This window comes from Chelmon rostratus, chromosome 20 (genome assembly GCF_017976325.1).
Source record: "Chelmon rostratus isolate fCheRos1 chromosome 20, fCheRos1.pri, whole genome shotgun sequence".
Lineage (NCBI taxonomy): Eukaryota > Metazoa > Chordata > Actinopteri > Chaetodontiformes > Chaetodontidae > Chelmon > Chelmon rostratus.
The window spans coordinates 16,623,372-17,189,035 of record NC_055677.1 but is presented as its reverse complement, the minus strand read 5'-3'; the positions used below and the strand labels follow the sequence as shown (position 1 = coordinate 17,189,035).

The window sequence follows — 565,664 nt, the reverse complement described above, 5'->3', positions numbered from 1 at the left end:
ATGAGGGATAGTGTTTTCATCATCTGTGACGATGTTATTCAGCAGCACCTGTGGATCGCCAGTAGGTGTCAGTATTGCTACACGTGCGAATGTAGATTGAGCGCCACAGGGAAATCTCGCGATCGTAACAGATAAGGAGAGTCATTTTTTGTAATTTTTGAAAACACTTTCAAAAAAGAATTTAAGTACCTTGACATTCATGTTTTTATTGATTTTGGAGTTTGTATGTATTCATGGAGCTTAAAAAAGATACAAAACCATAAAATTAAGATTTTTTTTTATTTATTTGAATGGTAATGAATTGTCCGAATGAAGTAGTCCACTTAGGTGCCATATTGGATGTGAACTGCTGTTGCGTCTCCTTCTTTTCCTATCTCAAAAGAAAGAATTTAAAACAGAAATGTAATTTACAATTGATGTATTGTTTTTTATTTTGATTTGATTTTTATTTTTGATTTATGTTTATCATTTTATTTTATGCCGAACTGAGTTTTTTTATAATTGATTAATTCTTTTAATTTGTACTCTTCACAGCAGATTCTTCTTCAAAGCAGACTTAATCCAGATTTGTGGGAAATTCTGTCATGTAGTTTGGGGGCAGCCGTGGCCTAGAGGTTGGAGAAGCGGCTTGTGATCGGAAGGTTCGAATCTCCCACCGGACTGGCAGAAAAATTTGGGTGTGGTGGAGTATCCCCTCCCCCTCCATTAGCCGGCTGATGTGCTCTTGAGCAAGGCACTTAAGCCCCCCTCCCCGGGCGCCTGATGCGGCAGCCCACTGCTGTGTGTTTCACTGCATGTTACGTGTTTGTTTCAAACAGTAATGGGTGAAATGCAGAATTTCTGTAATTTCCCAGTTTGGAATCAATTGTCTGTCCTTGTCCTAGTATTAGATTTGAACAGCTGTTGCGTCTCCTCCTTTTCCTATTTCCAACCAAGGAAATTGGCAACTATGTCCCAGAAAGAAGGCTCCTCCTCTGCTTCGACATCCATCTCCTTACTGACTTCAGCCTCTTCCACGACTTCCGGGTCCTGAAACACATCAGGGGACTTGTCCTCTTGCTGGCACACCTGGTCCTTGAGCTCTTCTGTCTCTTGCACACTTTCTTTGTTGAGGACCTGGCGGGCCTCTTCCTCAGCCTTGAGCTTAGCGGCAAGCTCAATGTTTTTGGAGGTGTGTTCGTGGAGTTGGGCTTTCAGGTCTTCCAACTCGCTGAGGAGAGATTTCTCCCTCTCAGAGGCCTCTTGTGACAAGAGTTTGGTCTCCTCCTCCATTTTCTGACGGAGGGCTTCCTGCTCACTCATCATATTGTCAACAAGCACCTTGTGCTCTGCCATCTTGTCAATATGAAGCCATACCTGTGTATCAAGTTCCTGTTCAAGGTTGGTATTCATCTGTTTTTCGGCCCTCAAGTCACTGGAAAACTTGGACTGGCTCTCTTTGTACGCCTCCTCCATATCATTGTATTCAGAGAGGAGCTTATTGTACGAGATAGCGAGCACTTGGAACTTGAGCCGTTGTGCTCTCTCCTTAGACGCCTGCAGTCCTTCCTGGAGCTTCATTGCAGCCCACATTCTTTGTATTTTCTCTTCTTGTTGGTTCATCTTGAGGCTCATCAAGTACGCATCACGATCCCTGGCTTTTGCGTGTTCTTGCAATCGATTTACGCGACCCCTCTCTCTGTGGAGCTGATTGGTCAAACCCTGAACCTGGACCCAGAGAATCTCGTTTTCATTGGCCTCTGATTCCAAGTTGTTGATCAACCCAGTCATCTTCTGCTTCTGGGAGGAATTGTGTTCCTTTGCTACTTGGAGCTCAGTTTTCAGCTCCTCGACCTGCTTGACAAGAGCATCCATTTTTGTCTTGCCCACAAGGTAGTAAATCAGGCCCCTGGCCCAGTGGTAGGAGGCCAGGGCTGCATCCATCCAAGTCTGTCTAATAGCCATTTGTCTGTCTTTCTCACACCAAATTATAACTTGTTGATAGTCTTCAAATAAAATGACTTTGTCTAAACACCTCTTGTATACATACACTTGCTCATGACAGCACACACAGAATGACACTATGCTTGCTTTGATGTGTGACATCATCAAGGCAAGATCACAGACATCAAAGCAATATTTACCTGTCACCCTTGGTTACTGTTGCCATGACAACAAAGTGACATGTCAGCACAGAGCATGTGCAGTAGAACAAGAATGGTGGATTTTTCAATCATGATTCTTAGTTTTTATTCAAACAATGTTTTGTCAATTTCACACAGAAGTAGACAACAGCAAAAACTTTGTTTTTTTTTTCCAAAAAACAATGTCTTGGTTTGAAAACACCATTCGAGAGCATTTAATTTGAAATGAAAAACTAAACACATTTATTTCTTTCTATTTTTTTTTCATCAAGTAGGTTACAAATAAAAATACTGAAGTCATGCAAATTATTTTTGAGAAAAATAAGAACATGTTCTGTAAAATTCTCAGCTCAGCTGTTCATAATACTTCACAAAGTATCTTAAGAGTGAAGTTTTGCCCAAAAGACTTGGCCAATACCTTTGACATCACCCACAAAGCCTCGATGGAGCGTGAGGGGCGCAGTGTGAGCCTTCAGTTAAACCCCGAAAAAAAGAATTCATTGCTAATATACAGCATGCCGACATTTATGCGCTGCACATAAATCCAATGATAACCTGCTGAATGCAAAAGCTAATTTGAAGCATTAAACTCCCAACATTACACAAAGCCTTCACCTGTGAACTGCATATTCACCTGTGCATCATGTCAGCCAAAGCATCTGCAGTCTTTCCAGTTTTGAAGCTTTCTGTCTAAATAAGGCCTATTGGTTGTGTTACCGTTGTCACAGGGACCTTGCTGGACGACAACATCCCGAACGCAGCGGTGGAGGTAGCGGGGCGCTCTCTGTTCCGGGACAGGAACAGGACTGCAGCTTCAGGTGAGAGCAGAGGCGGAGGCTTGGCGCTGTATGTACACAATGCCTGGTGTACAACCACACGCACCGTCAGCACGTTTTACTCTCCTGATTTGGAAGAGCTGGCGGTGAAATGCCGTCTGTTCAAGCTGGTTTGAGAGCTCTCGTCCTTTGTTATTGTGGCCGCTTACATCCCACCGCGGGCTAATGCTAAGTTAGCATTAGAGGAGCTGTACTGCCTGATCAGCGGACAGATGAACGACAACCCGGAGGCGGCCGTGATTGTAGCGGGGGACTTTAATCACGTTGAACTGAAGGCGGTGATTCCCAAATTTCACAAATACATAAAGTTTCCCACCAGAGACAGCAACATTTTGGATCAGGTTTACTGCAACATCCCTGCTGCCTACAAGGCTGCAGCAGCTCCACACCTGGGATGTCAGACCGCATCTCCGTGAAACGTATTCCTGCCTACAAGCCTCTGGTCTGCAGAACAAAGTCCTGGTGGACAGTACAGATATGGACTGAGGAGGCCTCCTCTGCACTTCAGAACTGCTTCGAGCTTAGACTTAGCGCAGACTGGACTGTGTTCAGAGAAGAGGCAGACCTAGAGGAGTATACATCATCTGTATTGTCTTATGTTCAGTTCTCCACTGATGCTGTCCTCCCCGTTAAGACCATCACAGTGTTTCCCAATTTACTAAAAATACTGAAATCTAAGTAAGATGACAAATGTTAGATCAAGCGGATATGAGCTTATTTTTTGTCTGATAAGATAGTTCTTGTTATCAAGCAGTTTTTATGTTAGACTGTTACACTTGTTTTAAGTTTTTTGGTCCCTAATTATCTAAATAAGATATTACAGCTTGTTAATGAGATTTTATGACCTGTTCTGAGTAAGTGATGCTTGAAACAAAAATATCAACCGTTACAAAGCTGAGTCATCGACACTTACAAGTATAAAACTTCATTTTCAAAGTAATAATTTCTTATTTCAAGCACAACTAAGAAATCATAACTTTGGCATAATTTTATCCCTTCACATACTTAAAATAAGAAATAAGAAGCCAGATGGAATCAATTGTTTTTGTGTGAATGAAGCAGTAGAATGTATGTAACCATATAGTACATTGGCACAGAAATGCAATATTTAAACATTTAATATGCAACATTTAAAACAATTTCACACAAAAAACAGTGTCATTATACATTCAGAAACTTCTCTGTATTGTATGTGTTCATCTGCTACAGACCATAATTTGATCACAAGGTCAAATTACAAGGCTACTTTAAAAACTGGTCATACTGTATCTGGAGGACACATCATGAGTTATTTTTCGCTGTTGTACAGTTCTATTATATCCCCAAGATAGTATTTTATCTGCACAAAAGTTTGGCTGCTAGTTGTGTAATAAGGGGTAAAATCCACCAGCTTTTCAGCATCGACTAACTCAGTAGCCAACAGTAGCCTGCGCAAGGTGTGGGATCTCAACTTGGTAGGCCATGACGCTTCTATCAATGTGTATTGTTTGAAATGGTTGGTATTCCAAACAATAAAGCTTAGAATCAACAAGATATGTTTTTGACCAGCCCAAATTTTGCCATATTACCATTTACTACTTTGGCAAGGACTGACTCATTGACTTCTGTGTTATGTATTTATTGCCATTTATCATAAGCCACTTGACTGACACAGCATGGTTTACTTCATTATAACCTAGGAAGTCTCTCAGTTTTCCTTGTAAATGCTGTAGGTCTTGAATCTCAGATACAGGTCCCATCTCTCTTTCATTGGAAAAGATTGGGTGTAATGCAGGGTCAACATTTTGACAGCTTTCATATAGTTGGTTCTGACTGATCAAAGACTTGCAAATATTTTTAAAATTGAGTTTCGAAGCCCATTGTTTGAAGAGGCAATGTTTAGATTCAAATCGCAAACACATAGATCTAACCATTGGACCCAGTGATTTTATTTGTGATGGCAAATGTATGAGATAATGCTGTTTAGGTGTAATATTGCGTTCTGGGAAAAGCTCTTTAAAGTGCTTCATATGAGTTTCAATCAGTGACTTCAATCTAGAAACAGTTGCAATGGTAAGAACAGGTGCAAACACGATCTGCACAATCTCTATTAGCTCATTTATTAGATGCACATATGCATTGTCATTCAAGCTCCTCAAAACAAATGGTAATGTCCTTATTAGGACAAGCATTTGCCCAGACGACAGTTTTAATTGACCATCTTTTGACATTAATGTACTCAGTGAAATTGGGGATGGCTGATTTCTCACATCCGGAGGGGAATAAGGGAAACCTTAAACATTATCTACAACAATAGGGGAGCTCTATAAATTAAGATTTTTTTAAAATTAGTATTTATAATGCCCTCTATAGGAGTGACCTGTTGCAGTGATAAATCTTTAAATTTTCTGTATGAATTTCAAATTATGACTCTGTCAGTTAGTCATATTCTCCTTTTACATAAATATTTACGACATGTGCCATAACGGACTACAAGCCAAACACTCAGCTTGCCAGCCACGACCCCACCGTGCCTGACACCTTAAACAGCTTCTTTGCCCGCTTCGACACATCAGGCAGCAGAGAAGTCACACACCTACCCCGGCTGGAGGAGCAGCACCAGGTGACATCCACCCTGAGGAGGATCAACACCCGCAGAGCTGCAGGACCGGATAAGGTGTCAGGCAAGACTTTGAGGACATGCGCTGACCAGCTAGCAGGAGTGTTCCTGGACATTTTCAACCTGTCCCTGCAGCTGTCTATGGTTCCTGAGTGCCTCAAGTCCTCCACCATCATTCCGGTACCGAAGAAGACATCCATCACCTGCCTGAATGACGTGCTTTGAGCATCAGAGGCTTCATCCCCTCGGACCTAGACAGCCTTCAGTTCGCCTACAGAGAGAATCGGTCCACAGAGGATGCTGTCTCCATCACCCTGCACACAGCCCTGACCCACCTGCAGCAGCCCAACACCTACGTCAGGATGCTATTTGTAGACTTTAGCTCAGCTTTTAACACCGTCATCCCAGACAAGCTGGCGCTGAAGCTACACGCAGTGGGTCTGCCTGCGTCTCTGTGCCACTGGATCAGAGACTTTCTCACCAACAGGCCTCAGGTGGTGAGAATAGGGAACATCACATCATTCCCTCTGGTCCTCAGCATGGGCAGGCCACAGGGTTGTGTGCTCAGCCCAGCCCTCTTTACCCTCTTCACTCACGACTGTGCTGCCGTACACCCCACCAACACAGTTGTGAAGTTTGTGGACGACATTACAGTAGTGGGTCTCATCTCAGATAACAACGAGACCCACTACAGAGAGGAGATACACCAGCTCACCCAGTGGTGTTCAGCCAACAACCTGGTGCTGAACACAGGGAAGACCAAGGAGGTTGTTGTGGATTTCAGGAGGTCCAGAAAGACGGATCACGCCCCCCTCCTCATGGACGGAGAAGTGGTGGAGCGTGTGGACAACATCATGCTCCTGGGCCTCCACATCACATCTGACCTCTCCGGGTCCATGAACACCTCCTGCCTGGTGAAGAAGGCACAACAAAGGCTCTTCTTCCTCAGCAAACTGAAATGGGCTGGACTCTCCTCTCGGTTGCTCGTCAACTTCTACAGGGCCACAATTGAAAGCATCCTCTGCCTTAGTGTGACAGTGTGGTATGGCAGCTGCACGGCACAGGAGAGGAAACAGCTGGCACGGGTGGCTAAAACTGCACAGGGCATCGTGGGCTGCCCCCTTCCTGACCTAGACTCTATATATGAAGGCCGGGTCAGGAAGAGGACGAGATCCATCGCCATGGACCCCAGCCATCCGGGCCACAGACTGTTTGTACCGCTTCCATTAGGAAAGCAGTACAGGAACATCCAAACCACCACCAACAGACTGAGGGACAGCTTCTTCCCCAGAGCTGTTAGAGCTATCACCCCCAGCAGCCCCTCACTGGAGTGAGAGACTGTGAGAACTGTGAACCACTGCACACTGCACTTTTACACCTTCACCTCCACCTGCACCTGCACCTTCTGTGTACTTAACATTTAAGTACACACACACTTAACTAAATTATATACATTTTAGTATGTTGGTACATTTCATTACATTCATTCATCATTGGTACATTTTTATTGCATGTTGGTTTATTTTATTCTAGTATCTTAAAGAACAGTACAGTAAAAGCAATTATTAATTTATGATAAATGAAATAAGGTGACACTACACACATCATGTGTTGGTGTCTTATTGCCAGTGTCTTCAAGACATTTTTGAAGTTTTGAGCATCATGCACCACTCTTTTGAAGAAGCAATGTTTAGCTTCAAGATTGTCAGCAGAAACACAAAAGATTATTAGTTTTATTAGTTTATTTATTTCAGTCATATATACACTTCAAAGCATCAAAAGAAAAAAGAACCAAAAAAACAATTTTGACTGAAAAAGGCTCAGGCAGAAGCAAAGCTTATTAATGCCCGCCTACGATGCATCTTAAGCTACACAATTCATAGTGTCAAGTGGAAAGAAAAAAACGAACAAAATATATATATACACACACATATACATACATACTCATGCACATACATATCTCTTTTCCCCTTTTTTCAATTACAGCCATAACTCCTAAATATAAATCCACATAAGGATTTTTTGAACATAACAAAAGAAGTAAATTGCTTAAGTTTGAGATCAGCACTATTCCACATCTGAACCCATTTAAAAGAAATACATCTTCTTTAATGTCTTTTTTAGCTTTTGGTAACACAAATTTACTTCCATCTCTCTCTGTGTGAGGAGGACACTCAGCAGGATCAACGCTCGCAAAGCTTCTGGTCCTGACAACATTCCTGGTCGCGTGCTGAGGGACTGTGCCGGAGAGCTCACTGATGTCTTCACAGACATCTTCAACATCTCGCTGAGCCAAGCTGTTGTCCCCACATGCTTCAAAACCACCACCATCATCCCTGTCGCCCTCCTGTTTCAACGACTACCGTCCGGTAGCACTCACCCCCGTCCTCATGAAGTGCTTCGAACGGCTAGTGTTGAAACACATCAAGACTGTCCTCCCACCCTCCCTGGACCCCTTCCAGTTTGCTTATCGGCCCAACCGCTCGACCGATGATGCCATCTCCACTGCCCTCCACTCAGCCCTCACACATCTGGACAAAAAAGACTCTTACGTCAGAATGCTGTTCATAGACTTCAGCTCAGCATTCAACACAATCATCCCACAACAGCTCATCACAAAACTGGACCAGCTGGGATTAAACACCTCTATGTGCAACTGGCTGCTGGACTTCCTGACTGGGAGACCTCAGGCAGTTCGGGTCGGCAGGAACACATCCAGCACCACCACACTGAACACGGGGGCCCCCCAAGGATGTGTGCTGAGCCCCCTCCTCTTCACTCTGCTGACCCACAACTGCACACCGTCCCACAGAACTCTCTCCCTGCCCTCCCCCTCCTCCACACAAACACTCAACCTGGACTATAACTCCCTGCTGCCCCCCAACACACACACACACACACACACACACACACACACACACACACACACACACACACACACACTCCCTGGCTGAACTCTGAAATACACCCTGCTGCCCCCCCCCCCCCCGGACTCTAAAATGCCCCCCACCACACACACACACCCTGGACTCTGAAATGCCCCCACCACACACACACACGTATACACCCTGGACTCTACAAACTCTCACTCATGTTTCCCTCAGGAAAGCAACACACAGTCACTTTATTCACCACCAGTTGTTAAGCTAATTCTTTTTGCACTACCGTCTACATTTGCACTATTACATTCTATGTTTCATTGTTTAGTTTGTTCAGTTTTTTTTTAGATTGTACAGTTTTTACTTACTTAGTTTGTACAGTTTTTATTTAGATTGTACAGTTTTTATTTATCTCTTTTTTTTAATATATGTCCTGTCACAAAAGGGTTGAAGAGTAAAGCAATTTCGATTCTCTGTTTGTCCTGTACATACTGCAGAATTGACAATAAAGCTGACTTTGACTTTGACTTTGACAACTCATATTTACTCTCAGACACTATGAAAAACTTACGCATACTGTCTGGTAGTGTTTTATTTTTTACTTGAAACATAATTTGCATTGTTCTATAATAAACCAAGTCTCTAAACTTCGGAACATGAGAATTTAAAAATAATGGATTTGTATGATCATAATATCCAGCTTTGTTTATGATGCGTATGGCTTGTTTTTGTTGTAACACAATTTTATCAGTTGTAATTCTAAACGTAGATCCCCATAATTCCACACAATAAATTAAATAAGAAATTATCAGAGAACAGTAAATTAAATATACACTTTTATAATTTAGCATGTCTTTTTTTTGTACATGATTGCAATTGATTTGAGATTTTCCCTTTTACACACTCAACATGTTTTTTCCAGTTTAGTTTATGATCGATCACAACCCCCAGAAATTTGGTCTCCCAAACCCTTCCTATTTCAATGTTAAAGATTTTTCATTTAATGTTACTTTCAGATTGGCTTCCAAATATCATGAATTTAGTTTTCTCTGTATTAACAGATAATTTATTGACATCAAACCAATTTTGAACACTCCAAGTTCTTGTTCAACAGTGTTCAGAAGTTCTTCTAAATGTACATGATATATTTTAACTTGTTAGAAACATGACAAATGTCATTTATAAAAAGAATAAACAATTTGGGGCCAATAATGGAGCCCTGAGGCAATCCACAGGTGACCGGTTTAAATTCGGACATTGTTTGATTAATTTGAACATATTGCTGTCTGCTTTCTAAATAACTTTTCGGCCAGGCATGAACTAAATCCATAGTGTTCCATTTTTTCCAGTAAATAATTATGATCAATAGCATCAAAAGCTTTACTTAAGTCTATGAAGATACCTACTGCATGAAGATCGTTGTCGATTGCATCAGCTATTTCTTCAGCCATCGTCATCACTGCATATGTAGTTGTTTTGTTCTTTTTTAATCCATATTGTTCGTCTAAAATATTGTATTTTTTGTATATATTTTTCTGTGAAGAGCTTTTCTAAAATTTTTTGAAAATTGTGTCAGTGAAGCTACTGGCCTGTAATTGTCCATACTGTGCATGTCACCATTTTTAAAGATGGGTACTACTTTGGCTAGTTTCATGTCCTGTGGGAAGATGCCTGTTTGGAAGGAAAGGTTGTATATACAGTATATGTTCGAAGTTTTACAATGCTAAGGATGCTCTCTTTAAGTGTACACATATCAATAAGGTTTACATCAGTTGATGTTTTATTCATGAACTTATTTACAACGTCAATGATATCCCTTTCTTCAATCCCACAAAGAAACATAGAATTTAGATTAAACCATTAAAGAGTTCTTTATTTTGATTGTCCATAATAATTTTGTTTGCCAAAGTAGGTCCAACACGAACAAAATAATCATTAAAGTTGTTCGCAATTGTGACGTTCCAAAAGTAATTTGTAAATTCCGTTTGTATGGATTTATTTCTAATAATATGATTTATTACCTTCCAGGTTTTTTGTATATTGTTTTTACCAGCTTCTATCTTTTCAAAGTAGAATTTTTTCTTTTGTAGTCTTATGATTGTGGTCAGTTTATTGTTGTTATATGTTCACTTTCATTTGTTCTTAGTTGCAAAAATTGTTTATAAAGCATTTTTTTCTTTTGGCAGACTTTTGGATTCCTTTAGTCATCCAGGATAGTTCTTTATTTGAGTCTTTCCCTTTTACTGGATACTTTTTGATAGGGCAGAGCTTATCATATACATTTAGGAAATTTATTAGAAAAGCCTCATAAGCCTGATTTGGATCTTCCACATAAACAGTCCCCCAATTATAACTTTTAAGTTCTTCCTTTAAAGATTCTAGTCTTCCTGGTGTTCTCAACCGTCTTAACCTAAATAAAGGTTCACTATTCTGGGGTGCATTTGAGCACTTTGTACTATGCATGAAGGTGCCTTTCACATTCTGACCAACAGATTCAAAGAAAACACCATCCTGTTCAAGTGTGTGAACATCACCAACCAGTGCAGCAAACGAAGATGACTGAACAGCTGAGAATGAAGCCAGTCTTCAACTTTATATCTGGCTACAACTTCACCACTGGCTTCTTTTACATAAAAAAAAAGACTAAAATATCATGAAGCTTAAATGATTACTTAGTTTAGCTTAGTTTCTCTCAGTTGTATTCCGTCCTTCTTGTAGTTGTTAATTCCAAAGGTTATTCGTAAAACTACTACAAAAACAGTACAAATGATATTTAAGAAATACATAGCCTATATGTGCAATTTTCTTTTTATACCTCATAAGCTTTGAATAGAAAGAATGACAAATATTAACCATAACCAAAAGCCTATTGGTCACATTAGAACTATAAATGTATTTGACAGAGTGTGCTATAAGCAAAAAGCATAGCAGTGATGAGACACGCAGTGCAGAGCATGTGTTTAACCCACAGATCCAAATGTACCTCTCAAGCCGGGCCCCTAAATCTAACAAAGGGCACTTGGAGTGAACAACAACGTGATATCTTTGTCCTCAACGAAAAAGGAAAGGAGACAATGGTCAGCAAAGAAGACGGGTCGAGTTACACCTCACTGTCACGCTGAAGGATGGCAACAGCTACAGTCCACTCAACACTTCTGGACAGGATCAGCCCCTCTGCAATGCACATCAAGGTCAAGTTCATCTGTCATTCCAACAGCCAAAAATACATCTGACATCAATTACTAGGATGTAAGGACGGACAAAACATAAACATATCAAGTGTGCTTCGTGTTTAAGTGAGAAATCCTGTGTAAATAGTTAAAGTCACACTGTGTACAGTGTGATCACAATACTGAAATAATAAAGGCCACAAATAAATTCATCAAAGGCAATTAGGCAATTCATGAAATTACCAAAACTAATTGTCGCATGGTGAACACGGCATGAACCCTTAGGGCACCCTGGGGGTCTGGGGCTTTGGGGCAGTTGCTTGCTGTTCCTGGTTAGTAATCCATCCACGGGACAAGCTGAACTGTGGACATCCACAGTGATCAAAATAATAGTAAAAATAATGGCCACACATTAACCTTAGAAACTTTAAAGCAAGACAGAGAGGGAATAACACATTCTTCCACATTGAGTTCATAAGCAATACAAAGCACCGTTGTTCAGTTTAGCTCTCTCAGGGGTTTAGCTGCTACAGCCTTGCATCGTCTGGTATGACTGCTAGCTTAAGGTGGCTAATGTTAGTAAACTTTCAATAGATATGGCCCTATAACTGAAACTACTGAGATAGGTTGCTGACTTTATATGTCATCTCAGCGTGTACTACTGTGACAATACGTTTAGCTTTTGCCATCATCCTGTAATTGTGACCAATAGCTTGAAATCATTTTCAATGTTGTCTGTTTATTGTACCATTGTATTTGTTTACTTCTAACCTACAGTACGTCCTCATCTTCAAGGGAATACTTTGACGTTTTGGCAAATACTCTTCTAGTTTTTTGTACTGAGAATTAGATGAAAAGTTTGATACCATTCTTGCCTGTATGGTAAATATGAAGCTACAGGCAATTCTGGCTAACCACTGCTAGGCTAGCTAGCCAAATCTTTAGCTACTAAGCTAGCTAAGCAGCTGCTGGTTGTAGCTTTATTTAATGGACAGACACGAGACTCCTCGCATCCAACTTTCAACATTAAGTACTTCCCAAAATGTTTCAATTCACGCTGGGACTATAATCAAGTGTCCTCTAATCAAATTTATTCAGTCTCTGATCTGCAGCACAAAAACACCACAAGCTAATCAGATTCTATATTTTGACATTTATAATGTAAATGATTGATCATGGAGAGGTCAGGAAGCTAATGTTTATCACACATGTGCTTAAAAAAAATGTATCCATTCCAAGTCAGCTGCAGCTCTCTGTCCCACATACAGCAGCCCTGTCTCGTCATGTGTAAGACTGACTGCAGGGAGACAAGCAGACAGCTGAGACCTGGACCCGAGACATCATCGGAACTTGACCTGCTTTAACGGCTACACCAGAGGTGTAAATTTGTGACATCTCAAGAGGTTCTCAAGTGGCACGTTAAGGTCCTGCGAAGGAATGAAAACTCCTCTTGATATTAACCCTGTTAGCACCTTGTAACTTGCCACTTTCCTTGGACAGTAAAAGCTGACAGTTATCTTCACCCTGAAGGAAGGGCTAAGAGGGTCAAGACCTTTTCACTCCACACTTTGTCAAACCTCTGGGGTTTGATGGATGTGTTTCAGTCTCATTTGCTTGGCACTCATTTTTATTCTGATTATTAATTAATTATTCATATCTTTGGGTTTTGTATTCCTTGATGTCACTCTGAGCTCTATTTGTGTGTAAAAACTGTGTTGTGTGAGTGAGGTATTGTGACCGTGTGATGGGATAATAACATATTTCCTGATTACTACTGGTTGGTATTGATGATCTGCTGTAAATGTTTTATGTACAATAACCATATTTTAACCATATTTTATCAAAAGTAAGCAAACGCTTGGTTGTCACCAACCCATACACTACCTTCATAGGTCAGCGGCTCCTCTGTGTATGGCCTTCAAGTGTTTATTTATGTCCACAGAGACCTATACAAGTATAAAGCACCTGCCACGGAACAATGAGAGGGCAAGGTCTGGCAATCAAACCACCCTCACAAGTGTCAGAAAGAATCCAAGAAGTATTTCACAGGTTTATCTTTGTTCTCAACGATGAAGAGAAGGACTCTTACTGGTGGTCACTGTGACCTTGCCTTCGTCAGCAGGAGACAGGTGGATGTGCTCAGGTCACATGAACGAAATGAGTGATCCGTGCATATGTTTTCCAGGAATGTTGTCAACATGGATGTTTAAACACTGTCACTTAAGTTTTGGTGCAGACTAATCCAAATGGATAATTCAGTGACTTAAACAATGTCCCCTATAGGGAGGGGTGGGCTAAAATAGAACTAAGGCTCTGAAATTTAAAATTGTTGACCCAATGTCATCACACCAGCAGGTTCTCCTTATTGGGTGAGTGAGAACAAATAGGTACGAGCCATATAAGTGAAAGAGGTAAACACCTCCAGCCTACATAGATCATCTGATGGAAGATCTGAATAATTAATTCCTTTACCTTTTATGATTGGACGGCACCCTTTATAAAGCAGACCTGAGGCAAGAGTCAAGTAGCCAGACAGCCAGAGAGTGAGTATTGCGAAGGGTATTTTTAATAGTGGATTATACTCTTGATGGCATCATTTTGGTTTAACTGTTTCTAAATTGTATTTCTTATGTGTAATTTGCAACAGCTATAGAAAAAAAAATCATCTTCCTGAAGGGGTGAAAACAAAGGTAAGATAATATTAACAGTGAATCTGATCTTAATCTACATTATCATTTAAATGGCAGCACTAACAATGAATTGTAGAATCTGTTTCAGTGCTCATTTAGACAAAGGTTTAATGAAAAAATCATGTTTAGTACACATGTCAAGTCTATGTGAAGCTATCATTTGGACTGCCAGGTACCAAGATGAGCAGCGACTCTGTCATGGCGGAGTTCGGGTCTGCCGCCACCTTCCTGAGAAAGTCAGAGAAGGAGCGTCTGGAGGCCCAGACTCGACCCTTTGACATAAAGAGGCAGTGTTTTGTGCCCGACCCTGAGGTGGAGTACGTTAAAGCCACAATCACCAGCAGAGATGGCGACAAAGTCACCGTTGAAACTGAGGGTGGAAAAGTAAGTATGTGAGATACCTACAGTGGCTAACAGGAGTGGAAAAGTGGTCAAACTTATACCTTTGATGACTTTTACAACAAATTCAACTGAGATATTCTGTGTGGTAAATCATTTCAGACTGTTACCCATAAGGAGGCTGATATACACCCTCAGAACCCGCCAAAGTTTGATAAAATTGAGGACATGGCGATGTTCACCTTCCTCCATGAACCTGCTGTGCTGTTTAACCTCAAAGAGCGTTATGCAGCATGGATGATCTACGTGAGTAAAGAGCACAAATCTACTGATCTTTCCACTGCGTGAAATCTTCAGCCCCATAAAAAAACATTCATGTTTTTTCTGTTTCGTGCATCTTTGTCAACAGACCTACTCAGGGCTGTTCTGTGTGACTGTCAACCCCTACAAGTGGCTGCCAGTGTACGATCAGTCGGTGGTCACCGCCTATAGGGGAAAGAAGAGGAGTGAAGCTCCCCCTCACATCTACTCCATTTCTGACAATGCCTACCAGTACATGCTGTCAGGTATGTTCAGTTCTTTGTAAACCTTGACCCCATCCAAACATTTAAAGAAAAATGTTCTGACACTGAACGCCGTCTTAAATCTTACAGACAGAGAAAACCAGTCTATTCTTATCACGTAAGTAATTCACAATAGTTTGATCTGAATCCAGTTTGAAGAGCAGAGTTAATCATTTGTCTTCACGACGTGTTCAGATCACATGTTTGTTTTTGTTCGCAGTGGAGAATCTGGTGCAGGAAAGACTGTGAACACCAAGAGAGTCATCCAGTACTTTGCCAGCATCGCAGCTGTTTCTGGTAAGAAGGATGCTGCTCAGGAGAAAAAGGTTGGTTTTAAACAGTTTTTGAGTGAGTAAATGAGTGTATTATGGGAAACATTACAGGTTTTTGACCTTTGTGGCCTAAATTTTGCCATGCATTAAACCCACAGGGCACCCTGGAGGATCAAATCATCCAGGCCAATCCTGCCCTGGAGGCCTTTGGAAATGCCAAGACCATCAGAAATGACAACTCGTCCAGATTTGTAAGTTTGGTCATTTCAAAGAAAACACATGCACATATGACTGTGTCACACTGACGTCTAAACAACCTTTTCTCATGACAGGGTAAATTTATTCGAATCCATTTTGGAGTCAGTGGGAAGCTATCTTCAGCTGATATTGAAACTTGTAAGTATTCAGTGCATAAATCATTTTAAGATAGGAAAATTGTAGGAAAATAGTTCTCAGGTCAGCAATAAAGCTTAATACCAATCTGTTATATGTTGTCAGATCTGCTGGAGAAATCCCGCGTCACCTATCAGCTCAAGGCTGAGAGAGACTACCACATCTTCTATCAGATTCTGTCCCAAAGGAAACCAGAACTGCTGGGTGAGAACCATCCATTTGTTTATTAAATGCAAAGGACACAAGTCATACATAATGACTAAATTTCTTTTATTTTTCAGAGATGCTGCTTATTACAAGCAACCCCTATGACTATTCATACATCTCCCAAGGAGAGATTACTGTTTCATCAATTAATGATGCTGAGGAGTTATTGGCAACTGATGTAAGGAATCTACAGTACAGTGCTGTATTTACCAAAACTTTAGGCAACCTGGCAAATTTATAATTGTGATGTACAATTTCAATTCGTTAAAGGAAGCTTTTGATGTCCTGGGCTTCACCCAAGAGGAGAAGAACAGCATCTACAAGCTGACTGGAGCCATCATGCACTTCGGCAACATGAAGTTCAAGCAGAAGCAGAGAGAGGAGCAAGCAGAGTCTGACGGCACTGAAGGTAAATACAGCTTCCAAAATACAGACCACTGCAAAGACTGTACAATTTATGAAACCTTATCACATATAAATGATACAATTTCACCGCTGCAGATGTGGACAAGGTTGCATATCTGATGGGCTTAAACTCTGCTGACCTCATCAAGGGCCTGTGTCACCCAAGAGTGAAAGTAGGCAACGAGTGGGTCACCAAAGGCCAGAATGTGCAGCAGGTGAGTCTCCACACAAAGAGTTGGAGCATTGGTAGTGCAGAAAGACATAATTCAAAAATATCAAAGCACATTTAATTTTAACGTGATCAATTCTTTGTTTTGATTTATGAAAATAGGTGTATTACTCTATTGGTGCACTGTCCAAGTCAGTGTACGAGAAAATGTTCTTGTGGATGGTGGTGAGAATCAACCATTCTCTGGACACCAAGCAACCTCGCCAGTACTTCATCGGTGTGCTGGACATTGCTGGATTTGAGATCTTTGATGTGAGTGTCAGAGATTAAATGATGATGCCACATGAAATCAACTGCATCTTTGAAAGAAAGAACAATGAAACAAGAAAAACATTTTTTCTTCTTTCAAATGTTTTGTCAAATGTACAGTTCAACACCTTTGAGCAACTGTGCATCAACTATACTAATGAGAAGCTGCAGCAGTTCTTCAACCACCACATGTTTGTGCTGGAACAAGAGGAGTACAAGAAAGAGGGCATCGTGTGGGAGTTCATTGACTTTGGCATGGACTTGGCAGCCTGCATTGAACTTATTGAGAAGGTTAGTGCTGAGTTAAATTTGACTTCAGATTTCATTTAACAAACGAAACAGCTATTCTTTGCAACAGGTCTACATTCAATTAATCCTATTGAATTCCTCCAGCCCATGGGCATCATGTCCATCCTTGAAGAGGAGTGCATGTTCCCCAAAGCCAGCGACGCAACATTTAAAGCGAAACTGTACGACAACCATCTGGGTAAAAGTCCCAACTTCCAGAAGCCCAGGGTTGTTAAGGGGAAACCAGAGGCTCATTTCTCCCTGGTTCACTATGCTGGTATTGTTGATTACAACATCACCAACTGGCTTGTGAAGAATAAGGACCCACTGAATGAGACTGTGGTGGGACTCTTCCAGAAGTCCACTCTCAAAGTGTTGGCAAATCTTTTCATTGGCTACGCTGGAGCAGAATCAGGTAAATTTCTGCTGTAGCCTTTTAACATTACAACATTCAAAATACATGAAGGCCTCTTGACACATGTATATGAAAATATTAATAATGAATTTTAAACATTTTATACAGCCCAGGATGCAGGAGGCAAGGGAGGGAAAGGAGCAAAGAAGAAAGGTTCTTCCTTCCAGACTGTGTCTGCACTGCACAGGGTGACCTAGCTTAAAAATTTTACACTTCTGTTGTTGGTTTGTCTTTGAAGAAGAAAAGAGACACTGTCTCGGGCCTTTGTGTATAATAAATGTTTTGGACTATTACAGGAGAACTTGAACAAACTAATGACCAACCTGAGGTCAACTCATCCCCACTTTGTACGCTGCATCATCCCCAATGAGACCAAGACTCCTGGGGCAATGGAGAATCCTCTAGTCATGCACCAGCTCCGCTGTAACGGTGTGCTGGAGGGCATCAGGATCTGCAGGAAAGGATTCCCCAACAGGATCCAGTATGGAGACTTCAAACAAAGGTATTGTAAATGAAAAACAAAAAGTAAGATAAAAATATTTCCACATCTACAATACAATCATGGTCAGTTAATATAAACACAAGATACTTGTGCTCAAAAAGAGGATTCATTCTCAGTGAAGAACCTTGGACCCCTAATCTGTCTCTATACATGCCAAAGAGCAGTGATTCCTAACATGTCTCTGAGGGTCATCAGGTGGAAACCTCCCTCCAACAGTGTTTCGCCTACTTAGTCCCACTACACCTCCAGGAGGCTAGGCGGTGAACTGTGGCATCCCAGAGTCACCCCCCCTAGTGCCAGTTCACGCTGCTCCTACACAATCCAAACAGCACTGCCACGTTCAACTGACTCAGGCCTGTTTAGGAGATGCTCCAGGTAGTGGCCAGTACCAATGCTACCATTTAGTTAATGCTAATGCTAACCGCTAAGAAGAACAGAAGAAGACAATACAGTTCCGAGGCTACCATTTAGCTAATGCTAAAGCTAATGCTAACCGCTACCTTCTAAGAGGAACAGAAGAAGACAATACAGCTAGATTCACCTGGACTGTTAATGTTAACTGCTAGATGCCAATACTAACTGCTAAGATACTATCATACTACCACCGCTTTAGCTATTATAGCTGCTACAATGCTAGCACAGGCCTAGATGCCACATGTAACTGCCACTTGCCGCACTACCATCATCTACCCCTGCCTCTCACCAACTGCACCAATAAAAGCGGAGTGTGGGAATGCAAACCCTGGTTTGGGTAGGGGGTAGAAAGTAAAGAGGTAGAGTCAAAGATGAAAGTAGGGATTGGATACAAACCCTTGTTCGGGTAGGGGGTAGAAAGTTTAGAGGGTGCTGAAGGTGGAGGCCTAATCCACAGACTAGATTTAACAGCCTCTTCTAACATTTCCTTCAAGAAGCAAACAAAACATGAAAACAACCAAAAAAGAACAAACAAGCCAACTCTGTATCTTACAACGCAAACTCACCTGAACAGGCCACATGGTCCCAAAGAGAGACTCTAGCTGGCCACACCCGCACCTTATCTACACTTCCTCTTCCTGGATCTCTTCCTATTGGGAGAGCGAGAAGATGGGGCGGGGAAAGCAGAGCAGAGGAGAGGTGTCTTGTTCAGACTTTAACCTCTTCTCCTGCCGGATTGGGCATGCATGTCCTCTGCCTCCCCCTACTCCCTCACTGCCCCTATTTCACTCCCCAACTACTATGATTTCTCCAATCCATATCCACTGACAAGACCTTGCAGCCTCATCTGACATCTCCCTCACTGTCTTCCTTAAATTTTGCCCCTGCACTCCCAGCTCCCTCAACAGTGAAACAGCTGACCCTGCAACAAAACCTCTACACCCCACTTTAACCAGACAAACCCTGGTCTTCCATCCCCTCTGCTCAGTCAAAATGTTCTTGTGATTTTTTTCCTTATCTCAGATACCGTATCCTGAACCCAAATGCTATCCCAGAGGGACAGTTTATTGACAACAAGAAAGGAGCAGAAAAACTGCTGGGCTCACTGGACATCGACCATGAGCAGTATAAACTGGGACACACAAAGGTACAGCTTTGATTTAAGTGTTAAAAATGTAATGTAAAATCTTAATTACTTATGTATACGCGGTCAGATTCATACTCTACACATCTTTTCTAGGTGTTTTTCAAAGCTGGCCTGCTCGGTGTTCTTGAAGAGATGCGAGATGATCGTCTCGCTCTCATCATCACTGGAATTCAAGCGAGATCCAGAGGACTACTTGCCAGGATTGAGTTCCAGAAAATTGTTGAGCGCAGGTTAGAGCATTTCTTTTAACATTTAATGTAAAAAAAAGACAAGCTACAGAAAAAAAGGATTCAAGATAATTGATGTTTTCTCCAGGGATGCCTTACTGGTGATCCAGTGGAACATCCGTGCCTTCATGGGTGTCAAGAATTGGCCCTGGATGAAGATGTACTTCAAGATCAAACCTCTTCTGAAATCAGCTGAGACTGAGAAGGAGATGGCAAACATGAAGGAGGAGTTCACAAAGCTGAAAGAGGCTTATGCTAAATCTGAGGCGCGCAAGAAAGAATTGGAAGAAAAAATGGTCACCATGCTCCAAGAGAAAAATGACCTACAGCTCCAAGTGCAATCTGTAAGATCCTTGATTCAGTTTACCTAAAACTTACAGCAATATACTGAAAATGTGATGAATAAAACAATTTGTTAACTCTATGGTCTGCAGGAACAAGACAATCTTGTAGATGCTGAGGAACGTTGTGAGGGTCTGATCAAGAGTAAGATCCAGCTTGAGGCCAAAGTCAAAGAGCTGACAGAGAGGCTGGAAGATGAAGAGGAGATGAATGCAGAGCTGACTGCCAAGAAGAGAAAGCTGGAGGATGAGTGCTCAGAACTGAAGAAGGACATTGATGATCTGGAGCTGACGCTGGCTAAAGTGGAAAAGGAAAAGCATGCCACAGAGAACAAGGTATCAAACATTTTGACTAGTGCTGATTGAACATATTGTCAACCAGAAGAGGTGTTCTAACTAGACAATAATTTAGGTTAAAAACATGACTGAAGAGATGGCAGCTTTGGATGAAATCATTGCTAAGCTGACCAAAGAGAAGAAAGCTCTTCAGGAGGCTCATCAGCAAACGCTGGACGACCTGCAGAGTGAAGAAGACAAAGTCAACACTCTGACCAAGGCCAAAGTCAAGCTAGAGCAGCAAGTGGATGACGTGAGTACAATGGCATTTGTGAGTAAATCTCATGTTCTAGAGAAACAACTTTTAGTGCAAAATGTTTGTAATGTTTTATCTGTTAGCTTGAAGGATCGTTGGAGCAAGAGAAGAAAGTGAGAATGGATCTCGAAAGGGCCAAGAGAAAATTGGAGGGGGACTTAAAGTTAACCCAAGAGAACGTGATGGATCTGGAGAATGACAAGCAGCAGCTGGAGGAAAAACTCAAAAAGTAAAACCAGTCTTCTCCAATCACCAGCACGATGCTCATTATGCCACAACAGCTGATTACTAACGTGAACCATTTCATCATTAAATGTAGGAAAGACTTTGAAATGAGCCAGCAGCTGAGCAAGATTGAGGATGAACAGGCCATAAGCGCTCAACTCCAGAAGAAACTGAAGGAGTTACAGGTAATTGCACAAGCAGGTTTTCATTTTTGTCGTAATTATCTTTTTATTGTGGGAATTCCTACTCAAAATGCATAATCGTCTGATCTCATCAAGGCTCGCATTGAAGAGCTGGAGGAAGAACTGGAAGCAGAGCGAGCTGCCCGAGCCAAGGTGGAGAAGCAGAGGGCCGACTTGGCCAGAGAGCTGGAGGAGATCAGTGAGAGGCTGGAGGAGGCGGGAGGAGCCACTGCCGCTCAGATCGAGATGAACAAGAAGAGGGAAGCTGAGTTTCAGAAGATGCGCAGAGACCTTGAAGAGGCCACTCTGCAGCATGAAGCCACCGCTGCTACGCTGAGAAAGAAGAACGCAGACAGCGTGGCTGACCTCGGAGAGCAGATTGACAACCTGCAAAGAGTCAAACAGAAGCTGGAGAAAGAGAAGAGCGAGCTCAGACTGGAGCTGGATGATGTGGTCTCCAACATGGAGCAGATCGTCAAATCCAAAGTAAGAAAAACAAAACATGTCATCATTGAGCACATGTTAAAGGAATCGTTTTGAGAAATACATTGTGTTCACTTTCTTGCCAAGAGTTAGATGAGAAGATTGCTACCACTCTGATTACAGCACCTAACTCTCTGTAAAACCATAAACTGTTATTCTTACATATCTGTTTCATTATACATTTAACAAACAAGATAAATTGTGCAATTAGTGAGCTTTGGAGGTACTGGTAGATGGATTTTAACTTTGAACAGAGCCAGGCTAACTGTTTCTAGCTAATTTTTTTGTTTTTTCTGCTTTCACTCCTTTCATTAAGCTCGGATAATCTGCTGCTATCTTAGCTCCTCTGTAAAAGCACAGACATCAATGTGGTATTGATCTTCTCATTTAACCCTCAAAAAGAAGACATATATGTCCTGAAATGTCATACAATGTCTTTCAAAGACAATAATGTACAGAAAATAATGCTTAATAATGCTGGTTGTTTACATTCTATGACTTACATATTAATATGAAAATAATTTAACTCAGGCCAATCTGGAGAAAATGTGCCGCACACTGGAGGATCAAATGAATGAATACAAGACGAAAGCAGAGGAAGGCCAGCGTTCCATCAATGACTTCACAATGCAAAAAGCAAAGCTTCAAACAGAAAATGGTAATCAGTTTAACGTAAACTGACACTGCATGCACGTCTTTTAGCAACACACTATAGAAAATTGTGGTGTTACAGTAACAGAAAATAGAGGCATACGTAGTTTACATTTCTAATATTACAGGCTGCAAACTGATATGTCACTAAAAACCAGTTGCAGCTTGATATAGGAGCAAACAACACTTTATTTTACAGGTGAGCTTGGCAGACAGCTGGAGGAGAAGGACTCCTTGGTGTCTCAGCTGACTCGAGGGAAGCAGTCCTACACTCAGCAGATTGAAGACCTGAAGAGACAACTTGAAGAGGAGATCAAGGTAAAGCAGAGAATGCAGCTTCCAGATAGACATTACATTAATTTGACAGTATGTCTATCACAGCTTATACTTCTATCACCTTGCAGGCCAAGAATGCACTTGCCCATGCAGTGCAGTCTGCGCGCCATGACTGTGATTTGTTGAGGGAGCAGTTTGAGGAGGAGCAGGAGGCCAAAGCTGAGCTCCAACGCAGCATGTCCAAGGCCAACTCTGAGGTGGCTCAGTGGAGAACCAAGTATGAAACTGATGCCATTCAAAGGACAGAGGAGCTGGAAGAAGCAAAGTAAGAACAGTTACCCCCTCTTCAACAGCATGTTCTTGACAAAGGACTGATAATTACTGTAATATGTTCTTGTCAAATAGGAAGAAACTGGCCCAGCGTCTGCAGGATGCAGAAGAATCTGTTGAAGCTGCTAATGCTAAATGTTCCTCCCTGGAGAAAACCAAACACAGGCTTCAGGGTGAGATTGAAGATCTCATGGTGGATGTGGAGAGATCGAATGCTGCTGCTGCAGCTCTGGACAAGAAACAAAGAAACTTTGACAAGGTAATGGGAGAAAGAAAAAAGCATGTGAGGGAAAATGTGAAAGGATGAATTATTAATTAGATGAAGTAATCTAATTTTGAATATTATAAATCCAGGTCCTTGCTGAGTGGAAGCAGAAGTATGAGGAGTCCCAGAGTGAGCTGGAAAGTTCCCAGAAGGAGGCTCGTTCTCTCAGCACTGAGCTCTTCAAGCTTAAGAACTCTTATGAAGAGTCTCTGGATCATCTGGAGACCATGAAACGAGAAAACAAGAATCTCCAAGGTAGGAAGATGCATTCAAACATAATTGATCTTTTCATATACAGTTGTGAGGTAGGCAAAAGTGTAAGTGAAATAAATCTGCACAAAACAGAGGAAATTTCTGACCTGACTGAGCAACTTGGTGAGGGAGGAAAGAGCATCCACGAGCTGGAGAAGATCCGTAAGCAGCTGGAGCAGGAAAAGGCTGAAATACAATCTGCTCTGGAGGAAGCTGAGGTGAGAGTTATAGAGGTATATGTTGTTATAGCTTCTTCTTATTCTTAAAGAATATCCCTGTTAATGGAGGAGATTTTTCTTACAGGGCTCTCTGGAGCATGAGGAGGGGAAGATCCTCCGAGCTCAGCTTGAGTTCAACCAGGTGAAGGCTGACATCGAGCGGAAGCTGGCTGAGAAGGACGAGGAGATGGAGCAGGCCAAGCGTAACCATCAGAGAGTGGCGGATACTCTGCAGAGCTCCCTGGAGGCTGAGACTCGCAGCAGAAATGAGGCTCTCAGGGTGAAGAAGAAGATGGAGGGTGATCTCAATGAGATGGAGATCCAGCTGAGCCAGGCCAACAGGCAGGCAGCAGAGGCTCAGAAGCAGCTCAAGGGAGTCCACACTCACCTGAAGGTACCATAGAGACTCATCATCCTGAAAGAGTGTTTGTGCATTGTTTTCTTTCTTTTGATTGTAGAAATAAAAGATTTAAAGATTTCCCCCAAAAAATCCCTCTGAACAGGACTCACAGCTGCAGCTGGATGATACTCTGCGTGCCAATGATGATCTGAAGGAGAACATTGCCATGGTGGACAGACGTAACAACCTGCTGCAGGCTGAACTCGATGAGCTGAGGTCAGTGGTGGAGCAGACTGAGAGAGGTCGTAAACTGGCAGAGCAGGAACTGCTGGATGTCAGTGAGCGAGTTCAGCTGCTGCACTCTCAGGTATGCCCAAATCATTACATCGTGGTATTTCAGTACATCCGAGTTCCACACTAATTTTACTAATGGTGTTGACTGTAAAACAATTCTATGCAGAACACCAGCCTGCTGAACCAGAAGAAGAAGCTTGAAAGCGACACAGCTCTGCTTCAGAATGAGGTTGAGGAGGCGGTGCAAGAGTGCAGAAATGCTGAGGAGAAGGCAAAGAAGGCTATTTCTGACGCTGCCATGATGGCAGAGGAGCTGAAGAAGGAGCAGGACACCAGCGCTCACCTGGAGCGTATGAAGAAAAACATGGAACAAACCATCAAAGACCTGCAGCACCGTCTGGATGAAGCTGAGCAAATAGCCATGAAAGGTGGCAAGAAGCAGGTCCAGAAGCTGGAGGCCAGAGTAGGTGACACTGACTTGTTCAGATGTGGACATGGTACTTGGCTTCTGTGACACTGTGACATTGTTTTCATAGGTGAGGGAACTGGAAGCTGAGGTGGAATCTGAGCAAAGGAAGGGCGGTGACTCTGTTAAAGGAGTCCGTAAATATGAGAGACGGGTCAAGGAGCTTACCTATCAGGTATTTTGTAGTTATACACTGCAATCTACTTCAATCCATTCATATTAATGCCCTTTGTTAGTTGTAAAATGCACAATTCTGCTTATTCAACACTGTGAAGACTGAGGAGGACCGGAAGAATCTGGCCCGTCTGCAGGACCTGGTAGACAAACTGCAGCTGAAAGTCAAGTCTTACAAGAAGGCTGCAGAGGAGGCTGTGAGTAGACGTGTATTCTGATATTACAGAAGGATATATTTCTCCCATACTCTTTAAATACTTAATCATTGTGTAACAGGAGGAACAAGCTAACAGCAATCTGGCCAAGCTTCGCAAACTGCAGCACGAACTGGATGAGGCGGAGGAGAGGGCTGACATTGCTGAGTCACAGGTCAACAAGATGAGAGTCAAGAGCCGTGACGCTGGATCCAAGGTCAGTATCAGACATAGCTCTATGTCAACAACATGGATACTGTGTGTTAGAGCATTTGCATTTTTTTGCATACAGCAAGAATACTGTTGGTGAAATAATTGCACATCCAATTATTGTCACTAATCTGACACACAGCAGGGACGTGATGGAGAGTGAAGCTCTCAGCTGGAACCTTCAAAGACTGCATTAAATTGCCCTAAACCTATAACTAAGCAAAATATAAAGAATAAAGCAAATCAGCTCTCTGTTGTGTTCAGTCTTTTTACTTTACATTGCTGGTTTAAAGGTAATGTCTGTAGAATATAATACTACCAGGTATGAACTAAAAGACACAGTGAGGAGTCTTCATGTTCTTCCGTCATGCACTTTAAAACTCTTCCTATAGATAAAAATGTGAGAGAGTATTCACTCGATATCATATTTCGGTCAAATATGTTAGTGCTGCAATGCGGCTTTAAGTGGGTATAGATGATTGTTGGGTCAGTGTAAAGGGTAATACACAGGGTAAAATAATAACATACAAACTTTGCATAGATCAGTTTTATGTGATTTGATAACATATTATTAGACTGCGTTTTCTTGAATTGAGTGATTGTTCTTTATTAAAAACCATTAAGTATTCCGGTGACAAAAGTAAAGGTCAAACCTTAAGACAAAAGATCTCAAAGTGTTTTATTGACAATGGATCATATATGTGAAAGGGGTCAGTCATAATGAGAAAGCAACATTTAGTTATGACCCTCTGTAATTCCCCTGAACTCTATGGAGCTTGTACACCGAAATATCTCAACAACCACTGGACCAAGTGTGATAAAGTTTTGCGCATCATTCATGGTCCGAAGAGGATAAATCCCATTGACTTTGGTGATCCCCTGACTTTGCACTTTGCGCCGCCATCTGGTCAAAACCAGATACCTGCAAAACTAATGGATCAGTCTCAGCTCTTTCTTGTTTAGTGCTCATCAGCTAATGTTGGCAAGAAAAGATGCTAAACTACAATGTTTTATATTACCGGCTTAACATCGTCATGCTTACATTGTTACTGTGACCTTGACACCATGTCGATGTTACCATTTAACTTACAGTACAGAGCTACTATCTTGTTTGTGTCTTTTAACTCACAATATTAATTTCAGCTGCAAATGTGCTTTTCTGGTTCACTCTCACGGCTCTCAACAACCTGGTTTTCAGACGTAGCGTGCATTCAGAGTTGGTGGAGAACAAAAAAGAGTGTGAATATTGGACTATTGGTCTTAAACTATCGTTTAAAACAGAAAAAATTTAAATTTAATGAAACATTTCAGAGTTTTTTAATTGACTTTTTAATCTCTGTCTTTTGATACTGTGTATTTGGAGAGTCTGAAAAAGGTGTAAGAAGCTGGTCTTGGTTAAAGAGGAGTAATCTTTTAATCTTTAAGTGACCTTTTTTGACATAACTGAGGAGTAATGGAATTAATTGATAGATATTTTAATTATATATCTAAAAGAAGAAAAATAACTACAAAAAAAATAAAGCAAACAAATGAGACAAGGGACGGATGTTATTGTCATGCATTAACTGAAAAACAGTCATCAAGTTACACGACCAAGATATCTTTAAAAAGGCAATTTGACAATGCGGTATATGGTCCTGTCAACACATGAGCTAGACCAGGACTGTACCTGATAGAACCACAAGATGGAGACATGACAACAGGGCTCAAACTGTAAGCTTCACCAGTTCAGTACAGTAACATGAGCAACTCCAGCTTGCTTAGTGGAGCATGAATGAGGGATTATTCATAACATCACAATAGTAATATAAAAGGGCAGACTTTCTCATTCTGTGAGATTAATACAAATCACACTATTTTGTTTTTCTTTATTAATGATTTGAGAGTGATCTTTATGATGGCTATTATATTGATATATGCAACCTTTTTAGGTCATTTTTTCGATGCTATGGCAGTCATATCAACAAGTGGCAAAAAGGCATGATGACAAACAGTGGAGAACTTTTGAATGGGGACAGTGGTGTGCACGGTGCACTAGCCTCCCACTCCTCTGTTAGACCTTGTTGCAGCTGTCTCTGAAGCTGGGGGTGCTCTGTGCTTGGGCTTGCACCGTAGAGAATGTCCCTAAGAGGCGTGAGGTTTTACAGGGCAACTGACTCCTGCTGCTGCCACTCAAACCTCTGGGTTTAGTGGGGGGGTGGGGGGCATGGAGTGATGCTAGCCAGCAGAGAGAGAGCTGGAAGGTTTTACATATAGGTTTGCACAGGTTTTGTCTATTGCTGCTTCAACATTACTAATCAGACACCACAGACAGACTCGCCACTCAGCTGCAGATCAGCCAGAAGCACATGGATGCCAGAACCCTCGATGGCAATCTCCTCCTGCCTCCCACAGGACAGTCCTCATCTGCCTGGGTGTGTCAGGTAACCATTACAAGATGCTGACCTTCCACGTGATAAATCCACCTCCCCTACCTGTCATGTTGGGCTAGCATCGGCTGGTACTACGCAATCCAAGAACTGACTGGTATTCAGGGGCCATCTTGCAATGGAGTTGTCAGACTCCAACTCATCTGAGTTCCTGGACATCACAAGGCATCTCCTCAAATGAAAGAGATATATAACAAGGCTTGTGCCACCTCGCTGCCTCCTCAGTGTCCATGTCACTTTGCCATTGAGTCGACTTTACACTCTGTCCACCCCAGTTATTCTTTGGCAGCAGGCATCATCCACTAGTCCCCAGCAGAGGCTGGAGGCCCTCAGCCCTGCATTGACTATGAGATACACTCTCCCACTTATCTTCTCAGTTTCTACTACTTTTGCGGTGCACCATCTTTTCCAAACTAGATGTCAGAAACACTTAACATCTGGTGCATATCAGGGAGGGGGATGAGTGGAGGAATGCATTCAACATACCCTGAGAGAGATAAGACAGATAAGATAAGACACTTTATTGATTGCATGCCAGGGAAATTCACTTTACATTCACGTTACACCAGCACGATTAAATAGGAGAGGCAGAAAAAAGTGAATCATAGTCATTCGTGGCAAATCGGATGGACCTTGCCAAGGATAAAGCGGTCATGGATCAGCCCGTTCTTTCCTCTCCCAAGCAGTTGCAACGCCAAGTTTGTCAGCTTCTGTTCATTCTGAACAACAGCTCTGTGGCAACCCGTCTCAATTCCCTCGCCTCCCAGAACTCTCCTTTCACGTGGTGTCCGTCAGCTGAAAGAGCCTTCAGTGAGTTAACGTGTCACTTCACCGCTGCTCTTATCTTATTAACTTTGCATACTCAATTACTGAAATGCTGCCCTGTGACGACGAAAGTGTGCAGCTGGTCTCACTCCTTGTTTAAACCAATAGCAAAACTCTGGAGCTGACAAATTAAGCAAACGCAGAAGTGCCAAAACTGCACTACACACAAACTACTCTGCATATTCAGAAACAGAAACAGAGTACCTTTGCATTTTCTTTGGCCAAGCAGCTCCAGAAAGCTTTGCACCTCTCTGCTTTCTCAGCTTCAGTACTTCCGAGGACTGAGGGGCTTCTGCTCACAGCTGTGGCCGGGATGTGGAAAGACGTACCCTGAATGCTTTAGCTGTGGCACTCTGACAGTCAGCCTGAAGGTCCTCTGCAGAGATACAACAGCTGACCTGTGCTTCTTCATTTGTTCTGTTTTTGCCATGAACCAACAGCATCATGACAAAACCCTCAGTGACTGGCATTGTGGTTTAGCGTGCTGGCGATGAGTTCAAGTGTATTTATCGTAGTACCTTATGAAGTGCCTCTTTCTATTGTGTCAGTTGCTTGTGTTTCTGTGGCTTTCTTTGTTTTTCTTTGTTTTATTTTTGTGTCTGCTGGTTCTGTTGTACCATCACACAAACACACACACACACACACACAAACACACACACACACACATATGAATACTCATTCTTCTCACCAGTTCACCACTCATATTCACACACTGACTTCTTGCTCACCAGCAACTCAATTATGTCTAATATTTCAGACTCAAAGATCCACCCCATCATAACTACCGCGTATGTCCCAGCAACAGTACATAGCTGAACCAGTCTACATAAACCAAACACCAAATTGCGCTTTAACACACCTCTTCTCCAAAACCCTGACATTGACAGCCTCATAAGAAAGGAGTGGGCATCCTTCCTAGAAATAAATGAAATTAAGTCATCACCAGCCTTTCTGTGTGAAACAGGGAACACAGTTTTAAGAGGTTCAATTAGATTTCTTTGTCCATTAAAAAAAATAAACTCTCACACACATACGGTAATAATCTGCATCTATGTAAGGAGTTGAGTTTAGGATGAAATTGTGTGGCATGGTATCAGTACTGTTGTTAAAAACAAGGCCGCTCACTGTCATTACTTAAATATTGAAATTACTCCAGTCCATGTTGCGTAGGCTTGCCTCAGCAAAATCAATTTTCAAACATGATGAAATCAACATCTGGAGACTGGGATTCTCTCATTTGTACAAAATTTGTTCATAAGGAATCACAGTTCAGACAGAAACTGTCTATCAAAATGCCCTACAGTTAGTGAAATAGATGTTTCTAATTTGTGAAGCCAAATTATCCTAATGCTAATTAATATTCATGTACTATTTAAACAGCATTTGTTTTATATTACTGTAATAGCTGACCCTGTGGAATGGGAAGCTTTCTGGTACTACTGCAGTGGTGCATTCAGGGTCAGTGACATTTTAAGTTGGAGCCACCAGACAATTAATGCAGTCCACATAGTAATGTGCTGTGCATGTTATATAAGCCACTGAGACAAATGTATGTGTGTTTTGGCCAATGAGCCAAGCAACTGGTGCACCTAATAGAATAGAGCCATTATGACGTTTTCCAAGACAAACGTCTGCTGTGAGAAAGGTCTGTTGAAGAGTGTGTCTAAATTATGAAAAATCTGAAACTCGGATTTGGTTGTGATTTGTCTCTGTATTAAAAGAAATGTCAGTGTATTTGATAGTGATAACAGTTACCAGTGCTGTGCTGTGTATTTTGTAATGAGGCAGCACTTGCTTACATCTGGATAATAGATTGACCCTTTGTATTGGAAAAAAAATCTTTTGCAAATGAGCTGCAATGTGATTTTTATCTATTTTTATATACAATTGGTGGAAGTAGTTCCATGTTTTTTTCCCCGTTGCAATTTACAGCTTGCCAAAAAGGTAAAATTTGTATGTGTGCACTCCTGTAAGACAGACAGTACAGCAGAGTAAAAAGAATAAGTATGCGAAAGTAAGATAAGTATGAGAAAAGTGTGTGTGTGTGTGTGTGTGTAGGTTATCCCTTGATACAGACTCCCAGAATGTAATATTTATGAACAGATACAACTTCAGATATTACTGCCCTGAAATTAATTGGAAACAATGCAGTCAACCTCCATCAGATTTACTTTCTGCCAAATAAAGTCAGAGGAACTTCTGTTGATAAGGAAATATGTAGAACTTGTTTTTCCAAATTTGTGAAAAAACGAACATTGGTTATGCATAAAAAAGATGTTAAAGTTCATACTATGCAAACATTTACAAAAACAGCTTATCACTGTAGGCAAGCTGGAAAAAACTCTGTGGTTAATTACGATGATCATAATACAGGTTTCAAATATAAACCACTTCTAAAGTCTTAGTCATTAGAAGCAGTAGTGCTGTTACCTTTCAGCTGTGAGTGTCAACCTGCTTGATGCAATGCAGGAAACAGCAGCTGCAAGGCTGAAAAGCAGAACTGGTGACACACTTACTGCCTTCTGAAATACTTTGAGAACGCAGGAGGAGGACTTTGTAATTTGTTGCCTGATTTTGTAATATCATGGGCGTCATTTACAATGCAACTGCAATCAACTAATCTACAGTACAGATAAATTACACCTTATAGGTAAACCTGGTAGGACTGCAACTAATGCCCATCTCTATTTCCTAGAGCCCAAAGAGATGCCATGTTTTTTGTTTTGTCGAATCCAGAACCAAAATATATTCAAGTTACTATAATGTTAAGACAAAGAAAAGCAGCAGACTGTCTTATTTGAAGCTAGATCCATCAGATGTGACATTTTTTCTTGAAATATGGAAAAATTGTGAATCTATCCTCCAAATAGTTGCCAATAAATGCCTGTTGATTGTTGAACTGACTAATTGTTGCAGCTCTAAAACCAACCTCGTAACACAGCTGGACTACCTGTCAAATACTCACTGGTCTTTAAAATCATTGTCCATCACTGATCTGTACTTATTCCTACAATGAATTAGCATTCACTAGCTGGATATGATTCTAATATGATTAAAGCATCGTATTATACAAACAGCAATATGACTGACTTTAATGAATGAATTATCAATGATGATTGTCATCAGCCATTATATGTTGCAGATCCATTTCATCATCCAGGTTTTGTATGACGTGCAACTGATCGCATGTGCAATCTCTAACTAATCCCTAATTTCATAGGAAGAGTGCTGAGCTGCTATTTGACTAAATAAAACCCCACAAACATCAGTTAATCCAATTTTAATAGATTATACAGTCAAAAATAAGGAAACAAGAGTTGAGTTTAAAGATAACTGTCCATAACTCAAGATTTCAGTAACGTTGAATACTATTCCAGGTGCTATCAAACGCAGTGTCACAGTCATTTTCCTCCTCTTTGCATACAAGCGGCAATAATTCATGAAGTCCTCAGTCCGTAGGTGACAGGCATGGGACTGGGTCAGTTGTTGTAGCGGGTTCACAGTCGTCTCAGAATTACTCCGGTAAATTTACTGACTTGGAAAAATTCCTTTGGCATGCACGATTTTCCTTCCTCTGAAATTACCACTGTGGAAATTTCAATACAACGCCTTTTACTGTCACTGCAGTGCTTAGATGTTCCTTTCCCTGGACTCTCTGCAGTACCATAGCTATTGCATAGGACATTAACCACCGCATAGCAACTGTGTCAGGGCACACCCGCCATCCCCCTCAAAACATGTGGATGCTGTGACAAAGCTGCAAGGAAATCTGGAAAACTACCCACATAAGTGGCTTGTTAACGCTATTTTTTGGCCACTGTTCATGTAGTGTGACTGAGGCTTAAAGGTTTTTTTTTTCTTTTTTAAACTCACGACTTAGTGTTATTTTAATGCATGTACTTATAAACCCAAGTTGTACAGAATACAAAAACAGAAATTTGAACATAAGCTTTTTTTCTTTCAATAAAAATAATTTCAACATTAGTAATTACTTCGTTTAAAAAATTACATTACATTTGCACTTACATAAAAAATAAAAATATCAAGTAAAATATGTAACACCCTTCTGCAAAAAGGGGTCAGAAAAACAGCTGTTGGCCAACAGGTCAGACCTAGGCTGTATTTAGGCTGTTGTTGCTGAGGCACCTTCATAGAACAGCCATACCAACAGTCTGACAATTACTATTCTGCATATTTTCGCATTATGTTAAATGAGTTAAATAGCTGCATACATAAATCTGAATTAAACTAGGGCTGCCTAAATTGGCCCGCCATAAGGTTTGACTTGGCCCAACAGATGTTTCTTGCAAAAAAACATTAAAAAGTAATTTTTTAAAAAATCATAATTGCCTGGATCCTAGTACCATACTGCATGTTAACAACATAACGGGTGTATCTCCTTATCTCGGAGACAGAAACAGAAACAAACCAATATTCCATTTTTGCAAATCATTTTCAGTTTTAGCCTTCATACACATAAATAACATCTTTGCCTGGTGTTCGTGTTGAGACTGTCATGTATGAGAAACCTCATGACAAGAGGCTGACTAAATGAAAACATTAGGCCAAAATCACACCACATATTTTAAGGACTCTTGGTTAAGGCGGTCTTTTACTTGTTTGTGGCATTCGAGGACACTTACAACACACACAAAAGGAACAAGGAGGAGTACCATTTCAGTTTCGGAAAAAGCATGTAGTGCATTCACTCTCTACATAGACAATCTTCTTTCATAGAATTATATTCAATGACCTTAGCTGCAGTTAACAAGGCTGAAATCTACCAAAGTGCATGATGCATAATTTGTATTTTATGTGGAACGTCATGGTCTATTATCTCTGTTGGTTATTTCCATGTTAGTTTTAGAGTCGGGACATCATTTTGTTCGGCCTCAGTCTGTCTTTTTCAGTTATAACTAACTTCAAGTTATTGTTTAGCAGACATGTTTCAGATTAAAGCTAGTAGTAATGTAGTTGAATTCAACTTCAGATTAAAATAGCATCAAACAGAAATAAGACCTTGCATAAGGACAGTTAATAATACGACATCTTGCTGCACACGAGACACCGTGATAGTCATTTGATTTGGCCACTAGCATAGTTCCAGAAAGTAGAATGTCGCACCAAGAACGCAGATGCGATTTCTGATGGCCAACAAAGCCCGGCTGGTTCAACTGCAACACTTGATCTTCTATATATTGACAGTAAACCAGCACTCTTACCAGATATCACACTGATGTGCAAACAGCTACATCTCCATTTACATTAAACCTTCTAAAATTAGCTGTAGAGCTGTAAAATGAAATCATATTCATTTGCCTCATTTTTCCAGTTCAACTGGTGGAACTGCACATCAGTTTGACGCCGCAGGCTAAAAGATAGGGTTCACGTCACTGACTGTTTCTTGCTATTTGGAAAAGCAGTGAATGTACACTGATGCAGATCTAGCTCACAGGTTAGGAGGATCTTAAAGGGGCAGATTTTTAAAAGAACACAAGTGTACACCTGTTAGCAGCAGGCAGGTCTCTACTTCGTTCCACTGTAGTTTCATGTTTAGAAATTCACTTACAGCAACATTCTCTATCACCCATGAGATTGTGAAATCTATGGGAATGAATCCCATATGAAAACTGTGCATGCATCACATGCCTGCACAACTGTATAATTGCATAACTGAGGTGTAAGCTTTTTATTACTAATATTTAAAAGACTTAAATACTGTATTTTTTTTTTTTTGGTTACCAAATCCCGCCAAATTTCAAAGAGTGTATCCACAACACCATTAAAATGTTCAGACATTGTTTTTTCATGTGGTAAATAAGCAAAATTTACTAAAGTCCACTACAGTCTGGTTCCTGTGCTCTGTTAAAAATCCTGGAAACAGCAGAATGCTGTTAAATCCCCCTTTAGGAACAGAATCACACGTCTTTCCTTTAAATTTGTTGCCACCAATTAGGAACTGTGTGGCGACGCAAACGCTAGTAGGCTTTGGGTCAAACAGTACTAAGTAGCTGACATGAAAATGTCTTCATGAAAGTGCCAAATGATTCCATTCAGTTAGTAAATAGCAGTCACAGACTTCAAAGTGGGCTGGGAAATATTACCCAGCTATCGGCCCCACAATATAGTAACAAGGAAATAAATTCATATTATACAAAAAGAAACTCTTTGTGGCTTGGTGTGCATAGCATATATACTGAAGGCATGACTTTCTCTGCTTTATAACAGGATTTAGTGTCATTTACTGTTAGTTATATCTTGGGTCTCCATCCGTTTATGAACTGCATGAGTTTCTTCACCTGCAGTTTGCTTAGCTTGAAGTCCTCAGACAAAATCTCCTCAGTGAGCTGCAGGAGTAAATTCCCATCAATCTTCTCGGACATGAACAGAGCAACAATGTCATCCGGCAGGCCAATAAACCTCAGAGATTTGGACACCTCTTCAATAGAGAGACCAGCCAGACTGGACGGGGGCTGCCACTGTGCAGTGGCAGAGAAGGGTGGACAGTTAGGAGTTAATGAGTTAGAGATGGAATAAATCTCTGTTGTGCCCTGCTCATGTTGAGCATGTGAGCTATTGGAAGTTTCCTGCTCACTGTTACAGACTGATCCCGACAGTACGTCCGTGCACGTTGTTGTGGCATTTGATTTTGGTGTTCTCGGTGGCAAGATGGGGCAAGAGAGGCTCTGCTTAGTGTTACATTCTTCTATTGGCTTGACTCTGTACATTTCTGAATTGTAACTTGCAGATTTGGTGCAAAACTGATTCAGAGAGGCCTTCTGCAACCCGAAGTCCTTACTGCAGTGTGCATGCTCTCGGCCATCGAAGTCGACGAGGCTGGATGTACAGGTTTTGGGGGTGCTCGGGGATCTCTTTCTGGGGTAGCTGTAGTAGCTTCGACAGCTGGCTGGAAGAAATTCATCCATGCTGTGCGATTCTCCTCCAGTGAAGTTATTTGGCCAAGACAACCTGGATGACACCCCATCCGATGGCAGGCTACCGCTGGGCGACGTTGTATTTGGCTCAGTGCTGTTGGATTTTCCCCAGTTACAGGGGTAGCACATGTGCTCTTGTGGGTCAGGCACCTCTTGCTCAGATGCTCCACTACTGGTGAAAAAAATGTAAGATCAATTTGTGGTATAACAGCAAACTTCATGTCGACCTCTTCATGTTAAATATGTAACTAAACCTGTGACAGCTGATACAGAATGCAGGTAAAGGAAAGAATGTGGGTTAAGGAGGAACTTTAATGTGCTGATGCATCACTTGTGTACTAAAATGTGTCATAGAAGACTCTACACTTTATGAAACCTCTCTTTTGTCAAAGCAAATGTAGTCTCCTCATTTTTTGTGTTATTCTAAATGAGGTGTAAACTGATGTCACGTGTGTGCGATGAAACAATTCCAATTCTTACATGTTGTGGAGACCAGAGGAGTAATAGGAGAGGGTTGGACTTGGAGACCGAGTCTCTTGTTGCCGTGGCTTAGACAGGATGGGCACTGACGGCATCTGTTTCAAACTTCGTGGAGGAATTGGTGGGGCATTCAAAAGACGGCATTCTTCCTTCACCTAGAATGGAAATGAGCAGATAACAACATGCTCACTTTTTCTGTAAAACAGGGTGTTAGCACTGATAAGGTATTAATCCTTAAAACCAGCACGACATCACAATCACAGTGGTAATTTTTATTGAGTGACTTCTTAAAGAATGGGTTTGTTTGGTTGCACTGTAAGCTGATACACCCGCTGTCTCTGTTGTACTTCTGACCCAGAAGCTGCTCAAGAAGTATTTGCTCTAGTATTAAACTGTACTTGTAGTTATCACAGTAACTGAATGTCGGCAAATCTACCAAGACTAATACCCGAAGGGTCACAGCTGTAACTGTGCCAGATTATACTCACAGCTTCAGACTTGGGTGGGACCGGTGGTGGAGTAAGAGACACATCTGAGCTGGTTACTGCACCAAGAGGACAAGTGAGTGGGTATGACAGGGCTGCTGTTGTACCACAGCCATTGTTGATGCCTCGAATCCCCTCACTTAAAGACGATTTTGGGATCTGACCTCTCAAGTGATCCAACCACAGCTCCTCGTAGGGAAGGTCAGACTTGTTGAGGGATGGCTGTTGGTGTGTGCTGTCCAACAGCTCAGGGAAAAAGTGTTCATTTTCTCCCGAGTCTGAAGGGATGCTATCAGAGGGCAGAAGAGACCAATCTCCACACAGAGTCATACAGCCCTGCAAGTTCACCTCACTGTTACCGTGCAGGTTGCTGCCATACACACACACAGACAGTCGGTGGAAGGACTGGGTGAGTTCATCCCGGGCGTAGGTTAAAGAGCTGGGAATCTGCATGTGGTTGGGACACCCGTTGGAGCTGCTGCTGCCTCCGCTGCTTCCACTGCAATTACCATTCCCGCTGCTCTTCTTCGGGCTCTTACCATCATCGTTCCAGTCTGTCCTCACATCCCGGACGGCACGAGAATAGTCGTCTATGTCAAACTGCTCCTGGCAGAAGGTGAACCAGCGATGTACCATAGTATCCAGCCACAACTCTCCTTGCAGCAGTTCTTCTGGAATAATAAATCTAGGCATGGCCATGTGAAAGGGAAAATGGATGGGGATAATTTTGTTGCTTCGCAGAATGCAGCACACAACCACCGTTTTCGTCTGAATGTTGACCAATTTGTAGCGATGGCCCTCACGGATAAGGTGAAGGTCATGGTGGTTGCGGGGTGGACTGCTGGGTACTGTCACATTGACCGGAAGACGGGTTTTCTCCACAATGTTCCTGATGGTGTGCTCGCCGTCCTGCATCTGAAGCTCCAGCGGGCTACAGGTGCTGAACCTGCCTTTGCACTGGAAAGGCAGGCTGATGCTCTCGTTGGTGCGGTGGTTCATGCAGATCAAGCAAGGCATCTTGCCTCGACCAATCTTACTGATGGAGTTTAGCTTCCCAATCTTCTTGAAAATAGTGTTGAATCTTGATTTTTCTTTGGAGGTCTTGGCATACAGGATCTCAGCCTGGCCCATTAATGTCAGTTCATCACCGGTGCTTAGTGTAATGTTGTAAACTTCAGTGTCTTCATTGCATTCCCCTGATGCCATCTGTGAAAACATAAATACATACATTTTAATGGTGTCCTAACTTAAAGGTCCAGTGTGTAGGATTCAGTTCAGCTCACCCTTCCCTTTCCTTTGTGGAAGAGGACGCATTCCCTCTGTAGATATAAAACGCTCATTCAAAGGTAACTAAAACAAAACGATTCTTATATTCAGGTGCTTATATACAAATGAAAAATATACTTAGAGATATTATATTCCATGTATGCCAATAGATCCCTCTAAATCCTACACACTGGACCTCTAAGTGGTTTTTAAACCTACTTTGCAAAGCTGAAGTTTTTGAAAATAGACCAAATTTACTAAACCTGTCACAGGAGTCTTAACAGGAGGATTTCTAGTCTTAGCTGGAAGTCTTAATTTTTTTGATGTCAGAGTTCTAGAGAAGTAAATAACATGGTACTGACGATCCAGAAAAGATATTAATTTTTAATTAACATGACAAAATCCACCACTAATAATAATACTAATTCATTCAACAGATTACATGTACCTTAACATTGAATGTGATTTCTTCCATGACGTATACCCTTTCAGGGAATGCTTTGGCCACCTCCTCCACACTGTTGAAGTACTGCACAGGCTCCTTGACATCTCTGTCCTGCTCCAGTAGCTTAAACTGGCCTATAATAGGAAAAGACGTATCAATGCAGCTGACTGGGTCATGCATGGCTGTACTTTTTCGTGCAAGTATGAATATGATCTTTCAACATTGATGGACCAAACCTCCACTCAAAATGTCCGTATTTTTATTCATTTTTTTGTATATTTAAGGCATACGCAAATGTAGCTCACCTTCATAGTGCACTGGAATCTCTATTTTGGGCCCAATGACATAATGTCCCTCCTCCAGACTGTGAGCAGTAATAGTCGTCCACTGACGGCAGGAATGAATCAAGAGGTAGTCATTGTCTCTGAGACCTTCAACCAACTGACCTGCAGGAACGCAAACAACAAGCAGAACACAGATCATGCCTCAGGAAATATTGTAATGCTGCAAGGTGCAATGGTTGTGCACTAAAATAAATCAACTCTCAGAGGGGATTCTGAGGCACTTGCTGCACCTCTTGCACAAGTGTAACATATGAAACATCATGTGGCTATTACGTCATGACATTTGCAAAGTGTAGAAGTAATAGAAAACTTTTACTGGAGTAGTGATGCATCTAGTTATTGGGTTTTTTGCATTAACTGGCCTGGTTAGAAACAGTGGTGCCTAGAATGTGATGGCAGCACAGAAATGAATCCATAAGGTCAAAGGCTGAGACATATTTTGAATGACTATCTCAAACAATAAAGTAAGCATCCTGAGGAATGGCATGATCACTGTTTCCTTTATTACACCACTTGTGAGCTTCACAGGCTCCACTCAAGCCGAGGCATTGGATTACTCAGCACACTCAAGTCACTATCCCCCATGGAGAATGACTAATGACCGAATCAATCCCTCTCTAAAAAGCAACCGCTGCTATTTGAAAAGTACTATACACCGCCCTAATTCTGCACCACACACTGAGCAGAGTGTGACAGAACATGGGGAGATAGAGAAATCAGCTATTACTGATTTCGTAATGGCTTCATTTCAAAGTGCATGCACACCCACATGATAAGCATGTTTGTTAGTACACAGCTGTCAGGCAACACAGCTGTAGTAGAGATAAAATCCCTGACCCTGCAATGCAATCATCATCATTGCTTGGCCCATCCTGCTACAATTGTCACTTGTAGCTCTTATTTTCTTTTAATCAATGGCATTCCACTTCACGTGTGCCCTATGCACACGTTTTCAATTAGTCAATGTGGCACAATAAACAGACTTCTGATGCTTTTACATGTTGACCCGAACGTTACAATTCCTCAATATCACAACAATAACTTTTTCTTACTCTAACCTGCTGCCTTTACTGACATGGCTGGAGAGTGACACCAGAGAGGTTACAGGACGTCTGTACAGTAACAGTGACTTAGTAATCGAGATGAGATTTACAGGAGAGACGCAAGGTCTTCACGATAGATGATCATTAGAAAATGGCAACTCTAAAAAAAAAAGTTAGACAATTTCACTGACAATTAAGTAGGTGGGCTGGAAAAGAAAAACAACAGCGAAAACTATCTTACAAACGGCAGCTAACTAAGTTAGCAATTTAGCAGCTAGCAAAAGCAAACAGAAAGTTACGAACCGTTATCCAGTTTGGCAATTTGAGGCAACCTATAAGCGCTGACAAGTTGATCTAATGGTAAAGACGTCGTGCTCCATGTAACATCTTTTAAATTGTTGTACAACATTGTTCCAAGGTCCATTTTGCTAGCTTATATTAGCCAACTAGAGAGCTAGCAGTGTGTAAACAAACACGGTCACAAACGACTACACTAAGCTAACCAACTTAATAGTATATCAGCTCTCCATGTACAGCTTTACATTTGGCACGTGTCTTATTAACTGTCGCATATGCCTACGTATCATTAAGGTCCACTGTCTGATAATGTAGCAGAGCCATGTTTGTTTAGCTAGCGACGGCTGCATGAAGGCAACTGGTCTAGAGTTAAGCAGACGAGGAACGGAAATACGTATTTTCTCTTTTAAAATAAGAGCATTGCGTACTTCGAAGTACGCAGGGTCGTGAACAAGGTTGAACACAACAAAGCTTTTTTTGTAAAATCTTTCAGTTGCTTTAGAATACAGAGAAAGATATTATGTGCATGGCATTTACTCATGGTCAACTGGCTGTTCACAAGCGATGTCATTTGAAAGTATTTAGCGGAAGTTGTAGTTTAGTACTGTAAAGCGTGGCGCAAAAGACAAAAAGGCAGAATAAAGACGGCTTGTTCCAAAATAAAACTCCACGACTGCTCCAGATGTGAGGCTTGTAAATCACGATCAGAACAAACACTTGTCATTTTCCAGCTGCGTGTCTCTGTGTACTTCTAATGGCACTCCTTATTACACTTTCTATATATCATCTCTCTGCATCCTTCTCCAAAACAGCACTGATCATTTACCTCTGGGAAGATAATTATGTACCCCATTTATGATTTATAACCTGTTATGTTCAAGGGCAGAAAGTGATATGGGACACACACAAAAACTAAATTGCTCCATAGATGCCAGAGAACCACGTAGGGGGAAAAGCAACAACCACTGGGCCTGGTGGCGGCGCAATATAAATGTACCAACAATGACAGTGTCATCATCACACTTCCTGATCTCCCTGGTACAAATGAGAAGAGCTTCCTGAATCTGGTCTGTAACTCAGTGCACTCCTGTCCTGCGACTATGTCTTTCCTGGACACCCTGCGGCAGTGGGATGAGGCTGTAACGTGTGTTGACAGAGAGGATTTCTCAGAAGCACTCAGGATTTTCCTGTCTATCCGAGAACCAAACTCCAAAATTTGTTTTGACATTGGCTGTCTCCATCTTCTTAACAAAGACCTGGATGCTGCTGAAAAGGTATGCTGCCAGTTGTTGGTAAAATGCAAACTACACAGAAATATTTTGAAATATCACTCATCAAAAAGGAAAGTCTTAAGATGTAGTGGATAAAATGTGGTCATGTTTTGCAGTAGCTTTTATAATTTTCTGAAAGTGCAAGTCACTGTGAAAGAAGAAGTAGCGTTTACTGTTTCTCTTTTCTTCTAGAGGAAGTTACTCTATTTTCTAATGTTTCTCAGGCCTTTGATTGCAGCATACGCAAGGATGAGCATTTGGCTGTTGCCTTCTTTCAAAGAGGAATCACATTTTACAGACAGATGAGGCAAGACACACCGACCATCTCAATAAAACGGCCACATTCATTTTTCATGCAAAAGTTATTAACTGGATTATTTCTGTTCAAAGGTATGAGGAGAGTGCATCTGATTTCCAGCATGCCTTCAAAACACTAAGAGGCAACCAGCTGATAGATTACAAAGCTCTTGGCCTCAGATACAAATTATACGCATGTGAAGTAAGTATTTGAAAGCCTCCAGTCATTTAACAATTCTTGTTAAGGCTCCGTATTATGTCATTTACAAATTATTAGACCACTTAAGACCATTCCTATAAATCCTCTCTGCTACTACGGTTTAGAGACTTAGAATACATTCATTTTGAACACTCTTTTCTAACATGCCCCTAAATACTTATTTGATGTTAAAATCCAATGGTTTGCCATTATAATGCTTAAAAAATAACAGAGGCTCAGGTACTATTCTCAATTCTGTGGTCTGCTTGAGGGATTAAAATAGTGACAAGCTTCTAAATGCTTCCTTCTGCAGGTTCTCCACAATATGGCCCTGGCTGAGGCTCAGCTGGGTAACTGGGAAAAAGCCCAGGAAAAGCTTGTGAAGGCTCTCGACTACAAAACAGATGCTAAACTCAATATGATCGACAGAGCTCTGCAATCCACCCTGGTCAGTCAACATGCAGTCGTGACAAAAACTCGGAATTTAAGCTACAAGTAACGCGTTTTGTGCAGTTATTCAATACCTTTAATCGCGATCATATTCATGGTAAAGAATAAGAATTTAGCTTTTCTTCATAAGTGTATTTTCGTCAGAGTGTAAACAAACTTTTTGGGTGGGATGGCAGCTTCAGAGACAGTTGATGCACCCACCTACAGCTAAGGCTTTTTAATCGCTCTTTGCATCACATTCACTTGCCAGTTACCAATTATTAATAAAGGCTCTATATCAGCCAGTGTGTTTGCAAATATATACATAAATATCAGCCTAATCAGTGAAGGGTTGAGGATAAGGCGTGGAGAGTGCCATTTGTGTACACTGGTGTGACTCAAAGTGATGCTCTATTTATTGATTAGCAACTGCATTAGCCACTGAAGGAGAATTCACTTTCATGTCAGAAATGCTTGATGAACATTATCTCTTGTGGCTCACTTTCACCGACAGAAACAAAAACTTTTCAAACCAGTCGAGTTCCCATCAAAAATGCTCTTTAAGCCAAATAAGCACTATGTGGCTGAGCTGGAGAAGAAGGACTACCTGGGCAAAGCCAAGGTAATAATATATCAGATGACAGACCTCTGCATTGGTCACACTCGGTACTCCATTATTCATTACTGTGATATGTACAGCTCATCTAATTCAGTAAAATATCAGTCACTTAGTCTGATTTTATCTTTTATAAACAACTTACTTTTTCAGAAGATGGTTAAATGTGAGATCACTTTGTAGAAAACAATAACTATATAATAACATTTATTCTACTACTCATTATTTGACTGACATTTCTTCTCTGTCATCTTCAGGTTGTTGCCTCTGTCATTCCTCAGGACCAGTTCTCTGGATTTGCCCCATTACAGCCACAGGTGACATGTTTGCTCTTCTTTGGAAAAACAGAAACAACAAAACAACCTGATGACAAAGAACTCAGTGTGTTATTATTAGCTTATTACGTTTGTGTCTGCTGCATCAAAAATATAGAATAGATCCAAGATTTTAAAACCTTAAGAGGCACTATGGTGACAATGATGCAAGGCAGCGTTGATGAATCACATGCTGCATTTTATTTAGGCATTCAAGACATTTTCTGCTCTATCTTACCATCAAGAGCTCTTAATGAGATACCACACGTCACCATGTCAAGAACTACAGTTAGATTTTTTTTTTTTTTTTACTAAAAGACCATGTATTTTTGTTCACATCTGGCAGGTCAAAGACGGTCCAACTCGTCCAAAAGAACCCGAGGTTCTAAGGTAGAACACTCACTTTGAAGTTGTGTAAATCTGAGGCTCTCTAAATACATATATAATTTTGAGATAGTGATGGATTCCCCCAGAGGATGTGTAACATAGAAAAAAAATCAGCTCTTTCCCTTTTTTAGAGAGGAAAAAAAGGGGGGAGAGCATAAAGCAAAAATGTTGAATCATTGTAGAATTGTTAGCAATAGAACAGCTGGACAGAAATGCATTATTCCACAGTAATAATTAAGATTATGAAGATCAAGACCATGTGGATGTGTCCTGTCTCCACAGAGCTTTAGAGGGAGAACCACACACTGTCATGTTTGAGTTTGTTCCTGAGACCAGTGATGAGTTGGCCGTAGTGCCGGGAAACATTGTGTTTGTTCTGCAGAGGGGTGATGACAACTGGGCGTCTGTGGTCTTCAATGAGAGAGTGGGTAGTCTGTGCATCTCTCAATACCTCCAGTTAGCACTTGTGTTTTTCTTTTTAGGAAATATGTATTCATTCTATTATTCATGACATACCAAGGCGATTCATATCATGTTACTGTCAGTTGAGAGTATTGATCATCGGCATGTCAATTATAGAGGGGACTTGTTCCGTACAATTACCTGGAGCGTTTGGAGATCTCCTTGGCTTCTAAACAGAATGAGGTAAGAAACTGAATTTATTTTTCTATGAAATGTGTTTTTTTTTTTTTTGCTCTGGTTTTGTCGTATGATGCAATTGCATCTTTATTTTTGCACTTTGAATTGCTTTATTTTAATGGTATTAATCATGGACAGGGAATACCTCAGTCTCCAAGTCGAGAACCACCGGCCAGACCTGAAAGGAAACAAGGTAGACTTGTCTGACGCACAGCTTAAGCAAACTAAAACAACACCCTCTCCAACTGGTGCTAAATATTATTGCATTTGACCAACAAAAGAATGCATTTGCAACTACAATTTGAGCCATATAACAAAACTTTTTTTTAAATGTGTATTTAAGGTCTTACTCCTCGTGATAGCAGCAATGGAAACACACAACTTAAGGTATGTTGAGTCAAATCCTCGATCATGACTATGTTGCACCTTTATACCACAAAATGTGCCAACATGTTAAGTGTTCCAGGTTGGTTTGGTGTCTGATTTGTGACCACTTAATTCCACCAGTGTGTCCTTTCATTATTACCAGGATGCACAGTCTACTGACAATTCATGTATTGTCAAAGTCCGATTCACATTCAACTTTGCTGTGTCAGTGCCACCTGGGTCTCCCTATGCCATACTGATTGAGAAAATCAGTAAAAAACTGAATCTACCTTCTACTGCAATCACCTTGAGGTATGATGCACGTTTTAGGAAAAAGTCCAGTTTAATCGGTTTATCGTGCTACTGAGCTAAATTCAATCCTTCTGTTCGATTTAGTCTAACCTCCGAGGCAACTGCAGAAAGTGTAATTGATGTCAACACAGAAATGGAAAGTGTGTGGAGTTGTACCAGCGGCAGGCGCATCACCTTGTGGTGTCACACCAAAGAGGTAAGTGATGATCTATTGCCTCACAAAAAACACTTATTCTGGTTGACATGGCAGTTTCCTGATATGGTTTCATGAATGAAACCTTACTACTTTAGGATCTTCCTGATATATGGTGTTCTATTTAAACTCTTAGCAACCTCATACAGATGTGACAGGGTTCTTCACACACCAGCAATACACAGCTGAGTCAGGTGCTTCACGGTAAAAAGACTCCCAGGGGGAAAAAACATTTGGACACCACTGTCTTCATCAGTCATACAGATGTGTTTCATCTTCAATCATGACGGCGGTCCTCCAGTCGAGCACCCCTGCAGTACACTAGTGCATGAGATGGACACGATTTCAAGGACTCTCAAAACAACTGAGCAGAGAATGATTATCTGTGTGCGTTTTGTTTTTAGCAAACTGATGGAAAGCCACTGACTGAGATTCACTTGGTTGCTCTTCATTCCTATGAGTCGTCAAATCCAGAGGATCTCAGTTTTCATCAAGGTGATACGATCACATTCCTCTCTAGAGGTGAGTCTCCATTCTTTTGTACATATATATCCCAAATATTGAAAATAGTGTGATTGGTCCAGGAAATATGATTCTAATTTGTAATTTCTTCTTTCTCTTTAGTTAACCAGGATTGGTGGGAGGGGAAATGTAATGGGAATACTGGTATATTCCCTGCATCCTTTGTGGAAGAAGTTCCTGTCAATGACCAGTAGTTTAAATTAATAAATGTAAGACAGAAAACATACCAAAGCCTGTAATACAGAGAAGTGGCAAAGCAGAAAAGTGGTCAGGTATCATCTATCAAAACCATCTTATAATCAGTTAAAGTTGATTAGTCAGGGCCTACATATTCTTTATTAAGATTATTCTTAAACATATTTTCTTTAAAATAAACCTCTTCTTCACATGACCACAATACCTTTGACAAGTTGTAACATTGGACAAAATCATTCTGTGATTCAGCAAGTAATGCACAAAGCCAGTGATATCTATTTTAACTTGCAGTTTCCAGCAATATGCACAGGCAGACATGATGAAATACTGGAGTCTTGTGAATTAATTTATCATGAAGACGTTCCTTCCTCTTCATAGGCAATAGCTATGCCTTTCCTGCCCTTTCCTGCCTTCACCACAGGTGTCTCTCCCAACTTCTGCTCTAAGCCACGCCAGCTTCGTTCTGCCAGGAAAGATGCTGAAAAGAGAAAGCATAAATGTGTCGCGTAGCCTTTCAGATGTGTGTTTGTTCCACTGTGTTGTTTTGAGAAATGCTCACATGCACAAGGTGTAACAATTACTGCATGTGTGTGAAACTCTACAATAAACTCATGGATGTATGGAAATTGAAGCTAACGTTGTCTTATATGCAACACACCAGCTGAGTTGGTGTTGGCGACAGTCAGCGTCTGGTTCCTGAGGACCACAGAGGAGCCACACGAGGACTCTGCAGGCTCACTGAGCAGCAGATTGTGGCTTCGCAGAGCTCCTGTGATTAAAGACACGTCAGTCTCCTCGCCGTCCTCCTGCCGATCAGCCAAAGGCACATGGCTCCGTCCACCTGGTGCAAGTTTTAGAAACAATTAGCATAGAAAAAGACTTCAACAGCCTTCATGAGGCTTCTGACTATTTGAATTAGGGACTGTATGAAAATTACTGGGGTGGAAAGGGGGGTTGAATCCTATATTTCACTTTTCAATATTTTTAGTCATTTCTCTGGAACCTTCCTTTGAAAAAATGCAAAACCCTCTGCTTAACATCTCCAGATGTAGTACCGAGTAGGTACAAATCCTTTCACCATTAATAACTAAAAAGGAGAAGCATAAAGAAATGAAGATGGTGTAATCTACTTCAAACATATATCAATGGAGTAATATTCACTGCAGCCACAAATGGACATATTAGAAGTTTCCAAATCTATGGCAATCATGGCCCAGCCATCTCTATTTTTAAACAAAGCCTACATAATAGGCTGAACTCCAATGATAATATAAGCAAACTTTACATGACACATTTGGTAAGTACAACATCTTATAAAGCCACCTGTACTAATGTTTTTCAAACTGATATATTTGTCAGAGACAGAATTATTGTCCTCTGCATATGGTACCTTTATGACCCACTGCACCACACTAAAGCCATCATTTTTATTAATCCTGCAAGGGAAGACAGAAATATACATTTAGGGTGAGGAAAAAAAAAGTCTGAGCCCCCTACACTAAACTTTTCCCCCTTTGGCCCTGTTTATAACTTTCTTACAGTCCCCTAACATAAAAAAGTTGATAAGTTAATTTAGGAATTTCTGACGTGACAAAATTTCATTCTGACCTGGCAGGAGATGTCGAAAGTCTGTGACATATTCCTCTGACCACTCCCTCTTCTTATTGCAGGCCACCTCCATCTCAAATGGCGTTACTACAGGTTTATAGAACTCACTTGAGTCCAGCAGTGAGTTCTCAGGACATGCAATTAGCACAAAAATGTCAATTTCCAGAAAGTTTGCTAGTTTGGGCACGTTCAGTTTCCCCATGGCAAACATGTAGCTCTTCTTGCCAGCTCTGCAGATGGTCTCCTTCAACTGCTCGATGACGGTGAGGTAGTCGGCCACTCCGAGTGTGCCGACCAGGATGCCGACCACACTGGCATCTTTGGCCCTTTCTATAGCGTAATATCGCTTCATCAGTGCTCTGTTGATACTTACTGACTCAGCCCTCCCCGTCATTGTTATGGGGTCAAAAGAACAGAATGAGCAGCGATTCCAAGTCATCATGAAGTTTCTCAGGGTTGCTCCCTCTTGGCCTACATAGAACATACTGTAATCCGAAATGCTTAAACCACTCTTCAAGGAGAGCTGTCTTCCAAACTGACAGGTAACCTCTCGCTCTGAAAGACAGGTGTCATTACGGTGTCTTTTAATCCAGCCGTGACTGTAGCACTGCTCCCCTTCAACAACAAGTTCTGAGATGACAAGGTTTGGATACTCTGGTGAAAGGAGTGTCTGAAGATCATCTGAAAAAAATAAAACATGTATTTACTGACAGGTAATCATTAACAAACACGTGAATAGGCAACACCTCAGTTCTTTCTCCCTTAACTGAGGATGTGCCTCATGGACTGAGGATGCGGGTAGTAAATTAACTTAGGCGAATTAACTAAAATAGTTTATTTGTTGTACTATACATCTCCAACTTTAATTAATTCATTTTCAAGCAGAATTACACACAGTGATTTGAATGATGACAAGTTAAATAAACATGAATATCTACCCAATATAATGGCATAAATATATAATATTCTAATCCTCTTTCATAACATCAGATAGAAGGGAATTGGGGCTTTGAAGAATAGCTTACTTATGGCATGAACATAGTTGACATCATAGAGGAGGATGATGTGACTCTGCTTGTCAGGGTAGAGATCTCTGAAGGCAGAAGCGCACTTCTCAAGATCCACTGGTCTCCTCTCAAAGACGTACATCAAGGGCAGCCTTTTGGACGGGCTGAGGCAAGCGCTGCCATAGTGCACAATGCAGTCGGCTCCGACGTGCTCTGCTGCTACCTCGTCCACACAGCAACTACTCAAAAAACATAACAACACCTTCATTAAAAAAGTGGTCAACTAAATCACATGAAGCATTTCACTTAAGCCCTGTTTTGTCAGCCTCAAATAAATAAAAAAGACTCACTCAAACATCAAAATAATATATAATATATTACACATTATAGCAGCAAAAGCTAGTACTTTTCAAGTTCAACAAGCCACTGACGACACCTGCTAATAAGTATATTGTCAGCTTGATATCCTCCTTAAATCTATTGGAAATTCAAAGTATCACGTGTGTGCTCTGGATCAAAATTTTGAAATTCAACATAAAGTATTACCAGCCTGTAAAATGTGTCTTTGTCAGGTACATCTGTAAAGGTACCACTTGGTGCTGCTTTTTCCACCTGATTTTGCTCTAACAATGCCACATAGCATGCGTGCATTATCAAACCAATTAAGACTTTTCTCAGGTGAACCCAGTGTGTTACCTGCCATAGGATGTATCTCCCAAAATAAATGGCTTGGCATTGCTGTTTCTCTCAATCTCCACTGCTACTGCAACTGAATCCACCAGAAGCTCATCCGGAAACTGCAGAGCAACCTGTGAACATTCAGCACTTCAGACAAGTACTTTTCAAACGTTCCTGTATATGATCTAATGACATCTGCTAAACTGAACAGCTAATCAAAAGCTTTTTAACAAGAACTGTGTTATCCTTTCCTGCTTTCGTACTGTATATCAGTGGACTGTTTACAAACTGTTTACATGATTAAAAGTCAAAATGCTGCTCACCTTTTCAAACTGACGCTCATTGATGAAGTCGCACGTCTTCTTTATCTGATACAACTCTTCCAGCTTTTCCAGAGGGGTATTTGTCTTCACCGTTACGTCTACAGCGCGCTGAATTACCGTTTCCGAGCTGCTGCTGAACGCATCAGCCATTATTGCGTAGGAAACACCGAACAGTGCCTGCAAAAATACAACAAACCACATTTCGCCATAACAGCTGGTGACAAAACAACATAATGAAAATATCAGTGACATTTCTGACATCCTGAATGGTTTATTCTACCGGCGAAAAATACGCCTGACTGAACTAAAGAGAAGCATATTTACTCAACCAACTCAAACTTAGCGGCAGTACTGACACATTCAGGAATTACTGAACTGAGCGTAACGATGAAGTCAACCACCTGATTACATTTCCAAGCGGAAGCTATGGCATTTTCTTACAAATAACGCCACATATCGTGTCAAACATAGTTAACCACCCCTTAAATTAGCGTTACCCAACTGACGTTACCGTAGCGGTAATGTTACCTTATCTAAATTAGCTTAGCCGCTAGCCGCTTTGACTCTACAGGTCTGTTTAAAACGTAACTCAGCACAAACTATCATTCATAGTTTATGGTGTTTTGTACTTGCATTACCACATACATGTAAACTTACAATTCAATGTCATGGGAGTGGGTATTGACGGATAAACGCTCCTTTGACAGCTACACACGTGTACTCAGTACTGCATACTCTACACTACTGCAACTGCACTACGAAAACGGTTCCGGTTCAAATGTTTTTCAAAGTAAAAGCCTGGGTAAACCGCCTGAATTGAATGCCTCATTAGTTGTTAATTTTCCTGGCGTTAATATACATCGAGACAATTCAAAATTTTTCTTTTTTTTACTGTCGGTACTAAAATTTACTTACATCTCCAGATCACTGACTTGTGATACACAGTGAAATCACATATTATGTTACTTATCACTTATGGATTACTAATATATATTTGAAACCCAGAGGAGATACAGTAAATCAACATGTTAAAAATTATTTTATACATTCTCGTTCAGTACTCTACCTATCTGTACATACTGGTATTCCTCTGTGACATAAATATATTTATTACTGTGATATTATAAATGCTGTAGTCACCTTATCCGCCTTTGTGCAAGTTTTGTAAAATCTGTGAAACTTCATATAATTTTTGGTAGTGTATTTTTACGGCAATTTTTCTTACCTGCTGCCTGTAATACCCAAATTTTCCTGGCTGGGGATTAATAAAATCCATTTTATCTTATCTTATCTTATCTTAATACTGGAGCATATTGTCATGGCCAGTTCCCAACAACACCATCGAATGTGTCCCTACACAAAAGGAAAGAGACACTTCATATGTCGGCACAAAGTTTACATTTGTTGACAATTCATTTTATTGAAATAATATCATTCAATCAGTCTTGTTAAAACATTTCTGAAACCACAAGGCAGAAAGATAGATACAAGTTAAATATCTGTGATAATACAGAGTGGTCGAAATCATCAGCTTGATATATACATATACAAAATAAATACATAATGTTAAAAACTTCACTTTCAAACAGTATTATCTGAATAAGAGGTCAGTATTAAATTGTCTGCAGAACATTTCTTTGAATGCAGGTGACAGAAAATTCCTGTCAGAATAAAATTGGTCATTTCAAAATATTTTTAATGATGAGTACATTAATCAACAATGTTTCCGGCAGCCAAAAAATGATTGGCCTCAGCTCTGTGGGGGTTAGATAATCTAAGAGTCAAAATTTCATTATTTCAAAAACTTCCACCAGCTATCTGGTGGCGGAGCCCGCTACCTCTCACATAAGAATAAGAAGCAATAAATGCAAACTTTCCAATGTGAGAGAGGAGATATATTGAAAGTTCAAGTGTTACCAGGGTTGAATGAAAATCATAGTTATATTCCGGTCTACATCCAAATACGGTAGAAACCCAAGACCACAGTGAGACAGGTGAACACTGAACCTGAAAGAGAATAGAACATGGATCAATCATTAGTCTACAGGCGTCAGTGAGTCACAGTGATGGAAAACTACTTCTAAACAGCTGAAAATTCAGCTTCCTCACACTTTAAGTTTAAACCAGGGCTGTCAACATTAGCACGTTGATGTATTGAGTTTGTTTTAAATGAATGAATGATCAGTTGTACCCATATGAGTAAGATGAGCAGTATTGCTAATCTATCTACTGCATTTAACATGCATGAAGGATAAAGGAACCATGTTGCATTTTAAGCCTGTGTGGCTCCTGTGGGGGGTTTCAGGTCCCTGACCCCCCTAAAGACCCCACTTTAAAAACAGCTTCTTCCCCACTACAACTAAGACTCTGCACAACTGACATCAAAATGTAATTATCTGACTTCTCAAGGCTGTGAATGCTGAGTCTGATTAGGTGCCACGTCCTTACCTGCGAGGTACTTTATAGTATCCAGCTTATGAGACTCTAACATGGTTTTCAAACCAGCCACTTCAGTGTCTATTTTCATGTTGGTCTGAGTTAAATGACGATCTTGCTCTGCAGTCTGTAAAAAACGAAGTTAGACACAGGTGTTAAAGGAAAACCGCAGCTAAATTCAAACAAAATCTCACAGGATAAGGACGCAGTGAAGACCTGAACAAAAAACTACATTCACCACACTAGAAAAGTACCCAGTTAAAACAACCAAAGAGCTAATAGAACGATGTCAGGGAGAAGAAAAAACTGATTTTGTCAAAAAAGAAGCCCATTAAGAACGTATGACTGTTAAAAATGATAAAAAATTAAAACAGAGAATAGTATAAAAAGCTTTTAAAAGGATCAGGAAAACTAATGTCTGATGCAATATTCACAGGAAATAACCAACATAAAATTCATCCAAATCGCTTGTTTTACACTAACTTCCTGCAGTTATTGAGTTCACTATTTGGGTCCATTGTGCCGTTTATCAGTTGTTCTTTGCTGTTGTTGTTATTCATTGAACATAATATGAAATATCCATAAAATACGTCTCTTGGTCAGGGGTCTTCTGTTTACACAGTGATAGAAAAGGGGTCAATGAAGGAAAAAGGTTGAGAACCAGCGTTGTAGCCTATCATACCGATACCTGACCCCGTCTGCTGTATCACTGTCTGGCCTGTGATCATCCATTATGTCCATTACCATGAACTAAAAAGGAGAAGACAGGAAACGTGTACTGTAGGTGTCCTGCACAGGTACAAACCATTTCCATAATTTCAGTTCGCGTTTCCAGAAGCTTCTTCTCGTGCTCTGCTTTCTGAAAAAAAAAAGTCTTATTTAGAAAAGGTGTCATTTTAAACATCGCGTTTTGATGATTCAGTCATCTGTAATTTCAAAGAAAGAAACACACTTACCAGTTCTTTTACACGGCTTTTCTCCAAATTCATGTCCAAAATTGTGTCTGAGCGAACTTTATTCATGACATCCTGCAATGTGGGAATGGAGACAGGCAAAGGAAAGTCATGACCACACTGCGGAAAAAAGGTGATGAAACACTTAAAGAATACTTCTACCATAAAACTTGGACATAAACTGATCTGAGTAGATCAGAATAATCACTTACAGCCAGTTGGACCTTGAGCTGCAACAACTGGATCTTGAGTTTCTGGGAGAAATGTTGTAATGTTGAAATGTCGTGTAAACCACAAACAAGAACATTGATGTGAATTCGGGACGACGGAGGTCACCAGAACCGCTGCACAGACGCAATGCAACAGCTAGTGAACACACTTACCTCGTTCTCTGCCAGTAAAGTTGAGAACTCGCTCTTCTCAAGGATTATCATGTCCTTCTTCACGGCTGCTATTTGAGACATCACACGCTGCAACATGATCTCCTGCCGAGATCACACAACCAGTGCAAACGTTACGACAGCAACAACAGGCAAAAGCAAATTACTCATCTGGACTCTAAAAAGGTTTGAGGATCAGGGCTGCAACTGACGATTATTTTCATTGCTGATTCATCTGTCGCTTATTTCCGCAATAAATCGATTCATTTGATCCATAAAATATCAGAAAATGGTGAAAAACATCATCTTTGCAGCTCATAAATGTGCTGTGGAGGATAAACAGCGATCTTGGCTCAGTGACCTTTCGGGGACGAGAGGCACAGGTGATACACAGAGAAGAAACAAACAGGTGCTGACATCGTGCTTACAGTAAATGTACGATACAGCCCCCCTACAGTCTCACCTGCTGCACTTTGGTCACCATGTCACTATAGATGACATCCATGTTAGAGTTTGTCATCCTCACCAGTATCTTAACCAGCACCTCAGCCTGCTGAGTCGTGAAGCCTGTTCATGAAAAATGTTTATATATGAGGAAAATCAACAGCTTGTTATTAACAAAGCAGTAATATTGTGACGTTTGCTTGAGGTGACAAAAGAAGCCGAACCGTTTTCCTCAAAGAGTCGCACTACGGCGTGCGTGTCAAACAAAAGCCTCCCGCTCTCAGACTTTGCTTCACCTGGTTTCAGGTCATACTGGAATACTCGGATGGAGGTGCTGAGCTCTGAAATCAATGATAAGAGGATGAGAATGATCATCCAGGAAAGTAAACATTAACTGGAATTGGAGAAATATTACTTTTCTCTTCCTGTCTTTTCTGTGACATACACTGTGTGTATACATGCACTTATGAAAATGTTAATGTCGTGTGTATCATCAAAATGATATCCATCGACAACAACAACGACCGGGATGTGGGTCAGGACAGGTTGAACCAGAGTCGCAAATGTCAACCACATAAAGCATTTCTAGATAGTAAGCTTAATAAAACATTCACATTCAAAAACACAACGATAACAACATGTGGTGGTGACACACCTGGAAGGTCGGGAGGCCCTGTTCCATATTATGAGAACACTGTGGGATGTGGGCAAAGGTTTCTACTGACAACATTAAGCATTGGGGTCTGGCTTTAGAGATCTCTAACAGTGAGCTGAGGGAACTGTAGAAGTTAGTAGTTGGAGGGTTTGCTGAGAAATCGCCACAGCTGCACTCAACAGTTCCCTCACTGTGTGAAGCCTGAGGACTTTTATTTTGAAATTCAGAAAAGAAGCACATCAAAGGACGTGATGCAGAGAGTTATTACTCTGTAAATGACAGGTGTTACACTCTTAGTGGTCTTCTGACGCGTAGGTTAAAACACAACAAGACATAAACGCAGCTTTAACTTGCGCCACTTTGGTAACGTCACTGCTTTCAAGCACAAATGTCCCGCAGCTGCCATACTTGCGCTGTTAGTAAAGAGAGCCAGTTACCTCTTGCTGCGGGTAGACGCGCAGCCTCCAGTCCGGGAGCTCGTCTCCTCCACAGCGGCGTCTCCGGGCCGCTGAAAGGCGGAGCGACGCGCCGGGCACACGGCGCTGTGGTCGGGGTCTGAATGCTCGACGGAGCTGGCACAGAACTGCTAACTCTGTTTTGAGTGACACAAAGGTCATGCCACTTTTCTGGGTGGTTCACTCCAAAAACTTTGAATCGCGAGTGACACTGCTGAAGTACCATTGTTGAAGCTGGTGTTTCACCAGCAGCCGCACTTCCGTCTATGGACACCCCAAGACTGTCGCTGCCGCAGCCGCATTGTGACTTTTTCACCGAGTCTCTGCCGTCAAGGTAGACACAATAAGAGATTTGAACTCTTAACTTCCGGCACTTCCCTTCAAAATAAAGCACAAATCCTTCTTACACCGTTGTACCGGTGTGGCCAATCCCGTGTCAAATAAAACAAATTCAACGTTTTTTTTTTTTTTTTTTTTTTTTAATCAGATAAGAGAGCAGATGTTGCAATGATCATTCTCATTCACCACACAACACGGGGTAGGCCCACCATTCATTTATTCTAACGCACAAAAAAAAAGAAAATCTGAATTTACTTTTCATTACATGTATTGTCTGGAATACATGAGTGTGAGTGTGTGTGTGTGTGTGTGTGTGGTGTGTGTGTGTGTGTGGTGGGGGGGGGGGGGGGGGGGGGGTCTGTGAATATTATAATACAGAGAACACTTTAAATTCTGTAATTTGTCCCTTAACGTTTGATGTACAAAAGTAAACACATCTTACAATACCTATTGCATTGGTATATAATATGTCAAAATATTGCATAAATGTAGCATAATATGCTATTCAACAAGACTGGCATGCTACATAACACGTTTTGTGTTACACAGAAATGAAGGTATTCCTTGGTCTACTCAGAACAGCCCTTCATCACAAATTACAGTAAATTTTAGGTTGGACAACCATTTAACTACCTCTTGGTGTTCTATATTGTATCTCTGAAACTTTTTGGGTTTTTAACTGTAGTGATTTTTCAGCTATAATTCAGGCGTACATTGTAATAGTAACTTCAGTGAAAGGTTCAATTGCAGATTGGATTTCCTCAACATCACAATCACAATAACAGTTTGTCATCATGTAAAAATCTGTTTGTTTATGCTGCTTTCTGATCGTCATGAAATGCAGTAGTTTTTTTTAGATATTAAATAAAAAAAATGTCAATACCACAGAATGCTGTATTCTTCCTGTGATCATCAGAAAGTCAAGTAAACACCAATATCTAGTCTGTCCATATTAAAGCATTCTGCATTGTTCATATTGTAGTTGAAAGACATGAATAGCTGGCTCATAAAGGCTTGCCTCTACTCACATGAGGCCCAGTTTTGCATGTTTGGGAAGCATGATATAAACCCTTACATTATCTCACCTGTATGGGTGTATAAGGTTTCTGCAATCATTGGTTAGAGTGGGTATCTGTGAGTGAGTCAGCATGTTGCTGGACCCTGTGCTGTGCTTTGTACGTTGTTGAGGCAGAAGGGCAAAACTTAAGTCGTATTTACGTGCCACAAAGACCACCTGCTCAGCACACCTTTAGCCTTCTCATTGCCTGTGTTATGGCTACTTTTAGGACATGATAAGGTTTGAACCACAGATATCTCATTAGCCATCACATGTATTTACCTGTTTGAAAGTTAAAACAACAACAGTTGAATGAATACATTTATACCTGTTGCTTTGCATACAACAATTTAGTGCTTTACCAAGGTGCTAATCAGCAAAAATGAATGGAAATCAACACAGTGTCTTATTGAAGTTGATACTTTTATAATGCTATACATTGTCAGTTATCTACAGCAAAGATTGGTGTATATACACAGTAAGTGACACTGAATTTAAAAAAAGGAAGTGAATATTTAGCTTCTTACAGTATATCAGTTACAAGCATCAGCACCTACACTGGGTATTCTCAATGGCAACAATAAAATAAAATGTGATAAATGTCTTTGAGTCAAAAGTCAGAAATGTTTCCTTTCATGCATCACAAACCAGCCAGGAGAATGTGCTGTACACTACAAAGGGAAAATAAAAGCTTGATATTCCTACAGTTAAATAAAATCAGATACCTGTGCTATATTGTGAGAACTGTTTTCAGTTCAAACCTGTAACCTTGTGTTTTTATGCTCACTTTGTTCAACAAAGATAGTTGAAAGTATATGGCAGCTTTGGATTCACTGCTAGAAACAACAAACTAGTTTTTCATGCAGAGGTATTATTTAACAAATGATTCCACGCGCTAGTAGATAATTTAGCTGGAATTACAAAATGTACCCTTTGTGAGAAAGAATGTGTAAAGAGAAAACCACTGTACTTGCAGTAGTTTTTTTTTCATTTGTTCTTTACAGTGTTCATTGCTGAGGTTGCACAGAAAAAAAAAAGTTGAGTGCATTAAGGTTTTGCTCACGGGAAAAAGACAATACAAACAGATAAAGTGGCTGCCACTAAAACAACAGTAAACAGCAGTAAGAGCACAAAGACTTGACTGCGCTGGCACAGAGGCCGGTGTCCCGGCTGCTCCTCATCCACAGACAGCAGAGCCAGGGAGGCGCTGTCGGTGCTGCTCAGCGCCTCTGCGTACTGTGGCCCGTGGGGCTCCACCATCCAGCGCAACACGTTGACCTTCGTCTCCATGTCGTCGATCATGTTGTCAATTTGGCCGATTTCCTGCTCCATGGTGCTGCGCTCCTGGCTCTCTAGACCAGCAGGGAGGGTTGGGCTCTGAGCTTGGTTCAGGTCTGGCAGACTGAGAGCTCGAGCTGCTACCTCACTGCCTCCCCCTGCGTTATTGGAGATTAGAATTACATCAAGTTGAGAAAACTTTTTATATAGATTTTCATCTATAGGCAAAAACTGAAGGACCAAAGATGAAGCTGAAACTGTCCTCAGTGATGCCAGGCATGATTGAATGCTGAGAATATTTTAGAATAAACTAAAGTTTATTATCTTTTGAGGTGAACCACATGACTGCAAGCTGCAAGACCAATCGACTTAGAGGGACTACTAGTTGTCTTAGTCCCAACAACTAATGTAGACCCTCTGTAAGATGAGATAATATATGGCACCAGATTTTGACATAATAAAAACTATATCAATAGTCATGTCTCCTCTAAATATTTAGTTACAGAGGTTGTTTGGTCTGGGGTTTATTTTCTGCAGCACAGATGCTACTGAATGACCATATAAGCATAATAGGAATACTACAGGCAGCAGTGTGTCTATATGATCGTCTTTTCTGCTATCATCTTTACTTCACTTTGATCATGAAGGTAATGCTACTCTATAGAGCAGTCATGTCAAATTGATTCCATAAAGGGCCGTGTGGCTGCAGGTTTTCGTTCCAACCAAGGAGGAGCACACCAGGCTGGAATTAATTAATCAGCTGATCTCAGTCTTCAGCTGATAACTAAGTGATCCCTTGATGTTGATTGGTTGGTCTGGTGTGCTCGTCCTAGGTTGGAACAAAAACCTGCAGCCACACAGCCCTTTATGGAATCAGTTTGACATGCCTGCTATAGAGTATAGAAGCTACATTGTAGTAGAGAATGTATTAATAGTATGTAGTTTAGAGAATATTATAGAGCTACGAGGAAACTGACAGAAGAGATATTAGAGAAAGACGCACAATTACAGATCTGTCTGCTCCTCCAGCACCTTGGATTTATCAATGCTCAGCACAGTTCAGAGCCATGGTGGGGGTCAGAAATTCTAATTTGCACAATCTTCAGTCAGATGAAGGATCAATTAGTCAGGCAGAGTAGACTAAGATATTAAATGAAACAACCCCTCAGCCCCTACAGTCTCCTCTACTAGGGAGATGGAGAGGGGGCATTTACCCATTTGTTATTGATATCTAACCATGCTGAACTAAGCCATTAATTATTGAAGACAACAAACTTCCCCTGATCACCCAACAGGTTGATAGATATAATAATGTTTTCACAATATATATTTTTTATCTTTCAAAAATTCCCTGTTGCTTAATATTGTAAAAAAATGCACAACTACTGCAAACACTCCTCTGATGATAGTGGAACCAGAAACATCACGTGGGACATGCACAAAGACGTGATATTGTGCTCCCCTCAGGCTAATCAGTGGAATTCTTAAGATGCTAGCGAGCAGAATAGAGGTGGCGTCACCACCACGCACATCCTCCTCTGAACAGAGCCACTAATATCAGCCTTCACTTCAACTTCATCAAAGGTCTAATAAAGTGCTGATGGTTTCTGTACATTCGTACCTTGTAGGCCAGTTTGCACCAGTTTATCAGAGCTGGCCAGAGAGAAGATGTCACCCATGTTGAAAACTTTGCACATGTCAGCATGGAGGAGCTCTAGGCTGGAGGAGAAGGCCACCCAGAGGAGCTCCATCTCCTTACGCTGGTCCTGGGGAAGGCTCTTGTCTCGCAGATGTGAGGTCAGATGATGACAGATGGCCACGGCCAACTTTTGGGCCTTTTCTCTTGTTTGTCGCAGCTCATCCCGCAGCTGTAAGCTGTCCGTGCACCCACCAACACACGAGGCCAAGTGACGGTAACATGCCACCACCTGTATGAGGAAAAAGACATAATGATTTAATTGTGTAAATTAATATGCATGAATATATATGAAAAACTTGAAGCTCTGTGCTGCTATTCGATACACCCAGTTGTTTGGAGTGAATTTGGTCCGTATGTGTTTCAATGTCCTTGTTGGACATTTGGCAGAAGTGATTGCTACCAGGAGCAAACAGCACAGGGTCCCTGGTGGCTTGAACTACAGTATTCTGGATTGTAACAGCAAAGTCCAATTTATTTGGCATCGGTACACATGTCTCTGCTGTGCACATCACCTGATCATGTATGCGGTAGACCACTAATCGCTGTCACAGTGTGCCTACAAGCCCTCTGATCATCTTTCCCCTGGTGAACACATTAATACTGTAAGAATGAAATATGTCTTCAGGCCAATCAAGACAACTCAGACAAAGTCAGAGCTTCATGAACGAAGGAAGCTCTGACTTTTGGATTGGTTAGAAACATCCATACTGTGCAACATCTAAAGCTGCCTGAAACAATAACTGTAAGATGATTAAAATGGTAGACTTCCAAGTTTATGTCTAAATCACACAGTAGCATAGTGTTTTATTAATAGACATTAGCTTAGCCCTGGAGGATTAGCAGGTATGGTTTCAATGAAAAATATTAGAAATAATCTCATTACCATTGATCTATTTCTAGATAAGCCAAAACAACCTTGTGCACTCAGAGCGTGGATAGATGAGAGGCAGGAGCACATCAATGATAACTCAGAGAACGCTGTGCACATTTTATGATTTGTGTACTGTATGCAATAATTGGCATCTATCGTTTTTCATCTAGTGTTTGTACATGATTTAAACCTTTGATATTGCTGCCCACAGCTCTGGTATGTAACTGTACTGAATAGAAATAGTTTGTATTATTTCATGTACTGCTTTAGTTTACCATTGTTATCCATATGTGACGCTGCTGCTACGATGCTCAAATGTCTCTCTAGAATCAGTAAAACACATTTCAATAACAATGATAATACATTACATGACAATATTTTGTGATTCTTACAGTAAATTTGCAGCAAGCAGTAATGCAAGTCTGTGTAAGCGCAACCTGCAAGCTTTTAGTGCAAGAACTGCATATAAAGCCAATATACAGTGATGAAATATGGAGCAAAGCGTAGACAACTGATACCAATACTTTTTTTTCTCACTGAGCAAAAATTACTTCATCATATACATTAGCAAACACAAGTTTAGAGCAAATATATTAGTTAAAACAACACAACACATGTCAATAACTGAGAAGAACAATGTCGGGCATGGTCATGGCATTATCTAACATACATACTAGAATGACCACAGAGATGCAGTGGACCAAGAAATTATTTTCAGTGAGAGTGCTTTTTTGGCCAGAGGGGGAAATAAAGATGCTTCGATGCTTAGTCTGAGAAATATTAACATTAGAGTAAAAAAATGGTGAAGATGGCGTCATTGCAGATGCAAAACATCCTGCTTTTAACTTTTTATGACACATTTTTCCACTCTTTTGCAATATTGAACTGTCATTTCAAAACAATTCTATAACTCACACATATTAGCATACAAAATATAGTAAAAATACAATCATAGGGGTTTTCTGACATTAAATGCAGCATTTAATTAGACCGCAGAATTCTTTATGTCCTTAACAGTCATAGCATACATATAAACTGTCAAACTTGGAGCAGCTCACCTTTATTAAGGAATCCACCAGAGCCTTCCCATCAGTTAAAGCCTTGTCTGTGCCGAGTGTGCAATCATCGCCCACTTTGTTATTTACAAGTGGCATGAGGATGACTTGTCCAGAGTCTCAGACTCTGCCACAGCAGGCAAGATTTTGGCCCAGCGGCCCTTCACTTCTCTGGCTGCCCCTGCTCCTCTTCTTCCCCTGGAAGATGCTTCATTCAGCGGCTGAGGGTTGAGACGGACTCAGTCGCACAGCCGCATGCAATATTCCACTCCAATGACTGCTGCGATCACAGGCACCAAACATGTTTCGGAGGCTGGAAAATGTCCCACGAAGAGCCAGAGGTGGGAAAGTCAATGAGGGAAAAAAGTGTAATAAACTGATGTAACTCTGAAGCAAAGTGCTAATCCTGTGATTGACCCCTTTGGACTGACGCAGGCTAAGACGAACAGCTAATCTCATTAACTACCACTGAGACCAGAGCAGCTGCTTGTCTCCACCACAATGGTCCTTTCACTGAGAGGAGGCTGCGCTCTGTTACCTCACGCTCATCACACTGGATACCCCTCACTCACTCAACTGGACAGGACAATATGCAACATCACAAATATTCTATTATCAGGGTGGACATATTCTCATGTCTTATATGGCATTGGTTAAGAATTAAGAGAGTGTAAAGATAGAGCAATGATTAAATACTGAATAGCGATGCACTTTAAGTGAAAGTTTCTTTGTCCTATCTGGCTCTTTTGTGGTTTACTTTCCCTCAGGCTCTAGATAATGGATGGCCTCATTTGACCAGGTTGATGTGAAGTTCAGCGTGCCCAAAGCATGAATTCCCTAGCGTGACATGTCTATAACCGTGTATGTATGTGTGTGTAACAGGGTTTCAGTGTGCGAAAAAGCCCACCACAAGAAAAAACATACACGTGGACGCTGTGGCCATGAAATGACATCACACCAGTGATGCTAAGAATTTAATTTTATTTAAAACATGAAAAACATTTTTAAAAATGTCACAAGAGACACACTCGCCGCTCAGCTTTTTAAAACACCGTCCAGCTGCTGGGCTTTTCAGTGGTGTGCAGTCCTGGCAGTCTTCCTGGATGTCCGGCCAGGCGTACCCCTTCGTGGAGAAGTCACCGCCTCCTTGATGTTGGCAAGGAGGCCTCGCTTGAGTTTGGGCTGCACAGGGGACTTTTGGGAGAGCTTGTCCAGTTCTGCCTTAAGTGAGGCAATCTCCCTGTCCTTCTCAATGTTCTGCCTCAGGATGTCCTCCATAGATTTCGTCTGGGTGGCAAAGCAAAAAGACACATTCAACCGGCATGCAACAATAATTTTCATCCTGGTGAAGTCATGTTTAGAGGGATTTTAATGCATTTTTGGATGTTTGTCAAGCTTTAAGTTGATTTTCATCATTGATGTGCTGCCACTTTGTTTTTTCCTTTAAAAGTCGCATCACCTGATCGTCCACCTTCCTCTGCAGAGCCTCCTGGTCAGCTGATTTCTCCAGGAAGGCGTCTCTGACCTTCTGAAGTGTCTCACTAAGCTCCATCAGCCTTTTCTCTAGGGACAAAATCAACTGGAACAAACATTAAACGCAAAACTGAGCAAGTGTTCGTGTAACCGGACTGAGCCAATGTTTGATTCATTTTAAGCTTGCTTCCCTGTTACCTGTTGTTTATCCTCACACATCCTCTCCATGGCACATTTTTCTCTGTAAAGCCATTTGCACCGATCTTCCACTGAGGGGACAGAATGAGCCGAGGGAAGTTTATGCCCTTACAACAGCAGTTGTTAGGAACTCGAGCTCAGTGAAATAAGACAGAGAGGAACATTGTGCTCACCTGCTAATTCTGTTGCTTCAGATGGTTGAGTCTGGCACGCCTGGTCCTCTGTCGTAGCTGCACTCGCTCCTCCTTTGATGCTCAGCGTTAAGCTCTGCAACTCTGACACTTTCAGTTTGAGGGCCTGCACAGTCGGTAAGAGATTTAAAGTTTTAGACTAAATAGACCCATTAAAACTTTTTCTGAACCTGATCAAATGACATACCTCCACCTTCTCCTGTTCAGCAATGAACTCGTCAAGCGGTACATAGTCATCTTCCAGATTGTTCAGAGCAGTCTGGTAGGCATGCTCCTTGATAGCATCCTTGTACATCTCAAAAGTGTTCTCCAGCTTCTCTTGGTAGCTCTCCTTCAGCTCTTCTATCTGTCGACTGAACGTTTAAAACAAACCATACTCAACAGGTTTGGCCTCATTTCGACTTTGACAAGGTTTTACTTTGGGGCAAGGAGAGCCTTCTCTTGCAAATAAAGGAATAAAAAGAACCCACCTGCGGAGTTCCTCACTCTCCATGAGCTGCTGCAACATTGCATCTCCCATTTCTTTGCGAATCTCCATTTCCTGAACCAGGTTTCTTCTTCGCTCCGCCATGAGTTTTGTTCGCAGGCTCTCAATCATATTCAAAACCTCCTAAAAGAGTTAAAATGAACATTTACTGGAGACAATTTTGAGTTGAGCATCATCTCTTGTAATGACAGATGATTACTGTTAATATTCCCTATCAAGTCAACCCTAGACATGATTCTACAGCTGTGCTCCCACCTCTGAGAGCTAAATGCTAACGTCAACATGCTCCCAATGGCAATGATAACATGGTGTTTTTAAGAAGGCATATTCATCATCTTAGTTTAGTATGTTGGTGTACTAATGCACAAATGTGAACCTCATGGTGGCCCTACAGGAAAGGTCTTTTTTATGAAGCAATGTTCGAATGTGACACTGGGTGGCGGTTTTACACTCTGCGGCAGCAAAGACATGTCAGCCTCGTCTTCCTCGTCAAGCAGCTCCTCCTCCGACAGGTAGCTCTCCAGGGCCTGGCTGTCGATCGCCCCATTCCTCACCAGAGGCTTGCCATCGCGGCCGACCAGGCAAGGAGCCAGAGATTCCAGAGGCTTGTCAGGGATCACCTGCACCACCTACAGACAGCACAGGAACGATGATGACCCGGCTCACCGTGCCGCTTCCTCTCGCAGCACAACGTCCAGAGACTAACCTGTTTGGCGACAGCAGAGAATTTCATGACGTGGAGGGTCTCGTCATAGGTGGACGCGCACTGGTTAATGTTGACGATCATGGACGCCTTCCCTTTGCCGCAGAAAAAAGCCTGGAAGAGCTTGGTGAGCTTACTCTCTCTGAAAGGGATGTAGCTGCTCTTCATTCTGATGAACGCAGAAGAAAAGAAGAGGACTTTAGCAATGCAACAACATCTCAGTCTTCAAGGGTCATCGCTGCCCTGCTTCGCGTATATGTTCACACCAGCTAAAAGCTAACACTCGGCCTACTTTCCCCCATGTGAGAGCCATGTCATTTTCACTTCAGAGCATCGGCATCTCGTGTCAAACATATACTTGCAGCTGGTGATAGACATCTGACACGCTTATAGCCATGTGTACCGGTCAGTCTGATTGTTGCGGAGGGCGGTGATGCACTTCCCCAGAATGAGCAGGGAGTTGTTGATGTTCCCCGCCTCCTTCAGCCTCTCCCCGAACGTCTTGGTCTTGTTGCATCTTTCCGAGCCGGCCAGGTCACACAGAGAAAACCTGAGAAATGCAAATCAGTTTATAACAGCTATTTCCTGTGTTAGTGCTCCTTTTATGGCTCTGCAGCTATCAGAAACATGAAAATTTGGTCCTGTGAGCCCTGAGCAGCAGGGCTCTGAATCAGCTCATCAGGTCTTTCTCAGGTCTTTTATTTGCAAGATGTTGCAAATAAAAATGTTTTAAAAGTCCTAACTTTCCAAGTTGTCTGCTTTCTTTTTATGAATGTAAGCTGTAAGTGGCTTGAACCTCACTTGGTCGCATTTTTAAATGCAACTATCAAAATAAATCACCATGACTTCAGTTCTTCAGTATTAACATGCACTTCACTTTGTGGAAGAATCCAAACTGAGCAGTTAACATTTAGACACTGGTGAGGTGGTACCTGCAACAGGATCCTCACTGTACTGAAAAGTCAAACAACAAGAGAAACGTGCGCAGTAGTTGTAACACCACAAGTCTGGACTTTTGGTCAACTAAGCAGCCAGTGATATCAAAATTGACCATTATTAATTTTCTTAGCTGCATCTGTGTCTTTGTTGCTGTGAAAACCGTGACTGCACAAGTGTCAGTGTGAGAAGAGATGCTCTTGTCGAGATACTCACTCTGAGAGCCTTTTCACCGTGCTGCCATCGATCTTCAGTAACTTCATGGTAAATATGCTGTGACTGTAAGGAAGGCTAGTATGAGTTTCGAGCACAGGAAATAACACCAGGTAAAGATGTGGTGAAAGGAAAAGGTTTGCCTTCTGCTGGACGACTGGTTCAGCTTCGTGGCTGCGGCACTTCTGTTTCTGTTTCCGAACTGCAGCAGCTTGCAGGCTTCGCCCAGGGTCTGGATGTTGATCCACCTGAGATCTGAAATCAGTCAAAACAAATGCATCGTGATGCAATTGTTGGCCTTGAGCCACATAAACACTATTACTGGCATGTTTCCACAAACAACAGAGCACCTTTAACGTAAGCATTTCCAGCACCGTCGTCACACACTCTGAGAGCAGCACGTTTCTTGGACTTTGAGCAGAGGGAAGGTTGAAGCAGATCATACACGCACTCATTGTAGATTTCAAAGAATGCCACCCATAAGGCAAACTGGCTGCTGCCTGCTTCTGTGGGGTCTCTTGCCAACACTAAAGGAGAAGAATATAGAGAGGAGGACAAAGGCCAGCGAGTGAAACAGAAATAATGCTGCAGATGGCATCGCTTGGTTTAGTGATGCCTGCACTGGTTACTGTGTAGACATTTTTATCACTTGCACGAGACAGTTCACACAAGCTAAAACTGTTCTGAAAATGCAAGACAATGCAAGTGTGTAGAACTGGTGAGGGCTAACCGGTTTGGTCTTGGGACAAAGAGGAGGATGAGAGAGCGGTGGCGGAGGAGGACGGGGACTGCACACCACCACTGGCTCTGGGAGGATCACCCTCCTAGATGGAGGTAGAGAGGTATGCATGGCAAGGGTTTTTGTCAAAGCCTGAGGAAACATCTCAAGTTGGATAAAAAAAAAATCTCACTTCTTTGACTGAAGCAAAAATGGCAGCTTTAGCGCTTCTCTCCTGCTTGACTTGGTCAGGATCCAGATATTGTGCATCATTCCTGAGGTAGGGCTTCAGGTCCATCCCCTCATACTGACGGCCTCCAATGTGGTGGAAGGTGGCATGCAGCACTCTAGGAAGTATTCCCGGCTCTTTTGGAGTTCCTAAAAACATTTCATAGCACGCTCAGACTGGCAGAGAACTTCACAGGACTAATGCTGTCTTCGTGTTTACCTTGGATTGTGTAGGTCTTCCCAGCATTGGTTACGCCATAGCTGAATATCAGTGCGTTCTTCCCATCCAAGAAATCAGAAGTTTGGCTTTTGACGGTATCCTCAAATAGCTCGGACTGTGTCATCTCGGGTCCAAAAATCTAAAAGCCAAAAAAGAAAAAGGATGGTCTGCTGGGAATTAATGCATGTGCCTGTCTGACATGTGTTCATAAAACTAGGCACTTTTACATGTCGCAGACCTTTGAGAAGGTGAATTTGTGGAGCGACTTGCCGACGCCCTTCTCGCTGCTCTTCATGGTGGCAGAACCCTTTGGTGCATTCAGGGTCACCGTTTGGCTGTTTTCAATCACTACACAGTCCTGAGGGGGAGAAAAGAGGGGGAAATGGCAGCCTGAACAGAAGAGCAAGACGCACGATCTAAGCCAAACCAGGAGACTGGAGGAGTGTCACTGTGGGGTCTGAAGCAGATTGAGCAAGTAGTCAGATTAAGACGACATCTTTTGTGTGTCCCACAGTCATAACGGTGCATTTGCTGTAATTTCCCCATCAAAAATCAGATCATAAGACCAATATGCCAGAATCAAGTAAAATGTGTCATATAATTGTCCTACAGTTGCTTATAATGGTGGCGAATCAGGTGCATAATGTAAATAAGATGCCACACTGACAGAAATAAGAAAGCAGCTGCAGAGTAATATTCATCTTCTCTACTGGTTGACACGCTCTGTGTAGTATTGTGGATTGGCGTTGCACTGGATCTCTCATATGTGTACCTGATCCTCACTGTCAGAGAGCTCCTCCTGAGAGAAGGGCCGGACTCTGAGGTAAACAGTCATGGTCTGCTGCTCAGCACCGCCTGCCTGCTCCTGCTGCAAACAAAGACGACAAGGATCAGACCACAAACTAAACCTCAGCGAGGAGGAGCTGAGTTTGTTTCAGTCCTTCTGAGTCGTTCATGGCACTGCCAAGGAAATCTGAACAGGCACAGGCATCCTGGGTCTGCATTACTAAAAACATGATAAAATGAATGTAACTCTGTAACTGAATCTGAACTGTGTGACTTTGATGAAAAAAAACAGGGAAAACCCATCACCTGCTGGGATGAAGCGCTGACAGGAGAAACATTACAAGTCAAGTCCATGTCAACAGGCTGCACGTCGTCGTTTTCTTCATTGCTCAGATCAATAGCTGTATTCATCTTGAGGCAAGGTATCTCCAGAACACCTATTAATTGACATGCGAGTTCACTCTATGCTCTCAACAAATCTGTGATCAATTCTCTGCACGATTGAAAATGTAGAGGCCTCTGACTCTGAGGAGGACAAATCACATGAAATTTTGTCCTTCAGATCTGCTGAAACTTGCTGCTGAAAATCAAGGGGGAGCTTCTAATCACTTCTAATTGAAAGCAGGTGTGAAGCCAAGCAAATCACCAGGACCAACCAGCTTAGAGAACTCTACACCCTGATGCATCAAATCACCACAGAGGATCAAACTCTAAATATGAGTTTGTGATGTATAAACCAATCACCAAAGAGGAATCTGGACTGCCTGAAGTATTGTATGTCCCGCTGGCTTGAATCATACAAGGGGGGCCATAAAGAGTGTGTAATGTTTCTAAGCAGAAATGACTTCCCCTTACAAATTAAAAGCTGACCCTTGTTTAATTCCATATACGGAGGAAGTTGGCTGCGACAGCTTTACTAGTCTTATATATGACCAGCAGCTTATTGTTACATTATTTAGATATTCACTGTTGTCCTAAATTTGTTCTCTAAAAGCTCCAAAATAGAGCTGATCTTCTGCGTGTGGTTCCTGGGTGTATTCTGGCTATTTCATGATGACGTCCATCCAGATTTGAATTCGTCCTCAGGAGAGAAAAAAATGGCTTTGTAAAAAAAATCTAAATGGTGGAAAACTGTTAAGGCTCAGAGGAGAGCTGATGTAGACAATGGACTTTCCTTTGAGTGCTTTTAAATCGGCTCCTTTTGTAATGTCAGTATGATCACACTTGTGTATTTGTAATTGAAACTATACATACAAATTGTGGTTACCCCATATTAACACACATACCATCTGTGTTGGCTAGAAACAGCTCTGTACATTGAACTTAAATAACGCCAAGCAGGATGTTTTGATCTCAAATGTAAATTCACTCAGATTTGAGGTACTGTTGCTCATCCTGCTCTCAAATGTTGGTGTATGTTATGACTCTTTTGTCCAGGGTACATTTTCAAATCCTGGGTGGACTATAGTGGCTCAGATATCATTAAATGTTGAGCAGTGATAGAACTGATTAGCACAATGAGTCAGGTTTAGATATGTTCAGACCCTGTGTCTGAGGGCTCCAGTTACCACCATGAACTGCACTTCAAAAGTGAGAAATTATGTTTGGATCAATAGTCCATTAACCTGTTCATCACAAGTAAAGTACATCTGCTGTAAATTATAATTATGCAATGTTCACTCAACTTCCTAGAGTCAATACAGTTTCACAAATTAATTAGTTTACTGGTTGATAGTACATTTCTTGATCCCCTCCCACACACACACTTCAGCTTTTTACTGCAAAAACCCAGCCAACAACAGCACATCAGTTTCCTTATTCAATTCTTTATTGAATCATCTGCATTGTTTATGCATCAGCGATGGTAACTTCAACCTCAACACCGGGTTCAATGCTGATGGAGGTGATCTGCTTGACGATCTCAGATGGGCTGTGCAGATCAATCAGGCGCTTGTGGATCCTCATCTGGAAGCGATCCCAGGTTTTGGATCCCTCACCACAGGGAGTTTTTCTGGTGGTGATACGCAGAGTCTAGAGGGGGTAAAGAAGCCAGATTTTAGCTTGACCAAATTCACACTGCATTTGTGTTCTTGTGCAAAACTCAAGTCCTGTTAAGGTATTGTCACGTTAGATTTGAACATAAATGTAATGTGACTGTAACTTTACAGCCATTGTCATTTGAAAATAACTTAGAAGCATGTTCTGGGTTGCCAGAAGTTTGTTAAACCAATCAGAATTGTTGAGGGAAGTTGAAAAACCTGATGAATAGTCTAACTTCTGTCCAGATATTCCCTTTACACATCAAGCACCCTCCGGGTTTGTGACATACTAGCATGTAGCCTGTAAGCTTGATCACATTTGTCCTTAAAGGATGTGAGAGAAGAACGCAGGCCAGACAGGTAGAATAAATTAGGTGCAGCTTTTGTGGGGAAACACCAAGAAGAAAGCAGACACACTTTAGATTGTTCATGTGTGTCAACGTATTCAGTATTTTTAAAAAGCAAACATTTTGCTTTCCATTTAACTCAACATTAATGGGTGCCTGTTCATTTCCTCAGAAAAAACACATGGCACACTCACCATTGTACATTCCAACAGGAAATCTATACACCTTATATACATGCACATTTCTGTGCAGGCCATGTGCTTCAGTACCTTGGTTGGCATGCGGACGGGTCCCTTCACCTTCAGGTTCTTCTCCTTAGCCCCACGGATCAAGTCTGCACAGACTGGGGATTTTAAAAGAAAAAAAATGTTTAAAAACACAAACAACCAGTAGTCACTTAATACTACTTTTAATAGCCATGGCTCAGAATAGCGTATTACAGTCGTCAAGGTTTATCGGGTTGGATTTTTATCCTCATAGCTCAGGTCTGTGTTCACATCTCATCAACTATGCTCAGCTTGCTTACCCTTCTCCAGAGATTTGACGTTACGGCTGGTGAGGGTGATGCGGATGCGGTGAATGGCGACCTCGGTCTCAACAGGTGCCTTGCCAGTGTCCTTGAAAGCCTGCACATACGGAAAACAAGTTATCAAAACAGTGGACCTGTCATTGACCTAACATTCACAGGATTTTAGGTAACATGGGACTAAAACACGATTGTGTAAGGACAAGGTACGGATGGCCCCAGTAGAGTGTTATCTCCTGAATTACACAGCATCAATGCTGTCTTGCTTAAATCATTTATATTAGTGTATGTTCACTATTAAGAACGTAGCCATATAAACGGTGCAAGAGCCAGTTAACGTCAGCTAATGTTGGTCTATTGTCCAGACGCTCGTTTTTTGTTTTAAATGCCAAGTTAGGTTGCTGTCCGAGCCTATATGCAAACTTATCCCGTCCAGCACGACTTTCTGCGACCAATTCTATAACTTTTAGTTTTCAAAATTATCATGAACACTTTCACAATAAAGTGACTTTTTGCTGGACACAAGATCATGGGAGCGAGGGACTAACGTTGGTTAGCTATATGTTAAAGCTTAAAATTATAATTCAAGCAAATGCAGCTGGTGTAACTTCACTTCAAAACTTGCCGAATTCTGAATAATACTCATAAAAAAAATCGGGAAATATCTCGCTTCCGTTACTGATAGAGTTAACACTTTGTCAATACGGAGATTATTAAAGAGTCCAGTTTGTGAATTATATCTGGCGGGACGTCTTACTTCAAGTCACAATAGCTGTCGGCGTTAGCCAACGGGCTCCGTACAAATTCGATGTTCAAGTTAAGGTTTGTAATTACAAAATTATTGGACTGTATGCATCGTATAAAATAGGAACAGTTTCATTAAAGCACCACATACCATTGTGAATGCTCCTGACCGACTTATTCGGGAAAATTTTCAAGCGAACAGCGGTGAGCCAGGAACGACTTCCACCAACGTGGTTAGCTCTTCACGAAAAGGCCGAGCAAAGGCCTGTTTCCTGGTTATGAACTGTTCATCCGGGTTTCTGTGACTTCTTCTTTTGTATTTTTGACTAATACATAATCCGCAGCGGCACCTAGTGGCTTTGCTTGACAATTACATCTAATGCAGCATTGTAGGTTCCAACTGTGACCACTGGAGGGCAGTATGCGCTGAACTCTTCAGGACTGTCTTACAATGCATCCATGGAATCAAGTGAGATGAAGAAGTTGACAACTATACAATTTACTGTCAACTTTTAAATAACTATCAATAAATTAGTGCTAAATGACTAATATCAACATAAATATATATATGAATAAAATAAATAAAGTATATCTATATCTATCTATCTATGAATATCCAGCATGAATCAAATGGCCACAAAAGAAAGTTGGAGTGTCTCACTATGACCACTAATTCTTATGACAACTGTCATCTCCACCAGTGTGAGGGCAGACCACAGACTAAGGTTAATAAATAAATAAATTCAAAAATGTACACACAATACGACACTAAGACACCTGACAGAAAAAAATGAAAAAAATCGTAACAGAATTTGTTGCAGAGATTTATTCAAATTAGTGAAATAAGATAGCATTGAGTCTGATACAATTTGGTGATTTTATACATGACAAATATGAACAAGCATAATTATTAATACCAGATTTGGTACACGGAAGGATGAGAGCATGTAGTTCATATTTGTGACCGCCAGATGGTAGTGAAGTGTAGTCCGCGCTCGAAAACTGCCGGCTTTTCCAGTTGGGTGTCAAGGTAGACTTTTAATAACATACTATTACATCCTAAAAGGATTTTCAAAATAAGACACATTACGTATTACTAAAATCAAAATTGATGCATGTATGAAAAACTATAATAACAACTAATCATGCTAGTACTTCCCGTCAAGCCTGTTAAATAATTGACCACTATTTCTAATATCACATATTTTATGGAAACTGTGCATATTTGCAGGAACACGTCTACCTCTAAATGGATATTTTTTGGTTGTTTGTTTCTCCATATTGAAATGGTAAGATTCATCATGTTTTAAGTTTCGAAGTTTATCATATTGTGGAATTTCTCATTAAAATGTTAGGCGAGTAACTTGCTTGGCAAATGTTACATTTGGCCCTGTTCAAAGGTGCGAGCTGGTTAAATGTGAAAGCACTGAGTGAACTCTCCCCTCATACGATAAATACTAGTAACTGAGGAACTCCTGTGAAAAGAATTTAAGAATCTATGCATGGGCATAAATAGTTAGGCTCTTCATTTGAAAGACGAAAGCGGAAGTCGTGTGTTGTGTTGTGGGTGTATTGCTGCTGGTAAGATCTGGTAAGAACAAGTAACGGTGCCGGGGCAGTGCCGGCCAGATGCCAGGAAGTTGGTTAGTCGAAACCCGTTCAGATATCCGTAAAGTGTTTTTGATTGTGAAAAAAACGAAAATAAAAGATGAATCCCTGGGTGCAGTGTTTGGGAAGAAGAAGAGCAGCCCTTAACACGGAGATTTAACTTTATTTTACTGTGCGTCATGATTTCCAAACACAGGCCGCCGCCAAGTGACAGGAAAAGTTGTCCGTTACCGTCGATGAAACTGACCGGAGTTGAATGGAGACGGAGTTAACACCTTCAGTGAGGACATGAATTTCGGCGTCCCCGCTAATTCGCTGCTGCTTTTCCGTGCCTGCGACGAGGGGGACTATGAAACCGCTCGGGGGATCCTGGAGCCCGGAGCCTCGAAGGAGTCCGGACGGCAAAGCAGGCTGCGGTCAGAGGCTGGGTCGGAGTGCAACACCGCGGACATGTTGTCTCTAGTACCCGTGGACTGTACAGACGAGGAGGGGAACACCGCCCTGCAGTTTGCGTCGGCCAGCGGTCATGAGAACCTGGTCCGGTTCTTGCTGCGAAAGGGAGCCTCGGTGGACAGCCGCAATAACTACGGCTGGACCCCGCTGATGCAGGCGGCTAGGTGGGGCTGCGGGCTACAGCTCACTGCACTATGTTCTCTTGCATAGAGAGGGGCACACCAAACTCCATTCAAAAATCTGGCGATTTAATTTCTCATCTGTGCCGGAGATGGCGAGTTATGTCACAGTGAAGTGTAGTAATTGTCAGAAGCCACTTTTCAATCCATCGTGTAGACACACAAAATATTAATTTATTCGTTTTTTACCACGAAACTGTCATGCAATAACACCCAGGAAGTCTTTTACTGGCAGTGGGCATTTTAATTCTATAGTAAGTTTTCCTTTTCTTTTTAATTCTGAAGGATGTTTTATTTCTGGGGGATTTGTGTGTGAAACACTTACCTGTTACATGGGCAGCTGTTAAGCAATTGCCAGATTCTTGCCAGTTTGGTGCAGCAACATGTTCTAACATTTTGTTCATTTGTAACAATGAAAACATCTTTCTCAACTTCATGGTTTCAACAAAGGGTATGTTAATGTTGACTTAATCAAAATACTGTCACTGTCAGCGGCATCAAACTTTTAAATTAACTGATAAATACCCTTTGAGAAATCTTTACTCTGGAGCTCAACTGGTGTCATATTAGGATGCACGTTTCCTGCTTTTGTCCTGATCTTGAGCATGATTAAATGTTTCATCATAGAGGTTAATGTACATTACAGTAAAGAAGCCAGGGTTGAGAAGAAAGAGGGGGAGAGCCTGTCATGCAATCACTGGTTTGTACCTTTGACCTGGAATTGTGAGTTGGATTTGAAATATTCAATAACTTCTTTTAGAATTTAAATTTCTTTGACACACATATGCCTTTAATTTTATCATATGTCCCTTTAGGAATGAATAAAGTGTGACATAACTTAAATTGGGTGGTGCATGTCTTCTCAACCCTCTGAAAGTTCATTTAGCTTAGAGAAGACTACTATAATGCATTTGTAACATTTGATGAACTCTTATAAACTGGGGGGGATACGTAAGATAGGTACTTCGGTCCCTCTATCCATCTCATATTTTGTGTCCCTTATTCTCCACCCAGGTTTGGTCACCTGACTGTCGCCCACATGCTGCTGGAGAACGGGGCAGAGATTAATGGAAGGAACAGGCTAGGCGCAAGTGTCCTGACTATGGCTGCCCGTGGGGGACACACTCACGTAGTGAAGCTACTCCTGGAGAGCGGGGCCTACGTCGATGACTACGATCACCTGGCTGTGGCTGCAGAGGCAGTCTCGAACGGCAACAACAACAACAGCTGCAGGTTTGGGCTGTTTTTCAGACGGCAGTAAACCTCCTGCTAGATTAAAAACAAACCTCAGTCTAGAGAATATCATCTTTTGTACAACTGTTCTTAATCTTTGTGTGGGACAGCACGGCTGGTTTTGGAGGTGGTGAAGGCTGTCCAGGAGGAGGAGGCGGGAGAGAATTCATGGACATCATAGCCCTGATGGTGGCATGTCAGCATGGCCACGAGGCCTCGGTGCGCCTGCTACTGGAGTGGGGCTCTGATGTCAACTTTTCCCAGAAGACCACTGGCTGGGGACCACTGATGGTGGCCACCCTCAGTGGGAAGGTGGGGTCAATGGATGGATGGATTGTTTGATAGATAAAGAAGATAAATGGATAATAATGTGTATGGCATTTTACATCGTGCCCCACTTAAAATGCATTTAAGTGGGGCATGCCGGTTTATCGACTGGCAGAGTCTTCTTTCTTTTGAGTTAGTGGATCAGTTGATAAATACAGTTGTGTGTGTTTGAAGGTGGCTGTGGCTCAGCAGCTGGTGGAGCGTGGAGCTGACCCAGACCGAGTCAACGTCCTGTCCAAGACGGCCTTTGAGCTAGCCATGCAGCTTAAACAGAGAGACATCAAATCCTATCTGGACTCCATCACAACAGTCCGACCCCAGACAGGTAAGGCTTCCCTCTGCGCTTCAAATTCAAATTTGCATGACAGTGTCTGTGTGTGTGTGTTGCCACAGCTAGAATCTAGCTGTCTTGCACTGCAGTTAACACTGATGTGAGAGCGAAACCAACAGTGGTAGCTCTCAGCCTCTTAGATGTTTAATGGCTCTTCTCACCAGTATATCAGGTTTGACCTCAGGTTTCCTGCGCAGTCCTTTAAAAGCTCTGACTGGGGCATTAATATCAAGAAAAAGAGCCAAGGGCATAATTTCCACTGGGGATGGGAGGGGGTTGTAACTTTTCAAAAGTTGTCAGGCAGCCTGAAAGCAATACCTGCAGACACTACTTGGGGCACTAAAGACTTGCCAGATTTCAGAGTTTTTACTATATCTTTAAGATCTCTGCTTCGACTTGTTTCTTCTTTTTTTGTTTGTGCAGTACATTCTTATTTGTGTGAGCTGTGAACTCTGCAGTGATGTTATTTCTCTTTATTTACATAACCCCACTGCGCTAACAGATGATACTGAGCTATGTGGAGTCTGGCCAAGTAGGACTGTTGTTACAGAGTGTTATCAGAACTCTCTTCTGTCCTCCGTCTCGCTCTTTTCTTCACAGACGATGAGAGAAGAAGACCAGATGTGTTCAGTGCACTCAAGTTAGGTGAGTTACATTGAATACTTGTGGAAATTGTGTTTTGTTTGTAAGATAAATGGGTGATAACGCTGAAATAAAAAACACAATCAAGTATGTGGATCTGCTTATTTATGTCTCCATATTTGTGTGTGTAAAGGAAATTCCCAGCTAGTCAAAGAGATCTTGGAGGAGGATCCCACTCAGGTGAATTCGTCCAATCAGGAGGGAGCGTCACCTCTCATGATGGCAGCAGTGAGCGGCCAGCTAGAAGTGGTGCAGCTGATGGTGGAGAAGAATGCCGACATAGACAAACAAGACGGCGTCCACGGGTGGACCGCTCTAATGCAGGCCACCTATCATGGGTAAGACGGAGCTGCTGATATATCATGGTAAACCTTTTGATTCAGTGGGAATTGATAAATTCAGGAAGTGTGATGGGGTATGAAGTCATTTGATAATGTAAGGTTGAACATGCAGACATGCATCGCCAGTCCTTTCCTACTCTTTCTCTTCCTTCCTCTCTCTCCCTCCCCCCTCCAGTAATAAAGACATTGTGAAGTACCTGTTGAGTCAAGGGGCTGATGTCAACCTTCGAGCTAAGAATGGATACACAGCCTTTCATTTGGTTATGCTGCTGAACGACCCAGGTACCCCGACTACCTTAAACGTGTTTTACAGCCCTTTGGGAAGTTCTGCTCACACAGAACAAACAGCTCATTCCTAATATACTGTAATCAGTAGCAGAATTAATAAAATCAAGTATCCAACATGAACATTTCACTATCTTATTGAAAAGAATGATGTCAGATTTGTCTTTTGTTCCTAAGTTAAGGAGTTATCTTAAGACTTTGACTGAGGACAGAGGGTATAGAGGTACTTGTGATTCTGTAATATAAATAAACTCTTCTGGAATGAAACCCTTTAGACGTTACATTGGGAAGGAAAGGATTAGTTAATTAATGTCACAGCAAATCTGGTAGTGGATTAATGGTATAAGTTGCATTTTCTTTAAGTAAAAATGCTCAAAATTCACTGTTCAGTTCCTCAAATGTGAATATTGACAAATTCCTTTTAACTCAAGGTCCACTTACTTGCATCTCTTGGTCCTCCATGGCCTTATATAATATGTGTTTGTTTTCTTAGTGTCCAGTAATGCTAATCTTTAGGTTTTGGACTGTCAGTTGGACAAACAGACCAAAATGGAGTAAGCAACAAAGTAAACAATAGATGATTCAATAATTATTAGTTGCTGCCCTAATAACTTTCCACAAAAGGTCATTACAATAGTGGCACTTTACTGTAAAAGGACATTGTTTTTATGTGTTATTTGCTGCTTGTAATACGTCATGAGAGATGTCTTTTAACGTAGAACACAGCTAGAAAACTGAAATCATATTGTAATAAACCATTGACACTTGATACAGTCAGTGCCAGGTGAACCCAGTGAATCTTTATTCATTTTCTGTCTGCTCTGGATTTTGTCAGACACTGAGTTGGTGCGTCTGTTAGCGTCAGTGTGTATGCAAGTAGACAAGGACAAGTCGAAACACCGTGGCAGAGCCTTAATGACTCGCTCCAAAAGCCGACAGTCCCTCAACAACGTCCCTGTGCCGCCTGACGACAAGGGAGGCCTTAAGGTAAAGAGGTCCTGTTACATCAGTATTCTGTCAAACAGTGTATTATTTCATGCTGTAGGTGTGAATAAAAATAATAATGACAGGATCAGTAATTTAAAGGGAAATAAATCTGCTATCTCTATCTCTGTACCCCACAACGCTAACATGTTTGACTCCTTCCAGTCCTGGTGGAGCCGGATGTCAAACCGTTTCCGACGGCTTAAGCTGACTCACACCCTGAGGCACGGCCTTTCATCCAACCGCCTCGCTCCGTTTCCAGACGACGCTGAAACTTCATTGGATGCCACGATGAAGGCGGACAGGAAGCCTGCTGCCGTGTCCAACGGGTCGCTGGCGCCAACTCCCGCCCTGGGAGGGAATGATATCAGCACTGCCTGGGCGGTCAAGAGCAAAGATGCTGGTGAGATGCAGCGACGACAGAAGTTGTGTGTTATACGCTGTGGTGGAGGGAATTTATAAATGTGACGTGTGTTCCTTTTTCAGGTCTTTGCAGGGCATCCTCAGAAAAGGGGGACTTTCTTATAACCACTATGGTAGGAGTGTTTGATTTGTGCATTGTGCATTTCTTCAAGCTTTGGCAGTGTTGTGATCAGAGTGAATTGACTTGTAGGATGTCAGAAAGGTAGCGTGCTTGGCTGAAACAGCATGTTTCAAAGTGATTCTTCTTTTGCCCCGGATTGTTAGTAGTTTAGTTGTAATTATACTGTGTGCTCCATCTCCTCTAGCTCAGAAGTGGCGCGCCTTTGACCCGGCTGCCCAATGACAAACTGAAAGCGGTGATCCCTCCCTTCCTGCCTCCGTCCAACTTTGAACCGTGGAACTCGGACCGTTCCCGCCTCCTCAGGGAGGGAAAGAGCGAAGCGCCTCGCCTGCCCATGCCACCCCAGAGGAAGCTGAACAGCAGCGGAAATTCAGATATTGTGAGTGAGAGGGAGAGAAAGTTCGTCTTCAGGGGTGGTGCTAGTAAAACTGTCCCTTTGTTTGTCAGCATTCATGCATTTTTTGCTAACTTCTCCTTCCTTCTCCTTTATATATCAGACATCCATCAGTCGTGTGGTGAGCAGGTCCATTAAGTTTCCAAGCATCCCTAAGGGCCCCTCCTCCTCCTCTCCTTCAAACTCTGGTCACTATCACTCCCCCCACTCCTCAGGAGGCTCCAATGGAGTGGCAGGGATCAACCGGGACTCCCACAACCGTTCAGGTTCATGCAAACCCTCACAAATCCAAACATACTCTGACACAGTGGGAACTAGATGACATTACTTACCTCTTTCTTCCACCAGGGGGCAGTGCAGACAGCGTTCTCTCCCAGATAGCAGCCCAAAGGAAGCGAGCAGCGGGTCTGATAGATGTGAAGGCACAAGCTCCAGAGAAACAGCCCAGCCAGACGCAGAGCCAACCCTCACTGCCGCCCTCAGCACCCGGCCTGCCGCTGCCTGATATTAGCCTTCCTGACATCCACGCCCACCCCAGCCTGGTTGCTTCCGACATCCATTCGAGAAGGGTCTGTGTTGTGTTTCCTTTCTGTCATTACTTTGGTAACTGTGTAAAACAGCCCAAATTAAGCAAGTGCCTCCTATCATGTCAGTGAACTGGTGCTACTGTGCCCTCATTCCTTTATAGAAGATGGAGCTGAAGAAGAGACCTCAGTCTGGGAATTCCTCCACCTCTAAGAGCACGTCGCCCACTCTGACCCCATCCCCTTCCCCAACGCCCAAGCCTCACACTGGGCCGGGAGACTCTCTGTCCTCAGCCTCTTCCCATCCTCGCTCCAAGAGCAGTGGTGGCTCCAGCAGTGGAACCATAACTGATGAAGGTGATGCTGAATTCAGCATAAGCTGAAATCATTGTTCTGTATCCACAGTTTTTAGCTGCAGGACAGGCATTAATTCCACATGTATTCAGCAGTGAGGCCATTTCTGTAAATGTATGAGAGACAGCAGGAAAACAATACGCATCAATGTGCTCAACATGCACCGGGGGCCTCGACTTAAAAAACTCAACGGACACAGACTCACACAACCACTACGCAAATCTACGTGTAAACACTCTGGCCAGGACTGCCGCATTGTATTTCTTTTCCTCAGATCATACTATGTTGTTTTTGTCTTTTTCAGATGAGCTGTCAAGTATATTGAAGAAACTGTCCCTCGAGAAATACCAACCCATATTTGAGGAACAGGAGGTATTCTATCTTTGATGTCAAAGGGGAACTCCAAAACATTTTCCCCTCAAATATGAAGTGTGTTTTTCCTTTGTTTCTATATGCTTTGATTCACGAGCTCTCAGCATGAAGGAAACTGCTTTCCCCTAAATGCGTCACTGAACTGCGGAGCCTGAAAGGCCTGCGTGGACTGTACAGTTCTGTATTAAACACTGGAAATTGTATGCGTGCGACCTCTTACAGTGTTTACATCAGCGTTTGTCTTTTCTCTTCTTCTAGGTGGACATGGAGGCGTTCCTGACTCTGACAGATGGGGACCTGAAGGAGCTGGGCATTAAAACAGACGGACCCAGACAACAGATCTTGGCTGCCATATCAGAGCTTAATGCAGGAAAGGTGCATTTGGTTAAACATATATTATGCTTCCAGTAGTATGTTTCCAGGGATGTCTGCGCGTATGGTTTTGTTTTTTTCCACTTTCAGTTTTCCACAGTATAGCCCCACATTCATGTCATAATAAACAGTTAACAGTGTGAGCCAGCAGACATAGGTAGAATTACTTTGAACAGGGATGGAAATTGTTAAAAGGAACAACAAGGACATGATATGTGAGATAACAGCTTCATCTTCGCGTGAAAATGGTAACTGGTTCATAATGACTGATTGTTGTTGGCTGTCATCAGGGCCGAGAAAGGCAGATCCTTCAAGAGACCATCCATAACTTCCAGTCTTCCTTTGGTAGTAGCGCCAGTAACCCAAGACAACCAGGTGAACCACGCTGTGAGTGTCAAAGGTTGGAGCACCAGTACACCCAAAGACAACGTTTGCTTCTCTACCTCTTTGTCTGATTTTCTCTGTCTCCACCTTTCTGCATCAGCACCGACGGGATGGATGAGACATCAGGTTCGTTCCTCCAACAAAAGGTAACCCAGCAGCCCTGATGCCCACCAGGAAGAACACCAAAGGTACTTAAGAGTAAAACGCTGGTGACCTCTAGCCAAGGCACGAATAATATGGAGTCTTCTGGATGCCAGTGTCCCAGACAAGTAGTGGTGTTACTGCGAGAGGACGCTGCAGCAAAACGAGCCCTGATAAACTGCCTTTGTCGGACCCTCCAGGACCAAAATGCCTTAAAGAATTCCTGTTATGGATCCTGAAGCAAGGGAGGTGTAACAGGGCTGGCTGAGTCCAGTCTCCTGCTGCTATTTGACAAAGCAGGCGATGTGTGACAAATCACCATAGCGATAGGGTTGCCACATCTACTGCAAATGCAGCGCATGGGTTACACAGAGAGGCTAGAGAGCGTGAGCCAAGAGAGATTTTTATTTTATCTGAACCAATGTGAGGGATAGAGCATATGTACTGTAAAAGTGGCAAGTCGCGAGTAAAGAAGGGAGTGATTATGAGTGTAACATTAAAATAAAGTGAAGCAGGTGTTAGCCAGTAAAACTGTGATTGAGACTTTAAAAATAAGGTGCACTGATGAGGAAAGCAACTGGACGGAGATAGAGGGACATTAGCCAAGCTATTTTTTTAGTCATCCAGTCTCTTGGACTGCTTTTATTAGTACGTTTATGTCTTTAGTTTATGGGCCGCTATGTAAACAGATGATTTTTAGTCAAGACTGTGCTGTAATGAATAAATAAACATGATGATGCAATAACTATATGTTTTTTTTACCACTTAAGATCTTATTGGACTTGAGATGAGAAGACATTGGCAAAAACATTTTGGGAGCCTTTTATGAGCAGTATAAATTTTGTTTGAAAGAGGTGCATTGAGCAATAGTTTCCACTGAGCCTCCTCTGGTTTTTCATCTGGCTCCACTAAGAACAGTCGGTCCGCATGCAGACAGATGGAGCACGGTGTCACCCCTAAATATCAGGTACTTATAATACATGTCTTAAAGCCAAAGCATGTGCTGTGACAGTGTTCAGATGGCTCAGCTGAATATGAGATGCCGACGATATCACATCCTGTTCCGTCATGTACTGTGTTGTGGAAACATGAATAAATATACTGTACGCTTTCAAAACTGAACTCACATCTGGATGATGAATGGAATCATTTAACGCAGAAACAATGTCCAAAATGAAATGCTGAGAGATGAAATAAAGTGAATACAATCTATGGGTTCAGGTTTAATAGTTGGAAACCAGGTTTCGGGTCTAGCTTTGCTGGTGTAAAACCTCTGTGCAAAACCAATTCAAACCTAATGTGAAACCATCTTCTTTCCACAAGGTGGCAGTGACCTTCTATTGATGCAATAAATCATCAGTCGTGTTGTCCAGCTGTAATGTATCCAACAGCCTCAGCTAAAGTTGCCACATGACTTTAACAGCCTCTTACTAATGAAAAGGTTAATTCATCAGCAGTAATATCATCTTCACCTGGTCTGGTACGACCATTAGTTTGCTGACTTGGTGACACTTCTCTACTCGTGCTACACTACCAGTGTGTTTTTGCATTTACCGTTATGCCTTAATTCCGATTTATGGCCACGATTGCTGCATTACAGCAACGGTAACACAGGCTCTCTTTAAAACCTCCAGGGAGTTAGCTGTTTAAGTCATAATTAGCAGTCAATAATAAAGGCCTTTAAATAAACTTCAAAGATCCCCTCCAGACATATGTAAGACATTAAACTACTCTGATTAGAATAATGATTTGTCTGACACGTGTGAAACATCCATAATTTATAAATATGCTAATATTTTTCAATTTCACTTAGATATGCTGCTGCACAAAAATGTCTACAACCTGACTGAAAAGCCGTTCTCAGCGTACCTGCCCGAAAGTTTCAACTTTCCGTATCACACTTGTAAGTTGTAAGTTGCATACTGGCCCACGATTGGCTTCCGAACTTTGTGATGTCACAAAATCCTGCTCGTGTCCACATGTTGAACGGAGATTTAAGGTGAGAAGCTTTCCTCCGTCACCAGATCAATGTGAAAACAGACTTTCAGCATTCTGCACAGTGAAGCTCAAACATGCGAGTGAAGCAACAATAAGAAAAACACATTTTTGAGTGGAGGGGGGCTTTAAAGGAACACATGTTTTAGTGTATAAACCATTGTCCATGTTGTTTTTTGAAGCCGTTGTCACCGTGTGATCAAGATCAGCTGAGAAATATGCCGGCTTAAAATGAGGAGTTCTTCAAACCCTTTTCGCCAAAGTTCAGAAACACAGACCGTCCCCAAACATGACTAAATAGCAACACACTGACGTTGCTGAAATCATTATTGATGACCTGGATATAGACTGGCCCGACAGGCAGGCGACAGGGTTCCTGTAGAGTTTAATGAAAAGCATCACTCAGCGTAGGAAAGCTTTCCTCTCCAGGCCTGTGGCAGATTGAGTGCTCAGATGTACACTCATACAGTATGCGAGCTGTAAGAAACTGTAGGAGAGAGAAATACATTTGGAATATATTAACGTCGCTGTGGCATGTGGGCAGCAAATGGAGTGACTCATTCAATTTCCTCCCAATTGATTTCACTCGCATATGGTTTTGATTGGATTGAATAACATTTAATAATAATGTTTGTAACTGTCAACACATTCGGCATGCAGTAGTAAGGAACAATGGGCATAGATCATAGAGTTCACAAAATCTGTGATCTAGATAGTGACTCAGAAAGAAGATTCCTGTGATTAATAAATTAATTTCTTTCGAACTGGCTGCATTTTTAACTGCCCCTGCTACTGGTAAGGTCCTGACAGCCTTAGCCAAGACGTCCGCCTCATCGGCTGAAAGTGGTCTCCTGCCTGTGGTAAAACGGGCCAACTGAAGGAACCTGAGTCTGAGTTAAAGCCGAGGTTAAGATCCCCAGAAGAGATTGACTCGTGTGCCAGATTGCCAGTTTTCCAATCTTCATTCCCTGTGCTTTGCTATAGGGGAACATGCTGTATTCCTCAGCAGGCACACTGAGGACAGGCGAACACAAAACTAAACCGAGGTGGTTTAATAGGAGCACTTTGTCCTGTAATGTGATACAGTAATTATAAGAATAAGCATCTAAGGCCTTGTTGAGACTGCCAGATACTCAGATTATATCCATCTTGATTTTAGAAAGTCTGGACAGCAGAAAACCACACGAAATGTGTTTTTTTTTTTTTTTTCCAAATCAGATCCAAACCACATTTTTGAAGGTGGTTTAAGTGGGATTCAATGCGAATCGTATTTCCACAGGTGCATCTCACTCCGGACGCTCAAATCGGGTTTTCAAAGTGTCTGTGAATGCAACGCTCAACGATGATGTCAAATCTGGAGTAATGAGGCCTACGCCATTGCCACAGCAACCCATGCAGAGAGGGTGGTGATGTCTGGACACAAAAATCTGATCTGATCACTTGCAAATAAGAGTGTGGACAGTCTGTCACAAAGATTTGATTTGAGAAACAAATCTGATTTACTTGCACTTTGAACAAAGCCATAATGCAGAAGAGCAGAATGAGTATGATTTTCCTAAAAAACAATGTAAAGACTCATACAAAAATAATCCCCCTCAGTCATCCCTTATGACCCACTGGAAGAGTGTGGTGGTTGCTGTATCAGCAGAGACCCTGCGTTTCCACTGTGGGAACTTCACCAGGGACTAGGAACCTTTGGAGGAACTATATTTATTTCCACCACAGAGACCAGGGTATAAATGAAGCTGCAGGGACATTATTTTATCCCCAGAAAAGTCCCTGCTTGGGGGGTGGTATTTTCCAAAAGTATAGGAAGTTTGTTCCTATGCAAAACTAGAGTCCAAGATAGCAGCACGCAAAATTTCCATGTAGAAACTTTGCTTTTTGATAGGTCAGTGGACTAATTTGCCTGATCTTTGTGGGTCTGTAGATCGCGGTGGAAATGCAGACAACCTTTTAGTTCCTTCACGAGTAGTTCCTTACGCCAAAAGTTTCAGGTAATAAAGGCAACTTTATTTTGATGTGTTCAGGATGTTTCTGGGTGTCAGCCTTTGGGCAGTCTATGTGTAGCCCCCAACCAGTAACAGCGCGCATGGTCAAAAAAATAAAGAACATTGTGACCGAGTGGCAGATCGTAAGCCTGCATCTGCCCTTAAGGAGGGACCGACTCTGAATGTTGCGTTTACAAACCGCGACCAACAAATTCTGATTCTGCCTTTAAGGAACATTGCACTAAATTCACAAATGCAAATGTTCTGCAAAATCATTCACCTAAAGTCAACTAAAAATCTGCCAGGTTTAAAGTCACTTCATCTGTTTTCAAAAGCAGTGAAAGAAGTGACATTGCTCCAGTAGAAGGCAGAATGTGGTAAATCAGTCCTCGACGGTCAGGACATTGATTCCTGTGATTTCTTACCTTGGAAACTGTAAACGCGCCCCCAACTTATTTCACTTGTTAAAAGAAATACAAAATGTTTTGATTAAATAGTGAAGCTGATGATTTGTGATGGTGCTGTGCCCCATCAGGTGTGTGTGGAGATATTAGGGATTGGGCTGAAATGTAAAACAAGTGACTTGCTCTCTGCCAGCATTGCCACGTTTCGTCTGTGTCGGCAGATACAGAGGACTTTCCCAGCGTTTGAGAGTCTTTTCTAAAAGCTTGGGTGCCATTACCATGAAATTCACTTTGTGGCCATTGGCCCCTGGCTGTACAAGGCGCTGCGGTCTTCAGATTGTGCATCACCCAGGGCGATGGCTTTACGACTGTGTGTGTATGTGCGTGCGTGTGTGTGTGTGTGTGTGATTTAGTGGGTAGCAGGGATTGCAGGATTGGGCCCACTGGAGCTTCCACTTTGAGCACAGTAGCTTCATATTTTACACTTTGCTTTCAATGCTGCTTCCTTCTACTTCTCTCGCCCACTCTGCCCTCCTCCTCCTCCTCCTCCTCGCTGAGGACCTGTCAGCAGTTGTGCACATCCATCAGACAGTACACGTTTTAAGCAGTTGTTGATTAAAGCTAAAGCACGTCCAATAAACAGTGTGCACAACTATCATAGCATTGTGTATTGTTTGTGCAAACTGTGCCCAAACAAACAGTTGCTGCCTGATTTCACATTAGCATTCCACTGTCAACTTTCATCCTTGCAAAAGTGACTCATTTGCTCCAAGGATTTCCCAGCATCCTCAGTGTTGCACAACACTGTGGCCCCATCATCATCATCTCTCTGTCCACCTCTGTTTTTCTGCATACTTGACACACACACACACAGAGATACAAACAGAGCCACAGACACGAGATGGAGCAGATTACAGGAAAATAGGAGGACAACCTCTATCTGACCCTTGTTCTGACCATAAAATGACCTTTGAAAAACCCAAATCCAAATGTCAACAAAAGATTATCCCCACAGAGTCCCAAAACACAATTTTCCCTCTGAAACTGATTGACACAGCTCTCGATACAGGGACTGAGCGAAACGTGACAGCAGAGCACGAGTTTGAGACGTACAGTATTTGGTCGCATTTGTCTCCATTGGATGACACTAACCAGCGAAACACTCAGTTGGGGCTCAAACGAACGACAGTCTTTTCTGTTGCTGTTAGATACAATGGGCTGAAAATGTTTGACTTTCCACGACTAATATGACCAGAAATACTAGTATTGATTAGCCGACCATGCAGAGACCCGTTGACACAAACTCTTATGTCTAGAACGTCTCATGTATTTTTGATTCATGCATGATTTGGCATCATTAAGAACGTCAGTAAATGCAGCAGTATCACACAGTATGAGCATCATAGTCCCATCATAAAGTGAAATTTAGTCTGAGATGTTTTATTCTAAGGTGCCCTGGTTCCTTTGTTGCTTTACTTCCAGGTGTGTCCACATGACGGTGTGTGACTGCTCCTATTAGAGAAATCAAGAGCAGGCCATTAAGCATAACTACTTAAATTCCTTTCAGTGTTTTGTGAATCAATGCTCTGTGCTAGACTTGTATTTTACAAACACCTCTGTGACCATGAGATCAATTCATGAGACCAATACTGACACCCGAGACACTTCCCAGCCGATAACTCGCTGTGCATTTCTTTGCAGTGGTCAAACTTGTGCTTATTTTGTGCATCCCTGGGCTCTCTCATTGTGTGCTTTTTAAGTTCATTGTCTAATTTCATCCTGGATTCAAGATTCATAGACTTATGAGATCAGAACAGATCTATTCCTTGTCCCCAAAAAGCACCAATCTGTTCAACTGTGGTATTAAACACTTTAGGGTCAGTTTGTGATTGTTTGCTCCAGCATTTCTGACAGTAATGAACTTAAACAGTTAAACCATTGTTTTTGTATGATGACATTGTGTGTGCACGTGTCTGTGTGTACATGTACGCCTGCACTGTATTTGTCTGACCTAACAGGACCTCTTGAGCTGGTCTTTTGCAGAAACTCTGCAGTCATGAGTTATACTCTGGCACCACAAATCCTGACAGCATCATTGACATTGACACCACTCGTTGTTAGAACCGGGCAACATTTAGACCGGCAACTTAAAATCCACCATCTTTTTGTGTGTAAGGTCAAGATCGTTAGCTACACCATGTTTTAATTATGTTTCGAGCTGTCTTTCCAATATTGACCATCCCATCAATTATGAATGTCCATTAGAATCGGACTTGTCGTGTCACAGCTCTGCACGTCTCCTGAAGTCCCATGATGATGCTAACAGACATCTTAATCAATGAAAGCCACACTATTGCACCTGGCAGATGGCTTTCAGTAAGTCCTGTTTGTCTATGTGGTCATCATTCTGAAATGTGTATTAAGCCACACACACGCACGCAGCAGACACACACATGCACTCGCACACACACACGGTTGCGTGCAAAGGTCTCCCCCAGCCGCGTTAGCAGAGCTTTAAACCTGGGCTAATCTGGAAGGCAGCTTGGTAGTGTTGCCCGTGGATTTGCATTGATACCAAAGCTCCCCGTAGCTTTAATGGCAGCCACTGACAGTCTTAACAGGACCTTCTGACCTCTTCAAATCCCCCTCTCCACCTGTCACAACAAATAAAGCATCATCCCCTGCGGACACCTTGATACAACAGCGTGATATTTGGAAATACTCTTATTGGTCGAGTATGATAACAGCTTTTGTTTCTGTCATTTAAAGTTTATTCGTTTTGCTGGGAAATTAAGCAGCTAATTCAGTGAAAGGAGCAATTAACCCCACCACCACATCACCACCATTAAGCATCTTATTTCTATCGTGTGATCACATGTGGCACAGCATCACCAAGGGGATTCTCCCCTACTATGTCATTTTTATTTAAAGAGAAAAGTGTATCTCAGCCATAAGCTTGCATGATAAAGTAGACATAAATACACAATAAGCAATGTGTGTGCTCAAGGGGCATACTTGACTGTAGTGCATGTATTTGTCCACTAGGGTGCAGTACACATAATTGCCATACAAGCTACATACTGTATATAATATGTTCTCAGACTAGAATTAAATTTTATAATGTTGTTTATAATGTTTCAGCAATGACAGTACATGACATGTTACAGTGGCATAGTTTATTATTTGGTTAGAGTTTTACAAGCAACCACTTAAAACAACATTTTTTTAATCTCTCCAACATATTTTAAATACACCCGATTTGCATACTTTAGTTACAACACCAGTCGTGATACCAGAGCAGCATTAAACACTGTTTATTCCTTGTCCGTGTATTTTTGCAGGTGTTTGTATCTGCAGAGGGTGTCACGCATCTCCACAGATCACTCCTCCACCACTCGGCGTGCATTCTGCAGCAGCTGCTTTTGTTTACGCCTCTCATACACGAAAACCTGCTTGCACAGTCAGTCTGAGGCAACCTTTTATAAACAGCAACTTATATATATATATATATATATATAAGCGTAAGAAGATGTTGTTGGTGAAAGCACACAGTCTCGAGAGCGTTTGTCACATTTGAAGCTTTTGTTATCTTCTAACATTTGTACATCGCGCTATAAATAACCGGCCACATTGAAGCACTTGACAATCAGGTTAAAGGTCTAATTTATGATCAAAATCAGGTTTAACCACTGGAACAATAAAATATTTCCTCTTCGTTTGGCTTGTCTTTTACTATGCAAACTCAGAAACACGATGCAGTGATTTCAGGACGGCTGAAGATGTAGGCAAAGTCCGCATCAAACAGCGCTCATAAGACGCCTCTCTTTTATATCTACAGACTGTGAGCCCTAGCTCACAATGTCTTAATTAGCCCTGATCAATGAATATCTTGTTTCCACATGCTGCATTTTACACAAACGGAATCGACTGACGCTGTCAAGTCAACCAAATTAGTAGTAGTACAAATAACAAGTAAAATGCCTTCCACTAGTGTCTCATATAGTCATACATTATAAGCTGCAACACAAAGTACAGCATTTCAGTAGCCCATCACAATCAAAACTACACGTTTCTTCAACAGATAGAATGGCAAACAACATGATTAGTCCTTTCGCACTCAGTGGTGTCACATAAAATCCAGACTACAGGTGGACCCCGCAACATTGAGTGGGCTATGAGATCCGCGACACATTAATGCTTTTGCTTTGAAGGCACAATCATCTTATTTCCGGCGTGAACATGTCATCTGTACCGATCTTTACGCGGCTGCCACGTCTATCCCAGAGAGCCGAGTCGAGTCCGAAAACTACATCCATTGAATTCATTATTCGTCATAAGACGCCCGGTCCCGTCCAACGCAGCGTTATATTCGAGCGCAGCCGCTTTCGTTGTAAAAGTGTGTTTGTCTTTAACGGGCCGTTGTGGCAAAAAAAAAACCCCTCCGGTCCGTGAGTGCCGTCGACAACGCGTAGCCTCTGTGTGAATCTGGAGATTTGTGCCGCTGCTGCCCTTCGCGTGTGATCCCATCTAATCCCTCCCCTCGCGCTGCTCAGAAAATGTGTGTGCAGCGCGCGGCTGCAGGCTGGGGTCGGGTTGGGCTACTGCTGCTTTCAGGGACTCCTCGGAAACATGCCAACAAACTAATAACGCATTTAAAATAGTTAAAGTCGCAAGTACACATAGCACAGATCGCACATTGATGCAATACGGCGTTGTCAGTGGTGTCAGTTTTGCTATTTTAATGAACCAAGATGAAGACAGACTAAAGAGAATTTGCTTGTAGACACGCAACTTAATCTTGCCTCATTTTTATCAAAGTATGCAAAGAAGAAACACAGCCACAATGAGGGAAAATGTTGTGTAGTTTAATTATTAGACTATTTATACATAAAAGTAACTCCCACAAATAGATATGAAAGCAAAAGGAAAATGGAAACTTCTTAATTCCCATGCGCAGACAGTACCTGAAAGCAGCATAGGCTAAGTCTGTGTGTGCCTGTGTGTGTGTGTGTGTGTGCGTGTGTGTGTGTGTGTGTGTGTGTGTACGCGCACGCGCGCGCTCTGTTTGTGAGGCAGAGAGTTGCGTGCGAAGAGCTCGACATGTCATTCAGAGGAATCCGCCACCTGAAACGCGAGGAAGTGAAGGCGACTCAATTGGGTATAAAGCATCAGCCAACATCTGCCCCGAGCAGTGCAAAGCTGATGAAAACATCAGCTCGGAGCTCGTGCCGGACCTCTCCGATTTATTTTATTTCCCTTGGATTTATCATTTGGCAATACCGAGTCGGTGCAGCCAGGGAGACGCATCTCTTTTCTGCACTTAAAGTGAATGCGACTCAGCAGCCAACATTATACTGGAATTAACTGATATCCGCCGGGATTCTGGGTAATGCTTATGTTTTTTTTTTGACGTTTTGGTGTAAATTTAAGCGCATTGTTAGTTTATTGTTTATCCGACATGTTTTCTGTGCTTTTCAAAATACTGATTAGATAAGTTGCACCAACGTATTATTTCATTTTCCAACTACTGCCAATTGTTAATAGGCTATTAAGCTTTCCATAAATCTTCATACAAAACTAATTGACACTCGTTTGTCGAAATTGTAACTATTGGTTAATTAGGGTTATTTTACTTTAATTTTAGGGATGCGGGGATTTACTACACATTTCACCCCATGCGAAGACTCTTAATGGCATCATGTGCAACAACCAGCCCGAACATGTTTTAATGCTCGGTGTCTTGCATGTGGTAAGTTTCTGTCTCCGGCCACATTGAAGTTAACGTGCTCTCTGTCTCACCCGCAGCGCACCTGTTACCTCCACGGAGCGCAAGACCATGATCCCTCCGGGAGACTGCATGTATGCGGGCAGAAAGAGGAGGAAGCCCATCCAAAAACAGTTAAGGAGCGCTGCTGAATATGTTACATTTCTTAAATCAGTACTTGCTGCGGTTTTTTTTTTTTATTCTACCCTGTAAATCTGCAGGGGAAACTTCTCAACCTTATGATTTGGTTCATTAAAGAGTGAAGCTGAGTTATAATTAATTACAGGAAGTGAGTGAGGCAGCAACATGAAGGTGTGAAAATAACAGTATAAGCTCCAGTTTATCCTGACTGCCAGTTTTAATAGACGTGTAGTGCTGAATCACATGTTATAATCAAATAATTATAAGTCTAACACCAGTGATCATAACATTATGTGTTGCAAGCGTGCTATTTATAATATAGCACTTATTTACAGAGCTAATAGTTATTATAAAGTGGGTGTTAAATGATAGGTAAACTAAGCTTATTTGTGTATATTTGGATTTGTAATATTGGCAGTGGAGTAACATTTAGCTTTTTTTTTTTTAATAATTTGCATGTACATGTGTTTACCCACAGGCAGAGGAGTGAAAGAGTACCTTTGGTTGGCGGTGTTTTAACTGTCCATCGTTTCTGGTGTTTTTGGACGAGCTTGTCAGCTGATGTCATGAATAGTGAATCGCTGGTTATATAAGATTTTGAAGGGGGAAGTGGTAATTTAACAAGGCCTGTGGCATTTATAAAGTTTTCATGTTTTGCCCTGTTTGTGCTGCTGAACTGAAAGGAAATCTTTGCCACATCAAATCGATACTGTATGTGCACTGGGTGGAAATACACTTTTGAAGTTCCAGTCAGTTACTCACGCCACACATTTTAGGATTTTGATAATTCAGAGGCTTCAGTTATCCATTGGTGCTTCTTTGTATAATGTTGGAATAATGTTGTTTTGGTGTGTTTAGTTTTGTTGAACTTTTACATGAAGTACACTTAAGTTTAGCTCCGATCCGATCAAACCTGACATTTATATGCATTCCTTTATGCACTTTTCAGCAGCAGCGTGTGGTGAATATGTGATTATCAGTCGTTTTATCAGAATGAAAAAAGTCGAAGCGTTTATATAAACGTTTTCTGTGTCCGTGCAGATGAGCAGAAACTTTCAGCTGTGGAAATCGGAGCTGACCGTTGCATATGTGGATCATGTTAAGTTCAGCTGGTGAAGCACACCTGACTAAAATACACAAATAACTCTGTGCCTGAGGAGCATTTTGCATTCTCTGCGGCGCTGAGGAGGATAGTGCAATGTGTCCAATACCTTCAGTGTCGGGAATTGCGAAGAAGAACTGAACAGCCACTTTTTAGTAAATACAGAAACTTCAATGTAAACCTTTTCGTCAGCATGGAAAGATATTTAACAGGGAGAGAGTTTGACAAAACTCTGAACTCATTTGTTTTGTTTTGTTGTGAAGAAACAAATCTTAAAGAGACTTGTCTCTGGAGGAAACACAAATCAGTGTGTGCTTGTTGCTAAGTTAAAAGGAAATATAGTTTTGAAAAGAGTGGGACTTGTGTAGTGTGGTTTATTTGGTCATACGTCTCTGCTTGGGTTTGCTCGCCATACTTAACCAGAGGCAGACAAAACACCATCCTGTAGTTTGAATCATGAGGAACAAATGTTAAACCAAATTGACAAGCCACGATTTCAGAAAATAAATTGTTCTTTAATAGTTTGCTGACCTGTTTTTCAGACTGATCAAAAAGTCAAACAGTCACACCATCCACTTTTCCCCGAGGGCCGAGCTGATATGTTTTGGAGTTTTTGTGATAAGATACATTAAATGCTGCTGATGATAAATAACATGATCTTGTAGATGAAGATCATCAGAGCTTGGCAAGCTGACCGTGTAAGCCTCGTAAGCCTGTGTCACGTTGTGTGGATGAGTTTTAAACTAACTTTGCCATTAATGGTAGCCTGGCTCCAACAAGCGAAGTTAAACAAGTCGATCCCTCCTGTGTGCTGCTGTCACTGCCTGCTGAGGTGGTTGTCAGCGTCTGTTTCTAGCGAGAAAAACATGATTCAGTTGGAGCCATTTAGCTTAAACGACTCTTATTTTATGGCTGGGTGCGTGATTGTCACAAGTCTTTCCGAGCACACGTTCCGGCCAGGCCATTCAACCCGATCTCCTTCTCTCCCCTCTGTCCGTCTCATCATCAGGAAGCCGTCTTCTGCCAATGAGAAAACCAACCCGTCCAAGCGGCACAGAGACAGGCTGAACGCTGAGCTGGACCGGCTGGCCAGCCTGCTGCCGTTCCCCCCGGATGTCATCTCCAAGCTGGACAAGCTGTCTGTGCTGCGCCTTGCAGTTTCCTACCTCCGCGTCAAGAGTTTCTTCCAAGGTAAAGGTCAAAAGATGACATTTGTAGAGGCAGGTGGAGGGCCGGGGGTATTCGGTTTTAGCGTGTATGTGTGTGTGTCTTTGACTTTAAAGGGAAATGCTGAGTTGACATGTTTGACCAGTATGGGGTTGATTCTGGGATATCTGCCTCTGTAAATTTCCATATGCTTTCATGTTGTCCACCTCTGATACATATGATTATAAAACTGACCCACTAATTTGCTGGTTGGCTGTAGGTCTAGTAGTGTGTATTTATAGTCGTAAAAAGTAATAGAAGTAGTAATATACTGCTTGCAGTAGAAAAGAAACATGAATATTATTTTGCAATATTTATGAAATTGTCACTTTAAAGAGTTTCTGCATCATTTCAAAAAATATTTTAATATTTAGAAGCTGAAAAAAATCTTGCTCCTATTTGTCGAACCCTTGTGCTGAATGACTCAGGCTGCCGTGTGTGTGATGGACAAAGACAAATAAGTGGCTGATGCAGGAAGAGATCGTGCACAGTGTATGAATTTGTATTCCTTCTAGCTGCTCTCTTTCTATCATTCGTCCGTCGTACATCTCCTCTCCGCTCAGTTTGAATTATAAGAGCCTTGTCTGTAGCTCGTTCACTTTTTTCTTTTTTTGTGGTCGTTCCCCATTCACTGATATCGGAGAGAATTTATTTCTTATCTTGTCTCATTCTCCTGTGTTGCCGCCCCCCTGTAGATTTTAGACATTGTTCGTCTATTCGCCCACCCCAAATCCCTATCATCCCTCTGTGCCATGTCACATATGTGTCACATATAATTAAAAGGCATATCGAGGCCCACTCTTGTTTTCCCACCCTCCCGCCGTCCACTGAGCGCCTCCCCTCCTCTCCTCCTGTTGCTCCACAATCCACTTCAAATATTCATGGGCCGCTTCAGAAGTGTTTCGTTGCCAGTGGCCTCAGCTGCTGCCTTATCAACTCAGAAGCTCCTGGCACAGCTGGATGCGACAGCTTATAAGACGAGAGGTGTTTTTTTTTTTTTTTTTTTTTAGATGGAAGCAAATAAGCATCTTCCTTCTGTCTTGCTATGGAAAATGTTTCTAAGTAGGAAGCAGTAAAGAGGTCCTCATCGAATTCCTCATCAAAAACTGTATTCTTGGAGAAGTTGGGATTTACAAGGTTCTGACGGGCGGAAAGTTTTGCAGCCGTCCCATCTTCGACACATGTGGCTCCCCTCTTTCACCTTCTCCTCTCTGATCCTCACAGCACCCTTAATCTCCATCATCCGCTGCCTTGGTTTGGCATGGCACCCAACAGCTGGCATCCTGTTGGCCGGAGTCATGCAACTTTAGACAGACACACACACTTACTTGTTTTACCCTGAATGCTCATTTAGCTTAGCCAGCACGCAAAGTTGCAGCACAGGTGCTAATCGGACTTATTAAAGGTGCCTTTCCCGGATAAAGGATCACGCAGAGATAAAGGCAGAAACCGCTGCCTGAGTGAAGAGTGATGTTGAGGAGTGTCACTGGCAAGCGAGAGCTGTAAAGGGCCCTCCCTGCTGGAAAATGGAGACGGTTCAGTCATGTGTGTGAAACTGCTAAAAGTGATGAAAGGTGTGTTGAAAGTGAGTGGGGATATTGCTTGTGCTGAGTCTGACAGTGCTAATAGCGTTCTGTGCACACCTCCCAAAGTTAGAGCAAGTTTTTAGGTGCTAATTTTGACAGTGAAGGTAGCATTTATCAGGAATTTATTTTAGGATCCTCTCTTCTGAACACTGTGAACATGCCAGAGCCTCTGTTTGCTTGTGCCACATCTGCTGAATGCCTTGTTATCAGTGGCAGTAGTGACCAGCTTGGCTGTCTTTTGATGCCACACTAATGAGATTAATCAGAGTGGAACATGAGTTATTTTGGCGCTGCATACATCTGCAAGTTGTGCCCTCCCTCTCTTTGGTCAACTCACTTGCCTCGAACAGTTGCAGTTTTTCCACTGATATTTAAACATGGAGTGTGGCCAGAACTTTTCCAGATAAATCTAAGATGAGCAGCAAGCACTTATCCACATCCTTCCTGTGGTTTGGAACAACAGTCATAATCGGCTCTTTTTTTTCTTCTTCTTCTTCTTTTTTGAACAGTGAGTCATTTACTGAAAACATGCTATGAAACCATGAAACCGGCAACCTTAAGTTTCGTCTCCTCTTATAAACTGTTCTATAGAGGAAGGATGAGGACTTTTCCTAGTACACTGATGCAGTTCTACGTTTTGTCCACAAGGGGGACTGTGTGAAGTCTCAACTCGGTCATGGCTGATGTCGTGTCCAGTTAGTTGTGATAAAGTGGTTATGGGATTTGGCTACAGGTTGTGCTGTCATAATTATTTTGTTTTTTTAAAGCATAAATGTACTGACTTCATTTAGTCCATTATAATACAGTCATGGGAGCCTCATAGACTCTCAAGGAGGAAGGTTTGCAGGGGGTTTTGGAAGCACACTGAGATTCTACCTGCTGTCTGTGTTGCGTGACTGCTCATGGGTGGAGCACAGCGAACAGTGTGTACCTATACACTGTATGCAAATACCCCCCCCCCCAGGCTGTGTGTGTCTGCATGCCTGCCAGTGTGTATGTGTAAATAATAACCGACACCAGACAGGGATTCTCTTCAGCTAGTTTCCCTTATTCATCATATTCCGTGAGATTCAGTTGTGATGTGTTCACAGGCACAGCTATATGACCTGAGATGACTCCATGTGCTATTTTACATGCCTCCCTAGCAAAGAAGCCAGCTTTTTGCGCACAGTGATGCACTTCAACATTGATTCCTGAAACCTAGTTTCCATTTTTATATGATTTTGTTTAGCCAGCCTGCAGGGTGCAAATATCCACTGGCATGGACATATATGGGTATCTTTGAATAATAAATAATTAAATATATATTGCAGAAGATTTTTTTTTTTTTTTTTTTAATGGATGGCGCCACTGGTTAAACACCTCAGCATACACCTGGAGGTTTAAGACTTAGTAATGCACACAGTGTTCAATACATCCTTTTTTTGCAAAGTTGTAAGGCTCTGCTCACAATGGAAATGAGTGTAATCACGTTTAAGCGTGCCACGGCGCAGGTAAAGCATGCCGAGCCAGTGAAAATGGGCCACAAGTCCAGAGGGGCAAACCACCCCCTTAAAAAAATAATGACAGGAGTACAAAAATCCAAATCATCAGTTCATAGCCTGCAGGCTCTGTGGGACCCTTTGTCCATGTTTTTTTGTTTAATTTTCCTTTCAGGTCAGGATATCTATATTTTCAGCACTTTTAGGCAGTTTCTCAAGCGAGTAGATCCACGTGACTGTGTGTGTGTGTGTGTGTGTGTGTGTGTGTGTGTTGACAGTCAGCAGGCTGTAATTCCCTTCTCTTCCATGTTAGGTCTCTGCCCTCACTGTAATTGCTGAGCTTGTTAAATATTTACCCTAAGGATTAGCTATCCCTCCTCCTTTGTCTTTCTGCCCCGATTGCCTTTAATTCTCCTCCGGTGTGTATGTGTTTTCTGGAGTCTGTTCTAGGCGATTTTATTTCACTGCCTTTTAAATCATCATTTGAAACGAGAATTTAGCTTTTTGGCAAGCGTAATCAGGTTATGACCATGCTTTCAGAGGGGATCAGGTCATTAAAGGCAAACCTTTAAGGGAATATTCTCTTTTAATGAATTTGTATTTTTGCAGAGATGCAGACAGGGGGTTGTTTTTGTTTGTATTTCAGCGACGTAAAAGCGATCATGATATCTGAAGCAGGAGTCAATGTGACATGCACCCTTGCTCTCCTCAATCACATTTCCTTTCTCTCCTCCTCTTTTCCCTCATCCTGCGTCCCCGGACTAATGTGATTTGAAACTGTCTCTAACAAGAGCAGAAGGCAGCAGGGCTTGTGATGAGAATCAGATGGGAGTAATAAGGCGGAGGGCTTGGAGACCACATAATAAAGGACAGACCCTCTTCCCTGATGTTCAGCCTGTGCTCTTATTTATAAGGCTAGTGTATTGCACTGCTACAGGCCTGATATCAGCAAATGTAAATTCATGCTAATGTATTAATATTAGCTGCTGGCGTGATATGTGTCTGATGAATCTAACAGTGTGTTGCGTTGCTTCTGAGGGCTTTGTTTGTGTGTAATGTGGTCACATGTTTGGCTGGCAGTGTGTGTTTCGCTGTCACTGCTTCATTCGCTCTCGCTGTCTGACAAGATGAATTCTTTGAGATAGGTTCATTGTAAAGCTTGTGAGCTCGTGGGCTGTGTCTCTCTGCTAAGTGTGTGTGCTCCGCTGCGCATGCCACGGTGGCTGTTCTGATGTGCGTGTGCGCTGGTTCTTTGATGAGGTGCGGCAGGGTCTTATTTTGACAGGTCTCAACCCTCGTGGCACTGCGATCACGTTCCCCATCACACCCTTAGGAGGAAAGCAGCATTGGCACCAATCTGTATGTATCTCTCATTGCCCGCGTGCGCCTCTCGCAGTCCTCATTGTCATTTCTGGGATCACATACAAGGAATGTATCCATCATGTCTTCAAGCACGGCAGCTTTTCCACCCTCACAGGAATACACTTTGTGGACCTTCACACCACATTGCTTTCTGTTTTTGAGGAAAGTTAAATTTAAGTTTAATGTCTAAATACACTAGAGAAGACTTGGAATACCTTAAAGAGGGAGTTTTTTTCTTGCCTGTGACTCAGGGGAAGCGCTGCGACCAACATCAAGTTTCAGCGGCATTACTTAACACCACAGATTTTTACAGTCATCAAATTGCAACATCCTGCACAAAACCCCCTGAAAGAAGGGGGCTGTATCTGCCAGTAAAGGTGTGTGCAGTAGAGATTTTCCAGCTCTCTTGTGTTCAGTGTTGCTTTGATACTTGCACAGTAAACTGCCCCATCTTCTTTCAAGATATCGTTAATCTATAAGAACAGAAAGGAAGTCACCCTCAAGTTTTTATTCGATCTTAGATCAACACTCATGCCTCCTGCTTGGCTTCAAGCATGTGTGTGTTATCTGCTTCGCCCTGCCGTCATGCTTCTGTACTCAACATTTCAGCTTAATTGAAAACTGTCGGTATCATTTTGCAGTGGCTTCGCAACCCAAGCGACAGCTGTGTCGACGCTGTCGGTTCAGTTGGAAAAGTTTGTGCCTTCTGTTGGAATATTGCGTGTACTACATCTAAAACTGATCATATCTGTTGCAAAATGATTCCTTTTCAGTCACAGAAATAAACTTTATCTATAAGAATCTGCTGATCTGGGTAATGCACACTTTGAAATGATACCATTTAGACTTCAGGGCCTCCAATGTGTTTTTATTCTCCCTTGGGTGTCAATCTTGGTACTTAAAGTAGTAACAACACTTGAAACAACTCCCAAAATCTCATTAAAAACTTTCCAAAAGTCAGCATTCACATTTCATTTCTTTATAAATGGAAAAATACACACACTATATTCAACACAATGCAGCAAGATCCTCCACTTTGGCTTCTGTCCTTCATTTGTTCTCTCTCCTGCATAGTTTATGTATTGTTTTCTTTTGTACATCTCAAAATAGGCCCTCCATGTCACAAAAACAACCTCAAAACCATCTATGTGACTTGTACTGCTTTGCTTTCAGTAAATCATTGAAATGAAAATCATCAATTCTTGCAATACATCATAACAACCCCTAAAGTTACCACCAAAACAAATCTCATGCCCAAATTTAAATGTCTGCGGTGGAAATCTATCCACAGCACAACGAGGTGTATTTTTAAGTGTGTGTCTGGAAGCCCTCAATTAAAGCCCCACCTTCCCTCATAGCTGTCAGTCCAGTCAGGGTGTTGACAGGGTATGGGAACACACACACACGCACACACACACAAAGGTGATGATAGAATGGAGTGCAAGTATACCTGTCTATGCCAAGTTAACTTGACATGCTGATGCCGTACAACAGGCATTGGTGTTCAGATCTGCACTGTGCATCAGTGTTGCTGATCTCCAAACGTGTGCCAGCCAGTTGCAGTTTGTGTGTTGTGTGCCCCGAAATGCTGGGTGAGCTATAGTAAAAGAGGAAGAGGAAGGCCGCAGAGCCCTCAGACTCACGCCAGGCATACGCCACTCGTGACGTCAGCCGGCAGACAGGAGATGGTTTTGTAACCGACCTGCCATCGTGCAATAGAGGAAGGAGGGAACAAGACAAAACAATCGGCCTAGATCCTGATTCTCTCATTTACAAATTTTAAGAGAATTTCATGGTTCTAAGCCCCCTCTCCCCGACTATTTGGGTTAATCCTTTTCATGTCAAATCTGTATCAAATTGAGTCAATACAAATGCAGGCCATTTGATTTCCCAGAGAGGAAGTGCTTCACTGAGATAAGGAGTCTTTGCTCAGGGGTGAAAATGAGTATCAGGTCACATTATAGACGGACTTTGTGTTTACTAAACTCTCAGTGACCCCCACACTTTTTCCTTCCTTCTGCTCCGCAACCCAAAGGCAGACAAGACGGTAGGGCAGAGGCCAAGACGAATCAGCAAGCTGCACGGACAATAAATGAAGTGAAAAGGTTTAGCAACAGAAAGGTCAAGACGTGGTCATTCCACTGTTGTTTTGAGTTTTCGTTCACTGCGACCCACAGTTGTTCACGTTCTTAAATCTTGCAAGGAGACAGTGTTGGCAGCTTGTCCACTGCTCTCTGCATGTTATTACCATGAAGACATGGTGCAGTAGCTCATAGTCATTTTGTGTTTGCTCCTCAAAGCAATAGCTCAACATGTTGACAATATATGTGTATTTGCTTTCTTGCTGAGAGTTCGATGAGACGATCAATACCACTCTCCTGTCTGTAGGGTTAATATGAAGCTCTTGCCAGCAGCCAGTTAGCTTAGCTTAGCTTAAAGACACATTTCACTTAATGCACAGGTTAAACAAAGGATTTATAGCGCCTTGATGAGTAAACTTTACACAGACTTTGTTAGCTCTGGAAGGAGCCAGGTTAGCTGTTTCACCTTGTAATCAGCCTTTAAGCTAAGATAAGCTAGCTGTCTGCTGGCTTTAATCACGTGTTTAATGGAGAAATGTGACATGATGGATATGGGAGTAGTATCTGTCATCTCATCAAGAAATTAAACATGCTTATTTCCCAAAACCTGAAGCTATTCTTTCATATTACTTTACCTACTGACACCTATCATAGCCTGAAGCCTATCCCAGCATAGGCGGACCGTTGGAAAACATCTTTGACTGATCCATCAAGTAAGTCTAAGATCTGAAGCTTAAATATTTGCTCTACATACAGTACATTCATTGCATGTCATATTTGCACAGAGGCTGAACCCTTATTAGATAATACCAAGTTTTTGAACACATGTCGTGACTACTTCCTGATAGGGTGCTTATTGAATGTGGGTTTCATACTCATCACCATGTTGTTGCAATTACTTGGAAGTGCCCTGGGCATTATTTTCCCAATAACACTGAAATGCCACAAAAAGTCACAAATGCAGAAAGATTTCCTCTTTTTATGTCATATATAATTTGTTACATACAATCATTGTTCCCAGAGGATGAATCTCACTGACTTTGGTAGTCCCATGACATTTTTTTCTAGCGCCATCATTCTTATTGCCTTAGATGTACTTGTTTCTAGCGCTAAAAAGCAAATGTTTGCACACTTACATGGTAAACGAAGATGGTAGCATCAGCATATTAGCATTGTCATGGTGAGCATGTTGAGATGTTGATTTTAGCATTAAGCTTGTACAGCCTCAGAGCTGTTAAATGCAGTTCACTCACCAGTTCTCGAGACTCAAAATACTTTTGGTTCTTTCAAGGAACCTGTTCAGTTTGACCAGTGGCACCAGTATCGTATGCTCCCAGGCTGTGACCAGACCCTGAGTACTTGACTGCACAGCTCATTAACCCATTTGTACATCTGTCTGTACCTTTTTTGAAGTGAACACTCAAACTCACTGAAGGTCAAACCCTTTGACCTTTTCTTTCGCCCCTGTTGTTTGACCCAGTCACAGTGTTCGAGGCACTACGAGATAGGAATCACTGGGAATAAGTTAAAATTCCTGGGTAATTAGTATCAACTTGACAAGCTGTGAACCAATGCTCACATGCTGATTTCTGGATGCTTTAGTTGCGCCGGACGATTGCACATTTGAGTCCTCCAGCGTGCACTGCATCAAAGCCCGATGGATGCAAAGACTTCAACCCATCAGCCCATCATATCAGTTAAATCTCATATGCCACAACGAGCCTGAAGACATGCAAGCAGACTGGCCAGCGCTGTTCCGGCGTTGGTGGCACGACAGCTCTAGTTCACCCTGAGCTGTTACATTACAAGGCTTTAAATGATGAGTAATAAAAGGTGATGCTGTGAATGACAGATTTTTTTGAAAGTTTGCAAATGTGACATTTGAGCTTTAGGGGTTTTTTTTTTTTTTTTTGGGAAATCACCGCCATTGCCAGCAGGTCACATTTACACGATTTGTTTTGACAGTTCATTAGATCATTTGGTGCAGCTTCTCAACCCATTTTCACATCAGTTTTAGTGATCAACACACATCACTTAATCGCTGTGAGATCTAGTGATGTGTATTGATTAAGAGCATCCAGGGAGATAATGGATCACAGCATCCTAATGTGTGTGCGTGTATTCTGTTGAAGCATAGAAAATTTGCCCTTACGTGTGATTATCATCTTCAAAGGGGGGTACAGATTCACCCTGTCCCAATTTCTGTCATTTTTTTTATTAATCATTTGTTCTTTTCTTTCTTTCTTTCTTTCTTTCTTTCTTTCTTTCTTTCTTTCTTTCTTTTTTCTTTGACCACGACTAACACTTCTGTCTCTCCCCCCTCCACCTCCTCCTCCTTTCTCCCTTCTTCCTCCCTGTGGGGTTCTGCCCTTCTGTTTGTTTCACTGACCTCTGTGAAAGAGAATCACCTCTCATCTCAATGTGCTCCATGAAGAGTGCGTGATCAGGCTAAATGCCAGTGCTCAGGCTTTTCTCCTTCCTCTTTCCTCCACATGCGATGTCTATAATTCCGTGCTACGAGTTCTATATACAAAGGTGGATGTATGGCCGCTTAATACATTTCCAGTGTAAATGTTAACATGTTCTCCTAATGCCAGTGCTCAGGGTCTTGTCATTCCTTTCCTTTATTTTGGCATGCATGAAGCCTGTTCATTTGTTGTGACTGCGACACAACACGGTTTACACACCACAGTAATGGGGGCTTTTATGATGATTTTATTTGTTTTTTTAAATTTAAGCTACAGACAGTTATTTGTGCAAAAAACTGAACATCTTTACATTTTCATGCTAAAACTCACCACTTATTGGGTGAGCAATAGTATAGTGAGTATAGCACAGATGCAATACTGGAAATTTACCCAGTACCCATGGATAAGAAAACATTTGGTCACTCACCAATCAAACCCAAGACAACAGGTTGTTTTGACCCAGTGTGAGAGTCATTTTTTAAAATTGGGATTATTTACCTAAACTGAAATAGAGTTTGTTTGCAAACTGATATAACCTACTTTAGCTGTTTTACAATAAATACATACAGTTATTCATCAAAGTCACACTAATAAAATTATTCAACATTGGATAATAGCTCGTTAAGGTGAGTCGAGACCATTATTCCCACAAGCTTTTAAGAAAAATCCTACACGTACCATTTGCTTGTATATTTCTAATTAAAATGTTATATTTCCTTTGCTGCGCTTAACATATAGTTATTACACACCCAATGATTCCATGCTAAATCGCACAGTGGTTGCATGTCGGCTCACTCTCCCACCCTCTTGCATGTGTGTTTGCCCCCTCTGCCATAATCAACCACACAATAGCTGTTAACTAGTGCGACAGGCCAGCCATGCTAATCCCTTGTATGTGTCGAGAACCATGAATGGAGAAGCCGCCTCATGCATTTAGGATCCTCACAGCTAACTCATTAGTTGCTTGAATCAAAGGCATGACACTGGCTTTGTCCCTGCCTGGCCTCTCGTGCCACAGACACTGAACTCGCTTGAGTGGAGTTGGACTCTGTTGGCCTGGGGGGCCAACAGAGCCCCCTGGGATCACAAAAGGCCATAAGTGAATTACTCAAATCAGTGCCGAGGGGGGCCCCGTTAGACGCTAACTGTAACAGCTAGTGGCGGCCGTGCAGCAATGGGAGGTGTGTTTGTGTGCAAGTGTGTGTGTGCGAACAGACGGGTAGAGTGTGTGTTTGAGTTTGAGTGAGTGTGAATAGACAGCAAGGACTCATGCAGGGGGAGCAGAAGCCTTTGTTGGCCCAACACTATTGTTGGAAGCTGTCTTGTGTAATTACTGCCACAGCTACCGCCTAGTGCGCTGCTTTGCCTGCACAGAGCACAGAGGGACAAGGAGGGAAGCAACAAGCGCACTGAAGCCCCTGGAGTTTAAGTTGATAATTATATTAAGGAAGCGCTTTAAGCATAAACGCTGACAAATCCCAGCTGTTGTTTTACATAGTTTGTAATATCATGGCATTCGATTAGAAATCTCACATGCTGCTATGAAGTCAAGTATATTTTAAGTTCATAGGGTGTGCAAACTGTAGTTAATCTACAGTTATTGTATGGTAATGTTATTGGCAGACATATTCCTTAAAAACATTTGTTCTGCTATTGGTTTGCTGTGTAGTTGTGCTATTTTTATAGGCACGCTACTCTAGCATGCTTAAACCCAACTACACCCATTTTGGCTTAGATTAACTACTTTCACATTGCTAATTTATATTCATCCCCCACACAGCAAACAAACAGACTCCATGCAAACATGCAATATGGCTTACAGATTCAGTACTGCCCAAAGCCACATGTTGAAAGCGCATTTGAAAACTCATTAAGCCTCGGAACAGCCATTTTTTTATTTGTTGTGACATGCGGGCCCTTCTGCACAGAAACAGCTTCCTGAGTTTAGGAAAAAGTTTTGCAACTCGTTATTGTGAGATCACTGAATTTGAGAAACCTGAATCCATTTTGCAGCAAAACTGGAATGCATATGAACAAAGAAAAAGTCCTAAATGCACTGATTTTGATTTAGCATTGCTGAAATAAACAAATCAGTAGTAGAATCCAGGAGTCAGACTTTATTATTGTCAAGCTTGCCTATGTCCATCTGTTGTCCTGTGGCATGCTGTAGAGACAGAGCACAATGAACTGATTGATGACATGACAAAGATTCACTCCCCTGAACCGAACGTTGGCCGTTATCCTGACGCAAAAATGCCATCAGTTTCCTCCCAGTGAACACCCAAGGCCTATTAGCTACAGCACAAGCAATTTAACATGGCCACCCGCATAAAAAGCTCACTGGTGTCAGTAATGCGATCTGTTGATGGCTAAACCGAGCGAATGGAGAGGCTATTCACAGTGGCTGAGTGGCTGATGAATGAACTCAGTGACGCTGCTGCTCTGGCACGATGCGGATCAACACCTTCAAACCATTGACCAGCAAAATATTGGTGTGAAAGGAAGAAATCACAAAAAAGTGAGGACTAAACTGAACAATCTGTGTTCATAAACTTGGTCAATGTTCTGCAGTCTGTATCACATTTGTCTCTCCACACTGTCGTCTAACGTAAATTGAAATTATTCAAACTTTTGCTCTTTATGAACGACAGTCTGCAGCCTCACTTAAATGCATCATGCTGCTGGACTCTAACACTGTCAGCCTGGCCACAAAAAACTTAAAAATCCTTAACAAATGATGGCTTTTACCTGCATGCATTCAGTGTTTAAATACCAACACTGAATGGAGTGATGGAATGAATTCAAAGGAGCTGAAGCGTGTGCCATTTATAAGCAATATTACAGACAAGAATCTGGAGTGTGTTTGTTCTGTCGCGTGGCCTCGTGACTCGTGTACGACATGTCATCATGTTGTGTCTGTATGCTGGCTGCTTGGCCGTAATGTACATCAGACCGTTTGTTTTGTCTGTCACCTCCATTTATCTTAATTGAAGCATGCTTCAGTGTGCAACAGTGGCTAGGCCCTGTCCCTGCTGTTGTTGCCTAATGTAAATCGATATGTTTCCATGCGGTTGGAAAGATCACTAACCAAAGGTGGCATCTGACCCGATACAACTCAATACGCTAACTACCGTCAGCCAGATGAGGTCCCCTTTCATCAGCATTTGATATGGGAAAACAGGAGCGCGTAACTCGGCCGAGTAAAAATAGTTCCTCAGATCATGTCATATAAAGTTAGGGTTATTTGGAGAAGCTCTCAGGGAGAGTGCCTTTTTTCAATCTCAGATAGAGCGTGCTGTAAATTCACCATATGAATTTAACTGATGGAGTCGCAAAATATATTGTAAAACATGTGTTTCAGTGAGAAATGGCCATTGTAAGAGCTAATTAAAGAGGAGTTGAGAATGTGATGCAAGGGTGTTTTAATGGGCTTGTGCGTTTTTTATTGGTCGGCAGGCCTTTGCTGCACTCGGAGCACCCAGAGCAGTGTGAACTCTGAATGAACTCCTGCTCTCTGCCGAATTATTATCGAATGAGTGAGCCTGACAAAATATTTTTAGGCTGGAGAGAGCCGCGAGCAGAGGGTACAGCAAGAGAGGGAGAGTCAGTATAGACAATCCTTCCTTATCACACATACACACGCTTTTACTTGGGCACCACAACGAAAGACAAAGTGGAGCCAAACATCAGTTAACAGCAGCAGGATGGTCTCTGACGTGACAGCGTCCAGGCGCATTGTTGAAGGGGAATAGCTCTGCAGGGGCAAATGTCTCACCCAGGCAGCCAGGTATCAAGTGAGTCGGGACGGCGAGAGTGTGTGTGTGTGGGTGTGTGTGTGGGGACATAAATCTGTTTACACAGTCATATTGTGGGGACTTGTCTTCCTTAATGGGACAAAACACAAGTCACCATAACGTAAATCATTCAATTTCTGGGTGAAGACTTGGTTTAAGGTTAGGGTAAGGTTTGGTTTAAGTTTAGGGTATGGTAGGGCAAGGGTTAGGGGTTAGGATAAGTCTCTGAGTGACGGAAGAGTGTTTGTGTGTGCATGTGTATTGACAGAGAGAGACAGAGAGAGAGGCAGTTGCGTGACTGGTGCTTAGCTCAGCCCTTTAGCCCCGAAGGCATTATTTGTTAGCCAGGAGAAAGGAAGGTATATCCTAAGTGTTCGACAGTAAACAGAACCGCGACGGGGCACTAATTGCTTTCTGGGATTTATCTGCGATGTGTGCATTTCAGTGTGTGTGTGTATGTGCATGTGTGCACGGCAAAAAAAAAATGATGGGCACGGCAAGTGATTTTGTCTTGTATCCCTCATGTATCATCCTCACTTGAAATGTTATCACACTGTTAGTAAGCCAGTAAGAAAAACGCCAGTGGGAAGTGATGATTTAGCGTAACCACACACATGTATATAAACACACTTACACGCAACAAAAGTTTGGCAGGATGCTATTGGCTCACTCATTTCACAAGTGTTTCCTTTATTTAGAAGTGTGTTGATACTGTTAATTCGACCTAAAAAACACGAAACCAGGTTTCCTGATAACAATTCCCTGGAAGATAAGTGTGGTTGCTCGCCAACCTTTGTATTTGTGCATGTGTGTGTGTCAGCATGCTGGATCGCTGGCCCCCCACCGGAGGTTTTCACAGACATCACCAGCACCAGGCCCGCTGGGGGAGTTCATGGTAAAAGCTCTCTGAGGCTTTCTGAGTGGCTTAAACTGTAGTTTCTGGAGAAAAAAAAGAGAGTAATAGATGTAGTGGGTGAATAATAGAGGAGAGGAACGCTATTTTTAAAAGCGATTTTGCCTGTTCATGACATTCTTCGGATTGAAGGCGCTGGTGGTGAAATCACACATCTCTGAAACTGGAAACGTCACTCTTCCATCATGAAGCATTATAACATACTATCACGTTCCTTTTATCAAAGCAAATATATAGGAGTAACATTTCCAAACCAAACCAAGCATAGTAAATGCATTATAGAAGCCTTTTGTTGAGATTAGTATACATGTCATACGTATCATTGCTGTTATTACCTCAGGGGTTACCTAATTTGATCAGATGAAATGAAATCTCTTACATGCTGCAGCCCTTACTGAATCTTACACACATGCATTCTTTTAAAGGCAGACAGAGTTGCACTGGTGTGGCTGTACCAACATTTCAACTCTTTTCATTACTGACCCTCGCAGATCTTTTGCAGATCTACTGCAACTGCTTTCAGCGCCTCCACTTCAGCTGACGTCGTCTTTCAGTTTTTACTGCGCTCAGCCAGCACTGACCTCCTTTTAGACTTTCACTCCAACAGACGCCTCCAGCTCAACGTATTCACGACATTTTGGCTGCCACTTCAACTCCTTTCAGCTTTGATGGACACTTCAACTTCTCTCAGCATTAGCACTTACATCTGCAGCCCAGCAGCTTCATTGAACACTTGCACTTTCACTAAAATCTTTCAGGGCTTCAATTTCATCTGCTTTTAGTATTTGCATCAACTATCGCTTCAACTCTGGCTTTTTGAGATTTTCACTTATTTTTGAACACTTCAATTGCAGCTCTTCCTAGTTCAGTATGACCTTTTCATGGCCAAAATGCTACAAAAATGCCCAGGAGTTTAGATCTGTCTGCAGGGCTGTTGTCTGTCACGGAGCTTCCTTTGTGTTTGTGACCTTATTAGAGACGGCGCCACAGGCACCAACCCTCTGGACCTTTCAGGGACGAACGCAGTGCTGATCTAATGACTTATTCATCAGGCACAATGGCACAACCTCTTAAAGATGGTACATGACAGAGAGCAAAGGGATCAAGTCAGATCACCACATCAGGTGCAGGAGCTCATCGCGGCTAATGCAGCGAGATTAGTGAGCTCTGTGTACAGTAGAGGCTGGAGGGACACGTATTGTGGTGTTGGCTGGATTCAGATTCAGAAGTCAACTCAGAGGCAACATAGCGGATATTTGCAACAAAGGGAAAATGAAGAAGAAGGAGGGAGCGAGAAAGAAAAGTAGAGAGAGAGAGAAAATGACAGAAAGAGGTGGTGAAGAGACGTGTCAGACTCTGTTTCTGTCCCTGAGAATCGTGTTTAAATTGGCATGTTGCAGGGAGAGCACTGCTAGACTGAATTTAAACAGCTGCCGGCTTCACCCACAGCAACACACACATGCTCGCACACACACACACGCACACACATTGGGGCCCTCCCCTGCTCTAAGTTTGCGTGCGGAGCTGGGAAATTCTCCATGCTAATGTGCCAGGGTTTGTTTTCATCATCAAATTGCAAATGTTTAAATATGCATCACACACACACATAGACTCACAGATATAACCACATTTATCCAGACAGGGCATTGACAGTCTAATCCTTGTTTTCATACAGTGTCATCTGTCAGATGTAGAGCTGGAAGTGGCTTCCACCTATGTTTATTTTGTGTACACCACTCCCATAATTTTTCAATCATATTTGATCTCGAACGCAGCATTATTCACCTATGATGGATCTCAATGCTTTCCCTGGCTGTGTCTCCAGATTAACACATGAGAGGGCTTTTTCACAATGTGGGATAACAATTAGCTTGAGAACAGGGAGATTAAAGAGGGAGCTGAGCGGAGTCTCGCTGTGTTTATACTATATCGTCTGCAGAGCCCGGAATATAAATCTGTCACATCTCAAGCCTTTAAACTGCACGTTACCACAAAAACCAAAACAAAGGCGTATGTTTTAACCGGTCATTTAGTATAGCATTGCTTCATATAAATCTTTATTTCCTGAAAACAAACAAAAGATCAGCTAATGGGATGAGATTATTCTTATTTTAAATGCACTTTCACTTGCTTTGTACACAGTGTAGATTTTGTAGAGAGCTGCCACTAGTGTCAAGATAGTGTGATAGTGTTCGTGTGGAACAAGGAAAAGTCACACAACCTCAATTTGCTTTGCATAAACTGAACTCACAAGGCAAATGAATTATTGTTCAAAAGTGATCAGGGTGATTTGACACATAAAATGTGATTTAAGAATTGTGAGTCTGAGGTCTAACCCAGTTTCTCACTGTCAGGAGCCAGCCCTGCCCAGCAAACATCCTGACACTGAAAAGATGTTGATATGACAGCCTGCAGCGATGTTGAAAGCCTGTGTAAATATAGCACGAAAATCAAAACTGAGTCACATCCACTCGTCGTCCGCGGCTGCCACCTGCGTCATTTGGTGAAACCAGGACTTCGGTGTCTGTCTGATATAAGTTCAAACAAGTTGCTTTCACACGTAGTTTTACTGTGCTGAACCATCGTACTGTGAAAACTTTGGCTTGCTCGGGATGATGTTGAACTTTGCTACCTCTTGCATATGCCTGTCAAATGCTTGCTTGGAGGCTTTATTTGATTTTCTGGGGAAAAACAGCAAATCTTGGCTCAAAGATACGGATAACCCAGTTTAGAATGAAGGAGTGTGAAATGCTTTATTGCCCAAGGTTAAGAGCAAAGTCAGTGTAAGGTTATCACTTCAAAAGTAATGTTAGGCCGCTGCTTATGGCTCTATTGGAAGAGTCATTTCAGAACTTTTTCTTGTACTTTTCCATTACACCCCTCAAAATTATCCTCCTTTACCTTTAAAAACAAGGATAATTTCTTGTTTTTCCTCCCCGGAAAACCACAGTTACTGTATGATGTCCAATGTTTTTGTCATCCCTTCTCCTCAATAAAAATAAATGTTGTGAAAGCACTTCCGCCAGCTTCATTTCCAACAGGGTAAATAGAGATAATCATAGCATTTGGATAATTCAACTTCAATCTCTCTTAAATGGGGTGATAACAGAAAACATCTTTTTCAGACTAAATTTGAAGCAGGGATTCTTCCAAGTCCGACCATGAGTAATATGAGGGTAAACAACAGATCGCTGGAGACTCCTTCCTTGTGACTCATGAGCAACAAGTTCGCAGAAAGGAGGGAGAGAGAGCGAGAGAGAGAGGCTTGAGGAGGGGGGGGGGGGACCATAATAACATCATTGTGGCTGTTTGAAGTCGCATCAGGCCTATTTCCCAGATACAGTAAGTACAGGCTGTCTGCATGTCTACTGGCCTCTCGCCACTCAAAGGCCACATTCATGGAGGCGCTGCCGCCCTCACAGAGGGCAATTGGATCCACCGGATACCCTTCCCTTCTCACGCAATGTTGTGTAAACCCGGGGAAAATGACCTCAATATGTCCTAAACGAGTTAAGGATGAAGATGCCGCGCCCGCTCACATGTCTCAGGCATGATAATGTGGTGATAGTTTTATAAATACTCTCTCTCATGCACACACAGAAGCAGCAAATACTGATTGTCCTGTGTCTGTCAGTTTTTTTTTTTTTTCGCTCGAGATGATGTGCTGTTGGATGACTTTAAAGGCGAACAGAGTCTCCCAACCATCTGTTCATATTTCAGTCCTTTGTCTTTCATGTTGACTTCAAGAAGAGTTAGCCTCTTGTGGAGAACAAGTCTGGAGAGCTAAAAACAAATATTGAAATCTCAAACTCATCACGGCAGTCTGCCATGGCGAGTTTAAATGGATAATGATGATTCTTTTGTAATGGATCAGTAAAGAATAATGGAACAGATTGCACTACAGAGCAGCAGTGTGGACGTATCCTTTCTCTCTTTAGAAGTTCTTGGTCTGGCTCCTCTGTCTTTGTCCTGCTGTGGATTATTGGAAAACTGATTCATCATCTCAGCGGGACAGACCTGGTGAAATACAGTTTAAACCAGACAAAACTTAATTAATGTCACTTGAATTAACCCAGCATAGTTCAGCTTTGTTAACTATTGCAGTGCAGCCATCGATTCCATTTCCCTGAAGTGTTTTGGGTTCTTCTTTCATCGTACATCCATGTTTTTTCTGGATCTATCACTTTCATTGTCATTATATTCAGATGTCAAGGCAGCTGCATTTTCTTTTTTTATTTGTTTTGCCATCCCTGAGCTTGTTAACCTTCCATTTAATCCTTCCTCTCTTGTGGTGCCACCACTCCTTGGCCTGGAGGCCTGGACAACCTCAACCTGACTGCCTACGGGTGTGGCTCCAGCCTGCCTCCCACTCTCTCTCACACTCACTTTTCATTGTTTTAATCCCAGCGACTGAGGCTGCTGATTCTTTATTTTTGTTGCTTTACTTCACTCACCTCTCCCCTTTTTGCCACCCCGCTCCCATTCTCACTTTATTGTGGCCATGAAAAGAGGAGCAATGGCATTTCATTAAATGTCTGTGTAAATAAGCACAGCAACTACTAAACAAGAAGACTCTCGCAATGAGGTCAGCATGTCACGCTGCGAGTTAATACCATGAATGATTTTAACACAGTGCCGTGTTCAAGAGAAGTGGATGGGGGTTGCAACCAGCTGAAAGGAGGCATAAAATAGAAGGAGAGAAACCCTATTGCATAATTCATTCGGCCATCACAATACCGATTCTCCATTAATCCATCCACGGGCCAGCATCTTTGTTCAAATGTCAGATGGGCCAATTCATGTAGAAAACTCCCAGACTTGACCTGATTGGCAGAACCATATGATCACTGATGAGGCTGATGCTGCTGTTGTAGACGATTAAATATGTTTAAGATTTCCCAGAAAAATAGTAAAATTACTTATATTGTTGACAGATTGTGCATAGTTGACTCTCTTATCTTGTCAGACAAGTGTTTTTCAACATTTTCAGGGTTCTAGAAATTCGTCAAAGGACAGATGATTACAGAGATTACAGCCTGTCTGGACAGCTAATAGATTCTCTTGTAACACCTCCCATGTTTTTAGTCAGCAGCTGGATGGATAGCAGAGTCAAAACACCTGCCAAAAGCCTTCAGGCCTGAGCCTTTTCTCTTGGCAGGCCTCCCCTCCCTGCTACTTCAAGTCCTTCTCCTTCTCATGCAACCTCTCCTGGCCAAATTCTCAGTCAATTTCCAGGCCATATTGAGGCTGTTTTGTGGCCTCCCCTCCCCTGCTGGTGATGTCATGACAAAAAACACAAACTGAGATTTGATGAGCTGGAAAATCTCATTCCAGCTTGTAGAGAATTATTGTCCACTCTGTGTAGAGTAAGTGTCAAAGTGTCAGCTCTGATTATACAGCTAGAGTGCAGGTAATGATATTTGAAATCAACAAGGTTTGTGTGTGTTCATGCATACATACAGTACATGCATGCTTTCACACTATTTGAACACATGCTCATATGCAACAAATGAACACTGTTGATTCCATTAGCAGCTAGTTTATAATAGCAGGAACTTAACCCAACTATACTTCCAAGGCTAGGGGCATTTCATACTACATTATATGGTTATAGGTTATGTAGAAAAAAATGTTCACATCAAGCATTTTTTGCAATTTATTGCGTGTCATCGCACATTAAAAATTCAGCCGGAGACGCGGTTTGAACATTTGAAAGTAACATTAACTTAATTAGCTTGTCTGCTCTGGCTGGTAAAATTTGTTAGCGACATCTCAGCGAAAATCTCAAAATCGGAAGGTCGCAGGCAGCAAAAGGAGAAGCGTCCTTTTGTTTGCCTCTGTCTGAATCAGTCAGCCATTCCTCAGAACATGACTTTGAATTTCATGTGGTAAATCTGCCACTGTTATTGTGTGAGAGCAGGAGGCTCGACAGGTTTAGCAGCAACGGCTCAGGTGGGCAGGGCTCAACAGTCAGTTAGCATCAGAATAATAGATTAGAGGTCTACTGCGCTGCTGCACATTTGCGTCCGATCACCCCAACGCATGTCCCAGTGATGGGTAAGGCTGCCTGCAAATGACAAGAAGCCCCAGATGATAAAAGTAAATACCACTCACATAATTGACTTACCTTTTGCAGTTTGGCTGAACTAGAGGAATACTAGACTGAGCAATGGGAAGAAAGGACATCTCAGTGATCTATTATGCTGAAAATCATGTTTTTTTGTACATCTTTTCAACATCACTGTCACTTAATATTGGTGTAGGGTTTCAGACATATCCTTCATATATAAGAGACGTCCAACGAGCCAGACCTTTGTAGGAATTTGCAAGGATTTTAGAAGGCCAGCAATGTGAATGATCCCTTTGTCTCCCTCTCCTCCTCAACCTGTTCGAATCAATGGCACTCACTCTCTCTCTGCCCACTACCTTGTCCTCTACTTCCCTGTCATCCCCCGTTACTGTATGCTCCTCCTTAGGCTATCCTGGTGGTAGAAAGGTGATGAGAGGGTGGAGAGGTGTTGGGAGAGGCAGCGAGACAGAAGCAAGAGGACAGGGGGACGGAGGGAGAAAGATGGATCGGCCTGCTCAGGACAGGACAATGTGAGGCTCTGTCTTCTGGATGCTGAAAAGAATTCAGCTGCTCCCCGTGGACATCACTGTGTTATGCACAGAGAAGTAAAATCCTACAGATCAGAGAGACCATCAGGGATTAAGATCAATCAATTTTTGCATGCACTGCTGTGGAGCTGACTGTCACCTGTACTAGCAAGTGGCAACATTAAGTTAGATGTGGTTTATGAGGTAAAAGGCGAAGCAACTGCTTCCCAAGTATGCGCCAACCACATGAAGAGATCGTTTTTATGAATCCCCTGAAGCAGAATGTTGGCAGAACAAGCGCATCACCACTGTAATTAATTCACATTCACATCTGCATTCTAAATTAGATATAACATCTTAGAAAATGATGACAGTCTGAGGTTTAACCTGAAAATCAGCTCTAGCCTGTCTTGCCTTTCCACTCTGCAGCCACAGGTTGCATGTGTGTTGCCAGCAACGGAGGAATGCTTTGAGCACAGAGAGCCAAAAATAGACATGCTGACCCTTTAAAAGCGGAGTCTGTAACATGTTGTGGCTGCTGGGAAAGAGCTGCACACTGTCTCTTTAAGACAGGCTATTGTGTAGTGTAGTATTGCTGTAGTAGTGTGTGTGTGTGTGTGTGCATATACTGAGTGTGTGTACATGTAAAGCTGACTGAGCAGGCGAGGGGTTGCGTGACTACTGCAGACGAGGCTGTGACCTCAGAAAAGTGGTTATGAAAACGATCTGTCGAAGCGAGCGGAGAGAGAGTGAGAGAGAGAGTGAGTGAATGAAAGAGAAACAGAGGGAGTGAACAACATGGAGAGAGAAATGAGTTCATTTGCTTCCTACGCTACACTAACACTGAATGACACCCGAGTGCTACCACACACACATAGTCCTTAAGGTATTCAATGCATATGCACGTACGCTAACTCTCACATGAATACCCTCTTTTCTCCTCCGTTCTGCAGAGGCGCTTTCTCTGTACTGTGCTTAGAGCGTTTCAACAAAGCCGTGAGGGAAGGACACCAAAGGCCGGTTTGCACAGGCCAGCAGACCGTGTGCTTGGACAGAAGCGATGCAAAAAGAGACAGGAAGGGAATATTTTTGTCGCTGCTACTCAGAGGGGAAAAATACGAAAGAGAGAGAGAGATGGAGAAAGAAAGTCAGGTATCATATTCCTACTGTGGCAGTGGCATGCTCTGAATATTCAGGAGAGATTCCTGAGGCCAACCACATGGAAACAATTGGAGACAGTCGGAAGATAGGAGTATACTGGAGTATGCTGCTAAACATTGTTAGACTGCTGCTTTATGCTGGAATTAAATCCATCCAGTCAAAGGAATTTTAGAGTTAAAAGTGTTGGTTTAAAAATGCTGAAAAACAGGCATTACTTATATATTTCCTTATTCTTCCTCAGTATTATGTTACTGTTGGAGTAAGCAAGTTTTTCCAGGAGAGGCATCAATCATCAACATTTTTAGAGAAATTTTATTGCTAACCTACAATAATTGTGATTCAACCAATGGCAAGTTCATTAAAGTTTCATCTTTTCCTAAAAACAGGGTGACGTGATGTGTTTTATGTTTCCGGTGCGTTTGAAAAAGTTATAAGAACATCAGGTTAGTTTCCATAATGTGATTGTGGCGAGACCAGCGACTGTTTTTGCTCAACGCTTGGTGACCGAGAGAGGCTGTAAACATGTACTGTGTAATCAAAGAAAGATGTAAGATGTTAATTTTCTTTGTCACAGTGCATATTTTGTTCACCGAGATTTCAGGACAAATGAGCAGAAACAGTAGGAACATGTAGTAGCTTTAAAAAACAATAAATTACAGGATGAGTGGAGTTTCATACGTGAAGGAATTTGCTTAAATAAAAGGAAGAATTTGCTTTACAACCTGTAAATGTTACTGAAGGTCTACCTTCAGCTCTGTCTTAAATAAGGGGTAAGAATAGCAAAGAAGGGATAAAAGAGGAAAGAGAGGAAAAATTGAAAGGGAGAGAGAGGGAGGGAGGGAGAAACATATCGGTGTTCAGGGCAGATTGCGTGTGAACAGTAATGCTAGCCTCCAAAGAGCACAGTGGAGCACATTGTATCCATGCATGAGTCGCTCAACAGGGACAGCGGCGTGACGGAGGGAGGGAGGGCACACCAGGACAAGGGCCGGGAGAAAGATGGTGAAAGAGGGAGAGGAGAGAGGAGAAGGGTGAACGAGTCTGTGTCATGACAATTGTGATCTTTGTTACGAACGGGGTTGCCAACTCTCACGCTTTTGGCGTGAGACACACACTTTAAAGCTCTGTCCCAGGGTCCACGTACGGGTCCAGCACAGAGGAAAGAGTCGTTCCGAGCACAAAGCTGGATTGTGTGAAAACGTATCTTACACTGCGCAGCTTACAGGTTGCTTTGTTACAGCCACAGCTTCAGCATTTCGATGAGTGTGAAAGAGAAGCAGCGATAATATCAGACGTGCACTGTAAATACCTCTAATTGTAACCTCATGTTAGTGGCGTGCTGTTATATGTAATCATTTCAGTGCAAATTAAATTGATGACAGACCATGCTACAATATGAAATTAGGGCTTTTCTTTTTCAATTCTGGATAAAAACAGTCCCAACTAACAGTGGTAATTTACTTAACATGTATTTTTACATAAATAAAAGCACAGATATGCCCTGGATCTCCTTCTGTGCAATGAAAATCCTTTAAGGATCCCACTCAGCGGTCACTGCTGCTGTAGAAGGTGCTGCATTACGAGGTGAGAGTAGATGAAAAGAAGCTGTTAAATCCTGGGCCGCTGTGACTATCCTGGCAAATTAAAAAATAACAATAGCTCACTGCTTTAAAAATAGTTGTTAAAATTAACACATAAATAATGATAATCATGACAATTTTATTTTAACAGTTATTACAATGTAAGAAGCAAAGTGGGCTGCGCATTAAACCCAGCAGCAATTAAAAATGCATAAAAAGGCACAGAATTAAGGGCAGTGTGAATAGCAAGAATTGATGCCTTCCTAAAGGAAAATTTCTTAAAGAGTCCAGAGTTTGTTCTGTTAGATGATGGGGAAGCACATTCCAGAGCTGAAGGATAGTTGAGCTGAAGGCCCGATCTGCCATGAGGATTAGTCATGGCGTGCAGCGGGTCAAGAAGCCATCTGATTTCAGGTTGTGGAGTTTGGGGGCGAGCTTCCGCAGAGCCTCTAATAAATCTTTATTCGTTCATCTAAAAGCAGAGTTTTTAAAGGACTTGATGTCTGCAGATTCTGTTTATGATGAGGAAAAAGCTGTCAGCTAGTGCAAAGGTAGTGAAAGCTAAAAGAGGAACAGCAAGTTACAGGCCTGTTAAGGTTTCTACCACAAACATTTCACACGGCTGCATAACAAGGATCTAATGAAAATGGCAAAATATAAAAAACAAACAGACGACATAATAAAGACACGGAGTAAAAAGAAATATACAACTAAGCAATAAACTTGAAATTGAAGAAGGTAAAATGTTCATGATTTATTAGCATACAATTTGGCATTGAGGCCTGATGGGAATTAACCTGATTGCCTCTTTTTTGTTACCCAGACTTTGTAGCAGCCAATATCAAGTGCTGTGTGTGTGTGTGTGTGTGTGTGTGTGTGTGGTTTAAGGGGTTTTACTGTAACACTTTAGGAGAGTCTTAAAATCTGCTCTGAAACGTAACCACTGTAACAATTCTAAAACCAGCGTGATGTTTATCTCGTCCCAATAAGAGTCCTAGCTATTGCATTTTCCAGACCAGTGAAGATGCAATGTGTGTGTGTGTGTGTGTGTGTGTGTGTGTGTGTGTGTGTGTGTGTGTGTGATATCGTCTCCCTGCTGGTGCGGGGAAACGATATCACACACACGATATTGCACACACACACACATTGCCCTCCTCTCCAGGGTCAATATTTACAGTTCATCCTCTTCTGCAAAATCACTCTGTCACAATGCCTTACCATCTCTCCCTCCCTCCCCCTCCTCCCTCCCCCTCCTCCCTGTCACTTTTACTGTATGTTTCAATGGCTGAGCGTGATCAAAGCCAATTATGGCTTGTTTTGAGCGTGCAGGGCATCCTGTGGAAGCAATACATTACCCGCAACTCGTGCCAATCCACCTCTCCCTCCATATGTGTATCCAACCCTCCATCCCTCCATCCCTCCATCCCTCGTGCTAGTACTACATGTAGTAATTCATTCTCCACACAGCTGTTGCATCCAGTTGGAACGTGGGTAAATGTGAATTTAATGGTGTGTCTTTCCTTATGTATATAAAGGCGTGTCTCTTGTCTTGGGGCGTACTAGAGAATGTTCAATACCCCACTTATGCTTTTCCAAAGAGGATTCTTGCGTTCCATGTTTTGCACGACAGTGAGCGGATCTGGTGGCCAGACCAGATAAAGCTGGACCTTTTTTGTAGATTTTCTTCTTGGGCCGTGAAGGAGAATGCATGTGAAATTCGCATGAGACAAATTTGGTTCCAAAGCAAAAAAACCCACACCATTTAACATTAAGAACACCTGGCTTTTGATCACTGCACACGGGCCCAAAGCTGTTGTGAAAGTGCTGCAGACTCAGAGACTGATGTTATTAAGCAATGTGTAAAAATCCAGATTGCAAAAGACAGCAGTTCACGCACAGGCAATAACTAATATTATTTATATCATGCCCTTCAGCCACACCACTCGCCATGTTCCAAATGTGTTTATGTGAACTTATTTTAAACTGAAGGGTATTAGAATACTTTTTTTTTATTAAAAACACACAAAACAAAAACATTTTAACTATTTATTCATTACTTTTAGCTGCTGTACCTATTTAACTATATATACATTTACATGAATCATTTATCCTTAACTGATCAATCTCACCCATATAGTGTTAAGCATTACCTTTAGCTGTCCCTTTTAACCATTAGTTCAGCATTTTACCATTCATCCATTACATTTAGCATTTATTACTTTCAGCTTATATTTTTTCCACATTACCTTTAGCTATTTAAACTATTTTTTACTTTTTGCTGACAATTTCAATCATTTATACATTGCTTTTAGTGAACTTTTTCAATCATCTATATATCTTTTAGTTAACTATTTCAGCTTTTACTTTCAGTGAACTAGCTCAATCATTTATACATTACTTTGAGCTATTTCAATAATTTATACATTACTTTTAGCCGTTTCAGCTGTTTCTCCATTATATTTACCTAACTACTTGTGTATAACTGCTCATTCATTACTTTTATTACTATCTATTTTCAACCATTCATGGTTAAATCTATTTGTTGCTAAATGTCAGCTGTTTAAAAACACACTTCCTAAATATAGTTGCATAGTCTATAAGCTAAAAGGAATCAGGATGATCAGAGGAAGGAGGGAAGGAATCAAGGAATCATGTTCCTTTTTTTTTATCCCCAAAGTGAATAAAGCCTACCTTGTATTTTGGTGATACGATGATACAAATCTAGCAATATTGACGAGCACAGACCTCCAAAAGTTAGTGTAGAGATTCAAAAGAAAAAAAAACACTTTCCTTTGTTGTACATCCGTTTCAGCAGAAGTGTTGGGGAGGCAGGAGGTAGGAAGGAGGTGTCGACACACAACGGCACAATGGCACGGTTGCCCTCTGCTCCTCCACAGGATGCTGCCTACATGTACACACACGTGCAACACACACACATACACACACACACAAAGCAACAAAGGACAATGGATCCGCACATGATGCTTTTATTGAATTTACTACTGCTGACTTCTCTTGTAAAAAAAAAAAACTTTATGTCCGTGGATTCAGATCACCTGCAGAATCAGTTCTCAAATGTGCCATGAAATGCAGCTTGTGTGTGCCAATAAAGACTGGACAGGATATGTGCAACAAGTGGAGGAATCCTGGCTACTTCCACAGTCTTCACACTTCTTTTCTCTCTATCATGTGTAGCATATGTTCATGTTTGCCACAGATTTTCTTCTCCCTGTACTTTAGAGAACGCTTTCAAGCAATTTCCACATGTGGGATGTGTGACTGAGTAAAATATAAGTGATCTTTATATTCTACTCAATAAACATTTATACCAGGCCTAAAAGGTGGATAAACTCTTCTCGTTCTACGACATCCCTAATTAGGACCAAACTTCACATCTGATTTCTGGATACCAGAATACCAGATATTTTAGCATGATCACGCCTGCCAAATTCAAGACGTAATACCTATAAAATCTGAATTGCATAATAATTCTGGGTCCCTAAGATGAGTATAATCAAATCATAAAAACACATTTTCACTGTAAACTGCTTTCCGTGCCAGGTTTCCCACACATCACTCTCACACAAATTGACTTTTTAACAGTGCTTGGTGCCTACATGAGCTGAATCTTGGCATCTTATTGGTCAATGATGCCTATTTTGAGGATTTATGCATGTTTCAAGATGATTTTGGACAAAGAGAGAAACTGCTGCTTCCGTGAATACCATCAGTTGTTGAGGGTGAGATGTATTCGAGTGGTTAAAAAGTCTGCAAGACAACCTTCTGTCTGGCTTCCTGCCACTCCAGTGTGGTAGCGATTACATGAAAATTACACAGCATATAGTACCTCAAAGAAACAGTCACATGGTTCTTATCAACCATTAAGTGCACGCTTTAGTTCAGCTCTCTCGGATCGTCACCTCATCATCAGGATTGGTGCCATTTAACTGTGTTACACTGTATCATTTTCTGTTCCCTTTTGTCATTCATGCCAAATTGCTTGCGGATCGCTCCTATTTTCATCAATGGCTCTAAAAGTAGAAGACATCGCGTGTCTCTGCCGCAGTGTTAAGTCTATTTAAGGCCTCAACTTATGTCAGGAAAAACTCAGTGGCATGTTGCTGAGCTAATAATGTCTGACCACTTTCGCTGTGAGCTGCACAAGTGCTCCTCCGGGAATGAGAGCGAAAGAGAGAGCGGGTCGAGAGAGGTTCAGAGAGAGAAGAGGGAGAGAGCAGTGAGAGCAGAGCACTAAGACTCTCCAGTGTATAAAATGACCTCGCTGCCGTTGCGTGCCATGGTTTGTTTTCAATACTGGCCACATGTTTGAACATTGCATAACTTCTCAGATGCGGTTTGTAAATCATGAAGTATTTTGGGGTATGGAGGTGTGTGTGTGTGTGTCTGTGTATGTGTGTGTGTGTGTGTGCACTGACAGCCCCATTACCTAACAGCTTTAGCTTATTTATCTTCATGTAAATATCGTTTTTGTTAAAAGATCCTGCGTCATAATGCATGCAGTTCTCATAACGGCTGATCACACCGCTGAAAATGACTGATGATTACTGACTAAGTCATTTTCCAGCCATTCACACAGGTAATCTCCCCTCTCTGCTCCTGTTTGTTCCACAGCTGTCTGGTTGTGTCTCGCTGTCCTTACTGTGGGAGCTGTGGCCCAATTAAAGGCTAATTAAAGGGCCATTCCATGAAAACAGGGAAGTCTTTGTAGCGCTGTTTGCACAGGTGGTGTGCATCACATGCTGTAATGGTGTCAGGTTTACACATCAAGGCTGCACACACGCACACGTATTAGCGCTTATGCGCTGTACACTTGTACACACAGAGATGAAGCAGGTTGCAGGCTTTAAATAGCATCATTTCCAGACACAAATCAGTGAGACTGATAAACTAAACAGTTCCGAAATGTAGAGCAAAACAACTGCCTTCATAAGGTAATGAATCCATCCATCCATCCATCTACCTGTTATTGAGTACTTCAACAGTTAAGGGAGTATGTCTACTGTATTGTATCCAGATTAAGGAGTTGTTTGTTGCCAGAAACCAGAATGTGCAGCTTCCTGGTTTGTAATACAGCTACCTTACAGCAGAAGTCTTGTATTCTGACATGATTAATTGACAAGCTGTTTCAATACGTACATAAACACCTAATGACAGGCATCAGGACTGAATCAGCATCAATAAAAATTCCATGTAGCTGCTACAGAACCCTTGTTCAGGTGTTACAAACCAGATATCAGCCATAATGTTTCCCAGAGGCCTGGCATCTCTTGGTACGACTGACCCATCCCAAAATAAAATGCTCAGCCACAGCATTTCAGACATGACGGGAGAAATATGTTGACATTTAAAGACTTGTTTCCAGAACAGCTGCCATGTTTGTGGAGACTGACCAGAAAGAAAGACCAATGACGACCCAGCGAGTGGCCGATTTGTCTTGTCTGGTATAGAATGAGTTTATTCTTTGTGGGAGAGTAAAAAGGTGGTGTCAGTCTTCACTCATCAGTTGTGCTATGCTTTTGAATGAACGCATGAGCAAAGTGAACTTTGTGGGCTAACTGTGCAACTGTACTATAGGTCACCAGAAGCATAACAAGTTGCTGACCAGTCCTCTTGCTCAGTAAACCTGGAGCTTGGAGAGTTTCATTATCCTCCTGTTGAAAGATGGTTCTTTACAGCAGGTCACCTTCATGCCAAATAATCCACCCGCATACAGTAGCTGCACAGCAACTGGCCTCCAGATTGTAACGCTCTCCAAACTGAAAATCCAGCCTCACCGGTAAATATTTCAACAATCCAACGAGGAAACAGATTTTGTTTATCTGCACTCTTACAGTAGAATACGCTGCTTAAATTAAAAGCATTTCACCGAAAATAGTTTGGAGGTGGAGAACCAACCATTTCTCAGCAATGACATGTTTTGGTACAGTCGACCATAATAGGCTGCACTCTCACCCTTCCACCCTTCCCCGAGCACACATCCACCACCACGACACACTCTCGCACACACACACACACACACACACACATACACACACACAAGCAGCTCCACTGTTTTTTCTTGACAGTGCTCAGATCTGTTGTGGACTGACCACCCACACTGCGACCAAAACCTCCTCGACATGTGAGACTCATCAGCCAAACCTGCTCTTAACTTCAAAACCGCGTTTCTCTTCAGGTGTTGCCGCCACGACAAAATCACAAACATATTGGGGATTTATCTGAAGGCACTCCTTGTAAATGCAGGGATATTCGATCACTGCTTTCATAATCACATGAGATAAGTATCATTCTGTGTTTCCAAGGGTGCTGCCGTGAGCATACAGGGGATATGCATTTCTACTGACACACACCATGGAGAGAAAGCGGGGTTGAGGTTAACCAGACGAGGGCTGTTATAGAGATAAGAGGTCTCATTTGGTCACGGAAGGACCAGCTATGGATTTAATGGGGATGACAGGTGAATAAATGGTTGAAATCCATTAACCCTCCCACGACACCAGCTTAAGCCTTGCACCTAACTGTTATACTGGCCTCTGTTATGTTGTCTACTGTGCGTGTGTGTGTGCGTGTATGCGGGGGCGTGGTTTAGCTTGGGAGTCCCACCCTGCTGCACGCGATGCCTGGGAATCCGTGCCGGTTAAGGATTTACTGAACACGCTTTAGGGAATCCCAGCTCTCTCCATCCCACAGGCAAACACACACACACACACACCTTTAGGATATAGAGATGACATAGTTAAGACTGATCAGGTGGAATCACTCATAAAGATGGCTTTCATACACACACTTGGACACACTGATGTGGTGCAGTCATACATGTAAATGCAACAATCATGCTGCACACACACACACACACACACACACACACACACACATACACACACACTCCCAGACGCCTTCAGGACGCAGAGCTGTCATACCTGACACTGATCAGATGAGATCACACACAGAGACAGTCCTTACATGGAAATGCACACACAAACCATGAGCACCTGGTGATCAGAAGCAAGGTTTTCCCTCCTTTTTCTGCTCTTGCCTCTCTTTGACCAAGTTATTTTGTTCCTCGTAAAAACAGCAGCTAATGATATCGTGAGATGACGTGCCAGATTAAAAATTTACGCTCAGCTTGTATGTGATTTAAGTTAAGAGTTAGGAAAAAAAATGCCTTGTGAAAGATGCCAGAGGCATTACAGTTTATGTTCCAGTTGGCAGCATATCAACCAGTTTTGCCTCAAGTCACGAAAATATGAATTAGAGATACAGAAAAGGCAACTATGGCAACTTGGCTGTAGCATCGTCTCTGTCCAACTGTCAAGCTCTTTTAAGCAAATGTTTGACATCAGAAAAAAAATTGTTAGATGTAAATATGAATAAATTAGCAGCAAAATGGAAGTCTTAATTGGGACTGGACAAGTCATTTTTTGTTTTTTTGTTTTTTCAAATTTTGGCCATATTCCCGGCTTAATGAAGACGGAAAAATAAATAAATTTACATTGAGTTTCAGTTTCCATTTAAATCCAAAACTATGTTTGGATTTACAACTTTATCAACAAGTGAGTGAGGAGATAGAAAAATGTATTAAAATTAGATTAAATTGAGCATTTGTAACTCAGTATTCTCATGAACAATTCTGGGATTATTTACATGATTAAATCAGCAGTGATTAGCTAACACCACCAACACCAAAAGAAGGTTACAATCACTCTGTCTTTCTGCCTTTACTCCCGTCCCCTCGCTGTCTCGGCCTCTCCTCCGCCTCAGTGATTCACCCCTGGCGATCGGAGGTGAATTGCTCTATTGTGGCATAATGAGACTAAATGTTTAGACAGGGAGAAGCTGTGGCCGCGGAGCAAGGGGAAGGGGAGAGACAGGAAAGGAGAGGTGATGTCAGGCGCTGACTTTCACATCGGGGAAGTGTTGAAATGAGGGAGGTGTTACAATATCCTTTGCATTTGCTGGAACTGCTGTTTTCCTAAAATACATAGGTGTGCAACACAGACATATAGCCAATAAGACACACTGAACACCTGCTTTAGATTTTTTTTTTCAGAACTTAAAGTAACCCAAAAACAAGTCAAAGCAGAGCTTGCACAGATAGCACAAAATCCGTCTAACTATTACTTTAAATATGCTAAAGTGATGAGGATGCAAAACCTCAAAAGTATTTCATATAGATCACTCCAGACAGTGATGGTGGTGCAGTGCAGGAATAGAGCTCATCATGCTGTAGCTGCAGTATATAATAAATCAAAACTACTGAGTAATTTGGTGGGTGGTGTGTACAATTATCTTTAAAAAGATAACTGTGCAATTAAGGTCAAAACTGCTGCTATCTGTCGCTCATATGCTAACCATCTGGCGATGCGTGAACATGAGCCGGCCTGGATTGGGTTTTATACAAACCCCGGGTCTGCTTCGCTAAGACCCACTAAGTATCACAGTGAAACTTGAAGCATGTTTGAGACACATCTGGAGCTCTATCTGACTCTCCTTCACAGTACAGTGGAGCCACAAAGGATTTCTCCTTCCTTCTAACACATACTTTTTCATGTTTTATTGTCCGGTGGGAAAAAGTCTTTGAATCTCATTCTCTGTTCAATTTATGACAGTTCCCACCCTGGCTTCTCTTTATCTTTCCCTCTCTTTCTGCGTTTTTTTATGGCGCAAAAAGGATTCCATTCTTTTTTCCCTCCTCCCAGCTCTTCTTTATTAGTCAGAGTTTTAGTTAGTAGAATGGGAATTGATGCGTGCATTGCGACACTGTGTTGAGCCACTGTTCAAATTCAAGTGTTCTCCCATAAACAAGTTCATGATGATTATTAGCCCGCAAGAGTTTGTCAAGTCATTCTCCCGCAGTAATGTCAATTAAAAGCATTTTGTCCTGTAAAGAGTCACACAAAGCCAAAGCAGAAAGCTGCCAGACACTTTTCCTTTGTCATTCTGATGCTATCATTTTGTGATCATTCGCATAAATTGCAGTTGATCTTTTAGGAAACGCCATGCCATTTAACTTCCACACTTAAACATATAAACGACTTTCCAGGAGCGTGCTCCTTTTCCACTGATGCTAAGCCTCCGCCTCCATCATCATGCGCACAGTCTTGAAGCCGATCTGGGCTCAGATCTTCCAGTCTGCCCTGAACGGTGGATTTCAAACTGCACGGTGCGCTGTAAAATTTGGTCTGAAACTAGATGTGTCTGTGCTTGAAGACAGATTATAGCAGGCTATTTAAAGATGAGAGGCCGCAGTGGAAACAAAGCCTGAATGACAAGACCACACACTGTGATGGGAAGAGATTGGTAGAGCTCTCTCTCTCTCTCTCTCTCTCTCTGTGTGTGTGTGTGTGTTTGAGAGACAGAGATCTCTTATGCACTGCTATGTCTCGTCTTGGTTGTGTTTGTGCGCATGCAAGAGTGCATGTGTGTGATTTCTCACTGATAACTTGGCGCGGGATGCTGAAACTTTTTGTTATCGCTTTATTTCTCCAGAGACCGTGATATCATCGCCTTGATTTAAATATCTGTACTGTGAACACATTAGGGAGCCCTCCGTCTAAAGTTACACGCCTGGTGTCCTCTCGGCTCGTCCTAACCTCTTTGGACAGAGACAAAGGTGTTTTGCCAGCCCTGAATGACTCTGCGGTGCTGGTAATAATCACTGATGTCAGTGAGGAAATGGATGGGCTGACCGCAGAGCTGTTGCTGAGCACTTCCTGCTGTACTAAAAAGTGGATTTGGGAGGGATGACAAGCTTGAGGGTGTCCTGTGACCCCTGGCATTTATTTCGTTTATCCTATTCCTACTAATTTTCCGTGAAATGCCCTTGTGACAGGAGCCAGCTCTGTTATTTTCCGCATTCATCCTCCTGGGTTTCACTCTTATTTTCTGTCCCTGTAGTCCATAACATCCTTTTTTATTCTTCTCTTTTATCCTCTCCTCTCTTCTCACTTCTCTCCTCTCTTCTCTCCTCTCCTCTCCCCTCTTCTCCTCTCCTCTCCTCTCCTTTCTCTCCTCTCTTTTCTCCTCTCCTCTTTCCTCCTCTCCTCTCCTTTCCTCTCCTCTCCTCTCCTTTCTCTCCCCTCTTCTCTTTTCTCCTCTCCTCTCCTCTCCTCTCCTCTCCTGTCTTCTCCTCTCTCTTCTCTTCTCTTCTCTTCTCTTCTCTTCTCTTCTCTTCCACAATGGAAAAAACAGTCACAGTAATTAATAATTATAAGCTGTGGCAGGCGATAAAAAGCAGCACGGGGCGGGGGGGAAAGAAGAAACAGGTTTCTCTCTTTTCCCTGTGCCGTCCCTTTTGACATGTAAAGCGTGTAAACTTGGCAGGGCCAAATTTGTTGATTGCGGGCTACTGATGTGACCCATCTGGGGTTGAAACATTGTATTAGGTCTTCGCACGCTATTCCCCACCACTCCCTCAGCTCGAAAGCTCACCCCCTTCTGTCACATGAGAAACAGTTGCAGTACTGTTGTTGGGTGAAGAGGATGTGGGTATTTGGTGTGTTTATTTTGCGTGTGTGCTTGCAGAGTGTGTGTAACGGGACACTGGCCCTGAAATGGACAGTGCAAACCCTGCAGCAGCTGTGTGTCCTGCTGGAGTATCCTTCTGCAAGAGCCACACCCCTAAATGAATACATTGTAACACACACTGGCATTTATGTTCAAGATTGGGTTTGTGTGTTCTGTGATTTTCCCGTGTTTCTCCGTGAGAGGGCCAATAAAGACGTACATATCTCAGAAACAGCTGCTCAAGCTGCATATGCGTGATGTTCCCTCACAGACCCGTCAACCAAACTCATCTGCATCATGTCGCACGTGTCTTTATTAGAAGTGATTTCAAACACTATGATTTGGATACAGGGATATTGTTGCTATTTTTTTGTTTCATAAATTTGACCAAGTTTAGTCAGCTCTCTGTAATTTGAATGATGTAGTGCAGGCTGGACATTTAAACCTTTTATCCATTACTTCCAGCTATTTCAACCATGTATCAACTACTTGTTGCTTTTTCACCATTAAGCCAGTTCACAGATTTTCCGCACTTTCAGATAACTAACTCAACCATTTATTCATTACTTTTAGAGAGGTGTTCCCATCTTACAGCTGACTCTGAATGTGGGGATATTTGTTAATCAAATTATAAATCATCTAGCTTGTGAGATGACTTGAGCCACTCTACAATCTTTGCAGGTACCTCTGGTGCCTGCAGAAGCGGGCTCACTGCAGGAATCACTGGATTAAATGATAAATGAAAAGCAAGGTGATGGCTGACCAAAACACTGGAGCTGTTTGACAAGATCTTTAAGCTTTATGAAGGTAAAAAAAAAAAAAAAAAAAGGCAGGGCAAAGCACTGAGATCACAGAACAGTTCAGTTCTCTTTAGCTGACCGTCGTGGAAAGTCATCCCGTGAGATTTCACAAGAGAACTGATGAGTAAAAGAGCAATAAACACGCCACAATTTACAGTGTCCTGGATGCATTTCCTCGCGTGACTTGGTGACAATAACTCTGCAGTGTTTTGAGCTGCTAATACTTTCCCAAATCAGAGTTATTTCTCTTATTCCAGAGACATCCTGAAGCTATTGCAGAGGAATTTCTGTGGTCCTGCTCATAAATCAGGCTTCAGCTGCGAGCAGAAAATGCACGAGGGCTGGCCTGCATAGTGACGTACAGTACAGAACAGTGCAGCTCCAGATAAACGGCTTTGAAAACACATGTTCTCCTCTTGTACCTCAGACATGTTTGGTTTGAGGTGTCTCAGTTGCGGTTTCTCTGCCTGGAAATCACATGCTGCGTTTATGAAAGCAAAACATATTCCGATCTTCAAATCATTTTAAATCTTTCATGTATTTCAAGATTTCGTGCAGCCAGAATGGAGAATTCTAATATGTAATTTATGAAATGCAAGCTGAGTTAAACATTGGGTTAAACCAAGCTATGATACAGTTGACTCAAACTGACTTTGCCCGCTCTCAGTGGACAAAGCAGCTACTTCAGTTTTTGAGTCTGGCGTTGAAACCACAAGACTGCAGCAGCCTCATTTAATGTCTGTTTTCTGTGAGGAAATTGGACGTTGCAACATCGGAGAATAGAAGAGATACGAGAAAGAGAGAGTTAGAAGTTTGTAAGTAATTTCCACTTTATTAAATTTAAGTCATTTCTCCACTACTAAAGGAAAAAAAATCACACAGGATCAGAAAATATGTGCAGGAATAGATGAGAGCAATTGAAGCTGAAGTAGCAGTGTTAAATAAACCTTACATTTCCAAAGATAAACAGCCTTGATTTTTACTTTCATCTCAGGGCACTTGGGTTATGAAGTTTTTCTCAGCCCGGGTGGTTGAAGAGAGTTGCGCAGTAACCCTTCAAAATAAGTGACAGCATGGAAATAGCCAGAACTGGAGTTACAGAGAGGCAGATATGGGCCCCGGTCCAGCAGTGTTGCCCACAGGTTTCAGCTGTAGGCCGACACCAAAGAGCCCGAGTGGAAATTTATATGCTTCTGAGCCCAAATGGTGGTTTACTGACACACGGTGTAATGTGAGGTTCATTAGTGTGGAGGCGATAATTGCAAGGGTAGTTTGAGAAGCGTGCCACGCATTAGATCCCAATGTCAGTTTACAGCATTTACTGTATAAGAATTCCCCTTGTGTGCGTAGCCTTTCCCTTTAAAAGACATTCAGAACCGTAAAGTTGGAATTTCCTTCATTTAAACTGAAGCACAAACTTGTTGACTTGAAGCACAAACTTTCCAGACTCTCTGCCCTTTGTTACCATTGTTGTTTTTTTAATTCTTTGACAGATACATGCATGCATTTCTGTTTGATTACATTTCTATCTCCAGCTTGAAAACAAATATCAGATGCACATGATCTCATCTTGCATTTCTTCCAGGATTTTTGTAAGCAGCTGTCTTTTTAAGTAATGTAAATCCTAACAAATCAAATTATATAATGACTGGATATTACCTACTATTTACATAAATCAAATTAGCCTGCGATATTTCCTCTGAAACTTTTTCCACATTTATCCCTTGCCTCAGCATTGCAGAGTCACCCTTCACCATCTGCAGATTTCTACAAAGTATGAGAACATAAAAGCACCATTTAGCATCTTAGCAGATCTGTAGCTCAGTTATATCCCCATTTAAATCCAGCCTGGAATTTTTTTGTCACATGCTGTTATCCTGCAGCAATCAGACTTGAAAGAAGTAGCTCATCCTCAGTGTCTCTGGCAAGTTTTACTTTCCTATGTTTCAAACACTTAGCAAGACTTTATTTCTGAAGGAACCACTTAAAAATGGCCAAAGTCAAGTAGTAATGTATATATTTGGACAAAATATCAATACCCATCTCCAGGTTTTAGACTGGAAGCCATATAATAAGTCGAAGGCAGTGAAACCTACAGATCAGCGTTTGTGCCTGAATGTGTGATTCAGGGACACAAGAGCTTTTGGACACTCTCGATTCTGTCTGCTGACCCTCCCGTGCTCTTCTGTACTCTGCCTAGCCGTCCAAAACCATCCCTCTTTTCCCCCGATCCAAACGCACACTCACTGACCACTGCTTCCGACTTTGCTTCTGTGAGAAGCACAGGCTCATTTTAGTGGGACGAGGAGATTGAACCACATGGTGATGAGATCATCACCAGGCTGAAACACACATATCCACGCAAGCGATTACCGTGTCATATGCACACTAAAGATCGACCTGCCTGTTGACAGAAATATAGAAAAAACACACACATGTATGCACAGGAGCATTTTTGTTTCGCTGTTACAATTTTGCAAAGACTTCCTTTGAGTAAAGTCATTCCCTTACTCCCAACCTAAGCCCTAGCTATCTCTGTTGCTACAGTAACACTTCTGCATACACTGTGTTAAGTAATCCAGTATGAAAATGACATCCTGCAGACCTATCAGCTCAGAGGCCGGAGGAGTAGCTTCTTTTAATAACTTCTGAAAATCTTCAAAGCTGGTTCAGGGTATTGGTGTACTGAATAATGGCTATGTGATGGCAGAAGGCCTGTTCTGAGCATGAACTTTTAGCTTTAAATTGGCCGGAAAACTAATGTCTTGTGCAGCTGATTTTAAGTGGAAATTTGAGACCTTTACAGGCCTTATTTGACAAATAACTCCTACCTTGGATTAAAGGGGTACTCCAGTGATTTGGTATTGCACTTCCATAAAGTCAGGGCACTTGCAAAAGACAAATTTAAACAAAAATTGTCACAGTTTGTGCAGCAGAGCCCGAGATATCCTCGGGCTCTGCTGCACAAATTATGATATGTTATAATAATATTTCAAAACACTGCCCCCTAAATTTCCTATAATGCAATCAATGTAATTTTTTTCTTTCAGCCTCCTTTTCTTGCCCACTTCCTTCCATCCAATCAGTATCCTTCATTTGTAACTCAGGCTTTTTGTCATGACCCAGTTGACATAACTATGACACCATCAGGGTTATTTCCTCAGACTTGGCAAACTCCTCCAGATCCACAGAAGACGTCTAGACGTTCTAGAGACAAAAAGGTGGTGTTTACGGCACACACGCCGCTCACGTCAGCGTGGTGGAGTGTGCTACAGTTGGCAGCTTCGCATGTGCAGCGAGAAAAATACCCTTCCTATTCCGAGCGGCAGCCTGTTTGGAGAGAGCAGACAAGTCTGCAAGACAAGTTTGTTTACACTCTGAAAATCTCTTCAGTCGGTTGGGAATTAAACAACACACACATACATACATACTGTACATACATACATACACTCGTAGCATCACGCTAACACCAGATGCCAGGAAGTAGAGTGGCGACAGAGTGGCATCTACGGCAAAGCCTTACCATGCGTGACTCTCTCCTGACTTTGCCTCTTTTAGCAAGCTTGCGTGATCCCACTATCACTCCCCATCAAGCCCTCCGCCCCCCTATATCCTTCACTCACACACACACAAACACAAACACACATATCGCCTGCTGGGCAATAGCACAGGGGGTATATGTCCTCCCTCCCTGAGCCAAATGAAGTGATCGGAGCAAACGCTGCTCGTATAAACAGGCTTGGATTAGAGTGTTGTGATGACATGCAAGGGGCACAGATGGGAGAATGTGAAGTGGACAGTCACGATATGTCCAGACCTGATGAAGGAGGTCTCGCTGTACTCACCTCTCTTGTTTTCACCTGGCCTCCCAGAGCTCGCATCCAGACACAGGGTTGTTGGAAAGCTGATGCTACTTTTTTGTTGAATTAAAGCTTCCAGTAAATTTCCTCAATGTTCAATAAGATTACATTTCACCATGACTGTGTCTATTATATATATATATCGGTGAGGACATTATATGTGTTCATAGAACTATATGCATAGTTTTCAGTCTTACAGCAGACTGTTAATTGCCATGAGCCCCCTAACACAAGTGATCAGCCTTATTTTAATATACCAAAACTTTTTTTTCTGGCATTTTATTGATGTACAACATATTAAAACGCAATATTAAATTCAAACACTTGCTAAGATGGACATTTATCTGTGCATAATTGTAAATCCATCCTCACTTTCACCGTATTTGTGCCTGTTTTTTAAATTCTCGTGGACTTCTCCAGACATGGTGTTTGACGTTAGGAAGTTGAAGCAGCTGAGATGCCTCTGGGGTGTTTCTGCGAGCATCCAGTGCTCGCCTGCGGCCCAGGCCTAATACCCTGCAACACAGGGGTGAGGTGTTAGGAGAGAGATAATCAGATTACTGTTGGGTTAGCGTGTCAGTTAATGAATTAGCTCTGTCAGAGGCCAAATTGTTGTGTGATATTGGTGGTGAGAAATGCAGGAGAGGAGTCGCTCATGTTAAAGCGAAGCTGACAGGTGATGCTAAGTAAAATCAAATCAGGCTAAAACTCTTAGGCGTTGCACTATAAACAGGGTCTGTCTCTCTCATGCTTGGTACTGAATGCTTTCTTTAACAGCATTAAATAAGTCTATTTTGCCAGAATTTTGAAACATGAGATAAAATTAGATGGACTTGGATGTAATGAAAAGGGTGCTTTTAATGCTTTGAAGGGCTGTGGAGGGGTGGCTGCATATTGAGAGAGAGAGCTCAAACATTGCATCATGTTATTGTTCTACATTACCTGCTTCACAGATTGGTCCTGGTCACACAGGCAGGCACACACACACAAAGAGCAAGAGAAGCACAGTGGATACATAACACCTCTGATAGTGTCTTCTGACTGACAGGTTAATGGCTTTCATGCATAAAGCATGATCGGCATCATGGCTATCAGTTGATCCCCCTCAACCTGTGACTCATTAACCACCTCACACCCATTTAATTACACATTGGTGGGGCTTTGTGTGTGTTTGTACGTGTGTGTGGTGTTTTGGTGGGGATTCTGCAAGGGATATACTGCATACACACACACATATGTTAATACATTTTTTTACATCCACTACACAGTTGTGTTGTGTTGTTGTGTTGAGGAGATTCTCCTCCTTCTCAGGCTATTTAAAACCCTACTGGATTATCTAATCTTATCGATGCATTGTCACAAAGCTAAAAACAAATATGTTTCCTTAGCTCATGAAAAGTTGATGCTTTGGAGATACGTAGTTTTTACAGGACAGTGATGTTTTGTACTGTAAAAGGACTATGACACTGTACCCTTTCTACTCTTGTTTCATGATTAGCACTGCATGCTCTCACACTGAACTCATTACTAGTCATTAGCACATGTTGTCAGCCACCTTGTACCCACTTTTCCTGCACTAAAACGATGCCTTCTTGCCCCAAAGCTCGGCAAATAAGCTCAACTTGCTGAAGCCGTATTGTGCTCTTTCTACCCCATCTCAGCGGTTAGCAATTGTTTAGCATTGCGTGCTACAGCGGCATTAGAGTAGTTTCCCTCCCATATGGATTCAGCCTGAGGGACCATCTGCCCATTATTATTTGCCTCAATGGGCCGAAGCGGCTCCATAATCTTTTTAACAGATTACCCTCTTGTTATGTTGTATGGATAAAAAAAAAAAAAAAAAAAAACCCTGACATTATCACTGATGGAATGAACTTTTCATGAAAGGTGTGGTTCTTTTCCAGAAAACCTGTTGAATGTTCGCAGTTGACCACAAAACAGGCGATGATTGCGTTTCACTGGCCAACAGGGAGGAGAGTACAAGAGGGATAATCTGAGGCTTGTTGTGCTCCTTTCTCCCTGTTATTTTGAATTATGTGAGTGACACTAGTTGGCACGCAACACCAGGAGCCAGCAGTTTGCTAAAGTGGAGGTTCATGTGGTACCGCAGACTCTAACCTCTCCTCTCTGCCTTTTCTTCCCTCTCATGCAGGAATGCAGCGAGACTAAAGTACAGGAGTAGAAAACTAATAATTATTCCTCGAGTTGTCTGACTTGAGTATTTCCTTTTTCAGTATGAATAAGCAGGAGAGTCAAAGGCGCTGGTGTGTTTTGTAATGAAAAACCCAGCCACAGTGTTAAATAATGCAGGACTACTACGTGAAATAAGAGCTATATAAAAAGCACTTTATGGTTGTTTATTCTATACATTGGGAGCCAACGGCCCTGTGCTCTGTTCTACATTTGCTCACGTCTAGATTCTGATTTAACACACTTACTTTAGACTGTTTGGACCAAGGCCTGGACCAAAATAACTCAACTTATGAGGAACCAAAAAATAATTTATTGCTTGTCAGTCTTTCACTCTTCCTGTCCCTCTTTATCCCTCTTTTTTCCACTCTGCAATTCCAATCATATTTAATTTAAATCATTAAATCCACCTCTCATGGCACATCTGTTTCCAAGCTTCTTGTTTGTTTATAAAGCACGAGAGGTTTTCATTTCAAATTTATCTCCCATTAAACTCAAAATCAGTGATATGTGCTTTACAGCATCGAGCAAAATGTGCACATAAACTTTACAGTTTAACAGGACGCGCTGTACGTTCATTTCGAGCTCTTGAGTCTCGGTCTTCTTGTGAAAATGGAGATTGTGTGAGTACAGAAATAGAAGGCTTTGTGCTTTATTGTGGCCAGGTGGGGTTCCTGAATGCAACTTTTATTAGCCACCAGCTCCTTGAGAGCAACAAACCGCAGTCATCCTCATCAAAACAGGAATCCGAGGAAAAACTATTTATAGAGTAACCATGCAAACACATACATGCATGCAGGAGTTGATGTCTTCTTTGACAGTAGTTTATCTCAGATGTGAATGTTACACTCCTGCATGCGCAGATATATCCTTAAAAAGCTTAAAAGAAACTTACTATACACCAACAGTCCATAAATAAATGTGCTTGTGCAAGATAGAAATTTGTCCATATTTTTCCATGTGTATGGACGCTGAGGTCCCCCAAAAGGAAATTCATTTGGTCACTATTTGAATGAGCCTGTCAGAGGAAGTTTTAGGTAAATATAAAAGCAAAGGAGACAAGCTGAAGAGAATGAAGAATAGACCTAACAATGGAGTTTTCCCCCCACCACCCGCAAAATACACCTCCACTATGTGTGTTTGTCTCTGCAACGGCGAACTGTCCAGTACATGCAAGCTTCAGAATGTGTACACATGCGTCGCCGTTGAGCCCCGAGGCAGGGTTTTCGCTGTGATATATGTGACTCATGAGGGAGTTTGTATCCTGAGTTCACCCCCGCTGAGCGGACTGGGGGCCCGGGTCGACGTTTGGCTGGTGGAGCACGTCAGATCCCCAGCAACGGCAGGAAAACTGGAGCGTCTTGTTGTCTTCAATTAGAAAATACACTGTTGCATTCATTTGGGTAAAGTCAAATTAAAAGCTTTCCTGCATAACTGGCTCATCTCACGCAACACATGCCTGAATGCAGCCTGTGTGTGTGTGTGTGTCAGCGCAGAGCATCATTTCACGCTGAAGCACATTCTCCTTGGGCCTCAATCCATTTGCATCCTGTTAGTTTTTCTAATTGTCTGTATAAATATTGCACCACGTTGGCCTTATGTTGTGGTTAATTTTCCCAAGGCTTGACAAGCAAAATTTAGGAGTGTTTAGACAGCCTTTTAGCAGGCTCTGAATGCGCGTCGCTCTTTCAGTGGGTTCATCAGAAAACCAATTTTCTCAGCAGACAAGCATCATGGTCGCATAAAACATGTGCGCCACAATCAGCCGTGTTCTCTATTTATAGGAGCAATTAGATGACTTTCATAATATGATTGCTATAGCTGTTCTCCAGTGCGTAGTGCTGTTTTATGATGCACCGTGTAGTCAAGCCACATACAGTAGCAGTATACACGCTGTAGAGCAGTTGCCATACAAGTCTGTTTTGCCCAAGGGCTCATGTGTCGAGATCTATTACTCCTGTACGACATGGTGACTGGTGCGTCTGCTTGCCAACCAAAACAGAGAAGTGGAAACAATTGAGTTTGCATCCCGACCTCCAATCAGCGTGATCCCATTTGCTTTGTCATAATATCACTTCCCCTTCACTTCAGTATCTAGGCGCACAACCGTGGCCTTTGTTTATGTTCTATTCAGGAATTCTTTCTTTTCCTCCTTCAGAGATAGACTTCCCCTGGCAGCCCCGCATGCACGCCCCTCACAAAAAAATCACTCACTCACATTCTAATCTCCTCTGAAAGATGAATATTTGCGATTCCCGCCCTGCCACCAAGAGAAGTACTTTTTGTAGAAGTTGTTTTGTTAGCAGACAAAAGGGAATTACTATAAATCCTCACAGTCATCCCTTCAAGTGTAATCTTATATGTCACAGTGGACTCAAAACATTCTCATCCAAAGCAATGTCGGAAAGATTATAAACCTCAATCCATTGTTAATATTGCAATGAAGGATGATTGAGAATCGAATTGTTGTTTAATGCACGCTGTATATATCCATCAACTGCGACAGAATTAAAGTGGAAAAAGCTCCTGTTTGTCTTCAAAAAGTTATAAAAATGCCAAAACCTTCTCTCAGTGGATCCCCCCCCCCCTCTCTACCACAGTATAAAAACAAGAAAAAAGTTGAAACTGCAAGGGCTGGATTTGGAGAGGGCGAGATCCGGACATTTGATCTGTGGCATAATGAAGTATTAGCTTCCATTACAGTGCAGGCTTAACCTTTTTGCGGAGCACCATTGAGCGCTTGCCAGCAGTCATCAATATTTAACAGCTGTTGCTATTATGAAATTCTTTATGGGCTAATGTGGCTCGCCGGCTTGCACGCAAGGCCTTGGCCGGCAGCCAGCGCCCTGTCAGGAGGAAAGGGGGGGAGATTGACAGACGGCTCGCTCGCGTGACAACCAGCCCTTGATCAACCAGCTTCTCTCTCTCTTCCTCCCCCCCTCCTTGTCTCTGTGTTGGTGTTGCTCTCTCCGCTGTGGATTTCCTGTGCCTGTGGAGAGAGAGAGAAAGAGAGAGAGACGGAGAGAGAGACAAAGAAGAAGAGCGCTGAGCGAGAGAAGGGGGGCGGGAATAGGCAAAGGAAGTGGCACTAAGCCAACCCAACCTCAACACATACACATATGCACACACACACAGTTTTCTCTACTCACGCAAGCCTTGTGGGAGGGGAGGGACTGCTGTGCTGCGCAGCCTTCGCATGTTCAGGTCTGGAGCTCCTCTTTACAAGCCCAACACACAGCTGAGGATCAGCTGCCAAAAGGTGGCACCCATGCTGCTGAACACAGAGCCCGAACACAGAGACATCACACGGATGGGTTTGGATGTCACTCAGATATGCGAGACATTTGAAAAACATCGGCGCTCTGACAGAACTACTTCTTATCAGTGTTGGAGAGAGTGTTCAAATCAGTTCTAGCTGCTTTATGTGCTGTTGGATTAATCTATAACAATGCATCATATATGTTTTTAAACCGAACAGATGTTTTATAGATGAAAATCTGTAATATCCACAGATAAATACTGAGAACAGTACCTGGCAGTCTAAAGTCATGAAATGTCTTGAAACACACACAAAAAAGCAGCAGTAACCACCTGTTTGACTCAGTTTGGAGTGGCATGCATGCAGGCCGGTAGGTCCCAGGTTAAAACGGTGCAGCAGCTGGTGTTGTGTCTATGAGCAGCCATGTATGAACACTTATCTGCTCCTCGCTGCACATTGCCCTGGATGGGAGCTTGAGCTAAAGAATGGACCCGGAGTAGTACCGACCATTCGGTTCAGAACGCATGCTCCTCTTGTACTCACGATTGCTAAAACGCTTTGAGTCCGTGCAACACTCTCCAACATAATGTCATGCCATCTTTGAATCGAATGCTGTAATGTACAGGACTGTATTGAAATATTCATCTCTGCATTTTGCAAGACAATTCTTTGTGTTTTATCTCCATTATCCCCAGAACGAGAGCATGTCAGTGACACTTTGGGGCCTCGGAGACATATCTCCCCCTTTCATCTTTCTCTTCTCTGTTTTTTCTTCATATTTCTCTTTTTTAAGCTGCTCTTGGTAGAGCAGGAGGAAGTGGCTTTAGAGGAGAGGTTGTAGAAAACAGACAAAAGCACCCGTATGCTACATGGCCAAACTCACCTCACCCCCTAGAGGTTGTAGAAATTAATACCCAACTGTGTTGTAAATTCACACACACACACACACGCACACACACACACACACACATACACACACACACTTGTTCCTTTATTCCCAGTCTCTGACAACAAGCAGCAGTGAAAGTTTTGTAGCAGAGGGACAAATTAAACAGCTTTTTCATTCTAACAGGAGCAGCCTAATGCAGTCATTCATAAATCTAATCACATTTTACAGCCTGTCTTCCTCGCTTCTCCTATCTCTTTCCATCATATTCCCTTTTGTGATATCACATTATGCTTTCATTTGAACAAATCAAACTCATCTGGTGTCATTAAAGGCTCCACGGTCGCTCATCCGAGGTGTTCTCCTGGCCAACTGAAGCCCTGAGACAATTGTGACTCAAGTTGTGCAAATTGAAGCACGCCGTGGCTGAATATTTGGCGGGTGGTCTTAATATTTTGTGCACAAAGTGGAAGTGGAAAGACAGATGAGTGACGGAGCTAGACACTTTCAGCCTCACCCCTTGGCAGCATCCACATCCCTCCACTTGTCACTTTTTACTTAACACCCCGTCACATAACTTAACACAGCTCACATAAACGCCTCACCATTACCTACTCTGTTTTCCTTTTTAGACCAGAGAGGGAGAAAATAGAGGCAAAGAAAAGCAAACCCGAAGACACGAGCGATGATGAATAAAGCCTGTATTGTTGGCAGAGGAAGTGCCAGTGCCGATAATTAATCATCCCATATATTTGTCTTTCCTGACGCTGCATCCTCTCCAAAAGCTGCCGTAAGAGAGAAAACAAAAATACATGAGGCGTTGAAGGAGGAAAATAAAGAGGCTTATTAGATTAATTTCCCTCTGCACTACTTTCCACTGGATGGATGGTTTTGCGGTGATTGAAGAGAATGGTTTTGTGTGTGTGTGGCTGTCGGAGAGTGTTTGTTTGTATGTGTTTGCACCTAGCGGAGGTGATGACAAAATACTTCACATTATAACTGGCAGTTATGAGTTTACGAAGCCGCCTGTCAGTGCAGTCATCAGCGTTTAACTGGGTTTTCAGCACACATTATGGCCTTTATTCTCACTCATAGCTTGAATAAACCTGTGGAATAAATGATTAAACATAAAAAAAAAGTAATCCAGACAAAAATGTATGGATAGGAAAAAAACGGGTGCATTAGCTTTGCGTGCTCCGGAGTGGAATTAGGAGAAGGGAAACTCTTCCAGTATCACGAAATCGGTTGTCGATCGCCTGCGATGCTGAGTCGAACAAAGGAGGGGTGGAGAGATGAGGAGGAGGAGTGTGGTAGAAGATGGGTTGATGGGGGGAGGGATGGACAGAGGACATGAGATGGTAGAAGGTTAAAGGGGGAGGAGCGGACGCCGTAATGGGGTTATTTGGTGGGGGTGGGGACTATATGAAGCATCGAAAAATACATACATACATACTTAGATAGTATTTCATAATGAGGCTATGGTGTGTGTGTGCGTGTGTGTGTGTTGCGTGACTAATCTGTGCCTGCTACAATGAGTGACGGAGCGTAGGGCTGATCTCTTCGAGTGAGCCACATGCCCCCTGACAGCACACCCATAAGAGAAACACGCAAACATGCCTCCAACACGCAACACACACGTCACCAATGCACATGTGACAGTTCTGCACGCCACTCTCGTACAGGCTAATTGCATGTACACACTCTGGCATGGTAGTAGGTGGGACTCTTAAGGCGGATAAAAACATAGTACGTATGTAGTGTGGTTGACGGAGTGTGACTTATTTCATGATATTTGTACAACTCTGGCATGTATTTCAGTCTTTACATTGCCCAGACTTAAAAATAGCTAAATTTTATGCAGGCTCTGAAAGACTCGTCAGAGGACCACGGGCGAAATCTTCTTTTGTGCCCCCCCCCCCATAAAGATCGTGTTCGCTTTCTAAAATGTTTTCAGCGCTGTCTCTGCACGTTAAAGCGAACGTTGCGTGCGCATGTGGCCGTATCGTGTGAGACGAATCCTGTAAAGTCATGAAATCCTCCGCTGTTTTGTCTTGCTGGACAGGCCCACCACTCAGACTAATACCTGGCCTTAGTGCAGTGCAAAAGGAGACTGATAGAGTTAATGTGTCCGCCACATGTGTGAGCGCCGGTCCAACTCTCTCACGGCCGTATCGCAGTGGTTGTGGGAGAATTGGTGAGCACGATTTGGGCAGTCATTGTTGTTCTCACTCTCAAAGTTGCCTGTGTTGAAGTGGCTCTTAGTATGTGCTCTATACTCTGAGTGTGCAGCAGTACAGTATATTAAAGTCAGGAACATATATGAGCACATATTTATCCCAGCTTTTGTAAGGTTCATAAGAGAATTTACTTTTTTTGTGTGGCCACTGTTTTAATTTTCATTTCCACTTGTGACCACCGGACATCAATAAGCCCCCTGTTCCAGCTCATTTACCCTTTGTCTTTTCATGTCTTACAGCAAACCCAGATAAGACCTCCAGGAAGCACCTCAACAGCACAGCATCCTCTAACCCTGAACCCAGGAAAGAGAGCCTTCCACTGGGCACCACTGTCAATGAAAGCAGCCTCCTCCTGGAAGTAAGAAACCACATGTTTGCATGTGTATGTTTGTGGAATATTTCTGTGTGTGTGTGTGTGTGTGTGACTCCTGTTCATGTTTACTTGAACAGAAAATCTTGTGTGAATGTAAATACTGTTCTAAAGCCATTTCAATAAGATCACTGTTCACTATGCTGTTGTCATATCGTTGCCTTTGTGATTGTACTTTCCTGCCCGTTGGACATCACAGTTAGTGAAATGCTCACCAGCTTGCATTTGCCAGTCAGATGCCATTTTTGTCTGAGTGACTGAGTGGGAATTGAGAAGGGGGGAGTGAGGGGTTTTGTGTGTGTATATGTGTGTGTGTGTGTGTGTGTGCCCTTCGCCCTTTGCCATGACCTCCTTTGCAGAGCCATGGTGTTGCGTGACATAAGGGTGAGACGCGAGTGTCAGAGCTGATGAAGGAGGTGGGGACTCACACATGCTGGCGGCTCGAGCGGCCAGCCGTGTGTGTGTGTGTGTGTGTGTGTGTGTGTGTGTGTGTGTTCGTCCGTATGAGTGCATCTCTGTCTGAATGCATGTGGTCGTGTGTGAAAGTGAACAGAACAGAGTGAGAAGAGCACACCAAGCCTGTCAAAAGTAATCAGAGCAAATAGAAATGTGTTTTCGTCAGTTGACCTCAGACCTTTAATCACATTTTACCCACAGATTAATTAGAAGTGCTTTTAGTTCAGGGTATGACAAGCAACTTGGCTATGACCAACAATGCACACAATGCATATTTTGAATATACTTTACAAGTTGTGAAGATGCATTGTTAAATTCCTAGAGAAGCAAATGTTTTCTTTTAAAGGCATCAGTGCAGACGGGGTGTCATAGTCAGATACATAAAGTACATACAGCAGCACTACATCGGAACTGTGAGAGCATCAGATCATTGCTTCACACTCAATATCCTAATGGCTATTTGTAAAACAACAAATTATGACACTGATCGTGGCCCAACAACTGCATGCTCACACACACACACAGCCGAGCTGATCCACTGAGGCCTCTGTTAACGTGTTAGGTTGTCTCAATGGGGTGGTAAACAAAAGGATAGATTGACTGTAGTGATGTGCTGCCTCCCGTTGCGTGACTCAACCTGCACCGGGGCCTCATAGCAAACTGTGCACTAGTTGTTCTGGTGATGGGATCCCAAGAGAGGGACGAGACAGATATCTGCGTGTGTGTGAGACTTAGGCTACTTTCGGGGACACATTTCAGACTCAAGACCAGTTAATTGGGGATGGCTGGTACAATTGGGGACAAATCTCGTGTCCCCAATTGGAGAACAGCTGATTTTTGGGTCAGCGGTTATAGTAATCTCCTTTATCCAATCATGTGTTCACAAAGTGATGAACCTCCCTGCATCCCTGCTTGTGAACAACTGAGCCTTTCCAGGATGCTCCTTTCATACCCAATCATGATACTATCACCTGTTACCAATCAACCTGTTTACCTGTGGAATGATCCAAACAGGTGTTTTTGGAGCGTTCCACAACTTTCCCAGTCTGTTGTTGCTCCTGTTCCAACTTGTTTGAAACGTGTTGCTGCATCAAACTCAAAATAAGCAGATATTCACAAAAATCAGTAAAACATTAAATCTTTGTTTTCAATCGAGTTTAATTAAAAAAAAATGATAAAAAAGCTATCACTTTCTGTTTTATTTATGGTTTACACTGCATCCCAGCTTTTTTTGGAATCAGGGTTGTAATTAATTGCATATATTATATTTGCAATCTCTGTCCATCCATCCATTCGTTCCTGTGGCAGCTTGTTTTTTAAAGGGTCACAGGGGCCCGGAGCCTATGCCAGCTGCCACTGTGCAAGAGGGTACACCCTGGACTGATCACTTGTTTATCACACATAGAGACAAACAACCTAGTTAACCTACATTAACCTGCATGCCTTTGGACTGTTGAATGCATAAATACAATATATGTTGTATAAAATATATAACATCTAAAGGGAAGGGGACAGAAACAAGCATTAATTTGCATTTTATTTTGCCAAATTTATATTATATTATATTATTATTATTATCATTATTATGCAGGATGTATAATTGCATTTACCATGTTAACTCAGGAACCAAAGACCACACCGCTAGCACGGCTAAAAGCTAAAATAAAATTTAAAAGAAACTTTTGACTCCGTGCTCTAATGTGTTTCTTATGTGGGACTGTGGTTTCACTCATTGGCTGATACCCAACATTTCTACAAATACAATTCAACATATCAGAATCTTCATATTCCTCTTAACCTCAGTATGTGTGTGTAGGATGTGGGTGAGCTCCCGGTGGCAGAAGGTCTCCATGTTTGTCATGACCTCATCATCGCTGCTTTCATCTCACTCTGACAGCTAGACAGAGGGAAAACCAAAGAAACTCTGTTGAAACAATGAGACGAGGCTCCACCGCCGCCGCCTCCCACCTCTTCTCCTCCTCCCCTTCCTTGCTTCCAAATCCAGTGAACCAATATTTTATTTTGGGCTCTGCGTGCAAAGCGCCTCTTAAGATTTGTAAGTCAAAGCTTTCAGTCTCCCAGGGGCGGTTATGGGAGCCGGGGGCGTCGTAGTTGCAGATATGTGGTAGAGCGGGCCAGCAGCAGGTGCCTGTTTCCATTACCTAAAGGCTTTAGTATGCAAGGAACTGAGGGAAATGTGAATGGAGAAAACATACAAAAACAGCATGCGCACAGTACAGCCAATGTCAGAGTCTTTCTTTTTCTTTCTTTCTGTCTTTTTTCGTTATTTTCTTTCTCTTTTCCTACTTTATAATAGACATTCAAATGTCTCTTGCTTGGTTTTTAATTAGCTTGTTTTTTTTATAAAGAATACAGAGTAATAAGTATTATAGTTGTAAAAGCATTTTGTTAGTTTTTCTTTCCAGTTCTTTATCTGTGAAATAAATTGCAAATGAGCTGTCCTATTCCAACATAAATGATGGGTGTTCCCATAATGGCTTTGGATATGTGAAAAGTAAATGCGCTGTATTCGTCTATAAAATATATTTGCCAGGCATTCCGTTTTGGAAAGCCAATTACAGCAATCAACCTACAAAATGTAGCGTTTTTGCCGGCGCGCAGACTTTCAGGTCACAAGTCCAAGGCCTATTTGTTCCAGAAGAATAAAAATGTCAAAGAAAATGGGCTGCAGGAATTGATTGTGGCATTTCAATGACTTGAAGAGGAATGGAGAAAGGTGAAGTGGCTAAACAAACCAAAATGAACCCAACATGTAAATACTGGCTTTTTTATGGCCTTGCAGGACCTCCTAACAGTCACGTATATTCAGGCCCTTTTCGTGTCCATTGTTTGGACATGTTAGCCTAATCCCAGACCGCTGAGTCATTTAGATCATGACTGTATTTACTTTATATGCAAGGAGCTTTACATTTCAACTGCTTGTTGAGAAAAAGCTCTGCAACCGGATAGAAATCATTCAGACACTATGCTGTATATGGATGAGATATCTTCAATATATCACCATCACAGCTTTCGTCGTCATTACACAGCCACAAGCTACACCGCCTGGATACCTTATCTCACTTCACACACATGGTTTTGATACAGCAAATATCCCAGATAGTCATATTCTTGGTCTAAAAACCAGAGATTTTCACATTTTGGCGTGTTGGATTTGGACGAAATGCAATGTTTTCATAAATATATTAGATTTGGCCCCAACATGCTATTACCAGATGTTTGCACAGCCCCATGTGACCAATATATTAAGTGCACTGGAAACTAAGCTATGATGATCCCACATTACCCTGTCTTCGTTTTAAAAGTTTCAGAGCAGTCCAAAAAGATGCCGTGTGCCTTTTGTGGCGACAAGGACGTGCACACATCTTTCACAGCCAAATCTTGTTTAAAGTGCTGAGTCAGGTTCAAGATCAGGAAGAGTGATCCTGTGCAAATGCTTGCTGGAGAAAGCAGTGCGTCCGTGTTTGTGTGTCTGAGTCTACGGGGGGTCAGCCTCCCCCTGGATGTCGTGAGCACGTGCCGGTCGACCTTGTCAAACAACATCTGCATCCAAACCGCCAAGAACCTGAGTCATCTCCCCGTCCCTGCTTCCCTCCTCATCATACATGTTTTTCACATATTGTCATGTCACAGTCCAGATATGTTCCTGTCCCCTCGCTGCTCTGTCACCGCACGACTCAAATCCCTCTGGGTTTTAGAACAAACTGCCGTATTCAGAGGCAGGTCTATCGGGGGGAGAGCTCGGCACTGCTCGCTAAGGCAATCAGATCACTGTTAGGAGAAAGTGAAAGAGGGAGACGTGGAGGAAAAGTGAGTATGAGTGTGAATCGAGAGGCCACAGGGGTATACCACACAAAAACACACACGCACACACACACACACACACACACATCAGGGAAGACCTGCATAGTCTCGCAGTAAAATAGAGGTGACAGACTCTGGCAGCAGTAGTCACGCAAGTCAAGTAGCCTTGCATTTGTCACGCTATCACGGCTGTGCGCGCACACACACACACACACACAGACACACTCACTGGAAGACCTCTTCCACGTCTCCTTCCTGTGTTTTCTTTTTTTCTCTCACACACTCCTGTTTCCATCTCCATCTGTCCATCCCTCCTCATTTGACTCAAGCCAGTTATGTATTTATTGAAATTTTCTTTTTAATCAACACTTGTCTCCGTAAGCTGTGCCGGCCAAACACATTATTCCCCCTTGTGTGCAGGGGTGTGTGTAAAGAGGCAAAAGGAGGGAGGAGAGTGTGTTTGTGTCTGGAGTTTCTCTGCTTTTCATCAGTGTGTTTGATATTACAAATCAAAGCATGTTACCAGTCAAACAGACTTGATTATCAAAGATCCGAACTTATGAAATACATAAGTTTAAAGGGGAGCAAATAGACGTGTGTGTCATCTTCAAGTTAACTGCTTTAAAAATACCATGAGTCTAAATTCCAGCAAAAATATTTTTTAAAAGTCTTTCAAAAGCAATATTTTGCATAACAAATCAGCCTGTTTTACTTGGCCCACTCATTTCCATTGCCATCTGTCTTTCATTTTTTTCTCCAGTCTTGTATTATTCTATCTTTTGTTCCATTTTTACTGTTATTTGCTGTTCTCAGAATTATGGAAAGAATGACAGAAATTGAACATTGTGCTAAAAAAAAGTCTGGTTAGTGTCAAATTCTGGCTGTGGTGTGTCTCGAGCTTTAAAGAATAATTGTACAGTAATGACTGTAACCACAGCTGGATCACAAATGAAACCATTTGAGTCTGTTGCGCTGTCTTTCTGCAGGGTGAAATCATGCCGTCTAAAGTTAGCCTTGCAAAAATGGCACCGATTAAATGCAGTTGTTTCTGTTTGTCAATTATGTATTTGCACTTGAGTTTATTTGCTGCATGAGCTGCCCTGAGTCACCACCTATTTCTGTCTCTCCGTGTGTGTGTTTGTGTGTGTGTGCAGTCTCTGACAGGCTTTGCCTTGGTGGTGAGCAGTGATGGAATGGTCTTTTATGCCTCCTCAACCATCGTGGACTATCTGGGATTTCATCAGGTGAGTTGAGCGTCTCAGTTAGACGCACAGAACTGCAAGCACCACGCCCTATAATGAAGGTATTATACTGTATGCTGAACATATCAACAGACGGAATAGTGGGCAGTGTTTCATGTCACATTGTGCAACATTTCTCTCAAAAAGGTGCGTTATTCCCTCTGTTTATTCATGTTCTAGCCAGACTTATTACGTTTTTGACAAACTGTCAGTTGTCCATGGCCTCCTGCCTGAAGCTAAGGAAACCTGAATCCATAAAACTCTTTCAGGAATTTAGGCACCTGACAGCAAACACAGCCATTAGGACAAAAAGTGCACAAACAGTGTTAATATTCATCAGTTTTTTGGCGTCTTCTTGGTCTCACAAATATTCAGCTTAACGTCTCTTTCCTATACTGTTTACTTTGTGTCTGTGCCTTCTCTGTTGTGGTTGTACTCACCTCAAAGCAATAACGAAAGAAAGAAAAATAAATATTCCAACACACTTTAGTCCAGTCTAAATGAGAGTGGTCCCAATCCTCTCATCTACTGTAACTATTCCTTTAAGAGTTTGGATCAATTCTAAAATAAATTTGTAATCAAACAGATTTCACAATTTTTATCATAGTGGAGATGTGCAGCACCTATTGATGTCACCTTATCACAGGTAGGCTCACAAATCCAACCTGGCACCCCCTCACAAAGCCCCTTTTCACTAAACAAGTGTCAGAGATCTCTGCCATCATTCAGCAAGTTCACCTTTGGCCTCTTAACCCTCAGCCAGTCCTTTCTGGTTTCTTCCATCCATCCCTTTGCACTTTATTTCCTCTTCATCTTAGGGTTAATGAGGCACAGTGAAAGTCTCTCTTTCAGTCTGCCTCCCTGCTGCCTGATAACTCTATCTAGAGGGCAGAGTGATCCCACTAAGTCACAGCTAAGAGGCCACAGGAAGGTGAAGTCCTCCGTTTCACCCTGAGATACTCTCTGTGGGTGTCTGCATATGTGTGTGTGTGTCTGTGTGTGTGCGGGCACTGATAAGTCACCAACGGTTTAGCTTCCTTCCTCTCTGGCAGCAAGACCCAGCCAGTCATTAATTATGGATGGTATCAACACAGGCTTGCCTGTCCTGCGATGCTGAAATCATCCCTCTCCTTCAAAACCATGAATAAAGTGCTTTTCACTGTTAAAATCCCTCCTTCGCCCTCATGCCTGCTTACACACACACACACACACATGCACACACACACAGTACACCAACACTTTGGGGTAAAAATTCTTCTGCTACAGCGCTCCCACTTGGCTTACAAGCAGATGGGGGCAGTAACCCAGCGCCATGAAATCGACATGAAAACCAAAGCAGTCTGGAAGATCCTGCCACAGTGTGTGTGCAGGGTGGCAGGGGAGCCAGTAGAGACAGACAAAGAAAATGAAAACTTTAAGGTGCAAGTATAGTGTGCACTTGTATGTACGTGTGAGAGGTCAGTCAACAGTTTTTAACGTGGGTTGTCTTATATTTCCATATACATTCATTCAAATGAGGAACAAGGGAACTGTTGAAAATGAAGTCAAGCAAAAAAACCCTTTGTAAGCTTATGTTCACCACATTTTATCATGCTGTCTGATGTAAACAAAAAACGAACACTGTTCAGTATACTCACTATAAATGAGACTTAGACCAGAGCTCTGTGAGGCTGAACACAGGCACAGCGGTGCTTTGAGCCAAAGGCTAACATCAGTATGCTAACATACTTACACTTAATTTATTTAATCAGGGGATCACCAAAGTCTATAAGATTAATCCTGTTAAGCCTCAGGCAGTGAGGACTAGGACCCAGATGCAAAGTGGAAACGTAATAAGGTTTATTCACAAACAAAGTACAACTAAAGACGCCAAAAATGGGAAAAAGAGTTCAATAATCAAAGTATCAACTAAAGAGTTACCAAAAAACACAAAACGCCCAAAGGGGGATAAGATACTAAACAAAGTAACAACAAAATATCAAGACAGAAAATACTCGGAACTCAGGGAAATACGCAGAAATACAAAACTGGTGCGTTGCTAGAATCTTCCTCAGGAGCGAGACAATACGTGCTACATGCAGGAATAATCTGGCACCGGAGGAGCGCTTGGACTGGGCTTAAGTAGCCAGCGCTGATTGGGCTGATTACTGTCAGGTGTGGTAGTCAGCTTCGCTCCTGAGGAAGACCGGCCCCGCCCTTGCTCATGCACCTGTGGGCAGAGGGAGAGAGAGAGAGAGAGAGAGTGAGCACCGGATAACAGAACAGATCGTAACATGACAAATCCTCTGGGGATCTTGAATGTCTGTACAAAATGTCATGGTAACTATCAAATAGTTGTTGTGATATTTGTCATTGGTGCCAAAATGGCTGTCCAACAAACAGACTGACATCCCCAGAAAAGACCTGACGTGGTTTGTGTTCGCATTCAAAAAAGAAACAAGTGAACTTACAAGGTTCAGGATTATTACAGTTTGCCATATTTCATGCTGTCTGATGTAATGTTGGCTGAAAAGCAAAAGCATTTCACAAAATTCAAATGGACCGATTCATGCCAATAGAACCACAAGAGGTCCTTTGTGTATACAGAACATGGCAGTAACAGTATGTAAGACATGACCCGTTCATCCTGCCAGCCACTCCACATCAACATTTTGAATTTGACAAATGCAAAAACAGACTTTACTCGCTTAAGAGAAAGAGACAAAACACTGACAGGCAGCACGGGCTCCCAGCATGCAAAGCAGCCAAAGCATATTGTGTGATAAGGAGATTCATGGTCACCACAGGCAGAAAATCACCGTTTATCCATACACAAGATAAGCGTCAAATACAAATCATGTAGTTATCCGCGCAAGTCGAAGATGTCAATACTGAGAACTACATGCGTTGGAATGCATACCGTTCTATATGAGAAACCGCAGGATGCATGTGTTGTTTACAGTGAACAGTCTGTCCTCGCTGTACATAAAGAAAATGAAAGCCTTTCTTTAACTAAAACTGTGATCAAAACATTCTCTGAGCCTTTCCCACATGCTCAATGCTCGCAACGCAGCTATCGGTTGTTTTTGAGTCACATTGTTTGCCTCTAAGGCCTTGACAACATGTCACATAATTTTGAGCCCACAATTGTAGAAGGACACTTATCCTTAATATACCACAGGAAAAAAAAAAAAGAAAAGAGAACGCTTCACTAAGTAGCACCACAAGAAAGCCCTGGAGAAGAGCAGAAAACCTCCACTGGCCTTTGATCCCATTTGTTACTGGGGCAGTTAGCCTTTGAAGGTCAGCGAAAATATCACTTATTCTTCTTTTTTTTCCTCCTCTTTTCCTCTCTGTGTTTTTTACGAGAAACATAAACAATAGTCACTCGATCCGTCTGTCTGCCTGACTGCCGGTAGGGAACCAAACCACAGGACGAAGCGGCCGCCGAAGACAGTGGGAACAGATTGTGTTTTCAGAGGCAGGCGATCAAAAACCCTCGCGTGCCACCAGTGTGGAAATTATGGAGAGAGTGCAGGGAGGAGGGAGAGGGGGAAGAGAAGAAGGTTGAACATTTTAGTGAGGAATCTGTCATGGAATGACAGAAAGCAAAGCTATTGCTGGAAAAGAGAGAGAGGCATGACGAGAGTGAGTTGGAACCCGACTCGCCTGATGTGTGTGTGTGTGTGTGTGTGTGTGTGGATGGGGAGGGTAAGCTGGGCTGGACCGCTGTTCGGGAGCTGGTGTCACGCGATGTTTGACAAACACAGCTGCCCTCGCTGGCCCTACAGCTGCCCGTAGACTGTTACTGTATTGGGTAAAGGCCCCAGTATGTGTGCATGCGCAGACATACTGTATAGCTGGACAAGTGTGCACGTACAGTATGTTTCTGTGACTTCCACTGACTTTGTGTGTACAGTATGGCCCTTGTGTGTGCGATGGGGGAAGTTAGCACGCTCCCTGGGAATCCTGAGGCAGACTGAGTGTATCTGAGCAGCAACGGCAGGAATCTCCCCTCCAAACTGCAGCTACCAGCAGCACCGACGGCAGCTAAACACACTGGTCCAAAGTCAGTCTGCGGACGGAGCTGTGAACACGCAATCTCATGTTTCTTGAGACTTTCAGGAGATGGCATGATGAAAAAAATCTAAAACCAGAAATTTCTCTGGCCGACTGTCATGACTGAATGCAATATTTTCTTGAACAAATTTCCATGGCGAACTCAACAGAATCTGTTCAATTTTCCCCACAGACTGACGTGATGCACCAGAATGTGTTCGACTACATCCACATAGACGACCGTCAGGAGTTCAGACGCCAGCTCCACTGGGCCATGTGTCCTCCACAGCACCAGGGGACGTCAGCGCACCAGGACAACCAGCTAGCTGCAGGGACTGGTGGGTAGCTTCCCTAGAAAGGAGGAGCTAGTTTCCTTGGGGAAGCTGTTTGGTTACAAGTTCATGTGGATGGGCTGGTGACAGACTTTCTTTATTAAATATTTTAATCACGATTCGATTTTTGAGGATCTGCTGGTTACTTTTGAGACAGATCTACAGTAAGTCACCAGTATTGTGACTGACACACTGCCAGATATATCCTGTCAGATATCCTCTATAAACATGGGTTTACAGTACATCCAACATTAGTACATCCAAAGACCAACCAATGACCAACTAATATTATCTTTTGAAAACAGATATGTTTCATTCTGTGCCCTTAGTTATCCCATAAGAGTAGATCCACATTTCCAAATACCAGCATCATTTTGGAATATATGCATTTAGCACACAAATTGCAGTTCACACGACATCATTTTTCTTCTCCTCCATCTCAGGTGAGGACTTCGTAGTGAGCAGCCTGTTCCATTCTCCCGAGGCTGGGGGAATTCCTCCTGAGCTCTCCTGCTTTCTCAACAGATGCTTCATTGCCCGAGTCCGATGCCTCTTGGACAGCACCTCTGGATTCTTGGTGAGTGGTCTGAACCAAGCTGCCAGCTAAAGCCAACAGCAACTTCAGTTTTCAATGCATTAAAGTTTACGCAAAAACCAAAAAAGTGCGGAATATTGCAATGAAAATTAAACATGGGCTAAATGTTGCCCACTTTCTGGGAGAAGACCCAGGCCTATAAAAAGTATTATGACCCCTTTGATACAGCACAACTTCATTTTTAATTGTAGTGTGTACATTTATTTATAGTTGTATTGCAAGGCATTATAAGGTAATTGGGTGCCTGGATGCAGCAGCAGAATAGGAGCCTGGTTCATCCCTCATGGCTGTGACTAGAGTGGTTTGGAGAACGGCAGTGGAAAAGCTAGAGGCCCTGATGACAGAGCAAGAAGAATATGGGTTTGGACCGTTTCATCAGGGTCAATAGAGTTCACTGTCACCAAGTCCGCACTGGTTGCACTGAAGTTGGCTGAGCAACACAAATTCTAGATACTGGAAGCATTTGTAGCCAATTAGTGAGCAAATATTGCTAAGATGCTTTCCTCATCACTCAACATAATTGCAGTAAAGACACACAAATTGTAATGTAATGTACAGAACTCAATCTGCTAGAGAGATAAAAAGCCCAGAAAATCTCCCTCCACTGTTAAAAAATGAAATGAAATTAGCTTTATTGAGCATATTTGCTAGCCACAGTACACAGGCTTCATGGATGTCTGTTGGTCCAGACTGAAATATCACAGCAGCTAATAAAATTTCCATCAATCTCAACTGTACTTTATGTTTACTGCTAATTAGTTAATGTTAGCAGGATAACCAAGATGGTGAACCTGGTAAACTACCCCCACATCACATGTTAAACTGCTAAACATCATCACAGCATGTTTGTAATGTTCAGCGCGTTGTAACTCTGAGCATGTTTGCGTCGTGATGTTAGCATTTAGCTCGAAGTGCCGCTCTGAGTGCGTACAGCCTCAAAGAGCTGCTAGCGTGGCTGCAGACTCCTAGTCTTGTTTAAATACTAATGTGTGCAATTTTCTCACCGGTGTGTGTATGGTTATTTATTTTTCAGGCGGTGGGGAATCTTTTTCCTATCAAGGGCCATTGCAATTTTTATAACATCCTTCAGGAGCTATGCTAAATTATTGAACACATATATCACACTAACCTCAGCGTTGACTGGAGCTGCTTCTCTTTGGAGAAGTGTCTGATGTCAGATGGTACTGATGATGATGCTGGTTGTCGAGTCAGTCAGTCTCAGAACCAAGTCTTTGCCAGAGTCAGTTTTGAAAGAGCTGCGCTGAGCAGTCGGTCCTTGCTTTGCAGGTCAATGAGTTCATGTTGTCTGGGACATCAGCTGGTCCCACATTAATCGATGTATAAATATTTCAGTTCCTATGTTTATTCTACATGTCCTGAAACCTCTCACCAAATGCCTGAAGGAGTTTTCACGCTCATCAGCATATTCAGACCTCATAGCAGGTCTTGTTCTTGCAGAGGAGGAAAATGCAGTGTGTCCTCTTTCCAGTTGCACAGCTTTAGTTTCACTGCAGCTGATTTCACATCTGAAAGCAGAGAGCTGAGAAGCTCAGCTTGAGCGTGAGGTTCAGCTCTTAGAGGTTCTTAGTAATGTCCAAGATGAAGCATTGCTGCTATTTCTGTTCTGCATTAATCTATGAGTGGACACGGACAGACAGATTTTCTGAAGAGCTCGCATATATAGACCACCGAATATGTTCAAACCAGTAAATTCTTCCTCTCCTCTCTCTCAGACTATGCAGTTCCAGGGTCGACTGAAGTTCCTCCAGGGTCAGAAAAAGAAGTCAGCCTCCGGGGCTCTGATGCCCCCCCAGCTGGCTCTGTTCTGCATAGGTGTACCCCTCCTGCTGCCCTCCATCACTGAGATGAAAATGAAGAACATGTTAATGCGGGGCAAGAACAAGGGAGGAGGAGGAGGGATTATCTCTTCACTGGAGCATGGGTAAGAGGGAATGAAACCTCATACATGAGAAACATCCCTGCAAGTTTCACTGAAGTTGGAAGGATGATGTATATTCACTCTGTGTCCTACGATAGTTTTAATGGGGGTTCTGTTCTGTAATTAAAGGTCAAGCTTTTTAACACAGACATGATGTCGCAGACACCATTGGTCCAAACTTGAGATCTGATGCATTGTGGCAGCTTCTTATGGCCCCTAGAGATTACATTGATTTGCCCGATGGGGGAGCTAGAAGTAAAGGTCAGAGCTTACACCAGCCACAACATCATCACTTAAGTTTTGTTAAAGCGTCAAGTGTTAATGTACATCGTCACCGGTCAGCACAGAGATGCCCTAATATTTCATAGATGTCATGTTTACTTTGGTTTAGCACAGTTTATATATATAAAAAAAAACATAGTTAGCAACTACCTTGACAAAGATCCATGAGGCAGGAGGACAAAAAAACAGTGCTGGAGTGATGAAAAATTACATTGGCATCAGGCCCCATGTGCTATTTATTCATTTTTCAGTTTATTTTCTAGAGATACCGGCTTATTACCCAGCAACAGCTTTATGGACACACAAGCATTTGCCCTGAGACCCAGTTACCAACACAAACATGAGCCCTTTCCTCACCCAGCAGGCTCTGACACCAAACCAAACGAGTGCTGGACGCCTTACCTGTGGCCAATTAGGAGTAAATACATGCCTCAGCTTGGATTGGGCCCTCTGTGCTTCATGCATCATTAACTGTGTTGGGAGGCTGAGAGGCCAAGAGTTGAGCTGTAGTCAGGGAGCAGAGCCCTCCCACCCCCTCTGCTGTTCATTTCTTCTTAGGATCATCTACGGCAGCATGGATGATGTTAGTTTTCTTTACAAAAATACAATTACTCAGAAGTGGACAGCAAGCCAGCTGCTTGGATTAGGAGGCCATGAAGTTTATCGGTTGAGGGTTGAGTCTTCAGTATGCGAACGCTGCCATGTGCAATATACATGTCACCTGATTTGAAGGAAAAACACCGCCAGTTAGCTAATATGAAGTCTATCTTTACTTATGCAATGGGTAGTACTTGAAAATCTGTATATTTGTTAATGTAATGTTGTTGAATTCTCAACATGTGCCGCATTTAACTTTAGATCCTAAAAGGTCTTTACATCATAAAAGTGATTTTACTGAGGACACATTACCACAGAACATACAGCACTTTACATATATATTCACTTCCAATTCTCTGCTCTAATACTTCTCTAATTCAATAACACTAATCCAGGCCTTAGCTGCTGTTCTTATCGTATCATTATAGTGTTTAATGAACAGGCTGAACAGAGGAAAAGTAAAATTGAAAGTAAAATATGTCATGATAACTGATGGTTGGAAATGGCCTTGTGTCATAATGAGGAATACACATTTTATATGGAATATATAGTGAAGGAAGTACATTTGTGAACAAATGATATAAGTTTGATTTCCTCAGCAAAAGAAAAATGTGATTTTTGCAGCTGAAACATTCCCCTCCTTCTAAAATAATCTTCAGACGGCATGAAAAATGGCCAGCATTAGCCTACACCCGTGATGGATTTACAATTATTCTATGCGATATATTCTGATTTAAGAAAAACCACTGAATTCAACTCAATCCAGTCTGTGAAACGACTCAGTTCCTATTATTTCTGCATGCGTGTGTAAAGTCCAGCTTCATTTTTAATGAAATTGAGCCCTTCCCTTCCTGGTGTTAGCCTTATTGAAAGCTTCCACTCACATATTAATCAACAAATGAACTGCATGTTAGAAGAATACGTGTGTAGGAGAATACGTAGAAAACGTATTCTCCATTGATTGATCATGATGTCAACGTACAACAAATTCAATTATCCCATATCAGGAATCAGAAAATACAACAAAAAAAAAGACATTGTTACGCATTAAAAAAAAGCCAAAGTCTGAAACACAAGATATACAGCACCGTACTGCCTATAAACTTTGAGTGTTGGCTGTCATTGATCTTTGGGTCCTGGATGTTGACTCTGTTCTCAATTTTCAGATGAGATGAATCCTGGAAAAGATGAGTCACTTTTGGAACGATTCTCTCGTGAACCTAAGTGAACCAAAGCTAGATATTTGTTCTTTGAGTCATTCGTCAATCAGTCGAAAAAACATCCAGTTTGTGGACTGTATATCTGAGTGGACCAATTATATTTTAAGAGTCCACCTCTTCTTGAATGTCCTGAAGGACGACAGAAGCTTTGTGTAATCGACGTTAATTGATTTGTCTTGTTGTTTTGTGGCTCATGATCTCATTGTCCTTTTCTGATCCCTCTCTCATGCATCCCTGTACCTCACAGTAAGCGAGGGGAGCACCTCCGGAGGCACACTTTCAGTGGAGGGATGGGTGACATTGCAGACCCTCTCCTCCTCTCCTGTCCCACTCCTGGCGCTACCCAGCGAGGTCACCACACTCCCTGGACCCCGCTCTCCAAAGACAACCTCAAGTACCGCCCTGATGGCTACTACAACCAGGAGGAACCCCTCAACTACTGCAAGTCCTCCATGGCTCCCCATAAAGGTGTCAGCCCAGGCCTGGGCGGCGGCTGGCCTATTCGGCCAAACTCAGGTCCCCTCAGGGCAGGCCAGGGTGTCGGTTACATCCCCTCTAACCGCTTGAACAAGGCCGGCCAGTACGGGAAGCCATACCGCCTTTCCCCCAGCTGCCACAGCGGCCGAGGTGGCGAGGTTTTTGTCTCCAAGCTCTACGGGAACGTCCAGATTCCCACAGATCCAGATGCCTACTGCGTGGACCTGGTGAAGAACGAGAACGGCTACGGAGAATGCTATGACGGCCACCTGATGCCCGAGATGCCGCCCATTAAGGTAGAGCACGACTCGGACTCTGAGAACGGCTGCGATGCATACGGGCGACCCTGGGCTTGCCGCGACCCAGACGCCATTGACCGTCGCTATGGTAATGGGGTATACGACCAGGCCTCAAGCCTCCATCTCAAATCAGAGGCAGATTACTACGATCCGCAGTACTCGCCCTGTCAGCGAGGGAAAGCAGGAATCAGTCCACCGTACAACAACGGCAACTACCAGAACTATGCAGTCAACAACAGCGACAACACAACCGGACGTCTGTTAAAATGTGACAAAGACTTGGGCAATAACAATGACAACAGCCAGTTTAGTCCTCAGAGACTCTCCCACTCAGACTCTCTATGCAGCAACCAATCTATCAACCTCATGGACTCACACGTCTATCCACAAGACCCTCACAAGGCCTACATGCACCCAGACTACAACAAGCACGGCACTTACGAGTTCAAAGGTCACGGCCTGATCCATTCGATCAAGCGGGAGCCCATGGACTCCCCACCGTGGTCCGAGAACGCTCACGACATAAGCCAGTCCATGATGGTTGGTCCCAGGAACGTTATGCCATGTGTGATGAGCACAGGGCACCACAAGTCCAGTCCTTACATTTATATGCCCTAAAGTGATTGGTGCAAACATCAGCATCAGCCCCACCCCAACCCTCACCCCACCGTTCACACACACAAGCAATCAGTGTGCATTAGAAGCACATGCACCAGCATTACAAAAGGACAGTCTTTGCTTACGAGGATTCCCAGGATGTCAACATTCAAATCACTTCTTCTGTTTGACCAAGAGGTCACAAACAAGGCTCAGGTTCTAGTGTTAGTGTTGTGACAATCAAAAAATAATACTTTTAATCCAGTTTGTGGATAGATGATTTAGTTTTTAAAGGAAAACATTTTATAGTTGGTTCCAAGCACTTTTGGATTTAGTGACAATGAGACAAATAATGTCTAGAAACACAATTTCATTTTGTTTTATGTGTTGTGTACACCTGACTTTTGTGGGAGGAACAAAGATTTTGCTGTAAAAAGATACTTTTTTTTTCTAACTTTGTACACAGGAGATGACTTACACCTACTGCTGGGCTTACTGTGTCAAGGGAGATGGCTGAGTTTGAGAGCACACTTAGGAATCAAAGATAGTCTTCATGGTGGTTTTGCATGTTTCAATGCTTTAACTATAAATGGCCTACCTTTTTCATTACTACCTCCAGAGATGTAGGAATGGAAACTGCCAGTTTCTATGCATTTTAGAATTGCATTACATCAGCCCGCAGAGACTTGAAGCTTCATCAATTGCAGGAAAAAAAAATTTTGGTCATGGCTACATAACTGTCGCCAGATAACACGCTTGCAACCAGGGTCTGCTTTGAAAACACTCATCACAAACACGTCCATTCAACGACTCACAACGTCCCAGTTTACTCAATGGTTGTGTTCTGAATTTGATTGCTTTTGTCCGAGCATCCTTGAACACACGCTTAAGGACGTTTTTTTTTAAACTTCTCAGTAATGTAAAGCATATGCAATTTGTAGTTAATGGATCAAAACATGTAAAACTATTGGTGTGGCCAAATCTTTTAGTATAATCACTACATTTGTTTATTAAACTAAAAACAGCCTGATTACACATATTCTGTGGGGGCATTACATGAGGGGAGCAGTAAGGAGGGAAACAAACCCTTAACCACAAACCTGTGGTTCAGCCATGTCCTGCTGAAGCATCCTAGAGTAAGGTACTGAATCCTTGCAAGTCCTGCAGGCGCCGCTCTGACCCTGCTCCTTGTGGAACTGATAAAAGGGAAAGTAAAATTCAGGGTGCACAATCAAAAGTAGTAGGATGTTGATGGCAAAACTGATTTAAAAACAAGTCACAATTGGCATTTACCAGCATGAAATTAATAAGAAAAGTGGCAACAACTCAACTCAGCTCACACTAGAATTGCCCTCTTAGTTGCAGGCCTAAGACGAAGACAAAAGAAAGATGACCAGGTAAATGACGTATTAATTATCAGCTGAAGGCTCGTTTGGACAAGGAAGAAGTGTTAGTTTGAACTGAAGAAAAAGAAGCCTGTCTATTGTTACAAGGTTCAATGTTGATTCTTCTTTCGATGCGCACAATAACTTTGTAATTTTATGTCATGAAACTCCTGTTGAGCGTACAAATAATATTAATTTATGTCATTTTATGTCAAAGCTAATGTTGTACAGTGTGGATTAGTGTTTATGGCAAGATCAGCATTTCAACCAGCCTGTCTCACTGCAGATGCGACACATTTCCTTTGAAATGAATATACACTTTTCATGTTGTCTTTTCAGTCCGAAAACATCAGACATTGTCTTCACAATCAGTATTTTTGCACAAATGAACTAAAAGCACCAAATTGATTCAATGTCAGAGTCTCAGTTCTGTGAAGCTACTGTCGTAGTTTCTAAATTGCACTACTGGGAGTAGTTCTGTTGAAGTTCAGCCTAGCCAGACAAGTTTTTGAGTCGACACGCACAACTGTACATGGTGTCACTGTTTGGAATTTGTCTTTTTCTCTTTGTGTTTCAATAAATGTTTGATGATTCGTATTTATTGTAAGAAGCAAAAGTGCGTAATTTAAAAACTACAGTTTTGAAGGCTTTTCTGTTTCACTAAGGTAAATAAATGTGGCTTTTTTTTCTTGCTCTCTTTTTGATAATTGTTAAAAAAAAAAAAGACTGTCATGCTTGTCTCATGGAGGAGGTAGCTGCAAGGTAGCGAACACAGTGTACATATGCAGTGTCTTCCAATGTTTCTACGTGTTTTTGCAAATGGGACTTATCTATTAAAAGACTCTTCTTTATATGGAACATCTGGGTGAAGTGTCCTTCTTTTGATGTTAGGCACATAAGAAACAAAGCGACAAATTACTGCCGGCATGGCAGTACATGTCACATGTGCTGGCATTCTGGACCATCACAAAAAAAAAACAAAAAACAAGAAAACATATCTACAGTAATCAGATTACAGGTAATTAGATATTTGGAACATGAATATTAGCTGTAAATTACAAGCATCTCTATTAATCATTGACATTTTGCAATAGATGTAGTGAGTGCTTTTGTGTGGTATAAAAATCTGATACAGCTCAACTCAGATATTGTGAAATGTTGTACAGCATGGTCACTCCACTAATCTAATGGTTTCTTGCTCTCATGAACTTTTTCCAGAATGAAAAATGGCCAAATTCTGTTGTTCAGCCAACGTCCTTGTCTCTTTAGTAGCTTCTGAATTTTTCACGTATACCAAATGTGGTTTCATCCTTCAGATTTGTGTCTCTATTAATAATAAATGTGCAGCCGAACAGGATACAGAGTACTGTATCTCTGACCACATTGGCTGTATGATTAATGTGCTGTAAAGTTGGCATGACAGCGCCTTCACACGATCTGGGAAACTTAACACCCGTCTCTCACCGCTGTCTGGGACGGAGGCTAGAGCCAGGGGAGTGTTGGCATCCAGAGAGAGGTAGAGGGCAAGAAAAGAGGCAGGGGACATGAAGGGAAAGAGATGTAACCTAAAAGCTGTGGTTAAATCCTGGTCCTCGGGATTCCCAGTAGGGCTGGCGTCCGTCCCGCTTGGTCGTTAATTGTATTCACTTGGCACATCGCGTTTAAGATCCCTGAACTTTCACTGTCTGCTATATTCAAGGTTCCTCCCTCTGAACAGCGGTGCTGTTTCAAAATCACACAGTTTTGGATTACAGTAAGAAGCATTTTTCTAACCCTTATCCAAAAATCAGTCATATAACGGCTGTTTTGTGACAGAGAGAATCAGGTCTTTGATCAGTAAATGATCACCCACGCTTTCCATAGACCGCAGTGGGCCAAACAGTGGGCCACTAACAATTATACAACTGGAACGAAACTACGCATTAAAATAAGAAGAAGAACTGATTCTGATTCTGATTCTGATTCGACTCGGTTGTGCAGCACTTTTCAGCATAGTGGCCACATTCAAAACCACACATTATGCTGGGACATATTTAAACGACACCAGGAGCAATATCAAGACACAATTTTCCATTGTCAATTGTGTGAGAACTTGGCCATGTAAAGCCACAGAAAGGCGTGATATGCAGGTCATACCACAGTGTTTTCGGCATCATTGGAGCAGGTCTTGTTTAAATGAGCCACCACTTTTTTGCTTTTTTGAAAAAAAAAAAAAAAGACTTCTTCATCAGCATTTATTGAACAGTTGATCGTGACGAGACAGGCAGGAAACAAAGAGGCGCAGAGGAGTATGACATGAAACAAAGGTCCTCATTTAAAAATCAAACCAGGGATGTTGCAGCATCTGGACCAAGTTTAGCTCCTCATCTACTGTTTAATACAGCCTTGTATCCTGCATTGAGCATGACCTCTGACCTCTGGTGGAGCTTGTGGCTCTTCTCACCTTGCCAGTTTCCTGCTGCCAAAAAGTTTTTCAGATGAGAAAAAACTCTGGTGATCAAGCAAGCAGTCGAACAGAAACAGGATTCAGATTTTGTAGAACTGTAGGGCCGATACCTGCAGTGGGTCCCTCTGATCTGAAGAAGCAAGCCTCTCCCACTGATATTCCTCTCTCTAATCCCTCCTGGAAGCTCGTGTTTGTTTCACCACAGTCAGAGTATAGCTTATAGGGAATTACAGGATACACGAGGATCAGTTAGTGTGGGGATTTTACTGATTGGGATGATGCGCGAGTCTGTATTTGCATGTGTGTAAGTACATTTGCATGCTTGTAATAGCCACATCTTAGGTTAGTTTGTGAACAGACTACTAATGAAATTACAGGAAATCCTGTTATGATCTTCACATCTTTAACTATATTATAGAAATAATATCCACTATCTCATTTAAAAAAGTTCCAGGACCAGCATTAATAAATAACAGTGGTTAGTAGTAGGAGTTTTGATTCCTTTTACTTTCATCTTCTGAGATATAATGTAAAGGGAAGTGACAGAACAAAACAAATTGAAGCAAAAGATACCAGAAAATGGTATTTTCAGATTTCCAACAGTGGACGCAATACAATACAGAAGGTTCAGAGTATCCTGCATCAAAAACCACATAAATCACTCATGTGCACATGATTAATAACGGAGGTCCCCGCTGGTCTAATGTAGGTGCCGCTCAGTATGTGGAATTGCAAATCAATATTTCACTGTCAAGATAATTGGTTTCCTCAAAGCTGGTATTTATAGCTTCCACTTCCACTTCACTACACTTCCCATAAACCTTGTTAATTCCTCTGCTGGCCATTATTTTGTCGTTGAGTCACTAACCAACAAGTTCTACAACGGCCTTCTGCATGTGAGCAGTGATGTTCTGTACGCCCACGCAGACCCGGACAGTTGAACAGGAGAACTGTTCTCTTCCCCTTGGATTAAAACATGACATCAGAATAAGACGCCACTTCCTCCTCCAGTCGCAGTCCTGAGATGAAACACTGCGTTCAGTTTTTTTTGTCCCTAACACGCATCTCATCTAAACAAGGATTTTTCACTTTCGCTGCAGAGCTTGCGTACAGTACTGCAGGGCTGGTTGTGACAGGTTAGGTGTTCACCGCCAGAAAATTTGCCAGTTGGTAAAGAGAAGGAAAATATAGTGCAGGAGTGACGGGGAAAAGCTAAATGATGTTCAGCACTCATTCTGATTCATATAGTGTTGATCCATGAATAATCTTTGTGGCCATGAAAACACTTTAAAAGAATTCGAGTTTTCTGGAAAGGAATACTTACATGAGTACTGTTTTGCTAACTAGACTTGCACTCAAACTGTGAACACTGATCATTTAACTGTGCAATGGAATATACACACCACTAAGTGTACTGTTATATAGAGCCTGAACAAAGGAGAACTGCAGCTCTTCTCAGTGGCCTTACAGGGATCAAGCTCTATAAGATGAATTACATATCCATTGCATCTGTCTTACACACACACGCACACAATTCTCTTCATACGTGAGTAACAGCGAACTCATGTGAAACAGTGTGTAGTATCTCCCTCTCTCACTTTTCCCTAAAGGAGTACTTTGCTTTTGTCTCAAAGTCGTTTCATGACTGACGATGTGACAATAAGGGGGGAGGGTGGACGAGGCTGATTTTAAATGTTTAATATTCGTCAGCAAGCACGCAACCTTTGATCACGCCATCTGTATGACACTTGTTCTATATGGACAGTGGCAAGGGTGAGGATGACAACGAAAGAGACACAGACAGACAGAGGGAGGGAGGGAGGGAGGGAGGGAGAGGTGGAGAGATAAAAGCGAGAGGTGAGAAAAGAGAAGTTAGCTTGGGAAAGGGTTGAAAACAATGAAAAGAGCACATCCAATAAAGAGAGAGGAGTGACCGCTTAGGGCAACTGTATTGTAAGCAAAGTGTTTGATGCTTGTTGACAGCTGTATCTGTGAGGGGGAGCGAGTGTGTATGTGTGTGTGTGTGTGTGTGTGCAAACCAAGACCTATAATCCTATACCATGCAAGGTTGCGTGACTGTTCATACCCCACTCTTTGCAGCTCCGCACACCATTTGCCCTAATTGGTCACACCCACTCTGTCTTTCTCTCACACACACACACACACACACACACACTAATACACACTCACATAGGCAGATGCACCAGCGCATACATAGACACAACAATATCCACATCTCCTCTCCCGAAATCCCTCGGTGACAATGAGGAGAATCCTTGAGGGTATGTCACAGACACGCATGCACAAACACATATGCATGCACATCATCATCATGCACATATACACACACCCTACTAAGCATATGGACGAGAGTCACGCAATCCCCCCGCCCATAGCCCCCACAACCTTGCCACTTCTTGCTGCCTGACTACAATTAGCTAATGAACAAAAAACAGCACCTTGCCTTATTGCTGACTGTCTTAGCTGTGCCAACGCCTCTAAAACAACGGCTTTCAACCTTTTTTTTATGCATCTGAAAAGCCCTGTCAGATGATAACGATAATAACGATCGTTTATCCACTGTATGGCACATTTACCAAATGATTTAAACTGCTCATTCATCACTCAAAGCTAATCTTATTTCAGACGTTTATCCACTACACTGTTTGGGCTTCTCTGCTAGTTTGCTAACTAGTTTTCTCAATTGCTACATGCTCAGGTATTACAGGTGACTTCAGTACGTGAAAACTGAATTTTCTAGTATCCCCGGATGGGAATGACTGCTTAAAAAATAAGATGAGGGGAAGGAGTTGAAAAAGCACCAACATTCATGGCTATGTTTCAGTCTGTGGGATTTAAAAATAAACTGCTGAATGTGATGGTATTCAGTGGGATTGAGTGTTAAAATGAAATGGTTTATGTATGTGTCCAGAGGCGACTAGCCAGTTGAAAGGTTACTGAGTGCAACCTGGTGATTCATAAACTAGATATGCGGGCTGCAGCTGACCATGAGTCATACACACATGCACACGCATATGCAACACACAAACAAGCAAGCTCTTTTGCTCCCACAGATACACAAAGTGTTGTACAAGAATTTATCTGGAAAGCCGCTAATTCATCTTTAACTACTGTGTATCTTAAGCCTTCTGCACAAGCACATGCATCCACACATGCATACGTGTTTTTATTATTATGCCCTCCCACAATCAATCACAGGATGAAGAGCCAGCAAGCATGCTCAGAGCCCTGATGATCAAGTGAACGCTCTGTTAATTTCCATGTGAGATTAGAAAGAGAGTAGAGCGAGATTAGGGAGCCACCGCCAGCACTGTTTGTGTTGGGCTGCATTCATGCTCCAGTTTACTGATTAATCTGTGAGGGTTACACGAGGATAGGCGCTCAAAATGTCTCTTTTGCTGGCAAATGCTTCTACCTACTGGTCACGACTGAACACTGCAGCAGAGGAAGAGGCCAGTCTTTTCAAATCACATCTGACCGCATGAAGCTATGGCTCAAATTTACATAGAAATATGTAAGCGGCTGCTACGGAATAACATGATTCTCTATCCGTACTTACTTGATCTGGACAGTACATAATATTCTGATTGGTAATCACTATCTACTTTATGTAGTTTAAGTGATATTTATCATATTTAATAGAGTAGTTCTCCACTCACACACCAATGTCATTCTCAGGAATGCTTTTAGTTTCCTTTGCATTGTATTCATTATTGGACCAGTGTGATGAGTTACAGAGTATGTGATGAGTACAAACAGAAAACAGTTTAATCCAAACTTCAACCCAACCCACAAGCATTCCTTTGCCCAATTACCAACATTTTCTTCCCCCTTACTCATCACTAGAATCTGCAATGTGTCTTGAATATGTGTCTGTGTGTTTGACAAACTGTGGTGGGCAACAACAGAAAGTCCACAAGCTGTTTAAACTATTCAAATATTTCTATGTACAAACATTTGACATTATTGGATTCCCGTATGATTATATTAACCAACCAACATTCAGCGTCTTGACAATGTTGACTTATCTTTCCTATTATAAATACAGCAAACTTTTGCCATGGACGTCAGTACCTCGAGGCACAGCAAAGAGCATCTCTTTGAATCAGTCAGCTGGCATTTCTTCATGGTGATTCATCAAGATAATGTGATTGATTTGCCAGAGCAATAAGCACAAGTCACAGTGTTTTTCTCCAAACTACAAAAACATTCCCAATTCACTAATGTGCAGGCCAGGCTCTATTCAGACTGCTCAGGTCACATACACATAATTATTTAGTTTACATTATTTCTAGGACTTTCTCATCTTTGTCTCAAGTTCTGGAAGTGAGCATGAAAATGAGGCAGACTGAGGGCTGAATGATGCCTACATATAATCTGACCGTTTCTCCCTCTAGAATGAGAAAGTGCTTCCCATCCTCAAGTTATGACCATGCCGAGCAACATCTCTGAAGGGTGTGTTAAATGTTCTGGTCCAGAGCTATTTAACATCACGGTTGTTAAAAGTGTGGGTGGACTATGTGTGATCTCTGATCTGCAGCAGGGTGCCCTTGACAGCAGACAAATTGAAAACATTTGTGTGGCGTGGTCACAGGTGGAACAGATTTCAACGTTTCAACCTATGTGAGTCATTGAGGACTTACAGTGAGTGCTTTGGCCTGCAGTGAACAGCATTTAATCAGTGGGTTTAACCTCAGAGAGGCTGAAGATTCAAATGTGGCTTTGTCACACACGAAATGAACTATGACTCTGCAAAAATGGTTTTGGTTCCATGAGAGAAAGCACTAGGGAGACTGAGATTTAACAAAATATACACTTTATTTTCATCCATCCATTAACCGTTCATGATCTTCACGTAAAATTACAGAATGTCATTCAGTCTTCAGTCTCTGTGGAGTTTGTGTTGGTTTGTAATGGGCTACGACCTGAATCAAGATGAAGCAGTTGATGATCAAGAACAGCAAACCTGCAAGCCAGATCAGCAGGAAGGTGTTGTAGCCTTCAAACTCCAGGAAGTAGGCTGGACACAACCAGATACCCTGATAGTGGAGAGAAAATAATAGTTTTTTCATAGCAAGGTCAATTTTAGTTACTTAATTCAAAACATTGAAAAACAAGTTCAGTTAATCTTTTTTAATGCTGCAAATATAAGAATCAACAGGTGAGCAAGAGACCACTGACAGTATTCAACAGTCTCTGGAAGACATCAATGCATCTACTATTTCTGACCATTTTAAAGCTAATATAATTAATCGAATCTTGTTATGATACAAGGTGTATACCTGAAGTCATTCAATTTATTTAAAAAAGTGATACACTGAATTACCTGTCCAGCAAACCAGAGGAGCAGCAGTCCCACTCCCTTTTTTAGTGATAGACTCATGTGAGGGATGACCAGAGGGAGTAAACACAGGTACCACAGGAAGTACTGCAAAAGGATACCAAGCAACACTGTTAAATGTGTGACTGACAGGGTAAAGTCAAAGAGCAGAGGGGTGAAAGATGGCTTCATCTGACCTCTACTTAGACTCTGTTTGTTGATGGCGCTTTATGTACCTGTGAAGTGCAAACTTTGTTGAAAGACACAAAGATGGCGGTGTGCAGGAAACAGCAGAAAGCCAGGTCAGAGTGAAAGGCCCATGACGCCACCAACAGCAGGATGAGCTGTGGCAGGAATGCTGCCAGACCAAGCCACTGGCTCCACCTGCTGTCTGCATCAACACAAGACAAAATAATTTGACCACCCTTAAATAGCTGTATCACCTCATGAGCTAGGACTATACGCTGGTCTATGTAGTTCTGTCTGCAGCAGGGTGTCACACTAGGAGGCTATAAATGGCCGCATGGGTGAATACCTGCAGTGAGGTAGAGCATATAGAAGTATGGAGAGAAGTTGTGTCTGATGTCTCTTCTGGTTAGATGGTACAGGTAGGTCTCATGAAGGAACTCCCAGCCATACCTGACGATACAGGAGAGGAGTCATGATTTGAGCATTTCCATGCAAAGTTATTAGAAGCTAGTGTGCTTCTTCAGGTGAGGGCTGATGTGGAGAGGCTAAAATTAAGTCAACTCAAAAGCACTTCAAACATTTCAAGCACCTGACTCCCTTATAATATATCTCAAATAGTCAAACAAAGTTTCCAAAGTATTCAAAGAACCAGATTTCACTGCTCCCAAATAAAAGACATCATGCTCACATTTGGATATAAGTTTTGGGGTTTTTTTAGCTTATTTATGTGAATAATTGATATCTTTGTTTGTTTGCAGCTGAATAGTTCGAAGTTCTCTGTACTTTTCCACTTGGACAGCAAAGCCCAGACATGTCTGCATTTAGGAGAAATCTTGCTCCAGCCACAGATTAACCTGGATTGGCCTTAACGGTAACTATATATATAAGTAGCAGTAACTTTTTTATATAAATAGCAAAAAGCCATTATTGAATACAGTAAGTATTCAATATTGGTACTTTTACCAGATGTAATTTATTTGTTCATCTCACATGTAATAGAAGAGCAATGTGAGCATACAGAAGACTCCTCCGGCCACACTTGCAAAGAGGAAGAGCTCTCGGTTGAGGAAGCTTCCAATAAACCCAGTGAAGCTCCTCCACCTCCTTTTGTCCTCCTCTGACCTGGTCTCTGGCGTACGCAGGGACAGAGCAATGGGCAGAGCATATGTAATGGGGTAGATCTTCATATGGACTGACAGACCATAGAGTATGGCTGCACACGTCAGATGATGGGCTGCAGGGAAAAAGGTAAAAAGAGTGGCTTTATGATTAGATTACATTACAATATTAGCAATATCTACATTATTTTCCAGAGCAAAAATGTACCTTCCATACAGAGCAATGTCCCCAGCACCAGGGCTGCCAGGATTGACTCAGCGTTCCCCCGGCTTGATACTCCCATGGGCAGCGGGTTGAGGAGCCACAGAGAACAAACACGACGTGCAGTCTGAACATAAATCCCCCCCCACAAAAACACAACTTTTACCTGCATGGTGCATTTTCTAGAAGCCTCTAAACTCTGTTGTTTTACACAACAAGATAACTGAGATATTAGCATCTATAGTCAGCGACTATTAAAAAACTTACTATCAGATTGCTAAAAGCTGTGTAAAAAAATACCTCACAGTCCAGCCCTCTCAGGCGGAGGATTCTGTAGATGAGCAGTCCTGACACCACATCACACACAATGAAGAGGATCTTGCCAAAAACCATGTTGACAAAAATATTCGGGGTGAGCATCCAGGCCAGGAGAGGGGTGTAGCGGTAGGTCGACCTGTTGTACGGGGACTCGCCCTGTGTAAAGGTGAAATGATGTAGTACAGTACAGAAGCATAAGCAACAACATAAAATATCAAAAGTGATCATTACAGCAGAATTGCACCAGTCAGTGTTTTGTTTTTGTTTTTTTTTACCATATTTTCGTTTCATTATTATTGCTGCATTTTCATGCAATAGGCAGTACTAGTTGAGGTGGAGCTAATTTTAACAGCTTCATATAAGGCTGAGGAAATTTTCAAAGGTCACGTTCATGCAGCAGAAGTACAGCAGCAAAGCATTACATGGCAAATAATCAAGTAAAGCACAAATACCTCAAATTGTACTGATCGAACTAATTGCTAAAGCTAAATATACTTTCCACCACTCTTATTATTGTTGACTCTGCATTATATTAGTGAACATAACGTTGCTCAGACACCTGCCACTTTATCTGACTGCTGTACTCCAGTCAGATGTTGTAAGGCTGCTGTTACCTCAGTAATGAATCTTGCAGCGTCGGTGAACACATGGTAGTCAATGTCGGTATATTTCACCACCATTGTCCTGTCCTGGTAGTCTCCATAAGCGACCAATGCCAGTCGTATAGCGAAAGAAGCCGTGAAAAGGACATGCTTTTCTGTCAGCTTGGTTATTAGCCTCTCCATCAGCAACCAAGCAAGAAAAACCAGATTAGCATGCAGCGCTGGAAGCTAAGTTAGCTAGTTTGTCGTCTTTGAGCTGGAACGCGTTAGCCACTCTGTCCGTTTCTCCACTGCCATTTCAGCTTTCCTTTAAAACACACAGGTTTCTGGAAATGTTACCGCCGAGTTTTGTTTATAAGTGATTCGTCTTAGATCAAATACACTTCAAACATGACAACTAGGAAGTTATCCGGAAGTGCGCTTCGTCACATTTTCTTCTTTTTGGAGGTCTACGCAGGGCACCAACATAGAAACGCATTAGCGCCACCTACTGTGCTGGAGTAAGATTTTCAATAAGTCTTCACTTTGAAAAAGCATTTACTATGCAGGATGGGATCCGTTAGTGTCTTGCACACAATACACGTCCCACTGCTCTGTTACGCAGCATATATTCCTGCTATATCTGATATTTAAACCTGATTGTCCAACAGCAAGCTTGCATGATTTCTTTCCACATTTCTACCTGCAAAATGTTCTGCAGGCAGATTCTACACTGGCCAGACAAGACACTTCCAGTTGCATAATCCCCTTAACATTTATACCGCCTCCATCAGGAAAGCCATACAGGAACATCCGACCACCACCAACAGACTGAGGGACAGCTTCTTCCCCAGGGCTGTCAGAGCTATTACCCCCAGCAGCCCCTCACCGGAGTGAGAGATTGTGAGAACTATGAGCCACTGCACACTTCACCTCCACGTTCACCTGCACCTTCTGTGTACTTAACATTTAGGTACACACGCTAACTAAATGGTCAGCAATTTTGCACTCAGTATACACATTCTAGTATATTTCAGCAGCTCTGTTGGTATATTTTATACTGTTGGTATATTTTATTGTTTATTGTTTTAGTATATTCTTATTGTCTTAGTATATTGTCATTTCTGGTATATTTTTATTGCATTTACGCATACTTTTATCTGCATGTTAGTTTATTTTATTCTAGTATCTTTATTTTATTTTATTATTATTTTCTTATCTTTCTTATTGTTTCTAACAAGGGGGTTGCAATACAAATTTCATTGACAGTCATGCTCAGTGACTATAAAGAATCTTGAATCTTAAATGTATTACTCTTCTGCTCTCAGCAAAGAAAGTGCTGTAGAACTAAAAGTAGTTGCTGTAATGTACTTCTTTGAGTTTAGGTTAAACATTAACAGTAAGTAATATGATGTTTAAGACTGGTAGTACTAACACTTCCACAGTGATCTATCAAGCTGCAGGTAATCCATTTGATCACAGATGACCAGATCTGAGAAAATGTCCAATAAAAGGAATTTTCAAAAAATGCGACAAAATATCTGCAAACCACACACATTTATTCCATATTTAAAAGTACAAGCCTCCACAAAAATGTCCGGTTCAAACTTTCTTGTAAGTTATTGTTCTCCACGGTCTATATTCATTATATGCATAATGGTGCAATTACAAATTACTGGGCTTTGCTTGATTACAACAATCACATTAATCACACATTATTCTCTTTGGTTAACTGAAAATATATAAAGATAGAAAGTGCTGAGAATCATGCAACTGTCACATTTTGTAACAGACACTGTGATAAAGGCAAATTCTTTCAAAGGATGTAAGGTATGAGATAAGATAACCAGACTTTAAAAGTATAGATAAACCAGGGTAGGGTGTGAGGGTGCAGCAAATAGGGCCATACATGCATTACAAACATGACGTAAACCAGATGCTAAGGATGAGATTATGGGCAAAAGATAAAAAGTGCAAGAACTTAGTGTTCAAGAAGGCACAGGACAAACACAGAATCACTAGTGTAAGAAGTAATGTAGACAAGAAGCCACAGCTTAGAAAACCCAACAGCAAAATCACAGTGGTGTAGAAAATATAGGACGGGACTACTATGCTGTTGCAATAGTAGGTGTGGTGTAACCACCCTCCAGTTGAAAAACACTGCTCTAAACGGGGGAGCAGTATCGGCCTGCAAAGAGAATGCTCATGGAGGGGTTATGTCGGATGAAGAAGAGGAAGGGGTGGTCTGCGAAGAAGGTGGCTGGCCGCAAGGCACAGCGCAGCATCATGACGGCAGCGGTGGCAGCGGCAGCCTCAGTTCCCTCCTCGTTGACCTCCACAAAGGCCTTGTGGATGACTTTCGACAGCACCAGGTCGTTGGCCGGAGACATGCCTGTCAGATGGGGGAGAAGGAAAGAGAATGTTTGAAATGAATATAATGTCAGGTCTCACCCTACATGACGGGAATGCAGAGCACACCGATTTGAAAGAACCTCTGCATTGACTTCAGGTTTCTTCAAATTTTCATGATACGATCCAGGCACATGTCTCACCAGAGAAGTCACTCATTGCCATGTCAAAGGCATCCACCATGCCCATGCTGACCAGGACATTCTTCATGTCGTACTTCTCCTCCATCTTGAACCGCGGCAGCCCCACCTGGACCTCAATTTCATCCATCATGTCTGGACGAGTCCACTCCACAAAGTTGTCATAGGTCAGCTCCTTCTCCAGCTGGGGGTGGATGAGAAATCCGTTATTAATATGCATGTTTCTTTATGTGTGTAAGTGTGTGTGTATGTATGCGTGTGTGTGTGTGGGGGGGATTCCTACCTTCTCCAGACCTGTTGTGCTGTCCTCTATTTCATTAGGTAAAAAGATAAGCATGCTGAGTTCCTTTCCTTTGTACGGCATCTCTAGGATCTGTCCAACAGAGGGTTTCAAACATGACAGAAAAGATTTAAACTGGTCTGGAAACGTTTCGCATATTAACAAGATAGCCTATGTTGAGTCGCTTCATAGTTAAAGAAAAAAAAATTCTGGCTCATAAACAAAATCTCATAAATTCTTCTTTGAATTGTGGTCTTTCTCATTCACGTACCATGAAAATCCTGCATAACCTCATCAGGATTCATTCGGTTGTTGCCTGGCCAGTTAACAGCTGGCCGATGGACTCACTGACATACCGACTGACATGCTTGAATTGCTTGATTACCTGGCAGTTGGCCTCAGGGATATAGGTTAAAGGGAATTTCCTCTTCTGGTGCATCATCTTCACTGGCTTGTGGTCATTCTGACAAGAGCAAACAGAAAAAAACGTAAACCTAAAGAGAAAATGAACACCAGCTGAAATCTCCACCTCCCTGCAGTGATGTGTGCGAATGCAGCAGGGTGACCCTCTTTTGTCCCTGATTTCCCTTCTTGTCATTCACTTTTATTCCCCACTTTGAATGAAGAAGTCAGAATTAGAGGCCATGGTCAGTGTTAGCCCATTGAATGATTCCTCTGAGCAGTGTTACCTTGTTGACTCTAAACTGAGCATCACGTGTGGCGCTCTCCTGAAACTGACTGTTCCAGTTGCCTTTGAAGTAGATGGCATTGACCAGCACCAGCCTGGTCATGCTGTCCACCACACCCTGGGCCAGCACATCCTTAATTTTACCTGGTGGACACAGTTAACACGTGTGTGAACAATGTCATGCAACTGGATGCTCGTCTGAGAAGAAAACGGCAAGCTCAACTGCCATGTTTCCTCAGCCTAGATTGGAAATAGTCCTAGAAATGAATGAGCTAGTGAACTACTTACTGCATAATTTCTACATCAACATGCAATCTTTCTCCCTGGCGCAAGACTGGGATTAACCACGTGGTGCTGCACCAGTTGGGAATCATTTCAAGATTTTTCAATTCTTCATTATAATTAATAATACTTTACTATAATACTGATGTGTGTATGTTGGTTTCTATAAAGCACCTTGTGTCTGCTTCTCCACCCAGTTGTTGATGTTGAGCCTTGCCACCTCTGAGCTGGTAATGAAGTCCACAGGCTCCAGCTCTGCCTTGTAGTGCTTCTTGGTGCCTCCTAAGAAATCCTGGAACCATCAACAACACATTCACTGCTTCTGATCACCCAAACAAAACTATCTCTTTGATTAACACAGTGGAATTAAAAGTCATTACAGCCCGAATAGTATTGCTCCTTGCTTGTATGCTGGCCTGCTGTCCACTCCCCCAAACCTCATTCCTTCTTACGGAGCTCAAACATTCCTGTCCGTGCCTCTCATTCCCTCCAGCCTAACAATATGCGAACAGAACCACACCCACTCATGAAGATACATAAACACATACTGGAATACACACACCTCAACAAACTGGTAGGACTGCTCTCCGTACAGTCTGTTGGCAACGCTGAGGGCATACGGAGCGTCTGGCTTGTTGAGCTCGTTCAGCAGTTGGGCAAAGCTAACGTGGACTTCATCCTGAAAATCCTGGGTTTTCAGGCACTGTGGACAAAGAGGACAACTGTTACAGAGCAATGTTGTCGCAATGCCAGAATTTTAAACTTTGATACAGTATTAGAATAAAAGACAATAAGGTAAACCTCTATCAATACCACGGTAAAAAGAAACAAATGCCCAAGGCAGTTCAGAAAAAGTCACTGAACACACACCAACGCATTCGTAATAATGTTTATAGTAATGGTTGAGGACCAGTTGGTTGTGCAGCGTTTAATTGAAAATCTGATTGTAGATCTGTTATGTTTTTTTAGCAGCTTTGGTACTTTTGATATTGTCGAATTTATAATTAACAGAGGTCGTATCATTTTAAACATGCCGTCAGACACGTATCAAAGTACAACTCTAGTGGAAGGAAATGATGATACATTAGATGTCTTTTTTTTTTTGGGTGAAATTCATTCTCTACGTACTGTATATATTGTATCTGAGAACACTTCAAAGTTTTAAACATCGGTGACAATGCACAACACAGAGTGAAAAATGTGGCAGAGTCAACATAAAAAAATACAGTTAAAAAACAGCATGGGAAAAGAAGAGGGCACCACTTTAACAGCAACTTTAAAGAACCCATGGAGATGCCTGCCCAAGCTTTGGCCAGCCTGTCCACCAACATTCACATGAAGACACAAGCCATCCCTCCACCATACTGTTATTTACATAGCTACCTTCAAAACAAACCTTTTTAATAAGAATTCAGGACGGTGTGTTTTGGCTGGTGTGCCAAACCATCATCTTCCACAGACAGCCATAATGACAAGTGCATAGTTTGGTAACATCCACATACAGGAGTGTTATCAGACTAATGTCTTTGGATAATGCACACATACAAAAGGGAACAGCTTTGTTTGTTGTCAAAATTTCAAACTTTTGACAGTTCCATCTAATTCCACTGTGGTTTCCAGCAGCTGCTCATAAGAGATAAAATGCACAGGAAGGGTTAGGGTTAGGGTTAGGAAAAAACCATAAAAAGAAAATCCAGGACTGCATTAGTGTGTATTATGTGTTACTACAGGGTTTTGAGCTGTTAGACACACACACACCAAACCTCCAGGGAACAGCATATAACTGGGGATGTTCCCATGCATTCCTTTTTTTCCCCCCCATACTCAGTTCAGCCCAGCAGCAGATTGGAGATCAGCAAGCAGAGCAGAGTGAAAAGTGTGAAATTCTCTCTGAACCACCGGTTTTATCGCTGCTGTACTGTCAAACTGTTAGCACCTTCAGCAGATACGGTGGCAGTCTGGACTGGACCTGCTGCTGCATCTGCATCTCCCCTGCATGCCGTGGCTTCTCTGCCTCAGTGAAGCAGAGGACCTGGAGGTGCAATTGATAGCCTTCGCTGTTAAGTCAGAAATCAAGTGTCTCTGGGTGAGTATCACGTCGTCCAAGCAGTGATGTGTGGGTCGAGTCGTATTCCGCAGGCCTTGCACAGTAGCTTAACCATAGATTGGGAAGATGCATCAAAAGGGGAAAAGTGACTAAAATCATATTTTTGTTCAATAAAACACAACGGTGAGATAGACCCCTCTCCAACAAATACAGAGATAATGACTGTGGTTACATAGTTACAAAGATCATCTTCAAACTGAGAGTATTCACCTGTGAATGCACATAACTTTCCCACATGCATATGCTGAATTACAATGATTGGAAATTGGGGAGTAATGGCATTGGCATCTTCAGTCACGGCCCTCACTCTTTGTCACATTGTGAATGGAAGTGCTGAAGAGTAACCACACCCAGCATTGTTGCCAGCGTGCCCTCACCGCACCCTGCATAAGTTACTGGAGCTTTAACCTATTTGGGTCCAGAAACACAAGATTTTTGGCTGCTGGTAAGTGGCTCTTAAATACTTTCCTGCACCCATTAGTGTACCCTTGGAGAGGTGCTGGAGCCAGCAGGGGAAAAGCCAAAAGTGAAGAGAACACTTAAGCAATTGCTTTATTAACCAGCAATGATTTAAATCTGGATTGGCCGGGTTCTGCTTGAGATTCTTGTGTTCTTATTTCGTATAGCAATTGTAGCAGGCCATATTGTATGTTAAATATGCTAAATGATCACAATAAATTGTAATAATGGTTAGCAAAAAGGTAAATGACAACTTCCCACAAATTCAGGTGACGTCATTGTTGACCCATGCATTTCTTATTTCCAACAACAGACTGTGGTATTTGTAGAGTAGCTGGTTAATGAACAAGTTAGAGGAAAACAGTTCACACAGCTGGACTTTCTGGTAAATGGCTGCTAAAAAATCCTCATAGCAGCTAGATGTTACTGTCACCTCTGCTCTTTCGTGCATGCGCAATCACATGCATTCATGACTTTGAGTAACAGAGGGTGCACCCACTCTCTGCTACTCACAAAGTCATGCATTCACACATAGTTGCATCACCACAACTCATGAAACAGGCGGGATCACTCTTCTTTGTTTAACCCCCGCAATCAGACTGACTTCTCAGAAAAATGCCATAAATCAGTTAGATTTTTGTCCTGGTGACCCTGCTGGAGCAGCTGGGTGTGCCTCTCTTACTGTGTAGGTCATCATAAACTCACTGTGTGTGGTGACTCACACAGTAAGTGTATCAGAGACTCAACTTTAAAACTGTCATGACCGTTGACACCTTTTACCTCTGCCACCCCCCCTCTGCTCTGGTTCTCAGGTACAGTTTAACCGCAGTCATCACATCTGTCTGAATGCTAAACGCTTTGTCGATAGTTTTACCACCTTCTGGAACAAACCCAGCTTTTATTCACAAGAAACAATTAAACAAGCAACAAACAAGCTAAGTCACGGCTTCTTGTTTTGAACAGTAAACTCTCATGATGCTATTTACATATAAAACACCCACTTTGACCCTGAGGGTGCACATAATGGGAACTGATAAATTGCACAGGTTTTTTCACCTACATTTTTATTGGCTTTAAACTTCCATATTATGTATTACGTTCCCATGGTAACACAACACAGAGCCACCCCCAATAAAACCTAGCCTGAACAGAACATATCTTTTGCTGATGCGGAAAAAAAACAACAACTGGTGATTCATACTAAATGTGGGCCTGTTGCATTTCACTCTATGGAATTTCTATGGAACTGAACTTAACACCTTAAAAAAGAGAGATTATAATCTTCACAAAATGAGTGTAGAGAGTGTACTGTACCTCTGACATCTGTGTGGCTGTGTTGCCTCTGCTCCCCAGCATCACCATAGCCAGGGCTGAAGAGATGCTAAAAGGGGAGTAGAAGATATTTGCGCTCTTGTCGTCATCACTCAGCTTTTTGAACAAAGCCAGAGAGAAGGTGGTGTTGGCCTTGGATAGAGGGGTGGATGATGCCATTGTGTCTACAAAGAAGGGAGGGCAGACAGCTAATTATGACATTAATAATGATGATTAGTATCTCACTTTCTCATTGGGCCAAACTCCACTGAAAAAGTAGTTACTTTCCATTTACATTGACTGAATATGAATATCTGACAGATGGTGTATTAACATCTACAGCAGTAAGGCTTGGTCTTCAGTTCAGCAAACATTAAATAGACCAAGCAGTACAGTTTTGTTTTGTTTTTAAACTGGTTCTACTATCCTAACCTTACTGATAACAACAACATAAAGTACTGATTAAAATAATTAGCAATCTAGGACTAGAAATTGGCTGCATCCTTAGTGGTAGGTATGCAAATTTACCATCAGATTGTAAATGTATTTACAAAACATACATATATACACTTGAATTGAATATTAAACTTCCAGATTTCTCAGTGAAATATGGTCAAAGAAACAGCTGAAAAGGTTAATATCGCTTGGATTGCAAAAGGAAACAACTTCCGCTTAACTAGGAAGCTATATATTACATTATACTTACAATTACACGTACTGTCACTGAGATATACTCTGCTCTATAGACAACGTCAGATCATGAGTGAACCAGGGTCAATGCCTGTAAAAGTCGAACTTTTCACCCGCAGCATATTGCCTGTCCCGTTTAACCTGTCAGGTAAAAGTGATCTAAGAAGCAATGTGCTGATAGCCTGGATGAAGCTACTGCTGTTACACCAACTGTCAACAAAGCAAACAATATTCTTCCGTCGGAGACTGAGACACTCATCCTCTACTTACTGACACACACTTTCTCTGTTGTCCTCAAGTGATCAGGAGTCTTTCCCTCGGAGGAAAACTTCTGTTGGAAGCATCAGTTCTATTATTTAAAGGCTGACACGCCCCAAAAACCTTGTCAGACGAACTTCCGCATTCTCGTATGTCATTGTACGGAAGCCGAACGGATTAAACGAGCTTTCGCTCGCTTTTTTAAATGGCTTAAATATACGGAGAGGTTTTATGACTTAAAGCAAAAGGATGTTGCCATCAAGATGTCAGAAAATACTTTGCTTTGATTCAGTTTGGTTTTATTTGGTTATCGGGCTCTCAGTGTTGGTGCCAGAATAAAATATGCTGAAATATGCTAAGATTTTGGATTGTGCAGACTTTGTTAAATACATTATAAACACTTTGTGAAATAAATAATAATCAGTACATGCATGTGCTGACTTGTTGATTCAGTAATTTGTACTGAAGTAAAATGGATGTATTAAAAGGTGAAAAGAGGCTGTTATGTATGCAGAGGGCTCGCGTGTGCTCAGTGGTACTGAGTCTCTGTCTGTGCATGCTTTTGTAATGTTGCTGTTATTTGTTGGCACTTAGTTCCACAGTGTCTCCACTGTGCCTGCAGCTCGCCTGTTGTTATAGATGGTATTAGGAGCGACTATGGTTAGAGTGCTGAAATTACTGTGTAGATCAAAACCACTGGAGAAAATCTGACCTGGATCCCACCACCCAAGCATGGGAGGCAACCCTGTGTTTTGGCCTGCCAGTAGCTGGCAAAGTCTAATTCCAACAAGACATAACAATAAATAATTTCTCCAGAACTAGCTGTGCCATGAGGTTGGAAAGGCTAATGAGCATTATATTTTCAAACATTTAAAATGTTTTGCCTCCGATTCTCTGGTCTCTGTAGCATTGCGTCACACTGGTTGTTTCCAACACTGTCACCAGGTAAAATTAAAGGTGTTGTGGCCATTGTTGACAGGTTGACCAGGCTGGTGCTGGTCAATGCCATCTACTTCAAAGGCACCTGGAATAAATTGTTCCTGTTTTACCTTCCAGCATGCAAGATCCTTTTAACATATTTGCACAGTAAAATTGACAATGGACTTTAGTTCAGAGTAATGAAGAGTGAATCTGACTCTGAATTGGTTGACAAAATTTCAAACTGCATCAAGTTAATTTACAAGGAACTTTAGCAACATGAGACCCAAAAAAAAAAATACTGCATCAGCAAATCAGTGATCAACACAAGTGAACTAACACCTCTCAGCTTGCAGGCAGAGTTAATAACGTATTCACTTAAAAGTCATTATCATCCAGTCTGATAATAAAAAACAATATTTATTGCCATTCTATATCTGGTCACCAACTCCTACCAAGAGTTACTGTATCTGGGTCTCTGTGGTTTACTTATTACTCCACTTTCTTGCAGCCACTCAGAGTCAGTGAATCAGTGTTATCAGTGATACTGTTATCCACAATATTGCTCGATCATATTAAACACACACATACACAGGCAACAACTTTTTGACATAGAACAACCAGTCATGAATTGCCTTTGCTAAGTGAGTCTTTTGACCCCCATTAGTTTGTCTTTGTCAGCAGAATATTTACTGTACCTGAGCAACAATTGCTAACCATAACTGAGCTAGCCATAACTACAAAACTAACAGAAGTAAAGTTTTCTGTCCAAATCAAGTAATGGCAGCTGTTTTATGTCCAGCAGCGTGTGAGCAGTGTGACTGCAACTGTATTTGGGCTTATGTACATTAGCTTAATAATGCTCTTGGACCATCTTCCATTTTTATGAAGTCTCACAATATAGTTTCTGAACTGTTCAGGGAAAGCTTGACTACATGGAGCCATGTTGCATGAGATAAAACCCATGAAGCCAAAGTGACAAAGCTGTTGTGTTCATAAGTTCTTTTAGAAGCTTGTTCATACAACTTGTCTTAATCAGAGGTAACAGTTACACTCTTACTGCAGAGGTTACAGGTAACCTGACTTCTGCAGCTGTGAATGCGGGTGTGGACCCACTTTTGTAATGCTGAGTTCATATTTTCATTTAGTCTATTTAAAAGTTGTACCATTGTCGTAATATAACACTTTTGAATCATTTAAAATTTTAGTGAAATTGCATAGGAGTCTATTCGACTATGTTCAATGCAAACACTTTTTCAAATCCAAGAGGATTAAGTGCAATTATCGGCTCCCTCTACTGGCCTCCTGGCCCTACTGGTTCCAGCCTGAGGATGTGTTGGATGGCTGCAACATGAAGCCTGAGGGAATTCAGCCCAAAATGCACTGCAACACAAGTGTGAGTCATAAAATTAAACAAACACACACACACACACACAGTTTCTTCAAACCACACCTTTATTCCATTTATACAAGCACAAGGATACATGCTGTTGCAGTGCTTTGAATTAATTAGATCACAATCTTCTTTCATTATGCTCTATGCTCAATATACTCAATTACATTCTAAAGCTTTGTACTCACTCGGCTGTGTAGGTTCAGTTCAAGAGATCGGAGTGTGTGAATAGAGTGAATATTTCCAAAATGCATATAATCATCAGGGAAATCATTTATTAAGGCACACCTGCAAGCAACAGACCGGACAACAAGTGAGATACTTTCAGTTTTGTTGTTCTAGGTGTTAATGTGAGGGTGCAGTGAGTACATCCACAGTTTTCACTTCAAGACTTTCTGCCAAAATTGTGGTCTTGAAAACATGGGATGGTAATTTAGATTCAACTCAGATGGGAAATGTGCTTCATAGCTACAGCAATGCAGAGGTGCTATCCACACACTCTAGAGCAGTGACTCTCAGGCCTAAAAGCTTTCCCTGCAACTGCATTAGATGAAACCCATTGAGTCACGCTGCTCTACACGGCACAGTACTCACACAGGCGAGCAGAATCGGCCGGCAAAGAGAACACTCATGGTGGTGTTATGTCGGATGAAGAAGAGGAAGGGGTGGTCGGCGATGAAGTTCACTAAATCTGGATTGCAACAGAGGTTCTCACAGTACACACTGGTGGCAGCAGCAGCTTCAGTTCCCTCCTCATTCACCTCCACAAAAGCCTTGTGGGCGACCATTGAAATGAACACGGTTTCGGCCTCAGACAAGCCTGCGCCAGAAGAGAAAAAAAAGACATTCTTACACCAAAAATGTGCACAGTTGTGTGTTTAGCTATGATGTTTTATACTGTACACAATAATCAATAAGCAGGCTACATTTGTGTTCTGGATCACTGATGGAGACCGAGCGTATTTCTCAGTTTAGCCAAGAAGGTTTTTTCACTGCTTCTCCTAACTACGACAATCATCTTCTGTTCTTCACAGCCTCCCTTCAAACACACAGTATGTAATTTTGGCCCCTAGGCGTCTCTCAATCAAAGCAACAACAAAAGATGCAGTTTGAGGATGTCGTGAAGGGAGATGTTGTCTTCAATGTTAAACAACACCCATTGCCCATTAAAACGAATAACTCTGCTCCATCACGAGTAAACAATAGGAACTAGTGGTTAGCCAGCGACCCTCCCTCTCTGACATATTATGTGTTTCCTGTGTTTTGGCAGTTATAGCAACTAGAGTGGGTTAAGCAGATATGATGCCACCGACATGTGGACCAAATGAAATGCACCATTACCTTGGATAAAGTAACACATTTCTCTGGGAATCGCTCGCTTTACTTTACCAGACACTGGTTGTTTAAAATGCTACTCGCTGAGGATCACCTTGACTTCTAAACAGAGTCTTTTCTTATTCACAATGTTTCAGAGAGGCTTGTGTCCCTGATGAGAGCTGATAGCATCCATCGTTGAGAGTCTGATAGGTCAAACTGCTGATGGATAAGAAACCAGACTACTGGTGTTGACCTTGCTAATTTAAGGAACCCAGGGCCCAAAATAGCCAAAATTGTTAAAACGCTCCAGAGAGCTGATGGTTGCCCTTGTAGCAACCCGAGAACCACCTGGTGGACAATAAAGAAAGTTATCAGTATCAGCCAGTAGAGCTGGTTGAGACACCTCTATGACAGGGACGGCCAAGGAGATGCGGGGGAAATTACATCCAATATCCAGACAAGCCTTTGGTCAGTGGTAGAAGAAGTGCAATCATTCACTTAGAAGTATCAATGCAACAATGTAGAAGTGCTCTAGTGGTCACTATATCTGAGGTGGTCTGTCAATCTTACCAGAAAAGTCGCTCTTTGTTTCATCAAAAGCATCCCTCATGCCCATGCTTTTCAGGACGTCGTTCAGGTCGTAATTCTCCTCCATCTTGAATCGAGGCAGCCTCACGTCCACCTTGGCTTCAGTCATCACGTCTGGACGAGTCCACTTCACAAATTTCTTATACGTCAGCTGCTTCTCCAGCTAGGAGAGGATAAAATATCAATGACGTGTCAGTGAGCATACTTAAAGTGTGTGTGTGTGTCCTACCTTCTCCAGACCTGTTGTATTATCCTCTATCTCCTCGGGTAAAAAGATAAGCATGCTGAGCTCTTTTCCTTTGTACGGCATCTCCAGGATCTGTCCAACAGAGGGTTTCAAACATGACAGAATAAAACAGTTTATACTGGTCTCACAACCTGTTATCACAAACAAAGATGGCTCATGTGATTAAATTAAACAAGTAAAACCACTGACACATCACTATGTGGCTGTGTGAGAGACTGGCTACTTGGTTTGGACTAAAGTCTTTACTTCTGTCAGTGTCATAGCTGTGCTTGATGCTTTTGTAGCTTCAGTGAGCAGTTGAGGGTTTGCTAAACCCCGCCCCTGAACAGTGATAATCCAATCATTGTTAACCAACCATAACAGTCACAGCAGGTGTGCACCAGGTGTTAGCATCATTTCAAAAGGCAAGGGGAATATTGTTCGCTATCTGTGCTACAGTTTTCAACACACTTGGGTTATTATTAGCCTATGCTAGTGACAGCTGGTAAAATCAGACAAAATCCAGCCCTAGAAATGAGAGGCCATATTGACTGAGTGACCAGTTGCTCAATTACCTTACAGTTGGCTTCAGGAACGAAGGCAAAAGGAAAGTATGTTTTGTGTCTCATCATCTCCACTGGCTTAGTGTCATTCTGAAGAGAACAAACAGAAGAAATACTGTTTTAGATTTAAGAAAATGCTATTCTAAAATATGCTGTGCGGCAAAGCTGCGCCGAGGAGCTGGTGGATCAAAACAGAGATAAAATGCCAGTAAATACTGAACTTTCACATCAGACACCATGAAAATGATCTCTAATGCCAGTGTTGCTTTATTTACTCTGTGTGCAAGCTGATAGGTGTGTGTTAACAAGTTAGTGTTGATCACTGATACGCTGATGCAGCAACAGTATCGAGAAGTGATACTTATTTATTTTGGGTCTTTCCCTAAAGGTCCTTAAAAATTAACTCGATGCGGTTTGAAATTTCTTCAACCAATCTAGAGTCAGATTCACTTTTCATTAAGCTGAACAAAAGTCCATCGTTTCAACATTTTCGAAATATGTGCACTGTCTCAGCAAATAGTGATCTCTTAAGTAATCCACTTCATATCCTGCTAGACCACTACTAGACCTTATTTACTGTACATTCTACAATATGGTTTCTCAGACACACTGACTCAGACTGACATTTTGTCGATCAGTGTTCACTTGTGTGTGCTTTATTTGTGCATTTTTACCTTGTTGACCCTAAACTCAGCATCATGCGTGCGAACATGCAGGAATGGTTCATTCCAGGTGCCTTTGAAGTAGATGGCATTGACCAGCACCAGCACGGTGAACCTGTTCACCATGTCTTCGGCCACAGCATCCTTAATTTTACCTGGTGACAATATTAAAACCACATGGAACCAGTACGTATCATCACAAATTTTTCATGCAAACATTAACACAGTCTGAAGAAAACACAACGCTCATTAGCTTTGTCTCCCAAAAACAAAACACCTGACACAAATTGAGAAAGTCTTGCATGTCTCAGGCTGCTCATCATGTGGTTGTTTTTTACACACAGGTACGTAGAAGAGATTCATCTAATGAGAAACAACATATATAGACCTTTGAAAAATAACAGGTTCTTATACAATTTCTTTGAAAAGAGGGTATTAGTAACATCTGAAGAAAGGAGTCATCAGCACATACTTTCTTATTAAAAGGCAGATGAAGCTCACCTTAAGATTTTTGCATCATGACTGCGTAGGATGCAGGGGCTTATGAAATAAACTGATGGGGTGTATTAGTGTGTGTGATGCACCTTGCGTCTGCTTCTCCACCCAGCTGTTGATGCTGACCCTTGCTAGCTCAGTATTGGTTTTGAAGTCCACAGTCTCCAGCTCTGCGTTGTAGTGTGTCCTGGTTTGTGTGAAGAAATCCTGGAACCATAACATGTCTGTGATCACTCTATTTCATCACATTGATTCATTCAGTCTGGTTCTTTACTTCCTTGCATGCTTGTCTGCTGCTCACTCGCTCACTCATGCAGTTTAACATTCCTATCTCTGTCTCTCATGCCCTCAAGTCTGACACACGTAAAATACATATGAAGACACGCTTGCGCACACACACACACACACACACACACACACACCTCAACAAAGTGAAAGGACTGCTCTCCATACAGTCTGTTGGCAATGCTGAGGGCATACGGAGCGTCTGGCTGGTTGAGCTCGCTCAGCAGTTGGGCAAAGCTAACATGGACTTCATCCTGACAATCCTGGGTTTTTAGGCACTGTGGACAAAACAGGCAAGTGGTGTTAGAGACACACTGAGAAAAATATAATCAATGAGGAACAAGTGAATATAAAGTTGTCAAAATAAAAATTCATTAAGTCAATGTAGAAATTCTCTGACAGTCTGGCCTGTTCCTGTTTTGTGCAGAAGATAAGGCAGCAGCATGCTAGCCATAGCTTTAAGTGAGGGGACTGAGAGCGCGGGCTGCATCCCCCTCACTTTCCAAAATCCCATTTTTGTCCTCGTCCTTTGAAGAGTTTCAGGGAAATGTTGCCATGAAATTTCTCTAAACAGCATCCTGTAACTGCACAGCTGTCAAAATCACATGAAGCGTCAGTCTCCATCAAGGCAAATCAACATGAGGTCGGTGCATTAACCACACAGAGGTGAAGGCTACGACACATAGCATTTGAACTTCTGTTTTTGCTTGTAATACTGTCATTATGACCGGTAGCACAGTCACAGTTTCATTATGGAAATACACTGTAAGTTGCTATATTAACTTTTACCAAGTTAATGTAGCAACATTAGACTTCAAGAAATGCTCTAAAGTACTGTCAGAGTTTCATGCTAACTAATGCTATAGCGGGAACATGCTAGCTGTCGTTTCAATCAAGTGCATTATTTCCACTAGGATTGAACAAAATGTCAACGCTGAATGAGCGTGAAGCCACAAACACTTGTTTTCAAATGCTGTGTCGGTCCTGTGTGTGTGCTGTACCTCCGCCATCTGTCTGGCTGTGTTGCCTCTGGCTCCCTGCATCGCCATAGCCAGGGCTGCAGAGATGCTAAAAGGCGAGAAGAAGACATTCCCGGCCTTGACCTCACTCAGCTTTTTGAACAAAGCCAGAGAGAACATGGTGTTGGCTTTGGTTAGAGGGGTTGGTGATGCCATTTTGTGTCTGATACAAAAAAAAGAAAAGGGAGGGAAGAGCTGTTAGATTCTTCTTGGAACATTAACATACGAAAAGTCAATTAAAAGAGATGACTGGTCGCTCTTTGTAATACAATGTGGAGAAAAAATTGTGCCTGGTGCCTCTTGGAAAACGGGAAAACAAAGCGCTACAAAAACCAGAAGGCAATCCAGGCACTTCAAATATAAGAAAATGTGTCAAATGAGGAAGGAAATATAAGGAAAATAAAGTCTTTATCATATTAGTTTCATCATTTTTTAACGACACCGATCAACAATTCTCCCTTTCACCAAACTTCAGTTTTGATTCCCAGCAGGCTGCTGAACCACGCAGGTACTTTCAAAGATCACTTCTCTGTTCTTCAAAAATGCCAAATCATTACTCTCTTGTATCTCACAGTCTAATTATCTACCACAGTACCTTCATTTAAGGAGGAACTTGTCAATATTTTATTAGTACGGGATTCATACAAATGGCAAATGGACTGTATTTATAAAGTGCTTTTGTAGTCTGCCAACCACTCAAAGCGCTTTACCACACCCTGCCTGCATCCACCCAGTCACACATGGTAGCTAGGCCTCCTGCTCATTACGAGCATCAACACACTCACACACCGATGCACAGCACGCAACTTGGGGTTCAGTATCTGCTTCGACATGAAGGCCGGCGAGGCCAGGGATCGAACCGCCAACCTCCTGAGCCACAGTCGTCCAACAAAATTACACTGTAATGCATGATTGTGCTGTATTAGTAAGTGTTACCACACTTCCACACCCAAACAGTGACAGGTTGTTCCAAACATACTCCTTTATAACCACAGATGCTACACATAACGTCAACCAGGTTCAAATCTCATAAATAGCAAACTAACTTTCTGACAAGTGTTTGGCAGCAGTATAGTAGAGAATCATTTTTGTGTCGCCTGGAACAAAGAATGATAAAAACCCACCTCCCCTACTTACTGACAGACAGTCTGCTGCTGGTCCTCATGTGTTCAGAATCCTTCCTGCTTCCTGAGACACCTATTTGTATTGACTGGCTGACACACCCCTGAAAGCTTTGGCAAATGAGCTTCTGACTTATCAGCAGCCCACAGACCAGATGTGATCGATTAAAAAAATCTCAAGTGTCGTTTTTGCTGCTAGATGCAAGATGCATCAGACTCACTGAACATCTCCGCCTCGAAACAAGAGGCTTCCATCAGTGCAGGCGAATCTACAAACTGAAAAAAAAGATGCGAGCTTTGAACAAATCGTGATTTATTTTGAGTCAGCAAAGAATTTTTATTATTATAAATAAGATGTATTTAAATATTGTTGTTATTAATAAGATATAAAATAACAAGCAACAAGCATTACACAATATAAATAATATAAACCTGAGGGGCTGAAGGGGGGTGGGGGTTAGGCAGAAGGTCTACACACAAGTACTGAGAAGCTTTACTCAAGTAAAAGTATAATTACTCTCATACAAAAATGTTCAAGTGAAAGTAAAAATCACCACTTCACCTACTCAAGTATAATGTGCTGATAGCCTGGATGAAGCTACTGCTGTTACACCAGCTGTCAACAAAGCAAATATTCTACCATCAGAGACTGAGACACTCATCCTCTACTTACTGACACACACTTTCTCTGTTGTCCTCCAGTGATCAGGAGTCTTTCCGTCGGAGGGAGACTTCTGTTGGATTCATCACTTTTATTATTTAACGGCTGACACGCCCCAGAAACCCTGTCAAATGGCCTCAGCATTCGCGTATGTCATTGTACGGAAGCCGACCGGCTTTTTTTATTTTATTTTTTTTTCTGCCTGCATTTTAAGTGCTTGTTTTATGTGACATCTAGTGGAGGTAAAAGCTTGGAAAAAATATATATTTTTAATGTAACGGACACTGAATGAAATTCTTTCTGGAGGGGAGTTAGAAGGATGTATGTCAGTAAGCAGTAATAATGTAAATCTCCCACCAGCTGTACCTCCAAATCGATGACATGTACTCTAAAGGAAGGATTAGATGTGATGTTGCATGTTGATACAACCCATGAGGCCACAGTGACAAAGCTGTGGTGTCCACAAGTTCTTTCAGAAGATTGTTCATACAACTTGTCTAAATCAGAAGTAACAGTGCAATCAATTTGCTGCAGAGGTCACAGGTAAAATGACTTCTGCAATAGTAAACGCAGGTGTGGACTCCACATACCATTGTTGTAATATAAAACAGTTTTGAATCATTTAAAATTTTAGTGAGACAGAACAGGAGTCGACTCAGTTTTATGTTTAATGCAACCACTGTCCAAGAGGATTAAGTGCAATTATCGGCTCCCTCTACTGGCCTCCTGGCCCTACTGGTTCCAGCCTGAGGTTTTGTTGGATGGCTGCAACATGAAGCCTGAGGGAATTCAGCCCAAAACGTACTGCATTCCATTTACATAAGATACATGCTGTTGCAATGCTTTAAATTAATTAGCTGACAAATTCTTCTTTCATTATGCTCTATGCTCAATATACTCAATTACATTTCAAAGCTTTGTACTCACTCGGCTGTGTAGGTTCAGTTCAAGAGATCAGAGTGTGTGAATAGAGTGAATATTTCCAAAATGCATATAATCATCAGGGAAATCCATTGTTAAAGCACACCTGCAAGCAACAGACCGGACAACAAGTGAGATACTTTCAGTTTTGTAGTTCTAGGTGTTAATGTGAGGGTGTAGTGAGTACATCTAGAGTTTTCACTTCAAGGCATTCTGCCAAAATTGTGGTCTTGAAAACACTTCACCTAAGCAATCAGTTGCTTTGATAATGAATGGCGCTGCATATGATTTGCCATCTCCAGGACAATACAATAGGATTATTCCTAAAGCATCTATGAACATAATCTGAATGTAAAGAATTATTGAGGCAATAACACGGGTGCAGCCCATTGAATTAATGCCTTTAAACAAAGGGAGACCTGTGCACCACACGTAAAGCCCAACAGGCCTATTTTATCCAGCCATATTTACTCTCTTCCCATGCTTCTCAAACATGATTGTTTCCCGAATAAATGACACTTGATATTAGTTTTACCAGCCAGTTCCTATCTAATGAATCCACCACCGGGCATCGCTTTACAAGAAATAGTAATCAGTGCAAGTTTGAGAAAAGAAGGGCTGATGTCCATCAAAAGAAAGCGAGAGGATTCTGTTAATAAAACACAATCAATCGAGTCATTATCTGACTTACATGCTTGAACAGTGTGTATTTAGTCGACATGGTTTGAATACACTTTTAATAAACCAGTAAAGGAAGGTGATGCAGACACGGCCACCACATCCACAAGACAAGGATTTATTCAATGAAACACCAAACAATCATTGATTCATTGATTCATTTATTCTTTTCGTTAAGGCTACAGTCTGCATTCTAATGTAAACTCCTCCATGCTGCATGTCATGTATGTATTTGGAGCAGGCCTACAGTTAGTTGCACTTGGAATGGTGATAATAAAATAGCTATTATAATACAGCATCACACAGTCTCAGAAGAAGTCAATGTGCTTCTACTACACTCAGCTTACTCAGTACTTCAAATAGATGTCAGATTTACACATTCTCTCTGGACAAAGAGGAAAACATCTTGGATTGGAAAACATTCAGGCGGTCTACGGAACAAACACAAAATTTTTCACACTCAAATACAGGAAAAGATATGTTCATTTATGACCAGCAGGAAGTTCATTAAACTTGAGAGTGGACTTGGTGACTGAGATTGAGAACAAACACACCTGCAACTAAAAGACAGATGAATGGATGAGATAACGTGTGGAATGTGAGGGTGCAATGAGTAGAACCTTGAACGGTTGATAAGGAGAAGTTTGGGAGGATGCCCATGAGAAAGCAGTGAGGGACAAAGAGAAGGTGGACAAACAATGAAAATACAGTGTGTGTACTTATACTGCTAGTAATGAAAAGCATAGTACAAAGACAGAATCAGTTGTGTAAAATTAATGCATGACCAATCCTGGTCTTGAAATTGTTGGACGGGAACACAGATGAAAACTGTTAGCCTTTTATATTGTAACTTCAACAGATATATTTCAGCCCCGGTAGAATCACAATGCTCCACAGGCACGGACGGATTGTTGAACTGGCCTACCGGGCACAGGCCCATACACCCAACTGGTCAGGGAAAACAGGCAAAATAACCACAAAAGATGCAAAATTCCCCCAAAACATTCAAAATGACTACAAAGAGACACAAAGCGACCACAGAGAGACTGTGGCTCTAGCTGTTATGGGGGGCCTTTTACATGCCTGTGCCCTGGGGCCCATTGTCTCATAATCCGTCGATACAGTCGCGCTTACTCAGGGGACGAGTACCGGCCGGCAAAGAGAATGCTCATGGTGGGGTTATGTCGGATGAAGAAGAGGAAGGGGTGGTCTGCGATGAAGGTGCCAGGAATCAGGATGCTGCGATCCGTCAAGATAGCAGTGGTGGCACCAGCAGCCTCGGTTCCCTCCTCATTGACCTCCACGAAGGCCTTGTGGACAACTTTGGACAGTAACAGGTCGTTGGCGGGAGACATGCCTGTCAGCAGAGGAGAGAGTCCATTGCTTTAGCACGCACACTAAACCAGTGATGCAGGCTTCTCCCTGCCAATCACCTAAGTATTTTTTTTTTGCCTGCCACATCTGGTACATCATGTTAGTTATGTTGTGCTCTTAAAATAGTTATGCATGTGTGGCATATGTCTCACCAGAGAAGTCACTTAGTGAGACATCGAAAGCATCCACCATGCCCATGCTGACCAGGACATCTTTCAAGTCATAACTCTCCTCCATCTTGAATCGAGGCAGCTTCACCTCAACCTCAGTTTGGCCCACCAAGTCGGGACAAGTCCAGTCCACAAACTTCTCATAGGTCAGCTCCTTTTCCAGCTGGTGCGGATACAAGATCAATTATTAGTCTGTCTCTTTCAATTTGTGCATTTCTTTACAGTATGTGCATACTGTAGGTGTCCTACCTTCTCCAAGCCTGTGGTGTCGTCCTCGATGTCATCGGGCAGGAAGATGAGCATGCTGAGGTCCCCCCCTTGATAGGGCATCTCTAGGATCTGTGCAGAAACACTGTGTTTTTAATTTTATTTACTTCAAAGATAATCATATTTCTTCATCCTGAAAAATGGAAATTATCTTAAAAACCATCAGCTGACATGGTTTAAAACATCACCAGAATGGAACCAAATCAGAAATCTGTCCACCGTATTTCCGTATTTTGAAATCTGTTCACAAATGACTGAAACATGAAATCTTATGGCAGACAAACATATGCAAAACCATACTGTTGAATAACATGGACATTACCTGACAGTTGACCTCAGGAATGGAGGTGAGGGGGAATTTACTTTTCTGGCACATCATCTTCACTGCCTTCGTGACATTCTGGAGACAACAGCGAACAGAACAAACACTTTTCCTGTTGAGTCAGTCACTCTCTCAAAGTTTCCAAAAACTGTAATACACGCTTGGCTTTTTGAACACTTCTGTCCTCATAGGCCTGATTTATGATGTAGAATACAAATCACGGCTCATCATTGAAGCCAGACGACTGAACATTTTTTATTCTGATAAAACATTTTGTGAGACGTGAGGAGTCACTTCCTCGGACTATCATCCCAGGAATGTTCTGCCGGGGAAATTTGCCCCCCCAAGTGAACAGTCATCAAATTCTTCCAAGAGCTAAAAGGAAACTCAATATTCAGCATTTAACTCACTCTAACACACTGGATGCTCACTGAACTCCAGCTGATCACTCACAGGACTGCTACACAGGTAAAACACAATCTGTTTAAACGGCAGCATCACTGATGCACATGTTAATTATAAACAAGTGTTACTGCTGCTGATGAACACATCCGGTCTAGTGTTACAGTAACAGGCTGGAGGATGACCTGAGCTTTACTCTGTTAGAAACAGACCAGGTTGTCATTGTGTTGCTGGTCAAAACACACACACGCTCACGAGTGGCAATTCTGTGTATGCTGTCTTTGACGCATGGTTGGTACCTCTCTGAACTGAACTTGTAGCAGCTATGTGCTTGGTGTGGGTACATTTGGAAACAAATAGGAGCTAGTAAAGGTACAGCCTCATTTTCAAGACAGCAACATTAGCCTGTAGCGCATCACAGCTTTGTCATGGGCTATTGTCAGAGTGCCGTGCACATGCCAGCAACTCAATGACAGACTTCATGTAAACTGTGTACTATCATGCAAAATCATTTCATAAACCCAGAATGCTGCTTGTTACAGTGTTGTTCAGTGTTACCTTGTTGACTCTAAACTGAGCATCAACAGTAAACTCCTCCTCGAACTTTTTGTTCCAGTCGCCTTTGAAGTAGATGGCATTAACCAGTACCAGCCTGGTCATGTCGTCCACCACACCCTGGATCAGCATATCTTTGATTTCACCTGGTGAACAGTAATGAGCAAAGTCATCGTCATAAACAGGCTCTAGCTATTGTTTCATCCAAAACTCAGGAAAATTTGATCTTTCTTATTCTATTACAACTACTAGCAGTGCCATAGAGGAGGAAGGACTAGAGATCAAAAAGTCATAAGGGACAGAAAATCAAAAACAACAAAAACAACACCAAAGAAAAAAAAAAAAAACACATTTATAGAACTGTTTAATAGGACACAAAATCTAAAATAAAAGGTGGCTCTGAAAAAATGTCTAATTGAATTGTGATTAAGAACTTGAGAGTCTAATTTTCCTCCAGCAGATTGCTGTCATGACACGTCCCTGTGTTCAATAGTTTTGGGTGTTGACATAGGAGACAGAAAAAGGGACATGCTGAGGAGCTGACGAACAGGAACTGATCCCTGAGGATTCACAGAGGCTGGGGATGATTTAAAACGCACCAACGACAATGTCTGCCAGATGCAAATAAAACCAGTCTCTAGCAGTAAACACAAATGCCCCCCAGGTGTCTATGACGCTTAACTGAAATCAAATGATCAACAGCGCTCCACTCAAACAATGTTTTTTATAAAATAGAAAGGCCTGATGTACTGTGTGTATGCAGTGTGTGTATGTTAATGTGAGATCTACCTTGCGTCTGCTTCTCCACCCAGCTATTTATTTGGACCCTGGCCGCCTCCGGACTGCCTTTGAAGTCCACAGACTCCAGCTCAGCATTGTAGTACTTCTTGGTTTCTGATAAGAAATCCTGGAATCATAAACAGCACGTTTGAACATTCACACCACAACTAGCTTATTTTGAGATGGAGCCACCATGAGCGGACAGCTGAACGCGCTCGTTCAGTATGATTGCATAATTGAATTAATTTCTTAAAGCTAAGGTAATTTTAGGTAACTGGCAAGAAGGCTGCACATTTGCTTAAGGCCATGTTGCAAAGCATTTAGCCACATAGCTAAATTACAAGGCTGCAGTTCACTCCCTCCCCCCTCAATTAATTAATTAATGCTAGGCACAAACAGGTTCTCACACATACACACACACACCTCAACAAACTGGTAGGACTGCTCTCCATACAGCCTGTTGGCAAGGCTGAGGGTATAGGAAGCGTCTGTCTCGTTGAGCTTTCCCAGCAGTTGGGCAAATTTGGCGTGGACATTGTCTTGATCGTTCTGGGGTTTCAGGCACTGCGAACAGCCAGAGAAGACCTGCGTGTTACAAAGACACACTGAGCCAGTGACAGATGACGGACAGCTTGTATTATGACAGTATGGATCATAGGCCTTGTGGTCAGCTTACCTGTGAAATGATGACAACAGACACCAAAATCATCATTAGCTCTCTCATTCGCTCTCCATGCTACAGTTTTGCATAGACTGTGTTGAGGCAACCATTATCAAGGACAAAAATGAGTCTTTTCTTTTAGCATAATGCTACTGTCCTTCTGTTAATGTCTGTCTATGCTAATGTTCTTCTTCAAATGGATGGTTTTGGTGTCATTGTTTTCATCATTTACTGTAATTAAAATGACCTTCGGCACAAACCTCCCACGATTCTGATCCTGTTTTTAGAAGTTTCATTTCTCTTTATGAGACCACCAGCACCTTTTGGAAAGAATATGGAAAAGGGAAAAAAGAGACCAAACAAAAGCCTTCACACTATTACAATGAATATAGAGTGATCCACAGGGAAGCTTTGTGAAAAAAAGGATTAACACACACAATTACCCACCATTTACTCACCATAACATTGCATTTTTCATCTGCTGCATAAATCTGCTTGTTTTGCTGTTTGAAACTTTACATTACACCTCATATGTCCAAATTCTGATTTAAAAGATGCAGCAAGAGATCGGCAAATTGGCAAAGCAAAGCTGTGGGTTATTAAGTGTGAAATACTCCAGTTTCCCAACCAGATGACACCACCAAGTCATTCATCAAGTTTGGCTTGGTTAGCACCTTGAGCAGATACAGAGGCAGTCTGGTGGACTGCTGTAACTGCGTCCGCATCTGCATCCGTGTTTCCATCTGCGACTGCATCATCGACGGCTGCGCCCCTGGCAGCTTCGGTTGGTCTGACTCAGTGAAGCACAGGACCTGGGGGGGCAAATGGTAGTTTCCCTCATCATTAGGATCACTGATAAGTTCAACATTGTCAGTGTGTTTGTGTGTGTGTACATGTTTTTGTTACATAGTGAGGAACAAGTTTTTAACCAACAGAGTGAGGACATCTGTACTGGTCCACACAACTTTAAAGGGTTGTTTGAAGTTTGAGACTTGGACAGTTAGGTTAGAATTAGGGTTGGAGTTAGGGTTAGGATAAGGGATTTAGTTGTGATGTAACCATCACAACTAAATCCACAGGGGCGCAGGAAGGCATTCTGTCAGCGAGTGTGCTTGTACAAGTACAAGTGTGTGTGTGTGTGTGTGTGTGTGTGACAGGGCAGAAGCACAAACTAAATCACTGCACTCTTTGGTAACTGTCTAGAGAAAGGAAATCCCTCCACAGCCTCATGTTAATCAAACATACACATCAAGGTCTTCATGTTTCCACACGTTTTCTTCGTCACTGATGACTCTCAGACATGATGACACTATTGTTTGACCCACAAATTCAGACCCGCTTGCAAGTAAAATTCCACTCAAAGACCGTCAATGCCTTCTTGCCTGCTGAAACATTTACTCCCACCTCTATTGAAATTGTGACACTTCCAACGTCACATCTGGCTGAAAGGCAATTGTTGCACCATCGACATTCCACATCTTGACAGTTGGGAGCAAAAGTCTTGACACACAAGGCACAGTTCATCCAAACCAGGCTGCCGGGTTTGCAGTGTATCCAATAAAATAAAATAAAATTCATGCATTAAAAATGTTACTAAGGCAGAATAACAGAAGCGTTAACTCATCATGACCCCTGTCATGGTTATCTTATATATTAAACAATTTTACAGTTATAACTGATGCATTAGCTTATAAATGATACTGAACGTTGAAGTGGAGATCATTTTAATCACTACCTATTCTGTTGAGTTTTTTAATTCATAAAAATTGATATTTTATAACATTGACATTGAGTGGTACAGAGCTATAAAGTAGTGGAAAATGGAAAAACTCAAGTAAAGTACAAGTACTAGTTGTACTTTAGTACAGTACTTGATTGAATGTCCTTTCCACCATTGGCAGGACTGTATCGCTCTCACTTTGGGCTTCACTGCTTTACTGTGCCTATCATTTTTGCGACACACTACTCAGAGATGAATTTATCCATTCCTCACCCCATAATCTGAGTCAGTCAGAAGAGATCCCCATTATTCTGCTGATGTTGGGAGACAGAATGAGTAACTAATGGGTGTGCTGCCACACCTTGTCTGCCAGACAATTAGGCTAAAGTTTTCCAAACACCTGATAGAGACTGTGCACATGACAGAACAGAAAGCTGGACCCACGCCTTTTTCAGCATTCTGATCCATTAACATCATGGCGAAATTCCAACACAACAATGAACCAGATTCACTGACTTGTCATGACATTTGAGTGCGTGCCTGTATAAACAGTTGGGTGTGTTTACATTGCAACTGTTACTTTTGTACTGTACTGTACTGTGTGTGCGTGTGTGTGTGTGTGTGTGTGTCTGTATCATATAGGCTACTTTTGGGGACACATTGCAGACTCAAGACCATGCTGACCAGCTGATTTTGGGGTCAGTGGTTTAGGGTTAGGTTAGAGTAAGTCTCCAGGAAATGAATGTAATTCAAAGTAATTTCCCCAAAAGTGACTTGTGTGTGTGTGTGTGTGTGTGTGTGTGTACTGTACCTGCGACATCTGTGTGGCTGTATTGCCCCTGGTCCCCATCATCACCATAGCCAGGGCTGCAGAGATGCTAAAAGGGGAGAAGAAGATGTTCCCGGTCTTGTCGTCATCACTCAGCTTTTTGAACAAAGCCAGAGAGAAGGTGGTGTTGGCCTTGGATAGAGGGACTGGTGATGCCATTTCTTTCTAGTAGAAAGAAAGGATAGCGGAGCATTATTCATCGCATTGTAAACTGTAGCACATCCACTGATCTGATACTTTCAATAAGATTCTTCAATAATCTGACCTGTAAACCTGGTAGGAATCAGTCTCTTTTTCAGACAAGTGGAGGCGAAAATATGGAGATGAGGCTATTTCTTTTCTTTTACTTTTTATGAGGATGCTCATGAACCACACGAGTGTTTGCTGACACTTTTAAGATACACACACTTACCACTAACTAATCTCTTATTTGCGTGCACCTTAGTTGCATGTTGGCTCTTATAGTCATTATAAAGTGTTTGTTAGTGACTTATCCTGGGGATTAGGGTTATTAAGGGTTAGTATTACATTATTATGATCGGAATACATGTACAACAACTTCCTTACTTAGCAGTACTTGGCAGGTTATTGAGGGAAAACTCATAATGTCAATGGCTGAGTAGTTGTAGAGTGTGGTAATGCGCAATAAAGCATTAGTAAGTGCTTTATAAAGGCTAATAAAGCACCAATATGCTACAAATACATATACTAATAAAGCAACTAGTTAATATAAAATGTTACAGAGTGTCTCAGTAAAGCTGAATGAAACCTTTGAAAACCTGAAGTCTTTGGCCTCTTGGTTTAATTCGTCAACTCTCAAATATTGTTGAGTTTTCAAATGTAAGCAGCTTGTACAAACCTTTTGAACACTCTTCTTCACTGGCGTTTTAGTTTACAACTTAGCAGTGTCCTCCAACAACCTTTTCCCTAAACTGATTTAGCCCCTCAAACAAAGGTGAATGCCACCAAACTCAGTCAAATCACAGAGAAACTCCTCATTACTCCTCAACCACTTTTGCCTTTGGAAACCAGGTGAAAAGGGGCACAAATCAAGAGCAGCTACTTGCCGAAACCTGTTATGTTTGGCAATCGTTCTTACCATCAAAATCAAGTGACAATAAGAAACATCTGGTACTTACTGACGGATACTCTCCTTGAAGTCGACAAGTGACCCAGAGCGATTTGGTTAAAGGAAGACTTGTTCTGTGTTACTTTATGCTCTGACACACCCAAGTTCCAGTAGGTCTTGCTGCGGCTTGAGAAAGTATCTGGAAATCACACCCATCCATGAGAGACACACCTACCTGTATGATGGTTTGGATAAATGTCATGAGCCAGTGGGTGCGCTTTTTTAAAGTCTGCTACCCTCAGACACCCGACATATCCCTGAAAAAAATAAACTGACACAAAATAAGGGGTGGATGAATGGATGGACAGGTGAATGGTTAGACAGATGGCTGCTGAGATGAAGACAAAGAAACATCAGTGTACAAATGTCACATCTATGAGGAAACTGTAAATCAGGAAATACATGAAGTGATTCAATACAGATTTGGAAATAGTTTACAAAACACATTTTTAAACACAACAGTTTCAACAGAGGTTAGAAGTTCTGTTATCAGTGGAGATGTTACAGCATCACAGAACAGAGTTGAAATTCTTGATTTGTTAAATGTGGGAAAGGGCAAATAAATCTGATATGCTGAATACAGTGGGGAATTATTTGCCATCAGTTTTTCCAGGTGCAATCATTTCCTTTAGCAACCGAACAAACCATGCAAGGAGACAATTACTAAGGAAGTTAATTGAAGAAACCCCCCCTTGTGGGTCTGGTGAGGAATTTAGAAATTGTACCAGTCATTATTTGAATGCTTTGTTTTTTGCATTTAAAGATGTATCAGTGCCATCTCCTGGCTATGGAGGGATGAGAGACTGCAGGACCTCATAGCAATGAGCCACCACAAAGACTGATTTTAGTTTATTCAGTTGCTCTTTTGGGGCTGATGGCGTGCTAACCAATGAAATCATACTATACTTTTGGTTACAACAGTCTCTGCAGTCTGTAGCCTAATCTTGCATGGTACAGTGAGATTCACTGCTTCCTCTACTGCCGATAATAGATAATAGATCTATAGATAATAGATTTTAATATTAGTAATTCTTTCTGAAAGATTTTGGATCTAATGTATTTGGTTTTGTGAAAAAAGGGAATTATCTTCAGTAATTGGGGCTGAACAGTTGTGATCTATTGCATGTTGGACTTCTCTAAGTTAGGAGAGGTCTCTGATACTTGGTGCCAAATAACTTTGCAAGTGTAACCAATGGCATGCAGAAAATCCAAAGGACACACAGATTTACTGTAAGTATTATGCTGTCAGTTGGTTTCATTCAGCAAGTTTCAGGGATCATCAGTCATCATTTAACTAATGAGTTACTAATAAGTTACTAATAAGCAGCTAGTTAATATAAAATGACTGTGCATCCCAGGGAGCCCAACCACTTCAGGCCTGTAGCCTTAACTTCCCATCTGATAAAGACACCGGAGAGGATTATACTTAACTATCTTCGTCACCTGGTGGGCAGTGAGCTGGACCCCCGACAGTTTGCATACCAACCAGGCATTGGTGTGGAAGACGCTATCATCTACCTGTTTCATCGCTCTCTTTCCCACCTGGAGAGCACTGGTAACACAGCGAGGATTGTGTTTTTTGACTTCTCCAGTGCTTTCAACACGATCCAGCCATCACTGCTGAGGGGGGAGCTGGAAGGAGCCGGAGTAGACTGTAACCTGGCTGCATGGACTATCTACATCACCAACAGACTGCAGTATGTGAGGCTTCATGACTGTGTGTCGGATGTGGCAGTTTACAGCACCGGGGCTCTGCGGGGTACTGTGCTCTCTCTTATCCTCTTCATCCTCTACACATCGGACTTCAGACACAACACATCCAGCTGCCACCTCCAGAAGTTCTCCAACGATACAGCCATCATTGAATGTGTATCGCAGGGGAACTTTGTCGACTGGTGTGGACATCAGTGCCATCAAGACCAAGGAGATGGTGATTGACTTCTGCAGGAAAGCACCACAGACTACACCAGTGTGCATCCAGGGTTTTGACATTGAGATCATGGAGGAGTACAAATACCTTGGTGTACACCTAAACAATTAGCTGGACTGGTCCACTAACACTGATGCCCTGTACAGGAAGGGCCAAAGTCGTCTCCATCTCCTGAGAAGACTGAGGTCCTTTGGAGTATGTAGGGCATTACTGAGGACTTTCTATGACTCTATGGTTGCACTTGCTGTCTTTTACGCAGTGGTCTGCTGCGGCTGTGGACAACCCCTCCCACCCCCTGCATGACACAGTGGGGGCCCTCAGCAGCTCCTTTAGTAACAGATTGTTGTATCCAGTGTGCAAGAAGGAACGCTAACGCAGGTCCTTCATTCCATCAGCTCTCAGATTATTCAACTCCAGCATCACTTAACATAAGACTGTGTTGATGTTGTTTGACAAATTACACTCATATCCATACTTTTGTGCAATATTACATATTTCCTTTTACATTTTGTGCAATATTACATAGAATTTACTTGTTTGTGTATTTTATTCTTCTGTGCAATAGTAGTAACACTATTTATTGTTAATTTTAATCGGAAGGCAGCTTACATTGTTTTTTTTCCACAGCTACTGGGGCAATACACACTACATATTTCTAATATATATTTTTTTCTACATATTTTATTTTTCTTTTATATAGTCAATTCCATTTCGTTTGTATAATATGTACATATACATATAGTCTACTTTTTATTTTGTATTTTGTTTTTTCGAATGTTCTCTACCTCTGCTGCTATTTTTTTCTTCCCACTACTTTCAATGCTGCTGTAATGCCCAAATTTCCCCGACTGGGAATAAATAAAGTTTTTTTTTTATCTTTTATCTTATCTTATCTTAAAAGGAGTTATTAAACACTGTAAAGACAGTAAATAATCCTGTCATCTTTCTTTGGGTTAAATAAAGTTGTTGGGGTTTTTTTCAGTCAGTAGGCTGTAAAGAATGAAGATGCATGTTGTGCAGCGTGAGCATGTGCTGACCAGTCATGGGACACACTGGCAACCACCAACACCACTGTAATGTTTTACTGCTCAACTACAATACAGTACAATGCGGTACAACATTGTGTGCTGCAGCGCCCTCACGTGGGTGTTTTGAAGCACTGCAGCTGCCGTGTTCTGAATTCAAGCGAGCTAACATGAGCTTCACAGGAGAGGAGATTGTACAGCGGATAAGCAGCAACAGGACAATTAGACCTCGGGCTTTATGTGTATGATAAAATTATTTTCTGAAGGGGAAAGACACCTGCCTTCAACGGTAAGCGAAAGTTCTCATCGTAATGCGTCATCTTAGCTTTGTCCATATAGGCTGTCCGTACTAGCATACTAGCTAACGTGGAGGTAATGTGATCCCAGCGTCTTTGAGTGGTACAGAGGACATGCCAAACGCTGTTCAAAAAACAGTCGGTTAAGCGTTGCCTCATATATTATTAGCAAAATACCTGAAAAAGAACAAAATGAGGCCTCTGGCGAAGTATTCGGAATTGCTACTAAATTCGGCATCAATCTAATATTGCAATCTAATATTGCAAGCAGCTCTTATTTCTGTAAAATGTTTGTTAACCTACTTTGGACAGTCGTGAATAGTACCAGCTGTAGCGTAAAGTAACCTACCTAACCTTAGCTGCTGCTGTTGCAGTGACTCTGAAATTATGTTTTTCTGAATTGGTCTGCCTGGTGATTACTTCCTGTGTAATATTTACTATATTACCCAACTGTCGTACTCGAGAGTTGTAGCCATTTTTGCTAATTTACCAGTTGTGCACCGAAAATCAGGGCACTATTACATCAACTCCACTGCTACATTCTGTTAACGGAGTTCGCACTGTTAAGTAAACGGACGTTAAGTAGCCCAGTTAGATTAGCTTGCTTGCTAACTTCCACGACCAAATGCTAGCCACGTCGATAGGCACCTGACTTAAAGAAACGTGACTCCAAAGTATGAAGTAGGATATTTGGTTGATATTTGTTTTCCTGTTGGCTCAAGTCCCAGCACTTCCGTCATGTTTGTCAAGCGCACCAAAATAACCCAACGAGTCAGACTAGAGTGAGCTAGCAGCATGAGTAAGAAATTATGTCATTTTGTTTTAAAACGCTCCTAATCATTTACCTTTTCATCCTTTCCACAAATCCTGTACACCCCAAATGTCTACCAGTTGCCTGTTTTAAGGTTTTGTAGTCATACAGAGGCACAGGACCTGCCTTCTCTAAACTCCACTGATGCTCAATCAACGTGATTACGTTTGACAGACAGTCCCCGAGCCCGGACAGGAAAGGGCTGCAACTCACCTCCGTCGTTAATCTGTCAATATTGTCTAAATTAAGAGATGGGTTGTTTGGTCTTTAAAATATCAGAAAATGGTTAAAAACGTCCATCAAAGTTTTCTAAAGCTCAAAGTGATGCCTTCAAATGTCTTGTTTTGTCCACAACCCAATGATATTTGTTTACTGTCATAGAGGAGCGGAGCAACTAGAAAATATTCACATTTAAGAAGCTGCAAACAGAGAATTTGACTTTAAAACACTACTCACACTGATTAATTATCAAAACTGTTGGCAGTTAATTTAGTAGTTGACAACTAATTGATTAATCCTGGCAGTTCTAGAGCAGAAATGGATTTCAGGACCTGCTCTTCCATGAAAACCAGCATGCAGGTTCCTCTTCCTTTGCCTATAATCAGAGCATCAGGGCTCATTCCTTTTTGTTGCATTCACTGGGCAGGTCAGGCTAAAGACAGATGGATAAAAGATAATCATTTGATAACATGATCTGACACACTAATTATCCACAGATCTTTACAGGCTTCTGTCCATCATGAATTTTACACATAATGCACAAATCCATAAATTATAAATGACATGTGGCTCATGTCAATAATTCATCAGCCCTCACAGTCTGGTACCCTTTTTTCAAGACAGTGTTCGCTCACTGATTCTACTCCATTGGTGTAAATAAAGGGCTTTCTGAAGATCCAATTTTTTACAGTCTGTATTTCGGAAAGCTCAGTCTGTTTTGATCATGTAAAATAACTTGTTCTCATCTTTTCTTGTGCAGGGTGTTCAGAGTCTTCATCAGCTGCTCAGGGTGATCATCCCTGCTTCTCTTCATCATCACACACCACCTGTGAAGCAAGGCAAGGTCAGTGTAGGTGTGAAGAACCTTGCTGACTACTGCAGTGGCTGGACAGGAGTACGCAACTCAGGAAGATGGCATCACCCTTTGTGCCTGTCCCTGTGCCCATGGACAGAGCCTTGTCAGGAGGTAGCAGCAAGCTCAGACGGCCACAGCGAGCTTCATCACTCGGCAGCGTCTCCAGCAGCTCGTCCTGTTCATCTATCACCAGGGCGGCCGGGGAGGACCACGGAAGAGGATGTGGAGAATTAGTTTCCCAGCGCCAGTCCCGCTGCATAGACAGAGGCAGCCGGAGCAGGACGCCACCGCCCCCCCAGAGTCCTGTGACACGGGCTAAGGTGAACGGGACTCTGGAACCCTCCATAGAGTACTCCAGCTGCCCCCGCTCCATATCGGACCCTGTTGGGAGCCAGCAAGGCGAGGAGAGGCCTATTACGCCAACTGTGCTGGGGTATGAGGTCATGGAGGAGAGGGCCAAGTTCACGGTATGAATACAGGAAACCAGCTTACATGTATGACATCATGGCAACTAAGTGCAACTGCTCTGATTACTTTTAAATGCTACATTATATTTAGCCTGTAGCCTTGACATTTAGGTTGGTTGCGTGCGAACCTATTTATCAGTTTGTCCTTGAGATAAAGTGACAGGACAACACAAGGGGGTGGACACGCTCACTGATGGGCTAAAGATATGCTCACTGAGGGCAAGCACACAGCCTGAATGCATACTAGAGATTAAAAGTCAAATGTCAACATGCAGTAATCACAGTCAAGTGGTGTCAGCAAGTTTTCTTTACTCCATTACAGGAGCTGAATTTTGGGGTACAATTGTGGGGGGCTTCTTCATATCACCCTCCCAAGAAGACAAGATATTTAACGTTCAAGCTGACAAATGTTACTTTATTTTGTAAATATACACTCATTCTGAATGTGATGCCTGCAACGCATTCGAAAAAAATTGCGACACGGACCCGTTTACCACTATGTTCTTCCCCCTTTTTTTTTAACAACACTCAGTAAACATTTGGGAACTGATGACGCTAATTGCTGAGGCTTTGAAAGGGAAATTCTTTCCCATTCTTACAAAATATAAGCCATCAGTCGCTCAACAGTCCAGAGTCACCATTGTTTTATTTCACACTTCATAATATGCCACACATTTTCAATAAACAGGTGTAGTAGCTGCACTCTTTTAATACGAAGCCATGCTGTTGTAACAAGTGCAGAATGTGGTTTCACATTGTCTTACTGAAGTACACTGGGACATCCCTGAAAAATAGGTTGTCCAGATGGCACCATATGTTGCCGTATTAAAGGTGCCTTCACAGATGTCCAAGTTACCCATTACAGCACCGATGACACCCCCATACCATCACAGATGCTGGCTTTTGAACTTAAAGCTGGTAACAATCTGGATGGTCGTTTTCCTCTTTAGCCCAGAGGACATGATGCCTGTTGTTTCCAAAACCAATTTGAAAGGTGGACTCAGACCACACTCCACTTTGCATCAGTACATCTCGGATGAGCTCAGGCCCAGAGAAGTCAGCCGCGTTTCTGGATGTTGTTGATATATGGCTTTCACTTTGCACTGTAGAGTCTCATTGTATTTGTAGATGCAGTGATGAACTGTGTTTACCGACAGTGCTGCCAGAGCGAGGCATTCTGTGCTGGCTTTCAGCCTTGGCCCTTGTGGGCAGAGATTTCTCCAGATCCTCTCAATCCTCGGATGATATTACAGATTGTATATTGTGAAATCCTTAAATTCCTTGCAATTGTGCGTTTAGAAATGTTCATAAATTGTTGGACTATTTGCCTGCGCAGTTTTTCACAAAGTGGTGTAGTCACTCCATCCTCGCTTGTGAACGACTGAGCCTTTCCAGGGTGCTCCTTTCATACCCAATCATGATACTGTCACCTGTTACCAATCAACCTGTTAACCTGTGAAATGTTCCAAACAGGTGTTTTTGAAGCAGTCCACATATTTCCTAGTCTTTTGTTGCTGGCATCAAATTCAGAATAAGCAGATATTTACAAAAAAACAATAAAGTTTATCCATTTGAACATTAAATATCTTGTCTTTGTGCTGTATTTCCCTGGCTAGGGATTAATAAAGTCTTATCATATTCAGTTGAATATAGCTTGAAAAGGATTTGTTAATGATTGCTCAGTTTTAATTTATGTTTCACTCAGCGTCCCAACTTTTTTGTAATTGGGTTGTACTTTAGTATGTTCTGTTATGTGATACTCAGTTGTAAGCATTATGTTTGACACAAGTCCACGGAGCAAAAAGCAACAGCTCTATGCCATGGGAAACAAGAGCTGAAGATTGTGTGTTGTTTTACCTCTGCTGCAGGTATTTAAGGTCCTGGTCAGGAAGACTCCAGATGAGAGCTGGGTTGTTTTTAGAAGGTACACAGACTTCTCCAGACTCAATGACAAGGTGTGTTTGGGTGTGTTCTCTGTACATATTGTTTCTGAATGCATGTTAATATGTCAAGGCCCAAATCTCAGGCCTATCTGAAGCTTTATTTTCTGTTCCACTGTCCAGTTTGCAGACACTGTTTGTTACCATGAGCTTATCGCTTTCAGCATGCTTTTGTTTTTGAGTGCACTGTGGAAGTGATTAGAGCTACACAAAGACACCCTCTGTTCCCAAATAGCCAACAGGCCCAAGCCAACAAGGGGAGCAGGTCTCCTGTGGTTTTGGGAAAGACAAGACTCTTCAAAGATTACAGAAGGGAAACTCAAGCCATGTGATGATAGCATATGAAGAGAAAGATCCTACAACAAAAACAGTTATGCTTAGAAAGCTGCAAACAGGCAAAAATGAAATGTGTTGGCCTGCAAAATATTGATTGATCCTCTTACAAGAATTCAGTTTTCTAGTGCAGACACAAAAACACAGGCAAGAAGCATGGAAACGGAGGAGATGTGAACACCCTACATTCACTATGGAGAGAGGATAGGAGGGACATCCGTTCCTCCATTCCTGTGGCTTCTCCTCAGAGGCAGCTGTAATCTTCACGCTGTGCTTTATGGTCTTTGCATGTGAAGTGATTGCACAGGCCTCATAGGTCATACATTTAGTTTATTGGAAATGTTTCAACATCAGGTGCATTTTAAGCACTGTGGCACATGAACCTATTGATGAATCATATTGGCACAAACATTGGCATGATATTCCTATGTGTAATTATTATTACAGTCACAGTTATTAGGGAGCTTGCCTGCTGCGTATGTACCTTACAGATAAGGCAAAACATGCACATTGAGGTAAACAGCAGCAAAGATACCTTTTGTGGTCAACTCATTACCACGTTTTCAGCACTGCCCCCACACTGGGTGGTTGGCGCCGAATATTATTTGTGTGGTAGTTTGGAGCTCAGTCAACATTGCTCTGCTTAGGTTATGAAGTGTTAAAACAACCACACACCACCCCACTTCCTGCTGAGCGAACCATCATCATGGCCTGTTATCAATACAGCTTCTCCCAAAGCTGACTGCATGCAGTGAAGAACAGCTTTGCATTAATGTGCACACATCTGTTTTGAGGATTTGGTAAATGCACCTCTCGAATGTTGCCATCAGGAGTAAAGGGATGGAGGCAAACAGCATAAACTTTGCAGTGGCATGCAGCACAGAACAATGAACAGTACAATGGCATCTGGCAATTCAGTATGCAGTGATTCCCCTTGAAATGCACGCAACAATCAGTTTTGGATTGAGTTCATTTCTTTAATGGTGGCAAATTTTCATGTCAGAAGAATAAGTTTCACAACGTCTATAGAAACATATCAGACCCCTCCTGCAAGGCAGTCCGCTTCTCTGCTGTCTATTTTTATGCTCAGTATGCTCCAAACTGTCATACTGTCAAATTGCAGCCAAATAACTACTGAATCCTAGATGATGTAAACCTCATGTTTTCACATCAATCATTCCGCCTACTCTGTGAGCCGCTCTGCTGGAGACCCAGCTGAAATTTCAGAAGTTGTCAAGTTTCTTATTTAAACAGTTCCTCCTGTCAGTTATGTGTGAGAATGAGGCTGGAGTGAAACGTTCAAACATCAATACTGGCTGCAAAAAAGGAATCGCTCCAGCACTGGTTGACCCGCAGCATGACACTGGCACAGTGCCGTTTTTCATAAACACATATGTACATGTACACATACGCAGACTTAATAAAGAAAGCCAACTTAATGATTTAAGGAGACTGTCTTACCTCATGTCGTACATAATGTTTAAAGCTCATTTTTTACACAATATAACCTGGTTTAGCAAAACTGAGCTAATGTGCCATTTAAAATATATGACCAGAATTTGAATGCAGAAAAGAATAAGAGAATATAATGAAATTGTGACCTTAAAATGAAAATTTGTAACAAATGTGAAAATTTGACTATTTTTGACACCCTTATAAGGTGGCTATTTAGTAAAGGATACAGATTGGAGGACAGCAGACTCCCTGATTATTTCATTACTTATTGTCACTAACTTTGCCACTTTTGTCTCTGTTATATGCAAATGCATGTCAATAACCTCATTTTGTCTTTAACACCGAACTGCATTCTTTTACCGTATGTAGGAGAGATCATGTGATACCCTTTCCTTATTCTGCTTGTTTTGTGTGTGTAGCTGAAGGAGATGTTCCCAGGCTTCCGTCTCTCGCTGCCTCCTAAGCGGTGGTTCAAAGATAACTATGACAGTGACTTCCTGGAAGACAGACAGTTGGGGCTACAGGCCTTTTTGCAAAACCTGGTTGCACATAAAGACATTGCCAACTGGTATGTGACATGATTGTGCAGTGTTTTTATGCTGAAATTGAACTCTTTAGCCTTTTTGCATAGCATGTGCTTTGCAAAGCGGTCACCTGGTAACTGATAAACCTTGCTTTTAAATACGAACCATCCAAACTTAAGAGTCACAGCTAACAGCAGAATACTTTTTACTTTTTTACTGAGCACACCGGTCTGTTCAAAAGCAACAAATATGCACACGCACACATTTATGTTGCACCTTTTGTTCTCCTTGACAGCCTGGCCGTGAGAGAGTTTCTGTGTCTGGACGACCCACCTGGGCCTTTTGATAGTCTGGAGGAGAGCAGAGTAAGTGTGCATATACATGGAGAAGTTTGTGTGCTCATGTACTCTTGTGTGTGTGTGTGTGTGTGTGTGTGTGTGTGTGTGTGTGATGCTGGTCATGTTACTTCAAGGCCTTTTAAAGAGGATTCTCGTTATTTTAGTAGGGCTGGTTTATAATGGTCATACATATAATGGTAACTTTGAAGACATGTATCTCAAGTTCATGCAAAATATTTCTATGACTATTTTTGGGATATTGGATATTCAAGCCTGCTGCTGCTGCATGTTACTCATGTACCAAGGCTGTGTCCTTACCCCATCACCCTTACATAAATCTGCTGTCACTATAGTGTTTCATTGTCTGAGCTATTAGGAAGTTGATGTCTCTGTTACTGTGTGTGCCCAGTACAACAGTACCACCGATTTTACAACCCAGGGACTGCATTTCAGAAGCAGCTGTTGTACAGTGGACACTAATCATGCCACAAGTTTCACCTGTCCACTGTTCCTGCCCTTCATGAAAAATATTTTTTGATCTGAACAATTTTCAAGCCGACACCCTGAACCTGTCTATTTAAAACAGGTTAGTTATAGATTAAACACATGGCTTGATCTTTGCATTTCTGCTTTCTGGTTGATAGTTCCTGCATCCAAATATGTCATCCCTGACTGACTTCTTTGTAGTTTGTCACAGTTTGTCCTCCACGGTTTGTTTCCACTGCCAACCAGTATTTTCTGTTCTTCTTTTCCACATCGCTGCCTCCTTCCAGGCGTTCTGTGAGACTCTGGAGGAGAGCAACTATCGTCTCCAGAAGGAGCTGCTGGAGAAGCAGAAGGAGATCGCCTCCCTGAAGAGGCGGCTGGAGGAGAAGGAGCAGGCCATCCTGCTACTGGAGAAACATATCAAGTCAGTAGACATGCACAGACTCACACCTACACGCGCGCACACACACACACACACACACACACACACACACACACATACATGTTTGTTTCCATCCCTTGTGTGGACATTATGTAGGCTGACACTTCCTGTAAACTTACCCTAACCACTATTTATATATATTAACCACTTTTTTAACCCTGTCTTGCACACGTAACATACAAATTACATACATGCAAGTCACATCCTCCAGAGGAAATGAGTGTAGTCACTGAGGTCCATGCATTGCTAAAATGGTGTTAATTGTAGTAACTAGGTCAATAAGAACCACCTGTTTGTGTGCGTCTGTCTGTCTGTCTGTCTGTCCGTCCGTCCCAGTGGAGAGTGTGTGAGCCCAGAGTCTCTGTGTGGTCTGTCAGCTCGTGGCAGTGAGAGCAGTGCAGATGCAGATGTGGATGTGGAGTCGTCTGCTGCAGAGGCTGATCAGGACATGCCCGATGATTCTGGGTAAAACACACACACACACAGAGTAGTGAATAAGATACAGGCTTATGTAGGAGACTGACACAGCCACATGATTCATCATATGTGTAATAATTAAGTCTTTAACCTCACTACACAAATCATGTTTTCCTAATGCTTTTAGAAAGTGGTTTAGGTATTGAGGGCACAGTTAAAGCTGTAGTCAGTGATTCTAATCCGGTCAACCTTTTGACAGATTGAGCACATACCTCACAGTCCGCTAGGTGTCCGCTCTGTGTGCGTGCTGAAAAAACGTCTGGTGTTTGCACACAGTCCTGGCTCTGTAAATCAAAGTGTCTCAAACTGAGCCGCACAACACTCTTCCAGCCAATCAGCAACAGGGGAACCAGTTGCCCTCCGATCTCTACCTCTTTCTCCGCTTCTGCCGACTACTCTCCCGCCTCCACGTCCTCACCCACAAGGAAGAGAGCTTCACCACAAGAGCAATTAAACATAAATCACAGGAAGAGCATGTCTCAAATACAGGCCTGGATCTCTCTTCAGTTGAGGTTAAGAAGACTGTGGCTGACTAGCTACTGTAGCGAACTTAATTGATGGGGATTAGTGTAGTTTTTTCCTGCCTCAGCCTTTACTACTTTATTATATTACACAGGAGGAAGTCTCAAACAGACCTAAGACTAAACTGATCACACTTTCTTTGATTCATCAGTCCTCACCAATTGTCCTCAGCCTCCTCTTGTCAGAAAATACTCCCAATGACTGCAGACAGTACTCACTTACTCATAGCACTCATAGCATCTCTCTCTCCACCTCATGCCCAGATATCAGTGTTCATTTCCAGCTATTGATCCTGGAATTGATGGATATTGGATGGATATATTCTAATGTCAAGAAACGCATAACCCAAAGTTTGCTTTAATGAATTCGAGGCCCAGATGAGAGTCATACTTTTGGACTTGTCTGGATACACACACACCAGCCTCTGATTTGTTCTTTGATCTGATTTATTGGCATCTAAGTCTGCAAAGTGAAAAGGTGGTTAACGTTACTATTTTTGTCATCATAGTCTAGCATGTTAGTCTACTTTTATAAAATGTTTTTCCCTCTTGTTTTTGCCCTTATATTTCACAGCAGTGCTGCACCAATCTGAAAGCAGAGCCCCATAACATGTGAGGTACTTTACATACCAGCTCAGCAGGCTAACCCTGTGGCATACTGTCCTTTTTTCTTCTTCTTCTTCTCAGTAACAAGCATCCCACTGGTTTCTGGTCTATAATGGAAATGTTGTGTTTTATGGTATCAGGGTGTTGAAGGATAAAATCAAGTCTGTCTTAATACAATACCCACATTGTGTATGTGCAGCTAATTGCTGCTGTAATATTCCCTCCCGTCCATATCAGCCATACATATGGCATGTGAATATGTATTAAGATTTACTTGAAAAAATCCAGACCTGTCTTTTAATTGCTTGCAGTCAGGATGTTGGGGTCAGTTCACTTTCAGTGTGCCTAATGAAGGAAAATGGCTTAGAACTTCTCTCATACAAAGTGCCTTCCCACCCCCTTGAATTACAGCACCCTAATTGATACAAACCTTAAAAGAAGGGTTTATACACTTGAGAGACTTGAGAGTTTTTGTTCTTTATAAGAACAGGGTTTCAGGCCACAAAATTTTAATGGCTAGGAGTCGTAACACCTGGCCAAATTGCGTGCATGTAAAGTGAAGTATTTAGTTTTACAACCTTGATTCCATAAAAGTTGGGGCGCTGTGTAAACATAAATATAACCAAATGTTTTCCAATTGAAAATAGTACAAAGACAATATATTTAATGTTTCACCTCATCAATTTCATTGATTTTTGTAAATATCTGCTTATTCTGAATTTGATGCAGCAACACATTTCAAACAAGTCGGGACAGGAGCAACAAAAGACGGAAAGTTGTGAAATGCTCCACCTGCACACCTGTTTGGAACATTCCACAGGTAAACACGTAGATTGGTAACAGGTGATAGCATCACAAGCAAGGATGGAGCGAGGTACACCACTTTGTGAACACGATTGGATAAAGGATGTTTCTACAGGAGCTCAGGAACACTTTGTGAAATACACAGCTTTCTGTTTTTATGAACTTTTTACACAGCGACCAAACTTCTTTGCAATCAGGGTCAGATTTCCAGTTCCTGAATTGAATCACCTGAAAATGACTTGTCCCCGACCGTGGTGTGTCTTCATCGTACTGCAGTGTTCTGTGCTCTGTGAAACTTCTGGCTGTGCCACACTGCTCCCCTGCATCATATGTGACTAACACGTGCTGTTAGTGTCTCTCTTCCACATGGTGATGTGTGTTCACTACGTGGGCGCTGTAGGTTGTTGGATTTCAGGTCTTCCTCCTTCCTCTCCCCATCTGGCGTCTCGACATACAGGGAAAGCTTGTCTTCCAGTGTATAATTTTAAAGACTCAGATTTGGATCTCAGTATAATGTGTGTGCGTGTTAGATGTTGGAGACCAGTACTTATCTGTTATGTGTCATGCTGGGATGGGAGATTCGGAGGTAAAGCCTGACTTCCTGCTGTGTTTTCAGTGGACCTTTAACTGTATCTTCCTTGTGCTGTGGCATTAATGACATGTTGTACAGTATCTGTCTCCTCCCACAAGGATGGCTCCCAAGTTGGCCAATATTAGCATCTCTCCTCTGCACATGTCGTCTTGGATCCTCTCTGTCTGTCTGGCTTTATGTTGTCTGAGGAGTACAGTTGTCACATTGTCTTTAATTTGAGTTAAACAAGTGAAACGTATTTCCTGTGCTGTGACCTCCCTCTCTCCAGTGGCAGGTGTGAGGTCCAGCCGATGCGGTCCTCTGCTTGTTGGTGTGGGCCGTCGCTCAGCGCCTCTCCTCCGGTCATCCAGGTCACTCAGCTTTACCACCAGAAGCTCGAGCACTGACAGCGGTCACAGTTCTCCTCTTCAAGTTTTTCCTTCATCTGCTCCTCCCTTACCAGAGTACTGCACCTCCACTTATGTCTGGGTGCTTTTCATAACCTTCTTTTGTTTTTTCTGCTCCCTCTTCGGCCTTACCTCTTCCTCCTCCTATCAAAGCCCCCTTTTCACTTCCAGAGTTGGATCTGATTTAACCTTTAACTCAAGAACTGCGTACTGGGATATAAGGGAACAGGTTGATACTGCAGCAGCCTGTTTCACTTACATTTCCCTATATACCATGGCTCAAAAGATACTTTATCTAGCACCTACAGAAGACTTCTTTCGGAAGATCATCCAGAATTTTTCACTTTCGCACCTCCTTTCTGTGGCCGCCAGATTGGATCAGTTTGAAATTGAAAAGAAAGACTTGCACGACTGGGTGGTTTGATGATTTTCACAGTTGTGACAATCTACAGAAAACCTGAACTATCAGCTCACCAGTTTCTGCAGACGTGCATTACCTTATGGCTCCTAACTTGTGTCAAGATGCCCATTCTCAAACTGGAGAAACAACACCCAACATAGAAATAAGGAAAAAGTCTGTATAAATTAAATGTCTCAGGAAAGTAACCAGGTGGGTATCACAGAGGATTGATTTGGTTCTGTTTAGAGTTACTTACATGTCATTGCTTTGTACTGCCACTGACTCTTGGCTGCAGACATTGTGTCTACAGCCTCAGTGCGAGTCGATGAGAACACCATGTTCTCAAGTCATGCCCGTCTTCTCCATTAAGAGTCAATGAGGCTGTGATCAGACATGTAAGAAGAAAACATGTTTTCAGTTTAGGTCGAACTCTGTTTACATCTAAAAGCCGACATTCCCTCATGTTTTTTGTGCCATGCATGATTTGTGGTATACCAAGTCCTGTGAGAGACAGAAAAACCAGTATCATATAGCACCCAGAGAGAGAGCCAGGGAAATGTGTCCTATTGTTACTTTTCTTTTCCCAGTCACAGTTCCTCCTATACACACATCACATCGATTCAAGTCGACAAATATGTACAACACTAGATGTCTTCTGGCACTTTCCCTGTTAAGAGTGTAGACTGGGCCTGCACTTGCATCAGTCGAGCTCTACAAAGATATCATGACCTGGGTGCAAGTAAACGATCAGTTCACCCATTTTGCAAAAAGACACATTTTTCTACTTAGCCCTGCTGGTGTGAAGCCAGGTAGATGGTTTAGATTTCATTTGCTGAAAAAGGTTTCTGCCTCTATCTTGATACAATTAAGGTAAGTGGAGTTTTGTTTGTGCTGCTCAACGTATGGAAAGATTACACATGGAAAAACTCAGCTTTTGACTTTGCATTGCTGGAAGCAGACTTTCCAGAGCCAGATATCTCAAAATCTCTGCAAGGAAAACTCAAGCTAACCGCAGTGCTGGGTACATGTAAGAGTAGATGAGAATGTTATTTTTTACTTTGTAATTTGGGTGAACTAACTCTTAAAGGAACTTGAAAACAGTTGATCATTTATTTATTTTAAGATTAACCTCAGCTCTAGTCAAGGATGCTGAAAGACACTCCTCCATATATATATAAATGTCAGAGTGGTGTTGGTTACCTGAAGAAAAACAGAAAGCTATGAACTGACAAACAAACCACAACTGAGCAAATTGAGGGAAAACGAGATGCAGGGTCTGTTTCAGTTTGACACCACAAATAAATTGAGGCCATTGAAAGGAAGATGGCAAACATAGTACATTTCAGGAAGAACTTGGTGACATAAGTGACTGAAAAACACCATCAGCCTAGGAGGCTCTGTGTCAGCATCCGCTGCTGCCAAGCCTACACATCATCTGCAAAAGCCATATTTTTAGACCCAAATAACACTTCAGGGTAGAGATTTCATATGTGGCAGCATGTGCTGATCAGCTGATCTCACTAATGAAGTGTGTAATAACCACAACTAATGCTGAATTATCTCAAACTAGGCCTAAATAAAGGTCATGCAATGCACTTTATGGATGAATGGCAACCCATAATGTTTGCTAGGATACGGTTTTTACGACTTCATGTGTTTGAGACAGACGCGTGCCTTTTCAATCACTGACTCTGTCTTGATTCTCAAGTGGATCTGACGCGTTTATGTGTGAGTAGTGTATATGGAGTTGTGTTTAGGTTTTGTTCTGTAAATTCCCTTCATGCGTCATTCTAAGTGCCTTGAACATATTTCACTTAACTTTTCTTTTGATGTGTTTCAATAGCTTTATAGAGTTGTGCAGGACAAGAAACAATTCATAATGTTCCTCTGGTGGAAATAATCTTTTAAATGACACTCGTATGTAAATGTTGTTGCTTGGAATAGACTGAACTGAGATGTTTTTGCGATATTACATGGATTAATATGAAGTCTTAGTTCACGTGTACACCCATAGTTGCACTGTACTGGATTTATATCCATAACCTTTGGTATCACTATTAATGTCCTGGGTTTAAAGGGATAATTCACTGAGAAACCTGCTCTGAAATGGATGTTGTAGATACTGTAACATACCATAGCAGAGATTTTTTATCACAAAGGAATATTTAAGTCACACACAACTAAATGTGGAATGATATATCGAATACACATGTGTTTCCTCGGCTTTAAGGTCTCTGCTTTCATGAAATTTAATGATATTGTGCACTCGGTCATGCTTGGGTGACGTCAGCTGTCAGGTCTGATCCGTCTGCAGAGAGGATGTAGGCTTACAGTTGAGACCGTTTTAAAAGTGTGTTGCTTTCAAAATGTAATAAATTCTTCCAACATGAACCTTTATGACCATCATATCTTTTCAGCTGTAACCCCAGGAAATACCTTAGTAGTTTCACAAGGGAGGGGACCACATGCTTGCTCTTGCACCCTACAGCACAGCTTAATTATTCAGGAATTTGATTGTACAACACATCTAGCTTTTCACACGATTTTCCGGCTGGCTATTTTGAGTTTTTATTGACATTTTCTGCTTTGATGGGTGCCTCAAAGCAGAAACGATCATAATCGTATCATTTCTATGAAAGATTTTAAGCTTTTGACCCTGTTTTTGGTTGCCATGTATTTTGATGGAAAGTTCAGTCATAGGCCAAGGAAAAAGAATAACAGCAATAGCACCACCACACTGTCATTTATTATATGACATTTGATAGGCGGATAACTGGAACCTTGAGGTGTAAATGCTAATTTCATATTTTCCTGGATTCCGTCTTTCAAAAAGAAGTTCATGTAAGAAGTGTATCGGCCACATCAGGCCTTCCATAAACTAATTTTCTGCCATTCAGAATTTTTGGCAAAAGCAAAGCAGTTTCACTAAAGTGCACATGAAATTCGGATATTTATCCATTTGTTTGTTGATACACCAGGCAGTTTTCCCACAGCTGGCTGCAAAATTCTAGTCGTGGCCATTTATCAAACAGGTCCCAGTGTAGGTGGAAAAAAGACCAAACATCTTGCATTATTAACAAAACACAGATGATTGGCAGCTCTGTGTGCCCTCAGAGGGCTGCTACTGTGACCGCGACAGCTGTTTCTTATTCTTTGAAGGGAGGTATGTGCACACACAACTGTGGTTTACAACCGTTCATCGAGCTGTTTAAAGTCACATATAGTAACATCTTTGTAATTTGACACACATGGCATGACTGCTGAGTTCCGCACTGAGGACACATCAGGCACTCTGCAGGTGTCAGTGGGAGAAGAGAGACAAACATTGTTACCTTTGCATTACTCACATTAGTGTATTAATCTTCTCTTTCTTTCAAACATTACAAGTGGAAAACCTAAGAGGAGAGCTGTTGTCTCTAATGCATGTAGCACAACCATATACTAAAAAGTGAGGGAAGGTATTTTTTGTCAGGTCCACATTATTTAGTTTGTAAATTAAGAATGGGGAGAGCAAAAAAAAACATTTTTAGATCTGCGAGGGACAGTGTGACAGCTGATGTTACAGCTGTTGTCATCATCTTCTACCTTTCTGACATGTTTGCTGTGGCCGTCCTGCATTTTCACACAAAATGTTCACACGAAATTTCTCATACCAGCTGTGAAGCAGCATCACGACGATTTGCTGCCCGTCTGTACCCTCAGTGTCAAAATCATAGTGGACCTTTACAGATCTGGGTAGATTCACCCAAACCCCTTTCAGGCTGGCTGCATCCTGTCACACCCCTCATAGTGATAAATACTTCACATGTTTAATTTATCCTTATTTTTATTTTCATCTTTAATCAACTCTGTTTTACCTATGGCCAATTAATACTGTGGTTTTATGCACTGTCTTTATCTTCATTATCAAGTGGGTTTTATTCTCCATCTTAGTTTACATTCATTTTTCATCTGTTTTTATGTCCATTCTGTCTTTTCTATGTAGAGCTCTCACTTGGTGCATGGGATTTCCTTCTTGTAAAGCACTGATCTGCAATTCCTGTATGAAAGGTGCTGTACAAATAAAGATGATGATGATTATATTTCACATTGGGTGTATTCATCATTCTAAACTGAACTCAGCTGGCCCATTAGGCCCAGCAGTGTTGTTTGTGAGTATTAAGAACTGTAAGATGCTTCTGGTCTGATAGGGTTGGAAATTTAGAGAGGTTGTCCTTTTCAAAATTTAAATTTTTCATGATACTACATTACATTTTTTTGATGGTATTCTAGCAGACACTAATGTTACGACCTGTGATATTTTTTAAAATGTAGGTCAGTTACCTTTGGCAAATTCTTTAATTTTTTCCCTCGAGAACTGAAGGTTAAAAATGCTTTTGATCTTTTATTACCAGCACAGCTGGGGACAAAGGATTCCCTGATGGAGGGCAGGGCAGTACAGAGAAAACTGTTCAACTAAGACACCTGAGACAACAAGTACGACTGCTGATTTATAATCGTACTGAAGCACATAAACATTGATTGTACATTATCATCAAAGTGGACTTAAAGTATCAAAGTAAAAGTACTCATGATGGAGAATGTCTCTTCTCTCATTATATTATTCATGTGGAGCCACTTCTAGATGCATTGTTTACTGGTGGGTATATTGGTTGTATTATATGAGTATATCATATTTTCTTCTTGATAAAAACTGCAATATTTCCCTCTGCAGTGTAGTAAAGTAAAGTACAAGTATGTCAAAATGATACAGAAGTACAATACCAGTGCTTGTGTAAATGTAGGCAGTCAGACTGTATCTGAGACCACTTTTCAAAACCATTGAAACAACACAAACTACTATGGCTTTAAGTGATGTAACAGTCATTCTCAGCCAATGAGGTGGGTCCTTTAAAGCTGTTCCTCATACGCTGCAGGTAGGAAGATGCATCTGCCTCTAACATTGACAACTGCAGATACTCAGTGTATCACCCCCCCCGTCTCACCGTTGCTTTTCGCTTGACTGCTGCTGACTGTGCTGGTGGAGGTGGTGGTGCGACAAAAAGTTTGAATAGTTTTGCAATAGATACAGAGGCGCACACACACACACTTTACATTACCATTCTATACATTAAAGAGATTTTTTTAAATGTAGGACGATATTTTTAACCCAAAGATTTTTGACCTGACAGTTTGCCGATTATGTGAAGTGGGAGATCCCCATAAAATGTCTCACAGTGTTTTTCAGCTGACATTGACGTGGTTTTCTTCTGCAAACGTTGGAAAAACTGCAGAGCAACAACCCTTTTTTTGTGCCTTGCACCTTAGGATTTAGTACAACCGTTTCAACTTGCAACATGTTACTATCGACTGGAATGCAAAAAAAATTAAACAGAAGAGGAATGATTTTATTCTGAATTCTTGTTTTATTTTGCCAAAATAATTTTAATTTTGAATTTTATTTTATTTATACCCGCAGTTGTTTATAGCAGGTTTAATGTACCCTCTGACGACAGGCCCACATCAACAGTGGTTTCCCACCAGCCCAAGCTCTTCAAGAAGACGAGGAAAAACTCCCAGCGAGCCAGAACTGGAAGAAACCTCGGGGAAGGGCAATTCTAAGAGAGATCCCCCCTCCACGGATGGCTGGGTGTTCTTTGGAAACCAAAGTCCATTACTGCTCTATACCTTGTCCAGAAGTGCATGAAAACAACCTCTGAGACCATTTCCTCCACCTGGGCCTGCGGTCATCCCCCGGCCGCTTCGTAGTCTTCTTTTCCTTATTTTGCAGGACTCGCGGCACCCTGATCTCTTTCACGGCATCCCCAAATTCAACAATGTCTGCCATCTGGCTCTCCAGCAGAGGCTGGCACTTCTCAGAAAATCCAGTGAGCGCATCGGCCATGATTCTCTCAAATTCACCCATCTGGAGGCAAATCAATCTGTCCCCTCCTTGTCGGTCTGGACGCCGACGTCCACGTATGTTCTTGCAGCCTGGAGCGCCTCCTTTGTCTGCTGCTCCTTCATGGACTGCATATTTTCCTCTTCCAGCTGGCGACGCTGATCCATTTCGATGGCAGATTTCAGTGCCAAAGCTAAGGCAGAGCTCTGGGACTCCTTCACCTGACAGCAGTGGTCTTCAGTCTTAATTTCTGCAACCTTTACCGCGAGGGCCTGCTGATACATCACTTTAAAGTCGTGATTTACTTTAATTGCAAAACGATTCACTTCCAGAACCCGGCCATGCCTGGCTTTGACCTGCTCTATCTTGTACTTGAGATCTGCCATTTCTCCCCTCAGCTCGATCTTATCCTCTGTGCTCACCATTCGATTACCCTGGAGCCGATCAAGGACTTCCAGCAGCGTCGCCATTTTTTTGTGCCTTGCACCTTAGGATTTAGTACAACCGTTTCAACTTGCAACATGTTACTATCGACTGGAATGCAAAAAAAAATTAAACAGAAGAGGAATGATTTTATTCTGAATTCTTGTTTTATTTTGCCAAAATAATTTTAATTTTGAATTTTATTTTATTTATACCCGCAGTTGTTTATAGCAGGTTTAATGTACCCTCTGACGACAGGCCCACATCAACAGTGGTTTCCCACCAGCCCAAGCTCTCCAAGAAGACGAGGAAAAACTCCCAGCGAGCCAGAACTGGAAGAAACCTCGGGGAAGGGCAATTCTAAGAGAGATCCCCCCTCCACGGACGGCTGGGTGTTCTTCCAGCGAGCCAGAACTGGAAGAAACCTCGGGAAGGGCAATTCTAAGAGAGATCCCCCCTCCACGGACGGCTGGGTGTTCTTCCAGCGAGCCAGAACTGGAAGAAACCTCGGGGAAGGGCAATTCTAAGAGAGATCCCCCCTCCACGGACGGCTGGGTGTTCTTTGGAAACCAAAGTCCATTACTGCTCTATACCTTGTCCAGAAGTGCATGAAAACAACCTCTGAAACCATTTCCTCCACCTGGGCCTGCGGTCATCCCCCGGCCGCTTCGTAGTCTTCTTTTCCTTATTTTGCAGGACTCGCGGCACCCTGATCTCTTTCACGGCATCCCCAAATTCAACAATGTCTGCCATCTGGCTCTCCAGCAGAGGCTGGCACTTCTCAGAAAATCCAGTGAGCGCATCGGCCATGATTCTCTCCAATTCACCCATCTGGAGGCAAATCAATCTGTCCCCTTCGTTGTCGGTCTGGACGCCGACGTCCACGTATGTTCTTGCAGCCTGGAGCGCCTCCTTTGTCTGCTGCTCCTTCATGGACTGCATATTTTCCTCTTCCAGCTGGCGACGCTGATCCATTTCGATGGCAGATTTCAGTGCCAAAGCTAAGGCAGAGCTCTGGGACTCCTTCACCTGACAGCAGTGGTCTTCAGTCTTAATTTCTGCAACCTTTACAGCGAGGGCCTGCTGATACAGGACTTTTAAGTCGTGGTTTACTTTAATTCCAAAACGATTCACTTCCAGAACCCGGTCATGCCTGGCTTTGACCTGCTCTATCTTGTACTTGAGATCTGCCATTTCTCCCCTCAGCTCGATCGTATCCTCAGTGCTCACCGTTCGATTACCCTGGAGCTGATCAAGGACTTCGAGCAGTGTCGCCATTTTGGCTCTCAGCTCGTCTCTTTCACATGCCTCGCACTGCAGGAGGCTCGTCTTGGTGCGCTCTATGTCCTGGTAGATGCTCATCTCCCAGTCTTTGACATAGGCCCGCACACAAGAGTCTAAGTTTGCTGTGTTTGCGTTTGTCATTTCTCCTTCCTTTGTGCTTACTAATGATGATGTGTGTCACTTCAGTCAACAATATTGGTTACGTATTCCCTGTGTTCAATGTCTATGCTGAGTACTAAAACAATAGGTGATCTCTAGGGTGCGCTCCTATTCATAATTCAGAGCAGTCCTTTGTGGCGTCATCAATCAAGGCAGATTCCTTGATTGATGACGCCACAAAGGACAATATTTCCAACCAATCAAAAGGAAGCATGGTTACCATGGTAATAGCCGATGCTGTTTAAAAGAAAACTACACTTGCAACTGTTTGCAGTGCAGAGAGATAAAATCATTAAGAAGCCCATCCTCACCTGAAAAACGACCAAATACGGCGGACTGTCGCTTTAAACCTCGCTTCACCAGCGGGTCTGAACGGAGGCAGCGCAGCCTTCTGCTGTAGCAGCGCTTTTTTCACATCTGCTGTCATTGTTTGACCCTTTAAATCCAGTGTGTTAGTGCAGCTCTTTGCAAAAGAAGGCGTTAAGAAACGAGCCGACGACATTCACTTTATCATTAACTTCATGTCATGTTTTGCATCATTGGCCCTAGTTAAAGCTTGAGGCATCAGTTAAAAATAGAACCGACACCTGATCAACACGTCTGTTGATCTGTGAAAACCTCAAATGCAAGTTAACATATTTTTCATCGGCAAATTTAATCCATTATCCCGTTTTCAGTTGGAGTTCAGGATAAAGTCAGTTCTGCTAATCTGTGCAGCAACATGCAACTGTGTGACAACAAGGAGGAGACTGACTCCACTTTACTCACTGTCTTCTGCCTCTCAGTCCCTCTGTCGGGCTATGGATGGCTTCAATTAATTTCTTCATCTATAAATATGTCATGAATATTGTTGCAAAGTATTTAAAATTAAATACACAGGCAAAATACATTCCACAGATATCATGAACACAAATACACGAACAAAAATAAAAACGGAAACAAATCCAGAATTCGATGAATAAAAATAGTATTATTGCAGCAACATGCAAACTGTCATCTGTTTGACCGCTGGAACAAGATCACAATAGAGTGAAGAGATGACTTCCCGATGCGACCTAAAGAATAAAGGTGTCAGGCCGGGACTCAGACGCAGAGATCAGTTCACACAGTTGTTTATTGTAACACTCAAGAACCACAGAGTGTTAAACAAATCGGCTATGAAATTAATCTAGGCAAATAGCTATATTAATAATAATATCTATAATAAGAAAAATAACAAAGAACAGAAAACACTCAGAGGGATAACTAAGAAACTCTATGGCTATGAAAACTTAGAAACAAAAGGCGCTCCCGAAGGAGGAAACTCAAAAGGCTATGAAAACGGAAATGACTCAACGAGACTAGGTAGTGAAAACTATAAACTCAAAATACACTCCTAAATAATGGAGGAACTGGAATCTAAATAACAAAACCAATACAACGAAAAATCACTCTACCAAGAGGAAAACAATTCGGCTATAATATAAACAGAGAAAATAAACCAAAAACTATGTTATCAAAGTTATAAACAAAAAACACTCACGAAGAGGAAACAAGAGCTTACGGACAATAACTATGGCTGTGGAACGGGCAAGGGAGTAGACAGGCTCGGGTGAATCGCCGACGGACAAAGACACACTGGCACAAGACAAGGGAGACGCAGACTATTTAACACGTGGACGATAATCAGGAACAGGTGGAGACAATAGGTAATCAGGGCGGACACACGGGACACATGAGGAAGGGCAAGTGCTCTGAAACGAGATGAGAGTAAGACCTTCAAAATAAAACAGGAAATGACAAGACAAAAAACCCCATGACAAGACAGACCTCACCGCGGTGTGACAAAAGGATGGAAGCTTATTTACATTGATTTGAAGCCTCTCTGTTGTGTTGGTCGGACTATTTATCTGTAACACAAGGTCATAAGCTCCCTCCTCGCATTTCACATACACATGCTAACCTGCTTGCCTACCACATCTTTGCAGATTGCTGATATTTTGTCATATTTTTGGCGCTTGAATCATCTCAGTGGCGGAGGAATATATTGCTTAACCTTATACAGTGGCATAAGTTAGTAACGACATATTGTGTTACATAGTGACAAAGACAAGTAGAAGAAAAGGCTGGTCTACAAAAAGGTGGAAGTCCAGGCAGTTCAGGAGCAGCGTTTGTTATTAGCAGGGTGGGAACGAGTGTGACAGTGATGGCTGGTTCTGGTAAGGTGCATATATGAAATGACACCTACTTCACTAAGAAGTCTCTGAAGGGCAGGCAGCACCAGCTGGACTGGGAACAGCTCTCAAATCCAAAAACATGTGTTAAAAAACAAGAACAGCAGCAGGAGTCACATAAAGACAGAGGAGTCAGTTTGACCCTGCAATATGACATCAAGAAGACACACACACAAAACACATTTTAAAATTTTGTCCAGTCCTTTGGCACAGTCCTTTTCTTAACAAGGCACGATCACCAGCTTGGAACTAACATTAATCAAGTGACTAGAAATCAGCTTCATAATCATTTTTGTCATGTTTCAGTATCCAGAAACATCAACATGACTTTCATGACAGTACAGCCCCAAGCTAGATCCTTCCCTCCCCCTGACCTCTGGCAAAAAATCAGCCTTGCAAGTTCAAACTCTGTTGTATGTAATCAGAACAGAGATGTCTGACAGTGCTAATCATAAGACTCGCCTTTGGCACTGAATTGTGTTCAGAAATGCTGAAAAGCTGATTGGTGCTGGTTGCAGCTCTCAGTGGTTCCTGATGCTTGTCACACAAAGTGAGGCAAATGCATTCGCAAGGTAACTTAGGGCTTACCTCTGGATTTTGTTCCTATGACAGTGGTGTGCATCATCATGGTAGTTTAAGATTCAAGATTCAAGATTTCTTTATTGTCATTGAGCATGACATGTCAATGAAATTTGCATTGCAACCCCCATGTTAGAGATAATAAGAAAGATAAGAAACATTATAAAATAAAATTAAGATACTAGAATAAAATAAACCAACATGCAATAAAAACATTTGTAAATGCAGTAAAAATATACCAGAATGAAAATATACTAAGGCAATAAAATATACTCGTGAAATGTACCAACAGAATAAAATATACCAGTGAAATGTACTGACAGCAGCTGAAATATACTAAAATGTATATAAACACTAAACAATAAAATATACCCATGAAATGAAATGTACCAATATACTAAAATGTATATAATTTAGTTAAGTGTGTGTGTACTAAAATGCTAAGTACACAGAAGGTGCAGGTGGAGGTGGAGGTGAAGGTGTAAAAGTGCAGTGTGCAGTGGTTCACAGTTCTCACAGTCTCTCACTCCAGTGAGGGGCTGCTGGGGGTGATAGCTCTAACAGCTCTGGGGAAGAAGCTGTCCCTCAGTCTGTTGGTGGTGGTTTGGATGTTCCTGTACTGCTTTCCTAATGGAAGCGGTACAAACAGTCTGTGGCCCGGATGGCTGGGGTCCATGGCGATGGATCTCGTCCTCTTCCTGACCCGGCCTTCATATATAGAGTCTAGGTCAGGAAGGGGGCAGCCCACGATGCCCTGTGCAGTTTTTACCACCCGTGCCAGCTGTTTCCTCTCCTGTGCCGTGCAGCTGCCATACCACACTGTCACACTAAGGCAGAGGATGCTTTCAATTGTGGCCCTGTAGAAGTTGACGAGCAACCGAGAGGAGAGTCCAGCCCGTTTCAGTTTCCTGAGGAAGAAGAGCCTTTGTTGTGCCTTCTTCACCAGGCGGGAGGTGTTCATGGACCAGGAGAGGTCAGATGTGATATGGAGGCCCAGGAACTTGATGTTGTCCACACGCTCCACCACTTCTCCGTCCATGAGGAGGCCTCCTTGGTCTTCCAGCATGACCCACCGCGTGTAGCTTCAGCGCCAGCTTGTCTGGGATGACAATGTTAAAAGCTGAGCTAAAGTCTAGGGTGTCTCTAAAGTCTCTAAAGTCTTTAGGGTGCACAGCTGAGCCTCTGTGGGGCAGGTTCTGTTCAGGGAATTAGATCCGAAAATTGCCTCACCAAGAGTGTTGATCTACTCTCCTGAAAAGGTTTCATTCAGGTGTACACTGCACTTGTTGACCATGCGATAAGTTACTGTTGCCGTCTGTCACATTTTCCATTTGGGACATAATCTGCTGGCATGCAGTCTACATTACAGTAGCAGATTTACCGCTCGTAATTTTAGAAACAATAGGTCGTTCATTTTTACACAGAGGTGGACAAAAACAGGCTTCTCAATTCTAGCTGGCAATCATCAGTTTTGGCTGCTGAAATAGCAACTGTAGCTGGCAGATTTGAGCATCTGTAGTGGGATTAAACCAGTATTAACATTATAGCTCTATTTGTTGTTTGAAAACTTGGACTTTGGCTGACTTTGTAATGTTTTCAGTTGATTTAAAATGAGAATATTAAACTAAGGGCCTTAAATGTACACTTGATTGCTATATATATATATATATATATATATATATATATATATATATATATATATATATATATAATGTTATTATTATGATATTATGTTATCATGCTAAAAGACTGAAGCTAAGGCTGAAAAAAGACAGGCTAAGGCTGATATGTCCAGGGCAAAAGTCAGCTAATTGATGATCCATGTCGAAGCCAGCAGAAGTGAAGTGCTATTTGTTTAAGTACTGGCTTGTTGCAAAGGTTCTGTAACCGCTGTTCCAACGGTGGCAAGTTGAATACAGTCAACTGTAACTGACCACACAATCAAATGTTAGACTGACTCTAGTGTCATCAGGTTATTTTATAATATAATATATAATATCTTTATAATATAATTATAAAGACATAGAATATATATATATGTGTGTATATATATGTATATATATATGTGTGTGTGTATATATATATATATATATATATACTGCTCACAAAAATTAAAGGAGCACCTTAAAGAAACACATAAGATACATCAGATCAAAATATGAAGTTGGATATCTATACCAATAATGACAGGGCACTGTTTTAGGAACAAAAGGATGCCAAGTCTTTTAATGGAAATAAAAGTTTTCAGCTTACAGAGGGCGCAATTGTGTAGACACCGTAAAATCAGAGTGAAATGAAGTTGTTAAGGGCTAGTCCATTTTTTCCAAAACTTAATTTTTGCCACTCAAAATGCTTTTCAGTATCTTGTGTGGCCCCCACGAGCTTGTATGCATGCTTGACAACGTCGCGGCATGCTCCTAATGAGACGACGGATGGCGTCTTGTGGCATTTCCTCCCAGATCTGTGTGAGGGCATCCCTGAGCTGTTGTACAGTCTGAGGAGCAACCTGGCGGCGCCTAATGGACCGAAACATAATGTCCCAGAGATGTTCTATTGGGTTTAAGTCAGGGGATCGTGAAGGCCATTCAATTGTTTCAATTCCTTCATCCTCCAGGTACTGCCTGCATACTCTTGCCACGTGAGGCCGGGCATTGTCGTGCATTAGGAGGAAACCAGGACCGACTGCACCAGCGTAGGGTCTGACAATGGGTTCAAGGATTTCATCTTGATACCTTATGGCAGTCAGAGCACCATTTCCTAGGCAGTAGAGGTCTGTGCGTCCCTCCATGGATATGCCTCCCCAGACCATCACTGACCCACCACCAAACCTGTCATGTTGAACGACGTTGCAGTCAGCATAGCGTTCTCCTTGTCTTCTCCAGACTCTTTCACGTCTATCACAGGTGCTCAGGGTGAACCTGCTCTCGTCTGTGAAAAGTACAGGGCGCCAGTGGCGGACTTGCCAATTCTGGTGTTCTTGAGCAAATGCCAGTCGAGCTCCACGGCGCTGGGCAGTGAGCACAGGGCCCACTACAGGACGTCGGGCCCTCAGGCCACCTTCATGAAGTCTGCTCCTGATTGTTTGGGTAGAGACATTCACACCAGTGGCCCTCTGGAGGTCATTCTGTAGGGCACGAGCAGTGCTCAGCCTGTTCCGCCTTGCACAAAGGAGCAGGTATTGGTCCTGCTGAGGGGTTGAGGACCTTCTACGGCCCTGTCCAGCTCTCCGAGAATAACCACCAGTCTCCTGAAATCTCCTCCATGTTCTGGAGATTGTGCTGGGAGACACATTAAACCTTCTTGCTGCAGCACGGGTGGATGTGCCATCCTGGAGAAGTTGGACAACCTGTGCAACTTCTGTAGGGTTAAGGAATCGCCTCATACTGCCAGTAGGGATATTTACGCAAGCCAAAATCAGCACGAGTGGAAAACCAGCCGAAAAAGATGAAGAGGGAGAAACTTGAAATGACCTCCACATGTAAAACCAGTCCTGTTTTGAGGGTTTTCTAATTGTTGCCACTGAAGTGCACCTGTTGTTTATTCCATGAACACCAATACAGCTGAAATTGATTAACGAGGCCCTCAGCTGCTTAACCAACCAGAAAATTATCAGACAGGTTTAATTCAATTCATGCCAGGGCCAATGAAAAAGGTGTTCCTTTAATTTTTGTGAGCAAAAATTAAAGGAACACACATATATATATATATATATATATTTTTTTTTTTTTTTTTTTTAAGGGAGTTTGGTAGTTTCTTTCCAGGAGTATATTGCAGTTACTGTACACGTTAGTTTCTACCCCTACTTCCTCTCTAGTGTCTCTACAGAGTGTCTCCCCTTCCAACAGTGTCCACTGGACTACACATGTTTAATGATTATATGTGCTGCTTTTGTTCTGTTTGTGAGCCTGTGTGTGATTAGGCTGTTGCTGAGACCTCTGGTTTAAGGTTAATGAACATGTTTTGTGTGTTTTTGTGTAGATTGCAGGAATGTGCTTGCTTTATTGTGGTAGTACAATATCCAATTTGTTTTATTAGGACAATATGGCAATTGTCCAAATAAAACAAATAATTGTTTTATATAGTTATGGATGTACTTCTTCTAAATATGTAGTTTATAGTTTTATTTTATAGTTCTTGGCTCTAGGCAAAGTAAGGAGAGCCCCCAGAGAAAGTCTTGCCCAAGGCCCCCTGTTGCCTAGAGCCAGGCCTGGTAAATGAACACAAGTAGTTTGCATTTTGAATCATTTATTTTTTACTAATTTGTCAAGCAAATGAAGCCGCATTTGAAACATCCATTGTGAGGACAAGTTGTAGTGCAGGCCGAGGTCAAGCTCAACTAAATGGGGTATGAAAACGTAGCTAAGTCAGCTCATTTCCTGCAGCCATTGTGGATGCAGCAGCCGGCCAAGTTGAACAGGCTGGCTTTGTAATGTTTCTTTGCAAATGCTTCACAAATGATGAAGCCAGAAGGGTAAATAAAGATGTTTTGCTGCATTTTCATCTTTACTTGTGAACGTTAGCCAGCTTGTAGCAGAAACCAGTGTCACTCTGAGCTTTATTTAGGCTACAATGTGTCTCTTAAAATTGCCCGAGAGCACTTAACATTAACGCTTTAGAGGGCAGTTAATATGAAATGAGGATCATGCATTACTCTATGACGTGAACAGGTCACGCAATTTAGATTTGCCATATAGACAATACACACCTTTTAATTTGGATGACCTGAAGGACAATGAGCGTCTTGCAGAGTTTCAGGTGGGAAATCCATCAACTACAGTAGATTCCAATAAAGAGAAAATGAAAGCATCAAATACGCTAAAAACATACAGTATAATTACCTGCTAACACTTTGATGTATTGTTGGTACAGCAAACTAGTCATTCTCCTGTAGGAGACAATTGGGCTGCAGCGTCAAGAAGTGGCGAGATAGAATTGTGCAGGAGCAAAGTGGAATGTTCTTGAGCACCATAGCGGTCCCTTCAACCGTTGCTGGTTAGAGGATAAACTCTTCAAAGAAAACTAGATCTGTAGTCTAGGTGGTTTGGTCTGGGGTGTGTATATTGAGCAGCACAGATGCTACTGGATGACCACATAAGTAATTCAGGAACACTACAAGCAGCAGTGTGACTATGATCCCATCACTCTTCTGTGACTACATGTTGCTACTTGTCACTTTGATCATGGTGATGCCACTCTATAGAGTGTATAGGCTACAATATATGTAGAATTAAGTTTTTATAGTATATAGTATAGTGTATAGAATATTATACATCCAATGAGCAACTGACAGAAGAGACTTTAGAGAAAAAGGTACCATTACAGAGCTGTCTGCTGCTTCAGCACCACGGACAGCACCACGGATTCATCAATACACAGCACAGTTAGCTGCTGATATGTCAGAGCCATGGTGGGGGTCACAGATTCTGACTTTCACAAACCTCAGTCTGATAAAGGATCAATGAGTCAGGCAGAGTAGACTAAGATATTCAACTAAACAACCCCTGTGCCCCTGTACTCTCTCTGCTAGTGGGAGGATGGAGAGTGTATGCAACATTGTATGTTGCATACACTGATTTTATGTCCTCTATGAAGCACTTGAACTGGCTTTTGAAAAGTGCTAAATAAATAAAGTTTTTAATTTTATATGAAACATGTTTGTGATACTGAAGTCTGATTTGTATCAGTTTGATTAGCCTACTCTACTGGTGTATTATATATTATCTGTTGTACACCATTAGTATATACATCACATATTGTGTACGATTATATTAATCTACTGATGAACAGACCATCATTCAAGTCAAAGGTGCAATAAAAATGTCTCAGTAAGAAACACAGTAATATACACACAGAAATATAAGAGAATCTTTACAAAGCAAGAATCAGCCAAGGCAGCAAATAAAGTCCCCGTTGGTTCACATTTCCAGTAGATGGATGAGATGTGTAATTATTGAGGATGATGAGGTGAGACATTAGGTAGTTTATTGCACAACAGTCTTTTGGTCTGTTTGTGTTCCGCCTGAAAAGCTCACAGTGAAAATCAACAAGAATGAAGCTTGTGAACCAAGTCTTGGCTACACTGTCCCTTCTATTGCCGGTGTTGCTATAGTCTCATATCAGATATCAACATTCTCCTCAACATTAGGAACAGTAAAGGAACAGTTTAACATTTTGTGAAATTCACTTTCAAGTCAACATTTTCAAGAGCTGGATTGTCTGCCTGGATAACTTATCCTAGCATAAATACTGGAAGCAGGAAGTAGATTTCAGTGTCCCTAACAACATTATGGACAGACAGTAAGGTCCTTTTTGTTTAACCAGAAACAGCCGCTATATATCAAAAGCTGCCAGACTCCATTTACAGAAACAGTAAATGGAGTCTGGTAACAGTAACAGTAAACATTAAGCTGTTTTGGTTGTTGTGATGGAATTTTCACATGTTTCTATACTTTTCTATTTTGTTTCCCTAGTTTATATGGTTGATCTGTAGTCTTAGCTGGTTTACTGTTGTATTGACAAGAGGATGTCCTGGTGGATTTGTTGTTGTAACCTAAGTAAATGACCTGATGCTATCACACCTAACTGTAAATTCCGGAGAACAGGACATCATCAAGTTTTATTGATTGATTTATTGATTCTTTTGTTACAGGTATCTCCTGAAACTATGACGCAACAGTTATGTCATATCTGTTTGAAACCTTGGCTGAAAATCCTTACCTGCTGTTTTCTGTTGTAAAAATTAATGCTGACTGGGGCTTTCGTAAGATTCATGAGTGATTTTGGCAGTTGGACCCAACAAGCATTCCTTTCACTTCAGTCCTTTCCATTTCTGGCTGAACCGCAGCGGCGTCAAAAGTCTGTCCCTGACTTACTAAGTAATCAAGTTATTCCATTGGGTGGCCAGCTACTGGAGTTTCTCTGTTGGCCATTGTTTTATCAAAATGAATAAGTGGGAAAGGTCCTCAGGTCCATCCTCAGGAGCACAGTGACCATCCACTGTCCAGTCACATAGTAGGTTCCGTATAGTAGGTAGACCTCTTGACTTTACTATTATTGAGTGCAGATCAAACACAGATCTAACTGACTTCATTAAAAATGTCAGCATTGTCTGATCTGACACCAAGCCTCCTGTATTGTACATGCTGGCTCACAGGCATTGGGTATTGGCCACAGCTAAAGTGAACGAAGCAATTTTTTGTCAAAACAATCACTGTTAGGAAGGGTTAGTATTCAGCATGAGAATGGATGCAATATGTTTCCACTTAAGAGAATATTTTCATTTAAAAAACAGGAAATACCAGGTTTGTGGAATTCCTGAAGCTATCAAGGTGACGATAGATATGTGGCAACAAAGCCGTCTTTCAGAAAACTGAAAGACTGGTTTACCAGCAACATCAAACATGTTGCGATGCATCCCTATGGGTGGAACACACCATCTGTCATTGTCATCTGGTCGTATTCGCTCTGTGAAATGTGCTTTGGGAAAGCAGCCTTACTCAGATCAGCTAGTAGTTCTTTGGGGGTTTGGGACCCCTCTTTCTGGACGTCCAGTGACATCTGGCTTACATTTTCTTTGTATCAGCAGGGGAACACAGGACTTCACAGTGGCGATGCAGCGAGGGTGACAGCTTTTCAGGGGTCAGCCTACATACCTTAACCTAAAGTCCACAGCAAGTACAAAAATGTAGAGATTACCCAAACAAGCTAACTCTGCTACTGCCGGGGCTAGCTACCAGGCTACTGGCACTACCACGGAAATGATGAGGATGACCCAGTATTGCACTGAGACTCGCAGCATGAATCAAAACCTTGAAACAAAGACTGTCAAGTAATCTAAGACAAGGCTGACATCAGAGCTCTGATAGGACATCTGTTAGTTTGATTCCAGATGACCTTGAGGGTTGGCAGTGTTATGTTCTCCATGGGTTTATTAGGAACGGGACCACCAGTCATTTATTTAAGGGCTAGGATTCGTTATATTTTCTACTGATGATATGGCTGGTCAGATAGTTAAGTTTACTGGAATTTAAATGGAATGAGGTCTACTAAACAGAGTCACAGGACGCTGGTTGATTGGTCAAGTGATTATATTTAAGCAGACTATATCATATATCATATTACTATTTTCATGAACCTGAATGAACATGAACCCACCTGCCTGGCCCACTGACCCCAGCCAAACTTTACACTTGCTGAAAGTAGGATTGTAGTAGTAATATTTTGCATTAGGCCTGTTGAATTCAGTATTTGGGATGTAGTGGAGGATAAACGCACATACAAACTTCCCTAAATAGGGTTTACTCAGCGAGAGGACATTTATACTGGAGTTTATCCACCTTTATTTTCCCTCTGTGGGAAATTTGAATTTTTGTCCAATTACCGTTTAATTTGCTGCCATGCCATCTCCCTCACTCCACACATCAGCAGACCCTGCCTCGCTTTCTCATACAGGCTAAATAGGGTGGTTTCTCATAAGGTCTAGTCTTGAGGAGCCAAAGTCACCCTCTGAGTTGTGCATTAAAATATCCTTCAACTTTACATTATGTAGATTACAATGATCTGCTTTTGAAGTTATGATTACTCTTTCCTGTGTAACTTTACAACTACAACAGCTAGTGGTGGCATCTAAAATAGCTACGACCAGACCCTGTGTGCAAAATAAACTGGTGGGATTGGGATTATTAATTATTATAAAAGTCAGGCACATTTTATACATCCAAATTGTTTGTGCTTTTTGTAGAGTTGGACTTTGAAGATGGCGTTGTGAGTATTAAAAATATTCCTCAGGTTCAACAGTGTTTAAATTTGATTATGCAAATCACAATGTGATGTGTTGTAAGGATATTTCATTTATATAAGTTGTTTGTTAGCAACCTACTGACATTTTAGGCTAATATTTTCATCAATATATTTTTTACTATGAAAAAAGTGGGTGGTGCAGGAATGCAGGAAATCTGACATCTTTAACTATCAACCCATGTTTGTGCCTCTTGAACATTACAAACGATATCAAAGATGTGACAGCTAAATGTTTGAAGTGTGAAGTCATTATTCTTACTAAGACACTGGAAGGACCCAAGCAGAAAGAGCTTCCTATAACAATAAACTGGATGTCTTGTTGGAAATCTGGGAATCCATTTCTGATATATTCCAGGGAAACACTGAGTGGTGTCAAACTTCACATACTTGGAGCCAGAAATCACAGCACAGCGATTCAGATAAGTGGTATCTGAACGACTGTGTGCTATCTAACTCAGAATTATCTTATATTCTTTTATTTTTAAATGTTTTTTCTCCCTTGTTTTTGAGTACTTTTGAATATACATTTGTTATTGTTTTATCTGTTATTATATTCACATAGTGTATTACTTTATTTGCTATGGTTTTAGGTTGTTGTAGGCATTTTTCTGAAGGAAGCAATAAAAAGCATGAGTCACAAAACAGGGGAAAACAAGTAAAGTAAGTGACAAAGTCCTGAACTCAGCAGTATAGGTGTTTTAATGAACTTTGGACTGGATTTATTTGCCTGTTCTGGTCTGCCTCTCTGGTTGTGACCCTTGCCTGCCCCTTGGCCCTGTAAGCATTATACAGTATTTTTGTAAACTGAACTGCATCAGCTCTGACTGTCATCTCATTTGGGTCCTACCGCTGCTGCTCCGCTCATACCAGCCTTGACCAAAAATCCCTCCCATCATCGATGACATTTGCATAAGAGGGAAACATGAAACTGAACTTCAAGTCATGGTGCTTCCTCTGAAATCAGATTTGCTTTATCAGCGTGGAATAGTATCACGTATCCAGCATGTTAAGCACAAGAGAAAATCCACTGCTTCCTGTATTTCACTGAGGCACTGAGGGGCAATGGAGAACATGCTGGCATCAGGGCAACCCATTGGAAAAATATGACACAACAATGTTCCCATAACTTCACAAGGGATGTGTATGAGTGCAGAGCAGGTCCAAAGCAGATTAGAGACTTTTTTTAGACAGAGGTCAAAGAAAACCACAGACATTAGAGACTTTTTTTTAATAACATGAAAGCTGTTCACACAGGAACACCTTTTTGTGCCACTTTTAGTATAAACAATTGTTTTTATTTGCATTGTGTCACTGTGGCTAAAACATGGGAAATATGGATGACTACCTTCCATTGTTAAAAGCTTACTATCTTGTTGTCCTGTTAAAAGGTACATTATATCACTCATAACTTATTTAGGACCCTGAATGCAGGATGAACATGAATACAGCTACAGGAATAAATTGATTTATAATATTGTAGTTATATTGATTTATAATATTGTAGTTAGAGTACTTAAGGTGTGATGTAAGTAATGTTGTTTATCTGCGCATAACCTGGTTGCCTAAAAGCCACAGTCTGACAAATCAAATAAAATATAATAGATGTAACCTGCCAGTGGCAGTAAGTGTAAAATGCGAAGAAAACCCTCGCAGGTTACCGTTGTTGGCAGCGGTGAGGACAAAGGGGGGCGTGCACTGTGCGTGTGTAAACCCTGCCTCTCAAAGAAGTTGGAGTCGGAGAGGAGTGAGACGCAGAGGCAAAGACCAAGACGACTCAATAAGTAGTTGGACTTCCAGACTGTAGCTGGCAGCGCACCACGGACCTTCCCCTCTCTGCGCTCCACCGACTGGGACATCGGGGGAGAGGGAGCTGCTTCCTGGCAGGATGAAGCTGGCACTCTCCTGGTTTTGCATTGTGCACTTGGCCCTCGTCAGTGCTATGTTCTTCACCCGCAACGACCTTCACGCCACCTCCGGCAATTCATTATCGGACAGGAGGGCCCAGGCCCATCAGAGCGCAGGTGAGTGCAGGACCGTTTTCACACTTGGCTCATTCACCAACACAGATATTAAAAGCAAAACGATATTCAATCATGAAAAGTCGACCTACACAGGTTAAAGAATATGGTAAAAATCACTGTGGACAAAATGACAAAATTGTTGTTCGACACTTAATTCTCTCTGTAAATAGTGATGGAAAATAAGAGAATAAGTGCTGTATTTCGATGGAAAAAATAACAATAATTAATATTCTAAAATTTAAATATTATATAGCTATGAACTTTACTTGGGCCGAATTGTGGTGTAATAGAATGCATGTAGGAAAGCCTTATTTTGAATTGTGCAGTTTGTCCCAAAAAAAAAAAAAAACCGCAAAAATATGACATATACTGTGAAACGCAAATACTCAGGCTTGGGGTCACTCTTTATATTTAAATATATACAGTACAAGCTATCCATCAAATGTTGGACATAACAAGATAAAAAAAATACATTTAAGTTATGTAAAATACAGTAAAACTAATAATAAAATAAGAAATAATGATAAAAATGCACGTCGAAATGTACACATAACATAAAAGCCGAGCTGAACAGGCTCGTTTTAAGTTTTATTAGAAATATATCCTGACCCTCTGCCCCCTCAGGTCCTCCAGCAGGTCGTTGTGGCTAAAAGTGGCTGCGCCATTGATCTTTAACTGCCAGGTCTACAGGAGCTCACTTATTTCAGTAATATAACTTTTTAATGAGACAGTTTTACACATGTCCAGATTGATGACTGTTTAATTTTAGCAGAGTTCCAACTGCAAGTGCCACCAATATTTGTCCCTTTCAAATGGTTTTAAGGGGAACTCCACAATGTCAGGGAGCACCTGTTGGTATGTTCCCCTCTTTACATCTTTATGCATGAACGAAGCCACTTAAACCCAACCGTTCCTGCTAATCGGACATTATTTAACCCTAGTTTGAAGGTCTTATGGAGCCTCATAATCACAGTAAAGTGATTTTTTTTTTTCAAATCTTGTCTGCACAAGTGATAATCTTGAGCACACAAACAAGAAAATTTGTATCACTTTGTCTCACATCTCTCCTGACTTCCTGTTATCTCTTAAGATAATAAAAGCAAGAAACATCTAAAAATGCTTTCAAATACTGCTCATAGCGCCCATCGTTCTTAATGGATATGAGCAGTATTTTTAGATATTTAATGCTTTTTATTATCCATACTCCAGGGGTTCCGTAATGTCCTAAAGTGCTATGTAAGCCATTTAACTGGTATTTATCAGTCAACCATTCCATGAATTAGGAATGATGGTGAGGCCAGACAAGAGGAAGTATGTGTGTGGTGTCACCATATGACTGCATGCAAAAACTACAATACACTTGGACCAGAGATTAATGAGAAGATAGCATGCAGCTGGGAAAAACAGCTGTGGCAGGTGTTAGATGCCTCCTTGTGGACTTTGACTGAGGACCTCTGGTGGATAGAAAGGGAAGTGAAAGAAAGCTGCACAAACACATGTTGAAATGATCTGTGTTTCACTGTCCCATGATTACAGTATAAATTTGCTTGTACTTTAGCTGAGCATTTACATTTAGTGATGCTTTGAGCTTCTACGCCACTGCACTTCACGGGGTAATATTGCACATTTTTCCACCAAACTATATTTATTAAGAATGATAACTGTCAGGTTAAAATAAAGCAGCAGAGGGGCGAGGGAGATGTCAGTCAAGCACAGCACTATGAGGTGAAAACACCTGTGTGGGAAGACTACAGGTATGCAGCACCTTTAAGATTTTACATACAAATTATATGGCACCTTCATAAAATATGATGCATTACTAATGATTAATCTAACCAACAATAAAATATGAAGTTAGCATTTGCTCAATGTGGACCAGCTACAGCCTTAAAATGCTACTTAATTGCATAAGTAAATAGTATATATTGATATAACAAAGACAGGGTCCACTCTGCATGAACTCTTACTTTAAGTACATTCTTCTGACAACACTTCTGTACTTTTAATTAGGCACTATTTTTACGCTGAGGTATAGCAACTTTTGCTTAAATTCTTCTTCTGTCTCTGCCTCAAGTCACAAAGCTAAGCAGCAACTTTCTTTGAAGACACTTGAAGGTCACTTAACGAACTTACCACTGTAAATTTCTTTCTAGACCTGTCAAACCCTCTTCAAAAAATATTCCATCCACTGCACGATAACAAAATTTGTAGCCAATTTTAAAGTTGCACCCATGTATCGTAATTTAAATATGGCACCTGGAAATGACACACTGTGTACAATGTGAAGTATGATTAAAATTGTCATTTCTATTTGAAAATGTCTAAAGGGTTTTTCAAAGATTTCCGATTATTCTCCCAAAAAAACTGATGCTTAGCTGTGTGACTGGGACGGACGGGAATGGTAGTACATGAGAGCCACAAGCTTGTGATTGTAGACTGTACACTAAGCAATCTGTGGCATTTATTCCAAATCAATCGTCTTGATGCTCTTTCAACAGGGGCTTTGAACCATGGCAGACAGAGACCACTGTTTGCGAGAAGAGGACAGTATGAACGACAGAGGACTCACAAGCCTGTAAGATGTGTGTTGTTTATTTTCCAGTCACTCGGCGTAGACGTTTCTAGTACACAGGAAGCTTTTCTTCTTCTCAGTATATTATTTGATTGTCTTTCAGGGCTAAAATCTAAAAAAAATTCTGTGATTTAAAGTCAACAGGTTCAGCTTCAGTGTGCATAAAGCCACAAATTAAAATAAAAGTCCTCAGTAAATGTGTTGATGTGTCAGCTGTGAGCCTTCTTGAAAGAGATAATTAACTCATAAAGCTTAGTTTGCAGCTTTCAGTAAACAAACGCAGCGACTTCAAAAGAAGAAGGTGAGGCATTATTAGCTCATCATTTGATTTTGATGCATTCACCCACCCTGTCTCCCTCCGTCTGTCCTCTCCACCTTCCAGAAGCCCAAAGCGGTTCCAGTCCCTCCAAGTGACCTTGCCCCGCCTTCTAAAGAGGCGCCCAAACCTGCGAAGCCAAACTGCTCTCAGCTTACACAAAGCTGTTTGCCACAGTCTGGCTGCTGTGACCCATGTGCCTCATGCCGCTGCCGCTTCTTCAATGCAATCTGCTTCTGCTGGAAGACAAACCAGAAGAACACATAGAGGACACCAGCATAACCAAGACACAAAAATAACACTACAGGCCATCAGCCACCCACAAAATCAGTCTCTTTAGACAGGAAATGCACATTTAAAAGAGTTTAAATATACCTCTTGTGAAAGGCAGGTGCTTGGAAAACCTATCCACCATATTCTTAATCTTAAATTAAGATTCCTTTGAACAGTAGTTACTGTGTGTTATCAGTATCATTGTTGCTCTCATTGTGATACTGCTGATGTCCCTGGATTTCACGAGTGTTCCAGCACCAGTGTCCGGTGACTACATACACATGTTTTGTGTTGTTTTGTTTTGTTAATGTCATGATATCCACAATTATGTTAATTATGTTTGCGAGCTTCATCTGATTAAAGGAATTCTACGTCAAGCAAAAGACGCAGAAATTTGACAGCAGCCAGATATTGAATCAGTTCATTGGTAACTAAGTTTTCTGATGTTATTCTCTTGCAAATGAACTCATGCAACTTGGCCTCTTCAGCTGATTGTCTTGCGGGGTTCTACACATCCTGAAAAACCTAGAGCGCCTGGAAAAAACAGTTTTCCAGTCCTGGGAAACACATGGAAAGTAAGAGAGGAAGTAAAATGTCCTGGAAAATCCAGTGTCCTGAAGAATTATTTCAATATCTTCCTTTTTTCCTTTAGCTGAAACAATAGTATCTATCAGAGCTCCACAAAATAGATGACACTGCCATCTGAAAGGGCCAAGTTATGTTTAAGATCATATTAACACAGTAGTTTATGGAGAGTTTGGAATAGGCTGCTCCCCAGGTCCACACCTTCAATAAATACGAAGCTAATGCCAGCAGCCAGTTTGCTTGACTTAACACAAGGCCTGGAAACAGGGTAAATAGTTACCATGTATTTCTGCAAGCCCTGTCCATTTCCTAAATGAGAGGTCTGTAGTCATCGTAAGCTAAAAAATTAGAATCAATCAGACCATTTTGTTCTTTTATTTGGCACGGCCTCCCTGCCTCTCTTTAAGAAGCAGCACAGTTGACATGGAATCAGGACTTAAATCTCATCTTTTATTTTTACAATGTGTTATATTCAACTGGCCTACCAATCTAACAGATAAAATGATGATGATCTGTTGATATGCTCTCATGTTTAGCTTTTAATGTTGCTTGTTTGCTTGATCATTTATGTTTGTAATGCCAAATATTTCAAATAAACTCATTTTACGCTTGTGCTGCTGGCACATATGGTAACACTATCTCGGCTGATTTAATAGGTTTGCCTTTTAATGGTATATGTGCACAGTATGCTGCCATCTGTCAGGTATACTGTTTTATGTGTAAGTTAGCATGATTGTAAACAAGTCTGTTCTTATAGTTTTTTTTGCGTTGGCCTGTATGCAATTTAGTTTTCAAATCTTAATTTGATCTCGTGCTGAAAAGCTACGAACAAGTCAGTCAAGTCATTCTCTTCAGCTGCTACTATAATAAATATACATGAACATGCTAAATACCATGTTGGTGTTTGTTTTGACCCAAATATCTTTGCTGTCATGGTGAGAGATGCTCTGTCCTCCTCTACTCCAATCGCTGTCCGCAATTAACTAGATTTAAAGTCAGCTAGTTGAAATATTGCATTGTTCCATAGAGCTGTTATCAGTAAGAGGCCTGTTATTGTTTTTTTCTGTCATCCAAGTGAGTCTGCAGCACCATTATAACAGAATTATAACCATCCTGATGAAAGGAAGCGGTTATCGTATTGATGTGGGTGGGTTGGAATGTTAGTGCATCATGTACACAAAGTACAAACTGAACCTGGGAAAGAGAGGGTGAATGAATTAGGAATTACAGTGTATAATCTATTCAACATCAACACCCAATCCTGTGAAAGGATGAAGTCTATTCAGATCACAGGGACGCATTTGATTTCACATAACATGTTGTTTGCATCTGGATGTCGTCTCCCTCAAACCCAAAATGCCCAGATTAGAACTGGCTGCCAAACAAAGTGGAATTTGGTTCCAGTTTTTGTGAAGAGCAGGGAGTAGGCTAATATCCTCCCTAATTCACCCTGTTTTCCTCCCCTCCAGCAAGGGTAGCCTATAAAATGCTGCATGAAGTGTATCCCATGCTGTGGTAAGGAACATGGCCTGCAAATGTAAGTCAGAGTGTAAAATGTAAAGTTTCATGTGAATTTACATTATGAGCTGTGTTTCCAGCGCAGACACTGACTGAAGGACACCAGGATCAAAACTGAATCCCGGGGACATTAATCTACCCCCAAAAAAGACCCTGCTCAGTTGGAAGTACTTTCCAGAAGTACAGGAACTTTGAGGGTTGGGCTTGCAACGCTGAACATTTCTGATTTGTTGAAAACTCACAGCATTTATCAGCCACCAGTTTAAAAAATCTGCAACTGCAAACCAGTTTCCTTGTGCTTCGAAACGCCAACATAGAGTAACAGAAGAAAAATAGATGCCCCAAGGAATCCATCCCTAGCTTGCTGATGAACTGGAGGACTAACTTCTTGTGCATCATAAATTTCATCACTAGGGGGCTCACCAAAGAAAAGGCATTATGTCAAGGCAATATGCTAAAGTGGAACCAAATGTAGCAAGACTTTGTTTTTGTAACTTACGTGCAGATTCCCGAAAAAGCTTGGATCCTGTGCAAAACGTAAATAAACAGAATGAGGTAATAATGTGATAATTTGCTAATGTACTCTCATTGCAGGTGACATAGCCTTTAATGAGTTTCGTATGTGAGATGCCGCATCGCTGTCTGGTGATTCACTCAGACAGATTGTGGGCAGGAATATGTGGACCCTACAATTTATTTCCATCTCGTCCCTATTTTTCCTGTACGTCCTTGAAGTGAATTTCGACGGGAACAGAATCATCTGCCTCATATATATTTTTATAAATATATTTTTTATATATTTGTTATGGAGCTCTGGATGACCTCTGGCGTGTCTAATGCATCTGACCCTGGTAAAACACACTGAGGCCAGGCTGCACATGAGGCAAATGCTGCAAGACTTAGTGCCACTTGAGAATTAGACGGGTCAGCTATGATTTTCCTTCCTTCTGCATTTCTTTTTGTACCAGTCACTGTCAGCAGTATTTCACTGCCCCTACAGGTGGGATGTTTGGTGACTTGCCAAATAGCGAGGTTCCTGGCTTCAACCACATATCTCAAAAGAAGATGGAAAGAAGTCAGAATATGATGAATACCTCACAGTGTCAGGGGTGTGCACATGATGCGTGCAAAGTTGCCAAGGCTCCGCAAACAAACTATTGGCAAACAGGCTCAACATCTGCCATCCATTCCATTGGAAAAATCCATTAAGAAACTCTGCTAAAATGGTTAAACGCCGATGTGCACGAATGTGTTCAGTGTAATGCGACCTCCCTGGTGTTACACGGGGCAGTACATATACTGTGAGGTGCTTTGTCCAGTAAATCATATCAATCAATGTCAGTTCCAATGGCCTTTACTTTTTCAAGATGCCCGTTTGTTTCCCTTAAAGTAGGGCAGCTCTCACTTCATTTATAGTTCCGTTAATGAGTTTGTTTTGTCACTCACACGTGTTGGTGATGGGGCCGATGTAAAAACAAGTGACGTCAATACATACCTTCTATAACACAATCCAACACAACAGCACAAAAAAAATGGCCTCAAAAACCAAACACCGGGTCAACAGCTTTCTGACATGCTCAACTAACACAGCCATTATAACTTGCACAAAGTATTTACTGCACGGCTATTGTGTTGGATTGCATTAGATGTGGTGGTTTTGTCATCATGCCACCATATGTTGGCTACAGATGATTTGGATGTTCATGTCTGGGATCCAAGGCAAATCTGTCATCATAAGAGCCTGAACTGGTAAAATCTCTCTAAATGGCTTGTAAATTTGTTTTTGTTGATTTTCCTCTCATATAAAAGGGATGTGCCCTTTGTATGTCTTCATAATCCTGTACTTCATTAATGTCTGGTATTATCCTTATTATTTGGGGACTTGCGCAGGTTGAAAATTTGAGTTTTTAAACAAGGATGTGTCAAACATTCAGAAAAAAATTGTGTGTACAGTACACAGCAGTGATATGTTTACCGACCTGGTGTCTCTGACGAGTCAGCGACGAGGACAGTGTTGTTTTATCATGGCATGCTGGTTGAGAGAGGTTTGATGACACTCCAGCTGTGCATGTAAGGTTTAATAAGGTCTAATGATCTCCCCAGACCCTTACAGTCAATGTTGTTTCAGGAGAAAAACAGAAGAGTTAAATAATGGCAGGCAAAGTTTGATGGCACAAGGGAAAGGTGGGAGGCTCCTTCTTTTCCTGTCTGAAAGCAGAACATGAGCCCATCTAAGAGTTAAGCCGTATAGCAACGCTAGAGGAAAAGTCATCTTAGATCTAGTTGGAGGTGATAAGCCCTTTGTGGGAGATCAGCATAATACTTACAACATTTACAAAGTATGAAAAAATAGACAGCACATACAAATGTGCATTCACCTTCGAAAAATACATAGACAGACCATTACAAAGCTAGAACCCTTTCAATTCCCAATTCTTCATATTTTTTACACTTAATGGAAGTGGATTGTGAAGCTAATCGCAACCAGGGAAGAGAGCGTCCAGTGTACCCACTGTTCTTAAATGCTTGACAAGGAATGTACATTCTGAGAGCTCCCTGGAAGCATGCTCCAATACTTCACCACTAATTTCAGACAGATGCATATACTGACTTTATGTACCTTTGCGGTATATTTTGTGTAGCTACTCTTTGTGGACAATAGAGGTAAATAAAATATTTGTCTGTTCTAAACAGTACAACGACAATAGAGTGTCCACTTAAGGAAAAGGCTCACAGAAACCCACTAAACAATTTCATTATGTTTGAGTGAGCCAACATGACACTGCAGAAACTATTGATTTAGTAGATATGACAATAATGCATTCACACATCATTGAACATATAACAATATACAAGGTGGACAACTACAAATCACAAATTGTTGCAGGGGTGGAAAGAAAGCATTCACAAATGTGTATTTTGACATCCTCTGCTCATCTGCACACACATGCACACACCCGCACACCAGCAGCAGCAAGAGGCACACGATTTGAAATACGAAAGATTTGCAAGAACAGGTTACATTCTTTAGGCTCCATACATCTTAAGCCTCAACAAAAAGACTTTTCAGCACCTCTTCAACATACTGTTTATCAGAAAGTCACTGACCTCTAGCTCCCTCCATAACAACTGCATCGGTATTAACAATGATAGGCACTAATAAGTCAACCTAATAGATCAATACTGGCTCAGCAATTTAACAATTTTCACTCCTACACGGAATGCAGCCATTAACAATGTTATCGGTTACATGTGTGCTTTTTCCTGTAGTTACATGTCAAAATGACTGCCTGCCTATATCAGAGTTTGTAATTTATAAATATTAGAGCAGAATTAATATGTGAAATGTTTAATGAATTCCCTACACAAACATGCAACCTCATGGACTTAGAGATCTGGTCACCTTGGTTTTGCACCAGCAACGATTAAGATTTTTATTGCCCTACTGCACAAAACAATAATACCATATTAAGTCTGTCTTAATGTCATGGTTCAATCATTTCTTGCTTTAAAAACACTTTCCAGCCTGTGCAGCCTGTACAAACTGTTCTTGTTCTGAAGTTCAAAGACACAATGCTTAATATTTGTTCGAAATGGATTTGGACCAGTATTATACAACACTAAAATACATCTGGTGAGAGTAAACAGGGACTTAAATTAACAGTCCATTTGGCTTGCCTAACACCAATGTTATAAAGTGGTGATTATTGTATTAATTTCTGCGAATATACACCCATGCCCTTGCATTCCCAGACAGTGAACCTATTTCCATATAAATATTTAAAGAAATCTCTCGATTTACATTCAATGGAATGTGATTCTAGCATTAAAAAAAGTTATTATAAGAGCTGTAATATCAAATCACACTGGCAGAATAGGCCCAAACTTCATCCAAGCTGTCAACTGCAAACTTATTAAAAGGGGGAGAATGAAAGAAAATAATATATAGTTGGGGCTTCCCCTCCCATGTCTTCTTGTCTGGTTTTATTCTTTTATTGTTGTTTTTTCCCCATCTCTACAATTAGTGTACTCTCAACCACAATCAAATTCTCAATTGCAGATTAATTATTGATTCAACAGGCACAAATTTAAGAGGAAAGATATCAGTAATTTGGAGATGAAAGCACAGAAAGCTTTAGGACCAATCAGGTATAATAAGGACCTGGCCTGGAGATGTGGTCCAGTACTTGCCGGCCATTTGTATAAATCTCACTGTAAACTCTGGATATCAGACCTCAAAGCTGATAAATGTCAAAACTGTTTACTTGGGGAAATGGTGCTCACATATTGTATTCCAAGCTTTTGCTGGGTGTATGATGTTAAAAGGCCTAAAACACACGATGATGTAGGGTGTGCAGGTGTCTTAGAATGATGAAATGACACATGTCAGACCATAACAGCAGCCAAAAAGAGCAGCTAGTGCCTCTAAGTGAAAAAAATTTTACCAGCTGCGGCCAAAAGTGCAAAAATGTATCAGTGTGGAGTGCCTCTTGAATAAATGTGCAACAATAACAATGTTAATACAAGTCATTCCAGGAAACAAGAATTACTAATACATATAAGTTCAATCAGGCATATTGGGTTTTTACAACAACAAATAGGGAAATGTACAAAACAAATGGGGATAGAGAAACTTTTGTCCCCTAATGAATAAAGTAAGATTGATAAATAAAAATAAACCAACATCTTCTTGTGACCCCGACTACTTGTGACAGGCCAGAAGTGAAAAACAAACAAACAAACAACACCCCCCCCTCAAATTTATCTTGGGACCCCGCTGGGTCCTGACCCCAAGGTTGGGAACCACTAACATACAAACATAAACCATAATTTGTAAAATGAAACCTTTTTCAGTGTGACAAGATATTAAGGTGAGCAACTTGATATAATATGAGAACAGAATACTTAATAAATACAATAAGAGACATTATCAGTGTTTAAATTGCACTTGCAGATCAAATGCACAGGAAAAGTACATAGGCTATGGTCTTGTCTAATTAATCATGAAATCGTGTGGACAGGGAGGTTGTGTCATAACAACATTGTACATATAAGTAATGTATTGAGTCAGAGGTCTACTCTCGTGTCCCGTGTTATTACACAGCAATATTTGGGGTGGCGCGCCTGTCGCCCGTGCGTTTTGCTGGTCGGAGGCTTCTGCACAGAGATGGCAAGAGAGCCGTAGCAGACAGTGAGGCCTGTACGGTTGGGCATTTTACCGACAACCGTAACGATAAGAGAACCGCAGAGAGTGGGGAAGGAGTGGAACAACGGACACGGTAAAACACAGCTGCTTATGTAACTCAAACCCTTACGAACGACTTACCCCAAGGGTCAAAAATGCTTTCTTGACAAGCCTCACTCTACATCTAGCCGAACTGTTTGACTATGTTAGCTCTGTGATGGCGGACAACTAGCTAACCTGCTAAGTAAATTAGTTAGCCGGCTAGCTGTCAGCAATTGGATAATTGCTAACTTGGCTAAGTTTGTAACGTTAGCTTGCTGAACTAGCCGTGCCTGCTCTACTGCAAGTTGTACAGCTAAACATTAAACAAACACATTGAGTGTTTCCATTATGTGACGATGTTACCAACTGGCTAGCCAGTCAGATATCGTAACGGTAGTCAGAGGGATAACCAGTTGCCGACAAGCTAGCGACTCAAACAAATAACACTAAAATGGGGTTGTTGTTTTTTCACTGTGGCTAGCTGTCTAGCTAACTGATAGCTAGCCAGCTGACTAGCTTTCTTTGCAGACTAGTTCCAGTACATGGCTACATGTCGTTAGACAGCCTTATCTGACAAACACTGTACCTATGTTATATGTCTGTTGCAAATCTAACCAGAAAGCTCACCAGACATCTGGATCAGATTTGGGAAATTTCTATCCTAAGGCTAGTACTTGCATATTTAGTTACTCTTACTGTGTGAGCTAGCGTTAGCATGACAGTAGATTATCCAAAGTTAGCCAGTGCTTGTTAAGCATATCAGAGTTTGTGTATGATGATTAGCGTTTGCGTTGAAACAAACAACAAGTGTTAGTATCGTATGGCAGACGGATAGTCTGAAATGTAATCTGCTCCTTTATCACCCAATAAATCTTGGTCTTGTTTACTGAAGTTTGTAATCAGAAAAGGAGAAATTCTTTGTCACCTCTAACTCTAAGGTGTTGACATTTGTTGTCTGTAAAGTGTTTCCTTGGTCATGCACAATGCCTGACTTCAGACGCAGGAAAACATAGGCCTGCTATGATCCACACTGCTGGACATACTAGACATGAGCAATGTAACACTGGCACTGTTTCAGTCCCTGACAGGCAAAGATAGGGAATTATGAGCACAATCTGTCACAGTGCTAACATAGTGAACTTGGCCTTGGCTAATACCTGATGGGAAATCCCTATCACTTAAGGTTAGGCCCAGTTGCCTTCCATTCCCCTTGGCCTCAAAGAGAAATGCTCAAACGTGACTTTAATTGTTTCAGTGACTGATGAAGGTTTTCTTTACAATCAGCTATTGTATACCAGGGTCATGAGTGCATGTCCTGCTGTCTCTCAGCTGTGAACAGTGGTTTGGCAGATCAGCCTGTCACATATTGTATGTATTTGTGCCAAGCTTGTTGGGAATTACTTACAGGAAGCTGTCACTTGAGCAGCAACTTTTGGCTGGCTGGTTCTGAAATATACTTGTTTGCGTTCTCTTTCAGTCTTTCTCTCTCTCTCTCTCTCTCTCTCTCTCTCTCTCTCTCTCTCTCTCTCTCTCTCTCTCTCTCTCTCTCTCTCTCACACACACACACACACACACACACACACTCACTCACTCTCACAGACATTGACCTTTGAAAAGGAAAAGAGCAGCTGTGGAGAAAGTGGGAGTTGTGGCCTGCTGCCACTGTGTGAACCTAGTGTGTCATGCCAACCTAAAGAAAAGTTATGAGAATTTAGCTGCTCCCGATTGTCATTGAGATAAAGTAGAGCTAGGCTAAACATTGTCATTCATTTAACAGCCTTGACTGTGTGCAGGAAAATCGAAAGCTGTCTCATTACAAGGGTAATTTGTGCAGTTATGACAAATTTGGGTTACTTGATTGACAGTAGACTGCTGCAGTGAAATCCTGTGTTGTCTAAATGGAATGATCAAATCCTGACAGGTAAAACCTAAGCTTTTTCTGCCTCTTGGTGTTGTAACATTTCATTTTAAATGTTATTCATGTCTTGGGGTTGTGTTCATTTTGCTCAAAACAGAAGTCTAAGATAACAGAACAAGACTAATGTGTGTTATGTATTTGTTGTGGCTTAGTCTTGTTTTCTGTTACTTGGGTTATGACTTTTTCCTTTTGTTTTGCCCACTTTTGTGGAGCTGTGGGGTGTGTTAAAGGGGGACTTAAGTCCTGCTCCTGTAAGCAAATACCCCCCTGACATCATGGTCTGTCCAGATGTATTCCAGTGCAGACAGCTCTATTACTGTGTATGTGGGCCTGAGCGTCCATGTTGGTGTGTGAACTGTTATGTGTGTGAAATTAGAAAACATGAATAACCTTTGTATGAGCCCAGTTTTTAAGGTCTGTCAAAAACATTCCCTAAAGAAGCTTTGGCAGTTTTGCAGACACACAGACACACACGCACCACAAAATATAAAGTGCATTGTCTAGCAGTAAGCAGGTTGCTAGCTGTTTTGTAAGCAAATCCACCCCTACACCAACACTGCTGGCTTTTCTTTCTACAGTCTGACCAGCACATTAGACAGTGTAAGCAACCAGTCACAGACAATGAGACACGAAAAACCAAAGAAAACCTAAGATACAAGGTTAAATACTGTTGTGCAAATTGCACTTTAGTGTTGTGCTTTCCTTAATTGAGCATGTCCCTCATATTTAATGTTTATTATCTGTTGGGAAAATTGCTATTTCATGCCATATATTGTAATGCAGCCAAGAGCTGGTGAGAAATTGATTACATGAAGACAGAACTGTAGTAGAATTTCTGATGACTGGCAGTGCATTTTAAAGTATATTCTCTATATCACTTAATGGATACTATCTTTTGTAGGGAGTTGTTTTGTATGACTAATGTGCTGACTGTAGTTAAATGTCCATAAAGTCTTCCATACATCAGTTTGTCACATCCCATCTCTGTACACTGCTGGTTGTCTTCCCAAAGCATCTGAGAGTAGTAATTAGAGTTTATACTCACTTAGCCATCTGCCACGCATTATCAGACAAATGCGCAGAATATAGGAGTTAAAATGTCCGAGGGTCTGGTGGGGTGTTTGTAATTCAAATGTCATTAAGGTTGCATTTAATCGTGTAACTCGCTGATTAAATGTCCTTTTGACCCTGTTGAGTAAAAAAACATTTTGTTTTCTTGTTTCAGTATAGTTTCAAATTATGCCTCCGAGACTGCTAGTCTTTTGGAGTCCATCGTCATTCTTAAGTCAAATTTAATTCAGCACAGATGCCTCAAGCTGGTCTGCCAGATCGATATTTACAAAATTACCTTTATTCACGTATTACTGTAAGACACTTTTGGAAATCATTAATGGAGAGCTGTGATACAGTCCATTTTTCTTAAACAGAGCTGCACAGCTGTCAAGTATATTTGCCCTAGATTGTGGAGGTTTTAACTCTTGCAGTATGTAAGAAAATATGAATATTATAATGTCATAGATTAAGTAAAAACCAACTTGATTAGGACGTCTCAAATGTGTAGCGCTCTTGACCTGTGTGTTTATTGTCAGAATACACCGGAGCACCCAGAGGAAATCCAGACTGCCACAGGCAGAGCGTACAAACCTGATGTAGAAAGTGCTATGGCCAGGAGTAGATTGGGTCCTTCTTGTTAGAAGACACACTCACTGCTAATCGCTGATCCGCTGTGTATTCCAGTGCTGCTGCAATCTTCACAAGGCATCCCCTCCAAAAGTGAATCTTAAACCCAGAATTGTAGGCTTAATCAGAATAATATGATATTTGATAAGTACGGTAAGTGCTGATCAGGGTCGTTATTTTCAAACCAGGAAGAGACCCTGACATGCCAAAATTTGCAATTTTTTTTATTTTTATTTTTTTCCCATCCATTTAAGTTTTTGACTTTCTTTTACCTCATTAAAAGATGGCCATTACTGTAACAGAAAATATGATAACATGCAGTGGATATTCAAAATAAACTTAACATGTCAATACACTAAAGGTGTACCAACTTGCTTAGTAATATTTTTCTCTGATTCTGAACCTGATTCCTTTCAATTATGAACAAAATTGGCAAGTTTGTGCTCATAGAATTCAACTTCAGAGTGACCTTAGAATATCAATAGAAAAATGGGCCAGTGAATCTTAGTTAGATGTACATCTGCAATGTAAGAGTTACATATTCTGTGCTTTCAACGTGAATATAAATATAATCATATAGTGAAAAGTAAGGTACCCCGTGGTGGTCTTGACCCCTAGTGGCAGTATAGATGCATGATGCATTGTAGTTAATTGACAGATGGTGACACACCAAGAGGTGTAGCAGCGAACATGGATTAGCAACAAGGTACCTTTTTAAATTTATCAAGAGAGTCTGACTGCTGGTCATTGTCTGCCAGCTGTAAACCATTTCTGCACTCAACTATTTAGCAAAAAAATAGTCATAACTCATGTGGATTATCTTTTGACTGTAACAAAACATCAGCAATTTCTTCTTTTCGACTGATTTTAACAAAATAAACATGTAAAGATGTCTCACTTTTTACATCAACTTCTAAATACATGGAGTACTTTGACTGTCACACCTCCAATGAACAATTTTTGTGATTGCTCCACAAGGTTTGATGCATTTTTCATTGACATGCTACTGAATGGGTTTTGTTCATCTCCGATAAAGGATTAATGTCATCTATTTAAATTCTGTATTTTCAGCGGTTATACACAGACACAGAGATTAGAGCTGAAACAATAAGTCAATTAAATCCATTAGTTAATCAACAGAAAATTAATTGGCACTATTTTTGATAATGGATAAATCATATCATCTTCCTCAAAAAAAAAAAAGTCAAATATGCCTTATAGTGTAACATATTTCAAATAGCATAAGAAACCTGTTGACCATGTGTCAGTCACTCCATGTAAGCAGTTCTCAAGGGGATTCGGGGCCAGTCTATTGCCTGGCTAATAACTGTTTTCATTATTCATTATGTCAAGACCCTTGAGAGTGATGACAGATGACTGCTGGACCCTGTCCCATTTCCATCATTTATCCCCTAGTTTTTTTCTGTTATAGCTGTCATCTGCATCTTCCTGTTTGAAGTGCTGCTAAGCGCTGTCAATCAACTCCTCATTGTCAGGATCAGTTGTTCTGCTTAGTGATTAATGCCATTGCTGTGTGGGTCACTCGTTATGTTCCTCCATAGCTATATATTAAGATGAGAAATCCCACATCTTATGGAGACAAAGTTGGCATGTCATGTCCTCAAAGTTTCAGCATTTATTACTTGTTAAGCTTTGTATTTTTTTCCTCTGTATAGCCATTTTTCGAAAAGGACATTGAAAACATCTTCAATATTTTGTCTTCTTTTAACACCGTGAAAAGGCCTTTCAGGCCCTTAAAGAAATGAAAACAGAAGGGTTTTTTTGGCTTGAATATAAGCTTTGTTACAAGTTCACAAAATATTATGTTCTGACTGACATCAAACTAGATATGAACTGAAAATATTTTTTAAATAATACTAATATGGTAGAATGCAATACCGTAGATAAGCAAATATACATGGTAAATGTCAGTTTTCATACCATGGTGTACCCAACTCTTCAACCCTAGTAGCAAGATAGCCACTATAGCTTTGCCTGGCACTGTGCTGCTGACTGGGATAATATTTTGTCTCCATCTGCCCTGTAGCCTGCACACTGATCACGCTGACTTAATTCTGGCACGAAATATCCCTATCTTCTTAATTGTGTTCCTCCTAAGCTGCTTAAAAGCTGCCTGGTCCAACTTGAGGTCTGTGTTGGGTAATCAACCAGTCTATGTGTCAGTCCAGTGCTGTGACCATTTAATCATATCAAAAACGCTTGGCTCTAATTGGAACAGGAAACAGTCGGGGTGTAGTGACTTCTGGCGCTGAGATGGTTAATAGGCATGTTGTCCTCCTCTTTTTCTCTTGTTTTGTTCTTTAGGTTGCAGTGGAGTAGGCTGGCATCCCTTATATTCTTGAAATCAACTATAATTATGCCGACAGGTTAACATACTAACTACTAATTTGAGAAATCTTAAAAAGTTTTTTTTACAGCATGTGTCTTAATTTTGTTGTTAATGGGAATGTTCTAACATAGTTACATGCCATATGCAGTATGGTTTTGCTGTATATAATAATAGTGCAGTATACTAACAGTCTAGTACAGTATGATAATGTAGTATAATCATTATATTCATAGTGTATTCGGTTAGGTTAGTTTGGTTTTTCTTCCAAAAAGAAATCCAGACCCACTGTAACATTGAGAAACTGCATTGTAAACTCAGCTGTGCAGCCATACAACAGAACATGGCACATTGCAGTATGAGTGATCAGGCAGGTTTTAAACAAGTTCGGTTTGTTCCGGTTATCTTAATCAGTAGATGAAAAGTGATAACAAAGCTGGCCATCCTTGAACTGTTTCTTATACAGAGTTGTGCATCACACTGCAAAAACTGAAAATATAGTATGTGCATAGTAGGTCAAAGTTGAACCAGATAGTGGCAAACTACATGTGATAGTTTTATGAATACTGCAGGGACAAATCGGAGGAATGGGGATAGGTATTGGGAACCACTTCTAAATTGTAACCAAGAAGTAGGAATTTGTTATATCGAGTTTACAGTGTGGCAGACTGAAGCTACTGCGCACAAATGTAGCTGACTTTTTCAAACCACGGTAGGGACACAGTAAAATGTAATCACTGGACAGTAATAATTTCACTTAAAGGAAGAAGTCGGTGTCTTGCTGTGAGTGAGCAAGACAAATCTAAGAGTTTTGAAGTTAATTGGTTACTGGGATCCGTTTTAGTGGGGATCTAGCCAGTTTTTCAACTGTATCAATGAAATTGAAAAAATCAACAGGGGCTTTTCACAGACTGTCCTATTCATTCCTCCATGTTCAGTAATAAGTTGGTATCTTACTCAGAGGTCAGACTTTGACCTGCTAGAGTTTGCGTCAGCTGTTCTGGGGTTTATCCTAAAAATGAGATATTTTCTGTTTCAAAGGAATCATGGGACACGGAGTGGGCTGAACCACAGGGTCTAGCAGCACACACCAACTGTGAGTAAATATTGTGTTTTCAGCATTATGTCCATGTCAAATTATAATATGGTTAATAGAGCTTAGAGCTGGAAGGACCTTAACCACAAAACTCAACAAAATGTTCAGAATATTCTTCAGCATTTCCTACAGCCTCTCAGCTGTATTTTTTATTGGAACCCTGTTGAGTTCACCTGTTTATTATTTGTGTTTGTATTCACTGAGCATGTTTCGTGTGTGTTTGATGTTTGCTTTGTTTGTCCGTGTGTATGGTTTTAAAGGTTTCCCACTGTGGTGTATGACATGGCCACGGCCTCATCTAGAGCAGAGTCTAGCCATAACCACAGAGGAACATCACAGCTCCATGCCATTGGTGAGTCCACAAGGCTATAATGTTTGGGAGTGGCAGAGTGGCCTCAGGATCTAGACCAGGGGTCGGCAACCCGCGGCTCTTTCATCCCTCTGATGCGGCTCCTGGAAATAATTAATGAGCATTTATTTAAAATATATTTTATTTTAGTTTGTTCATTTTGAAACAGATCGCTCGCGCTCACAGATGACAGTTTACGATCCTGCGTAAAGATGCAGGTGACGACGCACAGCGCTGGTGTGCAGATGCTGTGTGCTGAGGTTCAGGAGCAGAAATCACATTAACCATGTTTGATTAATATTTTAATTGCCTATTATTTAGCATATATTCATATTTTTTCATTGTTCAGTGAAACAGTCCTTTTATTATTCAGGTTGACAGCTGACTGCACGCGCCAGTAAAAGGATAACGGCACGCAGAGAGTGGACGCATTTTTACCTTGCTGCCGGTGGAGAATTTAAGTTCAGTGTTTTTTTCATAAATGCAAGAAGCACTCCAATAGACATTGAGAATTTTTCTTGAAAGTACCTTCAACCCAACGTCTTTTTGTCGGACTTCAAAATGTTGTTGTTGCACGCAGAAATATAATTTCGTTTTCTCTGCAGTCGTTCACTGATTTCATAAATGCAGCACATTTTCGTTTGTTTGTACAGGCAAAAAAACCTTATATGCAGCGTTTTTTTATTTGACATGCCAAAAGGGTTTTGTGGCTCCCAGTGTTTTCTTTACTGTGGGAAACGGGTCCAAATGGCTCTTTGAGTAGTAAAGGTTGCCGACCCCTGATCTAGACCCTGTCGCTCCATCATAGGGTTCACATTGAAGCACTATCAGCAGGATTGCCTGTGGGATATAACGATTTTCCATAATCAGTAATATATTGATTCCAATAATATGTTAGTGTCAACTTTAAGATAAAAATGTAGCCTGTTAAAAGTAAAAATTTTCACTAGTCTCATCACTTCCTATATGTACCCACCACCAGTTTCCTGTGCCAAAATCAAGAGGAAGAAAAGCCTGTTTGGGACTGCCATTTATGTGGAGGTGACAGCGGAGGGAGAGTCACGCCGCACAGCGAAGTCTCATAGCTCCTCCAGTCCTAAATGGGATGAGAGGCTCACTCTGTAAGAAGAAACAATTTGCCTTTGTGTATCTGTCAGTCTGTGTCTATTTACCTTAATGCCATTTTCTCTGTCTTTTCTCTCCCTTTTTTCTTTATCATCTGTGTGCACAATACATAAGCATTAAGTGAAGTTCTATATGAGTTCCTGTTCACAGTGTGCTTCATAAGTGAGTGTAGGAGGACAGCTCATAAATCCCTGGACACTTTATTATTTGGAGAACATGAGAGACAGACTGTAATGAATTTTTAGTTGGGACCACAAACATCTGTCTTCTGATACTCCCCCTAAACAGAATGTTCCTCTAGAGAGCTGATGTAGATCTCCAAATGGCCCGAGCTTGTAAAAAAAAAGCAGTTGAGAGAGAAAGATGGAGCAACACTTCTGTCCTCTTAGTAGGAAGAGCTGTTCTAGTATGCAGGCTTTGGTGCAGGATTGTGCTTTGGTGTGTCTTACAATGTGTACCTCCTGTAACAAACAGTGATAAAACATGTTTTAAAAACATTATGAACAAGGGGAACTGCTGTAGAACAACACACAGAGTTCTTTGTATCATTTGAGACACTTGCGGGGCCTGAACATGGCAGTCTTACAGCTCTATGGTTTCGACCATACGCCAGAGACACGTCATTGCAAATGCTAATTGTCCTGATTGAGTAATTATTGCTGATAAGTGACAGTGGTGCTGTGTTCGTTACCCTGTGTTTGCACCGTGGATGCAAGCTGTTACAAGTCTTACACATAGCATTTATGCTATGATCCTAAATATTTTTCTCTAGGCTGATGTGTGCACGTGTGAATGCAATGACTGTGCTGTGTAGTGTTCATTTTGTATAAGGACAAAAACACAAGGAAAGCAGCATTATGTGAACTGTGCACATCAGCAAGGACAAGGTACTCTTGCAAGATTTTTTTGCGGGGGAGTAGATGTTGAAAAATAGAGAAACTGGGGGAATGAGAAGCATCTAAGTTAGAGTCGTTTTCTTTATTGCTTTTTTCTTTTCTAAGGGGAAGCAGGAGTACATATGTCACCTCGGGTCTCTTTCTCTTTGCCCTCCACATTCACATATATTCCTCCCCCCACATTTTGGGGAGGACTAGTGATCAAGTCTTGCATGGCTTCAAAATTTAGGGTGGTGTGAGGCAGAGTGTTGTTAAAACAAAAAGGTTTTTGTAAGTTTATTGAATTCACCCTGGATTCAAGGTCAAAACCCAGTATAGAGCTGGACAATGTCTGTTCAGTGTGCAGTAACAGTAATGATAACTACATATTACGAAGACAAATAAGTATGCAGTAAACAATGATGAGTCAGTGTATTAAAACAGTTCTGACTTTTATTAAGACTGTTCCACAAAATGCTGTCTGATTTTTTTTTTAAATATGAATGGCTCATTAATTGTTATTGTTATATTTTAATGATAAAGCAAGTCTATAAAGGGGCTAAGGGTGACCAACATCAATCTGAGCTAGCTTCAACACCCATGCAGCTATTAGTATCGACATCTACATAATCCATAAACTGTATTTCAATGCAAACTTTATAGATTTGCTGGATGGTGTATCACACACACAGCAAATTAAACACAGATTCATAACACTGTTAGACCTGTGGAGCATCAGGGAACTTTAATCCTAGTTAGGTACCACTATGCAGTGATATGCTTCTTAATTTTGAACTCACATACACTAATACTTACAAAGTACAATGTTTAGCTGCTTGTACTTAGCACATTATGTTTATTGGTAACTGGCTGATAATGTGTATGAAGTGGGAGAAATGCTGTTGTCCAGCGTGACGGACACACTGGGAAACAAGGTTTGTTTATTTGCTGCTTCACATGTAGTTTCGGATAAGGAAATCTGCAACTTTATTCTGCCAGTTCAAGACAGAGTATGCGTGGTAGAAGGGGCATTACAGCCACACCCCGGGGCATCCACCACACTGACTGTTTGGCCATGGTATAGTTCCTGCCCTGTGCTAGACCAGTCTATGCTTCATGCCTGTCCTTGTTCTGATGATGTCGTAAATTAGTATGATTTATGTTAAAAGTTGTTTTTAGAACTCCCTGTATTTGTTTGTTTGTGTCTTTCCTGACCTTATAGGAATGTAACACCGCACACACAGGTGGATTTCAAAGTATGGAGTCACCACACCCTGAAGGCAGACGCTCTGCTGGGCAAAGCCACGCTAGACCTACTTCAAGCCTTGGAGCAGCATGACAGAAAATGTATGGTTAAGCTTCATCAAACATGCCTGATCATCTCTTGATTTATAATAGGGATCATTAAAGTTTTTGTTAATCAGATTTGCCATGACACTGAGTTTGTTGCACAGGACAGATCAGTGTCTCTTTTTCTCTAATTTGAATGTTGTAAATGAAGCATTTCTGTGGAAGTGGTTAGTTTTATGTTTTTCCTGATGTCACTCTATTGTAATGCCTTCTCCCACCCCATTTCTGCTTTGGCTCTACAGTAGAGAATGTGAAGGAGGTGCTGAAACTGAGCGTGGAGCAGAAGGGCGCTCCGGTTCCAATAGGGGAGTTAACTGTCTACCTTGATGGCCTGACTGTCACTGACCAAGAGGAGCTGGCACCGCTTACCAACGGCAATGCAGCAAATAGCATAAGTGAGCTGAGTATTTATATGTTAGGGGTGGGTGATGGTGGAGGAGCTGTTTTTAATTACCATGTGCACTGGTGAGTGACAATCAATGAGGAAGCACAGGGAGAGAACAGTGACACCAAAATATGCATACAGATACATGTACTGAGGAAAATACCGGTGCATTATCTCGTAATGCAATGCTAGTTGTACACTTACCAATTCTTCTTGTTTGAATTAATTTACTAAATGTTAATTACTTGTTCACAATATCTGTAGGCTAACTTGTCTTCTTCAATTCTCTGCAGAAGTCCAACAAAATGGCAATGCCATTCATGAAAATGGAGACTCATCTTCCTCCTCCTCAAGGGCTGCCAACAGGTAAATTAAACAAACCAGCTATTTGGGGGCATTTTATGTTTTATGTTTCAGGTAGAAGAAAATTGACAACTTCACATTTCCTAAAATGGTCGGCCTGTAATGTCCTGGTGAGAATAAGTCCTTCAAACTATGGAGCATGCTTATCCTCAAGTTAAGGAATGCTAGCAGTTGTGTCTTAGCACAGTTTCCCCACAGTGTGCCCTGTAGGAATCATGAAAGCATATTTCACTTTAGTATTTGTTCCCATATTCTATTGTCATCCACTAGCTCAAGGCCTTTTATATGTATGTATGTATGTAAGTATGTATGTAGAGGTCTGGGTCTTGACTGTATCTTGCTTTTTCTCAATTCTGGATATCCCATACTCCTGCTTTAAGCTGTAGTGTTGCCCAACTGGTACCAATCTTTACTATATGTCACACTGTAAATGTGCCCTTCAGTGAGGCTAACAGGGTTTTTATGAGAAAGCCACAAAGGAAGCACGTTTTTTCAGTGCAACAGACAGGAGGTTGGTGGGAGGGTTGTGGCTGCTTGTCTCCTCTCTGCATTGCAGTTGCTGAGAGGACTGCAAGACACAAACACGGGTATATTTAAAACTAAGTGGTGTTCCCCCTCTCTGGGAGTTCCAGAAATGTGTGAGTACTCAGCCAGAGAGGAAGGAGAAGCAGCTAGGGGAATATTTGTGGTGGCGAGACAAAATTTTCCCATGTAATTCTTGTCTAAATAATGAATCCTTAAAGTGGCAATCTTGAAGACTTTCAGTCCTGGTTGTTTTGGCGACACCTGTAGTTACTTGGGATAATGGCAAATGCGCTTTAACAGTACAGGCCATATAATTCTTGGGGCAGCAATATTGTTGTGTAACAAAGTCAGGCAATAATTGTCCTTTTTCCATCATTTTGTGAGCAACCATGATCTGATTTTATGCTGCACACAACATGAGTCTGCAGACAGCAGGGTACAGTGAAACTGAAAGGAGATTGTTACCTTGCTGAGAAGTGCCTGCAGCTCGTCATCTAACAGCTCATGATGGCTGCTCCTTCTTGTGCCATTACTCCCTGCAATGTTTCAAACTGATCCACTGTCAAAAATGCTACAAATTGTCTTGTTCTGTAGACACACTGCATTTCCTGTGACATCATAAAAGTCAACTCGTGTTTCACCATTCATTTGTAAATAGTGACTGAACAGATGTCTATTTTGATAAAAAATCTCCAGGACTTTTAACTTTAAACATGTGTTTATGAAAGCAAGACAGTAAAAATTTCATATATATAAGCATTTTTGTTTCAGTGAATTCAAACATAAATGATCTAGAAAGATCTAAAAGAAGTCAATAAAATGTGAATTAGAAGAAATGAATCAGAATAAAGATTTAGGATAATATTAAAAAATTAATTATATAAGATAATTATGTTAAAATGCCATTGTAGTTATTGACAATTAAAACATCAACTACATCCAAGTTTATAGTTGGTATAACTAAGTGAGCTAAAACAAAATTATTACAACAAGTAAGCTCCTTCATGTTCTCTCTGCTCTCTTTTTATTCCCCCTCAATCAATGATCTTTTGATTCAGATAATTATTGTACAAATTTCAGAATTAAAGCATGTTTTATATGAAGCACTAATAGTTTAACACTGAGAAACTCAGCTGATCTGTTCGACCGGGACTTTGCTGTTTTGTCAGGTTTGACACAGTGCTTGCAGCACAAGCAAACAACTCCACAACTGAATTGTTTGCTTGTTTTTAGTCAAATGTTGCTAAGCTGTGATTGGTGCACAGAAGTATGTGACATCACCTTGTTTCAGTTGAGTACTGTCCACCATAAACAAGTGAAAAGAGCAAAACCAATAATTGAACTTGCCTCACATTGTGTTGCAGAACTGTCCAACATCATCCAGCAACCTACTGAGCTGGTCAGTGAAATAGAATGACTTGGAGTATGTTCTGCACTAGTTCTGCTGGTTATGTTGCAGTTCTGGAGGCAGGGGAGAAAAGGATTAATGATGTGATAACTTTCCAGAGTTGTTAAGAAGGTACAAGGTTATAAACTGTTGTACAGGATGCTGACCTTTGATTAGCCTTAAAATGTCTGAATGTGTTTTGCAGCTCACCCTCAGCATTTTTTTAAACTCAGGCTTAGCATCCCCACTCCTTGCCCAAAATGTGACTTCACTTAGCATCATAGCATATAACACTCAGTCAAACAGAGGTGAACCTGATGCTTGTGGAACCCTCTGCCCTACTTCTTTCCATTTGTATTTCTCTTTGTCTCTGAACTCGTTGTCCTTGGTCCTTGGTCTTGTCTTGGTCGCTGTTATTCTTGGATTTCTGACAGTCTTCACTCCATTGCCTCTCTTCTCTTTACTATTTACCTGTTTCAATCTACCTTCTTTCATTTTTCCTGCTGAAATCATATTTCCTGAGCCTTACTCGCCTTGCCTATGCCTTCATTTCTCTTATTATTTTTTAATTCTGCTTTGCTTTGTTGTGTTTCCTTCCTTCTTTCCTTCCATTTCAGTTATCTTGTGTTTCCACTTTTCTTCAGAGAGTCAGTTAGGTAGAACCACACTGTGTCTCACAGCCTGTAAAAACACTTGCTACTGGCCTCCATGCTGGCTACAAGAGTTTTTGCATTTTGCTCAATCTGCATCTTCCTACTTACGTAATGTCTGAAATTGCTTTTCAGTTTTGTATTTGTACCTAAATTTTCTCTCTGCATCAGTTTTCAGTACTAAAACAGCAACTCCAGTTACTTTTGATTTAGTGTTTGTAGTTAATCTATAAATATTAAAACATAGTTTTAATTATAAAAAATAAAGTATTACAATAGATACAAATGAGCATAAGCAACAAGGGAGAGAGTAGCAGCTTCTGCTGGGCTCCACACTGAAATTTTGACAGGGGCAAATATGGTGGGAAATTTGCTGGAATCACTTCCTGTGCATGCGTCTTATTTCATTGTGTATTAAGCATAGTTAGAGCTTTTATCATTACAGATATACTGAGTCATAAAATCAACATTCATTGAAGTTGTTCACACTTGTGACCCTTTCTGACGTTTGACTTATTGCTGGCTGGCAACCCACCTCTTGCCTAGACAAAGCCTGGAGTTGGGTCATGGCAGACTTCGTACTGGTCTTAGTGTGGGCACGTCTGTGGCACCAACTGAGCTCTGCTGGCTCACAAAAGGGCCTCTTCAGCTGTGTCTATTACGTCACCACGCCATCCTATTATGTCCTGTCCTTACCCCTACGAGACAATAGTCTCAATGTCACAAGTGTTTTATCCGACACCAGCACACAGAGTGGAAGTAGCACACATTTAGCTCGCCCTCATTAAGTCCTGTAAATTAAATTTTTTATCAGCCTGTTTGAGCCAGTAGGAGAAAAAAGTTACATGTTTTAGTTGGAGTACATACATATGAAGTATATCTTATGTTTATGCAGGTATAGAATTTGTCAGGATTCAGTTTGATAAATGCTTTGAACTTGTGTGTTTTCTCCTAAAGCTCAGTGAATGGTACCGACTTGGCTCCGAGGTCAAGTTCCTGTTCGGCCTCCAATGGTCTAGATGGTCAGGTGCCCTCCAGTTCCTGCAGCCCCGCCCTTAGTCATGTCGTCAATGGAGACGCCACACCTAACTCCACCCCAGTCCACCAACCCTCAGACAGTGACACAGAGAGTAGGACAGGTGAGTTTTAATCCTTCGTTGCATTTCATAATGTGTTGATTAGGGTACCATTGAAGGTTTGACATGGAATCCCTGGGTTCTCAGGTTTGTATTGTGTGTTCAGCCGTGTCAGCGCTACAAAGCCCTGCCTTCCCAAGATATGTATTATTTGGTTATGTTTTTCTCATTTATGGCCATAATTCCCTATGAGTGTAATTCACTTGAGAATTGGACAACATATTTACTGAATATATGTCAAAGATAGAATTAAAATTATTATGCAACCACCTAATTATACATGTGCATCTTTCCAGCAAATATTCATTGTGTTACCTGGGCTGGGCTGAGGCCACTTTAAGTTGAAGTTCTTCACGGTTCACTTGCTGATAGTGAACAGTAGAGAAGATCAGTAGATTCATTTTCATTAAGCGAGGCCTGTAATCTCTGCTGCTGTCAGCACCTCTGTCAAAAACTCTCTGGAGAGATAAACAGAAAGAAGAGGAAAGCAGACTGCAGTATACTGTGGAGGGCAGGCAGGGCACCAATAGCACACTGACGCCACTGAGCTGAGGTTGATGAGAGAATATTAATTCTTTGCTAGTATGCCGAAGTTAGGTCTTAAAAAAAATCTAGTTCAAACGAATTAGAGCTATTGCTACTTCTTTGAATTCATTAAAATGCTACCCATGTCCCCTAATCACAATTGGCATGGTTTCCCTCATTCCCCTGCCTCACTCGAGTTACAAACTAACAGGTGACTTCAGAATTGTTGTGCATATGTCACTGTTATGTTTTTAAAAGGCAGCAAACAGCTTAATCTTTACCCATCAATGATGCCAGTTCCAAAATACCTCCATACATTTTTCCCATGTTTGAATGTGTTGTTTAAATTTCAAATAAAAAGCAAGAGCACCCAGACATGGGGGAGTTTGTTGATGCATATATATGTAGAATACTAAACTACTAGAATAATGGACACATGTTGTACAGTCAGCCATTTAAAAGACAGTTCTTTTCCTGAGGCATCACTGATGTTAAGTCATGGATGGAGGAAGTGTTCAGTCCATGGATATAAACAGCACCATTGTCTTTCTCTGCTTTGCCTGCAGTGAATGGGGAGTCCTGTGATGCTGCTCTGGGGCCATCCTCTGCTGCAGCTGGTGATGTGCAGCCCCCTGCAGATGACCAGGAGGACTCCAGTCAAGATGCCACCGTGCCAGACTCTGACACAGCACCAAATAACACATGTCAAGCCCTGTCCACCTCCACACAGGCTCCAGCCTCCTCTTCTGCTGCTAAGCCTACTGATGGCACCACCACTGCTGCTGCTGCTGCTGCTGCTTCTGCTTCTGCTTCCTCCACATTGACCTCCACAGCACAAGGGGCCACCACCATCACAACCTCCTCATCATCATCCTCTTCCTCCCCAGCAATAGGAGAAGCGAATGCTTCAGGAGGTGGTGGTGGTGGTGGTAGCAGTAGTAGTAGTAGTGCAACTACAACTACAGATGGGGCCAAGCCCAGACAGCAGGTCCCCAGTGCTGGAGCATCAGATCCTCTACCACCAGGGTAAAAACCACCAGCAACTACTCATTTTCTGCACTCCCTGGCATTATTACTTTATGAGGCTATTGACTGTATTTTGAAAAAGAATATTATCATTAGATAAAAGTATATAAATATTATCAATAAGAGGGTTCCACCTTGAAGTGATACTCAAGCCAAAATCTATCGTTTGAGTATCAAACACTTAAAAAACACTTCTCACATCCTCATAGTTCACAAAACTGTAGAAGAGAAAGCTGTTGTGCGTTTTCTGTCACTTTATTTCCATCCTTCTCTGTCCTCTTGCACAACAACTTTATAAAGTGTTAGCAGCCTGCTTTTTTTTTTTCTTTCTTTTTTTCTTTTTTTACACATAGTTGTAAACTCTTGTCTGTTGTCTTTTAGGTGGGAGCAGAGAAAAGACCCACATGGGAGAACATACTATGTAGACCACAACACCAGGACTACTACCTGGGAAAGACCACAGCCACTACCACCAGGGTGAGCCTCTTTCTTTTGCTTTCTTTCTTTCTTCCACCCTTTTTAGACATGGAATTTCTAACTTTACCAGGTTCATTTGTCCATTTTAACAGGGGCTTTTTGGCTTCATATACGAGTCTACAGAACAACTCGTTTACATTTCTCTCAACCGTGTCTGCAACTAAACAAAAATTGTGTAGATGCAGACCAATGGTAACTACTGCTACTGCTACTGTAACTAATACTAGTACTACTACATAATGAACGGTGTAGTTCATGAGCGCTAATGTCTGGTAACACATCATCAAATGGGTTTTGATCATTAACAGTGATAGAACTTTAGTTAATTGTGTTCAATTGGAAGTTGTTTCTTTATGCTCCTTTTTTCATTTTAATTTAATTGCCTGTAAGTCACTTTCAAAAGAAACTTGTATTTAAATCTCATCTTGATAACCTGTGAAGTGTGCCAGCTGGCTTATTAATTTGCTTATCAACTGACTTGTTGTGTATGTGCTTGCTTATTGTCCTGTCCGTTTCCTCGACTCTGCCAGATGGGAGCGCCGAGTGGATGACAGGGGCAGGATCTACTATGTGGACCACAACACCCGCACCACCACGTGGCAGCGTCCCACTATGGAATCAGTCCGCAATTTTGAGCAGTGGCAGAGCCAACGCAGCCAGCTGCAGGGAGCTATGCACCAGTTTAACCAGAGATACCTCTACTCTGTAAGACAATTCCCACCCACACCCTACTTCTATCCACGTCTCCCCTCAACCACTTTCAAAGCCCTAGCAGATTAAGTTTTTGTGCCTAATAAAATAGTTTGTCAACATTTTTACTTTTTAGTTTTACTGTGGAATACCACGCACATGATACTGTACATACAAACATTCCACATACTAATATTCAAGTAATGTAAACATCCCCTACTCAAAAGAGAGGTCACGCTGGTGCATGCAGAATCAAAATGGCCTGCGTGTCCTCCATTTGTGACATGTAGATTACTTGAAAATTAATATGTCATCTTTTATCCTCTTCATTTTCCTGTACCAATAACATGCCGAGTTCCCTGCAGTGATCAAAGTCCAAATGAGCTTAAACATTTGCAGTCTTTTCCTTTTACAGTCTTTGCAGTTTCCCTCAAACACCCTGTGAATTTGTACCTTAAAATAGTATTGTAAATGCAGTGCCTTCGTTTAACTCCCAGCGTACATGTCCAATTTTGGTGACCAAGATAAATGCTGCCACTATGCAAAGCAGCAATCTTTTTGTCTTTTGTTTGGTGACCACCATGCATTATTGAATCACTTGACCACACAGGATCTATCCAGCTTTTAGCTTTTATGAGCTCGTCACCTTTTAAAGAGTGCATTTAGTGCAAGCTGTTCCCCAGTACTCAACCAGTACTACAGAAAATAGAGAAAACATCTGGGGCTCAGACCAAAACCCCTTTAAAACTCCTTTTGAAGATAATTTACTTGCATGACTACTCTCTGGTAATTTGTGATGCTTGTGATCACTTTGCCTTTTCTTTGTAGTCTGTAATGGCTCAGATATTGGTTGTATTGTCTTGGTCCTGTTGACCATTATTTAGTGCTGTGAAAGGCTCCATTGTCTTCTTACAGACTTTCAAAGGACCAGATTTTTACATATCTGGCCTTTTAATGACAAATCACACATACTTGATATAAGCACTGACTATGTTAGTAAACATATCTGGGAGTTTTCAACTTTTCAGTGTGATTTTTATTTGAACATCAGTAATTGGTTTTTAGTTTATTTCTGTACAGAATGCAGTATAGACTTTTCCTATTTATCTGTGCTAATGTATTACCACTCTGCACTAGAGGTGGTAAAAATACATAGAAATGTTACTATTTTCTCTCCCCATGATATGTTTTTTTCTGTTCTCATTGGCAAAGGTAAACAAGTCATTATCAAACGTGCCATCATGATGATCTTAGAAATCATAGCCTATAGTAACTACAAATTATGAAACCCCAAACTCGTGTCAGCTCCACCTTTTGCTTCATCTCTGTCTGTGGGTGCATTTGTTTTACAACCCAGCTCACTCAATACTCCGCTCACCGCACTTAACCTAAAGGTGGGAACTTTACCTTGTCAGAATTTAAAAAATACCCGCCCCAGCCTCCACCCTAATCTGGTTATCTTTGTGAGGGTCCCTTTCCTGAGTCTTTGACCTCAGCAGTGATGTCATCTTCACTGATGATGATTACCTTACAACACAAATCAAAAGACAGACAGCTGGGAAGTATTGAGCAGTAACCAGCCACAGAGGCCCTCCTGCCAGGAATATAGAAAAACTCAGTGTTTTCATTATTTCTCATTTTGTTTTCATTTGGAATACTTCTACTTTCCTCCTCCTTTTTGTGGAATATATTTTTTTTACTATTTATTTTTTTATGTTTTTTTAATATCCTGTATATTTGGAATATTTTTGACCAGACTGGTGTCGTGCCTGTGTTTTCTAAATGGATGTCTATGTGTGCATCCCTCGTTTTCAGGCATCCATGATGTCTGCTGAGAATGATCCTCTTGGCCCGCTACCTCCTGGTTGGGGTGAGTTCACATTCTTTCTTTTAAATACTGTACATGCTTTCACTTGGTGTCAGTCTGTACCATATTTTTAATGAAAAATAGATTAACATCAGCAGGTCTTAGAAGAAGAAGAAGTTTCTAAGAAAACACAGAAATGTTGAATATCTGTTGTAGCTATTTTCATGTGAAAATGTGTTTAATACAAAAATACAAGGATTTTATAATGCGTATTAAGTTGTATCAATATTATTCTGAATGTATCCAAATTGTTTTGTTGCCTCCGCCATCTTGACTCTCCTCTTAACCTCCTTCCCTGGAAACCCTTTCCTCTGCCGTCACGACTCGCTTTTCACGAAGATCACAGTTGACATCCAGTCAACTAAGTCTGTGTTTATAGCACGAGTCAGCGCTCGTGATAACCCTGACATGTGTAGCCACACTGTGGTGCCGACTGCCTATTCTGTCTCTTAAGCTTCAGATTTCTGTCTGTGTTTTTATCAACTTTAGAGAGGCGTGTGGACTCCAATGACCGAGTGTACTTTGTCAACCATAACACCAAGACAACGCAGTGGGAAGATCCTCGAACCCAAGGGTGAGCTCAGTGCCAGAAAAAACACAAATTTTCCAGGCATTTGAAACGAATATAAAAATCAAAAGATATACTGTAAGTAATAACTCACAGAAGCCTTTATGAGTGTTGTAAACTGGCCAATTTATGGAATTAAGCAGGAAGATAGAGTATGTAAGTCACGATCTTCAAAGATCTAACACAGCTGTGTCAGAATAGAAGATTTGCCCTGTTTTCATCAGTGTTAGCCAATTTTAGGAAGCTCTCACTATTACCATAATAGTTTGAGCTTCCTCTGAAGGTGCACAAATTCAGTTATGTGATATACTGTCTATTGGCAGAAATCCCTGTCTACTTTCTGTAAAAGTCACTTGGGGACACATAAGCTTAGACACCGACCAAAAAATCCTGAAGGGAACTTTTGCATAACTCCAAGATCCTATTTTCCTTTTGCTGAGAATGAACTAGTTGGCTATTGATCAGAGCTCCCCAAAACAGATAACACATGCATCTGAAAGGATCAGCCATGTTCAGGATCAATATAATGTGTTTTAAATGCCTATATTTTAAATGCCTGCTCTTGATTATGTTGTGGAAACTTTATGAACACTCCTCTAAGTCACATCACACATTAGCACATGCAGGTTGAAAGATGATACAACTAAAGTGGCCAAAGCTCGGGATAAGTTGCATTATCCTTCAAGTGTAAATATTAGTCACTGCTGGTGGCTACTGGTTTTATAGATTAAAGCTGCTTCCTTCTTAACTTGTTTTAAATAGTTGAATAATGTTAAATGGATAGTTTGCTTGAGTTGCTAAAGTTGACGTTCTTGCTAGCTTGTTTCGGTGGGCTAAATACTGGCGAACAGTACTTTTTTACTTTGCTAGCATTTTCTCTGCAACTGCAATGCTGCAGTGATGTTATTTAAGTATAATAGGCTTTAACATGAAATGTTAAGTATGGTGTGATATACTGATAAGAGTCAGTGGCATTAATAATCCAGGCAAACTGCACTCTTGACATTGAATTGTACATTTAGGTACGCAAAGCTCAGTCTAGATTTGTCAGTAGGTTTAAATTGTAGGCTATTGTTAGTGTTATTGTTGTTCAGGCAGCAGTGGTTAATGTAATTTACAAGAAAAAAGATTTCAGGTTATGAATTGATAACTAATAGTGCTAATGATGAATTTTATTTACACAGCACACCAAGCATAGAGCACAAAGGGCTGACGATATTACAACAAGGCAGAGGAGATTAGTGTATACTCTTTTAAACCAGACTTCGACAGAGAGGAATGTATTAGTGTATGGCATGATACCTGTCTGTCATACCAGCTAGGTCATCCTTAAAATGTCCTGGAAAATGAGTGGGAACCATTTCCGTACAAGCAGAACTCTCTGCAAAAATATCACGCAATGTTTAAAGCAGTAACTCATACTGTGAAATACCATTAGAAGATCAAAGTTGTTCAGCAATCCACTGAATTGTTTCAGGTTCGCCCACATTGACTTTTACAGAAATATGGTTGTGTTGCAATCAAATGTTGTGTCAGTGTTTTGCATTCGGGTCTTATCCTTCAACATAGCTTCCATTCCCCACTTTTATTACTCCATGTATGTAACTGGTCTGTGTGTTCAGGCTACAGAATGAGGATCCTCTGCCTGAAGGTTGGGAGATCCGGTACACAAGGGAAGGAGTTCGCTACTTTGTGGATCACAACACCCGAACCACCACTTTCAGCGACCCTCGCACTGGAAAGTCCTCTGTGTAAGAACCCATTTGAAATAAATGCAATGCTTTATTACATAACATGTTACCGGAAGCCATGCCAGAGGCTTCAGCTTTGTCAGCAGCCTGATGAGCTGCAGCCGTGGGAGCTTATGCATTTAGGGGAACGTTTACAAGAACCAGATGTGAACTCATTTGTTGCTTGAATGTGCATGTAGCTCATGTTAGATAAAGAAAATATATAGCATGTCTTGATTTTGAAAATAATGTCTACCACTGGTGTTTAATTTAAGGGCTTGTACTGTATTTCACCCAGAAATGTGGGGAATTTGCTAAATGTTCCCAGAGAGCCAGGAACTCTCTCCAGATATTAATTTCATGGGACACCAGAGTATATCTTACATGTGGAAAAAAAATTTTCAGGACATGATGAAGATGAAATAAATCACCCCCATAGAATTTTTTTTCTCATGTTTTCTCAATATTTATGATGGTTTTACTTTTTGTTCTTCTCAGCACCAAAGGCCCTCAGATTGCTTATGAGCGCAGCTTCCGATGGAAGCTTGCCCATTTTCGCTACTTGTGCCAGGTAGGTTGGTCTCTTTTTCTTAATCTACCACTCCGTTTCTTGCTCTAAGTCACACATCCGGATCTTATTTTTCCCTTGAATTGCATTAATGGTTTTCCCTGTGTTTCCTCAGTCCAATGCTCTCCCAAGCCATGTGAAGATCACAGTCTCCAGACAGACGTTGTTTGAAGACTCTTTCCAGCAAGTAAGAGTCTTTGTACCACTGTCCAGTTTCAGCTTTAACGGATGTCATACAGGACACACAGAAACGACTTTCAAGTGCAGTGATGCATCACAGCCTACGTGCATGGTTCTGTTCAGAGTTTTCTTGTGCCGTACATACAAAAACATTTATGTGCCTATGTCACTTGCTGTGTTTTAGCTGATCTTCTGCATGTTTTCTCTGTTTGTTAGATTATGGCCCTGAAGCCTTACGACTTGAGGAGGAGACTCTATGTCATCTTCAGAGGCGAGGAGGGTCTAGACTATGGTGGTTTAGCTCGGTAATACAGTCTCTCTCTCTCTCTCTCTCTCTCTCTCTGTCTCTTTATCTCTCTGTCTCTCTCTCTATGCAAATGTAAGCAGTAATTGATCATATGCAACTCTTGTCTCCCCCTCTCTCTCTTCTCTCATCTTTTCCTCCTTTCATTTCCTTCCTAATTTCTATTCTTATTTGTCCCCCTCACATTCTCTCTGTCTTCCTTCATCCAATTTGCAGAGAGTGGTTCTTCTTGTTGTCCCATGAAGTGCTGAACCCCATGTACTGTCTGTTTGAGTATGCCGGCAAGAGCAACTACTGCCTGCAGATCAACCCAGCCTCGGCCATCAACCCAGACCACCTCTCCTACTTCTGCTTCATAGGCCGCTTCATTGCAATGGCAAGTTCAATTGCTGCCCACAAACATGCAAACGGTCCTGGTAACATTAACACCTTCACAACCACTGGAAGTGAAACAGGCTTAAAGTTTTTGCATCAAATAAAGGACCAAACCAGACTGCGCACAATCTGTATGTGGTCAGATTTTCAGATGTTTCCAGTGCTGTGTTTTCAGATTGACCAACACTGGGGAAAAACAAGTAATAATAATAATAAAAAAATAATAATAATTTCTCTTTTTATTTGTCTCTTGCTGCAGGCACTTTTCCACGGCAAGTTCATCGACACAGGCTTCTCTCTGCCTTTCTATAAACGCATGCTGAACAAGAAGCTAATACTCAAAGACCTGGAGTCCATCGACCCAGAGTTCTACAACTCCCTTATATGGATCAGGTAATTTGTGTCTTTACTCTACTTGAGCTGGGGTGTTGGGTCCTATTTGGCACAAATGTTCACTTGGACTCAGGTATGACCTGATTAGAATTTGGTGGTCAAAGTCACTGTGATCTCATGTGCAACCCATGCTCGTGAATGTGACATCTCAGGAACGCCTGGAGGGAATTTCATTACACCTGGTGCAAGCGCATACTCTTGAAATTAACTGTCACCAGATTGCTGACTAATGTGGTTTTTTGTTAAGGGCTTGGAATGAGTGATTTTAGTGCTTTTTATGCTGGATGGTTTTTTTAAGTTGCACTTCCAAAACTGATCTCCCATTTGGACGTTTGTCCGTAGAATGAGCAGGTTCAGAGATGTTGGTAGCTGCTATCCGGAGACACTCGCAAGCCTCAGTGAATATTATATTTATTCAGGTTTAATCTGTCCTTCAGCAAAACAACCCTGGCACCATCCATCTGCGCCCATATTTCTCACAACACTATTTACACATTTAGCAGGGAAAAAAGCCTAGACCAGGCTGGAGAGGCTGCACAGAAAGCTGCTCGGGCCGGGAGAAAACAGAGCTTCTGCCCGCTGCAGGGACAGCTGGCAGCAGCTTGGTAAAATCATTCGGTTACCAACACTGTGTCCTCTTGCAGCTCCTGGTACCACATTGTGGCAAGGCTGTTTGTTTGTTTCTCCTTCTCATGTTTACAACTTCCTGGAGTCTATGGGGAGCATCATCTGTTGCTGCATTCACTTGCACTTGGATATCTGAGTTTTGGCCTTTTGATTTTATGTTAAGGGTTGGAAATAAGAATATCTTAGAATTATTAGTTTCCATTTGCAACAATGAGCTGTCCACCCTCGATTATGCTGTGTCAGCAACACAATCTAATCTCTCCTCAGGGACAACAACATTGAAGAGTGCGGTCTGGAGATGTACTTCTCAGTAGACATGGAGATCCTTGGGAAGATCACCTCTCATGACCTCAAACCTGATGGCGCCAATGTTCTAGTCACTGAGGAGAACAAGGAGGAGTATATCAGGTTCAGTATAACAGTTTGACCAAGACAGCGACAATACATGACCTCTCATTATCATTTTGAGTAGATGCGTAATTACTCATGAAACTTATGAAGTGTATTTTTACTGTCTGCCTCTCAGTCTAATGGCAGAGTGGAGGTTTTCACGTGGGGTGGAAGGCCAGACCAAAGCTTTCCTGGACGGCTTTAACGAGGTGGTTCCACTTCAGTGGCTCCAGTACTTTGATGAAAAGGAGCTTGAGGTGAGCAGCATGCCTGATGCTGGCAGTGCAGTAACATGCTCTGGTCTGTTTGGTGCTGTTGAGGACCTGTGTTTTCATCTGTCTAATTGTGGGTTTTTTAATCCCAATAACCTACCCTGCTCCACAGAGCTTTTAACCCAATCTGGGTAATTAATCATTACTTGATTAAGATCAATAGGGTTGCAAAATGCCAGGAATATTCAACATGGAAACTTTCCATGGGACTTAACAGGAATTTACAGGACATAATAGGAAAGTATAAATAAAATGAATATATGGGTGTTATTTGCTCTGGCTGTATTTACCATGTCTTATGCAGGATAGTTTAACTATATATATAAATGACTTGTTGATTAGAATATGGATTAGGTGTGTGCGGCTTTACAGCAACTTGTGTGTGGCTTTTACAGCAACTTCCTTTAAACCACTATTTAAACCATATATATATATATATATATATATATATGGTTTAAATCATAGCATATATATATATCATATATATATATATATATATGTGTGTGTGTGTGTGTGTGTATATATATATATGTCTGGTTGTTTCAGTTAAGCAGCAGATAATAGCTTAAAGCAGAGTGCATACTTTAGAACTGCACTGTGCATGCAGAGGGTTGTAATTTCACCAAATTCCTAGTTAATGGGACACTGAAAAATGATCTGCGCCAAACATGCCAGAAGAACTAGTATTACTTTTTTATGTGTATTTTCCTCCCAAAACGTTCACTATGGAGAACAATATTTTGTAACCCTAAAGATGATTATTTTTACTTTGCACTGTTCTTGTGCGAGAATTCCCTGATGGCTCCATCCCTCTGCTTCTGTTCATTTGCTCTGTGTCATTTATGTGTGTGTGTGTGTGCGCGTGTGTGTGTGCGTGTGTTCCAGGTGATGCTGTGTGGCATGCAGGAAGTGGACCTGCAGGACTGGCAGAGGAACACAGTGTATCGTCACTACACAAGGAACAGCAAACAGATCATTTGGTTCTGGCAGGTACAGACAGACACACACACACACACACACACACACACACACACAGTGTTTCTGTATTACTCTCTACAGTCTTATTACCCTCTACTGTTTGTAATGGAAAAGAGACGAATATTCCATGCATTACACAAGGTGCTGCACATTACAGACACAGTGTTCCTTACACAGAAAGGCAAAGTTTTCATTGATGTTGATAGGATGTGTCATATCATCTGGTCTGTCTAGTCAGTAATGTGTGGTCACTGATGTGTGTGTGTGTGTGTGTGTGTGTGTGTGTGTGTGTGTGTGTGTGTGTGTGTGTGTGTGTGTGTGTGTGTGTGTGTGTGTGTGTGTGTGTGTGTGTGTGTGTGTGTGTGTGTGTGTGTGTGTGTGTGTGTGTGTGTGTTGTCATTTTCTCCTTGCAGCTGGTGAAGGAGGTGGACAACGAAGTGCGACTGCGGCTCATGCAGTTTGTCACTGGAACCTGCAGGCTTCCTCTGGGCGGCTTCGCTGAACTTATGGGTGAACACATTTACCACCTGATCATTCAGACACCTAGAGCTACGGATACATACTGTACACATGCATTATTCTTTTTTGACAATCTTCTCACCTCTCATCTTTTGCTGTACAGGAAGCAATGGGCCCCAGAAGTTCTGCATTGAGAAGGTGGGGAAGGACACATGGCTTCCTCGAAGCCACACATGGTGAGTCGAGGGCTGTACCTCATGTTGTTTCAGTGTAGTACAATTCACAGGGATTCACACAAATTAGTTAGTTATGATTCAGAAGTAATGAATGGCCTAATAGCATGAAACAAGATGGAAACACTTATAAGTTAAGTAGCTAATAACTAAACCTTATAGTGCCTTACAACTTTGGTCCTAACATACTGTCACTTTTGGAACATTTGATGCTGACGCATTCCAGTCATCTGCCACTGTGTACTGATCTTTAGTCCTCCATCTTTGCCTTTTCAGTTTTAACCGTCTGGATTTGCCTCCTTACAAGAGCTTCGAACAGCTGAAAGAGAAGCTGCTCTTTGCCATCGAGGAAACAGAAGGATTTGGCCAAGAATAGAGGGAGGAGTCCTCTTGTGTTTCTTTTCCTCCCCCATCGCTGTTTATTCAGCCAAGTAAAAACAAACAAAAAAAAAATTGCACAAGATAACCACCAATGTATATAAGCTATTTTGTCATTTTAAACCAAATCTTAATTTGCAGCATCATTTTTGCCGCAATCCTGTTCCCCAGCCCTTATATATTATATAATACCCCATCATGAAATATGCAAGCATTTCAGCATTTTTGCTCCACTGTTTAAAAACAGAAATCATGGATATTTTTTTAATTTCCTCCCCACTGCTGACGGGCTTTTTAAAAGAGACTAAAAGTGTTTTTGAGAGGATTTTGTAGTTGAAGCGCAATCTTCTTTTAAAGCTCTAGTTCTATAGAGCTTCTAAAAGGCAAGAGTAGTATTAGGGTCTGGTGCCTGAATCCCCCCTCCCCAGCTTGCATGGCTGCCTCTGAAGATGAGAAGACCGCTGTGACCAGCCTCTGCCACCACACATACACACACAAATGAGCTCTTAATGAGCTTCTTTTTTTTTTTTTTTTTTTTTTTTAATAACCAGTCTCATCAAAAACAGAGCAGTGTTCAGGGTGGACTGATCTGAAGCAGATGAAGAACTCTCATACAGTTTTTCTTTCAGTGAGATTCTGGAGACCAGCCCAGAGTAAGAATCATCAGCAGATCCTCCCATTTGGATAAAGAAAAAGTTGGGAAAAAAGACTGTCATGAAGTTGGTGGAGGCTTCTATTTTAAAAGGAATAAGGGGACTCAAGGAGAACGCTCTAATTGAAGTGAAAGAGTAAGTGTGTTGGTGGTGGTGGGGCCTGTGGTTCATAGTCCTGATTTTGATGAGACAATGGACATGTTTCAAGCCACTGAGACTGCAGCCCCCAGCTTCAGTTGGCGAGTAAGATACACACCCAGGATGACATACTTAGTTTTATTTACAGGAAAATTACTGACAACAAAACAAAAAAACATGAAAAACAGACTCTGGCTCAGCTGTTCTTGTGTGCTTGGCTGATTTTGTCTCGTTGAATTTTGATCTCGGACTTTAAAGTGTCTCCACCAGCACCAGACATGATCACGCTCATCTGATCACATGAAGATCACAGTTACTTTACCTCCTACGTTATAGGTAACCATGGAAAAAAATCAAAGACAGCTTATGATATTTGGCCCACTTGTGTGTTGTAATGAGGTCAAAAAGACATCTCGTTCATAAATGTACTTCTGTAAGTACATTCACACATGTACTGAAAGAATCTGTCATCAGCTTCTCGCTTATTAGCAACTATTAACTAATTACAAACGAAGCCACTGCCCCATAAAGTCCTCGTGTTATTGCAGAACTGTTGTTATCACAGCAGAAAATGTCTTTCAGAGTTCCACAATGTTTATAATCAGTTGTTTTTTGTTTTTTCTACTTTGGTCCATGATCATAAAGGAGCTCAGAGTATTACAAAATATCAAATTTCATGTCTTGAATGACTTGAAAGCAACAAACATATACAAATATTGCATGCTGGCGGCACAGGGCGGCAACTGGCCAAATGTAAGAAAATAAGCGTTAAAACACGTCTGAAGGGTTGAGTTGTCCACTTGAAAATTTGGGCCTCTGATAGTAGTAACTGGGTCATAAATCTGTACCTGTGCAGCATCGTTAGAAAATAACAATTCTGACACATACAGTGTGTAACTGCCATTTGGCTGTGCAGTCAACAGTGTGACTACTGCATAAATTGAAGCCATAGTGCGGAGCCCACTTTCCTCAGACGATGCAGTTTAATTTATTCAGACCATACTCAATCTCATTCTCAGGTTTTGCGCTGAAATTAGATGGCCTTAGTTTAATAAAGGTGTGTGTGTGTGTATAAATCAGTAAAGTTGTGGCTGTTTGCAGAAAACAAAAAAAAAGCCTAATTCACATGCAGATAAGATGATAAGACTATTAATGAGACACTAATGTGCCACAGACCAAATAATGTGTGGAAAACCTTCCACAGTGCAGCTCACAGCAGCAAGCCTGGTGGTGCATCGCATTGGCTTATGTTACGTGTTTTTGTCTTTGCACCCCCACTTTCCCCTCGTCCTGTCTTTCCTGAAATGCTTCAGAGGACACGCCCTTTGTTTTTCAAAATGTCACGTCTAACGGCATTGTTTCGAGGCAGCAACTCTGGTGCTTATTCTTTCAGTCAGTGGTCTAGACGCAGCTTAAAAACGTGGCAGTGGCATGCCGCTCTGCTTGTTTTCTCTAGCGTCGTGGGTTTCTTTTCTCAGACCACCGCAAAACAGCAGCGAGCTGCTGTAGACTCTCTAGGAGGAGCTTATGATTACTCAAGTTATCAGTCATGTATATAACATGTATTCAGCTGTCCCTGTGAAAGAGCTGGAAGGAGGGACGACAGTATGAAGAAAAACATTTACTGTAGCAAAAGGAGCCGACTTAAAGAAGTCAAAACTGCATAACTTTGTGCTTCCTTTTGAACAGAAACCTGTAATCAAAGAAAATCAACTGTGTATGTGAATATTAATTGTATAAAGGTAATGAAAGTAAATAAAGTACTTAAATATAATAATTAATTACACAGAGCCGCCACTCCATTGATGGAAATCTGTGATGCCTTTGTTCTTATCAGAAATAGATGGGGCGCTTCAGGTTGCCTTCATCGTAGGAAGTAATAAGATGAAGTATCACCTGGACAGGTGTGTTCCCTCAAAGCAAAACTCACTCATGCTACTGTTTATCATTTCAGTACGTGATAATGCAGCAGGGAACTTCTGACTGTGCTGACTGCGGTTTAGGCCATCTGAAACGCATCCAAACTGTAACATATCGCGTGTAGATACACACTGTAAACACCACCTACACTGTACAGAGCGCCCCTTTACTGGAGACGATGTGTATAGAAGATTCATTTTTAATCTGCTTTCACCCATTTCAATGAAGAGAGATGGATTTATGAGATACAAATAAATACGTGAATAAACCCCCTCCACGACCACGCTTTCCTTTTCTCTGTTGTGTGATTATCGGGGGATGAGAGGCCTTTCTGCTCAGGATTCACAACAAACTGTTGGCAATTTCTATTCTGTTCTCAAAGAAAAATAAAATAATGTGCTCTTGGTTTATCCTTTTTTTGATTGGATCTTGCCTGTGGAAAGAACCATATTTAATAAATGTATCTGACCATCTTTACAGCTGGTTTCAATTCATTTTAAGTTCAGTGTGTGTGTGACTGTAATAAGAGCCTGTTAGATGTTTTTCAGGTGACGCTGCATACTTTGAGCTGTAGAAACTATTCCAATGTAAAATGTTAATCTCATCAAGGGCCCTCAGTGGTGGATTGTTTCTGCTGTTTGGGGTCTCACAGATAGTAACGCAGCTAATTTTAATTGTGTGATTGATCACATTTGCAGCAGTTTCTGCCTGTTTCTGACTGGCCTTTCCGAGTTCGGACTTGATGCTGGAAAGGCATTTTCTAACTCATTTATTTGATGTTGGCAGTTGTGCTGTGCCTCTTGTAGCCTACCATCGAGATGCAAAGAACTTTTAATGTGGTGTAGAAATGGGCTACATACAGTGACCAGATTTCAAAAAGAGCTGCTGAACTCACTCAAAACACTAAAAAAGGTTCAAAACATGAAATACTGCAGTATTCTCAGACACAAAGGTAAAAGGTAGGCTAATGTTTCATTTTACTGGATACCGGTTGATTAACTTTGCATGACTAGCTGATGTTTTGTTAGCATTTAGTTAGCCTAACATTAGCTTAGCCAAACCCCATTATTAATTTATTTACATTTTGTAACATATCACTCGTGTACTTTTGTCAAGAGCTTCTCTTTTTATAGCCATTTATCTTTCGAGGGTACTTAATAGATTTCTGACGATGTAACAATGGACAGTGACAGAGAGCTAGTAGTCTACCCTACAAAGATGGCGGCACCTTTCCCAGAATGCTCTGCGTTTTCTATTCCCTTGTACTAGCACCTACATAAAAATGTATCGCTATGTAGCTGGAATTTTTTTTCTCATGTTTTCATTTCACATTTATTAAGTAGCGTTAAGTGTTTTTCTCTATTTTTAGAGTTAAGAATAATAGAGCAGAATATTTTTTTTTATTATTGTGTCTGTAGAAAAATACTATTTTTCTAACTTTTTACATAACAGACTAAATCAAAACTTCTGTAGCAGAAGTAATTCTGTAAAAAGAATGAAAACAAAAGTATTTGACTGAAGTGGAAACTCCAAGGCCCGACAAGTCAGGCAGAACAGAAGAAGTCTGTTGGATAAGATGTCCCTCCCAAGCTGCCCGTTATTACCGGAAACAAAAATATGTGGATGCTAATAGCAGCCGTTTCGTGGTAACTTTAACACTCTAATTTAACATAGAGTTCCTCGTCAATGTTCAGGAATGGATTCACAAATGTTAAAAGACAAAAAAAATGGACAGCGTGAATTAGTGTACAGGAACAGTCTTAAGAAACCGATTACATCTCATTCACATCTCGATCTGAACTGGAAAAATGAACGTTAACATGTTTCCAAGTATGTAGCCCTGCAAATGCTGTATGCTCACCAGATATCAGGGAAAAGTCAGTGTGAGAGGAGCTCAGGCAATAATAGATACACAGAGACTGCAATATCAAAACTTCCATGTTGTAGTTTTGGATGGTTGGACTTATTATCTCTTAAAGGCTTGTGCGATTTCTGCAGTCAAGGCCACTCGCAGTGTTGCTATATTAATAGTTACAAAATCCGAAAAAAAGATTAGCATTTTATTTGCGTGTTAAGAATTATCAACAGTCCAAAAGTCCTGAAAGGGATCCTATTCCACTTAGTGGTAAATACAGCTTCATCCTAACTTCTTCAGGAGGTCAACAGCTTCTTTGTGGACCTGCAGAGAAACAAATATACTGTAAACCCACTGAGTTCACCACGTACGATTCCTGCAATGAGATTCCTGCAGGTGTTTCAACATTTTCCGCACAGTTTATGTGTACTGCATCTGGCTCAACTAGTTCTAGAAGCAGTCAATCAGAAGCTGGTGTGTGTACCTCTTTGTCTTCCAGTGTGTGAGCAGGGTACTCTTTTGCTTTGGTTAGCCAGAGCAGTGCCTTCTGTTTGTCTTTCATGGCCATGTAGGTCTTCCCGAGCATTAGCAGGTTTTTACTGTAGAAGTTTGGATCAACTGAGGAAAAGAAATCGTAGAAACATGTCTTAGTTTTGTCAGATTTTGAGCTGCTGCCGACAGATCAGCAGTTTTTAAGAAGTTGCCTAGGCGACCCTATTAGTACGTTGTGTTTTACCTTCTTCAGCTTTCAGGAAGAATTCCAAAGCCTGGAAGAGTAAGAAAAGCATAACGTCACCCAAATGTTTAGAGACGTTTGTAACTCTCCAATCCAAAAGTGACAAATAACTGATGTCATTCAGCCTGGAGCCACTTTAACAGTCAGCAACAAAGCACAGGAAGTGTGGTACAGAACGACGACACCTCACCTCCTCGTATGTGGACGTGGGCGGTGATGCAAAAATTACAGCCGCCACCTTGCGCTGATACCACGGCAGCTCTGTGAAAGCAAAGCACCTAGAAGAAACATACATATCACCTTGAATAATGCAGCCTCAAGTGACATTAAGCTCTAAGAAGATACAGCGCCAGTTAAAAGTCTGGACGCACCATTTCATCCAATGCTTTGTCTTTAATTATTTTCTTTTCTTATTTTCTGTAGAGCTTGTGTTGACGTACAGTAAATAGCCCAAACTGACGACTGTAGTAGTCCACATTATGGCGAGATCTGCTCAACTAAGTAAAGAGGAACAGTCCACCACTGCTTTAAGACACGAAAGCTAGTCAATCTGGAAAATTTCAAGACGTTTGAATGTAAGTGCAGCCACAAAAACCACCGAACGCTCAGATGCAGCTGGCTCTCGTGAGGAGCGGCACCGGAGAGGAAGACCAACAGTTCCCTCTGCTGCTATCTGAGGGGAAATTCATTACGGTGACCAGCCTCAGAAAACACCAGTTAACGGCACCTCAGATTAGAGACCACAAAAACGCAGAAGACACACCTCGCCATCAGCTGTTCGGGGCAAAGTGTGTGAATCGGGCCTTCATGGTGAAGCTGCTGCAAAGAAACCACTACTGAGGGGGGCCAACAAGAAGAAGAAGACAGTTGGGCTCCAACCGCTAGCTGCTAAACACTCACAGAGCTGCTGGCATGGCTGCAGAGTCTCGTTTTAAAGGTATCTCTGGACAGAGACATGCAGAAAGGTCTCTGGCCAGACTAGAACTGGGCACATGTGATGAGTGGTTATTGTCTTCAACCCTTAAGCCACTCGGACAGTCAGTCTGTTGCAATTTTGGTGTCATTAGACAACAAATGTACTTCCTGGTGTTTGAAGATCCTGAAGAAGCTGTATTGAAAAATAAGGTTTGTTACAGTAAAAAAGACTCACCAGTATCCCAAAATATATAAGGAAGTGGCATCATTGGGATTGAGCTTGATGGCTTCCTGGAAAAAGCACAGGTTTCACTTCAGAATATGGATAAATATGATAGGATGACAATACAACGTTGACCCTAATGTCCTCTCACCTCTAGATGTTGCCTGATGATGTATGAATTTCCAATTTTCACCTTGATTCCCTCCCAATCGCCGACATCACTGAGACAAACAGCATACCACTGTGTGAGGAGAGGAAGGATGTTGAGAGCTTAGTCAAATGGGACCACAGTGTCCTTTTTAATGTTCTTTGGAAAGAAACTGTACTGGCTGTTTGTTTTACTGTGGTTGACATGATAAAAGCCCTAAAGACAAAAACCTCATGGCCAGAGAGGTGATTCTGTGGCAGGAAACAACCCCACAACAACCTGATGGAGGCGAATCATTAGTGTCCTCTCAGTCAAACCGCCCTCTTACTTTGTGTGTTGCGAAACACTTGTCGTCTTTCTCCAGTGCCCTCTTTGCATATTCGAAGCCTTCAAACGTCAGCTGCTTCTTGCGTGCGGCCTCTGTGTTGGGCAGGAGGGACACGTCGCGGGACGCGCGGGCCAGCCTCCACAGGAACTCTGCATCATCACTGATTGGACGCACACACATCACTCGCACCAGTGTGCACAGATACAGTTTGTGTGACAAAGCAAATAGCTGATAATGTCCACCTCTGGTATTGTGCGTGCAGTGTGCATTGAAAAAAATGTCACAACTTAAATTCATTGTGTGTATAAAATAGAACTTTGGTGCCCTCTAGTGGTACGATCACAAAATCACAAAAAGGAACTGTGGCAGTGGTTAATGAACTTAACCGTCAGTACAAAACCAATAAGCATGGATTATAAGAGAAAAAAAAAAATAAAATGTACCCATATGAGATTCATTCCAATGACTTCTAAAGAGAGCAGAAGAAGAAACAGAGATGAAATGAAAAGTGAGAACAGAGAGGAGCTGCTTATGGCTGCAGTGTTACCTGTCCTTGTACTGCAGCAGCAGCTGGTACAGCTTCTCTGTCTCTGCACAGCTGTACAGGTAGTCGGCCTGCTCCAAAACCTCCTCTGCACAGACAGGACAACACAACACCAAGTCAGTCAGAGGTCGGCTCGTGTTCCAGTTCACCAGACTCATCCCCTCTCTCTCTCTCTCCGTCGTCCACGAAGTCGACAAGTTCTTGTTTACCGACGACACCGATTGTGGGGTTCTGTCTACTACCAAAGTCTGTATTTGAACAATGCATCGCATCAAGGACAAGCTTGCCAACTACCTTTTTGCAAAGCGTGGACCACAGCTGAACTCTGCACCCTGTGATAAGCTTCATATCCCAGACAGGAGAGAGCAGGGAGACCCAGGAGGAATGCAGCCCCTCCACTCTGTGCACAAAACGTATTCAAGAGAGCACCTCAATTGAAATCCTGATCAGCGCCACAAACCTGTCACACTTTGACAGAGTAAGGACAGATGATCGTCCAACCAGACACAAAGCTGCAGCACAGCTGAGTCGCTCTCTGACGTACTAAACCCTTCCTGACCTTTTACCTTCATAAAGCATCATAACCTACTCTTCCAAAGCGTTAATTTACGGACTTGGGTAGCTGTAACTAGGTAGAAGTAAACGATTCTAACAGGTTCGTGCAGGTTAACTACATTACATACATCCGACAAGTGAGGATAAAAGGCATCGTTATTTACGGTCAGAGCGGTTGCAGTCCTTCTTATAGCTGTCCTGTAACACCGGTTTGTCCCTCTGATTAAGATGGCACCAGAGGCTGACAGTAAAGTCCTGTTCACAATCCGCGTTAACATCATTCCAGCCATTGTGTCAACAGCTCAGACTCTCAGTTCACCAGGAATTAAAGAATGACTGTGTCGCAACTTCAGGGTCCGTTCGCATAGACACACACAGGGAGCATTCAAGAGCACAAACGTAAAGCGTTACTAAAAGACACAATTAGAGATGTTTGTCTCCTGACCAACACATATAAACATGTTTTTTATATGTTGCCACCAAAATTGTGAGATGTGTGGTTTCAATTTGACATATATTTACATTTTTGTGTGTTTAATTTTTATCCTTATTTTTGTAATTTTATTCCTGTTTTTCCAGACTAGTCTTTTCGCACAACCTCAGCATGCTCCACTGCATTTCACTTCATATATTGTTTCTGCATGTGACAAATAAACCTCTTAATCAGACCCTACGTCGGTGTATGGAACAGAGCAAACACTTTAAACAGAAGCAGCCGAATCAAAGCTAACACCAGAAGGTTTTTATCGCCTAAAAATAAGTCTGAAGACAAAAAAAACAAAATAAATGTTTTTTTTTTTAGCAACAAGAGCATAGACACAGAATGGTTTACATGTTACAACAATGTCCTAAATGTTTATTAGCTACCAGAGTCTTAAATTCTCAGTATTGAATAATTGCTACACAATTTCTTTCTTGAATGCACCGCAGGGAAGTCTGTTCCCCATATGCAGCCGATAGGAAACAACTGAAACTTGCGAGAGTTCCGCCATGAGTTTACACAGGTTGGTATACCGTACAGCGTGTCCACAAAAGTTTTAATTTAATTTCAATACGAGTGTATGCGACACACATAAAAATTCGGTCTAATATTATCATTCATTAGAGAAAATAGCTTTTTTAGCGACTTGAAGTTGGCTAGCTGGGCACTGCGGAGGGTCGCTCCGCCCCCGTGTTGTTCAGCTGTCGTTGTCACATATACGTTACGCCTTCATATGTAACCAGAGGCACATTGTATATTTGTTAATAACTGAACAGGCAAACAAGCTGAGTAAGCTTTTTCACTTATTTGAAGAAATAATTTGTTCGTAGGGAGACTTGTATAGTATAATATAACGTTTGGTTTTCCAGGCATCGCCACACCCACCTAACTAGCACCACTTGCGCTTCTAAACCAAATTAACGGTAAGCCAAAGCTGACGTTAGCTTGTGAAACGGTAACAAATTCCAGAGTACCAAAGTCTTAGTCAAAGTTGTGTGTTTTTCATTTATTATTATCATTCAACATTTTTTCTTTGTTCTCTCTACTTCAGTATTGATACAGGCTCCTCTGTTGTCAGTTAGAGGCACATTGGCATACTCTTATTAGAGAACAACAAACAGTACAACATGCCATCGCTAACTGACTGACTAACACTACGTGTAACTAGTTATTTCTAACAGCAGACAGGAGCTACTTAACAATATCCACTGGAGAAAGAACTATTCAGAATATTAAAAATACTGTTTAAAGTTACATCTGTCAGTTATGTACAAAAAATCCTCCTTAAAGTTAATGGAGTAGAAGTATAAAGTAGCAGAAAATTGACATATTTACGTGAATTATATATGCGTCAAAATTGTACTTCAGTGCATTATGCAATACAAGTAAATATGCAGATTATCTGTGGTGCATCTGATCATTTTAGGACAACAAGCTGCCATGGCCTCAGGTGGGGCCCAAGGGCCAGGGGCCACCCATTTGGCCACCAAGGTGGAGCTGACCATCTCCTGTGAGAACCTCATGGACATGGACGTCTTCTCTAAGTCTGACCCCCTGTGTGCCTTGTACATCAACACTTCAGGCTCCCACTGGTATGAGGTCTGTATTAGGTCAAGGGAGGAGAAGAGTTAAACATCACATGCTATAGTAAATACGAGTTAAAGCCTATTTTGCATAAGCAATTTATGTAAAGCTTTGCATCTAATACAGATGTACCTGCATGTATTGTTGGCACAGTACTTGATGTTCCCTGTAATACATTCTCACCTATGTATTGGTTACTGATTTCTCATTTGACATTATCTTAGATGTATTTATTCATTTTTTGTGAATCAGTTGGGGCGCACAGAGATGATCCTGAACTGCCTGAATCCAAAGTTTGCCAAGAAGTTTGTTATCGACTACTATTTCGAGATGGTGCAGAGGCTGAGGTTTTGCGTGTATGATATTGACAATGACACCTATGACCTGGGTGATGATGATTTTCTTGGGGAGCTTGAATGTACCCTGGGCCAGGTGAGCTTCACTTTGTACAGTTTTGTAAAGAAAACTTTGGTCGTTCCTCCACCTTTTGTGACACCCCCAGTGTTTGTGCCCAGATTGTTTCTAACAAGCAGATGACCCGATCTTTGTTGCTGAAGAACAAGAGGCCTGCAGGTCGTGGGACCATCACAGTGAGTAGACTCCTATATAGAGCTCTGGAAAAAATTAAGAGGCCACTGCAAATCTTTCTGAAATCAGCATCTCTACATGTATGACAGCCATTTCATTCCAGTGTCTGATGAATTCCAGCACAAACACACCTCATTCTACTTAATGAGGTAATGATGAGGTCATCACCTGAACCAAATCTTATTTAACAAGGAAAAGTATAAAATCCACTGCTGTGGTCATCATTGTCTCTTGCAATAGGACCAGCTGGATGGAAAAAAACAGTGCTAGCAGTACCTCAAAAGTAATTGGAATCAAAAAATAGCTACTGAATGCCTAAAGAGTTGAAAATAAAGGTTTTGAGTGAGAAAAAGAAAGGTGCAATTCTGGCTTTACTGGCAGAGGGATACAGTGAGTGTCAGGTTGCTTGAGGACTGGAGTAAGGTCATCTTCTCTGACGAGTCCAATTTTTAGCTTTGCCCAACACCTGGTCATATAATGGTTAGACAGAGACCTGGAGAGGTCTCACACCCACTGTGAAATTTGGTAGAAGATCAGTGATGATATGGGGGTGCTTCAGCAAGGCTGGAATCGGGCAGATTCGTCTTTGCGAAGGACGCATCAATCAAGCCACGTACAAGGTTGTCCTGGAAGAAAACTTGCTTCCTTCTGCTCTCACAATGTTCCCCGAGTCTGAGGATTGGTTTTTCCAGCAGGACAATGACCCATGCCACACAGCTAGGTCCATCAAAGTGTGGATGAAGGACCATTAGATCAAGACCCTGTCGTGGCCAGCTCAATCCCTACACCTGAACCCCAATGAAAAGCTCTGGAATGTGATCAAGAGGAAGATGGATGGTCAGAAGCCATCAAACAAAGCCGAGCTGCTTGAAGTTTTGCACCAGGAGTGGCAGGAAGTCAGCCAACAGCAATGTGAAAGACTGGTGGAGAGCATGCCAAGACGCATGATGCTGTCACTGAAAATCAGGGTTATTCCACCAAATATTGATTTCTGAATCAAGTGTAAAGTTTAAACATTAGTTTTGTATTGTTTATAAATGACTATTCTTTGCAGTATTTGAGGTCTGAAAACACTGCATCTTTTTGTTATTTTGACCATTTGTCATTTTCTGCAAATAAGTCCCCTGATTTACAATATTTTTATTTGGAATATGTGAGAGATGTTGTCAGTAGTTCATAGAATAAAACAAAAATGTTCTTCTTACTCAAACACATATCTATACATAGTAAAATCAGAGAAACTTAATTTTGTAGTGGTCTCATAATTTCTTCCAGAGCTTTATATATAGTTATCTCTGCCACATGGTCCAACGTAAAGAAATTACACAAACCTTTTTTCTTTCTTTCTTTCTTTCTTTTTTCAATAGATCTGCGCAGAAGAAATCACAGACACCAGAGTGGCAAACTTTGAGGTGTCAGCCCGCAGGCTGGACAAAAAGGTACTGATGGTCATTTTCAGTAGTTACTTGTGACATTTGGGTTCTTAATTATTGCAACTGCCTTGTGATTTACTCAAGGTATCTTGAAGTACTGCAAATGATTAATTGGATCTGGTTGTTCAGTTTTTCTGGTGGTCCGACCCTTTCCTGGAATTCTACAAGCAAACAGAAACTGGCTGGCAGCTGGCTCACAGGACAGAGGTACAGATACTTGCCAACGACTCATTCTTCTGCCCGCATAGAATGATCAGCTAACGGCTCATCATTACCTGTTTATGTAGGTGGTTAGCAACAACCTAAATCCAATATGGAAACCCTTCCGAATCTCACTGAGAGCTCTCTGTGGAGGAGATGTGGAGAAACCAATACAGGTATTTTTTGTTGAACCATTTGACTTCTTCATCTCAGTTAATATTCCCTGTAAAATGCAGCCTATTAACACAACCTGTCGCCTGCCCGCTGCCTGAAGAATGCTCTGAGAACTGTATTGTACTGACTCTTCTGCCCCTTTTTTATTTTGTAGATCAGCTTTATTGACCATGCTTCTCTAACATACTAATGATTCATCCTGTAATTGCGTTTTCCTTTCATCTTACAACACTCCCAAATTTAAAGCAAGGGGGTGCTTGCGACCCGGCTGGATAAGCGATGTGTGTATTTGTGCACAATGTGTGACGTCACGACATGAAGGTGTGCATTTTTTTTCTGTTCTTTTTTCTTTCACTGCATTTAGTGCCTTTACATTGATGACAGAGTGAAATGTGACCTTTGTGTGCATGTGAGGTGTGACCTTTGTAATTAAATGTAGGGTTAGACTGGTATTGGACCAGTGATGTGATGAAGCTTCTTTGCTGACCAGATATTTATATCACATCCATGACCAGAGAAAATCAAACATGTCTTACAGTTACTTATTAATGCTGCTTTTGAATTAACTGTATCAGCAAATGTTAGCAATGGCTTTAGAAAAACTTACATCATAGCTTTTATTTTGTCATCCACTACAAGAAATGTCTCTGTTTGTCTTCAGGTCTACTGCTATGACCATCATGTCAGCGGTTCCCATGACCTTATTGGGAGCTTTAAAACCACGCTTGCGGAGATGCAAGCTGCAACACACGTTTGTCCGGTGAGGCTTTTGGCCTTTGCCTGTGTGTGTGTGTGTGTGTTTGATTCCGTCTCTACCAATAAAGGGCCTGTTTTTTTAACTTCAACTGCCATGAATGTGACGCATGTTCTCCACTTGCAGGCTGAATTTGAGTGTGTTAACCCAAAAAAGTTGAAGAAGAAAAACTACAAAAACTCTGGGGTCATTTGCTTTAAGCAATGCCAGGTAATGATTTTGAAATTAGGACATTTTACTCTGCTTGATTTCAGCATATTTTCTCTCAGTGAGCTGTTGCGTTGGTATCGCCACACTCTCGCTGCTGGGTGTGGCGTGACTGCACACTGTTAACATATTGTCATGCTTACCCTTTCAGGTGGTGAAGGAGTTTACCTTCCTGGATTATATTATGGGGGGTTGTCAACTGAACTTCACTGTGAGTTTGGATAAAAGATTATATGATTATAATACTTTTATATATGTTAACATTTTTTAAGGAGCAGACAGAACACACTGTCTGTACAGCCATATAATTAAAATGCATTGTTAGATTTTATTTAATTTCTTTAACAGCCTTAAAATGACTTCTGTGCAGCATGCGTCTCTCTGAGACATATCTCTCATTTGCATTTGGTCACTAAGCAAATCGTTATTCTCTCTCTGACCTGGGCCAGATTGCCATTGACTTCACAGGCTCTAACGGGGATCCCACAACTCCTCAGTCCCTCCACTACATCAACCCTGAAGGCTATAACGAATACCTGACAGCTATCTGGGCAGTGGGCAATGTCATCCAGGACTATGACAGGTAAACTGTCATGTTACCACAGGTAAACTGTGGAAATACTGTTACACCTAAACCTTCTTTTCTGTCTTTCTGTGTAGTACCAAGATGTTTCCTGTCTTTGGTTTTGGAGCTCAGGTCCCTCCCTCCTTTCAGGTAAGAAAACCTATAAAAACCAGACCTCAGACATTTCATCATACTCTACACACACACTGTACACCAGCACATGTCTGCCGTTAACCTCATTAAGTGTTTCAACATCCTGTTGTACAGTAACTGTTTGAACTGGTTTGATGCTCTTTGGGGAGGATGTGAATGATGGATTCCTGTACAGTGAAAGGTAACGTGAACAGTTGTACAGACTCTCTATGAGCCACGAAACCAGTTGAGGGTTTGAAAATATGTGAAACTATGCTACCAGTGCAAGAGTGATTTTATCCAAGGGTGACCATGGTTTTCTGACTTTTTTCATTTGAAAATTCAGAAGGTGGTGTAAAATTCACACAGTATTTCTAAAGCTTTTGTATATGTGTCTACCTATGAACCATTCTTACAGGTTTCCCATGAGTTTCCTGTCAATTTCAATCCAACAAGTCCATTCTGCGAGGGTAAGTCAAACCATGTCACAAGACTGAGTGTGGCTGTTAAAAGTTGTTTAGTAATGCTGCCTTGGTGCTGCCTTACACCTATGTGTGTGTGTGTGTGTGTGTGTTTGTGTGTGTGTGTCGCGCCACAGGCATAGAAGGTGTGGTGACTGCCTACCAGCAGTGTCTACCTCGGCTGAAGCTCTGGGGCCCCACCAACTTCTCTCCAATCATCAGGCACGTCACCTGCTTCGCCAGACAAGCTCTCCGGCAGAATATGGCCTCGGTAAGAAGCCTCTCATAAGACAAAATTGCTTAAATACTCAGTTGCCAATGCAAATGCCATTTTTAACAAAAAATATTTGGTTTACTGTGTTTCTAAAAAGGTAAACCAACTTGTCCTGTTGCTTACTTAAATCTCCCATGACAAGATTCAGTGATGTTTTTGTCTGGAAGAATGTTTGATTTCTCATCAGTGACAAAAAAATGTTGTTCAGGCACTGTATAATAATGTATATTGTAAGATGTGTACTGATGGTTCAGTGGCTAATGTTCACTACAAGTGGCCAGCCAAACAAACTGGTAGTTAAAATGATAATATTAGATTTTAATGGATCAAACTAGGACTAAGATAATATTTGAAGATCATATAGAAACAAACATTGACATTTGACGTTGTCTGACTTGTTTTCTCTCTCCATCTGCAGCAATACTACGTGCTGCTCATCATCACAGACGGAGTGATCACAGACATGGACCAGACTCGCTCGGCTATTGTAGAGGCTTCTCGTCTGCCCATGTCCATCATCATAGTGGGTGTGGGTGGGGCAGACTTCAGCGCAATGGAGTTCCTTGACAGTGATGACAAATTGCTGCGTTCGCCCAACGGTGACGTTGCCTCAAGAGACATCGTCCAGTTTGTGCCCTTTAGAGATTTCCAAGTAAGCAGCAAGCCCATACCTTAATGCTGCTCTATAGCAGAGTTAGTGTATGTGCATACGTATGAGGGATTTTTCTCTAAATTCATCATAGACTAGTTCATAATCCAGTATCACGTAGTATAAGAGGTGTGTACTGATTTGGAAGTAAATGAAATATGTATGTTAAATAACACATTTCACAATTCAGTTTTATGTTCATTTTATTTTTCACAATAACTCCCACTGCCCATCCCTGCTAAATGCTCTTTACATTAATGTGATACCACCTGGCCACCTGCCTCCTCTTCATGCTTCCTTTGATTTGAGCAAAGACATTTTAATGTTAGCGATCATGCTCCAAACATGGATGAGACTAACTCTCGTTATTGTAACATTGTCATTGCAGGGGAACAGTGTGACCCTTGCCCAGAGCGTCCTGGCAGAGCTGCCTGATCAAGTGGCTTCTTTCTTCAATTCTTTCAAGCTGAAACCCCCTAATACACTGAGTGTTTCTGGTCTGTGCTAGAAAGGTGGGTTAACTGAGCCTAAATACCTCATATTTGCTGCTTATCTGCTTCTCCTGCACCCTCTGTCTGCATTTGCACACAACACACACACACACACACACACACACACACACACACACACACACACTGAATTTTCAGTAATGTTGTAAATTTTTGGTTTGATTTCTTTTGCAGGTCATAAAAGAAGAGTTGCTGTGACCAAAGGACATGATAGCTCGTATAGTGCATGATAACCAAACAATCACAATAAAAGAATATACTCTGCCCACTAAAAATGTAACATTTGATGTGTTGGCATGGCTTTGTTGATTAAATATCGAATGTCATTATTCTTTGTATATTTCTTTGTAAATGTTTTTTTTCCAGTCTTTTCCCTGCGTTACCTTTTGTCTGCTGTTATCTTGCACTGTCATTACTGTAACCCATGTTTCTCAGAGAAAAGTTGTGTGCTTTATCTGAGAAAGCAGGTGGGTTCATATAGCTTGCAGTGTGTTTTTATCTGTCCAGGCAGGCAGCTGGGAAAAGGTCGTGTATCAGCAGCAGCACCACCATCACACTGATACTGACATTGTTCTTTCAGACCTTGTTGTCACAAGTCCTGGTTGCTTCTGTACACGGGAGCAAAGTTTAATTTTTGTATAAGATGGTGTGATTTTGAGCATGATGTTTAATTTGGTATGAAGATTGAGTTTTGCAGCATAAAAGTGTAATTCCAGGTCGAGCTTTTTGCAACGTGGGAGATCAGTGAGATATACAAGCGCCTGCTGCACCCTGCTGTGAAAAGAAGACAACTTGGGTCAAATCTGTTCACTTGCATCGGTGCTGTCAGAGCCTGAACTGTGACCACATAGATGTTCCTTCTTCTGCGATTGTGGTATTACTCTGATGAAGGGGGCTCGTAGACATGTGTGGCACCAGAGTCCAATAAGCTGTATTCCGGTTTATCTGGCTTTCCAACAAAATATGTTGCACACTTAATGGAACTGTCAATAAAAATAACACTCGTACTACCACTGAATGAATGTGCATGTGTAGTCCTTGGGTGCTTACAGAAGACTGTTGGGGGTCGAGCAGCAAGAAGTTCCGCAAAGATGAGATATTTACAACTATCGCCTTTATGTGCCCTTAGAGCATGACCATGGAGAAGCTGAAGAAAAAGCATAAGGTCATGACAGGTTATGACATGATTTCTGAATGGGGCTTAAGAATTGAACAGGAATGCAGATGGCTGCAGCTCTCAGTTGAAGTAGCTCTGGTAAAAACTTGGATCGCTCTTGCAGAAAAAAAGCAATAAAGGTTAGCAACAACAACAAAAGACCCCTCTGGATTTCACCTTTGACCAAATACTTGTGTTTAAGTCTGGTTTGAAAACTGAATAGGTGGAAAATGTAGGTTTCACTGCACGATTCCCAGTGTCTCTCCACATCTTTAGCACAAATTAATATTTTGTGTGGTTGAAAAATGCATAAAGTTTCGCTATTTATTTGTTGACCAGCTTTACTGTGTTTTATTTACATCTACTAAACGATGACTAAATGGCTCCTCCGCAGCAGACTGACGGGTGTCCTCGTCAGTCGAAACGAGCGCACTGGGCACCGCCCACCACGGTGTTAGCTGGCTAGCTTCTCCGCCTGTCGCTACAACATCAAAACACAGCACACACAGCTGGCTAACAGTTAGCTAGCGAACAAGGTAGGATATACAAAGTGAAGACTATTTATGATATTACATGTTCGCCGTCAAACTAAATGCAGACATAAAGTTTAATTAGCTGCTAGCGTAACGTTAGTAGCTAACTTCACTATGTATGAGTGAGGGTGTAGCTACTTTATGTTCTTTGGATCATGTGACGTTATCTTGGCTGAAACGAAGATAGGCGTTTCTTTTAAAGCCCAGGTTAAAGTTAGATAAAGTTAATACCCCAAACGTTTTTTATACATTTGGCTATGAAAATAAATAAAGGCAATAGTGAAGTGACCGCCGCTGTAAAGCAAACGTTAGGAAGTTAATGTTGCACAACGTTACACCGCTGTCCGTTAGGTTTAGTTCAATTAACGCCACGTTAACCAGCGTTAGCTAACTTTCGTTAATGTTGTTTTATTCTCTTTATAAAACAAAACAACGCTGAACGTTTTACTGAATCATTGCGTATTGCTTTCACTCGGCATGTATGTCGTTAGAACTACCCCATCCTCCGCAGCGGAATTCAGTTTTTACTCGGGGTTGGATCCCATCCAAGTCCTGCAAAGCCCCAATACTGTAATGGCAGGCTTAGATGACAGCACCCTGATGGAAAAATCCGGCATTACTCAAACCGAATGTGCTGGACGAGGTTCAATCACAAGATCAGTCATTTAATATGTGTTGTGCATTCATTTCCATTAATAATACTGTAAATGCAGTTCGGCTTTAATGTCATTTACTACCAGACGTGTGTGGAAACCGCACATATAAACGATATTAGCGTCTGCTTAATAAACGGGGCGGAGCAAGTGTTTCAAAAGAATGCAGACGGCCGCAGCTCTCACTGGAGGTCGCTGCCCAGCCAAACCCATCCAGTCAGTGGGTGTGGTGTATTGAATGTTTCCTTGCGCTTTTCTAAGGCTGTTCATCTGTGTTCACGTTTGCCAGTTCACAGCCTGAGTGTGTGTCCTCCAGGCTGCGATGGCGGCGGTTGGAATCCCGGGTTTATCGGCCACTGACTGTGTGACCAAGGTGGCCATAAGCATCTCCTGTGACAATCTGCTGGACATGGATACATTCTCCAAGTCCGACCCTCTGTGTGTGCTGCTCATGAACAGTTCAGGGCCCCACTGGTGTGAGGTAACTAACAGGTTGTTCTTCTACTAACTAACTAATTTCCATGTATTATGTTAAACGTTAATTTTACTGTGCAAAGGTGCACATACAAGTTGCACTCACAGCAAGCACAACCGGTACTGTACTTCCCTCCCAGAAAAGGCTTTTGTTAATCATGTATGTTTTGAAGTGAGGTACCACTTTGGAAATGCAGTCTGATCCCTGACTATGTCCAAAAAGTTCTTGACTCTGAAATATGTGTCTGTGTTAGATTGGCCGGACAGAGAAAATCAAGAACTGCCTTAATCCCAAGTTTTCCAAGACTTTTGTCATTGACTACTACTTTGAGATGGTGCAGAAGCTGAGGTTTGAAATATACGACATAGACAGCGACAACTGCAGTCTGCAAGATGCTGACTTCCTGGGAGAGCTGGAATGTACCTTGGGACAGGTTAGCCCTCTTCACTGACCACAAAATGTCATTTATCATCATAAGTTTTATTTGCGTTTTTAAAATTATCAGTTCAAGTGGTGTCGATGCCGTGACATTTCCAGTGATGGCAGTCTGTGCTTTATAAACGTGTTTTTTTTCTGTCCAGATTGTGTCCTCGAGGAAACTAACAAAACCGCTTCTCATGAAGAACAAGACACCTGCAGGGAAAGGAATCATTACTGTGAGTTGCTTTCGTTCAGATTGGCACTGATATTTGGACTGTATAGGAAGTGTACATGCATTCCTTGCACTTGTGTGATATTTTGAACACAATGCTGTCTCATGTTTTGCAGATATGTGCTGAGGAGAGAACAGACAGCAGGGTGGTGGAATTTGAAGTTGCAGCTAGAAAACTGGATAAAAAGGTATTGATTACAGCTGTGCAGTTGTAACACACCACAAATCGAGGAATGCTATTCTGTTAACCGTCAGCCAACTCACTATATCACAGGGATTGACAGATCGGATAGAGATTGAAGGATGTAAATGGATGTAACACAAGTTGAATAGGTATGAACAGTGTTGCACAGTTACTGTGGGCGACATCCTTCAAGGATAAGACGCCACCTAATTACTAAGTAATAGTAAGTAATTTTTTGATTTGGCTGCATATTATTTTCTTATTTGTCTCCAGGACTTCTTTGGCAAGTCTGATCCTTTCCTGGAATTCTACAATCAGACAGAAACTGGATGGCGCCTCGCTCATAGGACAGAGGTACAGATATAGTCTAAAAGTCTTTGAACAGTGCATGGGCAAGTAAAGTCATAACTAGTACTGACAGGTTGGAGTTCATGCAGTTAATACATGTCAACTGTCAAAGTTTTTTTTGAATCTGTGCTGTTATGCAGGTGGTAAAACACAACCTAAATCCAGTATGGAGACCATTCCGAATCCCGCTGCAGTCACTCTGTGGAGGTGACGTGGAGAAACCTATAAAGGTACACACACACTCACTCACTGGCTGAAAGGCTTGTGACTGAGAGCAGCGTTTTGCTACTGTCTGATTTCTTTTGTGCTGTATATGCAGGGTTGGGAAAAATTATGGGTACCGTAGCATTTAAAAACATCGTTCCACCTATTGTGATTTTTGCTCCTCCTGTCTTAACTTTGCTTTAGCAGCGTTACCAAATGTGTAGTTTTTTTAAATGGTGACTGGGACCACAAAAGTTTGCAGCTGCTAATGACTAATGCCCGCTTCTCTGTCAGTAAAGGATTAGCTTTACTCAACCAATTAGAATGATTTCTTCCACACAGAACTGTGATTGAAAGATGCCTGTTAGATTTAGAAAAACTCTTATTCGGGCACTGTCAAAGAACAGACGAAATGTATTTTAACACCTTGTTTCATACATTGATTACAAAAGATGTTTAAAAATCAAGCTCAACTTTTGTTTCTTGAACACCAGCAACCAACCTCTTTGATCCATGAAGCCTTTTGTCATGTAAAACCATGGAAAAACTGAATCAAGGCCACGATACTACCCTGCCTTTTTTTTCTGGATTGCTTCTTGTGCACATCTAAGGGGCTGATAGACTTGGTCCAAATAAAGAAATGTTTGTTAGCATTAGTTTATGTTTGTTGTTTTTTGTTTCCACCCTCTAATCCTGTGAAAGCACACTTATCAGGAAGAGATGCTTTCCAGTCGACAGTGCAAGTGAGTTTACTGTCCCCACCATGAGTGCTCTTCTCTTGAAAGATGCGGTGTCTGTGACAGGACAGACCAAAGTCCTTGACGCATCTACATCTGTCTTAAAGGAATATGTAAGAAAAATTGAGGATTTTGGCACATTGGTCAACTTACCTGTCAAATGATAAGAGCTTAGTCAACCAAATCATCCTGTACTTCCTGACTGATCATTAATTTCCAGGACACCATGTGAACCATTTGATGAGGCAATGGGGCACCACATTAATTCCAGCAGACTGAACAAGAATGTGAAGTATGCGCAACGCTGATTTAATAAGTCAAGTTCCAGTTTCCCTATTTATATATAGTAGGATATGTGTGATCTCACAATTAATGTGTGGTTGATCACAATAAACCTGGCTTCATCAGGTATTTGATGTTAATTATATTTTATTTTCCAATCATATGAAATTTATATCTCTGTCAATGCTAGTGGCCGACTATTAATCATGATGTTATTTAAGTGACCCGATACATATTCTATTATTTATCAACAGGTAAGTTAGCCAATGGGACAATTTCCCAAAAGGTAGACGTTTTCCGTTAAGATGGATCCCTTCTTTAGTTATCCATAAGCTTCTTTAGCTATACATCTTGTAGACTGACTGTAGCATCACACAGTTTGTCTGATGTGTTCTGGTTGCTCCATGCTGTGCCTAGATCTGTTTGTCTTTTGCGTCTTTTCTCAACACTGAAGGAACTCAGAGGCTACAGTGATTCTGAGCATGTCCTCTGTGTATCTTGCTCCGAAGTAGGAGGTGGGACCTTGTCCAGCCTCTGCCATTTAGAAGGCTTGTGTGTGTGTGTTCCTGTTAGATTTTTTAATAGAGAGCGTCCTCTTGCATTCAGAGCATCACCCCTACAGCATGCTTTTGTCTCATCTGCTTTGATTTTCACACACTGGTTATTGTTCATGAGTTAAATGTAAAGATGTAAAGATGTGTTTTGTTCGGCTCATAGAGAATTGACTGACTTTGTCTTGTTTGTCGTGACTGTCTGTCTTTCCCAGGTGGATTGTTATGACTACAACAGCAGCGGATCTCATGACATCATTGGATCCTTTGAGACCTCGCTCTGCCAGATACAGCAAGCATCAAAAACATATGCGGTGAGCTCTGTGTGTGTGTGTCAGTTTTGGCATTTTCATTAAGCATAAATGTAAATGGATGATGGAATACCAAACTGAGTTTCTCTCCCACATTGGTGTCTGATAACAGCCGTTTTGTGAAGCTCTCCAGGTATTTATCCTGACACTTCCGTGGTGTGTTTGTGCTCCTCTCAGGCCGAGTTTGAATGCATCAATAGTAAGAAGAAACAGAAGAAGAAAGGATACAAAAACTCTGGTGTCATCATTGTAAAACATTGCAAGGTACTTTGGTTTTAGGTTCTTTTTTCTTTCTGAATAGTTTTCTTTGTTCCACATGAAGTGAGTTTCAAGATGGAGAGATGTTCAGATGACTTCAACAGAACTACCAGTATATCTAAAACAATATATTTTGTCTTGCTACATTACTTATGCAAATGTCTGTCACCAATATTTATTTTCAGACAGTGAAGGAGTATACTTTTCTGGATTACATAATGGGCGGCTGTCAGATTAACTTCACTGTGAGTGCTACAATTTATGAATCTTTGCAGAAACGCCAAAAAATATCCCTGATATTTCCTTTTTTTTGTCATGTAGGACACTGGTGGTTTAATGGTCTCAGGAAACATTTACTATGACATCATCAAAGCATTATCTAACTTGATGTTCTCTGCATTTATCCGTCCTTCCGGGCCAGATTGCTATTGATTTCACCGGCTCCAACGGGGATCCCAAGTCCCCTCGATCCCTCCATTACATCAACCCTCAGGGCTTTAATGAATACCTGGCAGCAATCTGGGCTGTGGGTAATGTCATCCAGGACTATGACAGGTAAGTAGATTGCTGTACTTAAAGTTTATGTTGGTAAATGAAGTCAATCAAGTCAAGAGCTAAAAATAGCAGTTCAGCTCTCCTGGATGACTTTTTGTTCCTAGTTAACTGACTGCTTCTGCTTTGAGGTGGTGAGACTGGTTTTTCATACATATTACTGTGGTCTGATTGACATCTGATATTTTGTAACTAGACCATTTCCACACTACTGCAGTCACTCCACTTTTGGGAGCTAACTCCTCCACTGTAGAGCCAGTAGCAATGCTTTCTCTTACAGCCATGCTTGCTGTTGCTGTGCATTACCGTATGACCACGACACAGAATATTGCGATTATTGTGTAAAAGATATGATATGTTAGGCCTCTATTTTCAACATTCATTCCAGCTTTATGAATGACTTCATGGATTTCCATCAGAAAAGCTTTATGTAGCCTGTGAGCTAATAGAAGTCCCAACTTAATGTCCTTACCCTTATTGCCTGTCTTTTATGTCTCTCTTATAAACAGGCTGTAGAATTTCTCTCTAGTGACATTAAATGGTAAAACCAAGGTGAAAATGTATGTTTGATTTATTCTGAGACTCGGGGCGAGCTTTCAGACCACGCAGCTCTCTCTGTAAATGTCCTGTCATGTATGAATGAAACTGTAGTCACTTTTTGTTTGAATAATGAAATGCTGTCGCTTTCACAAACAGTTAATGACATGTTTTCCATGTCGGAAAAGGACTCTTGTGTAATGTAGAAGTAAATTTACTTGGAAAAAAAACACCTATTTTGTTTCGCTTCCTTCCTGTAGTGACAAGATGTTCCCTGCTTTTGGATTTGGAGCCCAGATCCCTCCGACAATGCAGGTGATTGTTTGTGTCAGTTAAAACATACTTGGGATTGTTTTTGTATTTGGGATCATAGCATTCTTTAATACATAAAAAAGCTCTTCTTGGATGGATATGAGTGGGATCAGGATTAAGAGTTGTCTTTGTCTGCAGGTCTGCCACGAGTTTCCCATCAACTTCAACCCATCAAATCCATTTTGTGCAGGTAATTTTGGCATTCACATCTGGGGTTTGTGGTGTACTCGTGCCTGCCACAGCATAACCCTATACCGCTAGTATGGCATGAGATTGGCATCATTTGTTCTTCCATGGGAAAATTTTGACATTAGGTATTCAAAGCATACAAGTGTAACATCTCACTCTACATCTACTGGAGAAATTATACATTTGATTAACTGATTTGTCAGTCAGCAGAAATAATGCCTGACAAGGTGTCCATTATCAGGGCTTAATGGACGACGGGGAGGCCAGAACGAGTCAATTAATTCCTGATTATGGAAATCGCAAAGGGCATTATCCTGGTTAGATTGTGATCAATTATATTTTCATATGTTTTTCAGTCAAAGTCTTCCGTTTTTCAGAAGCCATAAATGAGTTTCTCTGGTAACACCTGACTAATACCTGGAACAATCACAACCATCCCAGGAGGTTTTTTTGCATGGGAAAATGAATAGCACGAACCTTAGCTATGACTTGGCTATGGGAAATATTTCTAGTTTCATTATCAGGAATTAAAAGACACCCTCCAGCTAGTTAGAATCAAGTATTGACCAATACCAATACCATCCTATAACATGATCAAACTGGTTAGATAATTGATTAGGCGAATAATATAGAATAAAAAATATATTTTAAAAAATGTTCCATAAGACTTAGTTCTGTCCACCTGTGTGTGTGTGTGTGTGTGTGTGTGTGTGTGCGTGCCATTTTGTGGTTTTTAGGTATAGAGGGTGTTGTCGCTGCCTACCAGCAGTGTCTGCCCCAGGTGAAGCTTTACGGCCCCACAAACTTTTCCCCCATCATCAACCACGTTGCCCATTTTGGAAGGCAAGCCATTCAGCAGGAAACTGCCTCTGTGAGTTGCTGAAAGTCTAAAATCAATCAGAGTAGTGTCATTATAGCTGTTGTGTGCAAATGCGTTTTGTTATGGTATTCGTTTGGAGGGACAACTGAATCTCAATCAGTTCTTCTTTTCCCACACAGTAACAATGTGTGAAGGTGAACACCACTTCCACTTCAGTCATTCCAATCCTTGTGTTGCTCTGTCTTTTGTCAATGTGTCACAGCAATACTTTGTTCTGCTGATCATCACTGACGGAGTGATCACAGACATGGATGAGACACGCAATGCCATCGTCAACGCCTCCCGTCTGCCCATGTCCATCATCATTGTTGGAGTGGGCGGGGCAGACTTCAGTGCCATGGAGTTCCTGGATGGAGACGATGGGAATTTACGCTCTGCTACAGGCGAGGCCGCCATGCGGGACATTGTGCAGTTTGTGCCATTCAGGCAGTTCCAAAATGTAAGTTATATCATGAAGCCAAGTCTTTGTAGTCATGCACTCACCTGACCTTCTTTATAATACTTAAATAATGCGCATATTTGAATGTCTGCACATCTTATTCCAGGCTGGCACAGCAGCCCTTGCCCAAAGTGTACTGGCAGAGTTGCCTGACCAAGTGGCCTCCTTCTTCAATTTATTTGGCCTGAAGCCCCCCAGCGAACCCAGTCCTTCCTAGAAATGTAGGAGTACCCCTAGTCTGACCTCATTCCCCTTCTTCATCCCCGTATTTGATCCAAAGCTGCATAAAAAAAATTAACTTCATTTAAAGTGATTTTCAAAACCTCACAAATGCTTTCTATTAGACCTGTAACCATAGGAACATCTATAGTGTGCATCCTTGGCCTTGGAAACATTCATAGACTAATCATAATTAAATATGCATGACAGACATGTAGTACTCAGACACCTGTGACTCATCTGTCTATCCCCCTGCTTCTCGTATTTGGTTGCTATAGTTAGTTCCCCTGCTGTCTCCTTCTAAATCTTGTCTATAAATTTGTCCCTTTCACCTGTCTCTACTCCTTCTCTTTAGAGTCCTCAAGAAATGCTCGCTCAGAGTGTCTTGGCAGAAGTCCCAGGCCAGGTGACGGCCTTCTTCAGTACCATGCGTTTGAGGCCACCCCACGCCGACACACCGGTCACTGACCTCTCAGCATCAGCACCCCCCAGTGATGTATCATGAGGACCAACTTTTCTCCTCAGTATGCCAACTCCAAATACCCGGACATTCATCTGGCTTATTGGTGCCAAGTACACGTTCCTTTCCCTCTAAAGTGTTTAACTCATAACCCTTCATATCACCTACCATAACCTACCAAACTCTTCCATGAAACATTCAGTCATTGTATGATTTGTTAATACTATGTACCAATAATATAAAGCCATAGTACACAGATATTCAAAATTTCCTAACATTTGTTAAAGTGTACTTAACATTAACATTAAATGTAACATTTACTTATGATTTTATGATTCTCAAGTGCCAAGATTGTTAAGAATTTAAGTAATTTCCTATTTTATCGATGCGCACAGTTTACGGCATTGATTGAAACCAGTCTGACTCTACACAAGGTCTTTGTTTTTCTGTGGGAAAATTGAGGCAGCTAGTAACATACATCTCATTAGTCTGTCAGAATGTCTACATAAAAGGGCTGGAGTACTTAATGTGTCCTCCATGTCATTTCCCTCCTGTATCTGCATATTACATTGACCACTTTTTTGTTGGTCTTCACACTTCCCAAGTTTCCTTGTGTACATAAAGACCTTGAACAAAGCTCTGGCTGTCATGCAATTTAGTCACATACATTATATATAATAATGCATAATGGATCCATATATAATGTATTAATAAGTTTGTTTAAATTAATACTTATCATGGATTTTACAAAAACTATTACGTTGTATCCTTGCTGTTGTTTTGTACTTTTTGTACTTCAATCAATTTCTTTTTTATATTCAGTTACATATTTCACTTGACTTCACTTTATGGTGCTTCTTTATGGTATGACTGTTAAACAACTGAATTGCTAGAGAACTGCTGGAAGTGATTGTCATCAGTAACTGCGGTGATTATCATTTGATGAAATGCATGTTTACATTGATGTACATTAGAGTTTCACTCTGTCTTAAAAAGAGGTAATAAAACCTCTTTCTTTACTGACTGTTATGAAAATGGCCTAGTACTTGTCACAAAGTGTATATGCATGTTTTATTGTTAGTTGTTTGCAGCGATCACTGTACATGGCCTGTGCAATGTAATTTGCACAGCAAGAAAAAAAAATCTAACCTACAGTTGCGGACAAAATTATTAGCCCCCCTATGAAATCTTAAGTTTTCTCAAGATTTACCCGAGTGCTTTTAACCAGAGCAACAATTTTTTAACACAGCTTTTAGACATCATACTTTTATTTTGGATGCTTACATTATTTTATTTTGCACACAGAAATGAAAATATTCCACAAAACACAAAAACTACCAGGGTCAAAATTATTCGCCCCCGCATTCTAATAGTCAGTTGTGTATCCTTTAACTGCCTGCAGTCATTTGTTGTACTTTTCAACAACTCTCTGACACTTCTTTTGAGGAATCCCAGCCCATTCTTGTTTGGCAGATTTGATGGTTTTCTGGCATGGACATTTTTCTTAAGGTCACCCCACATATTTTCAATTGGATTTAAGTCGGGGCTTTGTGCGGGCCATTCAATTACAATCACCTTGGTCTTCTGGAGATAGTTCTTCACCAAGAGAGATGTATGTTTAGGATCGTTGTCATGTTGGAAGATAAAGCGACGACTCATACCCAGTGTTACTGCTGACTGCTTAAGGTTTTCTTTCAAAATCTCCACATATTTTTCTTTGTTCATGAGTCCTTCCACCATGACAAGATTTCCAGTTCCAGACGCACTGAAGCATCCCCACAGCATAATACTCCGTCCACCGTGTTTCACTGTGGGGACGGTGTTCTTTGGGTTAAATGCCTGTCCCTTTTTTCTCCAAACGTACGCAGTGTCTCTATGGCCAAAGAGCTCTAGTTTAGTCTCATCAGACCATAAGACACGCTTCCAGTATGAATAATCTTTCTCCAGGTTGTCCCGAGCATACTTAAGTCTGGCTTCAAGGTGTCTTTTCCTCAAAAGTGGAGTTTTTCTTGGTCTGCAACCTCGTAGTCCATTCTTGTGCAGAGCTCTAGTGATGGTCTACTTAGAGACTATGATTCCTGATGTGGCCAAGTCATTCACCAGTGTCTTGGCAGTTGTTCTGGGGTCTTAAGACACATCTCTCACTAGTTTTCTTTTCAGTGACTTTGAATTTGTTCGCTTCCTACCTCTGCCAGGCTTGTTCTGCACCGTATGGCTGTCTTTGAATTTCTGGATTATACCTCTCACTCCAGCTCTTGACACTTGGAAACACTTGGATAGCTTTGTATATCCTTCTCCTGTTTTGTGTGCATCAATAATTCTTCGTTTTCAGCATGGTGCTTTCTCAACTGACAGCTCAATGGCCCATACTGAGGCATTTATACCATGTTTTAACTTAATTGTTGAGTGAAATCACCTATTTCACCTGATCACCTTGAAGCACATCACTGCACAAAAGTGGCTTGTGCGATGACTTAATAAATGGTCATTTCTTAAAGGGGGCTAATAATTATGTCCCTGGTCATTTTGGCTTTTTCTTTAATAATTATGTTTTGGTGTGCAAATATAAATATTTTGTGCCTTCTAATGAAAAATAGTATGTTCAGAAATGTTCTGTTAAAAATTCCTTTCTCTGTTAAAAAAGTACTTGGGAAAATCTTGAAGAAACTTAAGCTTTCATAGGGAGGCTGATAATTATGTCCTTAACTGTACATTAATAGCCAGCTCCTACTTCAATCTAATGTTAGGTCATTTAAAAGATTTGGTTGTGTTATTGCTGTGCTCATGTCACAACATTAAACAATTACTCTGTATTTTCACAAAGCTGCATTTCATATCACAACTAATTTTGTGCTTTGTTGAAGTAACTGTGTGTGTATTTGTTTAACGAACACACTGAGGACATTTTGGCCAGTCCTCACAACTTCAATGGGCTGTTTGAGAGTTAGGACTTGGTTTAGGGGTTAGGTTAGGATAAGGTTAGGGCAAAGGTTAGGGTTAGGCATTTAGTTGCGATGGTTAAGGTTAGGATAAGGGGTTAGGGAATACAATATGTCAGGGTCCTTACAAAGAAGTACAAGTGTGTGTGTATGTGTGTATCATAAAAAATAGTCACAGTAAGTACATACATTCAGAGATGTAAGTACTAAAATTTTTTCCACCAGACTTAACAAAGTCCTCCATTTTGTGTTTACTATCCTTACTAAAAGTGTTAATATACCATTGCATTTGCACTGGCGCTCTCTCGATGGTTGTTATAAGTGTATGCTGATGTGTGTTCAGTGGCCTCAAGTTGATGGTTAGGATAAGAACATTTTAAATTCTGACTATACAGCGGCCACAGTGTACAACTCACCTCTCAGTTCAAAAAGTTTTGCTTTGAATGTTTAAACTACAAGTCTTACTGTGTCATTACCTCTCGCTTGACAACAGTGAAGTGCAGTTGTAGTTGCTCATTGTCCCCACTAGGGGCAGGCACTCTCAAGATTATAAATGTGGGGGGACTGTAGATTGACCTATAGGATAATAGGCAGTGGACAGGCCACCGTGACATCACACACTGGTTTGTGTGATCATTGTGATCAAGTCTTGAGTTATTATGGCCATCGCCATTTTGTTTTTTTTGGGCCATATTTGGACAAACTGCTATGCCTCTATCCTGACTGCTCGAGAACCTGAGGACATGCCGTTAGCCACCAGTCAATCAGAAGGTAGCCGCATCCGAAAGCATGCTCTGCTTTATCATCCATTTTTTTCAGAATGGGACCATCATTTACAAAATGAACATTGTGCAGCAGCATAGAAGACTAGAAGCCAACAGTCACTGTGTATATAAAATTATGAGGGTTCACTGCCCTCCAGTGGTGACATTGGGGAACTAACAGTAATTGCAGTGATCAAAGGAGTGTCAAAACACTGCAGTCATGTCAATGGTAACAAGTAGCCTAATAGTCATACTTCCAGGAAATACCTTGAAAGTACCATAGACAAACTACAAACTAGAGAATCAATTAATTAAACAATAACACAGCTAATGACACACCACCACTATTGTGTAGCACCCCTGTATGATCTATAAAAAAGAAATTCTAAATGTGGATTTTTACTATTTCCTGAAAGATGAACATTTGCCTGAGAGATGAATAATGCCTATCTGACAATTGGAAGGAACCAGATTCACCAGCATTTTGTCACATTACTTTACTACAAATGTAATGCAAGTTGAAGCTGGTCCTCCTGGTATGTCTCTTTGAACATTATCCCTTTGCCAAAGATATCTTCCAGTTATGGGCCTGGCTTTCCTGCCATTGTTGCTGCAGTGGTCTGTGTGATTGTGACATAAGAGTACTGACTGTAACACTATAGAGACACTTCCGGTGAGTTATATCAAATTACAGTGACCAAACTGAAGCAGTCGGACGTGGGCTAAAACATGGTTGTCTTGGGTCCAGTCATACACTGTGACCCCTGAGGAAAGTGCATGGTCGTCTACGTCTCGTAACAATCAACTGCAAGCGCGTGAAGGCAGATCCAATAGTCTGCAAAAACCTCTGATGAAGACATTCAACATAAAATCTTCACATTAGTCTGCATGTGCAAATATGCGCGATGACTGTTTGAAACTGGGATGTCACCAGGAGTGACGAAGTCCCGTTTGTGGTGGGCGTCATGTAGTCACGGTGAAGGCAGAGCGGAGCCTCGATCTTATCGCGATACTTTCAAATAAGAAGGGCGTTAACATTGCTGCCCAGTGGAGTTGCTGTTTAGTGAAATTGAACACCATCCGCATCTGCAGTTTACTTTCTTCCTGTGAATCCTGGACATTTCCAGACACTCCCAACTGTAAGTTTGAAGTTAAATTAGCGCCCGGTTACGTGCGGAAGGTAACATTGCTAACCCGCTAGTTGCAAGTTTATTAACGAAGCAGTTTTATTAGCCCTTACCCTGCTAGCGTTAGCTGTCTAACTTTCTCTTGCTGTAACGTTCAGACGTCGGTTTTTACCCTTCCCACCAGCTAGTCCTCATTAGTGCTCATGCTATTGTGTAACATTTTCCATGAGACCTGGTTACTGGTTCAGCAGGGCTTGTCTCAGTGAGGCAAGCATGAAAGCTAGCTAAACTCTACATTTGATGCTTGATGTTTACGTAGCTAATGCCATTAGGTAGAGCTAGCCCATAAGGTAACGTTAAGGTAAAAATCTATGTCCACCCTTTAGGGATGAGTCTTGACTTGCATCTTCGCATTTTAAACCACAGTCAGTTAGTTGTAGTTCATGTCAGGTCTGTGCCTGAACAACCCCCAAGTAATGCATTGAAAGGCGTTTTTGTTTTCACACTAATGCCCCTCTATGTTGTTTCCCCAGCTTAACAGTCAGACATGGCTGCTCAGTGTGTGACCAAGGTTGAGCTGAGTGTGTCCTGTGAAAATCTCCTGGACAAAGACATTGGCTCCAAGTCCGATCCTCTGTGTGTCCTGTTGATGAGCAGCTCTGATTCCCAGTTTTATGAGGTCAGTAGGATGGCTGCTCTGGATTCATTTATGTCAGAGCACCTACAGATTTACACTTGATGGGGAAGCTGCTAAAAGCTGATTTAATTTTGTCTGAATGTCATTCGTCACTATTCCCTACATTTATTTAAAAAGGCAAAATGCATTCCTAAAAATCCTCCTCTGCTTAGAAACTGATCATGTGGGATAATAAGAATAATAAAAATAATATATTCTTCTTATGTTTGGCGGCATTGTCACAGTTGAAAGAGAAAATGTCAGTGCAGTGTTAATCATTAACCCTCTCCTGGAAATGTCAGTGTTATGTAAAGCACTAATCATATTACTTTCATCAGCGCAAGTGTGCCAATACGTAGCACTTTCTATAACTTTAAGGTTTTGAGCAATATTGCGTCTGAGACTTGTGGATCTCTTGAAATGTGTGCATGAAGCAAAAAACTGAAACAGTCCAACCTTTCCCAACAGGTGGCACGCACAGAGAAAGTCCAGAATTGCCTCTGCCCAAAGTTTGCAAAAAAGTTTGTCATCGACTACTACTTTGAAATAGTGCAGAAGCTGCAGTTTGGGATTTATGACATCGATAACAAAACTGTTGACCTGAGTGACGATGACTTCCTGGGGCAACTTGAGTGCACCTTGGGCCAGGTAAGGCATTCCTCTCTTCTCCTGACAGGACATGATGCAGCATTTACAATACTTGCTCACACAAGGCTGTCCTTAAGCCAATGATTAATAAATCCCCCGTCAGTGTTCTACTTAAAGGTGTGTGCTGACAGATTCGATGACTTACTTTACTACTTTTGAATTTTTTTAAAGTTTGGTCTCTCCCTGCTGTTTGAAGATTCACAAAGGATACATGTTGTGGTGTAATATCATACCACTGTTTTACAATGTTACCATGTTAGAGATCAAGAATGAACGTTCCTGATAAGCACTTGCTGTGTAGACTCTCAGTGTAATCTGACCCCATTTGTTTGTGCTGCCTGATGTTTTTTTACCTTGCGGTCTGCAGCCTGTTGTGTTGTACTCATCCACTGCTCTGCTGGATGAGTTTATTCATTCTGCTGCTTTTGCTGTGGCCAATTCTTTCCTAACGGCACATTTTTTTACTTGCTTTTTAGGTTGTGTCCAGTAAAAAACTGACCCGACCACTTGTCTTGAAGAACAAGTCCCCTGCAGGCAAAGGGACCATCACAGTGAGTGTCATAGAGAGCTGGACAGAAATGTTACAGTGATGTTTGGCCGCATTTATTTTTTTTCCCTCCATTGTTAATTTGTTTTAATACCATTCTCCTGTAGATCATTGCAGAGGAAATCAAAGATAACAGGGTGGTGAATTTTGAAGTTGAAGCAAGGAAGCTGGACAACAAGGTACGGGTGATTCTTTTTGAAATCTTGAATGCTGACATGCATTTTTAGATATTCTGGTCCATTTTATTTATTGGTGGGTTTTATTCCTTTTTTCATTCACAGGATTTCTTTGGGAAGTCGGACCCTTACCTGGAATTCTACAAGCAGACACAAACTGGATGGCAGCTGGCTCACAGGACAGAGGTAAACGTACCCATGCAAATGACAGTGCTGCTACTGGCTGTTGATCAGCTGTGTATAGAAAGCTACAAAACCCTCCATTAATAGTATTGTAATATTAACCTTTGATTTCTTCCCTGTCATAACTAAATGGTCCGTTCCCCAGAAGGCTTCAATAAAGCTGTTGGAGATGAACAGTTTTTGATGTTTACGTATTACCTAACACTTCCATTTTTTGGTTTTCACTGAACCATCTGTGAAAGGAGAAATACGGATATCCCAGCTTTGTTATGTCACAGCCTTTGCAATAACATGAATGTTGGGCCATACTCCCTTCTGTTTAATCAAAGTCACTGCTCCAACTGCTCATTTCCCATGCAACAGTAGATTCTGTAAACCTCTTCCTGTACTGTCAGCTTTGCTCTCACAGCACTGAGAGCAGTTTCTCCTCACCAACTGATACAGAATAAAAACAAAACCTCAAAAACGGATGTGGGCACAGTGATCAAAGAAATCACTTTCCTCAACAACCACAACTCTGCACTTTTCATCTGATTTTGAATAAACAAGGCTGTACTGTATTGAAGTATGCTGTCTGTCTCAAAGTGTCTAAGCAGAGCATCTGAAATTAAACTTAGCAGTAACAAAGCAGTAACATCGGTCATATTCTAGGCACACAGTCACACTGAGCCAGACAGCGGCTACATAGCACATTGACTCTGAATAACAACCCACATTAATGTTCCTGCTAAAGTCTCCTTCTCATCCAACTTGCTAATACGGACACATGTCTTGTCCTGCACCACAGCGACCAAACAACCGGAAAAGTGCACTGCTAATGTCAGTTTGCAGGCTAGAGTGCTAGTTATCTGCTCAGCTGCAGCATGTTAAACAGCAGGTAAACATATCTGCAAATGCCACTTCTGTCTGGTTTTACTCTGAAATACACTGTCTGCACATGACATGTTGGCTACAGCACAAGACACGCCTCTCCAGCTGACTGAGACGAAACGAAGCATTTCTGAGAATTCTCAAGACCCTTTTCCTTCCTTTCTAAAAATGAAAACTATTAGCAATATTTTACTTGACATTATTTTTGACGCAAAAGCGGATGACTGAATGTGATTCCACTTAGACTTTAAGAATCTTCATTGGTTAATTATAAATTTGTTCATGAGTGTTTTGGGCTTGTATAATTGTAATTAATTCTGTCCTCAGGTGGTGAAGAACAACCTGAACCCAACATGGAGACCCTTTCGAATCCCCCTGCAGTCTCTCTGTGGAGGAGACATGGATAAAGCCATAAAGGTACATGTAATATTTTTTCATAACACTTTTAACTGTAGCTACTAACACGAACTGAAACGTGTCCGTTTAAACTCCCACTTGCACCTGCAGTTGCACTACTCGTTTTAGTTTGATGTCAGAGGCACTATGTATATTCATGGTCATGACATTATACAGCCTTTCTTGAAGGTGTAAATGGTTTTCAGAGCAAAATTATGTGGGCGTCCTGATATCTCAAAAGATATTAACCGATTGGAGTGTGTGTAGTGCTAGCTTGATGATATATATTTTTTCAACTTCTGAAGCGAACATGTCAGGAAGGAAGCAGTTTCCGACCGTACAGTACAAGTGAGTTACCCAGTGCATCACATTGTTTGTCTTTTTTCATCTTACCGTCACTTAATGGGTGAAGTGTGTGAGTGGTGTAGATGGGGAAAAATACAAGACATCACCTCAGCGGGGTCTCTAGCCCTCCAAGCTTCCTTCATCCAACTCGATCTTGCCATAGAAACGCATTTGTCTGAAACCGCACATACTCCTCTTTTATTCGATTACTGTCATCTTTTGTCTCTTATGCTAGTTTTACAAATAGATGTGTTTTGAATCTCACTTTTGCATGGTTTTGTTTCTTCTCGGTTCTGTACCTCCAGTTTTTAAATGAACTTAAAGGGCCAGTTCACCTAAATACACAAAAAAATATACAAATATATATGCTTTTTGTACATACAAATATACAACAAAAGCATCTCCCACTTACCGCTTGTAGAATCTGGCCTTGAAGATTTGATTTAATTACACCGATTTTATAATCTGCCTCCAGCCCAATATCATGGGGGTGAATGAAATTTTTAAGGTGCCCCATTTACTTTGGATAATGCAGAGATCTCGCTGTGAACACATAACATAGGGATGTTCCTTTAAAAGCAGTTCACAGTGACATCTGCATTATTATTTTTTAATGTAGTTTGGGTGAACTCATCTTTTAGTTGTATTTATGTTTTGTGTGTGAAGATTCTTTTTTTTTTTGTTTTTGCTTCCCATATCACTATGTGTTCTTACCTGTTGCCAGGTTGAATGTTACGACTACGACAACGATGGCTCCCATGATCTTATTGGAATCTTTGAGACCACAATGACACGCCTCAAAGAAGCATCACGAACATCTCCGGTATGTGTGTGTGTATGTGTGTGTTTACCTTGTTTAGATGTGATGGCAAACAAAGATTCAAAGATTACTTGAACAGTTTCACCATCTTTTGGCTGCTTTTATGTTGTGTTATTGAAACTAAATTGGGTTTTGGTGATGGTCAAAATCCACAAGTCATTGTGGATTTGCAAAACGTAAATTTCCAACGCACTGCTTTCGTTTTTCTGGTCCTCTGGCCTTGACCTGGACGCCTATGCTGTTCTGTTTTGTCCTCAGGCAGAGTTTGAATGTATCAACAGTAAAAAGCAACAGAAGAAGAAAGGCTACAAGAACTCTGGTGTTGTGAGCGTGAAGCTATGCCAGGTGTTGTACGCCTTGTTTTTTGAATGTTGAATATGTTCATTTGTGTGATTACAGCATGGATTTCAGATGACATGTTCTCCAATACTCTCGTGTAGGTGGTGAAAGAATACACCTTCTTGGATTATATTATGGGAGGCTGTCAAATCAACTTCACTGTAAGTTTTGGCTTCTCTATTGCTGCCTGTTCCTACTCATTTATATTATTGGGTCACTGTTGAGGCGAATGATGTGTGCATCTGTTATTTTCATGCATGACCTGCACATCTAATGGGACCTTGAATGTTATGGCAGGTGGCCATTGACTTCACAGGCTCCAACGGGGATCCCAAGTCTCCTAAATCTCTGCATTACATTAGTCCTAAGGGCGTTAACGAGTACCTCTCTGCTATCTGGTCCGTCGGCAATGTCATCCAGGACTATGACAGGTATGTCTGAAGCATAAAACAAGTCTGTTTATTCTAAACTTCATGTTCAGATTTGTCAGTTATGAAAAGTAGTGCCAACTTCCAGTTTTTCGAAGAAATACTCCATCCTTTAAAATAGTCATTGTGTGTTGGTTGTCCCTCCTGTGTAGCGACAGGATGTTCCCCGCGTTTGGCTTTGGAGCCCAAATTCCTCCCACATGGCAGGTAAGACTTAGATTGAAATGTGAAACTACAAGTGCATGAAACAGTCATATGGTGTTTTGGCACAAGACATGAGATCTGATGGAATTGTGCTTTACTCTTAACAGGTTTCCCATGAGTTTCCTCTCAATTTCAACCCAGCAAATCCATTTTGTGCAGGTATGTTTGCAAATTGTTGCACAGTAGGCGAAATGAGTCATGCGGATTTTGGGACAGGTTGAAACAGATTATATTTTGTGTGTGTCTTTGTGTCCGTGTATGTACATAGGCATTGAAGGTGTGGTGGAGGCTTACAGGATATGCCTGCCCCAGGTCAAACTCTACGGTCCCACCAACTTCTCCCCTATCATCAACCATGTAGCCTGCTTTGCTAAGCAAGCCCTCCAGCAGACCACTGCATCAGTGAGTGTTTACCTGTTCAGCCATCTCCAGTTATATGCCTGCAGGCTCTCATAGCCGGGGTCACAGCACGACATGCACAGAGACACTCTCCATGTTTAACAGATTAAGTAGTTCTCTGACCATAAATTCATGACAAAGAAAGCTGGTTTGCAGTTCATTTGGCTGAAACAGTCCTATGTAAAAAGTTCAAGTCAAAGTCAAAGTCAGCTTTATTGTCAGTTCTGCAGTATGTACAAGACAAACAGAGAATCGAAATTGCGGGGACATTTCCGGCACAGTCCCTCAGCAAACGACCAGGAATGTTGTCAGGACCAGAAGCTTTGCGAGCGTTGATCCTGCTGAGTGTCCTCCTCACACTGTCAGGGGACAGCATCAACACCTGTTTGCCAGGAGGGGATGGGGATTTCTGTGCAGGTGTGCTGTTGTGTGGGGTTTGTAGTCCATGATGGTCTGTATCCCTCGCCACAGGCTCTGCGTATCCCTGCTGTCGCTGAAGCGATGAGCTATCCTCTTGGAGTACACCTTCTTGGCCTCTCTGATGCCTCGTGACAGGTTGGCTCTCGCTGTCCTCAGGCCCTCCTCGTCTCCTTCTCTAAAGGCAGTGTCACGGGCCTTCAGCAGCCTGTGGACCTCTCCTGTCAGCCATGGTTTTTGATTGGCCCGAACAGTGATGGTCTTTGTTACTGTTACATCATCGATGCATTCGGTGATGTAAGCAGTGACGACGTCTGTGTACTCCTGGAGGTCGGTGATGTTGTTGCAGGTGGCACCCTGTTTAAACACGTCCCAGTTTGTGGTGTTAAAATAGTCCTGAAGTTCCTCCAAGGACCCTTCAGGCCACACACACGCACCTCTTTCAGAACTGGTTTGGTGACTTTAACCAGTGGTCTGTATGCTGGCATTAGCATAACAGTGATGTGGTCAGAGGCGCCGAGGTGTGGGAGTGGAAGGGCCTTGTAAGCTCCTCTCTGGGTGGTGTAAACCTGGTCCAGTGTGTTATGTCCACGTGTTGGAAAGTCTATGTGTTTGTGTAGCTTCGGAAACACCCTCTTTGGGTCTGCATGGTTGAAATCCCCAGCCAGGATGAGGAAGGCATCTGGGTGGGCAGTCTGCTGCTCACTGACGTGTTGGTGCAGGTCATTCAATGCGTCACTCCTGTTGTTTTCATTGGAGCTCGGAGGGATAAACAGCAACAAGCAGTATTTTATGACTACAAACTGCACCAGTCGTGAGCAGTGTTTGCAAAACACAACAGCCTCACGACACCAGTCATTGTTGATGTAAACACAGAGTCCCCCGCGGCGTGTCTTACCTCCCTCAGCGAGAGCTCTGTCTGCTCGATAGCAGGTTAGCCGCTTGAGCTGAATGGCGTGGTCTGTTACGCTGTTGTTGAGCCAAGTTTCCATGAATACAATAGTCAGTATTGCCCTTGCACTGCCACTTCCTGTTGTACAAGTTCCTCAGTTAAACATTAGGTTGTGCCACATTGGGCAGAGTGGGAAAGAAAGCCTTTCAGTACTCATCTCCTCATTTATACATAATTTTCTTAATGGAGCAGGATTTGATAATAGCTTCATCCAAAGCAACATTAAGTCTGGGATAATACTGCCAAATACCGTTTGGCAGTGTGGGCTGGTAGCGATGAATTGGTGGACAAGCTAACGAAGACATTGCAGTTTCTTAAAATCTTGAACTGTAGCTGATATCAATCAAGAACTTTTTTTATCATGTCACACTACAGCGTGAGAAACATTTGAGTCTTTATCAAACAATCCAGCCATTTGATTATTGATCTACTATCTGTGTTGTTGCTGATTTCTTGAAGCAATACTACGTTCTCCTCATCATCACTGACGGAGTGATCACAGACATGGATGAGACACGCAGTGCCATCGTCAACGCCTCCCGTCTGCCCATGTCCGTCATCATCGTCGGAGTCGGGAACGCAGACTTCAGTGCCATGGAGTTCCTGGACGGAGATGATGGATGCCTGCGCTCTCAGACTGGCGAGGCCGCCATGCGGGACATCGTCCAGTTCGTGCCGTTCAGGCAGTTTCAAAATGTAAGTCACAGTTAAAACATTAGACTCCTTTTACATTACTGCTTCATCCGCATGCAAATGATGTTTGCTCTGATTTCAGTTGATTTTTCTTAACAGGGCAGCTCATTGCCACAAAAACAAGTCAGGCTTTTCTCCAAACAAACATTCAGCTGGTTATTTTCATTTCAACAGGCTTCAACATCAATAAAATTAAAAAATCCAAATATAGCATAGCCATGTCCCCATCCAATTCCAGTATGCATGCCCAAACCCAGGAATTCCCAGCCCCTAACCAAGATCTCACTTAGCTTACTTGTGTATTTATCTCTTTTCAGGCGCCCAGCCAGGCTCTTGCCCAAAGCGTATTGGCCGAGTTACCTCAGCAAGTGGCCTCCTTCTTCAATTTATTCAAACTGAAGCCTCCCCACGATCCCAGTCCTTCATAGGGGTACCCCAGATATTTCAGTCATAAACCCCACTACCATCCTAGCCTTTCCTTGGCCTGTATGAATAACTGCCTCGCATGTAGTGACTGCTATCATATTGTTTTTACACTAATGTCTTCCTTCCACCTTTTCCAACATTGTTTTACTCATCATTCATCATCAGTGCGGAGTGAGAGACAGTACAATACATTCTGTTGTACTCTCTGTTTAAGAATCTGAAGCACTAGTGACCGATCTCAGAAACATATTCTTGTTTACATAAAAGGGAAAACTCCTCTGTATCACTAGAACAAATTGGTGATCTGATTTTCTCTTTTAGACTATCAAAACTCAGCTTGTATGGCTGGTTTGTAAACAAAAGGTTGCATGCCACAATGAGCACAAGCTCAGCAGCCAAACTGATGAAAACTGATGTGCAGGTTTATGTATTGTTCTGTAGTCAGCTATAGTCAAACACCAGTCAACAATCTGTTATGACCAGTTGAATTTTGAGCTGATTTCCAAGGTAAATTTTTATCGCCCTGGTTCCTGGTAACTCATTTCCAGGTTTTAGGCTGACTACCACTGCACTCTTTTGCTGTTGTTGCTCACTTGTCTACTAAGTACAAGCAAGTCCTCCAGAGATCGCCAGAAAAAGTCTCATCGTGACAAAATGAAATGAAAGCAAAGTTAATTGGAATTTAAAAGGGTGGAATTTTCCTTTTTAACTGTTTTCATCTCCATGATTTCCTACCTCTCATTCACGCTTTCTTCATTTAATCAAATCAGTGGTTATAATGATCACATATCATTTACATTAAAAAATGTAGATTTTTTTTTTTTCCTCTTTACCATTTTGTACTTAAACTCATCCCTTGTGCACTCCAGGCTCCTCGAGAAGCACTGGCAAAGAGTGTGTTGGCAGAAGTACCAGGTCAGCTGGTGGACTTCTTCAATACCATGAAGCTGAGTCCACCCAACTCCAACAGCCCTACAACAAACCCTTCAGGGACCATTTGATACTACAAGGAAGACAGCGGACACACAGTCTCATCCCCTGCAGATAGAAAGCAGATCGCAGCTTCATGTCATCAAGAAATCAGACAAATGTCCTTGCTACACTTTCCTTCCTACACTTTCCTAACTCTTTTATTTCACCACCTTTACGAAATACCAGCATACAGCTTTGCCAAATATAACCGCCACACCACACTCATTATGCATTGGCAGCTGACGTTAGATATTAGCATCTATGTGTATTCATTTTTGCTGTTATTCAGTGCTACTATACCTTAAAAAGAAAACAAACATAATCATTCCATTATTTTTAAAGGGTAAGTTGTTCAGCGGGTAAACACGCTCTTCAATAGCTCCAGGATACCAGGATACCTTATGAAAAACATCATTCAGGCTGCACTAGGCTGCTGCTTTTTTTAATGCTTTTTTTTTTTTTACATGTCCTCATGTATGTCCTGATAGTTTGATAGAAATAGATGCAGTACGACTAGTAGCATGATTATATCTGTATAGCCTAATAGTTTTGTAGCTGCTACTGTTTTGGCACATATATTTCCATTTGTTTATTGTTGCCCATGTGTCCTCATGCACTCTCCTATAATAATATCTAAACTGCCTACGATTTAGTTATTTTACTCAATGAAATGCCAAATTCTGTGTGTGGATTACAAGCTATTTGTACCTTTCAAGTATGAATCTGAAATTAGAAAGCGGTCTCATTGTAGATTTGTTTTTTTCTGTCTTATCACTCATATCATGTTTGGAAATTTACTGTGGTCTACCATTGTGGCAGTTACTTTTGGTTGCTTTCCCTGCCCTATATAAATAAGCAAAGTAATCAGGGATTTCCCTAGATAAGACTAACAAGACTAAGAAAGTTTTTTTTTTTTTTCAATGATATGGGCATTGACTTTTATATATAAATGTATTTCAGTATTAAACATGCTGTCTATAGAAACTGGATACACTTCTGTTAATTGAAATCTATGCGTATTTACTTCAAGTATGTCTATTTCCTGTTTGTTTGTTAATTGTTTTTATATGGTTGTACAATGAAAGCTATAAAGCATGCATCTGGTGTTTCATGTAGTGTGTCTGGCATTTGTCCTCCAACAGAATGGGTAATGTGCCTTAGTGTGAACAAACAAAGTGCATAAATCTTGCTAATAAAGTACCTCCAAGTCAATAAAAATTGAACTTAACTTATTTAACACATTTAAAGCAGATCTACAACCCTCTATGCATTTTATGGTCAAAGTTGAAGTCATGTCTTTGTGGTCATTGGGACAACTGCAAAATACAGTACACAGGTGACTATGATAGATACAATATATGTGAGTGATGTGAAACTACAGTGTAAAATGTCAGTATTGTAGGAGAGTGGCAAGTTGTAGAAAGATGTTAACTCTGCTTGCTCTGATTGTGAGTTTAAGTGTATTTAGTGTGTTTGGTGCCTGTATACTTAATTCAAAGGTGAAATGCAGGCTTTTGCTGCCACCTACTGGAAGGCCAAGTAAAAAAAACAGCATTTTGTGCCAGCTATTTAACCAAATCACTAATGACTGAGGTAATATTGACATGATGAAAATACATTATCTGCAATAACATTTATGGCACTATCCATATTTATCATATTTCACAACCATGGGTGCCTATACTCATTTTACCATTATATCCACCTTGCTAGTGGATATAATAGTAAAATAGGTATTTAGTAATTATCAACTTTTCTTGTGTGTAAATGGTTCACAGAAGCAGCAACACTGCCCCTGAAATCACTACCATATTATGGTGTTCTTTTGACATTTTGGATTTTTCCCAAACTTTAAAGACCTTCAGTACAAAATACATCCATCTGCTGCCAGTGACCACAAGCAAACACTTTATTGTGTAAAAGGGTACAAAGACACAGCTTGTTCACCGATATTGTTGTCAGCAATATACAGAGTGACGGTGGTTGTTGTGATAACACATCAGCACTTTGAGACACTACTCATCTCAACCTTATGGCCTGTACTGAGGCACTTAAAGTTTTAATATAAAAATAGGCTATTCTCTTCATGGAACTGTCAACGATCGCATTGCATTTTCTACCTATAAAATGTGACATTTCTTTACTTCTGTTCAGTCTGTAAATCCACTGTGCATCTAATCAGAACCGACGAGAAGATGTACTGCTATGAGCTTTTTTTAAATTATTTAAGACTATGAGTCAGCCTACCAGCCCTTGTTGCATCACCTCTTGTTGGTAGATGAATGCACTACAGAACTACAAACCTACCATGAACCTCACCACCTCTTCCGTTAAACCTTCTCTGCTTCCTCTTTTGATGTAGAGGTCCTACGCTTTCTACTGCCTCGAAAAGTAGCCAGTGATGGTTATTACTCGACATCAGAGGGTCAGAGGCCTCTGGCAGCTCGGCCATGTACAACCAAAGGTTTGAAATGACTGGAGACAGAGCCTGTTCCTGGTCTGGGGTTACATGCGGTGGATTGTGTTATGATCTATGAACTGCTTGAGGTTCTGCAGGTTGTCCCACCACTTGAAGAGGAAGGTCTCTGCGATGAGGCTGAACCAGGGTGTGATCTCCACTTCCTTGCGCTTGGCCTTCTCTAACATCTCCTTCAGCTCCTCCTTGCTCACGTAACAGTGGCTTTTGATCTCGTTGGGGTCTGGACTCAAATCCACGTTCTTTAGAGAGACACGAGAAAGACAGTGTTATTGCCCATAATGTTAGGCTCAGTAAAGTGTCAAATAACTTCACTTCTAAGTTAAATCATACAGAGAGCCTTTTAATCGGATCAAGCTGCATCCAAGCTCTACTGCAGAACACCTATTTGTATCTCATGTTTTAGAAAACAGTGAATTTCCCAAGCTTACGTGTAGCAGTCTCTGTTCTACCACGCTTGTCATCAAAGCTTGATTGTGCTACTAAATTGATTCAGATTAGAAACAAGTATCTCTTGAGGAGTCAGCCGACTGCATCAGCAGAAATAAATATACCACAGCAGCAGTTATGAGACGTGGAAACATTTTAGGCTGACAGAGTGAGTTCCACTAGCTGGTGGTTGTAGCTAAAAAGCTCTTTCCGTTCTCAGTGTGAATTATGTAGCTGAAGATTTGCAAACAAGTGAGTCATTAGACTAGACCAGGATAGGTAGTGTGCAGCTCAGATACAGAGCGTGCCTCTCCTGTGTGATCAGCACATTCAAGTCACAGAGTTAAGGCAGCTATAATCAGTATGTTTTATATTTTGTTCCTCTCAGCTCTATGGAGCATTTTAGCATCTTTTAACTCAGCATCATTTCCAGATGCAGGAGATAGATGCTCGCTACCTGCCCAGCGCCGAACAGTAGACTGACTGAATTAGCAACTAGCTGGTGAACGTAGTATTTAGCAGCCAAGGAGCCCTGCATTTAATTTGTGACTTGGCAGAGACTGAAACAGACATTACATTACATACCTTCTGCATGAAGAGGATGTAGTCGATCTCATGTTCTCCCCACACACCGTCTGACTGGGCTTTGTAGTGGATCCTTGTCAGGTACGTCATTTCATCTGGTGTCACCTGCCGAGCAACAGGAAGGCAGAGGAGCTCAGACGCAAGGAAGGATTCTCCACAGTCCTCAATAATCCTCTCCCTTTAAATGCAGAGGCCAGAACAACACACACACACAGACACACACAGACAGACACACACACACACACACACACACAAAGTATACCTGTTCCATGGGGATACCGAGTTCAGCCTCGAGTCTCCTCTGAGCAGCTCTCCTCACTCCTAATGCATCCTTCTCCTCCAACTCACTGTCTGTGTGTAAAGGATGGCTGCAGCATGTGTTGGTGAAACAGCCTGTACATGCACAGAGAAGGGGGGTATGTTTGCTTTATGATAGACATAAACAACTATGAAAATAATTTTGTCCGGCTGCTAATCAGTTATTTGACAAACAGTTTTATCACTAGTTTTGATTAAGTATTCCAACTGATGCAATAGCCTGTGGTGTTATCTTGACCACAAAGTTTACAAAGTGTGCATGCTCCTAATAGGGCTTCGTTCTCATTGTGCTCCATCTGACACTACTTGTGCCCCAGTGGATCACATGAGTATTTTAGATACTGGTTACACTGCGAGGTCTAAGGATTTGTCACTGACCTGGAAAAGTGATTTTGGCGTCAGACCTCTGTTGCAAGAGCAGCTTCTCGTCACTGTTGAAAATGAAGACGCTGAAAGCTCTGTGTAATAAACCTGGCAAAACAAACAATTTACCATCAGTACAAAATGACTGAAATAAAAATACCAGATGCACTAAGGGCAAGACAGGTGCGTGCGGTTTAACATGGCAGATGTGTAACCTTTGTCGATGTTGGAGTTCAAGTGGCAGTTCTTCTTGGTGTCCGCTCCGATCTTGCGGTCGTTCTCGTCGATGAGGATGCACATCTCGGACAGCAGCTGCACCTGCTTCTCGTCCAGGTGATCCGTGGTTATCTCGGGCATTCTGGCGGCAGACTGTAGGTGTCTCGCCTCGCTGCAGCGCACAGGAGGAGCAGCAGGCAGAAAACAGTTGACCGCTTAGTGTGTATTCACATCAAAACAGGAGCTGTGCTCTTTCAATGTGACATTGTGAACAGGGTAGGTACTATTTGACCAAAATGTGGAAAATTTTGAAATCCTGGTCAATCTTCATTTAGACAAATAAAAGAAGAAATTTGATGGGCCTCAGCGAATCTGATATCAGAGGTCTCAGTACAGCATGCGTACATGGACATAGATCATATTAAATCTTAATGTAACATTACATTTGCTCAGCTTTATACAGTACATACAGAATGACCACCAGGGAGGAGGCAAAACAATGTGTTGGTCAGTGTTTCTCATTCAGTATTATCAGGGAAGTCTGGAACATCTACAAGGTCAGCAGCTTATTTTAACCTTCCAACACCCAAACCCTTCTATACCATGTGTGTAAAACCATATATAATACCAATTATACATTCGGTCATATTGAAAGTATATTGTAAAATGTGTTCAGTGACTTTTTCTGTACCAGCACAGTGTGCAGGTTAATAAAAATAACAACTGTTCTATTATCATTTAGTATTGTATCAAAGTTTTAAATTCTGGTATGGTGATAACATTACAACGTACAATGATTTAAAATACAAACTGGAGAAAATAGCCCTCATTTCCCCAGCAGGGGATTAATAAATTGTACCTTATCTTATTTCTTATCTTAGCCCCCTTTGAGAAGCTGGTATATTTGCTTGATGATGGACATAAACGCTTAACTATCAATATTATCTAACTACAGTGAAAGCAGGCTGTATTTTATGTGCTTGGCCACAAAGTTTTCTTAATGTGCATGCTGTAATTACACAGCAGGAAGTGCAGCTTGCTGTACGCCGAATACAAGAGACCACATTCAGGCTTTGAGCTGGTCTGAAACTGTGTACTTTAACCTGTCCGTAAAGCCACATCGAGACAGCTCAGCTATCAATAGCACACACGATCACCGATGGCTCACTGAGCTCATGGTCAACAGGCTTATCTCTGGCTTTGCTGCCTTGAACCTCAAAGCATGGCTGAAAGCGGTTTCAGGGACCTGCAGGGTCCCGGCTTACCTGAACACGGCTCTGCGGCAGGAAGCGATCGGTGAGCAGGTGGGTCTGAGCCACAATGAAGCAGCCCGTCCAGGAGCGTTTGGTTTCAGCGCAGTAGCCCCCTCGCAGGACACCATCCGGAGCACCGCCCACACACCCCGCACCATCGCCTGACACAAACAGAAAACCAATCACGAGGACAGAAGGTGTGGCTGCCGGTAAAAACCGGAGAAAGATCAGGATTGTCAGGATGGTGGGAGAGCCGCTGATAACACCTGGGGGCTGAAGTGGGGTCCGAGGATGAACATTAACACCAATGGCCATAAAGTTAGTTTTTGAAAGTTTTAGCCTTTAACCCACTAAACCCTTACACATATGCTTTACAGTACAGTTTAGGACTGGAACTATGATGTTCATAGATAGATATATATGGATAGATAGATATATTTATCCCAAGCTGGGAAATTGATCATTACTGATCTATCACTTTTTGATTAACTGACTGATGTATAAACTGTAAAAAAAAAAAAAAAAAAATGACAAGGGCAGGGGTTTCCATAGTCCTAAATGCCTAGGAAAAGCATATGGAACCAGTATATGGCATGCAAATTTATTTTTTGCTCGATTAACGATGCAGTAAATTAATTATAAAAATAGCTGTAAACATATCTATTCACTTATAAATCAATCGACTAATTGCTCAAGCACTATATTAATTTCAATCAACGCAATCCGGATTGTTTTGGGTATTTTAATGTGTTTCATTTTTTTTGCTGGCAGCCATGGATTTCCATCAGTTTAACGATTCAAAGTTAATATTCCGTGATGGAAGAAACAGTGGCGTCTCTGCTTAAATAAAGGTTAGTGTCACACTGTAAAAAAAAAAAAAAAAACTCCATTACTGGTAAAAGTCCTGCATTCCTGCAACTTGTCACTCAAGTAAAAGTATGTGTTAAGTGTACTTAAAGTATCAAATGTAAAGCATGCAATGCAGTAGAATGGCTCTTGTGAGTGTTTTACTAATTTATATTTTATTGCTAGCGGTCACTGATGCATTAAGCATACAGTAAAAAGGCAGGGTATTATTGACCCGTTCCAGTATGATCCACTACATGTTTTCCTCTGAACAACGATTGTCAACACGCCATCAGACCACTGCACAGGACAGCCCGCACCACCCAGGCTTCTGACAACTGGATATAAGTATGCATTGTCTGCTAAATGTACAACCTACAGAGAATCAAATAAAACGCTCAGTTACTTACAAGATAATTTTCTTGTTTCAGGTAGATAAACCACGAATGTGTACGTATTTTGAGTTTGTTTACGACGACATTTTAGAGCCGAACGCTGTGGTTGAACGACGTAGCCATCACTTCCTCCTTCCGAGGTCGCGGCTTTTCATTGGATACGCTTTTATCGGTGTGACAGCCTATTGGCTGACAAAGTGCAAACACAAACCACGTAATACGGAAGTCGGTGCGCCAATATAATACGTAATGTGTCAAAATTTGATTAAAATTCTGATACTTGCAAAACTGTAACGTGACATTACATATACCGTCAGAGGCATGGGTTGACACCATGTTGAAAATTACAAATTAACAGGTTTACATCAATTCATATCGAGTTAGGAACTCTTTAGCTCATCCAATATGTCGCTTAGCATCTGATGCCGCAATGGTGATATGTGGCAGTCTCCCTGCGCTAGCCTGAAGCTAATTCCGCTTCTAGACCTCCATGCTAGCCAAGTATGAATTCAGAGAGGCAGTGACAGCGGTGAGTGACCTTCCTGTTTCGTACATGTCAGAGTAATACCGGTGATGGGTCACAAGTCATGAAAGCTACGTCGGATATTCATTTTGCAAGCGTAATTTACCATGTTATTTTGCTAAAGGTAGTCGTTGTGCATAACGTTAAATAAACTCGCGTGTTCTGGCGCATGTCATACTTCCATATTCAGGCATGTTTCAGTCTTAAGATTGTAACTGAATGACTCGAGATCGCATTGTCCAGCTACCCTTAACGTCAACTGTGGCGTTACGCCATTAAAACGATAGCACGGACCTGCATAGTCCCAAAATGTGTCGTCCTGTTAGCATGTGAAGGCCGGGATGTTGAGCTTCATTAAAATACTGTGATTTAATGTCGAGATGCCTGCTGGCAATCGCAGCTTTATTATAGAAGATGACTTTAGGTCTGTCAATAGTAAATTCAGATGACATACAGTTTACCATTTATTCGACAGAATGTCTGATCCCACAGGTTTTACCTGTGATTCATGCAGTCGTCCTCCAGCAGCAGTGAGTGATAGTCAGTAAAGTGAGTCACCTCGAAAAGACGTTTTATTAAAAAAGTGCTTGGTCGATCATGGCAACTGTTATTTATTAGTTGTCTAAGGTCAGTTCTACAAACAACACTACATTTTTGCTACTAAGCGAAGCAGCATTAAATTGCTCGACTTTTTAATGGAGTCTGGAATTAGTTTCAGAGCAGCATGCTGCACCAAGAAGCTCATCTATTTGTATTTGTTTGGATCCCTGCAGTGAAGGCTTCCTCTCACCTTGTGCAGTTCCTGCAATGTTGCACAGCAATATAACTGTGAACCTGAACTCCACTTCCTTTTTTACCTGCAGGCAGGTGGTGATAACAGACCGTCCTAATCCAACCACCAGCCAGCTAGTGAGCCAGGCCTTTGTTTACCTGATTCTCAGGTAAGAGGTGAGCAGGGGGCAGGGCCACCCACGAGGTAGGAGGGATGCCTGTGGAGGGCGGAAGCAGCAGCGGCTCTGCTTCGGCTGCCCGTCACCCCAAGCAGAAGCGCAAGGCTCACAGTTTATCTATCCGGCGCACCAACAGCACAGAGGAGAGGCCACCAGGTATCCAAAGAGGAGACATGCTGGAGGGTCAGGTGAGGAGATACACATCCATGCCCTTCTCTCCCTCACACACACCAGCACACTCTGACAGCTGCAGGCAAAGATTTTGCTAAACATGCAGCTGGTGAGGCGGCTAATAACATATTTTATAGACATTGCCCACAGATCTGCTCACAATATAAATATAAGTTTAGGGTTATTAAGTTGTTCTTAATCAGTTAGCCTTTTGATCGTTAGTTTGTCTTGGTGTGAGGCTGTTTTTTTGTCAGTCATGTGGGTACAGTACCAGCCGGTTGAGCAGCATTGCTTTTTAGTTTTTACCTGATGTTGCAACATCCACAGCTGCAAGCTACCATGTGTTTATGCGATTTGGTTTCTCCCATTTGGAAAATGTGTTTGCTTCCTTTCTCTAAGCCTTTTGCATTCTGTAAACCTTCATCAACTGTCTGTTGTGGATGTTCATGCTGGTTACTGATTTCATTTTGTCAAAACAAAGGAATGTACTGTGGTCACCTCCATCAAGTTAGTGATTAACTATGTTCGAACAGGTTATTTAAATTGGAGCTACAGTTTACATGAGCAGGTATTTCCTGATGCAAACCAGCAGTCAAGCTTCGTAGCTGCTGAGACAATAGAAGCTTTTTTTCTGTTTGATCAAGAACATCCTGGTTGTTGGTGTTTCGGGAGTTGCCTGTAAAGTGACTGAACTGATGTCTCAAGCGTTTTAGATAGTGTCATCATGTGTTTCTGACATTGAGCTGGTGGAATGAAAGACAAAACAGTGTGTGTGGCTTTTTCATGATCCAGATTTTTGGATCAAAATATTGCCCCCTGGATTTTTGTCAGTATTGCTCAGCCCTAGTTTTGGTCATGGAGGTTCTTTAGCATTTACTTTCTCTGCTTGACAATGACCTATTATCAGCCACTAAAACTAGAGCTCAGCTTGCACTGACCTGTTGTCTCATCAAGTTTTAATATGGGCTGCTTGTCCAGGTCTGATTAGTCTTTTCACCAGGCCTTTTTGTCTATTGCCAAGACATGCTGGCTCTGTTTATGTACCCAGTCTACCCCCCACTAGCACTAGTTCCACACACACAGAGACAGCTTTATGCACCCATATATAACACACAGAATGCATTTTCTTCCGCACTTTCAATGCTGTCATTATTAGCCACAGTACGCTGCTGGCTTTAGTGCCACGACTAAGCGGCTTTAAATTCATAAGGGCCGCTTGTTGTTTGCTAATTTACAAAGTGTGTTGACATGTGGTGCTGACAGAATGGTCAGGCGGTTAACGTCACCGTGGCAAACTGTTGGTGTTGAACGCGCGCCAGAAGAAAGAGTGACTGTCAAGTATTTGGTTTCCTGGTCTTTCAGATGGCTAGACAAATAAGCAGCAGCCTTCAAGGCGAGCTGTCAGACGCAGCCTGCTGAATCCATTGTTTTCATGGCAGCTTTTTACGTCTCTTTGCATGCTAGTCTGGTGTAGCCTGGTGGTCCGCTGAGCTCACCATGGAGGTAAGTCAGTTGAAATGAGTTGGACCCTGGCTGTTGTTTAGCTAGTCTATTGTTTGTAGGTTGGAGATGATATGTTTCATATAAACTCTGCTGCTGGTTGATTAAATCAGGTGAACACAGGCTTGTTTGACGTGAGATAAGTGGGTTGCTCTTGTCGTCTATGTGATATATGATATACTGTATATAAAGGATTCTTATTTGTCATTGTGAACTCGTATTTGTTCTTGTCAGCACCTTTTTTATTGTATTGATGTTTAAATGAACATCTGTTGAAATGCCCTTGAAGTTCAGATTTTTAAGCACAGCATACAGTATATATCACATTGTCTTATTAAAAGAGAATACCAGGCTTGCAAGGATCTGAAGGGAATAAAAGTGGTGAGTCCTGCTCCTGTCAGCAGCTTGATCCCTAATGTTTAGGCCTATTTATCACCTTTCTATCAGGTTTATTCAAACACTGCTCTTTTCCTGTCTGTCCGTCCGTCTGTCCGTCCAGGACTCCAAGCTGCCCCTCTCCCTACGGAACAATCTTCTTGACCTTTTCGGCCAGATTGAGCGCGAGTTTGAAAACCTCTACATTGAGAACATCGAACGTGAGTAACTCATTGAAAGAGTCAAGGAAATGGATTTAGATTTCTTGGGCGCGTACCTGGCTGTATTGATCCTCAGGTGTTGACTGACTGACCAGTGTTTGCTCACTGATGCCCTTTCCCTGTGCTAACATTACAGTACGCCGGGAAATTGACTCACTGAATGAGCGCCTGACCGGAGATGGTCAGACTATTGAGGGAGGAGACCCCACCAAGGGAGCTCTGAAAACAAAAGGTACAGTGTTTCCTACGGAGTCTGTTGGATGTCTCAGTACATTTAACAGATAGCAGTTGAAATTATGTGGCTTTAAAATGAAATTATGTGACTGAAAAATTCTGCCTGCTTTAGGCTGGCACCCATTAGAATTTTAATCAATATATTGTTGACATGGCCACATCCATGTAGGGTTTTACAAGGCTTTTGCAGGTCATTCACCCATTCACACACACACCAATGGCAGCGAGCTGCCACGCAGGGTGCTGGCCTGCCCATGAGGAGCAATTTTAGGGTCAGTATCTCGCCCAAGGACACTTTGACATGTGGACAGAGAGAGGTGGGAATGGAACTGCCAAAAACCTGTAATCAGTGGACGACCTGTTCGACCTCCTGAGTTAAAGAAAAAAGTGCACTGGCAGTGATGTGTTTCATACCGTATATAGTATACAGTATGTCCTGATCCATCGTTTTCAGAAATATGTAATATATAAAATATGTAGCTCTTCAGAAGCTATAATCTATATTTGATAAGTTCCAACATAATTTCACTGACCCCTGGCAGGATGTGTGAGGCGAGAGATAGAAGAAAGATGCATAGAACCAGATTGCACCAGATGGGGGTTTCATCACATTGGTTCTGGTAAACAGGTTGAACCAGCATTAAACCATTTTAATAAAGCCAACTCAGAACCAGTGAGAACAGACCAGCTCAAGTCAGGGTGAAGAACTGCTTGTTCGTGACTTCAGAACATCAAACATGTAATGAACATATGATAGTGAGAGTAAAATAAACAAAAACCAATCAAAACCACTGATACGACCAGTCTCTGCAGCATTTCGTCGACCAGCAGTGAGCTCACACTTGACGACAGGTAGAGATGAACTCAGCCCCACTGAACTCCTCTGTTAGCTGACTTTGACTGCTCTGGTGACAATCCTGGCATCGAGAGTCATGTGAATTTTATTTGCATGATGAACATAAAATGAAGGTTACCATTTTCTACAAAGTTTAATTGGATTTTGCCACCTGGTTTGTAAAAGTGATATAATAGCTTCCATATAATGAAAACATACATTCCCATCAACCTTCACCATCCTCTTATATTTCTAATAGATGAAATTCAGGTTCAATTTTAATTTCAGCATATTTTGAAGTACATATGTTCACAAAATGTACTAGGTTTGACGTGTACTATAAACTGACAGCCGTTCATAGTGCAGCAGCCTTCAGGGAGACAGTCAGTGTGGCAGGTTGGATTGTACAGTAAAACTGACGTGAAGCTACACCTGAAAACTAGCCTGAGCAGGAACAGGCTGGTCTGGAGGGATATGTTTCCTTGGTAACAGGTCAGACTCATTTAAATGTCCTTTATTTCCTGGAAATAAGCCTGATTTGCCTGAAGTAAGCCCAGTCTAACTGGTAATTTCCAGTTCCACTGCATGTGTATTCAAAGTCATCCGTAGCCATGCAGACAGTGCTGACGACTAATAACTAGAAACACACAAAGTTTTGTATTGCTGAGCGCATTGGCCGTGGCACTTTATTAGGCCATTAGTGCAGCAGTGAAACCAACCAATGACTTGGTGCCTCAGTGGTGAATTTCATGCAGTGTTCTTTGTCCCTCCATAACACAGCCAGCCACAGCACCAGTCAGCTGTCACAGAAGCTGAAGACGACCTACAAAGCCTCTACCAGCAAGGTATGTGCTTCCAACTCTGGTAGCCTCTTCTGTAGAGCTCGTTAGATTGATCATCTGTGGGATTATTTGAAGTGCTGGGATTAAGGCTGGGGGTAATGGAAACAAAGGCCCTTTGTTGCGTTGCGAGGGGATGGGAGCCCTTTTCTCTTCATCTGAAGTCATCATACGTAAAACCTGGGAAAACACAAATCATTACTGTTCAATTCTTCTCTTTCTGAAGTGCTGATGCATTTATATAAAGATTTTTGGAGCGACGGGGGTTAAGGAAACTTGATTAGCATTGATATTGATAAGCGTTTATCACAAAATGACATCTCCTTTGACTTTTTTTTCCTTTTTTTTTTTAAATCTCTTGCCGATGTAGCGCTTGTACACTTTCCACGGCAAAATAGGTGGACCTCGCAACTTCAGTGTGGCCACATGGGAGTTGTGGGGAGGAGATTCATGGGTAACTTCCTGAATGCTCTGTTTGTCACTAAGCATAGTGGGGGACAGCTGTGGATCTGAGTCTGTTTTTAACTACAGTCTGACCTTGACTCCTCATCTCTTCTCTGCTCTGCACCCTGCCGCGAGTCATTTGGGTGAACGGCTGCATTTGTAAACAAACACAAAAATACTTCTTGAGAGAGTACACTGTATTTTTGGAACTGCCATGATGGTTAACTTATTCTTTACAATGAATTGACAGCCAGTAGAGACCCTCAATTACTTTGGCGACCACTTGAGTCCCTTTCCATCATGTCCAAATATGTCAGTTTTCATAATGTCAAAACAAATGCCTGATGTGGAATTATACAAGTCAAACAGTTTTCCACATCACAAGTATAAACAGACTGGCCTCAAACTCAGAAACATTCAGTAAAAATCCGTCTTTGAACTGCTCTTAAAGGAATGGATCATCATTTTTGGGAAATACGCTTTTTTGCTTTCTCACCAAGAGTCAGATGTGGAGATTGATACTGCTCTCATGTCTGTATGCTCAATATGAAGCTAACGCCAGCAGTCACTTAACTTAACTCAAAAACTCTAATCTGTTACAGCTAAGAAACAAATCTGCAGACCAGCACCTCCAAAGACCAAATCTAGTTTGTTTAATCTGTGTATAAACTGGAGCATGCTGGGATATTTCTTGGCCAGAACCAGCGACTTGGAGTCTCCACTGGTTGCCTGTGCAGCATGTATCCTCTGTAAACCCAACAAATCGTTTTAATATCCAGTCTTAATGCCAAGCTAAGCTAACCACCTGCTGGCATTAGTGTCACATTTACAGTACAGACGTGAGAGTGGTATCTTCTAATCTATCTCTTGGCAAGAAAGCAACGAAATCCTTTCCAAAAATGTGCAACTCTAATGCAGGGCTCTACAGTGCAAGTGCTTCATTCACATCAGTGAGTGAAAAGTAAAGTACAAACGTGCACCGAGTGCATCTTCTGTTCTGAAATCCTTTAGCTGTGTCCTGCTTCAGTGTAACATGGCTTTCAAACACGTCTTTAACCTCGTCCTCCTTCGCTTTGTTTAAAGCAAACAATCCGAATGCAGCCGAAGCCTGAGCGTGATGAAGAGTGGGACACGATCCTCTTCTGACTTGAATGTTAGATGAGAGGATACACAGGATCAAGGGAGGACTTCTTAGATTAACCACCTGACAGAAGTAGCTGCTATGTAATATACAGCTAACCTAGCAGCTGGCTAAGAAACATGACCAGAAACTAATTTTGTTGGGACTGACGGGACTTGAAACTAATGATCTGCACTAACTACATCCTCAGTATACCTTGACTGGAATGGGCTATTCTTCATGCTCGCTGCTCATTGTGTTTCAGTGACATGAAACAAATAAGATTGTATTGTTAGCGTAATGTGAATGTGAGCCCAGCGGACATAATGAGAGCATACATTAACACGGTCTGACACATGGGAACCAGATGCTTCGCCGCTGCGTCTAATGACTACCAATGATCCAAGCTTATTGCTGTGGTCAGCCGTCTGCTTGCAGCAGCATGCTCGGTACAGGTTGTGACCGCTCTGTGACAACTGAAACTACTCTTCGCCCTTTAATTTGTTCATCTGGAAGCCCGCTGAGGCTGTAGGCCACGTGTAACCAGGCACTAGATATTTTTAGAGGTGCACCGTTCGTATCAGCGCACATTGACAAAGCATATTCCTGACACTGTTACTTGAATCGGCGAGCTCGTCTTGATATTAAGACTCCAGTGACATAAAGTTTGAAACCAAAAACCTTTTGGCAGTTGCAGAATCGTCCTCTATGTGCACAGTTTGCAGGTTGTCATTCGAGGGGTCTGCATCACAAAGCCAGTTTCATTTAGTCTGTCTTTCTTTGGGTTACCAGGTTTCAGTAAGCTTAACACTTAGAGAAATGAGATGCTGCTGAGTTCAAGTATATCGGGGTCTTGTTCATGAATTAAGGCTTATTGGAGCGCGAGATGGATGGGTGAATTGGAACGGCGTCAGCACCAGTGCAGGCGTTGTACTGGACTATTGAGAGCTCAGCTGGAAGGCAAAGCTTTTGATTTACAAGTCAATGTATGATCCAGCCCTCACCTGAGCATGAGCTTTGGGTAGTGACCAAAACAAGGCCAGATACAAGTGGCCGTAATGAGTTTCCTCTGCAGGGTGGCTGGGCGCAGACATCTGGAGGGAGCTCGGAGTAGAGCCGCTGCTCCTTTGCATCGAAGAGAGCCAGTTGAGGTGGTTCGGGCATAGAATCAGGATCCTCCTGGGCACCTCCCCATGGAGGCTTTCCAGGCACATCCAGCTGGTAGGAGACCCCAGGGTAGACCCAGAACACACTAGAGACATTATATATCTCATATGGCCTGGCCAGGAGGAGCTGGAAAGGGAAGAAGGTCTGAACTACTTTGCATAGCGCCACCACAACCCGGCCCCAGTAAAAAAAAAAACATCAGACGATGGATGGATCATCAGTCATTTAGAGTGAATATGGACAAAAAACCCACCAAAATGTGCATGAATTATTCTTCTGTGTATTCTTTTTTTTTCTGAAGAAACTATTATGAGTACAGGATACACTTAAAAACTGTTCAAAGTAAAGAAAGGCTTTATTCAATACAGGCAGGTAAAGTACAGATAGTCAGAGGAAAAGACATGAATGGTTTATAATGTGGAAACGTTGCATATTTAATAAGTTAGCTGTGCAATTAAAAGTGAGCCGGCTTCACGATATCAGAAAGTTAAGCCCAAAGAAAGCTGGATCACCCACTAATCTCACCCGCTGTGCCTTATCTGTTCAGAGGCCGATAAACTGCGTGATGCTTGTAAAAAATGAAATGCTGCAGGACAATTATCTTTCTTTTAGTCCATAAACCCATTAGACACAGTTGTTTGTATGTAACTGTGCCATAGGAGGCCATGTGGTGAGGCTTGTAAGATGGCTCGTACATATGCTGGTATTTAAAGTAATCAGCCTTCCCATCAGTTCTAAAAACTTCACACTGGTGCACCTGTAGTTACTTTACTTGGCCTCTAATTTAAGCAACCCTGTGTTCGGCTCAGCACCGTCATGCTCTCCTCTCCCCTCCCTGCTCAGATTGTGTCCAGCTTTAAAGCCACCACGGGCTCCCGGGCTTTGTGCCAGCTGCTCAAGGAGTACATGGGCCACCGGGACGGGATCTGGGACCTCAGCGTCACCCGGACTCAGCCAGTGGTCCTGGGCACCGCGTCTGCAGGTACACCACGTCACTTCACTGACTGTTTAATGATGTCAGGCACTGCGGCGTTGTTCTATATTTAGATAAGAATAATTCGTCAAAACCAAAGGTGCTACTTGAAATACTTACATCTTCAATGTCATCGTCAAATTCATTGTGATACCTTGGTGCAGTTCTGATTGGCTTGGTGTTGTCTGCCCCTGCTCTCCCTTCACAGACCACTCAGCTCTGCTGTGGAGTATAGAGACTGGGAAATGTCTGCTGAGGTATGCCGGCCACGCAGGATCAGGTAATAGTTCGCAAGAAATGTCAGAACTTTGTCTACAACCATGCAGACTTTTCAGAATGCATGATGAGATTCGTCTGTACAGCATTCATACTTTGTGTATCAAGGTTTAAATATGTTATTGTGTTCAGTGCATCAGCAGGAATTGGTTAAATTCATATTTTTAAATGGCTGTAATGAAAACTCATGCAGCAAGTACACTGGCTGGTTTATGTCGAAAACACATGCTGTGGCTTACTGTCAGAGAGAACTGTGTCATCATTTGCCCACTTTGCTTGTTAAATAACAAATACTCAATGTAACATATGTCTAATTGTTCTCTCGCCCACAGTCAACTCCATCAAGTTCCACCCCACAGAGCAGATGGCCCTCACAGGTATGCATACGACTGCATGTGTATTTATTGTGTTGAACTGGTTACATGTAATATTCAACATGTTAATTCTTCCTGTGGCTCTCAGGCCGTCTTCTCCCTGCCTCTGTTGTCTCCAGCAGTCAGTTTGCTGTAAATCTGAACGTGCTGCGTGTTAGCTGATGTGTGCTTACGTTTCCTCAGCCTCCGGGGACCAGACGGCTCACATCTGGCGCTACATGGTGCAGCTTCCTGCCCCCCAGCCACCACCAGATGTCAGTGTGAGTAGCTTTGCCATGTTCTCTGGAGTCTCTGCTGGAATATCATGAAGTTTTGAGAATATGTTCCTGTCAAAGAATTTATTGCATTTACCAGCTCAGTGAACGTTACGTACAATTACATACAGGTCAATTGGCCTTTCATGGCAAATTAGTCATATCAAGGCCAGGGCCGTCACTGGGGACAGCTGGGCGCACTGGCTGAAGTAGTGTGTGTCTCTCTCTGTGCACCCATAGGCTCCATGCGATGACGACCAGGACTCGTCAGACAGAGAAGAAGGGGAGGTGGATGGTGAGGGCCCGTGCGAGGTCCCCACCGTCCGGGTCGCTACAGCAACACTGAAGAGCCACCAGGGTGTAGTGATCGCAGCTGATTGGTTGGTGGGAGGACGACAAGTGGTGACAGCTTCCTGGGATCGCGCTGCCAACCTGTACGAGGTGGAGACGTCTGAGCTGGTTCACACACTCACTGGTATGTAAAGTTGTGACTACATATGGAGAGGCGTAGAACCACGAGGCAGTAACTCTTAACATTTAATTACATATGTTCCAGCACCTGATACTTTTCCAGCGATCTTAAATTACAACTCACACCCAAATTAACACTATCACAAAACAAGTTAGCCCACTGTTTCATCTCAGCAAAATAATTGATTGACAAAGTGTTTTATTTCCAAAATGAGTCCAAAAGGTTCACGCCAACCTGTTTTTGTAGCATTCAGAGAAGAGGTAAGTAACTTGATCTTAAATGGAAGACAAAATAGGCTGCTTGATTGTTTTATCGAGCAGCAGTGAACAGGTTCCTTCACTTAATGTGACCACACAGTGAAATAATCCTAGTCCAAGCAGACTTGACTGCAGGAGCTGGTTAGAGATTTAATGGTCATTTTGGGCCTCTTTAAGCATTGTAGCATCATTATCATCATCATTACACCACGCTTACATGCTTTCCTGCTGAGGGCAAGATGAGACGATTGATCCTGTTCTCATGTGCTGTATGAAGGCTAAATATGAAGATACAGTCAGCAGCCAGTTATCTTATCTTAGCACAAAGATACAGCTAAGAAACAGCTAACCAGGCTCTGTCCAAGCATAACAAAATCTCTCTACCAGCACCTCTAAAGCTCAATTATGAGCATGTCACCACTTGTGTGTTTAATCTGTAAGAGCGTGATAATGATGCGATGTGAAGTGGAGCTCTGACTGACGTGCTCTTGTTGCTTTGTTACAGTAGCGTGTGTCGCTATGAAAACCACACAAACCCATGGATGTGTTTACTGTTGTGTGTCGGTGTGTGTGTGCAGGACATGACCAGGAGCTGACCCACTGCTGTACCCACCCCACCCAGCGCCTGGTGGTTACTTCGTCCAGAGACACCACATTCAGGCTGTGGGACTTCAGAGACCCGTCCATCCACTCCGTCAACGTCTTCCAGGGACACACTGAGTGAGTCTGTCTGTCTCAAGCTCAAACCTGGCTGAGACAGGTAGTTTAAAGTTTCAACAGTTTGAGTGCAGGCTAGCCGCTGCTGTCTCTATTTCGCCCACAGGGTGGCGCTGTAGCATCTCTATGGCCTGTGAATCCCTCCAACACTTTCTTTTCCCTTTTACAGTGCCACATTCATTTACAGACCCTTTTGCTCTAAGCCAAATCCTCCACTTGCCTCTCATTCATTACCAAGCACTTCTCCTCACTTCGACGGTTTGTTCCTCTTTCTCCCCTCTCCTTCTCCCCCCCACCTCTCTCTCTCTCCTGTTCATTTATCTGTCCGTTTCTGCGTTAATCCCCCACTCTGTGTAATTTGGCACTTCGCTCGCTGTTAACACTCAATTGCAGACGCTCATTTCAAACCGATGACTGTCAGGCTTGTCTGTGGCTTTCAATGGCAGCGCACTTTAAAAGGCGTAAGAAGAGTGTGTGTGAGTGTGTTTGTGTGTGTCTGTGTCTGTGTGTGTGTGTGTTTATGTGCATGTCTACATGTGTGTGCTCGCTGGCTGGTGCTCTCTGGCTGCCTTTGATTGCAAGTGGGGGGATTACATAGAGCTCATTATGCACGACCCCAACATGTGTAATTCCTGCAGATCCCACTCTAATTCTCTCCCATAGACAATTGGTGTAATGAGATTAAGCACCAGTGTTTCACAGTTAACGACAGCCCTCCTCCTTTCCTTCCCTTCATTCTTCTTCCCTTCCCACAAGGCCATCGATGGTCTTTAAAGTGAAAACTTGCTCCCTTCTCCGTCTGTGGTGCATTTAAAGCAGCTTATTGTCGCAGACTGCCGCCCAGCCGACAAACAGATAAAAACTGTCTGGATAAGGACTGAAAATTTTATTGACTTGCTTAGATTTTGTTGTTTTGATAATGTTGATAATTTCTCCCTGATTTTCCTTGAAATGGTTTCTTTTTTTATGTGGTATTTGGGAATCTGCACAAAAATGACCGGATGCAATATGCCTGTCTGGTGTCTGGCTTCCTGCCCAGCTCAGTCTGCTCTATGCAGCCTGACAAAGCTTCCGGCAAAAAATAAAGACTAGGTGCATATTTTAAGCGAAGCAGAGCAATTACTTGATTGATCATTTGCTCTAAAAATGTCAGAAAATGTTAGAAAATGTTTTGAGGTGACATCATTAGATGTCTTGTTTTGTCCAACCACAAGTTGAAAACCCAAAGAGTTTAGTTTATCCTTATACCAGCAGATATTCATATTTGGAGCCAGAACTGAAGCTGTAGCCAGTTAGTTTTGTTCCGTCTGTCAGGTAATCAATGAATCTATTATTACACCTATAAACTGATCTACTTACTGTTCATTGACTAACCTGCTTTCGAGGAGTTAATGTTCAGAATTGTGAATTGAAATCAGCCATACAAAGCTCCACCTTTTCACTAATCAGCTCCTTTTGAATTTGACATTTTACACAGCATATCATCCATACGCTGAAGGAATGATGAAGTCACAGCAGACATAGTACTACATATTACTGAGGATTATGTTTCTATGCTTGGTCCTCGTTTACTTTCAGCTCTGTTTTACACTGCTGGTACAGCAGCTAATAGAAAAGTGATCAGACGCCTCAAGCTAAAGCTTTATGCTGCAAACTGAGCTCCACATGTTCTTTTTCCAGAGCGTCCTGCTGCTCCAGCTTTGAAGCCTGCATGCTGCAATGACAGGTCCTTGCATTTATTGGCAGCCTACTCAGTTACTCTGTGATCCGCTGTAATGTCCTCTTTCTTCCTGGTTTGAACATCTGGCTGAACATTTCATTGTACATGATGAACATTTCTTTTTCAGTTCCTCACAGAGCTTCTCTCCACTCGCGCTCGCCCTCAGTTTTTCTTCTGCTTGTGAGGCTCGTTTGCGCTCCAGCTCTCTTTTCAGCTCCTCGATTTCCTTCAGCAGCTCTACTTCTGCCACTGAATATGGCCCTCATAGCTGACATACCTCTGATGTGTCAGTGTCCTTTAGCAAACAGTGATTCAGTTTTCTAAACTTGTCTAATGAGTTTTAGATCTGCTTCTAAAAGAATTGACAGTCCCATTAAAATTCTGCACAAACTAAAAGTCAAGAGATGCTGTAAATGGAACTCCAGTGATGATGTCATATGGAACAGTGAAAGGAACTCTAATGATGATGTCATACACATTCCGATGATGATGTCATATGGAACAGTGAAAGGAACTCTAATGATGATGTCATACACATTCCGATGATGATGTCATATGGAACAGTGAAAGGAACTCTAATGATGATGTCATACACATTCCGATGATGATGTCATATGGAACAGTGAAAGGAACTCTAATGATGATGTCATACACATTCCGATGATGATGTCATATGGAACAGTGAAAGGAACTCTAATGATGATGTCATACACATTCCGATGATGATGTCATATGGAACAGTGAAAGGAACTCTAATGATGATGTCATACACATTCCGATGATGATGTCATATGGAACAGTGAAAGGAACTCTAATGATGATGTCATACACATTCCGATGATGATGTCATATGGGACAGTGAAAGGAACTCTAATGATGATGTCATACACATTCCGATGATGATGTCATATGGAATACCAAAGGGGATTCTAATGGTGTAACATAACCACAGGGCTCGGGAGGTTTTGTACATCATCTCAAATTAATAATTTGTCATGATTCAATCATCACAAATTGCTCAATAGTGTCTTCCTTCATTTTTATTGATTAGCTTATTTACTGATAGATAAATAGGTAATATGTCAAACTGACAGTGAATTTTAAGAGCACCCTCTGCTGGACCACAAGGCAAACTACCTCAAATGCTCTGTTGTGCTGATAAAGTATAAGTTTGGAATTCTGGCAGGTCATTACAGTTTGAACTGAGCAGTTAGTGCACAGTGGGTTTTTTCCAACCTCTTCGAAAACGACACTATGACAGCGGTGAGAGAGAACCAAAACAGTAAAGGCGTGGCGGGACAGATTAACGACGAGCTGAAACTCCTTGTATAGCCCAGTAAAGCCGTAAGGAGCTGCAGGTTTCCTTGTAAAGAAAATATGAATGAATGCTTGTTTCCATCTAGTCATGTTTATGTCAGTTTATGTCATTAAACCAACCAACCAACCAACCAACCAACCAGACGTATACGTTATGAACAGTATGTACATGGACAGCAGTTAACATTAACCAAAATACAGTGTGTAGTTTTCAGAATATGTAGTGCAAGTACAATAATGAGGTATTATATACAAAATAGACATTTAAAGTTCATACAGCTTCAGCACAGCACAAAAACAAGTGGGCACTGCGCTAAAGCCATATAATGGTGGTTTGTGTGTGTGTGTGTTTGTGTATTTGTTTGGGGTCTTATCGTAAAAGGCTGCATCAACAGTCACCCAAATACATACAGTTTACTCATCTGCATGCTCTTCCCACTTCCCAGCGTGTGAGCAATTATTGTTTTAACCGGACCCTCCAACGGAGGCTGGCTGCTCTCTCCCTGCCATTTCTCCAGCTAATTTTCGAGAATCTCCAGTGTTGCATAATGACATGGCATAAATGGCATAATCTCCGCATCCCTCCCGTGGAAACAGCGGAGGAGAGGAGAGTGTGAATGGTCTAATAGGCAGAAGAGGTTGAGAGCTGGAGGGGAGACGGTCTCTCGTTTCCACCGCCTTCACCGGCAATTACAGCTAACGCTTCCTGACAGTGAACCGCGGCAGCTAAAAGTGCAGCATGCACCCTCCATCCCGCCACCCCGCCATAATTGCAGAGTAATGACAACTGCACGTGAGCTAACAAAAAGGCAGAGAGCAAACAAGAAGTGACAGCAGACGTGCTCTACAAACGGAATGCCATGTTCCATTTGTCTCTCCTGCCATCGACGGCTTTCACAGATATTTGATTGTGCTTGATAGAAATGTGTGTGTGTGTGTGTGTGTGTGTGTGTGTGTGTGTGTGTGTGTGTGTGTGTGTGTGTGTGTGTGTGTGTGTGTGTGTGTGTGTGTGTGTGTGTATGCAGATTTGACATCCTCTCTAGAGGAATACACCTGCACTTACCGGAGACTTCCTCAGCGACTGTCAGCAAAATAACAAAGTGTTCTAAAACCTCTTAGTCGTCTGTACCTGAGTTGTTTCGCTCACATTTTACCGTTTAGGCATTCGGCTTACACTGTCATCCACTTATAGCGAGCACGTTGTAATGTTCCTTGAGAATTTCATAAATTCACACATCAATCATTATATGCTCATTAAAAGAAGATAGGGATCAAAGCCACAGTGCCAGAACAAGTACTCGAGTTTACAGATTTATGGATTATAGAAATGTGCAGGTAGGTAAAAAAGTCTTACTGTGATGACTTTTTGGTCCTTGTCTGCAGTCCCTTTTTGTTGTGCATCATTGTTGGTTGTTTACCAGTGTAATTGGATATTTGTACGGTAATTTCTCTCAATTTATTAAGTACATTTTAATAAGCCCTTGAAAATCTTAGAATGCTGTGCAATCATTGCACCGGTTCATACTGTGCAGAACAGCACTCAATTATCCCACAAGTCCATTAAAGTTATTGTTTATTGCTACGTGCTTATGGTTATCTTCAGAGTAAATTAAAGCTTTTATCTATTCTAAAAGTAGCACACACACACACACACACACACACACCTCAGATGTCCCATCAGTAAGATCCTAGTTTATCCTCCATATAACAGCAGTGGTTTCCTCCCTCATGTCCTGGTCTTTATGTCACACTTATGTTGCATTACATTCAGCGAGGACAAATGTAACAACACTGAGGATTCATTCAATTAGGGACTATTGTAACAAGAAGTTCTGCTGTCTGGCCGCAGTACGTCACCTTGCAATCCACAAACAATCCAAAAATCAGACATCATCACTGAGGCAGCTAAAGATAGTTGCATTCAGTCATTTGATTTCCGTGTGAAAGCAGCCTGAAAAGCGTACACTGCTGTGAGGCGGCGAGCTCTGGATGTGAGAGCGTTTATTTTCATTTGAAGGGTATAGAACTGACTGTAAGAGCTTTCATCTCAGTTAAGACGAAGGGGGCAATTTGAAGCCATAATTGAGCAAAATCTGTATAGTCGGTTAAATATGACTTTGGTTTCATTGCAGCAGCTGAGGCTATAGGTGTGACCTGGGTCGTGACTGACAGGCTGCAACACTCACACTGTTACGTAACCTCAGTGTTGGCTGTTGGCAGAACTTGGAAACAGAGAACGACAGATGGAGGTAGGATGTCTCCTCCACACTCGCTTCGTCTCTCCCAGCGTTCTTGAAATCGTGCTGCGATTGCACACTTCTGACCTCCTCCGTGCCTCTGTTACGGCTCTAAAGGACCTTTGGGTTTTATGGTTTGGGGGAAATTTTGCTCGCTGTGACTCCTCCAACTGCAGAGATGTCCCACGATTCCCTCTTCCTTCCCAACTCCCCAGGCCTCCGATCGCGGGGCGTCTTGACCTTGGCTGTCAGACACACTGCAGGGATGCTATTAAGCAACACTGAACACTCTCCTCCCTCCTCACCACCCATTCTGAAAACCCTTTAACCTTAATCAACCTTTTAATCAATTACCTTGTCTGATTAGGCTCCCCACACACCTCCCACCTATCTCCTCCTGTCTCTCTACCTCTTGTATTCCCAGGTGGGCTGTACCCCGCAATGTCAGAAGGTGCCTGTAACGATACAGCAGTTTCCTTGAGCCTCGGCCTCTCTAATAGGACAAAGTTTAGTTCCCTAATTAGCCCTTAATGCCGTGTCAATTTGAATTAAGAGGGAAGCCAGTTTTAAGCAGAAAAGCTAGAAGTGGAACCCTAGACGATGCTTGTGACGTGTGTGTGCGTGCTTGTGTGTGTGTGTGCGTGTGTGTGTGGGCATTACTCAGCGCTAATCTTAATCAAGAATCAGTGAGCTTTTTTTTTTTCTGTACCTTCCCTCCATGAATGAACAGGAACAAAAGGGAGGAGAGAAGGAAAAAAGCCTCGCAGGAGCGACTGACATGCAGTAATAGATTGGAAATATTAAAGGTCTATTAAATGAATGGCTAGGCCTGACCTTAGCGCTATCATGTGGAGCAGTGCACCACGGCTGGGTGGACAGGGCCGCGGGAGGAGGGGGATGCTGTGTGCATATAAAGAACGTTTCTGCCTCCAATGCGCTGACGGTGTAGAGACATGTACTGTGTGTTTGCCATCATTTATCTCTGCAGCCTATCAGGTGTCTCCTGGTATGAAAGCTTGAGTCAGGCTTGCATCGGACTTCAAGACAAAAAGTGTCTCTCTTCCGTTTTGTTTTTAAAAGTGGCCTCCACCTCGGACCACACCTACCATCTTTTCATGGTCTTTCACAGCCTGTAACTACACCTACAGTTGTGTCAGGGCGTACTGATCGCTGCTGGAGGTCAGCAAAATCAACATTTCCAGCTGCATCATTAAGCAAAAACAGGCAAAAATCTGTGAAAATCCCAAATGTGTGAATCCAGTGTTGCTATAAATGAGCAGGACAATACGGCCATTTCCCAACCAGGGTTACTTCTGCATTTGCCAGCTGCTAAACAGAAAGCTCAAATAATGAACTCAACTAAACCAAAATAACAAAGTCAGCTAACCGTATATACAGTCGGCTAAACTTTCTTCCTTCTCCTGAATTAGAAGAAATGGGAGCACTTTTGCTGGACTTCACTATCAACTCTCTCCAGTACACTCTCTGTAAATTGGATTGTGGAGTACAGCGTGAATCTCCTGGAAATGACACACCTTTAATTCCAGTTTGAACACACCAGGGGGAGGATTACGTTCTCTGTAATAACCACCAATCTCTGCGTGTCCGTCTATCGCAGCACGGTGACGTCGGCAGTGTTCACGGTGGGCGACAACGTGGTCTCAGGGAGCGACGACCGCACCGTCAAGGTGTGGGATTTGAAGAACATGAGGTCGCCCATAGCAACCATCCGCACTGACTCAGCGGTGAACAGGTAGGCGAAAGGAGGGATGTTAACTGGACGAGAGCGAGGCTCTTTTGTGAGAATTCTCTGTAGACAGAGTCATTGCAGAATCTGAGAATGAAGTTAAGAAAAGGTGAGACAGTATAAACCACACATGGGTGGATCAGTGCTTCACCAGTGAAGAACTTGAATTGCTGCATGATGTATGACTGCATCAGAGCTGATTCTGGTGTGATATATGAGTGTGACTCCACAGGACTATACATGAATATGTTGTTGCATTGCTGTGATGGATTTTGAGACAGTGGGCTCTTCTCTGACGTAGTCGCCTAGAACGCCTGCATATGGAGTTGAAAGTGAATTTGTGCTTGAGTTATTTCTCCAAATCTAGTGCTAAATGAAATTTCCAAAAAGTGAAATACTGTAGAATGAAACTCCAGATTGCAGTTTTACAGGAGAATTCAAAGTGAACTTGATCTAATGTTTCAGGATAAGCGTCTCTGCCAACCAGAGGATCATCGCTCTGCCGCACGACAATCGACAGGTCCGACTGTTCGACATGAGCGGAGTGAGGCTGGCCAGGCTCCCGCGCAGCAACAGGATGGTAAGGACGGGAACGGCGGGTGTTTGATTGGTCAGCCGGCGTCATTAAAGCTAACGTATTAAACCCGTGTTTGTGCGTGCGCGCAGGGTCACAGGCGAATGGTGTGCTGCACAGCGTGGAACGAAGAGAACCAGTCGTGCAACCTGTTCACCTGCGGCTTCGACCGGCAGGCCATCGGCTGGAACATCAACATCCCCGCACTGCTGCAGGAGAAGTGACGCCGCTGACACACACGCGCAGACACACACAGTAGAGTAGGAGGCGGTGTACACGCACACACACACACAAACACACACACACACACACAGTGTCATGCGTGGCTTCGCACATGCTACCATGTTGGGAGTGTGAAGCATTTTAGTCGTCACTGATTTCCAGCTGCTGTGAAGAACACTGTTAGTGTTGCTTTGAGGACGCAGCTGTAGGATGGATGGATCATGCCGTCATACATCGTGCACGCCGGCAGCGGCGGGCGACACAGCTCCAACATTCAAAGCGTGTGCGAGGCCACTGGGCTGATCTCCTGTATTCGACCCTTTCGCTTATTCCGCATGAATCGTGAGTCGTGACGTGGCTGGACTGGTCCCTTCACTCCCAGCCTTTTCTGTTTTAACGTATCAAAGCGTGTGTTTGACTCCACAGTCACAGGCTGCTGTTCACATCACTGTTGTTTAGTTACTGCTGAATGGTTGCTCCTGCATGTAGATAAACCCGTTGTGCGAATGTTACTCGCAAAGCTGTGAGAGAACAATGACAAGGCCAGGAGAGTTTGTAGAATACGATATAAAGACGTACTGTATATATTATGTCGTGGCCTCATTAAGTGACCTGTGTGGCAGGTTGTCGCTAGTTCATGGATTAAGTGTCTTTACAGTTCTCTACCTTATGAGGGTGGAGTTTGGCAGAGATGGTTCTGTGAAATGTTTTTATCCTTTTAGTCAGCCTTTGAATATTTCTTATCATAGAACAAAACACATCATGTCGAGGATCATGCCTGCCCGAGCGCCTGTGCAGCGTGCACAGTTGTCTTAAAGCGTTTCAGACGGGATCTGCTGCCCTGTGTGAAAGTCTTCACCCGCTGAGATTCCCTTTGATTTCAGTTCACAGCCAGCCTCCGCATTTCCAGATTTTGCTGTCGATATTTCGAACTTACGATGCTGTAACTCTGCCTTGTTCCATGTTTACAGTAGGATTTCATTTTTCAAGTGTTACTCTCTTCTGCCTCTCTGCCAGAATGCTAAGTGTCAAGAGCATAGCAATAATGGGGAAATGGCTGTACTTCTGTTGTTCACAAATCTTTTGTAGGTCTGTGAAAGGGATGTGTACAACCTTATCATAATCTAATATTCCCTATATGTTACAGGTTTAGCTGTCACTACTTTTAGCCATAATGAGAGTCCGTATTTCCTTGTGTCAGTGAATTACAGAGCCATCCTCTTCAGCCTGTTGCCAACTCAGAGCCCTGTGTCGCTGTTGTGTGTCATTACCAAGTGAACTTGGTTACTGGTTATTTCTGTGCTTCAGTAACAGCCTGTCAGTATGAAGTTGTAGTGTTTACACTTTGCATCGAACCCTCAGCCTTGTACGACCTTTGCACCTTTTGTTGTAGATGGCTTCTCAGTCTGTGGGAGGCGCTCTTTCTCCCAAACACAGAAGCAATAACCCAGCTCCTCCATGTGTCTGGTGCTCGGCGTGAAGCCCCTTTCTGTCTTGGAAATCAGTGAATATGACTTAAAATGTGCACTGAATCTCAGTTGGAGAATTACAACTAGAATTGGGCTTAAGCGTTACCCAGGAAACTCTTGTTACACTTGTGCAATATCCTAAACATGAAGTCATGCTGTAGTTTTTGATCTCAGATGTTTAACTTATTTCAGTGCTGTAAATCCCAGAAAATGACCTGATGTACTTGTGTGACTGCTGTAGCTCAGTGTACATAGGGATGCATAACTTCCTGCTACACACTGTACCGCTGTTTCTACCAACAATAGAGTCAGGATGGATTTTGAAGTAGCATGAACCTAAAAATGTAATTAACTTATTTAAATGCCTTACCATTGCATTGAAAATGGTGCATTAGCCTTATCCATCTGAGCATCAATGCACTTTTCCAATTGCTTGTTAAATAACTCTCTGTGTTCCGCTGCACAGTGCAGATAGGATTTTTATTCCTGTTTCATTCAGGGAACTCAATCTCGCGCCCACTGAAATCAATGTCATTTTAATCCGCAGGTAGAAAAGCAAGTCCAATTCGCACCCCACGAGTTCTGACTCGGAGGAAATATGATTTTGGATTGATACATTAAATTACTGCGTGCCAGATTGGAGGGGTAAAAAAAAGTGGATAGGCTTCGCTTCATTGTGGCGAGTCGTATTCAACTCAAACTTCATTATGTGAGCTACTTTGCATACTTTATTGTGACGGGTATGTGCTCTCTGACACTTTCCAATAAAAATGTGTGATTTCCTTCTCCAGTCTCGCCTGTCACTTCTTCATCTTACTTAACACAAACTCCTCTCACCCTTTTATTCAGTTCAATAAGATGTATTATTTTGAAAGTCACACTTTATCTGGATGTAATGCCGGTAGCTTGGAATAATGACACCGAGTGTTAATGAGTGAGGAGCCATAAGGTGTTCGAGTATTTGTCGAGTGCAAACAGGATCATGGGTGATGTGACACTTAATATTTTTTAGTTTGAATAAAGTTTGGTTGCCAAGTCATCCTCCATCTTAAATGAAGCCATTACAGCTACGCTTGCATGCGTTAAAGACTTATGAAGTCCTTTAAATAAGGATGTTTTATCTTCTTTTTCAGTTTAGATACAGCCTCTAAACGTCTTTTCACAGCAGACATTCTGACCCGTCATAGTAGGAAAAGCACCGCTGGTGCTAATAACATTAATGATGTCTCTCTTCTGTTGGAGCGCTGCAGTAAGTCATGCACAGCACCAGCGCCCTGACGCCAAAGCAGCTGAATGAACATTCACCTGTGCTTTGGTGACCTTTCACTGCACTCTTCTGTCTTATGTGTAAAAGTCCTGGGGCCTCATTTCTAAAACTAAAAGTAAGCACAACACCACATAGAAGTATTTATGTGTAAAAGCTCACTTTGATGTGGAAGAGATCTCATCTCTATGCAAAGTCTCGACGTGAAGCCTGCGGTGAACTTTGCATGAGCTCTATGAACAGTGTGATAGGAATGATCAGGTAAAGGTGTGAAGGACTAGCAGACGTACAGTCAATATGTTTGGACACACTGCATCAATTCATTGAGTTTTTTTTCCACCTTTGTAGTTTAAGGTCAGACCATTTCTTTTCAACATCAGCCACAGTTCTGTGTTTCTGTCCAACTTGTTCACTACAGCGGCGACACACTCCCAAACTGTGTGTTTGTTTGTCAACCCATTATTTAGTCCAGCGAATAAAACGTGCTGCCGGGCTTTTTTTACTGGAGTGAAACTGCAAGAGGAATATCAGCAAAATGCGCTGGAGTATAAAAACTGTACTGATTCTGCAGAAAATGACTGATGCACTGATGAAGTGGCATCTTACTAGAAGTAGATTTAACGGCAGTTAGGATGTTTAGTTCAGTGGGTTGGGAACAGCCCCCTCCAAAGGGGTCACCAGATTAATGTGTGGGGTTGTGAGATGCCTGATGGGTTTGCTTTATAAATCTTTATTCATTTACTCTTTACTCTTGCTCTTTTTATGAAATACATCTCTTTTGGCCTCACACAGTATTTAACAGGGTTATGGTCAGTGTATGGGCCATTAATGGTGATGAAACTAAAGAGAAGTATCAGCTGAATTTGCAGCTCCCCTCGGCTTTACAGAGCTTCAGAGTGAGTTTCAGCTCACCTGTCCACGACTTTGCGGTCTTGGTTCTCACAGTGTTGTTTTCAGCCACAACAGGCAGCTGTTAAAGCAAAAAAAAAAAGCTCTAAAACCCCCCCAACTGTACACTACCTGCTCAGCACCAAACAGCAGGCAGACACAGTTAGAGACGAGCTGGCAGTCAGATGTTTCCCTCAGGAGTAGACAGAGACCAGAAACAGTGTTGAAAGACAGAGAATAGTGGACTAAAATTCATCAGGCGGACACAAAAACACTCCAAATGTTGTTCTTTAACCGCTGAGTGTAAAAACAGAGCAACTGTTCAACATATCAAAGGTGACGAGACGTTCATATTGTGCTCACAACTTGTTTCTTGTTCTGAATAGTTATTGCAGGTTTAAATAAAACCGTATGACAGGTTTAGAGATGAAATCGCTCTTTGATGTCAGGCATCTGAAACGTGACCTGGGGCCCAACTACACGCTGCTGTTTGGTAAGAGGCCACAAGCAACAACGTATTGAATTCAATGAGCGTCTCTTCGTGTAAAATATTAGTTTGGAGTAACTAGTTGTCAAACAAATGTGGTGGAATAAAAAGAATGTGTTCCTCTGAATGTAGAGAAGTAGAACAGCTCCAGTAAAGTGCAGTTACCTCATATTTGTACTTAGACACAGTGCTTCAATATATAGCTACTTTATGCACAATAACCAGACACGACTGCCGTAACGAACGGCCATTTGCACCCTGAAGACAGCCACCTGGTGCATTTTTGGATCATTTTCAGAATTGTCTATATTGAAGACGCAGCAGCTAGCATGTCTCAGTAGTGTATGCTGGTCTAAGCCGACATGTTGAAATAGTGTGGACTTCACTGAGAAACAGCAGGACACTGAGAGACAGAATATCCTGTGGAGGTTTACCTCTCTGTCCTCGTCCATTAGATTACAGCTGGCTGGCCGTGACCAGCCACCGGAGCAAATTGTCAATTATGATGTTTATTGTAGCGCCCACAGTCGACTCCATGGCCATAGGGGAGCCCCCCACCCCCACCACACACACATACACTTCTCCTCTCGTCTTCTTCCTCGCTTCATTCTTCCTCCGGGCTAATTTGGTGTCCGGTCAGTATGACACCTGCCACCGAGCCTAACAGAGATAACCATTTCCCCGTGGATTTCCCCTGGGAGGAGGGAGGCCCCTTTAATATCTGTCTGGATGCTCCTGAGGGCCCGCGCTGAGAGCTGATCGTGATGCTGACGGCCCAGTATCGGTGTTCATTATTACATTTTGTTCATGTAATATGCGACAGATAAACTATTATGCGTTTAATGTTCCCTCATAATTGCCATCAAAACCTTATTAATCAAAAAACTATCAAGACAAGGTAAAATTACAAGATTTTGTGGTTTTATTCACATATACAGTACAAACATTCACTTTTTTATTTGTTACTGAAGTGCAATTTACAGACCTTAGCAGCAATTCTTCATATACTTTAATTTACATGATAATTAGACATTTGATCTTCTCTCACATCTTTGTCAACATCTTTTATACATTTGTTTACATATGTACACTCTTAGATACAATATTGCCATTCAGACATGCCTTATATTTATTATCTGTCAAAATAAATCTGCAAATCTGTTGTCATGGCTGATCCAGCCGCTGTGAAACATGGAGCGAAGCGGTGAGGAATGTTGTCACCTGTGGCCACGAACCATGTCAAGATGGCTGATGACGAACGCTCGAACAATAAAAAGACCGCACCACTTGAAAGCCAAACTCTAAGTCTGTTCTGAAGCACACAGACGAGATTTACACAAAGTCTGATCGCTGTCGGCGTGGGAGAGCAGACTCAGGATTTCCAGGGCTCGGTTAAAGCGTCAACAAAGAATCAGACAATATCCGAAACACACAAATCCTGAAAACTGACTTGCTTTATGCACTAATGTTGTCGTGCCGTCGCTTGTGACCACGTGCCAAAGTCTTTTTTAGTTCATATTGTGTTTACATGGGGCATTTTTCAAAATAAAGTTGCGTCCAATCAAATTCTGGCACGCAGGAAATCTGGGCCCAGATATTATTTTAACACAGAAGCAGCTGGTTAATAAAGCTGCTGATGTATAGGTGGCGGGGGGGTCAATAGGGATTCTAAAAGTTTAATGTCAGTCATTATAGCAAAGCCTTTATAAATGTCTTTATGTTTTGTCATTTCCATGACATTAAAAGTAAATGTCTTCCAGAATTTTACTCTCTCATGATGAAGAAGCCTTTAAAATGTAACGCAGACCATCATGGGGCATAAAAAATCCAATGAAACATGAGAGACTAAAATATTTTTCTCACTGTCACCTCTGAAAGACAGACCCATCATACGTACTCAGTGTGAGTGGAGGTTGGCTGTTTTCCCGATCAGTTTGAGTAAGAGAACAGCTGAAGGTAGTCTGGCTATTTACTTGTTTTTTCTGGATTTGTGCTCTTCTCACTGCTTTACGAGCAGGTTGGGCTTCATTCGCCCACTAACAGACCTGCAGCTGCAGTTCACATGTGGGTCAAGCTGTGTAAATCTGCCTGTGTGTCAGACCATCTTCCTCACACGCTGAGCTCCACTGAAGGTCTACTTCCACACTTCAACCTGCCGGACAGCGGACAGTTTGATTTGATACCGCATCCTGACGGGAGGACGCGATGCTGCTGGGACAGGGGGCTCAGCAGGAGCAGGACAGGGAGACAACAGCAGAAAGACACCACTAGATGTCACTCTCACTACTCGGATTTTACTGCTGACTGAGCCTCGCTGGTGGCGCTTTGGATGCCTCGGCTAAAATCCTTGAAGAGAACGCAGCAATGACAGAACAGCACAGCCATGATCATAATGAATCGACACTGCGTAAAACAAAACACACACGGTGTGAACGTTCACATGAAACACACAGAGACAGAAAAGTAGTGTGAGGTTCAAATGTACAGGGCGGCGATCAGGGACGTCCATGTTTACCTCGCTGATTTAATCTTTGACCCGGATGTGAAGGTTGTGAGTTTAAGCGAGTCAAAAATAGCATCTGAAAAGAACTTTTCTCCGCCTTGACAATTATCTGTCCGGGGCGGTCACGACCGCAGAGAGCGAGCACAAGTCGATCAGGTCATCGAGGCCTCGCTAATGAGTCACGACTGAAACTCGCTCCTATTGGTGGCAGCAGGCTTCGATTCAGATGTGCGGAAACTGCCCAAGAAAACTGAGGTCATCCACGTCAAAGGACAGAAAGAGGAAGGGAATTATGAGAGAGAGAAAAAACAGGAAACCTGTTCCTCCATCATCACCTCCACCTGTATTTAGGCAGGCTGTAATGGCTGCCTCTGTTCTTCTCCCCCTCTCTACCCAGCCGAGTGAGGATGGAGGGGAAAAAAAAGAGGGTGTATTAACCTGTCGTCGTGTCGCGTTAACCTCCGGCGCGCTTGAAAGGTGGGTGGGTGGGTGCTGGGGGAGGGGTGGAGGGGCAGACGCGAGCAAAGAGGAGAGAGTGACAAAGAGGAGAATAGGTGGAGGAGGGAAGAAAATGGAAAGAGGGCAAGGAGGGAGAGGTGGAGACAAAAGGAGAAGGAAGTCAGGAGTCAAAGGGTGAGTCAGAGAAGGAGGACAAAGACAGAAATGAGAGAGGGAAGGTGAGACGGGCAGCGCTCTGTCCTTCTCTGTTTCTCACTCTCGCTTCCTTTCCTCTTCCTCTATCACCCGTCACCCTGACAGGGCTGGTAATTGGACGTGGACCTCTCTCTTTCTCTCTCTCTCTTTCTCTCTTTCTCTGTCTCTCGCTCACTCGCTCTCCCCCGTGGCTCTGCTCCTCAGCGGGAGCCTTGGGGCCCGGAAATAGCTGATGACAAGATAGCGGCTGCCTTTCATTCCGCTCAAGGTTACCCCACCCTTCCCTGACAGCTGAAGAGGGGGGGTATTTAGGTGTGTGTTTGCCTAAACGTGTGTGTTTGTGCGTTTAAAGGAGGGCAAGTCGAAGAGAGAGTCCATCTTTTTACGTCTGTTTTCTTGTCAGGCCACCCTGCTGACCTTCCTCACCTCCAGAATGACACACACACACACACACACACACACACACACGGTGGTGATACCCTAGAGTTTAGAGGTTGCAGTGGGAAACTTCCAGGTATGAAGGTGTGAAGCAGGATGTTGGTAAAGAGCATGGAGTCATCTTACCCTAAAAAAATAAAGGTTAAACAAACTCTCTCTCACACACACACACACACACACACACACACACACTCTTCCTCAGACTGACAGCAGGAACTGTTCCTGCTCGGGCGGTTTCTTGACCCAGGTGCCGAGGCCCGTTTCCTGCAGAGATCTGAACCACTGCTGCTTCACTGTCTGGTAAGGACGCGCCGCCATCTTGGCCTCACAGTACATGAGCTGGCGGTCCGCCGAGCCGGACACGTGGATCCCCAACTGGAGACAGAGAGCAAGAGAGAAAGAAGAGAGGAAAGAGAGAGAGAGAAAGAAAGAGAGCAATTGCGAGTCAGATAAAAGCGACACAGAGACAGACATGAAGATAGGAAGGGAAAACAAAGAGAGAGGAATAAAGCCGGGGCAGAGAGGCTAAAGGTTTCACCAAGGAGGGGGGGGGAGAAGGAGAGCGACCAAACAAAACGAATGAGCCGGCACAAATGCATTTGGGTGGGGTTGGGAGGTGGTGGGGTGGTGGTGTGGTGGGGGGCTTCAACAGCTGTGTAATCTCCCCATTTAAATTTCACAAGCAATTGAACATTCTCTGTGCTTTTTGCGCATTCCTATTGTTGCGAGGGGAAACAATGAAGATCGGCGGAGAGACAAGTGGGGAGAGAGAGAGGGGGAGAGTAAAAGTTTCTTTTGGAGATTAGTGTGACTGCTCTTGCGTGGCCCTTATATACGGCGTGCAGGGAGCACTTAGGGTGGGGGCCTCCTCGAGTACTCCTCCAAATAATTATGGTTTCATAGTCATTATGCTTTAACGGCCGCCATTTGGCGATGCAGGCAGTGTCTGTTACATAAAGTTTCAGAGTGGAAATGAAAGCGCAGCGGCTCTGTGTGCTGACGCTAAAGATCCGAGCTGCCACTTTCTGATAAGCCGCACAGACGGCAGACGTTACCGGGCCAACGCGTTTATCTGCGGCAGAGAGGAAGCTCCACATGTCCTCTGCAGAGCGTTCACCTGCAGCCGGAGTGCTCCGTCACTCTGATTTTAATACACGTGTCTGTGCTTTCTGACTGAGTGGATGCTGGCACGGACCTCTACAATTACTGTGTGTACGCTGGTGCTCGCATGTGATTCCTGCGCATTGTTTGTGACAGCATGTGAGTAATGCCTCCCGCTTTCCAGCAGAGGAGCATTTACAGGGAGTGCACCTCGAGCAGAGTGGTGAAACACACATTTATTCATTATCAAAATGGGACCATTGTTCAGGCTCATATTAATTAAATAGTACATCATAATATTTTGCCAACAAGTAAGAGATACACTGTGGAGGGCGGGTTTTAAATTAACATTTAAATTAGTGGGACTTTTTCTCTGCAGATATTTCGACATTGTCATAACAAGCAAAGCACAGTGTAATTAGTAATATCAGTAATGGCTGTGTTCCATTTTGTTGTGCCAGTCCCCTGGTATTATGCATCCCGGTGTTTGCGTATTGAACGCAGCTATCGTTAATGTTCCACCTGTGCTTTTTCTACCAAAACGTCTGCTGTGAGAAAAAGGGTGGGAGGAGCAGTGAATTCACATTTCCTGTCCACTAAAATGCATTTGTTTCTGAGAAGTCTTGTAAGTTTGTTACGGCAGCAAATTCACAATTCCTTTGTCACTGGGAACAAAGCCCCACATCACTGGTAAATTAATTTGAAGCTGAGCCTGAATCTGAAAGTGAACTGATACTAACTCGGTGCCTGTGGCCCTCACCTTGCGGTACAGTCTGCTCCAGCGGGTGAACAGGGCGTGCTTGCAGAGACGCGAGGGTGTCCCTGATTCCCGTCTCCGCCCGGTGGCCGTGTTGACCACCTCCAACTGGCCGTCCCCCAGCGTCCAGTTGACGCTGACACATGAGGCCTTCCCCGGCGGCTGATACTCGGCACTGCTCAGCCCTGCAGGGAAGACAACAGAGAGAGTGACTGTAGGGCTCATTACATTCAAGGTAGTCACTCGCAGGTGATCCAAGTGATCTTTACTGTATAAAACAACACATTTCATGAAAGCGTTACCTAACGTTATGCACTTGTGAGACGAGAAGTAGGAATTTGCAATTTTCCTTTCAAACCTCCACTTTGTTGTTTCGTTTAACCTTCCTTCACCCTCCCATCGCTCTCTCCCTGAGGCTAATGGCAGACATAAAGTTTTGCAGCGCTGCAAAAAGCCAAGTCAACCTGGGCCTGAAACTGCAGCTTTGATATACCCTCAGAGAGAGAGGCAGGGAGGTGAGAACAGGAGGGCTATTGAGCACATAAGCAACGTGTTCCTGCCTTTGTACGAGTGCTTGTCTGCTCTTGAGTTCTGCTGTTAACAGCGTTTGAGTGTTGCCAGCTATGATGAATGCTGTAAATATTATCTCTGCCTCTGTCTGTCTCTCTGTCCCGCCCTCTACCTTCTCTCTCTGAAATAATTAGCCTCGCCAGCAGAGCGCACAAAGGGATCAGTGGAGGAAGGAGAACAGAGAGGCAGAGGGAAGGTGGAGGTGAGTGGCAGTCACGCTGGGTTCCACGAAGAGAAGTTCTGCACCGAGAACACGGGTGTTGGCAGAGGTGCCGGGCCGGAGGTGGAGACGGAGCTGACAGAGGGGTGAGAAACCAATGAGGGCTCAGCGCCAAATGTCCTCGAGAGGCCACTGTGAGTGTTTCATATGAGCCAGTATATTCTGCGTGAGGACAGTGGAGGAGCTGTGATTCAGCGTTGGAGCTGTGCAGCCTGAAGCAGGAGAAAATGCTGAACCACATGCTGCTTGTGGACGTAGTGAGGAAACAGATCAGCCAGAAGTTTCAGGCAGTTGTAAAGAGGCGTATCAGTGCTAGCCAAAAGGCTAATTTGCAACGGTTGCCCCCGATGTTGAGTTAGCCCTAAAAGGCCATAAAACAATTCCTACTGCTTCAAATTAGAAAGACATTTTGGGAAAAATTTGTTATGTTGCTGCGGGTTAGATTCCACTCGCTATTGTGAGAGTAGTGTCAACAAGGCCGCAAATAAGTGTATTTACCAAAATGTAAAATGTTATAATCATATAGTAAATAATAATAATAAGAATGATAAAACAATTTACAGAAAGGAGAAAAGGGTGCATCTGTTTACCAGAGTAGCTAACAGCCGACCACCTTTATGTTGTGAGAACTCTGTGGTTAAGGTCTGATTAAGTTTTCGGCACAAATACCCTTCAGTTTAGGAAGCATCATATTTAGTCTTAAAACGCCGGCTTTGCTGCCACAAACACAGCTTGAAAATGTCCCGATGTCTCATTACGGTGGTCTTCTGCTTAGCAGTCATCTTGCCTTGCTGTCATGCCTCCGCCATCGCCTCCGCCCGCTGATGAGAAACATAAGCTCTGATACCTGTACTTTGACACTTATTGTAGAAACATTCACATGATACATAGGAAACACGTGCATTTAACGTATCCACGGTTTGCAGAAATGCGACTGGGCCGCTTCCTCTCAGCATCATCAAAGCTGAAGCTGTTTGCTATGATTTAAGTACGATACGTTGCGCTGTGTTTCATCACAGATGTGCTTCTCTACTTATTGCTGACAATCCTTCAACAGAGGAAACGTTGGGTGCAGTATGCGTCATAGTGGCAGAAACATACTTTACATGTAGCATCTCAAGGCAAACCTAATCTGACAGCTAAGCGCTGCCTGAACATTATATCCACCCTAAATCTGTAAAACTGTCTTCAGAAAGGAATCGCTGTCTTGGATTCCACCTTGACTTCAAACCCAGTTATTTATTGTATCATGCAATGTTAAAGGTACCTTCGTAGAAAATCAGCAGACAGATTCTGTGCGAAGGGTGAACAACAGTTGCCTCTGATCTCACCGTCTGACAGACAGCTTGTTATAGTACAATACCTGACGTACAATACCACAATACATGCCTGCAGATCATCTCCCTCCTTTCCACACACCCGTCTTCACTCTTCCATCCACCAATCTCTGCTCTTCTTTTCTGCAGCTCCTTGGAGCTGGAATGAATTGCCTGCCACAGTAACAATCCTCCAAGTCTCTTATTACCCATCTCTTTTCTCTTGTGGAGACGCACCTCTTTGAACAAAAGACCCTCCTATCCATCCTGCCTTTTCCCTTTCTCTCGCTCCATTCATGGCTCATTTCATCCCTTCAATGGACCTGACTCCTCTGTTTCTGTAATAGCCAATTTGATTTTTCCCTCATTGAAGACTTGATCAATTTCTCTTCTGGGATGTGTTTGGCAGACATGAAAGAGGCAGAATTAGAGCCTTTGGTTATGGGATTTATAACTGTACAGTACACATACCCGCGGCTTAATATCTGAGGATGCTGTAGAGCCACAATAAAGCATAGCCTGAGTGTTTATGTGTACACATTGCATCTATCCTGCATTACTGTAGTGCTGCAGGGTTTTCAAATGCTTTCCTCATGGGGGTGGACCAGCAGAGGAGTAATGGAGCAACAGGTAAAAGGCAGGCATGCGCCACTTTACCACCTACTGCTTCAAGCAAACATTTAATTATGTATTTGTGTATATGTGTGTGTACCAACAGGTGCGAACAGGTACAGTCCTACTGTTTTCGGCCAATGGATACCGGTTCCTCTAGGACTAGACTGGAAAGATCTTTGAAGCGGCCACCTATCACACAAAACCCACAGGCTCTCTTCAGGTTACTTTAAGCTAGCTGTTGATGGTTGATAAATATCTCCGAAGTGTCGGCTGGCTGCTTTGTTACGGCTGTTAAGCAAAGAATATATGGATGCAGAGGATTTGTTGTTGTTTAAAGTAATGGAAGTTTATCCTTGAAATCAAACCAAGTCTCCTCTGATGTTAAGCTCCAACCTTTAAACAGACACATTTAACACCACAGAGCAACGTGACTCTGAAATGGGAACATTTGCATTTGCGAGATGTGAACAAAGCAGGGTGTGGCTGTACAACGAGCATGTGCACTCGATCAGCTGCAAAACTCCGGAACTGAACAGCCGTTATTACTGTTTGCTTTATCTCCTGTTGTTCTGATTCCTCTTATCCCGAAAAAAGCCACAGTTTGTGTTCACGCTGCGGTAGGAAGTGAACAGCGGGACGAGAGTGAAGGACAAGTCAGTCCATCGACGTGTTTGGCCCTCGGGGTTCAGGTGGAGCTGCTTTGGCTGTGTGCGATAAGAGCGGGCCCTGCGATCCCCAGGAATTTCCTCTGGGGGTGTTGCTTTTAAATAACCCTGGACACACAATAGCCTGGGAGCTCATCAGAGCCAATGAAAGGACGGAGGAGATGAGAGGAGGTGCGCACACGGACATCTGAATGCAAACGAAGCTCTCTTTTTCTTTTCTCCCTCCCTGCCTGGCTGTCTCCCTCTCTCCCCCCTCAGCCTGTCTCTCCTCCCTCTCTGTCCGGGCTCCCCTCAGATTGAATGGCTGTCTGATAAGGGCTGTGATTACATTGATTTGGTGTAGGGCCATCTCCACTGTCTGTCCATCTTCCTTCCCTTCCCTCACCCTTCTACCCTGCAGCAGAGTTTAGCTCCTCGAGGTTCTGCAGGTGCAAAGATCTGACAGCTGGGGACGTGTGGACACATACAGGAAACACACATCATGTGTCAGGGGGGAGGACAGAACATTTGTAGGAGAGGACATCTCTGGTTTGAGTAAAGAGGATGTCAGAAGGTAAAGGGCACGTCTATATCATTCATTGACACAAGGAACAACATTAAGAAATAATGTAAAGGACAAAAAAGCCTACATAGTCATTAAACAAACTATGTACTTACTGTGAGATTTACTTCAGTTAGAGTGAATAACTTAATATTGTAAGTAAGTATGAATGATGAACAAATGGATCATACGTGACCACAAATGTTAACCGCAGCTTGTAATACCTGAAACCAAAAAACTCCATTCCAGACAAGTCAAACGACTCCATTCAAAAAGCCATTGAACAAATGATGAGAGATGCTCGCTGAAGGCCGCGGATGGAGGATTCAATGATAAATCCGTCCCAGCTATCATCTCCAGAGGACAATTCAGTACAATTATCAATCTTGATGAGGATAGGCCTCACAAAATATTCATCCTCATGGCAACCAATTACCCGGAGCACAAGCCCGCAACGCGAAGAGCTCCTATGCCCTTCAAGAAGTACACTTGAAACCTGATAAAAGTATGGTGGACGCAGAGAATGCAGTGTGCGCTGTATAGTATGTGATTGTCACCGTCTTTGTTCTTATCAATGATGCTTGCAACAAAACGTGGCCTACATCGCCGCGCGTCTCTGTCGCTCAGCCACTCCGACTGGCCTAGATCTGAAGTGATGGCTGATGCAGTTTGTACAAGTGGGGTGTCATTCAGATCCTCTTCCAGCATTCATCTTCGCTACAAACGAAAGCCTCGGGTCTCAGCGGAGCCCTGGAGGCAGACATGCCAGACAACTTCTTAGCTGTTGCTTGTCTGGCTGGCACAATGTAACTGTAGAGAAGCAGGGGTACATGGGTTTGCTAAGTGTGTGTGTGTGTAGCTGTTATATGTGTGATCTGTTGTGATTCTCTTGGTCTGGAGCTGACACATTTATTAAAAGCAGCCTCTGAAAATAGATACTGTACACACATGGCCCAGGATCTCTGCATGGGATGGCCCCACCTGAAAACACGGAGATGCTTTCATTTAGCACAGACAGGTGTGTCGCAGTTTAAAGAATAGAAAGCACAGGCTGTCATTTAGCTGGAGAAAGTAAAAAAAAAGTAGGGAAAAAACTTTCACTAGAAGCCAAACAACCTGTGAAATCCTGGTTTACTGAGTTTAAATAGAGTTTTCAATGAGCTGGATAGGTTACAGGCTATTCCCGGTCTATTTCCAACATACTTTAAAAGAGTTAAATTTTTCTGTAACTTAACATGAGGAATAAAAACATTCCAATCTCTAAAAATGAACACAAACAGACGTCCATGTGTTCCCAGCAGATTCCTGAGTAATGTTCTGCAGTTAAGTACAGAGCTAGCTTCATATGAAATTGAGAAGACTAATCTTTAAAGCAGCTATAACAAACAATCATAACAATGGATTAAATTACTAGGTTTAATGTAGAAGTGGTCTCCTGCAGTGAAAACCCCGCAGAGAGTTATCATCCGACCCCCCTGAGCGGTGAAGAGCTTGATAGCATGTTTTAACTCATTATTTTGGTTTTCCAGCCTGCAATTTTTCTGTTTTTGTTCACTCTTATAGCATCATTGTCAGCCACAGGAAGCTGTTTTTAATCAAAAAACTAAAACCTTTTAGATGCAACCTGCCCGGCACCCAACAGAAACAAACAACGAAGTGGAGCATTTAGCGGCTGAAGAGCCAGACAGTCCCCTCAGAAGTTGGTGGAGACCAACATAGAGCCAGAAGAAGAGGGACTATTGGCCTTACATTTGCCAAACGGACTCAAACACGACTCCAAATAGATGCGAGCGTTTCTCTGCGTCGGACAGATGTGTAACTAGGCAACTGCTGTGTGTGCAATATGGCAATATGGTCTTATATAAGGTTATAATTGTCATTGTGCTATAACTTGTAGTCACAGTTTCAAAAATAAAGGATTTTACGTTTTTCTTACTGAAAACTAATATATATTAAAAACATCAGCACTACTCAAATCATACACTGCACCATTTTTGAGATCGTGATTTTGTCCTACAACCACTCATAAAGCTGCAAAATTATTGTGAATCTAACTTCAGAGCCAATGATCCACTGCAGCAGCGTCTCATGGACAATCTGGGCGTCCATATTCTCATCACTTATGCGGGAAACTGACCCAAGCAGCGGTATTTCAGACAAAAAGCAGTTCATTTCAATGGAATCACTGCGATCAGGAGGTTTTCTCACAAAAGTAAATCTGCACTATTTCACCATCTTGACAGTTCTGACCTTTGTGGAAACGGAGAAACCCGGAAGCCAATCCAAAATAGAGAAAATCTCATTACCTGTTGCACGACCCTCAAGTAGTCAATATGTCACCAAGCTTCCATCTGCAGCTACACTGAAAGGACTTGTGAATGTATTTCATTGTGCCACTTTCTGGTATGAAGACTTCCCAAAGTCAGTGTATTCCTAATGTAATTATCACTGTCTGACTGTCTGCGTCGTGGTCGTACCGCTGAGCAGGGGCTGGTTGCGTCTGTGCGTGGCGGGCAGCGGGCCCAGGCGCTCGAGCCGCTGGTTCAGAACTCTGCCCAGATGGCCCGTGTGGCGAACGCTGCCGACGGTCACGCTGTGAAGGTACACCGGCTCCAGAAAGTGGCTCAGCAACGCCCCCTGCAGGCCCAGAATGTTCCATCTGAAGGGGGCGGGGGGTTGGAAAGTAGATAAGGAGAGGAGAGGTGAGGGGAAAAGAGGGAGAAAGCGCATTTATAAAAATGTAGGTGAGGAAGAGAAAGGACGATGACGGGGAAAAAAGGAGAAAAGAATCGGGGGAGGAAAAGAGGGAGAGACAGAAGTGAGAGCTTCAATGACAGGTAGAGACAATTTGATCATTATCTTGATGTGGGACGTGATGAATAACAGCCACTGGACTGACACAAACAGATGCACACACACAATCTGACAGACACACACTCTTCTCCCTGGTTCACAGACGCAAACCACCTCCACCACCTCCACCAGCGACAACACTGCCAAGGGTCAGAGCGTCAGCACTCACTACATGGAATAACACATTACCATGTGTGCATTCATCAGTGCCGCTGGGGTTAATGCACTGCACGGGGATGCAGGAAAGCTTGCGTCGATGGGCCGATCACTTCGGGATTTGTTTAGGGGGATCCGCGGGTGACACAAAATCACTGTGGGGCTAATCCTGCCAGCATCGCCTGACGCCTGATACTATAGCCAGCTGGTCATGTGCCACCTACGGTCAAAATCCTTTCTATTTAACCAGCAGATGCTAATTTATGGAAAATGATAATTACAGCGTTTATTATCATTCCTGCCCTTCATATGGAGAGAGGAAGCCTGCTGCGTGCCTGAGCCGCGGCCTTTCCGACAAACTTACACCAGGCACAATCAAAGGCTAGACATGCTGCTAATTTTTATATCATTGCTCTTTTTGTTAATCAATGTCTCTTTATTATGGATGCAATTACGGCGGCTGCTTGTTTTTTCCCCCCATCACTTAATAATCACTCATTACGGCTGCGTTTGCTTTCCGAGCAGTCGATCAACATCAACGGCTTTCTGGGAATCACTAAACCCGCTCGCGAAGCGGCGGCCGGCCGCCTACGCCTTACCTGCAATCTGTCAGCAGGATCTGTCCTTCCCTCTCAAACAGAGAGGAGGAGCTTTGCTCAGAAAGAGGCACACAACCTCAGTGCTCCGCCATAACAGAAAGAGTTTAGCCTGAAATATTAATTTACCCAGAAAGCGACACCGTGAATCAGAAACATCTTCTAATCTCATGCAAGAAAAGACAGCCATCTGGCTTGGGTGTGTGAATTTAAAGAGAGGAGAGGGGAGAGACCTCTTCTCTCTCTCTCTCTCTCCGTCTCTCTACATCCATCCTTTCTTCCCTCCTCCAGTAAACGCCGACCATTAAAGTAATGTGTTCATCTGCATAAAACTGCAGTGGAATTGAGAACATCATCGTTATATGAAAGCCATTTAGGCCCCTCAATTAAATCCAGCTGTCGGCTTCAAATCAAATATTAGCAAAGGAGCTTCATCGGGCCTGCCTTAAGACAGCAAAATGATGATCATCAGGTGAAGCAATGATCGGGGTGAGACATTGGCCGTTATTAAAAATGTTTATTATAAGAGCAAAGATCCTAAAATCCCCGCTGGTCAAAGCTGAACTAACTATAATAAAGTGCAGGAACTGCAGGAAGTGGGGAAATAAAAGAGTAATGGGAGGTTGCAAAATGAGTGTGACAGAGGACAAGAGGAGTATCCAGGGGATCACTTTAAGACCGCAGCAGTGTGTGTGTGTGTGTGGGGCTGTGTTGAGTCTGCGGTCCTAAGCTCCCCTCAGTTCCACCCTCCACCCTGACCTTGATAAACTGGCCCTTGGTGACCCACTCACTTTAACGACGGCCACCCATCATTTACAGCAATATAAAAAAAAAAAAAGGAAAGGGGAGGCTGTGGAGCAAAGAGAGCGCGTCTGCCGTCTGGCCTGGCGGGATGGAGGGGAGGGAAGAAAAGCAGGGTGTCCCCTCTCCCTCCCCCGTCACTCTATTTTTTTGTAAAGTAATTGCTTTCACCCCCGTTGGTGACCTGGGTAGATTTAATCACACCATCTCCAGCCCTGGCCAACTGAATCAAATTGGTCAAATTAACAGCGGCTCCACAGGAGAAGGGTTCACCTCTCTCTCTCTCTCTCTCTCTGGCTGTCCCTCGCTTCCTCTCGTTCTCTGTGTGTGTGTTTGTGCCAGTCCTTTCACACACAACACAGTGGCTCAGCTGTACTCCTGTATGGCTCAGTTGGCACAGTGCGGTGCTTAGTAAGCTAAATTCATGGGTTCAGGTCCTGTCGAGGCCCAGTCCTGGCACAAAAACACTGAGACTATATTAAAAATTGATTTCAAAGATATGTTAGGAAATACAACATCAAGGGTTGAGATAAAGAATTACTACTGTTGTGAGCTGGTATAATTTTGAGTGTCTTTAGCCAAGCTAGCAACACAGCTCTGGGGACAGTAATGTCGGTCTGACAGTTGGACAGACGGTCCACCACTTTGCTCCAGATTGAAATATTACATGCAGTCATGTCCCACACGTACCATCATGAGGTCAAATTGTCCAGTAGATAAAAAAATACCCTCTAAGTAATAACGGTTCTCAGCCTCAGCTGAGTTTGGTGAGATTCAGCAAATGTTTAGCATGCTAATGTTAGTAGTTAGCTCAAACCACTGCTGTGCTGTCTGAAGTACAGCTTCACAGAGCAACTAGCATGGCTAGCTGCAATGACCAGTGCTACTCAGAAGTATTCCAAATTACTTAAAACTTACTATTTTACCCTTAAAGGAAGAAATAAGACATTATTTAAATCAAAGTAAAAGCCACAAAACTTACTGTGGTACATCCTTACTTGGTCTGCTATGACCAGTAGCTTACGGGGCTAATGTTAGCAAACCGTAGAAAGATATTACTGTGTAACTGACATTTCACTGACTTGAAGCAGATGTTCTGCATCTGGAGGAACAAATGGCCTGTTTTAAAATCTTTTGAAATTTTGAAGATATTGTTACCAAATGATAAAATATCCAGAACATGAATACCATTATGTGTGTGTGTGTGTGTGTGTGTGTGTGTGTGTGTAGACGTCTCCCTCTGCCTGTAAAGATGCTCCTGTGAGTACACACCAATGCCTTCACTCCTCACACATGAGGACTGTGTGAAAACGGAGGCGGAAGTGCAAAGCTGTCCTGATTTAGCGTCGCCGTCTGTCCAGCGCGCGCTTGCCAACATGCATTAACAATTTACACAGGCTCCATTGTGTTTTTGCTTGCCGAGCGTTACCAGTACTAAACTGGCAAATAAATAAATGGGAAATAAGTGACACTGCACTGGAATACTGAAATTACTTCAAAACTAAACTGGCCCTGCTAGAAAGCCTACAACTAAAATTCCAATATAGAAACCATGCGATTACATTTTGGAATGTACTTGGTTTAAGTATAAATAAAAAGCCCACAGTGGTTAAAGGTTGTAAGAATAATATGCAGGCAAACTAGAGGAGAGTCAGCCCTACAGATCTGGAGATTAAAACAATGACGTGATTAATACACTAATTCATTACAACAGGATTAGCCGTTCAAGTCACATATGGGAAATCAATCACCACCTGCACTATAAAAGATTTCACATACAGCATGGCTCATGTCAACACAAACACGCGCCTACACACACACACGACCCAAGGTAAATATCAGACGGACCTATGCACAGCTCACGAAGTGCACTTCAAAATGCTTTATTTAAACAGAGATCACTCCTTCTCATATGGAAGCTAATAAAGTTAAACCCTCAAACAATCCTTTTCAATCTCTTACGTAGGCCAGAGACCTCCGGGTTGAGAGGATGTGGTGATCACATGGTTCGTTAGGAGTTTATGCTTTGATGTTGTGTCGGCCTTCAGTCCATGCTCTAATAACTGCCATTAGAGAAATTAGGAAATTATATTTAATGGCTTTGGCACTGAACTCCTATGACTGTTTTCTTTAACCTACTTACCTGAGATCAGCAGGAAATGCTTGAGATATAATATATAACTGTTGATCTATTAAACAATGTCAACAATGTTAAGCGTTAAGAAAAAAATGTATCAAGTCAAAATGAAGTGAAGAAAAGAAGCATACTGATTGGATTTCCAGTTTAAATTCACCAAAAGAGGCTGGGCTCTTTCAGGTATAAATCATGATGTTCAGAGTAGCAGCAGGACAGAAAGATGCTTTAGTTGTGACACACTTGACAGACAACAAGTGAAATGAGGCAGAATGTACAGACAACAGAGAGTTTGATTTCGAGCAGAGGTAACATATTCCAGCACTGACCTGGTGATTTTGTCAGTGCAGGACATGGTGATGAGCTGCTCGCCCTGTAAGACGCCGTCCCACGTCTGGACGGGCCCCCGGCATCGGACCGGCACCGTCCCTTCGCCGGACTCGATTTTGGTCCGCAGGTGGCTGCGTTGCTTTCTCATGAGGTGTCTGCTGCTGTGTACTGCCAACACAACACATACAATCACAGCCTGAGCCGCATTTCTTATCATTGCTCGTTACAGATGCTCAGTTTAACGAGCTGATAATGAAGCCCGTCATTTCTAAACAACACGAAGCCGTTTCAGATCTAATCATGTCAATCAGCAGCATGATTTACTTTGTACATTTCTGACCAAAGTCACTCAAAAGACACCGTTCGGAAAGACATCAGCTAAACCATGCTGGAAACACTTCCAATATGGCTTTTAACAAATTACACAAAATATCCCTTATAAAGTACACACTAATTTGCAATTCTCAGTATAATTAGGGATGTTCTCAGTTACTTACTGGCTGCATGTATTGGAAAAAGGTTTACCTGATGTATTGTAAACCAATAAACAATAAAACTTTATTATTAGTAGTATATATTTCAGTAAGATAACAGGAGCAGTTTCCAGGGGAGGACAACTACAGCAATTCCTGCATAAGCAAGAGTTTGAATGAGGTTATATCTTATTTTAGGGAATTCAATTCATCATTATGGGACTGTTGACTGTCAAATTGTTGATGAAGGGGGCATTTGACTAGACTCTAGATGTATGAAGCAGCGGAAGGGAGGAGCAGGAACCATTCCCCTGGATTAAGTCTTCATGCACCCTTGATGCAGTTCATATTAGGCATGGCTCAACCTCTGCTGTTTAACCTCATTTATGAGAGCACAGGACCTTGATTCATTTAGACCACTTCCATGTGGCTTCATGTGGGTGTACAGGGCAGCATGACCTCCACAGGTGCTCATATTCTTAAAGATACAGTATTCATAGTCTGCATAGCATCAGAAAAAGAAAGAGAACCTCCAATTTCAGGAGAAATGAAACAGGGAACAGTGGAAACAAGTTTTCTTGCTTTCAGTAAAATTACAATATGGATATCTCCCTAAAAGGGTGAATGCGTGCATGTTGATAATCACTGTTTTTATTTCACTCTCATTTCTTTAGGCTTAAACTCCACTCTCTTCCTCTCCCTCTCTTCCTCCACGGCTGTTGCGTCGGCTGATGTGACAGCAGCTAAAAATTAAGCCCCGTCTTCCGGCTCAGAAGTGTTTAAGAACAGTCAGGAAAAGGTACTCAGTAATTTTCTAATCTCTGAGAGCGCACTGCAGAACATTTAAAAAGGTTTAATGACCAAAAACGTCGGGTTCAAAGGCTTCTCCAATGACAGCGTCGTCTTTTCTCCCTCTCTCTTTCCATCCTCGCTGGTTTCATGAAAATCTCACCATGTTCTCCGCTGTAGTGTATATTCATAGAGCTGAATAGCAGCTTCAGTCTGGGATGAAAGGAGAGGGAGAACATATACATTCTACTGATGGAAACTGCAGTCCAGATTACATTTCTCAACTCGTAGGCCACCAGAAAAATGCTGGGCAAACCGTCTAAATGAATATACAATTTATTTTCGGCGGGTAAGCAATAAAATGTCATCTAGTCAGCACAGCGTGGCGGAAAGAGGCCAAAGACGGAATGTGACATGAAAAGGATGCCAGCCTCTTGACTGTGTCTGGGGGGGGGGGGAAGCAGAGCAGTAGCTTTCAGAATATCTGCCAGATATCTCTGCATAAACCCACAGACTGAGAGAATGAGATGATGAGAAAATGAAAGTGATTGCATTAAATAGAAATACATTGCGTGTGTTAACAGTAGCTGTCTTTGTCCTTTTTTCAGCACTGTCAGCCTAAGTCGAACAACAGAAACACAAAGGCCTGCTGTCTTACAGTCAGTGGTGATTTCATAGGGCGAGTTGAGCCTCCCGTCCCCACACGGCGACGTGCTGATGTACATGTGGAAATGGACGTTGTCTCTCAACCTGTAGCTGCACTCCTTGTGCCGCACGAATATCGACTCCTCCCAGTCCTCTGGCCTTTTACTTTGGTCGTGGAAAAGAGAGAAAAGGCAAACAACAAATGCGAATGAGACTGATGAGGAGGCAGCGCCATTCATCACAGCATAAGAGACGGATTTCCATTTTTTGTTCCCAGTGATGGAGTGTGTCAGAGGTGGAGAGAGATGGACACTGGCCCCCTGTCCGACCGCAGACCATTCTCCTGCTGTCACACACACTCTGGACATTACTCAAGCTGTCCACCTGTCTCAGGGAGACTTGAACCTGTGGTCTATACGTGGCATCACGAAGGTCGACTAAAGATTTGGCTGTGTAAGAATAATGATTAAATATACAGCAAACATACAAGAGAATGACCACTGTAAATAAACTGTTTCACAGTCGCTGTGGTGTGTCTAGATGTGCTGCAACTGCAAAGAAAGTCAGTGGAAAGAGGAAAGTTTGTCGGAGGTGGTGCGCACTGAGGCAAAAGCAGTTCAAAATGCTTCAACTTGAGAAAAAAACTTGCTTCATGAATCCACCGTTAGTTCATAAACACACATTTTTTAAGACAGCTAAGTCAGAAGTTTTAAAAACTCCCCCACATCTTTTAATGAGCTGAATGCTTGCAATGTGGCCGACTAGGTGATACATAATCCGCCGATAAAAAAATGGGTCATTGCTTTAGCTGTGAGCAGGAATAATGCTTTCATCACTCACACACACATCAGTATGTATGGTACACATAGTATATTTAAACTACGCATCCCAATGCAAAGCACGACTGCACTCTTTATATAACCTCTCCTCTGTCTCCGATGTCCTTTCAGTGAGTGTAAATATGGCAGTTCTGGCATTTTGTTTGGTCATTTCATTATGAGTTATCTTCCCCATTAGCCATTTTACTCAGCCGAAAAGTCTCCGTACCTGCCATCTAGCATTGTGCTAAGACAAAAAGTCAGTGCTGTGTATGCAAATATGACATTCAACGATCTAGAGTTCTAGCCACTAATCTGATGAATCAGCCTTGCTATCGGGTTCCTCAGGGAGCTCAAAAACATAATATATGCTTATGCACTGGAGGCAGTTAGGAGTCAAAACTCGTCACCGCTGTCTCTTGATAGTAAAAATCTTGGTGAGACTTCGTGTGCACCGGAGCATGCTTCACAGGTTGCAAAGGCACACAAAGTAGATACATTTAGAAAAGTGCTAAAAACAAATAGGCCGTCGAGACCCTGAGCCGAACCAGTTGAGTGTGTGATAGTATGCTTAGTTAGCTGGAGAGAACAGCACACATATGGCTCGTTGATTATTGAAAAGTCTCCGGTGAACAAAGCGGTGCTGTTTCTATGGAGCTTATTACAGAGGAGAGAGCATTGCTTGGCACCGCAGCGGGAGGTCATAACAAACAAGATATTTAAATGCTATTTAGCATTCTGTAATGCAATGCATGGTAAAACTTTGGGAGGCACCTTGGACACTAAAATCTTTAAAGCCTATGCAGCATGTTGGCAACGGTCTAACTTATTGATAGAAGTTAAATATGCAGTCACTGGTGAAATGTAACTGAGTATATATATATACTCAAGTAACTTTGACTTTCTGGCGCTGGTGTTCTACACCAGCCATCAATTATTGGTTTACCAGAGCTGAAAGGAGGAGCAACCGTAGTGACTAGTGAGAAAACTACAACAACTAGGAGCATGGCGGAGCTTACGGTGGCATGAGAGTGTGGACAGTGTTTGCGTAACTACTTTCACAGCCAGCAGGGGGAGACAAACTTTCTGCACTTCAGGTTTCAGCAGGTATAATTAACTCCACCTCAATCTGAGCCAACAGTAGAATGCTGCTTATGCTTCTTTATGCATCAGTAACAATAATGAAGTTCCATACTATATAATAATGTAACACAAACAGGAAATTGTTATGAATTATGAGTACTTTTAATACTAGAAATTATGTAATATTTGGCCACTGTGACAATAAGCCAACAATTACAGCATACTGAGTCATACCAAAACATAGCGTAACGGTATCACAACTAGAGAGGCGTCATTAATTAGCAATTTATTAGTAATTTAACTGACTCAGTAATGTCAGTAACACTGCAATATCGAACTAATGTTTGCTAAAATTAGCTGACCTCAGCCATTTTGAACTGAAATCACACTTAGTCATACTTTTTGTAGTCAGAAAAAATGTTGAATTTTTTAAAAATGTATTGTTAATATTTTTTACTAACAAAAGGAAGAAAAAAGGTATTGGGGAAGAAGTCTGGACAGGCGTGTCCTTGTCTGTGTTTGACTGACAGCGGAGCGCCGCTGTTACGGCGTAAGCAACAAGAGACACAGTAAACAAAGTAGCCTGCATGTCATGAGGAGACAGCGTGTTGTTAGTGATCTTTAAGAGTAAGGAGCACAACAACACTTAACCAGACAGAAGTGACATTTGCAGGTATGTTTACCTGCTGTTTAATGCGCTGCAGCTGAGCAGCTAATTAGCTCTCCAGTCTGTGAACGGATGTCAGCAGTGCACTTTCCACTGGTGAATGTTTGTTTGTGGTCACGTTTGTAAGTTAGATGAGGAGGAGACTTTAGCAGGGATGTTAATGTGGCTCTTGTGTTGTGCAGCAGGCTGCTGTCTGGCTCTGTGAGACCGTCTGCTCTGCCTGTGATAGAACACAGACATTGCTGCTTTAAGGAAGATTTGACTGGCTGTACCAAAATAAGGTCTGCTGCTAGATGTTTACCAGAAGGGTTTTCTGTCGACTAATGCAGAACTAAGGAGCCTCATCATGAAACCCAAACATATCAAATACAAATTTCTCCTATTTAGTTTCTGCATTTTTCCCAAACAGGACAAGAGATTTACTGAGCAGATATGTAAGAAAATATATATATATATTTTTTTAGATTATTAGTTGGACTTCAACGGAAGCAGAAAGTCTACTGAACTGAGGTACACAAAGGTGTGTTTTATTGCTATTGATTTCAACCTTTCATTTGAAAAAGGACTAATCTGTTAATTCTTTGAAAAGTCGCATGCACATTACATTACAGTGAGTAAGTGCTCTATGGAAAAAGCTAGTTGCAAGTTTATTTAAAGCAGCAGTAGGATCTTCAGTCTCAAAGCGAGCTAACAAGCTAAAAGCCACACGCTTGAAATCATAAACAACAGCCTCGCATGCAGCTAACACCTCAGCAGCTAACTTACTAACTGATGTATTTCATGACATACAGATATTGTGTTTTTTGATCCTTGACATTACCATCAAAATGAATCTGGATGTTTTCCTTTAATAGATACCATCAGACCACTAGACCAGACACTTTGTGCAAAGCTGCATTCTTAATCATTCAACCTGTGTCTTTCATCTGATCCTGATAAGAAAACATTTCATGTGAAAGAATTTTAACTAAAACGACCACATAGTATTAGTTTTGCCTAGACTAGACTGACTACAATGTCTGATATAATCTGATGACTAAAAAAAACAGACCTAAGATGATAAGATAAGATGTTCAGACTTTTAGTCGACCAAAAATTGACTAAAAAGGGTAAAAATATGAATTGAAACAGGACTCAGACTAAGACTAAATAAAAAACATAGCTGACAAAATGAACACTATATGACAGCAGAGTAAATAAGCAGCTTAGGCTTTAGGAGAATGTCGTGGGGAATTTGAAATGGAGTAGTAAGTGAGTCAGTTCACATGTTATATGGTCAGTAAAGAAGCATGAGACAAAAATATTTTTCAATAATACGCAAGCCTTCCAGACTACCAATCGACTACTTATGGCAGGCATTATGTGGCAATTTCAGGGGATTACTGTAAATATCAGAGGAATTTCAGAGCTGCAGACAATAGAAGTACAGAACCTGAAGAAGGATACAGCAGTAGACAGATTTATTACCTCAAGAAGAGTTCAAGTTGAGAGTAGAGGAAGCGTAGCAGGGCTCTGCGGGCCGTGACTTCAGCGTGACAGTCATTGACCACTTGTCCCTGGTCACTCAGATACTCCCCGTTTATACACTTGGTGCCTGTGGATAACGCCACCACCTGGGCGTGCCTCAGGTCCAGACCTGTTGAACAAATACACACAGACAAATGTTTACTTGCTGTGCTTGTCATATGTTCCACTGACTACACTGATTCCTTAATCCATGACCTTAAAAGTAACCCTCATAGTTTACTACCTAATGCATGTCCTTCCTCGCCTTCAACATTATTAAGAGGGAGGTCCAAGAACACACAATTCGCAACGGAAGAAAACAGAAACAAGAGATCCACAGTAAGGTGGCTCGGTAAGTGACACGGTGCTCAGACAATAGACAATTGATTTCTCTGTTCGTTATATATTCATGCATAATTGAAAAAGACTTGTTTTGGAAGAGGACATGAATAAATAATATGTTGGAAGAAAGAAGAGGCCAGTAGAAGCCCTACACCTCTTTCATTTTCCCATTTTTTTTAAACCTGCATTACTTAAATAGACTAATTTGTACAGGGTGGAGGTGTCATATCTTAAATATTTTAGAAAATTACAGTTGCCACAAGGCCTTTTCCAGAATAAATGCTGAAATCTGTGATAACCAATGCATTTTCCATCAATAAGGTCATGCTCATCATGCCGCAACTCTGCACCTCTGCACATTTTAACAGTTTTAGACACTGCCAACTTGGCCTAAGGACGTACTGAAAATATATTTTGCACATTTGTGGCAAAAAATGTCCTAACACTACTTTGTATAAAACATTATCATGTCATGGCATGTATTTTAGGAGTAAAGCAGCATAAAATAAAAGCCAAAACTACTTTGTTGGCAGTATCTTTGAAAAATACAAGACAAACTAAAATCAAATAAAGCAAACATTAACAGTGATGGAAGGCTGTAAAAACAGACTGAACTTGGCTGTGTCTCTAACTTGATCAAACAAGAGTTCCCTTTGCTCACATAGTGGAGCGAAAAAGAAAACATAAGAGGAGAACAGGGTGAAAAGGTCATTCTGACAGATAACTTTGGGTTATTTCCATAACCACGGTTCTCTGAGTAGCACAAGTGAGCGTCTCCTCAGAAGCTCCTATCACACCACACCAGCCAGGATTAGCTGGATCCAAAGAGTGAGGGAGGGAAGAGACCCTCCACCTATCAAATGGGCTGACACCACTCCTTCTCATTCAATACATTCGCCTCTTCACGTTCAGCCACACAGTGAAGTGGGCTGAGTCTACAACCAGAAAACGAGGGGCACTTTTCTCCATATATACTTTGAAACGAGAGTTTAACAGCGCTCTGACTGACTTTGTGCTTGCTTTAAGGGTGCTGTAATGAGCTAATCAGGACAAATGTGGCCACAAACATCTATAGCCAATTAAGTAGTCTTTCTATATGTCAATATATTTTACAAGTACCTTTAGAGGACTATATACTGAGAGTTTATCCTCGGTGAAGCAAACCAGATAGAGGCATCCATAACAACAGATGAACCAATCACCAAGACTTAGAAAACACAACAGAGACCCAGACTTGGTCTCTGTGTCCAAGTAGGCTATCAGCCATGCTTCTTCTTCCACCTGAGTGGAACTGGAGGCAGGTTCAACACTCCGGGGGCAATCCTGCCGGAAAAAATCTTTTCTTTGTGTACCATGGACCCTTGGGAGTCGGTGCCCTAAAAGGGGCATGAAGGACTGTCTGCCTGGTGCAGCCTGGAGCAAATGTCCAGCATTTAACCACAGGAGTGATGGCATGCACCTTCCTGAGCAAACTCCACAGTGTTATCATCCCTTTTTTTTCTACTGTTTTGCATTTTTGTGACAGCTGCAAACAAAGATTAAGGTCCTGGGATGTTATTAAAGAAGAGGCTCTCATTCTCCTGCAGGACCATCACTGACTGACCTTGAGGAGGTACATTTCTAATTCCTGGGACAGAGGGGCAGCAGCAATCACATTTCTTGGACCAGCTTTCGTACCAGAGAGAGGATTCTTCAGCACCTGAGGGCTGTGGAAGCCATTGGATCGCTGCTGCAGGAAAACATCAGTTTGTTGTGCCAGTCATTTTAAGGAAGAACCAGACACAGTAGGTCCACTTCTTCAGAACCACTTCTTCAGACTTCTTACCTGCTCATCTCATCCAGGCATCATTCTTAATGTGACAACAGCATGAGGCAAATGCTATGAGAGAGATCACAGATCACAAAGTCATCCTGTCCTGCGCTGGTTTTCCTTTGAGAAAGAGACACTTTTCTCAGTGAGGATTCAGGCCAGTGCAGGGCCATGTGAGAGCCCGCCTGACTGACAGATAGACGGAGGTGCTGCAGAGGGGTGGAGGTTGGATCAGCGCGTTAACGGCATGCCATTCCTTCCTTGGCTGCCACAAATCTCTCCCATCGCCTCTGAAAGTCAGGCTTCGCTGGCTTCTGGCAGACCTGCAGGCATCGCCGGCCCGGCACATGAGCTTTTATCAGCCTCGGCCCAGATGGCACTGCGGCGGTAGAGTCCTGACACCTCCACTGATGAGGAATGGGAAGGAGGGCAAGGGAGGAAAACATTAAGGGAGAGAGGAGTGTGTGCAGTGTGTGTGCGGGCAGTTGATGAAAAAAGCGTAGAGCATAGAGAAGAAAGGGAAGTCTATGGCAGTGTGGAACAAGTTCAACTTTTAGCTGAAAACGAGTAAAGAGTAGTGGATGACTCTGCCTTATCTCTTGTGTTGCGTTCACTGACAGACAAAAAGAACCAAACTTTTTCATCATATTGACAAGTTACTTTGCTCGTATATATTTTTTTGCTGCTTGGGGACAGTGGGACCAAGCTTTAAACACAACACCGATACAGCATCACCTTATATGTTGATATGACAAAGTTGTTCACAAACAGTTGCTTCTCTAAACATTCAGCAGATACAGAGCAACATTAGCATTCATTTGGAGTCATATTTCAACCACTTGGTGGATTTAAGTCCAATATTCACTTGCCTTTTAGCTCTGTTTGTGGTCTCCACAAGTCCTGAGAAAGATGTCTAACTCTTTGGCTGCTAAAAGTGCCACTAGCTGGTTGTTAGCATTGGATGCCTTTCGTTAGTGCGCAGGGCTTTCAGAGCTTTTCACTGAACAAAGCTGTGGCTGAAAATGACACTGATGACAGTGATGAGAATGAAACCAGAAAAGTTGTGGGACCGAAAACCAAAACACTGAGCTGAAAGAGGCTAAAACGCAGAGAGTAGAGCTGAGGGGGACAGCAGAGATGGCTGATAATTACCTGTGGGCTCATCAGTTTCAGCAACACCTTTCACATACAAGTAGCCATGATGCTTGTTGTAAATAATAATGTTTCATATTCACTGCTCTTCCACTAACTCATCATACATATATACATTTTTTTACTCACATATTTAACAAGCATCACATCTTTGTTTGGGTGTAAAAGGGTCATTAACAGAATTATGTTTACAGTGTATACACCGCGTCAGAAACACATCAACCTGTGCATACAGTAATTCATCACATTTGTCAACAGTTTAAGCGTCATTTAAAGCATCTTTTAGCACCTTTTGTTGTTAAGATCACTCATGAATCAACAGTAAATTCTAGAGAAAAGAGCACCTTAAATCTACTGTACAGCTGCACTGAAAACATACAATATTTATGACTGAACAGCCCATAAAAATGTCTATATCATGACTCCAACTGCTGGCATTCCCTGTAAGCAATGCACCCCAGTTCCTTCTCGGTCATAAAGCAAGTTCAAAAAGGTAACAGACTCTCGCAATTTCATTCTCCTGCTTTTCCTTGCCGTTCCACTTTGCGATTGTTTAGATCAATTTTGCAGTGGATAATTTCTGCTGCGCTGCTCACTACCCTGGCATGAAATTGGCAGTGAGGTTGCCTTCAGTTTGCAGGAGAGGGGAAGAGGAGGAGGAGAGATGAATGAGAGAGAGAGAGAGACAGTGAGAGAGGTAGAAAGAGAGAGACACACAGAAGAGATAGGGAGCCCCACAGGCAGTGTGCTGTTTTTAAACCAGGAATAATCAGCTGCATCACAGAAATACAAAAAGAGAGGGTCAAAAGGAACAAGGTAGAGTAGAGTCAAAGGCCTGAGGCACTCTTCACACACAAATACATCTGTTACTGGTGATTCAAAGTTGTCACACCCCAGGATAACAGCACTGTCAGAAAGCATGTACATCACAGACTCAGACCTGGAACTTCTCACTATTGCAACTGCACTATGCCGCTCGGTGCACAATACTGTCAACGGCCTTTAACAGGAAGACAAAGCACACAGCGTCTCACCATGGCAACTCAGGAGGCAAACACACTTTGTGACAGCACATGGAATAGACTTTCATTCAGGTGAACACAGCTATTTATGTAACATGGTATTTGGAGGTTTCACCAAAGTGGGGGGAAAAGTGAGTTAGGGGGTGTGGTAACAATCAAGCACAGTGGTGCAATTTCCCCATTGAGAATTAAAGGGAATTATGCAGGCGATTGCACTTATTTTCAGGTGAAGTAATGGTGGCAGCCTTTAAGTTAAGTTAAGTTGGCCAGTTCAACTTATTTGAATCTACATTGCATTCTACCATGGGGATTCTGGTTTCCTCCTGAGAGAAGCTTTTGAGGCAGCTCCATCCATCACAAAATGGCTTAAGTGCTGCGGCATAGACAGACATACAGCTTTCAAAATGAGGCAGTCAGGTAATTTTATTGGTCATTGGCACATGTGACTAAATGTATTCTTCCTAATGCCCCCCTGCTTCCAACTGTGCCACAAATCTATGTGCCACTGAGTCGCAAAAATAGAACCGAAGAAACTAAGCAGGACCAGACCTTGGTCTCTGCTCTGAGGACTAAAGACCAAAGAAAAACTGCGTTGGGGCTATAAGTCTCGACCGAACAGGAACTCTTTAGCTGCATGTAAAATCTGGAGATATTTTTGCTAAACGCATTTTTTCCCCTTCTGTTAAAATGTTACTCGTCATATTTATCAAACAGCCACACCATATGCATCACCTCTGTGTTTCTGCTTAATGTTGCATTACTTCCACACGACAACAGTGGTTCTCGATTTGCTCTGTCTGCATGTTGGCAAAAATGGCCTCTCACAACCAGACTGCATCACACTACATTACACAGCACTGTAGCAGACTGCAAGCCAGTCGTTCAGGCTGTTACACCACACAACCTCACCTAAATTTATATTGTGATTTAAGAGGTTAGGCTTCTGGATGAAGGGGAATGGCTGTTCTGGGGAAACAAGGCATGGTGCAGTGAGGTCAGTGATGTCAACCAGGGGCACACAAGGGAAAAAGGAACATTAAAATCAATGCTTACGCTCCATATATGGAGACTTTTAGTCTCTAACAAGTGCCAGGTTCCAAAAACACTGCATCCTACATGTTCCATAATGCAACTCAGTAGCATGTTTCATTTAACCTCCCCACACATCAGACCTGGAAAGGTCCCTGGAGAGCAACAGAAGACATTATAGAACTGTTTTCGCAGGCTGAATAGCACCCTCATGTTGTGTAAACTGAACTTTAGTTTGTCACACATTGTACTACAGTTACGCTGGATCAGATGGAGCTGGTTCTTTAGTTATAATGCTGCAATCAAATAAGCATGTTGTTACAGTGTCAGTATCAGTCACTCAGAATAGATGTGAAATACCCAAGAGAAACTGATTTAATTACTGTTATAATTTCCCTCTATCCTTCATGGGAGAAAAAACTCAGTTTGCTTTAGATGCATTCTTACATTTTAGGCTGTGTTAAAGGCATCTAACACACTGTAACAAATAGTCTACCAAAGGAATGCTAATAAATGCTAATAATGGCATTAATTATGCACACTTGTGGAGATCCACGAAAAATATGCAGAAATTCAAACCCATTAACAATATAAACTCTTCTGTTGTCAAGTTGTATATCATTACTTCTCATGAATACTTTACATTTGACCCATCATAACTCTGTAGTAGCGGTGCAGTGCAGCACCAACAGACCAAGTCCAGTTCTGGCCTAGGATCAGTAAGAGTCTTCCTTACAGCTGACATACATGTCTTTGCACTGTGGGAAGTAACCAGTGGTGGAAAGTAAGTTAGTACAATTAAGTATTTGCCCTTATTATTCAAGATTATCAAACTTTTTTCTAAACTCTTAAAACAAGTTGATTTCTATAGGAAGAAATGCATTTTGAGTCAATTAGTAATAACAAAAAAAAAAAACTTTTGCAACGTAATATACTGTATAAGAAAATATTCTGTAACAAGAAAAGTGAGAACAATATGCTAAGAATAATTAACTGGCATCATGGGCGAGTCAAACAGAAAATCAAAATAAATTACATGACCGTGAACTTTACAGTGATCCATTACTGCACAAGGCAACTGCAATCAACAGGCACTGCAAAGTTATCATCTTTCTTCTCTATGGTTATAAAGCAGGGAAAATGTTTCCTAATAAGCCACCCATTATCTCTGAGCACCATAAAGTAGACATTAAAACATTTTCTTCTCAAGCAGAATGAGCTCTCAAGGTCAACTTTTAGTAAACTCATTCATATGACATTTAGGTTGAGCTCCATAAATAATAATCTTTCACGTGTTCTTTTACAAGAGATTACAAGATGTTGGATGATTGCACTGTCATTCATTGCATGTTTGAAACACAGAAAATGTCTGAAAATGCTCAGTAGTTACAAAGAGAGAAAAAAAAGGCTTGCCAAGAGTAGAGAATATGCCCTCTGGAATCTTTATTAGCTTTAACAGGCAACCGCTCTGAACATATAAGGGTGTCTTTGTGAAATGCTGCTGAAGCTGTCAAATCTCTCTCTGCTGCTACACACCCTGGGCACATCTCTGGTATTTTTTTTGCCTTTTAGCAAGCTGTTTTGTTGCCGGATGTGATTATTGAACGTTAAAATTCGCGGCAGCCGGAAAACCAGATAAAGAGTAGAGGAAAAATCCCTATTTGAAAATGGATATGCAGACTAAGAACCATAGCTTAACCGTCATTTGTAATCAACTTGTTTGAAACCCTTTGCTCTCATCTCTTTCTTTGAGTCCCTGTGGTATTTTTCCCCACTCGGAGTCTCATCACCCTGCTGAATAAAAAAGCATCAGAAGAAGCTTCTCTCATCCCATCCAACAAACAAGTTAAAAAAACAGAAAGAAGGGGGGTCTTTTTAGCATTTTCCATGTGGACGTTCCTGATTTTTCATGTCTCTGAGCACATCTGAACACTGTTTACCATCTCCAGGCACCCAATGCTATCTCAGATAGATTCAAATGAGATTTTCCACACTATTTGACAGTGTGTACTGGTGGTTTACTTTGGCGGCCGTCTCGCAACACTCAGCCTGGTGGCGAGGCTAATCTCACTCAGGTTGCAGCTCAACTGTCTCAGTGGGACTTCAGCAAGGGTGGGGGGTTCGCTGTCCGTCCACAGTTCAAAGACGAGCCTGATTAATATTCCTGAGGCAAAAGCAGAGGCACGAGACACACAGAGAGTCAGAGAAAGAACAAGGGGGTGGCAGGCAGAGAAACAGAACAGGACTCCCTCGCGTTCCTGTCACGTTTGGAGTCTGACTGTACGGACTCTGGCCACCACACCGCTTCTGCCGCCTCGCTGCGAAGGCTTGGCAGCCCTGCGTCTGGATCTCTGAAGATAACATGTGCTATTAATAAACAAACAGAAGCAATTACTGGGAGGCAGAGGAAAGGAGAGGGATTGGATTAGGTCAGGATGAGCAGCGGTCTCACTGAAGTCTAAACTGATGAGCTGCAGCACTCCAAAGACAGCAGAGATACCAATCCCTCCTCACTGACCCCTGCACCCCCACAGCCTGCAGCCACACAGGGAGATAACACTCCTCTGTGTGTGTGCATGGATTTGTGTGCGTGTTTGTGTGTTGGCACTCCACATGTGCAGACCTGTGTGCATTTCCTTTTGTATTAAATCCCACAAAAAGTGAAAGCCCCATGTTTTCAAACATTACTTCCACTATGTCCCTCTATCTACTGCTGCTGTTTAACCTGTTGACTTTAGTTTTAGTTCAATTTCTTGAGTTTAAGGTAATTATTTTGTTGAGCTGTTAATACATAAGGTGATTAATGTATGTGCCAAAAGCCAGAGGATTCCTGCGGAAGCCCAATATGAATGTTAAATGATCTTTGACCCATCATTAGGCCCTGCTGTGCCTTTCAACCCTCGTCTCACACAAGTAAAGAGCAGATACTGAGTGGCTGGACAATACCTTGCATGTGCATTGTATCCACTGAACCACAACAGCTGGCCCCATTGGTTTCAGAGGTGTCATCTGAACACTATGGCCTGCTCAGCTGTCAAGCCACTGTCACTGCTTATCTTCTTCCACCAGTCTTTTAAATAGCCAATAGTTAGCCCACCATACGCACCAACAAATCTACCTCATCTTAGAAAGCACCAAAACATCAACTTCTGCCTCGAACATCAGCAGCTTACACCAAAAGGCTAGCAAAAACTGCTAATAACATTGTAAGACTGCTAACATCAACACCTAATAACATGACAGCTAACCCCTAATGAAGTGCCAGAAACTGCAGTTCCTTGAATGGCCACATGAGGCTGGTTCCAAAAGTCCAAGAGATCCCCATGTCAAAATGCCCTATTTACATCGTGGTACAAAAAACTCTTTTGGTCTCTATAGCAAATTTCTATAAGTTATGCATAATTATGGCCATGGCCGTTTGAGTGACAGCTAGCTGCTAGGTTCCAGCAGCCAGGTTTCATTCTTCCTGCAGCAGCTCCACCCACCCACACATGGAGACTATGTCCATGTTTTATACAGTCTACGTAGGTAACACCAGCAGCTAACGCAGCTAGCAACAAAAGCAAACAACAACAACAACAACTAATAACACATTAAGCCAGCTAACACCAGTGACTGACAATAACAGCTGGTTTGAGGTCTATTTTTGGGTAAGATTTAGCTTATTTCAATGTAAAAAGTAAAGTAAGTAAATTCAAATGTTCTATAGTTTTTCACAAATAGCAGATTAAAAAAAAACAAGAGTTCATTTTGTACAGATTTCACGTGAGATCATGCTGAGGTTTATGCCTGCTTCAGTGCACCCATTACGACAGACACGGAGTGTGTGTGTGTGTACATGCTGTGTGGATCTGTGTGTTTGTGTATGTGTGGGAGGCCCCGGTGCAATATGCAACAAACACCACACATGTCTAGCAATAAGCCATTGTTTCATGCTGCAGGAGAAAGGCAGTGCGAGCTTCCTCCTCCTCCTCAGTGTTCCTTCAGTGTGTCACTCAGATGGGTTTCAGATTAAGTTTTAAGATGATCTAGTTAAGATTTCCACTGTGGCATCTGGAACTCCTGTCAGAGCTGCCTGAGCACAGCAAGTCCAGCATACAGTGGGGATGACTGACACTCACTACCATGTCTCATTCTCCTCAGAGACTCTGAATTGTCAATAATTCATCAGGAAGGTATACTCTCCTGCACGAATGCAAGGTACAGCATGGAGTGGAAACTCTCTCTCTTCCCACCCAGTTTATCATTTTCGCTCAAGAATTTCTTTCCCTTCCCATTTCTTGTCCTTTCTCTCTGTGTCTGTCTCTCTCTCTACCCCGCCCCCCCCACTCTCTCTATATTGCACCACTTCAATAATTCAAAGTGATATATAAAAGTCAATGAAATTTGCCATACCTCGGGTCATTACGATGCCTGCCAGGGATTTGTGTCGAGCGTGCGCAGGACTGCAGCCGCCCACCAGCGACCGGTACTTCTCCCTCACCAAGTGGAATATTGAATCGGCAAAGTCCTGAAAAACACAATCACTCCCTTAATTTCTACTAGACACAATCTATAGAGACGGACTTCAAAGGTTTCATTTCACTGTATAATATTCCACTTCCCTAATCTGTTCAGGTAATACAGTGATTTTTTGGGAGCTCGGCTCGACTGTCAACTTACCTGTTTAGCTGTAAGTACAGAAATCCCCCAAACATGCTTTGTGCATCATTACAGTGACACTACCATACAACTTGCTGAGTAACATTAGCATGACCAACAGAAAAACTGGAAAGGTTTTTCTCATGAGTTTGTTTTAGGTGTTACATGTCATGCAATAACAACAACAAAAAATATTAATAACTTTATACAGCTCATATAGTTAAGATTACTCTCGTATGTTCTCCTCTATTGTGGAGTCTGGAGTCCACCTTTGGGAAACCCTTTTTACTTGCATATGTGCAGAGGAAGTACACCCCTGGTATTCACCCAGTGCAAAACTGCCTGTATCCTGCAATCACTCAACACAGTATATACTAAAGGGTCTATGGGGACACTTACAGCGGATTTAGTGTTAACATCCTCATCACGTAAAGGTTAGGTTGACAAAAGGGGCCTAAACTCTATTAGCTGTATATTTTATGTATGCTGCGTATTCCTTTCCAGGTGTGATGTTTGAAACATGAGCATTCAGGTGGGTCTAAAAAATGATGAACTGATGCTTGCATTTTGACCATTCTTTCTTTATTCTGTCTCTTCTAATAAGAGAAATAATAAATCTCTAGGGTACTCCTTTAAAAAAAAAAGAGTAATGAGGAACGATCCCTCATGTCACAGATAGGAATAACAATGGTTACACTATGATTATAATTCGACTGCACAATGAAAAAAACGGTTTCCTATGTAACTGTGCAACCAGTTAACCAAACCTGTGCAAATGCAACACATTTTTCATCAGAGCATTATTGACTTCAGCCTCAGTACTATCACTGGTTACTCTTTGGTGTAACAGGAGGTCTCATGTATTTCATATATTTACACCACATACACCATCTGCCATTTGTAGGCTTGCTGAAAGCTTTAGCTCCCTTTGCATTGAACAGTACAGCGTTCCAGTGCTTTGCAGTAAACAACCTCTCTTTGTGCTGTGAAGCAACCCAGAAGATTTACCACCAATTTGACCAGGTCTTTTTACAATATACAGCGCACACTGTTAAGGATTTATTGACAATAACACCAAGTGTGAGCAGAACTCTGTCCTTCGGTCCTCACTTGCCGACACATCTCACCGGATATCCACTAAATCTACACTGCTGGACAGATGTTGCAAAGACATATGCATCATATCCACGCCTCTCTGAACCTTTAATGCTCATTACTCTAGTGGTAATTAAGGGCTTGGTCTCCGAACGGCTTCCATGCCAACTGTAGAGCATCAATGGATTGCTGGGAGATGGCAACAGAGCGGCAGCAGAGAGGGCCTTTTGGACAGATTGAGCATCCAGTAGCTAAAAGAACATCAACAGATGTCATGCTGACGGACGCATAGAGTGAGAGAGGAGGAGAGAGATTAAGGGTGAAAAAAAGGCAGCGAGAGGGAGAGAGTGACTGAATTACTGAGCATATTGCACATTATAGCCCTCATCAGGGCTGTGAAATATTCTCACAGTTGGAACTGGCGGTCGAGGTGCTCGCAGCTTGCGGTGCTGTGGGTGGTGTGTGTGTCCGTGTGTGTGCGTGCGTATGCACATGCACATATTGTTGCTCTCACACTGGTGTCAGCCTGAAACAGAGGGGCAACAGTGAGGTGGCGCGAGAAGTCAACAGCGAGTACTCTTAGCACTTTGTTTCCAGAGTTGCAATGATGCTTTATTGAGCTCTGTAACAGTTACATGACAGGTCACCTCTGAGATGAATGTACTTCTCTTTAACCACTGGCAAGAAGGACAAGAAGAAGAGAGCAGTCCTCTGAACTTTTCCTCTCATTTTGTTTACTTTATGCTTGAATAATCAACCCTGTCTCTGAGCATGCTCGTCGTGCTCTAGTAGTCCATGTGGCAGAGGGATTCAGCGCAACCAAGACCGCTCAGGAGTCAAATCATGTTACAAAGACATTTCCCCTTAGCAAAAAGTGACTGCTGACAAAATGACTGCAGCCATAAAAGAAGGTCAAATATTAAAGCATGATATTTTAAATGTGTAATCTAAAATATTTTCATATATATTTTGCTGCGGTCTAAAATAGACTCCTGACAAAAGTCATTCAATAGCAGAGAAACTTTGCTATGTGACCTGCAATGCCAACGGCCATCAGGAAGGCTAGCTCGCTAATTACCTAACATTAGTTTAAAAAAGACTGCCTCTGGCTGACTTCCTCTGCGTTTCCAATGTCCCCTTTTAAACCGAGAACACACAAAAGCGCAGCGGGTGCGACCCTGCCACAGTAGGATCAACATCATGCAATCAGCGCAGTGATGCTGGCTCAGTCAGTTCCAGGACTGTTAGCTACGTAGAAGGAAGGCCAGCCAAGAGGGCTCCACTGCCTCCATAACTGGTTGCCATATGTTCATAAATCTCCTGAAATTGTCATGGAGGCAGTGTGTCAAGTTCTCTAGAGATAGTATTCTTAAAACCTTTTTATACCAGTGTTACCAGTTTTAAGCATTTTCAGAAATCCAAAATTTTAAGAATAGTCCTTCCTAACAATATTTAAATAATCAGCGCCAATTTTGATAATCGATTGATTGTTTCAGTTGTTCATCAGGCCAAAATGTCAAACATTTGCTAGTTCCAGTTTCTAAAATGTAAGAGTTTCTTTGTTTTTCTCTCTTTTATGTCATTTTCAATGGTTCGTCTTTGGGTTATGGACTGTTCATGGGACAAGACAACACATCTGAATACATCACGTCAGAAATTGTGATTTTTCAGTTTTTGTTTTGTTTTTTGACTTTTTATAGCACGTAGATTACTATCACCAACGTCATTGCCACAGTCAATAGATCATATTTCTTTCATCACACTGGCTAAAAGATGTGTGCCTGTGAAGAGAAAATCCTGGACGTCTTGACGGTCATCTGTTCAGGAAGGTGAGAAAAGCTTTTTGTTTAGATTATCTGATGGATTTCATCACACCAAATGTTGCGGAACCTTCAGATTCTGTAGGAGCGTGAGTTACAAAAATGTGGAAAAAAAGAAAAAAAAAAGGCTTGTTCCTTGTACCTGAAAGTGACATCCAATTAATTCGAACAGAATCCTGCTTGGCTTGGCAGCGTCAGCTGGTGCCGGTCACAGTGTGAACCCTGAGTCAAGTCCTCCATCCCTCCTAAAGGCCTTTTCATTGATGACATTACAGAGGTGAGAGGAGGTGGCAGCTCAGAAAGGCCTGGAGAGCAAAGGTGGAATAGACCCTGGCACACGGCCCAGCTTTGTGTCCCTTCCTCCTGCTTCCTCCTCCTCCTCCTCTCCCCATGCTCTCTCTCCTCTCTCCCCCCTCACCTCTCTCTGTCAATTCTCATTTCCTCTTCTTCTCTTCCCATCTTTTTAAGTCTGACTCTTCAGATTCTGTCCCCGCCTTTCATTCCTCCCCTTCTCTTCTCCTTTTAACCAGCCTACCTCCTCCTCCTCCTCCTCCTCTGCTGTCAGGTTTCTCTCCCTCTCTCATGCTGGTGTGTGATAGAGGGCAGTGATGTGCCAGGACTAAGAAGCCAGCAGTGAGTCAGAACCTATAATTTCCTCATCCTGCGAGCCAGAGTGGGCAAACAACATAATCTACATCACCTGACACAAAAGGAAAGTCATCTGTGAATTACAGCTGTGATTCCCATTGTAACAAATAAACCCCTTCCACTTTGTCTGTTTATATGAGCTAATATTTTTACCCCACCATTTTTCTTAACACACACACACACACACACACACACACACACACACACACACAGTCACACACACTCTCTTTCCTCAGCGGGGGAGTTGAGTGCCACTTTCAGTGTGGGCCTAATGTGGCAGAAAAACGGGGCCAAGGATCGCGCTCCTCAGTCAGACAGAACATCAGCGCGACCTGCCACACAGCGAGAAGAGGGCCGACGTGTGGCTGGCTGGCTTCCTCTTGGATGAGCATCAAGGTTAACGCTGATCCGTATAGCTACGTGTGGGAATTTGGTTTTCAAAATCTGTTTCAGGTAACTGATGCAAGCGCCACTCGGGAAGCATCTCAGGTAGAACCAGCTCAGAGCTGACACTGCTGTTGTGGCTGTTGTGTTGCTCACCCCACCTGGTGTCTTTTCTGCATTAGTTCTGACCAATTTACTTAGAAATTCCCCTGGGCCTCCTCAGAGTAGAGAAACAAGCAGCAGTAGTTTTTTGGTAGCTGATTTAGCTGCAGTGGAAGAGATTTACTGCAGCAATACTTTGACTTGTCTGCTTCTTAGGCAGATCTGATAGCTATTTGACATCAAAGAAGCTAAGTCTAAATGCAACCAGTAAGAATACAAGATGTTTTTTTTAATTCCACTTCATCCTTACCCAATGAAATTGTTCAAGGTTCTACCACTATCTCACCTGGAAAGGGTATATGTGATGCATTCAGTGACAGCTGCATCAAGTCTTGAATGACATTGCTAGCACATTAGATAATAAGCAGGATTCTTTTGAAACACTTGGACTCCACTGGGTTTGATGAAAAATCGTGTAAGTGGTTTGCAACTTTTCTCGGAGGTACAACATAAGCTGTTGTGTATCACTGTTAACAAAGGTGTGCCACACAGTTCTATTCTAGGACCACTTTAATTCACAATTTTTATAAATGAATTAGGTGAAATTCTATATACCACAATACACAATACCTCTATTGCCCAGGTGGTTCAAAATTAGCTTTCTGATTTCTGTACTGTGCTGCAAACTTTAATCGTAAATTACTATTAAACCCAGATAAAACTAAATGCATGTTGTTCTTTAGAAAATACTCCAATGAAATGAATATTATGACTCTTAATGGAACTCCCATTAAAAGAGTATCCTATTATAAATATTTTGATTTCTGTTTGGATGACAAGCCAAAAAACATAATAATGAACACATTTCCTTAAAAGGAAAACTGTAGGGTCCTGTGAAATCCCTTTTAATTTGTTCCAAATTCCGTTTTATTTTTCTCCCAAATTCTGTGTTGCATCTGCTGATGTGGTTATTCTTCTGACGGTTTGTCGAAGTGATGTGCTTGTTATCATGTAGCAGCATGTTTTATTCCTGTATATTCGGCACAAGCACAGCTGAAAATGTGGTTGTAATGGTAGGGAAATCCATGAAATTTTATAAATTCTATCCACGTTTTGGCAATTTCTGCGATATTCTGTATTTTACGGTTGACCCTGTTTTTTTATTGCATTGTGGGAATCAGGTGGCAGTCTGTAATCGGTAAATAGCAGTCTGTTTGTCTATGAAGCACCTCTTGGCAAACTACCTGAGTATCTCTCGTGTCTTCTGAACAATAAATCTAAAACAGGATCTAACACAAACCATGCACCACACAAATGGAACAGCCTGCAGAAACTCTTAAAACTAGTCAAGCTGATCCCTTTTAATCAATTTCAATCTTGTTTGATAGACATAGACTGGTGTGAACGTAAGTGTTGTATTTCAATTAATATGATCTCTTCTGTTGTTTTCTTTGGATTGTTTGTTGTGAAACTTGTCAATGTGTCTTTTGTTTATGTCTATTGTTTTATATGGATTGCAATTTAGTTTTACTGTCTTATATGTATTTAGATGTATTTTATATGGGTTGCGTCATTGCAAAAGAGAGCTTGCTTTCAGAGTCTAAATGGGGCATTTCTGTTTTTGGACTAGATATAATTCTGGTGTTTGGTATGAAGAATCATTCAATTTTAGATGCAGAAGGACTGTATACAGAGTCAATGGAAAGATAAGATAAAATGAGTGGAGAGAACAGACGAAAAAAAAATGTAGGCAGCACAAACTAACACAAAAAAAATAATCCACGTGTGTTCAAAAAGTTTGCAAAAAAAATAAAATGTGTTTATAACTGAGTGCGAGTACAGGTGGAGTAGAGCGAGGCAAAAATGAGCATTGCATTCCATTTCCTTTGAACGCACCTTTACAGTTAAAATAGTTAAACAAACAACTGCTAGCAAATATGAAGCAACATGAAGTTGTGTCCAATATTCACCCTCCTTTTAGCTCTGTTTTTGGTCTCCACTCACTCTTGATAGAAATATCTGGCTATTTAGCTGCTAAATGCTCCACGTGTTCACCATCTCGCTTTGTAGCTACCTTTGTATCTACTGTTTGGTGCTGAAGTAGCATACAGCTCAGTTCGGACTGGCACTTTTCACACTCTCTCACGCCTCACGACCATTTCCTAACGCAGTGAAAAACAATCTGATCATAACTGAACGAAAAGGGGACACTGACAGAGGACAGACAAGACAGAGCAGCACAGCGCAACAGCAGCACCATGCAGTTATTCAGACCATCAGGCAGAACGTGAGGACTATACACAAATCTATTACAGCCTATTGTCATTTATTCCCATGCATGCTGCTCAGAGTATCTCAGTCTGCTTCTGGCAGCAGCACAGTGCCTCCCCCTCCCCTCTCACACCATGCTCACACAGGCAGGAGCGAGACTGACTTTCTATTGTTACGGGGATGCTCTGAAGCCTCTCATGATTCACAATTACAGGTTCTTAGGTCAGTATAATGCAAAATCATGAATGTAATGTGTATCCTGTGCTGCCCGATCAAATCTCATCTCAAATAAGGGAAAGCCTCAAAACCACTTCCTCATGAAAAATATAATTATATATTGTAAATATGCTTTCTGTGCTCACGGGACAGAGTCTGAACATTAAGCTTTTTTAGAGCCCAAAGCACACAGTTTGTGTGGCTTTGGCTGGCAGAGGCCCACGCACATACCGCTCTAACATCAAAAAACACCCAAAAAACACTTCATGTATGTAGTTTTGCTCACTGTGTTCTTCAATTTCACACCTTTAGCAAATTGAAATGCTCATAAAAAAGAAACTTTTCATACTAAAGACAGGTTAAGTTCCCACCAACAACGTGACCCTAGAACCAGCAAATCATCATGCACTGGTATTTATCCCATTTATATCAGACAGTACCATTGGTTGATGGTCTTAGAAGATGAACTGCCTTTGTAGTCTTATCAGTAAATATAGTGAAATCACCTCTGACATAAGATCCCTTCACACATGCAGCCTGTCCTTGAAACGTTCAGGCACATTTCCTGCATTGGGGTTATGTGTGAATGGGAGCGGAGACTGATAATCGGGGAAATCTGTATTACCAGTGTCCAGCGTCAGTATGGCTGTGCTGAGAATGAAAGAACAAACATTGCACTCACAAGCACGTGAATTTACGTACATCTGACAAAAGATGCTTTCACATGGAGAAAGCGAACCCCTTGGAATCTGTGATTGTTGATGATTGCCTTGCCAGTGCTTTGCCAGGCAAGCAATACCTGGCACCACGCGTTCACGTACATCTAGCCTTTCCCCGCCCCCATCTTCTTCCTCTTCTTCGGCCGAGTTTCGTGGCGGTTGACATTCATATGTGTTCCCTTACTGCCATCTGCTGGACTGGCCCTTGCTCTCTGTTCTGTCATGCACTGTCATGGCTCGTATGAAAAGCCGCAAGATGGAAATGTTCTTGAATGCAGCTGCATGCGTGAACAGTAAAAATCACCAGCTGTCCCTGAAAGTAACTATGTGTGAAAGCGGCTACAATCTACATGAAGAAAAGTATGACAAAACAAAGTAGTTCTGCTAAGAACTCTTTCTCTCTTTTCCTATTTCTAGACTGGCTTTGTAGTTTAATAAAATCTAATTTGTTTTCGAAATTATTCTGTTAGATCCACTGCTTTTAAGCAACATGTTTTTCTCTCTCATTTACTTTTCATTCAACGTCACCGTTTGCAGATTTAGTTAGTTGCCAACTCTCCAGATTGTCATGAGGGTCCCATTTTTCAATATCCCCCACTATCAATTACAACCCTACAAAAGTACTCCATAAACTCACTTGAATGCAGGAAAACAAACTCTGGAAGTCTGGAGGTCGGCAGGATTGCTGCCAAACTTACTCATCACTGACCATTATTCTTGACTTGGCTTTTCATCTATAAATGCTTTCAAATTCAGAATTCAGCTGCTGAACTTTCTAAACAAAGTTCCCGGGGGTTTAGTAGTGTGGAGGGCCCCTGCAGTGGGTAATGTCACAGACGGCATACTCACTAAAGTGAAAACTTGGCAGCTCTGTAGAGCTGAAGGGGAAGAGTCAGGTGAGAATTCTCATCGTTGTCGTCATCACAAGCGACTTCTTCTAAATACATGTAGTCACGTGTTTCACTGTTATACTGATAATAGCTGCTTTAAGGGTGGGTGTGCTGCAGGGTTCTGGTAGTAATAACATTTTTCAGAAACCCCACAGAACAAAGTTTAAAACAATGATAAGAATCTTGAATTCACTGCTGGCCTATTTTGCTAAACTTTCCTTCATTTTTTTATCTGTCCTTCCATCCATTCACCCCTCTTCTTCCTCCCGCCTCCACCTCCCCAACTGTTTGTGCATGTAGACAGTTCGGCATCTATCTCCAAGGTAATGTGGAATGTCACCAACAATCCTCCTGCTGCCTTCCCTCTGAAGTCAATATTGTGCCAGAAACACTAAATGTCAGCGGGGAAAATTTTCTCCGCTGCTGTCTGACCTAGAAGTGTGTGCATGCTGGTGATGATATGAGTGTGTGTGTGTGTGTGTGTGAGTGAGTGTGTACGTGTGGTGAGGAAGGAAAAAAAGCTCAGTTGTATAATTTCTTGCTTAGCACAACGGCCCCAAAGGGAAATGATGACTGAAGATTCGTCGGTGATTGCAGCTGAAGGCCTTCCATAACGTTCTCCATATGGTGAGCGTAAAACTGAGGGAGCCACGTTGATTGTGTGTGTGTCCATGTGTGTCACTGTGTTCAGGGTAGCATGGGTGGATGTGGGCTTGATTTTGCCCCACCCTCAGGAAAACACACACGCACGCTTCAACCCACCACCCTCACCACCTTATCGCCCGCCTGCAGAGCGGCCCAGGCAGCATAAAAACGGGGCCATGTCTTATATTTCTTTATAGAGGTATTTAACAATTCATTCTCCTGAGTTTTAATAGTGTCTGCCCTCTGCCTAGATATCTCCCCCCCTACACCACCATCAGCCCAGCCTTCCCTCTCCCCATCCCTCGCCTGCCGCCAAGCATGAGGCTTTTGAAAATGGATATCTATTCATTTGGTGGAAACGTTGCCTCTGGAGGCTTTTTAGATTCTCAAAAAGCCAGACTCCTCGCGGCAAGACAGATTTCCCTCTTGTTTGTTCTCCATATGACACATAGCATCACTCTCACTCCTAAATCTTTTGCTCATTCTCTCTGTCCTCCAGATCTGTATCACAAGAGGAAGAAATAAAAAAAACAAAACAAGATATGTCAGTGCTGGTACTCACATCTCCTTTCAGTGGTTCTTCTGTTGTCTCGTCTTTTATTGACATAAAAGATGCCATTGTGTCATGTGATGACAACAAAGTGCAATCCAGAGAAGCTGAACTGTGTACAAATTTGGAGAGTGCTGTGAAACACTCCAGCACCTCGCCTCTAACTACATCCAACCTTTTCTTGCGTGATGGCCAGATGGCCCTGCAGCCCGTGGAACAGATTTCTCTCAGTGTGTGTGTGTGTGTGTTTGCCTGTCAAACTTTTTGCCTGAACAGCGGGGTCTCGTCAGTCAGATCAGACAGCCGGGCTGCACCGTGCGGCCGTTGTCATCATAAGAAGAGGGTTTTTTTTCCTTTCAAGCCACGAGCTCGATGTTAGCGAGCGAGAACAAAGCCGGGCGAAAGGAGAACAAGGGAGAGCGAGCAAGTGACAGCGATTGTGCAATTGATCTGTCTCTGCCACAGCTCGCCCGACCTTCTTTCCCTGGTGCACGAGAGGAGGGGGAGATGGCATGCTGCACCACAGGTTTCCAACAGCAAAGCAGAGCTCAAGCAGAGATTCATCATTAGGCCTGAAAAGGTGGAAACCAACACGATGAGCCTGGTGGATATGGCAAGGATCAGAGTCAGGGATGAGCTACGAATGATGGCCTCACCCAAAAACCAAGGACGCTACTTCCTAGTGGTGATGCTAAACATAGAAGTAGATCATTATTTCTTTTCTGTTCTCCACTTGGGGTTACTATCAATCCCTCTGGCCCCGTTTTCGGTGTGGAATCATATTAACTGCAAAGCAAAATAAACGACAAAGTCCACAGACTGCTTGGTATATGCAATGAGATTTTTAGCCATGCTAGCAGCGGTTTTTGACATTCATGGTCTCCAGCGTATAAATCTGTTTGACTTCATCCCCTGACTTTTCCTCTAACGCCACCAGCAAGTCAAATCTTTCACTGAACTAGTGAAATATCTACTTGATGGATTGGAACAAAATTTGGTACAGAAATTTATGCCAACTTCAGGATGAGTTGTAATGACTTTAGTGATCCCCTGACCTTTCACGTAGCACCATCATCAGGTCGAAATTTGGTTTATATGTAAAACTGCCTCAAGACTGACATTCCCATCAGCCTCAGCTCTACTTTGAACTACAAATTGCTAGCACGCTATTCTGTGGTGAATATGGTGAATTTTACACCAGCCACAGATCAGCATGTTTATATGCTGATGTTATGACTCTTGGTCTTGTTATTAAGATGTTTAGAGACTCTAAAAGCATAACCATGTACAGCAATGTGATATCAAATGTCCATATCGTGTTGAAAGCTCTTTGTCACTTAGTATCTCAGAAGAAAATCAGATATTTTTTTTTTGTATTTTTGCCAATGTATAATAATTCATGGACAATATAAAACTAAAAGGAAATTGTGTAACCCAAACTTTGGTCGCAGCTAACTTCATATGTCCCTGGATTGGTTACATCTGCTCAAAGCCACTAATGCTCTTAAGCCTAAATCCAAACATTAATTTGGGAAATGAAACCCCAACATTCAAGCCAAAATGAACTGAAGCCACTGAATCATAACCACCGACCGCAGATGTTAAGCGCGACTGACTCTAAAACTCATTATCAAGCTAAATTCTCCTCATCTGATCAAACAAGCACAGCCAGTTATGACAACATAGACGCTATCGGGGCTTGGCCCATGTGTGGCGCCATGTTTGGTGTGGTTGTAACCTGGAAACCGTGCTTGCCAGGTTCCCAAATAACCTTCACCAGCCCTCCTCTGCATGGTTTGTCTGTGGTTCACCTGTGTTCTCTGCTTCAAAAAGGCCACAACATGTCTGCAGTGTTGATGCCACTGAGCCATCACTGATTCTGCAGCAGGTTTTAAAAACAGACATTTTTTGCCAGAGGGGCAAACGTCTATTTGTAGGTGTCACAGGTAATATATTTGCAGGTAATCAGCACTTTGGCTCTCTGCTTCAATCTACGTCTCTGTTGTAAAGAATATAATGTATATATACACATACACACACACACACACACACACACACACACATATATATATATATATACACATACACACACACACATACTGTGCAAAGGCGACAGAAGGGTAAAATTCAAGTTTCACATCCCATTCATACTTGTAGTTTTTAGATTGAATTATATTAAGCAATAACTACTGTAATTAACATAACTGAGGAATTAAAAAGGCAATTATGTTGCATTTCCTCAGAGGGTATGTACATAAAAGCCACTACACGCAGCATCAATTGTTTTTTTTAAGTAAACGTACGTGATGATGCTCCACAGGGCTGCTCCCAGACCTCCCAAGGAACTGCCTTTTTCATTTCTGCTGTAGTAGACAGTTCCTGGTTTAAAGTGACTGCATAGACTTTTAACATCCTGTTCCTGAATCTGTCTTTAAAATATGTACAGGGCAGAAGAAATGACAGGGAGCGAGAGGAGGGGAAAAAAAGGTTCAGGGTGACAACGGTTGAAGCGCGTCTAAGTCGTTTTGGTATAAATCCCCTCTGATTAACCTCCATGGCGGAGATAAAAGCAGTGATATGCCTGAAACGACTTAATAATGTCAGGCACGGTGTAAAACACACACCAGCGGCTTTATACATTATGCACCAAAGGCCAGCAGAGGGACTCCTGCGAAAAGATAACATGATCTACCCCCGAGAGAGATGGAGAGAAGGAAGGAGAGAGGGAGAGGGGAGAAGAACAGGCAGCCACTTAGGAGAGGAAAGGAGGCTGAATGGAGACAGAGGAGGAAATGAGAGGGTCAGCGATGAGGATTTAACAAGAGTCTATCATCTACAGTACGTTGGTGACTAAGGGAGGATGGAGGAGGAGGGGGTGGAGGAGGAGGAGGAGGAGGAGGCCACTCCAAAGGCCCCTGAGGGCTGTTCACACAACTCCCATTAATCTGCACATGATTCAGCAGAGAGAGAGAGAAAGTCCAACCTTGGTGGTCCGCTATCATTCAGGAAATAAACTTACAATATATATACTTACAATATATACAAATATCACACACTGTAGTATGAAATGCTCACACATCAGTACTCATTTTTGACTTGTCGTGATATTGAACAGCCACCTAAGAGATTTATTAGCCACTCAGAAGGGATGAGCTCTCCAATAAGCACTTATCAACTGCAACTAGTTGTCAACAGTTATGAATACTGGGGATTTTCCTGTCTAAGTGAGTTTAATGCTGAAACCAAGCACATGTACAGGAAATATACCTGTCTATTAGCACTGGAATAATATATTGATATTTTTCAGATAACAGCTGCCAGAAATATTCAGAAATTTTCAAGATCTTTGGTTTGCATGGTTGAGCAATAATAAAAAAAAAAGAGTAGCATCATGCACATACGGAGAAACGTCACAGATGTTCTTTCTTTCTTCAGACATGCACACATTACAATATTACTACGATTTTTTGCCAGAGGGAGCAAAAGAACTGATGTGATCGTCCAGATTTTAACTCCTCGACGAGTCTGCGAGCAGTTCGGGAGGTTTAACACTGGATCTGTAAACTCCTCACACAGATCATCTGCACCAAACTCCCGGTTAACCCAAAAATGGGCAAAGAGGTGGAGCGTGGGTGGAGCTGAGGCGGGCTAAATGAAGCCCGGTTGGTGAAACCTAGCAGCTAGCTGTCACTCAAAGTGCCCATCGCCACGATTACGCAACAAATTCAAGCCTTAATAAGGGGGTTTTTGGAGCCAGCCTCAAGTGACCATTCCAGGAACTTCAGGCCTGGAGATTCCTGCTTGAATTGGACATAAATCATCCCAAAACTGCTGCAGCCTGTACCCGGCTTTCATGGACATGCACAGATTATATCTGGGCCATAGTCACGAGGCCTGTGTGTGGACTAGTCAGCGTTTTAACAGACAGAACACAGGCTTCCTGTTAAATCAATGTTTTTCCAGCTCATTCATTTGAGGAAATACATTTTCTGAACAAAAGAACACATTTGTTCTTTGTTGGTAGAGGAGGACAGATTACATCTGTAGGTTTTCAAATGATAACTCAAATGAAGCTTTCAACCATGTGCTGGGAGAGTGTGCACAGATGCTTCTCAAGCCTGCACTTCAAAAAAAATCACTGGTTGTTTTCAGGAAGAACCTGGCTTACAGAAGTCTTGTTTTTTGGTTGAAGCAACAGCATTTTCATTTGGATATGCTTTGACCTTGCAGACCAGATGGAACCCGTCCCCAAGCTGCATTATGGACTGGTGTAGTTGCTCCTTAAGACGATGCAGGTTTCACTCCAGGATTTATACAGTCAGTAAATACAGTATCCCCACAGCACACTAGTAGGGTTTTTCAAGTCATATATGTGCTATAAAATAATAATCATAAAGAAATAATATTCACCAGCTGTGGTCAGAGACAGACTTCTATCATAGCAGAGGCGTGGGACATTGAGTTTTTAATAAAGTCACATATTGGCATGATGTGTGTGTGTGCTCACAGGTTTATCAGTCCGACTCTGTCTGGAATCTGTAATATTTTACGGAGGCGAGAGCAGAGCCACAGAAACAATAACAACGACCGAACAGTGTTTGCTGTTTCGACATGTGGAGAGGCTGCAGCAACGGCTTTAAAACATTTGGGAGGACGGCGGGATCTAGCATCGCCTTTCATGTCTTGAAAGAGCCGAGCCATTCAAATGGCTCCTCTGAAGCGCTGCGATGGCTCCCTCCAAAGGGTGGCCGATTGTGTCGGCCTCCGCCCAGACGCGGCGGCCGCGCCTCCATCTCTGCTGCTCTTGAAGATACCGCTGTGGCTCTTTTGGCGGGCTCGACCCTGGCAATCAGCGAGACTTCAAACCCAAGCGCCACCCTTTGAACGGTGCCCGTGAACGTCTGTTGCCAAGCACCGCTTTCCCCTCGGCGCGGAGATTAGAGACGCAGACGAGGGGAAACACTGGTGCTTTCAGATGCTTTTCTGTCTCCTCGTCAAGCAACGCCTGCAACACAATGTACTGTCAAGGGTACAATGTGCTGCTAATACCAGTGCAGAAATACAACAAACTCACTACGGTTCATGATTACAGCATCACGCCCAGCTCAAGTGCTGCCAACATTAATATGCATATTATTCTGCAAGATTAATCAACAACCTCAGAGCAAAGTTTACCCTAATTATAATAATAATAATGGTTAAAAAGTAAAAAATACAGTATCTTAAATGTCCTGGCTGACCTATGTGTTTAGAACAAAACAACAAGCTGGATTTCTTGCAGTGTGGTGAGTCCATTTGCTTCTGAAGGAGTCATTTATCCAGCGGCCTTCCCTCTGCTGGTGACTAAGTGTGGACCAGACTCTGTGTCATGTCTGTGGGTGCCGCTGTGGCCAAAAGGCCCTACAGCCAGCCATATATCATCAGATATTGATACGGTTCCACCACAGCGCCACGGCTGACATTTGATTCATAGCTCTGGGTGCTCTTTTTGTGTTCCTAACAGTCAACAAGGGATCATGGGGAAATGTCAATTTTGTGTTGGTTTGGGGCACCCCAGTGACACAAGGGAGACTGCTGGAAATAATGGAGGCAGTCCGGGCAGGTAGCTAACTTTGTATGGAGTGTTAAACAGTTAAACAGTTGAGATAAATGCTGCTTAGCAATTTTGATTTCAGTCAGTCTTGTCTCAGATTTTTAGCAAAGCTGAGTGAGAAAACAAATCATAATTTTTATTTACCATTTATTATAGCCCATAAATAACTGCAGGTGGCTTTTTTGCTTTTGAATGTACTTTTGGCCATACTTGTCAACTCATTGTTCATGTGAAATTTTCCTAAAAAACACAAAAATGAGAGAGTGCATTATCTGTTCTTATCCCAACATGTACTCATATTTGTTTCGATCCTGACTCTTCACGCAGGCATATGCATCGTTGTGAGGTTAAATGATCAATGCTGGATGAGACCCCATACTTCAAATTTTACTGATCGCCATGTTTCAGCTGCAGCTGAGAGATGACACGCTCCTCTGTGGGGTGAGAAAGTTAACCTTTGGCGGGTTTTAAAAATCCCCCTGGACAAACTGAATGCATGTGCGTCAAACTCCAAACACAGCTTTTCTTTGAGGCTTTCTCCCAACAACAGTGATGTGTTGATCCTGCAGACAGTTGCTATAAGTTTACACCTGCCCTTTGGAGAAAACAGTGCGGCTCTTTTCTGCACTGATGAATGTGGCTTCGAACAAACATTCCCTGACAGAAGAGGCTTAAACAGTGCATGATCCCTCTCACCACCAACCGCTGTGCACACACACACACACACGCACAGCTTGCGCGACATAATATAATATGCACTTCACAGCCCGGGGATGAAATGAATGCAAATAACCTCGTGAGAAAGCCTATTGAGTGCGCCAGAGAAATCAGTCTGTGGCCCCTGCTCTTTTAACATTTACTAAAAATCCATCACGTGGCGTTTGCAGAGTAAGCACAACGGCAGATAGACTGTAACAAATGCTCATGCTCTCCTTTGTCACCTTTTCTTTCCTTTCTGCCAAACCTTTCAAGTACATACACATACTTCATAAGCTGGTGCAGGAGGCCAGCAGAGAGAGCAGGAGAGGCATGACAATAGACTGAAAGGAGAGTCAATATTGAACTGAGGAGAAAAAAGAGGCAAAGAACACTGAAGGTCTATACCTACTGTGTGTGTATGTGCGTGCATATTGTACTTCTAAGTCTATGCCTCCTTTTTAAAATTACACATCGCTGCTCGGTGCTGTGTGGTGTGGCAGACAGTTTCTCTAATGAATGAGCGTCAAGCCACTAAGCGTTGTTCAGGATATTTAAGGAGATTTGACAGGCCGCTTTCTTTATTCCTTTTTTCACGTTTTTTGTCCTTCCTTACAGCTCGTAATGCATGCTGTTGCTATGTTAGCGAGAGAGGTGAAGAGTGGTCGGGAAAAGAAACTGAGGCAAATGAGCGGCTCACCTTCAGACAGAGAGATCACAAAAAGCCAAAGGGAGGAAGGGCTGTGCTTCGAACACACGTCTATGACAGCACAGTCTGCATGTACTATAAGTGTGCTCATGCATAACCCCACCTGATTATTAGTGCAACCTGATTATGAGCGAAAGTGTGGGAGATTGAGAGGACTGAAATGAGGCAAAGCAGCATGCAGTGTGACAATGTTCAACTCTGACATTTCACGCGACAATTAAAAAAAACAAAACAGCAGGTAGACTGAGGCCTAACAAATGACTCTGCACGCATTTAATTATTTCGGTATTGTAAAGAAAATCAAAAATCAATTGTGTATCTCCAAAATGCCAACTTTTCTTGTGTAAAGACAAAAACATGTTTTCAGCCTTGTGACAGAGCATTTCCCAGGCGATCCATTTGGTTTCTAAGTTATTTATTCATCTTAAAGTTACAGTATAACTTGCAAGATTTTTCCTTAAGGTTTTGTTTGCAAGCATTGCTTTACATCTGGATACCTGCTCAATGTTCTTGCAAGGTAAGATAAAGGTTGATGGTCTTCACGAACTGAAACTCAGTTTTGATACAATTTACGGTCTATTTTTTATAGTGGTTTCACAGGAACAATGCATGTGTGCAGTCCAGCTACTGTCTTTAATTTCATCTCACTGATATCATTTTGCCTTCATTTGTGAAGTAGTAACAGGAAATGCTATGTATCTGCATGTTTTCACAGCAGCAAATATTCCCTTTCACCGTGGGAAGATACTTGCACCATGCACAACACGAGATCAAACTGCAGTTGTTCCTGGAATGATGGGAAAAAGCATCTTATTGACTGACTTCTTCATTAAAACAAGATGAGTCTGTTGGCTGCCCTGTGTACAGATACACCAGTTGGTTTTCTGTTGTATTTCTGATACAGGATGAGCAGATGCTCAAGGAGTGTTAACCATGGTTACCATGGGCGTTGCCTTGTCAACCAGAGCTGAATTTTTAGGGATTACAGCATTAAGTAATAAGGAGTACTCGCTTCAGTTTTCTTTTCTGGAGATACATGGTTTTCAAATGAAACAACCCTATGCGAAAACCTGACTAATCCCTGATGTTAATTCCTTCTTTTTCATTTCCTCCCCCCTACATATACTGTTTCTTCATGGCTTCACCATCGTCACATCCTATGTTTTATATCGCTCTGCAGTGCAGGAGAACCTGTTCCAGTGGGTGAAACGTGACACTGAAAAGCTGAAAACATCCTCACACAAAAGGAAGTTTCCGCTGGCATGTTTTAAGCTAAGTTGACTGTTTATGCCTTTAGTGCATAAAACTCTCCTTGTCAACCTATATGCGCCTGTCTGCGACTGTGGTGTTTCATTTCTCCATCAGCAGGAATGTTGCTAGTTCATCATCCTGCACAGGAGAGCGCAATACAGCCCCTGAAATTCAGGCGGGATGCAGAGACAGGAAACAGGGCAGCGGGAATGGATTTGTTATGTACCTGCTGACGTATAAGCAGGTGCTAAAGCAACGGCAGAAATGTATTAAAAGTCAGAGCGTGTGCATTCTGTGCTGTTAAAGTTATATACAACTGTGAGGACAACTCTGCCAGTACTATAAGTAATTCATCATCTTTTTACCAAATGTGATGGATAAGTGCAGTGAGCTGGGTCAAACTTTTTTTAGTCTAAAAGCTTAAAAGTCACCAGGACTGAAAACTTTTCCTTTCAGCCTCTGACTAAAGGATATGATAACTATTCACGCTGTGAGCCGTGGATTTTTTTTCCATATAACACAATCTGTCAAAGCTTTATCACTGCTCTGTGAAGCCAATCGAACGGCTAATCAGCTCATCTACCCAGAAGACTTTGTTCTAAAGTTCACGCTGCTGAGATATCTTGAAGCTGTACATATGAGCCACCTCTGTGATAGTGCAAATGATTGGTACAAATGTTCTAAGGGCATGATTTGCCCTAGCCTCCAGAATGGCTCTTATTTGATCTGCTAAGTGCTTTGCAAGGAGACGGCGTCGGGCAAAGATATTATGACTCATGGCAACCCTGCCTGTCATCTGTATGCAGAGTTCAGCACTTCCTGTATCGGAGGGGAAGAAGTGCCATCAAAGGTCGCCCTAGAAACATCCCTCTGTGACAATGACAACGGAGACGGTATTAACAGGCAGCTTCGGGTCCGCCTCTTAAATTTAGAGGTGACGCCTGTGACCCGAATCAGCAATTCAGCTGTTCTGAAAGCAATTGTTACCACAAAAAAAGAAAAATCAGATGATAAGAGCAGAGAAAGTAAAAAGTTCAGTAAGAGTTCAGCTGCATTTATTGTGTGCATTCATGCTCCTCTAATTTGGCAGGGCTCTGCTATCGTGAAGGGGAACAGAGCATGGAGAAATGCTGCTATACAGAGTCAATACTATGAAATATTGCACGTATTTTACACACACACACAATTTTACACACACACACACACACACACACACACACACACACACACACATATGCGTTTACAAAATATGTGTAGAGAACCCTAGCACAGGGCGTGAAAATCATCATGTAAACATTATGCGGGACATACATGACCTCTGCGTTTCTTCTTATTGCCCAGTGGGATAACATAAAAAAACATGAAGATGTAGACAGGGCTCCATCCATAACCCAGTGGACAGTGGTTCCAGGCACAGTGCAGGCCTTAACTAGCTGGCTGTTGTATACTCATGGGCAGGCAGGCTGAAATATGAGGGCTGAGGACATGAGGTCTTCCCAGAATGCTAAACTCTCTCTCCCCCTCTATATCTCCCACTCTCTCTCTCTTCCTCTCTCCCCCGCTGTGCCCTGCAACCAATCTGACGCCTAATTAATCCTGAAGGTCTTTTGTTCCGCTGAGGTTTTCCTCTCTTTCCCCCCACTGCACTCCATCCATCCTCGACCCCCCCCCAAACAGCCTGCCTCTCATCCCTCCCCCTGTCAGCTTGGTTTTTACCCCTCCTCCTCCACACACCTCCACGCACACACATTCTCTCTCTCTCATACATACACCTTACCTCAGCCTCTACCATTTTGCCCCCCCAAGGGAGGCACAGTGCAGTCCCAAATAGCAGGACAGAGGGAACAGATGTTTTGTTTTTCCTTTTTTATCATCATTGGGGTAATTTAGGCATAAAAATGTATGACTGTTAAATTTATTCCCAGTACTAATTATGCTCATATGAGACATGTTCATGGTATGCAGGTATGCAGCAATGTGGACACAGTGGAGACAATTAGCAGCTGCCACGATGTGTACTTTTACAACAGCAACCATAAACGGTTCAGTCTTCACGTCACTAAAGGAACATCCAATATTTGGGGAAATATGCTTAGTAGATGAGTTAAATGAGAAGATTGATACGACTCTGAGTACTGTACGCTGAATATCAAGCTACAACCAGCGTTTAGTTAGCTTAGCTTAGCAAAAAGGCTGGAAACAGGGGGAAATAGCTAGCCTGGCTTTGTCCAAACTTAATAATCAAAAATTAGGGATGCCCCGATGACATCTTTTACCAATTTACCAATTACAAATTGCAGATCGTCTATTAACCATATCTGACGATACATGGCTAATTCCCATCGCTGTGCTTTGTTCTAGCGGCTGGTATAGCAGGTTTTTAGATCAGTTTGTAGTGTATTGGGATCTCCACTAGGTGGCAGTGTGACCTAGACTGTAAATGCTGTGTGACTGTACAGTATGAAGTAAAGAACCACAAAAAGTTAATGTTGTTGTCTTCTTATTCGGCCAATGACATTCTTTTAAACAGTGCTTTCAGTCAACAGAGCAGAACCAAGAAGTCTACAACAGTGATAATCAACTGGCGGGTCGCGGGCAATACAACGTTTAAGTCATATCACCCGCCCCTACTTAAGAGGTGCAGCTTAGGCACATTTTGTTATCTTTGAACAGAGCCAAGCTAGCTGTTTCCCCCTGTTTCCAGTCTCTATGCTAAGCCAAGCTAACTGTCTCCTGACTGTAGCTTCATATTTACTGTACAGGTATGAGAGTGGCATCAATGGTCTCATATAACTCTCTACAAGAAAGCAAATAAATGTATTTCCCAAAATGTCAAACTGTACCGTTAAGATCCTGTTTGACAGTGAGGACATTGTAACGTTTGATATAAAAGAGAACTGCTCTTTTCACCAAAGTCAGTTCCTTTTCTAAGCATGCCAAGAACCAATGTTCTGTGATTCATTGCTCTATTGTTGATAAAATTCAGCATCAACAAGATATTTCAGATGTAGTTAGGCTAGACTAGTTCGACTCAATACAGTTATGATCAGACTGATGCAAAGATATTTTAACACAACATCTGTAAAAAAGCAAAAAAAACAACCAAAAAAAAAAAACTCCCCTGCTCATATTCCATCCCACAGCCAGGCTGAGCATATCAACAGCACAGACCATGCTGCCTCAGCTACGGAAGCGAGGGGAGGAGACCCTCGGGGAAACATCTACAGAGGTTTGGGAGGGCCAGTGGGTCCAAGTGATCAGTCAGGCATGTGAGTAGGTGGAGAGGGACAATCACTGTCAAGGGACATGTGTCTGTTTCTGTGTTTGTGTAGCAGAAACTGATATTCTGGACATTTTGTTTTGAGGATATAATACGCTCTCATGGCTGATTGTTATTTTCTGAAAAAAACACATCAGCAGCTACGATGTCTGTGGTAAATTCAGGAAGCCTTGAACCATCAACACCATATTGGTAGAGTAAAAGCGACAGCTAGATGAACTAATCTGCGATCAGAGGGCAAGCTGCTATAATAGTTACACTGTATGTGTAACTGCAAATATGATAATAGATTAATATCCGTCTATATAAATTCTAGCTCATTGCTTCTCTGCAGAGTTTTTCACTCCTTTCCCGTCCTCCTCCTCTACTCTCACCCTACCAACACATTTTAACATTGTTGGAAATGGCAAAATTTATTAAAAGTTAACAGTGGTTATTTCCAATATGTATTGAGGCATGCATTAGTCCAAACTTTCCTGGCACGGCATTTTCAAACTCCTCTTTCCACAGATAGAACACACTGTAAGTATTAGAAAAAAAGAAACTTCAGAAAACACTACCAAAAACAAAATCCGCTGCCCACAAAAACTTCACAAGAGTGCTGTAGAAAAAATTATTAACAATCCACTAAAGGTTACAAAAACTTCAAAGGTAAAACAAAGTAATCTAGACAAAAGAACATAATTAATGAATGAAAGGAATGCATGCAGAGGTGGAAAAAGAGAATGGAGACCACCTGTCTCCAAATTAAATGATGTGCTGAGTTTCCGTTTTGTGTTGTACACAAGCTGAAGCAGCCATGATGAGTGTGTTGGACCAATCAGCAGAGTCTAGCCCTGACAGCTCCCACATCAACAGACAATAATAACCCCGGAGCAGGGACTGTTACAGTACAGTCCAACATGAACTGAATTTACTTGCTGGTTCCTCCGGTCAAAATGCAGGTTTTGTTGCACAAACTGTTGTGGTGGGAAATGTCATATCATCCAGTAAGTGTCAGCTATTGCTAAGATGATCGATAGCATGCAGGTTGATTGCATATTTACTGCAGAATTGATCAATACGACACTGTCAGTGCAAACCGTTTTTTTTTTCTTTTTTGAGTGTTGTTCAGTTGTAATATCCCAGGGAGCACATATTGTTTTGACAGCTTTCTTCTTCCTAATAAGAACAGACAATACTAAAGATAACACAAGTAGTCATCTAACACAGCTGAAGATAAAACAGTACCTCATGGCGTGCTGTGCCGGTTGTTCTAAAACAATACGCTGGTGCCACAGCTGTTCATGTGCTACTGTACGTCACCACGTTGGCCTCATGAACAATCTGATGTCCCAGCTGTGATGTGGGCTGATTTGGGCGTGTGCACGTCTCCGTTCGGGGCGGATGACAGAACGGTCCGTTGCTCCAGGCTGGAAGGTCATTTAAAGGCCAGACATCCAGACCTCTCCTCTCCTCCCCTCCCCTCCCCTCCTGCCTGAGAGCCAGAGATAAACCTACACATGCCAGCCACACAGGACCAATAGCTGTGATTTATCGGAAGCCATTTGGTACCTGAACGCCTATGAAATTGTAATGAACTTGATTATGCTTTTAATGAAGTGTGAGAGGTTCTTCAGAAATGATTATAGCCATGCTCCGGCTCACAGCTAGGGGCTGTGATGAGGAAAGGGGGAGGGAGAAAGAGGGAAAGGGAGGAATGGAGGACTTTAACAAACAATGAAGACTTTGTAGAAGCGACTCAGGATACTGTAGGATGGGCAGGGGTGCAGACAGGAGCGCTACGCTTCTTAAGAATAGATTACAGGGGTGTTTTACTGTATATTCGAGGTGACTTGACCCGACCAACCCCATTTCAATTCCTCCCCGCTGAGGGATTTTCCCCCAAAGCTGCATGCTGACGCGGTACATTAGATTCAACAGCCTGCAGCCTCATAGGTCATATTTTGCATACATATTAGACAGTTGAGGATGATTCTAACCTTTCCATGTACAGGGTGCTCCCATTCAGACGGGGAAACGTTATTGTTCGGTAATTTCACACACAAATCTCCACTCTCCCATGCTGCTTTTTCTTTAAATACCACATGATGAGGTAAGTGGCTGCTTAAAGGGCAGACTGACAGTCCAGGTGCAAACAGTGGATTTTTGCTCAAATTAATATCGTATGCTAAGTGACAAATTGTAATGAGACTTTTTGGATGCACATAAGGAATTTCCTTCTCGCTCTGATTTACAGACTAGAGGCGGTCCTGGGAATTTTTACCTGGGGTGGCAAAGGGATGTCAAGAGGTGCGTGGCGCACAGAACTTTTTTATGTGCATTAATATTGCATACACATACTACATGCATACACATGGCTGAAGATGGTTGGTCTCCTGTTTTGCAGAACCTTTGTGGCCAAATTAACATTAACAACAAATAAATTGGGCCTTTTTCTGAGCTCATATACAAAAGTTAAGGTAGTTAAGTTGTCAAATGCTCAAAGCAAACCACTAAATAAAAAAGCACTGTGCAAACCCTGGGTTCTAGCGTCCTCTAAATAAACTCAACCTGAGTCATCTGAATAATACAGTACGCCATATACTGATATAAGACAATTAGCCTGGATGTTTTTGCAGAAAGAACAAAAACAAATGGTTTTGACAATATTTAAGGAACTAGAATAAAGTGCAAGGTGTTAGGCAATCCCTGCCATGGTGCACCAACATAACAACAATTCATTGTCTTGGTGTAACCTGAGGAGACGAGCATGAAGTGAGTGGATGCATCATTACAGAGTTGGTGTGAATGGGATTTTTTTGACAAAGCAACAATGTGTAATACCACCTTCAGGCTCCTGACCTTTATTAGAATAAATAAAGCTCTGACCTGCACTAAGCCTGTGCAAGTATTTGTGATGACAACAACAACAACAACAATAATAAGCTGACCTCATGATAGCTATACCTCTGCTATAATGAAATAAGCCTGCAAGAAAAGCGTGCTAGACATGAAAGTTGAGATTAAATAAGAACAGCGAAAATAATTCAGATTTTTATGACAAGCAAAAGTGTTTTGATTTGGGGATGATATCAAGGCCTGTGACTGACGGAGTAAGAAGATTTTTTGTTGATGTGCAATCAGAGAATGCAGAAGCAAAGATGAGAAAACGGTGCAATGTCAACAATAGTACAAGCGGCACTTCTATGTGGAAGTAATAGACATCTGATTAACAAGTGCATCTGTTGTACAGCATTTGTGTTCATGTCTTATCTGGATGAAGTAAGTAAAATGTTCATATCACCAGCCCCTGGAGAGAGAGAGAGGGAGAGAGAGACAGAGAGAGAGGGAGGGAGAGAGAGACAGATAGAGAGAGACAGAGACAGACAGAGACAGGGAGAAAGAGACAGAAAGAAGAGAGAGAGAGAGAGAGAGAGGGACAGAGAGAGAGGGAGAGCCTTACTCCTTCATGGCTTTAGGGTAGAACTGAACTTAGAAAAATACTAGCTGATACATTACATGGACATATCAGGACAGAATTAGTGGACTGGAGAAACTGAACGGCTATTAATGTCATTAATGTCCTCAGGAAGGGAGGGAGAGGGAATTACCCGAAATCTGATGCTAACGTTAGCTAATGGGATACTTAGTTTTCAGGACAGCAACAGTCAGAGGCTGCGCTCTGTGACGTTCCAGGTAAAAAGTTGTGTCCTGCTGGGGTTTGCCTTTCAAAGGGAAAGCTCTCATTCAGCTCACTGTCTGAATAGAAGTCCAGCGGGGTTGCCCGATCACGGATAACTTGTTCTCATGTTAATGCCCTTACGTTATTTATTCTGGAAACAAGACGCCATTGTTGCCGTCATTTTTTCATTTCTGGTCGTATGATCAGTATTTTTCACTGTGGATACTGGTCTGACTTTCCAATTTACGCCTGCTCATACTAGGCGTAAGCATATTAAGCCTAAATGGTGCACGAGTCATAACCTGAAGTTGTTACACCCAGGCATACGCCCTGCTGGTGCGCTCCTCGTGCTTGCACCTGTTAGTGCTGTTGCAGAGGGTGGAGTTTAATCTGATTTGTAATTTATTTCTCCTGACTGGTCACTATCGTTGCTCTGTTAGCCTATTTGTGTCTCTACAATTACAAAGTTTGTAAGCTGTGCTGACTGAGGAGTGACGTTATTTTTACCTTAGCACAAGTAAATGCTCATTTTATAATGTGCCTGCAAGGATGCTGCAGTTTAAAAACATGAAAACTATACGACGCTATGGTCAGTATGGTTGATCAAAGTTTTTCCTGGTCAGAAAATTATCTGGATTCTTACAACTGATGCTCTTCCAAATGAGCTTGTTTAGTCTTGACGTTGGCTTAAAGCAATTTGATGAACATGATGGCTAGAACCACACAAACATGACAGGAATTCTGCTTAAACTCAGAGATACTAACTGTGTGACACTTGATGACACTTAACTTCAACCAACTTGCAAAAACGCTCAACTGCCAGAGGCATCAGTAGGATCTGTAGCCACTGATGAATGCAGATGTTTTATCAGTCTATTTGCACTGCACCATGTACGGTGATAATCACAGCTGATCCAGTGAGTACAGTCTGCTGAGGTAGCTGTCACTTGGTGTGTATCTGTCGCCGTCGCCGTCCACATGCTGAGGCTGTAACACTGTCTACAAGGTCTCCGAAGCTGTTAATCAACTCCTCTCTAATGTGTTGTTCACACCTTCTCTCTCTCTCTCCGACTCGGTGGATCCCTATCTTAGACAGGGTGCCTGGCTGGGCGATCGCTGTCGCTAATTTGTTGTGGCAATATTAATTAATGATCAGCCTGTCACAGCTGTTTATATTGAGACAGATTAGAAGTGGGAGAGATTAGACAAAGAAAACAATCTGCGAGAGGCTCAGCGGCTGACAGGGGTCACCTTCACGTGTCTGAAATCATATTCAATTTGCCGTGGCGGAGGCAGGGAAATTACTCCACTTGACCAGTCTGTATCGTTCTCTATCTGTGATGGTTCACGTTTAGAGATAACTAACTCAAATCATTTTGAACCACAATAAACTAAAGGACAATATCCAGTCGTGTTTGATCTCAGCTGATGAGATGAAAAATGTATATTATGTTGTAATAACCACAAGACAAATATGATGGCTGTTTCATGCCTTTGCTCCGCAGCCCCTCCTCCATTAACAATAATTTTCATTCTGCTCTGCCACCAAGCACACTTCCATATTCAAGTGGACTTTAATCCGAGGTGATCACTGACCTCCGCACTGTCCTTCCACGTGGACCTGCTGACTCTGTGCCTTCCCGCAACTGCGCACAAGTCTCAGGCTCAGTTCACAACGCTGCGGTGCATTGTGACGGCGAGGGGAGATTAAGTGGCCAATCAAGGCCTGAGCAGTGGGGTAATCATTCCACTTGGTGAAATGGGTGTCAGGATTACTCCAGCATTTTCTCACTTCACTGTGCAGGCTTTAATAGGACAAAGACATTTTCCGGTAACTATAGTGTTGTGGGTTTGATTAAAGAAAGCCTCCTCCTGACTGATTAATAATGAAGACTAAAAGTTATGATTAGAGGCACATGTAACCTTGACGTTAGGGACTGTACAAAAAGCATTAGGGGAGGAAGGGGGGTCAGCAAAGCGTGAGAGAAATGTCTTTTTTTTCTGAAAGTAGAAGACTTTAACCTTTTGAGAGAGCAGGGGAAAAGTCACTTTTTTCACAACCAATAGCTGTATTTTGTTTTATGTATTATATTCATGAAAACAATTACAAAGAAAGAGATCAAATATCTACATTAAAATGATGTTTTTCATGTCTCCTAGAAATTTAAATTTTACAAACTACTACTCTGCAATAGCAAATACGCTGTAAGAAACATAATGCAGCCTGACAAAATAATCTACCTTGTAATACGATATCCTCTTATAACAACTACAGCATCAATAAAGATTTTTATTGGTACGTTTATGCACTACACTTGAAGGTTTTGCAGCAACCATAGGCTCTCCTACAAATCTGGAAAGGGAGGGGTGAGACCAGGGCTATTCAGTTGGGTGCAATCTGCAACCTCACCTATAGGTGCCACTAAATCCTACACACTGGCTAACCATAGAGCAGGCAGCTTTGTACTGCCACTATAAGCTGTTGAGCAAGGCAGTTAACTCCCAGTAGCTCTAAGAGAGCCGCTAAACGTAGATGAATGTGGTTGAAGTCAACATAAGGCAACATATCTCAGAATGCATTCCCATTTGATTTCCCTGGAAAAATAAAGGTTAAATGGAGGAAGAAGAAATTAAAGTCCTTGCTGGAAGGCGAACAGACCTTAATGTCATGCAAACTGTGGTCCAATGGCTCATTCCTGGAATGATTGTTAAAGTCGGTTAAAGGGATAGAGGAAAGTATAGGATTACTGCAGACTAAGACTCTGTTGGATGTGTGGATGCGCACTAGTATGCTTGTCTTGCCACTCTTGCCGTATTATTCCTTAGTATGTTTGTGAAGAGTACAGCACCATGCAGTTCCGGTGAGTTTAAATATTTCATTGGGGGATGAATTCTGGAGCTTCCAGTTCGACAGACTAATGCTGTTCCTCATGCTTATGTTTCACTCTGCTGAGTTAATGCTATATCCTGATATTGTTGTCTTTTCTCCCCCTACTTACTTTCATTGTTCTCTCTCAATATAGTCAAGTGCCAGTCGGGGTCACATTGTTTAACTTTAAAGCTGAAATTTGGTTAATTACAACTTGGTTGCTGTTTTTATAGATTTTAGCCATCATTGCTACCATCTATGATAACACTGAACTCACTGAAGTTAACTGTTGATACAGAGGAACCTGGTGACACTGAATGGAAGCATGAGCAGCCATGTTCAGCTGGCTATAGTTGCTAACTGAGCTAGCTGATGACCTAGCTAGCTAGTTATCTCTTTATCTGTTACTACATTTAGGTTTTTTGCTGTCATCTTTGCAGTCACAGTAACTATGACTTACAGTAATAACTTTTACTAACAAATGATTACATCAAATTCAATCCGGGTGGAAATTGCTTTACTTAGGTTGCATTTGTTAAAATGTCATTGATAATGTCACTGAGAAATAATTAATTTGGAAGCTGTTTAAATCCACAGATTGAACATAATTTCATGATCTTTTCAGCTCCTTAAACCCTGGTTACCGAGCACTGTGGCAACATGGTGAGGAGGTGGAACAATACTGGCTTCACAGGTGGAACCTTAGAATAAGATTAAAGAATGCCTTTGGAGATATAACCTTTCCTTCTTCCACATTTTAGGATTAATAATGCATGAAACTAAAAAACAAACCAATTCAAAATATTACCATCTCAAAGAATAGTGGAATGTGAATAAGGACTTTTGACAAAAATGTCCAAAACAATAATAATTCTGTTTAGGACCATTAACACCTTCTGAACAAAGCTTTATACCGCAACAGGTAGGCCTACAACCAGAGGGAATTCTGGGAAAAGAGAACAGACCGATGTGGCACACATAACTTGGCATGCACCTATAACGTTTGCATTACCCCCAGGCTAAAGCTGGCAACCACCCCCACATTACCCATCACATCTGCAGCGTAGCCAACCACTGCCCGTGCAATCGGTGCTTGGGAAGAAGACGTGTGAAAATGGAGAGTGCGTATGTGAGCTGGAGGGGTCTGCATTAACATTACGTAACAGTTCAGACATGCAACACATCATACCCGTGAACACATGTACGGTCACATGTTCATTCATGCCTACACATCGTATGTGCGCTTTTGTCCTTTGTCAATGAAAACGCAATGCCTCTCGAGCCTGGCAGACAGCACAGCTGACTTTCAAGAAATTCCACAAGCGAGTGCTTTCTGGAACTAAACGGGTGCGGCAAATCCTCTTAAAATCCTTTTAGACACCGTGGCAGCAGGGAGAGAAAGAAAAAGTTTCTCCCAGGCAAACATGTGCAGGTTTGTTAGGTTGATGTCGTGCTCTGGGGAAGGACACTCTCGCCAGTTTATTCCTTCAAGGCTGGAAGAGAATGCTAATACGACACATACCCTACAGGATGCGCAGAGGCACAATATGGTGGCGTGTGTGTCGACAGGCGGCTTCAAGGAAAGACTTTAGGGAAAGGATGCTTTGGATGTGTACGGCTTAATTTTTCAATTCAAGACTCCAAGAGTGAGGAGCTTGGCTCATTCTTTTGTGTTGTATTAGGACAGTCGGGGGAAAATTTTTAGGTTTCACTTTCAGCTGCCAACATGCGAGACCTGGACAGCTTGTACACAAGGTTTTTCTCTACGCAAACAATAGTAAACAAGTAAAATCAGTGTGACTATCTACTCAGGGCAGTTTTACTTTAGATGAAATTCTTCAGCGGAAATGAAGTTTTACATGGCTGTCAACAAGTGCCAGCCAATCCAGCCACTATGTCTTTAGGCTCTCCAATTTCCTCAAGTTTCTAAAAAACTAGTTTCCTCGCTCTGATTTCCATTTACATATTTGGGTAAATGAGCATGGGATTGGGCTCGCTGGTTTGTTTGTCGATTTGCTCTTTGCTTTTCTATCTCCTTTGGGCAGCAGATTGAATTAATGTTTGTAGACACTGTGATGCCACACATGAGGAAACAGGAGATCTTGCAAAATTGCAAAACTCTCCCAATTACAGCTCTACAAACACATAAGACTGAAAAAAAAAAAAACTCATTTGGGTTGTGATGCGGATTTCTCTTGTGTCAGAGGCACGAGGACAATAATTAGCTTCATTTACATGCTTTTCTATTTAAATAGACCAACAAACACATATTGTTTACTCAAGACACAGGCTTTGCAGAATGCACACATATGCACCCACAAACACAAACACACACATTTCTGATGTGTATTTTAACTATATGCACTATTTTTCTGACACAAGGTAAATACCAGCTTGCTTCCACATATCTTTATCAGCGCTGCCACCATTTTTCCTTCCATCCCTGCTCTTTTTAGCTCCTATCTCCTTTCCTCCTTAATTACTTATTGGGAGGTGTTTGGCTTTGCGCTGCACGCCTGCTGTTTTGGTCATTACAGGCCCCTGTAGGAAGTGGAGTAGCTGCCAAAGAAGCTTAGCAGAAGACAGGCGCTGGGGATGTGTCTGTACTCACCTGGGGTAAATGAGGACAGCTCTTCCTGCTGGCTTTGAGGCCTGTCCTCCCCTCAGGGGCTGTCCTGATGTTGAAGAGGGCCTGAAGAGCACACTGGGCCGCCTGGTTCTTGGCCAGCTTCTTGCTGCGACCGCAGCCCTCAAATATCCGCCCGTCCACGCGCACCGCCATCACAAAGCTGCGCAGCCGTCGGCCCTCAGCTCGCTCTGAAAGGCAGGCATAGCGCAGGCCCGGCCGGAGCTCATTGAGTAACGCCACAGGGCTCTTGGGGGCCTCTGGCTCTGGAACAATCCCACCCAGCCTTTGCTGAGCCTGCACCATCAGGTCCAAGGTATGGCGAAGCAAACGTCCATGTCTCAGTAGCTCACTTGATAGCAGCTCACTCTCTGCTGCTGAGTTGCAGAGCGAGAGGCCATCAGAGCACGGCGAAGTCTCGAATTCCTTGAAGAGTGTGTCAGGAAAGTCTGCTTGATCTGAGGTGAAGTCGGCTGAAGGGTTGGAGATGTTTCCCATGGCCAGGTGGGCCTGAGGAGCATTGGGGAACTGGATGAAGGACTTGAGGGCCAGCTCGGCAGCCCTCATCTTAGCTTTCTTCTTTGTGGGGCCTGTGCCCTCGAAGGTCAGCCCGTTTACCTCCACAGCGATGGAGAAGACAGGAGCGTGGACCGGACCGGTCTGAGACACCATGCGGTACTGCAGGCCCGGCCGCAGCTCATTAAGTTGCACCAAGGCGTTCTTCGGTGCCTCAGACCAGGACAGTTTCTTATAGATGAGGCGGAGCTGACACAAGTGCCCATTGTTGTCTTCCTCCAGTGGCCGTTTCCTTTTCAGACCAGAGCTCCCACTTCTTGCAGAGTCAGAGCAAAAGAGCGACTGGCACTCTGCAGATCCGATGGAGCGATCCTCTAAGTTACCAATATTACGGTTTTCCTTTACCTCTGCACTGCTGGTGCCTGCAGTAAAAACAGCAAACACAGAAACAATGTAACTGAATGTGATAAAAAAAATACTTCCAACACAAGAGCAAAAAGCAGTCATTACTGTGTGACACATTTATCCTGGCTGAACAAAATGGAAAACCTCCCAAGGCAGATTGAGCCACTTGATACACAATGAAATGGTAATGAACAAATCTACAATCATCTCCCCGAGCCGAGCCCACTTCGTACCGCAGGGCTCTGTCATATTTAAGTGTTTTAAAATCCAAATCCAGATCCCCTAAAAATGGCGATGTTATCTGCCAAATCATTCTGTAATCTGCCTCAAATTGGTTCTGAATCTGTGTGGTAAGTGGGAAACATTGGTCCCTGTGGCCAATGTAAAGCATCAATCCTATTTGTAATGGGGGTGGGGATCACATCGAGTGGCAGACATTCCAAGAAAGGATGAAATGTCTGTAGCCCACTTTATTTCACACTTCTATCCTCTGTGAGAGCAAAGTCTGAACAGCTGTGATACGCTCTTCAAACCTAGTTACGGGGAAATGGTGGCGTATTGCATTTCTGATGGGAAATGAACAAAAATAGGGTGTTCAGATCTTGCCACAAGAATGTTAATGGTGGAGTGGGAGGCTGGGATCAAGTGGTGACATTCACTGGTGGGCTGAAGCAGATTGTAGCTCTAAATGATAGGTACATGCACGCCCGCATACACCATCTAATGACTTATTTATCACAAACACTCAAATCTAATACTTAATAGCTCACTTTTATAAGATAATACAGATTTTAACACACAAGCTGACACCCGAGCGTAATCAAATAGCCCATTTCCCAAATAATTAATTATGTGGGTGACAGAGAGATAATTTCTAGGCCTGACACTGAGGGAGTTAGCGCAGCGTGCTGACAGAGAGAAAGAAAAGAGGCAACAGCTTACTTAAACTGTCCTCGTCCTCTGTGCTGCTGGTCCCAGGGCTTATGTACTTGAAAGGAGCGATCAATGCTGACAGCATACTGACTTTCTCTGGAGGAGAGACAAGAGACATGCAGAGTCAACAAGAGGGCAGCGGCGGAGATGTTTTCATAGTTTTATCGATTAAAGCTGCAGATCAGCATCGGCCCGACACAGAGACAGAGACGACGCATAAGTGAGCAGGAGTACGCGCACAAGGCGGTTCAGCCGTCACCCCTGCCTGGTCCACAATGCACACATGCCCGCATAAGGCAGCAAACACAAACAAACAAAGAAATTACATGAAATACACACCTCGCCTCGTGCATATTCTTATTCTAATGCTCTCTGGCTTTTTTCTCTGACAAGACCAAGTCAGATTCACCAAACTCTCCTAACTTGACAAACTCGTCATAAATTGCTTGTTTCAGCATGATGGATGTCGCCTGTTCTTGTGGAGGTGCACCGTCAATGCCTCTAAAACTGCCATATAAGGCTCAGTTTGTGGGAAAGGCTTAAAAAAGATGGCAATAATATGTCATCAGAGCAGGGCTGTACTGTGTCAGAAATAAGGAGGGAATGATTTAACATGAAGTAAGAGTCTAAGTAATGTCTGTCTACAGTGGTCATGTGAGCAACAGAGGATAACACCCAACAACCTGCACAAAGGCCCTGAGCTGAGCAGCTGAGTGCAGACTGAGAGACTTTTTCTGGAAACTACCGTTATGGGCTGTATAAGTAGCTGTATGTATGTCAATAAAATTATAAAGTCTAAAAAAACTTCTCAGTAAACCGGCAATCCATGATGATGATGACATGGCGGACAGAATATTAAAGATGGGGTGATTTATTCTGGAGAAAGGCTGTTGATATTTTTGCTGAATTTGAAATTCAGCGAACATCTCCTCTCACGGTCTGCTAGCTGCCCGTTTTGTGTGTGTGCCGAAAAAAAAGAAATCCTGTTTTCATACACAGCGCTGGGTCTGTAAATGGGAAACAAACTATTCCAGCCAATCAGCAACAGGTGAAATGCTAATGCTAATGTGTAATCGCAATGTGAAGAAGGAAAGATCACAATATCAACAGTCTTTCTCCAGAAAGATTCACCCCACCTTTAATGAATTAAGTCTGTGCCATCAGCTAAATTTTGTTTAGCTGATGGCAGCTTGTGTCAGAAACACTTAAATATAAAAAAAAAATGTAATTGTAATTTAACCATTATTTAATTATGACACAGTAAATGGATACACACTGGGAATGGTTTGGATTTAGGCGTTTGAAATACTAATACTACACTACATCTTCTCTGATAAACTTCCTCTCTCTATCAGTGCTAACTTCAACAGTGCTTTCTCCTGCTTCTCCCTGGGGTCTGCTGCTGTCCAGGTGTGCGTGTTGTTTACAGTATGAAGCCCTATTAGGGCCATCGCTTGGTCTAGTGCACTCCACGCAGCACTGAGCAGAATTGACAGACCAGTCTGGCTCCTTAATTACAGCCCCTCTGTCTTCCCAACATCAGCTAATGATCAATAAAGAGAAAGGTAAGGGAGAGGCAACACGAAGGAGGAACCAGAGGTGGACAGGAGTAGGTGGAGGTGATGAAGTCGGAAAGAGCGTGAGGAAGAAAACAAGGTGGAATGAGTTCATGTGGGTGTGGAAGGTTAGAGAGGGTGAGCCTGAGGTCAGGCTCTCGCTGCCACAGTCCTGGAGCAGCATTCAGGCCTGCAGCAGCAACAACTTCAGAGAGCTAAATGCTGCATAAACGCGGCGCCACATTACAGTGCAATAAACATGTTTTGATAAGAGCGCAAGGTTGTGAATGAGCTCGGCCCCGGGCGCTCTCTCTCTCTCTCCTCGCAGCACTAGAGGGGCTCAATGAGTCACTCTGACACACATGGATACACTCTAAACACTGAGACTGGAGCTGTGCTGGTTCTCGTGGGCCAACATCACAATACAAGCATTTGCATTTTGACCTAATTACGGACTAAAGCCCAACACAAGCAGCAATTTGGCTATAAATGACTCCCTCGGCCAACAGGGTCATTATCCAGACCGTTTTCAAATCAGCCTATATTGTTTTTAAAGCCCCTGAAGCCCTATTTACAGTAAAAAGCATGGCTGTCTGGTGTGTTTACAAAAGTGGCAAAATTAGGGGTGTTTAAGGGGCTATTGGCTGGTACAGCAGATCTTTGCTCATTCTTGCAGTTGTACACAGAATGTATCCAGTTCCTCTGTAGCATAAAAGACAAATGTTCACATCAAGCATGAAATTACAGGCAGTTAACACACAGGGGCCTAAGCTTTCACACTGTGGCCTGAAATTCCTTTAATGTATATTTGATAATCCTGCCGAAGGGGCTAAACCACCCACTCAAAGGCTACTGCCAAGGGCCTACTGGACAGTGAGACACCAAAGTTTGGTGGAAACACAGTATTACAATAGGCTATGAGCTTTGAATCAGAAGCTGCTAATAAACTGATGCTGGTAACACTCAAATCTACAGGTTTATAGCACACAGGCTATAAACCTGTGTTTATTGATCTCCTTCACAGCTTTCTTCTGAGTAAAGATCTGAGGGTGTAGAAGCAAAAGAAATCCTGCTCATCCAGGTAACAGGTACAAAAGCCACTTTATCTTTCCCCTTCAACACAATAAGTAGCATCTGGTTGCCAAATATGACCAGAGATGGTTTATCATTTTATCTATCATGAAAAGTGTCTTGTTAATTAGTTATAACTATGTTTTGTGGGCATCTAGCCTAAATGAATCACTGATTTAATGTGCCACTGTGCGAGAATGCTAAGGAACCAAATCAAACACACCCACAGGTGCATTCTGGGTCTGGCAAACATGCTCACAGTGGATCCTCCACTTCTGCATTTATTGATGAAGTCCGACCTCCAACGAGGTGTTTCTGGAGTTTTTCACTGTTACTTCCTGTCACAGCTGTGACTGTACAGTCTCATTCTACTCAAAGGTTTTTGAAAAATTTGAGGAGCGCAGTGGGGTGGAGAGGCAGAGTGGACTTATATCACGCTCTGAGAATTATTAAGCAGTGAAGTTGAACATGGAGCAGAGTGTGTGTGTGTGTGAGTGCACTATGTGTTTGTGGGTTGTAGCTGCTGTTGAGTTTATATTGTTATAGTGTCTGTTGGTTGCCTTGGTGATGCTTTATTCTCCTGTTAAAGTGGCAGGTTATTTAAGTCTCCTAATTTTGCTTGTTATATATATATATATATATATATATATATATATAGACCTATCTAAATATATATATATATAACGTTAAGCTAACTCAGTACATTGTTACGTATGTACTTTTATTTGAGTATAATATTCTAGTACTCCTTGTAAACAGGAAATAAATCCATGCACAATCCTCAATGCTTGCTGCTGTGTTGGGCTGCATAAAAGCCTGAATAGACCCTTTTATTCTGTATTCAGAGGATTTTTATTTTGATGACAAAGTTCACAGTCAGAATAGAGCCTTTCTGTATAGAGCTCTTCAGGTCTGTATAATTTTAAAGTAACCCTCAAAAACAATTCTTGTCACTTTCAATGGACCACAGTTCATTTCAAATGTCTCAGGAAGTAGCTATTGAGAAGAAAATATCATCATGTTTTCAATAACTCTGCTGCTGATGCTGAATCAACTGCGCAGTGGTAAGCAGTGCAGTTTAGAGGTCATCCTCGAAATGCCACCTCTTATCGTTTTTTGATAGGTTTATGAAGTGCTGGCAAAAACACACTTCACCCTGATTTATGAGTGAGCTGTGTAAAACGTCGGAGGCAGTTTTTGTTTGTGTTTTACAGTATGTAGTGTGATTGATTTTCACAGAGAGATGCAGCATATTTTCAGCCTTGTAAATTAAAACACACCGCAGAGAGCTCATGCTGTCTGGTGCTTCAGGACAATAATATCGGTTTGTTGTATTGTTGGTACAAAACTCCACGAAAAGATTGTTCTGGTATTAAAGTCTAAAGTTGTTCTAGACAGTGTTGCATATCTATTGTTCTAAATGATGCTAATGACCTTGTTTCTTGGAGAAGTTCTTGGAAATAATTATGTAATTTGGTAATAATTATAGGTAAAATACAAATTTACTCAAAAGAATGGCTCCATTTAAACCCAAGCAAATGGCAAATATGCATTCATTTATTAATGGAAACTGTATTTATCATATATCTTTAATTTAACTGTATGCTTGGCTGTAGAGAAATTTCACATTTTGGCATGTACAGCTGACCTAGTGTGGACTGACTAGAAGTCTCTAGGTTACACTAGCAATTAATTGGAGTGAATTAAATGGAAATGTACCAATTGAAAAGTGTCTCTACTTTCCCTCTAATTGGTACCAAATTAGATTCTTTCCACAAAACTTCTAAATAAATGATTGGGAAATTGTTCGTGAAATATGGACCCTTTAAAATAAAATGTTACCAAAAAAAGACAATAGCCATAGAAAATAATGAACTAACCTGATTTGAAACCATATGGGGAGACGTATTACAGGCTGTGAGTACAATAAATCCCCCCTGTTAAAGTGCTTATCTGAACCTTTAAGAGGCAGAACAGTGTGATAATAATGAGGCCAGAATCCACATGGAAAAATAATGAGCCAATGTTTGAATGTTGTGAATGTTTGTGCCAGGAGTTTAAGTGTCAATCGGTTGCGGATTGTTTACTGTGGCTGAGTAAATGTGAGTAATCTGGTACATTTGTCAGATTGCAGTGCCGTGGTATAGTCCTGCACAAACACAGTCAGCTGTTAACAGAGCGACTGTAATGCTGTTGAGGAAGTCCATATGGCCGCCAGACTGTTAGACCACCTGAAAGCTCATTTACACAGAAATCATGAGTATGTTGTGAACACACATCCCGCAGACCTCCATTTCTTCTTTGTGGCAATAAAGAGGTTAGACTGCCTGCTGTAAGGCCAGCTTTGTCCTCCTCCTGCATACACCAATATCCTCCCAGTGACCTTACATGATATCCGCATTTGATTTGGGCTAACAAGGTGAATCTCTTCTCCTCTGTTAAAGCCTCACGTCAAAGCTGAGTGGAAAAACCCAGCCTGGCGCAAAGTTCATCAAACGTAACACCAATCACCGCCGCTGATTTGGACATTGTTACCTTACATGCCCTTCACGGTATCTGTCATCCATCCCTTCTTATTCACCAGCCGGCCGAGTGGATGACACAATGCATGCCAATAGTCTCAGCTCGCTACGTCCATCCCCCACTGCACCAGGACGCGGTGAGAGGAAACGGCGCTCATTTGTTTCCACTGCACAAAGGCAGGGAGGCGGCGGAGAGCCAGGTTAGATAGGGAGAGCGTTGGCAGATGGCCATACACTCCTGATAGTGACAACACCGGTGATGGTGTCCATTCACAATAAGCTGGAGAGCAGCCTCTCTCCCTTGCTCTCCTTGCACTTCCTGTATCAGTTCTGAGGAGAGGGTAATGAGCCCAATCAGATTTCCCCATGGCTCAGCATAACGAATGGGTCAGATGAGCGACGGGAGACACTATTGAAACAGGCGCTGGGGGAAATCACTGACTCTCTCGCTCTCTCCCCCTCCGTTTACCACCTGCCTTTCTCTCTCTCCCATCTCAATCTTTCTCTCAATGTCTTCTTGCCAGCCTCAGATTGAAAGCCACTGAGCCACTAAATGAGAGGCTCCATTGTTTCTCCACAGCACTTAAAACCGGATACCTGTCACTTCTCGCATCTGATCTTTGAGCAAAAAGCAGTGTAAAAATAGACACTGGGTTAAGTGTCCTCTCCAACTTTTGTCTGTATGCATTATACATAACTGCAGGGCTTACATTAAAAGTCCATGCATATTATAATTTTATGTTGCCATGACATGTTCACTACGGAAGGTGCAGAACAATATAATTAACCTGTCACCTGTGTCTCCCCTTGTTTAGTTGTTGTGCTGTAAAATTTTAATCTCATGATGTGGACAGGTACAATTATCCAGGTGCAGAACGTCTGTGTAACAAAAGTTTGACGTCTCTACATGCAGTTGTCTGTGTAAGTCTTTTACTTGACAGAAATGTATGTATCTCAGATCAGTCAGTGACTTGAGGTGGTCTGCATTGAAACCACATCACCAAAACATTCTGGTTTTCTACAGACACAATCAGACACAATACGCGATTTCTTCCAGTGTTAGGTTTGATTATTTCTGATTAACCTCGGATCTGTGTCAGCTGTAGGCCTGATTAACAAAGGACGCAACTTTCTTCATCCATCCAAAAGATTGTTTTTGCAATTCATAATATTTTAATCAGGAAGAAGAGGAGAGTCTGTTGTCATTTAACAACAAATACATTTTGTGCTGATTTCGATTCAGTCACATTGAGACGATGAAAATCCCCATGCATTGGGTGGAAGAAGAGATAAATTTACCATTTTGCCTAAAACAACAGGCTTCCAAAATGTTCTGCAAATGATGCAACATTCTCATCATAACCTAGATTATTAAATACTGAACGAACAGAATACAAGTAAATGCAGATGCAAAAGACAACACCCACCCCAGCTGCAGCCTGTTCACCCTGCTGCCATCTGGCAAGCAGTACAGAAGTAACCGCTGCTGTACCACCAGACTACAGAGCAGCTTCTTTCCTCAGGCTGTGAGACTCAATCCACCCTGCGCACTCACCATAAATAATAGTTTTTGTTGTGTGTGCGTCTGCGAAGCATAAACTTGCATTACTTTGTTCAACCCCGTGTTATCGAATGACAAATAAATGAACCTTGAAATAATTTCATTTTTAACAAATGTGTTTCAGCCACTAAAAAATGGCTCATATGCATTAACTGTCTGAGCAGTGAAGTCCACGTACACACTGTGGTTTGACTGATCTGCAACAAATACATCTGCAGAAACTGCTTCCAGACTAAGACGTAAGGAAGAGACGCAAGTGATAGAACCATGGATGCAGTTAAGGGGATTGAGGTGCACTTAATTTCAGGACACTTGGTGGTGCAGGACTTCGACTGCGCTGTAAAGGTAACAAGCACCGAGCTTTTAAATTTCATCTCCTATGTCACTGTAGAACTTGAACCGCATAGCTCAGCTCAAATTAGCTCCATAACAGAAACGAAACCTTAAATAACACTTGCAATGCCATGGGACCCATTTACACAGGATTTCTGCACATTCAAACATGGCTATAATGTGGTTACATGTGTGATTTCTCAGGTTATTGGATGTTGGAATGTGTATTGACTGCTGTGTGAAAACAAACTGTCAGCTGGGAAGGGACCTGTTCACATCAACCAGCCAGCGATAATTACTGACAGGATGTAGCTTCTTCTCCAGGTTCAGGTATCTCAAAAGTGTTTTAATCACCTTTAGTTAGCTGCTTGGTAAGTGTTGCAGACATACTGAGGCTATGAATGCTATGAAATAACAAGAATGGTCCTTTAATAGAGGACAGAGGGGGTAAAATAGAGGTAGGGAGATGTATTAGCACAGACTGATGGATATTTAGCACCTGATTAGTGGCAGTGAGGACAAAGTAGCCAGGCCATCTGCTTTATATTTACTCCCCTGCCCATGAATGCCAAGGACAGACAGTTATGTTGTGTGCAGAGTAATACTGGATGAGCTTTAGCTTTTCATATATATCCAGTCAATGCTCATGAAAATACAGTATATGCAATTTGGACAGACACACTCATCATTCACATCTGTGGATGTTGTGACATGGGATATCTATGTTGATGCCTTTCAGCAAATGTCTCCCTTTCTGTTAACTTGCTGTAATTTCTTGCTCTTGCGTCTGGGGACTGAGGCTGGCAGATATTACTTTTCATTTAATCATGTTAAAAGCTATGTGCATGACACCTTTTGAGACTGAGACTGATTAAACTCCTCTGAAATTTACACATCCATCTGCTTTATAATCTCACGTTTTTTTCCTCATTTAATTTGTTTGCAAATAATATCTTGTTTAACTTTCTAAAATAAAAGTTACAATGGATAATGAGACACAAAAAAGGATATAAAAGAAGAAACATCAAATTAAAGGAACAATTACACAGACAGAAAGAGAAATAAACAACAGCTAGTGCCAAACTCTTTGCAGGGATTTGATAGACAACAACTAAATAAGTATGCTTGGTATTATACACTTTCGCACATTATCATAGAATATAACAAAACATTTTTGGCACCCTGAAAGCAATAGTTTAGACATTATAAGCAATAGACAATTTAAATCATACATTTACTGGCTCTCTTGCCGAGAGCTAGATGAGAAGACTAATGCAACTTTCATATTTATCTGTACAGCCAGGAGTTGGTTATCTTAGCTTAGCTTAGCAAAAGAAAAAAAAAGAAAAAAGCTGGCTGTAGCTTCATACTTAGAGCACAGACATGAGAGCGGTATCTGTCTTCTCAGATCTAGCTTCGTGAAGCTTGCTCTCTCTTTAGAGACTTCCATAATTAAGAAATCTAAATAACAATGGAGCCTGGCTTTGGTGCCGGTTAAAGAAGCCAAAAACATTTGTTTTTGTAAATTGGTTCATCTTACAACACTCGTGTTGCCAAGATGCAATCAAGCAGCATGTCTAAACGATATGAGAGAACAAAAGTGAAATACTGTCGTGTACATCACTGGACGCTCCCAGAATGTGGACATTCTGTATATCAAAACCACACTTTCTATCCTAACATGTTGATTTTAAAACTGTTTCACTCGATTATTCTCTGACTTTTCATTTTGCTGTACTGCTTGCTGTATTTACTACTGCACATACTACAGCTGGGCCCTGCGACACTATATAATACAATCAAAGATAAGATTTAGCAGAGCCTTTCTGAATTCATAGGCAGTGCTGGCAGTGAGGGATACTTCACTCACAGTGAAACTGAGGTGGCCACAGAATACAACAATGTATTCCACGTGGAGCGTATAAGCAGAAGAACTCCAGTGGACACTGAATTGCTTAATCATATTGTGGCACAGGGGGAAAATTTGATGCAACTCCCTCACTTTTTTTTTTCGCCCCCTATTCCATTTTGACAGCGAGACAGAGAGTACACTCGTATGCTCCTGAGAGGCAACTTGCCATGGTTGAGTGTCACTGAGGAACCTGCTCAGAGTGTGTGACGGCTGTGGATTGTCGCAGAGGCCCAGCAGACGGTGAGATGGTACAGCGGGGCTTATGATCACACCGAGGCTCTGCCTCGTCGACCACACCGCCGCCTAACACCGTTCAAGCACTCACCTCTGAGAGCCTCGCTTACTTTGGATGCAGGTGATAAAACTTGAGCATACTGTCATAATAAAAGCTTTTTAATGTCACATCTCATGCCTGAACTGTACAAAAGTGTGTTTTTTTCATGAAACAAAAACCATAAATTTTTCACAGCATGTTTTTTTCATCATGCATCTTGAATAGAAAGTATGTTGCCTTTAGACAGCGTTGCGTTTGACTGCAAAAGCTTTTAGAGCTAAAATGGGAGCATCCGAACAATGTACCTTAGAGTGATGAAAAGGCATTTATGAAAAGACTGAAGGAGAAGAAACACAGAAGAATTTTAAAAATGAACTTAGCCTCGGTTGTAATGTCAGTGCCGCCTGGAGATGGATGTGGAAAAGAAATAAGTCAAATGAATCCCATATGCTGTTGCCATCCTTCCCCTGAATACCTTCTGGCAATTAAAAGCAAACAGGCATGACTTTTTTTTTTTTCCAAAGTTCGACACAGATCACGATCGCTACCTGATAAGTGGCGGATTTAATGCACACTCGCTTCCCTCCTTAACAGAATATTAATGTAGGCTGTCATCCATGAGAATGACTCATTTACAAGCATGCAGAGGAAGCTGAGGACTCAAACCTGGATGAGGTTTGTCGCCTCGCTCGTTTGATAACAAGCACTCGAGTGTATTTACAAGGCAGAGCGAGAGAGATAAGTCTGCGGTGTAATGACACTAAGCAGGTCAGGAATGTCTCTGCCTCTCAGTGTGTTGTTGCTCATCTCCCTCCTGCGGTTATCCCTCTTTCTGTCAGAGAGCTATACTTCCCTGTGCAGCCTGACGCCGCGCGGCGCTGTCATCTGCGCCGATGCAAAGCATGAATATCAAATGCTGCCATTCTCTAGTGAAGGCTTTTTGCCGCTCTCTCAACTTTCATCACATTTGTGTGCTTAGAGCTGAAATCCCGTCCTGCCGGTGCACTCAGAACAGAGAAAACATTGTGTTGCTTACTGCCTGTCACGGCAGTAAGTGCACAGCCATGCTGACATGGCACTCAGATGGTGATGTGACCCCGCATGCAGTCTCCAATCTCCGAGTGTGTGGGAGTCAATAGGTAGGTGTGAGGTTAGATACAAATTGGCCCGTTCGTGTCACAGCCCTGCAGTCACCAGCTCAAGCCTGGATGGCGGCTAGCGCTGGAAAGCAACACTCTGAGGACAGGGAAGGTGTGAGGAAGAAAAATAGCAGAATGGAGTGTGACTTTTTTTTGCTGCAACTTAATGTGAACCACAATTTATGTGCTTGGAGGGCTAGGAGAAATTTGTATTTCCTACTTCCCACTTATTTTCCCAATTTTTCGTTGTTTCACGTTTATAAGCCTGCTCATCTCTCCCTCTCCATTCATTATTTCACCTGCATCCTGTCCTTTTCTGCTCAATTCCTCCCTCTCCTCTCATCAAATAAACCTGCCAGCTTCCGTCTGATCTTCCCCAGCACTGTTTTATGCCTCACAGTATGACACATATAATCAGCCTGGCTGTTTGCACTACTTTGTTCAGCACAAATTGCTGCACCGATGGTCACGGCGAAGCACAGATGGAACGTGGACAGTTTTTCATCGCCTGTTCCATACCACAGAGCCCAACACATCTGGTATGCAGCGAGAAGCATCTTTGCACTAATTTGTTTGTCACTATACATTGAAGGGACTATCTGTCATCCTGCCATGCTTTGGTTGCGGCATGATGTTTGAAGAACATGGCCAGTCATAAGTTTCAGCAGCCCGGCTGGCTGGCCGCTTGGGACTCACTCACATGAGCCACCTGACTGTGGGAATGAAGGGGAGGAGGGGGGGAGAAACAGGATGCAGAGGAGGAATGGAAAATAGAGAGAGCAGAGGGAGTCTGTAAACTTCACTCCTTAACCCGCAATATCCAAGGAGAGGTGAAGAGATAATCCATTTTGACTCCCGAGTCTCCCAAAAGCTCGTACAAATTTCAAATTAAAAAAGGTTTAGCCTGAGCTACTGTCGCTACACCTGTCAAGCCCTAAATTCACACGGCACTTATGCAGTTTACAGTGATAATGGCGGGAGTTGGGTCCTCGACTTTAAACAGAAGAAAAGCAGGCCTGGATTTTTGGGGCTGGAATGACAGCTGTCACTGGAAGACTTCTTCAACTGTAGCTAATAAAGCTAACATTAGCTCCATGAGTTGGTTAGAGGTGCTGTCTGTCGGTGACTTTTCACTGTCTGAAGCTGACTTGATTTTAACTGAACCCTGTAAAGATGCCTTAAATATACTGTAACACTCTAGTTAGCTGGAAATGATTGCGGCTTGCACAGGAGCAGATAAACATGCACTTAAATCCATTCCTCGCTCATTCGGTCTGCTGTTTTTGGTTTGGGAAACCAAGAACAGTTGTGGGACTATCTGGAGGTCCACCTCAGTTTCCTCACAGGTTTGTAAGCCTGTTTTTTTAAATTTTCCATACAATCCCAAGGTGGGGAAAAAGAACGACGAACGTGATGAATGCAATCTGACAGCTCATAATATCCCCTTTCCCATTCTATGCTCTACATTTAGTGTGATTCTAAGTCAATTAAAGAACTGTTTGATGTTGATGCATTCAGACTTGGAAATTAAGCACCAGTCTGGTAGTTTGTTAGTCGACAGCGTTGGTCTTCACGTCTATTTTTACACCAACAGTCTCCTACAGGCCATATATCTTTGTTTGGAATATCTATCTATATCTGTATATTTTGTAAACCTAGCTTTGGATAAACAACAGATGAGCTGCACACTGCTGGTTATATATTTTTAGCCAAAATACAATAAAACAGTGAAAAGAAGACTGGAAGGGGGACTGAAAAAGTGGGCTTTTTCAGTGAAATGTAAATGGCTTAGTGCTTGCACAGTAATCTATTTTTCAGGGAGAAGAAACACTTATCTGACGAGAAGCACTTTCCTTGGCTACTTAAGACTGACATTAATGTTGCAGAGGAGGATGATGCTGTGGTAATACTGGCTGCAAAGGGACTTTCCAGGGCACTCAATATCTTCCAAATATCAGCTTTATGTTTACTTAAATTGAAACAGGAAAAACTTCTTCTTAAGGCTTGTTTTAGCCCAATCTAGATTATTTTACCTACGTAACTTATTTTCCAATTTGCCCAAATTCGCGTAGAAAAAGCTGAAAACTACATAAGTGAGTAGAGCAAGAAAATGTAATTTCCTGTCATTCAATGGACTGAATTTGTGAAGTCTGAAATAGAGGCTTTTTATGAATTAGAGAGACAGTATGTTCTTTGAACAAGGAGGAAGCTTACTGGATTATTCACATATATATTTTTTTAAATCTAAATTCAAACTTTAAGAAAATAAAGTCTAAAATCTCCCAAATACATGTGCAAAAACACAGTGGTCATTGTTACGGCTCACTGAATAATCGTGCATTTAGAGTAACCTGTGGCCTCTTCACACACAGTTCCACTTGCGTGCTGCATTCAGGAGCACATCACTGTACAGCTGGTTTAAAAAATCAGAGCCTTCACATGAAACAAATGTACAGTCAAGCAGAAATGAAGAGTGAGAGACAAAAAGAGAAGGTATATTTAGTTCTCACACTGTCAGTAGTGTGCTGAATAATGGAGCCATGAGAGATTTTTGCTGTATTTCTTTGATTTGGTGACACTGACATGATGGTATGTGTTGTGTCATCACGCAACAATCTTTAATGCTCTCTGTCCCCATGAAGCCCTTATCTTCTCTATCACCACATTTTAAAACTTTAATTCTCTGTCAGACTAGCAATCATATCCTGCTGACCTGAAACAAAGGACAGGAGTCACTCAGTAGAGGGTCTTTGATATACATTTTTAGTGTGAGAATGTGGGAGAAGTACCAAAATCTTGCAATGCAAGACACTGACAGCTACTTGTTCTCTTATTCTAAACTGTGCTGCATAACAGCTTCACATTATACTGCAGCAGCTAACATCAATATCAATACATTAATAAAAACTAATAAAACAAACAACTAATTTTATACCATGGGTGAATACTCGATTTTAATTGGCTGCAGGGCGGTCATTAATTCCTGATAATGGACAGCTACCAAATTTATCAATTGAAACTGTCTGTACACGGTTCTAAGGGAATCTGCCGGCTACTCAGTATCAGCCTGTATCTAAAGTGAAAAACCATAGCAACCGAGACGCAGTCAAAGCCTCCACTTACAACTTATTGCAACACGTTAACAAGCTAACATCCAAGTACAACAGTGAGTGAATTCAACACATCGTATGTAGTCCTTCAGTTCCTCATCCTCTGAACACCACAGGAAGGTTAACTGTAACACACAAGCTGCGGGAAGTACACTGCCCCTCTGAACTTGCCGATACTTCACATCACATGATCATCTCACATTCGCTATTCAACTCGCTACTTCAGGCTGCTCCTTATTTGTTCATGAATTTTGTGATAATGATTTGGGGACAATGGCCTGGTTGGATAGCTAGCTAGTCTTGTTGTTAACGTTACTCTCAAACATTGACTGTTTGCCAACCGTACACAATATTATTGATTTTGAATCTTGCTAGCATAAGGACAACTTTATGAGGCCGCCAAAGCAAAAGCCTCAACAATGAAACGGTGCCAAGACCATATCAGGCCTCATGAAACTCAACTGAGTATGAGATTTCTATTTGAATCCAAATCCTAGTTTCCCGTTAGACAAGTCCCACCAGAACAAAGGGGTGTTCATTTCCCCAAGGATAATACTCAACAAAGGCCCCACACCACCTCGCCTTTGCACTGCGACATCAAGTTGCTATAGGAGGCGTCTTGTGCCGAATGTGGCGTGCTTTAAGTTGTCAAGGCATCACTGAATGAGTAACAGACTGTATTGTGTTCACTTGACACATTTGGATCCTGAGAAAGATCGCTGAGCAACCAGCGGTCTCACCTGGGCCGCCTGATATGATTACAGGTTTTCTCCAAGACAGAGATTAAGTCGACAATTCAATTAAGTCGACTGTCGCGGTTTTCCCTGCTGCCATGCAAGAAGCAGCCTTCTGTAAAACCCGCCAACGACGCAATGCGGCGGCACTGCCATTGTCTGAGCTGGGAAAAACTTTGATGCTCTAAGCACATGTTAATCACTCCCTGAAGTGATCTCAAGTAAGAGTCTGGGCAGAGACAGTTAACGATAGTGTTACTGTAAGCGTCATTGTTGTATAAGCTTTACTGCATTGTTGGGCAACGACCAGACAGCCGAGCCTCGTTGCTGCTGTTTGAGGCACCTCAATCATTGCGCTTGCTTCTGTGAGCCTAACAGGTCACATGGATTGTCTCATCCCACGCCATTGGGCTGTGCTTGTGTTAGCTTCTGCCACTGTGTGTAAAGTCAGTAAGGTGCACTTTATCAGTCAAAAGGTCAGCACCACGGCAGACGAACTGACGAGTTCACATGCCGGGTTCCTGAGTGATAAAGGGACAGCAATTGTATCTTTCTGCAGTTAGGATCTCCTCTGCTTCGCTCTAAGTGTGTTTCCCTCGCTCTCTTTAACTTCACTTTAAACGCATAGATAGCATTGTAACTTAACTCGGCTTGGATCCACGCCATCTTGTTTTCAGAAGACATGTATGTCAAATCCATGATTATGCGTCTCACTTCTCTGTTTAACTCTCGCAGTACTGTCACCATGTTGTTTTCTTCATCTTCTTCGGAGTCCATAATCAGGAATTAATGGACGCAGCTCAGGCATTATCTGTTACATATTTTCCGTGATTAACAAAAACTTAGCCTATACAATGGAATAAAACAGTGAAAAATGTCAGAAAATAGCCAACAGCCAAAACAAAGTTACTCTGTTTACCATCAAGCAAGAAGAACATTACAAAGAAAAGCAGAAACATTGAAAAGCTGAGTCCAGCTAATGACTGGCTTTTTTGCTTGAAAAATGTCTGAAATGGGCTCCAAGAGACTGCTTATTTAAAGTCCTCCTCCACTCAGAAATGTTCTGTTTGTTGCTGCTTCATTTGGATGTTTGAGTGTCACTGTGCAGAATGATGTTCTGTGCAGTTTGACACTAAAAGCCTGTTTTCACAAACATCTGCTGAAAGAGGAAAGTTTCTCTGTGCTCACCTTAAATCTCAGTGTAAGACATGACTTGACAGTCAAGTAGAAGACATCTTGTGTCCATCAGCTTTTTGGAACTGAGGGGGATCTTCAGTTTTATTTCAATATCTGTATCTGTGTGTGTATATATATATATATATATATATCAACATATATACTAAAAATCAGTACCATGCAGGGATGGAGTGGAGGGTAAACAGGGTAGACAAACCCAAATTCAGCTGCATAAATAGAGTTTATCACCCTTTCAGGCTGACAAAAAGGAGTGACATTAGCAGTGAAATCGCAGTGTAAGAGTAGGTAGCACCAAACTGAAGTAAGCTATAGACAGAAGAGTCTTGAGCAGCAATCACACTGTATTTGAACCGAAGATAAAAAAGAGCTAATGAAGCCAAACATAGCGAGGCAAACGTCACATGAAAGCAAAACTGACTATTCTTCTGAGGGGGGCATCATAAAGTCTTATCCAAACTACTCCAATTCGCTCTCATTCACGCAAGCCTCCCGCCCCCCATCACCTTCTGCGAGCCTCCAATCCACAACCCAGCACCACCTTCCCACCACAGCAGTGGCTGAATGAATGATGAGTAATCGTGTAGGAGAGTGAGGTCATTATCGAGATGTGGAACTTTGAATCGGCACACCGGAGCCTTCATTTGCTCTGCATTCACGACTCCTTTTGACTTTGAAGTGTGCATCACACCTGACTCTTAGTGGGGAGACCGGTGTTTCTGCTCGTTTCCGCTCCGTCTTTTTGATGCTAAAGCAGGCTGGTCTATTTTGAGAAGGGCCTCTACAATGCTTCCCTAAATGCTGGATGGAAGCAATGTGGGAAGCTGCTGTAAAGTGTAATGTTCTTGTGTCTGTCTGTGTAGAGATTTCTTGCCCACAGTGTTTCTCATTGCAGGCATGAGAGAGAAAGAGCAAGAGGGTTGTGTGTGTTGTGTGCAGTCTGCATACTTCAAGACAGAAATGTACAAATCTGAATCCAAACGCACATAATCTCAATTAATGGGAGTTTGAAGGCCGGTGGTTTCTCTAAACAGTGGCCATATTGAAGGTCTACAGCACTGTGAATGCACAAGTTTTAAATGGGTTTTTAATGTTTTTATTTGACCACTGATGAGCTAGTGTTTCAGAAGTTGCTTCTTAGCTGGCTGACCATAACAGCATATAGAAGCCAGAGTTACTTTAGCAACCACTAGCAGTAACACTCCCTGCTTTTCGAAACTGGCCTGCTATGTTAAAGCAGATACACGAAGAATGGGTTTTTGCAGCAAACTTCACTGTCCTGATTTAGGGTCACATCAGCCTCTTTTCCAGCAGCAGCAGCAGCAGCAGCAGACAGCTGTTTTCAGTAAAAAAAAAAAAAAAAAAAAAAAAGTCTAATAAACCAACTGTCTGCTGCATGCCCAGTCCACAGAAAGTAGTCAAAAGCTGGTGGGGCATCAGTTCATTATATCAACTCTATAAGGTTATAATAAGTGATGCTGTGCTCACTGGTTCTTGCGCTGCCCCCAAGTGGCCAAGAAAACCCTTTTATGTCATCAACAGAGGCTAGTTAGTATTTCAGCATCAATAAGCTGTTAGTACTCTTACTGACATTCATGGGTTTTCTAAATAAAGTGAGCTGCAACTTTTCAGTATTTAGAGCACAGTTTGAAATATGGTGCAGTTTAGTTCCATTTTTTGGAGTCCTTTTAAGGTTGTGCTTATTTGTGAACTACAATACAGAGAATGTGGTGACACCCTCTCTCCAGTAACCAGGTGAAAACAGATTTTAGAAAAGAAACACTCTGCCAACCCCACTACCTCCACCCCCCCCCCACCCCCCCCCCCCCCCCCCCAAAAAAAAAAACAAAAAAAAAACAAAAGCCACCACAGGGAATGTGTAAGTCTTCCACAGAGTAAATAATGGGATCAGAGATGTTATCCGCTGTCTGTGTAGGCAAAGCATTTTGCTTCTGGTGCATGACTCAAAACAGACAAGCCCATGAAATGGAACACCAGCTTAGTATTGCTCTAGTAGACTCTGATGGGTGGAAAAAAATTGAGTTTGGCAGTGCGACCCAACATAGCTGCGTATGATACAGTGTGTCCTAAATGCTCTCTGACAGTAATACAAGCCTTTGTCTGTTTAGATCCATACAGCGATACAGATTGGAGGGGGGAGGGCACTACTACATTTGTTATACATTAACTTTTTTTTCACTGCAGTTGACCGTTTGCTCAACCCCTCCCTCTCCAGCAATTGGCCAATCACAGCTTAGCAACTGTAACAAGGTACAGCAGACCTTTAAGTTCTGGATTTCTCCACATGTTGAAGTGGTGTGCATGGGGTTGCAGTAAGAGCAATATTCTGCATGTGAAGGGTTTGGAGGGTGGTGTCTTTTCAGTCCTTTCTAAAAACACAGCACACGGGTTTTTTCAAGTGTTCAAGACTCAGTCAAACTGAGTCAGCTAGATATTGTGTTTTCAACTCATGAGCTAACGTTATCTTACAGAGCTAGCTAGCTACAGCTACAGTTGTTGGTCGCCTGCTAATAATCTGTAGTCTGCTGTTGTCTAGCTTTGTCTGAAATCAAGGACCCATTGTTTCAAACTTTAGTAAGAATTTGTAGAGCTACATCTGCCACTGTTGTCACTCCAAACTGCATACATGTGGGCAGGGCGTAGCGAACGCTGAATTAGCAAACAAACGGTAGCAAATTTAAAGATTTCATGAACTGGCTGTAGGCTTTATTTCATATCATGTTAAAACTGAGGAATAAATGGGAAAGGTAACAATTACAATTTTAGTAATGAGGACCATCAAGTCAACATCAAGTGTGAGATTTGTGACCGGTATCCACTGCCTTTGCCCCGTGTTATTGCCTCTTCCTGTGCATCTTTGCCTTTGCCTCCCTCTGTCTGCCTCCACCCTGTGTGCATTCCTCTGTAAGCCTCTCTACCTGGCTGCCTGTCGCCCTGCCTGTCAGGACGGCTATCTACCTATCAATCTGTGAGTGTGTCCGCCTGTGTGTGGTGATAAGGAGCCATGGGTGTCTGTAGCCCTGACACCAGCTGATTTATGCCGGCCTCTTTCCCTTTAGGGGGCCGATTTGTGAGAAAATCCCCAACGAATCATGCTGACTTTGTGTGCGTGAGTGTGTTCCTGTTTGTCTGGCTGTTTGCATGTGCGTGTGTGTGCTGTGCCAGGATCGTCTGTCAAAACAAAGATGACAGGGAGCTGTAACTCTTTTATTGCCATATTTTCAACCTCCGTACATCACTCAAACCTGATTTAATATTTAACTGCTCTTTCGAAAACGGCGCAACAGAAAGGTGTCAATTTACAGAGTCATGTCCGAGTCTCCTCCACCCACCACAAATGAGCAAAAACCCTTGCTTAAAAGTTGAGCTAGCGATATGTTGATCTGCCTTAAAGGGCCGTTTGATTTGGGGTTAAAAATTGATGTGAGAAACAGCCTAAAATCTGCTTCTCAGTGTGTGGGAGTATGCATCTTCATATTTTATGTTATTTAATCAATTTAGATGATTCTTGTCAAGCTTTACTAGTTCACTACAAATCCAGAAACCTTTCAAACAGAATAAAAGCACCGTAACATTAAAAATACATGTGAACAGAAATCTAATAAAGCTTGCAAACCTGACTGGATGGATCTCAGAAGCTTACAAATGTTCACAAAGCAGCCTGATCTCCAACAATTCTTTAGCTTTTAAATCAATGTGTGCATTTCGACTAACTTGTTTACATGCAACTCCTGAATGTGTGCATAAAAAACCAGAGTGGAGACAATGAATATTTAAGAATACTTGAAATATTGCAAAAAAAAAGTTTGTCTGAGGTGGAAAAGTTGGTGTATAGACAAAAAACCAAATGCTTTAAATATAAGCTGAAGCACTTCACATCTCATCTGTGTAGACTGCACCCTTCCTCACTTACACAAATACTCTAAACAAACAGAAATGCCATATTTCCACCATGTTTTCTCCATGGCTGTCCACTAATGGAGGTTTGAGTGGCGCTCTTTTAATCATGCCATCTCTTTGCGCTGCCCTCTTCTTCTGCAGCGGTTTCATGCCATCTGACGGGAGAATTAGTGCCGCCAAATGTTCCTCTCAATGCCTCCATCTCCTAATATTCACATAACAGTAGCAGATGGAGAACATATATGAATTAGCATTTTCTTTTTGATTTTCTGAGTGTTCAGTTCAAATCTCTGCAACATTTGGATGGAAACCTGGCTAACTTTCCATGGCTCAGTCCTCTATGCCTTTGACTTTTTGCTATAATCGTAAATTTGCAAGTTCTATGTATTTTTTAAAGTCACTTGAACTTTATCTGAACACACTTATTTGATACAGCGTGAAGGCCAGCTAGGGGACAGCTGCTGAAATGAATGGAAAGAGCTTGCCTAGTATGTCAGTTCATGTAATTTAGCCTTTTGATGACTTGATTTGCACTTGCACTGCCCACAAGCTTACAACATGTGCTGTATTTTTGTACATTTTTCAGTTTCTTAACCATTCCTCTTTTTTTTGTGCACCTTGTGTACAACACTGGTGAAAGTCAGCAGGATACCAGCCATCTTCAATGGAGAGCCGTGTAACAGCTGACCTGTAGAAAGGTCAGGTCTCCGGCAGTTCACCATTCACGTAAATATAATTTCAAAGCTTCACATCAGTAAAGATGACAATGAAAGTGTTCTGATTTGACAGACCATTATGGGTCAAGGGAAGTCCTCAATCCACTTCGGCCGGTCTGATGTGAACTCTGCTGTATTTATCTGTCATTTATCACATCTGCTCCAATTCGCAAAAAACTGCTCTCAGAAATCCAGAGCACTTAGGCTCCCGGATTGACTCGGCTCAAGTGTGCTGACAGGGAAGGGAAGAGGAGACTCTAGCCAAGAGATGGATGGACCTACTGGATGGCATTCAGAGGCTGCCTTTGCGCCGTTATTCAGCACTCAATGATACCATCTCGACTTCATCTTCCATTTTCCTTGAAAGTTTAGTCCATTTTTGTGGAAAGTGACTGCCTGGAATGACACAGAAGAGTCAGAACGAAGCAACATGTCTCTGTACTGTTCGGCTCCAGTACAGCTCTGTTGATAGAACGTATATTCAACACACCCAGAGCCTGTTTGCCGAGATAATTAAATTCTCAAAGGATGCGAGGAGACGCAACACGTAAATTAATTTGAGCTGCAGCAACAGACAGGATTTATGCCGCTTTGGCGGGAGCATTCACTTCCAGAACAAATAAATGGGATGTTTTTGAAATTAATTACTGTTCCAGTGCGCCATTAAAGAGTATCAGTTATCAGATGACTTTGAAATACACACTTGGCTCCTTTGATGTGTTAATGATGACAAAGTAAATCATCCTCCCTGCCATGGAGGAGTTAGAGAGACAGGGGAAGAGACAGACACCGAATGAGAAAAGAGGATAGAGCATCAATGAGTGAAAAACAAAGGAAAGAAACGTGTAAGGGAATAAATGCCATAGAGTCACAGTCCAAACTCATGAATTAATGTCTGTTTTATCTGATAGCCTTTAATATAAAGGTTATGGCCTTCATGATTCGGAAACTGAAACATTTCTGTTCCTGTTCTTATTCCCCAGTCGGCATCCCTGAGAAGGTTTCAAGTGGAGGTTCAAATCGTGCCTAGGGCTCGTTCAGTCTACTGTAAAAAATACAAGCTTCATTCACTTCAAATGAAGCAATGTGCGTCTGTATGTAGGCCAGAATTACAGCAGATATGACTGATTGTGTTTCAGCCTCTCCTCTGTTGTAATGAAGGGCTGGATTTAATAGTCCGGCTGTTAATCCATGTCAAGGAAGGCAGAAAAGGCCCATTTGACATGGGCTAACTTCCCTCTGTAATTAGAAAACCTCATTAAGTTCATTAAGTCATTCCTTGTGTTAGGGGATTTGTTTTACATGCGCCGCCAACAGACTCAGGCCACCGCTAACAGAATGTGGGCTAACTGATGCAGGACTCGGTACATGAAATATAGTGTGGGAAGCATTTGGAATCATGAAAAAGCATGAAGAAGACCTGCAAATGTTAGAGGAAGAGCTAAAAAAGCTAAATTCTAATGGATGTGCTTTTCTATCACGACAATTTTTTCTCTTACAAGGAGCCGCGGCTGCAGCTACCGGTCTAACACCTCCAAACGGGGATTATCACAGTGGCATCGTTTTGATGGGGAGGGATATCAATGTGACACCTTCCTGAAAGGCCCTTTGTTTGTCTATTTATCAGAGGCCTTGAGCACACAGAGGGGGAATACCTTGTGCAGCCTCGGAAAGCAACACAGTAACAGATGACTCGATGCCACCGCCAGGGGCCCTCTGTTTTTTTGTTTGTTTTTTTTCCCAGTTTTGGCTCCAGGACCCGATGATTCCAATTTGGGTGTCAGTGAGAGCAGCGATTCATCATTGGCTGGATTACTTAGTGGGCCGAGAGCAGAGGGCTATTCATCTCTGTGGCTGACACAACCCCCGGCCAGAGAGGCGCCATGCTGCCAGCACTACCGCTGCTGCTGATGCAGCTGCTGTAAGTGCTAGAAACACACTCGCATGCACGCAAACACTCTCCTTCACAGATGTATGTGGAAATGTGAATTGTCCCTTGGGTGCAGAAACAGACTTACCATTACTGTACAGAAACTGGGTTGATCTCTTACACTTCTTTTAGTGGTATCAAAGGTTGCACAGGTGCAAAGTGTCCCATTTTTAACAATTATGTACATACTTTAAGGAATAGTTTGACATTTTGGGAAATATGTTCATTCGTTTTCTGGTGTAGAATGAAATGAGAACACTGATGCCGCTCAGCCAGCAACTGCTTCCATTAGCTTAGCACAAAGACTGGAAACGAGGAAAAGGCTAGCTTGCTAAAGCTTACTAATAAACACATTATATCTCATTCAAAATCAATACAAAAACCGAAGCGTAAAACTATAATTCTCCGTTTTATAGAGAGTTATGTGAGGTTATGTGTCTGAGCAGTTCCTGAGCACACCAGGAAGTTACTACTACTACTACTACTACATGTGTACTCTGTACAAATTTAACAGATAGGATACAATGTGTTAATTAGTGAGCTATAAAGGGTCTGGTAGGCATATTTAGGGGGCATGTTACCGTTGTCATGCTAAGCTAAGCTCACCGGTTGTATACACAATATGTATGTAAGATCAAGCACATGTGCTTGTGTGAAAAACACAAATATATACAATACTGAAAATACAGCTCTGTGTGGAAAAAATTGGGGGAACACTGACTCCACACACACACACACACACACACACCCATAAACAAACTGCTCCACCCCCTGCGAGGCCTAAACACCACTATGTGCTGATAAGACAGAGATGCCACTTGCTTCCCTGTAGGTGAAAAACAATGTGGACATCCACATACTGTGCCTCACACAGCGTGCTGCATTTACAATACACCTCAGTGGCATCAACATAAATCTGCAGCATGCGCTCATCCAGGATACACATGATTTAGAGCCCTGGAATGAATGTCAGAGCCTCTATTCATTTTAGGGGCAACAATGGAATGAAAAGCATATGCGCAGGGGGAATAAAAGGGTTGGTTCAAAATGGTAAATGGGGCACCTCGAGGTAAAGTAGAGCATTTCTCTGTCTTGTAGTGGCACACTTTTACGTTGGTCAGGTGTTGGATAAAAAAAGGAGCGAACAAAAGGCAAAGGCTACATATCTTTTGATGTGTGTATGTGCCTTTGTCTTGTTTCTCTCATTTTTTTCTTGGACACTAACCATGGAGGTCCAACAGCACAAGAGCGTGCATCCTCTGACTTTGTTTAGCTCTACTTTTACCACAGGTCACCACCACACATTGGACAACAAAGCTGCCTACATGTCATCTGCACTCTGCAGAGCCTGAGCAAATTCACACGCGTCGCCACCGAGCCTTCACCGTGAACTGTGCACTCCGTAAGCTGTATGACAACTCAGGGAAATGGACTTCAATGTCGTGTCCAGCCATCTAAAATGCCACAACTAAATTATCAGCTATCACTGAGGAGGGAGAAACAGAGCGAGAGACACACGCACAGATGGAGAAAAGAGAGATTCCATCTCAAGTCCGCTTATTCTTGTGAGTCGCATCAAAAGGAAAAGTAATTAAGTCGTCTGAGGATGTTATTGGAAACGAGAATTCTATCAGTGAGGCTGTGGGCTTGTGATGCCTGCAGCTTATCCAGCCTGTGTGTGTGTGGCTGTGTGTGTGTGTTTCTGTGACTGACACGCCGCCGTGCAGCAGAAGATGAGACCTCTGTTGTGCGTTTGTAACAGGCGCAGCCAGCCGCTCCTCATTAACCTTTTGGGAGATAAGCCTGTTTTAAGTCCATGTTTGAACAGCCTGTGTGAAGTATCTCCCACTGATATGTGGCTAGCCAACCACCCAAACCGTCCTTCCCTCCCCTTTCACATTCAATATTCCTCTTCCCTCACCTCCACCAGATTACCAGAATTAAATTTCAATTTTAATCACAGGCCTGAAAAATCTCCATAAATCTAGCACCTGAGCCACCCTTAATTACGGAACAAGCATTCTGGGGCGTGCGCTGCCGTGGCCCGCTAACAAGGTTAAAAGGTGCAAAGTGTGTGTAATGGGAGGCAGAGGAACTCACTGAGCAATTGTTAACACCATGTTAGCTACTCCACTTCTTTTGTCTCATGCCATGTTCTCTTGCTATTTTTCCAGTGAGCGGAATACACAGTGCACCTTGTTAGAGGCGCTAGGCTAGAAGTAATGTGATTTAGCTAAGTGGCGAATGCGGAGGTGCCAGATGCGTGTTCTGCAGTGGATGGTGTCGGCAGCAGTGACGGCGCAGTCACGCAGAGGCAAAGCTGTTACATTATCTGCTGCTCGCTGGACTGCTGTAGACTGGATCTGATAATTGCCAAAGAGGTGGGGTCTGTTTCGCCTAGGGACCGGGTCTTTTGTTTGGTTTTTTATCAACATCCAAGAATGACTAAAGATCACTTGGAGGATGTAACAGTACATCACAGCAGCACTGATTGAATGCCATTTTTTTCAGCCTATATAGCACCATATACAGCAATCTTATACTTTAGTTAAAGTAGATTTAAGAGTTCCATCTGATCCCATAATGAGGCTTTACTGTAGGTGCAAACCCAATCCCTGAAAAATACCACCTTAAATTCATCTTCCTTATATTCCTTTCATGAAATTAAACTCTACTATTTATGATCGACATTTGTTTTATAAATAGTCATTCAATGTATTAAAAATTACCTTTCTATATAGTTGTTTTCGATGTCATTGTGTTGTGGCGGGGTCCGCCATTCCCACACTGGTTTAAAATAGCCTACCTAAGCATGAAAGGTTTTCAAGAAACATTTAAAATTTGATCAGTGTCATTCGTTTCAACCAATCAAAAGGGTTCAGCCATATGTGATGCACACTTGAATTTTTATTTCAATGATAGACTTATTTTACTAGAAATGTCATCAGTACGTTATGTATTTGTGCTGTATAAATGCTGAATATATCCTGATTTACAGTTCAAGGCTCCATCTGTTTTCTGACTTTGGCTATGCAAGGTGACGGGACGGGTTTTAGCCTATCGAGGGAATAATCGCTGAGTGTGCGCTGTCAGAAAGAGAGCCTGAGAAACCAGTGAATCCCACATACGCTCCAGTCTTTGTTTCACAATGTGTAAGCCGCGGGCTGTGAATTAAAGCGAGACAATGTAATGCAGTCCATAATACAATTATGCGTGAGAGGACTGCATGTAGGAATTGTGAAAAGGGTTTTGTGACAGGATTTCATGAGTGCGAAAAGCGACTTTAATTAAGCAGTGGTGCATAATAGGAGTCTTTGAGCTTTCCACTGTGTGAAATTGTATGCCAATTAGATAATCATCTGTGAAAACGTTGGACATGAAAGACAATTCCATGATAACAGTATGATTATACACAAATGCACCATCACAGTAATTATACATGTCATTCATTTTGTGCAAAGTCTGCGTGATTATCATATTATCATTGCACAAAAACACACCGTTCGCCCGAGCATTGTGTCCCAACACAAACAGAGGGTATAAAAAACGTCCATTAAATTCGCTTTCTGTTTACTGTATTGTTAATGTTTTTCCCTGTCTTACAAATAAATAAAGAAATAAAATGGAAACCGCTAGAAAGAGACTAATTTACACAAGTTTCATCCTGACAGCTGGCTAGCTAATACTGCATAGCCGCCTTGTTTTGTTTACACATTGGCTTGATTTTGATCACTGGTCTGCTCAGCTTTCCAGATGTCTTGCCCAAATGTGTGTCTGCCATTGTTGAATGCTGAAACCACAGTGATGAATGTAAGTGCCTGTCTGTCTGTCTGTCTGTCTGTCTGGAAAGCGGCACATCTGAACGTAATTTTTTTTAGGACATATTTTTATTTCTTTAACACACACACACACACACACACACAATAATCAATATGATTCCAGCGTGCAGGCGTGTGTGTGTATCTTGTGTGTGTATGTGTGTGTGAGAGTTGTCAGATAGCGGTGGGGGAAGCAGCTGTTCTCCCTCCTGTCCCCTGCCACTGATTTAACATATGGCTAACCTTTTGGAGATAGCGCCGCTGTTTACTTTCCTGCGCTGCACTGATAATATCCCAAATCATTACCCGAAACCTGTGTCACACTGAGCTTTTAGAGCCCAGCCACAATAAATTGGCACTGCACTCGTGTTTAAGAGAGAAAACAAAAAAGACGCCGATCACTTTCGCGCATCTGGTTGAAAACTCAGAGAGCCGCAGGTTGGTTTTGATTTGATCATCAGGGAAAATTAAGCATCTGCACGAGCCAAATCGCATGCCTGTGTAGCACATTGTTAAACTGAACAATCTCCACATTAAACATTGAAAACATCTTGCAATTATTCAGTGTTGCTTCAGTGTTTTACGAGCACTCTCACTTTTCAGTTTTAGTTTGGTTCATTTGGGCTAATGTGAAAGCTGTCAATCAAACTCTGGTGCGGGCCAAACAACTGAGACTCTTCCTTTTCATCCAGTCCGACGCAGCTCATTTGTGGCGTGAAAACAAAACAGACCAACCGCAGCATTTCGTAACAGAAAAGTCATTTAAGCATTAATATAATTGTTAAAACTTCTAACTCCGTCTGCTGATTGTAGATGTGATCTGCATATTAACGCAGTATCATCTGCTAACCCTGGCAAAATGTGCAGATCAGTTTATGCCACACACGCACGCACACACACACACACACACACACACACACACACACAGAGATCTTCTGACATCATTGTCTGAAGTTTTCTAGAACAAACACATGTTTTTTCACACTATGTCACCTTGTTCAAGTGAATTGTGATCTAGTGGTTGTTTGTAGTGGGGTTACACACGGCGCTGGACTGTCGGGGGACTCTCGCCTCTCTGCTTCCTAACAACTTTAAATGAATGGTCCACTTAGAATTAATGACTTCCTCACTCTGGACAAATTTGATTGTGTTAGGCTAACGACCAATCCTCAGCGAGAACCAGGCCAACATTTAGGCAGAGCTCCGATTTTTTCTGCCGCTGTTTGAGACCTTCATTGCGCACGCGCACACACACACGCACACGCACACACGCAGAAGCACTCACAAATGAGTGAGCACACATGTGCATGCCCACGCACACACACACACACACACACCTTGAAATCAACACCTTCCCTCTGTTTCACAGTCAAGCAGGGGCAGCAAATCGCACGGCTCCCCAGACAATATTATCTCATATGCACAGACAAATTACCTCTTTGTTTTAAGGACATGAGTATTTCTCAAAAAGGAAAAAAAAAACACCCTCACTCATTATGAAAATCCCTCCATAAATAGGAAAAAGAAAGCACTCAAAGGGAAGCTAAAGTGGCACTTATGGATACTGTTGGCGTTTTGCTTGGGCAAAAGAAATTCTCCTATTAAATGGGTCTCTCTCTCTCTCTCTCTCTCTCTCTCTGGCCCGGCTTGCCGCAGAACAGATCAAATGAAGGTTATGCTGTCCTCTCTCATGGCCTACATCCTGATGCCACAGCTAATTGCATAATTTGTTTCAGAATTAACAGCTAATAGCAGTCTCTTCTAGGCTCACGCCAGCTCCCTCCCTCCATATACTCACTTCTTTTTTTCTTTTTCCAACCTCTCATTCCATTATGCCTGTATTTGCAGAAGCTTTAGACAATATAGCAAAAAATCATGTTGGAGTAAATTACACTCACACCCAAGAAGGCAGTCTGGTGATGAATTATAGGCTAATTCCACCACTTGGCCCATGCTTATTGGATCTAATAGCATTGTTATAATCTACAATGGATATTTCTCGCTGCATTGACTGTCGAAGCATCTGAAAGAAGACAAAAACATTTTAATGAAAAAAATGCTCATTTTGAAAGATTCATGAGCTGCATTTTAGCCGTCAAACACACAAATTTGCTCCCTCCTCTCTGCATATTGTGATCACAGTGAAGAGCTGACGTTTTCCATAGTGGGATCCTCACTAAAACAAGCCCACCTCCATGTACGTGCAGGGGGGGGGGGGGGGGGGGGGGGGGGGGGGGGGGGGGGCAGCCTGCCAACAGACGACTGAGGATGCAGGAAGCTGAGAAAGATAGATGGGCTGCTCCGAAGGTGGCCACTATAAGTCAATGCCCTCTCGCACCAGGCAATAACCTTCTCTCCTCTCCGTGTAATAACCAGCCTGAATTTCAAAGCTAAACCAAACAAACAGGACGGGGAGCGAGGGAGGAGGCAGGAGAGGGGTAGAGAGAGAGAGAGAGAGAAAGAGAGAGAAAGAGAGAGAAAGAGAGAGAGACCAGGACTGCAAAATAAAGAGACTCTGGATTCAATCAATACTGTGATCCAGCTGTCAATCACTGGCTATATTAACGTGGGGGTGGAAGGTATGAATGTTTTATCTGTCCTGGACGCATCAGCGACCGCCACCAGTACCAGTACGTCTGTCTTTACAGGATGGAAATGAGGCTGCCAGGAAATGATGCAAACGGTGTTATTTGGCTGTGGTCAAGTTCTGACCACAGCAAGAACAAATGTTTCACCAAGAAGTTGTTTCAATCAATAAATCTGTGAGCGGTGTTATTTTTCTGTGGTAGAGACCCGCACCCTGCCTTCACAGTGTGCCTTATACATAACAACAATACACTCACACCACTGAATAGCTACAGTGCAACCTCTTCACATTTCTCAAATTAAAGGTCACGCTCACCTAAAACATTAGAACTGGTGACGCCATGGCAGGTGGTGAATGAGCTTACAAGCCCTCCGTCTGTCTTGATAAAAAAAAAAAGAAAATATATTTGAGAAACCTATTTGATTGTTAAGTCAGAAGGGTCGCCATGGTGAAAATGTTAATATTTTCTCCTAATCACATGACTTGACCCGGGTAGTCAATGATCTGTATCTGGCTCTCGCTCATTCTTGATGTACTACAGCTTGCAAACAGAGCCCCAGGCACAAAAATCTTAATTAAGGTCCTTCCCAATGCGCAACCTTCAGATGCCGCCGCCGAAACAAATGTGGAGAAAAAATAGAAAAGAAGCCCTTTTTTTCCCTCCATATAACATTTAGGAAATAACAGCCACTCGTTGAAAACTCTTCAAACCTTTGCCTGCATTTGGAATTTGATTGTAACCTCAGGTTGCCTTTTCTATTATGGTGGGAAATAATGTTACAATGCACAGCACCAGTTTTTAAATTGAAATTTGACAGCTCTACCACGCAGGGATGTGGAAAAAAAAAAGGAGACTCAATATCGCATATTCACAGAGCAGCTCTCATGCTCTGTTCCCTTTCTCTACTTTTTATGTGAGACGATAGCTGGCAACTTCCTTCAGTGGAATCTATTCACCTGATTTTTCTCATGTCATTAATATTATATTTTTATCTTTTATTTGTAAAGAATAAAGAATTACACCAACACAAACAGTTTTTACTATATAAAAAGAGCCGGTCCATTAGTACTTTTCAAGGGCGTCACTGGTCCATACTGTGAAATCTGTACACCTGATGAGTGATACAAAGTCGCATTAAAATAATACAAGAATTGATATTAGACAAATTATATTAGGTGTACTATTTTTTTTTTGATGAAAAAACAGGTGAGAAAGTATTCCCCTTTAATAAGGGCTGAACTCACAAAATTCATGTTGACAGCTTATGAAATCTGAAAATGAGAAGCCTGTTAACAGCATTGATCCTGACTGTATTTGTGCAGGTTGTGTGTATATATATATATATAAATATATATAAACAATATGAGGAAGCCCTCAAACATGCGCTATAGTTGTACTGATCTACAGTATGTTACTCAGGTATCAGCCAACTGTAACCTGTCAATAGTGCTGGCTACTGTCTGTTATTGGATGTGCGTCTCTTTGTGTTTTTGTGTGTGTGTATGTGTGTGTGTGTGTGTGTTTGAATGGGTGTGTGTCATAATTCTTTCACTTTCAGCAGTGCCCCCTGTAAGCCCCCCATAGCCGGAGCAATATCAGCAGCACCAGAGACAGCATGTGACCCAGCTTTACTCATCTCAGCTAAACCCACCTCTGACACACACACACACACACACACACACACACACACACACACACACACACACACACGAATGTATACTGTGAAAAAGCACACAAGCTGAAAGGAGAGAGCTAATAACTGTCTTACCTGCTTCACCGAGTCAGCAACAGCAAACAGAGCAAGACAGGAGAGAAACAAAAGAAGTTGATGTGAAAGGCAGCATGAAAAAATAAGAATTGTGATAGATTATAAAACAGGAGAGGAATAGATAATTGTGTCTAAATATAACCATCAGGAAATTACATTCACTAAATACACTCCACGTGGCCTTTTTAAACATTGTTATATTCATGTGTAATTAATCACTACTCAAATTAACATGGTTTAATTAGTGTAAACACATGAAACCACGGTTGAGATGAATATAGCCTTTATCTAATGCCAGTGGTATTGTTAGCACTGCTGCATCCAAATTAAGAGCACATTAACAACAGTCCCTGTTGCAGAGGATCTTTAACTCTGGTCAAAGACTTTTGTTTCAGTGAAGAGAATTAAAACTAATTTCTTTGCACACAAACCAATTGTTTGACATTTTGCTCTCGTGCCCAGAATTAGATGAGAAGATTCATATCTGTCTGTTAAGTATCAAGCTAGAGTTAGGAAATTATTAGATTAGCATAGCATAGCATGAAGACTGGAAAGAGCGGGGACCTTGAGGAAGGGGGATTTTGTTAGCTTTGGACAGAGCAAAGCTAGCTGTTTCATGTTTCAGGTATTTAAGCTAAGCTAACTGTTTGCTAATAATGTGCTTATGATGCTGTTTATGATCAGGGGTGCACATAACTGGTACACAGGTATGCATGCATGACAAAAATCAGAAATGCATGATGTCCGGTTGTTTCAAAGCGCGACTTTGTGCAACAACTAAACTGGTTCTGGGTTATCGAATGTCGAGGGTGGGATCACTTTGGGCGGACACTGTGAATAATTTGCTCTGTGAAGCTGTGACAATCCAGCAGATGGTGGTAATGCAACACTTGATGCCAACCACCATAAAATTCAACAGAAGAAGAAAACGCCAACTGTCACTGGCCATCAGTGGTCATGAATCTAACGTTGACCACATAACGTTGAGAAATGTGATGCAAGATATGTCATTCGCATCCACATCTAGCAGACAAAACAGGTGCGTTTAATACAGGCTCAAAGAATTAATTAATGAACCACCTGTTATTTAACAAACACACAAAAGAGTCAAGAGGACATGAATGTGGCACAAGCTATTGCTAACAGACAACGCAGTCAAACTGAAAATTTCACTCACTCACGCGCTACTCACAGCGAGATCTGTGTAATGTTTCTCTTCTTAAGCTTAAACATGCACCTCCTATGTCCTCCCATGTTGGGGATTTGGCTTTATTGAAGCAGAGGTGCATAGTGATGTGAAGGGGGAACACAGATCATGAGCATTGCACAACTATCAGTGGGGAGTTAGGAGCAAAGTTGCAGTCTGCTGATTTTTTTTTGATTGATCAGAGGACATCACAAAGACCACCTTGGAACTTGACAGACCCCACTGTAAGAGAATGGATGCACTTAAGGAAAGCAGCAAAACACTTGGCAGGTCTCAACATTATAAAAACCCAGTTCCAGATCTTGTCTGGACACATACTCGTCTCTCAGCCCAGATACACCCTTGATGACCAAAGATGACCTGAGAGACATTTGACCCAAAACCAGGTGCTGAACTGTGGATGGAGACTGCTAATATGAGACTCAAACAGGGACTTGGAGGTGCATCTTCATCATCTACCACGCAAGAAGCTGAAGCAAAGGACAGTGAGGAAGACAGCGAGGAGGACAGCAAGGAACCACACTATATATGTTGTGATTATCAAACACCATCTCCTGGTGCTCACCTGGGAGAGTTATGTGCACCCCTGTTTAGGATCCTTTCGGAGCACCACTTCATTAAAATAAAAGGTGTCAATATGGCTTGACAGGACGGGATGCTTTCACCTAGACAACATCCCAGTGGGCTGCACAGGACACAACCTACACCCCTCCCCTCAGGCGTTAAGGTAAACAGCACATAGTTGCAAACCTGCCACATACATATTCCAAAACAAATATTCATACCCTGAAAAGCAAGCATTAGGAAGGGAGTAAAGGGAGGGAAGACGTTAGGAAACCGCAGGCATGCTGATTGGCTTTTTAGAGCGAGCAAAAACCGAGAGATTTCAATCAAGATTTCTGACAGTCTATTAGGATTGGCATAGGTTATCATTACCTTGTGTGTCGGCATCCTAATGCATGTTTCCCTTATCGACGTTTAGCACATTGATAACGCCAGAGAACAGCAAAATGTCATTCTCTGGCTAAAGGCAGGCCTATATGTGTCTGGCAAACAATGCAGCTGTCTTTGAAATAATCAGGTTTATCTCGTGGGGACATATTTTGAGCGTCGAGTTGGGTGAATATTGAGGTAATTTCACCGTTTGGCTTCTTGCAAACATACTGTACCTGCCAAATGTCTAGAGCTGAGATTTAGTGCTAATTGCCTGAACATGTCAGCAATATTTTTATAATGTAAAGCACTGATGGCAAGCACAGCTTTGCATGAGATTGAATGTAATGAAATGTATTTTTCTTTCTAAATTGATCGATATCCTCCTATGTCATGAACTGCACCCAAAACCATGAATCACTGCACTTACTCATTAATTTATAGGTCTGTCTGAGCAGCTTTCTGGAAAACAACACTGAAACAATCCCTCAGTCTTTTGTTGAAGCATTTCAAAACTTCTGCAGTATCTACACTTGCTTTTCACAATCTGATGCTCTCAACCGGCATTCAGGGATAACTGTTTAAGATTGAGAAAATTTAATGAAGCCGGTGTCCACCAAACTGATCATCAAAGATTCAGTTGCCACCAGTCCATTTAGTGGGCACGGGGCGTCTTCCTCTTCCAGTTGCCACTTAGATTTTACGGAGACTAAGGTCCCTGTTTTTCGTGGTGGCACAACAGCCAGCACTGAGTGTCTGACCCAATTCGCTTTGCACGTTCGTGTGGTATTTTGGTACCCAGCGCAGAGCTCAAGGTGCAGAGGTGGGAGGTTCATTCAAATGAGGCAGCACAAAGCGAGTTTAGTTTAGTAGGGTAATTTAGTGGAAATTGGGTCTCAGAATTTGCGGAGAGAATAGACATCTCTTAACCACGTCTGTTTTCGGACTCTGCGTCACTCAGAAGCCACTTTGGTGACTTTCTCAACAACAGCAAACTAAACTCCTGCAGTAAATGCACAGGAACAAGGCAATAATGCTGACAGTGTAAATACTAAAAATAAAATGAATACTGAAAACAATTTCAGTTTAACAACCTTCAACCAAAATATACATATAAATTGTCAATAAAAACAAAAGCTTAACATGTTATTATATATCAATAAATGAATATGAGTGATCTTAAAGCTGCTTGATGCTGTATGAGAAGCTTCTCCTTGAGTCATTAAAGACCTGCAGCCATCTGAAGGCAGCAGAACAGATACAGTATGTTGAGAAATCTGAAGCACAATGTCCGAGCGCAGTGCCATTATGAACTGCCGTCCACACCAAGTTTACCATCATTAAATCACAAACATGCAAAAGCCCACACACCACTACACACATTAGAAGGACTCGTTGAAACATGGTATTCGGCCAGTTTATGTGGGAGACATCAGATTACCAGACCTGACTAACCTTGTGTCACAGCCTCCTTACCAACTTTAAAAGAAAAAATCAGCAGTTCATATTTTATTCTTGAAGCACAAACGCTGCTGGGTCTCATTTTAGGGTATGATGTAACCATTTGCAACGTGAGATACAGTAGAATAATTACTAAAACATTGTCGGATTGATGCGGTCACATGAACTGCTTCACCAAACTATTTTTTCTTATTTGTTTCTATCCTCAATGTTAAAACTAGAATTACAGGTTTGCGGTTATATGCCTCAACCAACCAGTCAGGTGACCAGTTGAGCTCAAAGTGACCTTGAACTTTGACCTCTGACCACCAATCCTTGAGTCCAAGTGAACGTTTGAGCCAAATTTCAGGAAATTGCCTCAAGGCGTTCCTGAGATGTTGCATTCAAGAGTTCAGCGTGGACGAACGGACGAACCCATGAACATGATGCCTCAGGCCACGGTTATCGTGGGCGTGGAGGCATAAAAACACACCATCTGTATCTGGATGCAGATTTATGGTGCTGTGTGTTCACATCATGCTGCTCTGCACCATCCAGACAACAATATGGTTCATTTGCTGAGCTGTTGTCGTCATATGTCTGTGTGATTGGCACAGCTGTTTCAGAGCGATGAAACCAGTGATGGGACTGACTGAAAGCATATTTATGAATCACCACACCCTTTGATCCATATTCACCTTCACCCAGCCCTGAGAGTGCAGGTGAGTGTCATGGTAATTGATCCCATAGTTGTTGAGACACTTCACTTAAAACCACATATGTGAACCTCTGGTAATGGATGAATGGTCAGGGGATCACCAAAGTCATGAGGATACTTCATCTTCAGCCACCTGCATCCCACAATACTAACCCGACCTCAACTTTTTCATATCTCCAGATGGCATCTCTGCCAAGCCTTCCAGCCTCTTGGCAGAGAGAGCTACTTATCATTCAACCACACCAAGTGCGTTATTCAAGCAACATGAACAGAAAAACGGATGAAAAGATACCAGCCTGTGAGACGATCTAAGGGTGTACACCTTCAGATATGCAAAAGAGATTAGAGGGAAACGGAATGAAGAGCAGAGGCAAAAGGAGAGACAGAGTGAGAGAAGGCAGGAGCATGCCATAAGACATCGGGAGATTAAGCAGGTTTCTTGGCCGAGGCCACACACACACGCTCTCACAGAAACAGCGGTGTGCGTTGTAAAGATGAACAGCGTTGCTGGCAGGCTTCTGTCACATGGATCATCCAGCTCTGGCCAGATGTGGATTACATCTGTACTAACATGTGGTTCTGGATGTTGTATGTTCAGTGATAACGTGTGGTGCCAAAGTGATGCACTGAATTTGGTTTTACCTCCTCTTATACCCTCCAAACTGCACAATACTGTGGCGTGTATAGTGCTGACACGGCATTCACTACACAATTAAACTAAAACAGTTACAATATTTCTTGTGGTTGAGCCAGAATCTCTGACGTGCAAACAAAGTTAAGTAGATATCTTCCTTTTTTTTATCAGATTTTTATCATCACTGAACGTTTTTGTCTTGGTATGTAGCAGTATTAGTCATAGTGGCAGCAGTATCATGGGTTTTTAAAGAGATTTAGGTTCTAAATCCTATTTCAGAGGGTTTTCCATCCGAAAAAGATTGAAGAATAAATGGAAAATACCAAATATGAATAATGTTTTGAAAAGTATTCTAAAGATATTTAACTCAGCAGAATATACAATTGTTGGTAGTTTCCATTCACAAAATATCAGTACTGACCTTTAATAACCCATTGTTGTTGTCCCCTCGACTGCACATTGTCAAAAAGAGTAATAGAGAAACAGCGTTTGATGCTATTGTCCTCATTCTGCCGACATAGTTGCCGGCTTATTTCTGTGGTGAAACTGGAGCTCCAGGAGTCAGAATCATATACATAGACCATCACTACACAGATGTTGCACTGTTGTAGCGCATAACTCTCTCATGATTTGATTGGCAGGCCAAGCCAGACAGCGACACAGTGCTATAATTACTGATGGTGAGGCTGCATGCGCAAAACAAACACAAGTCGACACAGAAATCTACGTCGAGCCGAGCTGCGCCATTCATCTCAACAGAAGCAACATCCTCAGAGTTGTGCTAACATCATTCAATCATGGAGGTAATTGATGTTTTTTTTTTTTTTTTTTCTTTGCAGCTACAAGCAAGCTCGGGGGAAGGAGCTTTTGTCAGTGATTTTTTCCCTCCTCACTCTTGCTTTTTCCTCTCACCACCTGCCACATGTTGCTCTGGCAGACAATCGCCTGCACAGAAAAGGGGAAGAAAGCGACGAGAGGAAAGTGAGAGAGGCACAGAGATGCGATGAGAAAGGAAAGGCACTGGGAGAAACTCAGAAATAAAAAAAACACAGGGAAACACAAGGACAGTGAGATGACTGACGGCAGAGAAACTGGGAGTCAAAGTGGAGGAGGAGGAGGAGGAGGAGTGAATTAGTAATATACATCCAAGCAGAGTAAAACACATGAGGGTGAACATGTGACAGAGTCTTGCTGGCAGCCATCCATCCACCACAGTGAGGCTGACACTAACACGTGTGTCAAGCAATTAAGACCAGGACGTGGTGGAAAAGCCATAAATCATCAGCAGGCACACGAAAGACTCTTTTACTTCATTATGTACTTGTAAATATTGATGTGGATTTACAAATAAAAAAAATTACATTTAGAATTTATACAGTCTGAAGAAATACACCTGAATAAGACACATTCAGCAACTAACAATTAACCCAACGATTAATCCAACCAATACCCTGTTCAATCAGAGGTTAATGCCTGTGTGGTTTCAGTTTCATGGTTGCCAGAAATGCCTGCTAAAGAAGTGGCAGGCTGCAAGGTGGAACAGGTGGAAACAAGTAGCTTAGCTCTGCCCAATGTGAAAAAAATCATCATACAAGTAATTAACAGATTATATCTCATTTGCCAGACCGGCTGTTTTCCATTGCATGTAGCTGGAGCTGGGAAGCGACAAGCTTAGCAGTATCTTCTTGTCTAACTTTCAGCTAACAGAGCAGAAAAAGTGTGTCCCACAATGTCAAATTATTCCTCAACACGCTAGTCGTGTTCTGGACTAGCGTGTGTTACTGTGATTTTGCACTGACTCCTCTTTTTGAGGAGTTGTGGGTTATGTTTGTCGGTGCTGTTGGCTACAACACTCCCCTTGATACAGTAAGTGGACTTCGCACCAGCTGCCAATGTTTGTACTTCAAGTATTTATCAACCGATTAGTGATCCAACTCAAGATCTGAGGAAAATATGTTTGAAGAGATCCCATTCCCCTTGATGCACAACCCCACTATACCAGAGCCCTGGCTTTATATTATGTGACCAGTGATGAGAGTTGACCCATTTGTATGTGGCTGAGCGTGCCACAGTAGGAGGAAGGGCCATTCTTCTGCCATCTGCTCCACACAGAGCCACAGTTGCCCACTGCCCCCATTGATTTCAACTGGCTGGAGGTGCAACTGCCGAGCCAGTCGAGACACAAGGAGGAGCATTCAGGTCCTGCCAGCTCTGACTCTCAGCTCGGTTACACAAGCTCACTTGTACAAATTGGAGAGCCAAAAAACTAGATAGATGACGGTGAAAACAAATGAAGGAATAATGAGCTGTTCAGAATGCATGATAATTGGCAATACATCTGTTTGTCATTTTGCTGAACTTTCTGCCATCACAAAAAACGCAAAACCCAACTGACTAATTAGAAATAGGTTACATGGTTAAATGTAAATGTGTCATTATTTTGTGAAGCCAGTGCATTCGCCAGCGAGGGCAAGCGTTTCAGTGGTGGGGCCTAATTAAATCTGGGTTTGTCTGCGCACAGCCAATGAACCTTGATGTGCGATGCCATCTCATTAAATAACAGTGATGAATGGATGGATGGATAGATAGATGACTGCTCGGACGGACGGGCGGAGACACAAACAGAACACACGCGAGCGCTCGATGTCGCTGTCAAAACAAACCTGAGACGAACACGAATGAAAATACAGACACATAGACACGGGCAGTCTAGCAAACAGCTGGCTACTGACAGGAGTGCCAACCTGCCCAGCGTCATATCTCTTTATTGGACACTTCATGCGTGACCGTCGTGATGCTGCTAAGTTTGGAGCGCCCACAGACAAACAACAGGGGAAAGAAAGTTGTTTCTGTCAGTGAGTCAGAGGCTGACAGAATGAGACAGGGCTGAGACGGCCACTGCTGTCTGTTACCAAGAGATAGCTGCCAGTTTGGTGGAGAAACTCAACCAAACCCATACCCCCCGTCATTAGTGTGACTACGCTGCCACGACTTAGCAGACCTGTTCATAGAAGTCCGGTGCATGCACCTGTAATTCAATGCATTGTTGAGAAAGTAATAAAACCATACTCTTGAGCTTATCATCAATTTATTTAAGTGTATGGCAGCATAAAGTGTGGCTGCCAGTGCCTGCCAGCACTCACACAATGTTGGCACAGGTAGGCTCTCACAGAGTATTTTCAGACTTCTTTTTTTTGCACATGATCTGTCTTTAAGCTAAATATGCAACGAAGAGTAGGCGCATGGCAGCCATTCAGATGTGACTCAAGAAATAACAACTAATTGGCCGACCATGACTAAAAACAATTTTTAATATCGCTTCTTGGAGCGATACCTCATTCTAAATCTGCAGAGTTGAGTCTCACCCAAAGATAAGCGGGCCATCCCACAGTTCTCTCTTCCCCCCACCATTGTTAGCTTTCTTCCTGGCAGGCTTCTTCTTTTCAAGTATATTTATATAACCTCCTGCCTGAAGCTACACAACATATATGTGTTGTGTCCATTAGTGTGCACAAGATATGCGCATGTATGTGCATTAACCTGTTAAATATACTTTCACTGCTACTCGTCGTGCTGCGTATGCACGTGCAAGACAGTGTGTGTTCGCGCTCGCCTAATATGCTTTTATTGGCCCTCTCTGTGATCCTGCTGCTGAGTCATGAGCATAGCAGTGCTAAAGCAGCAGAAGGATCCTCACCATCAGTGACACCAATATGCGACTAGTAATACAAACAGGTGCATGTTGTTTAATGCCCTCCCTAACGTGTGGTTGTGTGTAAAAGCATGATTATTGTGTGTGTGTGTGTGTGAAAGAGAGAAGCATTTCCTCCGGGGGCCTTCTGGAAGACAACAAACACTTCAAAGGATCCCTCCGCGATACTGAGCATGATATCTGCCCGAAGACACGAGGTTTAAGCGCTGATCCGCCACTGTTTTCTTTACGATTAGCCAGGCGGCAGAGCAAAATGTCATTTAGTCTAACACTGTTCTGGTGGATTTGCAGCGCTGTTTGTCTTCTTAAATCTACAACAGAGGACTTGGCAAATGAACCCTGAGCCCTATGAATAAAACAACAGGGGAGGAGGGAGAGGGTGAGAGAAAAGCCTCGCTCAGTTTGAGCGTTTGAGGAACAGCGTGGTACAGAAGGCAGCGTGATTGGAGCTGACAGCGGCAGCCGGCAGTCACCTGCGCGGGAGAAAAAGCTTCGCCTGGCTTTGCTCAGAAGGGCTTTTAGCGTGCAATCAGCGAGGGAGTGTTTTGTCAGGTGTATTAACACGTAAGGCCTGTGTGGCTTTTACCTCGCTGCAGTGGTTTCAGCAAGGACAAGTTGTTGCCGTGTTGCATTTTGTTCCACTGTGACCGCTTTTAACTGCTGTGACCCAGAACACACACTTGATCATTAGAGTTATTCATCACGGCTCCTGACACTTCATAACCTGGACTATTTGCACAAGCTGTCTCCACGGCGGGGAGGCTCCTGGAGAACAACCTAAGATCTCCAGCTCTGACTTCATAAATGCACACTCATCTCATAAGATGCAATTTTGCATTAAACCATTTTGCTCATATTTATAAAATTTTTGCAGGAGATGACATTTTTATACAATTTATCATGTGCCACATGGTTGTTGTTTACTATGCATACCAGCTGCTACCTGGGAAAACATTCAGGTCAACTTTCATGCTGTAATCTCAAGTGGGACATGTGGGTGTATTCTGTAGGGCTGCAACTGATGATTATTTTCATCAGCGATTCATCTAACGAGTATTTTTTCTTTAATTCATTATATTAATTGCAGCAAAGGTTGACTTTAGGAGCTGGAACAACTGATGCTTTGGCACTTTTATCCCTGCCAGTGGCATGGATATAGGGATGTCAGTGTTGGATCAGTAGAACACTTTGGCTTTGTTTGAACTGCAAATCAGATTTGTTCCTCAAATCAGATCTTTAAGACAGACTGTTCTCTAGGTGAGGGAGGTATGACCTAAAATTGATCTCATGGTAATTTTTCTGTTTTTTTTTTATGGTGACAATATCATATCGCGGTACTACAAAGGTAAAAGAGATATTCCACGCAAAACATGATTCTTCCACTTCTCTCTCGCATTATAAAGAAGCATCTTAAGAAACAAAATATCATAAGTGTCAAATAACAAAATATAATAATATTGGCTCCAAATACTGTAGGAATAAAAATGAGGTATCGGCTTACATGTGTTTTGGAAGGACCTGTCCCACAATGTACGTGACTGAGTAAATGTAATGTGATTCATTCTCAGAGTTGGACAAGAGGTAGGATTAGGCATCTCAACAGCATTTATTTGGCAGAAAACCCAACGTGTATTATATAAGTACAGTAGCCAGCGTACCACAAGGCACATCTATCAATACATTTGCATACGGCAGCAACAGACCCAGCATGCAGCAGAGGAGGCTTTCCTGTAACAACAAAACCAGCTGAGCTTGTGTTGTAGTGTGAAGAGTAGAGATAAAGTTAGCTCCAGCTATGTGTGACTACACAAAAAGCAACATGCAAAAACAGTTGCCCATATCAATCTTACTACTACTACTTCAAATGAGGCTTAACGTTTCTCTTGATTGACCCTCAGTATTAAATACTCCAACATTACTCCAGCATATGGGAAGAGTAATAGAAGTTATTAGCCACATTAACCGTGGAACATGCTAATGCCAATTTCAACAGGCTAACCAGCAAAATACAAAGCAAGACAACATAAAAATAGCAAAACTTGCAGGTTCTAAGTTTGAAGTCGATATCGATCCATCCTTGAGTTACAGAATCCTGCTTTGTATTGGCCCTCAGTCTGAAGTAATATGATTAGCAAGTTGCAGCCAGCAACAGAGAAATTGGTGGTGGTAGTTTGGTGGACATTAATTGGCTGCTTGTAATGTTATCTTCAAATGTTACCAGAGGCTTCATAGCAAGAAAACAGTAGTTAGTGGATGTAACTCCAGTTCTATGAGTACATGTGTAGCCCTCTAACTGCATGTTATTGCTATCAGTATACCACCCACCCCTAATATACACACTGTTTCATGCTAATATGCTAACCTAAGATGGCTAAAATGGTAAACATTATGCCTGTTAAACATCAGCATGTTTGTCTAGCTACTCTGAGCATGTTAGCATGCTGACATAGCATTTAACCCAGAGTACCCCTACGGCTAAGTTCAATTTTACAGGGATGCTAACATGGCCGCTGACTCTTATGTCTTATGTCTTATTGGTTGACAAATAGCAATTAACCGATTCTCAAAATTGTCATTCATGTCAATCATTCAGCATTATCACGTTGGAAGTCAAATAACACGTGTACACTAAAACAGCAAATGGAAAAGTAGCTCTTTGATAATTATAATATTTTCAGTTGATGCTTGTTGGCCTATCAGGTACCAGCACCTTGTACCTGCTGGTCATTTGGTCAGGAGGAGCCGACACCACAATATTACGACTCCATCTACCAGAGACATGGAGGTCATTAGTCCAGGGAGACGGTTTGGCCCGGTGACATTTCAACCAGCCTAGTCAGTCATTCCTCACTAATGAATATGTTAGTGTCTGGCCAAAGAGAGCCTGTGTAATTTTTCCCTCCTTTTATCACAAGGATGCAGGCCGACACAGCCATGGCATACATTCAACACTCTGCAGGGATAGACAAACAGGCTCTGCCAACAAGATGGAGTGTTTATGTATTTCCCACCTCTCAGTTAATATTCAAATACCTCTGCCCGCTGGCACTGCGTGTGTGCCTGAGGTACATAAAGCACTGCTTTAGCATGATATCCTATCTCGCCGGTATTGGTGACAATTCAATGGGCCCTCCTGACCCCCTGGTTCTAATCACCATCATAATCCACCCACTCACTATCGCCCGCGTCCTTCATAACAGACCGCTGGTGGCTGCGTCACCAATGGGCTCATTAACTTGTTGTATCAAGGGAAGCCAATATATGGTCGAGGTAGGTTGGTTGACATTAATTAGTCCAACAATTGTCCATATGCATTATTCAATTGTGTAGGAGGTATTTTGGCTAAGGAAAGTCAGAAAGAAAAATGTGATTGCTTCACTCTTCGCCTCCATATGAAGTGATTTGCAGCTAATCATATCATTTACATATTCACATATAAAAGCTGCTTTCCTTTGTGTGAAAAGCACCAAGTTCTTGACTACAGTTACCGTTTGGGTTCTTTTCATTGGTGGATCATTCAGGTAAATGAAACTTGTTTTGCCACTGAGTCAAAACGAAACACTGATCAACACTTAAAGAAAGGCGAGAGTTGGCGAAGAAACACTCCAAGCTTTAATGGATCATTAGAGGCAACTTTTGGCTGATAAAAATGTCTTGGATGACATCGCGATGTAATAAACTGCCCCAGCGAGGTTTCAGATGAGGCTTTGAGGCTGACTGCCAACAGTGATAGAACGCTGGCACATTCGAGCTAGACAAGAATATTTAAGAGACCAGTTCAAAATACACGATTAGGCATGTGGCAGCGACTCAAATGTTAACTCAACAAGTCAGTAAGTGAGGCAGGAATGTTGGCAGTCCAAGCAAATATCAGTGGCAATGGTCAGATGAAATTAGTCACTCTTGTCTACTAAAAACATTGATATGAACATTGACAGAGGACTTCACATTAGAGTTAGGAAGTGCTCATATCACAGAATATATAAAACAGTTTACTCTGGTGAACTGCCTGTGTATGTGTTTGAACTAAAGTGATATTACAAATCACTTTAAGTGCCACATGGACAGATTATGAGATAATGGGCCCCCTTGGCACAAACACGTTAAAGGCCTCTCACCCCTCCTACATAACAGTAAGACACACAGGCACAAAATGACTACAAAGGATGTGGCTGAATTTGTGGTTTATCTGTAGTTCTTTTGTGTGTCTGTGCGGCCGTTCTGTGTCTCTCTGTAGCGGTTTTGTGTCTCTTTGTAGTTATTTTTCGTCTCTTTTGTAGTAGTTGTGCGTCTCTTTGTTTTTGTTTAGCATCTCGTTCAGTGATACTCTGCAAATGACACAGAACTATTCGGTCTAACACTCTTAGTCAAAAAACTAGGCCTGTTCGGTTATCCATCCGTGTCCACCTACACAAATACTGCACCAATCAAATTACCATTATCAGCACTGTTAGACCAAAAATTCATATCCCCTGCATAACAGTAACATATGAGGGGCTGTCATGGCTAAAAAAAAAGTAATTTGTTCTTTTTGTCATTTACAATTTTGACCAAATAAGTACACAAGTCAAAACAAACAAAAAGTACATATGTATTCGCCAAATTCTACCCAAAAATTTATTTTAATTTCACTTCGACTTTGACATTTAAGTGCAGTTTGATGGTTAGCCCAAATCCTGCATTAGTCCTGCGACAACCATCTGCCAAACCAGAGGCGAGAGGGAAGTAGAAGGCAATCATGGCTACGTTTTTATTAACAACTCCATTTAAATAGCTTAGTGGCAGCAGCAATCTGCAGAGGGCACCTTCAGCAATCAACAGCATTTGAGCACAGCTGCCATGTGAGGTGCACTATGGGCGGCGGAGGAAGCTGAACAATGCGATTAATCCCACAGGATAAGAGAAAAAGAGGAACTTCGACAGACAATCACAGTGCCACGACCTATTTGCTATACACAGGTCCGTTTGAATAAGTACTTCATTTAATAATAATAATTGAGGAGGATTCTGAACGGCAGAAAGAGGGAGTGCACTGGCGACACACTCCCTCTCTTCCTCGCTCTCTTCTGCCTGCTTTTTCCTCCTCTCTCCAGAAATGTATTTTGTGCTTGAGTGAATTAGGTGATCATTTTTTATCTTACATGCCGCGCTGGCTTCTGGAGTTTCTAGCTCCAAGGAAATTGGAAGGGAAGAAGAAGTCGAACATTTATCGCATACCGAGGTTAATCTCCTGAAATGGTGGGATTTGGTCAGAGAGGAAGTAGAAAATCCACGCTTGCCACTGTTATTTTTTTCTCTCCCTCCCTCGCTCTCTCCATCCTGCCTTCCTCATGGTGGAAGTAAAATCCTTCGAGCTGAACAGCGGTGACAAGACGGAGCAGCAATGCATAAATTAAGGCAGTGACTGCACTCATCAATCACTGTCTGATGCGCTGATAATACTGTGTGCTGTGTGATCATCTTTCATCGCTGTTGTTAATGCCTTGAACGCCAGCACCTGCGCTGTTGTGTTTTGTCTAGCATCGGCGCATGTGAAGTGTTAACTATGACGTGACCGCAGACGGCTAACAATCTCAACAGGAGTGCTGCTAATTACCTAACTGCGGGCGAGAAAAAAGACGCTCGTTGACAAACAGAAAGGGAACGCAGGTGTCTTTCTCAGTTGAAGTGATGCATACAGTAAGCACTAGAAAGACTAAAAATACTCAGTGTTGAGCGAGGATTTCAACGGCACTGTTTCAGGTATTTTTTGGAGTTACTGAGTTCAAGCTCAAGCTATTTAAAAGAGGCCAATGTCAAGTCTCAAGTCCAAGTGAAATGACAAGTTTTGATAGGTAAAATGCGAATCAAGTCTCAACTCTGTTAGGCAACACCTTATCATCGTCCATGTTGGCTTATAATTTGAGTTTCAGAGTTCACTCCTGACCTTCAAAATGGAAGTTCAAAAGCTCCGGAACAACTAAAAACAGACCGTGAAATAGGGATTGTTTAGACGACGGCTTACGAGGTGGAGAATTAACTCTGAAATGCAACCTTTCAGCCAATACGGATGAGAAGTCCACGTGATCCGAAAAAAAGAGGATATCAACATACACAATTTCATCACATTGGTTTTCATTCACTGAGCAAACTCTGTGTGCTTATGAAGATCATGTGGTGGGACGAAAGGCTCCAGAACAGCTCTAGAACAACATTGAAATTATGTTAAGTTGAGACTGTTCTGTCAACTTGTCAAAACCATCTTAAAGCTTTCAATTGACGTTCACAACTCATGTTAAGTCTTTTGGAAGTTAAGGTTCAAGCAAGTTTCACAGTTTTACATCTTTCCATTACTTCCTCTATATTGCTCACAATGCTTTGCCAGATGTGCCGATTATAGCCAAGCACTGAATATAAGCATGTTGAACGTCTTTTCTCCACTTGATTGTGACATGTTGTTAGCCTGCTTACTGCACAACCCCAAGTCCAAAAAGTTGGGACACCGTGTGAACCGTAGATAAAAACAGAAGCAATAATTTGCAGATGTTCAAGTGTTACTGAGCTCATGTAGTAATCTCCTTCAAACAATCATGTGTTCACAGAGTGGTGAAGCTCGCTCCATCCTCGCTTGTGAACGACTGAGCCTTTCCAGGATGCTCCTTTCATACCCAATCATGATACTATCACCTGTTACCAGTCAACCTGTTTACCTGTGGAATGATCCAAACAGGTGTTTTTGGAGCGTTCCAATACTTTAGTTGCTCCTGTCCCAACTTCTTTGCAAAACAAGGGTTAGCAAATGATCATTTTGTTTTATTTATATTTCACACAGCATCCCAACTTTGTGGAATCAAAAAGTTGCAAACATATGTCAAAATCACCATAAAGCCTTCCAAAGTTTCTACATGTTTTTTGGCATCGACAGAAAGCACCAGTCACCACTGTGTACCAGCCACTTCCATCACTACTCACCACTGTAAAATGCTTTTTCTTTCTTTCTTTCTTTCTGTTTTTTTCTTAAAGAACTGAAGAAGCCTTTCACTGTAAACACATGCTTGACGAGACGGCTGCTGCTGAAGAGCCCAGAAGCCTCAGATTAAGTGAATCCAGGTAGGAGATTTATACCTGCACTTTATGGCATTTGCAAATGACTGCCTCAGTGGTGGCAGAGTAATTCCATCCTGTCATATTTGTCTTTAGAAATTGTAACAAATTACAGTGAGTTTTTCGGTGGAAGAAACTCTTCTCTACCATTTTCTAGTTTCTTTCCCCTCTTTCTGATCGCCCTTTTTTCCACTTTCGGGCCGCAGAGATAAGACGCTGATGGCAAGATTGCGGGGCCCATCCATTTACAGTGTGGCAGATGACAGGGAGACATGTTTCATTCTGCCTCGTGCCGCGTGATGTGGCTCCCCCTTTCCCCTCTCTGTCTATTCTCCCTCCTCTGTTCTCCTCCCCCTCTGAACTCCCCCAGCTTTCACCCTTCCATCACTTTTCTCCTTCTCCTCTCCTTCCCTCCCTCCCTCTCTTTTGACTTTCTCCCCCACTTTCTAGAGGGGTGCCTGTCAGCATAACTCAACCAGTCAGCTCAAGGGACAGGATAGGGGTAATTGGGGTAGAACTGTGTGTGTGTCAGTGTGTGTGTGTGTTTGTGTGTGAGGGTGCTTTCACGGCAGACATAACTGCCATTCTCTTTTCCACTACCTACTAATGAGGTGTGACTTGTGTCTTGTGGAGAGTTGGACAGACAATCATGCCCTCCCTCCCCTCCACACACACCTCCCAGTGACCCTCTCTTTTCCCTTCTCCCCTCTTCTTTTCCAGTTAATAGATGCCGGGGATCCATCAGTCACCCAGAGCAGAGTACACCGAGCAGGGTGTCAACACACCGCACATGGCTGCATCAACAACAGCTAACACACTGTCTCCAGAGTCACTGCTAAACGTATCAATACTTTCTGTAGGGACAGGCTGCAGCTGCAACAAGCCATAAAGAATATTTATAATTAGTTAAAGAACCTCCCTAGTATAAAGTCACAGATGCCTGGTATATAGAAATAGAATATCAGCATGAAAAGCTGAAAAATGCAGTTGCAAACATTGAAAAAATGTCTCACGATGGTAACGATTGTTGCTGTTGCAGAGGCACTGAAAGGAGTCGAAGTGTCAGTTGATGTCAAAACAATAAAAATAGCTTGGTTTCAGATGACCTCAAAGCAGTTAAAATCAGACGCAATGAAGTTTTTGCTGAAATTGCTGAAAGAATGTGGAAAGTTGCAGTTGCAGGGCTGAAAGCAGCTAAAATGGCAGCTGAAGAGATGACAGCAACTGAAATGTCAGTTGACTTGTCAGCAAGAGATGAAAGTAGCTGAACTGTGACTTGAAGAGAAAGATAAATTTGACGTGAAGAGAAAGTTGAGATGTGTGTACTGTCATTAGCTGAGTGGTCTGTTGTTTGTAGGTAGCGAGTGCGTTTAAATTTCAGGATGATGATGATGATGAAACCGTGAGACCTCTCAGTGACCCCTGGGGACGGGGACATTTCCATTCTGGCAGAGACCGCTCTCTCTGGGATTTCATGCTACAGCGTCTCTCAGCCGTACATGTGTTTACACTCATGTCTGCAACCATTATTGACATAAATGAACCTTGAGCAAGTTCTGACAACATCACAGACTTAACGGAACAAAAGGCTCCCACACAATGTCCTCTTTACTTTGAAATAACCGGATGAAGGTCTGTGTACTGAAACATCGTTATTAAATACCTCTGATTGCAAGGAAGGTGTGTGGGAGTTTTTTTTCTTCTGCTTTATCGACCTTGTTTGGTCTTCTCGCACACACCTGTCGATCCTGGTCAAGGTTTTGCTCGATTTACCATCACTGACTTGGATGTGGCTGTTGTCTGGTTATGTCTGTGAATTTAAAGAGCTGTTGATCAATTATGAAGAACGAGCACATTGCAGCAGCAGGGCTACTTGTCTGTTTGCATGGAGACCACAGATTATGTGTTTGCAGTTTTGTTTTGTTGCTTTTTCGAGGTACAAAAGTGAGTGGTTCATCAAGGCTAAAAAGGCAAATCTACAGTATTGTAGTGTGCATAAACATCATTGTCAGTAATTACATTGGGTAGGCTACTTTTTCTGTTGCAGCTCATTCAGACTGAGAGGACAGTGTATTGCTGTAGGATGTATATGGACAAAGTTAGATGCTTGTTGCACATTCAAGCCTGTTGTCTAATTCAACGACAGTGACCCATTCAAAACTAATTCCCAGCCTCAGTGGAGGGTGTGATATAACTAACCCAAGTAATTATTCATAGAACACAATGCGTGTACTTAAGAACCACATATGAATGATATTGTATTGTATTGTCAACATTGATGTCACAGAAATTGTTCATCAATGCCTCTCCAGGCTGACACACAGGATTTCCATTTTCAAGCCCAGTGATTTCAGTCTTTTCTGGATCATGTGAATCAGATTATAAACAAAGAAAACCATTTAAACCATTGACCTGCTCTCACCCTGACGCCTCGGTCACAGCGATGAGCATTTAGCCAGCGCGCTCCCTGTTGCTCAACCTGTCAGCCACTTTAACAAACCACTTGCTTGCTGTGGTGGCTTGTACCTCAGCAGCAAGACCGGCGGTGTCATCGCTCAGCTACAAAAGTGCCTGTGTACGATATCTCCTCTCATTAAGTCAGCTATAATGTGTCCCTCAGGCAGGAGTCACACGTAATGTGAAGGCGTCTCATTAGCGCTGTCACGTCACTTTCGTTTAGGAGCTATCTGACAGCATTACGCGTCTCTTTGAGCGCTCTGGCCCCACCCGGCCTAGTTCACCATGTCCAATGACTTATTCCTGCTTAGCACTTCACATTTCCTTAACTTTCACTCATTACGGGTGTATTATAAAAACATGTTCTCCGCAGAGTTCAACCAATTTGATCTTTTGTAAACGTGCGAGGTACAGTTGTAGCCTAATAAACCTCATAAATAGGAAATAAGGCTCGACAAAGACGAGGGGATTTAAGAAAGGCAGAGTAATTGCCCTGCTATGGCCCTGAAAGAAGTGACTAATCAACGACTAGCCCTCAACTAATTGCTAAAACAAGCTTTGGATAGACATTCCCAGAAAAGATTATGGGAATATTGTTGTCACTTTCTTCCTTCCAACTGGAAACTGAGGGTAAATTAAACATATTCTGGACTGAGAAGACTTCACTGTCAGGTCTGACTTCAGACCTGAAAAACCAGGCTAGTTTAAAATGCATGGATGCAGCCCTGCATTTCTTTCAAAAGCTTGTAATAATGCAACGTTAAACGTTCATGTCTACTCTCGTCAGATAATTCAATTGTTGTTATTTAATATGCAGTTGCAGTCTTTGCTAAAGAGGTTTACTGTAATAGAATACAAGAGCAGTATAAGCAAATTAGTTTCAATTGCCTTTAGAAACTGTAAAATGAATTAAAACAATATCACTATTGAGCAAAAGTGATTAAAAGAGGAATATTGCACCCTCATAAGCCAAATGGACCCCCTGGCATGAATGGTAATATGAGCATTTGCTGCAGTGCATTCGGATCTATTCATTCTGACATTTAGCTGCTCATTCAGACAGTTGCTGGAGTCTTTACGTACTCCAAACACAACGGGAGAAAAAAACCATCATGGAGGAAACTACAGTTTGTTCCGTTTTGTCGGAGAGAAGGGCAGGAGCAGGAGAGAGAAGCCAGACGAGAGGAAAAGTGGCCCTGAGCGGCAGGTTGGAAGCGTTCATCCAAACCAAAGAGGAAATATCAGATGAGAACGGTCACCTGGGTGACGACAGTGGGCTGGTTATCGATTTGTCCTCGTGGGGAGAAATCCCTGGAGGTGAGCGTTACTGCTGAACGCATGTCAGCGAGCCCTTTTGGGAACACAAGCCACAGGACTAAAGGGAAGCAGAGGGGTAGGACACTGTTCTCGTTGACGCTCTTGACTACACAGCACAGTACACGTCCACAAATAAATCACTGACCGCTCCCATTACTGAGCATCTTTATGGATCAGATATACAACAGTCCACTAAGGGACCGTATAACAATTATAAGGTGGGAAGGAGAGGTCAAAAAAGGAAGGGGGTGATGTATTTTCTATTTTTACTGAAGGGAGGATAGTCTGGCCAGATTTTTACTCAGCCCCAAACTCATATTTCAGCCTTTGCTTTAAACGAAAAAAGTAGGTGCAAAGGACAGCTTAAACACACATGCTTTTGAGGGCTTCATCTTTCCAGTCAACTAGCTAATAAGATGGATGTATCAGCTATAGGAAACACAGAATACACATGAGCCTGGGTCCAAATGAAAATAGATGTTCCTTTTTTTTTTTAAGAATTATAATATATAACCACTGTAAGAAATTTCATACAGTCCCTAATTGTACCCATAAGGACGACATTAACGCTTTAAAATAGTTTCATACAGTGTGTGTGTATGTATGCTGTATGTGTCTGTGGTGATGATCTTCCTTCCAAAATATAAACACCATGGGACCATTTGTAATATTTGGAGCACAAGTCTCTTGGGCTCTCTCCAAACACATTATGTGCCGTTCACTTAACACCATTTTTGATTGACAACACGCCAGGCAAACATTCATAGGGAACAGCAGGCTGTGTGTGATACTGCTGACTATACAAACCCGCCGTTTAAGTCCTGCTCTCGCTCGCCAAGCTGGGCGCTTTTTCAGCTACTTTTGTCCTTTCTGCTTTCCTTCGCTCCCCTCCTTCTCCCATCCTCCCTTCCCTCCCGTCTTACCTCACTGGATCCCAATTTCTACCCCCCTCTCGCCTTCCTTCCTTCCTTCCTTCCTTCCTTCCTTCCTTCCTTCCTTCCTTCTGTCCTTCGTCTCTCTGTCCAAAGCAGAGACAAATTAAACAAGTCTCCCCCGTAATGGTGGAAACATAAGCCTCTGGCGGTGCTCTATTAGCCGGGCTGCTAATTTGTTAACAGACTGGATTAATGTGCTGTACTTGGTATGGGAGGCCACCTGCTCAGGCAGTGAAGGGTATTCACAGGCTCACCGGTCCGCTCACTAATCTTTCTCCAAGGATGACTGCAGGTTTCTGTGGCATGATAAGGCGGCTAGCCCCTTACGCCTTTTCCAACCACGCTCCCTCCCTCCCTCTCACTCTGCAGGAATATCAGTGAATGGTTAATTTCATCACCTGAGGGACTCGTGACCTGTGAGGTGCTTTGCTCCTCTGGGGTAGCAGGCCGACCCGCTAATGCTAATGGGGCTCATGTGTCAGCTGAGACTCTGGACTACGCTACACCAAGCACTAAACATGCAAAGGAGATACGGATATGTACAAACTGGGTTGCTTCCTTTGGAGTACAATTTGACTAGTGCTTCAAAGCAGAGGTGCAGGTCCAGGGTGTGTGCATCAATAGACAAGACCACACTGGGCTCCAGTACATTTTCCTTTTTTTTTACCAGTGGAGACATCTACTTGGAAGAGCAGGAATGGTTCTGTCATATGGTCTCAAACTTCAATGGTTTTTGCAAGCAATGCAAAGCAATTGCTATTTGCTTCAGGTAATGCATCAAGTGGATCTTTTGCTTCACTGCCATGGATTTCAGTTGATTAGGTTTCCATAGTGTAGACAGTGGGCCCACGGTGGGCTGAAAATCTGCACTGACCCACTACCCACTAAGAAAAACCAGTGTAACCACCACTCCCATTCTGTAAGAATGCAGAATTTGTGTAAAGTTGTGCAAGTTTCAATAATAATAAAAGTAGATCATTATCAAGGGTTTCTCCAGAAGACATGGCTGCAGAATGAGTTAGTAATGAAGGACCTGCCTTTGTTCATGTTGCACTTCAGTTGGTAATTTCCAAACAAATTTTCAAATTAATTAAACTATCAAAACCAATTCACATGCAATGAACCTGCCATTTCATTATTATCGAGACACTAAAATGGATCATTTCCTGTGCATCAGATGGTTTTTCCTTCATTAAACAGACGCAGGACACAAGCTGTTTTTGAACATCAAATATAAAGGCTTTCATGAATCACCACTGTATTCTATAAATCAAAGGAAGCGAAGAGCAAAGCAGCTATTTATTACAGATTACGTTGGACTTTAAGGCTGATAAAAACTCACTCTAGCCAAACAAAAGAACGTGTGGCTGACAGTTTGACGATTTCAAAGAATGAGATTTTCAGCTGGTAGCAGAAATAGTGAGCTGAATGGAACTGCAGAGAAAACAGAAATTGATTTCCAGCAATTGATCCATCGATTGATTACTTTTAAATGAATACCACAGTGTTCTGAATGTGAACTGACTTTTAATGCGATGAATAATGTGTGATTCACATCTCTCCAGAACAATAAAACACATTTAACTGGCTGAACGGCAAACAAAGAGTCAATGCTGTGTTACACTGACAATCTCACAGCTGCAGGATAACAAGATCAAATTAAGACTTAAGGCAGAGTTTATAGCACTGATAGATTTAATCGTGTCCACGGCAACCTTGTGACAACGTAGCCTGCCTTTATCTTCAGTATCATACAGCATGTTAACAAAGTGAGGCGGCTAACTTTAATGGCGGGGGTCCCTGAGGGTTTGCAGTCTGCAGAAGGTGCTGATGGGTTGAGGTTTGGGCCCCTTTGCAACACACACACAAACAGAGGCGATGTCATGCTCTGTCAGGCACCCCAGGGCAGTGCTGCTTGTACCATGTCAGGGAAAAGAAATGATGTGTGAATCCTGGGGGAGCAGTCAACTAACGTGCACCGAGCTCCGTGTCCCTGTACAACCTGGATAAGTGACATAAAAGGTTCCCTCTTCTGTTCATGTATCTCTTTCTTCCCCGACAGTCTCACTATCCAATGAAATCAGAGGTGCGATGGTTTTCTTTGCAGGCGATACATTAAAAATGGTTGGAATGTTAAAAGACGACATTGCTGTTTATATCCTGAACTTCACGTGAGAGTTTGAACCCTCACTATGTCTGAAAGTCACTTTGGTACTTGACTGTACACTCATAAAGACTGTGATTGTTCAATCAGAGCTTAGCAGCCGTAACTCGGCACAGCAGGCCTGCTTTGGACTGCTCCACCAGTTAAAGCGGTGAACACTGGGCTCTAATAACAGCGTTGTTCTGCATCTCAATAGTTCTCAAAACTTCCATGGTCTCTGCTAGTGATCATCACCTGGCAAGGATGCTGACCTCTTAGCTTTAGCCGCAGTCTTTTTGCTTCACATCATGGACGATCAAATGCATATGTAAGACTGTTTTACAGATGTCTCATCTTAAAACAAGTTAACAGAGTTTGCAAACAACTCCTGGAGGTAATGATGAATGATAAATATGCTATTTCGGCCAGCCAAATAGACAGCTGCCAGTCAGAATTGAGAAGATGTTAACCCTGCGTGATATGAAGAACCCATTATTCCAAAAGTCACTAAAAATTTTGATCGGTAAATCTGCCACTGCTACAGCGGGCAGGTAAAACCAGTGAGCAGGAAGGCAGAGCGTAGCAAACAGCCAGTTCCCCTTACTGCACAAAAAGAAGTGTGAGGAGAGAGAGAGACATGGCTTTTCACAACACAAGTCAAACATCTTTAACATCTAGCATTTACCAAACAATCATTTGTTCCCTCTAAACATGAAATGAAGCCTTTTTCACACCTCAATTAATTTGTGATCAGAGAGGAGCGGGGACTGAAAGCAGGACGAGGCAGGGGGAGGTGCAGAGAAACAGAACGCATCGCAGAGAAACGAGTGGAAGAGAGATGAATAAATATGATGAGAGCAAGCGAGAGAGACGTAGATTGGGGGGGGGGGCACCACTCGCTGTGTAGTCGGGTGACAAAGCGCCCCGCCCGAGGCTGCAGCCGTCATAAAAGCAGTAATAGAGAGAACACACATTTTCATTAGCTATTGATTCATTTCCAATTCTCCATTAATTTTGGGGGGCCATCACCGCACAGTGGCCTTTCTCCTCCCCAGGCTACGTTCCTCAGCTCCGCCTGACATAACCGTGGTAATTACTGCGCTCCCGCCCTGCAAGCTGTTCACAGTCTCATACAGCAGTAAAAATTGAATGAGTATTCTCGAGGAAAAAGGCAGACGAAGGGAAGAGAGGGAAGAAGAAACATTGACTGAAAGGGAGAAATCAAAGACAGCAAGGCTATCACCTACAGGCGTGCAGTTTGACAAAACAGAATTACAATGGGCGTGAACAATTGCCATTGTGCTATTTCAGCCTTAATTGTCAAAGTGCTCCATCTGTTCCAAGCTCCGGGTGTGCGCTGCAGCTGTGGCTGCTACAGTAGGCACAAACTTTTCCTCAGAAAGTGAGGATGGGCGTGTAATAACAAGCACCAGTGACTGAGTGGCACAGGTGTAGTGCTTTTTGTATAAGCGCCACAGTGCACCTATGATGTGCACATGTGTGCACCTGCAGGGTTAAGATGTTGCTCGTTTTGGAGGTTGTGTAACCGCTGTTCCTACTGTAAGTTTGCATACATTATAGCTGACACCATCAAATGATAGACTGACTTTGTGATCAGTTTGATCGTGTTGAGGCAGTCAGTCAAACATCTAGCTAAGTCTTGTTAGGCGGTACCATGGATGTAATCAAGGTGGCGTAATACATAGACGTAATTCAGGAGAATGAACACATCTAGTTTGTGTTTTGAACAACTTAATTTAGTTGTGCCGAGCTGGGTGAGCATGGATGATGATGTTTTTCTGCCTTTTCATCTCTACAAGTTAACGTTTGATAGCTACAGGCTGGAGAAAAACCAGTATAAAAGGCTAACCGCAGGTTCTGACAACTTTTAAGGTGGAATGTTTTCTTGCAAGCAACTCAATGCATCAGCTGATGTCATGAATCAATCAGCACACCTTAAATGTCAATATGGCAACTTTGATCATTCCTTTAGTTTTTATTGGCTAAAATGTATATGAATTTTATCCGAAATATGCTAACTGTAAATATAACTACTTGGAGAAAAAAGCCAAACGTTGTTCCAGTGCGCTCCAGCAGTACTGCACCTATGCTGAGACCAACCTTGAGGATAACGCCTGAATTAGAAAGCACAAGCTAACTGTGCATTATACACTCCTTGCAGGCGGTGATACATCCCCCATACACTGTATACTTTATGGGTATATAATTCTCAGCAGCTGACAAACACACCGGGATACATATGATATATGACAGCACGCAGCTGACCTATGCTTCATACTGCAGAGAGGTTTATGTCAGGGAGATGCACACAGGCCCCTTGGCCTGTTAGTGAGAGGTCAATGACTGACTCACATGCAATGAAATGTGTACAATAGAAACACACAACCGCACTGAGGGGAAGAGAGAGGTCTTACCTGATGGGGGTAACATCAAGGAAGGCATGAAAAAAGAAAGAAGAAAATGGAAGAATTAGTATTTTGTGTGTTTTTGACATAGCAATAAATACAGCATGTAAGTATACATCATTTCATTGATAAAACGTCACAAAAGAGAAATTAAGTTGTCTAAAAGGTCACCCTACTGGAAAAAACGACTTTCTAGCTTTCCTGTTTACATTGTCTTGCTCCTCTTTCGAAAAAAATCCAAACACCATGCAGACTGGATATCCACATATAGAGGGAGACACATGTTTAGCAAGTGAGGAACATTATTATTCTGCCATAACCTGCACAGGAAAGCGCCACTGTTCATTGCACTGGAGGCTACCCGGCAGTGTGGAGGGAAAAATGAACTCCACCAGATTCATCTATCACACTAGCTGCCTCCAATGCTCCACAAAAGATGAAAAAAGGGGGAAACAAATGGCAAACCAAATCAATTACACGAAAAAGAATCATGTCACCTGTCAAATATACACTCTGTTCTATGTCGCCGTTTTTTTTCTTCCAACATCGCGCACATTTTTCGAAATTGAATTTTGAAAACCTTATACATTATTAACACCCTTCATGCTTCATCAATTTACCGAGGTAGATTCTTTTTTTTCGCTCTCTTTCTCTTCTGTTTCGATGAGCCCAAATCTAATAAACAGGGTGTTTGTTCGTGGCATCAATGTTCTTTTTAATCCGACATAGTATGAGCTAATGCCACATATGAAATTCAACAGGGTGTCCCTTTATACTCCCAATGGGTGGGAGGAAGAGAATCAGAACAAGAGGAAGAGAGGGCAGGAGAAAAATCAAGCATCAACCACACTTTCCATTTAAGTCACTCAAAAGAGAACCCCATGATGTGGGCTTAAGAGGTTGGACAGCACTAGTGTGCCTAACTGGGAAAAAATACACATGAAGAGTTTTCATATCCGCTCAGATTAAGGGTACTTGGAAGAAGGGTGAAATAACGACGGCGTTGTCAAGGAAACAAGTGCCACGGCGACACCTTAATCTGGAGAAATATAATTGGAAAAGGACTGATAAACATCTTCTATCTGAGTGTGTGATGTACTGAACAGTATTCGTAAGGAAGCCGCCTGAGCACTCATTACTGGAGTTATTGTAAGAATAGCACTAATGAATACATATGGAGAGATGTCCTCAGAGGCTAAAAGAAGGATCTAGAGACAGCCTTCTAGGGCTTTCTTACAGGATAAAACAATGCCTAAAAAGGCTTGTTGCCCACATACAAATATGATGAGCAGCGGCGGAAACAGCACTTACAGAAAACGACTGGATTACTCTACAAGACAAATACTTGATTTTGCAAGTTTACAGGTGCAAGCAACACGTGCTGCTTCACTTCCCTCTTCCGCTGCACGCTCTCAGTTTGAGTCACACTGTCGGACACAGTGTCATTAGAGACTCAACCTTCACAGATGAAAAAAGAAGTCATAAAGAACTCGGTGCAAAATGACATGCAAATAAGGAAGAACTCAAGAAATCTTTGCCATCTCTCACCAATTATCTTGTTAATTACAAGCCATTGTGAAGGGCTCCCACTGTCGACGGGCTCTCTGATTATACAGTGCATTTGTCCCCACTTTCCACAGCCTAATCAGTAATTACTACCTGCAGCTGCAGCTCAGTGCAGAACAGGCTCGGCCATCTTGGGACAACAGGGAACACTGGGCAATTTTAGCGATTTGGGGCCTGTCAGCGGCGTACATATTTAGTTCACTCAGTAGGAGTGTGTTACTGGAGAAATCAGGTCTTCTGGGAGTTCAGTGAGTTGCTCATGAGTCACTCAGCAGTTCTCACTTTCACACCTCTCAGCTTCCTTTAACAGTGGTACGTGTAACGTTAATCGTTACTGTTGTTAATTTGGCCGCTAAATTGACGGCTGTAACAAAATGAGACCACCACCTCCAAGAGAGCTGGGAGCCTCCACATGTCTCTGAGCTATTTCACACTGCGTGCATGAGAATTGGCAAGAAATCCAGTCCTGTCTATTCTTTGACAAGTAATTAACATTTAGCGTAGGGTTATTTTATTGGCCATATAGTTAGAAAACAAAGAAATGGTTGTATTTCTAAAGCTATTGTCTAGCTTGGTTTGATAAAGTTCTGTCTGTGTGGTCCTGCCTCTTTACCGTGTTGTCTCAAGTGCAGACAAAGGCCCACATTTTAACTAAAGCCTGATAAAGGACCCAGAACAGAGAACAAAGAAATACCGCCCAAATCCCATCAGGCCTTGCAAATCACACCTGAGTGTGACATTCAAATTGAAAACAGAACTAATAGGTAGGTAAATAGGCAACAAATTCCTACATAAAGTTTTAGCAATTTTATATGGAAAACTCTAATAAATACAAATACAAATACAAACCATTACATGCCACATGCTGGTATAGTCACTAGCTGTTTAGCAGTAGAGATAATGATGCAAAGCAGTATTAAAAAAAGCAGCACAACTCTGCTCAAAGCGAACAGCACAACAACAACATGAACCCTCTGGGTGATTACGTTGGGGAAGCCCCCCCAGGCTGTATTTAGCTGCCATCTTCATGCCTGTATCCCTAGGAGAAACTTTAACCTGCCTCTGATTATTCACTGGTTAGCATACCCCTGCACTCCTCACACCTACAGGGCTAAGAGTCATTTCCAAAGTCAATGGATATAATTTAAATTTAGTAAATGAAAGAGGTGCCGATATGCCTGATACCCAAAAACAAATACTGAGTACAGTTATCTGATTATCTAGCTCATGTAACACACCTCTAAGAGAGAAACCATATGCGTCTTTGCCCATTCTGTTCCGGGCTCTGGGGGCCACGACCCGCACCCACCCACCAGCACTTGGAGAGGAAGACTTGACTGTCTGGTGGAAAGCAATGCATATCAATATGGCAGCTCTATCAAGGAGGTGGTGAGGGCGAGGATCACCAGTGGGTAGGATGGCTTCTATTTGACTGCCATCAAGGTCAGGGAAGGTTAAGGAGGGCATTCGATGTGATGACTCAGACCAGATGGCACCACCAGTGTGACTTATGGGAAAGAGAGTCTGGCCTTCATCTTTCTCTTCCTCATCTTCTCCCAACAGATGATAAGATGGAGATGCACCAATTAATGCCTGTGAAATACAGTCCAAGCCTCAGTTTCAAGTGCACCACGGGGGTTATTTATGATGTCGAATTGGTCACTTGTCATTTGGCAGGGGCAGTATTATGACTCTGTGACATGCTAATGAAAGCCGAGGCATCTTATCACACCAGTAAACCTGAGTCTCAGATATTCAAAGCTCTTCAGTGGCCAGTAAATGCACTGAATATTGTCTTGGTGGAATTGGTGCAGAGGCAGTGGTGCGTTAGACTGCTTCTGTGTGCGCTCTTGTATATGGTCGTGAGGAAGTGTGCCGTGCGTGTGTGCTCATGTGGCTAGTCAAACAGGAAACAACCTGGCGACCTTCAGAGGTCAGGGCTCCACCGTCAGCCTATTAATCACAGCCGTGCCCCGGTCCTCTGCTGCCATGAAGACAGACTGGCAGAGCTCACCGTGTTCAGTGCTGATGTCTGAGTGTCAGGTTAGACATCCACCACTCAGGCTCACTGCCCACATGTCCGCTCCGTCGAAGAACAAATCCCCAAACAGGTAATCAAATGAAACTTCAGCTGCTGAGTAGCCTATTATTAGCATGGAATCATTGCTTATCAGTGGGCATACTGAATAATGTATATATAATGTATGTATGTATGTATAATGTATATACATATAGATATAGATAGATAGATAGATAGATAGATAGATAGATATAGCTTTAGAAATGAATTATAGGCCAATTGTTCAGTGGTTAAGTGGTTGCAGTTGTCTGATTCCAACATCAATAAAAAAGGTAAGGGGAGATGGGTTTTGGACACTTTTAGAGTTTTTAAGCTCTTGGTCTGAAGCACGCTGACCCCTTTTGCCTGTGTACTTCTTCAGAAATGTTTTTTTGTGAGCTTGGGTAGACAAAAACTCCCGATGCTCCTGCACATCATGACAAACAGGACATGTATTGTTTACTACATTTGTCTCATGACCTCAAGACGTTTCTGGCTTCATCATCACGTATAAATAAATCATGCGTCTTGTTAAGAGATATTAAATGCGAGTGAGTGCTTGATGACTAAGGTGCTGACTCAACTCCTGCTGCCAGCAGGGCATGAAAAGGGCTGTTATTGAGGCAGAACAAGAGTTTGCCTTCTGTCCATTGTATTAAACTGCTTCTGCTCTTTTAGAAGATGCAGTCCCTTGTCTTGGTTATCACACAATACATCTAGTAGCCTTTGGGAGCAAACAGCTAAAAGAGGTGTTAATATTTATTGCCTGATGATGGACATATCTGTAAATGGCTCTAAAGGATTTCTTAAAAAGGCAGAGATGCCACCTTCAATGTGCCTGCGTGGGAGGATGGAAAGCTGAGAAGAGGGAGAGATGAAGTAATGGGAGCGCAATGGATAGATGGATGGATGGATGGACAAATGAAGGGGACTGATGAAGGGGAGGGAGATCACTTCTGCAGCCCTGATGGGTATACAGGTACAGAAAACGGGGGGATGGGGAGCATGACAGTGAGCAGACGAAGGAGCGTGGCAGGAAGAGGAAGACTGGATGAGGAAATGGAGGGATGGATGGATGGATGGATGGAAGTGGAGAGGAGGGAGAATGCTTCAGTGGCTCCACTTGACAGCTGAGTGAGAGGGGAAGTGGTGTGGCTACTCTATGTAATTTGTTAGCGGGTCCATGATGCATGCAGGCATGATACCACACCAAGCCTGGCGAACACAGACTAGAAAGACAGAGAGAGAGAGACAGCAGAGAGGAAGGAGGGAGGAAAGACAGGGGAGTGTTTTGACAGATCGGGGCGCATCAAGGGAAAGAAGAGGGGATAAAGATCCACATCCCGCCCCGCGTTTCCAGCCTCTGTTGTCCGGGTGAGACCGACCGGCGTCCCTATCTCCTGTATTGTACACGAGGCAGGGGGATGTTTAGCATAACAGCGTCTGCGTCCTGCACACCTTCACGGAGAGCTTTGAAATCATTGTCTCCCCGTTATCTCGACAGCTCCTTCTGCTTTGCTCCGCGGCAGGTGCATCTCATCTTCGTACAAGCCACTCTGGATGCATCGCAGACACTATTTGCCCGGGCTTGTCTGAGACGCTGAACAAAATGACACAAATCTGGGCATCAGCCCGCTAATAATGATGCCGTGTCGATGTGGGACCTATTTTGTGTTTGTATGTATGTGTGTGTGCGTTAAAGTGTGTGTGTTTGCGGCTTGTTGACGTGGGACTGATCCAGGATGCCATGGCAGCTGTCTCCTATAATTACCTGGGAGCCCGATCACACACACAAAGGCACCCATACAGGCACACACACACACATCTCTCCTGATTACCTCATAAGGCAAGGTTTGTCTGATTAGCTTCCATATTTACACCAAAGACTTGTTATTAATGAACATGTGTTCGACGTTTCGCTCCACTATACTTTGTAACTCTCTGAACATTTGGAAGGCAATCTTTCACAATGTTTGAGGAGCATCACTGATTAGATCCCACATTCAAAACACCAAGGCATGTTTTGATTGGAAAAACAGTTTGCTGCATGTGTATAATTTCAATTTGAGGATGAGGCTTTATGGCTGTTTGTTGTGCAGGAAATGTAAAGTGAAAAAGAGGGAGGAAAGAGGGCGCCAGGCATCCCATCGCAGACACCTTGGAAGAGCGCAGACATTACCAGACGGTATTTCTGGGGGGCATGTCTACGAGACTGAATGGCTCCATCAACCAAACACAGTCTGCTGTCTGACACACATTCACACACACTCCCACACAGAATGTGTGAGCAGCATGGTGGATCAGCGGTTAGCACTGTCGCCTCACAGCTAGAGGGTCCACAGTTCGATTCCGGCTGGGCCTTTCTGTGTGGAACATACGTTCTGCATAGGACTGCACAGGTTCCAGTCTCCCCCACCAACAAGAACGTATATTCTACTGTCAATGCCAGGTACCTTTGAGCTGGAATTGTGTGTATCTTTGTATGTGACAATAAACCTGATTTGATTTGACACACAAAGCCCAGTTATTCATGTGTCATCAGACTCTGCAGGACCTGAAAATGAAGTACTATATAGATCATCAGGTGTCCAGTAGAGGGACAGATGCACAACAATGACTCCCACATTTGGGGCGGGCTCCTGCCTTTTCCTTACCTCACTCAAATGCCTCACATTTGAAACAAAATATGATGCAACCATTCACAGTGTGCATGTAAGCATGCATGTGATTCTAGCGCAGGATTATTTGCATATGCTAATATTGGAGAGCAGAGAAGAAGCAGTTGCAGGAGATATAGGAATGAAAATACTGTCAAGAGCGGGAAAGAGACGTGAAAAGGAAGGATGGGAGTTGGACAAACGGGAGCAGCAAAGAAGGTGAGAAGGAGCAAAGAGGGAGGGAAAGTGCAACAGGGCAGAGCAGAAAGGAGTGGAGCATCAGTAAAGTGTTGGCTAAAGAAAGGGAGGGAGGGATTGTGGGTAGTGGACTTGATGGGCTGCTGTTTTCTCCAGTCATGCCTGTCCGCGGTACCTGGAGAGCCTTTTTCCCATTCATCAGGGCGTCAGGTGTGGAATGCAAACGGCAGCCGTGGCCGCCTGCATGTACTCTGAACAGCGTAGAGACCTCGAGGGCCACCACTTAATGAGCTCACTTTAAAGCGTTAATATGGCAGAGAAAGACGGCGGTCGCATGATTAGCCACAACCTGCTTGGTGTGTGCTGGCCAGAGAAAAGAGAGAAGAGGCTGAATTAACTGGGCGCACTGAAAATAAAACGTTAGGAAAGGTGGGAGTAAGAGTCAGCAGAAGAGCAGGACAGAAGAAAACAAAGAAAAAAGGAGTCTTAACAACTGCAAAGAAATTGCGATCAACTTAATAACAAATTGTATGATCATTGTGTATTAATCTGTCGATTATTTTCAAGATTTTCTTTTTTAAATTAGATGTTTGGTCGATGAAATGTTAGAAAATGGTGAAAAACATCAATCAGCGCACAAGATGACATCATCACATATCTTGTTTTGCCCACAACCCAAAAATATTCAGTTTACTGTCCAAGAGGAGTGCAGAAGCCAGAAATTATTCCCATCGAAGGAGGAATGAATTCATCAAAATAGTGGCAGATTAATAAAAAAGTTGACAGACTAATCATTAATCGCAGCAGCTCTAAATGAATGGTTCACGTCCTAGTTGTAACTCCTATGGCACTCGGATGATCACGCAGTGCGCTTGGGGCTGGAGGCATATAAAAACACGGAGAGAGTGTAAACACCGGGTTTTGTCTCTGTGGGCACGCCTACACAAGGACAGGAGGATTTCTTTGCCTCTAATCCTCCCGTTTACAGGAGCAGCCACTTTCCAGGGCCATTGTGGACAGTCGTCTCCCTCCATTTACTCCCTGCATGGCACTCATTCCAGCTAGTTTAACGCTGCCTGGGTTCCAGGGGGAAGGATTAGGACGTGACGCGCGCAGGCTAGTGTGGAAACAACATTGACTACGGGGCCCTCTGTCACTCCTCTCTCCTCCCTGAAGGGCACACTTGTGGACTTTGTGAAATTCTCCAGATGGATTTATGCTGATTATGAGCACAGGCGTGCATTCTTAAACCAATCAGGAGGGTTTGAGCTGCAGCAGGAGGGGAGCAGTGGAGCACTTTGCTTCATTCAGAGGACTCGTTTTAGTCTATTTACTCTTATTAGTTAGGCTATTTTTCCCACGTCCTGAGACTTGAATGCAGATTTGGGGAATTAATCGTGCCTTGTTTGCCTGACAAGACCCAGAATGAAGGAAGGAGGAAATGCAAACTGCAATCATTATCTGAGTGTCTGTGGTCCAGTTTTCAGCCTAGCAAGTTGAGACGTCATTAAATAAAGCAATGTCCGGGATTACATTTCATTTAAAGGTTTTGTTGTCTCATTTTTACTTAGATTGTAGATCCCAAACAATCATTTAACATGTTTTATGCTAACGAACACTGAACAGAGCATAAAGACCAGCCTGGCTCTGTACATTTTTGTTTGCATATGCACATGTGCTATTTGTTGAGCTTTAGAGGAGCTGGTGGGACTTATTTTTTTTTAATTTAGACAGTGTCAAGATGGCTGTTGCGCCTTTTTCTAGTCTTTCTGCTAAGCTAAGAGAGTTAGCTTCAAATTTTTTCACACAGAGGGTGGCATCGATTCTCTCATTGAACTCTCTGCATGAGAGTGAACAAGAGTTTTCTCCACCATGCCAAACTATTCCTTTAAATTACTGATTCCTTAGTTTTAAGGCGTTATACTCCAGCACCTGACAAAGCATAACGAAATTGTTTTGTTTCCTTTGTTTCTGCCCACAATGATGAGTTAACCTTGCCACTTAGGCGCATTTGTACCAAAGTTTACATAATGATAAAGGCTAAATATAATGGGCTGACTCCATATCCATAGACAAATTTGATCCTCCCCAAATTCTCCAAGCTCTTCAAACATGTGGCGGAAAAGAGTCATGTTGAGATAATGGTGATGAAATGAGAGTTTAACGGGGAAATCTCCTCCCCCAGCGCTCACTGATGGGCAGCAAAGTGAGTCAGTGGATTACCCGATTTCACAGAGCTCACAGTGGAGGGCAAGGCTAATGGCACGTCACTTATTGAAATGGAGCAGCATAGGTTAACCTCACACGTGGGCCGACATCTTTTCATTTAGTTTGCACGGCTAACCAAAAAGACGATTACCACAGGGAGCAAAGCCATTAAAATGCTGACCTTTTCCCTTTGTGAGGATAGCTGTGCATGTGTGTGTGTGTGTGTGTTGGCAAAATGCCATAATAACTTGCATTAACTTGGTTAGCATGATCGAGTATTTGCAGTGTGGTGATGTAAAGGGCAATATGTCATTTGAGGGAATGAGTACAAGTGCACGTGCACACACCTACTCTGTCTCAGTCGTTTTACAGTGTTTATTATGTGAACCTTACAGAGCGAAGAGATTTGTCTGAAATCTCAGCAACCTTTTCTTTGTCCCTGTTGCCGGTTCAGTCATTTGTAATTTTCCCACAAACCTCAGACTTCATTAGAGTGATCAAAGCATATTGGAAAACCAATAAGATGCAAACCAACAGGTTGCAGTTCATCTAAAGCCTGAATTCATTTTGCTAAATCATTGCCCAGCGGCTTGATTGCTTATTTTTCCCGACATGCCATTAGCAATTTCTGGAAGGCATTGTCCTCTTCTATTCAAAATGAATCGGTCAGAGGTACAGCCAGTGTCCTTTTGTTCATAAATCACTCAGAAATGTCCTAATTAAGTCTGCCCATTGGTGAGCGAGGGAAGTCAGGCGCCGACCAAGGAGAAAACCGCCGAAAAGAAAAAAAATTCCAATTCCTTCTCTAAAAAGCGGAACAATGGCAGAGATGGCCGGGCCCTGGCTGACAAAAGGAGAATTCACAACAGCTGAGGCGCGAAGGCATTCTTTTTGACTTCCTATTATGTTTGTACCTTGGAGATGTTGGGATCTGATTTTCCAGCACGCTGTTCTGTTCCAATCTCCCTCCATTCACTCACACATCAGTCCATTATCATTAAATACGTGTTTGATTTCCTCACAATACAGTCACTCCTCACAATGAACAGAGACGTAGAGAGTGAGAGGAGAGAGAGGGAGAGAAAACACATTAAATAAATGGCCTATGAGTGAATGACAACAATAAACATATTTGCAGTGGGAGCAATGAGCAATGTTTATAGTGATAAATGATGTGTAGAGGTGGATCCGCCTAGATGTGCTGCAGGAATCCCTGACTGCGGGAAACAGAGATGAGGGGAAAGGGAGGACAGCTAATGAAAGAAGACAGTGAGCGGTAAAACAGGTAATGAAAAAGACAAAACACTGAATGGCACAGTGGCGCAATGTGATGACTGAAGCAAATTTGTAATATTTCAGTGCAAAATAAATATGAATCAGCGAGCGTTTCCAAAAGCGAAATTTTTGTGAATGGATTCACGAGAGCGTGACAAGATAATATAACAATTAATCGAGCGCCGGTGACTCTGGCGTTCTGTTGCAAGATTGCATTTCTGTTGGTTAATGAACGAATGTGCCTCTTCTGATCCATGTGTATGCTGGGGTGTTTTTCTGAGCTGCTATGGTGGTAGATTTTGCATTTGAACCCGAGGATGTTGCATTTATGTACACTATAGTTTGCTTGTTTGGTTTTTTTTTTTTTTGCCATTTTTTGGGGCGGTCTGGTGGAGCGGAGACAAAACCACTTTCGTAGTTTAGTGTGTATAGCGGAGGCCGATGGTGATGTCATCGCAGGTTTTGCAGATATGTGGTCATGAACCAAAGCATTGGGCAAATTAAAACTTGCACTACTTCCTGCCAAAGATGGCACTTGTCTCCTCTGATCCTGTGTTTATTATCAGCTGCTCTGGTGATACAGAGGGGGCCAACATACAACATGATGCACATCCCACACATCCTTGCTATGTTTACTACCTGTTTTCCAGCTTTCTGGTAGAGTGAAAGGCTTTAGTTACAGCAGAAGAGGCAGAAGCAGTCTCTGTACTGCCAATGTGCATTAAAAAATCTTTTCCAATCATACTCTAATACATCTTAACATGCAGAGCCCGACATCTTTTAGCCGGTTCATCCCATTAAGTGCCTTACCAAAGCCCTACATTCAACCAGTGGCAGCTTCCTTTGCAGATGTTTGGTCAAAAATAAGAAACATGACATCTTGTTGAGACACTTCCAGCATAGCCACAATGGAGTCTGATATCCCAAAATGTTTCAGCGATCATAAAACATCAGCAGTGAAATTTTCGTGTCAGTCATTTGAAATCGAAGAACAAGGGCTTCTCTCTACTTTCTACTGTTTAGCACTGACAAACAATGACAGTGGGAGGAATCTATTATGGAAAAGGATGTTAAATTTTCCAGTAACGGCGGCCTCCTGAGACCAGAATTCAGTGCAGCTGGAAGACAGGTTGTGTTTTGAGTACGACAGTTGACAACAGAAAAGAGAGACTCGACGTCTTATTACACTTTCCCTCTAATTTTTGAATGTGACATTTGAATGGAACCTGCCCACATGAGTCCTCTGAGGTTGCTGAAATGCACTCTGGGAAGTGCAGGAAAACACTCAGTGAAGTAAACAAAGATAAACAGTCTGTTTCTCAACTGAAACACTGTCATTGTTTCAGTTCAGATCCCCTTCAGGTGACGACACTGCCTTGTTAGTCTAACCACCAGGCAACCACCGGCCCATTAAACCCAGAGACATGCATTGTGGGATAACAGATTGACACGTGCAGCAGCACTGGGCTACTTAACCAGATTAGGAAGTAATGCCTGTTACTCAAAGATACTTGCGATCCCTGGAGCCTACACGTGTACACAGAAAACACACATTTGGAGGAGAAAGTACAGGAAGAAAATTCAGCATGTTAAATATAATGTCAAATAAGAGCCAAACAGACCACACATCATGCTGACATGGCTCTGGATCAAGAGGGGAGGCTCATCATCAACCCACACCGTAAGATAACTGTGAAGAAAAGCCAGGGCACTATGGGTAATGCTGCTGATTAATAGCATTCAGCAGACATTAAGGCGCTATGATTATCTCTCCCGCACTGCGCCTCTCTCTCCCGCTATGCTAATTATTGTGGTGTCGCTCTGAGGGGGTATCTTTTTTTTTCTTTTTCTTTTTTCCCTAACATCTCTCTTCAACACGCGTTTCTCTCTCCCTGCATCTGATATCACTTGTTATCAAATCATCAAAACTCGCTTTTATCGGCTAAATCACTGATGATTAAGTGAAGCAATGGCTGATGAATGACAAGATGCTAGAAGATGAAGATATTATTAGCCATAAATCGTTGTTTAGATATTTCCTGCAAACAGATCTCTGGTGATTTCTGCTTGATCTTTCCATTAGAATGACAAATGTAATGATTCATTGGACTTGCTTAACCTTACATGTGCTAAATGGCCAAATGAGAGCTAATCAAACAGGTGTCAGATCTGCTGGGAGGTACGGTAATCTTATTCTCTCTAATTGAAAAAATCAAGATGATATTGAAAACTCTTGAATGTATAACTAACCATCAATACCCGGAAAGACTTCAGAGTGTTTTGTTGCAGCTACTGTCATCAACATCTCATGTTGTCTCATTGGAGTGATGCACAGAACTAACGGCACAGAGCCATGACAGGTTGATTACACAAGCAGCGTGAAGGACATCCCTGTGAAGGGTGGAATGGACAGATGTTCTACACACACTGCTTCATCAGCATCGAAGCACAACAAATATATTTCTGTCCTAATTTCCATACATCGGCCCAACTCAAGCAAAAATATGTTTGTAATATTGGGAGAGTGACTTGTGTGTTTCCAACAAGCCTTTTTAAATGAGTCCCTTTAAAATACTTAATAAAAATCCCATGAGGACGGACAGAGTCACAGGTGGATTAAAACTTCCTTAATCAGCCGTAGCTAGTTAGGTAATTAAGCTAATATTATAGGAGCAATACAATTATACTATATTACAACATAGGAATGAAATGCCTGAGGTCTTTGACGTAACACTGAGTTAAAGAGGTTAATGCTGTATGTAGCAGGCTAGTTAGCCAGACAAGCTAATGTTTGCAGCTCACGTTAGAGTAGAATTCCTTGCTCTTGTATTTTTACTATAAAAATTGCTCTTATTATAGCCCCATGCACACCACTTCAACATGTGCTTCACTCCCTAACATAATGAATTCCTTTGTATTAAAGCATGTGGTACAAAAAGATTCCATCATCAAATAAGTCATCAAATCAGATCATCAGAATGTACCGCATAATAACTCAAATACTTTCCACTGAAAACGTGGAGCAACTTAATGCAACAAAAGTTATGGATCAGTGCTCATAGACAGAGAGACATCAGAAAAGTTGCTGAACTGGAAAAGAGAAAAAGTGGACAGAAATAGACAAACGTGTGTGTCTGTGTGTGTCTTTGTGTGTTGGGTATAAGCGTGTGGAAATTGGATGCCAGGCTTTGTAGATGCCCATACCATGATAACACACACCCCGCTCACGCGTCATAAACACATGATCACATGTTGTGACAAACACTGAACTCTAACTGAGACCACAACAAACCCGCCAAAAACAGAAAAATGATTTGGATTTAAAGCTGCAAAGACTCAATGCTCAAATCTGATGAGTGGCAGGACCTGTGAAACACTCGACAGCCTCATTGACTCCTCCTGAGTCTGCATGTGACAACGCTGCTGTCAGCCCGAGACAAGGCAACATTTAATATTCCACCAGAGGCGAGCCTGATCCGTGCCGCTAACGCTGGATGCCAAACGTCTTGAAATGAGCTCAGGCGACAAGCGAGCACACCCCCTGGTTGTTTCAATCACAGCTCCAGGCACTGTCTCCTCTGTCCCAGGGCCTCTTCTTCCTCTGTGTTGGAAAATAAAAGACGATTTACGTGAAGGCTAGTGGCGCTGCTTTGTGAGGAAGGTGGTAAATGCATGGCGGTGCTGCTGGGAGCGCTGGCATGGATTTCTTGCTGGCCCAGTACGGCGATTCGGCCCTGAGGGAGCGACAGCTCAAGGCGGGATGGCATTGGAGAGCTGACACTTAACATGGACAGGGGCAGGATGGGGCAGACAGGGAAGGTCACAAGGTCCCCCTGGAAGTGTGTGTGTGTATGTATGCATGTCTATGCTGTTGTGAGCGAAGTAGGCTAGAAAGAGCTAGCGCCACTGGCATGTAAGCCAGTCTGAGATTTCTCTGTGTGCATATGTGAAGCATATCCTGCATTGTGCATGGAGAGTGTGTGTGTGTGCGCGTGTGTGTGTGTGCACGCGTCTGTGTGAAGAGGTAATAGAAGCTGACAATAGCGAGGTGCGTCCCCTAACTCTGAGTGGCCTGACAAGGACATGTGACAGCATCCAGGCCAGCTCAACTGTCAGCGCTACTCACTGAAGAGCCACGCTGATGACAGCAGACAGCGGGCAAACACCACCTCTCATGGAACCACTACACACACGCACCCCCTTTATGTCTTCATATTTACAGCCTCCCATCAGAACACTTCAAGCAATAATCTGTTATTTATGAAGACAAAACGTCCGTTCACTGCTGCCTGCCACTTCTTTCCGGGCTTCAAACCGCAGCCGGTTTTAAGGCTTTTCAATATGCCGTCGCTCAGGTGGCGCCTACCCGAAACACATCCTTAACCGTGCCTGCAGTAGTGATGAGCATTGTTTAGCATAAACAAGGGTGTGTTTTATTTCTTGTGAATTCAACTCATCATTTCCAAAATGAAGAAAGTGTTTTTCCTATTTTCTCTCCTATGAGCCACAAGTAACCCAGCTGAAAATCAGCATTAAGCCACTCGGGTCACGCACAGAGCAGCGCTCACCTTAGAGGACAAACAATAAAAGCGGTCATAATTTTCCAGCAGGAGCTGCTTCATATGAGCCTTTTCCTCTTCGTATTTCTACCTTTGCTGCCATCGGCGTTCTCCTTTCCTCGCTCCCTCTCTCACCGGAGGCAGGACAGCCGCGTGTGTGTGTTGCACGGGAGCCGGCCGCTGGGTCTAGCTGTGTACCGCGAGGTCAATACACATCCTGACAGTCAGTAATTGTACCAGAGGGAGGTGTGGGAGGGCACCATAATGCAGGGTGACATCTCGCAAGACTTTTAGGCAGCCAAATGCTGGGAGGGAGGAGAGGGGGAGAACAGAGAGCGGCACTTCAAAACACCACTGACAGACGCGAAAACCTACGACATGAGAGCTGACCCTTATGTTTCTGAGTTTAGGGAGGATCTGCGAGATACTGAAGCGAACTAGGCATTATGATCTGGAAGCCATTCACTTCCTCTTCCCGGCAATCCTCCACAGAATTTGAAATGTTAATGCAGCAAGTATTTAACAATCTCCAATGTCTACATGCACCAGAAGTCTGTTTATTTCATATCCACTTCTCACCCAGTCACACCCCCCGCCCCTCCTCCTCTCATGAGAAGAAAAAACACAATTTAGATGCCACTTTGTTGTGATTGCATTTGGCAATCTGATGGGATTCTTAACGAAAGGAAAGCCAGTTGGGGTTTTTTATTCAGATGTTTTCAGGCACTCAGCAGGGGATCTCCAACTGATGGTATCTGATGGCACCGCGCACACACCGACGTCCAAGTCCACAGAGACACACATAGCATGCATGTAGAAACACACCCACGTCCACGCTACAATGGTAATAAGAGTGGTAATCAAGACTAGAATAACAGAGCGTTTTCTGGGGTCTTTCAGAGACGCAGGGTTAATTTTGACACTGGCACTTGAAAGTCAGCAGGTTGCTGTGCTAATTAATGGAGCATGACTGCTGTCCTCAGGCAGATCCTCACACTCGCATGCACACTCACACCCACAAATGCAGACACACATGCAGACACATTCACTTTACACACACACACACACACACACAAACTGGAAAACAAATCCATTACAAAAAAAAATATGCTAACTTTTAGGGAAGTGTGTGTAAGTGTGTTTCTGTCTGTGTGTGCGTGGGGTAATCAAGTGATATGCAGCTGCACACTCAATCAGACCAGCCTCGATTGGGAGCCGGCCACACAAACATGCAGACGCACCCAAACAAGCGCGCGCACACACAGCAGCAAACAAACATTTCCCGGGCACAAGGCTTGGTGGAGTCCTGTACACCAGTGGTTCCCACCAGTGCTTTGTCTGGGGTATCACCACTCGGATGACCCCACCTGACTGGGCCAACTGTTTAGCCATTATTTTTTGTAATTATTCAAGCTGACTTACTTTTAAGTAACTACTTAAAGCATTCATTGCATTAACTATTCTGACTCCTTAGGTAGCTTTCAAACTACTCTTCATACAACTTCAATGTCTTACATGTGGCTGAAAACTGTTACAACTCACTCAAGCGACGCTGATTACAGTGACAATAACTTTTCTAAAGATCAGCACCATTTGTAAGAAAATGTTTTTTGATAAAAAAACATCATTTCTGTTTTTTTCCAAATTAGCTGAGTGACTCAACAATCTTTTTCACATGCCCCCCCAGCAGGAGTACCACTTGTACTGAATCTTGGTGAATCTTCAATGAGCCCACAAGAAAGCTACTTTAAAGTAACTGAACCAATATGGCTACAGCCCTAACACTAACTGAAATCAGTTCTTCTGGTTAAAGCCAGACGAATGCAAACATCATACATAAGCTCATGTGACGCTTCTTTGATGTGGCTCCTGTCTCCACAATCCTTGAACCAAGTCGCCTTTGTTAATCTGGGAGACACTTATGGTAATGAGATGCTGTTTTATTTCCAATGCACTCAGGTCCGTTAGAGAACATACACTTAACAGTGCAATAACCCTGGAAGCGTGTTAGTGTTTGTATATGTGTGTATGTTGAGACGGAGGGTGGGAGCGGGGGTCAATGTCAGAGGCTGGTATCCTTGTGCACTGATGAGCGGGCGGGCTGCTGACACAACCGTGATTATACAGGACCAGCTTGACCTGGAACACCACCGCTAACAACAACACACACACGCACACGCACGCACACACCAGCACATGGCTGTTTCACTGCGAGAGGTATAAAACGGGACAAATAGCAGGTTGGGAAATATACCAAGGCCAGATGGGACAAGGCAGCACATACACCTGTTCAAAATCACACAACCTGTCGGCAGACAAAAGCCCGCGGTGCCCGACATGAATAGCGCCCTTGTTTTCCATCATGAGGGCCGCACACACTGTCATTATGAATCACTGGAAATGAGCATTAAACAGGGAAGTCTCTGTGATGCCCGTTAGCACAACATCAGATGTTCTGTCCATGCTGATTAAGTGACGAAACTGTGCAAAACGTTGTTCACTGCCAAATGTCACCTCTGCAAATTCCTGTTTTGGGGCAGACTGTACACTGTACAAAAGCCTGTGCAAAATCAAGCCCACTTCTTTCTGCATCTCCTGAAATGAAGATGAATTTGTCTTTTAAAACAGTGGTTTCTGCCTTTCAAGAAACCTCACGGGTGCGGGTGGGGAGGGGGCTTTCCCTCCAGCGAAGTGACTATTTGACGCCAACCCAGTTTCCAAATGACTATAATTTTGCTTTTAAGCTGAATCCTGACCCAGAATCATAATTCATTATCAGCGACGCCGAGAGAGAATGAATCGGGGACTCCGAAAAATTACTTATAAAAGCCATCAGTGGTCTGACAAGGGTAGTAAATCTTGGCTTGCACTCAGGTGTGACTGCATTGTGCGAATCAGGTGTTAAATTTGGAATTAGCTGCTTGCTGGCTAACAACACATACATCACACTAATGCAGTTCTGTCATTGCTGCGCTCGCCCTTAATCAGGGCGCATCTGTGTTCTGATGAGGCGCCTCGGTTCTCTATGATGATAATACACACACAAACACGAGTCGAGGAAGTCCCCAGAAACATAATGTTTGCATTGGACTGCTGTATGTAGGTAGCAGATCGGTGCGACTGACACGTTTAGTGTTTTTTTACGCAGGTTTCTGACACTCTAATGTCCTCGAATGGAGAATCGCAGTTGGACCTGTGTATGTTTGCTATACTTCAGATGCCATCGTCATTTAGTTGCACACAGAACTGTTACTGCTAATGCTGAGGGGGCAGAGGGAGTGAAGTATTCAAGCTTCACAAGAGAAACAGTAGATCCTGTGCTGAGCTGCAGCAGTCCATCTCTCTCTCACTCTTACCACGGCAGTAAAAACTGGTTATGTTATTCTGAAGACAATGGTATTTAAAACGGTAACCATAACAATACTGGAGGACGTAGTTAATATTTTTAATGTCTGACAGCTGAATAATAAGGCTGTTCAGCAAACAGTCTGGCATTTATGGCTTACATTTACAGTAGATTTGATGATTAATGTGTCAAACTGAGCGACTGATTATTATGGTGGGCAGGGAGGAAGGCTGACCCTTCAGTTTGAAATAAAAAAAGCAGGACTCTTCCCAGCATTTTAAATATATCTTCAAGCTTAAAATGTCAGTGGAGCAATCATTTTTACATCGCCCGAATCCCACATCAGAAGTGGCATCAGTGGCCAAAATGATGGTAAACGTAACAAATGATGTGTCCTGTTCATAGAGCAATCCAAATGCTGTCGATTTCTGAGCCAAGGGCTCCATATAAACAGCTTTTAGCACTTCAGATGAATAAGAATGATCAAACTGGCACATTGGTCGCACTGGGCGAGCGGAAAATAAAGGTCTGAGACAAGACTGCTGTACTCTATGTTCGGCGCCCATAAATGACATTAACATAACACTTTCAATGAACTTATTAAATCGCTTTCAAGAAAAGGTCAAAACAAAACTATATAGCTGGGGCATGGAACAATTAAAGACCCTCCACTGCTTTCCCAAAATAATCACCCTTCCTTCAACAAAAAGGAAAATACACGCCTCGCCCACTTTTCTGACATCACTACAGTCCCTAATGTGGTTTAGTTAAGACCTTTAAAGGAGAGCATCTATCCACTGATAGGTAGAGACGTGAATATTCTGGCCTTTATCGCCTCCAAAACTGCCCTCATACTGTAGTTTGGGACATCCCTCAGCAACTCAAAACAAGTCTTTTTCACTTCATCAGGGGTATAGCTGTTTGAAGAGGTGTTGAAACAGTTTTTATCACAAGTAGCTCTCCCAAACGACATTTTCTATTGATGTTTGGTACTTGACTTTTCTCTGAAGCACAGCTTTGTGATTCATGTCTGGCACAAAAAAAACCATCAATGAACACATCTTTTATTTTGTATCTGCAGGCGGTGTGACACAGAATTTATTCTGACTAAAGCTTGTTGCTTCTTCCACATTTGCACACGGCACCTCTGATTTATCAGAAGTCTATCTACCGCGATAATGCTGGGACCTGTGCTATTCAAAGGTAACAGAAAGGCCAAAAAGCAATCTGATTTCTGTTAATGGAAACATGAAGTGGTGTGTTAGTCCATCCTGTGTCTCCTGCCCTGGCATGCAAACACGCCTCAACGAGGCCAGCAAGCCAGTTTCTGATGCTGTCTCCTCTCTCTTTGCCTGCCTTTCCATGGTGGCAGACTGCTAGCTATGACCTGGATATCAGAGGGTGGTAACACAGTACAACGTCAGTCATGACCACAGAAGCAGAAAAATTTCAGATTTCCTCTGCGATGGCCTTTTAAAAACATTTATTCAGTTTATTTCTGTTGTGACCCTCCATTGACAAACAGACATTTCATAGAAATCATCCTATGACCTCTCAATAGATTTGAGCCTTTGAAAGAGTCTAAACTGAGGCATAAAGTATGTTGCAAATGAGGACAAGGCTGATTGTTGATCATTCTCAGTCACACAGTAACAACAAACTTTTAAGTATGGACGCTCCTATCCGATGTGCCGGATCCATATTAAATACAGCTTCTTCATCAGTGCCAACAACAGTTTGTTATGAGTCATGCCGGGCTGCTGCCACAGCAATCCCTGGCCCTGTGTTATCTTAGTCTCAAGCAATGAGGTACACACATTTTCAATTTAGGGAGTCAGTATGGGGATGGAGTTTATGTATCTGAATGTGGAGAGGAAAAGTTTACTTTTCAAAGGAGGTTTTTTTTTCTACTAGTGGCATGGAGGAATAACTTCAGGAGCTTGTCCATTCTCCTCATCTGTTGTATAAATTCATTTAACTTTTCAGAGCATTTAGGGATACATTCAAAACTTGCTTATTAAATGATGTTGCCATTTTCTGTGAAAGTTAAAATGATCCTACACAATGTCCTTGATCCTCATACACACTTTTCTTTTCATCCTATCACAGTGACAGACGAGCTTAGTCAATTAAACTTCATCGAGGTGGGTGTTTGCTGACACGGTAGCCCCGCGATGCAGGCTGATGTCCTACGCAACAACCAGATCGCCATGTTATCCATTTCCAATCACCTTCAACTTCATCTCACAGAAGTCTCACACTAACTCCATCGTCTGCCGCACTTCCATGCTGCACATCCCTAAGCAGCATTTGGCGTCACACCTGACCATGGGACGGCTCCATCTGTGACCGGTTTGTCCCGGTTCATTCCGGGGATTATCAGCTATCAGCCGCTGACTTTTCCGCCGGGGCCGGCTCTCAGCTCATCTGCTCCCGAGCAGCGCTCCACTGCCCGTCATAATTGAGGCCGATACCGTTCCCCTATGGCTGCCATCTTACATTCCTCCTACCACCACCAGCCCCCACCTCCCACTCTCCCCTTCCCACCTCACATCCCTCTGCCTTCCTCTGTGTGCCTTATCGCTCCCCAAAAGCCTCCTCCCCGGGCCAGGCTAGGAGAGAGCACCAGACAGACGGCGGTTTAGTGGACAGGTAGTTTTTTATTTTTGACCTAAAGGGTTTAATGATCACTGAAGGCTTTGAAGGTCAATACCTATATCATTATTGTTTGACCAATGTCACTCATAGCTAATATTTGAGCTTTGAAGCCGTATTTAGACCACCACGGGACACTAAAGCTCTCCAATGAAACCACAAAGTGACGAAGAGTTAGCAACTGCGAAAATTCATGTAAATGTGTCAAGAAAATTCAATTTCAGGTAACTTTTCGTGTAACTGTGGCCTGGCATGACCCACTGTACTAATTCTTTTACACAGTCATTTCGTGTGTTTGGCAATGATATTAAATTAGCGAGACTTTTCAGTTGAAGAACTGTAAAAATGTTTGACCCCCCCCTTTACCAAAAATCAAAGTAATCTTCCTCTGTCAGAGAGAGGAAGGGAGTGAGTTGAACTTTCAAAGGCTCAGACTGTAGGTTGACAGTGTTTTTCCTCCTTTGATCGGCGGCGATGTCAGACAGCAGACTCGCTCTTTGAGGTGCCAGTGAAGGTGAGAACAGCTGACGAGCTGGAACAACGTCCTTGCTCTCGTCTATTAGTGAAAACCTATGCGCCGACGATAAATCCTCCACATTTATGCACACAGGCGGCACGAGAAGGAAACTGCTACGGGCTCGGGCTACCTCCGTGAAGTCAACAAACAGAACAGAAGATGTGAACTAAAAAGGCTTTTCACTGAGAACAACAGATAAGGGCAGTGGAGTAAAGGCATCCGCTTTCATTTCATTCAAAGGGGCTGATAAAACACGAGCCCATAACCATAGCATTTTAGTTTTATGCCCTAACAGCATATTATGTCCATGCGTCATTGCGACCTTCAGATTCAAACTGTGTGCTTTCAGGAGTAAAAAGGTAACTAGGTCATCTGTGCAGAACAGACCTCTATTCAAATGTTAAATCACCTTGCAAAAGGAATGAGCCATTTCTGCATGTATTGCGGAAATGATGGCGGCAATAATACCTGGCGGTTAAAATGAACCATCCGAACGAGAGTCTGTGACCCAGAATCTGCAGCCAAAATGACACATCAAGAAAGAAAGACAAAACCAGAACCACCACAGTCCTGCATAATCGTAACAGTGACTCTCCTCTTATGTATGTATATATATAGCATACCTACATGCAAAAAACAGATAAAGTTGTATACACATCCAGACAGACTGACTCACAAGACACAAGTGCACTTTTGGCACTGATGCTCATTATTGACCCAATTCCTCAACAAGTAATTCAATGTCATCTTCCTGGCAGGGGAATACAGCTTAGTCTGCTCGTAACAATACCCAGACTAAGTAATGATGTTCGCCCCTGCAAACTAACAAAGCCATTCAGCTCAACAGACATCTTAGATGAGACAGCATCATTATGTACAAATCAGCCATGAAATGTGATCTTAAAGCACTTGATCCATACGGATGTATGACAGCAATATGAGCGAACAGAGTTCAGGGTCAGCGATTAAGTTCACAGGAAGGGGGAAAAAAAGGGGTGTTAGCAGGAGTTGTTGGTCTTTTCACTGAATTTTAAAAGGGGTAATCTGTATGTTTGGTTTCAGACGCCATCTTTTTAGTTTTAGCACATTGCTGTTTTCCGCCCATGGTCCCTGTGCAAAATGATGGCTGCTCCGTCTACTGATTCACACTCAGGCCTGTTGTGGAGTGTAAAAGCACATTAATGCCATTTACTCATCTCTCCAATTCTGAAATAGGGTTTACACAGCCCCCTGAGTGTTTACACACACTATACACACCTATTAGTGGGCAAGATCAAGGCTCTCACTCACACTCACTAACATCACTAATTTTGCGGCTCGCTGGAGCACTGAACCCAGAACATGGAGAGACCATCAGCCCACCACCCACTAAACCAACACCATGCACTTAGGCTGGCATTTATATACACAGGCCGGACCAGTTTCATGGGCCACGGTAAGAAAGCCCCCCCCCCACACACACACAAATACGTAAAAGAGATAAAACGTGTGCTGGAAAGGGAGACTTTTTTAACCTTGGGACAGAGCCAGACAAGCTGTTTCCCCCATGCGTCCAGTATTTACACTAAGCTAGCTTAACCATCTCCTGGATGTAGCTTCACATGTAGGAGACAGATATAAGTGTGGTACAAATCTTCTCATCTTACTCTTAGCAAGAAAGCAAATAAGTTTTTCTATTACTTTAAACAATATACTTTCACATCAGTCACTTCTGTTGTTCTGTTTTATTATATTGGAAACACTAATCCATAAAAAATACCAAACAGACTGCCTTTATATTTGAGACTGGTGTTTGTGATGGGTCCATCTATCCATGCACCATCCAGTCCCTTGAGGGCCCAAGACGGATCACCCTCGCTATCTCTGGAAATCAGGATTTGTCTTCCTGGTAAAGTTCCATTCGATGGTGTCGTCATTAACAGCAAATTTGAAATTTGCCATGGGTTGGATCACTGTTGTGCTGCATTAGCTGGCCATAGAGAGTAGCAAAAGGTTTATTCATTTATACAGAAATGTCGGGGATTATTGCTCTATTATGCAATAGATAGCAATAATCACATTTAAGCCTTATGTGGAATCTCCACAGCTAAGTCGAAGAGGATTTTATCAGCGTTCGCATAAGAGATCATCAGAGTGCTAACTTGCTTTTAGGAAGCCCGGCTTGGCTCCGGTAAGGTCAGGGATCACGTAGCAGAGCACAGCTTGCGACCTCTCACTATGCGCCAGAGGTAGAAGCGGTGTTAGAAGTGAGGAAGGGTGGCATTTTGGGTGGGAGGCAGGAGGCAGATCCACCACCAGAATGCTTCATCGCGTCTCCGCGCCATCAGTGCGCCAGTCAGTGGGCGCGGGGGAAGACAAATTACCAGAGGAATGACTGGAGAGTAAGGCGAGCTTCCCACTCCCAGCCTCCTCCAGATGGACATAATTAAACCATTAGCCGGCGAGTGGGGGCTGATGACTCCATCAGGACCCATTTTGGGCTTAAATAAACGGTGGAAAATAAAGCTGCGTTCAAAATTGCAGCCCGCTTGTTCACGCGCTGTTTACCAGCAGTGTGCTAGAAACCAAAGGGAAAAAAGAAGGAGTGGGCTGTTTTTCCATATTCATCTGTTGTTGTTTTGCTTTTTATGCCTACTTTTCTTTTTTTATTCGATGACAGAGGGACTTTTAATCTCTGAGGAACTTAAGCAGCACTTAAACAGGCTGTTGAAGCGTCCTGCAGGTGATCCTGCTGTAGGAGCCGAAACGAGGGTAATGATATAAGATGAAATATTCAGGGATGAGCTCTGAGCAGGCTTTCTCCCTCCCTCTTGGGTCTAGTTTATCTGTCTTCACCTCAGCTGTCCCATATATCTGCGCACAGACAGGCTGGTGGTGTGAATCAGGACCGCCATCATTCACTCTGTCCGAGTCTCTTAGAGTCTCTGTGACTGCCTCCACAAGTGCTGCGGCAAGCAATCACGGCCACAATGGCCCCGCATTTACTCCCTCTATCTGCTACTTTTCGCCACCGTTTGAGTGATAAGACATCGATTTGTAGAGGGTGTTTTCTTTCCAACTGAAGAACATGCTTCTGCAAAGACAGCAGTAGAGGTGAGATTTTTCCTTCAATGGCTGAAAGGAGAATCAGTTTTGTCGAAGCGCTGACCTGAGATGTCGCGCTCTCCTTCGCTATCCTTACCACCTGACTTCAGGGGGCATTACTCAAACACTTCACCTTGACAGGTAACTCTGTGCAAAATAAACATGAAATAGCCAACGCGAAAAGAACCTGACCCCGCGGTGACTTCGGCCACGGGAATTTATCAGCCGATTCATCACCCTGGAAGGATGAAATAATGGCTGATCGTAAATTCTTCCGGATCGCAGCTAATGCGATGTAACTGGAGAGGGCTATTCATTGTGAGGTGGCGAGCAAAACTATCAAGCATCGCCTTACGCACGGTAGCAGCTGAATCATGGGAAATGTTGTTTTCCTCTCTTCCAGTCTAAATGATAGGGCGCACTCGCCAGGTCACCCTGCAATTGAAGCAGACCTCAGCTCTGCTGTGCTTGTGTTTACCTGCCCCCGACTGCCAGCACGGGGCCCTTTTTTCTTCCCTCTCTTCTCCACTCTCAGGTAATATAGAGGCAGCTGCTCCAGGGTCTGTCTGTCTTTCTGCTTTCATTTTTTTCTGCCTCACCCCAATCCTTCTCCTCTCTCTGTGTACATCACAGCGTCTCTAGTGTTTCCCTCCCTTTCTTCTCCTTGACAATGAAATACTGAAAGTGACACCAATCTCGGGGGTCCCTAGACGCCAAAACACAGCTGTGTGGCTGTCCCACTTTCCTGCCATCGAACACCCCGCCTGCCAACACTTCCACTTAGTTCTACCAACAGCGCCGCTTTTCCTTTTCCTCCTCGCTGTTTCCTTTCACTCATCTCCTCCTCCCTCTCTCTTTATTCTCCCCTCTTCCGTCACTCACTTTACCGGAGGATGGCAGCGTCAAAGATAAGGGCCAAACAAAGTCAACATTCCTGTGAACATCTGTTCTGTATCGCCGCTCGCTCGCTCGCTCTGGTGCTCCATTTTACGTTTGATTTCTCTGTCAGCGTCAGGGGAACACCACTTCGAGCTGCTAGCGTATGGCGTGCTACGAGGCTTCCAAAACGCCCTTGTTGAATTAAAAATACAGCATATGCTGCAGACAGCACTTTGTGATGTTACAAAGAGCAGACATACCCTCTCTTTAGGAAGTGGGGCACACACCTGACATGAACAGCAAGGTGTTTACTGATATTAGAGCTTACTTAGATAGCGACAGACAGGGAAGGAAGTGTCAAGTTTGTACACGGGGGGCACGACTGTACTCTGCTTTAAATCATAATGAAGACAGTGATTCCTTTTTGATGCCTGGGGGGGTTACAGGTTGACATCAACCACAGAGCTCTGGAGCAGGGATTAAGTGTAATATTCTACAAGATGCCAGGATCAGGCTACACAACATCACTTCGATAACCACCCGATCCAACAGACCTGTGGTGTTAGAAACAAATCTGAAAGTCTGGCATGACAATGTGACCTTTTAAGCAGTGTCGTTTATGATGAAAGGAAGATCGTGAAAGACAATCTATGTATTTGGTCTTGGATGTCTCAAGTGGTCCTGATGGAAAGACTACAACGTCAAACCTTTTTCCCCTTTTCTTGCCTGCTTCAGGTAACGCGGTTGTTGAAATTGCTAATGCAGGACATCTGTATTAGGATTAAGGAAATTTGTATCTGTATTAAGGAAAGAATGTACGGCACTATGATCACCTCATTTGGCATAGTGACCATGTTGAAACACATAAATGATATACTGTGAACCCTAACACCCAACCGGTTCAGTTTGCATTTGCTCATTTGGTTTGGTTAGGCTGCTGTGAAAGCTGTCCATCAAACTCTGGACAAAACGTTACTTTTCATTGGCATTTCATTTTCAGTTTCCAAAGTCCTCTGAATAAAATGTACATAGTCAACTTCTTATTTTGTATTCTATGTATTTTCCATTGCCTTAGCTATTTGCTATTTTTATTGATGATGCCTGTAACACCAAATTTCCCCAGCTGGAGATTGATAAAGTTGATCTTATCTTATCTTATCTTATCTTTAAACAGCTTGTTGGTTGCGTGAAAGCAAAATAGACCAACCCCGGGATTTTATGGAAGGAGATATGTGGTTTTAACTTGAATTCAAAGGTAAAACTATTGTTCAATTCATTTGCTAATCAAAAGCTGTCATGGAGGCAATCTGTATAAGCAGCAAGATCACTTGGTAACCATGGTGACAGGTATGTGAATCACTGCACGAGTGCAGGGATTTTCCCCAATCAATCAGAAACTGACACAGTAAAGCAGCATGTTGTGCTTCTGTTTCAGCAGTGCCTCAACAGAAAGTCTAGAGTAGAACAAAAAGCTCTCTGCGAACAAGAGGCAGGATAAATGAAGGTTTATTCATGTGCTGTACGTCCTGCTGTCAGTAACCAGCATTAGATTTTCCCAAGTGGAAACCACGTAACTCTGACGATACCGGAGGACATCACCAACGTGTCAAATGACTGTGTTACCTGTCAGTCCATATGCTGTCACGTTTACAGTTCTTGGTTTGCATATAAAAAGGATAATAAAAACGTGCTCTGGACCAGAACTTAAAGGCAACAAACCCATCTGCAGGTGTGAGAGGACCCTAAAGAAGCAATGATAAACGAGCAAGCAGACATGCCTTCATATTCGAAGTAGCCATGAGTTAAAAATCTTGTATGTATCTTATATGAATTTATGAAATGTTCAGTGTTTTTGAAATGTAGCTATTTGGGTATCGTTTATCACCATTATCCCTTTATGTTCATTTTTCTTTATCGTAAACCCACACACCATGGACAGAGAGGCAAGACACCAGCAAGTGCTTTGTCTCCAACATGTACACTTGTGGCTGAGTGTTAATTTTGACACCCTGTCACAACAGCAGCCACAGCGGACTTCCACAAGTGGTCCACAGGCATCATCGAAGACCCAGACCACCCACTCTGAAGGCCAACCACCAGCCAGGAAGAGCGTGTGTGGGGTAGACTGTGTCTGTCATGTTCAAGCTGAGACCCAGCAAGGAGAGGCTTTAGTCTTCTCCCTCCATTGCCCTCCCAACCCCCTAATAAACACTGACACTCACATCTCTTTGACATCCCCTCCTCCTCTCTCGCCTGACGCTCCGGCGAAACCAGCAATTGGCCTCAAATCAGCCAAACATAATCCCGCCATCCTCCTTATTTCCTGGCCGACTCGTACGGGAGAGACAACAGCGGCGAACAAAGGCGCTGGTAGAGGTTTCGTGTCTTGATCCGGCTCAGCCACTCTGCCTCCTCTTGTGTCAGAGAGGAGGCAGTGTTTAGCACAGTCAGCTAGCACCATGCTGTCTCTATTGTTCTCTGTAATTGCACTCAATGGACCTTGAGAAGCACACAGACGCTCTTCCTCTCTCTTATGACTGCTGTCTTCATTGACACCGAAAAGGTGAACACATTGAAAGCAAACTGCATCCGAGCTGCCTTAAACAAGAAAACATAAACCTATGCCTTTCAGCGCTCTACCAATGCAACTTCACCTTTCCTTCCCTTCAGGTCCTCCCCTCCAGCCCTCGTTTTCATCCATCAAGCTGTCGCTCTCTAAACTGGGAGAGCTCGTCACCTCGGTGCTTAACCCCTCTTCTCAATCATCCACTCCCTCAGCCCTCTTTCCCTCACACCTGCCCTGGATCGTTTGCATGTGTTTGCTGCGTTTACCCTCAGGCTGCTCCGGCACGATACCTGCTGCTGACCTCTGAGTTGGGGGACACCAGCCCTGGCAGCTGTCCCGGCTGTCGGACACTCGTAGAAACACACACAGACTGCCATGTGCTCATTTCCTCTCCTCTGTCTCACTGTCTTCTACACATGAACGCGGACACACACAGTTCCCTGGGAATCTCCCTCGTTCCCCATCTATCATCCGGTCTGCCCTCCCCGCCAACCCCCCGCGTACACACCATGTGCGACCCTGCTCCACTTTCCTTCTGCCTCCCGGTAGACCCTCTGGACTCTTTCTGTGCTTCTTTGCAGGAGCCCTCGGTGCGCAGGCAGCACACCCAGCTGTCCAGAGAGGCGGTGCAGGGTACATGCTCACAGACATGGATGGCTAACCACTTGAAAGGCAGGTGGGATTATCAAGACAATGGCTTGGCTTTATGGGACATTTGTGGGCTTTCTGGCTGGTCTGCTAGAGAGTAGAGAAATCCAAGCTCCCCTCTGTGTTGGCAAGCGTCCTTGAACAAAACACTGAGTCGCTACCAGGTCTGGAGCTGCTGTTGTGTAGCCAGCACTGACCTCTGACTTCCCTTCCGGAGGAGATGGAACAGAACACATTTATTACGGAAATGTAGCGTTATTAAAACCTAAAGCAGGATGCAGTGTGGTTCAGCAGGTGCAGGTTTACAAAACCTCAAGCTTGTTAACCCCCCGTGGACTACGTAACACCTTACGTAAATGACATCACAATTAGCACTACGAGTTTCTGATGATGCTATCACAAGAGCGAGGAGGAAGGCAAATTCTGTTGACAGAGTTTATGGGAAGTGTGGCCAGAAAACTACAGCGAACTTTGGCCAAAAATTATGAAAATCTGATGATAGTTGTGTTAATTGCTTCTGTTGCCAGGCCACTGTTTTTTCAGTGTTAAAAATTATGCTTACACATATTATATTATATATATGATAACTGCAGTTATTTCGTCTGAACTTTAACTTTGATTGTTCTTTATTGATAGTAAATATTTCATGCTAAAGGAATACCTGAGATTTAAAACCAAGTTAAAGTTCGTTTGATAGTTGCAAACATCAAAGCAATACCCCTCGATAACCTTCTATGAACATTAGATAACACAAGTGTTTTCCTTCCCCACAAAACAGTGAATATAGCTCGACAAGCCTGAACAGGGAACGTAGGGGAGATAATATCAGATCATCACTATGTGAAAACTGTCATGATCACTGAGATGATGGCATATTAGTGCATAATGACTTGCAGGGGTGTGTGTGTGTGTGTGTGTGTGTGTGTGTGTGTATGGGGTGAGGTGGAGGGGGGGCTCTGAGCAAAACAATGCCGGCTCCCATTTTCTCAAGTTCAATTAAATGGCTTGTGACAGCGCGCATGTGAGGGCATATCTGCTGCGCGCCACTTGACTCCCGTCATTAGGGTGTGATGGTGCCAGGCTACACCAGTTTTATAAGCTTATTTTTAGCAATAATAACCAGCTGGTGAACATAGATGGCTGTGAAAATGCTGGGGGGCCCGACGATCGTGTCAAGTAGAGTCTGATGCTCCAGGGAATGATGAGTGACAATGAAGTCTTTACTGTGCTGTTGATTGTGTGATTAAGGCATACAGTGAAAGGCCCTTATTTCGGATGATATATAATTGATAAAACATACTTCGGAAGTGGGGCGCCATTTCGAAATGTGCGTATGCATGCACGTGTGTGTAAGTGTGATAATGACAAAGGTCTGCCTTCTAACAGCAACACCTCATCTTTCACAATCTAATCTGTTGATTAGCTTAACAAAGAGGTAAGAAAAGTAAAACATGTCAAAGTAACTGCCTACTACATCTCCTGCCAATTGTCAGTCTAATTAAAAAACGCTAATTATAATGTGCGTTCATCTCAAACAGCCACTCAGGTATAACGCCCTGGCTGTCAGGTGTAAACAAGGCTCACAGTTGCACAGGAAGGAAAATCAATCGACATCTGTTAATTTATCCCAGGCAGGAGACCAAATTGAAAAATGGATTGCTCGTCTTGCGCTCGGCGCAAATCTGCATTGTGATCAAGGAGCGATACGTCTCAGCACCTGGTTAGAGCACGATAATGGGCATCGCTGCAGTTTGGCCAAGTGTGCAGCCAATAAGGATCAGATTACCATCTTGGCAAGAAAGCCGCCTCGACAACAAGCAGGTGTGTGAAGGACTTCAGCCTGGAAGCTCGAGTCGTTTTGTTGCAGGGCGGAGAGGGAACATGACAGCAGAACAGTCTGATTATTTCAGTTTACTTCCTGCTTCCGCACACAATAACTTAAAATCCTGCTGCAGTGATTTCTTATTTAGTACATGAATCCTGACAAGTGCACGACACCATATGAATGTGCTCCAATCCATACTTGTTGCTTAAAAAAGTGTAATGAATCCAACAAAAAAAATGCAATAAACATGTACAAAAGATGCGTACATGTGCATTATCCCTTGATAAATGTTAAGTATGCATTATAAAGTTGTAGTAATTTCAATATGCATATCTACGACTTCAATATTTTTGTTTACCTCCAGCAAATATTAGTTACTGTCTAAGAGCGAGCTGTTGGATTATTTAAACAACTACGTGAGGGGCCTGTTCCAAGAAGCAGATGTAATATTTCATTTAGATTAGTTTCCAGATTAAAACCTGGAACCTCTGCAACACGGGAACATGGACAATTTGCTCAGCATGAATGCGAATGCTGCGCAGAACACTATGCATCATGATAAAACGCTTCCTGATGCAAGTGTGCTCCTCATAGCATATTCACCAGCTGATATGTATGAATGCAACACACACTTGTTTACAAAATACATTTCTGAATAGCAAATATCACATATTGATGTACAGTCCTTCACTGGGTATACACATGTACAAACCCCTTACAGGCAAGTTTATATAACTTTATATATGTTCATAAATTGGTCTTAAAATACAAAACATGTATGATTACATATGACAGGAACTCTGGAACCATGTGTTGCTTCTACAGCCATTCTGAATGCCTCAGAGGAAGTTATGGATGGTAATAAAGGCACTAATAAGGGCTTGTGTCTGTTTACAATTGCTATGAATGTTAGAATCCATTTATTATGTAGTTTCATAGACAGTTTATATGTATTATGGGGTTTTAAAAAAAGTGTTGTTTTGTAACTTTATTTACTTCTGCAATGTAGCATGCATTTTATTTTCAGATCGTATCATAGTAGACAGCAGGTTTCTTTTATTTGGTGTTTTATGGTCTCCAGGTGTTGCTAACCATGATAATGCGCTAATCAACAGTGTTTTGTGATTGTATTTATCCATGCCTTTTCAACACGTTGAATGTTTAAATTACTGGTCTTGGCTCATTTAATACTCCCCACTCTGCTTTATTCATATGATAATCCTATTTTTTTTTTCAGTATATCTATTTTTACAAGCTGCAGCTGCAACACTCAAAACTCCCCACAGGGATCGATAAAGTTTAATGTTATTTTATCTTATCTGAACAGGTGATGTTAGTGGATGAGTCAAGTGTCGCCTGTTAAGTATGTAAATTCTTGCTGGGAGCAAACCATTCTTCATTATAGGAGTCTAATGAGTGGAAATGAAAGACAATGAATCTATTCACCATTCAGGGATGGCTGGCTCTTTACTGTAGCCAGACTAATGATAATGCATTCTCTGGTTTTAACAAAGAGCCAATCCATATGCCCTCTGACTCATTACATGACACTGCTTCAACTCACAGCCAGGATGTGTACTGGTGACGGTTAAAGCTAATCTGCTTTTGTGTTGATGTTCTGCTCATTTTTGTTGGAGTTGACACTTTCATTGCAGCATTTAGATTATTATCATAAAGCACTTTCTCCTTATTACACATTTCAGCTCTGCACTCTGATGTTTTCACTGTCATACAAGCAAATTTGCTATTGATAGTTAAATATCATAGTGATCTCATATGGTTGAAATGTTAATATAGGATTAACAACATGATGACATGGTGACAGCATCTAAATAAAACATTGATAATGCACAATAAAGCATAAAGCAGCTATAGAGAACCATCATGGAACTGATTTGTTTTATTGTTACTAACAGCACGTCCAGCATCCAGCATTGGTTCAAATCCACCTACCAGCACCTGTAAAGCTCACTAACATGTTCAATCCTGTCGGTTTAATTTGCACTAAAACAAAATGTAAAAACATGCAAGTTGCAGTTTTGTAGGAGATTAAGCACTAAGCTATTTCCTGGCCAGGAGAAGTAACTTCCTGAAATCTCGTGTAGCTGTTTTCCTGTATCTTGTATTTATGCTTGAAGTTGAGTTGACTGAACAGACATGAGAGTGAATAAGAGTCTAAGTCAGACAGAAATGTAAAAAGACACGTTCTACAGTGAGTTACATGCTCTAACCATTCCTTAGCTGAGTCAGGGACTTCATAACCCCACAAAATATAGTGCTCTGTTGCTAAAATTAGTCAAATTTAGCAGTGGTGAGATTTTTTTTTCTTTTTTCTTTGGATGGAGTGAGGCTCACTGTTGCCCCTGCTTCCAGTCTTTATGCCAAGCTTAGCTTAGCATGCACACATGTAAGTGGCAATGATCTTCTCACCTACCTCTCTGCAAAATAAACAAATGAATAAATAAATTATTTTTTTAATTTTTATTTTAGCATTATGATGGCAGGCAGTACATTAAGTGGAGAACAACTGAAAGACGATCACAACTACAGGATGTGTGAACCTGCCATTATACTACATAGGAAATAAGACACGGCAGTATGAAAAATAAAGCAAATCTATAAATGCATGCAGGAATTGCAGTCCTCAGGTAAGTGATTGCAGCTATGAGTGGGAGTGGGAGCGTGTGTGTGTGTGTGTGTGAGTGCGTGCAAACAGACAGGCATACTTGCCTGAAGACAAATAGTCCTTTGACCTTTGTATGAACCAGCAGCCCCTGGTGGGTGATAACTCATGACCCGCTGGACTGGTAAGGCATCCATCTCTCACCCTGGTAAGGATGAATGTGATGATGAACACACCCGCTTGCTGCTATTTAGATAGCCCTGAAGTCACAGCTATGACAAACTACCCACACAGACAGAGCCAGGGCTGAGCCTTGTTTATACTGTCTGCCCATTCAACACCCGTCGACGACTGCACAAACTCGAAGTGTGCCACAGGGAACTAGTACAAACTCAGGGTCAACTCAGAACAGATATCTGTCTCAGTGAGGACACTAACTTGCAGAGTTTCATAATGCAGACTAGATACAGAATATAGAGTGCAGTAAATGTTCCTACAGTCGCTGTGCACATGAATGTAGAATGAGGCTATGGTGATGCTAGTTATGGCTTCTTTCAACATACTGAGGTTTAGATTTAATGAAATTGATGAATTTAAACTCTTTCAAATTCATTGTTTGTTTACATTTTGTATTTCAGTCAGAGTTAAAACGCCTCTGGTGCTGGATTCATCCGGTGCTCTAAGATACTCCATGAAAATACAGATTTTATAGGTGAAAAGCCCCAGGAGGAGAAAAGTAGAAACCTCCATTTGGCCCTGACAGGGCAGGGTCTCCTGTAGAATATTGTGGTGGAGGCACAGCACTCAAATAATTACATTTTATGAAACACGATATTAAGTTTTGAGGAAAACAAGCAGGCCACAAATGTATCGCGTCCTGCCATTATTTATATGACCATCTGGTGACTGAATTGATCAAGAGGCAAGACTCATCATCAAGATGATCAATAACGTACTGTGATCGCAGTAATTCCGCTGAGCAGGATAATATTTTACACCACCTCTGCTAACCAATCCGATGGCGTCAGATCTTTGGTAAAACTACGAAGGTGCAAAAGAGAAGTGACACAAGCCAAGACAGAAAAGTTCAAAACTGACTCTCCGTTATCAGAGCTTTAAATGGCTTTATATCCAGGAAGATAGACTGCCGTGTACACTCACACACATGCAATCACCTCTGCCATTCATCAAATAACAATACAACCAGCAGATTCAGGGCCTGTCCATCTTACAGGTACGTTGCGGTTTCACTGGAAATAGTGATGCCATCTAACATTTATGACATGTTTGCAGTTTGAGAGTGTAGATCAAGGAAATTAGTTGATATATAGTTGATGTATGTATGTAAGTAAAAAAACATGTTTGCCAAACGATTTTTGTAAAAGAAATGATCTGGTATCATGTTAAAACTTTTTTGTTTTTGATGACTAGGCATGGTCTTCTTCTCTCTTTACCCCCCTGAAATCTTGGGTACTGCTCTCTGGGGAGTACTACTCCCAGAGCACAATCCCACACATTACTGTCACATTCTGGTCAATTGTTTCAAGCTGAGTTGATGTTACACCTCACCTCTCTTCCTGAAACAAATAGCACCTTAAAAGCAACAAGGCTCGCTGTCCCTGTGTGCAATGGCTGCCTGTTTTACTCCAAGTCTTCTCTGTCTGCCATCTTGGTGTTTTAAGCCTCAGCTGTAGCTGACAGTTAGAGGAAACCCTCCTGAAACAGGTGCCAAGAAGATAATAGCACATGCAGCCCAGAGGGGTCAATACACTGACCTGTGGGCACTTCTCTATTGTTGCATCTTTGTTTGAGAGAACAGACCAGACGGTGTGTGTTTGTGTGTATACATGCATGTGCCTGCACCCTTTCATGCGCACATTTCTTCTGTCCGTGTTCGATTTCTCTTCCACACAAGTCTGCGCACATACACGGGCGAGCACTTCTCCTTATCCAAGCGATGGTCCTTTCAAATTAAAATGAACCTCCATCACACTAATAGAGGGAGCGGAGAACAAAGCGTGAGCTCTCTGCAGTCAGCAGGAATAGCAGGAGGATTATCATCGCTATCGTCAGGGTTATTATCATTAAGCCCAGTTGCCACTCTCCCCTTCCGCTGCAAACCGACGGCCCGCGCTGAGTTTACCGCAGCACAAGTTGGAGTTCGGCTCAGAGACGAGCTGTTATTTCAGTGAGAGAGGCTGTGAACAGTGCAACAGATAAGTCATTTGATTTCAATTATTGTTTCTGGACATTTAGGAAATTAGGTGCATTCTGGAAAGCACTAACCCTGATTTGAATTTAATGATATGTTTCATTTAGCGTTATGGACATACAGTACTGTATATGCTAAGCAGCTGTTGCTACAATCTATTTCAGCACTGTTGTCCTCCGCAATGGAAGTCTGAATGTAATCTTTTAGTGTGTTTAATTTTAAACAGTATTCATGAAAACCTGTACCTGGCTCTCTAGAGCGACACAAGAGGAATTCAAGAGGAAAATGTATGAATTTACAGTCCTGTCAGTCTCATCAAATAAAAGGATCCAACTGGACTGTACAGTAGATATAAGGAGTGTGATGCAAAGCCACTGTTTATATCTGTTTATGTTACAAAAATATTTGTGTTTGAATCTGCATTTTCGATTTATAGCACTTTTTATGTTGAAGCTGCGAAGCTGCGAGGCTGCAGTGGGAACAGGTCCAGATGAAATTCAGAAAGCCATGAACAAACACCTGAAAAGCTCACTTTGCCATTTTTCATCGGGTTTCCCAAATACTGTCAAGTCACGAAAGGTGCCAGGCTTTAAGAATGGAACACCTGTACAACACATCTGCACAACAGATCTGAAGGAAAGTGATGAAAAGTCGCTGGGAATGAACCGTGTTTAGTGTCTCAATATGACAACTGAAATATGGGATGTTTTTACTGGGGGCGTACGTCTCATGAGGACTTACACAATATACCTTGTGTCTAAATTTGGAATTGGGGTCATGCAGGTTCATCTGTGCCAGCATTTCAGGGACTCCTCTTTCTTTGTCCTTTACGCAAGGATAACACTCGTAGCCTCCAGTCCGACGCACCCTTCACCAACAGCTCCGGCCCCATGAAGCACTACTGTGGGGTTGTCAGGGAGGGGGAGGTGGGGATGGAATTCTCCATCATGCCAAAGCCCATCCAAGCAGACCCGTGCCAAAGCACCATGTGTGTACAAACAATTCAACTGAATCTGACTCAATGTATACTCAGGCCTTATCTGGGCGAAGCCAAATACACCCTGAGCTATCAAAGGAAATGGATGAGCGATTGGAACTCTCAGTTTTTCGGCAATGCAAACACATCTATTACGCTCCACCACCTCAAGCTGTACAAATCAAAATCAGGCAGCAAGGAGGGAAAATAAACACCATGCTGTGAGACTGTTAAGAAACTTGGAAAACAGGACTTCACATATCACACGGATCGGCCCAGAGGTATATAAAACTCCAACTCGCCCAACGCCGGCCGACTCCGTAGTGATACGCGCAACATCAGACAGAGTTAATGCAGGCAAAGATTTTTTTTAAATACCTTTTAAAGGATTTGCAAGATAAGCCTGTCGGTCTCTCCTAGAAGGAGCCCCTAAAGGATGCTAGAATCGATGGATGAGAGAGGATTTACTGTAGGGCGAAGAGGGGAAAAACTGTTATTTAATGCCCGTGTGTGAACAGAATAATGAAGCAGCCAGGAAGCTCACATGCGTGCGCTCATCATTATCAATGCACTAATCTGCCATTAAGCAGTTCCATCAGCCACATGGATCTAATGTGCACTGGATGAAACGTTTATTTACCATTTACTACGAGTCAACCACCATCAGATATATTTACATACTGAAGAAGTGGGAGGTCGCTCTCAACCCCTCGTACAGAGCGAGGTGAAAAGATCACCAAATATCACATTCTGCATACAGGCACAGCAACTCAGCTAATGACACAGAGCTCTTTACTGTACTGAGATAATGCATTGTTGCCCATAATGCTCACCACTTATCATATAATGCTGTAATCCTCAGTAGATATATTGCATCTTCATGGGCTTATTACCAAATAGATAAAGGCACAAGTAGCCGCTCCCCTGAACAGTGATTGGCCAATCATAGCTTTGTAAGTGGAACAAGGCACGTCTTGCCCGTCAAGCTTTGGACTTTTCACATGCCGAGCCGCTGTGCAAAGAACTCCTTCCATTAAGAGGGTTGAGTCTTTATTTTCAGACTGTCAAAAACCAAAAACACAAGAGAAACTGAACTGAACTTTCGTGAAACTGAAGGTTAAGACGGTATGAGGACAATACTATGGTTGAAAAAAAAACAACTTTCAAAAAGTATTTTTCTGTTGTAGAAAATGAAAAATACTGTAGAAACAATTATGCTTCAACATAGCCTCAGTTTGATTTATGTTAAGTCTTTAAGAAGCCAAACAGGGTTGTGCCACAATGAAATGTTAGACTGACCATCGATTGTTTTTGCATTTTTATAATAGATTTAATATGCGAGGGCTAACTAGCTCTTTACTGCTTGGACATTTCAGTCTGTTTATTTCCATGTCTTCTCCATGGATCATCAGCTGGTGAGAATGCTGACCTTTTCACGTAGCTTTAGCCTCTGTCTTTTAGCACAATATCACGTGTGCAGCTGTCAAGTGCATTTTTAACCCTTTAAAGAATCTTTTAGAAATCAGAAAACAGAAATACAATCCTTCGGGTAGCGAATCTTTCACTGTTAACATTGTAACCTGCATATGTGCCGTGCAAGGACATAAGCCTTTACCGGTGTAGCATCAGTCAGGGGCCTTAGTGATTGGTCAATTACACCGAAGAACTTCAAGAACTCATATTTATACCACGCTATCCGCCTACCTGCTCCTTCCAAGAATAAACTTGCCACGGTGTCGACAGAAGGCAGCAGCCTCTCAAGCTGCTCAGATTCATATTAATAACCTAAAAAAGACCTATCAAGGATGGACAGCAGTGATTATGGTGATTGAGTGTCCACTTCAGCCCGAGTTGTGTGGAGCCACGTCAAGGTAAAGACAAGTTTCTTTGGGAAAAGACATGCTGCGGTGAGCCTCCACGTGCCCGCTCGGTGAAATGAACTCGTTTGGAGGTTGTTAAGGTGTAGGATTCTCTCCGACCTCCGGAGAGAGCCCTCAGGAGAGGCCCTCTTGTAAAATGCTCCATCTTATTAATGGAAATAAATGCTGCTGGCGCCCCACCCCCTCCTCGTCGCCCGACCCCCTCCAGCAGTAAGACGTGTCTATTCTTGGCTAAAGTCCCCTTCATTAACGTTATCTCAAATAGGCACCCAGTCTGATGGTGAGAGAAGGGACGGCGCTCGCTTAAGCTGCTTCATCCAATTTCATTATTCCATATGAGGCGGGGTATCGGTGTTAACTTTGCTATGTCAGCACAGCGGACGAGGCAGTTGTGCTGTCGTGTGGCTGAAGCAGGACATCAGTCAGCGAGAGTCAACAGTGCAGAGCCTGCCTGCTGATTCCTTTGTGACTTTTATTTTGAAACCTGGTCGAACGACAGCCAAACGCATTTCATGGCTGACTTTCTGCATTTTGGAGTTTGTGAAACAGCAAAAAGCTTTTTCGGTGCGCAAGTTCTAACACCTTCTTCAGCTATTTTCTGCTTATGAAATATGTCCCTTTTCACAGTAGCAGCTACCGTGCTGTGAATATGCACAAGCAAGTCGGAAGACAACAATAACAGAGTGTGCTGCTGAAATGAGACACAGGAAAGGGAGGGGGGGGGGGGGCTAGTGAGAGAGAGAGAAAAGGAAAAGAGGAGAGAAGAAAAGAGAGAGGAGAGGGAAAAAGAAAGTGTGAAACTGCGGACCGTCAAATGATCTGGCCTCTCTCCAGGCATGATGACTCAGGGATGATGGCACAGTTAGAGCTAATTAGGATCATAAACTGGAGAAATGTTTTGCCACCATGATGTGTGGGGCACTTCCACGCTACTGGCAGAACTTCAGATTAGATGTGAGAGCTTGTCCGGACAGCAGTACAAACAGTAAAAAAAAGGGAAGAATCAGCTGCCTTCCATCAGCAGCTACACTGAAACTTGATTTTGTGAGATATGTGCATAAAGCCCACATTGAACAATTCTGTTTTTGCTTGAACCTGGCGGTCCGGATGCAAGACCAGGCATGAAAAGCAGATTCTTCCTTCACATTTGGACCAAATCAAGGATGCGATTTCAACTGAGGACGGGAGGATATGTCCGTCTCGCTTTTACACTACTAGACTTTCAGCTTGATTTTCATACTCAAAAAAAAAAAAAAAAAACGAGTTCAGCTCTCAAAATCCAAACGCATTATGAGCACTTAGCTTTACAAGCCGCTGACTTTTTTGCCCTGTGTTTCAGCTCCCAGGCTACATACGCTGTGCCCTACCTTCTTGGTGGAGGTTGGTGGGACTTTTCTAACATTTTATAGAGCAAATGACAAATGGGTTGATCAAGAATATCACCGTTAGACTAATCAATGAATGAAAGTTACTTAGCTGCATCCCTCCCTGGACAGAAAGATGACGGAGCAGTTAAACTTGCTGCTGAAACTGTTGAGATGTGTTCACTGAACGCTTGACATGACACGTAATACAAAGTTCTGTATTATTAGAGCTGTGATTCGAACAGCAGTGAAAGGGCCGCGCTTTGACTTGACTTCGTTCCTCGCATCCAACGCCACCTCAAAATCTCTTGGCAGTCGCTACCAGGCAGCCTCACTCCCTCTTTTACGCCGTCAACTCTCTCATGTTGTGTTGTCTAGCGGACTGCAGACGCACAAACACTGACAGGAAGCGATAATGCTGCTGACTTGCTGTGCTGCATCTCTGTTTATGAGGACTGACAGTTCGCTGCGAACGGCAGCACACCAGCTCGTACTGTACACACACCCACACACACACACACGCACACACACACACAGAGCAGATAAATCACACGCATGCAAACAAATAAACACAAAGACACATCATCTGATTCGCTCTGGAGCACAGTCCCCATCACAGCAGCTCATACATTAGCGGTGGTTAACTACATTGCAGTATAACAGTTCTCAAATGTCTCCCAAAGAGTAGCTATCGTTTCTAAAGCTGTTGTGGACAGACTGATGAAGCGTAACACATGACTAACTAAATTAAAATTCTATGCTTTGTCGTCATAGCAACAAGTGCAACAAGTTATTTGTGATGTGAGTAATACGCTTATCTCTTCAACTGTGGGAGTCATCAAACAACAGACTAATTAACTTAAGTGTCACCTTCTGAATTTTTTAAATCTGCATCTGTGCTTTTGATACTTGTGATTCATTTTCTCCACAACCTGACTGAGGCGCCTCTCAGCATCAAATGCGTGTGTTATTGAGACAATTTGGCATGGAATTTGTTTTCTGTGCCTGAACTTTAAGTACAATTTCTCACTGCCGAGCTCCAAAAAGCCAAGAGGGACTATTACGAGATAATTACTAATTATGCTAATGTGCTAAAGTTGTGCTATTCCTTTTCCGTGGTCATTTTATCAGCTGTCCTCAAGAGACCATAGTCAGTAGTAATAACCTTTTTTCTCTCAGCTAAACACTCAGTCAGTTAGAGGACACCGTGTCCTAAACCGCCGACTCCTCCGCCGCTACTCTTAATCAGGAAGTGGCTGTAAATTCACAAAGCCATGCAAGCACACACAGAGGAGCACGGCGCCGTTTCCATCGGCACTGACCTTCATTAACCTCATAAATGCCAGCGGTGTTTTTGTCGCAGCTCTTAATGCGGTTATCAGCACAAACACAAACAAATGTGACAGAAGTGTTTCGGGGCTAAAACTAGAGCTTTACATCTGTGAAATACATCTCTTTTCCCCTCCCACAACACGCAGGCTGTGTGACATTGGGCTGTCCCAACATGGAAACCAGCACCGGTAACTAGTGTGTGCCACAACCAGACCCCCACCCCCCACCCCCCCGAGCACACACGCACACATGCACACACGCACACACACACACACACACACCCTCCCGCTGTGTGAATAAACCCACATTAGGATACCAGTGGCACTGGCAATATGCAAGATGTGCGTTTATTTAAGTCCTCTTCCTGTCTGTGTCTTGCTGCACTAGGATTTATTTACAAATGGATTCTGAATGTAAATCGAGGCCATTGCGGAGAATATAATGTACTCCTGCAGTGCACATGTGCAGGTTTACAGGTACTGTTACACTGGTGTTGCGCCAAGCACATAACAACACTGACATAATTAAACAGGTAAGATTAAAAGTAGTCTCGAGAGTGAATGAAATAAGAGAGACAGATCAGCTCTCGTTTTCATCTGAACCGCAGCGCAGAACAACAGTGCTCCACTACAGACACTACATACAGTATTTGGACTGTTTATACCATTGCAGCTTGAGTGTAACCAGTCTAACTATTTTTCAAAGAGAGCTCAGTGCAGTATTATCTGGCACTGAGCAGATCCCTGACTACTTTTTACTTCCTTTTATTATTCACAGATAGCTTTTTATTGATGCTATCAGTCAGCCTCTATCAGACACCATGTGGAAATTGTGCTGCATATAAAAGAGACCTATTTTCAAAAATTGTGTCCATTTTTTTCTTTGTAATTCTGTTGTTGCTTAAAAAACTTGCAACTGCAATTCTACTTTCACTTTTAGGAAGTTGAGAAAAATGGTATTAACAACTCATAAAAAGGGACTTTAAAGTAATTTAATTACATTTACAAAGTCAGGCCAAATGCCAGATTCAGCAACATTTCTAAGCTATATTAGGTTTAAAATCCATATAAGTGGACAGTGGACAAGGGGAGGGGTTCTTCCTAGTAGTCTTGTAGTCTATGATGGATACCATGCAACTTTTATGTACCCAGTTCCATTCTGGGTGAGAACCTTACTTGCATGTCAATCCAACTCTCCAACTCTTCCTACTGCCTAAATATATACAAAACGGCTAAAAAAATACCTCATCCTACAGTGAGGAATTACTAATGGATTTGAAATCAAGACATTTGCAAAGCACAGACAAACTGTCCTGACAGATAGCAAGCTACAGGTGACAAGATGAAATAACTGCCACAACCGCCATTTATCCACTTTATATTTCATACTCCTTCTGGGAGAGTCATGATAGAATCATGACTGTATATCATCAAACTAAAACAAAGCTACTGTTGCTCATTACAATACATGACATTTTGGAGATGCAAGGTTTTCATCCAACAGTGACAATTACTGAGAGTTTTGTGTCAGGCACAGCAACCATTAACTAAAAATTACTGGATGCAGAAACATACCTGTCGGGTTGAGCCAACACAAATTGGATTTGGATTTGTTAAAAACAGTAAAATCCTAATGGAGGTTCTGTCTTCCTCGGCCTTCGCTCTCCACCCTGACCTCTGCCCTCGCCTCGACACAGCCCGTATCACTCATCAGCCTTAAGAGGGACGCCGACGACAGCGCGCAGAGTTTCCTCTCACTCTTCCCTCCTCTGTTGAGCTGCGTGTCAGACAGTCAGAGCAGCCCTCAGAGAGCATCGAGCAGACGATGACCATCGTCCTCTGTCCTGCACCACCCCCCCGCAGCTCCGCCTCAACTTTCATCCCCCTCCCGACAGTCCGCACTCGACCCCTCTGCCTGCCGCCACCTCGCTAGGAATGACAGCGTAAACAGTAATTGCTACATAAATTATGCTACACTCTGTTTTTCACATTTCCCCCTCGGCGCTCTCGATGATACGCTGATATACTGTATGTTGAGAGTACAGGGTGATAAGTGTGGTTGTAAAAAATGATGTTGGCCTATAAATCTCTGCTGTGCTTATTTTTATTCATAAAAAAAACACAATGTGGATAAAAGACAAGGAATATGTTGCACGTATGCCACAGTTTAAGATAGGAGAGAGGGGGACAAAGGGCATGTAATGCTGATGATTGGCAGGTGTGGTTTTACAGACGGTGGACTCAAGCTATATTCACTCCTCCACAAGGATTTTATTTGTGACACCGGCAACCCACAGGGACGTAACTGTAAATCACAAGGCTGTGATTAATTAAGAGACAGACACACAGCATGTTCACGAATCCTTCTAGGAGCAATGACACCGGTCAAACACCGTGCCAAAGGGAGGACAAACCAACGCAGAGCGAGGTGTACATCCGAACAATGCCGTGCTGACAGGAGCACTGAAACCTGAACAATACGAGGAGGCAGCGGTCGGCAAAGTGCGAGTGAAGAGCGGCAGAGAGCGAGAAACACCACCCACAAATATAGGAAAGTGTGTGATTTCTGTGAATTCTGGGCAGAGGCGAGCCTGGGTGACAAGAAATGTAAAGTAAAAATAAATCTCTCGTCTTTAATCTTCATTCTTTGTTTTGCGCTCTACAGCGGCCCAAAAAAAACAACAATTGCAAAGATGAGTTTGGTGGAAAAAAATTAAAAGAAGTTGGGGTGGGGGGTGGGGGGGTGGGGGGTCTGCTTATAACCTTTAAAAATACACACACACACAGGTTTTAGCCAGTCCATGTACAAATAATATGTAGCCTTTTCAAGGGATTAAGACCCAAATGCCATGCAATAATCCCTCTGTGACTTTTTGCCTTAAGGTCTATAAATTAATTGTGTGGAATGTCAAGATGATGATCAGCTGGCATTTGAGCTGACGGATAATAATGAAAAAAAAAAAAGCATTCAATCCGGCTTTTGCGTAATTTGCGGTCAAGTTTGAAGCAGGAAAAAAAATCTTTCAATCATCAACTGCGCTCTTACATTGACAGCTTAAGAAACATTTACAAATTTTGGCTTTCTGAAAGCTCCTTGAGTCTTTCCCCGCCCCAACACCAATCAAAAGAAAAAAACGGCGAGAAAAACATTCAGGCAGGAAGGTACAGATCTGACTGAATGTTTCAGCCACTGGAGCACAGTGATCCCGCCTCCTGCAGCTCTGGAGGAGTCAGCGGCCATCAGCTCTTCCCAAAGACACAGTTCATTTACAACCAGTCCCTGAACTGGCCCCTAATGTCCCGTGTTATCAGAATGAATCAGCAGCGCTGATAAATTAGCCGTTCGGAAACACGCTGCGAAGGCCTGTCAGCTAATGTGCACGCGTTTGTGTGGTACTCATATGCAATGCTTAATGTTGTGGAACCAATTCTGTCGTTTCCATTATGTAAATACATTTGCCTCAGCACTATATTTTATGTATTGTCTCCCTTGTCTCAATTACTTGGGCTATTAAAAATCAAGAGGTTATGGAAATGAGGTGCAGTTGTCTGTTTGTAGTTTGATGACAAGTGCAAAGTGTTTATGAAAGCTCGTTATGCATTCAATTGCAGTCGGATACGTCAACACGCTCCGAGCGTTCATCCATATTCCACAATGCAATGGGGTGGCACGTCAGTTTCTTCAAGCATAAACAACACTAACAGTTGTGTTATCATCTGTTATACATATGAATAAATAAAAATAAATGTGTCATTGCTATTTTATTTAGATCTCCTCTGCTTTCTTATGGAGGAGGCAGAAAATGTGCAAGCGGGGAATAAAAAAAACACGTATTTCTGTGAGTGTTTGTGGCCTGTGCCAGAGCAAATAAGCGTTTGATGCTTCAGTTTGGGCGACTTACCGTTAATTAGCCAGAATACCTCAGGAAATAATCAAGAAAACTAAATCAGGGAGAATCTCTTAAGAGGCAGTTAAGCTTTTAAGTATCGAAGCTCTCACTGACATATGGAAATAACTCCTTTCTTCGTCATTTTTTTCAAATTTCACTTCCCCATTTTGTCACTGTGAGGTACAATATAAAATAGGCTGGTGTAGAATTACTCAGCAATTGCAGATTAATTTTAACAGTGAACAACACTGTAGTAAATTGTGACCATTTTGAAATAGACAAAAAAAAAAAAACACAGAATATCAAAGCGAGAGCTGGTGAGGTAGAAGTGTGCGATCAGTCAAAGTGCTGTAATTTTTTTTTTTCCTGTAAAAGCATAAATGGCATTAATGTGCAGCTGTTGTTGGCAGATAAAGTGTGCATCTTCCTGCTGTTTTGCAGGGCACAAAACCACACAGGGGATTTTTTTACCATGAGCTCCGGTCAGCGTCTACTTCACTACGGCGCAACACAAAATGTTGCATTGTTGTTATGTTTCAGTTGGAGAAAATCAGCATGCTTTTCATTGTTGATTCCAGGTGTAATTAACTGTTCTACAGCACGTCTTAGTGGTTTGATACACTGACTTCACACATTTATTCATTAGGGACACTCTATGCAGTAATTTTAGAGATTTGGAATCAAAAATACACACAAATAAAAACAGCAGCATGAAATTAAATATTATTCTAAAGGACTGAACAGCTAATGGCTTTTTCCTCTGCTTCTCTCCCCGTTGAAGGCCCAGAACTGTTTCTCAAACTTTGGACTTTTTGGTGCTCAGTACAGTTGAATTATGCACAGCAGAGCTCTGAAGTTCACGCCTCTAATGAGGCAAAAAATAGTTGTGTACAAAGAATCTCTGAGAAATTATTAGGAGTCAGACTGGTGGATTTCAGGATTCTGGCATGCTACAGCGGGCTTACAGCAGGGAAATTTAAGTGTTTTCTTTGCAAGAAAATCTTGCAGGTTTGTTTCAGTGCATGTGGCGCTTGTCTTGCGCTTTAGAGCATTAGTTTAAATGTGGAGTCACTGAAAGAAACTGAGGTCGCTGCGTGGTTTAAATGATGGAGGAAATCCGTATTGTTTTCAGAGAGGAAGTTAAACGCGGTTGGGTGGCAACGTCGAGTCCTTTTTGGATGCATCAAAAAAAATCTGGTGTAAAACAGGAAAAACGAGGCGCTTTTCTTTTTTAAACCCTGGTTCAAACTTCTGTTGACGCAAATTGGTCGTTTAATTTTCTCACTGTCCTCCTCGACGTTAGAGACGACGGAGGATTTTTAAACGCAACGGACGCAGCAGCGACTAAACTTTCCCAGGCAAAATGCGTCACTTAAAGCCGTCGGCGCATCTGAACAGGACCCGTCCGCTCGTGCTGCTTCTTTTACCGCGTGAAGGCTGCTAAGTGGAGCCGCCGCGGAGCGTCAGTGCACGCGCGGCTGGAGCGGCGCAGGGTCGACCGGGCTGCCGCGCGCTCCGGTGCCCCGCCAAGGTGCGCACGACCTCTGCAAAGAGAAGACACGCAGAAAGGACAGAAGTGCTGCAAAGTTGTACCTTTTCTCTTCGATCGCCTCCGCCTCCGCCTTTTCAGCTTGCATTTGACCTGGCCGCTCTGAGCCCCCGACGCGCGGCTGTTGTTTCCAAGTACGGATGCCATCGGCGCAGCCTTTGGAGCGGAGCGCAGGAATAACTTGGACTCGGCGGCTCGACTCTCCTTTGTACTTGTCTCGCTTCAGCCTCCGTTGCTCTCTGATAACGCAGCGTCCTCGGGTTTGACGTAGACTCGGACTATATTTTCAGCTCTCCCTCTTTTTTTTATCCCTCCGAACCAGGGGGGAGCGCGTCTCGCTGTTCCTGTATCACCTCTGAAACTCCAGCTCGCCTCCAGCTCACGGAGCCTGTTCGCAGCGCAGCGTGGCACCTCTCAGCGGCACTGATGCCGGCGCCCCGTCTCCTCCGCTCCTCTCCGGCAGTTTTCCGCGCCTCTGCAGAAATTTTGGCATCAGCCACTTTGAATTCAATCATGCAGGACGCCTATCTATTTGCTGCCGAGCTTTCTAATTAGGGTCCAATCGTGGCTGTCTGGGAGGTGTGACATCACCAGCGACACCCACCAACTCACACCCCTTATTCACCCGCTGCTTTTTTAAACGTTTGTTAACGTTTTGGCTTATTCCTCGCACTTTTTCCTTCCCTTTTTTTTCCACACTGCAGGGGGAGTCTGTTCTCGTCCGCCCTCCACGCAGGGTGGGGTCAAGGGTCAGCCCGGAAGGGACTCCTGCTCAAGGGCACTTCAGCAGGTCCAATGTTTACCGTGAATATGGTTATCCTTGCTGGCAGAAGGTTTCCATACTTAGTCTTTGCCATCGTGCTGCAAACTCACCACCAACTTGAGGCTAAAATAACAGGGTGATGGCTTCATTATGTCACTAAAACACAAATCTCTGCAAAGTCCTCTGTTACGTGAATCTTTCTCCTCTTCCTCCTTGTTTGCCTACTGAGATTTGGGATTTCTAATTTTCTTGCAGGATTATGGATCGAAATAATGCAGAAAAATAAAGTCCTCAAAGGGCGATTACTCTAAGATGCATAATGTTCAGAGAGCACACGCTCAATAGCTCAGCTAAAACAAACACATCTTTCATGCGCTGTCTGAGTCAAATTCTGTCCAGCTTTCTAACTACACCAGCGTCCTAATTCTAAAATAATATGTCCTCTTTTATTTTGGAAATCCTGTTTGGAGGTTGCAGGTGACCTTCAGCACAGTCGGCACAAACGCTACTGACAGTGTGCTGCAGCCACAAAGTTTGAAGATTGTGACATTTTGGCATTTTTGTGTGAAAGTGCAGTGTCGAGGCTTTCAGAAAGCATTTGTGGCTTTCCTAGCTGGAGGTTATTGTTTTAGTCCCCCAGCCTCGACTGTGGAAGGTCAGGTGTGGGGTGGGAGGAGGCGCCTATACATTCGAGGCCAGTGCAGTGGGGGGAAAAAAATGCAGGTTTGTTCGGGCCTCTTCAGAAACACAATTGTAGTTTGTTTTATGCCGCTTTAAGTTTCTGTTTCAGCATTAGTAGGTACTGAAGAATGACATCTTAAAAAAAACAACCTTCTATTGGCTGTAAATGACGTTATTTTCCCTAAAAACATCTCCTATACCCTCACCAGCTTTTAGCCATTCTATTTTTAAAGGAAAGAAAACAGTGCATTTGCAGAAAAACCAGTTGTCACATTGAAAAGTCACTTTGAGGCTCTGTTGTTGGGTGGAAACATTTCCTCCCGGCCCGAGGGGCAGAGAGCGGGATAGAGAGGGTGAGGGGCCGTCCGCCAGGCTGCAGCCTGCCCTCAGGACGCCCACAAATATCCATGTAAATTGCAGTTTAAGAGAAATCAATACAAGTGACAAGTTGCCAATGCCACTATCTGGGGCAGTAATGAAGGTGTGCTAGCGGGGGGGCTGGAGCATACATAGATAACAGCAAACAGGCTGGGTGGGCCGAGGTACAGGTCAGAGGTACGTGCCTGCACGCACATGCATGAACACACAAATACAAACACACACACACAGAGCAAGGTCAGTAGCTGTTGGATGGATGCAAAGTGTCAGTGAGGGCCCGGGAATATCTCTACTGTTACCGCTCATATATCTCCATGTTACCTCTGCTGTGGTTCTTTTACATACGGGCCATTTGTTCAGGTCTCAAACTATCAGGGATCTGTAGACGACACTGTGACCTATGGCTGAGATCATCAATGACAAGGCTGCAAGCAGACTGGTGATCTAATTCAGCAAAATAAATACCATGTCGAAGCATTTCTGAGGCACAACTTGCATTGCATACGGTGAGTGAAGGAGACAGAAGCTACACAGATCTGTAAAAAAAAAAATCCAAATCCACAAAATCCACAGATATTTAATTTACGGTGATTTAAAAAGAAGAGAGAGAAAAGCAGAAATTCCTCTCATGTAAGAAGCTGACAGCAGTTTGTTGTGGTTTGTTTGGCAGCTCTGCTTAAAAAAAAACGCCTCGAAAGATTACCACCGATCAGTTCTCAAAATAGTGACAGATTAGTTCACTGTCAGTCGGCTAATTGATTTAGATCATAGAAAAGCAAAATACAATAATAGAAATAAAATAAAAAAACACTTTTTGTGAACATAAATCAGTAGCATCTTTTGGCAGAGCCCTCCTCCCGCATGCACCAAGTTCAAAACTCAGTGTTTCTGTTCAATATTTGAAGTCTCGGCCGCAACCCAAGATGACCCTGATGACATCGTCAGGGTCATCTTGGATCAGGGTTATTTGGTCAAACTCCTCCAGAGCCACAGCAGATAACCGACTGTTGTCACAAGCTGGGTGCTTGCTCATGTGTAAAACCAGCGGTGTCCCTTTAAGACTGATTATGTTTTTTTTAAAAATAGCTTTCTTGTATGACTCTGTGTACAGAACAGATCTGTCTAAATATAGGTGCGGTAGTCATAACATGCCTATTCCAAAGAGGGGATATTTGACTGTATACGTTCAAAGACTGTGTACTGTAACAGGCATTTGCATACACGAGTTTGTCCTTGATTTGATCGCAAATTAAACAGTACTACAGAATTAATCCATGCACTCTTGCAAAGTTGTTAAAATAATATTGGCTACTCATTTGTATATGAACGTATTTTTTTCTGAATTTATTCACTGATTTCCATTTTCATCTTTACTGTATTGCATTTGCCCACGACTGTGCAACACGTGTCACTGTCCACTTACTTTATATGTATTGGTCTGATTTTTCTCATGTGCCAATGAACGCAGATGCAATTTCCTAGCTTTTATTTTGAAAAACACTCCAAAAGTATCACTCCCGTTAAATGTGCAAAACTTGGGGATGCGGGGGATTGGGGATTGCAGGTTTGCTCATAAAATTGCTTTTCGTTGTGAGGAAACTGCAGCCATTGAATTTATGTCTTATTCAAGGAACTGGGCATGGACTAATACTGCCTGTGTCCTACAGAATACTAATGTTAACGTTAAACATAGACTTAATAATGATCTGTATTTAATAATCCCTATGAAATAAACACACGGCAGGCTACGGCACGTGTTCTCTGTTTCTGTGTTTACTGACTAGAATCATTTAGTCAGACACTCTGCATTAGTTTGATGTCATATCGATGGATTAAAGAGTTTGATTTAAATTGAGATTACGGCAAACACGTGGCAACAACTCCTCGTCTTACCATCATCAAATCAGACACCTGCAATCTAAGATAAGGAGGCCAATCAGCACGCTGTTCAGACACATTCACTCTCTGCACTTTTAATTTTCTTTTCTTTTCTTTTTTACATTTGATTGAACGTGGCTGTCTAGAAATTAAGAAATTGTTGGTCTGCGTGCCTCTCACAGTGCTTTTCATTTGCCAACTTTGATCCTTTTTCTTTTTTGCTGTTTTCATTGTTAGAAAAATTAATGTAACACTCTCACTGTCTCCATGGTAATACATCTGTTGCTCTTTAATCAAAATACTGTAATTAACAGTTATTTCTCATTGCTAACAGTTGAGAGAGAGCATGTGTCAACATTCAGCAGGGATTTAGCCTTGACACATCTTCTGAGGAGAAAGCTGCCCTCCCCCTTGATAGCACGAGTCAGGCTATATTGGACATATTTGTAGTTTTGTCAGTGACACCTATTATATTTTATTAGCTCTATTTAAGCTATTGTTCGGTGGTTTGCAGTGCTTTATCTACAAGATGTCTCATTTGTCTTCCAAAACTGTCAATTTCTAACAGCTTCAATGTAAAAACAAAACAAAACAAAACAAAAAGGAACAATTACACACATACAGTACATCCACGAGGATCCTTTGTCAGGTTTCAAATGCATTTGTTGAATTTGTGAGGGGAGCGTGCTCAAGCTAGAACAGGATGTTAAGCTGCTCTTTAACATTTATGACTAATCATGACTAAGTAAGCAGCAATTATTTTTAAAGTCAGGAAAGAAAAGCATCCTTAGGTATGATTTATTGAGAGTTTAACAACACGTTGGTGCATCAGAGTGTGTGACATCATGTTTTTTCCAACTGAGCCCCACCTGCTGTTAAATAAACCAAAGCTGCTCTAACTTTGGCAGAGAGAAAGTGTGTTCGTCATAGTGAGGAAGCTGATTGAGAGTATGATTTCAGCTCGGGGCATACAACTCCTCTGAGCATCAGGTGTTGAGTCTAGAAAGAGCAAAGGGTCTTTTTACTTGACTTTTATAAGTAGATCTGGCATTTCAGACAAATTAGAACAGAGTTCTTCCTCCACTTTGGTGCTGCTCCAGCAGGTCGAAATCACCTGGCTCACCTGAAAAAACGTCCCTGCCTGATGCTGACATGCAACCCTTGTGGATTCAAGTGGAAGATCCAGTCACATTTGATGACACGTCTGAACACGACATCTCTATCCCCACAATGCACATATAAGACCTACATGAACAAAAATAAGCCTTTGCATGCAGATTCTACCCACAAACAGATGCATCAAACAGGTGGCAGGCATTTTAATAAGCAACATACTTGAAAAATTGGACTGCCGGGATAGCGCTGGAACGAGAAAAATCAAAACAAGTTTCAAGTGGTGTCAACACGAGGAGAGGAAGTGACATTTGTGATAAGCTGTTTCTGCAAATGAATAAGATTTCTGGGTCCAGCTGTGAATACATTCTTACTACATCTCGAACAAGATGTTTAGCAGCAGGTGCAAAGCCAGCTTTTGACTGTCTTCCTCCTTGCATTGAAACTTTATACTTCTAGTTTCCAGGGGCTGTTCTTGCACAGACAGCCTGCAGAATGAAGGCGGAGGACAGGCAAGGACATCTGTGACAGGAAACTGACTGCACAGCTTTTTAAAATACCTTACATGGCCTTCCCACTAGTGGCAAAGAGCAAATAGAGGCAATATTGCCAAGCTGGAATTACACCAGAGAATGCTTTTTTTTTTTTAGTAATGTCAGGAATTTGAACAAACTATGCCTTAATGTAGCAACCAACACAAAGCAAACTAATTGCTAGTTGCAAATTATGCCCACATCTAATTTCAAGGTTGCATTCCCCAGCCATATTTAAACTTTGAAAGTGACATTGAACATTTCATTTTACAGCACGCAGCTACAGCCAGGGGGGCAAATTCTTGCTGCCGCCGATGAAGTGTCGCCGACGTACCTTTTCTTCAGCAACAATCTCCTTTGGATGACTTTTTCTTTTCTTTTTCAACCTCACCCCACCCCTCTTAAGTGACACCCATTAATCACATTAGGTCTTTGGGAGAATTGTCTGCTGAGCGTCAAGTCTTGGCTGACCCCAACATTTGGAGAGAGAAGATAAAGACGTTGCACTGACAGCTCGGAAATAGCCCTTTTTTTCGCGGGTCAGCGTTCAGGAGAATATGAATATTATTATACATAAAAAGAGGGGAAAAACAATTGGGTTTTTACTTCAGAGGAGCTGAATGACATTGGGAATTCTTAGTGCTTCTGCTGGGAACAGATTGTCTGGGTAGGTTTCAAATTAACGTATTGGTAGCAATAGGCTTCATGCGGCGACATGATGTGCAAATGCAAATGTATGAGTGAATAAGATCATCATTAAAGTCTATCTCCCAAATGTTATTGCTTTATTAGTGAGTCTTCCCTTTTGCATATCTGGAAAGGAAGCATCTCCTGACATACAGGCTAATAAAATACTCAGAGTCCATGATTGTGCAGATCAGTGGCGATTGTGTTGAATATTGGATTCTTTAATTTCTGAAAGCATAGAATATTATGGCGCTCTTTGTGAGTCTACATTCCAATCAAAATGTCTCTCTGAATAGGAACTAACATCATTGCCCTTAATGTCACGTAACATTATCAGCTCTGTGGCTTAGTACAATGGAGCCATTGTGTTCTGCGGTGAGGGAAGCTTATCAGTAAAAGACAGGAAAGGAGAAAGGGAAGGAGAAAATGAATAGAATTAAAGTAAATTCGATCTCTGTTTTGCAAAAGAGAGATTTCTCAGTATAGTTTGTCTTCACAATGCTAGATTCAGACACCTTGTTCAACTGAAATCAAAAACCACTGCTAAAGAAGTCAGTATATAGATCCACAATGTTTGTTTTCATTTGTGTACTTCTTTGGTCAGACCAGCCAACGACATTTTTTGCCATGACAGCACCGCCTAACGAGCTGGGGACTGGCCTTGACGCGAGCATGAAAGGGTCTTCTGAACCCAAACCATGATCTTTTCCTAAAATTAATCAAGCAGTTCCGAAAGCTCTCCGGCAGAACAAGTACTAGCCCGCCACAGCACAGTAATACTAGCCAATCAGAGCACAGTGGGATGGGACTGCGTGGAAGGAAAATTTTATGTTACCACATGGTTTTAGCATTGTGATTGGAGGCTGAGGTTAACAGACAGAGTGCTGAGGATACAGGACTACCTGCTTCTGTGAGTCCTGACAGAGTGGTCGTTTACGAGCTACTCAGCCTAGCTTGCTAGCTGCCACTTTTTCGAATGTAACAGTACAATGGGTCGCAGGAAATCATAGGCTTTGAAGTCACAGTTAAATTACGATTAGAGCATATTTAGCTTCTGTATTGTGACATACTTCAGAGTGAAATGGATTATGTGGGCGAGTGTTTGGTTACAAGAGGTAGGATAATAGAGAACAGCCGGCTGTTGTCCAAACACACACTTTCTCTTCTGATGTCTCTGCTAGCTGCTGCAACCCAAAAGGTTTTATAGGATGAGAAGGGTTAGCTGGACGTCCCAAATCGCATTTGATCGGATGAACTTTTGTAAATACTTTTTTGACATACATCTGGCATATAAAAAGAGATAAATGAGCAATTAATACAGGGACCCAGCATTACATTTTGGAAATTATATGTCTAATTTCACTGTGTCTTTAAGGTTAGGCTCTGTTTCAATAAAAATCCTTATCCTTTTTTTGAATATATGGAAAACATGCACACTAGCTGCATTACAGTTTACATCACCTTACATAAAATACAGTTCATATTTAAGTGAAATTTGGATCATATGTGTACGTTAAATGACGTGTTTGATGTTCTTTGTTTTAGCCTTATTGATACAAGAGACCAACAAATCCAAACAGAACTCATGCTACATATTTTCATGTTTGTTCCTCTTGTAGTTTGTGTTTTCAGGCGGATGGAGAGTTATATCTCCACAGACAGATGGAGAAAACCATTGTGGAGCTCCTGAAGGTAAAGATGCCAGGTCCGATCAGGCTGAATTCTGCAGCCAGGGGGGGTGAGGGGGGAGATGTACAGCTACATTCGGCTTTTGTTTTGCTCATTGGTGCCAGGCAGGTACAGTGCTGGAAACTCCACCCACCTGACCTCCCCGACAGCAGATTTCATGCATTTCATGAACGTTAAAAATTACCTCTCTAAAGCTCTGCTGTGGACAAACCACATCTTTCCTGGCACTATGTTTGTTTTACACCTCATGGAGATAATATGAGCTGTTCTGATTTTGACCTGACAACAGAGCAGGGGACAAGGACATAAAAAAAAAAAAAATCAAATGTCAGCAGAGCTTAGTTCTGATCAAACATCCTGTTCCAACTGATAGCACCCCGGACGCTCCAGCCGCTCGGGAACTGGCTGTAATTGAAAATGAGCAAAACAAAATCAAACAAACTCTGGCGCTCTCATGCATGTCTGATTTAAAAAAAAAAATGAATGAGCTTTCATCACTAAACCTGCTTTTAAATAACCCGTAATTGCACACTCACACATGCATGTTTGGATATCTGCCACACAGTCACACAAACTACCGTCAATATGACCACATGGGAAAATTAGTAAACAGAAGCTTATCATTTTCCAAAAGATCCTAAAGGCCTTGAAGCTCAGCTGTATCCCATTTTGAAGACAGAGATTAATTGCCTCTTTTCCGCCCAGACAGTAATCCTTGAAACTGCCTCTGCTTGGTGCAACAGCATCTCAGCCAGCCTCCCCGCATCTCACACACACCAAGGATAGCACCACATAAAGTCAAACAGGCGAACACACACACACACACACACAAACACGCTTTACTACATCACTAATATCCAGCCCATTAGCACTTTAAAGCCAGCATACAGAATTACTTTAAGTCTCGCAGGCGTTTGAAGTATTACAGAGTCGTGGAAAGTAACAATGATGCTGTGCTCATGTTGCTCGGCTCGGCAAGGAGTCGAGTTTGTTAATCTCACAATGCAGGGGGAATTGGTAGCCTGGGTGTGGAGAGTCTTAGCACTTGTGGATTGCCGCTCCATCTCCAACTCTAATACCTCACGGAATAAAACAGGGAGCAGAAGGGCCACATTTGTTGTTTCCCTGTGATATTTGCAGGTCTTAAAACTCAAACCAGCATGCCATGGTTTTAATTAATTTGCGTGTCTTTGTTCACAAGACCAAGCGTGTGCAGAATGGCAGCATATGGCGTGCTCTGTTTTGCAAATCCTCAAGAATCCAGACCAGCGTGGGATTTATGAATGTAACAGATGAGGTTTTGATGATTATGAGGTTGCTGATGGTCGTCAACACTGGAAAGGTTGTGCCTTCGACTCTGCAGCGCAGCATATGCTGCCCGTGGATAGCGAGAGGTCATCCAGATCTTCTGCCAACGCCAGCCATTTCATTACACCAACAGATGGCTGCAGGGATTTTATCATTAAAATATCCTTCTGCTAAATCTTTTTTTCATATCATGAAAGTTAGCAAATTGACACAGTCCTGTCATGGGTGACATTAACAACGCTGCCACTCTGAATTTCTACTTTCATGGAAATAAGACTAAGTAGTCAAATGATATTATTGAGTTGTTGACCAAATGAGCATCACGCTTGTGGTTTGCACATAAAACATAATGTGTCTCAAGATTAATAAGGATTAGGGTTACAGGATGTTTTTTACTGCTTTTGCCAGAGATGAATGAAAAGCTGACTGGAAAGCACTCAAAGCTTTTACAAACTGAATCCTCGCTTGGCAATTAACTTTGTATGCGCTGACGACACGACAGATTTTGATTTGGACCGAAATTTCGACACTCGGTATGCGTCTGCGCTCAAATCAGAGGAGTGATTTTCCTACCACCATGGCGCCATGTCACCGCTGCATTGGCACTGATTACAAGGCCCCATTGACCGGCGGTGCATGCGTTTCTGTCCTCCAATGATGGCGACGCATGAATAGGGTGTAATCAATCTTTGATCCAATCAGAGGTCGGTGTCTGGATGACTGACAGAGAGGTCTCTGTGGGGCTCTTATGAGACAAGAGTTAAAGGGCTCCCAGGGGACCAGAGGCCATGACAAAGAGATGCTCTGAACAGTGGTGGCTCACTGAAATGAATTTAGTGAGCAGTGCTGAGCATCTGTCTCCTCTTTTATGTCCATCACTGCTTTAGGTCAATGGGGCCCATTTAGTAACCCAGAAATGGTGTTCTTACAACATTATGTCACACTTAAAACCAGAATTTTAATGCATGAAATTAGCAGTTGTTACCTCAAAGCATCATATTGGATGTTAATAACAAATACACAAGAATACATAAACAAATAAGGCCATATGTGAAATTAACAATTGGTAGTAGTTTTCTCACAAATCCTGTTACCTTCTGCTGCAAAGATGTCGCTACTCCTGTTTGCACTTAAATAACAGTTCTTGCCATCTTTTGTGCAACCCAGCAGCTTTCTAAATTTAACTTACAGAAAGGGCACACACTGAAAAATACAGCAAAGAGACCAATGAGGCAGCAAAAAGTCATTTATTTGTGTTAAAAATACAACAAATAGCACCTTTATGTTAACACAAAAATCATGACAACTAAGAAAATAAGTTCAAATGTGTCTGCCATTCACCTAAAGTTTTTAAAAGTATTTGTTTTCAAAGCCTAATACAATGGGCTACTGTAAATGTTTACATGGGGAACGTGGTGTTCAAATGATGGAGACCTTCAACTGCTTTGAATCAATCAGCCTGAAAACCTTGAGGTCCCTCATAACAGAAGGGTTTTCATTGTGCAGATAGCTCAGTAACTAGAACTGCTGGCATATAGCACAAAGCCAGGAATTATATTGCAACCTCTGTCTTCTGTATGAAAGGGATTAAATACATTCCTATGATGCTTTCTTAATGGTGTAAACATTAAAATCAATGTTGTGGTGTAACCTTGGAAGCAATGTGTCTCTAAGTGCTTCAGATGGGGACAAATAGTGCCAGTGTTGACATCTTATGAGAGTTACTTTCCCAAACTATGCTGTTTGTAATCAATCTCTCAATCTCCACATTTTTCTTTTTCAGAGGGATCTATTATTACTATTCTATCTCAGCTTTAGCTTCAAATAAAAGATATTTTCACTGTCCTTATTTCTGCTGCAGAACAAACAGTCTGCTTTGAGAAGTCAACTCCTCCAAGTGAACAGTAGATGGTGGTAGTAAACATTCTACATGCAGCTGGGACGGGGACAGCACACTCAGACACAATACCTCTCTCAAACTGCACATCTGATTGTTGTTTGTCATTTTTTAAAGTCTTAATTTTATCATTGCAATGAGACTATGTGAAATGTACAATAATTCATTAACCACGTTACTTTAGTTAAAGTTTGAACACATCTGCATGATGTTTTGTTTCAATTGCTCCATATGTTTTTTTATATTATTCTTTTTTCACCCGCATGTTAACATTTTTCAGGGATCAAAGACGAGTGTCATTACTTTCCTGTTACTCAGAATAACAATCAGGCATGAAGGCAACACAGTGTTCGACAAAACGCGGGAAGGAAGAGACGGGGCTGCTAAATCCCCTAAGTTAAGCTCATCACCTCCTTTTCTCTGAAGCTCCGGTCTTTCATCAGGCAGGGTTTATCACCGCGTCAGAGAGCGGCAGCGTTTGAAGTTTCGAGCTTTTCCCCTCACTAAACCGCACATCGAAGTGAGCAGCCAAGACTAGATCCCGTCAAAATGGACGAAGGCCCTCACGAGTGCAGGAGGAAACGTGGTGAGACTTCCGCACGGCTGTCATTTGACATGCCAGACATGCGTGAACATGGGTGGGGTTAGTTTTTCTGTCAGAGAAAAAAACGACTGACAAAATGCACAGGCGCGCAGCGATGAAGAGAGCGTATGTAGTTTCTCAAGTGCAGGGGGGGGTGAAGCTCTGTCGATGGAAATTAAAGCTGGCAGATCAATAACTGTGGGAACCAAAGCCCTGTCAGAGACAATACAGTACAAATACCAGACTCTCGATGTAATCCAGACTGATCAGGGAACATGTTAAATTCATAACTAGCAGTGAAATTTTAGAACAGCCACTCTGCTTGGGAAAAAAATGCTTTTTTAACAACAACAACCCTATCGCCTATGAATGAAGTAATCTGTAACCAAGTGTCTGACTTCAACACCAAAGGCCGGGGTTCACATCCTGTCTCACAGTTTGAATATACTTTTTCACTTTTTTGTCAAAAATACAATCTTTCCTAATCGTTAAGCTGCTGAATAAACTACATTCAGAAAATTATCACCTTACCCTGTAGTTCCTCTGAGCTCTACATAGGTTTATAGTGTCTTTCAGTCCATTATTTTGTTTTTCCAGCCTTTTTGGTTCACTCTCATCGCTCTCATCATTGTTTCCAGACAACAACAAAAACACACTGTGCATGATCTGCTCATCACCGAACGTCAAACAGACAAAGTTAGCAACTAGCAGGTGAACATAGTGGAGCTTTCAGTAGCTAAGAAGCCAGATATTTCCCTCAGGAGTTGGTAGAGACCAAAAACGGAGCTTAAAGACACTGGCTATTGGACTTACATTCACCAGGCTGCCAGAAACACGACTCTGTCCTTGTGTCTGTAGCAGGTTTGTGACATCAACTTCAAGAGGTGATAATATATGTATGTTGTGTTTACAGGTTGTTTACGCTGCAGCCAAAAATATATAAATGCAGATACAAAGACGTATTTAAATTGCCAAAACATAACCCTACACATGAGCATCATTCAGTTGCCACAAGTATGTATTGTAGGAAAAATAAATCAACAATGTTGATAATTCATATTTTGCAGATTCATATAACAAGAACACCCGGCTTATGGACGCATCTCCAATGAGTGCTTGCAGTGGTGGCCTCTGGGTTTATGGTGCTGACCATGAACCAAAATGTTTGGTTTGTGTCAGGGACCTTTGTTGCATATGCCATTCACCATCTCTCTCCAGTCAACGCACACGAAGGCCTAAAACACTTCACATTTTTAAAAAAGAAAAAAAATCTTTGCAGTTTATGCACAACAATCAATGTGAACATTTGATAAGAAATGTATGTATTATATCAAGAGAGGAATTGTTGGTTGTTATGGCTGGGGGCATTACAGCGAGAATACTCTGGTAATAGAAACCCCCTAAACCCCCAGACTTAAAAGAATGGGTCAATTATATGACAAAAAAACATCTGATATGAACCCATGCTGACCAGGATGACTGATAGAAACCATAGTAAAGGACCAGTTTGGGATCATTTTTGGAGATATATTACATTGTCTGAAAACCTTGGAACATGATTGCCAAAATTAGTTTTGAATCGGTTGCTTCCTTTTCCTTGGATTATGATTAGTGCCGCATCCTCTCTTTCATAGCCGTTTTATTTCTGTTAGTGGTGGTAATGGAATGTTTCCTTTGACATATTAATTTCTCATGCATCTACTTTTTCAAAATCAATAAAAAAAATGTCTATTATAAATAAAAGAATCCCAAAACCTCAGTACTGCTCTATCAGATTGCTTCCTGTCTGAATCTAAATTGGGTTTTCCTTATGAAATAGTCCTGTGATACCTTGACAGCCTAATGGTTAGGGCACATAAATGCAACATCCAAGGATGGGACCTCTGTTGCATGTCATGCTCTTCTCTCCCCCCCAATCTCTCTACACTGTCGGTTTGCATATGAAAGGAGAAAAAAAACACACTTCTAAGACTGAAATTTTCTTTTTAATGCCGTACAGTATGTACACAAAAGAAAGGCCCAAAAGCATCTCCATGCATGTCTTTGAATTGACAGAGCTGAGGGATGGTAAACTGGCAGGGGAATTCTCTCTTTTGCCTTTTTAGTTGGAATTGATTTCTTCAAAGGCGACTGTTGTTTTTTAATTAAAACACTGAACTGGCTAATTGTGAAATTGATTCGGGTTGTGTTTTTCACTGTGTAAAGCAATATGTTGTTGCCCTTAGTGCTATCTATATTTATCAGCAAAAGTAAAGCAGCTTGCACTCTCTGCCTGTCTTGCTTTTTCTAATTCCTGCGACACACACACATATATCCACGAGCACACACAAACACACAGACAGTTTAGACCGTTTAATGCTGTAATCCAGCAAGTGTTCAAAATGTTTTGGAAGTTTCTCAGTAAGCTATACGTATAACTGACAGTATGAGAGTCTTTAACTCACAGCAAACCCTGTAAGCTCATCCTCAAAGTAGCTTGAAAGTCTGTATCAACAACAGGATTAAACATTGGACCAATCCGAACTTCAGGAAGTGATTTGCACCCAGTTTACATGTTGCTTCTCGGGGGCCTGGACAATTGAGCTATAATTGTGCATGATGTAGACATATTCATGATGAACTTATTGTACTTTTCCCCTGCCAGTAAGATTTATGTCGTGCCCGAGATGAAATTTCCTTATAAAATCGCATGACAAACCTCCACATCCGTCTTTCTTGAGGGCTAAAGTTACCTTCAGAGACGCTATATTTCAGCAGGGCGTTATGCCACTGGATTAATCATTAGGCCTTAAATTATTCATTCCTTATCCAATCTTGAAGAACTGTCCTCAGCTCAATGTAATTCCATAATTTTGCCAAGAAAAATGGCCCCTTATGACGTTGCCTTGGGTGTCCTGGCAGAGGTCCACTCGCTCACCTCCATCTCTGTACAGTAGCTCCTCCCAGGCATTTAGCAAGATTATTTCATTATCCAAAATACACGTAAGGTAATACAAGGTTCATATATGAAGGCAGCACTGTAAGCACTACACAGAGTAATTCACATACACACAAACAGCAACCGACTTCACAAGATACAGTTTAATATTTTCTTTTAGGTGCTCTTAAGGCAAAAATAATCCCATTAGTGGAATTAAAACCGAAAGGACTGGTTCAAACAGAAGGCTAAATAATTACACTGAACCCCAGTGACAAAAGAGAGGACTTGTACATATACAAACCAGATTATTTTGCTAGAAACTGCATTAAAGCTAACCGTGTTAATGTGCTTAGGTTAGGTGGGCTGATTAGGATAACCAGCTACTTTAGCCTAGAATTACCCTGGTATGTGGCTGTATGCCTGTAGCTGCAGTTCACATTCACGTCTGTCCACACAGACTTTGAAGGTATTTAATAAAAGGCATTAAATGTATTTTTTGGCAAAATGAAAGTTAACACTATACTGACATGTTTGTTTCCAGCTGCATAATAGTCAGAAAAGTGTTTTTGCAGAACAGTATGATGTCAAAGGGAAGTTGACCTTTGACCTTTGGGATATGAAATGGCATCACTGCATCATTTTATCCTGAGACATTTGTGCAATGGTCATAAAAGGAGCATTAATTCTTGATTTATGGCCAAAAATGTGCGGTCACAGTGACCTTGACCACCAAGATCGAATCAGCTCATTCTCGAATCCAAGTGAACGTTGGTGCCAAATTTGAAGAAATTCCTTCAACGTGTCCCTGAGATGTAGCGTTCACGAGAATGGGACGTACACGCATCCAGACGGCTGCGGCAGGAGGCATAAAAACTAGTCAAGTCAAAAAAAACAAGTTAAATACATCATTAAAGTATAATCAATGTGTTTGTATTTGCAATCATCCTTCACATGACTACCTGTATGTGAAAGCAGTCGCTAATAGTGATAAATCCACAGCTGTTTTCAGTGAAAAAGCTCTAAAAACGGACGATGTAACTGTCCAGCATCAAGCACTGACACAGATAGCAACAGCACATTTAGCAGCTAAAGAGCCAGGTATTTCCCTCTGGACGTGGAGACCAAAGCAGAGCTAAAAGGAGAGAGAATATTAAACTTAGGTGTCCAAAAATACAGCTCCAAATGAATGCTTATGTTGCTCCGTATCTGCTGAATGCGTAAACAGGCAACTGCTGAATCAGCATAAAAGGTGTTGATGTGCACTGTATTCACAGCTTGTTTTTGCTGCTCGAAATATCAAAATATCAACTTTTACAATTTTTAGCATTCATTTTAGTCAATAAACTTAGGCATTTAAATACATACACAAGTGAATTTCACACTTTAGAGAAGTGAGGTTCAGCCAATTACTTTTATTTACTTTTCTTTCCTGTCATGCAAGAGTTAAGAGAGAGACCATAAGGGATTCATTTTAGCCAGCTCAATTTCACAGTGAAGCTAACCGAGTCTCTCTCTTCTCATCTGATGTTTTCACTGGTGCAAATCTCTCATCGCTGACCTGTTCCTTTGAGGAGGCACGGCGAGACGCCGCAGGGTTTGGGTGTGGGGGACAGACATGACAGCGCTATGTAACCGCTCACGCTGTTAAATCTGCTGGGAAATTAATCCCTCGTTTGTTCGCTGCACACATTCCAATTAATCAGGGCCCTCTCAGCGCACGGCTAAATGGCTGGAGTTTAGAATAATGTAAAGGAGTCAAGACCGCCAAAGATTTTAAGACTTCAATCAACTGTCCCCTCAGCTGCTCTCCCGTGGAGAGACGAGCAGACGCACGGAAATGATTTAGTCCTCCCAATGAGGCGTCATAAATTATGCTTCTGAGCCAATAAACAGCTCCGCTTGGCCATCGCTGAACCTTCCAAAGGCACTGTTAGCCTTCCTGTCATGTTAGCGCTACAGAGTAATTAACAGGATGTTTCTGCAGGGAGAAAAAAAAAAGAGCCACTAATACACATTTCACTGGAGTGTTAGTGAGTGTATTTCCATGGTGATGCTCATATCTGGAGAGTGAGTCAACAAGGGTTACAACACGGTGCAGGTTCCACTTGCTTTTTTTGATTTCGCTGCGTGTGCTAAGACAACTGTATCATGCCGTGTAGAATCTAGCTCCGCCGGTGTTAGCTCGGTATTTAACTTCAGGCGTTTGGGCAGATTTTCAGGCACTTTGATATACCCAAAATGCCAGCTGCGAAGCATGTGAAGAATGATTGAATAAACATTGAGATGTCATCCCAAACAAAGAGCGAGCAAGCCACAAATCTCACTGCTGAGAGGAAATCATTCTCACCTAAATCCCACCGAGACTAAAAAGGATTCAAGGATTACAGCGAGCGCTCACTTAGCTTTAATCAAAGTGCAAAGCTGTGCAGGCTAGTGTCGTCCTTGTTAGACATTTAAGCAAGGAAGGAGTTGGGTTGAAGCGGTGCTCTAACACTTAGTTAATCAGACTGGGGAGCAATTACTTTTTACTTAAGCAACAGAAACATCTCCCTCAGATATATTTTACCTCACACCACTTTCTGTTTGTTTTCTTGCACGTTTCTCAAAATATTCACCCTTGTGCACCTTTTGTATTTGGAATGAGGGCAGGCAAAAATACTCTCATCTGATCATCTCCAACCTCAATTTTCCAAGCTCATGTTTTGTGTGGATTTCTGTAGGTTGTTTAAAGTGCTTCTGACATCGCCTTGTTATCCTGGAGAGCTGCCTATGTGTGTGATCTCCATATAGAAGGGTGTGCATGTTGGCTTGTTCTCCATGAAACAATGAAACGCAGTGTGATTATGCGTATGTCTGTTCCCGCTGCAGCAGAGAGCGCATGTGTTTTCACTTCATATCATACTCCACTCCTCCTTACCCTCCCCATCATTACACTGTGCTTTTAATCCCTCCCTGCCTCTGTGGTTTCCCTGTTTTTACCCATGGTTTCCTCCGGGGATGTGACTTACGCTACACCGCCTCTTTGTACATAGAGCACAGGTAACACTGAGGACAGAAGGCAATGTCTGTCTTGGTTCTTCAGGGAATGGAGAAAGACAAAGGGAAGCCCTGAATCTGTCTCACAGGTGCACAAACCAGCAGAGAAAAAGGTAAATATGGATTATTGAACACAGCAGTGCGTGTAGGCAGCTGGTACAGAAATAACACTCATGAAACCTGAAGTGAAAATTAATGGGTGTGGAAAGGTTTAGTTACAAATCATTTTCTGGATTTCTGGATTTGTTCCTTTTTCAAACTCTAAAATAAATATTGAATATCAGGGTGGAAGTGTTTTTTTTTTTTTAACATGGTAATATAAAGCTGTTTTTACTTAAAGGGAAATCCCAGTTTCTCGCATAATTGAGCAGTCACTAAACTCCAACTACAGACGTGATGAACTCACACTTTATACTAAATTCAAAAAAAGCCAGGACACTGCGTTAAATGTGAATAAAGACAGTCATTTGCAAACAACATTGCAGCTAACAGCATATCCCCGCTAATATATGTTTTTTGCTCGACGTTTCCCCAATTGAGGTCATTGAGGTGGCACATGGGCATATCACACAAAAAGCAGCTCATTTCACAACATGTTCATCGTCATACTTCACTTCCATGGTTCACTAACAACTGGTTTGAAGGATAAACCTATATGAAGGCTAGATTACAGAAAGAAATAGGAGGCTGCACTCTCACATGCATCTCCTACATTGTCGCCCACTACTGGAAGTTTCATTTAATTACTGATAAACACCCGGTTATGAGCACGGCAACATAAAAAAAAAGTCAGTCAAACTACTCCAACTACTCCTACTGCTGCCACTTTTCCCGGCTCAGCGGTGTGAACTTCCTCCCGGCCTCTCACTCATTAGCAGGGTAACCCTGGTTGACCATGACGATGTTACAGGCCTGAGATTAGACCCACCTCTTCAAAGGGAACTCTGGTGGATAGCAGGGCTGAAAGTGATCAGGCTGCACTGGACAAGAGGATCACTTTTAATGAGTCTTTTCTCTGTTCCCACTGACCAGGCAGCTCCACCTGAAGGCTGCCTTACTGGCTACTGGGATAAAGACTGATGTTCAGCCTAGTGGGAGGAAGAGGAGCATCAGCTGAGGTTCACTCCGACTAACGATACTCCAACTTTCTTTCATACCTGGGTGCAGCAGGAGCTCTCAGCTGATCACTGAATATTGTACACCATGTACTTAGAGCGTCACTGTACACCTGCAAAGGACAGACAGCGCTTTGCAGGTCATTGCACCAACTCTTTGGTCATCCTCTGATGCAAAAGTAATTTTACACTCATTTATCATGGAACAGGTGCGTAAGGAATAAACTATGACAAATAAGTTATTTTTATTCTCTTGCACCACCAAAACCCACCAGTGTGAAATCAGTGGAACACGGCTATTTAAATTACAGCCATTAGAAAATCATGAATTAAAGATTTGTCACAGAATTATTTAGGCTAATTGCAAATAATAAAAAAAATACAACAAGACACTAACAAATGACTACACTGAACCTACCTCCACTATCCATAAGAGTATTAAGACAATGTATTTTTAGTTAAGGCACCGGGATAATCATGACGGAACAGCTTTGTGTTGGGTAAAAAGCTCTATGGTGGATGTACGACAGGAAGATCTGAAATATAAAAAGGTGTATATGTGTTTTTCAGTGATATCTCTTTCAGAGATTGAAGTAAAAGAAAAGGTATTTGCTCACTTACGAGTTTTAGGTTTCCTGGTCCAAATAAAAGAAATATCGAGGTCAAGATGTGTACGCACTTCATCCAATGGTATATTTGACTTGACAATAAAGTAAAAACACTTAAAAATTGGGAAAAAGTAGATTATATAAATCCTTTTTGCATTAGTATGTACACTACATACAGTGGATTCTTGCATAAACGCTGTTTAAAAACATGTAAGGAAAGCCCAAAGATGAATTGTAGAGGGGACCCAAAACTTTCTGACAACCGGTAAGCCCTGTTTTGCCAGTAGGACACTGGTTTGATAGCAAAAATCCAATCTGCACGTTATGTCAATGAACACAAGTCTTACTTCAGTCCCCTCGTTCAATATAAACCTCCACATACTTCAGTGTGACCTCTGCGGGATCCTTCAGGTTTTGCTTTTTCCCCGTATCCTGTGCGTGTTACTCAACAGCTCCTGGTGGTAAATGGTTTGTGTTGTCAATTTAAGGAGGTAGATAAATCTGCCCCGCCACCGACGGTGCCCTGGTTTATTCCCATTTCCGCTCTCCCACTAAGAATCTTACTGACAGAATTTATGGCGTCAGCATGCTCCAAATCTTTGAGCCTTTTAGCCTCTTCTGTAATGCTTACACGGGGAAATTGAACAAGTGTACAGACTGTGCCGCTCGACAATATTATATACTTCAGAGCAGAAATTTCATTCTCTTAAGCCTTAAACTGAAGTGACCCACCACGGCGCCCTTGTTCTCGAAAGAAGTTGAAAGCTGTTTTGTTTAAACCAAAGATTTCAGTTACGTTGTGTCGCATTGACTTTTGGCATTTCTCATCTACGGAACATCAAACAAATTATAGGATGCATACGTAGTTAATAAAAAAAGTGAAAACACTATTTAGAAAAGGTGATATTGTGCAAATTATGCCATTATGAAAATCATTAATTTTAACTGAAAGTTAGAGGTGCTCACAAATGATGGCTGTCCTACTCACTAATTGCTCTTTCCTTTAATTTTGCTCACCTTGAGTTCAATCATTTAAGAGTGGTTAATAGTGACCTAAACTCTACCACTTCTAATACATTTCCTAAACACATGAAGGACTGTCTTGAAACAGCAACACTGCAAAAGTCATAAGTACCTTGAAAGCCACATATCTCTGAAAGCATGGGTTGTGTTCTCCTTACAACATGCCAGCGCAAAGAGGAGATCAAAGTAACTAAAAGTTGCTCGAGTGTATTCTTCACGTTTGGGGTGACTCTTTAACGAGTTTTGAGGTGCAACAAAACAGCGTCATCATCCACATAATACGATGCAGGATCTGCCCCCTTGTTTCATGTTGGCTAATATCCAGCAATTTGCCACCTCACTCCTCTCTTTCTTCCTGAGGAGTCTTTGATGCTGTGTCAAATGTCTCCCTCTTCAAAGTGCTCGAGGAACCGAGGTACCAAAATTGGTTGCATCCATGCACTGTGCCTGTTGCGAACTTGCCAAATAGAGAGGACACTGATGGAGGCGTATGCTGATGCAAGGTTGTATGTTTTATCAGCTCTCAGAACAGTGTGCACCTGGCTCGACTTTCGATCTTATGGGATGCTGGGAGACAGAAAAGTTTTGTCTGACTGCATTTTGTGAATACAATTCCTACATTATACCATCAAACAGCATCTCTCAAAGTTCAAAAACAGCGTCTGATGATGTCGACTTTATCACACGATGTGAGGCGTTTAATCTTTTTTGCAGGCCTAGCTCTTTGCTTTCCAGCCATTGACCATCATAAGCTGCACTGCAGATAATGATCAAAGTCCAATCAGCTGCATTATCAGTATGCCCTTCCCTATCAGAGCAGCCGACACCTCAGGCTGTCCAGTCAAACATTTCTTTGCTGCACGACTCAATGGTCGACTAACAAACGTGCTATGATGTGCCAAACACTTGTGAATAAACGTCCTTTCCTGTCTGCTTTCTTGGCATTTTTTTTTCACTTCATTCTTCTTTGTGCACATTTAATTGGGTGGACATTATAACAACAGATATGCTGCAGTCATTAACCTTTAAATTTAATTGAATACACTTAATATTTGTTTTAGCTATTCTAGCAGCGTGGCTCCAGGGATGGCACCGTTGGTTGCCCTGTCAATCTGTCAACCAATTTGATTGACTGAATTACCAACTACTGAACAACTTACTGGATGGACTGCCATCAAACTGTACACAAATTCAAGTTCTCACCAGGATGAAACAAATAACTTTGGTAATCATCTGACTTTTCATCTATCACCAGGTGACAGCTGTAATTTGTACAGCACTTGGCGTGGCTCTACACTAGTCTTGTATTCCCACATAAGGCCATAATGCTTTCAGTGTGGTCATCGATTGATTCGCAGCAGATCCACCACTGATTCAGGAAAGATCCCTAATGTGTGTCCTCTAGCAGTAATAACTCATTCGTCCATGTCACTCTGTGGTATGCATTATTTCTGCAGCGATTACTAAGAATTCATTATTTAAGTAAGTAGCTATCAGCAAAGAGGCAAGCAATTTATTTGTCAAAATACATTAGTATGTGTGGTTTGAAATATGACTGAGGGGAGCTGTGGCCTGGTGCGAGCAGAGGACAGGCAGGAGCCGTCTGCTTAATTATGAACAGGAGGCTATAGTTTAAACTGACAAGCAAAAACAGTACATGACACATTCTTTCTTCTAAGATTACTCCAAAACCTTTCAACTGGGTCGCTCACTGCCCAGCTAGCTTTTCAGAAAGGTAAATGAAATAACCGCCCTTTTTTTTTTTTTTTGATGGCAACTTACACTGGTATACCTGCAGTCCAGAAGCGCTATGAATCACGCCGAAGATTACTGCTGAGGCCTGGGTAAGTTTTTTTTTTTTTTTTTGCATCTGTCAAGTCTTTAATGATAATCTACCTCTTCTTGTTACATCAGCTTTTCCCTCCTCAAGTCTTCTGGTATTTTCGCTGAAGCGGCTTTGATCCCCCATAGACCAAGGTGATCTCCACCGCACCTCTTTGGGTAAGTGCTTAGGCTGGATTAGGAGGGATGGATGAGGAAAGGAAGGAAGCAGCCCGATCTACGCTCTCTTTACTCATAACCCCATTGGGGAAAGGCAACATCCAGCTGTGTAGATTGACAGCTCACAGGGCAGCAGACTTATCTTGTCTTCTACCTGGTTGAGTGTGCCCCCCCATCTGTTTCCTCTGTCATCTACCTCTTTAGTTTGTGCTTCCTCATCTGCAACCTCACCCTCCCGAGACCTTCACTTTAGAGGATTAAAGGCGCTATAATGTGATTCATGAGATACATCTAACTCATTCTCTGCTGGCTAGAGAACAACATTTCACTCCCGAGAGAGTCGAAGAGAGAGACTTGGAGGAAAAAAAGATTATCTAATGGAGTTTTTTGTTTCTGTGTTGTTAAATGGCTGGCCTGCCTAGCGCTGTTTAAATGAAGACTGTCGTGCAGTCCCTGGTGGGGTTATCTTTTTCCTCTCTACCCACGTGCATCGCCCAGGCTCTGTTGGCTGCTACCCACTTGGGAGAACGGGCTAGTTGATCCGCTGTTGCGTAGCTCCCAGCAAATCTAACACAAACCAAAGAACCTTTCAAAGTTAAACAAATCACCCTTGGGCGTTGTGTCCTTCCACATTTGGCTCCAACTCTCAGAGCACAGTAATGTTTGTAGACTGCATAAACAGCTGGGTGGCACAGAAAGTGAGAAACAATATTGGACAATAAGCTGGTCTTATTCATCTGCATGGAAATGTGCAGAGGCAACAAGAGAGCGCTCAAGTTATTTCTCAATAGTGAGCAATACTGGTTAGTTGAAATGTGATCATTTTTATTTATGAATTCTGTCACAAACATTAATAATACATACTGATGTGAAATTCAGGTGTTTTTTTAATACAGTTTAGTCTTATTTTTGAAAATTTCCATCTGCAATACAAACATTGTACTCACCAAGTTATTTGCTCAGATCTAGGAATTTGGCAACATTGCTCCTTATCCAAACCGAGGGTCTCAGGGCAGTAAATGGCATATTGTGTAGATTGTTAAACCCCTTGAGGCAAGTGTGTGATTCCTGATTATATCAATAAATACCAATAAAACTGATTGTACAATTGTCTGACACCTTGTGTTTCTTGGCTCATTGGGCTATGTTGGGGTAATATTACCATAACTTGTTTTTATGACAACAAAAAGGAAACTGGAATTATCCAGAATCATGGCTTAAAATTGGGACTGGTGTAAGATACACATTACAAATGATCTTGACTATTGTTTGTGATAATTAAAGTTGCTGGGAAACTCTTTACTAACAGCTTTTGAATCTAAAAAGTCTTCCTCTAATAAAAACTTGCAATAGCTTGTGCAAAAGGCTGCAGATGAGATATCATACAAACATCATGGTCATCAGCAGAGGCCATCTGCCTCTTCATTATGTATTTCCAAATGTGTCACTAGTGGGCTTTCACAGTTTGCCAGCATTAAGTAGGTGGATATGAGTCAACTGCACCAAACTAACAAAGCGTGTCGGCAACAAATAACAAAGCGCTCTGTACTAACACATTACTACTAACAAAGAATGATCAAAACTTCAGGGAGAGGCTGTGGCTCTGAATATTGCTCTCATATACTGTAGAAAATATGATGGAAATAAAACAATGCTCAAAACAGTCAAAAGTCAATGAACTCTTACATCCCCCTTGCAATCCAGACCCATAATTATAGTCAAATACAGAGCAATCGACTAAATTCACTGCCCATTTTACTGGATCAGTAACACTTCACTTTAGTCTTGAATAACTACAATGGAAAGTCAGTCAATTAAGGGAACTTGGGGTCCTAGTACGATTTGCATCGAACAACACAATACAATACAAAACAATACAAGGTGTTTGCTTTTGCCATATGCCCCACCATTAAGATTCAGGTTTGGCCCTCCACGGGAAAAAGCTTGGGCACCCCTGATGTAGATCACATCGTCTCTCCATAGCACAATAGGTAAAAGCTCTCAAATCAGAGTTATTTTAAACAGAAATGGCTTGTCATCTTTTGATGTAATGGTCAACCACTTAAACACAAATATCTGACAGCTTTATCTCTGATTGGACAAAATATTGCACATGACAGATTATGAGTGGGAGAAATGCTATCATAAAGATCTTTTAAGCTGTATATAAAACACTGTACTTTGAATAGTAATGTGTTTCTGGCTCAGTTTCACTGTTAAAAATCCTTAAAACTCCTTTTCCCTCATTAAAAAACCTGAATTAATAATTATGCAAATATGTGTCATTACAAAAGCTTAACTACTTCTCCTACCTTACTGAAAAGTCCATTCTCAGTGTTGGAGGCCTCAGGTGTCTACATTCCAGATGTATAAGTTGAATATTGGACCAGGAAGGCTTGTCATATTACGAATCATAAGCATAAACTGGAGACATGTGCTGGACATGAGGGACACACATTACATATATAAAAAAAGAAGAAAGGCTTTAAATCTGTCTAAACGTTGTCAACACCTGTAGCAGAAACATTATTATTGCAACACATTCTACTAACGCTCCATGTCCCATATATGACCTGTCCAGACTGCTACAAATAATGATGAATACTGTAAAGTCAAGAGCGCTGTCCAGGGTGCTGATCACGGTCCAGCACCCTCTACTGCACTGATGGGCTAGAATTCTTCCATCTGTGAATAAGTAGTTGATCATTTGTTATACACTTGCCTCACTATATCTTCTGTACTGTGTGAGTGTTTTAGATCATTTCCTGAGAGCACAAGTAAAGTAAGTTTGTTGTATCCTGTGGGCAGTTTCTTTCCTGCTTTTTCCTTGAAGAATACACTGTACACTGTTAAACCTGCAGTGTTTTCCACACTTCAGATTTTATTCCAAGACGACTTCCCTTTAACAAGCTCTTAAATGTACAGAATCTGTAATTAGTTATTGCTGTAAAGCATTTTCTTTTTTTCTAAGTTTTTGGTAAAGCTTTATTTTACCAATTCCCTAGTCATTTCCAAGACAGGATGCATTAGTACCAAGTGAAATACAGGAAAGTTCTGAGACTTTAAAGGTTAGTTGCGTGTGTTGTGTTTACAAGTGGTTATTGAAAGAAATCCTTGAAAGAAATGCTCCAAAAAAAAAATCATTATTAGTAGGATGTCCGCTTCAAGGCTCCGAGGCTGATCCAAGTCGTTTAATATGCAGGTCGGGAATTAAGTCATTTTCAGGGCTTTGATACATACAAATTCATTTGGGAATTGGGACAAAATGTAGGGTACCAAGGCCGAAATTATACAGAATAAATATGAGCTTTTTCTGGGTAAGTAAATATTAATGTTAGGTATAAAAGCGTAGCTAAAAAAAGGGCAACAAGAATGCTGAGCTTTCAAATTTCATCTGGAGTCATTAATAACACCTTCAAGCACATCATGTATAGGACAGTTTAACAACACGCACACAAAGGGCAACCATTAATGCATACTGCTGTTAGAAAATAAATACAATAGGTTGTTTGCAGTCACGTGACGTTAAATTCAGATGGGGCAGGAAGTGATCACCTTCATTATTTTGACGTTTGTTATTTACGTTCACCTGTCTTATGTGAAACTGTTAACGGCGATTTAGCAAGCGTTAGTCGTGTTGCTTGTAGCTATTACTTTAAACTTTCTGGGTAAGTAAATATTAATGTTAGGTATAAAAGCGTAGCTAAAAAAAGGGCAACAAGAATGCTGAGCTTTCAAATTTCATCTGGAGTCATTAATAACACCTTCAAGCACATCATGTATAGGACAGTTTAACAACACGCACACAAAGGGCAACCATTAATGCATACTGCTGTTAGAAAATAAATACAATAGGTTGTTTGCAGTCACGTGACGTTAAATTCAGATGGGGCAGGAAGTGATCACCTTCATTATTTTGACGTTTGTTATTTACGTTCACCTGTCTTATGTGAAACTGTTAACGGCGATTTAGCAAGCGTTAGTCGTGTTGCTTGTAGCTATTACTTTAAACTTTAAATCACCATAGATTTAAAACAGTAACTTATATTACACCATTTCCACCGTTATCCAACTCAGTTTCTCCCGACTGCAGATGGTTAACAAGCCATTTCCTCTGCCGTTTTTCACCCTTATGAACAACAACTTTTGGTACTCGATAAAAGCTCCTCATGGTTTCTCGGTTTGATCAATTTGAGCAAATATAAACGATACAAAACACAGGCATTGTGAGCGTGTGTTATAGTGTTTCCTATGCAGAAAAACACTTACCTGCCTCCATCTGCAGTTCCATCCACAACAAAAGAGTGACCTGATGTCATCAACAACCTATTACCTGATAATCAGCCACCTCAATAATCTATACAAAAACGCATTAGACTGTAAACTATGGCGACCAACAAGGGCAAACAGCAACAGCCCAAAACATTTCCATTAAGAGAAACACGTGGCAGCTTCAGTAACGATGCCATTTCAAAAACATACAAAAATTCAAGACAAATATAACAATGGAAACTTGCTGCAAATGGACAAACATGCTGCAGCATGCCAAAACAAGTACAAATACAAATGATACAAAGTCTGAAACACACCCACTCCGAAACCAAATGCAACAGAAAAATGCTGCATATCCAGCACAATACAACATAAGTGGAACACCTTGATTTTCAACCACACGAGAAAGAGAAAGAGAAAGAGAAAGAGAGAGAGAGAGAGAGACCAGACTTGTTTTTGAAGCGGGAAAAACAGTGGAGTAAAGAGGTGACATGACAGAAAAATGTACATAATCTTTTTTCCATTTGGCCTCAGTCTTTTTCTGTATTTCTGTACAAACTTTACAGATTTTGTCACTTCAACTTCAAGCAAGTTACAAACTCTATGTAGCTAACACCATGAAGCAATATCCTGGTAAACTTTACAACACACTTGTATTAATACTTACACCGTGTGGTGTTTAGCTGCTTGTGTTTGTTACATTATGCTAATTGCTAGCCGGCTAGCTGTTAATGTTTACGGAGAGGGAGAAATCTTATGCCAGTGCTGCTGTCCAGTGTGATGACAGAGACACTGGGAAACATGCAGCTTGTTTATTTGCTGTCTTCCATTTAGTTTTAAATGAGGGAATCTGCAACTTTCTTTTAAGGGCACAACGGCTCGTTCGAAACAGGGCGTGCCAAACTGGCCGTGTGGTAGAAGGGGCGTTGTGGCCACACTCTGGGATATCCACGGCACTGGCCGTCTGGCCGTGGTGTAATTCCTGCCCTGAATATGTATCTGACACATTGAATAACAGCTGTAGCCTACTTAATCTGACAAACGTTATTTGTCACGAGCTACGTGATCTAAATGCTGAAGGTCCTGGTTCAAAATTAGTGCTGGAAAATGTGACTCCTGAAATTTAGAGGAAAACAATAAAACTGGAGAGGACACGTATCGCAAAAACGCTCACTTCACCTGTGATTGTACTGTACATTGGTGTTACAGAGTGATGCGTCCTTCCTCATAAAAGATCTTTGGCTGAGTACAGACGCTGGCTGCAGAGAGCACTGCAACCAGACAACAGACCAGTTTAATCCAGGCCTCTCATCAACACCAGCAACCTGGGCTGGACAGAACAGCAGAATACAAGGATTTTGATCAACTTTGATTTTGCCAATAACGACACATTAAAATACAGATCGGCCCCCTGATAACGACCCTTAGATCAACTCAGGACATCTAATCATTTTTTTGTTCCTGAAAACTTCATATATACCATATATACTTGCTAAACGTTGAACTGTATGCTTGCCTGCTGAAAAACATATATATATATATATAGAGTTTGTTTGTTTTTATTTTTTATTTTTTGCATATTCAGATCACCTGCTGTGCACTGACTAACAGACTGTCCAGGATATGCTCGCCTCTTCACTCTCAAGCTCTCCAAGAAACGCGAAAAATGCCCCAAAATAAATGAACCATGTTGTGTGTGTGTGTGTTAGCAGTGTATGGGTGCTGTTTTTTGCTACTTCAACTCATCCCTCAGCACCTGGGTGTATCCACCGAGACGACCTCTTCTGGTCTTACTTCCTATATCCAGTTCCATATGACATAGATCACATACATGCTTGAGGAATCTTCCTACAAAATTCTTGGAAATTATCAGAGAACTGAGGTCCAGTAAAGGTGTTACATGGAGTTTTTATAGAGTATGTCCACAGATCTCTTTAAACACAAGGCCTTAGTCAGTTTTTGCTCAAATACATTAAGCTATAAACCACCTTACAGTGAGTAGAACTGTTTACCTACTGTAGAAAATAGACCAAAGCAACTCCCCTCTCTCCCTACTTCTCCCTCCCTCTCTTTCTCTGTGTGTGAGAATGATTGATCTCTCCATCGGTGATAAGAAGCTCTTCTCCATCATGCGCCTGCTGCCACCTCCGTCCCACTTTCCCTGAGCTATCATAGCAGGCCTGTCTGAGAGGCCCACGATAACGACAGGCCTGGGACACAAAGGTAAATCAATCTCAGCAAGGAAAGTGGCGGGGCGGCTCGCTGTGTGTATGTGTGCGCGCACATCTGTATATTTATTTTTGCAAACAGCTGATGCGGTGATGTTAGCAATACACGTGTCTGCATGTCATGAGATATTTGTCTAGATATTAAACCCTAAAACACAAGCCCTGATTGTACTGTACTGTTGACTTCTTGTTGGCTGTGTGCATACACTGTATGCACGTTCTGATGGGTAAAAATGCTTGAGGATGCTTGAGGTCAGCTCTCGGTGTGTCTTTTTTCTTGAGTCAGTCAAGGAAAGATGTCTCTTTACTGGGGACCTCTCTAGCTTCTTTGCTATTTCTGGCCAGGTAATTTTTTGCACAAAAGGTTGCTTTGCTAAGTGTATGATTTAAGCTGCCACACTGCAGCTATTTTGGGTGACATTTCCGCTCTTTTCTAATCTTTTATGGCACTAGCTTATCATCAAGTGTCTAAAACTGCCTTTAAGTAAAATTTAATTTGGATAAAATGGAACATAAAAGGTCTCACAAATGACATCTGGCTTGTGAATTTTGATGGTGCTCCATAACCATCAACATATTGCATTGCTGCATCTGCTGTTGCAATATGTTTTGACAGAAAAAAAAGTCTCACTAGCACAGCGGCTTGTGTCATACATTCTATGTGTTGATAAAGGTGGCCGTGGAGTTTTCTTCAATAATAAAAAAAGAATTATGTTAAAATTTAATATTTCTCATGAAAACACATGCTAGGTATCTGTGAGGTCTAACAGAGTGATTTTCTTTCCTTATAAAGCATTTGGGAAGCAGATTTTTAAACTATTTTTAATTTTGTGTTGTTGACTTCTATGCTTGCCTGCTAATAGTCATCTTCACTGCCTTTGCTGGTGCTTTGCTGCGTTTCTTGGCATGTTACCACCACCGTCGAGAAGCAGAATACCATGAGCAACAGCAGAATGTGCATGTACAATTTGTGCATTTTGAACAGTGAAGCTTCATAAAGTCTGAGAGGCGTACACATAAATTTCCTATCTGTGTACGTGACACTGAAGTATACAAGCAACAAGCGATGAGTTACAAGCACAAATTTTGACCATGTTCTTACACCTGAGCTGACAAGTCAATTGGCACGTTGCCCACTGACCATCCAATCAGAGGAAGCCAAACTGTCTAATCAGGGGGCAAAAGTTTCCCATGTTGACTCCAGCATACTCCAGAAGGAAAGCATGAGCAGAATGAAACCACTAGAAACTTATGTCCCTGACTGGGGCCACAAAACACTGCTCCATATGACTCCATACTGCTAGTAGTAGTCAAAACCTCAACAGGATACCTTTAAACACCATCACTTACATTGAGTGGTTACATTGAGTGGTCATTACATTACATTAGAAGGGATCTCTTAGCGGCCTGTATGAAGAGGGATTATTATAGTAAGCAACTGTTCCAGTGTACTTATGGATCCTGACTATTGTTTTTCAGACAGACATGAAAAAATGTGAACCTGTTCCTTAAAAAAAATCAGAATGTCCCATCAAATGCTTTAATCCTGCATTGACTTAATACGATTTTTAACAATCATTAACATTTTAAATGTTAGCTTTCATTCAAAACCTTTTTGCTAATGCAGCTTGGTTTTACATGGACTGAATTTATAGGACAGAAATTAGTGTTGACGTAGCTTTAAGTATCACATCAAGATTTACCAGAAAACCTGGACACAAAAAGAGCAGTTTGCACTGGAAAACTCCATCCCGTTATCCCTTTATCCTTTGTAAATAAAAAACAATGTCCAGAGATCGAGTGGTGTAAGACTGGAACTTGTTTCCCAGATTTCCAGACCGACCACAAAAATGGTTGCCTGGTACAGCTCAACACCCAAATGACTTTTCACATCATTTGTATCAGGTTGATGTCACGCATGGTGTAGATCAAATTCACATATGTTAGGTAGTATCATGCACTGCAGCCTACGTTTTTCTGCTCTATTTCAGAATATATCATACATTCAATTTAAGACTGTAATTGTATGTGCCGTGTGCATGGGTGTGTATGTCTGTGTGTGTGTGCGTGTGTGTGTGTGTAGCCCAGGTGCTGTCAGAGTGAGGACTGCCCCTGACAGAGACGGGTCACCATGAAGCCTGTAATTCATGAGCAGTGATGTGATCTCTGAGAGACAGGGGGGAGATGAGTAATTAGACCCTGTCCTCGTGCTTGATTACAGTCTTGTTTCTACATAAACCACATCCACCCAGGGAGGCTACATTACCATTTCCCCAGTGCTGCCTGGTTATGTTAGCAAAGTGCTCGGAGCACCAGTTCTTTTCTTTTTTTTTTCCTCTCTTCACTATACTGACAGCTAAAACACTCCAAGGATATTAACATGCGTGCACCTATTCAATCTTCACACGTTCGCACTAATCATCTACTCTACTACAAACTGTTCTCATCTTATTTTAGAGTGGCCTGTAGAGGTTTTGGGAGGAAAGTTTTAAGCATGGAAATTTCAGCTAGATAAAACACTGTTATTTACAGTTCCCTTTAAATAACATTGAATTACCTGTTAATCACAAACACTGCAAACTTTGATTTAGTGGAGTGTAAAATTAACTACAGTCAGTTTACCTGCTGTTGTATTTGCAGAAGAGAATTTATGTTTTAGGTTGATGTTGATTAGTATTACACACTGTAAATTCATATTATAGCACAGTTTGTTCTGACCTTGCATTACGACTTACTGCTTCTATAACACCGCCACTGACACTGTATCAGTGGCCCCGTCCCTCCAGCTTTTTCACTTTTGCAAGCAGCAACCATCAGGCTGAACAAGCTACCCATATCATTGATTTTCTCTACAGTGAATGAAAACACATTATACAGTAATATGTCAAATCTAATTGCTTTGAGTTCAAATAAACGTGAATTTTAAAGTACTGTTCAAACTTAAAAATTCAATTTATAATCATTTGTTCAAGTTCAAAATGGGGACAGGAAAACAACATGAGCATGGCTGTAACCAGGAACTGCAGGAGCTTGTGTGACGAGCAGGCAAACAACGCAACTGCATCACAGTTCAAATTTGTTTTATTTTTTTTGAAAGGCAGCCTTACTGTGCAATGGAAATGGCTGACTTTAGAGCACTTTCATAATGCAGTTGTGGTCTGGAGCCACCGAGCAGTCAAGGCTCGCATGTTGTCTTGCCTGAAAATAGACAGTTGTCCAGTGTCACCAACCACTGGGCAACAGTAATGGTGCTATTATTACATGATTGCCTGATCAGGACAATTTGAGCTGACCACAATCATTTTGCATTAGATTATACAATCAAGTCAAATACATGAAACATATAATATTATAATAACAGAAATGCACATTCAAATTTCTTGGTTGTCCACCTGAGTACAAAGGTCCAGTGTCAGAAAAAAAGCACGTAAAGAACAGGTTGGCTGTCTAGACCTTTCTGTTGGGCTGGTTCTTTTGTTCCAACTCATATAAGACCATATATCTTGCTTTCTGATGTAAGATGATGCCAAAGAGGTGCCTCTTACATTCGTATCGATTTCCTTTGCTGCTTAATGTATGTTTAAAACCAGTTTAGAACTGCGGTACAATCGGAACAAACAGCTGTTGTGTAATATCTACTACATCATTATTCATTTAACAGACAAGTTTGAATTGTCTATTTATTGCATGTTTACCTCAGACGAGTGTAAAATAATTTTTTTTGTGATATTGTGGGTTGTCACTTCCATCCAGATCTGCTAAGCAGATAAGACGGTAACACAGCTTTGTGTTTCACTGTTGGACATTAACTTTTGAAAATAAAATCAAGCTCTTGTCTACATTCATTAACTGACTTGAATTACTTTTTCATTACATTAGGTGGGCCTACACAACAGTTGCAGAACAAACAATTCAAAATAAATGTACGTGCAGCAGAGCAAGCAGCGAAACTGTTTCAGAATACGTACACATGCAGACTATTTGAAGATTTGCAGAGCGCATCGTTTTGATGAGCAGCCATTGAAATTAAAAGCATGAATCTAAGCCTTGTTGCAAAGCCAAACACAATGGAGTACTGTACTCTAGAAGTTGTAAAAGTGGACAGTGAAAGTTATATGTTTGACAGGTTAGACTGGGATGAAGAGAATTAGTAAAGGGTGGATGGCTGCAGGTTCAGTTAAAGATGGCTGTTGATTGGTGAGAGTGGTTGGTTCAACAGTGAAAAAACCAACGCAGACATATTTCATTGATCCAACATCCAACCGCTATTTATAACATTCAAAATGCCAAAAATGACCAGCAGACCCAGAGACACATCCAGTAATTGTGAAATGTATCCTGGTGATCATAATAAATTCATTTATGTTGAATAGTATCACATACATTCGTTAATTCCTCCCAAAAGACCTTTACTAAATACATTTTGACATTAAGCTAATGACCTGGTTGATTAACATGCACATCACAGATTGAGCAGCACATTGATTCAGTGAGTGAACAAACACTCGCTGCCTGCTGGGTGGCAAAGTTTAAATGTGATGAGTAAAAATTATTAGCATTCATTATTATCTATCAAATAGGGTCATTTATTCTAGTATTTCCCACTACACCTCATTCTCCAACTGTCATAGAAAAATATGAGTCTTTCCCATCCTCCAAAGTCAATTTGATGTCACACACTTGAAAACAAGATAGAAAAAAATCAATATTTGATTATAAAATGTATATTTCTTATCTATGTTGTTACTATCACCAGAATCTTGTTATCTTCAAAAGCTCGACCTTGACAAGGTTATATGGGATTTACTGATGGTTGCTGCAAGCTGTACTGTTTGAGTGGCACCAGGTTTTAGGCCAAGGATATGCTGGGAAAATGTCAGAGTGGAAACTGAAAGGGAAATGGCTGCACATTAAACAAGGCACTACACCTGTTAGTTTGCATGGAACCTGTCCAGCAACCAACCAGACAGGGCCATGGAAAACTCTTCTACACAGGAACAAATGAACTCCTTTACATCCAGGAGCCAAATATTCAATTGGTTTCAAGGGCTTTGCTTCTGAATTTAGTCGTATGATGTACTCTGCTCAGGCCTACTAACTGCATTGGACACAACAGTCAATGTAAGGCTTTAATGAGTGGCTGCACAGTGGAGATCCATCCAGAGACAGAATCTGTTGTGATTTCTGTCATTTCAACAGGCAGGCTGTCTAGCGGAGCAGCTCTAGGGATATCAGTATCGGTCTGTTGGTCAGTGTTTCACTTTGGTCCAAACTGAACTATCTCAACAACTCTTGGATGGATTGCCCTGAATTTTGAGCAGGCAGTCACAGCTCCCAGAGGACGAAGCTGAACGACAGTACCCCAGATACCCTGACCTTTCCTCTCGCACCGTCATGAGGTTGATAACAATATTTCATGTATTGCCTTGACATTTGGTGATGTCACTCATCCCCTCAGTATACATAGTAATAACATGGGTCACATTTTAATTTGGTCTATGACCAAACACCTGCAAAACTGAATTCCAGTCAGCCTCAGCTGTACTTAGTGCTAAGTGCTACTTAGCAAATGATAGCATGCTAACGTGCAAAGACAGTGAGCGTGGTAACATTATATCTCCTTGACACAGCATGTTGGTATTGTTACTGTGAGTTAACATGCTAACGTTACAATTTAGCTTAAACCTGCAATAACTGATTTTTGGGCTCCTTGGGCGCAGAAGAAGCAAGTTGTGAATGTAATATGGATATTATCACCTGTTAAGTTGATATGGTAAACTTGTTAGCTAACATCATGTATATCATATACTGTACATCCAGCAGTTACACAGGAACATTATGATTTATTTGGAGTCATGCTCCTGGACATCTGGTGAAGTCCAATGTCTCTATTTATGGTCTTTGCCAACTCCTGAGGGAAATATCTGGCTCTTAGCTGCTAAGCGCACCAGCTAGTCGCTATCTTGTCAATCTGCCGTTGCCAGCGCTGAGCTGGTAGAGTATGTGGGTTTTCAGAGGTTTTTTAAATGACAACAGCTGCTTGCTCCAGCTGAAAACAGCACTGGGAGAGCGGTGAGAGTGACCTAAAACAGTGAAGTTGTGGGACGGGCAGCTAAACAATTAGCTGAAACTCACTGTAGAGCTCTGTAAAGCCAAGGGGAGCTGCAGTTTCAGGTAATGCTTCTCTGTAGATACATCACGATGAACAGCTGTCACATGGTTTTCACTTCAAAGCATCACTGTGCCTATGTACAGATTTACAGGTGCGAGTATTGCTGTAACCTTATAGCTTTGTTAGTCCTGCTGTTGCTTCAACTGTTTGGGTAAATTCTACCAAAATGTGTACTAGAACACACATAATCAAAGACAAGGTATCCTAAGAGTGACAAAACTTAGAAGGTTCACATTCAGAATTCACTCATTTTGATTTTTCCAAAGATTCAATTTTCAAGGGCTACACTTTAGCCTCCTTATGACAAATTATTTAAGATATATGTGCCAACTTAAGGCTGTTTCAGGTGGATTCTCACTGTCATTGTTTCTTAGTATTGCCCACCCCCTCTCTCCTCCCACCACAACAATGTAACTCTTGTGATATCAGGTCTGAGCTGCTGTATCAGTCTTCCTCACCTCCCAAAATTAAGAATGCAATTACAGTGGCACAAAAGAGAAGGCGATGGCTCGTTCTCCTCTGCACAGCTTTATGATAATTAAGCGACAGGAGGTCAAAGGCAGTATGTGTAAAAGTAATCATCGAGTCACATTTTATGAATTTTAAGCGACCAGATAAAAGGTGAGGTTTGGGGAGTGTTAACACTGAGGAGGGAAGAAAAAAAATCTGCTCTTCTCATATGGCACACAGGAAATCTAGCAGAGGGGTTTCAAATATTTTGCCATTTTCAAGGCTACGTCTGTTTGCGAAAGATACCGAGAAGTTCATGACCAGGTCGAAGTGTCGGTATGAGGCTGGTATTCATCTTAAAAGAGCCTTGTGATGCCATTTCCATCCATGACGAGGACTACGGCGAAAAAAAAAAATACTGATGAGCCGCCCGCTTCCCTGATTTGCAACACCCACCACCCTCAGTCTTTCCACAATTTACACTGCTGTCTTTGTTCCTGAATTGTTCTCAAACTGGTACCCAAGAAAATGATAATGACAATTGCAGTTGGTGTAATGTGTCTGGATTGATAAAGTCAACTCAAATTATTTGTTTAACTCAAAATGGTGAAATAATAATATTTTGAATATTTGGGCCTGTAGCAGAAGTAATGGAGTTCATTTCATTTTACTGAATCACAGTGTGTTACTCTCCTACTTTGCCTCAGCCACACTGTGTTTTAAACTTTAACTTGTAGGCTCAGGTAGCTAACTTGCTCATAAGCCATTTTCAGAATCCAGTCTATCCAATTTATGAAGCAAAAAATCATGGTTTTAAGACTTCCAGGACAGCTAGAGAAAAATTATTGCAAAAACCACTGCCAGATGTGCTCAATGTGAACATATTTGCATAACCCGCCCACACTGGACTCACAAAACATCTGCACAACTGGAAAAGTACATTCAATACAGCAGTGCAACTAAATTACTGCAACTGTTTGAATGACCAAGCTTCCTCTGTCCCGGAGTCAGCTGTATGAAGACACAGCAGAATTGAAGTTCAGGTTTGTTTCAGCCCAGCATCCCTAGAAGTATGTTCTAATAGGGCGATTCTGCAGTGCACATCAAGTGCATCAACATCAAGTGCCAACATTTAGTGTCACTGCAGGAAGTAGTGCGTCCTTAATGTAGCAAAGTGAAAAGTACATCAGTCAGTCCAGGAGCTAATGATCACGTTTTAGCCATATTAGCGGCATGGCTGTAGGGATGGCAGTATCCACCTGTCAGTCAGTTTGTCCACCACCTTGGTCAAGACTGAAATATCCGGCTGACTTTGGTGATCAACTGGCCAATAGTTGTTGAAACATTTCACTAAAAAATAGCAACCTGGTGGTGCTAAAGGAACTGTCCAATCGGCTAACCAATTGTCAGATCAAGCTACCGATATTGCCAATCCTTGAGCCATGCTGCTGACTAAAAATGTGTTACCATTAGAATGTTAAAAGACGATGTCACTGGACGTATTCCTGGGTTTTGCAGAAACCCCCAATATCAACAATCTGTGTCTTGACAGGGTTGATTTATTTGCATACTCACTGGACATGAGAAGTTCAATTTCATCTGATCATTTGAGATGGATTCTACGACACGTTAGCAGGTGTGAGTGGAAACTGGACACGACCACAACATTTGAACACACACCACCAGACAGAAACAAGGTTACACTATGTAATAGATTGCTATCCATAGGATCATTCCAGATCTATTTCTTCTTCCTTGTTCTCTAATGTCTCAGAAAATTATAAGATGCTAATAACTGGTGTCATTCTACGCTGTGCTTCCTTTTATACATATATATATAAATAAATGTTAGTCTGTTAGTGAGCACAAATGAGCTTTGTCATAAATAAATCATAATTAGATGAGAAAATGAAAATACTCTTTAAGCTGAAACTGGAGGGAAACAATTATTGTAGAGCACCATTTTTCTAATAGTGCCATAATGCATTGCTAGCAACAACTTCTGGCCGTCTGCCTACAAGCACAAATTTCTCTTGTAACCTTTGCAAGTTTAATGTCTACCTTGGGTTGCTTTGCATTGCCACCAGCAATTTTAGTATGCAAGCAGGAAAAAAGAGCGAAGTCTGACTAATTTGTTACTCTGCTTAGATTTACATTCCCCGGCCCTGGGAACAGCCGCTCGCCTGCTTCGGCCCATTTGTTCAGCACTTAATAAATTGCATAGCAGGTTCAGAGAGGTGATATGATTGATCACTAGATATGGTGCTCCCTAGCAGCAATATTTGTCTGAGGACGCAGGGAGAATTAGCAATAACTATGTATTTGGGAATTTGACTTTCACAGATGGCATAACTAGGGCGATGAAAGTGCTTTTATTAAATGCAATGAGGCTTTGCTGTGTTTCAGTAATATACTTTTAGAAGAGCAAGAAGAAGCACAGCACAGAGGAAGTAAAACTCGGTCATCAAATGGATGAGTTTTGTTGCCAAACACAATTACTTGAGCATTTGTGATCATATCTATACAGTCCTGTGTTTACTTCCAACCACGTCAAATTTTAGCCTTGTTCACTGACTGCTTAATGAACATCTCCAACTCAGTTTGGTGGTAATACCAGGGAAAAATGAATTTCACCTTAGTCATTCAAATGAAGGGCTCAGTAATCAGGGTAATTGCAGATAATAACCCCGGCCTACACTGTAAGGCCCGGGGTTTTCAGCCTGCCCCTCCCGTCACATCCCCTGTTCTCACCGCTGTTGCCATTAACAGAGAGGGGCTCTGAGGCATTCCCCACTGTTCAGCATGATTAAGACGGCCTCTGACTCTTAACTCGCCACACAGGGAAGCATGTAAGTCTGTGCCATGAATTACAACACAAGCACAAGTTCTCCAAAAACAAACACAAAAAAGATTTTAAAACTGTCTGAAGACATTTTAAAGTTTGGTAGCTATTTTATTGAACACCACAATAAAAAACGGTACCAAACTCATTAATCTGGTGTACCCCCAGAGTCCAGTGAACTTAATTAGGGAACCCCTCATGTACCACCCGTCATGTTCCAAATGTCCCTTTGAACTGATATTAAACTGGTAATTTCTGTAATACTACTTATTACATTAAAGTGGCATTTGCTACGATGGTTTCATTTCATACATTATCAACATCAACTATACAGTATATATACATATATATATATGAGTACATGGGAGTGGTATTATCAATCTTCTTATCTAATTCTCCAACAGAAAGCACCTCCACAATCAGCTGTCTATTCTTGCCATTTAAAACATCAACCCAGCAGCTGATATTTGTCCTGCGTATCAATGTTCAGATCCCTGTCTCTTAATTGATGTTATTCTGCAGACAGGAATATTGATGGCACAGCTCAGCCGGATTGGCAGCTGCATGAATCGTTATTAGCCAGGTGGTTGGACACCCCGGTGGGCTGGGAGGAAGTTCAATAGGCTGCCTCTGATACAGCGTTATGCTGCTGGGTCCAAGGGGAGGTGATCACGGCTCAGACAAGAGATAATTAACCATCTGAGGCTGGTAGCCCACAGGCCAGCGGGCAGGTGAGGAGGTGAGAGGGATAAAACCACAGGACAACACAGAGAGGAAAGCAACCCTCTGGTGTACTAACACCACGCAGGACGTCAGGCTGGAATAGAGACGGACTGTATATAGGCATCAGACAGGACAATATGGGATGAAACTGTAATGAGGCCTGTGGGGAAACTGAGCTAGTGAAGTAGCAAATAAATATAGTACACTAAATATACACAGCAACGATTTTATCTGCAATTAGTAATAGGACATAGCAAAGGAAAATAAGAGCTATCAAATTGTGCTGGGTTGAAAAAATCGATCCGCCGATTTTAAATCGATTCCCATTTTATTAAAAACAAATCGATTCTCGCGTCCAAAGATAGATTTTTTTATACTTTAACCCCACCTGTGACGTGACCATTGACTGTATAAATAAGGACGTGACTCGCGCAGGCGCGGTGTGAAGATACTTCTCATAACAACATGGCGTCGGGCGGTAGCAGCGAAGTTGGCCGAGCTCCAGATTTGAAAAGACCAGACTCACTTAAAGCGGATATCTGGAACTATTTCGGTTTTAGAAATGTCGAGGCAAAAAAGGAATTTGACAGGAGCAAAGCAATTTGCAAGATATGCCAGATGGAGATAAAATTTTGCGGAAACATGACCAACCTCAGGAACCACATGCAGCGACATCACCAAGACAGCATGTCCACCGCCGGACCACAACAGAAACACTTAAGGAAGCTCTACAACTACCAGCTAGCTTTCAGACAGTTGACAGTTCATGTATAAAATGTCCAGTTTACATGTTCGCATTTGAAAGCAATTGAATGTCTTATACTTCTAAAGATTTACAGTGAGATATACTCTAAAGAAAAACTGTGAGACACTCTAAGGTACCCTACTACCTCTGATGTTGTTTCCATTAGTTTGATCACTTAGCCTGTAAGTAGCAGCACTTTGTTCACATTGACTGAATCTCTTTATTTTTTATACATTTTGATGAATTACTTCACAGCTGTTTGTGAACAAAATGGCCAAATTAAAGGTACATTTGTATTTAACAGCAACAGCTTTTGGGTGAATTCTTAATTTCATATTTTCAATAAAGCATCAGTAATTCTGCCGTACATCGTGTCTGTAAAATACTCGTCTATCAACATTCTGGGAGGGGGATTGGTCCTTGCTATTTTCCCTGGTCTTATAACCATTATTAACTGCCAATACTTCATTAATTTGCTGCCAAATGTCAATATAAAACTATTATTAATATGTTGCACAACTAGACAATCAGGAAACAGCTCAAAAAACGGTTTTAGTAACACTAACCCGAATCGAATCAATTCTGAATCTCAAGAATCGGAACCCATACTACATGCCATATGCATATACAACCGCAACGTCATTACTACAGCACAAGGAACAAATGAATGAAACCATGAAGAGAAACAAGTACTGATGTTGCAGGCGTGAATAGTTGTCCTACCTACATTTACATGCATGAGCCATAAAAAATCAATTTAAGAGATACAGAGCTACACAATTAGAGGCAATGAGCGCTGCAATACAAGAGGTAGAGCTAAAATAATTGGTGAAATAAAAGAAAGACAATTACAATTATATCACTGATTTAGTCCTCATTATCTTATCTTTTCTTTAAAAAAAACATCATTTGATTAAAAAAGGGAAAATTAAGAAAGACTTGTTTCAGGGTCATAGTAACTGATAATGATAATTGTGTAATACTTCATATTGAGATTTTCTGAGACGGTTATCATAGCGTTAAAATCTCAAACCATTGTAAACCAAGTGAAATGGACCCATGTACATTTACTCAAGCATAGTACTGTATTTAATCACAAAATGTACGTACTTTACTTAAGCATTTCCATTTTCTGCCACTTTATACTTCTATTCCAATTCATTTCAGAGGGAAATATTGTACTTTTCACTGTACTTTATTTAATAGCCATAGCTACTCGTTGCTTACAGATTCTGATTTTACACACAAAACACATGATAAACTGCCATTTCTGCATTATGACAACCTTTTGCTTATGACACTTTAACTGCAGTTTGTTACTAATATTCTGTTTACTCAGGAAATTTTCAGTGCAGGTCTTTTACCTGTGATAGAGTAATCTCACAGTACGGCATTGCTACTTTTACTTAAGTAAAGAATCCGGATACACTACAAATATTAGAGATTCAAATAAAACACACATAAAAATAATACATACCGATATATAAAATAAGTATAAATTCATATTCAGGGATCTTGTATGGACAGAAAGTGTCTTGGTATGTAGATAAACAAATATCCCCCCAAAACCTGCTGTAGTCATGATAAACAATGCTTTTTCTGGATTTTAAGATGCATTACAGAACACAAAGAATTTAATTGGTATCACATATAAATAAAAAAAAAGTACTTTTTTTACCTTCAGCATAGCAAAGAACCTGGGTATGTTTTTATCAGAAACAAACCTTGACACTGATGCACTATAAATTGCTAAGGTGTGCAAAACTTTGCCATACTAAGAGGACTACCTCAAACTGCTCATATTTGAAATTCATGCCTACAACATAACTTAATAATATAACTGGTTTTCTATCAATTTTCCATCTACAACCACAAAGTAAAGCGAACAACTTGTCAAAATCCAGATGACAGGCAGTTATTAACCTGCTGTACTCTACGCTGATGAACCATGCACTGAACCTGCATGCCGTTATTGGAGAAATGAAAAATCTTTTCCTCATCTGTGCCTGTTCGCTTTGAACCTTCTGGTCAAGGCGCTGACTGCAGCATCCATGTAAAGATGAAAGACCTAAGAGTACTCTGCTTAGCTCAGGTCCTACTGTACTGCGTCGATTAACATACACTCAGGATATAGCTCTAGGACTCAGTTTGTCCTGTTTTTACCAGAGATTGTCAAACCTCGCTAATCCCAACTTTACATAACGGCTCCTTTTTAATCGCATTTGTCAGGGAAGTGAGACGATGATCATCAGACCGACTCATCAAAAGAGCTGTCACATTTTCCTCTACTTCTGCCAATTTCAGCCCTTTCAAAACAAGTCTAGGAACAGCTTTTGAAGAGTGTAATCCATACAGCTTCTGATCACATGTGCTCACACACGCACACACACACACACACAACCACAAAGCTGAGAGTAATAAACCCCACACACCTTCTCCTGTGCCTCGTGGCAGGCAGTGGAAGGTAAACTGAACAGCGGCTCAAGTGAAGCCATGTGATGGAGCAGACTATTGTTGTGGACATAGGATTAGAGACCATGTTCATTTTGTGCTCAACACGGATATTGACTTTCTGTTGTCCAATAGCCAGTTCATCCCCTCTCCACTGTTGAAAAGGCGACTCTGGGGGCTTTAAGCATTACAGTGACACTAATGTAGCATCTCTGCCACCTTTCCAGTCTAATTGCTTAATTCGCCACTCGCTCCTATTCATATTCATTAGCCACATTATTGTGGTTAAAAGGCTCTTTGATGACAACAAGAATGGCATCATCCTTCACATTGTGTCTTGTATTGTTGAACTGGTAGCATTTAATCAATAAATGGAAATGTCTATTATTCTTACACTCATCCATCTTAGGTGAAAAAACACGTGTCAGGTATTTGTGAGTTCCTAGAGGGCAACATGGTTTCTCTCTTGTGGTTTATTCTCTGCATCTGATATACAGTACATTAACACTAAAATAATTAGTTAGCTAGTCACATAGTTGATCAACAGAAATCAATCAACAGCAATTTCAATAATCAAATTCCATTTCTCAGGCAAAAATGCCAAACATTTGCTTCCCGTTTTCTTAAAGTCTCCATGATTTTGTCTGTTACATCATTGCAAATTGAATACATTTGTTTTATGGACTGCTGGTCAGACAAAACACTCAATTTGAATCCACTGGGAGCCTGTAATGAGCATTACAAAATAATTGATTTTAAGTGATAATGAAAATAATAGTGAGTTGCTGCCCTCATACACAACAGTAAACACAGCTGCAGAAAGCCAGCATGCTGAGGGGACTGAGGTTTATTTGTATTATTGCAAGAGGGTTTTTCTGTTGTGTTACACCCAACCGCTCAGCGCTTATAACCTATAAAATCTTATGTTTAATTATTTCAAGCAGAGCAAGATCTCCAGATGCCTTCCTATAATACTTTGTATGATGTCTTATAGCATTGTGTCTGTATCGATCTGTTGTGGCAGGGATGTTTGAAACAGCCTCTTCAGCATGAACAAAATAAAGTTAAAATGCAGGTTTTTGACCAAACAACTCAGTGCTGCCAGTGTAGTCGTCTTGGTGAGTTAAATACATTTCTTAGATATCCTATTTTCATATTCACTCTGTTTGGCTGACATTATGTCCTATGGTGGTACTTAATATGTTGTAAGGACCCAAGGCTGCGCTTTTTTTTTTTTTTGCTTATTTATATAGCAGTGAGGTCTAATGTTCTAATAATGCGACATTGCTCAAGCTAATTTTTCTATTTTTTAGTTAGTGGAATGAGGTCCTACAGCAGCATCCTACAAAAAACATGTTCATGTGCATGTATATGCCATTCCCCACACATAAACTTTATGTTTCATTTAGACAAATAGAATATGCTCAGAAACCTTAGATTATACATACACAGGATTTTGTGGAGCAAGTCTAGTGTGATACAGAGAAGTGGAAATAAAATCACTCCTGCTGATGGTTTACAGGTACACCTGATAAACAAATGATAGCACAAGTGCTTGATGACGGCTGCCATCACGAAACTGATAGAAATTGTGCTGGTTTGCTCTAAAGACTGGTGGAACAGTGAGAGGTAATGCTATGAAAATACATGATCAAGGGCATGTCTACATTTTTTTTAAGACTATCTCTGGGGTTGGACATCTGTCTTGTTAACAATAAAGGTAACTCGTAAAAAAAAAAAAAATACTGGATATATGTGCATATATCTATGCATCTGACCCCTGGTTTGGTATTTTTCAAAGCCTGACTGCCATGTTTGCATGCTCCCATAGTAGAGAGCAGCACCATTTCAGGCCGGAGTGAACAACACCTGCTACTTGGCCCTTTCCAGCTTCGGCCAGTGGGACTTGATTAATCATACCGTGACAGCCCCTCCACCAAGATACCAAATTTAATTATGAAAGCGATAAATAACCTTTTCTAGGACTGTATAGATCATCTGCTGCTCAGGATCCACAACTGGTGAATTATCATCCTGCAGGGAGCATCCCATCTTTGGGAGTGGGGTGATAGATTACCGACGTGAGCCTTCTGAGGCTGAAATATTTATTTACACCCGTAGTAAAATGCTCTCATTATTAATGCTCTGCATCTTCACGTGGAATTATGTTCATTCCAACTTCATCGCCCCCCCCCTTTTTTTAATGAGTACACAAGAACTCAGTACTTTTGCTGAACTTCTGAAAAGCAGCAAACATATTTGTTTATATATAATAAGATTATGTCAGTCAGAGAAGATATATTTACTTGCTGTTGTAGCGATAAACAAATCGCCATCTGATTTATATTAACAATTTTCAGTTTACCATCTGTGGTTGTGGAAATTATGATGCAGTGCATGGACTGTATTTTATCACCCACACCCACACTTCTACTCTATTACTATTAAGGAAATTCTAATTATATATAGCGCATTTAGAGACAATAAGTCACTTAACTTTAACATCCTGGATGTCTTCTAAAAGCTTTTTCATTGTTTTATCATACTTCAATCCTGTTTCTACCAGTTTCTGCCTCCTTCCGTGTTATTCAAGGATGACAATGACGGTTTTTTGGTGTGCATACACAGATCATTCCTGGCAGTCTGAAGGTTACAAACAGCAATAGAGGCAGAGTGAATTTACTCTGGATACTTCAGAGCGTCAAGATATATCAGTGAGGATCACAAGTGAAAGGAGGACGGGAGGGGAAGGAGGAAGGAAAAAATCAAATAAATTCAGAGGCAGGCTGGCAGACATTATGTCCATTTGTCACCTCGCGCCATGCACAGAATAAAAGGCCTGTATGAATGGAGTCTATTATGGGAAGAGAGAGCCGCTAAGCTGCTTGCCACTGTTGATTTCTTGCAGCAGTCGATAAATTGAGCAAGGCCTAAGCAGGCCGTGCATGTTCCGTTAAACAGCGAGTGCCGCTTGCCGTGTCGCACTTTTCACCAACGCTCGAGCAGTTTCTCATGATTGCTATTCTCTGTATTGATTTGCTGTATTCATGTGCTCACCATGCAGAAAATTCAGAGGAGACAGATGTCTTTTTGGGAGACATAATGGTCCTCATAATACCTCTGGTGATACAAACCTGCACATTAAACCAACATTAGCGCTGAGGGCTGTAGCGGACATCGAATTCCTGTTACGCAGACATTTATAGGCCTGCACTGAAGACTCTGAAGGTCTGATATTGACATAATACCATGCCTAATATCTGCTCCATTTAAATGCTTCAAATTAAACTGTGAAAATCATTTCACGTTATGTAGAAATGCTGCTTCACTACACAGTCGTCACACTTGGCTAAGAGCTAAACAACGGTATACAAAACTGTATGTCAGTGTTCAAAGTTTGCTTTCTCATTTGTCTTGTTTTTAATCAAACAAGGTCCACACGTGCACTGAGAACAAACAACACCACAGCAACAACTGGAGCCCCCAGAAAGCCTTCGTTACCATTTTAAAATATTTTTCAGTTGGCGATGTATTGGCTAACTCAACAGCTGTTTACTAAAGTTTTAACAAATAAATAATTGTGGTAAATGTGTCAGTAGCATGAATAAAATACAGCAGCATTTAAGCATGAAATTTACTCCTGGGCCAGTAGTACTCAAGGTCCATTTACTGTACTGACTTTCAATAACACCTTCATGTCATCATGTGATTTAAATACAGAAAAACTCCAAGGTCACCCTCCAAGGCGTGCACTTTGGCTGACACCTTCTCTGTAGAAGTATTTGTTCGGTTTTGGTGCAAAATGGAAAGTGGTCCACATGCGAATGTGGCCATGCTCACCAGGGGTTGTACAGAATGGCAAACCGGGGCTTTGAACAGGCTCCTGACTTGTTGTCTCATCCAGTGTTTCAGACAAACAAACAGTATAAATTCCTGCACACCTCCCAGCTGTCCTACATTGAAGTACAATATTATTCCTGTGTCATGAATTGGCTTTAGAGTGTTTTAACACAGATATTTTACTGGTTTTATAGAAAGACAGTTGAAAACGGCACCTTTGTATTACCGCTGTCAAACATTTCTTTCTCACTGAGACCACATACTCTATAATACAGCTCTAGTGGGAATCACTGAGACCACATACTCTTTAATACAGCTCTAGTGGGAATTTCTATGAAAGGACCTTATGAATGACTGGAATGTCCAATTTCTGATTGAATTCTTTGATAAGTATAACACAAATCAGCCTGTAATTCAAAGTTCATTATGTCCTTTATATTTATTTTAGTATAACTTGCATCATAGTTTTTAACATCATTTTGACAACAAAAGAGAAGAAAGATTTTATTATATTCGATTATTACATATATGAAAATAAACTACTATCAGAGCTAAAAACTGAACCAGTAACTGCACTCTGGCTTGATAATATGTGGGTTGTCCCACATACTGCACTCTCTGCCACACAGGGACAGCCAACTAGACAGCTTAATGAAAGTGAGCAGCGTCAGGATACGACAGACATACAGGCAAGTACTCTGCTTTGCCAAATAATCAGAGTGTCCACCAGGCTTTGACCATGTTCACATGCCTCGATTTGAACCTGTCTTTCCATGGTGAGGGAGGATTTCAACCAATGTAAGCCAGCGTCTGGCTCCACACAGCTTTGCCACATTTATGCTAAAAACACAGTGATAAGACCAAAGTTCCTTTACGGTCCAGTCCAACTTTAATTCTCTGTCCTCAGATTTAAAGGAGAGCGTTTTTGTCATTATAATGTTGCAAAAATAGCTTTTTCTCCCTTCAAAAAAGAAATAACACTGTGAGCAACATGACATTTGACCTTACGCCAGACACCTACTCTGTAACTCGAAAACTTTATGTAAATACACTGCTGCTAATGTGTGGCTGGTGTATCATCCAATCTATTTCCGTGTATTAAATAAATCTGCTCTGGCCTGGTTTAGTCACACAGCGGTAGTTTGTTAAGAGCAGAGTGTGAAAACAGAATTTGCCTGCAGAGTGCCCGTCCTCTCATTACCGCTGCTGCTCTTATATCACAGGGATAGAACTGTGCCATAAGCGGCACAACAACATTTCTCCTACAGGTTCCATCAAGTGTCCTGTCTCCTAATTACCAATCTGTGATCTTTCCTCCATCTTTCCCCCTCCCACTAGACTGCATGCCTCTTCCTCATTATTCACCCTCAATTATGTGAAGAGTTTGTCCTGCACTGCTTAATTACTTCATCCAGGAAGATGATAAGTTAATTTTGCGATTAACCCGCCGACACCTGAGCAGACAAGAATATCATGAGGCGATTATCATTTTAGTTTGTGCCCCCCCCTCAGACTTGCTCTCTGACAGTGGGACACTTATGTGCGATGGGTGAGAGAATGTCAGCACGGTGCTGAATTTAAAAATAGCAATTTTTAAAAGCAAAAACATGTCGTGATGTTTATTCATAAGTCACTGAAGTCAGATAAGGAGGGTGGACCCACATTAAATAGTAATTCATGAAATCAGAATCTCTTTCTGTGGCGTAGAAGTGAATTCTCCTCAGGGCCTTGGCAGCATTGTCATGTTAAGAAGACGGCAGGAAACAAGTTGCAGGTACGGTTCAATTAGTGCTCAGGCTCGCTGCTCGCTTCCCTTCATTTCTCTCTCTTCACTGTACCATCTCCTCTGATTTCTGGCATTATAGCAAATTTGCAGCCGATAATCAGCCTCAGATTCCTGCTAAATTTCTCATTACGCTGCTGGAGATGTCACTTGGGTTTTGAGTTCGCATTAATAGGTTTTAATCTGCAAGTGTTTGTGAGTGTGTGTGTGTGTGTATGCGTGTGTGTCTGGGTGCGCATCCATGCTAACACGACGTCTCGTACACATCACACATGTCAGGTACAATCTTGTAAGGATTCCCAGGAGGCCACTTGCTTAACAATTACCCTTCATACTTCATTATTTCATATTGGTGGAGAATGATTACATTCAACCCTAGAGCACCAAGCTTGACAGTCTCAGCAATAAGAAAATAGCTCATTAAAGACACGATCGAAACTCGGAACATAACTCCACTACCACATTGCATTGTGTGAATTCTGACACTTAAGTATGAGGGGCGAATAATACTAATACGACCTACTTGTGAAATTCAATCACCACTGAACAATTATTACTGAAATCTAAATACTACTGAATATACAATACTGAAACATTTTGCCCAATATTCAAAAACTCACTTATTCATATTGCTCAAACTCAATTTGGGTCTAAAAATTTAAGTTAAGTTAAAAAGTCTGGTAGCTCAAATGGCCTTGATCAAACTCAGACACTAAAATTCAAGAAAAGAAACTCCATCACACACAAGAAAGACAAATGTTGTCGAGAAACAGCAAAAGCTGTGCTGTTGTAACAATAACCCCGGTCCTAATTGCTGGAATATGCTTATCATTACTCCAGCAGGATATGTCTCGCTAGCTACTAATTCCAGATCGAGCGTTAAAGTAGCCTGTTTGATGCAGCCGACACAGCCAAGCCTGCTCCTTGTAGAATAAATAACTGTGGAAATAAAATTACTATTTGTGAAACTAGTTGAACCTGTCCTAATTGTTATCCGGATGCTACCCTGTAGATGTATACATAATGATGGAATGGGCCAGTATTGTCACCCAACCAAGACACGGCAAGAGTTTATGGCCATGTGATCACCAGATCTGACACAGTGACCATCATCAAAGACAAAAAAAAATCATGCAGTCCAATCAGGGCATAAGACTGGCTAAAGCTGCAAAAAGTCAGCATCTTTAGCAGTTGACTATACGTGTAGAAGAATTACCGTTCTTATATTGCAGGTTAGCCTGTTGGCACTAGGAGCACAGCACAGCATTACAAGGAAAAACGACAAAAATGGTATTATAGCACACTATCATGACAGAAATGACAAATTTTAACACTATTTTCATCTAGCATAACCACGTCTGGATGCCTACTATGGACAAATTATTAAATCCTTATGCTTGGATAACGTTCTGAGTTGGCTTGCCAACAAAAGACAGACAGAGGCTGCTTAAGTACGAGCAGTCTGGTTCCACTCGGCCATTGGTCAGGTGCCGTCTCACATATCTCTTGCTACCTTGGCCAAAATTCAGCTTTTCGTTATGTGTTTCTGATATTTATTGAATGATGCATTTTTTCTGATTACAATACAAGGAATCCTGGAGCTTGATAACTTAGCAATATTGCACTTCCAACATCCACTGTGAAGGTTGGACAGGACCAATTGGTTAATGCCATTTATTAACCAAAGCCTGTGTCATAATCTACCTTACCTTCATCTGCCAGAGGGCCAACGGCCAGCCGTGACTAACCCAAACATCAGTACTTCCACTGTTGCCGTGAATGTGTTCAGTTCCACTGCAGGAACATGCATCATTCATCTGGTCAAACAACAGCAAGGCTAGATTTATGCTTTATTTTTGTATTTTCAAACATGTGTCGAGTGAAATTCAGAGGACATGAATTCAGGTTTGTTGTCTTCAAAGTTAAATAATTCCGTTAAAACATTAAATAGTCAGTGGTGGTTCAATACGGTTTGTTACAAGGTTAAAATCCTTATGACCATATTTGCCTCCACACCAAACTGAAAAGAAAAGATGATCCATAGCAAGATATTTTGCCAAACAAGCCAATGATAAACAGTAACCTAGATATCAATGCGTAAACAAATGAGAAACTGCACCCATTAATTTTTTGTTCTTGATTAAACTGTGAAACATCCCGCTGTGCTCTGCAGAAGTGACTTGTAATCAACTTCCAATCATTAATGGCCCTGTTATCTGCACCTGGTTGCCGAATAAACAAAAATCTCATTGCCCTCCTCAATCACTTGAAAGTTATCCCACTGAGTGGCACTTCCAGCATCATCAGCGGTACATCTGACTGATTCTGGGACCCAACAGGCAGAAAACTCCCTCAGAAGAAAGCCTGATCGGTTTCCTTTGGGCTAAACATTGCTATTCTTTGAATCATGCTGTTCAGTGAATAATAATCACAGCTCAGCTCAATTGGACTCATTGTTGCCGGGCCGGCAAGCCTGTTTTGTCTACTGATTGATTCATGTCATGTGAGAGCAAGATACTCAAAAAGACCTATCATCATTCATTTGTATTGGTCTCTGTTTATAGGCTTCTCTGTATTGATGATTACTATATCGAAAGATCTTTAATTAGCGGCTTTTGTGTACAAGACAAATGGAAAACAAAAGGCGAGCACAGCGCAGCAAGATCAAAATGAGAAAACGCTCGATGAGTAAACATTTTAATTATGGTATTAAATATAAAATGAAAGGTAACATTTCCGAACAAATTAGTCTAAAGGTCACTTTTGTTTGAAAGTGTTCTGCTGGTGACTTTCTTCCCACTCCTGTCTGTAAAGGCCAGCTGTAAATTTAAACAACATAGTATTTATTTAGTCAATTTTAAGGGTTTTTTTTTTTTTATAAATACACACAATATGATTGTGCATATGTAACAGGGTTAAAAATAACCATCATGAGTTTCTTCAAAATTTATTTGCTTGCCCTGTACATAGTTTTGGAGCCACCTGGTGGATTAATTGTGTAACAGCACAGATAGGGTTTCCTCATGCGCACTGTCGTTGTCTCTGCAAGAAGGATATATATCCAGGTTGGAGTTGGGTGCATGTGAGCAATGTTGCGATCGTTAATTCTTTGTTTAATGTTTTAAAATTGTTTTTGCAACTGTCCGTCACATACAACATGACTATAAGCAATACTAGCATGTAGTGTGAAAGTCACTTTTGTGTACATATTTTAACTTTATTCACGAGTATCATCGTGGTTGAATGTAGTTGATGCTAGTTAGCTAGCCATGCACCAGCCGGCTTTTTCCTGGCCGTAGTGTTCGTACTGTTTCATGATTTTTGTCATTTTTGTTGCACAGCTTTCAAAGGTTGCAGCTGCGCTGTTGATGACCGCTGTGCGCTGTGTGTTAAATTTTCTTTACCAGGTAGGCTTTGTTTATTTGGGTTTCACATATTTTTGTTTCGTTCCAGTTTGTGATTTATTGTGTTCTGTGTAAAATTAAGGCTTTTGTTGTATAATAAGGTACACTAAATGGTTATTTAGAATATAAAAGAAAATAGCTCTTGGGTGCTCTGTATAAGGTCATATTATTTAATAATACCACTATACGATCATATGTTTGGTTTGTAGAATAATGTATAGAGAAAGACTGGAATGACATGTATATGGGTGTTTATACCAGTCTTTTAAAAGAAAAGAAGGATATATATCCAGGCTGGAGCTTTCAAAGGTTGCAGCTGCGCTGTTGATGACCGCTGTGTGCTGTGAGTTAAATTTTCTTTACCAGAATAAAGGCAGTGCAAGAGTGAGAGCAAATCCTGTGTGGGCGTGCCATTCTTCCTCACTGTTACACATACTTAATAAAAATATTTATTTTGTAGCTTTTGTTCAACAATCAAGGCCTTATTGAGAAAGTGCTATTAGTGTGTCAACACTGTTTATTTGTTACCATGCAAAACACATACCACCTACGTGAAGCCTGGCAGCACACTAACGCTCCGATTTTGTTGGTATTCTTGAATGAAAACTACGTTGAGAGCATGTGTGAAACACCTGAAGACTCTACACTTTTCTCATTTATGAGAATTTGCTCATGTACTTTGCTTAATGTGATACTAAACTGAGTACCTTTATTTTAAACTGATGGTCAGACAAATAAGACATCTCCTGACATAAAAATATGTCTGTATCAGCAGATTGTACGTTTTTACTTAAATTTGTAATATTAGCGAACATTTTTGTAAATGAGTCCTTATATTTGTTTTAAAATATGTGCCAATTTTACACAAATGACATGCTAACAAAGGTTTTTTTGGGATGAACTCACAACACACTGTTCCATCTTCGCATCAGTAAAATCTAATTTATTAATATATAATTAGTAGAGGCCCAATGCCTTTATTATTTAGATATCACACTGAATTAACAACCGTTGATTGGTTAACCACTGAGAATATTTTTGACTGGTTTCAAAGTCATACTAAAGGTTAATTTACAGCAGGGGTCACTGTCGGAGGGCCAGAATGAAATAAAAATCACATTTTGGCCTTTTGGCCTATATATGTATTTTTTTTATCTTATTACAAAACTGAAGGTATTTTTAGCCTTTATCAGTCAGGGTGCTATCACCTATACCACAGTCAACCACCAGGAGTGACAGAGATATTTTGCACCAACTCAATTCAAGTAAACTTTATTTATAGAGCACTTCAAAAACAAACACAGCTGAAACAAAGCCTCGATTGTGGGGCTGTCATATCAATCACTGGCTTCAACGCTAATACAGCGTCAGCAGGTGGAAAGAAAAGGCCTCTTCACACTGGTAAAATGGCACTGTCAAAGGCCATGAAACGAAAAGTTGATGTGGAAAACCGACACTTTAATGATGAATGGACTGAAAAGCATGCATTTACCATGCCATCCTTACAAAAAGCGTCACCTGGTTGCCTCATCTGCAACGAAAACTTTTGCCGTTGCAAAAGAATATAAAAATAATAATATAATATAATCACCACAACACTAAGCAGACAAATGTCTGCTCTCCATGGTGCTGAAAGCCTGCAAAAGGACTGTGGCACATTAAAGACGCTGGCTGTGTCTGTGATCACCATGTGCGGTTCAACCTCCACCTGCGAGGCTGCTTCTCCAAGATGAACTCGATAAAAACACACGAGAGGAAGCGACTGTCAGCCCAGTCTTTGGAGAGGTCTTTGAGCATAAGTCTGACAGCTGCCAGACCTGATGTGAAGAAGTTTGTGTCAGAGGGGAAATGTAATTTCAGCCATTTAGCAGTGTGAGCAGCCTATCAGCCTTGCGATCTGAAATTGCTACTTAAAGTTTTATTTGATGTCTTGAACATTATTTGTGACCTGTGTTTTGTACTGATACCAGGTCAGTATTTAGCCGCTATTTTAAGTTATGCAAGTTGGTTTTTCTCCTTTCTTTTGTATTGAGAAGTCGACTAGTTTGAAGCTTGTAGTTGAGACTTTGAAATAAAATCCAAATGTTAAAAGCAAAGGCAAGAGGAAAAGATAAGTAAAAAAAAGAAACGTGAAACAATAAATGTTTAACAGTCCAGCGAGTTTGTCCTCATTTCGGAATGTTAATAGAGTCATAAATGGTTGTCAAATTACTGAGATTACTGATTCAGTTCAGTTGCTTTAATAGTGGGGACCACACCATATTTTCTATTTGATCCTCAAAATTTTGGAATCCAGTTGTGGGCTGGATTCTGAAAACAGATCACAGTTTTACTTCAAACCACAGAGGGAGTATCTCAAATCAGAAGGGCCAATCCAAACCCCCCCAATCCACCTGATAAATCTGCAGCAGTGAGCTATGCTAGCTATGACGCAGATTATTGCTCACTTATGCATGCTAAATTGCAAAATGAATGGCTTTGAGCCGATAATGTCATCTTATAAAATATAATGTAGCATCATAGACAGATGACCATCAGTAAATGGATCTGCGCTCAGGTTGGCAAGGAGGACAGCTTTTTCATTTCTATTTTATTTAACTGTGTGATGGGCAGTGTGCAAGACAGCAGTCATGTTTACATCCCCAAAGCAACATATAATATAGGTACCAAGCTCCAGTTTGTATTAAGCAATAAGAAGCGCCCAACAATGCAACAACCTAGAAATATCCCAAAACCACTTCAGTCAGCCACTTCACGCTCACACACAATCGCTCTTATCTCACGACAATGTAGTGTAATGTAATGTTATATGAACAGCAGGAAGACACCATAATGGATCCGCCCAACAACAACCAAAAGAGGATGAGCTGAACTACAACAGACCAATTCGTCGCCCGGTTATGCAAACACTAGCTAGCTACAGCAGAGTAGCAGGAAGAGTAACTCAAACAAGACAGCACAAACAAACGAACAGCGTCAGACGCCTCGCTGCTGCAGTAGTGCTAACCACACACTATATTAACACACATATGCATTTTTAGCACAAGGAGTAAGCAGTTAGCCTACCTGGCGAAGTAACTGACAGCGTCCACGGGCAGTCTGTGAGTCCGTCAGGAGCGCACAGGGAACGCTCGTGCACTTAGCTGTTTAGCCGATTAGCGCTTCCTCCTAGCTTCAACTTGCAGCTGATTATTTGGCCACCTGGGAACAGCGGAATAAAACTGTAAACACAACACTGACATATTATGACCTCTTCTTTGGCGGGAAAACATACATTTTATCATAAAAAGTTGAAAGTTAATGCATTAGCAAACAGTTACTTACTGCGATGTCTAGCAAATGCCGAGCTAGCAGCATTAGCATTCATTTGGAGTTGAGTCAGGTCCTGTCTTCAGCGGCCTTCGTGGACTCCTGAGTAAAATATCTGCTGGCCAAAGTGCAGCTAAATTCTTTCCGTCTCTTCACCGGCTAGTTGTTAGGTCTGCCTGTTGTCTGATGCTAGTGACGTTTTATGGACACACAGGGCTCTCAATTTTGGAAGAGTGACACCAAACACCCCCCACCCCCCAAACCTGGCGGGGGTCGTGCATTAGCAATGTATAATATTTTTATATAATGTCATGTAATGTTACAAAAGATGACAAGGCACTGACAATTTAACCAAATACAAAAGCTTTATTAAATTTCTGTGTACAGAATATGTGTATGTGTGAGTGACAGAGGAGAAGAGAGAGAGAGATAATGACTGGTGTTGTTTATTCTAAGTGTTGGTTGTCTTTTGGAGTCCTCCATCATTTGTGTTGTTGGCTCCCACTTAACACAGTTCGGCTCAAGTCCAGCCATTTTCAGGGTCACGATGGAGGCCAGTGTCCCGTTCAGAGACAAGCTATTTCGGGTAGAGGTTTTGTTCAGACCAGCCTTTGAAAACACGCTCTCGGCATCAGCATTTGAATGAGGAAGCACTAAAACCAGGGTTGCGATCTTTGACAGCCTCCCAAATTGGTTCAAGCCAGTCACCTTTGAAAAAGGCACCAAGGGCCTCTATTACTTAAGTGTTTTCCTTTTATCTTAATAATGAGTAAGTCGTGTGTGCAGAATGTGTCTTACTTTAATTTTGAGGACATTCTTCTACAAAAATCCTCAACGTCAAAGGATGTTGGATCCTGGGGCATGGCAATGTCCATCAGTTGGTACTCCATAAACTCTCATGGGTCATGAAAAGGAAGGCATCCTGATATCTTAAAAAGAGCACAATGTGGACAAGACTGATTAGAATGCAGTGAGAGACAGATTTGTTTGTGATCATGACCATTAAACTTAAAAATATATAGTCTCTATAGACTCTTGCTGGTTTTCACGTGCTGCTTTAAGAACTCGTTCGTTTCACAGTTATTATTACTGACCAGCGCCTGTTATTGCCTGTGAACAAGTGGAGCTGTTAACAAGGGGATCATTTAAAAGTCAGGATACTTGGATCAGCTCTTGTAAAACCTGTGGTGTTGCCAAACTTTAGATTTATAGTTCGCTGATGTGTGTATTTATTCTGCCTCCGCCGCACCTGCATCTTATTCATGGCTGCTCAACTACCATCGTACCCACACGCATGTCGATGCTAATCATCTGGGGTCCGTTTCACAAAGCAGGTTCAACAAACTCTGAGTGTATCCCTGAACAGCAGATTTGAGTTAGTTTGATTAACTCAGAGTATGTTCACCTCGAGTTAAGCGCGTGCACCGCAACTTTAGAAAGACAGCATCAATGGAACCCCGATTTGAGGAGTCACCATGGCAACGGGGAAGCGGAAGGCTGCCTACTTCACGCCACTGGAAATTAGACATTTTAATGCGCTCACACTGCGAATATGAACACGTTTTTAGACGGAAGTCCAACACCGCTGCAGCTGCGAAGGAGAGGGAGACGGCGTGGGAGAACATTGCTGCTCGGGTCAATGCGTGAGTATAAATGTAGTCCTTTGAAATCACAATAATATTACAGGGCAAAACTGCTTGAATGGTTGCCTATTAATTTATTTCATTTAGGTGCAATCCCGCGGGGGAGAGGCGCACTTGGCAGCAGCTTAAATTGAAATATAAAAACATGGTTCAAACAGGTAAGACCTCTGCATGATCTCATGGAGGTAACTACCTCATTTTGATCATGTTTTACATTGTAAAGTAAATATTAAGTGGCTCCTTTTCATTGTAAAATTGGTTATATTGTGTTCATATAATGTTTTGTTTTTTGTTAACAAATGAAATGAAATTTAAAAATGAAAATAAGTGTTCTCATCTATATCATGTTATGTTAAATAATTAAGCCTATATTTAAACTAACACAGACTTTTACTCAGCTAACAGAAAGAAGGCAAATGCACGAAGAACGGGTGGTGGCTTAATACCCATAACTGTCTGGAAAAGCAAGAACATCGTGGTCTGATAACTATCTCCCCACGAATATTTAATTCTCTGCGCAGTATCGCTGCACCTTCATCCACGGGATCATGATCAAAAGACGTTAACATGCCATGTTAACGAAAAAAGTCACCACCTACTGTGCCTAATGGACTTCCCACTGACTGATATTTTTAATGATTTTTTTTTAATAACAGACGGCAGAACTATGCCAAAACTCGTCTGCTGACTGAACGAATGAATGAGGAAGTGAAATACGGTGTGTGGTTGAAAGAGGGCGGAGACACAGAGAAACTCGAGGTTCCTTGAGTAAAACCTGGTCCCGAACAGGTTAGGTTCATAGAGTCAGTTACTGCGGTAACTGACTCAGAGTTTAACTTACCTCTGTCTGTGAAACAGGCTTGAGTTACCCCTCTTTCTCTGGTTTGACTTACCTTCCTATGTGAAACAGAAAACTCAGAGTTTCCCTCATTTCAGGGTTAACGTACTCGGAGTTTTCAGTAAACCTGCTTTGTGAAACGGACCTCTGGGCAACATTCGCTAACAGTTGTCAAACAAGGTGTGAATTTGTTGTAATATTAAAACAAGACCTGATTACTCTGTTCCATGCTCTGCTCCGATCAGTTTCCGCGGTTTCCGCTGTAGCAGAATCACGTGATAACAATGCTCTTTTTTCATTGGTTGTTGCGTTACCTTAGCCCGCCCCTTTCCGTTTTTGATTGACAGCCTGACGAGAACGTTAGACTCTCAATTTGATTTGGAGGCGGGGCTAAGATTTTCTTTTGTCACGAGCTCTGTGACGAAGCACATCAAAGCACATCAAAGCATGAACAGCAAGACTTCTTCATGAGTTGCTGTTCGCATCACTTATAAACACAGTTACACTACAAAGCGCATTATCTTATTGACACTCGTAGAAAAGCTTGCAAACATACACGTTGATATTTTTCATATATAGAGAGGGAAGCAAGAAATTAAGTTATGATGAATCGGTGGCTAAAACTCAAAGAAGACAAAGAAAGTCTTCTCGACAGCATTTGTTTAGCTCCTGAGGAAACAGACGCCTCAGAGCCACACAATATGTTCTTGGATCTACAAGAAGACTGCAGCAGACAGTCTCATTGTCAAGACCTAGAAGGGAGATATAACTGCCTAAAAGCTAGGAAAAAAGCAGCCAGTGACTTAAACAAAGACCTTCAGAAGAAACTGTGCAACTTGCGCAGTAAACTAGAGCACCAGAGAGAATTGGAGGAAAATTGTCGCGCTGCTGGAAGAGAAACAAAAATCTTGTTCCGAAACAACCAGAGTCTCAAGCAAGAAACTGACAGAATGCAGAGGCAACTGAAGAACCATCATGTCTTGGAGAATGAATATAAGGCGAAACTGAGTATGTCCAAACTCCTGAGCCGGCATTGGAAGAAGCTGCAGCAAACGGTTCAGGACCTCCAGAAAAAAATCTGCGGGCAAAATGACTTGGAAAAGAAAATTCGAACAACGCAGGAGGACAATCAAACCTTGAGCCAACTCATCGCTGACCAAGAACGACAGCACCAGGATTTGACTGAGAAACTTCGTCTTGAACGAGAGATGCAGATTAGGTATGGATCAGTGAAAGCTGAAATAGAGGAAAGGATGCACCAGCATCACAACCTCCGATGCAACATCCTGGAGTTGAAAGAAGATTACGAGAAGGTGAAACCCTGTCTCGTTTGGTATCAACAGAAGAAAGTCGAGCTGGAGAAGCTTAAGAAGGAGAAGACTGCCCTCATGCAGGAATTTCAGGAACTGCACAACAAGATCGAACATCGCCGAGAGAATTCTCTTCTCTACAAAGAAGTTCAGGAGCTCCGTCAGGAGCTCCAGGATGTTAGAAGAGTGGAGGGCAGATAGGAGGACAAGAGCTGGACAACAAGCTGGGAAACAAGATAGTAAGGGCTGAAAACATCAAAGTCAAAGAAAGGAAGGAGGAGGATGTGAGCTTAGATGGTGTCCTCCTGCACATTGAGAGGAAGGAGGAGGAGCAGCAGGCCCATCAGTCCCTCCTAGACTGACCAAAAAGGCGCTAGGGTGGACAGGACGTGCAGCTGGACCAACATAAGCGCCGTCTGAATCAACCAGAATGGACGTTGGGCTGCGTTGCAGTTTCACTGTAACACAGTAAGGCTTCAACTCCCAGCTCTGCTTCCTTCTGTGTCCTTCCTTCAGATGTGGGGTTTTCTCCGGGTGCTCCGGTTCGCCCATTGACAAATTCAATCAAAAAAAATTTAGCAGTCCACACAACTTGTTTCCAAAATGCATCAGGCTTGTTTCGATGTTCCTTTGCAAACTTTTGCACTGAATTTTGTGGCAAGGACGCAGAAAACTTTTCTTCTGATGACTTCCATGAAGGTCATTATTTGTCCAGATGTTTCTGCGCTCCTTGGCTTTTTTCCTTTAAAATAAATAAATAAAACTTTAATCTTCATTTTCTACTCACTTAAGTATTCATTGATAAGCTCTGTTCTGTGTTGCAGAACAAAAATATTGATATATATCTAAATAAATATCTAATATATATATATATCAAATATATTCACATTTTTATTTTTATTTTTTTAAAGCTGTGTTACACATTTTTGTTTCAAAGGCATTTAAATAGGTATAATCGGTGTCTCAACAGGTCTCAACAAGCCTACATTTAAAAGAAGAGTAATTAAAAAGTTGTTGAAACAATGGTTTCATGTCAGTAAAGTATATGTATCTAAAATGCTTTCATCTTACAACCAAAGTTAGGCCAGTTTCAACCTGTACATACAGAGGAGTGATAAATGAAAGGAAATAACCAACTAAATGAATAGAGATGCTTCACTATAAGGGTTGTACTGGTGATGTATGAGTACAATCAGCCAAGTTCCTACGTACCAGAAAGTCTTACTGACAGGTGAGTAGGACGAAAAACTCTGTAAACTGATTAAGAATCAGAAATCTTGCACACTTGCATGTGTGAGGGTGTACACCTTAATATTCATTTTAATGTGACTGTTGGTTTTTCTTGTTGTTTGCCTCTTCTGGCTCACAGTTGTGGTAGAAAACAGTGCCCCATGCTGGGTGGAGTCAGTGCAGACATTGCTTCTGTTAAAAAAAAACTGTTTTGCAGCACAGTCAAATTGTCAATTTTAAGAAGAAATTTAAAACAATAAGAGCAATAACAGTTTATTTAATTATGTTGCACACAATTTTTGGTCCCTGTTTAAATAAAGCCACTTTCTAGATTGTTCTTATATAGTCTAAAATAAGTTACTATGACTTTGGTTCAAAGACGTCACTCTAATCCAGTTTCCTGTGCCTACCTGTGTGCAACCCCTTTCCCTCACAGGGGGGACAATGAAGCCTCATCAAGACGGGGGTCTTTCATTAGCAATGTATAATATTATTATATAATGTCATGTAATGTTACAAAAGATGACAAGGCACTGACAATTCAACCAAATACAAAGGCTTTATTATATTTCTGTGTACAGAATATGTGTATGTGTGAGTGACAGAGGAGAGGAGAGAGAGAGAGATAATGACTGGTGTTGTTTATTGTAAGTGTTGGTTGTCTTTTGGAGTCCTCCATCATTTGTGTTGTTGGCTCCCACTTAACACAGTTCGGCTCAAGTCCAGCCATTTTCAGGGTCACGATGGAGGCCAGTGTCCCGTTCAGAGACAAGCTATTTCGGGTAGAGGTTTTGTTCAGACCGGCCTTTGAAAACATCAGCATTTGAATGAGGAAGCACTAAAACCAGGGTTGCGATCGTTGATAGCCTCCCAAATTGGTTGAGGCCAGTCCTCCACAAGGAACCAAGGGCCTCTATTACTTAAGTGTTTTCCTTTTATCTTAATAATGAGTAAGTCGTGTGTGCAGAATATGTCTCACTTTAATTTTGAGGACATTCTTCCACAAAAATCCTCAACGTCAAAGGATGTTGGGTCCTGGGGCATGGCAATGTCCATCAGTTGGTACTCCATAAACTCTCATGGGTCATTAAAAGGAAGGCATCCTGATATCTTAAAAAGAGCACAATGTGGACAAGACTGATTAGAATGCAGTG

General features: G+C 42.1%; 23 protein-coding genes and 1 non-coding gene across 42 annotated transcripts; 11 read left to right on the top strand and 13 right to left on the bottom strand.

Annotated features, from left to right (window-relative positions):
• Positions 1-14,477: 14,477 nt before the first annotated feature.
• LOC121624290 (myosin-7-like) lies at positions 14,478-27,931 on the top strand. Its single transcript, XM_041961943.1, has 37 exons — positions 14,478-14,681; positions 14,799-14,942; positions 15,046-15,202; positions 15,290-15,317; positions 15,420-15,525; positions 15,630-15,722; positions 15,804-15,867; positions 15,970-16,068; positions 16,146-16,249; positions 16,342-16,480; positions 16,573-16,691; positions 16,808-16,957; positions 17,075-17,245; positions 17,348-17,657; positions 17,766-17,845; positions 17,954-18,159; positions 19,597-19,720; positions 19,814-19,950; positions 20,036-20,291; positions 20,382-20,624; positions 20,701-20,877; positions 20,964-21,109; positions 21,200-21,290; positions 21,384-21,773; positions 22,302-22,428; positions 22,621-22,739; positions 22,826-23,022; positions 23,103-23,286; positions 23,382-23,547; positions 23,638-23,762; positions 23,848-24,156; positions 24,266-24,469; positions 24,563-24,859; positions 24,933-25,037; positions 25,138-25,233; positions 25,313-25,470; positions 27,835-27,931. The coding sequence occupies exons 1-37, from the start codon at positions 14,478-14,480 to the stop codon at positions 27,929-27,931; spliced, it is 5,922 nt and encodes a 1,973-aa protein (XP_041817877.1).
• Positions 27,932-31,958: 4,027 nt separating this feature from the next.
• garem (GRB2 associated, regulator of MAPK1) lies at positions 31,959-40,337 on the bottom strand. Of its 2 annotated transcripts, none has more exons than XM_041961596.1 (6): positions 39,996-40,337; positions 38,611-38,751; positions 38,309-38,439; positions 36,598-37,800; positions 36,110-36,264; positions 31,959-35,801 (listed from the first exon to the last, which is right to left on the bottom strand). In XM_041961596.1, the coding sequence occupies exons 1-6, from the start codon at positions 40,114-40,116 to the stop codon at positions 34,946-34,948; spliced, it is 2,607 nt and encodes an 868-aa protein (XP_041817530.1). In that variant the 5' UTR covers positions 40,117-40,337; the 3' UTR covers positions 31,959-34,945. The 2 variants fall into 2 exon arrangements, with proteins under 2 accessions (XP_041817530.1, XP_041817531.1); XM_041961597.1 differs by having other exon boundaries at positions 31,959-35,798.
• Positions 40,338-41,052: 715 nt separating this feature from the next.
• Positions 41,053-46,364, top strand: ncf2 (neutrophil cytosolic factor 2). 2 transcript variants are annotated; one of them, XM_041961212.1, is made up of 15 exons: positions 41,053-41,263; positions 41,485-41,567; positions 41,651-41,759; positions 42,070-42,204; positions 42,700-42,807; positions 43,059-43,118; positions 43,462-43,505; positions 43,785-43,926; positions 44,082-44,147; positions 44,280-44,334; positions 44,485-44,528; positions 44,671-44,819; positions 44,904-45,015; positions 45,417-45,534; positions 45,637-46,364. In XM_041961212.1, the coding sequence occupies exons 1-15, from the start codon at positions 41,090-41,092 to the stop codon at positions 45,726-45,728; spliced, it is 1,491 nt and encodes a 496-aa protein (XP_041817146.1). In that variant the 5' UTR covers positions 41,053-41,089; the 3' UTR covers positions 45,729-46,364. The 2 variants fall into 2 exon arrangements, with proteins under 2 accessions (XP_041817146.1, XP_041817147.1); XM_041961213.1 differs by having other exon boundaries at positions 41,113-41,263; positions 41,499-41,567.
• Positions 45,810-50,096, bottom strand: dph2 (diphthamide biosynthesis 2). The gene is made up of 7 exons (XM_041961214.1): positions 50,003-50,096; positions 49,346-49,522; positions 49,041-49,153; positions 48,363-48,583; positions 47,338-48,018; positions 46,388-46,570; positions 45,810-46,207 (listed from the first exon to the last, which is right to left on the bottom strand). Exons 2-7 carry the CDS (start codon positions 49,493-49,495, stop codon positions 46,080-46,082), a joined length of 1,476 nt encoding a protein of 491 aa, XP_041817148.1. The 5' UTR covers positions 49,496-49,522; positions 50,003-50,096; the 3' UTR covers positions 45,810-46,079.
• A 649-nt stretch (positions 50,097-50,745) lies between these two features.
• mcur1 (mitochondrial calcium uniporter regulator 1) lies at positions 50,746-54,955 on the bottom strand. Its single transcript, XM_041961215.1, has 9 exons — positions 54,651-54,955; positions 53,783-53,899; positions 53,578-53,681; positions 53,118-53,219; positions 52,947-52,988; positions 52,738-52,809; positions 52,587-52,640; positions 51,794-51,908; positions 50,746-51,352 (listed from the first exon to the last, which is right to left on the bottom strand). Exons 1-9 carry the CDS (start codon positions 54,892-54,894, stop codon positions 51,297-51,299), a joined length of 906 nt encoding a protein of 301 aa, XP_041817149.1. The 5' UTR covers positions 54,895-54,955; the 3' UTR covers positions 50,746-51,296.
• A 1,556-nt stretch (positions 54,956-56,511) lies between these two features.
• On the bottom strand, positions 56,512-61,300 carry LOC121624195 (regulator of G protein signaling 9 binding protein). Its single transcript, XM_041961830.1, has 3 exons — positions 60,971-61,300; positions 58,964-59,270; positions 56,512-57,500 (listed from the first exon to the last, which is right to left on the bottom strand). The coding sequence occupies exons 1-3, from the start codon at positions 61,064-61,066 to the stop codon at positions 57,124-57,126; spliced, it is 780 nt and encodes a 259-aa protein (XP_041817764.1). The 5' UTR covers positions 61,067-61,300; the 3' UTR covers positions 56,512-57,123.
• Positions 61,301-62,038: 738 nt separating this feature from the next.
• On the bottom strand, positions 62,039-67,531 carry zgc:56231 (uncharacterized protein LOC406257 homolog). Its single transcript, XM_041961856.1, has 18 exons — positions 67,427-67,531; positions 67,107-67,202; positions 66,573-66,692; positions 66,335-66,473; positions 66,080-66,264; positions 65,899-65,992; positions 65,519-65,695; positions 65,312-65,423; positions 65,172-65,234; positions 64,423-64,569; positions 64,023-64,188; positions 63,766-63,945; positions 63,300-63,439; positions 63,017-63,182; positions 62,812-62,935; positions 62,639-62,709; positions 62,427-62,546; positions 62,039-62,254 (listed from the first exon to the last, which is right to left on the bottom strand). Exons 1-18 carry the CDS (start codon positions 67,529-67,531, stop codon positions 62,039-62,041), a joined length of 2,421 nt encoding a protein of 806 aa, XP_041817790.1.
• A 1,395-nt stretch (positions 67,532-68,926) lies between these two features.
• rps20 (ribosomal protein S20) lies at positions 68,927-71,059 on the bottom strand. Its single transcript, XM_041961583.1, has 4 exons — positions 70,928-71,059; positions 70,033-70,132; positions 69,776-69,849; positions 68,927-69,151 (listed from the first exon to the last, which is right to left on the bottom strand). The coding sequence occupies exons 1-4, from the start codon at positions 70,928-70,930 to the stop codon at positions 68,969-68,971; spliced, it is 360 nt and encodes a 119-aa protein (XP_041817517.1). The 5' UTR covers positions 70,931-71,059; the 3' UTR covers positions 68,927-68,968.
• Positions 69,923-69,990, bottom strand: LOC121624320. Its single transcript, XR_006007866.1, has one exon. It is a non-coding gene; the product is annotated as a small nucleolar RNA U54 (small nucleolar RNA).
• Positions 71,060-72,393: 1,334 nt separating the features above from the next.
• Positions 72,394-81,431, top strand: LOC121623886 (ankyrin repeat and SAM domain-containing protein 6-like). Of its 4 annotated transcripts, none has more exons than XR_006007849.1 (18): positions 72,394-73,001; positions 74,031-74,249; positions 74,360-74,561; positions 74,751-74,901; positions 75,508-75,552; positions 75,683-75,887; positions 76,066-76,172; positions 77,011-77,162; positions 77,325-77,562; positions 77,646-77,695; positions 77,888-78,082; positions 78,201-78,363; positions 78,446-78,666; positions 78,786-78,978; positions 79,280-79,347; positions 79,606-79,717; positions 80,010-80,106; positions 80,204-81,431. XR_006007849.1 is itself a non-coding variant. In XM_041961398.1 (18 exons), exons 1-17 carry the CDS (start codon positions 72,673-72,675, stop codon positions 80,045-80,047), a joined length of 2,688 nt encoding a protein of 895 aa, XP_041817332.1. In that variant the 5' UTR covers positions 72,394-72,672; the 3' UTR covers positions 80,048-80,094; positions 80,204-81,431. The 4 variants fall into 4 exon arrangements, 3 of the variants coding, with proteins under 3 accessions (XP_041817332.1, XP_041817331.1, XP_041817330.1); XM_041961398.1 differs by having other exon boundaries at positions 80,010-80,094; XM_041961397.1 differs by having other exon boundaries at positions 79,606-79,722; positions 80,010-80,094.
• An 8,339-nt stretch (positions 81,432-89,770) lies between these two features.
• ahrra (aryl-hydrocarbon receptor repressor a) lies at positions 89,771-158,134 on the top strand. Its single transcript, XM_041961331.1, has 9 exons — positions 89,771-90,020; positions 90,440-90,532; positions 92,651-92,832; positions 139,869-139,987; positions 145,435-145,524; positions 149,753-149,897; positions 150,335-150,468; positions 152,220-152,428; positions 154,772-158,134. Exons 2-9 carry the CDS (start codon positions 90,471-90,473, stop codon positions 155,916-155,918), a joined length of 2,088 nt encoding a protein of 695 aa, XP_041817265.1. The 5' UTR covers positions 89,771-90,020; positions 90,440-90,470; the 3' UTR covers positions 155,919-158,134.
• A 6,414-nt stretch (positions 158,135-164,548) lies between these two features.
• On the bottom strand, positions 164,549-167,915 carry pigm (phosphatidylinositol glycan anchor biosynthesis, class M). Its single transcript, XM_041961739.1, has 8 exons — positions 167,511-167,915; positions 166,879-167,052; positions 166,585-166,705; positions 166,249-166,492; positions 165,605-165,708; positions 165,306-165,460; positions 165,076-165,177; positions 164,549-164,788 (listed from the first exon to the last, which is right to left on the bottom strand). Exons 1-8 carry the CDS (start codon positions 167,679-167,681, stop codon positions 164,621-164,623), a joined length of 1,239 nt encoding a protein of 412 aa, XP_041817673.1. The 5' UTR covers positions 167,682-167,915; the 3' UTR covers positions 164,549-164,620.
• Positions 167,916-169,019: 1,104 nt separating this feature from the next.
• LOC121623809 (leukocyte elastase inhibitor-like) lies at positions 169,020-176,250 on the bottom strand. Of its 3 annotated transcripts, none has more exons than XM_041961268.1 (10): positions 176,114-176,250; positions 175,157-175,338; positions 173,213-173,308; positions 171,839-171,979; positions 171,451-171,568; positions 170,996-171,138; positions 170,692-170,769; positions 170,310-170,399; positions 170,030-170,210; positions 169,020-169,869 (listed from the first exon to the last, which is right to left on the bottom strand). In XM_041961268.1, exons 2-10 carry the CDS (start codon positions 175,331-175,333, stop codon positions 169,643-169,645), a joined length of 1,251 nt encoding a protein of 416 aa, XP_041817202.1. In that variant the 5' UTR covers positions 175,334-175,338; positions 176,114-176,250; the 3' UTR covers positions 169,020-169,642. The 3 variants fall into 3 exon arrangements, with proteins under 3 accessions (XP_041817202.1, XP_041817203.1, XP_041817204.1); XM_041961269.1 differs by having other exon boundaries at positions 176,124-176,244; XM_041961270.1 differs by lacking the exon at positions 173,213-173,308.
• Positions 176,251-178,501: 2,251 nt separating this feature from the next.
• LOC121624289 lies at positions 178,502-195,300 on the bottom strand. Its single transcript, XM_041961942.1, has 18 exons — positions 195,168-195,300; positions 194,011-194,193; positions 192,154-192,291; positions 191,242-191,403; positions 190,828-190,945; positions 190,042-190,184; positions 189,082-189,159; positions 188,742-188,831; positions 188,475-188,655; positions 188,083-188,305; positions 183,550-183,730; positions 182,686-182,826; positions 182,353-182,470; positions 181,781-181,923; positions 181,071-181,196; positions 180,547-180,687; positions 180,300-180,480; positions 178,502-179,232 (listed from the first exon to the last, which is right to left on the bottom strand). The coding sequence occupies exons 2-18, from the start codon at positions 194,185-194,187 to the stop codon at positions 179,003-179,005; spliced, it is 2,571 nt and encodes an 856-aa protein (XP_041817876.1). The 5' UTR covers positions 194,188-194,193; positions 195,168-195,300; the 3' UTR covers positions 178,502-179,002.
• Positions 195,301-198,249: 2,949 nt separating this feature from the next.
• snx16 (sorting nexin 16) lies at positions 198,250-214,020 on the top strand. 5 transcript variants are annotated; one of them, XM_041961835.1, is made up of 9 exons: positions 198,250-198,401; positions 200,199-200,761; positions 202,630-202,716; positions 204,909-205,057; positions 205,309-205,378; positions 206,125-206,261; positions 206,616-206,744; positions 207,855-207,889; positions 209,548-214,020. In XM_041961835.1, exons 2-8 carry the CDS (start codon positions 200,351-200,353, stop codon positions 207,868-207,870), a joined length of 999 nt encoding a protein of 332 aa, XP_041817769.1. In that variant the 5' UTR covers positions 198,250-198,401; positions 200,199-200,350; the 3' UTR covers positions 207,871-207,889; positions 209,548-214,020. The 5 variants fall into 5 exon arrangements, with proteins under 5 accessions (XP_041817769.1, XP_041817766.1, XP_041817768.1 ...); XM_041961832.1 differs by having other exon boundaries at positions 207,852-207,889; XM_041961834.1 differs by having other exon boundaries at positions 207,855-207,894; positions 209,548-209,682.
• A 17,268-nt stretch (positions 214,021-231,288) lies between these two features.
• On the top strand, positions 231,289-234,579 carry LOC121624288 (agouti-signaling protein-like). Its single transcript, XM_041961941.1, has 3 exons — positions 231,289-231,424; positions 233,923-233,999; positions 234,379-234,579. The coding sequence occupies exons 1-3, from the start codon at positions 231,289-231,291 to the stop codon at positions 234,577-234,579; spliced, it is 414 nt and encodes a 137-aa protein (XP_041817875.1).
• A 7,255-nt stretch (positions 234,580-241,834) lies between these two features.
• On the top strand, positions 241,835-272,325 carry LOC121623693 (NEDD4-like E3 ubiquitin-protein ligase WWP1). Its single transcript, XM_041961073.1, has 25 exons — positions 241,835-241,967; positions 248,902-248,956; positions 249,217-249,308; positions 250,288-250,426; positions 252,528-252,652; positions 252,898-253,050; positions 253,334-253,406; positions 256,923-257,104; positions 258,193-258,652; positions 259,034-259,129; positions 259,660-259,834; positions 261,635-261,689; positions 262,176-262,260; positions 263,877-264,005; positions 264,483-264,555; positions 264,668-264,739; positions 264,949-265,037; positions 265,253-265,412; positions 265,671-265,804; positions 266,699-266,839; positions 266,958-267,078; positions 267,979-268,083; positions 268,485-268,581; positions 268,694-268,766; positions 269,040-272,325. Exons 3-25 carry the CDS (start codon positions 249,239-249,241, stop codon positions 269,137-269,139), a joined length of 2,907 nt encoding a protein of 968 aa, XP_041817007.1. The 5' UTR covers positions 241,835-241,967; positions 248,902-248,956; positions 249,217-249,238; the 3' UTR covers positions 269,140-272,325.
• On the bottom strand, positions 269,956-277,468 carry rmdn1 (regulator of microtubule dynamics 1). The gene is made up of 10 exons (XM_041961074.1): positions 277,321-277,468; positions 276,896-277,001; positions 276,605-276,689; positions 276,058-276,217; positions 275,733-275,822; positions 275,594-275,649; positions 274,634-274,721; positions 274,444-274,474; positions 274,192-274,325; positions 269,956-274,031 (listed from the first exon to the last, which is right to left on the bottom strand). The coding sequence occupies exons 1-10, from the start codon at positions 277,444-277,446 to the stop codon at positions 273,990-273,992; spliced, it is 918 nt and encodes a 305-aa protein (XP_041817008.1). The 5' UTR covers positions 277,447-277,468; the 3' UTR covers positions 269,956-273,989.
• Positions 277,469-278,124: 656 nt separating this feature from the next.
• LOC121623608 (copine-3-like) lies at positions 278,125-286,174 on the top strand. 4 transcript variants are annotated; one of them, XM_041960936.1, is made up of 18 exons: positions 278,334-278,426; positions 278,507-278,560; positions 279,064-279,236; positions 279,474-279,653; positions 279,737-279,811; positions 281,177-281,248; positions 281,372-281,449; positions 281,530-281,619; positions 282,279-282,377; positions 282,498-282,581; positions 282,730-282,789; positions 283,028-283,161; positions 283,239-283,293; positions 283,694-283,745; positions 283,874-284,007; positions 284,429-284,662; positions 285,048-285,171; positions 285,343-286,174. In XM_041960936.1, exons 3-17 carry the CDS (start codon positions 279,078-279,080, stop codon positions 285,165-285,167), a joined length of 1,626 nt encoding a protein of 541 aa, XP_041816870.1. In that variant the 5' UTR covers positions 278,334-278,426; positions 278,507-278,560; positions 279,064-279,077; the 3' UTR covers positions 285,168-285,171; positions 285,343-286,174. The 4 variants fall into 4 exon arrangements, with proteins under 4 accessions (XP_041816871.1, XP_041816870.1, XP_041816869.1 ...); XM_041960937.1 differs by lacking the exons at positions 278,334-278,426; positions 278,507-278,560 and adding an exon at positions 278,125-278,160; XM_041960935.1 differs by having other exon boundaries at positions 278,349-278,560.
• A 589-nt stretch (positions 286,175-286,763) lies between these two features.
• On the top strand, positions 286,764-298,092 carry LOC121623713 (copine-3-like). Of its 3 annotated transcripts, XM_041961113.1 has the most exons (17): positions 286,764-286,860; positions 287,800-287,991; positions 288,239-288,418; positions 288,567-288,641; positions 288,754-288,825; positions 289,095-289,175; positions 289,310-289,399; positions 291,159-291,257; positions 291,432-291,518; positions 291,698-291,757; positions 291,934-292,067; positions 292,862-292,916; positions 293,052-293,103; positions 293,840-293,973; positions 294,185-294,421; positions 294,528-294,642; positions 294,996-295,137. In XM_041961113.1, the coding sequence occupies exons 2-16, from the start codon at positions 287,833-287,835 to the stop codon at positions 294,636-294,638; spliced, it is 1,626 nt and encodes a 541-aa protein (XP_041817047.1). In that variant the 5' UTR covers positions 286,764-286,860; positions 287,800-287,832; the 3' UTR covers positions 294,639-294,642; positions 294,996-295,137. The 3 variants fall into 3 exon arrangements, with proteins under 3 accessions (XP_041817047.1, XP_041817045.1, XP_041817046.1); XM_041961111.1 differs by lacking the exon at positions 294,528-294,642 and having other exon boundaries at positions 294,996-298,092; XM_041961112.1 differs by lacking the exon at positions 294,528-294,642 and having other exon boundaries at positions 286,765-286,860; positions 287,827-287,991; positions 294,996-298,092.
• Positions 298,093-299,838: 1,746 nt separating this feature from the next.
• cpne3 (copine III) lies at positions 299,839-310,526 on the top strand. 2 transcript variants are annotated; one of them, XM_041961106.1, is made up of 17 exons: positions 299,839-299,942; positions 300,464-300,609; positions 301,075-301,254; positions 301,731-301,805; positions 301,909-301,980; positions 302,083-302,163; positions 303,358-303,447; positions 304,496-304,594; positions 304,850-304,936; positions 305,032-305,091; positions 305,228-305,361; positions 305,511-305,565; positions 305,670-305,721; positions 305,831-305,964; positions 307,790-308,026; positions 308,341-308,453; positions 309,319-309,456. In XM_041961106.1, the coding sequence occupies exons 2-16, from the start codon at positions 300,478-300,480 to the stop codon at positions 308,449-308,451; spliced, it is 1,599 nt and encodes a 532-aa protein (XP_041817040.1). In that variant the 5' UTR covers positions 299,839-299,942; positions 300,464-300,477; the 3' UTR covers positions 308,452-308,453; positions 309,319-309,456. The 2 variants fall into 2 exon arrangements, with proteins under 2 accessions (XP_041817040.1, XP_041817039.1); XM_041961105.1 differs by lacking the exon at positions 308,341-308,453 and having other exon boundaries at positions 309,319-310,526.
• A 788-nt stretch (positions 310,527-311,314) lies between these two features.
• On the bottom strand, positions 311,315-316,438 carry idi1 (isopentenyl-diphosphate delta isomerase 1). The gene is made up of 7 exons (XM_041961190.1): positions 316,318-316,438; positions 315,074-315,222; positions 313,808-313,980; positions 313,608-313,700; positions 313,174-313,304; positions 312,912-313,016; positions 311,315-312,139 (listed from the first exon to the last, which is right to left on the bottom strand). The coding sequence occupies exons 2-7, from the start codon at positions 315,217-315,219 to the stop codon at positions 311,927-311,929; spliced, it is 861 nt and encodes a 286-aa protein (XP_041817124.1). The 5' UTR covers positions 315,220-315,222; positions 316,318-316,438; the 3' UTR covers positions 311,315-311,926.
• LOC121623754 (WD repeat-containing protein 37-like) lies at positions 316,195-338,080 on the top strand. Of its 2 annotated transcripts, none has more exons than XM_041961188.1 (14): positions 316,195-316,255; positions 317,689-317,963; positions 319,946-320,042; positions 320,179-320,274; positions 321,892-321,956; positions 325,525-325,663; positions 325,863-325,934; positions 326,263-326,307; positions 326,488-326,564; positions 326,799-327,033; positions 327,866-328,007; positions 334,897-335,031; positions 335,491-335,605; positions 335,692-338,080. In XM_041961188.1, the coding sequence occupies exons 2-14, from the start codon at positions 317,811-317,813 to the stop codon at positions 335,821-335,823; spliced, it is 1,503 nt and encodes a 500-aa protein (XP_041817122.1). In that variant the 5' UTR covers positions 316,195-316,255; positions 317,689-317,810; the 3' UTR covers positions 335,824-338,080. The 2 variants fall into 2 exon arrangements, with proteins under 2 accessions (XP_041817122.1, XP_041817123.1); XM_041961189.1 differs by lacking the exon at positions 316,195-316,255 and adding an exon at positions 316,621-316,831.
• A 5,642-nt stretch (positions 338,081-343,722) lies between these two features.
• adarb2 (adenosine deaminase RNA specific B2 (inactive)) lies at positions 343,723-505,204 on the bottom strand. The gene is made up of 10 exons (XM_041961674.1): positions 505,102-505,204; positions 404,048-404,134; positions 402,170-403,122; positions 371,911-372,025; positions 362,122-362,290; positions 358,100-358,251; positions 356,179-356,347; positions 351,787-351,968; positions 345,386-345,567; positions 343,723-343,899 (listed from the first exon to the last, which is right to left on the bottom strand). Exons 1-10 carry the CDS (start codon positions 505,202-505,204, stop codon positions 343,723-343,725), a joined length of 2,289 nt encoding a protein of 762 aa, XP_041817608.1.
• Between the last annotated feature and the right edge of the window lie 60,460 nt (positions 505,205-565,664).

Coding starts and splice junctions, on each gene's coding strand:
- LOC121624290 (XM_041961943.1), top strand. CDS start 14,478: ATGAGCAGCGACTCTGTCATGGCGGAGTTCGGGTCTGCCGCCACCTTC. Junction 15,868..15,969: donor TTCAGCTGATATTGAAACTT/GTAAGTATTCAG, acceptor ATATGTTGTCAG/ATCTGCTGGAGAAATCCCGC. Junction 23,763..23,847: donor CTGCTCTGGAGGAAGCTGAG/GTGAGAGTTATA, acceptor TTTTTCTTACAG/GGCTCTCTGGAGCATGAGGA.
- garem (XM_041961596.1), bottom strand. CDS start 40,116: ATGGACCTTGGAACAATGTTGTACAACAATTTAAAAGATGTTACATGG. Junction 38,752..39,995: donor AATTGCCAAACTGGATAACG/GTTCGTAACTTT, acceptor GCGTTCCTGCAG/GTCAGTTGGTTGAAGGTCTC. Junction 35,802..36,109: donor TCCTCTGGTCTCCACAACAT/GTAAGAATTGGA, acceptor TTTTTTCACCAG/TAGTGGAGCATCTGAGCAAG.
- ncf2 (XM_041961212.1), top strand. CDS start 41,090: ATGTCTTTCCTGGACACCCTGCGGCAGTGGGATGAGGCTGTAACGTGT. Junction 43,506..43,784: donor AAAGAACCCGAGGTTCTAAG/GTAGAACACTCA, acceptor CTGTCTCCACAG/AGCTTTAGAGGGAGAACCAC. Junction 43,927..44,081: donor CTGTGGTCTTCAATGAGAGA/GTGGGTAGTCTG, acceptor TGTCAATTATAG/AGGGGACTTGTTCCGTACAA.
- dph2 (XM_041961214.1), bottom strand. CDS start 49,495: ATGGCTGATGCGTTCAGCAGCAGCTCGGAAACGGTAATTCAGCGCGCT. Junction 49,154..49,345: donor ATGAGCGTCAGTTTGAAAAG/GTGAGCAGCATT, acceptor GAATGTTCACAG/GTTGCTCTGCAGTTTCCGGA. Junction 48,584..49,040: donor GGAGATACATCCTATGGCAG/GTAACACACTGG, acceptor TTTTTTGAGTAG/TTGCTGTGTGGACGAGGTAG.
- mcur1 (XM_041961215.1), bottom strand. CDS start 54,894: ATGGTACTTCAGCAGTGTCACTCGCGATTCAAAGTTTTTGGAGTGAAC. Junction 53,682..53,782: donor GCGACTCTTTGAGGAAAACG/GTTCGGCTTCTT, acceptor TTTCATGAACAG/GCTTCACGACTCAGCAGGCT. Junction 52,989..53,117: donor CTTTACTGGCAGAGAACGAG/GTAAGTGTGTTC, acceptor CATTTCTCCCAG/AAACTCAAGATCCAGTTGTT.
- LOC121624195 (XM_041961830.1), bottom strand. CDS start 61,066: ATGCCACTTGTAAATAACAAAGTGGGCGATGATTGCACACTCGGCACA. Junction 59,271..60,970: donor TGGTGGATTCCTTAATAAAG/GTGAGCTGCTCC, acceptor TTCCTCATACAG/GTGGTGGCATGTTACCGTCA. Junction 57,501..58,963: donor GGTGCAAACTGGCCTACAAG/GTACGAATGTAC, acceptor CCAATAACGCAG/GGGGAGGCAGTGAGGTAGCA.
- zgc:56231 (XM_041961856.1), bottom strand. CDS start 67,531: ATGAATACAGCTATTGATCTGAGCAATGAAGAAAACGACGACGTGCAG. Junction 66,265..66,334: donor GAAGACCTACACAATCCAAG/GTAAACACGAAG, acceptor AAATGTTTTTAG/GAACTCCAAAAGAGCCGGGA. Junction 62,710..62,811: donor TGAAGCAACAGAATTAGCAG/GTGAGCACAATG, acceptor CTGTCCCCTCAG/TGGAAGATCGGTGCAAATGG.
- rps20 (XM_041961583.1), bottom strand. Junction 69,850..70,032: donor CGTCAAATCTCTGGAGAAGG/GTAAGCAAGCTG, acceptor TAAAATCCCCAG/TCTGTGCAGACTTGATCCGT. Junction 69,152..69,775: donor CCGTCCGCATGCCAACCAAG/GTACTGAAGCAC, acceptor TACCCCCTCTAG/ACTCTGCGTATCACCACCAG.
- LOC121623886 (XM_041961396.1), top strand. CDS start 72,673: ATGAATTTCGGCGTCCCCGCTAATTCGCTGCTGCTTTTCCGTGCCTGC. Junction 75,553..75,682: donor GTTCAGTGCACTCAAGTTAG/GTGAGTTACATT, acceptor GTGTGTGTAAAG/GAAATTCCCAGCTAGTCAAA. Junction 79,348..79,605: donor CCATATTTGAGGAACAGGAG/GTATTCTATCTT, acceptor CTCTTCTTCTAG/GTGGACATGGAGGCGTTCCT.
- ahrra (XM_041961331.1), top strand. CDS start 90,471: ATGATCCCTCCGGGAGACTGCATGTATGCGGGCAGAAAGAGGAGGAAG. Junction 139,988..145,434: donor AAAGCAGCCTCCTCCTGGAA/GTAAGAAACCAC, acceptor GTGTGTGTGCAG/TCTCTGACAGGCTTTGCCTT. Junction 145,525..149,752: donor ACTATCTGGGATTTCATCAG/GTGAGTTGAGCG, acceptor TTTTCCCCACAG/ACTGACGTGATGCACCAGAA.
- pigm (XM_041961739.1), bottom strand. CDS start 167,681: ATGGAGAGGCTAATAACCAAGCTGACAGAAAAGCATGTCCTTTTCACG. Junction 166,706..166,878: donor TGAGAGGGCTGGACTGTGAG/GTATTTTTTTAC, acceptor ATTTATGTTCAG/ACTGCACGTCGTGTTTGTTC. Junction 165,461..165,604: donor TATGCTCTACCTCACTGCAG/GTATTCACCCAT, acceptor GTGTTGATGCAG/ACAGCAGGTGGAGCCAGTGG.
- LOC121623809 (XM_041961268.1), bottom strand. CDS start 175,333: ATGGCATCATCCACCCCTCTATCCAAGGCCAACACCACCTTCTCTCTG. Junction 170,770..170,995: donor CTCAGTTTAGAGTCAACAAG/GTAACACTGCTC, acceptor TGCTCTTGTCAG/AATGACCACAAGCCAGTGAA. Junction 170,400..170,691: donor TCCCTGAGGCCAACTGCCAG/GTAATCAAGCAA, acceptor TCTGTTGGACAG/ATCCTAGAGATGCCGTACAA.
- LOC121624289 (XM_041961942.1), bottom strand. CDS start 194,187: ATGGCATCACCAGTCCCTCTATCCAAGGCCAACACCACCTTCTCTCTG. Junction 188,656..188,741: donor ACACCACAGGCTTGGAGAAG/GTAGGACACCTA, acceptor TATCCGCACCAG/CTGGAAAAGGAGCTGACCTA. Junction 180,481..180,546: donor ATACAACAGGTCTGGAGAAG/GTAGGACACACA, acceptor ATCCTCTCCTAG/CTGGAGAAGCAGCTGACGTA.
- snx16 (XM_041961831.1), top strand. CDS start 200,351: ATGGCATCACCCTTTGTGCCTGTCCCTGTGCCCATGGACAGAGCCTTG. Junction 206,262..206,615: donor CTACTGGAGAAACATATCAA/GTCAGTAGACAT, acceptor CGTCCGTCCCAG/TGGAGAGTGTGTGAGCCCAG. Junction 206,745..209,547: donor GACATGCCCGATGATTCTGG/GTAAAACACACA, acceptor CCCTCTCTCCAG/TGGCAGGTGTGAGGTCCAGC.
- LOC121624288 (XM_041961941.1), top strand. CDS start 231,289: ATGAAGCTGGCACTCTCCTGGTTTTGCATTGTGCACTTGGCCCTCGTC. Junction 231,425..233,922: donor CCAGGCCCATCAGAGCGCAG/GTGAGTGCAGGA, acceptor CTCTTTCAACAG/GGGCTTTGAACCATGGCAGA. Junction 234,000..234,378: donor GACAGAGGACTCACAAGCCT/GTAAGATGTGTG, acceptor TCCACCTTCCAG/AAGCCCAAAGCGGTTCCAGT.
- LOC121623693 (XM_041961073.1), top strand. CDS start 249,239: ATGGCCACGGCCTCATCTAGAGCAGAGTCTAGCCATAACCACAGAGGA. Junction 253,407..256,922: donor TCCTCAAGGGCTGCCAACAG/GTAAATTAAACA, acceptor TTTCTCCTAAAG/CTCAGTGAATGGTACCGACT. Junction 265,038..265,252: donor GACTATGGTGGTTTAGCTCG/GTAATACAGTCT, acceptor TCCAATTTGCAG/AGAGTGGTTCTTCTTGTTGT.
- rmdn1 (XM_041961074.1), bottom strand. CDS start 277,446: ATGGCTGGAATGATGTTAACGCGGATTGTGAACAGGACTTTACTGTCA. Junction 276,218..276,604: donor CTGCTGCAGTACAAGGACAG/GTAACACTGCAG, acceptor GCGTCCAATCAG/TGATGATGCAGAGTTCCTGT. Junction 274,032..274,191: donor ACACACTGGAAGACAAAGAG/GTACACACACCA, acceptor GTTTCTCTGCAG/GTCCACAAAGAAGCTGTTGA.
- LOC121623608 (XM_041960937.1), top strand. CDS start 279,078: ATGGCCTCAGGTGGGGCCCAAGGGCCAGGGGCCACCCATTTGGCCACC. Junction 279,812..281,176: donor CAGGTCGTGGGACCATCACA/GTGAGTAGACTC, acceptor TTTTTTCAATAG/ATCTGCGCAGAAGAAATCAC. Junction 284,663..285,047: donor TGCCCTTTAGAGATTTCCAA/GTAAGCAGCAAG, acceptor TTGTCATTGCAG/GGGAACAGTGTGACCCTTGC.
- LOC121623713 (XM_041961111.1), top strand. CDS start 287,833: ATGGCGGCGGTTGGAATCCCGGGTTTATCGGCCACTGACTGTGTGACC. Junction 289,400..291,158: donor ACGTGGAGAAACCTATAAAG/GTACACACACAC, acceptor TGTCTTTCCCAG/GTGGATTGTTATGACTACAA. Junction 294,422..294,995: donor CATTCAGGCAGTTCCAAAAT/GTAAGTTATATC, acceptor CCTTCTCTTTAG/AGTCCTCAAGAAATGCTCGC.
- cpne3 (XM_041961105.1), top strand. CDS start 300,478: ATGGCTGCTCAGTGTGTGACCAAGGTTGAGCTGAGTGTGTCCTGTGAA. Junction 303,448..304,495: donor ACATGGATAAAGCCATAAAG/GTACATGTAATA, acceptor ACCTGTTGCCAG/GTTGAATGTTACGACTACGA. Junction 305,566..305,669: donor AAATTCCTCCCACATGGCAG/GTAAGACTTAGA, acceptor TACTCTTAACAG/GTTTCCCATGAGTTTCCTCT.
- idi1 (XM_041961190.1), bottom strand. CDS start 315,219: ATGGTGCGGGGTGTGTGGGCGGTGCTCCGGATGGTGTCCTGCGAGGGG. Junction 313,305..313,607: donor CGCCAAAATCACTTTTCCAG/GTCAGTGACAAA, acceptor GTGCATGTACAG/GCTGTTTCACCAACACATGC. Junction 312,140..312,911: donor ACATCCTCTTCATGCAGAAG/GTATGTAATGTA, acceptor GTCTCTCTAAAG/AACGTGGATTTGAGTCCAGA.
- LOC121623754 (XM_041961188.1), top strand. CDS start 317,811: ATGCCTGTGGAGGGCGGAAGCAGCAGCGGCTCTGCTTCGGCTGCCCGT. Junction 320,043..320,178: donor CTACATTGAGAACATCGAAC/GTGAGTAACTCA, acceptor CTAACATTACAG/TACGCCGGGAAATTGACTCA. Junction 320,275..321,891: donor GGGAGCTCTGAAAACAAAAG/GTACAGTGTTTC, acceptor TCCATAACACAG/CCAGCCACAGCACCAGTCAG.
- adarb2 (XM_041961674.1), bottom strand. CDS start 505,204: ATGGCATCCGTACTTGGAAACAACAGCCGCGCGTCGGGGGCTCAGAGC. Junction 403,123..404,047: donor AGAGGACGAGGACAGTTTAA/GTAAGCTGTTGC, acceptor TTTTTACTGCAG/GCACCAGCAGTGCAGAGGTA. Junction 358,252..362,121: donor CAACTTGAACTCTTCTTGAG/GTAATAAATCTG, acceptor CCACGACCAAAG/TAAAAGGCCAGAGGACTGGG.